Source organism: Anser brachyrhynchus (genome assembly GCF_964034855.1).
Source record: "Anser brachyrhynchus genome assembly, chromosome: Z".
Classification (NCBI taxonomy): domain Eukaryota; kingdom Metazoa; phylum Chordata; class Aves; order Anseriformes; family Anatidae; genus Anser; species Anser brachyrhynchus.
In genome coordinates, this window is record NC_137697.1 from 31105432 (window position 1) to 31682147 (window position 576716).

General features: G+C 38.4%; 4 protein-coding genes and 1 long non-coding RNA gene across 10 annotated transcripts in view; all 5 read left to right on the top strand.

Annotated features, from left to right (window-relative positions):
* CNTLN (centlein) overlaps positions 1-32780 on the top strand; it is a 207847-nt gene extending 175067 nt beyond the window's left edge. For all 6 annotated transcript variants that reach the window (XM_080574484.1, XM_080574486.1, XM_080574483.1 and 3 more), the window contains 5 exons: positions 966-1103; positions 1443-1628; positions 22342-22527; positions 23933-24010; positions 32040-32780. In XM_080574484.1, coding sequence (XP_080430610.1) covers positions 966-1103; positions 1443-1628; positions 22342-22527; positions 23933-24010; positions 32040-32141 — 690 coding nt within the window. In that variant the 3' untranslated portion in view covers positions 32142-32780. The remainder of the gene's footprint in view (positions 1-965; positions 1104-1442; positions 1629-22341; positions 22528-23932; positions 24011-32039) is intronic.
* Positions 32781-60032: 27252 nt separating this feature from the next.
* Positions 60033-158640, top strand: SH3GL2 (SH3 domain containing GRB2 like 2, endophilin A1). The gene is made up of 9 exons (XM_080574503.1): positions 60033-60264; positions 138215-138283; positions 140557-140629; positions 145590-145733; positions 147595-147728; positions 148533-148691; positions 150210-150313; positions 152002-152132; positions 157141-158640. Exons 1-9 carry the CDS (start codon positions 60220-60222, stop codon positions 157338-157340), a joined length of 1059 nt encoding a protein of 352 aa, XP_080430629.1. The 5' UTR covers positions 60033-60219; the 3' UTR covers positions 157341-158640.
* A 61958-nt stretch (positions 158641-220598) lies between these two features.
* Positions 220599-475449, top strand: LOC308185868 (uncharacterized protein). The gene is made up of 4 exons (XM_080574510.1): positions 220599-220792; positions 346395-346514; positions 420637-420776; positions 468405-475449. Exons 1-4 carry the CDS (start codon positions 220715-220717, stop codon positions 468427-468429), a joined length of 363 nt encoding a protein of 120 aa, XP_080430636.1. The 5' UTR covers positions 220599-220714; the 3' UTR covers positions 468430-475449.
* An 18691-nt stretch (positions 475450-494140) lies between these two features.
* Positions 494141-576716, top strand: part of LOC308185858 (ADAMTS-like protein 1) — a 203742-nt gene continuing 121166 nt past the window's right edge. Inside the window, exons 1-7 of the mRNA XM_080574482.1 lie at positions 494141-495189; positions 513044-513171; positions 530356-530401; positions 541174-541410; positions 560963-561089; positions 567427-567501; positions 570475-570632. Coding sequence (XP_080430608.1) covers positions 495133-495189; positions 513044-513171; positions 530356-530401; positions 541174-541410; positions 560963-561089; positions 567427-567501; positions 570475-570632 — 828 coding nt within the window. The 5' untranslated portion in view covers positions 494141-495132. The remainder of the gene's footprint in view (positions 495190-513043; positions 513172-530355; positions 530402-541173; positions 541411-560962; positions 561090-567426; positions 567502-570474; positions 570633-576716) is intronic.
* LOC308185871 lies at positions 513178-516412 on the top strand. Its single transcript, XR_013943796.1, has 2 exons — positions 513178-514617; positions 515965-516412. It is a non-coding gene; the product is annotated as an uncharacterized lncRNA (long non-coding RNA).

The window sequence follows — 576716 nt, forward strand, 5'->3', positions numbered from 1 at the left end:
TTGTTATCCTAGAATGCAAGTGCTTGCTTTATACTACAGGCACTACGTCTGCTTGAAGTCGTTAAGCACTTTCAGCTCTAGAGAGAGCTACTCTCTTACCCTCCATGCCAAAGCCAGGCTGTTATTAAGAAAACCTGGGCCAGAGAGTGAAAGCATAAGTAAGCAAGGGAGATAAAGTATGAAACGAGAGAAATACCTGGTTTTGCTTTTGAAGACAAGATTTAGAATGGAATGACGTACTTTAATCCTGTTCTTTGAGTATTTTAACTGCTGCATTCTTCAGATTCCAGAGAATCAAATTCTATACATTACCTTGATTATTCCATATGGAAAATCAACTTCATAAATTTCACATTAACTTCAGCAGAAGATCAAAGAAATTCACTGTTACTCAATACTGTCTGGACAACTTTGTGATTAGTATTGTTAGGAGAGCTGAATGATTTTCTAGGAATGATGGTCTATTTCATTTCATCTGGAATCAGTGTTTGCATTGTATGGAAAAATATAATAATTATCTAAGAGGTTGTAGAGACTGTTGGCTTGTAGACAGTTACCATTTTCTCAGCTAGGTTTTAATTAATATATTTTGCCTCTGAATGATACAAGAAATCAGTAGAAGCTATGGTTTATTCACATTTGGATTCATTGTGACAGTAAAATATTTCTAAACTTAACAACCCTGCAAATGAAGAGATTTTCTGTACATTTCATACAAGTCAAGGCTTTATGTTACAGGAATGTGTGTGGAAACTGATCTCTACCTGATCAGCGGTAGACTTTGTAATTTCAGAAAAAGGTACTTTAATCAAGTAATTTATATAATACAGAGAGGTACGTTATGCAGTATGTATAGGCTTGTTTTAGTTTTAATTTTTATTTTTAAATTTTATTTCTATTTATTTTTATTTATTTCTATTTATTTTTAATTTTTATTTCTATTAATGAAATTGCTTTTGTTTCAGCTAAAGTCACTGAACGAAGACTGTTCAAACAAGAAAGCTTCCATTGACTCACTGAAACAAAGGCTTAATGTAGCTACAAAAGAGAAGTCTCATTATGAGCAGATGTACCACAAGACTAAAGATGAGTTGGAGAAAAAGGTATAATAGCTTTGTGATGAGTTTACTGTGGAACCTTTTCATATCTCTCTATCAAATGAAAAGTTGCAAGGTCATTGGCTTAGCCTTTTTAAATACGTAAAGGTAAAAAAGAACAGAAGAATACTAATGCGTGTCACTGATTTCATTCACTCATGTCACTGAAATGTATATACTGAAACATGGATGTAATGACAGCAAATGAAATTACTTTTTTCTTGTGAAATCACATTTTAAGTGTTTTGTGATATTCACCATTTTGTGGGAGATTTGTTTGTAAACTAGCATATCTGCCTATCAGCTTTCATTGTGTCACTGCTATTTCTCTGCAATGTATTTCAGGATGTCAAGCTTTCCAATCTAGAGAGCAAAGTGATTGAGACCGAATGTGCCATAACTGAACTTGAGACTGCTGCATCTCAACAACTACATGGTTTGGCTAAACAGAGTGGGCAGGCTTTGGAAACAGTTCAAAAGAAGCTGCTGCTCGCCAATGACAGAGTAGAAGAGTTCATGACATTTGTGAAGGTTTGAATTTGGATTTTCTTTTGAGTGTTCACCTAAATAAGTGTAGTTTTGGGTGAAAGTAAAAAGGCAAAAGAACAAGTGGGGCTAATTCCTCCTGCAGAGCCTTCCTTCCCTCGAGCAGATCGACACATGCGCCTAACTTGGTGTCGTCTGCAAACTTACTGAGGGTGCACTCGATCCCCTCATCCAGATCATCGATAAAGATATTAAAGAGAACTGGCCCCAGTACTGAGCCCTGGGGGACTCCACTAGTGACCAGCCTCCAACTGTATGAAGTTCAACAAGGCCAAGTGCCGGGTCCTACACCTGGGGCACAACAACCCCAAGCAGCGCTACAGGCTAGGAGATGAGTGGTTAGAAAGCTGCCTGGCGGAGAAGGACCTGGGAGCATTGGTTGATAGTTGGCTGAATATGAGCCAGCAGTGTGCTCAGGTGGCCAAGAAGGCCAACAGCATCCTGGCTTGCATAAGAAACAGTGTGGCCAGCAGGGCTAGGGAAGTGGTTATCCCCCTGTACTTGGCTCTGGCGAGGCCGCACCTCAAGTACTGTGTTCAGTTTTGGGCCCCTTGCTACAAGAAGGACATGGAGGTGCTCGAGCGAGTCCAGAGAAGGGCAACGAAGCTGGTGAGGGGTCTGGAGAACAAGTCTTACGAGGAGTGGCTGAGGGAGCTGGGGTTGTTTAGCCTGGAGAAGAGGAGGCTCATGGGCGACCTTATCGCTCTTTACAGATACCTTAAAGGAGGCTGTAGCGAGGTGGGGGTTGGTCTATTCTCCCATGTGCCCGGTGATAGGACAAGGGGGAATGGGCTAAAGTTGCACGAGGGGAGGTTTAGGTTGGATATTAGGAAGAACTTCTTTACCAAAAGGGTTGTTAGGCATTGGAATGGGCTGCCCAGGGAAGTGATAGAGTCACCATCCCTGGAGGTCTTTAAAAGATGTTTAGGTTTAGAGCTTAGTGATATGGTTTAGTGGAGGACTTGTTAGTGTTAGGCCAGAGGCTGGACTAGGTGATCTTGGAGGTCTCTTCCAACCTAGATGATTCTGTGATTCTGTGATTCTGTAATCTTTGCTGCATTCACTGATCTCGAACAGTCTTTGAAGGTCATATACTGGCTGTGTGTTAGCTCTGAACTGGTCTGAATGGGCAGGAAAGAGTCAATGGCTCTAGGTCTCTTTCCTAGACTTCTCTAGAATTCCATCATTCATATTGGTCATCTTTTTGTACATGGCTGCCAGCATACTTACTTCCAAGAAAAAAAAAAGCATTGTTGTGTAGTAAATTACTCTGAAAAAAAAGATTTTTCCAGCACATTGGAGAATACAACTCGTATCTGTTGATTAGTGTGAACTACCTCATTTCCCACAAACGTGTTTTTGAAACTTAATTTTCATGGGGAAAGATTAGCTTTCTTCTAATACAGAATGGTTCCTCTAGGAGGAAAAAATGAGTGTTCTTTCCATAGCTACGTGGTTATTTTTGGCTAATTATGGGAAAATCTGAATTAATCTAATGTCTATCTATTTTTTTTAATAAAGCACCCTGACAGATGACAGAGCCACAATTCACTCTTCATTCAGGCTGATATAGATTGACTCCATTGAATAAAATGCCGCAGCAATTATTGAAAAAGGAGATAAGCAAGTGTTTGTTCTATAGATACCTAACATACTCCCATAACGAAAAGTTTATCAAAAATTAGAAAATGAGAAAGTAAAAGATCTTCTGTTCTCAAAAGTAGCATTAGTGACACAAATCACGTATTAGCAAATATCATGATGCTTCATTTGTTGTTGAATAATATGACTGCTTTTCTGTTAACAACCATAAATATTCATTAGCATTTATATGGTTGTACTGTACACACACACACAAAAATATATATGCAGTTTCTCTATAAATAATAATAATATATAGGTACTAAAGCTAAATATGTAGTTTTTCTCCTGGATAAAAGAATATGCATGCAAATTTCAAATAACAGTTTTGCTGACTACTGCTACTTTGCAGAAAGATATTTTGAAAAAAAAATGCTGTGTATAATTCAAATATTGGTGAACCTTAGAAGTTCATCAGTTCCTTAGAAGACTGCTTGCTTTAGTTAGGTACAAAACATTTATGGGAAAAAGTTCTCTGAAAACAAGTTTTTTCACAGTATACCACTGTAAGAAGTATACTTAAAAACCTTGGTGTTTCAATAGAATTTTGCAGTATATCAAGTAAATCACCTCAAAATAACTCTTAGGTAGTTCATGCTATAGCCTGTATAGGAAGATCAAGATGGCACAATAAGAAGTAGCCGTACTACTTCCTGCACCAGCTCTTCCTTTGAAGTCCAGTCTGTCTCATTTCTGCTGTCTTCTTCCAGGTGGCTTTCAGTTTTCCTATGACCTTGATGTCTGGTTCTCCCTCTAGTCTCAGTAATTCAAAAAAGCTTTTCTTTATAGAGATCAAATTTAATCAAGTGTAAACTCTCTTTCTGAACCTGTTCAACATGTTTGTATGACTCTCTTACCTTTGTCTTCTATTCTGTTCATTTTTCAAGCCTGACTTGATTATTCTGAGTGCAAGTGTAATCTTCTCATTAATCAATTGAAATCAGTTTTTATTTATCTATTTATTTATTTTTACCATGTATCTCATGACACTATGTAGTTCTTTTTAACATACAACAATTAAGTCATTTCAACATTGCTAATGAATAGGTTCAGCTAATAGGGGATCTTCAGAGAACAGAGTATGGCTCTTTCTTTTTATAGCAGTTAGTTATGGAAAAATTCAGGTAGCAATCACTGTGGTGTGTTTTGTATATCCTGTTTTTAATTTTACTCTGAAGAAGAAAATGACTCTGATACATGAAGCAGGAACGGCTAATATACGTTAGAAAATACAGGCAAGAGGTATTTGGAATACCTCATAGCATCTAAGAAAATTAAATGCAACTATGGAGTAGTTCTTGAAATGCAACTATTGAGTAGTTATTCTTGAAATCAAACCCGTAGGGATCAATTAGAGGTAAAAACTAAAAAAGTGGATTGTAGGTATGTGATCCAAAAGGAAGGAGAATCAAGAAGCATTGGCCTTTTCCAAAATAATCATATTATTTTGAGAATTATGAATACTTATAGTACCTATAATGTATAGTAAGAATTCATATATAGTGAATAACAGAATATTGAGGGCTCGAACTTTGAAGGAATGAAGGGGCTTCTGTAATGGGACAGTCATTGTTCTTGGAACCTAGTGCGAGTATGCATCAGGACCATAAGCAGTAATAAACAATGACTACTAGGATCCCTGTATTATGAGAAGAGAGTTAATTCAGCAAAGGACACTGACAGCAGTGTGCTATTTTTCTTCAAAGGGATTATGAAGTGTCTTAGCAAAATTGAATGTTACTGTAAGTATCCAACAAATTGTCAGAGGTCAGAAAACACAAGAACTAACGATGTAGCATCACATCAACTTGACAGACTGGAAAAGTTAAGGGTTCCACATACAGAAGGGGAAAAAAAAAAAATTACATTGTCAGTCTCCACAAAAGAAAAAGGCAGAAAGTACTAATATTTACAGTTAGGTGTGCAACTGAGGTGAAGCTTAAGTCTTTGGTATTATGAAATATTGAACCATATTCTAATGGTAGAGGAGCTTTGTAAATCAACTTTAAACAGAATGATGTGAGTGTGATGTTTAATTGGCAATTGGAAGGTTACCAGCAAGCTGATAAGCATAAGATGAAGATTTCATAAAATGAGTTTTTTTTTAAAAATCTCACGTAGGCTAATGAAGGCTATCACAAACAAATTGGATTTGTCTAACAAGGAATGCAAGGAGAAAATAAAAGGTTTTATGTACTAAAATGTCTGAACAAGAAAAGCAAATGGGTAAAGTTCAATTTCGAATGGCAGTTAGATGTAACAGCCAAAAAGAAACATTGTGGGATGATTTTACATAATTTTATTGTAAACATTTCCAGTATATACTTGTCCAGTTACACATAATTGTTCTGTTCAAGAAGGATTTTAGTATTAGGGAGAATGTGTAAAAGAGGTTTGTGTGAGCTGGGAGGGAGAGCAGAGGATAGAGCTGACATTCTGCATTAAAAGACACTATTACCTGTTTCTAGAGTCATTGATAACTCAGAATGACAGGATCTTGAGTGCATTTGGATCAATATGCTAAGTCAGGAAACCTAGAGGAGAGGTTTCTGGTAGGAGTTTGTTATATGCCACTGGATCAAATTAGAGTATCTGATAAGTTACTAGTTAATCACATATTTGTAATGTACAATAAAGCACTGCATTGCTATGGAGATCACAGTTTGGGAGCTTAGGTAGGTAACCAAAACTGCTAGATTGTAAACTCCAGTGATAGCTTCTAAAAATCGTGGAAGATACAATTAGAAAGAAAAGTTGCTGTATCTATTATGTTGTAAGTTATTCCTGGAACCATTTTTTGTTGGAGTGTGGTATAGGGATCAGGCGTTATTTCCTAAATCACATTCAGGGGGAATAAACAGGGCACCTGAAATAGTTGAAATTGCTGATCCAGAGTAGCTCATTCTACAGCGTTGTGGTAAGGAAGATTTAGGCTAGGAAAAGATGTGAAAAATTGTGCACTGTAACAGTTTAAGTAACAAAAAAACATAGCTCCATAATTAGAGGATAGCTCCTTATAAATGTGTATTTCAGTATGATAGGAAAGAGAACACGATATTTAGAAATAAAAAGGCAAAATAAAGAAAGTGGGAAATGGATTATAGGTGATAAACTGAAAATGTGAGTAGCAATAGGGTATAGTGGATGGAAATGAGGATAAGATAAGATGAAATCTCTGGTTAGCAAGGCCAAGAATTTTTCTGCCCCACAGAAGGGTAGGATTTAAAAATATGCTAATAAGAAGATAGATATTACATACTGGATGTGAACTGTTACTAGACAAAGCTACTCTGTAGTAGTGTAAAGACAGAAATCTTGTATAAATATTTGTGTTCTGTATCTGGAAGGAAGTAGACTGATGTTATATAAAGATGATGAAACATGTCCAATCTACTCATAAGCAGAGGAGGATTTTAAACAATTTCTAGTAAGAAGTAGTACTCTAAACTAAGAACTTCTCAGTCTTACACTGTTATGGGGCTGGTTAAAGTTGCTAATCCTCATTTTGAGTAAGTATTCAAAGTATATACTCAAAACTGGCATGAATATTGGAGTAGTTTAAAAATGCTAATATTGAGTTGATATTCAGAAAAGGCAGTCAGGATTGATATCTGTAGGTCAGTTAGTCTGACCTAATTTCTGGCTAAAATAATGAAAATCTGATACAAAATTAAATTCTTAAACTATTAAAGTATAGAGGCATAGTTATACTTCTTAGAGTGGCGTTATGGAAAATAATTTATGTTGAATAAACCTGATTTCTTTCCTTGAAGAAAGTGCAAGTCAGTTGATAAAGGTTATTATTCTTTTTAATATATTGTTTTGTAAAATTCATGACCTAACACCCTGAGATATCCAGATGTACACTAAAATGTACAATTATGCAATATCAATAATATGTTAAATAGATGAAAAAACACCTAAGAGGTTGAATTGCAAAGTAATTCATGATATTTAGGTGTTTCTAGAGTGCTGTGAAGAACCCAACTTGACTGGGTGCCCATTGAAAATAGGATAGAGCATGTTTTCATAGTTTGCTATGAAACTGTCCAAAATCCTCCATAATTGTTTTGTTTCATTACAGTGCATTATTTTTTTTTAACTCATTTATAGTTTGACCATGTATTCCTGCCACAGATTCTTCCTGAAAGCTCAAGATGCAGTAACATTGTCTGTCTTATTCAACTTGTACATCAGGAACACACACACACACACTTGTGGTCTGCAGTGGTAACACCTGCATGAGTATGGAATCTCAGAATTTTCTGACCTAGATGAAAATGTTTCAAAATTCTGATAAGGCCTGTACTCAACTACTGCTGTAATAAATAGGCGATGGCGACTGAGTGCTTTAAAGTCAGCTTAGGGCATTTCTCACTTCCATAAAGCCTCTGTGATTTGGGAGGTGTTTGCTCTCCATAGAGAATACTCCTGAAGCACAGTTCACATGTGGTCTGTTCTGGCATTGTTCTTGATAGGTCTCCCATATAACCATCTGTTAAAATTGACTGCCAAAATCAAGACCCATGGCAGTTTATTTGGCAAGCTTAGTGGATTTACTTGGGGATCTAACTCTGATTCTCTTAAGACATCTGCCCTCATTTCTGCTACTCAGCGCAGGCCTTAAGCTAGTTGCATTTTCCCCTTGCTCTGTTGGTTGATACATAGCCACATGCAGCCATACGCATCAGAGGCCTTCTTCCACCTCTGCTTAGCTGAGTGATGTTCTGCCAGTCCTTTGCCATTCAGTCAACTTACCCTAAATCCCAATATATGCCAGTCTCTCATACCTTTCTGCAGTTTATCTTTATTCTGGCATCATTTTTTTTTTCCCGTGGCATATTTTCTCACTGCTACCTTGGGCTGTAGTTTAATATGCAGTTTAAGATAAGTAAACACGACAGTTAAAAGGCTCCCACTTCTTTTAAAAGTTCCACCTCTGAGTGACTCTTACTGCTTATTTCTGCCCTAATGAAACTTCCTCGAGATTTCATAAACATTATGCTAGGTTAACTGTGACCTATCTCAGGAAAATGCACATATTTAAGTTAAACTTTTGAAAATGCAGTGCACCAGTTTTAGTGCACCAGCAAGGGGGCAGAGCAAAGATGCAGGATAGAGATGTTGGGGCTGCCTTTTTAGTGGCAGTTCTGATTGAAACTATCATATGAAGCTAGTTTTCCTGTTACAAAGAAAGGGCCTAATTAATGACTCACCCTTTTCTTGTTAAAAAATCCTGCTATTTGACAAATTTCTAATATTTATCATTGTCATTTTCTCTTGAACTGTTCTGTATTGGGAAAGACAGAGCATTGCCATGAAGCATGTTCTTCTTGGAATGGCCATGTGCAGATGATATCCTATTTGCTCTTTATCTCAAGAAGAGAGAAAAAGAGAAACTAAATAGAATTAGAGATGATTTGTGTTGGAAGGTTCAAATATTTGGAAAATATTCTGCGGCTTTTGATCAGTTCCTTTCCAACAAGAGAGCAATAGAAGTACTGCTACTGACTGTATGTCAAACTACAGTCAGTTGTTTTGATAGAAGAAAGTCCTTGCAGTGCACTCTCAGAATTCTCTAGTTAGACAGTAAGAAATGTTCTTCATAGGGCATTTCCATTGGTGAATGTGTTACCAAAATCTGTGGATTTAATTTTAGCAGTACTGCTACTCTAACCTTCTGCGCCCAAGGTGTGCAGACCATCCTTTTAATCAAACACAGAATGCCATTTGAGTGATGTGGTGGTTTTACTCAGCTGAGCAGCTGAGCTCAACCATAACTGTTCTCTCACTCTCCCCCCTCAAAGGGAAAGGGGGAGAAAATAGGATGATAAGGGCTCAAGGGTTGAGATAAGGACAGGGAGATTGCTCACCAATTATCGTCATGGGCAAAACAAACTCAGCATAAGGAGATTAATATAATTTATTGCCTATCAGTAGTAGACTAGCACAGTGAGAAACTAAAAGAAAGTTAAAAACACCTTCCCCCCATACACCCTCTTCTACCTCCTCCCCCCGAGCAGCTCAGGGGTACAGGGAACAGAGAATGGGGGCTGCGCTCAGTCCCTAATGCTTCATCTCCACTGCACCCTCACGGTCCCTCTCTGCCCCTGCTCCACACAGGGTCCCTCCCACGGGATGCCGTCCTGCCCGAACTGAGCCTGCGGGGGCTGCCCGCAGGCAGCAGCTCTTCAAGCACTGCTCCCACACGGCTCCGTACCACGGGGTCCATCCCCCAGGAGCAAACTGCTCCAGCACGGGTCCCCCACGGGCGGCAGCTCCCCCCAGACCCCTGCTCCTGCGTGGGCTCCTCTCCGCGGGCTGCAGCTCCGGCCCGGGGCCTGCTCCTGCGGGGGCTCTCCATGGGCCGCAGCCTCCTCCAGGCCACCTCCACCTGCTCCACCGGGGGCTCCTCCACGGGCTGCAGCGTGGAGATCTGCTCCGTGTGGGACCCATGGGCTGCAGGGGGACAGCCTGCTCCACCAGGGGCCTCTCCACAGGCTGCAGGGGAACTGCTGCTGCGTGCCTGGAGCGCCTCCTGCCCTGCTCCTGCACTGACCTGGGGGGCTGCAGGGCTGGTTCTCACTCCTCTCTCCCAGCTGCTGTTGAGCAGTAGGTTTCTTTTTCCCTTTCTTAAATCTGCTCTCCCAGAGGCCCAGCCAGCATCATTCTGTGGCTCAGCTCTGGCCAGCAGCAGGTCCCTTTTGTAGCCATCTGGAGCTGGCCCTGATCTGACACGGTGCAGCTGCTGGACTCTGCTCACAGAGGCCACCCCCTGTAGCCCTCCTTGCCACCAAACCCTTGCCATGTAAACCCAGTACAAATGATTATTTATTTCTTCATTTAAAAATGCTAAGCATAATAGGTAATTGTAAAATCTTATACTTGGAAATTAAAAAAAGAAAAAGGAACTAAATTTTCATTAATATGGAACTGCACTTTGTCGTGCAGATGAAAACAGGTTTCTTTTTGAAAGTACACAATTGTAGATAAAACATGCCGATTTAGAAGTGTTGTCTGACTGAAGGTTTCTTCAGTGGGTCACTGGGACATTTTGCAAATGACAGAAGATAGTATCACTTTCATAAATCAACACTGTCAGTTTTGCTTTGAAAGTGGACACCTTTCACATGACTTCAAGTTGCTATAAAATATTCTGCACTGGGAACCTTTAGAAGTGAAAAAGTAAATATATTTCATTTATTACATTCCAAACTGTCAACACTTTACCTAGAAAAGTATACCCAGGGTGATTATTTTGTATTGTATGGAGCAGATGATGAGTCTGCCAATCTATGTCCAGTCAGAATCAGCATAATATATGGTTACAGGGAGGTGTTCTAGTCTGATGATTACCAGTCTTCTTATCTGCAAAATACAGAGCTTTAAGAGAAGTCATCTTGACATGAAAAGCAAATTTGTGAAGCTGAAAAATCTTACCATTTAAAAAATCAGGCACTCACTGCTTCTTTTTCTCTATGTGTGCTGCTTTAGGAAACAAGGAGAACCACAGCTTTTATTATGAAATACCAACCTTTCTTGGTTCTATGCAGAAATTGGTGATAAATTAAGCTAATCTCCATCAGGATTACTCTGCGTCTGGGATTTAGGCAAATTGAATCAGAGGCCTGAATAGTGACAGTGAATATCTATTAGACTGTAAACAGAATAATAGGCCCTGTGAATTTTAATGAATGAAGTGAATGGCTGAATTCTTATAGTTTACAGAAGGCATATGGTAAGTGATGCATACAGTATGCCAGGAACAGAGTATAATGTAGATGTCTTAATAGATAAAATCTTGATTACTAAAAATGAAGAATAAATGGAAGGATTTTGGAAAGCTTTTCCTTATTCTTCTTTTCTTTTTAGCTTTAGAAGGATAGCATTTCACTTTGCTTTTTTATGACTGTGATAGGTAAGGATGATAACAGATATGGCTTAAAATATTTTGCACAGTGGTTTTTTATATCCCTTTCTGTATTAACAGCTTGGAGGAATTGATTAAGTGATCCAACCAATTTAACTGTACATGTATGTCTCATGCAAAGTTTAGGTGCATGTCTGACTCACATGGATAATTTTGTTGATAGTGCTGGTTTCATTTTTGTTATGGTGACTGGGAAGCGTCCTCACAGACCATGACCCCCTAATACTAGTCACTGTACAAACAGTTCCAACATACTAAATCTGAACAGGAAACTATTTTCACCAACTTGCAAATAACTTCCTATTCCCAAGCTACTTGAGACCTCTGCATTGTACTCCCTGGAAGGATATAGATCCATCTGTAACTCCTTTAAATAGGCTCTGGATGGAAATGATACACACTTCACTCATAAGAGAGAAACAGCATTTTTTATATATATATAATGTAGTTATTTAACAAAGCTTAATCATAAATTAGACAGTAACTCAACACGATTCAGGATGGCAATGCACACTTGTATATCTGCTGCGTAGAGGACAGGGTCAGAGGAACGGTCAGGAGATCCTCTCCTTGAGTCACAAGATTCAGGATGGACACCCTTGCTTTCTGAACTCCTTCTCAGAGAGCAGCCCAGGTGTTCCTAACTTGGTGAACAGTTTATGTCTAAAGGTTGAGGAGATCCTCCCATTGAGTCACGAGGTACAGAGTGGACCCGCATGCTTTCTAAACTCCTTGAACTGAAGAAGTAAGGAGCCTAGCTGTGGCTGAATCCTCTCCTAGTCCCTGACTTGGTCAATGGTTTATGTCTAAAGGATTATATGTGCACAATCAATCTAAGATACAATCTTAGCGAAGCTTACAAAGTTTAGCAATCTACTAATCACTCACCAAGGATCTGTTGTGGCAAGGAATCTCTTTCTCTGCAGCATGTGTAACCTTGAGAGGCATCCCTACTCTACAGGAGATCTGTCCTGCAGCCTGCTGCCATACAGGAGAGCTCTACAGGCTTTTGGCCTGCTCACTGTCTATGGAGTAAGATGATTGACTCATAGTTATGTTTGCATACTGACTGCAGATGTTAGTGTCTTCCAAATCTGGCTTGAGTCCAGCATTGACCAGAATTGTGGTCAGGTAAGCGTGTTGCTCAGCCTGCCCCTTGGCTATTGTGTGTTATCTGTCTCTCCTGAATCCACACTGAGCTGGTTACAGCCATCACAGTCATATGCATCTGTCACAGTCGCTGCTGGTGGTTATCGCTTGAGCAGGGTTTCAGGTGAAAGGCCAGGCTGGGCAAGGGAAGGGAGTACACTGTCACAAAATGACTTGGAGAGACTGCTTTCTGAAGTCTGATATTTCAGCTCTGTACATAATTTGGAGGTACTGAAAGGAGCCTAGTTTAAAGGTAATGTTGAGTTCAGGGTCTGAAAGATAGAAACAGTGATTCTGTCTGGAAAATGTCACAACTGGAAGATGTGGGGGATAGATGCAAGGCTCTGAGCTTAAACTGATAGGAACACCTATTGGGAAAATGACAAGAAAAATAGCAACACTTGAAATGGAGGAGAAAGGTCTCCAGCAATTATTTATTTAGCAGTTCATATAGAAATAATTGTTCAGTGTATGTTGATCAGATTACTAAGAAAGCCCAAGCACAGAGAACAGAAACATCCACGGACAGAGCCTTGTGAAGTAAGTCTCCACGGTAGTTTAGAAAGGTGGGCATTGAGGCGATTGCCCAAAGGGCATGCTGAAAGTGCTACCAGAGACGTGGGAAGAGCTCTAGGAGAATGGAACCATAAAAAGCAACAAGTGACAGCATTTTTTAAAAAAGTACAGTTGATAAGAGGCCAACTGATTCAAAGAATTTCTTTAAGAGTATAAGGAATGTAGAGCTGACCTCTTAAATTAGGTTTCAAACATGTTTGTTTCAGCTGTGCAGTGGTCATACACAGGGCATTCGGTTTAGAATTGTTATGCTTTGTTTGGGTTTCTGCAGAAAGGCAGCATAAGCTCAGACACTGAATTGAATATCAGGAGAATCTTGGTGTGCTTCACATCTTGGTCACTGACCTGCAATGTGACCTTTAGAGTGTTGCTTCACCTCAGTATTTCTTGGTCTGCCCTGAATATTCTTTGTTTGCTGTGTCCAGTATAACTGTGCTGACTTTGTCTGCCCTGACTGTTCAGATAATAAGTTCGCTGAAATCCCAGCCATCTCTTACTACGTGTGCAAAACTCCAATCTCAGCCCCCCCTCACCTTTTTTTTTCCCTGTGAAAATAGCTGTAATATATGACATTTTAAAGAAATGATGCTAGTTTTGCTAGCACCTTTGTAAATCAGAGGTAATTCTGTTGAAACCAGAGAATTTACAGCAGGAAAAAAATTCATGTAAATGAGGTGGGACTTAAATGCTGAAGTAAATAGGACTTTAAATTATTATTATTGCCCATTTCACATAAATATAATTTTAGAAACCAATATATTTTGACAGAAATATTCTGCCTGTCATCCCACACTGATTATACATATTTCAACTCATTCTCTACTATAGAGAAAACTATTATTTTTTCCCTGTTATAGATCACAAAACATGTTAATTGTGTTGAAAATTTAGCAGCAGTACAATGAAAACTATGGAGTATTTTCTGATATGTAAGAAAAGCCTCAGTCTGAAAACATTGGGGCCTACAAGTTAAGTTTTTGACAGTCTTAATGTACAGGAAAGATTAAATAACTATAAAGCTATAATATTATATATGACCGAAGGTATCACATATCAATAAGTGGTATGTTCTATAAATGAGGTGCCCATTTGATTTTACAAGAGAGGCTTCTTTTATCCCAAAGTCATGTTACAAAGAATGCTATGAAAATAAGCAGAGTTTTAATGCAAGATTTCAGGCATAAGTGAAAGGGTGATAACTAAGCAGTTATCTTAGGATGATTAAAAAAGAAAAAGAAGAAAAAGAAAAAGAAAAAGAAAAAGAAAAAGAAAAAGAAAAAGAAAAAGAAAAAGAAAAAGAAAAAGAAAAAGAAAAAGAAAAAGAAAAAGAAAAAGAAAAAGAAAAAGAAAAAGAAAAAGAAAAAGAAAAAGAAAAAGAAAAAGAAGAAAAAGCTGATTAGAAATGCAAAAAATAATTTTGAATCACAAAGGGAATTCTAAAACATGGAAGTACACTCCTAAGCATTAATATTACTAATTAATAATAGTATGTACGTCTCTACGTAAATACAAACTACATTGTAATTGTCAAGAATAAGTCCATTGTTTAAATGTGGTTTGCTTTGAAAACAATCTAAAATAAAAAACTAGCTGTGACCTAGATTTTTTTTTTTTTTAATTTATAGATAAATTATACTATCTTTTAGGAAATATTAAAATGTACTGAATTTTCTTAATTGTCATATGTATTCATATTTATAATCTTCTTCACCATGGTTTTTCATAACTGGAGCTGATTAAGAGAATACAGTCAGTAGAATATTGTCAATTTTGTACTTGGAAATTAGTGTTTATAAAGAAGTGATTTATTTTCAATGGTTTTGAATCAAGGAAGAATGATAATTGGTTAGAGGACATAGAATGACTGGTAGCAAAGGTATTGTGGAGAAATAAGTATTAAAAAGTTTCCAGCTAACTGAGACCTTTCCCCCTCAATTCTCCTAATGGCAAGCAGGAATAACACAACTTTAGCCACGCAGTTGCACAAATTCAAATCTTATTTGCAGTCTAAATGAGATTATAAATTTTTATTCAATACTGTTTCTCATTTCTGTCATTGTACCTTAATGTTTTTCTTCAGTGTTGCATTTTAGTGGATTTTTTTGGCCTTACATTTCCCCCCAACTCCTAACTGCCAGGAAATAGAGTTTTGCATTCAAATACTAAAATCCTGCATCCCTTTTTCAGTTTGTCTGACTCAAGAGCTTTGTCAAGAAATCTGTGGTGGATTTAGCTCTTGAAAAACAATACTATGCAAATCTGTCTAATCTTTTCCAGATATTCTTACTACAGTTGGGTTTTGGGTGTTACTGAATTTGTTTTTTTTTAGTTCACCATCCATCATCTGTAGCTCAGAGCCATAAGGAAGGCAGGATTGTGCTGGGATGTTGGACTGCAAACAGGAGATAGCTTTTGCCACAAGGGTAGAAAAGGCTGGTAATATTTTAAATGACTTCAATTAATCTTTCAGATCTTGTCTGTTAGATCCTTAATTGTGCTCATGTGTGTTCAGACTTGCTTGTGTTAATGAATGTGGAAAATTTTCTTGTGGATGCAACTGCAGTATTAGATTATTCTGTATGTGCGCACTGCAATTTCTCAATCTTTATTTAAAATGGAACTCTAACAGGTCATCAGGTGAGACATTTCTTCCAGGCAATGTGTGCTTTCATCTTCCACTATCTCTCTGAAGTTGTGAGCGCTATTCTCTGTGCTAATCAACATAAGATTGTTTATTTTAAAATTGTATATATCAATGGGTTACCTACTTTAGTAGATGTATTTCTCGCTTTCAGCTCTTTATTGAATCAGCCTTTGAAACTTTAAAGCTTTGCTAGCGTTTAGATAATATTGTCACTCATACATTCCCTTGAGTGAATATTTTTGTTTTGTTTGTGTTTTAATACATTCTAGAGCTTGTCAATTTTTGTTTTCTTTTATGTTGATGGAAAAGATAGTAAAAGTCTATCCTAGTTCCTCCAAATATGTACAAATAAATCTAAGAAACAAACCATATAGCTTAAACATATTTATTCATAAATTTTAGAATGACAGAAGAAACTGTGACAGCAGTCATTCTGAAATTAGATAAATAAAACCAGCACAACACCTTACAAATGTGATCTGTGTTACATTATTAAAAGAATTACTACTACTTTAATATCTGATAATGGCACTCTCAGAATACTGAAGTTGGAGGAGGAAGATAAGACTGGTCTATATTTCCTGTACACAATTTCACTCTGCTTTCAGGGCATCTGCTGGACTCTCTGAAATCATGTGTGATCTCTGGGGATCATAAGAATTAATTGAACCTCCTGAGGCTAACTGATTCCCAGGAGTTGGAATGATACTTGTTATAGTCCTTGCCCAGACAAATCTATTGCAGTGGTCTGTCTTGTCTTTATTTCTCGCCTACATTCTTGTCCCTTTCCAAAATACACACACACACACACACACACACACAACTAAGAGGTATATCTGTTCAGGTGATGGTAGTTGTGGAAACTTGAATAATGAATATTAAAAAATGAAATTACTGGAGAACAGTTTTTATTTTCTCTGACATACAGAAGTCTTGTTGTGAGATCAGCTTAAACATTAGTATTCAAAGCATTTTGAAAGTCAGTTTTAGAGAGGAAATAGGGACCGAATAACTGAACTTTCAGAAACTTGAATGCTTGTTTTGGCTGCTGAAAGAACACATGACTTCATCATCTTTGTGTCACTTTGTCCATTCATTTTGATTTTTGCTATTATCAAATGCTCTTTGGGGTGGTAATTCTCTCTCAACTTTTTGCAATGCTAGGATATGCCCTAACATTTGGCCAGCTGTAGTTTTTATGTTGCTAAAGCAGAGAAGTTCTTTAAACTCACCATTCAGTTCTATGAAATTTAGATATCGTTCTACGGACAGCTGCTACATATTCACAATACTTTTGTTTGTTTAGGAAACTAACCGTGTTTCAGAAAAGATTTTCTATTTCTTTTTGGTGTAATGGTATAGGAGTCCTTACACCATCCCAGTCTACAGGACAAGTGAGTTTCTAAGAACGCACTACTTGAACCTAAAGACACTTTCATGTTGAACTGTACACCAAATACAACATACAGAATTGTTCTGTATGTTATACTGTTCTATGTATTTGTGGTGGGTTGACCCTGGAAAGCAGTTAAGCACCACACAGCTGCTTGCTCTCTCCCCACTCCTAGCAGGACTGGGAAGACAACAGGAAGAACAAAAGCAAGAATACTCATGGGCTGAGTTAAGGACAGTTTAGTGAATGAAGGAATGAGGGGAAAAACAAAAACAAAACAAGGCATACAGACCAATGCCCAGCAACAGCTACCTGCCAGAACTGCCCACCTCCCTCAGTTTTTAATGCTGAGTATGATGTTACATTGCCCTCTGGCCAGTTTGGGCCAGCTGTCCTGGCTGTCCTCCCTATTTCTTGTGCCACCCCTAGCCTCCTCACTGTCAGGGCACCATGAGGAGCAGGGAAGACCTTGCCTCTCTGCAAGCACTGCTGAGCAACAACTAAAACATCAGTGGTTATCAACACTGTTTTAGTCACAAATCCAAAACACTGCACATACAGGCTTCTACAAGAAAATTAACTCCATCCCAGCCATGCCCAGTAGAACATTATTGTTTTTTATAAAGCAGAGTAAAGCTGAAAAATTTCTTATTCTATAAGTGGCTTCTGCCATGAGATCTGCACCACTGCAAGACTGAAGCTATACGTAGCTACAGTGCATCAGACTTTCGTCTGTCTTGTAGCCATTAAGTTTTATTGTAGTACAAACAATAACAATACAATGTGTAAATTAACATGGTAATTATGAGAATAATTTTAGGCATTGATTTGCTCATGTAGCATTACTTGGGGCTGTTGATCAATTTATGTCAATTCCAGGACCAACTGGTGTCAAAGCTTTTTGGGATATAAAGACCTTATTAAAAGTGTGTTGTCAGTCAGTACGACACGGTTTCCTTGAGCATTTAAATAAGTATAACCTTTTAAATGAAAAAAGACCTTGATCTTTGGGCAGGAAGAAACCAAATGAGGTTTAATAAGAGCGAGTGTAGAGTCCTGCACCTGGGAAGGAACAACCACACATATCAGTACAGGCTGGGGAACGACCTGCTGTAGAGGAGCTCTGAGGAGAGGGACCTGGGGGTCCTGGTGGACGACAGGTTGGCCATGAGCCAGCAGTGTGCCCTGGTGGCCAAGAGGGCCAATGGGATCTTGGTGTGCATTAAAAGGAGCGTGGCCAGCAGGTCAAGGGAGGTGATCCTCCCCCTCTGCTCTGCCCTGGTCAGGCCTCACCTGGAGTACTGTGTCCAGTTCTGGGCTCCCCGGTACAAAAAAGACAGGGATCTCCTGGAAAGAGTCCAGCGGAGGGCCACAAAGATGATACGGGGCCTGGAGCGTCTCCCCTATGAAGAAAGGCTGAGAGACCTGGGTCTGTTCAGCCTGGTGAAAAGAAGACTGAGAGGGGATCTCATCAATGTGTATAAATACCTGAGGTGTGGGAGAGAGAGGGATTTGGCCAACCTCTTTTCAGTGGTTTGTGGGGACAGGACAAGGGGCAATGGCCACAAGATGGAGCACAGGAAGTTCCACACCAACATGAGAAAGAACTTCTTCATGGTGAGGGTGACGGAGCACGGGAACAGGCTGCCCAGGCAGGTTGTGGAGTCTCCTTCTCTGGAGATATTCAAGGCCCGTCTGGACGCCTACCTGGGCAGCCTGCTCTAAGGAACCTGCTTTGGCTGGGGGGTTGGACCCGATGATCTCTTGAGGTCCCTTCCAACCCCTTCGATTCTGTAATTCTGTGATTCTGTGATCTCTGTAGATTTCAAAACTGGCAAAATATATATATTGCTAAATAATGTTTGCTTGCTGAAACCAAAGTTGAAAACTATTATCTTACAAATTACTATTTTGCATTGTGAAAATAAAATAGAAATACATCTTTTAAAAGAGATATTTTAGAATTGTATGCAACCGAGTGGATGTAATATATTCAATGCAGCCATTTGGAGTTGGTAGATAATGCAACAGTTCCTACTGATTAAAAAGAGCTGTGTACTTCAAACTTACGCTGTCAGAATTTTAACCTTATTTTTGTTGCAGTTGGACCAGTAGCAATTGCACTGGCCTGATGAGATGTATTTTAGATTTGTTTTTCAGGAATTAATCAGGGATTCCTATTCTAGTTGGTTGGTAGAGGCTAAGTGTGTCCCGTAGGAATAACTGATGGTAACAGCTAAGTTGGGAGAATGGCTTTAGCAACAAAATATCCCTCAGATTTCATACCAAAGGAAAACAAAGAGAAAAGATCAAATCCTAGTATTACTAGTACTAATAAAGGCATTGCTATTTTACATCAATATAGTATCGAAGTCATATTCTATATTGATTTCATTGCAGGCATCTATGTATGTTTATAAGCTTAAAAAGAAGCAATTCTGAAATGCACAGTGGGAAATGTTATGCTCCTGCTCTTAGCTCCAGAATGCATTGGATCAATTTCTTAACCAAAGACTGTTGTTATACTGGCTTCAGTATATTCATCAACAAAAACTGTGTTAAAAATTGGTTAACTGTTAGTGTTTTGTCATTTTCAATTTGGAAATGTTTCTTCCTAACTCAGTTAAAGACCTCTGTGATTTTGACGTTTAACACTTCTGTAGTAAAGTATGAACTGGCATATAGATGAAAACACTAACAGGTAAACAATTTAGTACATGGATCTATTTGCTTAAAACAGATAAGAAGTCAACAGAAAAAGCAAATGAAAAACATGGGGAAGTTACCATGTTTTAAGGCACTTGTCCAATGAAAAACGTGTATCAAAACATTGCTACAACTTAATAATGTGAAGAATGAACCTTCAAAAATAGCTGATCTCTCAGTATCTAATCCAAAAGTCTGTGAAGTAGACGGATCTTTTGTTGTATGCTAGAAAACAAGCTTTAGGATATTAGAACTGCTGAAGGAAAAAGCAAGTGAAATGTAAGTTCACTATACTGTGATTGCATACAACATATGTACTTGCATATCTAAACCTATTAATTGTATTTTTCTCTCTCCTTTCTTTTTTATGTTTTTGTTGCTGTTTATTTTTCTAATTGCTGCTACAGTTTTTTCAGGCCCTTTCTGGTGTCTTCATAACAGATTGAGCACAGTGGAGTGACAGTTTCTGGGGTCCACTACTGCTGTTGATATTAGCTTCTTCATTCATCATGAACATCTTTTGGAGTTTAAATAAACCTATAAAAATGATCTAATTTGTCTAGCAATGTTTATTTGTTGTCGAAGATGTTCTGGTGAAAGTTTGGCTTTGTTTACAAATGTGTTTTGTTTGTCTGTGTTTGGTTGTTCATCATTATTTGTAGACTTTCCATGTAGCTTTGCAATTAATTTCCTTGATGCTTTGCTCCTTTAACTTAAATTTTTTCTTTGTACCAATATACAACTGTGAACCTTTTAGCCTGATCATCCATATCTGAGAGACACCTCATTACTTTTAAAATCTTGTAAGTTGATTATATTTGATTGAAAAAGTACGTATTTTTCCATTGTTAAATACGTCTCCTTCATATTGCAGTAGCCGACTTACTGTTGGACCATTTTGAATGCCACAAAAACATGTAATTATGCATCTGTAATTTTCTTTCATAACACGTGCTTTTCTGCTTGGGGCTTTGCTTTTTCTTTGTCTGTTCCCTTCTATCAGCTTTGTCCAAGTGGCCTTAGCTCCCTGCATATATAATATTTCATGTTTCTACATTCCTGTCAGCTCTGTATTTGCAGACAGGTATATGTACAAGGTATTCTATTGGAAATACTGTGTATAGAGGGACCCACACTTGAATCAGAAAACAGGACAAATTTCATTGTATGTTCTCTCCTCAAATTTGTGGTAGGGTATTTCTTTTTAACAACTAAATTTTAGATAAATAGAGAAAAAATGTTAAATTGGGAAAGTGATAGAAAAATAAATATTGGAATCAGATGTTGTGATTTCTTTGAAATTTATTAGCAAATGCTCTATAATGACCATATTTTGAATACACTAGAGGCTGTAGAGTACCCCAAATTCCAATAAACAGGCTTCATAATTCTGCAGTCAGTTTCTAGAGATGAAGGCATTCTGCAGCAAAAGAATTGCCAGGAATTTATCAGCTACTCATGAGAAATAGTTTAATAAGATGAGACCCACATATGACGATCAAAAAAAAGCTTATTCTCTCATTTTAAACTCAGCCACAGTGTCTATGTTGACAATCACTGCTCTGCTTCAGTCATTGAATACAGTAGGAGGATCTTCTGACATTAAATTACTGCTCTTGTCTCTCAGCCAACAATTTTTAAATAAAATTGCCTCACTGTGCTTTTGACAAAACCTTTTTGTCATACGTGCATAAATGTTGAAACAAAATAATTTCGATTATACAACTGCTGATTTATGTTTGCTTTGTGTTGATGTTTTGTTATGTTTGATTTATGTATGCTTTCTGTTATTTCAATGAACCAGAAAATTTTAGGAATGTGATAGGTAAGAACTTGAAGCATCGGTTCTTTGTTAAGCCATTTGCGCATGTTCAGCTTTGGTAGGTATTAGTAAAGCTCAGTACTTGTATGCTGTTGGAGAACGAAAACCAAAACCAGTTTTCATTCAGCTTAAAACAGTCTCTTCAGGAGGATGTTTTGTACTGTTACTTTTAATTCTAGTTTTAAACTAAGAGAGCAGCCTCACCCCGACTGGGTTTCTTCTTTCCATTTAGCTGAGAGTACAATTTTTTGTCCAGCCATCTCTCGATTTTTTAACTTTGCCTAGGTTTTACATCAGGATTGTTAAATCCCATAAGTCCTTTTTTTTTTCCATCCCAGATAATGGTTCTCCTTTCCTGTCACTTAAATCTTTCAAAAAGCTGCCCTTTCCAAAATGTACCAATCAGTTTTCTCTTAACAATATTCTTCAGTTTTTCTGGATTTTTTTTAAAGCTGCAACCACCCTTCTGGCTTAGCAGTATATACCACATTACGGAAGTTAAGTCTGGTAGACTGAATCAGAAAAGCATTTTTAATTGATTTTGCAGCATCTGCTTTGTCTTACTGTTGATGGCATTATGAATATAGTTACTTCTCTAAAAGCATACCAAGAAAATATGTACCTATGTTTAAGAACATTTTATGTTTAATGTATTAATTCATCCTATGTTTTCTAAATATGTTATTTCATATTACAGCGTATACCCTATTCAACCAATAACACAGAATGAAGATAGTTCCTAGCTAAAGGAGCTTAGTTTAAATGATACTGTGTTTTTCATAGTGTTTGTACTTTAAGAAAAATTGCATTGGTTTATTTTCTGCTTGCATCTTCCAGGCTCTAAGCACAGAGTTACAGCACAGCATACAAGAGCTGAGAATAAAAATCAAACAGGCAAAAAAGAAGGAAGAAGCGAGGGCAAGTAAAAAAGGTCTTTCCCAAGAGTCGGTTCAGTTGGCAGCTTCTATCCTTAATGTTTCAACAACTGATCTTGAGGAGATATTAGAAGTAGAAGATGATGAGGTAAGTTATTTTAAGGACTCTACAGTAAAAAGGGGCTAGATCAGAAGATGCTGTAAATTTGTTTCTTCTGGAAAAGAATTTCCAGCTAAAGTCTGGATTGTGCAGCATCTAGCACAAGAAGAACAGAATCGTTGAATTTAAATAAAAAGGTCAGGTTAGAGATTCCTAAGTTGTCAAGACCTTGGCCATACATAAATAAAATATAAATACACTGTTTTGAGCATTCAGGTGTAGAGGCACTACTTGAAAGTAGCTTCCTTTTTCATGAGAATATCTGGCAGGGTTGTATATTTTAAATAGATTTTTGCATTAATGAAAAAAAAATTAGAATGTCTCTTGTGCCAAATTGGTTCAGAGGATGCTTATTTTCTTCAATTGTCATACTTACCTATTAAAGGTATTCTGTTAGACATATGTTTTCGGGAGGAATCCATTGCCTTTTTTTTGTTGATTCTATCATGCATTTTCATAGAATCATACAATCATTTACTTTGGAAAAGACCTCAGGTTAAAAAAAAATAAAAAATCATATTACTATGAAATAGTTGATAGTGTTCATCAAGTCACTCTCAATGAAAGAAATACAGTAATAGGAATTATTGTCCAGAGTTATTTAGGCCTGATCATATAATACATGACAAAGCCCCTGCACTTGCATTTAATAAGTGCCTCAGAGTTGACCCTTATTGGGCTGGAACCATACGATACTGACGGCTTAGCCGTAGCCTTATTGGAGCTTTATATCGTATAAATCACAAACGAGAGTTTTTGATTGACTTAAATTAATGTGCATGTTATGTGTATGCACTGACACAGGTTACATTTGTAAATATAAATATTATGGACTGATTCCTGCCCTGTTTATAAACATTTCTACACCCTTACAAAGTGATTGGCTTTGACAGAATTGTTGCATGCTTACCTCATTCTGAAAGAAATCTTTATATCCTATTTCTTTTGCTTGTAAGCTGTGTGGAGGATGTATGTGTAAAACACACAGATATACTCAACAATAAACAGAAAACAATTTTAAAATACAAGTGTTGAATTTACACTACACAAATTTTAGATACATATTGCATTTATTAGTGTGTAGGCTCAGGAACATTTAAACTGAACTCACAAGATTTCCACATAGGTCACATATATACCTGTATATTTATATGAAAAGAACATGCCTTGCAACTTTCTAGGGACATACACAAACATGGATAGGTTTATAAATTTAACAGAGCCCTCATATTCAGTGAGCATGCTTCAGGTAACTAGTTCTGTGAGCGCATTTCTGACTTCTACATTTTGTTTATTTAATATGTCTCCAGTTACACACGTCCTTTATCGTTCATTATGTTCTTCTCGGGTGGTGTTAAAAAATTGTGTATATTTTATATTTTTCTATTTTTAGGAAACAGCAAAGACAAAAATGGAATCTGAAAAAGACAGGGAATGGCTGCACAAGATACAGAAGCTTCTTGAAGCACAGGTTCTATATTTATATCTTCCCTTAATGAATTATATTTTTTTTACTCTGAATAGCTAAGTGTTTTTAGGTTGTAAATAATCCATTGTCCTTGTAACTATGCCACTAGTAAGTGCGATAAAATCCTCATTTTGTGTTGTTTCCTTTTTATTTCTTTTAAAATAAGAGTCACTGGATAAAACTGAAGAGATGTTAACCTAGGATTTGTGATGGCTAACTCAGCAGCTCAAAACAGTGAAACAATGCTGGAGAAAACCAGCACAGATCTTGGCAAATGTGTTAATTAAATTATTGAGACAGTCTGTAATGTGTGCTAGAGTGAAACGGATCCATCCTCTCATACCTCTTAGGAAAAAGAGATTTTTTATTATGTGCCTTTAAAGTTAGTAGTTGATACGGACACCTGAGGAGTTCATGGGTTTCAGTGACCTTTTACTGTGGACCTGTTTCCAGTCAATTCATGTTTTCCTCATAGCCAGACAGCTGTTTATTATCGTGTCTTCCCGCATTCTCTACAATATTTTCTACTGAGACCTCGAGCAGCTTGTTAGTGGGAAGTAAATATTGATTTGGCATCCTGTCAATGCAGAAAGAATGAAAAAATTTCCACCAGAGGCCCCTCAAACATTTTCCTATCGACATTTTCTGGGCAGAGAGGAAAGCTGCATAGAGGATGACAAGTCTGAGACTAGCAGAAATCCCTGAGGGGTCCATTGAGACTGCCGCTGTGACCTGTGTGATACTTTTTCTTCTCTTTCAAGTCTTTTTTTTAATACACACAGAGTCTGCTGGGATGCTCCCCTCTTGTAAGTGATCAAGGGCAGTTTATTGGCAGGTGAGAGCCCTGCTTTTCTAGCCATAGTCAGCTTTTGTTTGGACATCACTGACAACATGCACTGACTCTTGAAACTTTTCCATTATGTTTTAGTTGTCTCCTTTATTCAGATGATGTGTAGCTGATGTCTGAAATGAAATAAAATTTGATTTATAAATCCAGTGTTCCTAATGCATATTCACTAGCATGTGTCCATTAGCAATGTAGTACATTTCTATTAGGAACGTGAAGGATTGAAAATATTTGGAAAACCATTTCAAGGGAACAATCACTTGCAGATTGAAATGTTTTATCATTAATAGCTTTTGTGTCTAGATTGTGTCCTATGACCAGGTTTTAAAGAAATTACAGTTTTTTCCTCTTTCATTATCAAAACTCGCTGCCATTAAGACTGCTTAATTGCTGCAGTAGAGATAGAAAGAGCAGTTTGCTTTTACTGGCTTTGTCAGAAATACTGGCATTTTAATTTGAACACCTCACAGTGTTACATGGAACTCAGAAGAAAATACACAAGTATTTCTATTCACTAAATTGCCTGCATTGTAAGATTTTATTTTTTTTTTTAATTTGTGAATTTCAAGATTCTCTTCATATCACAGATTCCAAACTAGGAATCAGATTGTGCAGAATATAACATGGAATTCTGATTCTATTTTTATTGTCATTCCATGGCAGATTGTTAAAAAATCCTAAGCAGAATCTTATCACATCTCTTTGTCTGATGTAGAGAGAGAGCAAAAGCCAGGGCATGGAGAGTGAGGGGATTATTGACTATACAACCAACTATATTAAGATTGTAAATGTTAACTAAGGGTGGGGGAGCTCCTTGCTCTTAGCCACATCACTTTGTATACAAGTTAATAGTGGTTTTCAGTGGTTTTTGCTCCATCTTGTGGGGTTCCACAGGAGGAGCTCCGAAGGTAAAAGTAATTCTTGGCAAATCAATCGTCTTTAGAATGGCAGGGGAATTAATGCTTTTTTGGGAGTAGCCAGCTCTGCTTTTCCTTTCTGTCCTTGCTTAGTCACATGAATGGAAATTGCTTAGATTTCTTGGTCTCTGTTTAGGAGCAGCTCACAGAAGAGGTCTGTGCCCTTTAAACTGTTTAACTCGTACCTTGTAAAGAGGTTAGTTGTGTTTTTCTTTAGCAGACATTGGTAATATTTCTGATCAGGAAACTAAAGCTCATGGTGAAATGAACGCTTTATGTTAAGACTTTGCTCAAAACAGACTGCTTATTTAGTGATACAGGTTGACAAACAGTGTATGCGTTTGCATACTGAAACAAAGATGCAGGCATGACCTTTTCTGTTATTCTGAGAAAATGTTCGGTTGAAAATTGCATCAGATCACTTAATATTGCAGTTTGATATAGTGTCTTTTTGTGCCATTGAGCCAGGACTTTGGAACATAATTGCCCAGCAGTATTGATTTAATTGCCTAGGTTTATTTGTGGACTCCTAATTATTGACTGGAGGTAAATTTAATGGAGAAACCTTTATGAACACTGGGAAACTGCTGCTGTTGCTGTTATACATAATGAACTGCATCATATCCCTTTAGATCATTCTTCAAGCTAATTTTATTCCACCGTGACAGTACGATAACATTTAAAATGTCATAGACATTTTATTTTTATTACTGACATACGCCATTTTACTGCTGCATTAGAATTTTGGGGGGGACTGGGGAAAGCACTAGTTGCTTTTTACTGTCATTTTATAGATCCCCCTAAAGTGTAATCATAAAGTATAGCACACCTCCGTTTTACACTTCATCTGTACCTTTATTTGCTGAGCACTTATGACTTAAAAAAGTGTAGTTTATGTCAGCTTTACAAAAATGTCAATACTTCAGTGCTAAATATTTTTGTGTTCATGAATCTCGCAGTCCTCCGTCAGAATTTGTGTCATTTTATCAAATGCTATCAAAACATTACATGAGGAAACTTACAACTTTTACAGAGACATCTCTGCTTCGGGATGTTATTATGTAAATAAGAATTGTGTAATCTAAGAGTACAGTGGAGACACTTCACCTGAGTGTATGCAGGTATCTGGTGTCTCTGCAGTGGGGTAGCTGAGCCCCGTATAGAGACATCAGGCTGAATATGTGTTAGTGAGCGGGCATGGGAGAAAGAACCCAGGAGATACATCACATTGTAGAGCACTGAGTATTTGAGAGCTTATGATATTTGGGGAAGGAAGGCATAAGTATGGGTATCTCGATATATAGCTGTGCTTATAGCTTGCCTGACTTGTGATGAGGTTTTTACATACTTTCTCCCATGTATCTCCCCTCTGTGTGTGCCTTATTATTTGAACCTGGCATTAGTACTATAGTAGTACTCTTGTTATAATCATCAAGAAAAAACACTTCTCTAGCTTTTTCCCATCATAAGAAACTTTATATAGTCAAATTGATAGGATGACTTCTTTTCACAGCTTAGACAAGATTTTTCCTACCACCCAAGGCTTTCATTCATTGTGACTGATCGTAAGGAACAGCATCTCTAAGCAATCAGTTAATAATTTAGTTTGCGAGTACAAGAGTTAGCCTCAATCCAGGTTAGTGCCTGAAGTCTCCAATAATTATTTTTTTAATAAAATACAAATCATCTGCCCAACTCTTCCAAGCACTGTACCAAATGTCAGCATTGATTTAGCATGTCCCCTATCAGATAGACAGCAGCACTGGTCTTCCCTCCCTCTTCAGGTCCTCCTTGGGATATCATATCTCACATAAACAAAGCCGCCCAATGAAATCTTTTCTATCATGACCTCATTATTAATATACAGATCATATAACAGTGGTAAAAACTTCCAGAACTCCCTCCCCTATGTTCTCTGGGCTCTCTGTAGGTATGTGTATAGCCCATCTCTAGAACATGGGGTTGGAACAATACACACACTCCTCATCAGTAAGGACTTTGCCCAGCCCATTTTTAGGATTTGCACTGGATTCTAAATACAGACTTCCTCTGGTCTCATCCACGTATGTACACTAGCAGCTCTAGTTGTTTAATTTCAAACTTCCTGAGTTACAACTCACCTGCTTTGCTTTCCTCAGTCTGTCTCCAGCCTGTCTTCCCCCTTCTCTTTGAACAGGTGTCTGTGCTTTGCCTGCCATTTGCTCACATGCACATGTATGTATTCACTTGTGCACACACACGCACACTTACCACCATCACAAGGTGATTCAGGTATCTGCACCTTAAAAAGCAGCAGCAGTGCAGTATGAATCATGTCCTGGATACTATTAACATTAGTATCAGACCATCAGACTGTTCTTACTGCAAGATTAAGAGCTCCATCCTGAAAGTTGACTATCCTTTGTGGTATAAATCTGTTTCATCTCATGCACAGAAAAAAAAACTTGTTACACAATTTGTCGTGGACTAAGTACAAGGATAAATTGTCTTGATTACTCAGGATAAGAATACAGAGACTCACACAAATGTGTTTATCTAATCAAGTACATACACCTATATGAAAGCAGGACAAAGAATAATACTGAAAAGAAGCATATCACAATTTTTTTTTTTTACTTTTTCTTATAGTTTACAGTAAAATTGGGAGGTTTTAGTCATAAACTAGTGTTTCTTCATTTTTACTCTTTTTTCTTTGCTTTCCTTTTTTACTTAATTTTAACTTTTAGATTATTCTTAATGGTTCACTCAGTTCACGTTGAGGCAGCTTTGCAGTGAGTTTGGATAGTTTTTTGGGCAAATGTGTTATACATATGATCCCTATAGGGAGATTTAAATTAGGTGTAACCACTGATTTGTGTATTTCAGAAATAAAATACCATTATTTCTACGTTAACACATTTTAGTGTTTGTGAAACAGAGGCCAAGTCATGTTGCAGTCCATGAATGGTGATGTGTCTCATTAAAACAACAATATTGCCTTGCACTCAGTACGAGTCTTTTCACTGGCAGATCAGAAAGCTGTGTGTTTATGCTGGGTGAGACTCAGCAATGTAGTGTAAGTTCAATAGACATTATTAGTCTGTTTTTTTACAGAAGGGATCTTTGAAAGAAGCATACTCAAAGTAAGAATAAATAGGTGAGAGAATTAGAAATAACTACCAGCATTCTTGACTGTTTAGGACCGTGTTACCTTACACCAAGATATCTGTCTGATAAGATGTGTAAAAAATGCACCATTTCATCTTTATGGCTTTTTAGTACCAAGGAAGAAATCTATAATTTCTAGAGTTAAATAAATAGAAGGTAGAGTTAGATAAATAAAAATCTTTAAAGACATACATACTTTGCTTTCACAAGTTTTCTGATTTTATACAAATCAGTTGAATACTACTTCTCCAAAAGCCTCTCGTAACGTACTGATTTAGGGTTGCTATCATTGTTAATGCTCAGTGTTCAGATAAATTGGCTGTGGCACAGATAATTGAAAACCACTTGAAGGAAGTATCATTCTGTACATAATTATCACTGGTATAAACAAGCTTTTACTCCTTAGGTGTGTGCTTAGCACTTGCTGAACTCTGAAAGCCTTCCCCAAGCATATGGCAAGTTTGGAAATTGGGATAAATACTATGGAGTAGAGACATCGTCTATGGTTGTGAAGTTCTGGGGGGAAACGTAGAGGGAAGCTTCCCAGGATAGTTACAGAGTCGTCATTAAAAGTAAACCTGACAGGCTTCTATTAAAGATGAAGACTGTAGAGATCATCCAGTCCTGGGTGTCTGTATGGAAAGAAAAACAGATAAAAACATACAGTACTCTCTGAAACCAACAAATAGGAAAGAATGACATAATGTTCAACTTTCAAATGCTTTTGATTTAAATGAATGATTTAAATGGAAAGACTTCTTTAAAAATCACTTTGCTATGACATGGAAGCCACAGAGAGTTGCAAGCAGCAAGTAAAATGCAGCTAGAATGATATGAACCAGAGACATCAATAAGAAAACATTCATCTTGGGCAGAACATTAAGGAGGTAAAATGTATCAAAAATGAATGTAGTCAAGCTGGCAAGAAGAATTAGAGACTTTGAGGTAATGGTATAGTGTTCTCGTAAAACCGTATTTAGACAAGGAGGGAGAGCAATTAGAGTGAACAGGATGCCAGGGTCAGTGTTTTTAAAGCACAGTAGCAAGTAAATGTCACAGAATTTCAGATAAGATTAGGTCTTGTGTTACTCTGAATAGATTTGTGCTCAGTGTGTTGGATCCCTCTATTCCCCAAAAAGTCATCACAGAAGTGTACTGGAGAAGGCTGACAGGTGTAGATGACTACGAGAAAATTCTTATCACAGACAGAAGTTATTTATGACAGACAGAGACATGGCTGGTCAGCAAGTACCAGCCCTACAAAATCCCCTTTCCTGTAGAAAAGAGTAATAACGCATGTTGCCAGCCCTTTTCCGTAACTGCAGATTGACTGTTGAGCAGAACACAGGATTGCCTCATGTCCCAGTATTGTCAGTTCATGGTAGATGATTGCTATTAAAAAGATTTTCCTTGCTACCATTTTGGATATTTTTTTTTCTGACTTGTTAATAATGATAAATATCAGGATGTTGCCATTACACCAGCATATGTATTTGGCATGATCCTACAAATGTATTTATTTTATTTTTATTGTATTTATTTTATTTTATTTTATTTTACTATTATTGCTTGTTATGTATACCTAGGATAAACAAGCAGTACTCTATATCTGGTATAACTATGATACAGTTTCATCTTTAAGAAGGAATAGAGAAGGGGAAAAGTAAAATCAGAGCAGAGGTACTTGAATGTAGACTTTGAGAATGGTTCTGGTGGCAAAAAGAGTTGCCCTGAACTACAGTTATGAAAAACAGAGGAAGCTGGTGATTGACTTTCCTTTCAGTACTTAAAATGTTCTTAGAAAAAGGATAGAGAGCAACATTTTACACGGTCAGATAATGATAGGACAAGGGGGAATGGTTTTAAACCAAAAGAGTGTAGGTTTAGATTACATATAAGGAAAAAATTATTTACTATGAAGTTGGTGAGGCACTGGAGCAGGCTGCCCAGAGAAGCTGTGGATGCCCCATCCCTGGAGGTGCTCAAGGCCAGGCTGGATGGGGCTTTGGGCAACCTGGTCTGGTGGGAGGTGTCCCTGCCCGTGGCAAGGGGTTGGAACTGGATGGTCTGTAAGGTCCCTTCCAACCCAAACCATTCTGTGATTCTATGACCTGCTCAACTAATTGCTGTATTTTACCTAATTTATTTCTGTTGGCCTTATTAAAATAAAATTATCTTTGCTGCTGATATGAGTGGCAGCTGTTAGTTTCTCTGTGGGATTGTCCCCTCTGTTATCACTGATCTTACTGGTTCAAGAAAGCTGACAGAGCTCCCTGAAACTAACAGAGACTTTTCCAAGGATGAACTAAAACTATTTGGTTCTCCTCTGGCACACTGCTGTGAACTCTTGGGGTGGAGTTGCAACAACTAGTGCTTTGTACCACCTTCAAAAGTACTTCCCTACTGTGCACTCATGCAGCAAGATTGTGAAAGAAAACCTCTTTAGTATTAAAGCAATAATGGAGAAAAATATACCAAATCTCCTTACTTGAAGACACTGTGCAAATATTTTTTATATCAGAACAGATATAAAGAGGTTTTTGTATTTTCTGCAATTATGTAAATGCAGATCTTTGGTATCATACTTCAGAGAATAAGACTTTTGTGTATTATCCTAATCAATACAATTGGAGCTTTCAGGGACTGGGGGTTTTGTTTTTGTTTACAAGTTTTGATGTCAAAGTCTAAACTTGCTGCCATTGTCACAACACTGAGAGCTGTAGTGGTAGTTCTGACTCATCCTCCTGAGACCAGTGAACATGCAGTACGATTTCTGCATGCCCTAGAGATGACTGTAACCTCTTATTGATCAGCTGGTTGAAGATAAATGACAGAGATGCTAGTGCTGCAGTTTACATGATTAACATGGTCAGTAAAGCATGAATTGTTCAATAAGGCGTTTATCTTTTTTCATTTTACTCTGTTCTTTTATCATTTTTATGATAGAGAGCAAAGTTTCAGGCACTAACCAGGCAGGTGAACTTTACAGATCAGATGTGTGTATGCGTGGTGCTTGTCAGAACTAAGTGAAATCTAACAGTTTAAAGATATTTAATAAATGTTTTTCACATGAAGAAAATAAAGTTCAATGGTCATTTTTCTTACTATGTTTCTTTTTCAGTTTCCTTTTGCTTCATATTTAATGGATGCCATATTGGAAAAATTAAATGAGAAGAAGAAACTGGTAGAAGAGTACAGTTCTCTCATGAAACGCATTGTATGATATTGCTGAGACTTTGCGAAGGGTGACTAAAATATGTGTGCTGCTTCCTAACATCTTTCCTCTTCACATAAAGAACTGTCAATAAGCACGTTCAATACATAAGTAGAAACTGTGAACTAATTAATTGTTGAACAAGAGGAATTAGTTATGTTCCTATTTAGAGTGTAGTGTTTCATTCCTGAAGACAAAAATTGCTCCAAATCAATACGAGTTAAACATGATTTTCTTTTAAGTGCATTGGCAGCAAACACCAGTGTGAGTTTTGTAGAGAGGGGATGTTTTTGATATGACAGATACACATCTCTAAGTACAGAAAAACAGCAAATAACTCACGGTTGTACCTGTCAGAACAGTAGAACTAGGATTTAAAAAGGAACTGCAAACATCAGTGGCATTTTGAATACCTTATTTTAGCTTGTTTGTAAATCCCAGCTTTATGATATATGCTACGTAATATGATATGCACTCTCTGTATGTTGGAAAAAAATGAGAAAATGAATGATTGTAGAAGAAAAACTATTCAATGTAGAGTGATGCTTCTTGGAAAAGTTGTATTTTCTTCTGAGTAGGATTATATTGTATGCAGTTAATTTAATTGTATTTCAAAAAATTCAATACAGTAAAGTTTTTTCCAATGTGGTTTGGTTTTTGAATTTTTTTCTCTCAGAGTTCCATTGTGGTCTCAGTTCTTTCTCAGCTAACACCAAGCTGCAAGCCCTCACTTTGTGAAAACAGTATAGAGTTTTAGTTGTTTCCACCATGATTTCTCTGGCAGTACTAACAAATGATTCCTTCTTCTTCACATCTTTGATCTTAACAGTTTGTATTCCTCTGGACCATGTGGGGAAAAAAAAAAAAAAAAAAAGGAAAGACAAAGGTTTATGAATTTATGTTTTAATGACATTGAACATATAAGAGTATGTGGCTATTCGTCTATGGATATCATGTTTTACAAAGAATGTCAGTATCATTATTCATATGGGACAGGGAATCAGAAGTCAAAAGACCTAAGATCATTCAACAGAATCATGAAACAGAAAAGTTTTCTGCCTGCCAGTTATGTGCTTATCATAGGATGTCAACAGGCTTCCTTTAATTCATGGAGTTCAGTACTTGGTGTCTTTAAGGAAAGTATGAGGAAGGGAAGACATCATTAAGCATCTGCTTGGGTACCTGATGACAATGGGGGCTTGAGAGAATTCTTATTTGAATTATGGAAAATCGAGCAAGCATATTCCACAAGGATCTGTAATTTAAGACCTGGAAAAAGCCCTATAAAAAGAGAAACACATCTTTAGGAATGGTTGACGACCACCTTTTCCAAAGCAAGAAACAGGGACATCAAGGGACATCATATCAACTATCACAACGTATTCAGTGCAAGCAAAAAGATACCATTTCCAGGCAAAGCTGCGCTGTGGAACTCCTGTCTTCAGGGTGGGCGTTACTGAAACAAAAAATGGACTCCTACGCCAATAAAAAGAAATCCATCAAAATAGATAGAAACCATGTTCATAGATTTTCAGTAATTGCAGCAAAATGTATTTGCATATAATTTCAGCATAAGGTAATTTCCACCAGGCAGTGGAAATATCTTTGTAAATCCAAAGCTCTGTGCAGATTAGCCCCTTTGTCTTCATTTCCCTGCTCTGCAAGACGTTTTGCTGAAAGTCTAGGAGTCTCAGGTTTTGATGAAAGAGCAGAGAATGTCACCTAATTCAATGGAAACCAAAGAACTTCTAAAGACAAGTTCCAGACTATCTTCTCCTTCCTTCCTCTTCTTCTTCTTCTTCTTCTTTTCTTCTTCTTCTTCCTCTTCTTCCTCTTCTTCTTCTTCTTCTTCTTCTTCTTCTTCCTCTTCTTCTTTCTTCTTCTTTCTTCTTCTTCTTCTTCTTCTTCTTCCTTCTTCTTCTTCTTCTTCTTCTTCTTCTTCTTCTTCTCCTTCTTCTCCTCCTCCTCCTTTTCCTCCTCTTCCTCCTCCTCCTCCTCCTCCTCCTCCTCCTCCTCCTCCTCCTCCTCCTCCTCCTCCTCCTCCTCCTCCTCCTCCTCCTCCTCCTCCTCCTCCTCCTCCTCCTCCTCCTCCTCCTCCTCCTCCTCCTCCTCCTCCCTCCTCCTCCTCCTCCTACTTCTTCCTCCTCTTATTCTTCTTCCTCCTCTCTTTTTTTCTTTTTTTTTTTAACTTAAAACTTCTTGGTTTCCTGGCCCTACAAAGTTCTGTATGTCCTGGGTACCTGGATATGGAAAGAGCTCTTTTGTACCAAGAGTAAGTAAGAGCAGTGAATGCTGCAGAACCAAATGATTCTCTTATTTCGTTTGAAAAAACAGAAAACGAAAGCCTTAAAACTCATGTGGAGCCAGAGTTGTCACCATTTTTTCAACAAATCGAAAATACAGCACGTTTTTATTTGCAGCTGTTTTGCTTGTGCATCAAGAGACCCATAAATGCTCTACAAAGAAAATTATTTCTCCATAACTTTCTGTGTCCTAGGCCTTAAGCTTCGACTGGCAACGTGAGCGACTCACAGATAGCTGCAGCACAGTGCATTGATCAACCACGCAACAAGCCGGGCATGTAAGGACTTCACATGTAATTCCAATAAAGTAAAAATCCCCTTCATCAGTTGGTCCAGAAAGAGGCCTTTAGAAAAGATTAGCTTCATTTAAAGGACTTACTGAAATCGTACTGCACTGGGCTACACTATCAGGAGAAGCTAGATCTGTGTTTCCATGCCGCTAGCTTATTCGTTCAGAGCCATTCTGCACCTCATTTTGGAGAGGGACACACCAGTGCCACACACGCCAAGGGGGTTTTAACCTTTCCTGTTGTCGTGGGCAATGAAACAGCTCCGTGTAGGGGAATTTCAATCAAATTAATGTATTGCTAATTAACAAACTTCTAATTACTGACTCTGGTATTGAGAAATCAAGCAAATAAACAAGCTGTTAGGGAAACACACCCCAGCTTGCCTCTGCTGCTCCCCGCTCGTGGTTCTGCCCCTTGCTGGCTGGGGCTGGACTCCTAGCACCCTCTTGTTTCCCATTTCCCTGGGCACACCTCCTGCCCTGCCCCGTGTCTCCAGTTTTCTGTGCCTTTCTCTTCAGGCATTCGTCCCCCTCCCCACGTCCCCACAGAGGCACCCCACGCTCTCAGGCGGGTGCAGAGCCGGCTGGAACTGGCCGAGGCTGGCTGTGGGCGGCCCCTCTGCACTCCCCAGCCACCGCTTGGGTCGGGCCCGGCACTGCACCTGCCCCAAAACCCACCGCTACGCCTAACGCAGCGGTAGGCGCATAGATTATCTGGTGGTTATAGGTTATATATATGCAGCGGTATGCATATAGGTTATCCCCCTACTGTGAGATAAACAGTAAGGCCTTAAGTTTATACTGATAAAGCACGTGGTAAAGTACTGGACCAGAAGGCTGGAAACACAATCTAAAAGTTTTCAGGATCTGTGTTTTGGTGACCTGAAGTATGCACTGCACGGCATGCCCCACTGTGGCTTGGGGATGTTTAGGCAGGTGGCAGTCTTCAGCCTGCTCCAGCGAGCAGTTTTCAGAGGCCCAGCTGCTCGCTTCGGTCATAGGTCTCCATGCTCGCTAATCTGGCAAAACAGTGAAATGAACTCCCCAAATGTATCATGCCCCTATGGTGGTGTTTTTTCAGTTTCTAAAGTTAGAATTACAAGGTCCTCTCTGCCATTCCTACCGGCCTGCTCAGAGAAGACAGTGTTTGCAAGCTTCGCGTGCCAGCAAAAACGCAAAATTGGCAGTTCTGTTTCCTCAGCCTGTTTCCAGCCTGTGCTGGCTCCTCAAGGCACACGTGTGGAGAAAGGCAGAAGGAAGCCCTCACGACATTTTATTTGCTACACCAAGTTGTTCCTTCTGATTCAGAGGAGATTAACTTAAACTGTGTATTTTAAGAATTGGTTTTTTAAAACCTACCCCCAGCACCAGTATGTTGTTATTTCACCGCTTCTGGAATACAATAAGGAAACGTGACAAAAAGCACATTTTGCAAATAGGAGCACTCAGACACAGGGATGTCTCTCCTTGGATTCTGATGTCTTTGGTGTCTCTTCCATGTAAGTTATCACAATCTTGGATTAGTGGCATGCCCTTTACCTTGCAAATTGGCTTCCAGCCTCACAGAGCATCAAGCTGGGGAGCAAGGGCACCTTCTAAAGGAAAGGAAGGAAATACCCTCACAACTCTGAAAGAAAGGAAGCCTCTCAACAAAAGTGCAGGATTGTGAATTTCTGCTGTCTTCACACTGTATTGTGAAGCATGTTATAAGCACAGCATATTCAGAAAGCAGTGTCTCCCTGCTGTACTACAGGCAATGACTAAACTTTGTTCATGTAGCTGGTAAGTAACACTCCACCCTCCGCTACGCGCATATTTCAAATTCAAAAACATTTATTTCATTGTCAAATGAAAAATTAAACATAGTACATGTTGTAGCAAGACACAGGTTGCTGTAGCAAATCCGTATAGGTAACAGTCTTGAGATCAAGAGTTGCCAGTCATCTACTAGTGAAGTTAAACTGTAAGTTACCTTATCTGTTCCTCTTTGGAAAGTGTGCAAAGCAGGGTATTTTGACAGATTAACTTTTTTTTTTTTTTTTTTTTTTAAGGTTGAAAATGGAAACCCAGTATCATAATGAGAAAGGAAAAACAAAGAAACAAACATCAACAACAAAACACAGGAATTAGATTTTGAAACGAAGAGGAGGAAATAAAATAAATGTTACTGGTGTCCATGTGCTCCTTGAAATTATAGCACTGGTAATCTTTCTGCAAACTTCACTGGAATGCTTGCCAAGTATCTTTGATGGTGTTTCTTTATCTGTTAAAGGTATTTTAAAGGTATTTATTTTCAACTTGTTTAATCTAATATGAAAATTGAAAATGGAAGTATCAGCATTTTTGGAAGAAGCATTTTCATCTAGTTTTAGACATTTTTGCAAGAAGGATAAAAATGCTGATGTTCCAAAGAAAACAATTTTTTTTACATTTCTCTGTCATTAATGTTAAATTCTGTCTCTGAAACGAACATATTTATTTTTCTTTCTAATCCCAGCTTTTCCTCACCAGCTGAAGAGAAGGCTTCTGAAGCAATCTTTCTCATTGTAAAAGGATGAAAGTATGTATCTTGATTATGCTTTTTGAACAGTTAAAATATCCCTTTTCACTGGAACCAGCCCCAGATTTCATAAGCATGTTACATATTAGTGAAGAACTGATTCTGGTTTGGGGAGAAGCACCAGATTAACAATTTCAAGATGGTGTTGCTAAAAAAGCTAAATATAAAATATTTTTAAAGTTTTTGAACTATCCGTACCTATGAACGTTCAGAAAATTCACTTAATCAATGTTTCTGGTAATTTTATATCCTTGTGCTTCCTGAAATGACCTCTAGATGGCAAACTTTCACAAAAAATGTGTTCGCTGCTGATTTCTGGACTCGGTGAGTAGATTCACTTGTGCAGCCTGGCTGGGATGTTTTATTCCTGGAAGTTCTGAAATATTGTGTCAGAAAGACCTGTCACTCAGGCTGCAATAGCTGATATTGCAACGTGTGAGATATATTGGCTATTCACAGCCGTTATGTAAGGTGTCACAAAGGCAAGTCCCTATAACATAACTTTTATGTATTTACACACTCAGCCATATATGTATGTATACTTGTGTGTGCATGCATGCATGTACATGCATACATAAATATGAAGGCTTCAGAGTTTTGTAAATGTTCCAGGCCTTTCAAAAATCTTCATTTTGTACTCTAAAATGTCAAAATTAAAGTCAGCATCTGTCAATAATGGCTTTTCACATTATGTTTCTCTAGTGCCATCTGTCTAACCCACACAAATGCTAATTTACCTTGATAGGAACCAATCAGAGACATGAGTCTTCCAAAATGTAGATCACTTATGACAAATGATGCCCATCTGTTTCTATCCTGATGATTTGCCGTTAGAGAAAGCACTGTGCATGTCTCCCTCCCTGTGTGCTTTGGCACTTTGGCATTGTCTGAATAATCCTGGTATCTTTCATGGTGCAAGATAAGGCTGGATATTCTTAAATGAATGAGACTCTAGCTGTAATGATATGGTATGACCTAGTGGTCACAGTAAAGAGGAATTCAGGGAGAAATTCAAAATGGCAAAATGTTCATGTAGTTATTGCATGGTTTCTCACTCTTTACTTTCAGAGAGGGAGGGAAAGAGAGAGAGAGAGCTGTTTACACCATTATCTTTTCTCTGTGTGCCTTGAAGTGAAGTGTAGTACAGTCATTGGAATTAAATATTATTCTATTTTTCTGTGTCTTTGAGTCCTTGAACCCCCTTCATTTACTTCTATGCTTCACTCTGTGTTGTTATGCACTCATCTCTTACATAAAATAAAAGTCTAATTTTGAGATTTCATGGTCTGAGATTTTTTGGAGTATAATGAAGGATTGAGAGAGTAGGGAACGCTCCCTGACTTCTGTTGTAGTCTGATATTCATAAATCAGTTCAGTTGTGCTGCTACATGTACCAAGTTTTAGTTTTATTTTCAGGAATGCAGAGAGGCTATGGAGTCAGGAAGGTCTGTATTTTAATTTTGGCCATCATTCTCTCAGTTAAGTTAATTGCCTTTTCTGTTTCATCTTTACAAATGAATTAATATTTCATTAAACTATAATCTGAAAATCGTAACAAAGAGAAAAAAAAAGAAAAAAAAGAAAAAAAAATCTCTCTTTCTCTTTCAATGGCTGTGTTCCACAGTTTGAGCATCACTATTGGATAGTTTGGTGTGATTAAACTGGATGTAAGAGTACTTTGTGAAGGGAGTCTGTCCCCAGACAGGTCCCGAGCCAGATAAGCAGAGGGTCCAGCTTGTTGAGGCTTGATATTCTGAGATTTTTTAGGTCACAGTACCAACCTTTCAGAGCTAGCTGGATTAGTATTTGCATCTTACTCAGCTGTATAGAAGTCACATTTCCTTCATGGTTGTGGGTCATGGAACAAAGCAGAACTTGCAGCATATGTTGTTACAATTTTTATTTAAAAAGGCATTCAACCTGGGCTGAAAAACTGATGCTGTGGAGAATACAATACTGCCCCTGTGCCCCTGTACTCGGCTCTGGTGAGGCTGCACCTTGAGTACTGTGTTCAGTTTTGGGCCCCTCGCTACAGGAAGGACATGGACGTGCTCGAGCGAGTCCAGAGAAGGGCGACCAAGCTTGTGAGGGGTCTGGAGAACAAGTCTTACGAGGAGCGGCTGAGGGAGCTGGGGTTGTTCAGCCTGGAGAAGAGGAGGCTCAGGGGCGACCTTATCGCTCTCTACAGTTACCTTAAAGGAGGCTGTAAAGAGGTGGGGGTTGGTCTGTTCTCCCACGTGCCTGGTGACAGGACGAGGGGGAATGGGCTAAAGTTGTGCCAGGGGAGTTTTAGGTTGGATATTAGGAAGAACTTCTTTACCGAAAGGGTTGTTAGGCACTGGAATGGACTGCCCAGGGAGGTGGTGGAGTCACCATCCCTGGAGGTCTTTAAAAGACGTTTAGATGTAGAGCTTAGCGATACGGTTTAGTGGAGTACTTAGTGTTAGGTCGGAGGTTGGACTCGATGATCTTGAGGTCTCTTCCAACCTAGAAATCTGTGATACTGTGATACTTTGATACTAAGATCAACAACTTTCACAATTCAAGATTTCCCATTCAGATTGCCTAGATTCAAAGCTTTGCATTCATTACTATCAGAAAAATCTCCCATAAAGGTAATCAAGGCTGTGAGATAGACAGAACGTTAATTTCACCATGGTGTGCATGTGGGGAGGAGGATATGACTGGACCGTAAGCGTTGTAATGCATCTCTGCTATGTCTCTATATTTTGTTCAACCTGCAAAAAGACTTGAAAATATGCGCCAAGTAGTGGTCTCATTACATGATTATTATTCAAAAGGTAGTGCTGTTTCTATATTCTATTTGATCTTTTTCTAGTTATACATGCAAGGATCACGTTTACCCTCTTAGCTACAGCTTTGCATCAGGAACTCACATTGAACTGGGTATTCCAAGGGATTCACTGTCATTCAGTAGGTATGGTCAAGGTCTTTTTTTCTTCTGTGCACTATCACGCATCATAAGTAACTTTAGTCAACAGGAACTCTACCTATAGCTTATCGGTGTGAAAATCAGATGATTGTATAGTCAAGCTGCTGATTCTGTACTTGTTTTTCAAAATTAGCCTTTTTTCTTCTGAAGAAAAATAATACATTAAAATTTAAAACTGATTGTACTATCGGAATATTGTATATATAGGAAATTTAGAGATTTAGGGATGCCATTGCTATATTCTCCAAACAGCTTGCCCTTAAGGATTTAGTTCAAGACAGGAATTTCTCTACATTATTTTATTGTTGTGTGGCTTTCCAAGTATTAAAAAGCAAGTGAGGCCACTAGCTGGCACAAGACAAGAGCTAGCCCAGGGAACCCATGATCTCTTTAGGCAGAACAGAGCAGCTTCATGGCCTGAAAGCCCAAAGGTACCAGGAAATCATCCCAATGATTTCAGTAGGTTCTGCTGTGCCTGCAAAGGAGGCTGTGTGCTTGTTCAAGAAGCACAGACCCCTCCAGTGCCCAGCCCTGGATGAGAAGGGATGGCTTCCATGGCACATGCCTCAGAGCCATCACGGCAGGGTCCTGTGACAGGCCTCTAGCCATCAGGCAATGCGAAGTGGTGGCTTACGTCCAGGGTCAGCCCAGGAATGACAAACAGCAATTTGGCAGCAGCAGCAGGTGACAGGGCCGGAGATGGGCTCTCCTGGGGCACAGCTCAGGCCAGGTGGTGCCCAGTGAAGGTTCGTGGAGAAGTTCATCAGTTCTGCACTGACTGATGGTCATCTTTAAAAGACAGTGCAATGAAATGCCACAATCTCTTATTCAGTCTTCAAGTCCAAATGGAAAAATGAGTTTTTTGTTGTTGTTGTTTTGTTGTTTTTTTTCTTTTTGTTTTGTTTTGTTTTTGTTTTTAAGAAAAATTCTCTCAGTAAAGTACTCTTCTTCACAAAAAGACTTTATTGGAGCTTCCTATACAAGGGAGTAGTTACAAGATATGTTCTCAGTCTTTTAAGATTGAAACGGACGTGTTCTGCAGATAGTACAGACCTTCTGTCCAGACAACAAACTAACAGGGTGCACATACATAGTTTGCACTGGATCTGAACTGCCACTGAGTCAACTAGGATTAAAGAACCTTTATTTTATTTGGGGTGGGGGTAGGGACAGGATTTGTCAAATCACTGTGATTCTTTTCAATGTTTAGCACTTGAAATCTGTAATTGAATTAAAAAATGAATATTTCTAAAAGATTTTTAAAATATTAATTGGGTTGAGTTGCCTACCTTGGCAACCTACTTTAGGGAACCTATTTTGGCGGGGGGTTGGACCCGATGATCTCTTGAGGTCCCTTCCAACGCCTACAATTCTGTGGTTCTGTGATACTGGATATATGTACGGTGGACATGGAAAGGTAAATCAGAAAGTGAAGTATTAAAGTATCAGAGGTTTTTTTGTTTGTTTTGTTCTGTTTTGTTGTGTTTTATGTAAATGACCTTGTGTCTAACACTGGATGGCACTGAAGCACAAAACATGAAGACAAGTAGGGTAGAGGAAGAGGCTAAGTTCCATTATAAGGCTTTTTTTTTGTGTGGAATTAACTGGATAAGGGTTTTTCCTGGTATTATCCTCCCCCAAAATAGCATCTGTATTTAAGGTGCTATGCAAAGAGGATTTACAAGTCATTCGTGAGGTCTGATTCAGTATGAATCCTGGCATTATGACAGAAACTCTGCAGACACTTGCCACAGTGACAATTTGACAACTTAGTTTTAGATTTCAAGGCAAAGAGCTCTATCCTGATACAGTGCAGACCAGCTTTCTGTCTGGTTTCCTATGATCCTGGCTTCCCTGCTGAGCAACACGTACAATTTGTTGAGAATCTCTAAGAGGGAGATTTCAGTATTCATGAATGTGAGGGGGTTGCAGTGGCACAGCCAGGATGAGGAGAACTGAGCATCTCCTGAATTTTAAGCACACTAGAAGTCCCCTAGGCAACCCCTCTTGAGTCACTGCTGACTGTTATTAAAGGAATGAAGAATGACAGTGCAATGCAGGCACCAGATCCCAGACCAGTGGCAATGCCTCCTTCCTGCCTTCTCCTATCTGCACCCTCTGTGTACTCTGTAGAAGGAAAGTCTCAATCAATTTTGGGGTGATTTTAAGGAAGTTGTCTTACCTACATTCTAAGATGTGTGTTTTTGTCACTCTTAAAGCTCTCTTAGATATTCATGTCTTATCTTTAGTAGAGCAATGAAAGGGCAGGATCCCTCCTATTCTGAGACTTTGTCAAGTCACTTGTTTGCTACAAAACAGAAGCTAATTGCAGGAGCTGGATGTGGACTGATTCCTTCTTATGGCTTTCTAACTTTCCTTTTCTTTTTTTTTTTTCCTAAATTGTAATAAGCAGTATTGTTCTTGATTCATTGTTCTTTTCCAAGCCATAATGCTTCATTATGATTTGCTTCTCCTCTTCTACTTGAACATGTGCTGTTAATTTTGATCCTTTAAATAACTTGGAATATGATCCTGTTTTTAGTGACAGATAGGTAAAGTACCAGAGACTGCTCAGTTCTTCAAAAAAAAATTCTTCCCTTGAACAGTAAATATAACCTAGTCATAATTCTCATGTTATAAATTTTATCACAATCATTACTTGAATGAAGCCTCCCAGCTTCCTCTGTATGCAAAGTCTGCTCTTCAGCAGCTTTCCAGAGCACCTTTGTCCATGAGATTTTGTCTGTTGAGATCAGTAAGTTTCTGCCTACAGACCTGTATGATGGAGAGTGGCAAATGGTGCCATTGAAACCAGAGTAGCATCAGCATCTGTCTGGTAATTAACATTTAAACTCAATGATAAAAGCCAACATACAGAAATAAGCTATCTAGTATTATTTATGTCTTACATTTGAAGAACACTTTGCACCCAAGGAATTGAAATATGGGGGCAGTACCACTAGGTCCATCCAGAGGTATGGAATCTATCAGTCATGGACCAAGTCAGGCATAAAAGTCAGAGCTGTTTCCCTGTGCTGCAACACACAGATCACAGACTGTCATCAGACATGACAGCCAGTGGAGTTTGTGTTTCTCTTAGCTGATGTGGACACCCGTGCTGCTTTTCCTCCCTCCTACTTTTCCTGTCACACTGTTTTGCTGCACAGTGACCTGTGCCAATAGGTTGTACTTCAGGAACTTAAACCTAAATGACCAATGATTCTGTTTTGACATGCTCAAAGAACTGGAGTCTGCGCAGATACTCCGACAAGGATGGGGAAAATCTGTAGCAAGGAAATAACCTGTGAAGCACTTTTTAATAGTTACACTAAGTCTGTTACAAACAATTCCAAAAAAAAAATAAAAATCACTAGTCTAGAATATGGCTTTAAAAAAAAGAGGACTTTAATCATTCATAAACAAAGAAGCAAACCTATGCCAATTCTAATGCAATATTTACATTGGACAATAATAAAATCTTACATCAGTGATTCCCTCCTTCAGTCCCCAATCCCTCCAAACTTCTAAGAAGACTCTGTGACAGGGAGAAATAATGGCTATTCATTTTTAAGCTCTGTTGCTCTAAATTCCGCTGGCTGCAAAACGGCAGTGACTCATTGTCTTGTGTGTGCTTTACTGCATGCTGTTTGTTGGTAATGTGTGACATGCTACACACATAAACCAGAAAGAATCTGCCTCTTGTTATGGTCTGCAGGCTGAAGTCATAAATCCTAGAATGCTGCAAAAAATACAGTGACTTTCCAACAAGCTTTACCTTGCTTTACCTTTTCATCAACTGCTTATGTCCCCTGTGTAATCAATGACTCGGTCTAAAAGAAAGTGCAGACGGAGAGAAAAACAAACTTCCCTTCTTGTGAAATATCCAATGGCTTTATGGGGGTTTCGCATCAGTCTGTCAAAATAGAGAGAGGAAAATAAATCAATTGTAACATGCCTAAAGATGGTCCCACAAAATAATCCTGATCTATGCTCATGAAATTTTTAGTGGAGTTCAACCCTGAGTAGCAGTAAATTGCTTCTGACATTACTGTGGTTTATATATCATTTTTATTGGCTTAATGAAATATACATGTGTATGTTCTCCCTTGTCTACCCTTGACTCTTCCTAATGAGCACATCTTTTTATAGCCTTCATTTGCCATAACAACCTTAAGCCAAAAGGAAAAATATAACCCGTTTGATAACTGTTGTGAGTTAAACATGTTATTGGATGTGTTCTAGATATTAGATGTATTCTAGGCTTCATACAGCTGCCCCTTCAAGCGAGCAGTCCTAATTCTACTAATGAAAAAATATGAGTTGTCATTGCTAAAAAAAAAATTATTGGAGAAAATGGTTCAAACATATTTTTCTGATCAACTTATTAATAACTAATAATTATATTACAATTATAATATAATTATATAATATTATATATTATGTATTATAATATAAAATAATTATGTAATATTTTTACCCACCAACTAAACCAAGAAGACAACCAGAAAAAATAATAGTTTTAATGAAGAAGAGCACCATAGCTTAGATGTTGATTCCTAAAGAAACACAAGTCACAGAAAAAATGATACAGTTCACTCTGAGAATGGGATAATGCTGAGGTCTTTGAATTTGGGCAACAACTTATGAGCAAAGAGCAGCAGTCTAGGGTACCTTTGGGGTGGTTAACCTGCGACAGGGTTTAATTTAGACTCTGGTTTTGTTACTAATGGAAGCTGAAGGAGAAAGTTCATAAAACTGAATTAGTTTATTTAAATTGTATTATTCTATCAGGGTAAGCTCATCACTCTGAATCTTATTCACCTCCTCCGCCATACTTTCTGCATTGCTATGACAATATTTTTTCCTCCTGTGTCTGATGTGTAAGTGCCACAATTGTCCAGATTTATTCCACTGCCAGAAGAACTCATCTGAAAACATGACTGATGTCATCTTTGTACAGTGAGCATACTCTGCTTATGCTTGCAAGCTTAGGAAAGGAATTTTATTTCTTGGCTGTTTTCCTTACATGTTAAGAATTGTATGTAAATTTTACCCATTTTGTACTGGTTTTGGCTAATTTGGTTAATTTTCTTCATAGCAGCTCATATGTTTTGAATTTGTTATGAAAACAGTGCTGACAACACACGTATGTTTTTAGTTGCTGCAGAGCAGTGCTCACACAGAGCCAAGGCCTTTTCAGCCCCTCGTGCTGCCCTGCCAGCGAGGAGCCTGGGGATGCTCCAGGAGCTGGGAGGGGACACAGCCAGGACAGCTGGCCCAGGCTGGCCAGAGGGGTGTCCCACACTGTGTAGGAAGCGGTGGGAGTGGAGGGGATGTACACAGTGATCACATTTATCTTCCCAAGCAGCTATTACGCATGCTGGGGCCATGCTTTCATGAGAGGGGTGGACATCTGCCTGCTGATGGGAAGTAGTGAACAAATTCCTTATTTTGCTTTGCTTGCAAACGCAGCTTTTGCTTAACTTATTAAACTGTCTTTACCTCAACCCATGAATTTTCTCACTTTTACCCTCCTGATTATCCTCCCCATCCTACTGGGGGGCGAGCGAGTGGCTGTGTGGGGCTTAGCTGCCCACAGGGGTTAAACCACAACTGCGATCCTCAGATATTGTTTCTTGTAGTATTTGGATGCTCAGATACAGAGCGCTGTGAGCTCTCACTTAGCTTCATAACAGACTCTGACTTCCTGTCCTTGACAAAGTCTTATTGTTCTGTCAGGAATGTATGGTGTTCCCCTCCGCCCTGCCCTACCCTAGTGATGTTCTCTGAGCTTTTTTCCCAGAATCTGCTCCTGATCTGCTCTCCAAAACTGCCAGATTCCTTTTCTATTTTTTTGACGAGATTAGCCACACACTCTTCACCGGTTTTATTTTCACTCTATTCTTTTTTTAATATAGAAGAGTCTTCTTACATTCTCCTTTTATATGGAGTTCCTTGGTTTCATAGGATTCAGTTGCCAGCACCTGACTAAACTAAAAGATGTTTATTATGGGCTTCAAAACCAATTGCTGTCTTCTCTTCTGCTTTCCAAGTGAAGTTTTATTTAAATTTATTTTTTTCTGATATGGTACCCATCTACAAAGACTTTAAATTACAGTGTGGTTTTGACTGCTCCATCTTTCCCATTAGGGTTTCTTTCTCTGCTGAGTACTAAGTGGTGACCAGGCATTACTCAGGCTGTGGTTTTGCAATCACATTAAACCAACAGGAATGCTGCCTGCCGTAAAAAAACAAGGATCTCTCCATCACTCCCTCACTTGTCTGCATGTGCCTTTGGGCTACTCCCTCTGGGCTACTGCTGGTAGCTATGTGGGTGAAAACAAACTGAACCCATTTTCTTGCATTTGGTTAGTTCTCAGCTGTATCAGTTTCCTGACCCAGCTTGCTGTGGGGCTGCGGAAATCCAGCCAGTCACAGCACGGGGAGGAGAGGAAGGGCAGAAACAAACAAACAAACAAACAAACAAAAAAAACCACAAGCTGAGAAAGAGTGAGAAATGGCACGAACTTTATCCTCATGGCTTAATCTTCTTGCAAGAGATCGACTTTGTGTTCACCTGCAATACCCTTTAGGTAACAAGGCAGCTTGTCCAGCCCAAGACGTAATGCTGAGCGTTTAAATGCAGGTTTTCCTGTGCTGTAGGAATGAAGGTATGGGTCGGAGTCTGTTGGCTTCAGAAGTCACATCCCCCATTGATTTAAATGGAATAAAGATTTTGCTCTGAGGAACACAGAAATCAAAGTAGTCCTTGCTGGTTGCTGTGTGCTAAACATATCTTTCAATCTCTTTAAGCATGCTTAGAGTGCTTATGCTGGAGAAGATGCCAAAGGCAGAATTGATTGGAACCTGTAGAAAAATATAGAGGTGCTGTATACTATGGACAAAGTAGCATGGGCAGAAAAGTCACATTCTTAAAAGTCACAAAGTCACATGGGCAGTCACATTCTTAAAATACTGAGCTTTAGGAACACAGTCCTCAATTTAAACTTCAGGTATACTGATTTCAGCTCGGATTCCAACCTTGTGGATATGTCTATGGTGCAGAGTTTGGTAGAATTTCCCCACACTCCTGTAAGGGAAACATTTCAGCACATGTTAAATTATCTTAAGCCCAGTGGAAACAATCCTGCATCCAGGAGCCTAAGGCCTAATTTCAGCAGATGCTGTAGGCGTTGTAGGCATCAAAGTAATGATCACCCAGCCTCTTAAACAGATGAACAGGCGATTGTTACAGCAATGTACAATACTCCTATGGGATACAGAGTTTCAATGTATTTTACTTCACCATACATTTCAGAGTAAAGGAACCTTTATTTCTTTCAGACATCTATATTGCCAAGTCTCAAAAAAAAAAAAAAATTTTCATTGAAGGAAGAAGACACTATGGTGCTAGTGTCCATATCAGCAGTCAGAGTCCCCACTGCAAAGATCACCATGCAGAGAAAGATCATGTCTTGAGGTTATCTAGTGATGTTGAAATTGCTCTTTACTCAAACCTTTTTTTTTTTTTTTTAATTTTAAAAGTCTAAACACTGCCACAACGCTTATAAAGGTACAGTGAGTAGAAATGAAGGAAAACAATGCTTCATATGTTTGTTTTAAAAGGCAAATCCAAAAGGCTTGCTTTTTCTTCGTTTACAACTGAAAAGCATAGATGTTTTTCACTGAAATCTAGATCTTAATGAATTCAAAGCTGGAAACCCATTCTTGCTCTTATACTCAATTTGCTCTTTGGAAAGTCCACTCAGATTGAGATCACTGCACTTATCAAAAGAGACAGCTTTGAAAATCATTCTGGATTTCTGACTCCCCTTTGGAAATAACTACATCACTTTTACACAGGTAATGCACCACTTCTTGCATTTAGTGAATCCATTTTGCAGCAGCCAAAATCTCTCGCTCATCTTGCCCTCATCTGCTAAGTAAGGCAATGTGTAAATCTCACTCTGAAGGCTCTCCTACACTGGCTTCTGTATTTCATAGGAAAAAGCTATATTGGCAACTGGTACTTGACAGAAGCAAGCACATGAAAATCTTAGTGATTTTAATTGTACCAGACACATCAGTATTCAACCTCTTTAACATGATAATGAATTTGGCGTCACTAATCCCCCAGTTTAATCTCCGAAGGATCTCATAAACACGAGCCATTTTTTTTAACTAAGTTTGTGGGAAGATTTTGGCATTAGCTTTTCTGGTTTCCTTTCTCTCATCTCTGGGAAAGAATGGTATCCTCCCACCACCTCAGGTAACTTCCTACCACATCCTTGTGGCTGAAGGGAAAGAACTGGAAATATCGAAGTGCAAAGATGGCATACAGATGCAGTCAAATCTAACGTGAACTGGAAAGCAAAAATGCTGTCAAGAAGAGAACTCAAGACAAACATAGCATGGCAGCCACTGGATAAAATACCCAGGGAAAGAAAGATTATGTAAAAAGAAATGGAAAGTAATAAAATGTTTTGTTTGGTGAACGAGGAACAGGAAGAAATATACAAGAAAAGATGGCTTTCATGGCTCTCAGTGACTGCTTTAAAAATGTATGTGCAAGACTGTTCCTTGAATGATTAATACAGGCTGTGTGCCTTATCTTACATGATGTACTGCACCTCTTTAGCTTCTTCGTATAGTGATGTATCTGGAACTATCTAAACACATGATAAAGGCAATGTTAAGAGCAATGTAGCGGGAGATCTACTGAACAGGAACTGGGAAGATTTGAACTGGGATTTGGGGATTTTTGTAAGGACTCCCTAGAATAGTGATTATGCTTGGCCCTTTCGCACATGCTATAAATAAATCCAGAAAGCACAATGCCAAGATTTAGGAAGTGGTCTAAAATAAGAACCTGTTTAGAGCTATAAGAACAAAACTGCACAATTTTTAGCCTATTTTTCTTTGAGCACAGGATCACAATATACAACTGAAGGATTTAATTCCTTAGTGACAGTTGTTCTATAATGTTTGCTTTCTCAGCAGGTCCACTAATTGTGATGATGTGAGAGTTTAATGCGTAAATGATTGTTCACTGTTAATGCTAGTTCAGTGACCTTAAGCAGCTTGAGCTGAAGATATTTATAGTCTGGCAGTGCCTGAAGTCTTGAATGTTGTATGGGAAAGCAGTAAGTGCTTCCTTCAATTGTTCATTTCTGACTATCAGCTCAGACTCCTGGCATCCCATCAACATCTGGGAGCAGCTGGCCTATTTTTTCTTGCATGCACTGATGTTGACAGCATATTTAAAATGACATTAGAAAGTATGACCTGATGACAGTACAGAGCTACACCATCCAAGGTCACTTTCCAGTACTGGTATTTTAAAGCTTTGTGGCAGAGGCAAGTGCAAGGCAGAAGCACTCTGAGCAGTTCGAGAGATCCTAATGGTCTCTGACAAACCGAACAACAGATGGAAAGGTGCATCTAAAAGATTTAAACATTTCTCTTCAGAGCAGGCCTAAGGCAAGCCACTGCTCTTCGGAAGAAGAAACTAAAGAAGTTGTTTTTACTGCTTGAATTAGTTCGTTGCAGAACCTGATGCTTTTTTTTTTTTTTCCTTTCATATGTGTGTGTGTGTGTGTGTGTAACTTCAATAACCCACATCCAGTGCTGGGGGAAGACACTGAAGCTTCCACCACCTCCTTTACAGTATGCCTGACTTTCTCACCAGGCTGAAAATTCAGTTTCTAGTGGAAAGTGTAAACAAAACCAGGGATGCTTAAAATGTGTTTTCCTTTTAACATGAACAATTAATTTAACAAGCATAGGCCAAGAAATAACAGAAGCAAAGTTCAAGGCATTTTGTTCAGTGTATTCGATTTTACGTTATGTGCTGAGGAAGGAGAGCACCCCTCGAAGATTGAATCCATCTTTCAGAAGGTCTCTCAAGTTCACAGGGAGAGGTACTCCCTTTTCTTCAATATCCATACTGGCATATTTAGAAAACTAAGTCTCCTGCACAAAGTCATCATGACTTCTAAATGCAAAAACAGAAGGGAACAAACAAAATCCTTCCTGATTTTTTCAACCATATCCTTCTTTTCTAATAACCTAGCTATAAAGCATGTTCTGTGTTCATTTCAACAAAAAGCTGTGTGTACTCAGTTAATGCAACTTACTTATGCTGTTTGCACAGGCAGTGTTTGTCTCTTTCAGAAGTCTCACTGGGACTTCAGCAAAGCATACATATACTTGTTTTACTGGGAGGGGAGACAACATCCATTTCCTAATGTATGAACCAGCTCTCTTTTATTAATTTACCTGCTTTGGAAAACATCATCAGCCTGCAGTCCTTCTTCCTCATTTCCACCAAACATTTCCTTTAAAAAACTGAAACACTTCCAGCAAAAATATTATTTTTCTGTCCTAGATGATTCTATGATTCTATTCTATACACGAGTAGAGAGATATGGTTATAGGCTGGTTCTGAAATTACAGGTGGAAATGGTCGTCAATCCCTCTTCTAGTTGGATATTAAACCTCTCGCATAAGCAGATTCATGAGAACTAGCTAATTTCTGTATTTGCCTCAAAACCCATTGTACTCTGGGACAAAGACGTTTGTTTTATATATATATATATGTTAGGAGCAGGAAACACAAAACTGTAACCTTTGACTATAATGCAGACAAAAGGGAATGAAATGAGCTGGCCAGTGCTTTAAAGAGAACACTTAACACAGAATCTCAGAAATTATGTTTAAAGTTAAATAATAGGCTAGGCAATGGACATGGACATGACCTCCTTAGGCTGCTTAGAGAAAGATGGGTTGAGAAGTTTGCATAGTGCTCAGTATTCACTCTTTTCTCATTGACTTTCTACTCCTATTTCTTGTAGGGCATTTAGATTAATTTTTAAGGAATAATGAACACTTTTACTGCTATCTACCTTGCTGAATTTCTGGGGCTAATGAAATCTAAATCCTGGAGCCTTTCTGAAAAAATATTGTACCCTGTCAAGAGCGTGCTGCCTGCTTTTATGAATCTCTGTCTTCCCCACAACACAGTACAAGAGTCATACTTATTTAGACATACATACAAAAAATACGTATATACATATATATATACATACATATATACGTACATAAGAGAGTCATACATACTCTGCATGTTTCTGCTCAGGCTGTATTGATTCTCTCATGCAGTTATAGAAAAGGTTATGGGAAAATATAGCTTCATTATCTCACAACACTTTGGTGAATTACCCTGTGTCACATTTTTGAGGAAAATACTTAGGATGCCCTGCAGCAAAGAAACAGAGGCTGTAGGGAATAGAGGAGTAATCTTTGTTTAGCAGGTGTATGACCAGAACTGTCACTTGTTTTTGTAGTCAGTGGAGGTGGGAGACTTGATTGTTATCTGTTTTGTTTTTGTAGAAGCAGCAAAACTTGCTATTTATATTTTACTCTCCAGTTTAAGACTTCAGGTTAGTCCAAACTGTGATTCCTAATCAATTATATAAAACAACTTCACTCATTGTATAAATTCTCTATAACCACTGGAGATATATTGGAAGTCAATTCTTTGTTTTCTGTGCAAATTCTGTTATAACTTGAATTCAGTCATAGAAGTGGAACAACAACAACAAAAAACAACAACAACAACAACAAACAGTGGCATTCTGAAAGCCCCACCTGTGCAGCAAAGAGATGGAATATTGATCATCTTGGTGAGAGAGAAGTACTGGTTACTTAATTAATAGAGAAGGGTCTATAAAGTGAAAGCAGTATGGGTGATGCCAAGCTCTGGAATGACACTCTGTTTTATTTTCTCATACCAATACCTGGATCCCCGTGCCAGTTTGTTCACTTAGGGTAGTTAATGAAGGACTGAGAACCTGAGGCATCCTAGCCTCTTCTTAAAACTGTTTCTTTTATAGCACTAAAAACAGTGAGTGTGGGAACATTCATTTTAATGGGGGCACAATGCATACTGCATAGCAAAGGTCTCTGTCTTCCCAGCTTAAATATCCTGCCTAGGGTACTCAAGGTACATGTGTTTGTCATTGAGGTCCCTGGATCAGAACTTGGCTAGGATCTGTTATGTGGTACAACACATAGCATTCTTAGGTGATAATTATTACCACAAGTTTTTTACTGGAACTGATAATCTTTACACAACTAATGAAAATTAGAAACAAAACAAACGAACCAACGAACCAAAAAAAAAATACAACCAACGAACAAACCAAACAAACAACCACAAAGCTTGAGAAGGAGAGAGAGAGATTTGGGTGCTTCATTCATTTTACTAGCTATCCAATGTGGCAGGTCAAAATCAAGGTGTACCAGGTCTTTTTTCAAGAATAAAAGTCATGAAGACTTTGAATACTTCAGTTACTCTTTCATTGCCTCTGTTGTCCCATACATGGCCTGTTTGATCTACACAAAAATCTCAGAAGCAGTCTTTCTGTACAAAGACTAAACCATTGTAAAATGTGAAGCTTGTGGAGCCTTACGTTTGCATTAATGTCGTAACATCATTCTTGCATTAAGGAGCTCATAGGGGAATAGGTCATAACATCTGTGAACTTCATGACTAACCTGTGTCACACGTGGCAGATAATTCTTCTCAGGGCATCAAACAGGCACGGATGGGATAGCCTCTGAACCTGTGGACAAAAATATGAACAATTGAACACAAAATGATTTTAATGCTATCTGATCACAGTAATTATTGGACATTCAACATGACAGAATAACCAGTCTGTACCCCAAACCTCATATGGATTAGTGGTAGTACTATGAAACATACATATATGGGTAAAAAGTTGTGCATTTTGTTCTGATGGAGGTTAAGAGCTAATGGCACATTACTGCACGAGAATTTACTGATTCAGCTGTGGCTGCAAAACTGGAACTGCTGTTTGTTCTTTAAAGCTCATGTTCTTATATCATTTGATATGAAACTGTGGTTGTTTCATGCTGACTGCAATGGTAATTTGAATCCCCAAAGATGTTTTCACCTTAACAATGTCTGCCAAAAAAATTACCTTGGATGTTCTGCAGTTCCAACTTGTATTTCTGTATATCTCTCTCACTTCACCTGTCTGGAACATTTTGTTCTCTATTAGCCAACCCATGCTTCTGCAAAAGAAAATAAATTTTAAAGGGGAGCAGAAAGTCAAGAAAAACTGGCTAGTCATTGATTCTCAAGCCTTGTAGTCTGAAAAGCCAGACATTTCTTTAGATGGTCTATGTTAGTTTGTATCAGCTCCATGTGTGGCACAGGGAGATAAAGATAATATGATAAAAGTTTCTAAACATTAAAATATTAAAAACTTCCACAATGTAATAAAAACATGAGTAAAAATAAAATGGTCACTTAGGTAAAACAGAATTACAGCACAGGAATGAAAAACCGAGTAAGAATTTTGCAAGCAGTCTGATGAGTTCCCACTTTGCACACTCTCTGATCAAATTTTATTTATCTACATGTAATGTAATCTGTAATAAATCAAGAGATGGAATATCTCACTGTATAGATTAGATTAATTTAAGTTATCAGAAATAAGACTATGCTGGCTGCAGAGCTTTATTTATGGCAGGCCTGCTGATACAGTACAGTGAGGGGTTCCTACAAACAAACAGATGACAAGGAACACTCATTATTTTTGGCAAGAACAAATGATGCTTACCTTTTTACTGTGCTCTGCCTCCTGGGAGCTGGTGATGTGGACATGCTAACATCTGCTCCACGTAGTAGCTGATAGCCTGCTACAAATAGGCAAGGGAGTGAATCTGAGAAATTAAGCCACGCTACTCTGCTGATTAAATTTTGGAGTACAACAGCAGTCATTTAAAAACCCAAGCTAGATGGACACCTAAAGCAGGTGTCTTGTTCTACTGTACACACACAAATACATGCATGTGCATTTATGTCTCTTGGCTGCATGAGAAATGTCTTGAAGATATCCAAAATGCTAGTCCCAGGACTTCTGGCCTACTAAGACACCTTTACCTAGGCAGTGCAGCAAGTACATGAGCAGAGCTCCAGTGTATCTGAAGTTGAGCTAGGTTATTTTGTGATGCTAGGTGTCCTAGCTATGACCTGGTGTTGGATCAAACAGGAAAAAGGGCTGTTGGTGGGGCAAAGGACTCTGTCTTCTCCACATGCGTTTTTCTGGTATTGCTTAGCTGCTATGGTGGAATACATACATGACCGCTGTTACAAAGCATGGCTAAAAAATGCTGGTCAGTGACGGATGGTGGCTGGAAATTGATTTTATTTGTGTGTATTAAAGATCTATTTATTATCCAGACTAGCCAGCATCCAGTGAATGAGGGATCTAACTACTTATTTAACTTCTGGCTAGGCTGATATAAACGGAGACTTGAAGCTTGAGAAGAACACATCTTTCTCTCTCTTAATAACCAGTGGAGCAGTTCACACAAACATATTAGCTTACTGCTGGCGGTAAACCACAATGACAAGATTCATGATTGCTTGGTCCTGCATTTTTCCAGTATAGGATTAAAATGGACAAGGGAACACATGTGCAGAATCGCAGGAGTAAGAGCAGACCTCATTCAACACAGCAGAGAACTATTTAAGTATCTTTGGGAAAAGCACAGTGCTCTGCAATAGCCTTATAAGAAACTTGCTGTCATAAAAGGCTCTCATCGGATAAGACAAACAAAAAATGCTTGTTTGCAAGGTACTATGGAAAAGACACATACCTTGTTTTCTGTTGAGCATAGTGACAAAAAATCTGCAGTGCTTTAATAAACACATGTTGAGGAAGTGCAGTATCAGAGTATTGTGTCCAGTTAAGCTTTGTACACTTTTATAAATAAGAACTCTCTATAGGAAACATCATCTGTCAATCATGTACCAAGAAAGAAAATTGAAGTTTTAAATCCATAAGACTGGAATTGGATGGTTTGAAAGGGTAGATCTGTTGGGACTAAATCTGGATAATTTATATAATGCTTGAAACACCAAAATTCAGATATTTACTTTCTCTATAATGTTGTTTGGAAGAATAATAACACTTCAATGATAGAAAAAAACCTGCTTATCATGTTTTGTTCTTTTGTTCTTGGGTGTTTCCATTTTCCCTTCCTTGGGACTACCTGCCTACATATTGTGTACCATCTGAACTGCCAAAATATTTCCCAATCAATGTAGGAATTCATTTTTTAAGAGATAAGGGGATAATGGAATTTCTTTTTGTTTCCTTTATGTCTTACTTACATGCTCAATTGCTGTGGTGATGGACAGAGTAACACAATGTATTCACATCTATTTTTTTCACTCTTTTGATAAACTGACCAATTAAATAATTGGTTTTATTTTCATAAGATCAGTCAGTTCCTGCTGATTTACCTTCTTTGAATTCACCTGTCTTTGCTAGCTGACTTATAGAAGAGTAGCTGAATGGATTAGGTTTTGAACAATAACTTTGATATGCAAGGTAGAGTTTCTCGTTTAATTTCTGGTTGACCTACACAGTTTCTGAGCAACTGTGGGTAATTGGCTGAACCTTCCCTGGAGCTTGGATTCCCATTTGTAAGGTTGTTTTATATTTTCTATCATACACAAGCAAGTGTGTATAATATCAACAAAGTTTTCATGTAAGATCATCAACGGGACACTGTAAGTACCTTTATAAATACCCAAATATTTCCCCAGTGACGTGTGAGTGAACATTGTAAGTACATTCTGGTGTTTCTATGTTATCTATTTTGAAAGAGTTGTGTTCATAATGCCTGATAGTTTCATCTTGTTTGATTACATTGACCTTTGGTCTTTCAGTGTGCCTTTATTACTTCATAACTGCTGGAACAGAGTGATTTGCTTCCAATGCACATTCTGCAAGAACCTGTAATATGTAGCCACAACATTCTCTCCTGGAATTTATTTTTGAATTCTTTGGCTCAAGTAACTCTTCCTAATGTTTTTCTTTTATTCTTAGCATTTTATTTTATTTTGGTGGGCAAACTATCAAGGGATTTTATTATACTTTACATCTCTTTGTGCTGTTGGAAATACTAGTTAACCGAGTTAAAAAAAAAAAAAGACATAAGATGGAGCTGGTATTAAAAAAAAATAGGGATCAAATTCTTCAGGGTCTATTGAAATTAATCATATTTTTTCCACTTCTTTCACATAATGACTTTCAGAATTAAAATAGCTGTTCATTTCTTACTGGCTTTAGAGCTGTACAGTAGATTGCATCTTTAAAACTTCTTGCTTATGAAAGGAGCATGGGGGCTGTCTCCTACCACTGCTGGAAGATGTCTAGATTTCTGTATCAGTAGAGGCTGAAGTCTTCTGGAGCTCTGCTATGCATCTTGATCTCCTGACAATGGGAATTATATCAAGCTCCAATTCCCTGAAAATGATCTACTTGAGCTTCCCCTTTATTCTCTCTCTGTAAAAGGGATTTCAGTTCCTTGGAGTAAAATATGAGGCATAACTTGAGAATTAAGCTAAGAATGGCCAAACAACATAATTGAAACACCACTGCAAAAGAATGAAATGAGGGTTTTGGGAAAAAAACAAGCATGTTACTGTGTTTGTGCCCAAAGAAGTTAACAAAAACTTTAGACTGAAATCAAAGTGCAAAGTAAATGGGAAGAAGCCTTTTACTTGTGTTAAGGAAGATCATGTTCAAACATCAATGAAAAACTCTTTCTGCCATCAGGCTTTAGCTTACTACTGTACTGAGCTGGAAATTGCTACATTTTATAAAGAATTCATGCTACCATCTAGGTAACCACAAAAGACTTTTCCACCTTATTTTGCTGAATAATGCAGTTTAGATTACTTATATTTTGAAAAAGATTATGAAATTTTGTGCATTCTGCTAGAAAAAGCCAAGGTATTGTTTTCAGCAATGTTCTGTCCCAATTAGCCTGACAATGTCTACTTCTAAGGGTTCCAAAAATCAGACAACTTGAGTCAGGAGCTTAACATACCAACTACCTCATTAATTGCTGCTTTAATAATCTAGTAGAGAATTTAATTTAATTTATTTTATTTTATTTTATTTGTTTTGTTTTGTTTTGTTTTGTTTTATATGTTTTCTACTTTGCCTTCTTTAAAAAAATGAAGAATTCATGTGCGGGCAACTGGTGAAATAGGGAAGATTCTTGCCATTCTAAATTCTCTGAAATGAAACTTGTATGATCTTTACCATTTTATCAGTGCTTACAAGTTCACACTACAGCTCTTGGGTAGTCAAAAAACCAATTCTTTCTGTGACATAGGAAATACTTTCTAAGTATTACTATCCATTGTACTTGCACAGCATTTTTAAGTTAGTAAAGTATTTTGCTCTCAAAGTCATCACATAATGCAAATATTGCTAGAAGTAGCATGCAGTTCTAAATTTGCAGAATCAACTATGTGTTATATGAGAAAACAGTGATTAACCACTCAAAGTTGTAACAGTGTGAACAAAAGACAGGATTAGGGTTACCTGTAACAAAATACTTACTGCATTTGGTTATTGCTTGGATATGGAACAATGATATTTTCTTAATTCATTTTGCATGTACATATATCTATATATATCATAAGTAAATATAAATATTGCAGAATGAGATATGATATGTTATAAGCAAACATCTTGTTATTGTTCACTACAGTTTATTATCTATGATTCTATGATTCTCTTGGAGAAATCTAGGTCAGTAATGCTCTGAAGTCCACTTCAGTGCGATGACTTCTGTTTTAATAAACTGTAATGAACAATAACCAGAGTCAAAAATGATGTGATATACTGAAAAGCATGTACCAAACAAAGTTGTCTTTGGACAACAAACTTCACCATTTAATTTAGTCAACGTAGTTGTAAGTCCATTGACACTGACAAGCATGAATTGTATTTTAGTAAGGAAAGTACTTTCAGCTTCCAGGAATATAAGTGTTCTCTGAAATAAAATAAAAATTGTGAGAACAATTAGTAGTGTTAGATTCAGCTGTGAGAATGCAACTACACAAAACTAGTAACGGTATGTAAGTCAGGACTTCCAACTACTATTTGGGCTGATTTACAGGTGGGCAGCGTACTTGTAATCAACTTGCAATAGGAGTTGCAGGGGCATAATACTCTAAAAGGATGCCTTGTATTTCCAGTTTATCCCTAAAAACTGATTTTGATGGACTTTTTCTAGGCCCACATTGTCTCTCATTCATATAATTTCCATGCAAAACGTTTAATGAACCAGAATCTATTTTTCTGAAATTGCAGTGGCAACCTGCAGATACTGAAATGCAGCAGTGATTCATTAACATAGGAAAAATATTGTTAATTTTACATAAGTAATTAAAATGACAACATTTCTAGTTTTCCTAGGTCTACTTTCTATGTCTTAACTGTGTGTGCAGACTGTAGATTCCTTTACCAAGTAGTATCTACAGTGGAAGTTTTCTGTCAAACGCACAACGGCAAGCACAAGAAACTCCCACTCCTCACCTAGAATCTCCATACAGTCTCGTTTTTCATCCTTCAAAATAATACAAACACTAAAGTGGATGGAAGTATTTCTATGTGGCTTGGGACTAGGCCAGAAAGCAGCACCTACTGCTGTGCCCAGGACTTGGCTGTTGCAAGCTCTCATTCTACAATGAGCAGAGTGGTATTATTGGTTTGCCATTCTTCATTATTAACAATGTTGGTAATGCTTCAGAAAGCAGCGATGTGACTTGCGATCATGATTCCTTCCCTCACTGCAAGTCCCTTTGGAGAACTGCACTTCTGGGTCAGGGGCATGGGGTCTTGGTGTTTTCATGTGCTTCACAGAGCTGAGATCGTATCACATCGTATCGTAGAATCACAGAATGGTTTTGGTTGGAAGGGACCTTCTTATTCCAATCATCCCCCTGCCACGGGCAGGGACACCTCCCACTAGATCAGGTTGCTCAAAGCCCCATCCTGGCTGGCCTTGAGCACCTCCAGGGATGGGGCACCCACAGCTTCTCTGGGCAGCCTGTGCCAGAAGTGGGATGTGGGCCTGCACAGTGCAGTGCTGCAGCTTTGCTGGGTGCACCAAGCATCTGTGGTACACCACGGCAAGTCCATGTGCAGTTTAAAAACATCTTCAGGTAGTTCTGAAAATATTTTCATCCCATCTAGTGTGAATCATCCTATCTAGCTTGTGTTGAGTGTTTGTTGTGACGGTGTTACAAAGCCAACGTAGCATGGCTGCTTTCAGCCAGCTGGCGGAGCGTTGTGTGAACACACATCTTGGCTGTGCTGGTTTGCGGCGCACATGCACCGCGATGGGTCCAGCCTGCAGAGAAGGATCATTACGTTTGGATCACGCTGCTCTCACATTGTTTAGGCTTTTGCTGGCAGCGCCAAATAATCGTTAATTACTTTTCCGCGAGTGTTTAAAACCCATCTGACTGAGATGCTAGAGAACTTGGTATCGACGTTTATCGATACCAAGCGCAGTAAAAAGCCCAGATATCAATCGAGGCTTTTTACCTTGAAGCCAGCAGCCGTGCCAGCAGGGCAGCCTTCACATTTGGCTCCCTGATGGTGTCACCGGCAAGGGACGGGGAGGGGGGGAAGAAGCGAGCTGCGCGTCGGGGGAACCCCTGAGGCAAACCGGGGGCCTGGAGGAACCGGAGCGGCTGCACCGCTCCTTCAGGCACCGGGACTGCCCGGCTTGGGCTGCGTCCCCGGGGGCTCTGTGTGGGTACCGGGCTCTGTGTGTGAGCTGGGTACGGGCTGAGGGGGCGCAGCACCAGCCGTTAGCCCCGGCCGTTGTGGCGGCTCGTGGGGGGGGGGGGGGGGGGGGGGGCGGTGCGGCCGGCCCTGACGTCACGGCGCCCCCGCAGCGCCGCGCGGCCGCCGCCTGACGCCTGCCTCCGCCCCGTCCGGCAGCGCGGGGCTGCGGGCAGCGGCAGCGGCACGCGCGGAACCCCCGGCACCGCTCGGCTCCGTTCGGCTCCGTTCGGCTCCGTTCGGCTCCGTTCGGCCCCGCTCGGCCCCGCTCGGCCGCCTGGCGCCATGTCGGTGGCCGGCCTGAAGAAGCAGTTCCACAAAGCCACGCAGGTGCCCGCGCCGCAGGGGGCGTGCGGGGCGCTCGCCGGGATGTGTGTGTGTGTGCGTGTGTGTGTGTGTGTGTGTGTGTGTGTGTGTGTGTGTGTGTGCGCGCACGGGGGGGGCCGCGAGGGGAGTGGGTTTGCACGAGGGCGCGCGGTGCACGCGTGTGAGAGCGTGCACAGGTGTGCGTGGGAATGCACGGGTTGCATGGGTGCGCACGGCGCACGGGTGCGTGAGCGTGCACGTGTGTGCGTGGGCATGCACGGGTGTGCGCGGTGCACGGGTGGGTGTGTGAGTGCACGGATCTGTGAGTGTGCACGGGTGTGCGTAGGCGTGCACGAGTGTACATGAGTGTGTCGGTGTGTACGGATCTGTCAGCGTGCAAGGGTGTGCATGGTGCACAGGTGTGAGCGTGCACAGGTATGCATGGGCATGCACGGGTGTGTGAGTGTGTACAGATCTGTGAGGATGCAGTGGTGTGCATGGGAATGCACGGGTGTGCATGGTGCACGGGCATGCATGGTGCATGGGTGTGGGTATGCATGGGTGTGCATGGTGCACAGCTGTGTGAGCGTGCACAGGTGTGTGAGTGTGCACAGGCATGCATAGGCATGGATGGGTGTGCATGGTGCACAGGCTTGCATGGTGCACAGGCGTGCATGGGTATGCTTGGGAATGCATGGTGCACGAGTGTGTGAGCATGCACAGGTGTGTGAGTGTGCAAGGGTTCAGGCAGTGTGTCAGTGTGCAGGGCTGTGCGTGGGCACGCACGGGTGTCCGTGGGTCTGTAGGTCTCACGCGTGTGCAGGGCTGGGCACTGCCTCCCCCCGCGTGGGCCTCGGAGCTCCCGTTCCGAGGACTGGGGTTCTGCTGGCATTTGCTCGGTCTGACTTTCTAAGTCCACGGTACAGTGACCTTTTTTTCAATTTTCTTTAACCCCCCCCCCCCCCCCCGCCTTCCTCCGAGTACAGCCAAAATCTGAATAATGAGATTTGGCTGTGTTGCTTTAGGCATGGTGTGTTATTGCGGAAGGTCAGGGTGGCCGTTTCACCAGGCTTCGATCTGTTTCATAATGCAAAATCCTGCGTGTTGTGCTCTGTAAGGGTGCAATTCCTGAACCAGGGGCTGACTTAACATGCTTCGGGGATAAATGTAAAATGCTTTCACAGAAGTCAGGGGAATTTCCTTGGATTTAGAGATTTGAGACTGAGACCTGTGCTGATGCTCCTTCATTTTATGTGAAACCCAGTGCAAAACTCCCGGTTACGACCCACTAATTGTCCTTGCAAGCATCTTCAGGTAGCAGTTTTAGTTGCTGTAAGCAATTTGTAGGTGCAGACATGCAAGGTGCAGCAGCCGTTAGGCTTTTCAACACCTGTGCTTTTCCCTTTTCTCATCCATCTCATCTTTTTCATCTCATCTCTTGTTGCAATGTTGGCGAAATTTGCCCAAAAGAATGATCTCTCATAGAAGTAGTCCCAGTTCTCATTCTTGCAGTCCTTGTACCATACCCATTTTGACTACAAGTGCAGCAGGTTATGTCAAGTCCTGCATGGGCCAATGCAGGAACAGGGTGACATTGTGTCTCACCTTTCTTACCAAATTATGCTGCATCACTGGTAAAACAGTCCTCACAGAAACCTGCTGTACTCTGGCAGATGCGGCAAGGAGCAGTTCAGCGTTACTGAGCCCATGCTGCAGTGTCCATCTGCTGCTGCTACTTCGTTTTATCCCCCCCTACTACCTACGGCGCTAGCAGGAGCCCGGAGAACCATCAAACCATCACCGCTGCACTGTGTTCTGGTGCCAAAACATACAAATTGCAGTGTCTGTGTCACCTGGGCAAGCTGCAGTTCACTTTTGAATAATGTGTCTTGATTCACCATTACTGTAAGTTAATGAGTGTGCTTCCGCATCAGCAGGGGTAAGCATCTTTTCCAGAGGGAGCGTGGTGTGAAAGGTCTGTGAATGCTGCTCTGTCCTTCAGATGACACTCTCACACTGATTGTCAGCAATACTTGTCATTTGGGAGGAAGGAAGAGTTTTAGCTGGCTGGAACCAAAATAGTAAATTTCTGCTGCCAGATTTAGCAGCCTGGTATCAGATGACCCAGGGATTTTTTGGGCCCAGCCTTGACTTTCACAGATTGTATGCAGGGCATGAAGACACATTCATGTGTGAGAATGACTCACAAGTAGGTTGCAAGACAGATCTGTTTATTGTCTTGCTTTCAGTAGGAGTGAGAAATCCAGGACTTGATTGTGCTGACCTTACTCCTGGGAGTAATCCTTTTGATCAGGGATTAATCCCCAGGTGGAATTTGGATTGGCATTGCCACTATGAATAAAGCTTCCCAGAGATGACCAAACAATTTCGAAGTTTTAAAGTTTCTGACTCATTCCCTTGGTTCTTATTCACATAAGATCCTGTGTATGGTGTGCAGTCATACTAGAGTCCTAAATCATACCAGGAACGATTTCAAGTTATTTCTGAAGTTGCAGTGTCCTTTAATCCAGTTAAGCGTTTTGAAGTCTTTGGTTTAGTTTCTTTCTGTCTTTAATGTTGTAAAATTAGTAGCCCTTATACAAAGGGGTGCATTATGAGCATACAATGTTATTATTAAATAATACAGTTCCAATTGCTAGTATAAAGATTTGTGGCACAATTTAAATATTTAAAAATATTTTTCTTACATCAGTACGTCCCTAGCAGAACTTGCAATTGTGTGACTTCCATATCTGGATTGTTTTGGACTGTGCAAGTATTTTTGATTTCATTCATCATTTTTTGACTTGTGAAAGATCAAACTCACCTGTATTAAATACTGACACTCTGTTTTTTTAACTAGAAGTCATGTTGAAGAACTTAAGGTCTGTCAAATTCCTTGAACCAGCTGCAGCAGCAGTAAGTCATTGAAAAGCAGGTGGGAACTTTGCTCTTTCTAGAATGAATGGGGAGTTCACCCTTTTGCCTTTCAGAAAAATAATAATAATAATAATAGTTTTACCTCTGGGCAGCATCATAAAGTTCAGAAGAAGTATTCCTGAGTTTGTAAAAACCAGGGTGAGTCTGGAACTCTTGACATTTATTCAGAATTATAAGAAGTTAAATTGACGAGTGGAGAGCAGGCTAGACTATTCATTTACGTCAATTATCCACAGAGTGCTGAAGGAAGAAAAATAAACACATTTGAATGTTAACTGTGCTGCTGCAAATCTGTTGGACATCCTGGAGCTAAGAAGATTGCTCCAAGTCCTTTTATTTTTTTTATATTTTTCCCAGAAATAGGTAACTAAATCCTATGCCTCTAAATGGTCTCCTTTCCTTTAGGCGTGCAGACTCCTCTGCCATTAGCACTATTCCCGCATGAAAGAGAGACTATTGCAGCCTGCAGGTTTGTGTATGGCTTTAAAACCGCCAGCATGGATTTGGCACATAGGTTCATTCGCCAGAAGACCACATTAGAGATGAGGCAGTGTTAGAAAACACTGAACATCTGCATTGAATTTTTCCTGGAAGAATGTCTGCTTATTAGGAAAGATCCAGCAAAACTGAGTGTGTGTAACCCCATAAACTTGTGAGGGGTTCCATTGAAATCAGTGGGAATATGAGAATGACAAAAATTTATCTTTTCAAGTGCTTTCTATATTGTGGTTCATCTAGCTAATTTATTTGTTTATTTCTAGTTCCTTGCTCAGGAATGTGTAAAATATTTTTCACTGCAGTGGGTAAAGCAGTCTTTCTTTAGACACGACATGTTTTCTATACTGGCTTTGCTCTCAGACTGCAACTAGCCAATTCTTAGCATTTCTTTTGTACTGATAGAGGACATGGTAAGTGACATACTGATACCAGTATTTTCCTAAATACCCATCCAGCCCCATCTTCTGTAATACATATGTGACTGTCCCACTGTGTTTAGTGGGACATGTGCATGCTTGCCAACTTCAACCTTTCCAGGCAAAGCACTTCACCTGCCTTTTCCCACTGACTTTGATTGAAACTGGACTCACACTGTGTCTGCCGATCTCCCTGCATGTTTCCTCTCAGCGCTACCCACCAAATTCTTGTCCATTCCCATACATGTAGAGGTATGTGGACTAGTTTGGGAAGTTGGACAATGCTATATTGTTCCTAGTGGGGTTGTTGCATTTTGAAATTGGTTACGTTGGACTTAGGAAGCCTCCACCTCCCATGGTGTGGGAGGTTCTGAGCAGGTGGAGGTAAGACAAAAAGGGACATTTGTGAGGTGGCCGGCTGAGGTCAGTACTCGAACTAGCTGTTAAAAACTTCTCTTTGAGGGCTGTGTGCCCTGTCTGTCATTTTCTCTCAGTGCAGAGTGGTATATTTTTAGGTCAGGGAAAGGGAGCAAGTTTTTGATCTGGGAGTAAAGACAATTTTTGAGAAAGTTATTTACTTGAATGTGGGGAGGAATATTTTCAGCTTCGGGTAGGGAAATTCCTTCTGTTTGTGCACTTTAGTTTGTGTGCCAGATACAGTATTCATAGTTGGCATCATTCCCATATGTCCTTTTATCAATATTACATAATTGAAAGGGTGAAAAAATTGACCTTAATCTGAATTGCCCATTACTTGGATATTGTGTAACCCTTCTGAACTGTTGATGACTTAAACAATCTGCTCCAGTTTCTAACTGTTTCTACATCTAACAGAAAGAAAGAACAACTGCTTAGTATGTAAAAAAGATAATGGCTCTTTTTTTTTCTTTTGTTTTGCAGTATTTCTTAGGCATTTATCACTTCACTATCTTTCCACCTGTTATATGCGGTTCCCATTTTTTGTATGTGTGTATGTATATACACACAGCTGAAGCGCTGATCGACACCCATTTGCAATTTTTCTCCCAGTGATATTTGGAGGCAAAGAACATTTGTGGTTGCTATGTTCAAAGCACAACTAGGATCAGAGTTCTGTTTTTTGTCTTGATTTCATCACCACTGGAAGTATTACACAGCAAAGAAATAGGAAGAATGGAGTGCTCCTGGTCATTCCTGTACAGCAGTGTCTAAGATCTAAACATGCCCTCGTGACTGTCATGCTAATGGCATTTCATAAGAAGTGCTGAAGCAGCGTGCACAGGTTTAGCAGAAATGGACTCTGCAGAGGTTACTCTGCAGAATATTATGCTGTGCTACATAACTGTCAAGTGCATGTTTAAACAAGGTGCTGGGATGACTGTACACATTTCTTGTGGAGGCTGGAGGAGCTTGAACACCGACTGTTTGACCTAGTAATCTGCTAGTGACGTCTTTGACTTTAAAAGATGAACAGGACAGACAGCATTGAAAATACGTTTTGCAGGCCATGGGGAACTGTTGCAGCTCTGTGAGTAAATCTGAAGAGAAGTAGTGAATGGACAGCATGTGGTGGGAGGTGCCTGGAATTAAGCAGACCCATGGCCCCTCTTCTTAGCGAAAGTCTGTAGTACCCTCACAGGCAACCAGAGCTGCCTGCAAACACCCTTTCCTCCTAAAACTAGAAGTTCTTGCTTTGTGCTGCCTTCTGGAAGCTTCTTTGACTCTGGTCCTCACTGTCTTCGTACTGGTCCCTGGTGGACAACAGTGGTGCTGATACTCTTTTAGATATATGTCTATTTGCAGCGAAGGAGCACTAAGCTAAAGCACAGTATTCTTATGATGGTTTTGCCACAGCAGAATTATCTAGAATTGCCTCGCCTTCCACTGATTATCTAATCCTGCACTTAATCTTGGAGAAGAAAGAGTACATTTTTTAAATCTGAGCTTATAGCAGATGTTAGAGAAATCCATCCAACCTGTCACAGAAATGACAGGAATTAAAATAACTTTTTTTTTTTTTTTGTACTGAAGAGGGGAAAAAAAGAGAAGAATTTTACTTTTCCTGTGCTAATGTTTTTCACAAGCTTTCCCTTTATGGAGTCCCTGTAGACTTTTCATGGAAGAAAATAAAAAATAAGCAGCTATTCGAAGTTCAGGGTAATTCTAATTCATCTGAAAATGGAAACTGCAATGACAGTCTCAGACAGGATGATTCGTGGGCTTGTCATTGTAACTGATGTGCTACTGATGATGCTTTTTTGCCCATGCTGGAGGCCATGTCTTTATAACTAAATGGCATTTTTAAAAGAATCTTCTTAGACTGAAAGTGGCTGAAGTAGTTGTTGCAGCATTGTATGGGTCACACCAAGGGGCAATGGTTTGCCTCATCTCCATTCACCCACCAGTGAAGGGGTGCTACATGATCCCAGCAGAGGTGCTGCTGAGACAGCAGCAAATGTAACCTTACTAGCAGCAGCCTGTAAAGGTGGCTTGATGTGATGCCAGAGGGCCTCCGGAAAGAATGAGAAATTAAACCACTGGTTCTGGTTCAGGTAACAGGCACACCACTTGGGAGAGGGCTGGTAAAGTGAATCCATGTATATTTCAAAAGAGATAGGCGCCACTGGCTGAGTTCATTGGCCACAAAACAGCTGAAATCATATTTTTGTATTTTCAGTTGGGCTCTGTTTTGGTCATATCTACCTTGGATTTGTAATCTGTCTGTCAGAGTGGGAAATTATACTGATTTCTTGTAAGCTGAAGTTCTAAAAAGAGAAAAGTGTTGACTGTTTCCACCTTTTCCCCCTATTCTGGTGACGGAAAAGGTGCTTACACCCCATACTAGTAAAATGCTGACAGACTCCTCTGTCTTCATCTTTTTATGGGTTGCAGTTTGATTTTTGAACATACATGTCATTTATTTATTTAGATTGCCTAGTTATTCTACTGGCTGAAAAAAATCTTTAAATGTGAAGACCATTTACCTAAACATTTTGAAATAGGGCTTACTTTTCACTTTTGTGTTAACGAATTTAGGTAGTGTTAAAATTCATTAGCACTGAGGACACACTTCGTTTTTCTTTGAATTTAAAATATCAACACCGAACATCACTTCTGTTCTGCTTCTGTGGGGAGAAGTGCCACAATAACAAAATAGGGTGATGCAAAATACGTTCCAAAATAGATGCTCCGGGGATGCATCAAGCACGGTGCCGCTTGCTGATCGAGGGAATGGACTGTCCAGCTGGGGTCCCTTGGTTTGCTCAGCCCCGAGCAGAGCAGGCCGAGGGGAGGCCTCATGGCGGCCTGCAGCTCCCTCACGAGGGGAGCGGAGGGGCAGGCGCTGAGCTCTGCTCTCTGGGGACAGCGACAGGACCCGAGGGAACGGCATGGAGCTGGGACAGGGGAGGGTCAGGCTGGGTGTTAGGGAAAGGTTCTGCACCCAGAGGGTGGTCGGGCACTGGGACAGGCTCCCCAGGGCAGCGTTCATGGCACCGAGCCTGCCGGAGTTCAAGAAGTGTTTGGACAATGCCCTCAGACACACGGTCTGTTTTTTGGGTGGTCCTGTGTGGAGCCTGGTGTTGGACTCGATGATCCTTGTGGGTCCCTTCCAACTCAGTATACTCTGTGGTTCTGTGATTCTGTGAGATTAAGGTTGGTGGTTTGTTGGTTTGTTTCTTTGATTTTTTTTTTGGGGGGGTTGTTTGTTTTTCCCTAGAAAGAACGTTCCCCTGAAAACTGTTCTCGATTTCATCTTTTATGACTTTATGTAGACTAACAGGACTTTCAAACAGCAGTAGCTGATTATATAATTTTTGCTGAGTTCTTTTGTAGTTTGCAATTTTCAGCCTTCAAGAATGTGCCAAGAATTCCTTTTCATGCAAAATCAATGTAGATGCAGTAAACCAGTTAATAATTCATAAGACGTAAATGTCAAAGATAGTGTTTGTCTTACCAGATGAGTCACTTAGAGCTTGTCTGTCTTGGAAAGTTATGGCACCATAATCGGAGGACTGAATTTAAAGTGCTGCAATTTTTAGAAGTATAACTCTAGGATGGATGGATTTCCTCCCGTCAGTATAGGAGTAGCTTTTTGAGTAGCTTTTCCACTTAATTGATATTGTTTGGAAAAGGATCTGAGGACAGCAAATGAAGCACCATCCTTTCCACTGGAATCAGAGTGTTTGCACAGAACTGTTCATGGCATTAGAGATGACCAGTTGGTATATTTTTCTCAACTAATTCACTGGCTGAATTTGTTTTCTGTAGAAATGCTATTTTTGACACTGAAACAGAGTTAGTTAAAGGTCGCTATTGCTCCAGTTGAAGTAATAGCAGATTTTAGTACTTAGGAGCAGGTCTTAACTGAGTTTTCTGTTGGTTGCTTCATCCCATTTCTTGCTTTGGCCAAGAACAGGAAGGATTTGATTTTACTTCCTACAGTTATTAAAGGAAGTAAGAACTCTTAAAACAGCTCCAGCATGAGGAAGGTTCAGTGATATGCAAATATTTTTTTTTAGGAACCAAAAAGTTTGAATGTAGAAATGTACTTTGAAATGCAGAATAAGCATATGTGCACCTGACTGACTGACTAGAATGAAGTCTAATCCAGGGAGCCTTGTGCTAACATTAAAAAATAGAAGTTTGTCTTTCAGGACGAATGGCTGGATCTTACGGTACTCATATTGTCTCTATTATTTATGTTCTAAATTTGTTTCTAAAATAGGACTATTTGTTTCTTAGACTGAGGGGAAATCTCCTTCCCTTTCCACAAAAGTGCGGAAAAACATTTTACTATGTATTAGGCAGATTCATTGCTGTCAGAATGTGACTCTGTTGCAGGCAGTAGGTATAATATGCTGTACATCTTGCCTGTCTTAAGTATAGACAGGGAAAATGTGAATTTCTGGAGGAGAGGAAGACTCAGTTATTGAAAAAAGACACAAGCTTAGAAACTTCTGAAATAAGTAATGTAGATCTTTAACTTCTGTTTTCATGCAGAAAAATACCTTTTCCTCTGTTAGTTTTGACCAGTTTGTCTTGCCTCTGTAAACAGCTACAAAGGGCACGTGGCAGCAAAAGTTAAGCTTTGCATGGTAGGAACTGGATTCTCTTATTAAAGTAAGAACCACAAATACCTGATATCAAAAGGCAGATAACTTCACTTTATTTTGCAATGTCTTAATTCAAAATAATTTCATTTTGGAACCTGTGATTTTCACAATTGTCAAATCTCTCCGCAAAGGTCTGGTTGGCTTGTTTCAGAATGGCTGCATTTTGATAGCCAAAAAAAAAAAAACAAACCAAAAAACCCACCCTGTGATAATTGAAATAGGTAGTAGAGTTTTTGGTGTTCTCTTCAGAGTACTGTAGTTTTTATTTAACTGTAAAGATGGGTGGGAATAAGATTTCCTGAAATGAAGATGAATGAGGATGAAAGAGTAGGAAAGTTCTCAGCATAAAGCCTCAAAACCACAACAGAGGCAAATTCTGTGCTCATGTTTGTATGGATAACTCTGACTATCAGAGCCAGGAGAAATGGCAGGCATTGGTGAATGAAGCTGCCACTTTGTATTTTCTGCTCCATTAGTGCACTGTATCCAGGGTCCTCAATTCCTGATCTGGACACTATGACAGTATGTGTTGCTCCACCACAGGAGACAAGACGGCCAGCATTCCCAAAACACACAGAACCTCAGTAAAACCAGTGGTTAAAGAGGTCAGCATGGATTTAACGGTGTCCATCAGTGTACACGGAATCGAACATGACTAAGGAAGGAAAAGCCGACATTATTTCTGTGATGATAAGCCCATCTGTTGCAAATTTCCTGTCTCATTGGGGAGAAAGAATAAGGAAAAGGGAAAAGAGTCAGCTAGTCTAACTTGTGAACAATCTTTTAACAAAAGCTTCCAGACAGTGTCTGGAAAATAAGCCACTTGTGACTCGGGTGCTTGTTCCTTCCAATAGTTTGAGCTTGGGTAGCAAACAGGGTGGCAGTCCTTAAGTATGTGAAAATTTTCCTCAGTGTCGACTGCCAAAAGCTCTGCAAGCTTGTGATGAACAAAGTGCCTATTTGAAATCTTTTACTCATTCTAATAGGTAACAGTGAAGTTCAGAAGTGTTCTGGGCAGAAGCTGAACTCTGCATTAGCATATTCCTGCATCTCTCTGAAATGCCGTGGCATCTGTGCTGGGTCCACTGGTACAGCCAGTGACGGAAAGTACCTGGATAAGTTGCGAAGGTGAAATGAAGTGTTTAGTTTGTTGGCTATACTGCTGCATGGCTTCATGTGATTCAAGACAAGACAGTCTCAGTTTTTCTTGCTTCTTCCTAACCCTGACATAGGGAGAAAACTGTGTTATTTTAATGCAAAGAAGTGCTGGTGCAGCTCTAAGACAAAAGTTGTAGAGTGTCTTTAGAAAATGAGTTATCCTTCTGTTCTGTGCTGATAAGTGCGTAGCAAAAGTGACTGAATTCTTTTGCCTCCTTGCTCATATTCCAGTTTAATCGCTGGACGTATGAGGGGTTGTGATGCTGAGGTCTAGAAAGCCTCAGTTCCAGGAGCTAGGGTTTTGTGTTTCTTGATGCACATCGCCAATGTACCGGCCAAGAAAGCAGCTGGGCATGCTTGGGTTCAGTTTCTGATTGATACCTACGAGTATTACTGCAGAATACGTTTTAATAATAAAATTAATTCCTAAGTTAAAAACAAATTAGAATGTAGGTGGTCTTAAATCTAAAAATATCTGCCATTGTACAGGAGAAAATTCAGTGCTGTCTCATTTCTTTTGCTGTAATTATGGGCTCTGTAAAGGTAATTGCTGATTTACTCCTCTCATCTTGAGAACAAGACCACTTCCAAAATCATACATTAAAATCAGGTATGTGGGATTTGTAGCAACTTTTATAAAAAACAGTCTTCCCGAGCAGATTTGGAAAGTTCTCTAGAGACATGCTGCCATGGTGCTGTTGCATCTTGTTCACTTTCATTCTGTGAAGGACTTATTTTCTCTCTTCTCATTTAGGGCGCTGGAGAATTGAAAATCTAATGAAGCTGCAATAAAACAGACTATTCTAGTGCCATATTTTGCTCATTTGTGTTTGCAGATTAACTATGTTTGTGTCCAGGGGAACTTCTTCATCTACATGGATTTAAGCAGATTCACTGCTGTAGACTTTTTTTCCTGGATTTCCTCCTGATATTTCTTTGAAACATTTGTAAAATATTATTACTGAGAATTGTATTTCCTTTAATTGCTTAATTCATTTTCTTGCAATAAAATTAAATTTAAGAAGGTAAATTAAGCATCTGGGAGAGAAGCCACACATATCAAATGAGTTTTGTTGTTAAAGAATGAAGACCAGATCAGGAGCGTGAGAAACAATCCTGTGCCGTGTCCGAGCCAGTGGCAAAGCCTCCTTGAATCCTGGAGCTTTCGAGAGGGTGCGAAGGAGCAGGTGGCAGTGGGCCAGCAAGACGGGAGAGTGGGAACAGGCCTTGCCTTTGTTTGCTGTGCTTTGGAAAGTTTATTAGCACGACACTGTTGCAGAAGAGCTTATGAGGAAGGCTATGACTCCTTTATTGGGTTTTCTGTTCTCTAGTGCACCATCATGCAAGTAGTCATGGTAAGACGTGGAGATACTGTGGCTGTATCTCTATAAGAAGTCAGCAGTAGCTTGGGGGTGCCTGTTTTCTGGCTTAAGGTCTCTGCTGTTGCCCTAGAGAGTAGCTGTGGTTTTGTGGTTATAAATATAAGACATTCAGTGTTGAAACAGCATGGATGAGATAATGCCACCTTGCCCCACGGTATTCCCAGCTGAGAGTTAGGAGTGCTTCGAAGTGTTGTTGCCCCTTTTTCAGTTGCATGGGCTGCCCTTGGAGGTTGCCTTCTGTACGATGAAGAAAAGAGTAGCAGCCATTTCTGGCTGCCCTGTGCTCAGCTGTGGGCAGCCTTGAGGGAAGGAGACAGGAACTCGGTCCTGACCTATCATAGATAAACCCACCTCCCAGGCTCGAAAGCCCAAGGATGAGTGGGGAGAAAAACAAGAAACAAAAAAGAAACCAAAATATAGTTAGAGCAACTTTATTTCCTGCTACAACTCTCACCAGCCTCAGCCAACAGGGAAAACTTCTCTGCAGTGCACTATTCTGCACCCATTTCCCTTCCCAAGTCATCCATTTCATCCAGGTCTCTGCTGCAAAGTGACCAGCAGGGAGAGAAGAGCTGCTTTTGTCTCTTTCTCAGTGCCATCCTTTGACATTTAAAGAATTTCTGGCAGGGTTTGTGGACCTGGTTTCCTCTACAACCATTTCGGTGTCACCAAGGAGCTGCAACTTAAGAGAAGCAATTAATTCATTGTGTCCCCTTGGCTCTTCTGAAAAAGTGTGTTTGGTTTGTAGGCTGGAAAGGTTGGAGTTTGTTCTGATACCTTATTTATTATTAAAAAGCAAGGGTTCTGTCTTTAACAACTGCTCTAAGTTATAAAACAGCATTGTATGGCTATTAATTTTTAAATACTATATTTAAAAGATAAATCAGTTCAGAAAAGCAGAAGGTGATGTTGTAATTTCAAAGAGCGTGGGAGCAAACAATGCATACTGAAAACTTTCAGAAATGTTGCCATAATTTTGTCTCTTAAGACTTGGAAGTGAACAATGGAGTTGACCGGGTAGGTGGGAGATGATCACTAGTATTTGTGCTATATACCTTTACTCAGCAGCAAAACAGATGTTCTGCTGACTATTCTACTGATTAGGGTTATTTTGCTTATTTTATTACAAGTGTTCAGCAGTCACTTTTAGCAGAACTTTTTTTTGAATTATGTTTTTTTTTTCAGCATATAATCCCAAACATTAAGAAATCATTACAGAATCAAGACATCTAAAAATTAATAGTGCTAAATTAATAGTGCTGTCTTCTCTTTTCTTTTCTATATTCCCTTGATTTCAGGGTTTAAGTTTTCAGTTCTTTTAAGGGCAAAAGATTTTCATATAATCATATGATTATAAGACTTAAGACTTTTGAGGCAGATGACAGCTTTTGCGAAGACCTGGCAATAATTCCTTTGAGTCATTTTGTCTTCTAGCAACCTGTCTCCTCTGGGAGCTGTTCTAGTTCAGAATGCATGCCAGATCTTTGACTGTGAGCCATGGTTATACCCTTCCCTCTTGGTTTCTTTCATATTGAGTGATGTATCAGCTGATCTGAAATTCCGAGGCTATGTCTGTGTTGGAAAGTCACACGGTGCAATAGGCACGGGTCTGCAGAACAGAACAACCGGTGCAGATGACCCAGTGTTACCCAGCAGAGGTCACAGTTTGGGCATATTGATGAGACAAAAGTAATGCAAAAGAGGGAGGGGAACTCACAGCAAAGCTTGCACTGCCACTGGGCATCCCTTAGGAGTATCTACAGCCCGGCTTTTATCTAGGTGTACAGAAAAGACGTGATTAAACATCCTTTACTTCTTAGGCCAACTAAGGCAGGTATCAGTGCTCACACATCTGCCAGACCTGTGACACTGAAAGATCAATTGAAAGCCAGTGAAAAGACTCTGTGAATTCTTGATCTCTTGGTGTGCCAGGAAGGATTGCTATTGTAAATATGGCCCTAAGGACAAATGTCTGTATCCTGACTTTTACTCCTGTTACGTATCTCTTTGTTTATCTCTGTTTGGAGCCATTGCACTTATGCAACCACAGTATTCGCCCAGTGAGTACAGTGGAGTAAGATCTTGCTGTATGCTGCTCTGGCTGCAGAGGGCTGGTATGTAATTCCTGATTTACTAAATTGCTCAAATGTACAATGTTAGTGGGCAATAATACTGCCATTCCTGTCTCTTGCCAGTGGTTTGAAATATATTGCTTTAAAAATGAGGGTTTTCAGCCAGAGGTAGGCCTACTATTTCTCCATGAGATGTCAGGTGAGATTTTGCCATTGATGAAGTATTCAGTGGGGTTGGAAGACCTGGTGGATTTAATCTACGCTAGATAGGCAAAGTTCCTTCTGGAACAGGAGTATCTTAGGTAAGTATAGGAAGTCCCTGGACTACATGTCCCTCTGAGGAGTGGAGAGTGTGCCTCTCTTAGAAGCTATGTAGCTCTTAGGAGCCTTATAAATACATTACTTGCATTTGCTTTTTTCATCTACAAATGTGTTTGTTTTTATACCAGTTCTACTGCATACATACTCATTGCCTTCCCAGCTAATTCCACCTCTGCGTGCTCTGCGGAAATGCCTGTGAGTCAGTCTTTGCTTCTCTGCATTTGGAGATAGATTTAAAATTCTGGGATCCAATTAGTGTCTCCCTGTAGTCATGCAAGCCTTTTTGATTTCAAGTTCCTCTACTTCACTTGTCCTTGTGGAACTAGCAGTGAAATTACTGCAATACATCCCTTGTTTGTAGAACTTTATATGATTATGTATCAAGTGCTCCCAGCCATGAGGATGAACACATTATTTATACATATTCAAGTGTACCGATGACGCCAAGCTGTGTGGAGCTGTGTGGTGCGGTCAGCATGCTGGAGGGAAGGGATGCCATCCAGAGGGACCTTGACAGGACTGAGAGGTGGGCCTGTGCGAACCTCATGAGGTTCAACAAGGCCAAGTGCAAGGTCCTGCACCTGGGCCAGGGCAATCCCAAGCACAGATACAGTCTGGGTGGATAATGGATTGAAAGCAGACCTGAGGAGAAGAATGTGGAGGTGCTGATTGATGAGAAGCTCAACATGAGCCGGTGATGTGTGCCTGCGACCCAGAAAGCCAGCGTATCCTGGACTGCATCAAAAGGGCAAGGGAGGTGATTCTTTCCCTCTTCTCTGCTCTCATGAGACCCCACCTGGAGTACTGCACTCAGCTCTGGGACCCCCGCTGCAAGGGCATAGACCTGTTGGAGTGAGTCCAGAGGAGGGCCACAAAGACGATCAGAGGGCTGGAGCACATCCCCTATGAAGACAGACTGAGGGAGTTGGGGTTGTTCAGCCTGGAGAAGAACAGGCTCTGGGGAGACCCTAGAGGCCTTCCAGTACCTAAAGGGGGCCTACAGGAAAGCTGGGGAGGGACTCTTTGTCAGGGGGTGGAGTGATAGGACAGGGGGGAATGGCTTTAAACTAAAAATGGGGAGATTTAGATTAGATGTTAGGAAGAAATTCTTCACTCAGAGGGTGGTGAGTCACTGGCACAGGCTGCCCAGAGAAGCTGTGGATGCCCCATCCCTGGAAGTGTTCAAGGCCAGGCTGGATGGGGCTTTGGGCAACCTGGTCTGGTGGGAGGTGTCCCTGCCCATGGCAGGGGGTTGGAACTGGATGGTCTGTAAGGTCCCTTCCAACCAAACCATTCTGTGATTCCATGATTATACTTGACAAAAGAGATACATCCTTTTGTGTATGTTTTGAATTTTTCATGTGCAGCATAGGGGATCTTTAGATATATATATCCCATCTCTGGCCATCTGCAGACTGCAAATTGAGCAGACTTTAGAATGAAGAGGTAGGTCAGGGAAAATTTCAAGCTACTGCCACTATCTGACCATCACAAAATATCTGAGATGTAATGCATTATTCAGATATTTAGCGAAAGAGTGGTGCTTCCATTGTAAATGTGTCCACTGCAAACACAAAAAGAAAAAGTGTGGATAGTGACAGAAAGGACGTTAGCAGGCTTTTTAGAGCAGATTTAAGGAGAACATTATCCTATTACAAATTAACGGATGAAAGTGGTTTCTGCAGTGGTGATTAATATTTTATGTTGCATATCCAAGTTGTTAATTATGGCCATATAATGAGACAAGCAGTGTTATTTTGGTATAGCATAAACAACTGTGAACATTTTAAAATCATGAAGTGTGCCATTATAATACCAAGAGGTTGCATTAAAAGATTAAAAAAAAAAACTTTTGGACTTATTTTTTATTACTCTTGATTTGATCCTAAACATTTTCATGTTTAAAAACCTTACAAGAAGGCTTTCTTCAGAAGTGTATGAAGCAGGTATTTCCAAACCATCATTTGCATCCAGGATCTGGAGCTTTTAGGAAAATACTAAATAAAATTGCAAGATTTTAAAGTAATGGAAGCTCAGAACTTACAGTAAAGTAAATTCCCCCATAGTGTAAGTATAGTGTATGGCCTTTTCCTTCCATTGTTGTTGTTGGGATAATACTCTTCCAAATCTAAACAGGTTTCGCTTTGCTAGGAAAAAATGATGGATAGTGGATGCCTTAACTAAGTGTTACACAACCCTCACATGGCATACTACATTTTTTACTATTTATCTTTACACCAGCAATGCATGAAACTTTTTTAACCAATCCTTACAACCGTCATGAAAATTCTTGCTGGGTCTTCTCGCTGTAGTTCTCATCTCCTCCAGTTCTCCTTTGTGCATTGATTCACCATGTGTACAACTACAGTGGTGACTCATTTATGCTGGGTGATATAATGACCCCAGTGGAGTAGTTCTATAAAAACAGCAGGATTGCAACTCAGTTTTGCACAGAGTAGAGGGAGTCAGCTCCAGGTAAATTTCACAAAATGAGCGCTGTGTGCTAGAGATCCTGCCCATAGGATGCTGTTCAGTGGCAGTGGGAAAGCTGTACCTCAATGAGGATTACTGTACCAATATGCAAATATTAGTATACTCATAATGTGATTGTTGTATTAACAGTACCATCATGACAAGCTATAAAGTCCATAAAGCCACTATAAATCCCATTCAAGTAAAACAAACTACAGAAGAAAAATGGCGTTGCCACTTTGCAAATGGCTTCTCTTGGCACTGCAGGTCTTGTTCTTGGTCCACTTCTCTTGGCCTGCAGGTTGGGAGTCAAGTGAGTTCCCAGTCAATGCTGAGATAACTGCACTGGGGCAAATGCTGTCTAGATCTGCCTGGGATGGTGTTTGTTAAAATGAAAGGACACCAGGGTGGTTGTTCAGTATCACTCACACTGACCACAGAGTCCAAAGCAGTAATGAGCTGTGGCTAGCCTGGGAGGCAGGCCAGGATTCAGAAAGCCACACAGGGACAGGGTGTTTCTTAGAGGTCAACCCAAATCTCCAGATTCTCTGAGGATGCAGGGCCTGGTTTGCAGGCACTGTACAGATCCTAAAAATGTGATGCTTCTTGAAACATTCAGATGTACTTTCAGATCCTTTATTTAGGCTCAAAGTTTTGGTTTAAGACTATGAGGATGGATTCTGATGTGTTGAAGTAAACGGGCTTGTGATAGATAGAAAGATAGGTAGGTAGGTAGATAGATAGACAGATAGATAGATAGATAGATAGATAGATAGATGTAACATATGAAACATTTTTGTATAGATAGTTTCTGTAATTTACTTCATTCCAACTACTGAAGCTGCATGGAAATTTGTAAGCTCTTAAAATCCTAATGCTTAGTATTACATTATGATTTATTATAGGTTTCTTGCTTTGCATTTTGGGGAGGAAAATAGATTATTTTTCTACTTCAGGTCCTGCACAGTGATTTTTTTTTTAACCTGAATTCTCAAATAAATTGTTCTTTGAGCTACTCCTGGTGTATTGAAGAATATTGAAAACACAAATGCTGTAAGAGTCTGGTGTGGACATAAATAATATACCCAGGGATGATGCCAGCTACTGTGGTGATAGTGGGAAAAACTGTCTGTAGTTCTGAGGTAAGAGGCAAGTCAAACTGTGAGAGTTATGGCATCTTCTTGCACAAGTAAACAATATTTGAACACCAATTAGAGCCCAGTTTGGCTTGTAATACACTGAAAGTGGAAATACTCACTTGGGAATAAGAATTCACTGTATGAATAAATGAAGTAAAAGGAGATACGTGCTGCTTTGTATCTTGCAATAACCTCTTTCTAATTTTCCTGCCTGTTTCTCACAGACAAGTTCCAGATCTAGTATTTCTGTGGTGAGGCTGCTGGTCTTAATGCTGCCTCGGTCAGTAAAGTCAGTTTAGATTCAGATGACTGAGTGTTGGTTCCTCAGCATCAGGGATGCAAGTGGTAGCAGAGTTGCTGTTGCAGGAAAAAAAGCAGAAGGCTTTTGTGAAGCATCACACTGGAAAACACTGTATTCAGGAAAAAAAAAAAACAAACAAACAGGTTGTAGATGAGCACAGCAGTGAAGATTAGTGGGGGAGTCTGGTAGTAGCAGCCTCACGGGTGTTTTAAATCAAACAGGTGTACTTATTATACTTTTTTTCAGGCCTCCTGTGAAAACTCTCTAGTTGTGCGTGTATGAAAGAGGATATAATTTTCCTAAGTAAGGGATATTAATTCCTTTCACTTAAATAATGTCTTTTTCATTGGAAGAGGAAAAAAGAACTCTTGAACATTTAAGTTTCCATTGTAAGTAGTCTAAGAGGGAAAAACACAAATGTTCAAACCACAAATGCTGGGGTTAAAAAATACATGTTTTTAGAATTGGTCTGAGGGAGGAAAAATGCTGATGCATGTTTCCAGATGGGGATGCAGTCTGTATAATACAGGCTGAAACAGCACAATAATCCCCTTAATGTTCACATAAAAAGAACTTTAGAAAATCTTGATAATTGCTTAGTTAAGAAATTACTCATGCATGGTAATATATGAATATGTTTGACCGTACTGTCCAGATGATAGTAGCAACCATTGGTGTTTTAGTCTCATTTTGTGCAGATGAAAGCATCTTTGTCACATGACGATGCCTAAAGTTCTGACACATCTCAGGATCTGACGCATTTTGTAATGTTCATAACAAAAGTGCCACAGCACAACAAAGCCATAGTAACTATTGTATTGCATGCTTTTAGTCTGCAGCAAGCACAAATGCAACTTCTCCCTCTATATTTAGGGTTGGTGCAGCGTCGCCTTGAATGCTATGTGCAGGTCTGTGCCCCACAGCACAAAAAGGGTGTTCAGGTACTTGAAGGCACCCATAGGAGGGCAGCAGGGCCGGTAGGAGGCCTGGAGGGCATGCCCGTGAGGAGAGGCTGCGCACACTCGAGCTGTCCGGCCTGGAGAAGAGGAGGCCGAGAGGCGACCCCACGGCTCCCTGCAGCTCCCTGAGGAGGGGAAGCAGCAGGGAGGTGCCGGTCTCTGCTCCTGGTCACCGATGGCAGGGCACAGGGGCACGGCACAGAGCTGCACCAGGGGAGGGCCAGGCTGGGCGTTAGGGAACATTTCTGTGCCATGAGGGTGGTCAGGCACTGGGACAGGCTTCCTAGCCAGGTGGTTGGTGCCCCGTGCCTCTCGGTGTTCACGAGGCGTTTGGACAATGCCCTCAGTGACATGCTTTGGCTTTTGGTTAGCCCTGAGGAGGTCAGGCAGTTGGACTCTGTAGTCTTTGAGGGTTCCTTCCAGCTGAACTACTCTGTTCTGTTCTGTTCTGTTCTTCTTTAGTAAATAATTTTAAACTCCTTTTGAGTGTTAACCTTTGCAGATTCAAGCACTATCAAAAGGATTATTCGCTGTTGAAGGATTTCAAGCTTATTGTCTTCCCCCCCCTCCCCCCAAAAATATATATATATATTGCTACATAGGCCATCTGAAGAAATCTGATTTGTATGGAAGATTCAAGATAATTGTGTTTTGTAGGAACAACATATCTGATCAAAACAACAGAGAAACAACTAGAAGGATGTTGTAGAAGTTCAACATCATTAAAAAAAAACAACCCACACAGTGTTGCCATTTAACTTTATACAGAAATATCCATTTCTATATAAATTTGATGTTCAAAATACCGAAATCTTCGTACATGTGCTTCAGATGTAGCTACTTGCTATGCACAGTAGATGAATTACTAGTGAACTAAGGGTTAAATGAGTTTGGATTTATCACACTATAGCTGGAGAAAGAAGTTTACTACATTTGTCAAGAGTGTTTTCAAATGAGACAGTAAAAATAGATACATTGATTTGTTGGCTTTATGGATGAGGCTACGTAAATGCATTTATTTTGAGCTTTGGCAATTCAGGAATCACAGAAGATACTCAGCTGAAAGCCAGTACTGACCTGAAATTAATATCAGAATGTTAACGATGCCTGTCTGTCGGATGTTACAAGGTCACATTTCTTTTCAGCATTCCCAGAACACTGCTGATTTGAAAACTGAGTCTTCCACTGCTCTTTCCTTTGTGCTTATTTGTGCAGAGACCAGTGACATTGGAACAGTGATGCCTGTTTTGGCTCAGAGCACTTTTAGTCAAGTTTGTGGTTTCCAGCATAGGGCGAGCAGTGTGGCAGTGTCCGAGAGCATAATGCTCCTGTGTGACCGCCCCTTAAGGGGAAGCTGCCTATATTCTCAGCTCTTGCTTTTGTTTTATTTCAGCCTAAGGAAAATCTGTCTGCGGGGAATTTTGTCTGCTCTTACATTTCTTCCACCAGAATTATTTTTTCCATTCAGAAGTATCTTAAATGTCTACTGCAAGATAGAGACTGAAAGAAATGGTCTTATATTTCTGTGTTCTCTTTCCTGTGTAACTCTTGACATTGGTCTTGCCCAGTTATTGAAAAAAAAATAAAAATCCAAATTTGCAGGAACTAACAACACTTGCAAAGAAAGAAAAGAAATTCAGACTTTTGGGGAAGTCTGTCTTGGCTTACAAACATTGCAGTAAGCTGTTGGAATACAAATCTGATTCTGTTTGTGTAGCCAGTTTCATGGTGTGTGAAGACAAAAGCATACATGAAAGTATGTTTTTTGCAGAACTAACAACATAGAATCCATAAAATCATAGAATGGTTAGGGCTGGAAGGGACCCTAAAGGCCATCTAATTCCACCCGCCTGCTATGGGCAGGGACACCTTTCACTAGAAGGAGGGTTCAACTTCCTTGCCCAAAACCCCATCCAGCCTGGCCTTGAACACCACCAGGGAGGTGTTCACATCCACATCCACAGCTTCTCTGGGCAGCCTGTTCCAGTGCCTCACCACCCTCACATTGCAGAATTTCTTTCTAATGTCTAATCTAAATCTATCTTTTTCTAGTTTGAAGCCATTCCCCCTTGTCCTATCACCACACTCCTTGACAAAGAGTCCCTCCCCAGCTTTCCTGTAGGCCCCGTTTAGGTACTGGACGGCTGCTCTAAGGTCTTCATGGAGCCTTCTCTTCTCTAGGATTAGCAGCTCCAACTCAGTTTGCCTTCACAGGAGAGGTGCTCCAGCCCTCTGACAACATTTGTGGCCCTCCTCTGGACATGCTGTAATAGGCCCACATCTTTCTTGTGCTGGTGGCCCCTGAGCTGAACTCAGTACTCCGGGTGAGGTCTATGACATCAGCTTGTCTCTGAAAACATGTAATAGTAACCTTGTTGAAATAAGCTGGTCGTGGTAACAGTATGTAGTATTAGTATTGCCATTTTAGATTAATCCTTGCCGTGGTGGTGAAGTCCAGCGAAATTTAATAGGAACCAGAATTCCTTCTATCAACTTGGCATTCACTGTTCAGTTCTTCAGTCTTTTTATAGTACCTTCTGTAGAGCTAATTTTCACTTTTGATGGAGTCATAAATTCTCATAAACCAAGTACTTGGATGAATTGTTTAATTTTAACAACAAAACAGGCCAACTCAGCTAATTTGTACTGTTGAACTAGTGGAAAATAGTCATCATTTTCATCAGAAGATTAAAAAAAAAAAAAAGATTAATTTTTCACTACAAGATTTATTTTTTAAAAATAGCAGCATTGGTTGTCTACAAAAAGATCTATGTTTCCAAAGATGACAAACACTTGTTTCAGTGGGGAAAATGAGAACTTTGGCCAAGTGCTTCTGGGTTTAATTTTTACTTTTGCAGACTGAACAGGGAACAGAACTGAAACAAAAATTTGCTTAATTGTTTATCCTTTGTTTCTTGTCTGGAATGTGATCACAGGGAGATTTGGAAGCTAGGAAGAACATTGTCATAGCCAGACCAACGGCTTGACAGAGTTCGAGTAACAGCAGTGTGGTTTAGCTTTTAGCATCTTTCACTAGGAAGGAGGTGAAACTGCTGTAAGAGCAAAGGGAATAGGCTATTGAGTGCTTGTGTTTTATGTACTGTCCCCAGAGCAGTGATGCATTGGATGTGTAACCTGGGATTTCTTTGCTGAAAGTCTGCAGTGATGTTTAAGGCAAGTTGATGGTAAGAGTGACCTGACATTCTAGGACCTGCTAAATCACTTTGACAGAGATAAGTTGTCATTAGGACTTAAAAAGTACTTAGAGCCAGGAATGGTGTGCCGCTGGAGTGGATTTTACACTGTTGGTGGGTTGAAGTGGAAGGAGAGAGCAGTGAGAATTTCTTACTTGTGGAAGTCCTGTGCTCACGCACGCTATGCAAGTTATCGGAACAGGTTTTTGTAGGTGGCCCTGAGAAAGGTGTTCATTTGGCTCAGCATAATCGTGTATGGTACCTTAGAATAATTTATACTTAAGCTTGTGCTGTGATTCTGAAAGACTGAGTTATCAGCCCTCTTTGCTCGTAAACTTAACTTCTTTTTTGAAATGTCAGTAGTATGCTTGCTGTCATTTCAGTATGTTCTTGGAACAAAGTAATCTGGGATCATCAGCTGACTTCTTGAAGGTCACAGTAGCCAGGAAATTGAAGTGACTTTGTTTCTGTCATCTACGGCTGGATCCCTTCTGTAGTTGAAAGCAGTGTGGAAAATTGCATTTGACTTGAGTGACAGGGAGATCAATCTTAAACTGAGTATGAAATGGTTAGAAATGAAGGAATTGTTTCAATACCAGCTTTCCAGACATTGCATGGCGCAGTCTGTTTCTGTTGTAACTTGAGAGCCTGGTAACAGACACACCTTGTGGAGATCGGAATATCCACTGGTAGCTGGAAAATGGCTTAGTGACAAAGTTATTGAAGTGGCATTTTACTACATTAAAAATGTATCCTAGTGTGTTGCATAATCTCGGTGCTGGATGAAAGAGCTGCTAGTGCTTTGAATAGTGCTGTGTTTTGAGACTGCGTAAGAGGACCAATGGTATCATTAGCGTAAGCATATTGTTTGGTATTATTTTGCACTTAACTCTCACATCTGTGCACAATAATAAAATATTAATAATACTTTGCTGTTCTACCATGGCATTTTGGGGGTACAAAGTTTCTTATGCATGCAATTCCTTCACCTTCTCACTATTAATAGCTTGGAAGCAGAAGCCCTTGGGATTTTACAGTCAGGTGAAGACTGGCTCCTGCAAGGATTCACCAAGGAAAATGGAGGTCTCTGTGGTACCTACCTTGCTCCTCATTGCACTTCTGGCTATAAATAAGTGCCCTTCCCATTCAAGGCTATCTCTTAAACTGAAAACTTCACTTTTTCATTGTAAAGTAATCAATTCCATTTTTATATGCATATAAAAGTAGGAACAAGGTCTCACTTATTACAGTCTCAGTCAGAGACCCTGGCTCTGTTCCTTGCTTGATGGTGATTGCTATTGGGGCTTACTGTTCAGTGCTAAATGAGGAACATCCATGACTAAAAATGCAGGATGGTTCAGGTTAATCTTGGATCCCAATCCACCCTGGCTGGGGTTATGGCCAGTTTATATTCTACAGAGACAGAGGATAGAAAAGAACTGTCGTTAATGGAGCAGAGCTGAATCGTTATGTCCATCCCTGTGAAAGAGTCATACTCTTTATCTGTAGGTAGTTCAAACCGGGATAATGGATAAAGTCCTCTGCTATTTTTCAAAGAGACCCAAGTCAATCAATATATGATGAGCTGTATTTAGAACATGCTTTTGCTGTAGAGGTTTTGTCCTCGTCCTCATCTCCAAATAATCAAATACGCTGTTGGGGCTGCATCGGCTGCACGGGTTAACACCTTCTCTCCTGGTAGGACTGAAAGCAGCTGTGCCAAACTCTTTTTATCCTTGTTCTTCAGAGAACCGCATTAGTTGTTTGCAGGGTTCTCTCTCCAGGCTGTAGAGTGGTCAGAGCAATACACCCACTTGAGAAGCGGTTACGGAGTTACGAAGCCCGCCATTGATGCTCGCAGCAGTGGGAGGCCCGAGGGAACCCAAGCCCAGGCAGGCTGCTGGGGGCTGAGGCGCGGCCTGGGGCCAGGCCCTCATGCAGTACGTTTCAGTTATGGGAGCACGGTATCCGTGCTTTGCCCTGTGCCCGGCCCTCTCCCATTGATTTAAGAGCATTAGGTGCTTACATAACACTGTTATTACAGTGTCTCAAGATTTCATGTCTGAGGCCAACCGATCGGAGAAATTACGGTTTACTATGCCTTGTCAGACCTCCTTGCCCCTTACCCTCCTAAACTGATTATTGCCGGCTAATTAAGCAGTACAACCTACTTGTGTTCTGTTTGCCTGATACAAAGTAAAGCTGTGTTTAGTCACAGGGACTGATAATCTGTATGGCTTATGTGTATGTTACATAACATCTCACGAATGCAGGCTGGGGGCTCACTTTGTCTTGGGCTGGCTCTTCACTGATAGGCAGGAAACATTTTGCTGCGGTGCTATTGTCAGGACCCGTATTTATGCATTTATTTAGAAATGGCTCTTCCTTTTCATGTGGCCTTTTATAAAGGATGTTATGGCCAACTCTTACCAGGATAAAGCATCTAGAAAAAGGTCTTTTTTTTTCTTTTTTTTTTTTTTCTTTTTCTGCTGTCTTGAATTTAGGTATAAAGGTGATACCGTGAAATAGTTGTCAATGTTCTGCCATTTGCTAAACTTTCACGTACTTTGGTGAGATTCGGATTTTGCCTGAAGCACCTTACCTACTAGAATGTGCTGCTTCAGAGGTGGAATGTAATACCAATGTGAATACTCTGAAAGATCAAGGAATCTGATATTATACTGCTATAATATAGCCAGTTACCAGTAGTCATGGACAGCAAACTTTACTTTCCCACAGGATTATTTCCATTGAAGTCATAAGCAATGATAGGGCTGTGGACCTCCTATAACTATTTATGGTTGATGGTGAATAAAATGTCAAAAGCTTCCAGATGTAGTATAAATTATGTTCATCATGTTTTGACATAAAAACTTTTGATGTCTGTAATACTAATGTGCATTGGGAGAGCAAAATATTTAAGTGGATATGGGCTACTTATCTTTGAGGGCTTATCTTCAGGCTTTAACTGGTATAAATTTAACTGCTTATTTATATCATGGATATTCTTGCTGCCTTATAGAAGATTTTTTTGTTGTGGTTGTTTTGGAAAGCTAGGAATTTGTTATTTTAGTGACGCAAAGGCTGTTAAACATGTTGCATTTCTAGGGGAATGCCACTAGAGCTCAATCATGAAAATTAAGAATTTACTACAAAAAATCACTATCACACTAATTTAATTGACTCTCAAGTTCAGACCCAGAAACTAACCAATACTGGAAAGATTATTTGTTTCCATCCTTGAATATGCAGAAACTTTACAAGTCACAGTGTTGCATTGAAGTGATACTTTTAATTTATCTTAGATACTTATGGCACACAGATTCTTAAGGTATTGACCTGTTTATTGATACTCTTAATACATTTCATAAGCATGGAGATACATAGTTTACAGAGAAGATATTCCAAAAGTGACTGTTGCAATTGTGTGAAGAAATAAAAGATGAATAGTAAGTGAGTGGAGATTTGCCATTAGATAGGATTAGTCAGACACTCCAAACTTCGTTAATGTGTTCTACAAATAAATAAATCATAGACAGCAGTTGGATACTCTTGCAGCAGTTTTGGTCATTTTCATCTCTGCCTTGTCAAGAGTTTCTGAAGACATACCTTTGAAAAGATGAAGTCTATACCCTAAAATAGACTCTAGAAAAAATAAGATAAGTAGTGAGGTTATGTGTTAGCCACATGGGAAATTCTTGCGGTCAAATGTGAGTGATCAACAAGTACATTTAACCATAAGCTGTCTTCAGATACTTCGAAAGAATTTAGTATCACATTTATCATATCTGGATAGAAAAAAAAAAATATCAGTAAAACCAGAAATACTTTGCGCTAAAAAATAGGTAGAGATTTTGCCTTTGAGCCTACGTGGAATCATATCAAATCCTAGGCCATGTATTTTAAATGCATATTTTTCCAAAGATCCTATGGAAGATATGACAGAGAATCTTTTAGTGCCTTTGTTTATGTAGGTCAGTGTATAACCAGCCAAGAATTTTGTCAGAAAATGAGTAGATCGAAATTGAGACAGTTGGAAAATGAAAGTAGGTAGACTGAGATAACTACACACACACTTGATTCACTGCATCACCTCCTATAAGGTATTTATGAGTTGAATAGTGAAAATGAATCTTGCCATTATCTGTAACAATAGTCCTTCTCCAGAGCCTTTCCCCCAGTACAGAGATTTTAGGCAGAAAATGACAAATCAATTGCACAGTAAAATACAGAACATGATTGTTCTCAAATAAGCTGAAAATTTCAAATACCTATGTTTATAATCTCTTCAGTTTATACTAATTTGGGGTGTTAAGAATAGTAGTTATTTTAAGGGGAAATAATTATTGTTTAGAAGTGAAATGTGTCTCTCTCTCTCTTTTTTTTTTTTTAGAAAGAAAAAAGAAAAAAAAAAAAAAAGAAAAAAGTAGCATTTTAGAAATATTTCCTTAATGTCCTAAATAGAAGAAAGCTGGACATTGCAACTGAGTTCATTAATAGCAGTGCTGGCTTCACTGCCATAACAGCATTTATCTTTTTGACTCAATGAGTAATCCTCAACCTAAATTGAACCCAGCTGTCTTAGCCTGTTATTTAACTGATGCAGCTTCTGGAATAAGCATGTGTTCAGCAGAAGCTTCCTGGAGATTATCCATTCCAGTGAACAGGACATTGTAAAACTCTGATATGTGTAACTGTACTGGAAGTATTCATTTGTAGTCTGATGACCTGCGCCAGATACCTAAAGTTGATTCAACTGCATTCTAATTTTGGAGTATTATGATTATGTCATTAGTCTTAAGAGCTTTTCATTGCAGGTCATCTTAGAATTTTAATCAGTTTCTTGGAGGAAGTAAACATTCATGACTCTTTGTGAAGAAGATGGAAAGTGACAGAAATATTGGTCAGTATTTCTGAACCTTTAGCAAAGTTTATGCAAATCTATCCTTCTGAAAACAAAGTTTGCTTCTGAAATAATAAAGTATGTTAATTTTCACGTCTCTGGGGCTAAATGAAATGAATAGTCCCCAGAAAACTGACATATTAAAGGATCTGTTACTGCTCTGGTTTTCTGTGTAAACTTGTATAAAAATGGCAAAACACCAGTAGTATCCATTCTGAAGGATTTCTCTGAAATGGTTTTAAATTAAACTATTGGTTCTGGGGAACTGAGGTGGTTTCAAACAGATGGCCAGCTAAACTCCACGACGCTGCTGAAGAGGGGAGAAAATATGATGAAAAAGAGCTCAAATGTTGAGATGAGGACAGGAAGATTGCTCACCAATTACTATCCTGGGCAAACAAACTTCATTTGTGAAAAATAATTTAATTTGTTGTCAATTAATGATAGCATAGAGTTTGTCAATTAATAATAGCATAGAGTAGTGAGAACTAAAAGCAAACTAAAAACACCTTCTCCCAATCCACCCTCTTCCAGCTCCTTCCCCCAAGGGGTGCAGGGGAATGGTGGCTGCGGTCAGTCCCTAACACTTCGTTTCTGCTGCTCCCTCACGGTCCCTCCCTGCCCCTGCTCGCCGTGGGGTCCCTCCCACGGGATGCCGTCCTGCCCGAACTGAGCCTGTGGGGGCTGCCCACAGGCAGCAGCTCTTCAAGAACTGCTCCCACACGGCTCCGTACCACGGGGCCCATCCCCCAGGAGCAAACTGCTCCAGCACGGGCCCCCCACGGGCGGCAGCTCCCCCCAGACCCCTGCTCCTGCGTGGGCTCCTCTCCACGGGCTGCAGCTCCGGCCCGGGGCCTGCTCCTGCGGGGGCTCTCCATGGGCCGCAGCCTCCTCCAGGCCACCTCCACCTGCTCCACCGGGGGCTCCTCCACGGGGGGGCTGCAGCGTGGAGATCTGCTCCGTGTGGGACCCATGGGCTGCAGGGGGACAGCCTGCTCCACCAGGGGCCTCTCCACAGGCCGCAGGGGAACTGCTGCTGCCTGCCTGGAGCACCTCCTGCCCTCCTGCTGCACTGACCCTGGGGTCTGCAGGGCTGGTTCTCTCACGTTTTCTCACTCCTCTCTGTTACTGTAAAGCAGTTTTTATCCTTTCTTCAATCTGCTCTCCCAGAGGCCCAACCAGCGTCGCTCCCTGGCTCAGCCCTGGCCAGCAGCGGGTCCCTTTTGGAGCCATCTGGAGCTGGCTCTGAGCTAACATGCGGCAGCTGCTGGGCTCTGCTCACAGAGGCCTACCGCCTACCAAAACCTTGCCAGGTAAATCCAATACAGAAACATGGGAAGGTCCATACTTGGAATAATTTGATGCGCTTTGTAGATTTAAAAAGGTCTAAGCACTGTTTTTTTCATTTGCAAGTTGGTGAAAAATCTAAATTATTTTTCTATTTATTGAAAGGGATATGCAATTATATAATTATTTGAATGACCATGATATGAGATTATTTGCATGACTTTTGTATTCCTCCAAGCCTTTATATGTTTATTTTCTGAAGGGAAATTATTCCCACTGGTTACTCTCCTTACTAAATAATTTCTCAATGCAGCTTCATTCTGATTTCTCTTTTTTTTTTTTTTTTTGATCCTAGGTGGATCAATCCCTTATCAGTCACTGATTACTTCTTAACAAACATCTTATTTTTCTATTCTCCTATTTAATTTACAGCTTACATATGAATCAGAACTCCAAGAGAATGTTTTTCCTTCTCATTTTCTTGCGTCCTGAGGGGATTTTCATCTTAATTAAAACCATAACCAAAGGAAGAGTTTGGAGGAGAGTTGTACAGGGTTTGTCACTTCATGCTGATACACTCCAGTGCTTTCTCCTGTGGCAGTAGTTGTCACTTTTTACTTGATGAAAATATATAATTATGATGAAGCTTGGTATATGTCTCTTGTCCAAACACAAAGAACTGCATCCAAGAGAGACTGAGGATTTTTTTTTTTTTTTTTCAAATATGGGAGGGGGTTGTAGTTTTGCTTTTGTTGTTGTTGTTGTTGTTTTTTTTTTTCTTTTTTTTCTCCATGTTATTCACTGAAAACTAATTCACAGATCTTGCCAAACCCATCTTTAGTGGAGCCGATACATGGAAAGTAGGCAGGCAGGGTTAAAGTGTTTCCAGTAACATTCCATTTCAGCATACGTTTTTTTTTTTCAAAAAATCAGTCTTTCAGGTAAACTTCACTTTCACAAGAATTATCAGTTGATTAAATTTTAGACTTATGTTAAATCCAGAAAAGTATGATTAGGAAATATTTTCCTTTGCTGGGAGATGTATTTCAGGTGTCTTTTCCCTTTTACAGGCTGGGCTTTCAAAGTGGCCTACAGATGTGCAAAAAGGGTGATGATCTGGTATCTATGAGTTATGTTACTTATAAAGACTTCTACAGAAGGGTGGACTTCAGGAGGATCATAGATTGTTATGCTTAAAAGGAATACAGTGCCATTTCTGAGTCCTAGTTTTCAACCCAGTAAGGCATGGCGGATGGATAAAGATAATGTATTTTGACTGTATTTAATTTGTTGTATGCTTTTAAGAACAATTTAACATGACTTTCAGGTAGTAAAACTAGCTTCATTCAACAATTCTGCTAGCTCTGTTGAATTCAAGAAAGATGAAAATGATACCTTGAAAATTTAATGTGTAAATGTTATTTCTTAAAGTAGTCCTTTGAGTTTAAGTGTTAATGAAATGTTTGAATTTTTCTGTGTAGTGTAAATTCTGATGCTTTTATTTAGTCCTAACACAAGGAATATATCCACAGTCTTCATTAAGGCTTCGCTTGACTAGTAACAGTAAAACTGTGGACATTTTTCTCAGGTGATGGTATGCAGCTCCAAGTTTAAATCAGCTGGTGAAGTGGAGGAGACCGGACTTTTGTGACATGGCATTTTACCTATATTTTCCTTTTCTCCCTGATAATTTGTTTCTCAACATATACAGAGAAGAAAGGGATGATCTTGTCAGCTGTGCTTTTCTACAGCATAATAGCTGCTAAAGTAGTATTTGTTGTAGACATACTTAGTGACAGCCACTCTTAATATTTCTGCCCTTATCTTTGCACAATGAAGTGTTTTTTTTGTTTGTTTGTTTTGTTTTGTTTTTTGCATGAACAGGAACAGAGACTGAAAAAAAGACTCACCAGACTACTTTATTCCATGGTGGTTTTAGATCTCCCACCTAAAGCCACAAAGTCAATTTGTGTCGTCGTCATCTTACTGGTTTCATAGTTAGGTCAGTGGTGTTCCAGTACTTTAAAATGTGTTTGTCGGAACTCAGATATTTTGAAGCAATTGTTATTTTTGAACACTGAATTATGTAAAGTGCCCAAATTCCAGTGACTTGAAATCTACTCATATTCCACATTTTACACAATCTACATATCTCTATTGCTTGGCTGGCACATGTAACCAAGAAACCTAGCTAAGGCAAAAGATTTTCATTTAACATAGAATGAGAATCTGTTAATGGCATGCTGATGACTTTTATGTCCAAGCACAAAACAAATAATCTCTTTCCCCACTTTCACCACTTGGAAAAAGAGTACTGTGCCAATCACTTACCTTGGATTTGCTCTGCTGTTTTGATGTCTTCCACTGTGCCCTCAAAATGAGCCTATTGCCACTTTCACAGAGAAAACCGCAGCCAGAAGAAATACTAATGAAATACCACTCTTTACATAATATAGTGTGGTGATGCTGAGAAACCACCAGGGTGTATGCAGTAAGGAGTACCTGTAAGGTAAGTCATTTTAATTACTGGCTCATACATTTAAGTGTACCCATCCTGGGCTTGCTCATAGTTCCCATGAGCTACAGAAGAACCTTTTATTTTGTTTGTTGGTTTGTTTTCTACAGAGTTTTTAAGTTCTGTGATTTTTTAAAGAGTTTGTACGACATGTCTTCCATAAGCTTTTTATTCAACCCTCAAAGGTAAAAAGAAAGGCAAGACACATTTTTGTTGTGTTGGTGTGAAGCTTACAGATACATCGTATTCTGGCATAACCTGATACAGTCTTTTCTAGGCTTCTCTGAGATTTGGACTTTACGGACTTTTCCTCGAAGGATCTGGCTAATTTATTTTTATTTTTATTTTTTTTTTTTAATTAAGAGCAAGGAGGAGAGAATTTAAAACACTGTGGGTATAGAGAACAGATGTCGGTGCTCCAGAATGAGAAACCTTTTGCTATAGCTACTCTATTAGCTGGTATCATGGCTTACAATAAATTTTAGTTCTACCAGAGGATCCATTGTGCATTATGTAATATTAAAATTTTTGTGGACTAAGACAAAGCGGATTTCTGAGACTTTAAGTTGTATCAATCAAAATAAAAATAGGATATGGAGAAAGTGGTGTGGAGTTCATTGCTTGGCTGATTGCAATAGTTCAGTGAATGCAAAGTAAATGTAATAACAGGTTGAAAACCATAATGAAACATCTCACTACAAACTATTGAGTTTTCTTGTCAGCTGCTAAATTAAGCAATCTTAAGTTAAGAGTTCTTAATGAATCATTATGATTATGCTTACTTTTGTATTACCTAAAATCCATCTCATGTAGTCATCACTATATATGACCCTCTTATTGCTATTATACCATATATTTTTTCATTTTGAGTTTCTTGCTTGAAAATACATTATCTTGGCCTCTTAGCAGTTAAACTTCTTAAGTTGTTACAGTTGTCATTTTAAATGGCAAATGGAGATAGTGTAAAGAGTGCTTTTGAATGATTTAAAAGGGTGCTGCTTTGGGGTGGAGCCCTGTGATTTTTACTTCCTTCAGACTGTACAGTCAGCAACAGTTCCCTGTCAGTTGACTTTAAGTAGTTCAGTGAGCCTGCCCTATTTTCTTTCACTGAAGAGCTTTGTGCTCGGGTATAGATGGCAATCAAAATCAGTAAGAAATGGCCATCTGATTGGTATTTTTGATTTAGGGCACATCAGGGAAAGCAAATGATTAATTAATCATTGGTTAATAAGACATTCTTATCTCTGCATAGGTTTACTATTTTCTGAGTCTAGGGGAGGATCTTGGCATTCTCTGTATAATATGATTTCTTGGCTAACAAAATAGTGTGAAGGTGCTGCATTTCAACGTTATATTTACCTTACAGTTGTGTAGTTTTACTTTGGAAGGTGGACAAAATTGCCTTTTATGAGTTGTTGTTGGGTTTGTGTTTTTATACAGCATCCTAAAATCAATGATTCTCTATTTAGCAATATTAGGCTTCAAACTTAACTTGAGAAGTAAAAATTAGGCAGATTCCTTTCTCCAATGCAAACAATAATAGTATATGTTTTACAGGCCATTTATCCTTACAGCTGGATCTGAAACCCTCTAACCCAGAATGCATTCAGAATTTTGCTGACTTTTAAAATTTACCCCGGCTTTAGTTTTGTGTCTGTGGATAACCAGCTGAATTGCCTTTAGGCAACTTAGCGGCTTAGCACCTTGGTCATAGGTCAGAACTGGGGTTAAGAAACTGGATGTTCATTTGTCTGCTCTCCCTAAAGAGACTAGTGCTTCATGCCTTCCTTGTGGTAAGACTTGATTGCGTACTAAATGTAGGGATGGTCATCTCTCTTTCTGTGGTACATTCATTGTACCGTTTCTTCTACCAGGCCTTGAGACACTCGTTCAGAAAATGGGAGGTTTCTTTTTGAGGCTTTCAGGACTCAAATGTCCCATCTCCTATTTTTCTTAACAGTTTCACAGTCACCAAAATGTGTCTGTTATACTTTATTCCTTAAGCAGATATAACGAATGAAGATGTGATCTTTTAAGTGAATGGAATCATGGCTGTAAGTTATAATTTTCCTGTACCTGGCTCGAACGTATGGGATTGGAAGATTTCTGTCTGGAGAACAAGGGGAGGCCAGGGAGGCAACCCTTGTAACACCTCCCGCTTGAATAATTTTACTGCTATATCATTTTCATTATAGCAAATTGTTATTTAATGCTAACCAGGATTCTCCAAAGAGTCTTAAATGTTAGCATTGTAATAAAAACCTAACTGAAGCCATAGAAAAGTGCAGTTACTGGAAGTATTTTTCTCTACTCCTTTCCCTTAACCATTCTCTGAGGGCTTGGAAAACTTCTAGTGGAACAAAACTCTGCATGTGAAGGAAAGGTGAAACACATGAATAGCAAACAAGACTGAAAATTGAACTCACTGTGGTGCATGTGTATGTTAGTGGAACTTTAAATGGTCTCTGAATTAGATGATCAGTACATTTTCATTTTCAGCAAATCATCATGAGCATTCATTCCACATGACACCAGAACCTGCTGGCATCTGTTAAGACCAAAATGTGTTTTAGCAGTAGGGGCGGTAAGAAAAGAGGAGGGGAGAGAAGAAAAAAATTGTCTGATGTTCTGGCTTCCTCACAAGGTATTTAAATGCCTACTGTGCCAAATGGTTACAATTAACCCTGTGCATTTAGAGTAATTGGGTCAAATAGGTTTTGGAGACATCTGCTGAAATATAGAAGGAGTAGGACTGGGAGGGAAATCAGTTGACAGGATATGCATCGGTGTGTCCAGGTATTGTGACCAAAAAGATACCCTGTCTGTTTTTCATATGCAGTCAAGAAAGAAGTTTGTATGTCTGTTCCTGTACTCTTTTATCATTTTGGAGTAGTTAGGCCCCGCAAAGCAGAACTCAACAGCTGTTCGTCTTTTTCTGAGAGGAATGTCTGTAGCCTAGCATCTGTTGAGTCTAACTTCACCCACGTTTTGCTTTATGCTAAGAAGCTGCCTATAATTTCCACTGCTTCCATGAATATTTGTGGATGCAAAGCTCTTCTAAAAATCACATGCAATCACTTCTGTAAAAGCTGCTTTCAAAAAGGAGAAAAACATGCAGAAAGAGAAGGGCCTCACAGGAGACTGAGAGATTTAGCTGAGCAAATTCTCATCCACACACTAATTAGCACTTTCCACTTATAGTGCCTCCCATGACATCTCGGAGATCTTTGTCTCTTTTTCACAGATGAGGAAACTGAGGCAATGGGCTAGGCAACTTACTTGGCTGAAATTCTAAGACAGCTCTCCTTTGCAAGTATCATTTTTATGGCATGTACTTCTTATATTAGTGAAATCAAAGGCTGTTTTGATTACTGTGAGAGAATGGATCATGAAGATCCTCCTCAGGACTCTGGAGACAGCATTACTCAGATTCATCTATGCAGATTCATCTATTGTTGTAATTATGTAGATGCCCACAGATTTATCACGGTTCTAGTTGAATTGTGTGGACTTAACACCAGCCAGGATTACTCTAACATAAATTTACTTAAAAACTCTTGAACATATGATAAAACCTATTTGAGGAGGTATGAGGCAGAGATGTAAGGATAAAAATGGAGGTGTGATTATGTTACAGCTGCTTGTATCTGTGTTAAAATCCGCATTGAACTATCCAGATGCACTTGCTCCCCTTCCAGATAAACAGACACTGTATGTAAGTGAACAGCTTGTGTTAAGAACATCAGTCTGCTAATTAAACTCTGCATTAGTTTCCAAATTTATTTCATTTAATGACTTGGTGAATAGAATACCTGCAAGTAGAAAGCAAACAGAATCAATAAATTGTGTCCAGTTCTGATATCTTTTGTAATACTTACAGCTTAAGAACTAGGTTTCTATCTTAAAACTTTCTAAAAATAGTCGTTCATCAAGTGGTAGAAGGAACTCTGTTAATTTTCTTTTGTTTTCCAGCTGTGACCATCAACTGTGACAGATAATCTGAAATTAACTACTTGATGGCACTGAGAACTCATTAATAAAGCTGTCAGTTAGAAATTAGACATACATAATATTCTTCTGTAAAGAGATTACATTGTGCTTGTTAAACATGGCAAAGACAAGCCATGATGATAGGAATTTATGATGGAGATGCAGTACTATGTTAATAAAGACTGTATGGATTTCTTCAGATGACTGAATAGTATCAGCACTTGTCAACAGAAATTAACTCATTTTTACTTATTTTTTTTTAAAGACTGAATATTCACTCCACCAAAAAAAGTCTGTAAAGTAACTTCAGCACATGGAATATAATATGCAGACAGGGGAACTGGTCAACTGCTCTGTTTCTTTTGGAGCTGTCTTTAGACAAAAAGTTTGCATCTGCTGTTTTTTTTTTTTTTTAAAAAAAAAAGTATCTTCTAAGAAAAATTGGGGACTAGTACGGGATGCTTTTTCAAATCATGCTGTAAGTCTGTGCTTCCTTAGAGATACTCATTTTCCTTCTAATACATTGTTTTTTGATCATATTACTCCAGAGTAAAAGAAAACTTGAAAAATTAAAATTCAAAAGAAACAAAAATTGAACATCTGTGTGAGAAACCTTAAAAACGTATTTCACCCTATCCTTTAAATGCAAGTGTACAAGTACAGAAGGAACATGTGTGCTATGTCAGTCACAAGATGGTTCAGGCTGGAAGGGACCTTGCATCCACTTCCAGCCCCCTGCCATGGGCAGGGACACCTCCCACCAGACCAGGCTGCCCAAAGCCCCATCCAGCCTGGCCTTGAGCACCTCCACGGAAGGGGCATCCACAGCTTCTCTGGGCAACCTGTGCCAGTGTCTCACCACTGTCTGAAGGATTTCCTCCTAACATCTAATCTAAATCTCCCCACTTTTAGTTTAAAACCATTCTCCCTTGTCCTATCAGTACACTCCTTGATAAAGAGTCCCTCTCTGGGAAAGAGTCCCTCTCCAGCTTTCCTGTAGGGCCCCCTTTAAGTACTGCTTTGCACAAGTTTGTGTTTATATCATACATTTAAGAATTGCATTCTCTTATAAAACAGAGGAGTTCACTACTTTGTACTTTGGCTTCCATTACTGCTGACTGCTCTGGTGGATGGCATATTTCCATATAGACCCACTAAGGATTAATAACTAAGGATTGGGTAATTTTGTATTTGATCACTAGTCCTTCACGGAGGAGGTGATGACCTCAGATACTCTTTAATTCAAGCTGAGTGAGACATCCCTGGGAGCTAAATTATGCCAGTGTAAGTGAAATGTCCCTCTGCATCTGCAAGGTATAGCGTCCTGGACCTGCAGACTGCAGAAGTCACACTTGCATGGCCAGGAAGCATTTCAGTATATATTACGAATGGCTGACTGTGTGAAAACTCAGCTGAATGGTAGTCAGTGTCCTTGAAAATGACTCCGTGTTTAAATTTGGAGGACAGCAGTTTGCCTGGGCTGCAAGTTGCTAGATGACCCTTCACAGAAGCCTCTCTGCTTGTGGCAGTAAGTGCAAACTGCTGTTCTGCTTTGCTTTAAGGTGGCATTTTTCTGTTAATGAGGAAAGGGACCTTAGCCAAAATCATCTCTTTCTGAGACAGTTCCACCTAAGTGGCATCTTTTGGCATTTGTAATGGAAAATCCTGTAGTAGAATCCTGCATATAGCATGAAAATGTACATTTCATGGACTAAATACAGACACCTCCACAATCCCCTGCTTCCTTCTTGCCTGCTTTGGAGTAATCCTAGCAAGTATGAGTTGGCATGATCATTGTAGTTGATTAACTACACCTGTAAAGAAAAACTACTTTGTTAGTGGTTCCTTCTCTTCAGAGCTTTCATGGCTAATTAAGATCCAAGCTCCTAGCATCTGTTACATGATGCTTTTAAATTTCTGAGGGGCCGCAGAAGAGTGATGTCTTCTAGAATCAGAGTTTGAAGGAATTGTTTAACAGATAGCCTCAGGGAATCAGAAATAGCCAGGTGCTGGTGAAACCGGGTGTGTGGGTGTGTGAAATATACATGTGGAATATATCTGCAGTGTCCCTCATTGGTGTGGAAGCAGTGCCCTGTAAACCCTATAATAAACATGCAGATATTAAATAAGGCAGTTTGCTAACCTATATGTAGTTCTGCATCTGTGGTAGCAAACATTATAATGCAAGTAAAGCAAAGCAGGTAACTTTTAGATAGATAGGTAGATAAAATTGTTGGTTTATTTAACAACCTTGGCAATGTTGAAATATGGCATGGTCCATCTTTTAAGACATTTAAAATGAAGTAATTTGAGTCCAAAACAACTGCAGTGCCAGCTTCTTTGAATAGTGGGGGGAGGAAAAAAGGTGCGAGAAAGAAATTTAAAATAATGTCTTTGAATTCTTTTTTTTTTCTCTCTCCCATTTGCCAGTTTTACCCAGAAGGTATGCCCACGTAGACTAGACTGATCTTTGTCATGAATCACAAGGATTGATCTCCATTACAGAATTACCACGTGAATTCCCTGTATTCCATTTATACACAGAAACTTTACCCAAAAATTGTTAGTGTTACACGTCGGGGTTATCTTCTGTGTCCCAGAGATGTAGATTTGGCTTTGAGTACTTTGCTCATGAGTATATGAGTCATGCTCTTGACACTTCGTACTAGAACTGTAGGCCAGAGACTCATTAAGTCCTGAGAATCATAATTCGTCCATGGTGATATGTTTTTGCCAGCTTTATAAAGCAGCTAGTATTTACTGCTGCAGTAAAACATACAGCATCTTACAGTACCACCAGGCCAGACAGAACTTTGTAATGCTGATACTCTCATTAGAGCCTAATGAAGCCAAATAGTCATACTGCAAGTGCCAAGGGTAACTGCAGTAAAGACAAACTCAGAGGCTGGAAGTCTGACTTCTCATCTCACTGTTCCCATGGAGTGTCTGGATGCAGTTTCTCTGTCCTCTTCTTTGTTTTGCCACTCATTTCATGTGTTTTATGTTCTTACGGAGTTAACACTTCAATATTTTGAGCACCAAATGACAATTGGTCATTCAGGATAATGGTTTATCATCAGTTCCTTCCATTAAAAATCAGTCATGTAAGTAGGAAGGGAACTATGGATTGTTCTGAGCATGGTTGAATTGATGTAGGTTTTGAAAGGATATAGAACTGGTGCAGATCTTGAAAATAGTTGTTGAGCACTTAATGTAATGTACTTCTAATTTTTGTATGGGCACTTCTGTAAAAACATTCAATATTCTATTTTATTGAGGAGTGTCATTTTTCAGGAACACCTGGTACATGCAATTATGTAATTCTTTGGTATATTAATGCTTCTGTATTTACCAGGAACATGTAGGTGTGAGGCATTTTCCCTGTTGTAGCCTATTGGCCAGATAACAGGTGAATTTCCAAGAAACCAAGCCCCTGTAGGAGTTTATGTGTACATCGATTTTGTTAAGAAACACTTTGGCTTAACCTTTAACTGTCTTTTTCTATTAATACTGTTCTTCATTTTGGATTGATACTGGCAAAGATGGTTCTATAAAGAATTATTTGGAACCCAAAGATTACTTAGAAAATACCATACTCTCCATATACAGAGGAACAGCAGAGTCTACTTCTGCTGGCATAAGTATCTTAGAAAGTCATCTCTTTAGATTACAATTAAAACAGTGTATCTTTTCTACTCCTAAAAAGCCATACTTCTGGATGTACATTGAAGAGAAAAATTCTGAATGCTACAGTTCAGAGAGATACCTTCAGAAATACAACAGTCTTTTCATTCACATTAAGGTTTCCAGTGATAAAGTGATGGTTTGGTATCCTTTCTTTTTATGCGCATTTTCAAGAGGTTGGGTTTTTTGGGGGGGGTGGGGGGGGGTGGGTGGATCTTAGTCGACGTTCTGTGCTAAGAATGGTGTTGAAATTGTGCAGAACATTAAAAGTCAAAATTAGTTTTGATTGTATCCTTTACATCCATCCAACGCCAGAAGTGACAGTTGAATTAAGCCCTTAGGATTCTCCTTTGCTATTAATATCAGTAGCATTTAGAAGGTTAGCCTACATTAAAGCTAATCGACGAGAAGGTAGATTGTTACTGAGTATTTTCCCTTTTGACATACTCAGTAGCTTTTGAATCCTGATCAGAAGTGCAGATGTGTAAACATTACTACTATTCATTGGGATGGAAGATGCCAGAAGTCATAAACCACTGCACCTTTATTTAACATGTCTCTGATTCTGTGCTCTGGGGCATTTTCCCGTAATCTAAGATCACATAACAAGAAAGGAAATATTCACCCTGAATGAAATAGCATTAAACCCTTTCTGCTTAAAAAGTGCATTTCTTCTCTACAGAAGCATTTCTAAGAAGCATATTACACCACCAGATTACTTCTTGCATATTCAGAAGTGTAGCTGACCTTTCAGCCTTTTAACTGTGAAGTTAGACAGTTCTGATAGGACTTTCTTTAAAGTGCAATGCTTCATAGTAAGTCTTACTTGCTTAAGAGACCCTCTGACTGAAGCTGGCTTTACCACCAGATAAATGCAGCTGGGCAAAAATGCACCTAGCGCATTTTATAAAATCTTAACCCAGTGTTTTAAGCCTAAAGTGTAAATCTTCTTTCTCTTATGCTTTGCATGTTACCATTAATATCTTCCTAAAAACCAGGATTTTATTGCAGATTTCTCTCTGCCACTGTATCCTAATTATTTCTGGGGTACGTGGTTTTGTGTTGTAGCACCATTAGGTAAAAAATATCCTTATAATATTTTCTGGAAACTATATTTTATTTATTTATTTGTTTGTTTGTTTTAAGAATATTTCACAACTGTTTTCACAGAGCCAGAATGTTTCTGGAATACATTCTTGCTTAAACAAGATATGTTTCATTTTGGTTTAATTAATTGTAATTTAGTCAATTTGAAATTACATTACATTGTGATGATGGTTAACCGTGGCTGATCACCAGGTGCCAACCAAGCTGCTTTTCCACTCCCCTTTCACAGCAGGACCAGGGAAGAAAATAAGATGAAAAGCTTGTGGGCTGAGGACAGGGAGATTGCTCACCAGTTGCCATCATAGGCAGAGCAGATTCACCTCGGCGAAGATTAATTTGATTTATTGCCAATTATTAACAGAGTCGGACAGTGAGTAATTAAAGCAAAACCAACTTCCCTCACTCCCTCCTCTTCCAGAGCTCAACTACACTCCTGACTCTTCTACCTCCTCCCCTCTGAGTGGCACAGAGAGATGAGGTATGGGAGTTGTGGTCAGTCCATAACCCTTGATCTCTGCTGCTCCTTCCCCCTGCAAGCCCCTCTGTTACCAAAACCTTGCCACATAAACCCAATAAATACATCTTAGAGTAGTCCAGCTGTTTATCATAGACAGGCTCTTATAGCTAGACAATCCGTTTGATGTTAGTATGGAAAGCTCACTGCAGACAGTGAAGAAGAGAATCTTCTTTATCTTCCCTTTCATGCTCAAGAATTAAAACAAAACAAACAAACAAAGATGGACAGGATTCCACACAGCTCTTGTCCTGCAAGCCACGTCATCAGCAGGTAGGAAAAAGGGTGTCTTCAGCAATGAACAAGAACAAATGTAGCATATATATTATCCTAGCCAAATATATTTGGTTACCATCCTAACCAAAAAGTGGCTCTAGGTGCTCACTCTGTGTCAGATTTCAACTGATGCAGAAATGGTATAGCTTAATTGATTTCACTGGAAATAATATACACATTGAATTTCAACAGGGAATTGAAATCTCAGATTCTAAAATCTTCTACTGATTTTGTATGCTCTATCGATATCATTAAGAGGAAGAAATATGAATTGACAAAAGAGTTGAAGGTAAATTCAAGTTGGGTCCAAGGACGGAGTAATGTACCTCACTTGCTACACAGAGGAACACGCTTTTACGTACTTCATTAAAAGATAATGAAAGCTCTGATGTTGGCAGTTTCAGCAGGGAGAGATCCCCATGATTTGTCTTGCACAAGGAGAGCTGAGTCACTATGCCCAAAATAGAAGAAAATATTTCCATTCCTTAAAGCAACATAGCTGTAGAAAAGTAATAAAGTGAATAGAATAGAGTAGAATAGAATAGAGTAGAATAGAATAGAGTAGAATAGAGTAGAATAGAATAGAGTAGAGTAGAATAGAATAGAATAGAATAGAATAGAATAGAATAGAATAGAATAGAATAGAATAGAATAGAATAGAATAGAATAGAATAGAATAGAATAGAATAGAATACAATAGAATAGAATAGAATAGAATTAGAATAGAATAGAATTAGTTCACTTGGAAGGGACCTACCAAGATCATCTGACCTCCTCAGGGCTAACCAAGAGCCAAAGCATGTTACTGAGGGCGTTGTCCAAATGCCTCATGAACACTGTGAATGCCTGCACACAACATCCAAGGCGAGGCTGGATCAACACTAAATATAGCGGGAGAAGTTGTTTGTCCAGTGCTCCAGTCTACCTAGATCCCTCTGCAAGGCCTCTCATCTCTCCAGAGAGTCAGCCGCACCTCCCATCTTAGTACATCAGTAAACCTGCCAAGAATGCATTCAACTCCTGCATCCAGACCATTGATAAAATGTTGAACAGAACTGGCACTACAGTAGGGCCCTGGGAACACCGCTAGCTGACTGTCTGCCAGCCAGATGTAGCCCCATTCGCTACAGCCCTACCATTCAGCTAGTTGATAAGCTGCTGTAGTGTGAACTTGTTCCTCTCAGAGTTGGACTATTTGACCAGAAGGGTGCTGTGAGGGACAGCAGGTCCCTCCCAGGTCTTACTAAAATCCAGAGGTTCCATGCACTGCATTACCTTCATCTACAAAGAGGGCGGCCTTATCATTGAAGATCAAATTACTAAGTAGGACTTTGTCTCAATGAATCCATGTTGTCTATGCCTCATAATAGCTTTGTTCTTTTAAGTGCCTTTTGGTATCCTCCAAAATACTTTCCATAACTTGTACAGGCAGTGAGGTTAGACCAAGAGGTCTGTAGTTTCCTGTATCTTCTCTCGTGCCCTTCCTGTAGGTGTAGGGTATAACACTGGCTAGCTTGCAGTCAGCAGGGAACTCCCCAGACTGCCCTGACCTTTGGTAAATTGGTTGAGAGGGTTCCAGCTATGACATCTGCTAATGCCTTCAGCACACGGGTGAATCCTGTCATGCCCTGTGTGTGGACTTCGAAACATTCAGCTGTTCCCTTACAATTTCGGTAACCACAAATGGAAAGTCACTGATCCCCCAGTCATGGTCTTGCAATACAGGGCAGCTCAAAATCTGTCACTAATATTAAAAACAGAGGCAAAAAAGGTATTAAATGCCTCCTTTTCCTCCTCTTTACTTGTGTTACCACCTGCATCACATATATCAGTTCAATGTTTTCCTTAGACGTCCTCTTGCTGTTGATGTATTTGACGTATTTGAAGAAAGCTTATTTTGTTGTTTAACACCACACAAGGCCAGTGTCAACTCAAGTTGAGCTTTGGCTTTTCATGTTTTCTACTTGCAGATGCAAACTGCAGCTCTGTACTCTCCCTGTGAAGCCTGACTTTCATTCCAGATATCATGTATTTTCTTTTTCTTCCCTGTATTTTATTTCAGTAATATGATTTTGTGGCTCTTAATTGAGCAAGACTTTGAAAAATTTGTGGAGATAAAAGAAGTCTCCTCATGACATAAAAATATCGCAGTACTTGCGCATGTAACAAATTGTTAGTACAATTTGATCATACAGGAATAACTATTTGAATTGTGACAATTTATTTAATGCATTTTATTAAAGCTGGACTTTATCCTGAGTTCCATCATGCTTTTAGAAACAGTGTCTCTTTACAGACATTAAAGAGCGCTTTTGCTAAATGCATGGAAAAGCAATCCAAAGTTGCTTTGCTTTCATATAGCGTGATTTTAAATGGTGTAGAGAAAGGGGCTTTTTTACTGTGCTTCCATAGCACCATGCCCAGAGAAGTGTTTTTTGTCTTTTATGTCTTGTTGTAATACTATTTTTAAACATAAAATGTTAGTCATAAAAAGTCAGGACTTTTGAAGTAATAGTTGTCATGACAACCTTCACTCCTGGGGGCACAGTACAAGGTCTTTCACTATGTGACGGGACAGCATATGCTGCAGGGAGCTAGATAAAATGTGACTCTATATAATAAAAATAATTATGATTTCATTAAAGGATTGGCTTTTTTCAAGTTATGCAACAAATAAGCACCAAGCTGCAATTCAGGAAATAAATTGTAAGCACTATGCTTATTCCATCAATCACATAAACAGTAAGTAGACTGCTCTGCAAGAAAGGACTCCTGGTGGAAGGGACACATTTTGTAGGGTCTTCCATCCAGTTTTCTCTTTTCTCCTTCTCATACTCTGCTTTCTTTTCTTCTTTTTCTCCCTCCTCTCCCCCTCCCTCCCCCCCCTTTTTTTTTTTAACTTTTTATCCTTTCTTTGCTCTTAATCATCCTCTGAACTTGGTGCACACTTCATGGCTGAAATGGAGGAGGTGATTTTGTGAGTGTTTACTTAAGCCTAGGGAAAAGGGTTGTGAATCACCCAACATGGCATTTCTGTTGCTGCCCTCTTGAAGTTGTAAATATTAATTTAAATTATAAATGTTAGTGTATTTCTTTATTTCCAAAAAGCGAATAAATAACTTCAGTTTACAACAATTGCTTGAGTAGTTCTTTGAAATTTAAGGAATTTTTACTTTTCAGTTGAACAGTAAGAATAAAGCTAACCTGGATTTTTTAGAGTCATTTCGGAATGAAATAGAAAAAATTGTATCCAGGCAACAGCACTTTAATAATTTTATAAGTTCTTAGGTCTGCTTGCTCAATGTGAAGCTGTTTTCTGAGCAAAAAACATCTTACATAAACCATGTTTCTTTGTACTCTCATTGTATGTCTATGTTTCTAGTAGATGGGAGAATTCCTCATATGTTAAGGTACAGCAAGCAAGTAACAGGTAGTTAACTTGTCCTTTCAGAGGTGTAATCACCAAGTGTCGCTGACAGCAGTGAAAGGCACAGTGGTTGAACGTTGAAGTACAGGTTCCTCTGTAGCTGAACGCAAATATTCGTCTCTGGCTTTCAAATTAGAAGGAGATTAATGTGAAAAAACCTCTTCCCTTTTATAAGGAACGGGTGACATCTGCTTCTGGGGTGAGATTGGTGTGAGAACCTGATTTTCTTCATCTGGTGGGGTAGCATGTCTCTGGGGACTGCCTTTCCTGAGCCCACACCTGGTGTCTCTGTCTGCTGGGGGGGGAGGCAGGGGCAGGCTGGTGGTGCACCCTGGACTGTGCCCGTTCAAGGTGTTGTGTGTGCCGAGTGAAATGCCTGGGAAATTCGAGGGCGGGCTTGGGAGGAACTTGGAGAGAAGCAGGGTTCACTGGGGCATTTGGAGTGATTTTTAGGTCATGAGCCCAGGCCTGGCAGCCTTTCCCCAGGGAAAACAAGGGACCCGTGGTGCTGCATGAGAGCTGCCAGTACCAGCTTCTCTGCAAGCCAGAGTAAATCACATTTTCATTTCTGAAACATTCAGGTAAAATTATCTAATTGTGAAATTATGGCTTACCTAAAAATTAAGGAAAAATTGATGTTAAAATAAAGCTAATTATCTTCTGGTTGTCTCTGACTGCTTCATACAAAATTTGAACATATGAAGCATTTGTCCTTGGACAGTATTTGCTTTAGGGACTCCTGATGGCTAGCTGCCCTCTTTACTTAATCATTTGCGGGGTGCTGCATTTCATGGGGGATGCATCATAGGCTCAGGCCTGAGGTATTTTTTTGACATTAGTGGTCCAAGTTCCTTTTTCACAATGCACAGAGTTCTAGAGCATGAGCTATTATGGCTTGTTGGGACTGTGTGTGTTTCTTCGGATAACACTGTTGTCCTACATCATGTGTGACCCATACCATCCATGCAAAGTTATAAAGGAGATCTGGAACATGCACCACTGATAATCTTACAAAACAGCAATTTAATCTTAAAGCTAATTCTGAACTTCAGCTGGAGTAAGAGAAGAACAAGCATGATAATGCAAGTAGCCTGTATTTAAAGTAGAGTGCTTTTTTTTTTTTTTTTTAACAGTTTATATCTGCTTGGGAATGCCACATTTTATAGCTCTGGAGGAACTTGCATGTGTTTTAACTCTATCTCAGGTATTTTTTTCAACTTCTACCTCATTGAAGGCTCATGGCAAAGCCACAAAATGAATATAAACCACAGACTGTTTATCAGTGATTATGTAACAACCTCATTTTAAAAGCTGGTAAACTCATGTCAAAGAGTTGACTATGTTGGAGTTAGATATCCTTGCAGAGATATACAGCATGGTACACAGATCTGACCTGCAGGTCTTGTTGAGAAACTGATGAGCAGCTGTATTCTGTAAAACTGGAACTTGTGGAAGTCATTCTGAGGCTTGCAAATAATGAATCACAGTAGTAATGCTGAGAAATAGGAAAACTGTTCAATCACTGTCTCAGGACTTTCCTCTCAGATAGGCATCTCAGCTTGAAAGCACTCCACAATTGATTAAAGTGCTTTACTCAGTGCTGTTAGAGAGGCTATGAAAAAAACACCCACTTTTTCCAGAAAACAAAGCAGAATATAAAGCCTCTTCAAGGCTGAGAACCCAGTGTTACTGTTAACCTCTCAGAAGGATTTTTTAAGTGAGAACATGAACTCATAGTTTCCTAAAGCAAAACTCTATTTGTATAAAGAAAAGGGGCTTTAAGACTAAAAGTAAAAGTCTAGACTATTAAAAAAAAAAAATGATTTGCTTGTCTTGGTTTTTATGTCATCAGCTGTCAGAGTGGGTCTCTGTGGACAGAGGTCTTTCTGCATAGAATGTGATTGTAAAGTTATTTCTCTTTTGCAGGTAATGGTAAGAACAAGATTGAGTTGAGTTTTTGATTTCCTACTTTAAGATAACACAATTGCTCTAATTCTTACATTGCTGCAAATCCAACCTGAAATAATATAAACTATACACAGAAAAAGCATGGAAATTTGGTCCTTTAAGTTGAGCTAATGCTTATACATTTGAAGAAATTATGTCAGAAAACCTGTGTTTAAAGGATGATTTGGGAGTTGAAGAGGCAACAGGTGAATATATAACAAACTGAATAATGTAACCTACTTTAACATAGGATATGTGAATATGTTTTCACATGATCTATTAAGGCCATTAAACGACCTGTCTGAAGGTCATTAAATAACAGGGGTAGTGAGGTTAATGGAGTTTGAACTTTAAGTGACCATCTAGTATGAAGGTGAGCTGGGTAGGTGGAGATGAAAGTAATGATGTTCTTAGTCTGCTTCAAAGTATTCTTTCTGCTGTCCTGCTTAGAAGAACCCAGGGAACTGGTAAAACAAAACTGACCATTTCACTGCCAGAGCATTGCTGTGGACACAGGGTGAGACAGCAGCTTATTTTCAAGCTTCTGCTGTTACCAGTCTGGACATATCTAGGCTATTGTGAGGGGTTTGTCTCCACAAGAAAGCAGTCCATGTGACAGGTTATCTCAGTCTTTTATCGGAAAGGAAAAAGATGCCATTTCTAATGGACCTGTTTGATAGCATCCTTGGGACTGTGTGTTCTCGTGTGCCAAGAATGTTGGGATTCGGTGCAGGTTTTTGCCTGTGCTGTATGAGAAACTGAATCTGGTAATGTAGTGTGATCTCCTGGCCCAATTGCTAGTTGCGACGTTGATTTGTTTGAGTGATATACTTCTATTAGTGTACAATTATATTGATATCTTGATGCAACAGGTACAGAATGAGAGCACTAGCTTTCAAGTTAGGCCAATTTCTTGAGGGCCAATTTCATAAGATGAAACTGCTTTTTCTTTTTCTCTTTTTTTTTTGTTTGTTTGTTTGTTTTGTTTTGTCTTTTTGTTTGTTTGTTTTTCCCAGCAATAATTGCTTTTAGAATCCATTTTTTTCTGTGATATTCATGTGGTTTGGTATTGGCAAGAAGCATATTCTAATCTTTTGTTTATGCTACAGAATTCGGAATATATTGTTCTCTTCTGCATTTTCTAAGCAGACCTGGTGTTTCTACCTGTTGATAGAATTGTCGCTGACTAAATTAATTGGTATGTGAGCCAATATTTGCAGAACCTGCTCAGGAAAGTGTAAAGAATTGTACTACTTACTTTTGTTTCAGCAGTCTGACTACACGGGGCAATTTTCACATTCCTTTTATTCCATTAGCACATGATATTTTAATTATTGAAGAAGAATCCTGCACTGTTTATTCACCTGTATAGGTTGTTAGGGTCTTTGTGGGAATAGCAAATTTGGGGATCAAAAATCTCTGTCTGCTATTTGGAGTTATATAGGAAGTATCCTTGCAACTAGACAATTATTTCTCATTAAAATTGATAGAATTTAAGAAAAGGAAACCAGTCTTTATATGTCATTATTTAAATACCCAAATTATGTTCAGTTTTGAGCACCTCACTACAAGAAGCATGTTGAGTTGCTCAAGCGTGTGCAGAGAACAACAATGCTGGTGAGGAAACTAGAAAACAAGTCGTATGAGGAGCAGCTGAGGGAAATGGGGTTGTTTAGTCTGGAGAAGAGGCTGAGGGGAGACCTCATTGCTCTCTACAGCTACCTGAAAGGAGGCTGCAGTGTGTAGGGTGTCTGTCTCTTTTCTCAGGTGACAATGGATGGGATGTGGAAATAGTCTCAAGTTGAACAAGGGAAGGTTTAAGTTGGTCATTAGGGAGAATTTCTTCATGGAGAAATGGGTGGTTAGGCATTGGAGCAGGCTGCCCAAAGATACCGTGGATACGGCCATTCCTGGAGATATTGAAGAGATGTGTGGATGTGGCAGTTAGGGACATGGTTTGGTGATGGGACTCGCTAGGTCAGACCGATGGTTGGACTTCGGGGTTCTGAAGGTCTTTTCCAACCAAGATGATTCTATGATACTGTGTGTCTATATGTAAAAATTCATGGAGTTTAATATCTATGAAGTCTATGCTGTTCAGCTTCAAATAACGAAATGCCATAGAAGACTTGATAAGTAGTAGAGAATTGTTAAAGAGTGCTAAGAGAACTGTGAGTTGTTGTGACTTTCTGATGGCAGTGGTAAACATGATGTGTGGAGGCACTGCATCATTTTCTTACAAAGGTATCTTTTTACCTGACAGGATATAAAGGGAGTGTTAGTGTTACCTTCACTTTCCTATCAGTCCGCGTTTGTGTGGTTAAGTGGAACCACAGTGGTTAATTTCAGAACTGAAACCCTAGGGAGTTACAAAGTGGCCCAGAGTTTGCAGGCATTATCTGCAAGGAATGTTGTACAATGTGTCCTGCTTGTAGGACATGGAGTAAGGCCCATTGAGTATGTGAGGCATGGAAATTTTTTAGTGGGATGGTAGTCAGCTGCTTTGGGATACTGGCATTATCTAATATTTTTTTTTTCTAAGTTGCTCTAGAATTGAAGATACTCCAAAAACATAATGGAGTTGTGAGATTTCAAGTATGTCATGGAGAAGAATGTAGGGAAGGTTTTTTGGGCTAATAACTTTGAGTTGATGTTTTTTCAGTTTTACTTACAAGTTGTGTTCAGCGCTGTCCATTTGGGAGAAAATGTAGCTATTTCTCTGAGCTAAAGTCTCCCTATCCATTGCATGTGAGAATAAAAAATATGAACAAAATTACTTGCAAATCTTGCAGGAGGTCTGTGAAACAAAACCAGGTAGAATGTGTTGCTGAGATCATTGTCACATGCTTGGATGAAGGTGAGACTGCAGATGTTGAATTGCTTTTACAGCTCAAGATCTTGCAGAATTTTAGACATTTTGTTGTTGTTGTTGCCACAAAGACCTCTTCAACCCTAAAAATATACATAGCAAACATTTTGGCTAGTGCAGAAGGGCTAAATTGATGGTATATAAAAAATAAATAAATTGTACAGTTTCAGATTTCAAATGTTGCTATAAATTTCATTTCATATTCACAGGAGAAATGTCTTACCTAATCTTATATTTGAATTTAATGCTTCTGCAATTATACAAAACAGTGTGCTAATTTCTCTTCACACATCTGCTACCGTTATTACTGCAGAAAAAGAGACTGTTATAATCACACGTTTTCTTACTGTTACATAGCCAGCCAGTACACAGAGAGACTAATTTAAAGCAAGAACAAAAATTGGATCCACTCATAATAGTGAATATCTGCTTGCAATGTAATCCTTGTTCAGTAGTTTTAGCTACTGCTCAGATAAATAATAATAATAATAATAATAATAATAATAATAATAATAAATGTCTGTGTGAGACAGAGAAAAAATAATTACTTGAAACTTTATTTAGGTGGTTATCATAGAGAGGGAATCAAAGATAGAAAAATTTCAGTTAAAGCCATGGATATAGCCATTATAAAGCCATTTTATAAGAGTGTTTACTCCTTTTAGGTCCAAGTTAAGAAACAAATGTTTGCTACTCTTTTTACAAAAATACTTTGTTGCACTTGTAGCAATACCTCCTTTTTTTACTTCATTTCTATTTAACACAGTTATTTTAATTCAGCTTGTGTCTGCCTGGAAACTTCAGTCACAAAATGAAAACCGGAGTCTGGAGGATGTGGAGGACTCAGCTCTGCAGAAGACCCTCGCAAAGCTTTGCGAGGGCTGCGTCACCATTATTAGTCACAAAGGTCCTTCTGAAAGGATGAGCAAGCAACACGTCGTTTAGATGGCAGGTGTGACTGGGTCACGTCCTTGGTGCTGCAAAGCTCAGGGAATACAGGCAGTCAGGTTAGAGCTAGTGCTTTGTTCGAGCTAGCCAAATTCAAAACAATCCTTTCTCTGTACTTGAGACATTTTGATGCCTGTTGCAAAGCTCTGTATTCAGCTCTATATTGAACTTTAAGTGGGATACAGATGTCCAGTTTGTAGTGAGAGAAAAAATCCACCCCAAGAAGAAATTGTTCCAGTGTTTTTCAAATAAAAGTAATAGAACTTCTCCCTCCTGTCCAGATTAGCTGAACTGTAGACCAAAGGGTAAGGATAATTCTGCATATTCTCTTCATCTGTTAGAAGCTTTGCTTGTATTCCCTTCCTACCTGAAAACCACCTGTTGCTGGCTTTCACATTTAACTCCCCATGGTTCCCTCCTCCCTTGTGTGCACACCATCTGTCGTGGCATTTCTCATGCTGGTGAGTATGAGCCAGGCAGCTCCAAGTGTACAATGCTGTTTTCAGTATCCTTTTCCATTTTAGATTTGTGTAGCTGAAAAATCTTTGCTTGCATTGCCATTCCTTGTACTCAAGTGTTCAGCTAGTTTTATTCTTGCTTCTAGCAATTTCTCTTCAGTTCTCTGTTTACACAGTTTCAATTTAATCATTCATTAGTTTGATACTAGGTGGTTTCCTTTTCCCTTTTTTTTTTTTCCTGCACCTGTGAATATTGTTTTTATTGTCTTTGAAGTTATTCTGTTCTGTGTGTTTTTCAATGGTTGTCTTTCATCTGAGAAGCCAGAAAAAGTAAAATTTTAACCTGGAAATTTTAACCTTTGAAACACTATTGGCAACCTTACTGTCAGTTTGAGATTTGTAAAATGACATTACAGTTTTCAGAAGTATTGTAAAACTGTCCTTGAGTCTAACTTGTGACATTGTGTACAGAACCACAAAAGACAATACTTAGCAAAGTTTTATATCATCTGAAAAGAGAGAGTGTTACAGGGAGCTTTTCAGAACTGTTAGTTTTCTCCAAGAGCGAGCCTAAAGTGCAATTATAATCCGTAGCGCAGAAGAAAGGGGAAAGGGAGGAAATAGCAATAAATCTTGTACAAAGGAATATATGCTTTGTTTCATTCTGACCCGTGTGACTTCGTGATCCTCTTCAGCTCCTTGGTTGCTTTGTACCTTGTGCACCTTCAAGATAACTTTATGCTCTTCTCTTTGTCTCTGTCTGTCTGCCTCTCTCTCTCTTTAAGGCTTTGTATTGTGTTTATGTGACAAGGTTTTGGTAGTGGAGGGGCTGCAGGGGTGGCCTCTGTGCACAGAGCCCAGCAGCTGCTCCATGTCAGACCAGAGCCAGCTCCAGACGGCTCCAAAAAGGACCTGTCACTGGCCAGAGCCAAGCCTGTGAGAGATGCTGGTTGGGCCTCTGGGAGAGCAGATTGAAGGAATGGAAGAATAACCTGCTGCTCAACAGCAGCTGGGAGAGAGGAGTGAGAACCAGCCCTGCAGCCCCCCAGGTCAGTGCAGCAGGAGGGCAGGAGGTGCTCCAGGCACACAGCAGCAGTTCCCCTGCGGCCTGTGGAGAGGCCCCTGGTGGAGCAGGCTGTCCCCCTGCAGCCCATGGGTCCCACACGGAGCAGATCTCCACGCTGCAGCCCGTGGAGGAGCCCCCGGTGGAGCAGGAGGTCTGGTACGAGCTGCTGACCATGGGGGACCTGTGCTGGAACAGTCTGTTCCTGAAGGATGGACCCATGTGGGAGCAGTTCTTGAAGAGCTGCTGCCTGTGGGCAGCCCCTGCAGGTTCAGTTCGGGGAGGACGGCATCCCGTGGGAGGGACCCCACGGGGAGCAGGGGCAGAGTGACCATGAGGGAGCGGCGGAGATGAAGCGTTAGGGACTGACTGCAGCCCCCATTCCCCATTTACCCCGCGCCACTCGGGGAAGAGACATAGAATAGGGTAGATGGATGAAGGTATTGTTAGTTTGCTTTTAGTTTCTCACTGCTCTACCTTGTTAGTAATAGGTAATGAATTACATTAATTTCCCTTATGCTGAGTCTGTTGCCCGTGAGAATAATTATTGAGTGATCACCCTGTCCCCATCTCAACCCTTGAACCCTTTTCATCGTATTTTCTTCCCCTTTCCCTTTGAGAAGTTGGAGCGAGAGAGTGGTTATGGTGGAACTTGGCTGCCCAGCTGAGTAAAACCACCACAGGTTCCTATGTGGGAAAAGCTTAATGATATCTGGCAGCTCAACTGTTAGTTACAATGACTGGAAATCTCTAATCCTGTGGACTTTTAGATCATGACATCTCTGCTACGTCAAGGGCAATGCGGATATTAATCCAAGTATGGGAAGTCTTTGTTTAAAATGTCATGTGGGTGGTAACACCAGATTATGACCACCAGCTAATGTATTTCAACCATTCTGGGTCCTTTACTAAAAAAAGGTTGCTGACCCTGAATAATGATTTCATGGTACAAGTGTGTCGTCTCAGTAAACAACAGTAAGCTTGAAATCAATCACATTTTCCTTTATAGGGTAAAACAGGATATGAAATTAAACACTGAAATGAAACTGGCATACAAACACCTCAATTCTGAAAAAGCTGAATCCAGGGAGAAGTCTTTTTGTGCACAAAGTCTGCAGATGCTCTTTAGTTGTCTTATTACAGATGCTACAGGGTAAAATTTAAGCAACTGTTGCTGGTTTAAATTTTGTTCTGCAGCTGATCTATGAAAAGTCTTTACATAGGCCTTGAAAGTTCTAAAAAACCTTTCAGTTTAGTAGCATTATATGTTAGCAGCATGATGAACTTGCAGTAAATCAGTGTCATGTCCAAGAGGGAAAAAAAAATGAAAAAAACACAATACCATCTGTAATGAGCAGAGAGCTGTGTCCTGGTTATGAAACACAGCTCAAAGATAGCATTCACTGAGTCATAGCTCTACCACTGCTCATATAGCTGATGTAGGTGAAGCTCAGCTGCCTTCAGAGATGCATTTTATATTTTTTTTCCAAGTGAAACATTAGCTTAGCTCAAGTACAAATACAGCATCTTGAAGAATGAAACTGGGGCATGGTTCATCCTGAAATACCTTCAGACAAACATAGTAACTTTTAAAAAGTCTCTAATATCTCCAGCAGACAATAGCATAGTATGATGTGTTTCTAAAAATAGCAATACAGAGTCTAACATAATGGTAGAAACCTCTGAGAAAATAGGTCTTCAGTATCATCACCTTCAATATCAAAGAACATTTAAGAGATATCCCTGTAGATAGTAATTGGCTAAAATGACAATATCAGTTACAGACTGCACACATTATGTGATTACAGTTACAGACTGCACACATTATGTGATTTAGAGTTTAACCAACGTGGATTTGAGTAACTGTCCATAATACAATGTTTCCTGGTAATGGTGCCTTTGTGAAGAAGAGAGGAAGTGACTAAAGGAGAGAAAGATTCCACTGGAAACTTTTTTTTTTTTTCTCATTATTTAAGTTACGAAAAATTCTGAATATACGTAGAATATTTTTAATCTTGATGTGTAAATAGGAATCCTTGGATTAAAGAAGACATGCACTATATATATATACATATGCTTTACAAAGGAGAGTAGTATTATTTCCCTTTTGAGGAGAAACTAATGTACAGGCGGGTGGAATGATGTGTGAAAAGCAATGCAGCACAGGCGACTGCCTGAGACTAGAAATAGGTACTCAGATTTTTCATTGTCATGCTACAGTAGCTTTCCTGAATTTCCTCAATGTGCACGTTATAAGTTCAAGGCAAAGCAATTGTAGCGACCTAATATTGTTAGCTGAGGTTGCTGATTACAATATGTTTTTGTTGTCTCTTGTACATATAAGAGTTTCAGACATAATTTGTATTACATATGTTTGGTTGTTATTTTATTCTTCCTTTTCTCTGAAAGCTCTCTCACTTTTGTGCTCTGATTTGGTAAAAAGCGCTATCTCATATGTGTCTGCAACTGTGATGCAACTTGTGACGCAAATCATGTCTAAATATGATCAAACTGTGCAGCCAAATGATCTGAGGCTTTCAGGGCATCCTTTTCCTCACATCTCATCAGACTAGCAGGTTGCATCTTTTATGTCCAGGAACTTGTATTTGTTTCCTGTTGAGCTTCAGTGTTTGTAATTTCTCTTTCTTTAATGTTACTTCTGCCACACACAGATTGTTCATGAAAGGTGTATTTAGTAAAATATTTCAGTAGATTTCTGATTGCAGTCAGATAGTTCTTTTTATACAGATACTTAAGGGAGGGAAACCTGTGAGAGGGCTGGGAGAGAAGCATCTGAAGTACAGAGAGGTGAACATGCTGGGATTTGAAGAAGGGACATGGAAGGATGTCCAATGGCTGAAAAAAGCACTATGGACAATAACAAAGCTGCGGGAGAAACTCATGGAATAATGGAGTTCAGCAGTCACTGGATGATGGATTATTATTTTACTGTAGGTTGGCGGTACAGTCTGGCCAGAACAGGGAACTGCCTATGGCTGAATTTTTTAGGCATGAACAGGACTGCACATCAAATACTCTTATACTACCTGCTATCTTGCATTTTCTGTTTTACTCAGACGCTTTTTAAAAGTACCCTGTGCCTGCTAGTTGGAATATGAAGAGGTTGGGCAGCAATTACTTTCAACAGTGGGGAAATTAGTGTACAAAAACCGTGTCAGGATCCATTTTGTATCAGGGCTGGGGCTATACCAAGATGCTTCAAAAGTTACCAACAAAGAGATGGAGCCTTTTTTCCTTGTTTTCTTTCTCCTTGCATCTTGTTATTTTTGTTCATGGCATTGTGTAATATCTCTCTTGTGACTTGTGGCTCATCTGACGTCTTCTTAATAAAACTAAAACAGCGGTGGCAGAACCGATAATAAATTGGACAAGCTAGTAATAAATGCTAGTTGTGTGGGAAGTGAGAGCTAGACTGTCTAAGGCTGAGGTATGACACCTCAGAGAATGCCCCTCAAAGTCCAAACAGTGGGCAGAAATCCACGTCAGGGTGGTAAGTGGCTGATAGCACACTTCAGAATTTTCTGCTTTTAAGCTGCCATTGGGAGTGCTTGCAAAAGAAAGCAGAACAAACAAAAGCAGAAAACAAACAAACAAGCAATTAGGTTTTAATGCGGATTGTGGTTTCAAACGTTTCTGCTGATATTTTGGTAGTATATTTCTTTTCTGAGAAAATTTTAAGGATGAAATTGCAATGAAAAATAAAACAAATTTTGAATGAAGAGAAATTTTACTTCTGAGATGTTGCAATGAACCTATATCTATGCCAATTTCTTATGGTTAGAATGGCAATGGTTATTAAAGGCATTGTACAAACCTCTATATGATGAACACTGTTTCCTCTCTGTGGAATTCTAATTTAGGTCTAACACAGAAGCATTTTCTGCATGTGAAATCAGTGACGCACAGATTTTCACAGTAAAGCATACATCCATTGCTTTGCCTGGATAAGCGTATTTACTTGAGTTAGTGAACTTACTTGGTATGAATTAACCATTTCTTCGAACAGTTACTGCTCTTTTGAGAAAAACAAAATTTCACTCTTCAGTGATTTGAGGGACCTGTCTTATCTCCCAGTATTTTCAGTAGATACCACTGTTGGAGAGTGCAGCTTTAAAAAAGTGTAAGTTTTGCTTTTGTCTTCTTTTCCTTTAAATTTACTTAATTTAGAATTCTGGCATCCCTTTGATTTTTTAAGAGATACATATTCATAGTTTATAAATCAATGCAAGATGTTGCACCGTGTTCCTGAATCCTTATATTAACCTATGGTGCCTGGTGATTATCCCCCGTGCAGCCAGCAGATTGCTTTTTCTGCACGCATTTTGAGATGACACTTCAGTACCTGTGCACGCCAGTTGTGGCCTAATGATGCCCTGCTGCCTTAAAAGCTTTTCTTCTCTAAATATTTAATTTGAGCTGAGCTAATTTAGGAAACCTGTGCCACTAGCATTGCTACTGAAATTGGCCTAGTGCGGAAGTCAGTTTAATGAGGTTGAAGACAAGAAATTAGATGTTTTGGCATTACTTGCATGCAACAGCTGCTCACCTCTCAGGAAATACCTTGTATTCAAATCAGTGAAACTAGCCAATTGCTTTGTAGGAGAAAGCAGTTAAAAGTTAATTTAGTAATGACCAACACAGGGAAAAAGTTACCGTTTATCTCTTTATGATGACCATTGTGGCACAGAACTGGAAGCACAGATTTCAGCAGAATTTGATTTCAGTAGTCCTAAGAACAGGGCTGTAGTCCATAAACACCATTAGAGGTGTAGAAAAAGAACATATGCTGACCATTATGGCACAAAACTGGAAGCACAGATTTCAGCAGAATTTAAGCACAGTTACGCTCACTGTAGGAAAACCCGCTTGACTTGGAGAACCCAAATCTTAGCTCCAAAAATGACTTTTATAATTGCTTTGTAGCTTTTTGTAATTGCTTTGTAGCAGAAAGCAATTAAAAGTTAATTTAGTAATGACCAACACAGCAAAAAAGTTACCCTTTATCTCTTTATGGATCATTTTAAAATAGAAAAATAACAGCAAGTTATCCTATTTTGGCCAGAGATTGTCTAGTGCATACAGTCTGGTAGGATGTACAAAACAAGGACTTTACCATATCTGTATTATAAATACAGTTGCTTCCACTGTTTAGTGGAAACTAGTCTTACATTACAGAAATTTCAGTAGTCCTAAGAACAGGGCTGTAGTCCATAAACACCATTAGAGGTGTAGAAAAAGAACATATGCTGACCATTATGGCACAAAACTGGAAGCACAGATTTTGGCAGAATTTAAGCACAGTTACACTCACTGTAGCAAAACCTGCTTGACTTGGAGAACCCAAATCTTAGCTCCAAAAATGACATCAGCACAAGTCACAGGTCTTTTGAGGAACAAAATTCAAACTTTTGAAGATCTGGGTTTAGACAACTACTGCTCAGAGGGACTAATGAAATCTGTCACTGTGGTGGAATTGGTATAATGCTAATCACAAATTTTGCAGCTTTGCCAGTTTCCATAATATCAGCAAGTTTTGTTGCCTCTGTTGATCAAAGTATTTCCCTGAGGTAATGAGGCATGTAGAACTGAAGGTTAAGCATGAGAGCAGGATGTCCAGTCACCAGCAGAGTAGCTACTCGGTTCTTGAAAGGTTTTACACATACCACCTGGGCTAAAATCCAGCAACCCTGCACGCTGCATTGCTGCATTTGTCTAAACTCTCATCAAAGTAGCAAAGCCTGTCTGAAAACTCTGACCATTTCCTACATCGGAAAGACTTGACAAATCTAAAGGAAAATGATCATTCTGCTGTGAATAATTGGCACTTGCATTATCCTTTGGGAAAGCTGATGCAGTAAAACCTTTTATTACGTGCAGCAGGCCACCATGAAATGATTCAAACAACTCATTACAGTGCAATAGAAATATATAGATTATAACTTGTGCTTACATACAAAAGAAGGGAGGATTTACTGTGTGTTAGTAGCAGTTAGCTCAGTAATGAGTACCAGAATGCCTTTGCCTGAGTAAGCAGGATTGATCATTTCCCTTTTCAAGAGCTATAGACAAATTGCTTTTAATGGGTTATTAAATTAAGAAATGTTACATAATTAGGTTTACAGGTCACAAATAATTTTCCTTTGTATTTTTGCTGTGCAAAAAATTTTTTTCTCTTGTGCATGTAGTTTCTGTAGCTCTTTCTGACACTTTCTACAGCAGGAATCATCTAAAAGAAGTTTCAGGAATTTGTATGAAACAAGTCTGACGAAACAAATTCATCAGGTTAGGAAAAGGATGATTTCTTAGCCTGTACGTCTGTTTGAGATTACAGAAAATCTGCTAACATGCATGGCACTGGAGACAGTTCTGAGATAGCAGAGGAATTTTTTATGTAAAAGTTGAGAGTAGCCTACCTAAGTATATACTGTCCACTCAGATTTCTCCTGTGAACTGTATGATCCATGTTGTGTGAGTTCCTTCTCCACTTTCCTTGCATCCAAATGTTAACTGGGCCAGCATAACTTTTGTCAGAGAACAGGTAAGGCTGTGCTATGTCAGAAACCTATGTTTTAGTCTCTTCGGTGAAAGAGGTTCCCAGAGGGAAGTTACAGAGTCACTTGTTCTGTATGGTTTTGAACAGAATAGCTATCTAGGCATGGAGAAAACATTTCTCAAGTCATCCTGAAACTAGTGAAGTCCTGCCAAAAGTATTTTTGGTCAATTGACATTACCTGTCAAACTATGAAATACTCTGCATCTATGAGGTTACTCTATAGCATACAGGCAGAGTTACCATTTGTGATTACCATTCACATGCCCTAAACTATAAAAATACTTCCTCAATTGTTTAACATGCTGATCTTTTGTGTTCTCCACCATCTTTACAAAGGCCATCTGAATCATCAGAATCTATTACATAGCAGAGTTCTCAAGAAAGAGCAAGAGATCCTCGTATGTTATCATCTGAGCTGTTTAAACAGAGCTTGGATCAGTCATCTCCTTGACTGTCATATATGAGATGCCCAGTGTTGTAATAACTTCAGTTTTAATGCTTTTATGTGCAGTTTGCAGGAAGCTATAAAGCTTGCATAAATGAGGAATGTGAGAGGTTTTAGACTTTTCCACTATCAAAATGCCCAAGGATAATTTTCACTTAATTCTGCATGTCAAAATGAAGGCAGATCTCCTCAGCAGTAGTGCCTATAGAGTGTCAAACCTCTGGTCTTGATAGATTGAAACAGAGTGATGATGTATACTCTGCATACAAATAGTCTCGACTTTACCCAGGCAGACTTACAGCCCAAATATGCAAGAAAGATAAAAGTGGAGAAAAAGGGAGATATTGCTCTTACACAAAAATCAGTGACACAGAAACATTGCCAAGTTCATTTCAAGACATGACTAGCTCTGTTGGCTTTTATGAGTAGTGCATCTGTTCCCAATCCTGCAGTATTTTAGAGGTAACATTTCTCTGGTTTTAAATAGGAATTTTTCTTGTGTCAGAACAGCAAAATTGGAACCTTTAATTCTTTTGATTTGATTTATTTTTCCAGTTTCAAATTTAAAGGTGAATGTAAAATTTTTGATAAAATATTCAGGGCATAATAAGCCTTTGAAAATGTCCTTTTTTCTTTCCTTTTTTTTTTTTTTTTCACTGATAATTTCACAACATAAGGAAATACTAATTTACAATTCTAAATGTTCATTTTTCTCTGTTTGACATTAGCAACTTCATATGTTAAGGGAAGAGTGAACTGGAAAAATACCAACTTGACAAAGCAATGTTATATGGCAAAAAAAGAAGTAGAAACTTACCAGCTACTCCAAAAGATAAGGACAATGTCTCTTACAGGAGCAAATTACATGCTGTTTTGCATTAAGCACAGTAATTCTTTCTTCAGTTTCCTCGGTAACTTAAAGTACCATTATCCCTCAGACTGGCTGTGCTGTGGTAAGATGAGCTTGAAGCTGAGATGGAAACTGCACAGCAGCAAAGTCTTCTCGTTCCCCCACTTTCTGCTGGCTAAAATAGGTTAGCAGCTGTGAGAGTGTCGTGCACTGCTGGGTTATCTTAGCAAAGGACTCCAGTCGTGCTGGTGCTGGAACCATACAAATACTGAGTCAGGGTGGCTGATGGCAGAACTGATGCACGGACACATTCTTGTGTGGTACCTGGTGACTGGAAACGGTCAGGAGGTTGTGTCTGTAATCGTTTTTCTCACAGCTCCACCACTAGACACTGCCTCATGTTCTTGGTGAAGAGCAGGAGGCGGTGTATAGCTGGGGCTAAACTTTCTTTCCTTAGAAAGAAGGTAGTGTTGGCCTGCGCATTTCTGGTGTCTTTAAAAAGAATTGCTGTTGTTGGTGGTTTTGTTGTGGTTTAGCCCCGGCGGGCAGTTCAGCCCCACATAGCCGCCCACTCACTCTCCCCAGTTGGGATGGGGGAGAGAATTGGAGAGGTGAAAGTGCGAGAACTTGTGGGTTGAGGACAATTCACCAGGCAAAGCAAAAGCCGTGCACAAGCAAAGCCAAACCAGTTCGCCACTTCCCACAGCAGGCAGGCGTGCAGCCACTTCCAGGAAAGCAGGGCTCAGCACACAAATGGCTTCTTGGGACGACAAATGCCATTACTCCAAACAGCCTTCCCTCCCCTTCCTTCTTCTTTACCCCAGCTGTTGTTGCTGAGCGTGACACCACACGGTGTGGGACACCCCTCTGGCCAGCCTGGGCCAGCTGTCCTGGCTGTGTCCCCCCCAGCTCCTGGAGCACCCCCAGGCTCCTCGCTGGCAGGGCAGCACGAGGGGCTGAAAAGGCCTTGGCTCTGTGTGAGCTCTGCTCTGCAGCAACTAAACAGTGGTGTGATACCACCACTATTTTCATCAAAAATCTAAACCACAGCAACATCTGAGCCTCTGTGAAGAAAATTAACTCTATTCCAGGCAAAACCATGACACTCCTACATACTCTCCACTTTCAGAAGCATGCCGGTATTGGCAATACCCGTTGCCTTACTAAACATTTCTGTGGTGCTGGAAGGCAGCCTTTTCCAGGCTGTTTTCCCACCACTGCTAGAGCCATATGGCTCTTTAGAAAGCCCTAACACAGAAGGGATTCAAATGATCATGGCCCACATATCATCAATGAGGCAATGAACATGAGGCTTGAAGAATAAGAAGTGGATACTAAGTCTTGAGACAGTATCACCAGTATATATACTCCTTTTTTTTTTTTTTTTTTTTTTGATCTGCCTAATTTGTCAGAGTTGCTGTCTGGACATAGTCTTGAGCAAACAGCTCTAGGTGTCCCTGCTTGAGCAGGGGTGTTGGACCAGATGCCCTTCAGAGGTGGCTTCCAACCTCAGCTGTTCCGGGATTCTGTGATTGCATATATGAAGCTTATTTTCTCACTGTTACTAGCGTGTGGAGTTCTTTTGGCTTTTGAAAAATGTTGCTAAGTGTATATTTAAAGAATATTACCTTTTCATAGTTCTCTTCTACCATCTGTTGATGCTTACGTAGGCATAGGGTGGCTAGCATATGAGTTAGTAGGATCATAACTAGATGGTGGAACACAACTGATCTGTGGATGCCGTCACAGCTTAGGCACACTTTAAGGAGAAGATACAGAAATGGTTTATTCTGGGTTTATTCTGGCTATCATTTCACGCAGAAGCCTAGGAACTAGGACACAGAAAATGTTATTCACAGTTTCATGCATATTCACAACATGACTTATTTACTGTCCACCAGACTACGCAACTTCAAAGTGAGTGACATATTCTGCATAAATAAAGTATGAAAGATGAGATATTGCAAAACCAGTGTGATTTCTCTGTCTCCATACACCCTAGCTTCAGTTCTAGATACTTTTTCACCACTAAAATCCTCAGTTCTGCATCGCCATTAGCTAAAGAGAGAAATACTTGCATGTTTACTTCTGCCTAGAGACTTCCAAATTCTATATAATTTAACACCTCACCTATATTTGTACGTCTTGCAATGCCTGTATGTGACGTGATGAAAAGGTATACTACAAATTTAACACTAAATATTTATTGGCAATGTAGAAGCTTAAGATGCAGATAGTTTTTTATTTTTAAGGAGAAAGAGCAGATTTTCTTTATTTGAATGCTGCAGTGTCTTTATCCTGTAGAGCTAAGTATAAAGGGTGAATCACCTAGGAAACAGGGGTGGCATGCTGTTATGGTGCTTGCTAATGCTGCAATTTGTGTACACAATTCCTGACCTTCCACGTTTGTATTTAACTTACAGGACCAAAATGCTCTATTTATATTTAGGAAATTCATAGTTAAAATGTAGCTGTATGTTCTCTCATTCCTTCTTTCCCATCTTCCATGCGTGCAACAGTAGGTGTAATTCAGCATGCTGCTATGCTTTTTAAATTCCAGCAGCCATTTTCAAGTCTCAGTTGTCCTTGCCGTATCACATCTAGCAACAGAGAAGTGCTAAGCTGGTTGAGTTCCACCTTTGCTGTCTGTATTGGGAGTCCAGGTGTAGGTAGGTAACGTGGCTTTGCATAGTGAAAACCTGTGCAGGTTTAGAAGTAGCAGTGTTCGGATTGCCATTGCATATGAAGTCCTGCTGGAGCCAGGGTACTCCTTGCCATGGAGGAGGTTCTTTTGCAAAAGACTCCCTAGAGTACGCAAAGCTTTTATGTATTGTTATAAATCAATTAAAATGGTGCTTAAAACCAAGGGAATAATGGATTTAACTGTAGACTATCACATTATAGTTGTTAAATATTGATTGTTTTGTATTGTTTCAAACAACAGCAGTTAAATACTAATGAAGTGCAAAACCATTAAAAGGTTAAAGTTTCTGTAAAAGTTTATCTTTAAAAATACCTAACATTGGTGTTTCATTTTGTGCCAGTATTTCTGAAATCTGTCTAGTATGATGTTATCAACTCCAGTCATTTCTTGTTAACATAAGAGACTCAAGAAATCATGGAAGAAGTATTTGGATGATCAGAGGCTTATGAGGAAAATCTTGACCTTGGTAAGACTGACAAAAATGAGATTACTGGTAAGCAGACTGCAGCATTTTGCATCACTTCTGCTTTGCTTGATCCTATGGCAATAAGGTCAGTGGGAATTTTTCTACCTGTCTTTGTGGTAAAAGGTCATTTCTGGAAGCTATCGTTTGCTAAGAAACAAGGTTTGCTGCCTGCCCATTAAGAAAATTTGTGATTTGCAAACATTCTAGCTCCAAGATTTGTGGAAACTGGGATCACAGCTAATTAAATGACCCTTGTACTGACGTTGTGTAGGGAAAAGTGCATATGTGCTGAAATCTGACCACAGGTAGATTAAATAACTAGGCATAGGCCACACTCAGTCAATGAGATGCCTCAATGGAAGAAAGTTGTATGGCATTAAAGAGATACACATGCATGCGGAAATGGTGTCTGAAGCTGTCTGTGGGGAGGCAGCATCAGTTGCAGTACAGGCCTTCCTTGTTTGCTTCCTTTCTGTGAGAATAAATTAGTTTAAAATAGATTTTTAAGCTACATAAATGTCAGGCACCATCATAAGAAGGTGACAGTGAAAAATCTGTGTTCTCAGTGACTCCATAAGCTGCAGGTGGTACTGTGATGAATGCCAGGAATTTCTGCCTGTCACTGACCTTTTTGTCCTGGCTAACCTGGGATCTCCTCCAGATTTGAAGTTGTATTAAGATGTCTGAAGTCTAGCATAGTATGTTTATGTATTTCAAACCAACCACTTCTGTCCATGATTTCTGCTTGTATGTTGCCTTTGGAAACTAATTCAAACACAGTGTTTTAAAGCAATGACAGTGTAAAAGATTCAGATTTCTCAGGAATTATTTTAAGTGCTAAGCATCTTAATGCAGAATAAAGCATTCTGTCTGTCTCTGCGTTTCTTCTTTCACAACCCACTACTGATCTGAAGGCTGTGAAAGAATACAGAGCCCAACTTATCCTCCCTACCGCCAAAAGATAAAGCAATATGCATGTAATGAACACATTACTGTAGTAATTACACGATGAACACTAAATCTGAATATGTGGGTACATCAGCTAATCAGGTTAATTAACTAATTACATAAAGAGGCTAATGCTGTATTTTTAATTGTGTTTGTGAGGTTCGAATTTAGACATTTGAAAATCTCACCTGCTCTGTATTTGTTGCCATGTGTTTGCTTTTACATCACCACAGAATAATTTACAGTAGATTTAGTATTGAATATACTAAATTTGCTCTACTGAATTTAATTAGCAGATTGACGTAAAGGATCATATATGCTTTAATATTCCATGAAGACTGTGAGATATTTAAATCTCAAAATTCAAGACAAATTTTAAGACTTGACAGCATGGAAAATAACAACAAGGAAGGAGGGAAGAGGAAGTGTTATTTTCACCTGCAGTGTAAGGCAATTATCCTTAAAAAAGTTTTCCATTAGCTTATTTCAAATGGAAGAGAAATACTACAAATTTAAAAGCTTTATTTTTTATTATTTTTTATTTTCCTTACACCTCCTGTACCTCCACCTGTACCTACAAAAGGTACATTAATACCTTTTGTTGAAATGTGGTGCCTCTTGGATAGAAGCTGGAAAAACAAAACGAAACAAAACCACAGATCAGCACGAGGCAACATGATATAAATGTTTTCAGAAAAACAGAAGAAGATGATATAGGTATTTTGCAGGGGGAAAGTACTAGGCCCCAGTTGTTCTACAGCAGCCGGAAAGCCTCTGTGCATGTGGCAAGGACCGTGTAGCGTGGCTGATGTCAGGTATGGACTGCAAAATAGATCCAGTCCAGAGAAAACAGGCATTAGTGAGATGGCTGTGGTTGTGTAGGCAGGCAGCTTCTGTGGCAGTGGGCCACTGGGGCTGGCTTCCCTCACCTGTCAGAGACAGCCATGGTCTCTCTAAGTGCGATGAGAATGGTCTAGACCATGGCTCTGTAACCATACTTGTTAAATGTATGCAGCCATTTTTCTAAAAGGATGCTGTTAGGTTGACTCTTCACCTGCATGTACCTGCTGAGAGGATCAGGCGGGCTGTTACTACTAAGTATATTCCCGTGCATCCATTTCTGCACTCTAAACTGTGAATATTACTCCCTTCATACAGCTATGGTTTTATTTCATAGTGCAGTTTAAAAGGTAATCGCCCATCTCTGTGATGGGACATGCCTATGGTGTAACTTAGGAAGGATGGAATTTCAGCAGACGTGGTCTTCCCTTTATGTTTTATGGAGACTTCACTATTTTTTAGACTTACTTATTCTCTGAAAGTAGTCTACCTTTGAAAGTAGTCTACCTGCATGTTCCTGTGCACATGGGCATCTAACTTGCCTGTTTTTGTGCATGGGCCGGTGCAGTGGGCACATAATTTTTATTGTGGATAGTGAACTTACAGAGGAATTCCAGACACTGAGGGCAGGGGGAGAAGTAACAATGGATTGTCTCAGAAAGTAGTTCAGAAAGAGTATGTAATAAATCTTCACACTTGTGTATTGAGCGGGAAATGTAAGCAATTCCACTTTTGTATCCTCCTAACTTGTTTTAAAATTCAGGAGTTGTAAATGAGCCTGCACAGCCAGTGCAATCTTCGTGAAGATTCCATAATATTTTTAGGAAAAGTCAATAAAATCTAATAGCTTTATAAAGCTGAACTTGTTGATGGAATAGTTTATTTTCATTTGAAATTAAAATTACAGGGAATATAACTAGGCAAAAAGGCAAAAAATAACTAGGCAACTGAATTTGCTCTTTCAGAGAAGCATTTCTCCCTTTCTTTTCTGCGGAACATCAGGTGTGTATATAATTCATACACAATGTTTTTGGCTTCAGATGCTGTAAAAGACTGAAAAACTGATTGAAAATTTTTGCATTACGTGAATATCTTGAGATATGTAAAGGTGTAAATATTTCTAATTTTTGAGCTGGCCATAGGTCCTTTTACCAAGCCCAGCGTTCGTTTTTATTTTATTTTCATCTGACTTCCTTTGTTCAAATGAATTCCAAGATAACATTAGAAAAATTGCCTGTCTCATTATTATATCTGAAAAGTCTTTTTATCCCTCCTGCTAATAAGAAACTGCTTTGTAAATTAGATAAAAACCTAAAGAAAGGTTTTCATTGCAAGGCAGACTTCTTGAAGTGTCTTTATCTCTAACACTAGCTAGAACCATAGACACAAATTGTTTCCGCTTGTGAAGCACAGCTTGTTGTATTGATTTGTGTGGTCTTATTATCAGTCTTGGTGGTGGTAATGAACTAGTTAGTGAGATCATCTGCCTCCGGGGGGGATTCTGTGGTCATTTTTCCCCTTTTCTTTGGTACCTCTCAGAATTCCCAAATAAGTACCACAGCACAGCACACTCGGCTCTGCTGTAGCTTAGTGCAGGTATGTCTTGTTCAACTGCCTGAACTCAGGTGTTTTTTGTGAATCGCAGTAGTGTTTAGGTCGGAATTGAGGTCTTGGGGCTCTTGTTTGTTGTATAAGTTTTGGTTCCTTACCTACCATAATGTCCTGTGCCATTGGTAACTGGTGCACACAGTGATGTAAGGAGGAAAGAGGAGAAATATGATCATCTGCAAATTTAAATAATAATACCTGAGGGCTGTGACTAAGCATTAATGTTAGCAAGAAAGGGCTGGCCTTCCCTCTCACTCTGACTGACAGAATCCCCTCTGCTGCAGCCGCAGAAGAGAAGCTGCATCTGCTCCCTGCATCTGCTGCATAGTGCAGCACAACAGGCTTGGTGATGCCACACAGCATCTCCACCCTTCATGTTTGTACTTACCTCTCGACATGTTTCACCAAGTCCTAGCCCACCCAGTCCCCTCTTTCTTCTCATTGCTCGTTGGTGTACATCCCAGGAGTGCAAAAAGGCAGTCTGCCTCTTTGGTCAAGGACATTCCCCCATGAATGTCCAGTGCCTGCTGCTATGCCCCCCTGCCCTGACAGCCAGGCGGTGCTTTGGGCCACGCTGCTGGTGTGCAGTGAGTGTGAGAGCATGTGCAGGGGGGACGTGAATTTCAGGAAAGGGCATTCAGCTTAGTAGTGCTCATGTGAAAAACGTAGTGCTCATGTGAAAAACTTAGGTCAATTTTCAGCAGTGTCTAAATATTCTGTTATAAAACTGAAGGTGGTGGATGGCTTTGGGCTTTTGGTTGCTCTGTATGTAGTGAATAAACTCTCATTGCTGCCGATAAAATAAGGAGATATACAAACGGTTTGGACTGGCACTCTTATGTGCTGTACAGACTCTGCAGCCTTTTATACCTTGTGATAATAGGAACACTAGAAATAAATGTGCTTCACTACCAGCAACAGCTTATAGACATGCTTTCCCTTGCAAACTACCCCTAACTTCAAGTCTTTGTCAGATAACAGTTAATTCACTGACAGAGTCTAGCAATGAACTTTCAAATGTAGAAAGATCGACTTCACAATTGTGTAGTTTGTGCAGCTGTTAAAATGATGAATCGTGTTTAAGCCGTGTTTTGTTCTTTCGGTCTGCAGCAGCTTCTCAATGTTCCTAGCATCCCCACATTTCCAGATGTTAAGGACTACCCTGACTTTCACCCAGCAAAAGGCCTGCAGACTGGCATACATTCTGAAGAGTTATAAAATATGGCTTAAATGGTATTTAATTGCTATAAATTTCTCCTGCTGTTATTTTGCTTTGTTAGGCCTGAGGACGCCCTATTTATTTCTACTAAAACCTAATTAATTTTCCTGTACCAAGAGAGAAAATTATGTCACTCCAAAGCTTTAATACTGTGTAAAATGGGTGGTTGATTTGCCCGACAGAGTCACATGCAGCAGACTGTACTTTACTGATGAACAGCACGTGATTGCATCGCTGCTTGTGTAATGCTGGTCAGGCATTTGGGCTCCACAGTCTGTAAGACCTGAGTGGTGGGCAGAATGTCCTTGCGCTCTCTATGTGTTATGACTGCATGTGAAACACTCAACTTTTCAAAGCTGAACTTTGATGCAAACATTATTTGTCATGGGGGGTAAAGGTGAGCTCTGCTTCTCAGCTGGCAGATTAAACCACAGCGACAGGAAGCTTCCTCACACAGCTCTGTGCTGAAATGGTCCAGATGAGCTCAGGCAGCCTGGTGACAAGAAACCAAGGGATGGCTTAAGTCACCTGTTGCCTGTGCCCAGAGCAGGTTTGCTAGGTGGTGAGGTAAGCATATGGCAGCTGAAGCAGTGAAAAGGAAGAGATCATCACTTCTGCTGAAGTCAGAAGCTATGGGCATGCATGTGTATGCAGATAAGATAGATCATGATCCATAAGCACACTGTACCTGAGTTTCAGATAGGATGCTGACTGGATGGATACGTAGTCTGTGTTCTCTTTGCCTTTTTTTCACTCTGTGTGCTGTTATACACCTCTGTATATGGTTTTAATATCCACAACTCTTCTTACAAATGGCAGCAACAAAACTTGAAGCTGCAATTCTAGGTTCTACCTACCCAGGAGTTTTATAAGAAGCATCTTCCCCCTTAAAAATTCATAAAAATTGTTTTGGAGACATGAAAAAAAGATATGGAAGATTGAATGAATATTAATTTTGTGGTTCACACTCTCCATCTAAAATAAAAAAAATAACATTATTTATAGTAATAGAGCACAATGGGTCAGGAGCTGACAACTGATAGCATTCCAGGTGGTACTGTTCCCATCTCCTGGCAACAAACCTCCAAAACTGGTAGTATTCTTGCATTGTTTTTGCCTTTCCCTCAGAGTTGCCTTACCACCATCCAGCTGAGTGAGCTGCTTACATTGGAAAAACACTCATGCTGCTACCAAACTTTTTTGCACTCTGGGAAATAGAGCATAGATGTGACCTTTCTCTGTGACAGTACAGTGTAGGGCAGAGCTCCCAGTGCTGCAATGTGGGGAGCTCTTAAGGATTGTGGGTCTGAATCCATATTCCTTTGCACAGGTGTGAAAAGCTTGTGAACGTGTTATTTATTGCCCGCAGGTCTACTACAGGGACTGGATCATGGTACTGTTGTCATCAGAAGCAGAAATACCATGTGGGAGTAGATTCTCTGTCCCTCCTCCTTACTGCAAAAACAAACAACAACAAAAAAGTAGAGATTGGCACATCTTCTAGGTGATACAGGCACCTTTTTTATAACAATTTTTTCTCTGCTGCTAGTGCTGGTGGCCTGCTGGGACCAGAGAGGTAGTGTTGAAAAAGCACACAGTGTTCTGATTGTCCTCAGATCCCTGGCAGCTTTTGCCAGCTTCTCTCTGCCAGCTCCTGAGCCCACTCTAAACAGCAAGGTGCTGGCATTCTGGCTGAATGCAAACTTTGCAGAGAACAGAACTCCTCAAGTATGCATTTGGCAAATGTGTGCAATTTCGGTAATATGCGTAAACATAGATTCCGTTGCTCACCGTGGATACTCTGGATACTCTGCAGTGTCTCAAGTTACCAGCACACCTCTGTCACTAGATTGTGTAATACCCATTTAATTTTGTGTCTTCCCTGTGGTACTGCCTACAGTCACCTCTTGGGGTGGGTGCTTCTGTGCAGGGACTTTCCGTGGGGGTACAGCCCAGGCTACTAGTACAGCAGCACTTCCTCAGCACTTCTGTCCCTGCTCTCACCCTTCCCTGTTTCTCTCACCAGTGGCCAGTCTCCAGTGTAATGCAGTGGCATTGCAGCGGCGGCTCTGCAGTCACTGCTGTCAGTGCAGAAGCTTCCGCAGAGGCAGGTGTACTTTTATGTTGTGTGCTCGTGCTGAGCATGGACTCCCTCTGCAATGCTGGCGTAGCAGGAGTTCTGTGGTGTGGTCCTTGCTACCAGGCAGGGAGCAAAATGCTAGACCAGAATGGCAAAGTAATCACTGATCCAGACAACCTCTTTTCCCTTCAGCTTCAGCTGAAAATTACAAAAAGTTCAAATTAGGGATTTATTCTAAGTGATGAGAGTAGGAACATGGGACAGGTTCACTATGGCTATTTCTTACACTGTATTCCTTGAGATGTCTTGAAATGTTCCAGTGAACCATTTTGCCTTTGCTCCAGATTATCACTGGAGTCACTGGAGAACCTGTCCCATGAAGATTTTTGCTCCTGACTTGACAAGCTTTGTCAGTGGGTTGTCTTTAGGATTGCCAAGTCCTGTTTCTTCTGTATGTCACATTGTTTTTAATTGTCACATTCAGTATGCCACATTATTATTAACTTTCCTGGACTCCTGAACTGCCTCCAAGACAAGTAAGGCTCTTAACAAGGCTGCGGGCCCTGGTACTAGCAACTGCAGGAACTACCACGGCCAAGCTATCGTACGTGTATAAAGAGTACTTAAAGAAGATGCTTTGAGAGAGATAAAGGCAAGCCTTTTGTAGGCCAGTCTCAGCCTTCACTTTTCTTCTTGACTTTCCCAAATTCAGTTCACTTACCAATCTTTGGATAGTGCGCTTCTTGTCATTCTGCATCCAACATCATCAGAGTCAAGGGAACTTTCAAGAAGGGACAGAAGTACTCAGTTGTGGTTGGTGTGCACTCGAGGTGGAACAGATCAGTGAAAAAAGACTTCTAGCAGGGAGAAAGTGGTTGGAGTGCTATCAGGGGAGGTAGTATATTATTTCCTGATTAAATATATCTGTCAAGTGACAGAAAGGAACAGAAAAGATAATCTCAGACTTGGCTGCAGATGCTTGTCTTAAGTATATCACTAACATTTTTGTTAGATATGCTCATGCTTACAAGCAGTAGCAGGTGCAAATTAATGCTCACAATTTTCCCATGTGGTAGGCAAGTGTATTTCTTCATTTTGCCAGGGAGAAAGCAAAGCTTCAGTGGCATAATCAAAGTATCAGTGCAAACAGAAAAGAAACAGCGAAGTTCCCTGGAGATTCTTGGACGTCTGTTTTTTCCCTTTTGCCTTTCACACTGTTTTCATGACTCCTTACGGTTTCTGCTGTAGCAGCACAGTCACTGTGCTTCTCAGTTTTGCAAGGGGAGGATCCTGTGCTGACGAACCCCAGCTGGCATTCTGGACTGCTCTTCTTGCTGTCACAACAGAGGAATGAGAAATTTACTAATAGAAAGTAAACGAGCATTACAGTCCTTTTGAATCTTCCACATGTGTAAAGCTGGGATCCCATTTGTGTTTTACCACTGAAGTGGCTTGTCCTGCATCCTATTAACAGTCCCTATTTTATACAATGTGTTTACAAATTAAAAGAAAAATAGAATAAAGTACGTAGAATATTAAGTGCAAGGGGGAGGGTGATAAGCTTTCCTTCCTGTGAAATCTTCTCTAACAAAAATATGGTTTTTGCTCAGTTTTTCCAATAAATGAGTGGAATACTTTGTAAGGTAAATGAGTGGAATACTTTGTAAGGTAAATCAGATTCTTCTGGTGAGCTGTGTCAGACCTGTTGAATTTTCTGAAGCTGTCCAAAGCTAATGGTTTTGGATCATTTACTTGTAAACTGGGAATTCCCATATCTAGATGGCTGTTTCTGAAAAACTTGAGCAAGATCACTTTACCTCAGTTGAAACCAGATGTAAATTTCATTTTCAGTACAGAATAAGGTTCTTTGAACCAACAGTGTTATTTTCTACAGCCTCTTAAGATTTCTGAAGATGAGCTATCTCCATGTTACAGGAGATAAGTAACCTTGAAAAGGTGTCTCTTTTATTTACTATTCTAATGTCATTTGGAGAAGCAGAAGTCTCAAGTACAGCTAATTTACTTATGCTTCTGAGGTGAGTTCTTTCTTTTAGTCTATTTTCTGGTTTGTCTGAAATTACCAGAGAATCTCCTCTCTTGCTTACTGCTACTGCTGAGAGTATGATTTGCTACAGGATGTATGCCTCATTGGACCAGGGCCATGATCATGAATTGGAATTTCAGGTGTCACGTTTCCTGTGGTAACAAATTCTGGCACCTGAAGTGCCAAAATGTACAGGAATCAAACAGGCAGAAAAATTAGCCTGCAAGTGTGAAGTGACAGAATGGGAAGCGATAGAATAATAAATAAAAAAATCTAGATTAGAGAGTGTACTTTTTATAAATGTTCTTTTTCAAATGTTTTCTCCTTCTGAGAAGCCTGAAGTGTTGCCAAACCTTCACCATGTGTACACAGACTTCTTCCCATTAAAATGTGGATTTTTTCACTACTTTCTTTTGCAAGCCAGCTATGTCTTTCATCTGTTTCCAATGCTAACAAAGCATTACAGCATGTTAGAGCCTGTTTGAAAATCCTTAGCAAACCTGAATATACTTCTGTCCCTGTGCTCCCAGAACATGAAACCTTATAAGGACAGGCAAAAGTCAAAGAGGCAAAAACTGCATGGAGGAATTACAGGGAACCTATGGAACAGGTACTAAGGAGTGAGACATCAACAGGGTGACTTGTATTTAATAAGCATGAACTACAGAGGGTATTGTTGTTTTCCATCATGCATATCTAACCTCCTTTCATTACTGTATTTCACAAAATTAGTAGAGCTGCAGACTCAGGTGACTACTCTTGTGGTTTGATAATGATTTTGCTGCATTTTCATGCATGGATAGTGCATGCAAGATTTTCTTTTTTGAATTGATTTTTCTGTTTGAGTTGCTCAGAAAGCACTCTAATCATAGAATCATAGAATCATAGAATATCCCGAGTTGGAAGGGACTCATAAGGATCATCAAGTCCAACTCCTGGCTCCACACAGGTCTACCCAAAATTTTAGACTATGTGACTAAGTGCACAGTCCAATCACTTCTTAAATTCAGACAGGGTTGGTGCAGTGACTGCTTCCCTGGGGAGCCTGTTCCAGTGTGCGACCATCCTCTTGGTGAAGAACCTTTTCCTGATGTCCAGCCTGACCCTCCCCTGCCTTAGCTTGACACCGTTCCCGCGGGTCCTATCACTGGTGATTAAGGAGAACAGGTCACCTGCCTCTCCATTCCCCCGCGCGAGGAAGTTGTAGGCTGCGATGAGGTCCCCCCTCAGCCTCCTCTTCTCCAGGCTGAACAGGCCAAGTGACCTCAGCCACTCCTCTTATGTCTTCCCCTCTAGGCCCTTCACTGTCTTTGTCGCCCTCCTCTGTACACTCTCCAACAGTTCAATGTCCTTTTTCTACTGCGGTGCCCAGAACTGCACACAGTACTCGAGGTGAGGCCGCAGAGTAGAGCGGGACAATCACTTCCCTCGACCGACTAGCAATGCTGTGCTTGATGCACCCCAGGATGCGGTTGGCCCTCCTGGCTGCCAGGGCACACTGCTGGCTCATATTCAACTTATAATCAACCATAACCCCCAGATCCCTCTCTGCAGGGCTGCTCTCCAGCGTCTCGTCGCCCTGTCTGTACTGATAGCCAGGGTTGCTCCGTCCCAGGTGCAGGACCCGGCACTTGCTTTTGTTAAACTTCATGTGGTTGGTGATCGCCCAGCTCTCCAATCTGTCCAGATCTCTCTGCAAGGCCTTTCCGCCCTCATCCGAGTCCACAACTCCTCCAAGTTTGGTGTCGTCGGCAAATTTGCTCAAAACACCTTCTAGTCGTACATCCAAATCATTTATAAAAACATTGAAGAGGACTGGCCCTAAAATGGAGCCTTGAGGGACCCCACTAGTGACCATCCGCCAGCCAGATGTGGCCCCATTTACCACAACCCTTTGAGCCCTGCCCATCAGCCAATTGCTCACCCATCGTATGATGTTTTTGTTTAGTTGTATGCTGGACATTTTGTCTAGTAAGATCCTATGGGAAACCGTGTCAAAAGCTTTGCTGAAGTCCAAAAAGATCACATCAGCTGGTTTCCCTTGATCGACTAGATGGGTGATCTTATCATAAAAGGAAATCAAATTTGTTAGGCAGGACCTACCCCTCATGAACCCACGTTGGCTGGGACCAATGACTGCATTGTCCCCCAGGTGTGCTTCAATAACTTCAAGGATCATCTTCTCCATAATTTTACCAGGCACTGATGTGAGACTGACAGGCCTGATAGGATGCAGCGTCATACTATGGAAGAACATAATTCTCATGGAATAGCAACCTAATGCACATTTGATTTAACGTCCTGTGATTAGTGAGAGATGACTGTCAGATTTGTATCATTACTAGTTAAAAGATGGCTTTATAGGATGTTGTATAAGTAATTATCAGTGTATTCTAAAAAAGGTAATGGGAATTTTCAGCATATTCATAGTGACTGCACAATAATTTTTTTTTTCCCTGTGCAACATAGTGCATGTGACACAGCAATACAAAACAGGTAATTTGCATAGCTGTATGAAAACAGAATCAGGGGTTCCATAGCCAAGACCTGTTTTCCTGTTTCACAACAACTCCATCTACCAAATCACACTGCTGTCTGCTGTCACAATGGCTTATATTCCTTGTCCTGTCAGAATCTACAACAAAACAACCTTTAAAAAATTATCTTCTGGAGAAGAAAAAAAAATAGGCTTAATGTTGTCGTGACACCTTTGCTGTCTGTATCGAAACCATTCTGACCACTGGATGTAATGTTAATATTCTACCTGAGTGGAGATGGGATCTTTAAACAATTGGACTGTGCTTTGATGCACACAGCACTTGTTTTCAGTTATATAAGACCTGAAGATCATGACTATAAAACATCACATTTTTTGGTGTAGGAAAGTTCTGCATACCTTCGATGCATAAAAAAGCTTTTCATATTTTTCCCACACTTAGATAATGCTTGTTTGTTGAACCTGTCTTTTTTCATGAAAATAAATGTATATTTTTATGATAATCTTATTGTAAAGGCTTTTTGGAGACACGATGAAACAATAATCAAAAATAGAAAGAGAACTCATGATCAGAAAATGATTAAATAATATTGCCCTGATATCAGGTTAGGCCTTGTTTCTTCCATATGACGACTGGTTTAGGAGAAATGTGGTAAAGACAACTTCAAGGTTCTAATCTTCATTCCATTGTAAAATAAGAAAAAAAATGTTGAAACCTTGACTTACATGACAGGGCAAAAGAGGATTTTGTTTTCTTGCTGTTTGTAGCTGGGGATTTTTCTGACTGCTTATGAATCTTTGGCACAAGCAGATCTTCAGATGATGTAAGCTGTTCTGTCTTCCTGACCTATGATAATCGAATCTGACAATCTTAGAGAACAGTGGAAGTACCAGCCATAATTAAATGCCTTAACAATGCTTTAACAATTGATTAGGAGGATGGATATAAGCAGGCTAAGGAATATCTCTAAATTTAATCAATACAGTGATGACATAGATGTGGTTTAAGTTGGAAATGTTTCAGTTTCCTTTCTCAGGCCCACAGCTCCCATAGGACCACCTTAGATTATGGCCTTGAAACGGAGTCTTAATATCCTCCTCTGAGAAGATTGCCCCCTTCTGCCCTAAGGGGAAAGAACTTCTGATTTTTTCTTTTTCCTTTAAATTTGAACCCTTAATTTGATTTCTTATCTCTGGCTGCTGAGTGCCTGTAGCCTTTCAAGAATAAGTAGCATTTAAGTTTTCAGATATGATGGTGGTTCAGTTGCTCTTTTCCTAAGGTGTCAGCACTTCTCCAAATTGGATTTTTGTCTGGATAATGGAGGTGAAGGTACTTTCTGAAGGTCTGTGATGTAACTAACCCTGAGAGAAGAGTCACACCACTCCAGAAGGAGTAAAGGCTTCATGTTTTGCCTCCCTCCTGTGACTCATCGCTGTTTGTAACAGCGCTTGACCCAGAACTGTACAAATTAATTTGATGTGTAGAACATGGCTCTTCTGTTTGTCACCATAAATGAGTGACTCTTAATACTGATTGTAAAACTAATATTGACAAAGTGACCAAAAACGTAAAGCACGCTGAGAATAAAGGAGTGAATTGCCTTTTTGACTTGACCTGACAGTGATCACTCCAGCTGACTACAGAGCTGCATGGTTAAGTGTCATGTATTCTCCAGCTAGAGTAATGATGAATATGAAGGGAAAGAGCAATTGCTAAGGTTTGTAGATGTGAGATGGGATCTTCAGGGGATCTTTGGGGATGATAAGACGTCTGCAAAACCTCATCAGCTATGAAGAGATCCTAAGGTATTAGAAGTACAAAAAGAAAAGCTGTAACTAGAAGAGGCTGGAATAATTACCTTTGTTTACTTTGTATCCTTAGAGATGAACCTCATGTATTCAAAATCTGCTTTGAATATTTAAGTGCTAGCATCTTTGCTGTTGCTTTCAGGGACCTGAATTCTTTGTTGTTAGATAGCTCCTATGCAGCTTTTGCCATCTTAGCTGTAATAGGAGATCAATTTGCAGAAGATTCATTCATGGATGGATGAAGAAAACTTCTGGCCTTTATGGTTCCTTAGTTACCATTTTTCACAGAATCTGCAGATGAATACTATCTTTTAGGACATTGAATCAACCTATTGTCCACAGTGGAATTATTCCTAACAGAGCAGAGTTTGAAATCTGTGACTTTTTGTGGTGCCTCACTAATCTCTTTAAGGCATAAATTCAGTAATACAGACCACACAAACTTATCTTCTACATTCAAATTAATGACAGGAAAGTGTCTGTGTGATCTGGACATCTATTTTGTATAGGAAGAAATGGATAAGTCTCTCTTTTTTTTTTTTCTTCTTTTTTTTTTAAGCTTTTAGTGTTGATGTATCAGTAATGCACGATTTTTGGTACTTATTTGCAAAGAGCTGTCAGAAAACAAACAGAACTGATAGCCATTTTCTATTCCAAACATAACAGTCTGCATTAATAAGTGCTTGGCTGTGCTGCACTTGCAGCTTTGTAGGAGTGAACTGTGGTGAATATGAAATTAATCAGATGCCTGAATTTTATTAATAGCAAGTATATGGCAGGCTGTGGGTTGTCCTTCTCTATATTGTGAAAGAAAGATATGAATGAGCTAACATGGGTTGAAACTAAGAGCAAAAAAATAGTCCAATTTTTCTTTAATTTCTGCTTGTTTAATGCAGGAGTCACTTTACTGAAATCAGTATTTACACTTTGTTAAAATGGTCTAAAGAAGACTACATCTACAACCTCTCTGGGCAACCTTTGCCGTTGCCTCACCACCCTTTGAGTGAAGAATTTCCTCATAACCTCTAATCTACATCTTCCCTCTTTTGGTTAAAAACCATTCCCCCTTATCCTGTCATTATCTGACTGAGAAAAAAAGTTGCTCTCTATCTACTATCCCGTTAAGTACTGAATAGCTGCAATGAGGTCACCCCAGAGCGTTCTCTTTAGGCTGAACATCCCCAGCTCTCTCAGCCTTTCCTCACAGGAGAGGTGCTCCAGCCCTCTGAGCATCTTTGTGGCCCTCCTCTGGACCTGCTCTAACAGCCCCACATCCTTCTTGCGGTGGGGGCCCCAGACCTGGACGCAGCACTCCAGGTGGGGCCTCACAAGGGCAGAGCAGAGGGGCACAGTCCCCTCCCTCCACTGCTGGCCACCCCTCTGCTGATGCAGCCCAGGACGCAGTTGGCCTTCTGGGCTGCAGGTGCACTGCTGGCTCATGTCGAGCTTTTCGTCTACTAGAACACTGAAGTGCAGTAAGGCCTCCCCTGAGCTTTCTTTTCTCCAGGCTAAACAACCCCAGCTCCCTCAGCTGATTCTTATAAAACTTGTTCTCTCAACCCTCCACCAGCTTCACTGCACTTCTTTGGACATGTTCCAGCACCTCCATGTTCTTGTAGTGAGGGGCCTAAAACTGAACACAGTATTCAAGATGAGTCCTCACCAGAGCCAAGTACAGAGTAACAATCACTTCCTAGTCCTGCTGGCCCCACTGTTTCTGATACAAGCCAGGATGCTGTTGGTAGCATCATGTCGTTTTCCAATTTGCTTGCCAAATGAGAATTTTATTAAAAAAAAAAAAAGAATATTTGCTAAAAACATGACACCAGCATTCACTTTTTTTTTTTATTCCTAATTGGTCTGTCAGCTAGATATTCTACATAGAATGATGGAATCAGAGAAGAGCCCAGGTTGGAAGGAATCTCGAAAAATGATCAAGTAAGATCTTTTGTGAGAAAAAGAAGCACTTGCATCTTGAAAACCTCCAGTGACAGGGATTCATTCTGCCAAGTCTCTAGGGAAGTTTTTCCAATGACTGATTGTTCTCACTGTAAAAACAATATTTGAACACAAAACCTTTACATGTGCAACCCGTACCCATTGCCCTTCATCTCCTTGTGGCTTCTTGTGAAGAGCAAGCCTCTCTCCAGCTTTGCTGCAGTCCTCTTTGAGTACTGGAATACTGTGGTGAGGTCCCTCCGAGCCTTCATCAGGGTGGAATTCATGTGATGCTCAAGCTATTGTACGGTGTGAATATGTATGTATATTTTTATATGTATCCCTTTTATTTATAAACTTGATTTTTAATGTAAAACGTCTGGTTGTGGCTTTAGTCAATATGTTCTGAGAGTTCAAGGGCATGGATGCCTGTTGCCTTCTGTGTGGCTGGAGTCATGGCTTGGGAGCTTCTTGCTCTGTGCTTATACATGGTTATTATCCTTGGCGTTGAATTGATATGTACGGGACAATGCAGCAGGGACATTTTTCAGCTCTGATGAGAAAGTTTTTCGTGCTGTGATTCTTTTCCTAGTTCATTCTGTCAAGTCACTTCCTTTTTCACCAGCACACATGACCACGGATATTTGTCTGCTGAATACAGCTCTGTTGTTAATTAGTTGCTAGATAAGTTCAAGATACAGACCTCCATCCCACAGAGGAATAAGGGTGTGATAGTGCAAAGATGTGATAGTATGTATGTCTTCTGATAGCAGCAGAGGATTGGGTCTGTGAGACTTATGCAATAGTTTTTTTTGTGTGTGTGTGTTTTTTTTTATATCTGATTGCTTAACTTATGTTGAAGTGTGTTTGAATTTTTTTTTTTCAGAAAGAACGATACATCTGAATGTTGTACCAACTTAGAGAAAAAAAACAACACTTCCCCAGAAAAACATGGTGACCAAAATTGATGTTATTGCTGAATGTTTTTCTTTTTCTTTTTTTTTTTTTTTAAACTGCAGAAAGTGAGTGAAAAAGTAGGAGGTGCAGAAGGAACCAAGCTAGATGATGACTTCAAAGAAATGGAAAGGGTAAGTCTAAATGCAGATATGTACATCCACTATTACCATTATTTTTTCCTTTCTAGGACAGGATTTTCAAAGCTTTTGTCCCCATTTGAGTAATTTTGAAAGACTGGACTTTTATTTGTCAGGACTGAATTTTTGGATTCTTATCCCATTTTATCTTTTGACTGAGGAATACATAATGTCTGGCACTCTTTATACTGCCAATATTTCATTCAGAGATTGAGGCTGATGCCAGCTACAAATTACCTTCAGGTAAATTATTGTGGAAGATCCCTGTAAGCAGAAAGAGTCTGTTTACAAGTATGGTCATTTCAGTGGCAGAGGGTGCCTTAGCTCCTGGAGCATCAGTTGAGAGGAGCAAGAGCTGTCTGAGGGAGGGGGCTGACATAATCACTTGGTTATTCACTCACAGGTTCAGAGTTAGGCAGCCTCCAATGACAAAATGCTTCAGGAAAATGAGGGAATGAGGGCTAATTTCTCCCAATGGACTTCTCAGTGTGGCTTGTGGTGATAGCACCAAGTGTTTTCATGGAAAGAAGAGCCCACGCTATGTGTAGTACAAATATGTTAGCTGAAAGGTCAGTGTTGGCAGTTTTTTTTAACTTCAGCTTTTAAAGTTACCATCAAATGTTTTAACATTAGTTACTGCTAGGTGATTTGTAGGGTGTGTATCTGATACCAGCCAAGAGAACCAGAAGCTATTTATTTGCACATTTTTGTAGGGAGATGGGGAAATAAAGGAGAAGATGGAAAATAAAGGAGAAGGGCATATCCTTTGCACTTCTTCACACAGTGGAGGTATTACAGAAGTGATTTCTCACTTCTGATTTCTCACTTCCCCCAGCTTCCCTTTGAATGTGTCACAGGTTTAAGCACTGCCATCAAAACTGGAAATTGTTAAAGAAAATTCAGAAAACTGATGCTAGGTTTAGAGCTGGAAGTAGGACAGAGCAACAGCCACGGCTGGGTCCCACATATGCTTGTGGGTGGCATGGGTTGGCAGCCCAGAAGATGAGAGCACTGAGAGCTGAGAAGAGAACAGAGAAAGCTCATCGGCTGCCTCCCCACTCCCCGCCAGGCCCTGTGTCGATTGCCAGCTTTTCCGTAGGCAGACGACATGCTCCTTCTGCCTGTCCATGGCCTTCTGTTCCCTCGCCCCCACTCTCCTCCGCAACCTTCTAGCCATTTCTGGGCTCCCTACGAGGCAGTTCAGCTACTTGTTCACCCAGGGCAGGCAGACCTCTGCTGCTTCTTTGTGTAAAACATAGAGCAAGGCCTGGCAGATGGCAATGGCCATAGAAAACAGGAAAGAGGTCAGTCACAGCATGTTGCAAACAACTTATCTCAGATGTTCTTTTTTAAAATAGGAATTTGCCATTATGGTAAAGAAGTTCACTCTGTGGGATACAAGCTACCTGCAGAGATAAGCAATGTGTCTTCATAAATGCAGAGTACAGAACACATTACAGGGATCCCCAAATCTGCCAAAACAGCATTTTTTCCTTTGAGTTCTGATTCTAAGAGATAGAATAGTTGTATATTTCACTATAAGCGACTTAGGAAGATGATGCAGAACACTTCTTAAGAAAGCAAGAATTCCTACTACAGTAAAAGAGGGTAATAATAGTTCTGAATTGTTGCTTTATTTTAAATTCCAAAATACAAAATACTTCTTCATGGAGTGATCCAGAGGAAGTAAATGGCTGATGCCTTCAAGCTGATAATTTTCTTGAAATCAGATGGCAAGAAATACTTTGTCTTCCCTATCCAAATTTTACCAGAACTCACTCTGAAAGATGTAGATAGTGAATTTTATCACTGGTGTTTGGTTTTGATTGGCATCTGCTTTTCTCTTGGTTTGCCAGCTACTAAGGGACCAAAGATTACTAATTCTTAAAATAGGTTTCAATGACCTTTCTATCAAAAAGTTATCCCTGTTGTGGACACTTCCTAGGGTGATGCAGAACATCAGTACATTGCAAAGAGTTGTATCAAATTCCCTGTACATCCTGAGGTACTTTGTACTAATGGCCTCACTTAAGAGGGATTCTGCTACAAGCAGAAATGATGGACTCATGTTTTGGTATTTTTTCAAGCATTATTACCATGCTGGAACCAGAGCTGGACTTACTTAACAGCTGTGCTCAGGGACACAAAATTAAAATGATAAGAACAGTTAAAAGAATTCATAAGAACAAAAAGAAGAGTGAAACACATATTGCGCGTATCTGACATCTCTTTTCATGTTTCTTTTTGTTTAACTTTCTGTCCTTTAGAAAGTGGATGTTACCAGCAGGGCAGTTATGGAAATAATGGCGAAGACAATAGAATATCTTCAGCCCAATCCAGGTAATATAATTTCACAATCTCACAGTACTTGGAGCACGTTTTGAAAATACTCTTTTCTCACTGGTGTGTTGCCTGACAGATCTCATCCTTACTGGTGCAGCTGAGATTAATGCGGAGTCAGTGGAGCTGCTGTGGTCACTTGTACACCTTTAAATTCAATTACTTAAGTATTTCCATAGTGATCTAGGAATGTAAGGGTTTTGAGTCAATGCCAGCTTCACTGATGGCATCAATGGAGTTATGCAAGTGAAGAATTAATGTGGAAGTAAAATTAGTCTGTGTACCTACTATTAGTGTCTTAGAGTTTTATGGAAGTACAGAGAAAAACGCATTCATTCAGTGTCTCTTAATAGCTGGAAACAAATTCAAGCTAGTGTGAAACATTGTATTGCTAGTGTGGTAGAATGAAGGACCATTGCTGGTATAGCTTAATTGATGACATTTGTATGTTAGATCACAGAGGAAAGGAGGATAATTCGATGATGCTGCCAGTGGATTGATAAAAGGAGGAAGAATATTTACAAGTACAAGAACTGTTGAAAAGAAAATAATGACTAAAATGGTTTCTATGTCAACAGATGGAATACTGTTTATGACTTGAGTCCACAGCTACATTGCTCATCATCAACAAGCACTCTGCAGGAAAAGCAATAGGATTGACAAACATGGGGCTAGTGATAAAATTGTTAACTACTGTGAAGCTGCTGTTGTCCAACATCATATAGACTGAGTAATAAGTTTTGGCTCTTCTGTGCTTCTCTGGCTTGCCTTCCTGACACATCTGAGTGATTATGATTGCTGTGAATCACAAAAGAGGCTCACTGCAACAGCAGAGAACAAAATCTCTGGAAGTAGTTCAGGGTGTGATTTCAGGCACCTGAAGCTGTTATAAGATTGCATTGCTCCAGGAAGGAGCAGTTCCCATACCCCAGCTGCACATTTTTTTCATTTGCTTGTGGAGTGTGTGAGTATCCAAAGATTAAAATTGTAATAGACAGGGGAAGATTTACTTTTTTTGCATATGAAATGAGATCACCTTATTTGCCACCTGGGCAGAGGTAGCAGATGGAGTAAGCAGAAAGGAGGATTACCTCTTGTAGCTCTCACCTGATCTTGGATTGGTTTATGCTGATTGCAAAAGGTCTCCTATATAGTGATGTGAATTACATGGAAAAATGACATTCTTCTTCAATAAAAGAAAAAAGATTATTTCCGTACAACTAATATAGTATTTGCCAAAACAGTATTTGAGGCATCCAAACTACCTATTTCCATTATTTCATTATTTCCTGTTTTTGTTTGTTTGTTTGTTTGTTTTGTTTTGTTTGTTTTAATAAGAAACAGAAACATTAAATTAGGAAGTGGAGGGAAAATTAATGAAAAAAAACCACTTTAACAACAATATGATTTTCTTTAGGAGTTTACCTGATTTTCATAGAATAAAGAAGGTTTGCGGTGCACTGCACACTCCTTGATAAGTAGGATATGCCCTGAAAACAGCATTATGCTTGTATAACAACGTACAGCAGTATGAGAGATCTATTGTCTTCATGGTACTTTGGGGGATCAAAAAATGAAGTAAGCACCATTGCTTAACTTCAATAAACAGTTAGTGAACTGATACTAGAAGGAAAAGAAGGGAAAGGAAATGAGGAGAAGAACAGAGAAAGAAGAATTTTAATGACAAAGGTGAAGTTATTGAAAGAGATGTTGGGCTGAGGTTACTGTGAAGGAAAAAGCTTTGTAGACTTCCGAATTATGAAAAAAAAAAGGAAGGCCACTTGAAAAATGACTAAAATTAAATATGATGAAGGCTTGGAGACTTTCCATGAAGATGTACATGTAATTTGAAGAAAAAGAGATGAAAGATGAACATGATTGAAAGTAGAAATAATGAGTATAAAGACAGAATAAAGAATTATGTTTCACCATGGGTCTGTTAACACTTGCTATTAAGGTGAATCATAAGTGACAGCAGGGAAGTCAATACAAATGAGAGAATTGGAAAAAGAATCAAGCATTCAGATCACCACCATGTAGTGCTTTGTCAATCTCTGCCTGTCTTCACTCAGGTTGAGACATAAAAGAAAGTATGTGGCACTAGCACAGCAAAAGCAATAGAACTGAAATGGGTCAGGATGGGATTTTCAGACTGACTGAGCACAAGCGTACCTCAGCTCCCCTGGAAGTTACTGGAATCAACTTTAAAAGAAGGAAGGTGGAATGAAGACACTGGTGGATGTATTCTAAGATTTTATACTAAAACAATGTGATTTGGGACTTTAAATTTCCAATAAAGTTAACTGTAGAAACCAAATTTAATGCATACAATGAATAGATGAATCAGTGAAGCATGAATTTTTCATTCTTACCTTTCTCCTCTTCTTGCCCTTCCCTTATTGTTCTTTCATCTATTGCATTCTTTCCTATACATTTTTCTTTTTACTCTTGCCAGTCTATCTAGAATATAGCCACATTGTTGTTTTTTAAAATTCCCTCTTTTGTTTTTGCTTTAATTTCTGAAACTATTCCCATTTGTTCCCATTTTAATTCAGCTTGCTGCCTCTATTCCTCTGTTTCCATTTCTTGTCCTACTGATTTTGTTTGTGCCTGGGTTCCACTTTGTGCTTCTGTATTTTCCCTTTTCAACCATCCTTTCAATGCTATTTTTAAAGGCCACACACTTCATTAAAATGCATTTTCTTATATGGAGCAGTCAGCTAGTCAGCTGAATGTAGTTTTGTAATGGGTAGCAACACAAGGCATCAAACAATTCCAAGTGCAGAAAAGCATGATCTGATGTCACTGAAGTGCAGTGAGAAAGCTTGCAAAAATATGGTTACTATGTATTAAAAACATGTTATATTTTCATAGCTGCTTCCCAGGCAAAATAAGTATGGTGAGCAATTGGCTAACGGGCAGGGCCCAAAGGGTTATGGTAAATGGGGCTGCGTCAGGCTGGCGGGCGGTCTCCAGTGGGGTCCCTCAAGGCTCCATTTTAGGGCCGGTACTTTTCAATATTTTTATAAACGATCTGGATGTAGGAATAGAAGGTATTTTGAGCAAGTTTGCTGATGACACCAAACTTGGAGGAGTTGTGGACTCGAATGAGGGTGGAAAGGCCTTGCAGAGGGATCTGGATAGGTTGGAGAGCTGGGCGATCACCAACCGCATGAATTTTAACAAAAGCAAGTGCCGGGTCCTGCACCTGGGACTGAGCAACCCTGGCTGCACGTACAGACTGGGCGATGAGACGCTAGAGAGCAGCCTAGAAGAGAGGGATCTGGGGGTCGTGGTTGACAGCAAGTTGAATATGAGCCAGCAGTGTGCCCTGGCGGCCAGGAGGGCCAACCGTGTCCTGGGGTGCATCAAGCACGGCATCGCTAGTAGGTCAAGGGAGGTGATTGTCCCGCTCTACTCCGCGCTGGTGCGGCCTCACCTCGAGTACTGTGTGCAGTTCTGGGCACCACAGTATAAAAAGGACATGAAACTGTTGGAGAGTGTACAGAGGAGGGCTACGAAGATGGTGAAAGGCCTGGAGGGGAAGACGTACGAGGAGCGGCTGAGGTCACTGGGCCTGTTCAGCCTGGAGAAGAGGAGGCTGAGGGGAGACCTCATCACAGTCTACAACTTCCTCGTAAGGGGGTGTCGAGAGGCAGGAGACCTTTTCTCCATTAACACCAGTGACAGGACCCGCGGGAACGGGGTTAAGCTGAGGCAGGGGAAATTTAGGCTTGACATCAGGAGGGGGTTCTTCACGGAGAGGGTGGTTGCACACTGGAACAGGCTCCCCAGGGAAGTGGTCACTGCACCGAGCCTGTCTGAATTTAAGAAGAGATTGGACTGTGCACTTAGTCACATGGTCTGAACTTTTGGGTAGACCTGTGCGGTATCAAGAGTTGGACTTGATGATCCTTAAGGGTCCCTTCCAACTCAGGATATTCTATGATTCTATGATTCTATGATAAGTACTATGACATTAGCCTTATTTTCCTTTGTTTGCACATCTATGTCTGTGCATATGCCTCAAAGTGAAATACATTCAGCAACGAAAAACATCTTTTGATATATGCTATTCATCAGTAAATTAAGAGCAAAACACTTGCTGACTGCAGCCTGCTGATGTTTTTGTCTTACGGAAATGCATTCAAGGCTGAGTGTTGAACAATGACATTAGCTACTGATGTTTTTTTCCACAGAAATGCTAACTCATATGAGCAACTGCCAAAATTGAGTCTTTGCATGGAGGAAAGTAGAGGCATTCACAGCTGCCGTCCTGTAGCACATGCAGTAGTGTAGGCAGAGACGCATACTCTGAGTCAGCTGTGCTGGCAAAATTTGAAGTAAAATGCAATTACTTAATTCAATCTCTGCAGGCCATTCACATTCTGTAGTTGCAAAAATTCACTTTAAAGCACATCGTCAAGCAAATTATTTAGTTTATTTTTGCTGCCTTTGTTTTCATCAATTATGATAATTGTATGCTTTCTTCTGATCTGCAATTGTGTATTTGAAATAAACTAAAGTACAGTCAAAAACATATTGAAGTAGGAGTTTTCCAAAATTCTCTTAAAAAAAATAATTTTTTTTTCAAAGGTTTTTAGACATTTGGGAACAAAGTTTTTATTTCATACTCTACAGATGAAAAACTGTCAAACATAAACATTTGGGGTTCCACAAGTTTAATCTTGAGAGTGCCTAGTCTTGACTTGTCCTTGACAGGAAGGCTCACTCAATCTGCTATCTGTCTGCTAGTCACGGATTCTAAGCTTAATAATTTGGGGATAGCTTAAAGATTTTTTTCCTGAGTTGTAGCACATCAAACATTGTGCCTTGAAAATGTTCATGGACTTTCTTCTGTCTGAGTCATTTCAAGGGAGTTTTTGACTTGAAGTTCACAACAGAGTCTGCATATTCAAACTGTTGTGTGTTTGTAACCTCTGTCACTTTCCTTTTTCAGCTTCCAGAGCTAAACTCAGCATGATCAACACTATGTCAAAAATTCGAGGCCAGGAAAAGGGACCAGGTTACCCACAGGCTGAAGCCTTGCTGGCAGATGCAATGCTGAAATTTGGCCGTGAACTTGGAGAAGAATGCAACTTTGGTAATTTTATTACTTCCCTTTCCATTATACTGAAATAAAAATGGTAACAAAATTTAGTATTACTTTCATTAGTGAAGTCTTGTGCTCTTATAAAGGAATAAATTCTGCAAAAAATGTGAGAGTTCAGCTTCATCAGTCTTAACCTTTTGAGGTCAACCTGCTGAGATGATGTGGTTCCAGTATCTTTTGCAGATTTGAATTAGAGATTTTTCTCTTGGAGCTGGAAGTCTAATTGTTTCCATTTGGAACCATACCCATGTAGGCTTTAGGCTCTGTCATAGATTATGCTAAAGGGACTTCGTTGTGGTGGAAGATATATGTGTTCAGAAATGGTATTATTGTCTATATGTGTGTAGAATAAGAACCTTTTAACCTCAGAATTAATGTTACTGTCTTCATTACAGGCAAGAAATTAAGGCTAATCCATTTTTTAAAAGCCATTACTGAAAATCTTCATTCCTTGCATTTTGGCCTTTTTTCTGGCCAGCTTACACATTTAAGGCACTAGTGAATACTCCTGTCTTACCTGTAAAATCCTTCTTCCCACCAAGCCCCATATGAATTTACAGCTTCCTGAGTTAGAAATATTAAACCAAGATTTTGCATGGTGTTCTTTAACCCTAGAGGTCTAAGTAAAAGAGGTAGCATTCATAGCAGGATCCTTTGTGTCCTAATTGTGTGAGCTCTGTTGGCTGTTTTTATATGTCAACACCCCAAACATTCAAATAGGACCCTGAAAATTCTGATTCCTCTTTGAATCTTCATAGCATGTTGTTCCTTTGTTTCTGGCATAAAGACAAGTGCAATGGAGAAGGTACTTGTTTATTGACTAGTAATTGACTAGCTTGGCAAATGTAGGCTGGTTTGTACTAAACACTGCTGAATTATTTTTTTTATTGGTTGCCTCTGACTTGCTGAATTTCAAATATATTTTTAAAGTGAAAATGAAGAACTAATAGAATTTAATTTGTGCAAATTGCTGTGTATTCTCTGATGATTGCATTAGTACAGAGCAGAATAGATATGGCAATTATTTTCACATTCTTAAGTAATAGGAGCTATTATGGCTGTTTGTCATCCAGGTCTGGCAGGCTCTCTAATTTTGCCTTGCACTGCTGGCATCCCCTGCTTGGGAGACAAAGCTCCTTCTGATCCCTTTCATTTTTAAGTTTTCAGACCCTTTCTGTTCTTGAAAGGAAAGTGGACTTTCTTCCACCATCGTACATCTCAAACCACAGAGTATTTTTGAGCTTTTGTTTCTATGTAGAGGGCATAAAATAGAACAGTAACTTTTGTGGACATCAAGTGAGTCTTGGAGGAGATCTCAGAAATTCAGGCAGCTAATTCTTACTGAGTTATATGAACTTGTCTAAGGGTATGAACTTGAGAATTTCTTCAAAAGAATCTTTCATTCCCCCACCCCGCCCAACAAAAAAAACATTGTAAATGTTAACTATTTTTACGTTCTTTGATACAAATAGGAAGACATAGACTTGCATTAAAACTATTTTTATATGCAATCTAATGTCTGGCAGCAACACTGGAGCAAATAAATATAATTATTTTCTAACATATTTTCTTCACCAGATTGAGGAATGAGTGCACAATGAGGTGTGTGTAGGGGCAGGCTGTCTTTATGCAGTATGAATTCTCAAGTTCAGGTGTATCGCAAGGCATAAACTCTGGGGGCTGCAGAAATGCAAAATACATGTTGCCCTTTCACGTGGTGTGTCATACTCTGTTTCTTTCCTAAACTTGAGGCTGAAAATTAAATATCAACTGAAATTGCCATGAGTCAATTTCATTCTACAGTGCTTGGAACTAAGTTATCTTAAGTTAAACTGGGCATCTTCTTTTTCAGGACCAGCACTTGCAGATGTGGGAGAAGCTATGAAGGAGCTTTCTGAGGTCAAAGACTCTTTAGACATGGAAGTTAAACAAAACTTCATTGACCCACTTCAGAATCTCCATGACAAAGACCTGAGAGAAATACAGGTATTGTCCTAAATGTGGTAGTTGTACTCTGTACAGAAAATGTAAATGTTCAAAATCGGTTTGTTGTCTAATTTAAAAAGGGCTTTTTGTCTACAGAGGATCTGATTTGGTCTGTTGATTTGAGTTTTACTTTCCAGTCCTGTCTCTCTCATTGATGGTTTACAAGGGGAAAGATCAAAATTCTAACACTGATTCTTCCAAGGGAAAGTAAACACCTGAAGTATTCATTCTGGGGCTGGTAGCATTAACTTTTTGGGGGGTTGACCTGGCAAGTACTAAATAGAATGACACGACTGTTCTGTCAGTTAACAAACTGGAAAATCTTTAATAAAAGGTAACATTAAGTTCCTGTGGTGATCTGATGAAATTGATTAAAAATATTTTCTCTGTTGCTTTGTTCATGAAAACTACTATGCAAGCAAAAATGTACAACCTTTTGACTTTACTTGAATTTTCCCTTAAATTTCTGGGGGAAAATAACAGTGTTCAGGCAACTCTACATCAGAGTTAAATGTCAGAAACTCTCATATCTTTTATACAAGTATTGACTGCAGTTATCCATTCTGTGTGTATTCGGTGTGGCCTTTTTTAATGCTGAATGTCTGTCATATTTAGAGGGCAGAGCATCTCAAAAGAGATGTAAAACCACATCATTGTTCTTCCCCTCTGAGGAAGGGATGATATACAGCAAACAGCACATACTTGAAAATCTACATGGATTATCTGATTACAATGCAGATAGCTTTTGGCTAAAGAGAGTTGGGAAACACCCTTTATTCTGTGCTTGCGTTTTTGTTTTTTCAGCATCACCTAAAGAAAATGGAGGGTCGGCGCCTGGATTTTGACTACAAGAAGAAAAGACAGGGCAAGCTCCCTGATGAAGAGCTTCGCCAAGCGCTGGAGAAATTTGATGAATCAAAAGAAATTGCTGAGTCAAGCATGTTCAACCTTCTGGAGATGGATGTGAGATATCCCTCATTTATGCTTTGAGCTGAATCTTAACAACAAAAGAAAGATGCTTGTTCAGCAGTGAAGGCAATCTAAAGCAGTCTAGAACTTGAAAACCTTTATAAGTCTGTGATGCCACAGTTTCCTATAACTTTAAAATTGGGAAGCACTTCCTACCTCACTAGACTCAGTGAGACACAGTGAGAAGCTGTAGTAATGTACAGCATGCACATGCAGGACTAATTTAGCAGGTGTTTGATAAATAAGTGAGATAAAGAATGTCAATCATCTGTAACAGCGCTGTGCTTCCTTACTGAACAGTGTCACTTACAAAGACACAATACCTTCCTATTTAGAATTATATAAATGTAAATCATGATTTTTACTTTGCTGTTGTTTTGGGGTATGATCTGAGGCTTTTGTTCAAGTATGTATGCTGCTGAGCTGATTGGTAAATGTCAGAGATGATGAGCTCACAACCCCCATGGTCTCTGCCGTAATCGTATGCAGTAATGAATAGAAAAGCCAAACTTAATGTGACTGCTGAAACATGACTTTGCAGCATATTTTTCACTTACACACTAGTTGAGGAATGAGCACCTATTAGTTTTCTTTATTTTCTATTTGTAAGTAATCTTGAAACTGTAGAACAAGAAGAAAAAGTTGCTACTTCTGGATGAAAACAAACAAACAAACATTACAGCTGAAGTCTGTCTTACAGGGTATCTTGTCAACTGATACTCTATTTAAATATTCCAGTTGAAGGAAATGACTGGTTTTAAGTTTAAATTCATATGTAACTTAATACCTCATTTTGTTGCCAGAGCGCTTTAGAGGGGACATAACAAAAATGAAAACATTTGCATGTCATAAATGAAATATGGCTGTGCTAAAATGAAAGTATAATGAATTTGTATTTTTAATCCCTGTACTAAAATACATCCCCATATAACTAGATAGTCCTGGCCTGCATGACACCGTTGAAGTGTGTTGTGTGAACTGCTGGGAACTACAGCACCCTCACAAGAGCTTTGGATGATTTTTCCCTCACGAAGTAGAATTCTGTCTGACTTCACTACAAATACCCTACATACAAAAGGATGTAACATCTTCCTGTTTCTGTCTATTTCACAGCCCAGAATTCATAAGAAGCATGACTGTACTCTGTACCATTTTGTGCCCATCTAAGGGTGGGACAGAGAAGGTGTACTATGTTTTCATTACTGTCTGATCTTTACTTTCACAGTGTTTCCTGAATGAAGTAGGTCTGTAGGCTACTGTTCGTGCAAATAGGCCATGGAGATGATCAACAGAGAAAAGTTGCAGTCACCATTCCATATCCAATCATAACCAGACATGGTAATACATAAAGGCTGATATGTAACTATTTATGAACTACAAGGATGGATGAATTTTTTAGAGTGATAAGCAAAGGCACTGCCTTTGCAGTGTCAGCTTGAAAGTGGTCTTTGCTTTCTACTGCTGATGTGTTGGTACTGACCTAAGATACGATGTTTTAATGTCAATCCTCAGATTGAACAAGTGAGCCAGCTTTCTGCTCTTGTACAAGCCCAGCTGGAGTACCACAAGCAGGCCACACAGATCCTTCAGCGAGTTACTTCTAAGCTGGAAGACAGGTAATACACTTCCTTTAAATTTGTTCAATTGCTTTTTATGTTTTCCAGAGGCAGAAAACCTATAAGTAGAATGCAAAATGTATGTAACACTGACTTACAATGTTTATAAACACATGCTTTCAATTAAATCACATTTGATAGCTTTAGTGAGCTGAGATGCTTTCCTCTACTCAGTCATACTCAGAATCATCTGCATCTCTAAAACACATAAACCTTAATTTGCAGTTGCCTGGTGAGACAGTCTTTGTTTTCGTAACCACACAATTAACAAGTTCCAAAAGATAACCTTTTGTCATTCTACACATTAATGGAAGGGTTAAACTTCCTTAAAATACCATGATTCCAGGGAAGGACTTGGCAAACATTGGAAGACTTAGAGTAAAATTCATAAAATCTGGAAGGTCAGCAAAGACTTTTCCTTTTAAATTCTCTTTTTCATCAAGTACAAGGAGTATCATGACAGAGCAGCTGGAAAGCAAGAACAGTTTCCTTGGAGATATTTCTTTTCTGAAGAAACAAGACTCTTGCTGAGCTTTTGGGGAGATTTTAGCAAGTCACTAAAACTGTCATCTTCAACTTCATAATCTGTGAAAAATGGTATCTGCTTCACAGAAATATTATGTGTAATAGAATTAAGTATTTTTTTATTCAAAGCTTTACTGTTTTGAAAAAAAGAACTGTAACTGAATGAAATACAACAAAGCCTTTTTGTTTATATTTATTTTGACAACATCATTACTTTTCTTTTAAATATATTTCTGTTTTATATTTCTGAAGAAGAAAAGCAATTTCTGGGGACTGACTAATACTGATAATATTTTGGATGGCGAAGAGACTCTTGTTATCAGGAGCAAAACTGGTTAAGTTAGAAGCAGTTTCTTTCAATACGTAAATCAAAATGCTACCAACAACAACTCTGGGGCCAAACTAGGGACAGTTAGAGAAACCAACTTGCATTTTAAATGCAAAGATCTTGGCTTAAATATTCTTCCCTAAGTGGTATTAGAATTACTTATGGAAGTTGTTTTGCATAAATTGCTCTCATTCTATCAACCTTAACTATGAATCTGAAAAAGTACCCTTTCCTAGAAATTCTAGACTTCTCAATTAAAAGAATAAATTAAAATGAATGATGCATAATATTTTTATTTTGGGAATCCAGGAAAACTGGAGTTGCACGTCTCTGTGAAACAAGTATTCCAAATTACAGATGAATGGAGTCAATACAGCTGAAGTCAATACATTCCCACACAGTCTCTGCACAAAATGACAAGAGTTGGCATCAACCAACTGAATAGCTAAGGCTTGCCAAAAACAGCAGCAAAATAACAGGTTTCAGTCAAGCTAAAAATGAGGGTAGAGATATTTGTACAGTCCTTTAAGCATTTCTAGATCATATCACGGGTTTTTCTCCACTATAAGCTCTTTGTTATTCTTAGACAAAAGGAAGTTGGCCAAAACGCTATTTCTTAAGGGAAAAGAAAAATTAATAACTCCATGGCACAGTTGCATCAGGTCGTTATTGGTAATTTGAACTAACACATTAAATAAAAATTACTCCAAATCCCAAAACTTTTTTAGACAGGCTGATTGATGGATGTTAACTTTAGCCTTGGAAATAAAGATGCTTGCATCTCATCTATTGACAAGAAAGTAACTCTTGACATTCAACTGATATGTTTTGGCAGAATAAAAGAGGCATCATCTCAGCCCAAAAGAGAATACCAGCCCAAACCTCGTATGAGCCTGGATTTCACAACTGGTGACAATACTCAGCACAATGGAGGAATATCCCATGCCACCACTCCCAAACCAGCAGGTAATAGCAGTAACAATGTGAGAAAAAAGCGCCAAATTTGGCTGAATTTTACTACAATGCAGAAGTTCCATGCTTTGTCCTAGAGAGTAATTCTTCATTAGTGAGGGAAAATGAAAATGAATCACAGAATCACATAATCGTCTAGGTTGGAAGAGACCTCCAAGATCATCTAGTCCAACCTCTGTCCTAACACTAACAAGTCCTACACTAAACCATATCACTAAGGGCTACATCTAAACGTCTTTTAAAGACCTCCAGGGATGGTCACTCAACCACCTCCCTGGGCAGTCCATTCCAATGCCTAACAACCCTTTCAGTAAAGAAGTTCTTCCTAACATCCAACCTAAACCTCCCCTGGCGCAACTTTAGCCCATTCCCCCTCGTCCTGTCACCAGGCACATGGGAGAATAGACCAACCCCCACCTCTCTACAGCCTCCTTTAAGGTACCTATAGAGAGCAATAAGGTCTCCCCTGAGCCTCCTCTTCTGCAGGCTAAACAACCCCAGCTCCCTCAGCCACTCCTCATAAGACTTGTTCTCCAGACCCGTCACCAGCTTTGTTGCCCTTCTCTGGACTCACTCGAGCACCTCCATGTCCTTCTTGTAGCGAGGGGCCCAAAACTGAACACAGTACTCGAGGTGCGGCCTCACCAGAGCCAAGTACAGGGGGACAATCACCTCCTTAGACCTACTGGCCACACTGCTTCTTGTACAAGCCAGGATGCTGTTGGCCTTCTTGGTCACCTGAGCACACTGCTGGCTCATATTCATCTGACTATCAACCAGTACTCCCAGGTCCTTCTCTGCCAGGCAGCTTTCCAACCACTCTTCTCCCAGCCTGTAGCGCTGCTTGGGGTTGTTACGCCCCAGATGCAGGACCCGGCACTTGGCCTTGTTGAACTTCATGCAGTTGACCTCAGCCCATCGCTCCAGCCTATCCAGATCCTCCTGCAGAGCCTTCCTTCCCTCGAGCAGATCGACACACGCACCTAACTTGGTGTCATCTGCAAACTTAGTGAGGGTGCACTCAATGCCCTCATCCAGGTCATCGATAAAGTTATTAAAGAGGACCGGCCCCAGCACTGAGCCCTGGGGGACTCATCTAGTAACCGGCCTCCAACTGGATTTGGCTCCATTCACCACAACGCTTTGGGCCCGGCCATCCAGCCAGTTTTTAACCCAACAAAGCATACGCCAGTCCAAGCCATGAGTAGCCAGTTTCTTGAGGAGAATGTTGTGGGAAGCAGTGTCAAAAGCCTTACTGAAGTCAAGGTAGATCACATCCACAGCCTTTCCCTCATCCACCAAGCGCATCACTTGGTCATAGAAGGAGATCAGGTTCGTCAAGCAGGACATACCTTTCATAAACCCATGCTGACTGGGCCTGATCGCCTGGTTTTCCTGCAAGTGCTGCGTGATGACACTCAAGATAATCTGCTCCATGAGCTTCCCTGGCACTGAGGTCAAGCTAACAGGCCTATAGTTCCCCGGGTCTACCCTCCGGCCCTTCTTGTAGATGGGCGTCACGTTTGCTACCTGCCAGTCGACTGGGACCTCCCCTGATAGCCAGGACTGCCGATAAATAATGGAAAGCGGCTTGGCCAGCTCCTCCGCCAGTTCTTTCAGTACCCTCAGGTGGATCCCATCCGGCCCCATCGACTTGCGTACATCCAAGTGCTGTAGCAGGTCACCAACCATTTCCTCATGGATAGCGAGGGTCGCATCCTGCTCCCCATCCCCTTCCACCAGCTCAGGGTACCAGGTATCCAGAGAACAACCAGTCTTGCCGCTAAAGACTGAGGCAAAGAAAGCATTGAGCACCTCAGCCTTTTCCTCATCTTTGTAACTAATTTTCCCCCCGCATCCAGTAAAGGATGGAGATTCTCCTTAGTCCTCCTTTTTGCGTTGATGTATTTGTAAAAATGTTTTTTGTTATCTTTAACGGCAGTAGCCAGATTGAGCTCCAGATGAGCTTTGGCCTTTCTAATTTTGTCCCTGCACAGCCTCGCAACATCCTTATAGTCCTCCTGAGTAGCTCCCGCTCTTTTCCAAAGACTATAAACCCTCCTTTTTCTCCTAAGCTCAAGCCACAACTCTCTGCTCAGCCAGGCCGGTCTAGTTCCGCGTCGGCTTGTCTTTGGGCACGTGGGGACAGACCGCTCCTGAGCCATTAAGATTTCCTTCTTGAGGAGTGCCCAGCCTTCCTGGACTCCTTTGCCCTTCAGAACCTCCTCCCAAGGGACTCTGCCAACCAGTGTCCTGAACAGCTCAAAGTCAGCCCTCTGGAAGTCCAAGACAGCGGTTTTACTGGTCCCCTTCCTGACTTCACCAAGAATAGAGAACTGAACCATTTCGTGGTCACTCTGCCCAAGACAGCTCTCGGCCACCACATCTCCCACCAGTCCGTCACTGTTTGTGAACAGAAGGTGTAGCGGGGCACCTCCCCTGGTAGGCTCTCTAACCAGCTGCGTCAGGAAGTTATCTTCCACGCTCTCCAGAAACCTCCTAGACTGCTTTCTCTGGGCTGTGTTGTGCTTCCAGGATATGTCTGGGAAGTTGAAGTCCCCCAGACTGAAGATAGTACAGGTGAGCTACTTAAACTGTTTGAACTGGCTATACCAATTCCACCAAAGGACACGGTCCAGTTGCAAAACGAAGTACAGCATTCTTTCTGAAATGTTCACATCCTCAGGCATGTGAACATGGATCCACTGCTTTAAATCTGTCTTTGGGTCAGAAGTTTCCTTAGTCCTAGAAACACAAAGGGATGCTGCCATACTAAATTCACCTTGAAATACAGATCTTAACAAAACAATCATTTAGAAAACCCAAAGACCAGCTGTAAGTTTTCCATGAGGATGCAGAATCCTGACACCCCAAAAAACTCCATAATCTTATCCTGCTCTGTAAAGACAGACATACAGCCTGAAATTAAAAATCACTAAAAACAAGAACAAAGCGAAGTGAGTTTTTCATCCAGCTGGGAGCAGGATGAAACATTTATGTAACCATGCATCATTATTGTCTTAACGATGTACTTTATTTCATATCAGCACATACTAAGAAAGCCTTGTCACTTGTTTCTCACAATAATGGTCTGTTAATTCCATGTTACAGTGATGGTTGTCCTCTGTCTGGTCCCTGACATCAACTGTTCCAGTTGATTTCAATGACAATTGCTAGCACATTCTGTGTTGCACGACAGTGGTTTTTCACTAGATCTTTAGTCAGGATTTCCTTCCTTCCTGTTGTATCCTGATGTGAATATTTAATGTTCTCCCAAGTACAGGCAGCAACAGCATCTCCATTTGGCACCTGCAACTGGAAATTGTCATGCATAGCCTTCTAAAGTAGTAATTTTCTCATTATGCTGGCAAGACATGGGGGATTATACAGGGGATTATGCATGGGGGGTTATACTAGGGATTCCTTGTGCATGAGTGTGGCTTGAGTCTTGCATAGTAAAGGTCTTCCTGTCTTGTCATCAGAATTTTCTTCTTCCTTTGTGTTTTTGTGGTGTCATGAACACTTGTCTGTGCAAAGGCAGTACAGACTGATATTCCTGTATCCCTTAAGCATTTGTGTTTTCCTTTTCAGAGAGCAATATTTAGCATTTTCTTCAATAGGGATTCTGTCTTTTGAGGTTCTCATCAGTTTCAGAGAATTCCCTTCTTATTTGAAAATTCTTTAATATAGGTTTGGGCTGGTTCATTCAAAGCCCAGATCTTCAGTGTTCATTTGAATTTTAGTTCTAGTTTACCTTTCATAGCTAAGTCTTCTATGTTTCAGCTGTTAGTGATGAGGATACCAAACAGGCATCATAAGGCTTGTTGATGCCAGCAAAATAGACTTCATGAAAAATAAAGGATGTCTGCTCTCTTTAACTTTACTCCTCCAGCAAAATAAACAGTGAGCAATATATAAAGAAATGAAAGGAGGTTTCACTACAGAATTTCATAAATTAAATATACTATCTGAAAAGCTTATTGTATTGACATCTATAGAAATGTAGCTCAAGCATAGGTCTTCATTCATCATGAAGCCAGTACATATGAAAAAGCTGGAATATGTATTCCTAGAAATGTCATTATAGGGTAATGGCATGCAGTTCACTCTGACCACTGGAAGTACGTGAACTTTTACTATGGGAAGTCAGGTAGGAATATAAGTTTCATACATTTTAGTTCTGATAAATCCTAAATATTTTGACCAGGAACAGTTATGCTTTTGGTAGGCTTGAAGTTATAGAGACTTGGGAGGTAGAAGGGTGGGGCAAGAAGGAAAGCATATTTCTTAATTTCATATAAGCTATGAAAATCTAAACTAACTAATGACTTATAGTAGTATCTGTTAGCCATTCTAAAGGGTTTACATGATGTTTATCAGCTACCATATTTGAAAGCTTTCCATTTTAAACTTGTTCCAAATCTACCCTGGTGGCCACACAATCATCAATTTTTTTTTGTGATAATGGGGAGAAAATGTCATTGGAAACCTCTCTTTTAAATTCTGAAGATTAGGATCATGTATGACTGTTTGAAGTATATCTGTACCAGTGAAGATTCCAAATAAAGGCATAGTTAAATCTTCACTCTTGTTTCAATATACCCCTTTCACTGTTTACCTGAGACCCAGACAAAACATCTGTGCCAGTAAAGATGGAAATTTATTTGGGCTTTTGCTTCATTTTGTGTGTTTTGTAAACAGATAAAAATCAGATCCCAAACTGGTAGTAGCCGCTCTTTTAGGACCGGGCTTGACTGTAGTTTAGTTATTTTAGTAGTCTCATTTACTAACAGAACCACATATGAAGACTCAAGGCTGTCAAAAGCTTTTAACTACCTTCTAATGCAGTTTAGCAGTCCAAATTTAGATGCTGTCAAAGGACTGTCATCACCATATGAATTACCTCAGAACAGCAAAATTTGTAGAAAGTAGGAGGGTTAAGTGGATACTGTAACAGTCAAGATTTTTAAACATGCTCTTTCTTTCTGTTTCTTCTCCACAGGTGCTCACATGGATCAGCCATGCTGCCGAGCTCTGTATGACTTTGAACCAGAAAATGAGGGGGAGCTGGGATTTAAAGAGGGTGATATTATTACCCTTACTAACCAGATCGATGAAAACTGGTATGAAGGGATGCTTCATGGCCAGTCAGGCTTCTTCCCTATCAATTATGTTGATATTCTAGTTCCTTTACCCAATTAGAATGGCTGATTCACCACCTGACCCAGATAGTAATGTCAGTACCACTGCTTTCCAAATGCTGCTTCTTACACCTTACAAGTGCAAATTGCAGTGGTTAGAGTCATCAAGTCCCACTGAGCATCTTTGGTTTATGTGTTGTCATACTACGTAGTGGTGATGCGTGGTATCTTCTGAGCCAACACAATGTTGTGAGCCAACACAGTGTTAGATCACTTGGCCATGCTGGCCTGGTGGTAACCAGAGCTATTGCTGAGACGGAGTTGGGAAGACAATGGCAAGCCAGACAGATGACTCATGGTGAAGTAGCAGGAAGTGAAGGCGGTATTGGGAAGATAATGCCTATCACCACTGTATTACTTTTCAATCTTAGTTCTCTATAAAAAGAGGGAAGAGTTCTTACCATTCCATCTTTCCCTTCCTTATGGTACAGTTCACACAGGTCTAACCTTGTCTAACCAGAATTGTGTCTTCTGACCAAAATGGCTTGCTATTCTCACAGAGACAGTATAAATGTAGACCCTCTGGTTTCTCAGAAAGTGAACCACTGTACTGTGTGCCCTTCTGATCTATGCTCATTTTTGTATTCTTGATTGTTATTTAAAACCTATTTCCATCCAGAAGTAAACTGTAAACCATAAAAAGGGGATTCCTATAATAAAAAGCTTGAACCACAAACCACATGAATTTGCCCTTCAGAAATTTTGAGCATGCTCAACAAAATGCCAATAGGAGGGCAAGATAGGGGATAAAACTGCTTAAATGTTAACTGTTTCTTGTCAATTTTTGGCACAAAATCATGCTGCTTAAGAACCAGATATTCTTTGTAAAATCATTCACTGGGGAAGAAATCCAACCAAACACAACCCTCCCTTCTTTTATTTCTGTCTACCATGTGTTCTTCGAACATCATTTGTGCATATTCTGCCCTCAATGAGGACTAAATAAAACTTATTTCTTTTTGTGTTGAGCAATTAAAGACATGTGGCTGTATATGCAAAAACACTTCCCCATATGTTTAGTTCATTATTTTTTTTCCTCCTTACTGCACTTGGTGTGTACAGTGCTGTGCCTAGCTTCTCAGCGTTCTTTTGGTAACAATTGCAAAGGTTCTGTTAGTTTAGTTGTCCAGAGTTCTATTTATCTAAACTATACAGACTCTTTCAGAGGTTTAATGTGCTGCTTCGAATGTGCCACTTCAGTACTGGATGATGTGAAATGAAGACATTCCCTACTGCTTTATGTATAAACTGTATCATGGAAATATTGATATTTCAAATAAATGCTGAGAGAATAACTGGAATAATGTTGTGTATTATTATTTTAGTGCTTATAAATCTGTTGTGCTAACTTCAGCTAATAAGAATTTTGTTTCAGAAAGCATTTTCTTCAAACCTGACCTGCAAATGTTTATATATATAAGTTATTTTTTACATTATTATATTGCTTCTCTGAATTGCAACCCATATGTATAATAGCCCTCATAAACAGGGTAAGCTGAACACTGAGCACATTAAGTTAATGTCATAAAGACCAGCATCCAATCTTGTGGAGACATGGTATTTCCCATTAAAGATGGATGGTTTTCAAAAAAACATCTAGTAATGCTTACTACAATGCTAGTAGTTTGTAGTAATATTTCATTTGTTTTATATAATTCAGCATTTAATTTCATTTTATACTCTTTATTGTACACATATTGTGATGGGTTGGCCTTGGCAAAGAGCCAGACACCCATCCAGCTGCTTCCTCACGGTCCCTCAGTGGGATGGGAGAGAAAACAATGAGAAAACTTGTGAGTTGAGATAAAGATGGGGAGATCGCTTACTGGTTACTGTCACAAACAGACTCAACCTGGAGAAATTTATCATCACTTAAAATAGGTTTGGGTAGTGAGAAATGAAAAAGACTAACATTAAAATAACACCTTTCCTGCCCTGTTTCCCAAGCTCAAATTCACTCTTTCCCTCCTGACTCTTCTTTCCCCAAACAGCCCATGGGGCTGGCGAGCTGGGATTGTGGTCGGTCCAGAGCAGCTCCTCTCTGCTTCCCCTTCCTCCTTGCACCTTTGCCCTGCTCTTTGTGTGGCCTCTCTGTGTGCTGCAGTGAGTGTATCTGCTCAGGTGTCATGGAGCACATCCAGAAGATTATTGCTGGCTTACTATTTTGTACTGTTTTTGTAGGGTGTGCAAGTATACAGCAACTATCTTAGAGAAAATTATGTATGATCTAGAGCAAAAGATGATTGGTATGCAGTGCTGCCCCACTCCCACCCTGCTGAGGAGTTGTTTTTTAGAGCATAGGGAAGTCACAGAATCACAGAATCATCTAGGTTGGAAGACACCTCCAAGATAACCTAGTCCGACCTCTGACCTAACACTAACAAGTCCTCCACTAAACCATATCACTAAGGGCTACATCTAAACGTCTTTTAAAGACCTCCAGGGATGGTGACTCAACCACTTCCCTGGGCAGCCCATTCCAATGCCTAACAACCCTTTCAGTAAAGAAGTTCTTCCTAATATCCAACCTAAACCTCCCCTGGCGCAACTTTAGCTCATTTCCCCTTGTCCTGTCACCAGGCACATGGGAGAATTGACCAACCCCCACCTCTCTACAGCCTCCTTTAAGGTACCTATAGAGAGCGATAAGGTCGCCCCTGAGCCTCCTCTTCTCCAGGCTGAACAACCCCAGTTCGCCCAGCCGCTCCTCGTAAGACTTGTTCTTCAGACCCCTCACCATCTTTGTTGCCCTTCTCTGGACTCTCTCGAGCACCTCCATGTCCTTCTTGTAGCGAGGGGCCCAAAACTGAACACAGTACTGGAGGTGCAACCTCACCAGAGCCGAGTACAGGGGGGAAATGCGTCTTTCCACAAATAAGGCCAGAAAGAATGCACAAAGAGTCCAAAAAATCTGTTAAATACCATCACCCTGTGACATGGGAACAGACCTGACATGTTGTATTCTTGGTGCTTCTGTTTTCTGTCTCATCCGATGATCCCTGAAGAACGCTCTATTCTTTAAGTAGGAATCCTTAAGTAGGATTAAAACCTTATTTGGCCACAACAGAGATTACTAGGGCTGACAAAAGTTTGCATCTAAAGCTCCAGTGATAGGATTAGGGAAAGGAAGAAAACAGGAAACTGTTTTTACATCCCAGGTAGTTCAAAGCTTTTTCTACAAAGCTCTGACTCCATTCCCTTCTAACATTTTACTGATGGGAGGCAACATTCTGTTTCACTGGCAGACATAACTTTTGAAATCCTGCTTCCTAAGGTGTATATTTTCAGAAACATTTTTAAAATTTGGTATGGATGCCTAATTATCAAACTTCTCTGTAAAAAAAAAATTAAATTAAAAAAAAAAAGAAAGTCTCCCAGCATAAGCTATCATCTGCTGAATACAACTAAATATTTTGTTGTTTTTTTTGTTTGTTTTGTTCTGTTTTTTGCCTTCTTTCTCTTTCTCATTTATTGCAAAGTAAAACTGTGAAAAACAAAAATGGGGAAAAAAACAAAAAACACAAAGGTTTCCCCTGAACAGTTGTGGATTACAAAAACAAACAAACAAACAAACTGGTTTTGTTTTGCCTTTTAGTTTTCTCTCTCTTTTAAAATATCCCTTTCCTTCCAGTAAATTTGAAAGAAGATGATAGTCGCACAGAGAATTTTTTATTTGAATTATGGCACTATGCAGACAACTCTTGCTTTATAAGGAGACAAGACCTGCAAAGTGCTAGGGGGTCTTCTTTCCTGGGTTCACGTTTTTAGGTCTTTCTAGATGGCACCATCTAAGCTGAGCAATAGTTCTGCTCCAAGATGTGCCCTACGCTTGTCACATCAATAGGCTATGAAAACTGCATAGATTTTGTAAAAGCAGGGAGCAGGGTGTATGGGGGTCTATGTACATATGGGTCTCTTCCCAGCATAAAAGTAGGCCGTGTTCAAGATGGGCATATTAAGCAGTGAATTAGGGCACATTCCCAAGTAGCACTATATAAATCTGACTCCATTTTATTGAAATGAACCTGGTGTTAATTCTCTGTAATGCATCAGTAGGTTGGTTATGCAATTAGCCTACTAACTAGCCTACTATGCAAGTAAGAAAATTAGAATTTAAGTTCAGATTTTCTGCTCTGTATGCATTATTTTATTAATCTGTAAACTGATAGTCCAAATGCAGACTTGGAATTTCCAAAAGGTATTGCTATCTTGCCTCATTATTTGGCCCAAAATATTGTGGAAGATGGGAACAGCTTTGTGAAAAAATCTTCCTGTGAACTGTAAAGTACAGATCAATTCTATGCTATGTACCTTTAATAGTTATATCTAACTATTGATATATGAAGACAGGCAAGAGTGATGGGCTAAAGTGAAATAGTGAAAGACTTTGAGCTAATAAGATTTTGACTAAACATCCACTTAATTAGTTTGATGAATAATGAACAAATACATAAGGAATAACTTAGCCAAGTTTTGTAAAAAAATTGCAAGCCACATCTAAGTATACATAGCACAATTTTAGTCATGACCCATGTGTGTTGGTCTTTTTTTCTTGAACCAGGTCATTTATAGAAAATACATTACTAATCAATTTTCCATCTGCATATAAACCCAGCACACTGCCATTAGCCTGTGAGTGGTGGCAAGTGAAAGAAACAAGAAAGAAGACCCCTTAGCTCTGTTTAGAAAAGCTCAGGTGAAGTTAATAAGGATGCATGCCTTGAAAAGATCAGTAAGGGCATACAACTGCAAAAGTTGTCCTTTGCAAACTTTTGTGCAAAAATCTCTAATAACAGAGCACAACTGAGTAGCATTTAAGACAGTTGTCCTTTATAATGTGCACCATATGCAGTTATGCAGTGTAGAATTTAAAGTCAAATTTTTAGTTAAAAAAAAAAAAAGAAAAGAAAAATTTTATCTGCTATGCATCTAAAATGTTTTACTAATACTATTACATCTTCTCTGTTCAAATCCTGGAGCTAAGCACACTTTTGAGATCTCTGCTTTCTAATACCTAAAACACTCATCTTTTTTTTTTTTTTTTTCTTTTCCCCCTCAAGGACAGAATTATTATTTAATTATATTAATTATTATGTTGTTTATATTTTTTTCTGTAAAAAGAGATGCTATGAGTCACCACAGAATCAGTATGGCTGAGGCTGTCTGGAACTCTCTAGTCCCATACCTGTTCAAGCAGAGCCAGCTAGAGTAGGTTGTTCAGGTCCAGGTTGTTCAGATTGTCCAGTCAGGTTTAAAGATCTCCACAGATATTTGTGGAGACTCCACAGCCTCTCTGGGCACCCTCTGCCCCCAGGTTTGACCAATCTCACCTATGGACAATGCTTCCAGTATATCCATGCCTCTCTTGTACTGGGGAGACAAGAATGGACCCAGGACTCTAAATTTGGCTTACCAGTGCTGATGAGAGGGGAAGGATTACTTCCCTCAACCTCCTGGCAATGCTGCCCAAAGGAGCCTGGAGCCTGTTGGCCTTCTCCACAAGGGCACACACCTGGCTTGTGGTCAACTTGGCATACACTGGGTCCCCCATGTCCTTCACATCAGAGCTGTGCAAACTGTTCTGTCTGTCAGCTGCCTCTGTAAAATTTAACCAACTGTAAAATTTAACTGTTATGTTATGCGTCAAATACTCAAATGTCCACAGGCCTTTTCCAAAGCCTGTATGTTATGCACAGCGAGGTCAAGACTAGTTATGGCTTTGTGTAACGGTTAAGGCTATAATGGTTGACAACATGAAGTACTTGAGGGCTAGTGAGGCATCTAATGGTGGAAATGACAATACACAGTTTGAGTGATTACACTGAGTTAATTGCATAAAGAGAATTCCATGAATACCTTGGCTAGGTTTCAAGGATTTAACATCTATTGTAAGTGCCTATACATAAAGTTTGGTTTCTTAAAGTGCCCATTGAGTTGCCACTTAGGCTGGTGGTGATTACAGGTTTTGTTTGCAAAGTTCGTCAAGTGTCTGCATGTCTTACCCAGAAGCACTGAAGCCTTGGCAAAACTCAACCTTGACCCTTTGCAGCTGACAGGCTAGGTAATACTCTGGCAATATTGCAAGCAGAACTCAGTCCACATTGCAGTCTCATATTTTCTTAACTTATATCAAGGCCTGCTGGGTGATTTTACCTTTAAGCACTCTCAGCAAATTTATAGCACTAACTCTAGTTGGGCAGTCCCAGACAGATATTTTATGTCCCCTTCTGCCTGAGCCCTCCAGAGATCAGAAGAGTATGAAAACCACAAGCTCCTGTAGTAAAGCAAAATTGTCATGTCTGAAGTTTCAGCCCGTGTATGGTGTTGCATGATGAAGAAGGCAACTCAAGGAGAGGCACAAAGGATGTTTGGTCTGCTTGCAGGAAGCTTCAGAGCTAGAACTATCCTCTCTTATCACTAACTTTTCAGGTGGTGTTGGGGAATAAATGCTTGCTGAATCAACAGGAAACAGCAGAATACTCAGTAAGTAAATGGGGAAGGGATTTTATTTATCTTCAACTATTTCAGCAGAGATGGGACTTATATTCCTGGAATTTCTCTGACTTTTAACTGTTTAGTGAAAAGCAGTCAGAATGGTCTTTGCTGGTCCCAAGACAAATACTGACATAAAGAGCAAAATAGAGACACAAACAGAAAATCTTGCAAGCATACTTTACTTTTTCAGTGAGAGAAGGAGCTGGCCTATGACAATAGCTCTTGTGCAGGAGACAGAACAAGCTTGTTAACACCTCACAGTTACCATAGTGCAAACTTGAACCATGAGGAAAAGATATGGTATGATGATGGACATTGGCATACACTGATGATGATGTCCAAAGGAAATTGCAGATGCATCAGCTTCATCCAATACTACAGCAATTTTCTGATCCAATGTTGTACTCAGTTTCTGTGTGATGAGTGGAGTAGAGGGAAGGATAACGGTAGGGCAGCTCATCAGCTCCTGTAAGCCAGCAGGTGCAGTAAAGCTTGCTCTTCGAAGAGCATAATGAATTACAGATATTAAGTAAATAGAAGGCATCTGGACTGTGTATGCCATCATTTTAACACTTGTCAGAAAAAGGATAAAAAGCCAGACACACTAGACGAAAATAATTTAGACTCACAACATTAACTGCAAAAGAACAGCAGTAGTTGTGTTCAGCTGTGCGTGAAGTTGAAATAACTGTGTAAAATGAGGAAGCCTCTAGAGGAATAGGACAGTATAGACAATTTCACAGCTTCTTCAGCATTTCTTCTCCCAGAAACTGCTCCCTGCTTTCACTCTAGATCATTGAGAAATTACTATTTGTTTTGGCCTGGAAGTCTAAAAGGGTCTCACGGGGATCCCCAAGTTACTGAGGTCACATCATATTCATTTCCAAAGCACACAGAGATCTGTTTAAGGTCCTAGGATGTGGCTCAGCATAGATTTGATTTCCAGCGCTGTCAGAGAACTGTTGCCAGAAGTTGGTCCATGCATTTAGTTTTAGACTTCCAATTGTACAATAAGGACTGAAAATAATTCCATGCTTCACAGAGCTGTTGAGAATGTGTGTTAATGTGCATGAAGCTCTCAGACTTAACACTGTAGACTTGAGGAAAAATCTGCTCAGTTTGCTCTGTGCAATTGTTGCACTAGTCCAACCAAATAAAAATTTCTGCATTTACCCAAGGACAAAATTACAACTCTGAAGTGTTACCTTTGGCTGTTTTAGAATACTTGCTAAGCTTTCGTACCCTAAACTTCAGCTGAGAGACTGAAAATGGAATTAAGCTGAAGGTATCCTCCAGTGTATATTAGGGTGATGTTTGGCAAATACTGGTATTAATGTGCTGCAATTTCATAGGCAAATATCTGGAGACCACAACTTGAGCATTTCACTAGGCTGTGAGCTTAACAGCAGGTGTGCTCCTCCACACCTCTATGTCAGAGTGCCTATGAAATAATAGCACAAACAATACAAACAGCTCTTTCTCTATTCTTCAAAGCCTGCAAAGGTGAAAAATAGTCCCATTAGCTGGTATGCTTTTCACTTCTTTATGTCTAAATGAAGTTCATGGAATTCTCCAACTCTTTAAACCCCAAGAAAAGGACACAGTAAGGTCTCACTTATCTGTTGCTTTCTGCAATATTGTAGTATGTAGACATACGAACAACTAGTCTGCTGATCTGACTTGTAGCACTGTATACACACTTTTAGAGATTGCTAGGAGGTGAAGCTGGAAGCACAGGCAGGTGTTAAAATGCCTCATATTCCTCATATGTGGGGCACTACTTCCTGAAGATAAGCAGTCACCTCTACGCAAGTATTTCCAGTTTGTGCAAGAAGCCTCTTATTTGATCTCTGAGGTAAAGAGATTCCTCTTGATAGTGTGTGACTGTCAGTCTGTGTTCTAAACTTAATACAGCCTAGCAGCTCACTTTTGTCATTGCTTCTGTGGGAAACCACAGCAGGGAAGGACTGCGCAAGAGCAGGAATCTCACAATCCCTGCTGAACTTATAGGCTCCCACGAGCTGTAAGAAAATGTAATAGGGCATGCTTTGTTTCTATTTTCATACCCTGCAAAGCGTTTTTTGATTGGTGATGTATAACAATGAAGCCTCTTTGTTGCAATATGAATGTGGTTTCTCTTCCAGTAAGGAAGGCATCAGCAGCCACTGGGTAAGACAGTCATTTTCTTCAAGCTGCATACCACATATGCTTCCACCACCTTCTCAAGACAACGAAGGGACCCGAATCTGTTTTTAACAAGCTGAGCATGTTCTAATTAAATACAGCAGGCAAACTTCTCATAAATTTTGTATCATAGCTCCTGCCAGGTTAGAAGTATTTGCGTTTTGTTAGTTTGCTGTTAATATTGGGAGCCAGTAGAGGGCACTCTGGCATTTAATTTTAATATTATACTAGTACTTTTTTTTTTTTTCCTGTCAAATTTAAAGTTTTAAAAGATACTTTTAATAAATGTAAAGGTTCCTACAGGTAATGGCCATTGTGTAGAAGTGATTGTGAAAGCTTGCATTTTCCATATCACCCAAACATGAAAATTGAAATTAAAAAAACAAAAACAAACAAAAAACGGAAACAAACAAACAAACAAAAATACCCCAAACCTGTGGAATTTGCCAAAGCTCACCCTACATACTTCCATATATCATCTTGGCATACTTCATCTTTGTATAATACAGGAAATCTTTTGTTCATGCAGATCTTCAGAATGGGTTAACGAAAGACATGTAAGTGTTGAAAAGTCCAGTGAAACAGTTGAATAGCACTCATATATTCACATCACCCATCTGCCCCGAATAAAGTTATTTTAGCTATCTCCTACCTACAGATCCTCCCAGCATAAAGCTTGGTAATTTCTGTCAGGTACACACATGCCTGGATATTTTTTTTTCTCCCTTACCCCGTTATAATAATAGAATTGCAGATGCTTACCTTCAGAAAACATTAAAAAAATCAGAATCACTTCTGGAATTGTTCATTCAAGCACAAACTATTCATCATGAAATACATCTTGTCAGCCTCTAGCTGGAAGGAGAGTTATGCTTTCTTTGGGCCAAACTGTCTCAGGGAAGATATTAGAATATGAATGTTTTGACAGTTCATAGCACCTTTCATCTGAAGTTCTCCAAATAATTCATGCATATTAATTGAGGCGCCTTGTAGCAAAACCTTTTTTATTATACCCATTTTACATATGGGCCCTTGAGGCATAGGTGAATAAGACCAGCTTTTTCCAAAACATATCTTGAAGTAGTTGTTTCAGTGCCAGGTTGTACTTCACAGTAAGCTTAGGGTAATTTCAGATGTGTTTTGGTTGTTTCTCTAGTGATGTATTACTAGTAAGGGGACTTGAGTGGACTAATTATGTAATGGAATTTAATTAATCAGTAACTTGACCCTAAGGAGTAAAGATGGGTTCTCCAGAGACCTTCCAAAAGTTATTCGTATTGGTAAACAACTAAGCCAAAAGGCACCCATCAAAGTTCTGGAACAACTACTCATCAATGTAAAATCTTACAAACAGCCTCAAAAACAGCTTTTAAGACTATCCACCTCATGAACACTTGTACATGTGCAAGAGGAGGTAATGTGTGGGGCAAAAGGATAATAACCTGAGGCATTATTGTTGGTGTAGTCAAGGCATACTTTGGATGTCAAAGGGATAGCAGCAGCGATGGCAAAGCACTGCCATATGTGCTCCTGCATGGCACCACCAGAGAGCTGGACTGGTGTCATCAGCAATGGCAGTGCTTTGTAAGATGCATTTCTGCTTGGTATAATAGAAACCATTTTTCCTGACATTTTGACCATTTATAACTCTCATTTTGACTATTTAGAATGGGTTAAAAAGAAGAAACTTGGCTCTTATTTATTTATCTATCTATCCATCTATCTATCTATCTATTTATTTATTTATTTTTCTTGTCGTTGCAATAGAAATACAAGAACACAATCATGAGGATAAAACTTAATGGGTATATGCTGCTACTTTTACTTGTACACCACTGTCCTAGGAATGACATACATGCTGTGCTGCAGGAAGGATGATATCAACATGTTTCTTGAACTCGTAAAGCAGAAAGCTTTCATTGACGAGCACTGGAAAATCCCTTGCAGTCTTTGCTGTCTTTATTCTTGTGTCTTTTCAAAGCATCATCAGCGACAGCACTTGCTTTAGCAGGTACTTTGTTTCTGAAGACCTAAGGGAATTCCCTTGTGATTACAAACCACAGGGCTTCTGAAGACAAGATTCAAATTATTCATATTCTGTGTTGTAGTAAATTTCCAAAATTTCTGTGATGATGGCAAAACATCTTGTGATGGCTGAAAGTAAATCATTTTCATAGGATGTTTTAGTCTTTATCCCTTTCCAACCTTTTTTATTTTTTTTTATCTTTTTAAAAATTTTTTTATTTACTATAGAAGCATAAGAAGCAGGTGACTAAGCATAATAAGCCATACCCAACACAATTGTGCAAGCAAGAACCAAGTGTGATGACCCTTGGTGTGGGCTATGGATCAACAAGTGACAGGAGAACAACACATGAAACTGCTGAAAAGGCAGAGTGTGATACCACCATGCACCAATATGAGACAACACCTGGCTACAAAACACTCCAGTAACAGGGACTGGGGAAAACTGATATGTGGACATCTGGCAGCACATAGAAGCAGAAGACCCGAGATGCAACTGTTAAAACATTGGTGACAAGTCCCTAGGCAGAGCCCACCATAGAATGGGTGAAGAGAGTAGCATTTTTTCTGCAGCTTCAAATATCTGACATGAGAACTTGGAGGGAATCATGCACACAACTATATATGTTAACTCTGTGTGTGTGTATATATGAATGCAATACTTTTATCTGACACAGTCTATCCCACTTTTTTGGTCCTTTTACTCAGCCATCTCATGCTATCTAGCTTTCCTTTTCCTTCTGTGACATTGTTTTTATTATCAAACAACAACAACAAAAACAACAAAACCACCAAAGCAAACGAATAAACAAACACCACGGAAGTTATCTTGCTTCATAATATTTGGGGAAGGCTACAACTTTCTTTAACTACTAAAATGTTTTCTGCAAAAATCTCATCATTAGAGGAAAAAAAAATGGTAAGTTCTCGCTTTTGAGCCAGTATGGTTTAATGTTCTGTTCTGTTTTTAATTATAACATTTCAAATATAATGTAAGCTATCTTTTCTGTCTCATACATTTTACATGTCATGTTTTACCCACGTTTTGATAGAAAAGAAAGCATGTGAAACAACACGCTGGAAAAACAAGGGAATATTTCTAATTTTGAAAAAAGTATTTAAAGCATTCACTCTTACACTCCTCAGGTATTCTACTCTGCCTTGTTATTCTAAGAAACATGCCACTGGAAACAATTTGTAATTAAAATTTCATTTTTTTCATATTTTTTTTTTCTGACAAAAGCCAACAATTTTCAGTCAGCTCTTGAGTACCTTCATTATTCAGAGACATCACCTTGCTACAAAAAAGCTGCTTAGGCCAAGATAAAGATACACTTACTGTTATGTAAAATGATATCCATAGTTGCTAAGGTATGACAAGAAAATAATACTGGACATCTTGTTCCATGTCTTTGCCCCACACTAGTATTCCAGTGAACTGATGGAAGCAACAGCTTTATATTTTGTATTTTTTCATGTTTTCATGGCTGATAATTTTGGTGTCCATAGAGGATACTTCTTTACTTGTTAATGAGTTTGTACTTGAGGAGATAATTTTTATAAAGGTAATCCCAAATTCCATATTTCTGTTATCAAGATTCTTTTTCTTACCTTTTTTTTTTTTTTTTTTTTTTCCTGTCATCACCTCCCTCTCTCATGTATTTACTGTAAATCTTGAGAATTTGGTCACATTCCAGCATAGACTGAAAATAGTAACTCCTCTTCTGTTTTCAGCTCTCCTGGCTATGTATCACAGTAATCTTTGCAACTTTTTTTTTTTTTTTTTTTTTTTTTTTTTTTGCATTTGGCCTTTGTCCTCATCTACTTAACATTCTGTAAAACTTTGTGGAGTTTTTTTTATTATTGTTATTATCATTATTATTATTATTATTGTATTCAGTGCTCGGAGATCAGGGATCTATCTGAGAAAATATTTTGTAAAATCTTCTAATTTATACCTTATATCTGCATGTAGGGGTGCATTGTCACAGGTTGTATACCCCACCCCCCCACCCATGTCTTTCAGCTATTGGTCTTATGCCTAGGCAATTAATTAACTGATTTCTACAGCACATAGCACAGAAAAACAAAAAATATATATCTCAGTATTGTTTTTTGAATGTAATGTGCAATATGACGCAAGCTCATGGTAATTCTGCATATCACGCTTTAGCAGCTGTAGACACCATCTTACATCTTGATCTTGGCCTTAGCAGGTTTTCTGTGTATTTTCTATAATACCCAATTATTCAGGCTTGCTTTTAAAAATCTCCAGTATTAAGGTCTGTAATGACAATCTAGATTGTAATGACATTATTCAGATGATGCTGCTCAAGCGCAATTACAGAGAAAAAAAGTAACAGGCCAAGTGTCTTTTGGTAGCAATGTTTAGGAATAGCTAACCCTGTGCAGTTAGTATCCCTGGGGTTTGTAGTCCTGAAGACAAGAAGAAGCTAGTGGGAGCTTTGCACGCAGAGGGAGACAGAAAAAGATGCCAGGAGCTAGGAATCTGGTGAGTAATTCTGGAGATAGAAAGAGATAATTAGAAATTCCTGTGGTATCAAGCAGGATGCCATCTAAGGTCAGCTAAGCTTGACACCAATAAAGGAAGCAAGAAGCTTCTGACCAAATGTTCTCCCCTCAGAGTGATATGAGAATAAGCTTCAGGATATGTTTTTTTCTTCCCATCAAGTCTGAAGACATTTTCTTATGTGAGCATCTCGGTTTCTATTTCTATTATTTCCACTTAAGAACAAGAAAACTAAACCTTTCCAGAAAATATATTCCCAAACTGTTGATTCACCAGTTGAAATATTCTGTGAAAGCTTTCCATATAACTGTGCTTAAGATAGTTTCTGACACCTTGAAAATGACTCAAGGATAGATAACCACATTGATGAGATACTATGGATGCTTTTACTTCGTAAAACTTTATATTTAAAAAAGACTGGCTACATCTTCTGACCAGTTTCTCTTGAGTTATAGGTGCTTAAATCTTGATATCTTTCCCAACAATTCTGTGCAGGTGATGTGATATTTAGATGAATTAATAGTGAGTACTTATGACTGTTCTTTATTAACAGATCAAAATTCCACACCTACATATCTCAGAAGGCTATCAGAGAGGTCTGAAGATTTGTGCAGTTTTCTTCCCCATCTACTAATGTTTATGTTCTTACTTCACATGCAACAATGCAACATAATGCAACAATGATTTGTTGGTCCATGAACAGAGATACGGATTTTGCCCAATTCTTTGCTTTTCATTCTGCATTACTGTTACAGGCTGATAAACAGAGATTATAAAAATCACTGTGAGGTGATAACATCATTATTTTAGCCAAAATAATAACATAAAAACAAAGGTCACAAACTTTTACACATGAGAACATGTTGAGAAGCTGAATTGATGTCAGGTGCAATATTCTTGTTAAACATCATTGGGGAGAAGTGTTCAAAATAAGGCCTGGGCTGTAAATGATAGATTTTAATAGCTGACATACTGTCTTGTTCACATACTTACTATTAACTTGTCATCTGCTTTCAGCATTTGGAAATAAATACCATAATTCTATCCTAACAACAGCTACACTAACTTTCTGAATGATGTAAATTATGTAAATTATGTAAATTGGGCAGTACATAAATTAGTAGGCATAGAGAGGACATTATAGTCTAATATATATCAGTGGGAAACTGATGCCAGAATATTGAATACAGCTGTAACATCAACATTTACAAAGAAATTGAAAAATGTGTGAAAAAAGTTGTTTGAATGTTAGGGAAACATCCAATCAATGAACTTAGAAGGTAGAAGAAGAAACGGGTGGGTACATAGGGTCTAAAAAACTCAAATTTTATATCCCTGGTATGCTGTCAGAAACCTGCTAAATATCCCAATCTTTTATTATGGCAGCTCAATTCTAAACTAGTCTTTAGTGGTACTGATGTGCAGAAAAAATAAGGTATTTTGAAAGAATGAATGAGGGAATTTATGAAAATGTCCCAATATTTAATGTGTCACTGTAAATTGCAATTCCAGTTCAAAGAAGTGTCAGGAAAAAGAAAAAAAGAAGACGTAGCGTGCTTTTAATTGCATAGTTTCTCAATATAATTTAGTACAATATGATTGCTTCTGACCAGCAGTTTTTACTGCTTCAAACAGGGGAAGAGCTTTGGAGAATGGCTTCTTATATCTGTAGTTAACAGTAACTATGCAACATTCATGACCTGAGAGAACTTTGTTCTGATTAATAAAAGTTAACTTTCACTAAAAATCAAACAGAAATATTTGGATTATTTGGATTTACACTTTTTTTTTTTTCTCCTCTGGAAACTCACAATGAGTTCCTTCTCTCTCATACTTGGCTTTTTCTAGTACTCTTAGAAGTTGAAGATTCGCACTCATTTTTTTTAGAAACAGAATATAACAAAAGAATCTTTCTAAAGTGGACAGCTGTGTAAATTTTTTCATCAGCATTATAGAGTCAAACATTTCAGCACTTCACCCACATAATTCCTGCACTGTAAATTTGCCTGACTCCATCTATTTCAGTTCAAAGGTGTATGCATTTTTCTGTAATACGGGAAGAACAATGCAATTTACATTCACGACAGGTGATTTTAAAGTTTTAATGGATGCTTTAGCACCAGTGAGTCCTGAAGAATGTTCATCTGCTCTATTTGGACGCTTGTAACTGCATGCGAGAACTGCACAGTGCGATAGAAATGTTATCACATTTAAGATCTCCACCTAGCTTGCAAACAAGTGCTTTTTCTTTTATTTTCTCTGTTATGGAAAACATTCCTGATGTCAAGCATTATTAGCACACCTCTGGATTCCCTGCATATTTTCATTTTACAAAAGGAGCTACATTGTTCCAGTTCCCTTTTTTTTTTTTTTTTTTTGGATGTAATAGGGAAAGAAATGAATTCCTTGTACAGTAAAAATATAATAATTGAATAACCTTTGAAATATGTCAAACAACTTCTTCAGATAACAGAAGTGGGTAAAGTATAACATGTAAGGCTCACACAAGCTTTTGGCTAGAGATACGCAAAACAAACTGATATATGTCAAGAACAAATCTTTTAACAAATGATCTGTGGGCTCTTTTTCATGCAAAACTAGGAAGGCTTTGTCTTACTTTCAGCTCTCCAACAACTTTAAGCAATAGGCACAAGGCCAAGACAGAAAGAAATGGATACCTGCAAATATTTTTAATACAGTGAGAAAGGCTTGCATACCATCCAGGCAAACTGTCTTAGAAGAATCTTGGTGATGAAGAGGGAAACTGTTTGCATTTGGAAGTGTTCAATAGGTTGCTTCATTTTTTCGTTTGCTCTCAGAAAGCACCTCTTATGGAGTTTTGTTTACTTTATCATTAATATGTTTAACTCAGTGTTTCTTTCCCAAGGGTCTCAAAAGTGGCTCATGAAAAGGTAAATTTGAGTCTTAAAGGTTGGAGTTGTAGAGACACTGATAGAGTTGAGGAGGAAAATAAAATCCAGAATCTTTTGTCTGACCTAATGGCTGCATGAAACTGTCTGCTAGAGCATATGTTACAGGATCTGGTATACAGTTGTTCAAATTTTCATTACTGTCAATGTTTTAGAAAGACTTTTAAATTGTCCCACATTTTCTGTTAATCCTAGAAACAGAATTATAATTCACTGAAGGTAAGCAGTAAAAATCCAGACTTCATGTTAGTGCTATATTTTAGGTTTCATATAAAGCAAAATCAATTAGAATTATCTAAGTGACTCAGTTCAGTGCTGCAAAGTACTGAACACTGAATTTTTATTTGGCCCAATTATTTGATATTATGAGGTAGAAGATTGTGATTTGTACTCAGATTCGATGATTCATTCTGTGCACCTGAGCAAAACCTATTCTGTGTACCTCAGCAGCAACTGTTCACCAACTCTCTTTCATATTACCCAATCTAGTGAAAAATTGCTGCCCATGTGACTGTTAGAGTAGCATTTACTGGCATCACACTAAGTACCAGTTTGCTCTGCTCTGTGTAAAATGATTTTTGGTGGCCAAAATTTACCAAAAAATTTGCTATGTGTTCCCTAATAAATTCACTTGGATAACAAAGAGTGAATTTTCACTGTTTAAGGCAAATATCCTATACTTATGACTGATCATATTGACATGATCTAAACTAAAACCTAACGTAGTGTTACTGTTGGCTCAGTGAGCTTTTTATCAGGACATAAGTCCTGTATGTATATATAGTGTGTATATACACAGTATATAGTACACTATATATAATAGTATGTAAATACATAGAATCATAGAATCATTCAGGATGGAAAAGACCTTTAAGATCATCTAGTCCAACCCTTAACCTAACACTAAAGTCCACCACTAATCCACACTACTAAGATCTAAATCTACGTGTTTCTTGAAGACCTCCAAGGATGGTGACTCAACCTTTTCCCTGGGCGGCCTATTCCAATGCCATACAATCCTTCCAGTAAAGAAATCTGTCCTAATATTGAACCTAAACCTCCTCTGCTGCAACTTGAGGCCATTCCCCCTCATCTTAACGCTTGGTGTTTGGACATGATCTAAGAGCCTTTTTTTTTTTTTTTTTTTCCTATGAGATACCTATGCATACATCACTGCTTTTCAGCTTTAGCACAAGATTACTGGCAAAACTTTAATCATATGCAAAATGTTATGTTAAGGATGGAAAATGTGGCATTACCAGTCTCAGCAAATGTGCCTGTTTTCTGGCAATGGTGACCTTGTGCTACAAATGGCGAATCAGCTTACTCTTTTCAGCTAATCAGCTAATGATCTCTTTTGTTTTCCATGTTTTCACCAATAAAAATGAAAATATCACATGAAAGATCCTTATTTTCTGAGGCCTTGGGGATTCTATAGAGCAATTTGAAAAAAAAAAAAAAAAGACAGGCAGGAACTGTACTTCAGATATTACCCTGAGAAAGAAACTTAATTTATAAGCCTTTCATGGAGTTAGAAGAAGTGGGATGAATTCACGAAAAGATAAGACAAGGTAAAGCTACTATGTCTCAGCACTCTGTAATGTTACTTCCCTTAAAAATGGACAGTTCATGCCAAAGATTTTCAAACAAGATCCTGAAATAAATGGAGAGTGTTTCAAGGAGGAGTGTTGCATCTAGTGATGCAATCTGATGCAAAATATATAGGAAAATCTCACACCTGTATAGGCACTTCCCAAAGCAATTAAGAAGTGTTCATCTGAAAAGGTGATGTGACTGATAGCCCAGCTATGCCTCTGCACCAATGCATGCAGCATGGGAAACAAGCAGGAGGAGTTGGAAACAATGGTGCAATTAGAAATATTCAACCTGATTGCTATCACGGAAACACGGTGGGATGGATCACACAGCTGGAGCACTGGAATAGAGGGCTACAAGCTCTTCAGAAGAGATAGGCAGTGAAGGAGAGGCAGAGGTGTTGCTCTCTCCGTTAGAGAAGGGATTGTGAAGAGATGCCTCTAAGAAACAGCCACAGAGCAGTTGAGAGCTTGTGGGTGAAAGTTATGGAGCACACCAATAAAGGACACTTTGTGGTTGGGGTCTACTACAGGCTACCTGATAAAAGGGAGCCTGTTGATGAGGCCTTCCTGCTTCAACTACAAGAAGTGTCATGCATGCATGGTCTCATCCTGATGAAAGACTTCAACCACCTGGATGTCTGCTGGAAAAACTGCACAGCAGGCTGTAAGCAATCTGGGAGATTCCTGGAGTACATAACTTCATCATCCAGGTATTAGGCAAGCCAACCAGAGGACAAGTGTTACTGGGCCTGGGCCTCACCATGGTGAATGAACTCGTTGAAGAGGTGAAGACTGGAGGCAGTCTGGGCTGTAGTGACCATGTCCTGCTTGAGCTGTTGATCTTGAGAAATATGGGCCTGGCAAAGAGGAAAGCCAGGACCCTGAACTTCTGAGAGCAGGCTTTTAAAGACCAAGGGGACAAGATCCTCTGTGACAATGTCCTTAGAGACAAAGGAGCTGATCAGAGATGACAACTCTTTAAGGATGTTTACCTAGAGCACAAGAACTCTCCAACCCCGTGTGGAAGAAAGTGGACAGGGAGGGCAGAAAAACGGGATGGCGCAGCAATGACCTGATGGTCAAATTGAGGTGCAAGAAGGAAATTCACAGGCAGTGAAAGCAGGGACATGTGGCCTGGGAAGAGTTCAGGGATGTCGTCTGGTTGTGTAGGGATGGGATCAGGAAAGCCAAGGCGCAGATGGAACTGAGCTTGTCAAGAGATGCAAAAAATAACAAGAAGGGATTCTATTGGTGCATTGGCAAGAAAAGAAAGGCCAAGAAGAGTGTAACCCATCTGACAGATGAGAAGGAAGGACTGGTAACTGCAGACATGGAGAAGGCTGAGGTGCTCAACAACTTTTTTGCCTCAGTCTTCGCTACCAGTCAGGCTTTTCATGACTCTCATTTCCCTGAACCTGAAGATGAGGGCTGGGGTACCAAAATCCCTCCCACTGTAAGCGAAGAGCAGGTTTGAGACCACCCAATGAAACTGAACAGGTACAAGTCTATGGGTCCCGATGACATGCATCCCAGGGTCCTGAGCGAACCAACTGATGGAGTTGCCAAGCCTCTCTCCATCATATTTGAAAAGTCCTGGCAGTCAGGCAAAATCCCTGGTGACTGGAAAAAGGGAAACATCACTCCCATTTTAAAAAAGGGTAGGAAGGATAGAAAGGAGGACCCAAGGAACTATAGACCAGTGAGCCTCACCTCTGTGCCTGGCAAGATCATGGAACAGATCCTCCTGGAAGCAACATCAAGGCACATACAAGACAAAGAGCTGATCTGAGACAGCCAGGATGGCTTCACCAAGGGCAAATCATGCCTGATCAGTCTGGTGGCCTTCTATGATGGAGTAATTGCATCAGTTGACAAGGGAAGACCGACCAATGTCATCTACCTGGATTTCTGTAAGGCCTTTGACATGGTCCCACATGACATCCTGATCTCCAAATTGGATAGATATGAATTTGAAGGGTGGACCATTCTGTGGATAAGGAATTGGCTTGAAGGTCACACCCAGAGAGTGGTGGTCAATGGCTCTACGTCCAGGTGGAGGCTGGTGGTGACTGGTGTCCTTCAGGGGTCTGTTTTGGGACTGGTACTGTTTAATATCTTTAACAATGACATAGACAATGGGGGATTGACTGCACCCTCAGCAAGTTTGCAGATGACACCATGCTGAGTGCTGTAGTCGATACAACAGAAGGAAGGGAAGCCATCCAAAGGGACCTGGACAAGCTTGAGAAGTGGGTCCATGTGAACCTGTTGAGGTTCAACAAGTCTAAGTGCCAGGTGCTACACCTGGGTTGGGGCAATCTCAGGCATGAGCACAGACTGGTAGAAGAACTCATTGAAAGCAGTCCCGGAGAGAAGGACTTGGGGGTTCTGGTGGATGAAACACTCAACATGAGCCAGCAGTGCACGGCTGCAGCCCAGAAAGCCAACTACACCCTGGGCTGCATCAACAGAGGAATGGTCAGCAGGTTGAGGAAGGGGATTGTGCCCCTCTGCTCTGCCCTTGTGAGGCCCCACCTGGAGTGTTGCATCCTGGTCTGAGGCCCCAAGCACCAGAAGGATGTGCTTTAGACTTTTTCTAATGCTGTTAGAGCAATTCCAGAGGAGTGCCACAAAGATGCTCAGAGGGCTGGAACACCTCTCCTATGAAGAAAGACTGAGAGAGCTGGGGATGTTCAGCCTGGAGAAGGCCCCAGGGAGGCCTCATTGTAGCATTTGAATACCTAAAGGGGGCTTATAAAAAAGATGAAGAACAACTTTTTGCTTGGACAAATAACGACAGGACAAGAGGGGATGGCTTTAAAAGCCATTAGAGGTGAGGAGGAAGTTCTTCACTCAGGGGGTGCTGAGGCAGTGGAACAGGTTGCACAGAGAAGTTCTGATTGTCCCATTCCTGGGGGTGTTTAAGAGCAGGTTGGATGAGGCCCTGGGCAACCTGATCCAGTGGAAAGTGTTCCTGCCCATGACAGAAACATGGAACTAGTTGGTCTTTAAGGTTCCTTCCAACCCAAGCCATTCTATGATTCCATGATTTCCAAAGTTTGTGTTTGTTTTTTTGTTGTTGGTATAAATATTAGTGAATTTGTTCTCACAGGTCATTAGTACATCATTGATTATTTGTTGTTAGAACTAATGTTAATATGATTTTTTTTTAGGACCTTTCACTCCACATCTAATATCAGGTCATCACCAAATAAGAATTATTGCACTTCAGAGTAACATACATTTTGGCAAAGAAGAAATGCTCTTAGTATGAGTTCCTAGATTTAAACAGCTTTCGCTAGCCCTGGCTGGTAACATCTACAAAAAGACCTCAACATGTTATAGTTATTTCAGAAATGATTATGGAGTGCAGATCTCATGATAGGATACAATTTTGTTTTGGGAAAAAAAAAAAGTTTAACACATATTTTGTTATGAATGGGACACAGATTTTAATACTTGATTCAAGAGTATTTGTAAAATAATGAAAAGGTATCTTCAATTTATTTCATGGCAGAATACTACAAGCATAAAATTGATTTTCTTTTTTGTTCATAGAAAACTCTCTGTGCTGCTAATAGCCCTGTTTAAATTGTCCAACCTCACAAAGTTCCTTGTGGATTTAAAAATATGCCACTTGCTCACTGTAAAGACAGAAAAATTCGTTGCTGATAAGCCCTATTTCTATTTTTCCCTTCATATCTCCTGCAAATTAAACAATTTATTCTGTCCCACTGTTTGTGGTGCCTGTGTTTTTTCCTTGAAATCTAGCAAGATGTAAATGTTTTATACTATTACACTCTTCTAGCCTAGCTATTTTACAGTTCGTATTTCCTTTCCTTTGCATTTCCTTCACTCCTCTGTCCAGGTGCACCTTTACACCCCTACCTAATGTTATATGCCCCAAAGAAACAGTATTTCTAGGTCCCTGTGCTCCAAGAACCCAACTGGTCAAAAACCTTCAGAATTCACAATATGTCAATTTGTCTTTTATAGGGCATATTTGGTTTTAACTCTTGTAAGGGCAGAAAGTGAAAATTTACTGCAAAGTACATTGCTTACGGTTCATTATCTGCTTAATATACAAATGACTTAGAAAGCCTACAAGTTTTCTTTCCAACTTTCTGCCCCTTAGACACTAGCTTCAGGATGATTCACTAGGGATGCATCAGACATATCTGGGTCATTTTCAACACAGATACACTGTCAAACTGTATTGGGTTTATGTGGCAAGGTTGTGGTAGTGGGGGCATCAGGGGTGGCCTCTTTGAGAAGAGTCCACAAGCTGCCCTATGTTAAATAAGGGCCAGGTTCAGCTGGCTCCAAAGGGGCGCACAGAGCCAGCCCAATAAGCAATGTTGTTTGCACCTCTGGGAGAGCAGATTTAAGAAAGGGAAAATATATATATATATGTATATAAAACAAAACTGCTGCACAACAGCAGTTGGGAGAGAGAGGAGTGAGAACCAGCCCTGCAGACCCCAGGGTCAGTGCAGCAGGAGGGCAGGAGGTGCTCCAGGCAGGCAGCAGCAGTTCCCCTGCGGCCTGTGGAGAGGCCCCTGGTGGAGCAGGCTGTCCCCCTGCAGCCCACGGGTCCCACACGGAGCAGATCTCCACGCTGCAGCCCGTGGAGGAGCCCCCGGTGGAGCAGGTGGAGGTGGCCTGGAGGAGGCTGCGGCCCATGGAGAGCCCCCGCAGGAGCAGGCCCCGGGCCGGAGCTGCAGCCCGTGGAGAGGAGCCCACGCAGGAGCAGGGGTCTGGGGGGAGCTGCCGCCCACCCGTGGGGGACCCGTGCTGGAGCAGTTTGCTCCTGGGGGATGGACCCCGTGGTACGGAGCCGTGTGGGAGCAGTTCTTGAAGAGCTGCTGCCTGTGGGCAGCCCCCGCAGGCTCAGTTCGGGCAGGACGGCATCCCGTGGGAGGGACCCCACGGGGAGCAGGGGCAGAGAGGGACCGTGAGGGAGCAGCGGAGATGAAGCGACAGGGACTGACCACAGCCCCCATTCCCCGTTCCCCTGTGCCACTCAGGGGGAGGACATATAAGTGGGTACAGGGGAGAGAGGTGTTTTTAGTTTGCTTTTAGTTTATCACTTCGCTAGCTTGTTAGTAGTAGGTAAATTACATTAATCTCCCTTATGCTGAGAGTTTTGCCCAGGATGATTATTGTTTAGTGATTTCCCTGTCCTTATCTCAACCCTTGAGCCCTTTTCATTGTATTTTCTCCCCCTTTCCCTTTGAGGAGGGGGAGTGAGAGAACAGTTATGGTAGAGCTCAGCGGCCCAACTGAGTAAAACCACTACATAAACTCACTGCTTTTGAAGTAAACAGATCAATTTCTAAGAAAAAGTCTTCTGTAATTGCTGCCAGTAAATGCCCAACAGCTCACTGTCTTCCCAGCCCCTTTTTCACTTTAGGTTAGGAAATTTTATTGTTTGGCCTGTATTCTTCCTTTTTAAAATTATTAGGAGGTTTTGCCACAAGATGAAGTCTGTAGAACAGAAGAAATAGGAGCCAAATTACAAATTTTTAAATTTCAAGGAAAATCTATGCACAACCTTGCCAATCATTTCTTGAAAAACCTTTTGCCCTATTCAACTATTACTGCACTTAAAATGTTTTGCTCTTTTCAGGTTTATAGCATCCTTCAGTTTGATCCAGAAGCGTAGGTCATAATAATGCTACATTTGTGACACTGTATTCATTTCCATGGCAACAAAATGTGAAGTCACAAATACAGGATTTTGTCTGTCAGCAAATTTATTCTTATCCAAGCACAAATATGCCAGATAATAAATAACAAAGGAAATGTAGAAAATGATGGACCAACTAAGTTGTTCTGCATAGCTATATAAAGGAGTTAGTCTTAAGAGGCTGGCAAAAACGGATTGCCTACTGATTATTTTAATTAGAGGTCAAGTAAGAATTCAACTAGAAAAATTGGGAATGTTTTGAGTGTCACTTTAGGTGGTAATTTTCCTACTGGAAATAGGATTCTTGGTACAAACATTATTATATTTTATTAAAAGGTCTTGATGGGAAAAAGAATTCTCACACTTTTACCTCTCTGATTCTCTCCACCATCCCACCTGGGGAGAGTGAGCGAGCGGCTGTGTGGGGCTGAGCTGCCTACCAGGGTTAAAGAACAAAAAGAGGTTAATGTATTGTAAACACAGAAAACTTACAATTCTATAAATAGATATTTTTATAAAGTTAAGGAGGTACCGGGAATATTAGATATTATACTTTTGTCATCACCTGTACTGAAGAAAGACAACACGATATTAGAGTAGATGCACAGAATGGTTACTATGAAGATTCACAAAATAGTGTATCTGAGGAAGAGGAAAGGCTTTTGAAGTTAATGGATGACAAGAGTGCATATTCAAATGGTTATACATTAGTTAGGGTGAAATTCATACTAATGAACACAAGCATACCAGCTGAAATATTGTTACAATGGTATCTCCAGATATCTAAGGAGATGTGCTGTAATATTCTCCGAAATAGGATAGAGGGTCAAGAAATCCAAACTCTTTTAACATGAAGCTTAAGAAACTTATGAACATGGTTTTATGTTTAAAATAAGATAATTGCTAAGAGATCAAGAATGAAATTTTGGATATATCAATACATCATATTCCCAAAGGAGTTTGAAAGGAGGCTGGATTACTCTTTGTTTGGAGTCTGTCTTTGCTATGTTAATCCATGTTTTGATTCTTCTGTTAGTTGCTTTGGGTTTTATTTCCATGCCAAGGAAGGAAGGATCCTTCTCCTTCCCTCTCTTCCTCCCTCCTTTAGCCCCACCATTAGCACTTAAGGGATTGGCTGCTGGACATTGTCATATTTCTCTGAAGCACTGAATTGAAAATAAATTTAGATAACTGTGGTTATGGCCTATGGATTATTATTATTAATTTTTTAATATTATTTTTTTTAGCAGGTGTCTGACAGGTGTGACCAATGAATATACTCAGGATTTAACCAGTTGTCAGCTTGGGGAGAAATAAATAAATTAGCTTTAGATCAAATTGGAAAGAAAAAAAAATGATTTTTCCCCTCTCAGTAGTAATGTGAGTCATGGTTTCCTCTTGAGGACTAAACAGGAGGTTCATCAAAGGGGACCCTGGAATCAGGAAGCTATGATCAATAAGAACTTCAGTCCTTTCTGGTCTTTTCCCGTGTTTCTTCATAGTTGTGGAGTTTCTCCATTTAGCTTTAACTTTTTTAAAGGGTATTTAAAAGTGCTATGGCTTCTATGTTTGAATACAGAATAGAAATTGTGTAGACAGTAATCTAAGCTGAGCCTTTTTAAAGTACTTTTTACATTTCAAGAACAGGACTTGGCTAACTCTCTGATCCTATTCAATCTTATTTTTCTAAAACAAGCTTATTATCATCTAAAACAAGCTTATTATCATGATTGCTGGAACCATGGACTCTAGGGTTATACCTAAGAGTATCATTAAATCCTCAGTTACTCAGCTTAAATTGCCAGTAAGAGTGTTGATTATTTTTTATTGTTATAATAGCTGCAGAACAGGACTTTTGTTTAGCTACAGAAAGCACTGTTTATTATTACCAGGCCTGTGAGATTTGAATCTTTCATATGACACAAACTGAAGAATTCATTCCTGCTGCTTTTCTAAGGGTTATCTGTGATTCGTTCTAATATCACGTATTCCTCTTGCAAATTAAATGACTGCAGAAATCAAAGACATTCACTCCGTCATCATCCTTCTCTTTCCCATGTTTCCCATGAAGCATGGATAGGTAGAAGTGCAGGGCAAATTAACCACTAGTTATAACATTTTAACTATCTGTTTTACCTATGTTTTCAGTGGGTGAATGAGAGGTGATACCTGCCAGTGTAGTTGCCTGCTATCCTCTTACTTTAATCAGGATCACTGATGATCTAGATTTCACTTATCTAACTAAAGCTTATGAGCAAAATGTGCCAGTTATGCCCCATCTCCATTTCAGTATGGATATCATCCAATATCTGTGATGACTTACTGAAAATCCTTGGAAGTTAAATAGCCAGTTCATGGCTGTTTCCTAAGTCCCAGGACTTCAATTTCATTTACTCATCTTGGTTCACATCAAAACTTCAGTCTATATAAGCAAAATTCTGTGCTGATACTGAACTCCTTTGTGCTGTTTTAACTACAGTTCACGAATGGGTGAAGAAGGATATATGAAGGTGAAGGCAGTAGTGTGTTTAAGACCCTATTTTAAATCACTGTTCAAGGCTTGATCTCTGTCTAATTACTCTGGTAGTAGACACAGAGGTATGAAAACAAGAATTGGATTATGTTCACGGCTCATTAAATAGTTTTATTGTAGCTCTCTTGACCACTACAGTCAATTTTCAAAGTTCATTATCATTATTTCTTGCCATATGTCCAGTTTAATTTAAGAACTTCTAACACTTAGAAATTAATGGATACTGAGAAATCTTTCAAGTATGTTTCTTGCTCATGTAGAAACTGAGAATGTTTATAAGATTTCCAAATGCTTCCTAAAGTCTCAAAAAAATGGGGACAGATAAAAAGGATGTTTACAACAAGAATTTAATGATTTTAAGAATCTCGTACTTTTCAATAGCAGCTTGTGATTGTAATCTGCATCATATTAGAAGTGCTGTTTGATCCACATCTCTCTGAAAAGGTATGAAAAGCAAAAATACATCCTGAAGGAAGAGGAAATTCTTCTTCCCCAAACTCTCTCTCTCAAGAAAAATGTTACCTTTTAAAGGTGTTTTTGTTATCTTGCTGCTGTTTTAGTCTTCTGCATGAAAAAAACTAAAAACACAGCTGGTCTGCGCTGCTAAGTACAGCTGACAAGTCTTTGCAATCCTCAGCAAAGCTGTAATTCAGTTCCCCACAGAGAGATAGATAAAGGTTCAATTTCACTTCCAGTTCTGCTAGGCTTTCAGGCATACTGGTTTTGTAACCTGTCTTCTGGCTGAGGTGAGGCTTTCATATAATGTGAGTGTTACCTAAGGAAACTGCAGCCCAGGGGACACCAACCGTTTTCCAGAAGTACTTGGCAGGTATCAGGCTTTTGACAGGATTTTTTTCTTTACAAAGTCTGCATCAGAGAATGGTGAAGATTTCAGCATGGGGCTTGGGGTGGGAGGAAGGAAAGAGGGACAGAAGCAGTGTCTACTGGCATCAAGAGATATCGAACACTGTTCTGTGGCAAAACTTTAACCTTTTCAAACAGTTATTTGGCTGGCCAGGTATTTGAATCAACTCTCCTGACGATGTGCACCTACAGGGTTCACAGTTATTATAGTGGGGTTCAGGCTTTGCTTCTGGCTCACAGTAATTTTTCTCCAAGAAACTGCTGTCAGTTGCTCTTTGTGTAAGCATTTCTAGGTCACAAGATATATATGAAATAGTTAAGTAACTAGATTTAATAGGAATGGTATTTGAAGAAGCCACAGTTCGTCTCTCTGTGGTACAAAATCAATGAATCTGTATGATGGCAAACCAGGAAATAAAGAAGTGTTCTTTGCTCACATTTCTGTTCTAACAAACAAACAAAAAAGCTTCTTATCTTGCAAGAGAAAATATTCTGGTGAATACCAAAGATCTTCAAGATTTTTAAATGACCTAGGAAAAATGTTAAATATTCTGACTGATATGTGAAAAACCACACTATAAAGAAGTGACCAGTTCGACAGATGGTGCTTTGTGCTTACTAAGCTAAGTAATACTGAACACTAGCAAGAGTGATAAAAAACTTTTAGAAGCCTCTTAAACTCCTAGTACTCCTTTGGAACTTAAAAGGTGAAACTTATGGACACATAACACACTTACTCTCAGTGCAACTTGTAGAGCATGTAAAGTTAAAATTTTACCTTAATGAATACATGAAAATGATCCAAATAAGAAAGTTTAATTAATCCAGTTTCTTAATAGGGTAAAACAACATCTCTTAAAATAAATTTCAAAATATTGATTTTGTTTGTTTGTTTGTTTTACAAATCTCAATCATTTTAGTGTCTCAGAAACATCTAAAATGCATGTATTTTAACTGGGCCAGAGCTAAAAACTGAGGTTCAAATCCAAACATCTTTAAAACTCAGATATGAACAGATCCAAGGTTTTGGATTAGCTCGTTACAAGACAGCTGCAAAATCTGGACTCCGATGCAGTAACTTCCTCAGAGTTTGCAGTGACCAGATGTTTGGTGGGGAGTATTCATTGCTTGGACCATTCTGCTCATTTTTTGTCTTATATTGTTTCATATACTTACATTTTCAGTTTTGTCTTATATCCGATACATCTCTTTTGAGAAAGTAAAATTTATGCTGACTGTATTTGAAACTGAGATTCCTTTAATCCTGACTTTTTAATATTTAATTGAAACAGAGGATAGCATGATACTGTATGGAGGCTAAGCTGCATTCATTCGTTGTGAGATTCTACTGTTGAATTTTGGAATGATCCCATGTATCACCACAGGGGCTGGAAATCTTCAAGTGATTGCTACTGCTTTATAAAACCAGTTAAGCAAACTACTGAAAATTTAAAATATGGAGCTCAGAAGTTTTTCAAATGTGAGATTTGAGTTTGAAGTTTTACCTCACTACACAATTGTGTTAGGTTCATACTGAGGTTTAAAAGGTGTCATTTGGATAAAAGAATCAAAGATATGTTGTTGTCAAAACCAAAAACATATAGATAATGAAGATCACACAGTTTGCCATACACTGGCAGATTTAGCATTTTCATATATTGTTATGAAGTTATTGTTCCTTCTTTTGGAATTTCTTAACTCCAACATGTCAACTCCACTCCCCATTTGTGACCAATTTGTTGCTTCCTCTACACATGATAACATTTCAATGAGTTGAAAAGTGCCATGGTTCTTGAATGTGTACTTTCTCTGAACTGTTTATGGAAATAAGCCTGGAAGGATAAAGCCTCATGATTTAAGCTAATGATATCACTGATACCTGTATCGTTGCAGAGTACACTTCAAGGAACTTTTTTTTTCTGATGAAGCTAAGCCCAGAGGCCAATAACATGGATAGACTTTTATGTCAACTTACCTAATATAGAAAACAAGCGCTCTGTGATGGTAAGTACCTTTCACTAAAAAGAGTGAATATTCTACTAACTTTGTATTGTAGGCTGTGCAGTATGCATATTAAACCTTCATCTAGGAGGGGCTGTATTTGAAAATAATTTGTTCTGTGGCATCTATACAAAAAGAAAAACTGAATTCCCTGCCTCATAAACATGTTTCTATTCTGCAGAAGCATACAGCAGGTGGTGACCAGCCGGAGGAAAAGCTGGGAGCACCTCTCAGCAGAACTGGAAGATGTGACACTTCTGCATTTTCTCTCTGCTAGAAATCCGTGGGCTGTAAAATGGTGTGTGTTGGGGCGGGGAGGGCAGGGCTGTTCTTTGTGTGTCTCCCGTGCCCTGCGATCAGTGTTCGCTTGGAGCAAGCTATGTTCAGTCAGTATGACTTCATTAACAGGGGACAGTTTCAACATGTGAGGCTAGGAGGAGCAGTGCCTTCTAAGTCACAGGGATGTTGACAAAGCTGAGCCTGAGCTGCACAGGAACAGTGTGCAAAGAAATGTTTGGCATCAGAATAGCAATTGGGCTCCAACAATTTAGCTGCTCAAGTCCAGTGAGGCTCTGCAGCCAAAATCACAGTGCTCTAACTTCTCACTTTATAGACCCCACTTTTATATTAGACATCAATCTGCATTCAATTTGACCTATTTCACAGTATATTAGTAGGAGCTACTTGTAGTATTCTGCAGAGGTGTAAATATTTGCTTAGAAAGATCTATTAGAAGAGAGCATGAGATGCATATTTTTGTTAGAAAAAGAACATGTAAATTACTGTGTCAGGAGCTGAGAAGGACTTCCAGCTTCTGCAACTCAGGATAGTATGAAAGTATGTATACTGGCTACACTCCTACTGAGCTGTCTAATGACAGGATTTTTAAAAGGATGGCTCAGGGGCAATTTTGTGTGCCATCTTTACTGCCAATGGAATACTATTTTGTTTCATAAGTAGTCTTATTGAGCTCTGAGGGGATACAAAAATGGTAAATTACTATTCAACATACATAAGCAAAGCAAAATTAGACCACAAAGCAGAATCTTCACAGTCTTGGAGAACCCAAGGTAAGTGGCCTTACAATGGGCCAAAGGGTCGTTGACCTTTTTTTTTTTCTTTATTTATTTATTTTTTTTTTTAAGAGCACTGCTAGTCTAATCCTTCTCAACAAGCAGGGTTCAATCTCTGGCATTTAGCAGCAGTGTCAGGGAGTGTACAGAATGTACTTCCAGCTCCAGATGAGAAGTAGGAGGCTCCTCTTCTGCTTTCTTTATGGTTCCCCTTTAAAGAGTGCCTCTGGTGCATCTGGCAGTCTTCATTCACCTACATGTAGGGGCAGAAGCATACTATATTTCTTCACATCCTCTTTCCTGGCAACCTGCTCAGTAAGAATTTTTGTACTCCCTTTAGCACATAAAGAAGATCAAAGGTGACATTTTGCTTATTTTTTAAATTAACTTTTAACTCTTGTAGTAATAAATGTTGAACATTTTGCAGAACAATCAGATATGCATAAGTTTGTTCTATGAAAAGAGGATCTTTCCTTTTCCTGAAACATGAGACTTACACACAAAGAAGGGATGGAGAATTGCTTTGGGTGGTACCATGGGGTAGAACTGGGAGTAGTGGAGTCAGATGGTAATAAAAAGAAATCAGCATAAGTTGAGCAATCAGAAAAAGTTCTTAATGAGTTAGCATCCCAAGAGGCAGACAGAGGGAAAACCCTGTCATATGGAATGCTGAAGATTTCATGTTTAACATTAGACTGCAAAATGCATTGAATGAGGGAATAATCCTGCTCTGGCAGAGGGAGGTACACATAATGCAACTAATAATTTCAGGGCCAAATTCTCTGCTAGCATAAATAAGTCAAACTTCGTGGAAGTCAAAAGGGACCCACCCTTTCATCCCAACAAAGGCATGAAAAGTCTTTCTTGCTACTCTGAATGTAGCAGTTTTGAATGGGGATCATTAATTCCCATGAAGCAGAGTACTGTGTGAGTACTTGGCTTTTGAGGAGGAATCCTCTCCTCCCCTTTCCTTTCCTCCCCTTCCCCTTCCCTCTCCCTTCTCTATTATAAAAGCCTGAATAAGAAAAAGCAAACTGTGGCATGCTTTCTTTAACCCCCAATGTGTGGTGTCAGTTGACCCTAATAGCAATCCTCATCCCACCTGTGTCTCGTAAGGCTGTATGATTTTTTCAAATCATTAACTGCCAAAGAGAATTGAATTCAATTAAATCTTTAAATTTTTAATGAAAAGACTTGACACAGCTAAGGGCATGAAAGTAAGGAACCAGCCTTCTAACTGTGTACATGTTTCTAAACTCTGGGTTTTGTTTGTTAGTTTTTGATTTTTTTTTTTAACGTGGCCTTTCTCCCGTACTATTCATTATTTAGTTTAAACAGCTAAATCTTTCTTCCCTCTCCTTCCACCAGCTTCATTCCACTAAATAATAGGCTCAAATGTGGGTTTAAGATGTATCCTGGGAGATCATCTAACCTTGCACTTTCAGACCTCCAAGTTTCACATGCCTAGCAGCAATTCACAATTTATTTGTTCTTCTTGCTAGCTCCTTTGCAAGGCTTGAGGGAATTATCAAGACTTACAAGCAATTGCAGTGGAGAACTTTGCAGCCAGGAATGAAAATTGCTGTCACCAGGTAAACAAAATCTGATGTGATTTAGTCAGAAATAAAAATTAAGCCAGTATAAACCTTCTGGACTGTGACCCTGATCTTTTCACATTGCCCACAGGAATTTGGTTGAATAGGCTCAGGCGGAACATTGTCCAAAACCCCAAAGGGAAAGAGCTGAGTGTGATTCAGTGGATTATGCAGGCAGAGGCAGCACACAATTTTTATATGCATATTAGAGTAACTTTAACTCCACTTTTGGGATCTGAATAGGCTTGAATCTTCTGCCTTCAGTCTAGATCAGATCACCTTGCTTAAGAGATTAACAGAAATCTTGGCACCAATACCAGTGGAAACAGGCATAAGTGCCCTGCAGAAATAACATCCTAGATGATCTGGTCTAATCCTTATCCTGAGTCTATGACTTATCGTGACTAATTGTAAGCCCATGTCACATTAACACAACTAATTTTATTTAGTTATTTATTTTAGGAAAAATTATTTTCTGTCTCTTCAGAAGCTTGTAGTAAAAATTCTTCTTTTAAGGAATGAAGAGAAGAAAGACAAATCGTCAATCCATAGTGTTTCCATTCATCTTATTGTTGTCTGTAGGTCCATAGCTTGGGACTACATTATAATATAGGTGCTAAAAATGCAACATATTGAAAGGACATTTTGCTATGAAGTGCATTGTATCCATTCAACCTACTCAGAACCCACCCTGCCTACTAAACTAAAGCTTCATTTCTGATTTTGAGTCGATGTTTGATAGACTGTAGATGTAATCCAATTCTGATGACAGAGTAAATGCCTTAACTGGTGCTTTCCTTTAAGGAAATACTGCCATGATATGTAGACTTGTATTGAGATAGGCCTACAGTAGCCTTGCAAGAACAGGATTTTGACTTTTGGTTATTACTCAAGCTTGTAATGAATCTGCAAACTTGTTTCAAAACATGTATCTGGTGGGGTGTTTATGCAGTGCTTCCCTTCACAGTACACAGGGCAGTTTCAGAAATGACCTTTATCAGATCATCAGAAGCAGTGCAGACTATTGCTTCCCTCTGCCAAGGAGGCAGACCAGACCAACAGGTCCAGGAGGGACAGTGGGACAACATATTCCCAAGTCAGCACTGATAGCAACAAGGGTTGTCACTCTCTGTCTTCACTATTTACTGCTGAAACCAGTCATTTTTATTTTCAATATGTAAATGTAGTTGATGTGGCAAGGTTTGGACAGCAGGGAAGGGGAGGAAGGGGAGTGGTGGCTGCAGGGGTGACCTCTGTGAGAAGAGTCCAGAAACTGCCCCGTATCAGGTAAGAGACTGTTCAATACATCAGGAAAGCAAAAACACTGCTGGACAATGAGAGACACTGGTTGTGCTTCAGTGACAGCATATTTGAGAAAGTTAAAAAACACTGTAGCAACATCTGTGTTAAGAGTGAGAAAATGTTGAGAGAAGCAACCCTGTAGACACTGGATCATAAGTTTCCCTGCAGCCTGTGGAGAGGCCCCTGGTGGAGCAGGCTGTCCCCCTGCAGCCCACGGGTCCCACACGGAGCAGATCTCCACGCTGCAGCCCCCCCGTGGAGGAGCCCCCGGTGGAGCAGGTGGAGGTGGCCTGGAGGAGGCTGCGGCCCATGGAGAGCCCCCGCAGGAGCAGGCCCCGGGCCGGAGCTGCAGCCCGTGGAGAGGAGCCCACGCAGGAGCAGGGGTCTGGGGGGAGCTGCCGCCCGTGGGGGACCCGTGCTGGAGCAGTTTGCTCCTGGGGGATGGACCCCGTGGTACGGAGCCGTGTGGGAGCAGTGCTTGAAGAGCTGCTGCCTGTGGGCAGCCCCCGCAGGCTCAGTTCGGGCAGGACGGCATCCCGTGGGAGGGACCCCGCGTGGAGCAGGGGCACGGAGTGACTGTGAGGGAACGGCGGAGACGAAGTATCAGGGACTGACCACAGCCCCCATTCCCCTGTGCCACTTAGGGGAACGACGTAGAAAAGAGTGGACTGGGGAGGGGGAATGTGTTTTCAGCTTGTTTTGAGTTTCTCACTACTTTGTGCTGTTATTAATTGACAATAAATTAAATCAGTTTTCACAAATGGAGTCTATTTTGCCCATGATGATAATTGGTCATCAATCTTCCTGTCCTTATCTCAACCCATGAGTTTGTTTTCATCATACTTTCTGCTCCTGTTCTGTTGAGGAGGGGGAGTGAAAGAGCAGCTGTATGGTGCTTAGCTGCTTATCAGCGTTAAACCACAAGAAAGTGGCCATCCACTCTGGCTGGAAAAGTCTGGTCCTTAGCCAAAAAATTCTCTCAGTTAGAAGTGTTTTAACTGACAAACAGCTATCGATGTGTTACCTTCATAACCTCTCCAAATGATTCTGAAAAAAACAGAGCCTTGCCAGGGATGCAACCTAGAGCTTATTTTGGGGATTCTTACTAACATCACATATGTTGTGTTGTGTGTGATTGTGCAGCTCTTTTTATGACGGCAAAAAGCTTTCTGGAAGTGTGCAGGATGCTGAGACTCTTAGGATGCACATACTTAGAAAAAAATCTCAATTTTTGTCACCCTCACTAGCAGGGTTCATCAGATAATTGATAACAATCATGCTTACTTTATTAGGGGGAAAAAACTGGTTATCTCTAAGACTTTCAGGTAAGTCACCACAAATGTGATAAAAGGATATTTAGAGAGCAGTTTCTGCCAACACCTGTCACACCACACAGCATTCCCAGTCATAATAGATAGCTGGCTACTGGTTGGCATTCTCCAAGATACTTTTACAAAACAGTATTTCCCACAGTTACCAGACCTTACCAGAAGAGTTAAAGAGGGGTGTTTCCAGTGCATGCTCATGATCAAAAAACATAGGGGAGGCTTTTAAAATTTGTAATTACTACTCTTCTTTTGTTGTACAAGATCATGATAAAGCATTTAGAGTAATGTAATTAACTTTTAAACAACACCTGCCTCCAGACGGCAAATATCCATATGTTTTGTGGCCTGAGGACAAAAGCTCTGTAATGTGCTCATCTGGTGGCAGCTCACCCAGTTACTCATCTAAATAGCTGCCAGCTGGGGCCTTCCTAGGGCCACAAAGATGATACGGGGCCTGGAGCATCTCCCCTATGAAGAAAGGCTGAGAAACCTGGGTCTGTTCAGCCTGGTGAAAAGAAGACTGAGAGGGGATCTCATCAATGTGTATAAATACCTGAAGTGTGGGAGAGAGAGGGATTTGGCCAACCTCTTTTCAGTGGTTTGTGGGGACAGGACAAGGGGCAATGGCCACAAGATGGAGCACAGGAAGTTCTGCACCAACATGCGAAAGAACTTCTTCACAGTGAGGGTGATGGAGCACTGGAACAGGCTGCCCAGGGAGGTTGTGGAGTCTCCTTCTCTGGAGATATTCAAGGCCCGTCTGGACGCCTACCTGGGCAGCCTGCTCTAAGGAACCTGCTTTGGCTGGGGGGTTGGACCCGATGATCTTTCGAGGTCCCTTCCAACCCCTACAGTTCTGTGATTCTGTGATTCCTGTCCCACATGTGATTCACTAATATCACAGATATGAGATAAAGACAATGGTCTTACAGGGCACCAAGAGATCATAAAGCTCAAGGCACACATATGCCAAGGTGAAGCACACTATAAAAATCTCAGCATTACTCTCCAGGTTCACACTTCCTTTGGTGTCCAAGAAACAGTTGCCGTGTCCCTATCAATAAAATCACAGGAGGACATGTAAGCTGGAGAAAAGAAGAAACTATGCAACTCATCTGGTTCTCTTACAATGGTGATGCTGGGTTGGTTGGATCTCAGTCTAAATTTTCCCCACAGAGAACTCAATAACAGTTCTGCAATTTGGTATTTGGCAGGGTTTTTGCTAGTAGCTCAGGCCACAAAATGACGTCTTCTTTCTGCTTGTAATCTTCAACATTTTCAGTTTTTTTTGTCATCATCTGTGCAGCAGGCAGGCTAGCCTGAAGCTTCCTGCTTCTGGCAGAGGCGGAATTTCATATAATCTGGGAAAAGATTCCTAATTCTCTGTTCAAAATACCAAACTTCAGAGATGTCACAAATCCTGTAACTCTTCTCTAGAGCCTTGTTCAGTTCTTAGGAATACCAGGTGCTTACAAGTGTTCCTCTTTCTTTGATGTGAGTGCCAAAGGCCTGCCTGCTTTCAGCACGTGTACAGCACAAGGGAAATGGTAGCTTGCCATTTACACTCATAGATACTACAGGGAGAAAGAGCTCACAAGTAAAGGTGAATACACCTTTACTTTGACCACCCTGAAGAAGGCTACCAGGGTGTCAAGTCTTTCAAAAATAACTTCAGGGTCCCAAAGGGTTGTGCTTGGTTTTACTGATGAAGGGATAGAGGCTAGCAAAATTATGCTGGCATACCTTTTCTTCAGTGTTGGCTTTGTAATGCTAAAAAATGGCATTTGTTCTGCTACCAAACAGCACATCTCTGGGGACCAGAAGTGTGGGCAGTTTGGCCCTGGCTAAGAACTCTTCAAGCTCCCCATTTGATTTCGTTGGAGTTACCCAATCATGCCCCCTTATAGATCTGATGTTTAAACCTGCTCTCTTTAGATGGTCCATACTGTGTCGTGTAAAGCAAATACCCAAATGTGGCCCCTGCCAGTCATTTTCATGGTAGGATTTGATACAGTCATGGAGAAAGCACCTATTATATCTAAAAGCTGTCAACACCCCATGTATGACTGCATAGCCACCCAAGAAGTACGATTCTATTTGATACTCACTACCTTGTAACATGTGACAGGTTGGACTTTTTTTCCTTTCTGGCCACATACATAAGCTAAAGGAGGCTGAAGAGCAGCTCCACAGAAAAGGATTTGAGGGTTTTGGTTGGCAGAAGGTTGAACATGAACCAGAAGTGTGCCCTGGCAGCCAAAAGGGCTACACCCAAATGGGGTGCATCAGGCATAGCTGATCTAGGGGGAGATTGTCCTGCTCTGCTGTGTGCTGATGCAGCTTCACCTCAAATACTGTGTGCTGTTTTGGGTGACACAATATAAGAAGATCATAAAACTACTAAAGAGTGTCCAAAGGAGGGCTATGAAGATGGTGAAGGGCCCAAAGGACAGGACGTATGAGGAGCTGCTGAGGTCCCTTGGTTTGCTCAGCCCAGAGCAGAGCAGGCCGAGGGGAGGCCTCATGGCGGCCTGCAGCTCCCTCACGAGGGGAGCGGAGGGGCAGGCGCTGAGCTCTGCTCTCTGGGGACAGCGACAGGACCCGAGGGAATGGCATGGAGCTGGGACAGGGGAGGGTCAGGCTGAGGTTTAGGGAAAGGTTCTGCACCCAGAGGGTGGTTGGGCACAGAACAGGTTCCCCAGGGCAGTCCGCAGTCGCAGTACTGAGCCTGCTGGTGATCAAGAAGCATTTGGACAATGCTCTCAGATATGTGATATGATTTTTGGGTGGTCCTGTGTGTAGCCAGGATTTGGACTCAATGATCCTTGTGGTTTCCTTCCAACTTAGGATATTCTGTGATTCTATGATTCTGTGCTTGAATAGAGGGACCTGCATACCTCTTTTTCCTCTGATGATAGCTGTCTGGAGAGAGGAATGCAATTGTGTTAGGTTTAAGGAACATAAATCAGTACCTGGACTTGCAAGTATAGGCCAGTGTAGTGTTCTGGAAGGGATCCCTGCAGTGATAAACCTTCACATTTTCACTGCCCTTTTCCTCATGGAATATGCAACATGCAATCCTCATAATTTCCTTCCTTTATGACCAGCAAAGTTCCCTCAGAAGTTTTACATCTTTTTTGGCAATTGTAACATGTTTTTTTTGCAAGTCAGAAAACTTTCCTGATTACTTTTGTGTCATGCTAAGAAATGACTTTTCCCTTTAAACATCATGCTGTCCAACCCATAATATTCTGCTGGTAAAAGAGGGTCCACCACTCAATTTTTGGCAGTGTTGAAAAACTGTGGGAAATAACCTTCACAGCTCTTGGTATTCAAAGCTTGGTGCAGACTGCTTAATTACATGGGTTAAAAATGTAGTCTGTGAGATGTATACTCAGGCTGAGTACCTCTACGCACATGAGTTTACTACCTTAGGTGATTAGTTGCACATTTTCCCTTCTGTTCATTTAGAAACTAACAACAAAGTAGATATCATAGCCTTCGGCATTTTGTGCTAGGAAAGTGTAACTCCTCAACAGTGTGTCCATAAATGACTGAATAAAGTCCACAAAACACATGATCTCTTTAAACTCCCATTCTTGTACAATTTTTCTTTCTGTCCTTTCTTATACATCTGAAGGGGTATCCGGTGCTAATTCTGTGGCATGTAATGAAGTTTGGGATATGTGTTGTGGTTTCCTGCATACATTCCATGTCATTGATAATACTGCCTTGCTCTTCCCCTAGATTTTAGGTCATAAGGTTGAAACACTGGTACTGATTTACATCACAGGCCCATTTATAGCATTCTGTTCTTCCAGCTTTTACATTTATGCTAGTTTTCTACATTAGCCAAAAAAAAATAGACAAACAATACTTCTGTTTTTTAACATCCAGGGCCTTGTGCCTCTCTGTAAGTGTTCCCCAGACCTGCAAAACAGCCTACAATTAGGGCACTATAGTCTTGTCCCCAGGCTAAATGAGACAAGCAGAGCCATCAATATTTACAGCTATGGTCATAGTTATACAATGTATGACAAAGCTCACAAAAGTTTCTTACCCCAAATACCTTCCAGACACAATAATGTTTATCCTGTAAAAGGAGGAAACAGTTCTTGGGATATCTGAGACTGGTGTTTGAATTAAAAATCTGCCAAACCCTTCACCACTCAAATAGGAGAATGATAAGTATATTAACATGTAGCAGATCTCAATGAAATATCACTTCGAATGACCTTCCTGTGCACTGACCACCACGGATCATCAAGTAGATATTTTGCTGTGTCTAACAATTCTAAATCTGTCAGGTTCCTCTTGGCTGTAACCACTATGAAGATCCCAGCAAAACAGAGATTATTGACACTCTTACCAAGAGCATTTAAATAGCTCTGCTTTTTGTCTGTGATTTTGCACCAGGGGATAGACTGCAGGTTTCTGCATACCCTGCCCCAAGTGGCTGTTACTGTTACGACAGTGAGGTGAAAAGTGATCAAAACACAGCTCTCTCTTTCTTTGCAGAAGAGTACTGACCCAACCTAAAAATTTTGCAGCATTCACACTGTTTAAATTAATAGTGGGAGAATTTAAATCATCAGGCTGACAGCTTCAAGATTCAGCTTGAATCTTCAGCTTGAAGAACAGCTTCATAATTGCCAGGTTTGTGAACGGAGTAAATGATCAAAAATTTTCTCTATACTCTGAATAAATGTTTCACAACCTTCATGCAGTGATACCTGATATAAATTAACAAATCTGTATTCTTCTGCACATCACCTCGCCTCAAACCTCTGTATTAGCCAGTCTCACTGCCAAACACACTTCCTGGGAGCCACGAGGTAGCCTGATGCTTCCTTCACACCTGCTACACCGGGGAGGTAAAGCTGGGCTTTTAAATGTCCCCTCCTTTAGCTCTCCTAATTAGCATTTTTTCCATTTAACAGTTTCCCCCGCTTTGCTGGCTTCTAAGTCAATGCCTCTCTAGCTCTTTTATCACCACCATCCTGCCTAATACTCCTTGCTCAAAAATAATCATGGCTTTTGTGCGCTAAAACCATTTGCTTACTATTGCCCCCCCCAAGGCTTTGCTGAACTAATTAATGGTCTTGTTTGTAACTCTGTGTTTTCCTTCAGTGTCCTTTGAACAATAGCCACAGACTTACCAGCACAGCCAGCACTCGTATGACCACTTCCCTGACTTCTGACAGCCTCTGTCGTTACACCACTGCCTGCCTTTTTATCAGCAGCATCCTGCTGGCTGCTCCTCAGTACCAGAAGAAATCACGGTCCTGCAGCTCTGCAAAATCCCCACTGCTCTCAGTGATCCTCTTGCTCTTTCTGCAGTAGCTGGTGTCTCTGACAACATGGGTCTGTAGTCTGTGTCTCAAAGCCTTGGCCTTGCTGCTTTTGCAACAATCCAGACAATCTAACAGGACAACCATACTCAGCTCTCAGCCTTTATTTGCAACATCGGCCTAAGGATATAGAGACACATATAGTATCAGCCTGCAGCTCGTAATGGTGTTACAGGTAACTGTAAGATTCCCTATGATCACAGGGAAACAGCGCTCCCTGCAACCCACCTCCCCATTCCTTTTATATGACACTGACCTCAAAATGTAGTTTGTGGTTCACAGTCCCATTGCTCAGTTCTTCTGGCTTGCCCGGTCTTTTCTGGGATCCTCTTCAGGTCTTTTCCTTATTGCTCCCGCATCCATATTCTTCTGAAATTGGGATTGTGCTCTGGTTTTCCTCTTTTGCAGACAGTGTTACCTGTGTTTTTCAGCACCATGCAAAGCCCCAGGCCTGCTCCAGTAACCTCTCATGGCCAACCTGTTGTGCTGAGCCGGGGCGTAGGAGCCTCACCATGCAGTGCACTGGACTGGTCACTTCTCATGTGTTGAGGTCTGCCCTGTTGGCTCCCTGGTGGGCTTCCTAGGAGGGAACTGTAGTCCTCAGGCATGGTCCCCCACCCTTCTGGTACCCCACAGTCCTGTTGAAGTCATCCCCCCCCCCAGACATGTGGGCTTTCTTCTGCAGCCGGGTCAAAGGTGAGACCTTGACTTGATCTTTTACTTCCACTTAATTACTTGCTATTCACATTTAAATGTTCATTATTCATTCTAATAGCTCTTATTAAATAATGCTTTATGCATTTCATACCTATGCTTTTGTCGATTATATATATATATATATTTCTGTATTTTTATAAATGTTTATATATATAGTTAGACATAAAATACTGCATGTACATGTAAATAAATGTTTAGGTACATTTTCACACTCCTTTATACATATATATTTATATATCTGAATATATTGTACATAAATGAATACAGATTTTGTATCTGAGAAATTTCTCAAGCAATCACAGAGCTGTCTTAGAACAAGTGGGTATGACAGTTCAAGAAATTGCCTTCAGCTGATCCTGGTACAGTATGAAAATCCATGGATTATGTTTAACTAGATGTACCATAAAACATATGAAAGTACATGATTTTCCTGTAAGTGTTCAGTCACTTTCAGGTCTCTTTGCATCATATGATGTCCCTATCCCAACTTCTGGAATTAGGTGTTGATTTTGTAGAACTTGCCAGATACACACGTCTACACCTTTTTTCCTTTTAATTGTGTTTTTATTTGTTTATTTTTTACTGTATTTTTAAGTTTACAATAAGCAGGGGAAAAAAGAAAGGAAGGAAGGAAGGAAGGAAGGAAGGAAGGAAGGAAGGAAGAGAGGGAGGGAGGGAGGGAGGGAGGAGAGAGAGAAAGAGAGAGAGAAAGAGAGAAGGAAAGAGAAAGGGAGAAAGGGAGAAAAAGAAAGAAAGAAAGAAAGAAAGAAAGAAAGAAAGAAAGAAAGAAAGAAAGAAAGAAAGAAAGAAAGAAAGAAAGAAAGAAAGAAAGAAAGAAAGAAAGAAAGAAAGAAAGAAAGAAAGAAAGAAAGAAAGGGATAAAAAGAAAAAGAGAAAGAAAGAAAGAAAGAAAGAAAGAAAGAAAGAAAGAAAGAAAAGAAAGAAAGAAAGAAAGAAAGAGAAAGAAAAAGCTGATATAAACAAGCAACTAACATCTCTACCAAATATTCTGTAGCCTTAGAAAAAATGGGGTGTATAGGTTGAAACTGCCTCCAGGCAGCTTCAAGTTTTAGGATTGGCACTTACATAACTGATCATACTAGGCTTTACTGAATTTGGCAGCCATATAAGGGTTATGTTTTTCACATGGATGAACTGTTCTTGAACAATTTCTCCAATGTATTAAGCACAAACAGGCTTTTCTTCAACATCAAGCATGCAGGTCTCCTCTCTCTCTTTCTCACCCTTCCCTCCCCCCTCCCATCCTCCTACCAACAAATGAAGTTATTGTGGCCACGATGGTGGTGGAGTGGATTCTATCCAATAACAACAAAAAAGAATATTTCTGATAGTACAGCGCTATTAAGAATAGGGAAATGGAAAAAAGTAAAATCACTTTGGGCTGGGTTGCAACCTGCACTACGATGCCAGAGAGGGAGTGCGCGAGGATATTGCCCTTGTGCTCTCACACTCTGCAGATCAGCAATATCTGTAGTCCCTGAGGATTAGCAATGCTCCAGTACAAACAGCTGAAATCCCTTACAGGGTGGAGGGAATATTGCAGGGCCCCAGAGTGCTTTGCACTGCACCCGCCATCAGGGTGCATGAAAACTATTGCTCTGTGTCAGGGAATGGGTCAGGCAACACTGCACACCCTGTGCAGCAGCATGGCTCAAACATTTGGACCCAAAGCCCATTATTTTCCCAGAATCCGATGGGCACAGAAGGGGGTAAAAAGACTGTGATGTGCTGTGAGTGGCTGTATATTCTTGGCACTTCTTTTGACCATCTTCTGATTTGTTTTCTAAGTACTTCTGTAGTTCTTACTCTAAGAGCAGCTCAGGAATGAACAAAGATTTTCTGAAATTCTGAGAAAATGGAAACTATAATTATTGTTATAGTGTGGGAGAGGAATCTTCTGCTAAAAAAGTTATATAGTTATTATTAGTTGTAGTTACTGTAGGAAGAAAAGTGGTACATTCATTTTCCAAAACCAGGGCAGCCAAGTAAATATTCCCAAATGCATTCTCATCTTTTTTTTTTTTTTTTAATGATATACTTACAGGACTACGGATTAGTCAAGCAATGATATATAATCAATTAGACATTTTTTCTGAATTAATAGTTAATAAGAGCTAACAAAACCTATATATCAGTTGAGAGTTAATACAGGGAGTGAAAACCTGATAGTCTCACCTGGAATTTCCTTTCGAATTTTTTGATTCTATTCTTTCAATACTCCAGCATGCATGAATGAAATTTTGGACATATGGATGTTTTGTTTTGGTTATATTTGATCTTATTTTTCTCACTTATTAAATTCTTATATTCCCTGCTAGGTTTCTTATAGCTGCTTTCATTAAAACTTTTAAACCAATGTAACATCTATTTAAATGCGATTGTTTTACTTCCTGCGATCGCGCTAACAGCGATATTTACTTTGAGGGAACATTTTGTCCATGTTTTCTGATTCTGGGAGATTAAGGCACCCATCTAGTTTTTAACATATGGAGAATCTGTTTTACTGAACTGTGCAATCATTTTACATGGCTCTCTGTATTCCAGATTTCCCTAAAGTGATAGGGAATGGAGACTGCAACTGTTTATTAATTACAGATTAACCATGAACTATTTATTATAGATTTGTGAGGGGGAACATAAATATTGTGGCAAGTCTTACACTGTGCCATCTGCTATTCTAAATGAAGTCTCTAAACTGCTTTTGAAGTGATGTAGGAGCTGGCACATTCAGACACATCCTGGCTTACCTTCAAACCTTGAACTTAGCTCATTTGTGACCACAAAGATATCTCTGTAGTAAACTGTATCTTCCAGGCAATCTATATTGTGCTCTAACTCTGTGTACCAAAGTAATGGGAGAGGTTTAAAAAGTAACAGCAGTGGAACAGTAGTGAATTAATTTGTTGATTGTCAGAGGTTCTGAGCTAGCCAAGCTACTTACAAGGAGTGTAACAGGTGTTTCAATACTTTTGAAAATAGGACTATAAATGGGAAAGTAATGAAGCACAAGCACCTTTAAATAACATCTGAATGCAAAATGAATGCAGGAAGACACTTCCTAAAAAAAAACAAACCATGCAGTTGTGCTTAAATAAAACTGTTCCTTGTTGAATAGTGGATATTCCCCAAAGGACATACTAGCAGGATGATGTAAAGTAGTTCGGGTGTGGGAGGCCATACCATGAAGCACAGGAAATAGTTGAAATCTTTTGATATGTTTATAATGCTAAATAAATGGGAAATGGCTGCAGCTGGGGTTGCCAACCACTTCACAGTCATTTTTACTGGCAGATGGTCACTTTTCATTGTCAACATTTCTCTGAAATTGCATATACAAGCAAGGTATGTGGGCACGTTCTGCTGCTAATGCTCAGGATATGCTTTAAAAACAAGTTGCTTTCTATTTCAGTTTTCCTTTGTCATTCCTCATCTTCTCTGTGAGGCTTCAGAATAGTTCACACACATTTCAAATGTGGTTTAAATATGGTAGCTTTTAGTTTCCACCAATGGGCTTGGATGCTCTTTATTGTACAGCGCATTCTTTTAAAACAGTCCGCAACACCAGCCATGATAATATTGGAGGGCGCTTTTGTACCTTCTTTCTGCTTTTGAAAAGATGATTTTCAAACCACTGAAAACACAGCAGATTTTTTTTTTCTTCCTTCTATCTTCTCTCTCTGTGTCTCTTCCTCTCTCCCTCCTGCTCTCTTTCTCTCTGCTGCCCTCTCTCTCCCTCTCTCTCTCAAAGGTTGGCATTATCTCAGAGGATGCTTCTGTGCAAAGGTTTGTGCCTACCTCTTCTGTACACTTGACAATCTGGTTGCCAGAGAGGCTCTTTGAAGCCTTTGTCAGGCAGAGTAAGTCAGAGCTGTTTGAAAAGTCTCAGGATGAGGGGACATGACACCAAGAAGTTAAAAGCAGAGGCCCTGATCTGGGAAAATCTTCTTTTAGTACACTCTCATCTACTGCTGGCATCAGCAAGCCTGAATCCAGAGCTTAAAATTAAGGGTTGAGAATTCACAATTCAAATTGAAGCAAGAATTCATATTACTTTTTAAGAAACATTGCATAATATCACCTTATTTTCAGCTGACCATAAAACAAAAATCTATAAAAAAAGAGCAAAATATGAAAGCCGACCAAAATTAATTTTTATTATTATTATTATTACTATTTGCACTGTTTATTTTTTTTTCCACTGCACTGTTAATTTGTACTTGTCGTGCATTATCATACAGGGAACCGACAATTCCTAACCCTATACTGCATGGCTGGTGCACTCTGTTGCCCTGAGACACTGGGAGTGCAAAATGGTTCTCCTCTGCCTGTTCCTGCAGCTTTCTTTCCCAGGGTAATCAGCGCAAGCAGGGAAATGATGCACTTGCTGTTCTCGGCAGCTGCAGGGAAGCATGTATCTGGATATAGGAGCCTGGGTGCTCTTCAGTCACTAACCAGAAATCAAAACTTAATCTGTCCTAACAGAAGTAATACACAGTGGGTATTCAGGCACTGTTTCCTGCTACTACATATAAAAATGTAAAAACTAGGAATTTATTTGGTACATGTTAGTTTGAGAGATTTTAGGCAACATACAATTCAAGCTTAAAGCTGATATTGAGTACAAAGAAAGAGTTCTTAAGCTGAATGACAAATAACTTTTTATATTGAACAAGTATTTAGATATTACAAACTTTCAGTATTTGTAAAGGTCTCTACAATCTCACTTTATCATCTTTCTTGTCCCTTTCTAAATTTAAATTGCAATTAAGCCACTACTCATCACTTCTGACAAATATGCTTGTTGTGTGTTGAGAGATCAAATACAAATGTTTTGTTAACAAGAGAAAGAGGTGGTCTGTATCAGAAATTTTTGCTCTTTAAATCTGGGACTTCATATCTTGTTTAAATCTACAGTAGGTACAATACAAAAAGCCATAGTTCAAGATTTACCACAAGCATATCTTAGCCCTGGACTGGATGAGTTGTCTTCCAAGTCCCTTCTGCTGTTACTACCGTAGATGAACTAGGTGATTTATTTCAGTTTTGCTGTAAACTGTGAGTTGTGGTAAATAAGTAATATGTGCCAAACTGTAATACATAGTAAATTCTACATATATAATACAGAGCATCTTGTAACACGGACATAATTCTTATTATAGAGTTCATTAAATGATTACAAGTATGCCTGTAACAAATAGCAATGTATAAGAAGGAATGAGTCACCTATTTAGGCACTAAAGTTTTTTCTTAATTCTGACCACTATGGATTACTTACTACCTATGACAGTGTAAGGGGATGTGAAATATCTGAGTGATCATTATGTATCACATATCTCCATTTTGACTAGGTTCTTGTTTCTGTAACACACATATACTGAAAATATAGGTATGCATTAGTCATAGAAGGAGATGTGGTTGGTCAGACAGGACTTGCCTTTCATGAACCCATGCTGACTGGGCCTGATCCCCCGGTGGTCCCGCATACGCTACGTGACTGCATTCAAGATGACCTGATCCATCACCTTTCTTGGCACTGAGGTCAGGCTGACAGGCCTGTAGTTCCCTGGTTCCTCCTTATGATCCTTCTTAGAGATGGGCATCACATTAGCATGTCTCCAGTCATCCGGGACCTCTCCGGATGACCATGACCACTGATAAATAACGGAAAACAGCCCAACAATCATATCAACCAACTCCCTCAGCACCCTTGTGTGGATCCCACCTGGCCCCATGGACTTGTGACAGTGCAGGTGGAGCAGCAGGTCTCTAACTCTTTCTTCCTGAACTGGGGGGGGGCGTTCTTCTGCTTCCCGTCCCAGACTTCCAGGTCAGGAGGCTGAGTACCCCTAGGATAAGTGGTATGGTTAGTAAAGACAGATGCAAAGAAGGTGTTAAGAACCTCAGCCTTTTTCTTATCCTCTGAAGTCATGTTCCCCCCTGCATCCGGTAAAGAATGGAGATTCTCTTTGGCCCTCCTCTTGTCATTAATATAATTATAAATACATTTTTTGTTATCTTTAACCATAGTGGCCAGATGGAGCTTGTGCTAGGCTTTGGGTTTCCTGATTTTCTCCCTGACTATGCTGGCAATTTCCTTGTACTCTCCCCAAGTTGCCTGCCCCTTCTTCCACCGGACGTAAACTCTCTTTTTCTCATGGACACACAGCAAAAGTTACCTGTTCAGCCACACTTGTCTTCTTCCTCACCAGCTCATTTTACAGTACAGCCGTACTGGGGACAGCCTACTCCTGCACCTTTAAGACTTCCTTCTTGAGTATCATTCAGCCTTCCTGGACCCCTCTGCTCTTCAGTACTGACTCCCAAGGGGCTCCACAGGTGGCTGGTGTTTATATCCCTTAGTCCTATTATTTAAGACAGTTTCCAACTCTTAAATAAGTTGCTGTATCTCTGTGTGCCTTTCTTTCCCAATCTGTGAAACATAGATCTTTATATGGACAGTTTTTTGCAGTGCATGTTGAAAATTGCTAATGGAAGAACAGTACATAAAATGGTCCCTTGATTGTGGTCCACATCATCACATTTCACACTTTCTTTTGTGTGTGTGTCTGATTATTTATAAATCATTATTTTAAAAAATATTTATCTCATTACCTTCTCTCTGCTCTTTTTCCACTAATTTTTAAGATGAGTTATGAGTTTTTTGGATCAAGATTTTTTAGATGTTACGATTATATGTACAGCCAGACTTAAATTAAGAATATTGTTCATGACAGATACCACCTGAACAGCACTGGATGATACCACATTCACAGAAGTGTGGGTGAAAGGAATGCCTACAACCATACAGTACTTGAGCCAAACCTAATTTACAACTAACACTGTCCATCCTGAAAACAACACAACTTGGGTTCTGTTCCTATTATGTCCTTCTGATAAGACTGTCAAAGAGCGACAGTTCATATAAAACTTTTTTTAACTTTTTTTTTTTTTTTTTTTTTTTTTTTTCAACAGTAGACACTATTCTCTAAAGAAACTGCTCCAAACTGTTTAAAAAGCTATCTATTATATAGCTGTAAATGACTAATGTATTCTTTGCTGGACAGATTCATATATAGTCTTTTGATGTTTTAAAATTAGATTCTGAAATCATAGTAGTGTATTACACAGAATAGTTTAGTTATTGGGATTACATCAATGGCGAAATGTTTCTAAGCTTTTCTGGGGTGAAACTGCTGATTAGTAAATGACAGAAAAAAAAAAAAGAGAAAAAAAAAAACTATTATGCCCATAGCCATTTTTCTTCCTCTTATGGGCCATTTTTTACTATTGGAAAAAATCTTCTTACGAAATCTTACTATGAGAAATTCAAACTCCTGGGGATATCAAATGAATATCAGTGAATATGAGCTATAATATCCAATACAGCCCAAACACTTAAGACTCCTTTTTGTTCTATTATCAGTAAAAATAGCATAATTTCTGGCAAGTATGTTATCCATAATTGATAAAGCCCAAAGAGAAAAAGACAACTGAGACTTTCAAATTGTTTTCATTTAGACTGATGAGCTGTAGGCTTTTAATATATTTTGAAGTTAACATTGCTTGGCAATATAATTAAACATGTCTTTCTTGATTCACTCAGTCTGAATGCTAATTTTGATTTAGCCCTGAAGGGATCAGTTCAGGAAGAAGTTATGCACCTTTTGCAATATTCGTAGGCTCTCTTAGGAAAGTGTGGAATGCTGCATAAACAAGTAGAGTCACAACGACTCCTTATCTGTTTATTTTAACCCTCCAAGCAAACTGCTCTCATCTCCTCACCTATAAAATATGGAATTCACTTAAAATGGATGATAGTTCCATTGTGCTGGAACATGAAATGCTTGTTTTAAGTGTATGTTAGCTTCTGTGAGTAAAAGTAAAATTTCTGGGGTAATTTTTCTGTGAAAAAAAAATAATTTGAAGATCTAACAGAATTTTGGAAATAAGGTTCAGTGTCCAGTTTCATTACCTACCAAAGCAATCACATACAAGGTGGTGCTGATGCACAGAGCTCTACATGGTAACTTTTGCAGATCCACTGTGTGTGTCAATGAATAGTCCATGGCTTTCATGTACAATTTTGTATATGAAGTTTTAGTGTTCACAGTATCACAGTATCACAGATTTCTAGGTTGGAAGAGACCTCAAGATCATCGAGTCCAACCTTCGACCTAACACTAAGTACTCCACTAAACCATATCGCTAAGCTATACATCTAAACGTCTTTTAAAGACCTCCAGGGATGGTGACTCAACCACCTCCCTGGGCAGCCCGTTCCAATGCTTAATAACCCTTTCGGTAAAGAAGTACTTCCTAACATCCAACCTAAAACTCCCCTGTCGCAACTTTCGCCCATTCCCCCTCGTCCTGTCACCAGGCACGTGGGAGAATAGACCAACCCCCACCTCTTTACAGCCTCCTTTAAGGTAACTGTAGAGAGCGATAAGGTCGCCCCTGAGACTCCTCTTCTCCAGGCTAAACAAGCCCAGCTCCCTCAGCCGCTCCTCATAAGACTTGTTCTCCAGACCCCTCACCAGCTTGGTTGCCCTTCTCTGGACTCGCTCGAGCACGTCCATGTCCTTCCTGTAGCGAGGGGCCCAAAACTGAACACAGTACTCAAGGTGCAGCCTCACCAGAGCTGAGTACAGGGGCAAAATCACTTCCCTAGACCTGCTGGCCACACTGCTTCTTATACAGGCCAGGATGCTGTTGGCCTTCTTGGCCACCTGAGCACACTGCTGGCTCATATTCAGCTGACTATCAACCAATACTCCCAGGTCCTTCTCGGCCAGGCAGCTTTCCAGCTGCTCATCTCCCAGCCTGTAGCTCTGCTTGGGGTTGTTGTGCCCCAGATGCAGGACCCGGCACTTGGCCTTGTTGAACTTCATACAGTTGACCTCAGCCCATCGCTCCAGCCTATCCAGATCCTCCTGCAGAGCCTTCCTGCCCTCGAGCAGATCGACACACGCACTTAGCTTGGTGTCATCTGCAAACTTACTGAGGGTGCACTGGACGCCCTCATCCAGATCATCGCTAAAGATTTTAAAGAGGACCGGCCCCAGTACCGAGCCCTGGGGGACATCACTAGTGACCAGCCTCCAACCAGATTTGACTCCATTCACCACAACTCTCTGGGCCCGGCCATCCAGCCAGTTTCTAACCCAGCGAAGCGTACGCCAGTCCAAGCCATGAGCAGCCAGTTTCTTGAGGAGAATGTTGTGGGGAACGGTGTCAAAAGCCTTACTGAGGTCAAGGTAAACCACATCCACAGCCTTTCCCTCATCCACCAAGCGCGTCACTTTGTCATAGAAGGAGATCAGGTTCGTCAAGCAGGACCTGCCTTTCATAAACCCATGCTGACTGGGCCTGATCGCCTGGTTGCCCTGCAAGTGCCGCGTGATGACCCTCAAGATAATCTGCTCCATGCGCTTCCCTGGCACTGAGGTCAAACTAACAGGCCTATAGTTCCCCGGGTCTGCCCTCCGGCCCTTCTTATAGATGGGCGTCACATTGGCTAGCCGCCAGTCAACTGGGACCTCCCCCAATAGCCAGGACTGCCGATAAATGATGGAAAGTGGCTCGGCCAGCTCCTCCGCCAGTTCTTTCAGTACCCTCGGGTGCATCCCATCCGGCCCCATCGACTTGCGCACATCCAAGCTCCGTAGCAGGTCGCCAACCATTTCCTCATGGAAATGTTCCATATTATATACTTATGAGTAGGAAACTGCAAAGCCTTGGCCAGTTCCAGCTCTTTGGACAGAACTTGCTTTCCAAGAGCAACTCTCATTGATAGAGACATAGCTATCTCTAGCTATCTCATTGATAGATGGCAGCACAATAGGTTGGAAATGATATCATTAGGAACAAATAAACAAAAAATAGCCAAATCACTTAATGTCTTTTTGGCCCTCTGATCTCTGCTTGCCAACAAAGAGTTTGAATTGGTGTATGTGTTGGGAGGGGGAGAGCTGTGGAAATCATTGTGTGTGTGTGTGTGAGATTTTTTTTTCTTTTTTTTTCTTGAATTCCTGTTCTCTCTGTGTAAGTCCAAGGCCACTCTTACTTCACAAAAGGCATTCCAGAAGTCCAAAGGGTGTTTCTAAAAGCAAAGAATCTCACTTATAGCAGTGGATGAAATGGAAATGTCAACCTGCCTTGGATTATTCATATTCACCTTAATGTTCTTGACGTGGATTCCTAGTGCAAGTCTTGTTCCAAATGGGCAAGTGTCCACATTAAAAGGACTGGCACTATGAGCAAATGATCTTAATCAAGAGATCAAAGCTCTGTTGGCTGTAGAGAAGGAACTACATTCTTTCTCTAGCAAAAGCTATTTCTATATAAGACTGTGTGCTAGGAGTGTACGTGCTTGATTTTATGGTTTAAATTAGAAAGTAGTTTATGGCTCTAAAAACAAAAACAAAATAAGCAACAAAAATGTTATGTAAAAATCAACTTTATAGTATGCAACTGCTTCTTAGTGTTTGAGAGCACTTTCTGTTATTAGTTAAAAGAATGAATGTCATATAAAATCCAAGGACGATAACACTTTTCTAATTTCCAGTGAAGAACTGTTTAAAACTCTCTTTTAAGAAACTGGCAATGGCACTATGATGCAACCTATCTCATTCTGTGCTTCTGTCAACTGATAGGCATGATAAAGCAGTAGACAGCTTTGTAGTACTACTGCAGAGAAAAGAGAGAAGACATAATTATTGAATTCCTTAAAAGTCTAATCCAAACAATAGAGAAATTAAGAACAAATTTGATGTCAGCTTTTAATTCTTCTGTGGAGCAGTATGCAAAGCACACATACGGATCATTTAGTAAAAAATTTATGTCAGGTTTTCTATTGTAGAATGTGTATTTTATTATTATTATTATATACATATATTTTTACAGTGTTAAAAGTTCAAATATTTACTTTAGTGAAAACTGGAATGTGTCTTAATTTGAGTGTTCTTTAAAGTATTGTTTCTCATACTTTTTTTTTTTTTTCCTCACAGTAGGCAAATAGTTGGCATAAATCAGACCTGTGTTCTCATGACTGTGTTCAGATGTCTGTGCTTGTGGAATGTGCTAAATCACAGTCTGCAGTTAGAAAATAGGTGGTGCCATGATGTCCCACAAGGTATTTGCACCTTGGCCCAGAAGGGAATGAGAGAGAAATGCGCTGGTGCTGGTTAGTGCATTAAGTCTTTGGCGTTGTTGCTGAAACTCTTAAAACAGTGTTGGTTGATACCAGTGGCAGAAACAGTTTTTATAATATGAATCCTTATAGACTTAAAAAGATTCAAAATAGACCTCAGAAAATTGGCATCAATTTTATTTGATTAGTGATGCGTGAAGGCTTTTTATAGTTATTCTTTCTTTCATTTGTTGACTGAAAGCTGGAAAAAAGTACACAACCTGTAAAATGCGGATCCAAAGCCACACCTTCCCTAAACTGGGTGATTTAGGTTTATATTTTGTTAGAGAATACAGTGGAGGCTAGCACCTGTGTTCAGGTCCACCAAAGCTGAAAGCAAATCACTAAAATCTGGGCGTTCTTGGATGCATGATTTCAGTCTATACTCTGCTGTGATTTGCACCAAGGTAACCAGGATATATTTACCATAAACACTGGAGGTCCTTTATTTCTTTTTGACTCTTTTAAACAAATCTTTAACTTCACATACACTTTTCATGCACTAGGCTTTCCAAAGCTTGAAAGATTTTATTAAAATAAGTAAAATTTACTTAAGCATTAGTACAAGACAGCAAATAAGTAATCAAATTTAACTACTTGTAACTCTTCTTCTTTATTAAAAAAAAAAAAAAAAGGAAGAAGAAAAAAAAGAAAAAGAAAAATCTGATTTGATAACATGTAGGGGCCAGAACCTATAGTGGACTGTGCACTGCTCATGTTCTGACCTTCACATTTCCTCTCCTCTTTGTTATACAGAGATGAATAAAAATCACCTGTGGAGCAATTTTAGGATAACTATTAATTCTATTTGCATAATGTCAAAGACTTTGAGACCTTGAGAAATTCTAGGGCAAATGAGAAAATTCAAAATTATATGTAATTGAAGTGCCTAGAAATGACTACTAGAGCACAGTATAGTCTCTAAAGTATGTCTTAAAAATACCATACATTCAGGACTGAGAAAGTTATTTAATCCCTAGAACAGAAGGCTCTGTGGAGACCTTATTGTGTCCTTCTAGAGCCTACAGGAAAGATGAGAATGGACTCTTTGTCAGGGAGTGTAGGGACAGGGCAAGGGATAATGGCTTTAGAATAAAAGAGGGTAGGTTTAGATTAGATATAAGGAAGGAATTCTTTACTGTGAGGGTGGTGAGGCACTGGAACAGGTTGCCCAGAGAAGCTGTGGATGCCCCATCCCTGGAAGTGTTCAAGGCCAGGTTGGACAGGACTTTGAGCAACCTGGTCTAGTGGGAGGTGTCCTTACTTATGGCAGGGGGGTTGTAACTAGATGATCTTTAAGGTCCCTTCCAACCCAAACCATTTTATGATTCTAGAAATACATTTTTTTTTTTAACTTCTGGTCAAGAAATGAAAAAGGTTGTGAGGCATTTATATACACAGCTAGCAATCTAATCCAGTGTTCATGAGAGCAGCAAACTTTGCAGCCTGGAGATCAGCTACCAATATGGTAGGGAGTGTCTGGGTATCTTCTAATGTATTTCAAAGAGGAATTAGTACTCAAAGGTGAGTTCCTGCCTTCCTTCCTAATGTGAGATCTGTTCTTCATTGATAGGAGTCACACAGAAAGCTACTGCTGACCTCAGATTTTTTGTTCCTCGTTTTTAACTATTTAGACAGGAGCTGCCATACTAGGCAAAATCAGTAGCCAGTTCGGCTGAGGCTCCATCTGTCTGTGTTGGATAGACTGCAGCTATGCAGGCTAGAATATAGTCAAGAGTGTGCCTAGTCCTCATCAGATATCAGGAACCTGAAACCTGTCCCTGACTCTTTCTGTACACCTTATTCTAGAACTACAGATATTTTCCCTGCAGGATATCTAGCCCAATTTGGCTTCCAGAGATTTTTTAGCCTCAGTGACATCTTGTGGCTATAGTAAGTTCACTTTTCAAGTTTTAAAGGATTTTTTTTTTCCATGTTTTAGGAATTCTACTTTGGTATGGAGCTAAGCTGTACTTATTGACATGGAGCAGTATAATTGCTCCCTCACTATGAACAAGTTGAATGAAAGTTCTTACATGAAAATATGATATGGGGTGGTATAGTGAGGTTTAGTCTTTGGTAGAAATGAACTGTGGTAAGAAATTAACTTGAATGTATGCAAAACTGGACATGAGCTAGGACTCACTATGTTTAGACATGGCTTTTTACATCTCAGAAAAGAGGGTATTGATGGCTTTCTCATCAGATTCCAGTTGCATCCCCACCAGTAGCACTGAACTTTGACTCCAGAAATGATATTTAAGAAGACTACACCTGATCCACAGTTTATCAATAGGCTTCAAGAGTGGGATCAACCTGTTTATCTATCTATCTATCTATCTATCTATCTATCTATCTATCTATCTATCTATCTACCTATCTATAAAATATATATATATATTATCTTAAACATATTTCTGTTCATTCCTAGCAGTTTCTGACTTTGCTGTCTACATTTATGTTGATGTTGTTCAGAAGTTGTTGTAACTGCAGTGATGATCTGTTCAAATACCATCTGACTGGCATTTTCTGACTCATCCTTGGATGGAGAACACTCATTTTAGGCTGTAAAGAGAAGGAAAATGCAATCCAAAATAAGCACCCGTCCTAAAAGAAAAAAAAAAAAAAAATTAAATGGCAAAGTTTTGAAATACTTTAATGCTTTAATTGTTTGTTTATTAAGCATATTGTCAGACACATGAGTATCAATCAGTAGAAAGAGAGGTAGATTTGCTTTATGGTTAAGCTGCTGAGCAAATGTCCAGTTCAGAGCTTGCTTTTCACTAACTTATCTCAGGATCACGTATGTAGAGTTATTGCTGTTAATCAAAAATAGAGAGACCAGATATTTCCAAACTGTTTCAGCAAGTCCATCACACACCTGCAGAATCCCGTAATGGTCTGCTTCATACTGTCAGGGTACGATGTGCATTACTGTTGATTACTGCTTTTGTCTTGCACAGAACACTTAGTGACAACAAGATTTCTGTTTTATTTTACCATTGCACTTTAAAACTGATATGTGATGTGTTTCTTGGTGTCAAAGGAGAGGCTTGTTAAAACTGCCTTAACTTTTCAGGTTGCTTTGCCTTTATGAGCACATGGACCATTCTCTGATCATTGACAACAAGAAAAGTAGTTTGGTTATCTGTGCATGCCACTGGTGAATGTAAATGTTTTTACTATGCATACATTGTATATGTTAGGTTAAGAAGAAATTCTGTGCTGGCAATTTTTCCATTGAACGATAGCCTGCCTTCCACACAGAAGGCTTGACAGCCCAGGCTTCCCAAAGATTTGGGGCCCGATTCTGCTTTCACCCAACTGCAGATCAAATGTAACTCCACCAAAAAAAATTGGCCAAATTTTTCCGTCAAGAAAGAGTATTCGGGCTAAAGAATAATTTTTGTGGGCCTAATTTTCAAAAATGTGGATTATTTACGCAGCCTTTTAACTTGAGAAATTGTGGGTGGTCTGCTCCCCTATACCTCAGACTGATGTATGAATGTGAGTTCAGTATTGGGAGAGAGCAAGCTGAAATAAAATTTAAAAAAAATAAATAAATAAGTGTTGAAACTGGATATTTTATCTTACCAAATCATTTTGGTTTTCAAAAACTGTCAAAAGACAATGGCTCACAGAATGCCTTGGAGCTTATAAATGACTTCTGAGATTTTTGGGGGGTGCAAAAGGGAAAAGATCAGGTTATGCTCTTGAAAAACTCTTACTCTTCTTTAAAACAAATGAAGACATGGCTGTAATGAGCAGACAAGGAATAAGGTAAATAGTTTTGCTTTTATCAAGAATTTTTCTATCTTCTTTAAAGAAAAGAGTAAGATACAATGAAAGAACAATCCTTCCAAAACCACTGCCATTCTATTTACACAAAATCAATACATCAGGAAGGAACAAGATCAATCAATCAAAAATGAACAGATTAGCCCCAAATGCTGGAGATTATTCTGGTTTGTTTCTTTTAATAATTTCTACATTTTGCTAAGATAGGTAGGTAGAAACAGGCTGCATATACATATTTTTAAATGAAGTATATTCCTACGTGTAACTCCAAAGAAATTCAACTCATATAATAGGATAAAACATGTTATCTAGGAAATAGATGCTCTGAAAATGATCAACAGGTCGGAGGTGATATTATGATCCAATGGTACAGTGGCCAAAAGGTTTAATACAGCCCTTAAGAGTACGAAAAATGAAAAGTAACTAGTAGAGTATAGCTTATATTACCAGGGTATCTAGCACAAATGCAAGTATTGGTGATTTTTTTCTTGCATCCATAATTCATGCAGGAAGCTAAACTGTAGTAGGCCCTGAAAAGCCAAATGAGTGATTAAGGAAAGACTCAGAGAATCAAATCTATTTTTTTGTTTGTTTGGTTTTTTTGTTTTGTTTTTTAAGGATATATCATGGCTTGGTCACAAACTATAAATATCCACAAGGAAACAGAATATTGATAATTAGGCTGTAGTTCAAATCAGTTTATACCAGTCCTATGGCCCATCTTGCACAGTAAATTAGCATAGATAACCACACAGGTACCTTTTGCCTCCTAATATGTGTATATATATATATATATCTTAGAATATAATTTTAAATATTGAGTTAATGAAGTTGCCAGCTTTCAGGTATTGTAGAATGATATAGTAGAAGTAGCTTGTGGCTCCTGCCTACAGTTTATTACCAGATATGAAATCAGAGTTTCACAGCAAGAACTGCAGTGAGAGTGGTGTCCAAACAGATTACTGACTGTGACGTGTTTGGTGCTCTGTACCAAATACTGAATGAAATTAGCTCAGAAATGTTTTTGGCCTGGAGACTTATGTCTTTGAAGTGATACAATAGTTACGGACAAGATTTTCTTTAGGTAAAACAATAGATACTTTGCTAAAATTTCAGTAACATGGAAAACTATAGAAATATAATCTGATGGCAATTTACCAGTGTCTGAACTGAACAAATGAAACAATTGTATTAAATTGCTTATTGTTATTATTTTTTTAATCATACCTTTAGAATTCAAAGGGTTTAGATGTTTATTTTCTGCGTTTTCATTGCCTGTTATTATAAGTCTGCTAGATTGTGAGCAATAAAAGACTGGATTTTGCTCTAAAATAGGGCCAAAGGAGCTGGTTAATAGAAATCATTGGTATGTTTGGTACTGCAGAAGGGGTCTGCAGATGACAATCCACTTTAGAGGGAAAAAATCTATTCTGATTTGATTACAATTAATCTCCCTAAGGGTGAGAGTATCATGAACAAAAGTTCATGGTACTGAAAAGCTGCTTAGGAGGCAAATTAGACTGTTTTTCTTATGAGATAAGATTAATAAAAAATACTTAATAAAAACCAAAAGTCATATTGCTAAAACGTTGTGACTGAATGTAAGAATTGTCATTATTTGTTTTGGAATGAATACCAAACTTCAGGGAAGAGTTTTCCAGGTATAAGTACACAATAATACTAAAAAATTCCTTGCTTCTATGCCAGCATGATGTTTTAATGAAGAGGAAAAAAAAAAAAAAAAGCACCTAAATATGCAAACAAATAGTTGAGCCAAGTCTGAGAGTGCCATTCTATTGCAGCAGAAAATAGTTTCTGGAGCTGGAATGTGTAACCACCCAACAACTCCTGTATCAATAACTCATTTGCCATGCCACTTCATCTTCCAGCAAGGGGTTAAAATCTCTGTGCTACAGTGTTGTAGTTTGCATCACAAATGGTCGTTTACAGTTCAACAAGAAAGTGAATCTGTTCTTCCACAGCTGCTTCCATAACATGTTTAAATACTGATCACTGTATTATGCTCCCATTCCCTTTTCTGAGTGATTCAATGAGAAGGGTTGGGGCAGGGAAGGAGGTGACAGAATTTTGCTACTACCTGTCTTTTCTTCCAGCACTTAAGAAGAGACCAAGAACTGCAGGTGCAGGATGAAGAACAGGATTCATTCTAATAGATAACATATTTTAAACAGATATGGGAGAGACTTCATTCCCTGCTATGTTGCAACACTTTTCCTGGGATGAATCTAACTTGGCCTATATATTAAAAGGATACTAGCAAGTAACTTTGAGGCCTGCTGGTTTCTGTTGATGAGTTTGGGTTTATATGTTGTCTTACATCACAGACTACATTCACAAGCCAAGGGAGTTGCATTTTTCACACTGTTATTATCTCTTTTCCCTAAATGATGATAGATAACTGCTACCAGAGGTTGTTCTGGAACTGCCCTGAATTGATGTACCTCTTATTGTAGACATGACCACATATTTAGGCAGCATTGTTGACTTCCACTTCTGGGCCTTCCTTATTTGGATAAAGGAAATATTGGGGGGGGGGGGGGGGGGGGGGGGGGGAGAAAAAAAAAAAGTGAGACGTCCTTGAAACAGCATAGCCTTACCAAACGCAGTCTGAAACTAAATTCATTGCATTATGTGTGACTGCTTCCTGATCACATTGCAAATATGGAGGCTTGTAAGGAGGAGATGAGGTGCTAAGGAAGTCAGAAATAACTTCTGCGTCTGTCTGCCTCTTCCACAAATGTTACATATCTTAATATTTTAAGTATCTCCTGCATATCCACAGGGAACAGTGGATGGTGAGTGATTCAGGAAGGTCTTTAAACACTCTATGACAATTTCAACATTTTATTGTTATTAATCCTACATCTTGTATAGCTAGTTAAGCCTCACCCAGAAAGCCTCACCCAACAGAGTTTATATGTGTTATTATACTTTGGAATGTTAAGTGTTTTAGATACAGTCTCTGTTGGGAGCTCTTATAAAAAGAACAGGTTTTCTTCCATGAAACTAACATGCATTAAAAACACACACAAAAATAACCTATGAACCAGAAAAAACCAAACCAAAACAAAACAAACAAGCAAACAAAAAAACACAGAGTCCACACCAAAAAACAAAACAAAACAAAACAAAACAACCTCTTCTCACGCCCCTCCCCCCACCCCAAATTTGGACTACATTGTTTAACATCTTAACAGTTTGTGATGTCATTTTTATAAGCTAAGAAAAACCAATGCTGTCACTTTCTGAGTCTGAGTTTTAAACAAGCCAAAATCTAGAGATTAAGTATTCCAAACACGTAAATGTTTCACCCAGTTAGTTACATCCTTTAGTTCAAACTGTCTTCTTCACCTTTGCTCTGCTTCCGATAAACTGTGGATTTGAATATAGAAAGATAAAACCATAGATAAATTTATAATACTGTATAGATACGTTTTTTGCTGTTCATTCAAAATGCTACTAATGTTTAAATGTGCATATAAATCCTCGCTCTTTTCCCTTGCTGATTCTTGAATTTTGGTGTCATTTTTTACTAATTTACCATATTCTCTTATTTATAAGGGAACTGGTTTTGAAGACTCTGAAAGAGCACCTCTGGTATTTTGCTGGCACAGTGTCTCCAAGACAGATGAAAATGAGAAGTAGAACAGCTAGAGTTAAAAAGTGATCATCAGCTCAGATGCCAACAGGTGGAATCCAGTTTATGCACACACAGCCAAAAAAAATGGTAGCTTTGTTTGTTTTAGGAAATGAAAAATGTTGACAGGAAATGGAGAGGAGAGGAGAGGAGAGGAGAGGAGAGGAGAGGAGAGGAGAGGAGAGGAGAGGAGAGGAGAGGAGAGGAGAGGAGAGGAGAGGAGAGGAGAGGAGAGGAGAGGAGAGGAGAGGAGAGGAGAGGAGAGGAGAGGAGAGGAGAGGAGAGGAGAGGAGAGGAGAGGAGAGGAGAGGAGAGGAGAGGAGAGGAGATTTGTAGATATTCTTCACTTTTCTAATCAGTGATAGTACAGCATATTTCTAGAGGTAGAATCTCTTTCAGTTTCACAGTGAGGGATGAAACTACACAGTCAAAACTACATATTCTAAGGAAAAAAAATGACTTTTCAAGAATTTTACCTCAGCAACAAATTTCACATTTCCGACACTGAAGTTTTATTCAGAGGTATAAAATGTTCTTTCCACTGGTTATCAGATATTTAACATCTGAGGTTCAAGTCAAAGTTGTGCCAGTTATTAACTCTAAAGAAAAATCTTGTTTTATATTTAATAATTTATTAATTATTTATTAATGATTTTGAATACCATATAATTAAAGAATGCAGAGCAAAAGAAATCTGAGGATATTACTACACACTATGTACTTCATCCACACTGTGCCTGAAATAATGGTGTGTACCTATGGAATGGAAACAGGCAAGCAAGCTGAAAATTGCTGTATGTATCAGTGGCAAACAGTGGGAGAAAAAAAATGTAAATTTTATACATGCTTTTTCCATATTCTTTGAGAAGTATTGGGGCTTTTCACTGTCTACAATGACCAAGAGTTGACATGGGAAAAAAGGGTTTACCATCTTTGTAAGACACTGGTGGCTCCCACATTCAGAACACTCCAACCATCCAAGCAAGACCAAAGTATCAACAACTGCCTATGTTTACAAAAAGGATTGTGTACATACAATATGATCTGCTGCTCACTAATGCAAGTTCTATTTATGCAAGCAGATTTATTTCTAAATGGAAACTGTGACTCTCCGAATAGAAATGTGCCCATTTTGTAGGTTCTGAGCTACTGGAAAACCTGTGCCTCTGGAATTAAATCTGAAGGAGTCATGGACACGGACACGGACATGGAACATCAGGATTGTAGTGTGGAGGAAGAGTTGGACCAAATGTACAAACCGAATGTGCAATTCTGAGAACAATCTACAAAAATGCCTAAAGTTTCAGATTTTTGACGTCAACCTACCATGTACTATACTTGCTTGGAGGCTGTGTCTGAATTTAGAGCTGCAAATCTCTGTTTAAAAATGCATTGCCAATTCTGTGGGAAATAAAGTTACATAGGAAACAGAAGGAGACATAAAAGAATCCTATCATGTAATACCAAGTCTTTGTTGCTGAGAGGAAAAAGTTATGTTTTCTGAGAGCATATCCTGCCTGCATTCTAAATGTGAAGAAAAACATATCCTTGATAATCAAGTTATTTGCATTTTTCCAACTAATGCTGAAAATTATTTCAGAGTTTTTAATCCATCTATCTTTTTTTTTTTTCTGAAAAAGAAAGCATTGCTTACGAAGTCTCCTTATGTGCATTCCCCCCCTAAGCATGAAGCCTTGGTCTTTTCTTAGATCTTAAAATATTGTAAATCTTCCTAAGTCTTCTAAGATCTCTGGGTTGATGACAGAGTATGTTTGATATTTTGTGCCTGGCGATGTTCACAAAAAAACGAGAATACATATGTACGTCCTGTTAAGTTCTTCTGTGGTTAAAAATACCGTTACCCAATATCTTCATGTCCAGCAATTAGAGACAACACTTTCAGAACTCCCTTATTTCCCCTATCATTAATGCATAATTCTGTGGTTCTTCTTGCCTTATTTATTTATTTATTTATTTCCAGATACAACTGTAAGAAAACTAACGTTGTAGTAGTTGTCGTTGTTATATCAGTTTGAGACAACCACAGTACACTTGCAATATCAAAGGAGTATAAAATCACCTGTAGCAGGAAGGCCAGTGTGAGAACAGAGAATTCATACGCTTTATACGCTAATATCGCACAGTTCGTAATATAAATAGTAATATTTGTCAATATAGCTTTTCCTGACAATTAATATGTGGCTTGATATTGCCTTGAACCCTTAGGCCTTCCACACAGTTGTAAATGCCAGGAAATATCCTCTTCATTTCTTGAAAAATAAGCACAGTTTGCAACATGAAACTTGTATACAGCTCATTCCTGACAAATTGGATGTCATGTTATATTCAGCCAAATTGTGTTTCTTGGATCATGCAGCATTTATGACATATTTTAGACCACACTACGCCATGCACTCCAAAAGGGAGTCTTAACCTCTGTAATTACATGCTAATAAAAACAAGAACTGCAGAATGTTTACATCTTTACCCAGTCATATGTCTTTAGAAAGAAAACAAAAATTTCAGAAGGTCATCTGTCATACATATTCATAGATTATTCCTGGGGGTACTTGAATAAGCAAGCACTTTTCAATTTAAGCTACTGTACTTTATGTAGCTATACTCAAAAGGGCATTTCTAAAATGTTAAGCATCACACTTCTGTTTGTTGTATAAGTAACAGGTTATAGAGTGTTATCAGATGAAATAGGTTATAAGTCTCCGAGTGAAAGGGCTGTTAGGATTTCAAGTTCAGGTCTAAATGTTAAAACCTACATGCCTTCACTGCACAGGGCAAAGACTTTCTCAACAATGGCTGACATAATGCGTAAAAGATGAAGAGAGATGTGGCAGTCTTTAGTCCATGCACTTGCTGCTTCATCAACATATAGTTTTATTTAGGATTCCCATATGATTTATTTGGCTCTTCAATGAGGTGTGCATTTTCCAGGGATAATCCAAGTATGTAAATACTGGTGCCCAGACGCTATGGGAGCATTCAAATAGGCTCATGGTGGGAGCTTTAGAAACGTGTGTAATAACAATACATTTTCTTGTGGTTTTGCAAGAGACTTATAGGAGCTGCCACAAACCTTTCACAAGCTGCCAACACAAATTCGGCCAGGTTGATGTTCTCATTTGATTGCCACTGCTTACATTTTGGCTGTTCCATTAGCAGACGGTGGAGTTGCAGGTACCAGCCAACACCTTCAAGAGAAGGCTTGAGGGCAGCCCAGAAAGCTGTATGAAGGGGTTCTGATCCCCCAGGCTTTTCCCTCCAGGGAGGCATGGGTGAGAAGTGTCCCAGCACACCAGTGTGTTTTGAGTTATGTTACACAGTCACAAGCATAGTGTGCAGGCACGTCGAAGAGAGCAGACCAGGTGGGGGCCCATCCCTGGCCCTGTGCCTGCATGACTCTCTGTGCCTGCTTGCCTTGTGCTTGCCACTGCACCCATCCTGGCCAGTGTGCCCTCTTCCTGCGTTCCCCATCCCTGCCTGCCTGCCTCATCCCTGCTTGCCAATCCCTTCCTGCCTGCCTCATCCCTATCAGTCTATATCACTACCACATTGCACAATACCTGCTTGCCTGCCCCATCCCTACCAGCCTGCATCTCTATTAGCCTGCCCAATACCTGCTTGACTGCCTTATCCCCATCAGCCTGCCCCATCCCTATCAGCCTGCCCCATCCCTATCAGCCTATATCTCTATCATACTGCCCTATACCTACTTGTCTGCCCTGTCCCTATTGGCCTGCCCCATCCCTATGAGACTTACCCATCCCCATCAGCCTGCCCCATCCCAGCCTGCCTGCCCCAACCCCATCACCCTGCCCCATCCCTATCAGACTGCCCTATCCCTATCAGCCCATATCCCTATCAGCCTTCCCCATCCCTGCCTGCCTGCCCCATCCCTGTCAGCCTGTATCCCTATTAGCCTGCCCTATCCCTGCCTGCCCCATCCCTGCCGGACTGCCCCATCCCTATCAGACTGCCCTATCCCCATCAGCCTATCCCTATTAGCCTGCCCAATACCTGCTTGACTGCCCCATCCCTATCAGACTGCCCCATCCCTGCCTGCCCCATCCCTTCCCCATCCCTACCCCATCCCTGCCTGCGCGTCCCATGTCTCTGCACCGCCGCACCCCCGCCTGCGCTCCCGGCCTCCCCCCGCGCCACCCGCTCCGTCCGAGCCCCGGGGGAGCCCCGAGGGAGGCGGCGGCGGGCGGGGGCGGACCGGCGGCGGCGGCGGCTGCTCCCCGCCTCCCTCCCCGCCGCTCGGCAGCGGGGGGCCGCGCCCCCGCGCACCTCCCTGCCCTGCGGGGCCCGGAGGCGCCGCGCACCCCGCGCCGCTCGCAGAGGCGCGCAGGGGCGGCCGCCGGGCGGGCAAGGAGCGGCGGAGCGGGGCGGCCCCCCCGGTGCACCGCGCCGGAGCGCCGCGGGAGGAGGAGAAGGAGGAAGAGGAGGAGGAGGAGGAGGAGGAGGAGGAAGGAGGATGGCCGCGGCGGCGGGGCAGCGCCGGGGCACCGCGCTGCTGGCCCTCGCCCTGGGGCTCCTCGCCGCCGCCGCGCAGGTAAGAAGGAAGTTGGCGGGGCGGGGGCGGCCGCCTCCCCGCGGGGAAGGTGGCGGTGGTAGTGCGGGGCAGCTCCGGGACGGGGAACCCCCCCCCGCGGGAGCCGGAGCTCCACCTGCGGCCGCCGGGATGCTCCCGGCGCCGGGCAGCGCGGCCCCCCCGGGGCTGAAGGTAGGTCCCGCGGCCCTCTGCCCGCTGCGGGGGACTCGGGCAGGAGCTGGAGCACAGCTGTGCGAGCCGGGGGCCGCGGGAGGCTGGTTTTACAGCCCCCCGGGGGGAGGATGGGATGGATCGTCGCTGGAAAAGTGAGCGGTGCTGCTAAGTCTCTCCGGGCGCCGGGAAATGAGGTTCTCAGCCTCCCTTGGGCTGTGTCGGGGGGATACTCCTCAAGATGCAGAACAGCTCTGGGAGTCCGTCCCCCCCGCCCCGCCTGCCTTTCTCCAGCGGGTGTTTTATTCAGAGCAGATCGCGGAGCTGTGCCGTGTCGCTGCATTTCCCTCGGGTGTAATTTACATCCTCTAACATGCTCTACAGGTAGTTTGCTTTACTTAGTCATCTATGTGCTATTGCCCAGCTTTTATTTCAACGACTGTAGCCAAGGGAAAAAAAAAAAAAAAAGTAGCCTCCCTGATGGTGCCCCATCCAGCCCTCTGGAGACAATAAATGAACTCACTTTCAGCCTTGTATGTGCCCTAAAGAAAAGCAAGTGTGAACACAGCTCTCCTAAATCGTTCCCATTTGTTTTTGTTCTTAAAGTTTAAGATGAGTTTTAAATAAGTAATGGCATATTTGCAGTAAAGATGATGATCTGTTTGTATTTAGGGCATTAGCTTAATTTAACCCTCTCAAGAAAACAAAACTGTGTAACTTCAGGCTGCTTCTGAACAGGACATTTGTGATCTTCCCCTGTGCTCCTGACCATGCATTTTCTCCTGCCTTGAACCTCTGTGGCAACTGCATGACTGTGAGCTCGTTAGCCTAGTGATCCTGAATAAACTTAATTTCTTTTGATAGAAAAACTTTTATGCCAGATCACATTGCCTTCTGTAGCTGCACCAGCCCTGTGCAAAGGAGATGATTCAGCAGCCCGCAGCAGGGACGGTGGGTGGTGAGGAGTGATGTCAGTTTGCACCTGCAGGCATGCAGTCAAAATGGGATGGCGACTCTCTCAATGGACAAGACTTGGGCAAAAAGCTAAAGGGTGTGCTGGTAGCACTGTGTACCTCAGAAATGCACAGGCTGGCACGCAGAAGCCAATTTCTAGTGTGATCTGCTATATGTGTTTCTGACAGAGGCCAGTAGTGCCATAATGGCCATGGTCCTCCAACGGAAACCTCATCTGCCACATCTTTTATCCCAGTCACCAGCTTTGCTCCCAGGACTGAAGTTGAGCTAATCTCCCCTGGCACTCAGATCTGTCCCTGCCTACCCTGGCCCTGTGCACCTGCTTGTCCTCTTTCTTGCAAGCAGCTCCTCTTCATGGAGAACTAAAATATCTCCTGACTTCTTTTTTTTTTTTAAATGCAAATACAGAATATTCAGGCTTACTTTTGAAAAAGTGTGGAGCCAGTGAGATGCAGTGCAGAGGTCTGAGAGCTGGAACCGAAAGGCAGTTAAGTTTCCTTTGGCTTTTATGTTGGATACTGAGTTGCATGAATTTCATTTTACAGTTATTGAGATAGTGTTACTCTTGAAATAGCAGCTTGGCACTGCCTCCTGCCTCTCGTCTCAAATTTACACAGTGATAGCATGAATAAAATCAGTTGTCCTCATGGGCAGCATTTCCTATGGCCAAAACCATAATCAGCCCAGCAAGCCTCCTGTTGTTTTTCTAGCATTTGTAATGCGAGATAGTTGACTATGTGGGGATTAAAGTTATGCTTTGCTAAGCACACGTAGGTATGTGGATGTATTGCAGAGAAAGATACTCAGAATAGTTGTAATTCTGTAGCACTGCATAATATTAATATAAATTTTAGGTTAAATTAGGATGAAAAATGAATATTCTTAGTATGACCATGAATTTAGGTTCTGGATGATATTGATATACCCTACTATGATAAAGAGGAACATAGATAATAATACATTGCATTTCTTTTTGAGGGAGAGGTAAACTGGGTCTTTTAATTGTGTGGTGTTTTTATTACTATTTTATAAATCCTTCATGATCGAGACCAAATTGGGTTCTTTTAATTCTTCTTTTAATTAAAAAGATAGATTAATAATTACAGGTCCAAACTTCATTTTCATGTTGTATATTGGAATTAAGTGCTAGATTGCTGGAGATGACCTGTGTTCATGACGCATCCTCAGTTCAACATTTCCTGTGGAATTTCAATTTCCTCATCTCTTCTCATAGCTTTGACTAGGAATGGCTACCACCAACTCTCAGATTCTTAGAGTGATTCTTCTCATGGTGATTTTCATTTTTAATTTCCTGTTGCAATCATGTTGAAGAGATTAGAGTAGATAACCCAATAGAAGAACATAAAATTACTTTTTAATTGCATTTAGATGTATTAGTTACCGTAGAAGACTCAACTTTTAGCTCTGCTTAAGAGTTCATGTATGAACTTCATGGATGTAAGCATTTTCACATCTGTTTTAAGGACTGACTGGCTACCAGTAGGTTTTGGTCTGGAAGTGGCATAGACTGTTGGAAGATTGAATTTTCATGCTTGTCTCTGTTCTCCTAGACTTTGTGTGCCTCATATTTGCTATATCCTATCCTATTTTCATATTCAAGCAATGTGGCTGATACATACTTCCCCCTTTTTCATATCCACAGTATGTATTATAGGGCGGGAGGGAAAGAAGTGGAGGTATTGTATGTATTGTGTGTATTAGCAAATTGTTCATATGGGGAAGAAAGCATCCTTCTAAAGCACCTGCTGTAGAATCATAGAATCACAGAGCTATTTAGGTTGGAGAAGACCTTCTGGATCATGAATTCTGGGGCATTGGACTTAAGTAGTGACATGATAGTAAATTATATTAAGAATTTAGCTTTATCTTTTCTTCTGCAAAATATTTGCCAGGTATGAATCCACTGAGTTGCACTGTACTGTCCAGAGAAGTCTACAACTTTTTCTTATTTTGAATAAAGACCAAAACAAAGCTGTTGAATGATTGTAAAAATATGAATATACTCTTAGTCTGTATATTAAAAATAAAAAATAAAAAAAATCATTTTACATTTAGAAGGTTAAATTTGTTCAGAATGAGAACATTTTAATTGAAACTGTGGGCAAGAAAAAGATGAAGACAAAATCTTAGAATACAAGTATTAACCTTACATGATTCAACTCGTCAGCCAGCACTGAAATAACACCATGGCCCTACATGTTTCGTGTAAAATCTTCTTCAAAACAGTTTGAAACTATCAAAATAATATTTGTAGTGTGCTTTTATGGCTTTTGGTAGTATTATGACCATTAATTAGATTGATTAACACTTATGGATGATGGCTGGTTAAAGTTGAGCAAACTCAGATTTCACCCTGTTGTAAAAAGCCTAAAAAGACTTGAGCTAGTTCAACAACTGGAATTGTCTTTTGAGTTTTGTAATAGATGAAATGGGTTCCTGGTTATAGTGACAGCTGAAAACTTAGAGCTAGAAGAATTTTTCTTTTCTTTCTTTCTTTCTTTTTTTTTTTTTTTTTATCATCATATTTCATTTCAAATTGTAAGACTCGTTTTGCCCTTCTGATTAAAATCACAGAATCACAGATTGATTGAGGTTGGAACAGACCTCTACAGGTCATTTGGTCCAACACCCTTCCTCAGGTAGGGCCACCTGGAGCATATTGCCCAGACAGCCATGTTCAGACAACTTCTGAAGATCTCCAAGGAGGGAGTCTGCACAACTTTTCAGGGCAACCTCTTTCAGTGCTCAGTCAACTGTGGAGCAACGAATTGCTTCCTGATGTTCAAGAGGAACCTCCTGTGTTTCATATTGTGCCCGTTGCCTCTTGTCCTGTCACTGGGCACCACTGAAAGGAGCCTATCTTCATCTTCTTTACACCTTCCCTTCAGGTGTTTGTGCACATTGATGCGTACAACCCATCTGAGCCTTTTCCCCAGGCTGAACAGCCCCAGCTCTCTTGGTCTTTCATCATAGGAGAAATGCTCCAGACACTTCATCATGTTTGTGGCCCTCTGCTGGACTCTCCCCACTATGTCCATCTAATCTCCTGGGGAACCTAGCACTGGACACAGTACTCCAGGTGTGGCCACACCAGCACTGAGAAGAGGCAAAGGATCACCTCCCTTGACTTGCTGACAGTACTTTACCTGATGCTGCTCAGGATACTATTCACCTTCTTTGCCAAAAAGGTGCTTTGCTTGGTTACAGCCAACTTGTTTTCTCACAGGACTCCCAGGTCCTTTTCTGCCAAATTGCCTTTTCTGCAAAGCTTACTTAAATATTTGGTGAAGAAAAGACTTTTGGCTAACTTTTAACCATGCAGGGCAACTCATTAAAATCAAATATTAGGAAAATTTCATTCAAAATTGTAGAGCTGTTTCTGAAAATGCAGAGTATGGGGAAAATATTTGCTTTTTAAAACAGTTCTAATGGTCTTTCTTTCACGAAGACCATAAGGCCCCTTGGCTACTTTGTGGAGAAGAGTTTAAAATTTAGCAGGAGGAAGGCCTTGCATTGAAGACATCTATTGCTCATACTGTGAAAATTAGACTAAATATGTTTATGTTACAGGTCTCTGAGCCTGCAGCTCAGCTGAGATCTAAGGTACAAGCATTTTCACACATTTTCACAGGCTGTATGTGAATATGTACATATGTCAAAGAAGAAGATACTTCCTCTTCTGGTTGCACGAGTGAAAGTGAAATTATTCACAAACTGATACTACATCTGAATCCTACTGTCATGTTTTCATCTGTACATGTGCAAAGGTGGGGTGAATGAGGGAGCTGTGCAATTCAAATGGAGATCAAGCACCAGGTACAACAGATCAAGAGGTAAACATGGGGAATGGGAATGTTAACATATGTCTGATTGTACAGATTCAGACATATCAAGTCTTATGATCGCTGAAGATATTCTTCATTGCTCTCTTATGTGACCCCAATAACCAACTCTTCTGTATTAGCTTTTGCCCCCTCAGTGTGAACAGAAAAAAAAGGAATAAAACTCTACTATTATGATATCTATATGGTTTGAAATTCTATCTTATTCTTATTTTTTAGAGCTGTTTGCCAATTTTCATCAAGTTAAAGAAAATTCCCATTTGTGAGTATTTCAAGAAAAATTGGGTTGATAAAGCAATCATACAGTTAGGTAGAGACATGGAACATTTGTAATTAATGATTGATGGCAGAACTGATTCATGAACATATCCTTCAAAAAATCAAGGTATAATTTTTGATAATTTAGCTTTCATTACCACTATTGTGTTCCAGTCTTGTGTCCTGAAAACTACTTCTCTTAATAAAAATTTAACCTGTGCATTAAAATGAAGTTCTATTCCCTGTTTAGAAGTTCACATTGTGTGCAAAAAGTGAATATAACTAGGACTTTATGGAAACATCAAACACATAAATTATTTCTTGTAGCTTCCCCAGAGATTGAGGAATTCTCTGTGATTATTAGATAAGCCTGTAGTAGGAGTTTTAAAAATCTTGGTTAGAAATTGTATCTTTTCCTTATATCTTTAGCTTGCTTAACATGAAAAAGAAAAAAATGAGGAGCCCAGATGTCCTTTTAATCTTCTTTCACTGCAATCCACACTCCAATATATTTACTTTCCAGTGTCTTCTTTTAAAATATATATATATATTTATTTATTTATCTACAAAATACAATGTGTGCCTCTCCTGTAATCAAAAATATGATCTAACCTGATGAATTCTGTTAATGGGATAATGTATGGTGAGTAGACTATCAAGTCTTTAGCTGGTTTTAATAAATCAAATATTCTCTGTATGCTTCTGTTCCCATATTTTAAACCTTCCCATAACATCTCATGTATATGTGTTTTCTGAACATGAACCAGCAGCGTGCCCAGGTGGCTAGTAAGGCCAATGGCATCCTGCCTTGTATCAGAAACAGAGTAGGCCAGCAGGGCTATAGAAGTGATTATCCCCTTGTAAGGGGTACTGGTGAGACTGCGCCTTGAGTGCTGTGTTCAGTTTTGGGCCCCTCACCACAAGGAAGACATTGATTTGCTCGAGTGTGTGAAAAGACAAGTAATGAAGCTTGTGAAGAGGTTAGAAAACAAGACATATTAGGAGCAGCTGAGGGAACTGGGGTTGTTTTGTCTAGAGGCTGAGGGGAGACCTCATCGCTCTCTATAACTACCTGAAAGGAGGTTGCAGCAAGGACAGCGTCAGTCTCTTTTCTCAGGTGACGAGTGTTTGGACATGAGGAAATGGCGTTGAGTTGCATCGGGAGAGACTTAGATTAGATGTCAGGAAGAATTTCCTCATGGAAAGGGTGGTTAGACATTGGAAAGATCTGACCAGTGAAGTGGTGGGGTTGCCATCCTTGGAGGTATCTAAGGGATGTGTGGACATGGCAATAAGGGGCATGGTTTAATGGTGGACTTTGTAGTGTTAGGTGTATGGTTGGACTTGATGATCATAAGGGTCTTTTACAACTTAATTGATTCTATGATATTATGATTCTATGGTCTTATTATAGTGTACCATGAGGCTCTTTGCACACCAAACATGTAGTTGTGTCCCAGCTGCAAACAACGTTTCTGTTTCAGTAAGCAATATAACTGCAATGCAACATGTCCTTTACAAGAGTTGGTGAATAACACCATGTACATTTGAGTCATGCCCCTATTAAATTTAATTAAACTCTTTAGACCCTTTGCAGTCTCAAAGGTATGTATTTCGTGTACCTTTTGAGAGAAATGAGCAGTCAGCATAATTGTTGGACATGTACGTGCAAAGAAAGTTACCAAGAAGTGGAGAAATAGAACGAAAAGAGACAGTTCAGGGCCTTTCAGAAATATATTATGTGGAGCTTAATATATATATTATATATGTGTGTATTTGTAATAAATATATTAGGTAGGGGCATATATGTTCCGATATAAATTGGATACCTTAGAATAAATTATGGGAGGAATGGATCACTAGTATTATTTGACACACAGATACACTTTCTAAAAATAGGAGAAAAAGGAAGAAGGACAAAAAAATATTGCATAATTTGGAATAAACATAGAGGGGACATCAGATCATAACAATGCGTTCTTCCAGATAACAGAAAACACGGTACTTTAACCATGTTATTCTACTGACTATACGAGAGCAATATGATGTATCTTGCTAATACATATATGATGTACCTTGCTAAGACAATAATATCCATCACAGGAATTAAACAAAGTTTATTCTTGCATCCTTGCTTCAGTTTGCTCATAGTCCTACATGGCTAGGTGCCATGAATAATGACTGCATTACATCAGTCCCAGATATGGCTAGTGAAGTATTGTTTGATACTGTTACTTTTGACTTGAACAAATGTTTCCAGAATTTTCATCTGTACATGTATATACATATTTTAAACTGACCCCATATGTGTCAGTCTTTCAATGAGGCATTTAATAATGGAAGAGTGAATTTGTACAAAACTGCCAGTAATTGTTTCATTTAGTTTTGTTTTGATTTACAGATTAAACAGCCACATGTATTGCGTTGAACTGAAAGTCCTCTTTGTGGATTTTGACTTAGTTATAATAATATCTCTGCTCTCCGTGTAGCTCAGGTGGGCTACAGAAACCCATTTTTCTTTTCTTATGACTGCACATGTTTATGTGGAGAGCTGATACAAAGGAAATAATTCATATATAAGAACGTGCTACTATGTAACTATAATAGCCAAAAACTAGTCCTGTGTGGCTGCATTTTGTGTGTGTGTGTGTGTGTGTGTGGTGTTTTGTTGTTGTTATTGTTTTTTAGAGGAAATAGAAAGGAGCCAGACACATCGTGACTTATGCTAACTCCCAGAAATGATTGACCAGTTGCTCTGCATCATGCTTCACAGCCATGAAGAATGCCTTTTTTTTTTTTTTTTTTTTTTCCCATGTCTTGACTGACCTAAGTCTAAATAGGGAAGGGGAAATGAATAAGGGGAAATGTGTCTGATGATTGATGAACAGAGGAATGACACTTCAAGATTTCTGTTGAATTTCAAAAAACTTGATATTTAGGCTTTTAGATTTTGCAGTTGTCTGGAGAATTAAGGTGGCAGCAGAGGTCAGTACTGTAAGTCTAAGTGATAATTTTACTTAACTAATGCTTGAAAAATGGCACATTTGTAAAACTACTTTTTTTTTTTTTTTTTTTTTTTTTTCCCCATGGAAAACATAACAGCTTCACTGCAATAGTGTGAGAAATTTTATGGCAATTTACCATGCTAAGCTCATCCACAGAGTGGTGCATGGGAACATTTTGAAATGCAAACAGATATTTTTCAGAAGTTTTATTAGAAAGTTATCCTTTTTTGATATTGGAAATACCTGACATTTTAGACATCTGTAGGTTTCAGTAAGAAAAAGCTGCCTTTACAAAATCTCTCAGGAAAGAGGTGTGCCTATGTAAAACCAGAAATCAATTTCCAGATAATTTTTTCTTTTGCTACCTTAGTTTCATGTTGCTTCTTGTTATTCTCTTGCCCTTGTTGGTATTCTCTTGCCACATCTGCTCTCCTGCTGAAAAATGTCTTGAGTGTTTGTAACACTGGTTGTAGGTGATCCCCGTGAATGTAGGATATCAGCCATATGAACTTACACACATTTATGTGTTTGCAGATTTGGAGACTGTGTCTGAACAGTCCATAGAAAGGCAACAAGATCTCTGCGTTTGGTATGTTCTCCCCCATTGCCTTTTAATTCTAACCTTTAACTTGCAGATAATGGCACCGGATATTGCACGCAAAGGTTTATTATGAGTACTGTCACTGAAACATAACGCTTCACCTGTGATTTGAATAGTAGCTTTTCAATTTCTGCTTAGTGGAAGACTGCTGTCAAAAGGTAAACTCTCGAAATCCACTTGGAGTTAAATAAAGTACCTGGGAGTTTCTGTGCTGTACTGCAATGATTAATCGAAAACAGTGTTTATTCTGGAAGTGAGTGATTTTCAAACATTGAATGTAACCTCTTAAACATTTTTTTATTTTTTATGTTTTAATTTCACATTTCTTTATAGAGATTATTTATTTATTTCAGTTATTAACATAATATTTAATGATTTGTCTACAGATATGTTTTTACAGAAACTATTGTGCTTAGGGTTAACATCTATGAGATGCTGAATTATTATGAAGTATTTCAGAAGATTAAAGAGTAGTTGCCAGATGGACCAGAACTTTTGGCTTTCATACGAATATTCATGTTGCTATTTAGGTTCATACTGAAGTTCATTTTATAAGCAAGTGAGCTCAGCATTTGCTTTTTAAATTTCATATTTTTATGTTGTATAGTTCATAAACACCTAAGCATTTTCATTTGCTAACAAAATGTGCTCTTACCCTGTAGTTCCTTACAATGGAAAACTGTTACTACAGTCTTGCACATGGACACCTGCATATATATATATGGCGAGAGCCACAGATAGAAGTCATTAAAAAAAATCCCTCCTCCATCTAAAAGTTACTTGCCCTCAGGACAAACATACAGAGGCTAGAGAGAAGATGTCTTACTGGGTCATTCTGAATATGAATTATGCACTAAGAAATGTGCTTAATTTGGAGTAGATAAAACTAACATATAGAACAAATACAGGTTTCATACTGTCAGGAAAGAAATCTGTTTTTCTTTTAACCTAGAAGCTTGTGCTGTATTCATATTTTTATTAGAAAAAGTTTTCTGTCCTCCCCATCCTGTATTCATTCTCTGATACTTTTGGCAATACTATCATAACATTGTTATGATGTTTTGTACTTTGGAGTAAATTAACATACTGAAATGAGGACTGTGTTGTTTTTTTTTTTTTTTTTTTTTTTTTCATCAAAGTCCAGGAAACTCTATCATTGTATTGTTTTATTTATTCAATTTCCCTGATTTGAGACAGTTTGAAACAGCACGGTGGTAGAATGTAGACATCTTCAATGGCAAATTTAAAATATTTTTCCTGGGTGAATGGTGAACCTCACCACAAGGGGGTTGCAGTGTAGACAGGATTTATTATTTGATGATCAGCTCTTTCAAGGAAGCTGAGTGTAGGGTTTATCTTCCTGCTGTTAACTTCTAATATGATTTAGAAATGTAACTGAATATTCTTATTATCATGGCTGTGGAATTAACAAGGCACTGGACAGCCACAAATGAAGAATGATTTTGCTTGCCAGAAAGGACACATAAGGGAAATAAAAAAGTAAACTGAATGCTTGGTAGCAATTCAGAGAAATAAAACAAAATTCATTAGACAAGCAGTAGTCTTTCTTGACTTTCCTTGACTGAGTGACCTATGCTAGTCAGGTAACCAACAAAAATCTGACATGTGATGTGTTTAAGAATTCAGTTAGATAATATCAAAGTGTCTGAAAGCTGACAGTGGGAAAATGGTACTAGAAGTGCACATGAATATGTACTCCACAAAATTATTAGAGAGTTGTTGCTAAAAGACAGTTTTGGAGAAAGATTTTAAAGCTTTAGGTAAACATTTTTAAAGAAATGTCTAAACACCAGAAAGAAATTCTTCTCAGGAAAACCTGAACTCTAGTGTTTTTTACTATTATTATTTTTCTAACAGCTTGCCTTGAACTATATTTGAAATTAAAAAAAAAAAAAAAAAAAGTATATCTGATTTTGCCAGGCTCAAAATTATTTTGTTTCTATAATTATCTGAAACATTGTCAAAGAGGAGCACTCTAAAATTAACTTATCTAGTGAAACCTGCAGTGGTGGTTTTACTCAGGTGAGCAACTGAGCTCCACCACAACTGCTCTCTCACTCTCCCTCCTCAAAGGGAAAGAGGGAGAAAATAGGATGAAAAAGGCTCAAGGGTTGACATAAGGGCAGGGAGATCACTCAACAATTATTGTCACAAGCAAAACAGACTCAGAGTAGGGAGACAGTAAAATTTATTGCCCATTATTAACAAGCTAGATAAGTGAGAAACAAAGGAAAGAAACCAAAAACACCTTCCCCCCATCCGCCCTCTTCCACCTCCTTCCCCAGAGCAGTGCAGGGGAACGGAGGCTGCGGTCAGTCCCTAACACTTCGTCTCCGCCCCCTGCTCCCCGTGGGGTCCCTCCCACGGGATGCCGTCCTGCCCGAACTGAGCCTGCGGGGGCTGCCCACAGGCAGCAGCTCTTCAAGACCTGCTCCCACACGGCTCCGTACCATGGGGTCCATCCCTCCCCCAGGAGCAAACTGCTCCAGCACGGGTCCCCCACGGGCGGCAGCTCCCCCCAGACCCCCTGCTCCTGCGTGGGCTCCTCTCCACGGGCTGCAGCTCCGGCCCGGGGCCTGCTCCTGCGGGGGCTCTCCATGGGCCGCAGCCTCCTCCAGGCCACCTCCACCTGCTCCACCGGGGGCTCCTCCACGGGCTGCAGCGTGGAGATCTGCTATTCAGATATCTCAAATTTCAGTAAAAGAAGAACATGGATTTCTACTTAGGTTTAAAATGCTAAAATTAGCTTGCCCCATATCCTTATTTCTCTCTCTCCTGAAGAGAAAGAGAGGCGATGAAGTGATATTTGAACTTATTTATATGAATTTAAAATTTTGTTTGTTTGTTTATTTGGTGGCTGTGCTTTTTATTTTCATTTCCTTGAACTTTAACATCAGCTTTCAGGAGAAATATTTATCTGGAACAAGTTTCATTCCATATATCAGCTGTACAGCAATAGGCTGGGAGAAATGAAGAGAGAGGCTTTTAATAGCATCAAAACTATCTTCAATTGTATCTGATTACTGTAGTTGCAGATTCTTGCCACATGTTTAGCTCTGCCATTCTGCTGTTAATTGATTACTCACTAACAGAAAGGAGAGACAATATTTTAACAGGATCCCTGAAATGGTCTGTGTTGTGGCACAGATCTTTTCCTGGTCTTGGAGACTCCAGACTCACAATTTTATATGTCAAGTCACATATAAAGAATTCTGGAAGTTGGAGTGCAATTAAAATGAATATTTAATGCACCCTTTTCAAAATGGTTTACTATCAAAAAAGAAAAAAGCAGTCTGTTTCCATATGAAAGTTATCTGGTTTCACTCAGATAACTCCATGCAAAGGCGGGACCGTGGTCTATGTCTGGTTTTGTGCAAAACAAATTCTGGTTTGTGAACCTGAGGTCTTGGATCTTCTTAGGTCTCCCTAAAATTTCCATCTGGGATGAAAACATGGAAGAAGGCTCCTCATCTACCAGGAAGAAGACTGCTCACCAGGCATTTTAAAAAAGTATATTTAGAGCCACATCAGGCTCCTGTAATATTCTTATGGGATTTGAACTGTGACAGGACATGTTCTAAAATGGTGAACAGAAGCTAAAGAAGAAAGTTGACTGTTCACAGGGTGACTGTGAACATCTAATCTAATACAATGTTGTAGTTTATTAAGCTATTTAGGAAAACTTAGTTAAGTATGTTGTTAATTAAAAATCCATATGATCCAAAAATATTTCATCATCTAGTAATGGTTTTAAGATTATAGCATATATGATTATCTAAAACTTTTAGTTAAGACAAATAAAAGCTCGCATAACTTTTATTGTATTTTGTTTTGGCTTGGATATTATTATTATTATTATTATTATTATTAATAATAATTTCTTTATTTTTTTGGTCAAATATATCTTGGGATTAATGTGGGAGACAATTTTTGCATCTTATGAAAGAACCCATTTTATTTTATTTTATTTTATTTTATTTTATTTTTTTTATTTTATTTTATTTTATTTTATTTTTATTTTATTTTATTTTATTTTTTTTTTTTTTTCACATTGCATTAGATATTCAGAGAATAAACTATATTTAAAGAAGAGGGGAAGGAGAGATCTGCATTTCCATCTATTTTCAATATATTTTGTTATCTTTTAATATCTGCAAGGCTTTAATCTGCCCATCTGAAAAAAAAAAAAGATATATATATATACATATATTGTATGTGAGAAAGGAATTTTGCAGAAATCTGGTTCTCAAAATACTTTAATAGTGTTATAAAGATGTCTTCAAGATCATGCAGCTGAACATTGATTTTTGGATGTTTTATTCCTCTGACTTGATCTATGTAAATTTTGCAGTCATGGGAACAGCCTATTTAGCTGTTCATCTTGTTTATAACTACAAATGGTGAAAGGAAGACTGCTATATGTTTCTTTGTCATGGATAACCCAGATGGAAATACCTTAATAAATGCTTTCAATTCTATGATTTATTTATTTATTTTTAATTAAAAACAATCAAAACCCCTCAGTTAAGGTAAAATATTCTGTGCACTTAGTTTTTATCTTCTCCAAGTCTGTTCACATCATGTATTTTCTGGGTACACACACAGAACTTTAGGATGGTTTAAGTAAAATATGAAAGGAAAAAGTAGCAATCTTAAATTGATGTGATCATTTCTGAATTTCTTTTATTTTAAATTTCTCATTTTTTTTTAAGAAGCAAAATTACTTGTTCTACTTCAATATTGAATCCTGCTGTTTGATTAAAGCTCACCTGACTTATCAAGGCTAAGATTAATAACAAAAAAAATGGTACATCAATTTTACCAGTCTGTCTCTTTCCCAAACAATGTATTAAATGGAAAAAGGTGTTAAAGATGCCCTGAATTTTTGCTTATACTTAAGAAATTGTGGTGGAATTAAAACATGCTAAATTCTATCTTTATGTGTATTGAGATTTTTTTATTTATTTTTTATTTTTTTTGGTGATTGCTATATGAGAAGGACATTGTTTGGTCCTATCATGGAAAGAGAATCAGATAGGGCCCAACAAATTGTAACTAACAAAGCCATTATTTTTCATCCATGTAAACCTCTGCAGCATGTAGTCTCTTCTTCATGTTCCCTTACAATTCCTCTTGTAAATGGCATGGGTTATATTTGGATAATATTTGGTGATATTTGGATGCAAACCAGATTAAAAAAAATAGCAAATTTCCAGGTAATTGCTTCAGCTTCCTCAATTTTGTAAGATTTTTGAGTTCTTTAGAGAGGAGGTTGGATTGTGATAAGGATAGCGAGTAATGTAATAATCCAGAAACCTGTTTGTAAGGGACAGGCAGCTTGGATGCATCTTTTGGAAGCCAACATGACAAGCTTTTTTCCCTGCTCCTCAGGCTTAATAATAGGAGAGGGAAAGAACATAAGAGACTAATTTTGCCCTGGTGCTCCCATCCCCCGCACAGTGTGCTGTTATTTTTTTTTTATTTCCTGATAGAAAAGGTGAGACACTTTAGAAAACCTTCATCCAGGTGTCATTTTCTTTTACCTTAAATTTTATTCCCTGGTGAGTCTTGGCTTCTGCAGCTTAGAAAATTGACCTCACTCCGTTCAATGAAGGGGAAAGAGGTGTGGCTGTTTTTCATTTTCCTGATACTGCAGTGTAACTGGCTCATATAAAGCACTAGGTACGATTACAATATCTGCTTATGGAGAAGTAAAAGTTTTGCTAAACTAATTTTTAAGTACCTAAAATACACTTATTAGGTTGAAAAAATCTGTGTGTCTGACAAAGTGTGTATGAATATATATCGTTTACTGCACCAGGCTTACACATGTAAGAATAGATATTTTCCTAATGCCCCTAGATTCTTGGATAGAAATCAGTTTCCTGAAGTTCAGAGAAAGAGCGAATTGTATTTTAAAATGGAAAAAATACCCAGTATTTTCATATATTCATGAAAAACTATAAGCAACAAAACAGGTAAGTTATTAATTTAAAAAATTTGTTGGGCTGAAGAAAGCCTGTTCATAGAGATGTTTGAATGCATTTCTCCAGATTCTGATAGAGGAATACAATCACATTTTCAGTCAGAAAGTTTTACCCAACTATGAAACCCAAAATTTACTTTGTGAAATTCCTCTACACAGTTACCTCTTTTTCTTTCTTTTTTATTATTATATAGCATAGATTTTCTGGGGGAGGAAGATCATTTAATATACCTTTGCATTGCATTCTGTCAAATATAACTTAATTCAGGCTTTTATGTGTATTGTAAGAGCAGTATTGACTGGCAGTTCATTCTCCCACTACTTTAAGAAAATACTCCAGTGAAAATAAAATTGTTCTTGGACTTGAAAAATTCACAAACAATTTAGAATTAAATATCTACAGGAAAAAGAATAATTCATATAGATGAATAGCTTCAAAACTGTAGACAGAGGTGCTCTGGGGCAGATATATGCAATAATATTGTGTACATACAGCAACTTAAAAGCATAGCTGAAGAATCGCTGTACGTTGTGCACACGAGAAAATGAACTGTTCTTTTTTTCAGCGCTTCTTATGATTGATATCATTACAGATAAAGAAAACAAAACAAAACAATCAAACAAGAAAAAACAAAGCACTAGAGGAATCAGATTTACGACCTTCAGTTACAGAGAGAAGAAAATGTTAAACAATAAAAAATAATCCAAATTTTAATGAAAGCTTTTTTTTTCTTTTTTTTTCTTTTTTTCTCCTCTTAAAGGGAAGAAGGATAAATGGTGAAGCTCCATGCATAAGATTGTACAACATTCATGGCCCATGGTTGAGCAATAACAGTACACAAAAACTGAACTAATTTTTTTGCTAAAGGGGAAATTATAATTAATAGAAGCTTAATAATGAATCAGTGCTTTACTTTGTCTTATTTTTTTTTTTAATGTAAATAGTTTTTCCAACAAATGTTAATTAAAAATGAAAATTTCCTAAGAAATCTGGGATTCTTAGTCAACAAAGTGGACAATTAAGGACTGAATTTAAAAACAAATGTAAAAGTGGGACAAAATTGAATGTAATTAGCTGACCTAGGCTGATTTGCCAAAGCTAAGTCTAGGCTGAAGTTTTAGTAAGTCTGGCAGGAAGAGCTGATCTCATCGGCTGATCTCTACCATTGAGAGAGCGATGGGCTGGTCTGGGGAAACAAGTTCCTATTTCCTTATTGCTCTACTGCCCACATGCCCTGACAAGGACAGAGATCAAGCTGCAATTAGGTTTATGGAAAATAGAATTAAGTGGACCAACCTGATTCATAGACTTTTTCCAGATGTAAGTGGAGACTGGGGTATGCAGGCTGCATTGGATGGAAGATACAGGCATGGGATTTAGTCGCAGGTAGAGCTGACCAGATGTCATTGGGTCTGGGGTTTGTGTTTAGGAATGGATCACGAACAGGTAGGTTAACCAGCTGATTTTATGAGTGCTGCAAGAGCCTAGTGTTATGAATTCAGTACGTTATGGGAAGGAATGTTTTTTGTTAGGAAGCAAGTGATATATGTTGAAATAAGTAGAAGTGTCCAACAGCAACTTTTATCTTTAGAGTTAGTAACAAGTTAAGTGTGATAGCTGGCTATAGGTTTAGGCATGGGCTAAAGGATAGGCATGTTTAATGCACAAAATCACCATCTCTATACTTGTAACTTTAGTTATAAGTGTTCAACACATGTTGAATTCTTTGTACAGTTCAAACAGAAAGGTGTAGATGTAGAAGAGAAAAATGAGAAAAAAGCTTGTCTAAAAATGGCCAACAATAGTACTTCTTTGAATTCTACCTCAGAGTGAGATAAATGTGTGCAAGAATGTAATGTCTCTGTATTTTGAACAGAGTACTCTTAAACAAAATGAAGTGGGATCACATAAATATAATTTGGCAGATAGTAGCAGATAGTAGCAGAGATTATTATGCAATAACAATGCATGAAACTAAGAGAAGTGTACTACTGCTGGCACATCTTGTTACATCTGAGTTCTGTACATCAGACTTGAAAAAAAATATTGAAGGTATTTCTGCAAGTCGTTCATCTTCAGTGAAATAGCAACAGAAAAAGAGAAACACTTTCTTGTTTCACTTGCATGAATGCAGTGGTGTGGTATATTTAGATTTTGCTGAAAGTTCTTCCTTTTGGTTTTAAGACTTTCTAAAACAAGCTTACAGAATTGTAGTTGACATCTTTGGTTTTCTGAACTGATTTTTAACGATTTGGCACATTCCTTTCACCTACTATTTGGCTTACCCAGGATATCTGCTTTACTTTTTCTTGTTATTTTCTAAAGATAGATAATGGCATAACATGAGAGCCTTATAAAACCACTTTACTTCATGATTAAGGGTCCATAGGATTTACCAAGTCAGATATGATAAGATGTAAATTGAAATCAGCCAGTGGTAGATCAGGTATGTGTAAATGGATTAGCTATAAGGTGATTTCTCCTGTGGGTTGTCCTGTTATAGGCCTGTCCTGTAACTATTTAGGAGTGCAGTTATATAGGACCATAACATATATGAGTGCATTTTAATAATAATAATAAAAATAAAAAAAAGCTCTCTTCAATGTATGCTACATTTTTCCATCTGTTTTTTTACAAGATATACTTGTGTTTGTATTCAGAGTGGATTCCCATTCATTCAGATGTTTACAGATGGCATATCTGTTTGTGGTAACTTGTATTAACAAGTAGAACTGTGTTTTATAGTAGGAATATTTATTGCAGATTTTGTCTTTGTTATAGTGAAAGGATGTTAATCCATGACAGCTATCACATTGTTTTGAAGTCTATATACCCTATTCTAGAAGGTAAGCCATTCAGCAGTATAAGGTTACATGACTCTGACTGGTTTAGGGTTACCCAGGAAAAGGTCCACTAAAATAAATCAATCAATGTCAGTAAATTATCTGAGAAGGAAGGAATGACATTTACATGAAGTTAAATGCTGAAGGTAATCCACAAACTAATATAAAAAGGAAGACATGTAGTCCTGGTTATTTACTCATTAAGGATAATAGAGGTTTGAATTCACTGTCAGCTTCAACAGAAAACCTCCTTGGCCTTGTGAAAAGCTATGGAGCGACTGTGATTATCTTAAGATGATTATACTTCACCTAACTGAGGAAGAAGAGGACTAGCAGGAGGAATAGATTTGTAAAGACTGTTGAAAACAAAATGTCCTTTATTTTTAAGTTTGTTGTGGTTTAACCCGGCCGGCAGCTAAACACCACACAGCCGTTCACTCACCCTCCCCCCTCCCTTTCTGGGATGGGGGAGAGAAACAGGAAAGTGAAGCATGTGAGTTGAGATAAAGACAGCTTATTAAGACAGGATAATAATAATAATAATAATAATAGTAGTAGTAGTAATAATAATGTGTACGAAACAAGTGATGCACAGTGCAATTGCTCACCACCTGCTGACCGATACCCAGCCTATCCCCGAGCAGCCGGCCCCCCACCCCGGCCAGCCACCCCTATATATTGTTTAGCATGACGTCAGATGGTATGGAATACCCCTTTGGCCAGTTTGGGTCAGCTGTTCTGGGTCTGTCCCCTCCCAGCTCCTGCTGCACCCCTAGCCTGCTCGCTGGCAGGACAGAGCGAGAAGCTGAAAAGTTGTTGGCTTGGTGTAAGCACTGCTCTGCAACAATTAAAACATCAGCATGTTATCAGCGCTCTTCTCATCCTAATCCAAAACATAGCACCCTACCAGCTAGTAGGAGGAAAATTAACTCTGTCCTAACTGAAACCAGGACAAAGTTCTATCCAAAATAAATTATTTTTAAGCTTTGTCAGAAATTAAAAAAATTTTGAAGAGACAATTGAAAGATTATTTTGTTACAGAAATGTTAATGATTGAGCAGTGTTATGAAAATGAAGGGTTGGAGAGACCTGGTAGGAGGGGCTGGTAATGTCAACATTTCAAACAAAACTTCTTTCAGGTGGCATATTGTTTCTCCACAAGTATTTCTTCCATAATAAAGAATATGTAATGAAAGCATGCTTAGCAGGCAATTATTTGGGGAGGCAGAAATCCCAAACTGTTGATGTAATCTGAGTGTTTTTTGCCTCTAATCAATTGTGAGGGAGCAGATGAAATTCATTTCTTATTTTTCCTCCTAGAGGAAAATTTGTCCTGGAGCACAAAGGTGCCTAGTTATCTAGAAATAAAATTTAAGAGTTAACCACAAAGACATCACCAAGTTTTAAAATTATTGTACTTACTGACAGTGTTGCTGAAATATAGACAAAATATTTTGAATAACAGTAACGTAAGCATGTAATAAAAATGGACTAATAACATTTTGATATAGCTGTTGTACTGACAAGCTACAGAACAGGTCTACTGAATGCTATGCCAGATACAAAAAATGCCTGTAATTTTCTAATTTAAGGGAAAATTCCCCTTGTATATTAATAAATTGTCAATTAAAAATTGTTCTTAAAAGGCCAGAGTTCAATGACGTGTGTGTGTGTGCCCATGCTTGATAAAGAGGTTGGAGAGATGCACAAAATTATGTATGATGGGTATTAGGGAAAGTCTAAGTTTTCCATTTGAACTGGTTGTCCTTTTTTTTTTTTTTTTTTTTTTTTTTTTTTGTAGGGATGAGAACAGATACTCACAGAAAAATCTCTTTGGTCTTAGGCCAAATGGGACAGAAGGGGAAGGTTCACTTCTTTGAGTGTTATATCCTGCAACAAGGAGACAGGGTTGATATGGACTATTTAGAAAAGGATACAAGTACCAAAACAAGTTGAAAGTGACTGAAAAGAGGAAATGGATTAGTGTTACCATCAAGGAAGAAAAAAAAAGTAAAAAAAAAATTGGAAAAGTTATATTTTCTAGCATCTATAATTACATTTCAAAGAAAAGAGGTAGCAATATTTTTCTTTTCATAAACTTAAACATGGATACCATATTTAAGGTTTTCCCCTCAACTTCAAATGTTGAAGAAAAAGACAACTTTTTGTATAGTTCCCATTTCTGTGTTGGGTGTGTGTGTGGGGAAACTCCTATGACAGCAAGACGGGAAAAGCAATTGCAGTTTGTCTTTTGCAGACCACTTTAACACTGGTGTATATAGAAACATGAGACTGCAGGGGAGACATTAGAGCTGAATCTTACTATTATTTTCATTTGGGATATGAACTGGAGCCTCTTAAATACCTTTTACCTCTCTGTTTTTCTTCCTGGTCCCATACAACTCTGCATGCAAAAGTTGATATTATTTTTATATATCCTGACATAGGTTTCCTTGATGTCTTGAATGTCTGAAGTCTCTTAGTTGCTCTACATTTTTATACTCTTTGTATAAATCTGTAAAACAGAGAAAATAATTTGTATTTTTTTTGTGTCTTTTATAGTGTTGGTTTGTTTCAAAGCAGGAATTTGTATGTTCTTCATGCAGTACACAGCACGATGTGACCTAGTTCTTAGCATTGTTTTCCAGAAAACACTGAAATTTAAATAAAAATGGAAAACAAATAAAAAATAAAAATAATAAAAAAAACAGGCTTTAATAGAAGAACCCTTGATAGCTGCATTCTTGCTTGCTGAATGTTTTTGGATTACAGGATTAACACCTGAAAATGATGTTTAAAATGATATAAATTAGACTTTTGAATTTCAGCACTAAAGTTCAACTATAATCTGCTGGTTTTTTTTTTTTTTTTTTTTTTTTTTTTTTTGTACTTGTAATAACAACATTATAGTGGCATCCTCAAAGTCTTCAACATGTAAAGAATCAGTCATCAACAAGTATCCTCCAAACTTCTTTACAGTGTTCTTTCCATTGCCTTCTCTGCCTTAGTTATGATATTCTGCTTTTTCAAGGACTACAGATGCTGATAAATTTGTCTATAATAATGGATAAAATGATGCTCTGGAAAACAATTTGTACAACAGAATTAGGAAGAAAACTTTCTTTTCTTTATGCTGTGTTTTAATGCTTTTGTCAACACTTTCTAGAATAGCTGAAATAGAGGTGACAAAGCCAAAAGATAGGCAGAACACATATTCTGGATACACCATCTTCATGAAGAATTCCAATAACAGTTATACATATTGGTATATGTGTCTAGATGATTGTCTATATCAAACAGAAACCTTATAGTAAGCAAAATTGTCATTAGGACTATTTAACATGAACACGGGTTTTTTGAACATTTGCAATTCTTGCAGTAGGCAGTTAGTATCAACAGAGGCATCTATCATGAACCCAGAATTTAGAACAGACTCTTGATTGCACAAAAAAGCACAGAATATCAAATATAATAAGGCCAAAATAATGTTTACAGCAATTATTTTTGTCCACTACAACATCCTATTATAACAAAGTAGATGGAGTAGATGGATTTTTTTTTTTTTTTTTAGGTCTTCTTTGGAAACACTTCATTCTTTTCATATCTAGTTTTATTGGGCATTTATTCTGTTTACTCTTTTTAAATCTTCCAAAATGCATACATGAAAGACTGAATTTGTAAAATGACCTAAGTTACAAAGATGTAGATAGTTCCGTGAGATGAAGACAATGTGGGACTTCAAAATGATAGAAATTTTCCTATTTCATCTGATACCTGAAATCTGGGGATCCAAAATTACTATTTTCTTAAGAACTCTGAGATGTGCACTTGTAATTCTGAGAATGATAAGTAAGTGATACTGGATTTTTAAATTTAATTAATTTTAAACTTACTTACAGAATGTGTTAGACAGATAGGCATGCAGATTCTTGGATATATACCTTCAATTTCCATGTTACTGGTAAGACCTTGTTTTATGTGCATTTACATTAAAAGGGTTACCTGGTGTATGATCAATGGCAGCTTCACTTGATGTTAACCTGACATTATGGTTTTTGTATGACTTCTTTCTCAGAAACCACAGATCATTAGATTTGGAAATTGTAAGACTTCTCGCCTATAGTGAAGTCTGATTGGTTTAGGTGAGCTTGTCATTGATCTTACTGAGGTCAACAATAGGTAGAAAATCTCTAACTTCTCATAGTTGAACTGAAGGAACACATCTTTCATCTTTTCAACAGGATGTGGAAAGTAGGAAATCGTTGCAGTGCACTGAAACCTGACTGTTTACTGTACATTGCTGTGGATTTTCAGATGCAAGGAAAAAAGTCATTAAGTTATGTAAGAAGAAAGCACGAATTTCAGGCAGAACTAATTTGAAAGTATTTAAAATCACAGAATCACAGAATCACAGAATTGAAGGGGTTGGAAGGGACCTCAACTGATCATCTGGTCCAACCCCCCTGCCAAAGCAGGTTCCTTAGAGCAGGCTGCCCAGGCAGGCGTCCAGACGGGCCTTGAATATCTCCAGAGAAGGAGACTCCACAACTTGCCTGGGCAGCCTGTTCCAGTGCTCCATCACCCTCACAGTGAAGTTCTTTCTCATGTTGGTGCAGAACTTCCTGTGCTCTATCTTGTGGCCATTACCCCTTGTCCTGTCCCCACAAACCACTGAAAAGAGGTTGGCCAAATCCCTCTCTCTCCCACACTTCAGGTATTTATACACATTGATAAGATCCCCTCTCAGTCTTCTTTTCTCCAGGCTGAACAGACCCAGGTTTCTCAGCCTTTCTTCATAGGGAAGATGCTCCAGGACCTGTATCATCTTTGTGGCCCTCCGCTGGACTCTTCCCAGGAGATCCCTGTCTTTTTTGTAGCAGGGAGCCCAGAACTGGACACAGTACTCCAGGTGAGGCCTGACCAGGGCAGAATAGAGGGGGAGGATCATCTCCCTTGACCTGCTGGCCACGCTCCTTTTAATGCATGCCAGGATCCTGTTGGCCCTCTTGGCCACGAGGGCACACTGCTGGCTCATGGCCAACCTGTTGTCCACCAGGACCCCCAGGTCCTTCTCCTCAGAGCTCCTCTCCAGCAGGTCATCCCCCAGCCTGTACTGATATGTGTGGTTGTTCCTTCCCAGGTGCAGGACTCTACACTTGCTCTTATTAAACCTCATTTGGTTTCTTCCTGCCCATCTTTCCAGCCTGTCCAGGTCTCACTGAATGGCAGCACAGCCTTCTGGCGTGTCAGCCACTCCTCCCAGCTTTGTGTCGTCGGCATACTTGCTGAGGGCGGACACTATTCCCTCATCAAGGTTGTCGAGGAAGGTATTGAACAAGACCGGACCCAGCACCGACCCCTGGGGAACACCACTAGTCACAGGTATCCAGCCGAACTATGTGCCGCCGATCACCACCCTCTGAGCTCAGCCAGTCAGCCAGTTCTCAGCCTGCCTTACTGCCCACTCCTCTATCCCACACTTTCTCAGCTTTGCTATCAGGATGTCATGGGAGACAGTATTGAAAGCCTTGCTAAAGTCAAGGTAGATGACATCCACTGCTCTCCCCCCATCTACCCAGCTGGTGATGCTATCATAGAAGGCAACGAGGTTGGTTGAGCACGACTTCCCCTTGGTGAATCCATGCTGACTACTTTTCATAACATTCTTCTCTTCCAATTGCTTGGAGATGACATCCAGAACGAGCTGTTCCAACACCTTTCCAGGGACAGAGGTGAGACTGACTGGCCTATAGTTTCCCGGATCCTCCTTGCCCTTCTTGAAGACCGGAGTGACATTGGCTATCCTCCAGTCTTCAGGCACCTCTCCTGTTCTCCAGGACCTTTCAAAGATAATAGAGAGTGGTTTGGCAATCACCTCTGCAAACTCCCTTAGCACACGTGGATGCATCCCATCGGGACCCATGGATTTGTGTGCGTTGAGCCCACTTAGACGCTCCCGAACCACTCTCTCATCAACCAGGGGGGAGCCCTCCATTTCCCAGACCCTTTGTCCTCCCACCAGGGTTGAGGAGTCCCAGGGGGGAGTCCTTGAAGCAAAGACTGAAGCAAAGAAAGCATTCAGTATCTCCACCTTCTCTGCGCCTCCCATTACCAGGACACCCCCCTCGTTCAGCAAGGGACCCACATTATCCCTAGTCTTCCTTTTACTGTTTCAATACTTTAAAAAACCCTTATTATCCTTTGTCTCTTTCACAAGCCTCATCTCTAGGTGGGCTTTAGCCTTCCTTGTCACATCCCTGCAGGCCCTGACAACACTTCTATACTCCTCCCAAGAGGACAGGCCCTTTTTCCACATTTCATAGACCTTCCTCTTCCTTTTGATATTGTTGATGAGCTCCTTGCTCATCCACGCAGGGTTCGTGCCCCCCTTCCCCGATTTCCTACTCTCAGGGATGCACTGAAATAATTATGTACAATGTAATAAAACTGTGAAAATTGAGACAGTGTTTGTATTTAGTAGCAGCACGTAGTTCAGCTCTAGTTATAATGATAAAGCACAGTTACTGTGTTTAAACTGTTGGTCAAAAAAAGAATACGCTCACCTTTGGAAAGCTTGTTCAGATAACTCACAACATTTAAAGAACACATAATAAATGTTTATTCTTAATTGCAGTAGTAAATTACTTAACAATATCAAAACTGCTATATTATTTTGCATTAGGAGAACAAAAAAAGGAAAAAAAATCGTTATTCTATATAATTTCCTGATTAGTGTGTGTCAGTAATGCTTTGAAGCAGTTTCCGTATATTTTGTTTGTTTGTCATAATTACTGGTTATGAATCCAGAAATCTAGCAAGGTTATCCGCAGACCAGCATACTTTGGAGAATATTGTTCCCAAGAGAAAGAAAGTCAAGAAAACGAGAAAAGACATGGTTCAGAGGAAGCTGTGAGGACAGAATAGAAGATGACCCTGGATTTTCATTTATTGAGTACTCCTAGGGACATTCACATGCAGGTTCGGGAATCTCACGGGAGATATTTTGTAAACTTATGTGCAGTAATACACTGCACATTGGAAAGGGGTTTAGAGGAAAGTGTAGACAGAAATTAACCAAGAAGATAACCAGAATGTAATTATGGTAAGCACAACACAATCACTTAAGTAAATCCTTCCAGTGTTCCCTAATATTTAATATTTTTGAACAAGCCTTTAACTAAATATTCATTTGTTCTGATGTAGTTTTTAGAACTGGACTTCTTTTGGTTAACTATTCATCTTTTAAATATATATGTATATTTAAAATTGGTACAAGCTGGTATTAGTTTGTCTTTGAGTAATTGCTATAACCATTGCATTTTGTATGTACACATGCCTTTTCCCACGTTCGTCTCTCTTCTTCCTCTTCTACCTCCTCAAGTATACCAGCAAAAAGAAGTTTTCCACACAATTACACATCCTGTCTTGTTCAAAGCAAATTTTAATACAAATCTTTAATTATATTAATTGTACTTAAACAGTGATATTAGAGGCAGGAATTCATTTCTTCATAACCTTGAACAACAGGATGACATGCTGGTTATCTCCAGAATCTTGGAAGAATTATTTACATCCTCGTCTGATGCAGATATTTGTTTCTCCCTCCCCCTCTTTCTCCACCCACATTCCTCTGAAGCTCTGGACATTTGCCATGGCTCAAAGGATGTTGAGCTGCATGTGCAAGTGTTGCTGTTTACTTGAAAAACTTCCCTGGTGCTTGGTTGTGTCATTTTGCTGCACTCTTAAACCACTTGCCAGATTTTTAGGTCAGCAGCACTGTACTTTTTCAGGGTCATCTGGGAAGTTTCATTTAACAAATTCTTTGCTGTAGGGGTGCCAATGATGTGTTTGATTTTTCCCTTCTTAGTGAAGTGCACTGTTTTGTGACCTTATGTCCTTTGTACAAAAGAGACGTGTCTAACCATCCTTCCCAGTGGATTTTTGTTGTATGTGTGTGGTAAGCATGCTGTGGAGCTTTCTGAAATTGGCCTCTTATGCGAAATTAGTGACCCAGGTGACTCTGTGCAGCCCTGTTCTTTTTTGCCCTACACAAAAAATACCCCCAACTGGCTCGCCTCTCTGACATGTATTTGTTTTTTGTAAATAATTAGTTACCAGCTTTTTTATTATCCATCGTCATGGGCTCTCCAAACATTCCATATTGATTAGTATGGTAATAAAATTTCACAGTGATCAATCCTCTGAGTCAGCCTTTTACTTTAGATTGGTTTAGATAAATGGGCCTCTGTTCTCAGTAGCTGTGTTTTGTTCAATAGAAGGAAATATGACAAAGAAAGCACCACCAGAAAATTAGAACTTTTTGAATCTTCATTAAACTTTTGTTTTCTAATCGAAATAAATTACTAGTGCATACACTTTTAAGTGAAAAATATATTAGTTTTCTACATTAGGAAAAGTCATAGAGCTTTTTAAATATTTCTGTATTCTTATTTTCTTAGAAGCTAAAACAACAACAACAAAAACAAACAAAACCCCCACAAGTATCTAAAACAAAATATAACAAAATATAACAAAAACAAATATCTAAAGAAAAATCAATTAATACTTATAATCTGGAATAAGTGAATTAACACTGAATAACTAAGAACTACATTTATCCTTGATTTATCCAGATGTGAATTAATAGGCACTATTGAATTAAAAACTCAGGCTATAATGCTGATATTATTTCTCCACTAACATTTTTCCCTGTTCTTATCCCCATCCTCACCCCAAATCTTGCATGTGCACTGTCACAATTTCACAGAAAACTTTAGAGAAAGTGTCTTTTTTTAAATACACTGTCCTGCCCTGGAGACCTAAAAATAAGAAGGTCTATCTTTGTCTATCTTTGAAGTCCTGTGATCAGGAGAGGAAAAAAAAAAAAAAAAGCATGCTGGGGATAAAAGCCGCCAACATATATGCAATAACTGGGGAAAAAGAGATATATGACTATATAAATGATAGAAGCAGGGAAGAGCAAATATGATATTAGAGCAGAGTTGGTACAGTAGAGTTGTGTGTGAGACACAAACACAGAAAATCCAGAAGGATAGAAAACAAGAGGGGGAAAATGATACTGTGTGACTGGTGCTTTTTGGTATTGTTTTGATTTAGTTCTTCTGAAGAAAAATAAATGAGGGTGATATTAACAGCAGTCAGAATTAGCATCCTTTTGCAGACAATTGCTGCAAATAACTGACATGGAAAAGTGTAATTAGGAGTAGAGTAGATGATCTAAACACAGCTCAACACTGTTTTGATCATCTTATTTTCACTTTCTGCATAGAGTTTTACCCAAAGAATCTGTAGCTCGAACATTAAATTTAAAATTTAGCTGTAGGAGTTCCCATATATCAACGTAAAATTATTTATTTTTAATTATACAGAAATAACATTGTTGCTCAAAACTATTGCTATTTATTCCTTACAGAAGACAACATTTCCACATGATATAAGAGATGTTTTTTGTTGAGCAATATAGTTATTTGAACTGGCAGATGGAAATGGCAGACCCTGTAACCCAGGGTTTTATGCCAAAATATTCTTAAAGCTAAGAGCCACAGACATATCCCAGACATCTTGGTGAGCAGAGCTCAGAGGCAGCAGGGGTGCAAGACTCTACTGGGACCTTGTCCTGGGACAAGGTTGGATTTGGGAGCCTGCTGGTTCCTGGGCTTTCTTTACAGATCCTTCTCCCTTTATGTGAGGAATTGAATTATATAGTATTAACCACATTATTGGAGGTCTTTTGTTGCTCATGTGAGTTAGCTCATAGCACTGCAACAGAGTTGCACATCAGACACATATGACTAAAAAACATGTTTATCAGCTATATATTAAATATGTGAGCATATAAGGAATTCTGTAGTGCCATTTGTATTATGGTCAGTATCAGCAGGAGATAAATTTAACCACAAAGGGATAAATTTGATAGAGCTAATGAAGCACACATTCCAGAATGTGGGCAATTAGCCAAAGATGCATATTTTGACTCTGTAAGGTATGTGATGCCATTTTAAGTAGGTGGGAAAGCAGAAAAGCAGGTTTGCACATGTTACTTCTGCTTGAAAACCATCCTGGACTGTATAGGAACGCTGCGTAGATCAAATAGTCTAAAAGAGAACAATACTTAGTATGATCATCACTTTCTTCAAAGAAATGGCAAAGTTTGAATCTTGTGCTGCAGAATTACTCTTCTGTTTTTAACTGACATTGCTATAAAGAATCGAAGGGCACTGAACAATTTGAATGGTAGTAGGCTAGATTAGAGCTGAAGAGAACATAAACACTATAAGAATTTTTTTATTTGCATTTTTTTTTTTCTTTAGCGCTTTGCTGGAATGCTATATTAGCTAAGAGCAACAACCATTAGCCTTTTCTTTTCTAAAAGTTGAGTGAGCCAACATGCCAAAATCACCATGTATGGTATGGTGGGTACATTCAGTTCCTGAGTAACATGTACTGCATGTTCCGTGATCTTACTGGTTCAGTATTTAGCACAGCAGTCTTTTTTCAAGAAAAATAAATAAAACAAACTGCATACCCCTTGTAATAGCACACTTTAAAAGAATGTACATATATATGTTTAAGTTTATATATATATGTATGTTTGCAAGTACAGATAAGAATAAGGTGAGATTTGAGAATTGTTCTTATACAAATGTGCATACTTAGAGAAAACTACTGATTTTATGTCTGTCAAAAACAGCTTGATACTGAAGAATATGCAAAATAAAGCTCGGTTATAAAAGGAAATATTCTTTTCTTTTAAAATAATTTTTAGATACAACTTATATCCTCCTGCTACTAACAAGAGAAAAAGTAATAATATAATAAATCAACCTTTTAAAAATGTTAAACCAATTCATATCTTTAAAGTGTCAAACTAGCCTTGCACTGTATAAGTACTCATTTAAATATAGTTAACAATATGGTGGCCAAGAGTCACTTTTGTGGAAGACTCATAGACTAAGGAAAGAAACACAGATATATTTGAAAACTGGCAAGTCATGTTTTTAGTCAGTTTGACAGGAAAAATATATGATTCTGATATGTTCTTCTTTGGTATATTGAAGATGCAATCTCTAAAGAGGCTGCGTATTAAATTTTCACTATTACATTTTTGCATATCCTATACTCTCAGAAGAATAGGACTGCTAAATTAATGGAGGATAGGATAGTTCTCATAATATAGGATTTTCCTGAATTTGTTGGACATGTATTTTTGACTTTTTTTTTTTTTTTAAAGACTTTGAAAGACACTCCTGATCCTCATATGAACTAAATGCTTTTTAATACAAAATAGAAAATTTTATTGCATTTGATATGTCAAAATAAAATGGTGGCACTTGACTAGAATTGACAGAAAGAAGGACCATGATGGTCAAAAAATGCCAGACAATTGAAAGTCGCTGTCTAGCTGAGTATAAGAAGAGATGAGAGAAGGGTAGTGTTGTCAGTAGACCACATGTAAATTCTTTCCATGTATTTGTGGAGAATTCAGTGAACCATAAGACAGCTTGATGAGGAAAGCCTTTGGTTTAGATAGAGTAGTGAAGAAGAGCTATTTTAATATCATCACATTTGTGTTCTAGTCTGTCTCTTGACAAAGATGAATTGAAGGCTTTCCAATGAGATCTCCTCCACTGCTTTTCCAATGCAAGCAAATGATAATTCATTCACAGATTGTCATAAAGATACAGTACAATGGATTTGTTCAAGCACCAGGTGTGGAAGCAGTGCCACTATTTGACTTTTCCCTTTGACAGATGATTGGAATTGAACACTTGTCTGGTGCAAACATTACCTCATAACATATTTGGCACCAGCACAACTGGAAAGGCTATAAAAGAAAATAGAAATGTGTTAAAATATGAAAAAGAATATTGTTTTTTCCTTTCAAAAACACAACTTGACCATTACTACTGCATAGATCACCTGTCTGAGAGTAGCTTATTTCACTATTTGGTGCGTGGAAACAGTTGATGTTTGCTGGATAAGCTATGTATGGATATCTCTAACCACTGGAATGAAAAATCTCTCCTTTTTTGATGATAGGGATTCTTATTTATCATGTTTAAGGGATGTTAACAAAGCAGTCATGCTGTCATTTTGTGTACTAGCATACCAAGCTGCAGCTCTCTGCCTGTTTTCTCAGGCCTAATTACCTGTGAGCTACCAGTCAGCTAGTAGCAAGCCAGTTTTAAAGCAATTTCTGTAATAATACCTGGTAAGAAGGGGCCTACCAGCTCTAAGACCCCTGGCAGTTGAGTCCACCCAGCAATCTGCTTTCAATTTTCACACAAGCATTCCTGGTTTAGCTTTTCAGCCATTGGGAACTTTATGGACCAGTTTTCCTTTTCCTCTCTGAAACAAATGTCAGCAGAGTCAAGATCCATAAACTCACTGCTGAAAAGTGAAAACAAAGTGCTGACTCAGTCACAGGGAGTTAGAACCAGGTTGCTCCCATAACAGGTTTACACAGCAATAGCTGCTATGTTAGTTGGGAGGGTCCTGTAAGTTTGTCTTTTATTGATATTTCCATACGGGCATCTGTTATTGAGCTTTTGCCTCATTGCTTGAGTCACATAGGCTGCGTGAACTGTTTTGGAACACCGGTATGATAACTCTTGTTGAGCCTACTTATTTATTTGTGTAGTTTTGAATCTGTATTGTCTGGTGTTAATCACTGTGTCCCTTTGCTCTGAAATGTGGCAGTGCTCACTTTGGGGAACTGCACTGGTAAAGATGAGCTAGCAGATACAGGCAAAGACTGAGTGTTTTTTGGCTTGTATTTTTTTTCCTCTCTTCTCTTCTGATTATCTTAAGAAGGTGCAATCAAAACTATTCTTCACTTTTAGAGAACTGTATCTCTGAATTTGATAGGATTTACTCCTTTGAAGACCTGCCTTGTGCTTCCATTCATTTACATCATTTCTGCAGTAAGAGTTAAATCTAGCAAAAAAACTTGTTTCATTAGACTTAATTTTATAAATTTCTACAATAGGCAGTTATCTAGTTAACATATGGATTGTATAATAGATGATACCAATGTGACTATGCTGTAAGTCACTCAAGGGATTCTGCTGCTGTGATCAATCACAGCACCATTTGCTCTAGGGCCATTTATAATATATACTGTTTATACTTCATAAAACTCCCTTATCACTCCTTATTTCAAAAAATCAATTTATTGAAAGAAAGGGCCAAAAGATTCATCGTTTTATAATGAAATATGTGACTTCACCTGCCAGACGTAGCCAAATTGATTTTTAACGTCTGTTAATGATTTAACTTTCCCTTTTTACTGACGTCAATAACAGGGTGTTACCACTCCCAGTCCTCAGTGAAAGGGTATTGTCAGTATACAGAAAAATATAGCTTGTCTCTGCATTTATATATGCATAACGTAGTGTATACATTAATTGCTTACCTGTAAAATGTTGAAGAACTATTTAGAGTCTTGATAATAAGAAAATTAAAAACTCTGAATACGGTAATGGACAGTAAGTGGAGGTTTCTTAGTAAGTAATATCTTAAATTTACTCTTTCTTTTGTTTGTAATGAATACTTAAAGTAAGACATCACTTTGCTTTGCTTATTTATCGATACCTTTGGTTACCATTCAGAGATACTCAGATCTAGCACAGAGTTAATTAAGCCCCAAGTAGTGAGTGTGTGTGCATTCTTTTTTAGAAAGAAAATCAATATCAAAAGGAATAAATACCATTAATTTAATCAATACTGGCTAATGCCACATTGTATATAACAAAAGCACAGAAACTATTTTCATCTTTTCATGATAAAACTATCTTAAAGCTTTCATTAACATCGTGTTCTGTGAGTGTAGGGTGGATTTCAGCCTTCTTTGTGTTTCTTTGATACATTTTCTTTGTTCAAATGGATTTTCCAGTCTTATTACAAGGTTAATATAAATACCTAACCTTGATTATAAATGGATGTGATTGCTTTGCATGTGAGATCTTATCAGTTAAACAAAATATATCTTTGTTTACATGTTCTTCGAAAAAATGATCTAGTCAAAATTTCCTATCTGACATTTTAAAATTATTGCCTAACATTTGTTTGATAAAACATTTTGTAGAAATTCATCAATTATTCTGAATGTTTTCTGTATTCAGGGTAGTTCTCTTGTCTCACAGTAATAAAAAGAGAAAGAAGAGGACCCTTTACAGAGTAATCAGAGAGACAAGAAAGAGACACTTGGGCAGTGAGGGGGCTGAATCTGCTTCTCCCACACTTCATTTGCAAGTTGTCTCTGATAATTATTTACAAAGTCTTCTGGTTTGTGGTTGAAGAAGAAAACTGTCTCCTAACAGCAGAATAATCTTTTAGGCTCCCTGTTCTGTCAAGAGATGACAACTTTGTGCACATTCTGGAAGATGAGAGTTGTTTTCTGAAAGTGCTTATTTTTCTCTCTTCTTAGAAAGACTGTTGTCTAAATTTAGTACATGTAGCTAATGTCCAGAATCTTTCTAATTAACTACTTTAAACCTGTGGTCCAATGACAGATTAACTCTGCAGCCTGGTATTGAAGGCATTGAGCTGGTTTGGAAGTGTCACAGGAATCTGAATAGGAGTATTCATTTGTATATGCTATGTCTCAACTTGTTGTGCTTAAATCCCAAATGATCGTTTTTTTTTTCTTTTTCTTTTTTTTTTTTTTTCCTCCTGATATAAAGCAGGAAAAGAATGTGATGGTTTAAAATTTTTGAGATAACCATTGCCATGAGCTATAGTCATACATACATTGTATCTGTTGTCTTTATTTCTTAAAAATGATTGTTTCTTAACACTCACTCACTTTGTAGCCTCAAATCAGGTCCAGCCATTAAATTAATTAATTAATTAATTAATTAATTATCATGTCTATATTTTGAATAATAATCAGTTATCATTAATGCTTATTAAGATGTTATTTTTACCCATTAAAATTATGTTACCAACTTTATCCATTTTTTAATGTCTGTTTAAAGAGCATAGCCTTCTGGCTACTTTGGTCTGAACAACAATGAAATGCTGCATTCTTCTTAAAATCTGCTTGCTATGGCTTGAATTGTGTGTAAGCAGAATTGACAGTTAGAGTCTACTGTGCTGCAGAGTGAAGATTGCCAAAAAAGAGTGTCCTAAGAACTCAAGTTCCTTCTGGAGTGCATACAACTGCCCAAGAGTTACTGATGCAGTTGACGATACTGCTATATTGCCCAAATTAAGAACTTTGTTTGCACAGTATGATCTGTAATCTCATATTAAATGAATGGGTCATGATGAGTGTGATATTTCGAATTCTTCATATTTTTTGTTTGTTTGTTTTAAGCTATATTAAAGAAAAGTACACACCTGTTCCTTTCCTTCCTTTTCTTTCGCCTCTACACTCTTAGAAGATCACTCTCCAAAGAGAAGAAATCAGTTTTGAGGCTATCATCAGGTAGCTGACTGTTTTAGTATTTTTTTTTTTTTTTATGTACCTGCATACCTCTGTTAATGCTCATATTGATATTTCAGCCTCAGGAGGAGAAGACCATTTATTCTTACTTTCTAGTGATCTTGCTTGGGTTAATAACTGTCAAAGCAGTTTGTTGCCTACCTTAAATATATAATTGATACATATAGCTATGTGAATGCATTTTACCTTGACAGAAGTCCCTTCTTATGGACTAAGCTATTTTGAATAACCAAGTACATAGCAGAGCTTGTGTGTACTGAGATTACTGACTATGGAAGGAGCATTATTACACCAGAAGGAAAGAAATTCCTGCCACAGTGGCAGTTCATAAAAACTAGGTGTGTAGATCATGTCTAAGAGGTTTCAAACCTGGTAGGAAGCATCAAAGGTTATTCAGGAGCCTCTAAATGTGGAAATGGATCTAACAGAGATATAAAGAATATTTCACTTCAACAGCAAGGTAGCTAACTCTTTCAGGAATTAGAGGACAGGGTAACTTAGCAAAGACAGGTCACAGATGGATTTTCCAGTGCTTTGCAAGACACAATAAACTGCAAATATTTCAGCTACTGGTTAGTTCAATGCTAGTGACTCAAAGTCCATTATTGGGGCACCCAGAAGCCAAATAGCAGTTACCTGGGAGAATGAAACTGACCCTGATATCTGTTAATGGTTTCCTGAGAATATAATAGGTCTGCTAAAACTCTTATGCGAAAAGCCCAGTAATAACTGGATCTTATATTTTGGCTTTCTATGGAGAAGCAACCTCAAACTGGCAGGATGAATATCACTTATGGTAATGAATGTATGATTCAGTCAAATCAAATGCTAAAGTTTCCTTGCCCCTGGGGATCCTTACAGTTACTTATTGATTACAGAGCTAACATATGCCATTTTTTTCATCAAGAAGCATGACTATCCCTATAAAGAGCAAATCCACGTAATATAACTGTATCACTTCAGAAAATCAATTTCAAAGCTCTTTCTGTAGGTGGGAGAAATACTTTGAAATTACACTTGGGGGCCTCTGAAGTACATTCATGAGTCTTGACTAAAAAGGCAGAAGCCTGTCCATTTGTTTGCCTAACTGTATAAATATTCTTCCATGAGGTAACACAACTAGTAACAAGAAGCTATGCATCACGGCAAAAATTGCTAGAGAAAAGGACTTGATTTAGTCATTGACACAGGATTAAAAATGTACAGTTGACATTAGATCACAGTACAAAACATCCACTGCCACACATTAGCAATGACATAGTCGTATTTCACTTATAATCAGTTCTGTACACAAAATGGTTTTCATAAAAAAAAAAATAAAAAAATAAAACATAGTAATGGATATAAAGAACTTAATAAGCTTCTCAAAAGCATACAAACAATCAAACAAAGGTTAAAAAAAAACACAAAACAAAGAGAGCCCTTATAAGACAAGTTGACAATTTATTTTATTTTATTTTATTTTATTTTATTTTATTTTATTTTATTTTATTTTATTTTATTTTATTTTATTTTATTTTGTTTATTTTATTTTATTTTATTTTATTTTATTTTATTTTATTTTATTTTATTTTATTTTATTTTATTTTATTTTATTTTATTTTATTTTATTTTATTTTTTGTTTAAACCACAGTTCTGATCTCAGCTTTCTACTTGCAATAAGCTGTTAGCTAGGATGTGAATGAAGTATCTACGTAATCCACTACAAGTGCAAAACTAGGCCTATAAAACAGACTGATTTTTTTGTGTTAGCTCTTGTTTAATTTGATACTTGATTATTCTTACTATCTGGAGCACAAATAGTATTTCTTGCTGATACTGGAAAAACTGTTCATGTGCCCTGGCTTTCTGTGTCATGTAAGGTGTACTGTGTGCAATACTGCAAATGAAAAGAGCATGTAACCTCCATGGGCAAGAGAGAAACAAGTCAGTACATGTGTGAGTCAGAAAGTTAAGAATGTAGGGATCTTCTGAATCAGAGTAGTAATAATACCCAGTTTGTTTTCTTACCTAGAGGTAGTTAACCATTTATTCCAATATTTTGACAGACATTCTAATCACCTTTGCTTGTATGCAGGGCTTTTGCTGAAAATTGAGGTAAAAGTTACACTGTGCAAAGAGACCTTTTACCTTTTTATATATAACTTTTTAACACCCACGGACATACTGAAATTAAAAAATTGCAGCTTTTAAGAGCCTCAGAGATTTGAACCAAATTGTGAAGAAACCTGACTGTTTCAAAAACCTAAGCAGAAATTGACCTCTAATGTAAGTTCTGTAACAATATACCTTATGAACTAGAAATAGTGTCCTGAACAAGTAATTGGATAAACCAGAATATACTTGGGATAGATGGATAAGAAAAAAATTTTGAAAATATTAAAAAAGGTTAAAATATCAACATTTTATTTTCAGAGGTGAAAATCTTTTACTAAAACTCAGTGAAATGTGGGTGTATATGAGTGTTTTACAAAACAAATTTTTGGTTAGATTAAGGACTTTAAAGTAATATCAATGGAATAATTTATACAGTATGAAGTTTTTGTGGGCTAATCCCAATTTTTTTTTTCTGTCTTAGAAATTTGTGTTATTTTATTAAATAATGCTAGCCAAAATCCTTCTCAATCCTGTTTTGCTTTTTCTAACATAATCTACTACAGTCATGAATGCTGCATTACTTACCACAAAAATAAAAGTATTTCCTTTTAACTGGAGATAACAGCATTCTTAATTAAATATCTTTGCCTTTTAGATGCAAAGGAAAAAGACTTCCATTTATACAGGCAGCTTGCCTAACTCTGAGCAATTGATAGTGAAGTTCCCAGCAAACTGCTGCATTCCACAAGTGCCTTTAGTTCCTTATGAGTATTAAAGGGTACAGGGTAGCACTGGGTTTGTCCCAACTGGGTTGGACTGTAACTCAAACTCAAATAGATCTGAGAATAAGTGTATATCTTTAAAAGATACTAACTTGTCCAAAACCAAGCTCTTAATTAGATTCTCCAAGTGGCTGCATCTTGTAGAAGTCTGTTCTCTATGCCATGTAGCCTGAGTACTATGCTTCAGTTCTTAAACCTTATGCCTCACAGAGGTTTTGCCACAGCCTAATACTGACGTGCTGAAAAGGAGAGATTCTGTACTTAGTTTAGAGCAGTAGACAGGACAAGTCCCAGGTTTATGTACTGTTGTTTTCTTCCTTCCTTCCTTCCTTCCTTTCTTCCTTTCCTTTCTTTCTTTCTTTCTTTCTTTCTTTCTTTCTTTCTTTCTTTCTTTCTTTCTTTCTTTCTTTCTTTCTTTCTTTCTTTCTTTCTTTCTTTCTTTCTTTCTTTCTTTCTTTCTTTCTTTCTTTCTTTCTTTCTTTCTTTCTTTCTTTCTTTCTTTCTTTCTCTTTCTTTTCCTTCCTTCCTTCCTTCCTTCCTTCCTTCCTTCCTTCCTTCCTTCCTTCCTTCCTTCCTTCCTTCCTTCCTTCCTTCCTTCCTTCCTTCCTTCCTTCCTTCCTTCCTTCCTTCCTTCCTTCCTTCCATCTTTTTATTTTCCTCAAGTTATATCTGCTGATAAAACTACAGAGTGGAAACACTGTTGAAGTTATGGTTTGGAAACACGGTAGACTTTGCAGGCTTAGATGTTTCTGGGTAAAACAGCTATCAGCCATGGTAAAAAGGCTTTGATTTCTTTCTCTGTTGTATAGATGAGGATCTTATATTTTGCAAAATTATTTCTAAGAATGGAATAAGCAGAATGAATAGTATTTACTCAGACTGAGAACCATTACTGAAAGCAAGGTCTTCAAATGCTTGATGGGAGTGAATGATTCAGCGGTATCTCCTTTCTCGCTCTCCTTCTCCTTCCTCTTGGGACACAGCTCAGTGGGATTTGCTATTTGTCAAATGCATCCTCTGAATTCAGCATTCTTTCAGACCTTTGCTTTGATAACGTATGTAAAAATTCTACAGAATGAGGTAGTTTGAAACAAAGTCAGATAGTTTGTGGAAGCATTACAAATTTATAAATGAACAGTGGTTGGTTTTTGTTTTGTTTTGTTTTGTTTTCCTTAAGAAAAAGGAACTGTGGCAGGTCGCATGCTATCTCTGATAAATTCAATGGACTAATTCTCTTCAAAGGACTTGAGAAAAGCTATATCTGAAGTATCTAGCGAAAAGAGACTTGGTTTGATTACCTATGTGCTCCGTGAAAATCACAAAGATTCACTAATCTAGGAAGTAGAAAATGTAGTATAAGACAGAGGCTCCTGCAAAGATTTTTCTTTATAATGTTGAGCAATATTAATATTTATTTTATTTTATTTTTTATTTTATTTTTTATTATTTTATTTTATTTTAGCGGGAGCTATAAATCCTCTGTATTAAAAAAAAAAAAAAAAAAGCTTTGTTTCACTAGCTTTGCGATTTTTGTGATTTCTTTTTGTCAGTGTTGTGACTAGTAACCTTACTGCTAAGATGTAGTCTGTAAGTGCTAATAAAGGGCAAAATTCACAGCTTAAAATACCATTGTTACATTGTGAAATGGGACTAAGATGAAACCTATGGCAAATGAGAGATAAGTTTTCAAAACAAAACAAAAGTAGGTCCTGTTTCTTACTCTTTTCAATGTTCTTTTAAAGTTTTAAACTGTACCATATGCTCTGTTGGATAATATGATATTTCTGTGTTTTGAGATTAACATTTCACCTTTCTCCAAGAAAACCACACATACTAGACTTTTTAAAAAGTTTTCTCTCATTTCATAACAGAATATATTTTGGATTGGACTGCTTCTTTATTCATTGCCAAGGAGCTCCCGGATGAATGGAGTTGGTGGGCAGTCAAACAGTAACCTTGATTTTGCCAGTTCTGTGTCCATTCTGTACCAGGGGAGTTGCAGTATAAATCACAGCCAGCTGCTGTGAAGCCAGCTGGCTGCCATTTGCTCTAGAGATCTTCTAGAGCTTAGAGATTCTACAGAATTTGGAGATGAGTAAAACATGTGAAAGCCCTACCTGTACCATTTTTTCCCTGCTTATGCTCACTAGATCAGGAAACATGAAGACTATATTGTACTGGACATGACATTACTTTTGTACCATTTAAAAGCCTTCAGTGGATTCCTGTATTCTGTCTTAAAGCTGTACTGTACATACTTTAGCAACACAGATAAAAATTCTGGAGCAAGAGTAAAACTGACTAGACCTTACTTGGTAGGGTGCCGGAGAACTGTCATTTATACATTTTAGTGGTATGTTCCTCAATAACTGGATTACACTTAAAATTTAAAAATCACATACAGCGTGATAAAAAGTGGTTCAACTTACTAGCTACAATGTACGCAGGCCATCTTTGAATAAGCATTTAGTTTTAGGAGTAGTTGTGATCAACTTTGTAGTGTACGGTGTATAGCTATCTCTTTGTAGCTAATAGCAACAGGGCTTTTAAAACTGAATTTCACTTTTCAACTGAATAGTATTTACAGATTTACAGTCATCTGATATAAAGAAATAGATTCCTCATCTTCTAAACCAACCCCCAAGAATGTATGCATTTATTACATCCTTCAAGTTAGAAAAGTTATTACGTCCATGAAATTATATTCAACAATGAGATTTCAGCCTTTTAAGATGATAAGTTTAAAAGCAGGTAAGAAAAAGAATATCTCAGTTGACTGTAGAAAACAAAGATTTGCTCCTTTTTAAAAATTTTAGACTAATTTAATATTTGCTTTAAAACTTAATAAAATAAAATACAATAAAATAAAATACTAAGTGTCTAAATGACCTATGAATGATTTAAGATCAAAGTAACTTATAACGTGGGATCTCTTTAATAAAGGAATATGCAGAAATGGCAGTTCTAGCACTGTCATTAAAAAATACTAATAAAAAAATATGACTCTGTGTAGGGATTCCTGTCCTTACATAATTACTATAAGCTTATTTTAAACTTCACACCATCGTGTTCAACACTTCAACACTTTCATTACCTCTGACCAGCTTCTGTGTAATGATTTCTCATCTGTAAAGTGAGCAGTCTCAGTGACACACAGAGAAAAGGACACAGACTCAAGAACTGAATACAAGACTCCTCATTCATAATCAACTAATCTCAATTTTGAGACTATTTTTTTTTCTTCCAGTTGAACCCAGTTTAGAAATGATCTCTTGTTTCTGGATCCTTAATGGATCCTGTATCCAAATATAGATTAGGATCTACAAGGTCTGCAGTGATTTATTCTATTTATACATCTATAATCATTGAGAGAAAAGTGATAAATTTATATTAAAAAAATACACAAAATTATGTAATATTGGATATTTTCAGTCTCCATTGAAGAAACTACATAGATATAAATATCGTATCTTACATTAAATTGCTTATCCTCTATTCAGTACTATTAGTGTTACTTTCAAATTACGTAAGTAGAAAAAACAGCAAAAGATATGTTCTTCACAATGCGTTGTGCTTGCTACATACATCTTAGTGTGTCCATTGAAAGCATACAAATTCACAGGTAATTGTTTTCTGGATTTTCATTTGAGCTGAGGCATACCTGTGCTTGAACACTCCTAGTACTTTGAGATAAAATTGCCACCTGTTTTCTATTTTCTGATTTTAAGTCCATAAGAAAAGCTAACAGAAAAAGTGGCCTTAACTATGTTAAGTTAAGTGGCCTTAACTATGTCACTTATTGTGAGAAAATATTGTATTTGGGATCTCCCATTATACATACGGTTGTGCAGCCAGATGATACATTATACTAGATCTTTTTTAAATAAAAACTCTTTCAGAGATGAAGAGCACAGTAAAGGTTAATAACATTTTTTTCCTGCAGTTTATTTTTAATAGACAGTGACTTCATTTTCATATTCCAGACTTTTTACCCTTGTAGATATGGAGGTCTAAAAATATCATGTGCTTCTGTATATTACATATATAGCGGTTCTATAAAATTTCAGAGATGGCAATATCATGCCTAGCATGGCAGCACTTCTTAAAAGAAGTTTTGCAGAAGTTCTTATGTGAGAAACTAGCAGCCTCCTGGTGAGACAAGCAGGATGAAGAGGATTAGTAACTGAAGAAAGCTGTAAAGAATCAGAATCAGGCATTGCTCTACTGAGAGAAGTAACCTGATTTAGCACAGAAGATTGGATGTCCAGCCACATTGAAGCTGAAGGTCTTGTGATCTCTAAAAAAAACATTCCTTGAAATACAAAGCAAATAAGGTGTTGTCACCACATTGGAAGTAGACTAGTACTGACATTTTAGGAAAAAGTTCTTCCTCCTGCACTGTTGGGGATGGGTGAGAGTGGGTAGAAAGGTCAGAATGTGAGCACCTAGGGAAGGCTAGGCAAAGGCAATCTTCTGGCAATCCAGCTACTGGTAAAGTTATAGGATTCCGTGACACAGGAAGGCAAACCAAATGAGTCATAAAATTTACCAGAAAGAGTAGTTTTTTCACTGCAAGCACTGGTGTAGGTGGTTTTCTAAACTGTGAAGGTACCATCAAAGGATAGCAATCACAGCGCAGGATGTAATGTTGATCGTTAGGTGGATTCAGCAAAAGCATTCTGTGTGTAATACGCAACTGTACTACTACATGAAGTGTGTTATAGGCCTCTTTCTACTTGTAAGAAATTCTTTATTTTCTTACTTACTGCAACAGACTTTGTCTATCTGGTATGTCAATTATATATACCTGTAAATATTTCCAGTTGAGCCTTTTAAGCCACAAGAAAATATTTTATGTAAGACATGTTTTCTTTGGTTTTATGTGGGGATTTTTCTAATAACTCCATGTAAGTTCCTGGAATATAAATACTTTGAGATTTCTGAACTATTATCTCTGGCTTCTTTTCATTTGTTAGTTTGAAAAGTCTGAGTTGGTTTTCTCTGTCCTTGGACAAGACAAATGGAACGGACATTTAATTTAAGAAAGAAGATCTGACCACAGGAGGCAATCAAACTGACATACAAAATTTTGTCCGTTCCATTTTACCTGTGCTAACACTACAATGTCTAGCCTAGCTGATAGTGGTAATGCTCAGGAGGTATAAGACTACATCCTGATAGTCCTTGAATCCTAAGTGGGATTCAGTTTCCTCACCTTCACTTTTATTGAAGAGCTGGATCAGAATACAGAATGCCCTTTCATGAAGGGCAAGATTAATCTAAAATGTTATGAATGTCAGTGCTGAAATTCATCTCTCAGCCATGCTGTGAGAGATCAGAGAAAGGTCACCATGTGATATAACATTTGAAACTGAGAGTCCCATAAGATCTGCTCCAAAACGTCTATTAAAACTTTTATTTTCAAGTAACTAACTGCAGATTTTCAAACTACATTCTGTGTGGTCAGATTTGGGGTTGTCTCATGAGGTCCTGAATTATAATCCAGCCATAAGTGGTATGTTGATGAGGGAGAAGGATGCTGTGAACAAACAGGCTATGCACAGACACGAAGGATCTTTCAAGTCTGCTGATGTAACTCACCCTTGCAACACAAAGCAAAACATATTTAGAAACTTCAAATTGCTTTATATTCATAATGAACTCTTTAAGGCAGAAAAGTTTTACCAGGCTCCCATCACTGCAATCTGTGTTAAAATTTTGGAAGTCAGATGGAAAGAGAAGCCACCTGTCACCTTGAATTCCCTTGTACAATGTAACTATAATTTTATATGTAATTGCAATTCTCCACTTATCTTTCAGAAAGTAGTTGACTACAGTCTGCTTCCTGGTTTAGTTAGATTCTTGAGGTATGCTCCTCAAAATATTCTTTTAAGTATAAAACACAGAAATCTTTCCTCTTCAAGCAAAGATATTGAAGGCTTAATTTTAATGTTTTATATCTAATTCTGAAAATATGTAGTATTATTTCAAATTTAATCTACTGTAAACAGTTACTGAGTTTGAGAAGACTAGCTTTAGAGTGAATATGAGAGTATAAGCAGTTAGGTGATAATGGATAGCACATGTGCCAATTAAAACCAGGCTCAGCAACTTACATGCTGGAATGCATTTCAGTATTAGCTACACTGTTTTGATACTCAGAATTGGGTCTCCACTGGATTCAGTGGGTAGAAAAACCTTGCTCTTTGCAGAAAACAAATAAGCCCTGAGGGTTTCAAATTTTCTGTGAATCAATGGGTTCTCTTGTCTCCTCTCTTCCCCAGTTGTGTCAAAGTATATTTCACTTTCATATCTTGCCAGTTTAAGGTCCTCTTCTTTTTATATTACAAAACAGTGGTCTAGAAAAGAGTACATATTTAACAGTATATTATTGCTCTCCAGAATTATTCTGACCATGCCCAGCTCTTTTCTGCGAAGAGAGGATTTGTATGCTCCTATTCATACAGGAAGAGCAATCCACCTACTAATGATATTCCACCATTTTTGCAATAGCATAATCTGCAACAGTATGAGAGTAAGGCAGATTGTTTTAAATTGCATTGTCAGTGATTTTCCATATAAGGTCCATATTTCAATTTAAATATTTTAATGAAGAGGATTATTATTACTAGATGTGAATCTTGATTTTTTTTGTTTTGTTTTGTTTTTAGTGATTTAGCTGCTCTGGTAATGTCCACAGCCTATTAGGTCCACTATGATGTTCACATTTTGTCACATAGATCTATAGTCTGTATACAGACAAAGTTGGTCCTAGGGTTTGTCAGTGTAATGAATGAGACAGGAGTTCTGTGGATAAACATGTAATCTAATTAAAGAGTGCAACTTAATGAATTCTTACAAAGTCACAGGCTTAAGAACACAGCAACAATTCTAAGTTTTGAGTGAGTCGATTTCCCATTTTGCAAGAATGTGATCATTCACAGACTATGATCAGTCTTGGCTTATGATCAGAGACATTCCTAGGCTAAGTACAGAGTGTGGCTCTTCAGTTTTACAAAATTTTCAGGGCAACATCAGCAAAAATGTAGCCTACAAATGTAAAATATTAGTTCTGCTTTGAGATACTTCATCTTTGCAAATATTATAGTCCATCACAATTCAAACTTCTTGTTTTTATTTTTGAATAATCACCTCCAAGGTACACTTGCTGTTAAATCTTAATGTAAATAACAGGTCTATCTAAAAATAACATTAATGAAGAGTGCACAATAAGTGAAAAGAAGTACACTGTCATTTTCAAGTGCTAATGCATAGCTGAGCTAATCCTTCTATGGCGTGATGACATTACAGCAAATAATGCATGACAACATCTGCCGATATGCCAATTTGATTAACTCAATAGTAATTCTTCTTGTTTCATTATGTGGAATGCCATTACTTGGTCAAGGTCCCACTGTGGTCATTGTAAGCATACATTATCCTCGTATGTCACATATGACATATGTAAAGTGCAGAGAACTGGGGCAGGCTGGTGTTGTTACTGGTAGGTGACACTGTGTCTATATAACTGGCAGACTAAGAACACATGTTGGATGGTAACTTGTTCAGTTTTATATGCAGCGGATACTGATTAACAAAGTGGTTGTATTAGCAAACACTGTTAGCCTGCTGTGCTGAGGGCTGGCTTGCTTACCCAACAGCCAGAAGTGTACAAAAGCAGAAAGAAGCGTTCAGGTACAGTCAGTGTCTAATAGTTCTTGACCAGGTTCTTTTAAATAACACATACATGGAGGGTGTAATGTTCTTCCATTGTTTTTTATTGCTCAGCCACAGTTACTTGAGAAGTAATCTTTTGAAGAACTCCAGTAGCATCACTGACTGCAGTGAAAAAGCTTCTCTTGAATCTTAGAGCTTTGCTTTGCTGTTTTATAGATTTAGTAACCATTAGTAAGAGAATTGCTGTAATTTTTGAGATTGAATTGTAGATGACATTACAGTGATTTCATTTTTTGGATATCACAGTTCTGAAATGTATTAGTCTGTTTATTTATTTATTTGAATCTTATTTTCATAACTTATCCAATAAACTGAAATATTAAAATCAGGGAGAATTATCCCATACCTTGAAAGCTTGTTATAGACATTCTTCCTTTCAGTTCTACCTCTCCACTTAAAATACACCTGGAATGAAGCTTAGAGTGTTTTACTTGAGTAAGAAGTGCTAGAAAGTTGTCTTGTTTTAGTATTTCCAGGTCTGGGATACCACACTGCAGTGGTAAAAGCCAAGTAGCCAGAATGATATGGTATTCTTCTAAGCTATTAGGCAGTCTCACCTCTCATGGTTAGGACAGTGGAATTATACGAATACTATGAAAGATGGAATGGAACATAGAAACCAGCAACTTGGCCTTCAAAAATTCATAACCTTGATGTTCTCTTTGAGGCAAAAAAAAAAAAAAAAAAATGCAATTTTCAGTATCACTTGGACAAATTCAGTGTTATGTACATTTAAAATGACAAAATAGTAGTCATATTCACTGACTTTATATTTTTGTTTCATAAGCACGATGGAATTCCTCATATATTCAATCATCAGCCACAAAATTTTAAAAGTATGTATTTCTGAGGGAAAAAAAATCATACATTTTGAGATAGAATGTAAACAGAAATGCATGGGGAGGATATAAAAGCCTACTAAAATAGGTAAGCTGATTTTGAAGGATAATATATGGGCGGATATGGTTTTTTTTTGTTGTTGTTTGCTTAAAACACCGGGATTGGAATGGAAATGTTAGCCTGTTTTTAACTCTAACAGACTTTCCATGTAGCTTAGGCTTCACTGTCTTTCCCATTGTTCTGCCATTTATCCACCTGTAAGATCAGGTTGGTACTTAACACACAGCTTTGATTTCTGATTTTTATTGTGTGTATGTAGACTGCAAAACATAACAGAATCATGATTATATGAAATGGTCATCATGATGATGTAGTAATGCTCAAAGCTGCAAATAAGTGTGAAAAAAACAAAGCAAAACAAAACAAAACTCTAAAAACATTACTACAGAGAAGAATTTGTGCTTAAACAATGAAAAGCCAACAGGTTCATCAGTTATGAATCACCCATAAAACTGAATTACATGCTTACCTTAACAAAAAATTGTGAATCACATACGAATTTGAGATTTTCCTTTTTTTTCTGTTTTCTGTGTTGTTTTTGGATGAATATTTTTTATGACACCCTGATGCCATGAATATGACAAAATCCTTGTCACCTTGAGGGTAGAATTGTGCCCAGGGTGCTATCTGACTAGGACATAAGAATCTGAAGACTGGGTGAAAACAACAATCCATCAAACCCATGCTCTTGATCTCTGACATCAGGCAATAGTGAGTGCCAAGAGCTTTTAGGCACGCAATGCAAGTATACAATGATTTTTTTTAATTTTTATTTTTTCAATATAGGGCCTCTCACTGTTTGTGTCTTAGTGGGGGATTATCTGATGAATGTGATCAACAACTCTTTTGAGTCTGTGCATGCATCTATGTATAAATACATTTGTTTATTGGGATTATACAGTGGTAGTAGTTAGTTTTCAGTGTGTAGTTTACGTGCAAGCTTCTATGATGTATTAGAAACACCTCTTAGAAATTTTAGGTGGTCAGTAGCCAGTACCCCATCCCCCACCCCAAATCAAAAAGCAAATGAAGTACTCCCCTAAAGCTGAAATCACAGACCAGCTTACACATGGTTTACACAAACACTGGATCAAGAAGTGACATCAAAACTGCTGAAGGTAATTATAACGAATGTGTTGATTGTTAGTGGTTTGTTCCACATAAGGTTTTTAAAGAAAATCAGGGACATTTGCAGGAATTAAGGACTAACAAAAAAAAGTCAGCTATACTCTCCTCCCATATGTCTACACTGGGAAGAGAGTTTGATATCTTACTGCAATTGTTTAGCTTAGAGCTTTTGCTGACTTTGCCTGCAGTGTTGGTGTGCAGGAATCATAAGTGACAACACTGACAGTGGTGGATGAGAACTGTGAAATGAGCAGATTGAGTGATGGTGAAGTAAATGTCAAACCATTAAAGGTTTTTAATTCTATCCATGCCACACAGATACTTGGGTATACGACTAACACAGAGGAATTTGACATTATACCTATACCAAAAAATTATTGAAAATCACTTTTTCTTATGTCCTCATGCAGTTTCATGGCTTCTCCTTTATATGTTATTGTTGTGTTGTTATGCTCTAGTTACTCTTTACTTGCAGATAAAATTACACACTAATTTGCACCTAATCAACAGAAATAATGTTATTTTCAAACATATTTTCAATATGTTATCATATTTTTATTTGCAGTGGTGAGAGTCAAGCAAGTGCGGACTAGCCACCTTGGTGGCAGTTTCCTTGTCATTAACCTAGTCTGGTCTAGGCTCTGACTTCAAAATAGGAAATTTTGCAATAGAACTAGCAATTCTAGCTTGGTCTGAGCACAGAGATGCAGAAATGGAATTTGCATACCTCTTTGTCAGTTTTTTTTTAATGCTTTGAAGTTCCAGAAAGTGAAACCACAGTTTACATAATGTCTTCTGTATAAGTAGCTCTTCCTGTTTATCTTCTGTAGAAATGTGCTCTTTAGGTTTCCATTATTGACACGTATGGGATAGCACATGGCCATACATGACAATCTGGATTAGGATTTTAAGAAAGCAAGAGTGAAATGCATAAAGCTAAAAAACTGTAGTGTGTTTTAATATATGAGTGTATATACATATATGAGTATATATGCATATATGTTAGGAAGCATAACTGAGGTCATAGGAGTCTTAGCTTTGGTACATCTCTGACTTGAAAACTCAACAGCATAATTTTAGCAATCATTTCATATATAATTTTTTTTTCCACACAGGAGAGATGGATCACTTGTAATCTACATGCAGTCCTCCCAGGAAGGAATATTAAACTAGCTCATGGTTTAAAAAAAATGATAATGACCTCATTGCAGGTCATTCATATAGAAAGGAAGAATTAACTATTTCTTCCTTTGTTATTGACAATGAAGCTTTAGTAAAAAGAATTATAGTTATTTATGACATTATAACAGAATATCTTGGACAAAAAATCTGTTAATTCTCTGTCAAACTACATGAATTTTGACTTGTTTTTAGTTTATATGGGTATGTTCCTCTAATAACCGCAAGGGCAGGATAGATGCATACAATTAAAGATTTTGAATTTGTCTTCTTCTTTTCACATAAGAAAGATATAATTTATCTGCTAGGTAGGTAATAGCATCTGTTTAACAGTATGTAGTCTTGATACTACAAACAATAAAGAGGTAAGCTTAGAATACCTCTGAAAATACAGCACTTATCATGCTTTTTATCATAATTCTTTTTTTTTTTTTTTCTTTTTCTTTTCAAGCTCCCTCTTGTGGAGCTGTGTGAATGTGAAATCTTCCTTTGGAAAGAAAAAGTTTAAAATTGTCCTGGTTGTGGAGAAAATATTAAATGTGAATTCCAGCAGTTTCAAGGAAGGGAAAAAAATCATAAAGATTTCCGTTGTAATTTTATGTTACCATTATCATTCCTGGAGACCTGGAATATAGTTTTGGAAGATGTGGGTTGACCAATATGTAGTTCAGGTTTGTGCATTTACCTGCACTGGAAATTGAACAGAATGATTCTACTGAAGTAAACTTTTGTGTAAAGCATTATAGATCTTTCCATGTGTAAAACTGCTTGCAGCTATTTGTGGGAAGATATCTGCTAATTTTCATAGGCAGTATGGATAACAGTTGTAGGAAAGATATGATAATTTTTTTTTTTTTTTAATGAAATCAAAAGTGACAAAACCAAAACAATACAAATAAAACACAGAATGTCTGGTATAACATCCAGGATGCATGTAAGTCTTTCTGAAGAGTTTATGCCTATTTTAACTTGGTTAGCTAGACTAAAGTTATAATGACTGTTAATCCATGGAACTATGGATTCCAAAGATCCAGAGAGTTACCTCTTGCTGTTTAAAGTATCAGTCACCCAAGGCAACTCTTTCTCATCAGGCACTTCCTTTTCTTTCTCTGTCAATTCTGCAGCAATTGTGACAGACAAAAACACATATACTACAGTAATAGATTTCTAACACATTTGGATAAAACACCATAAAATCTGTCATTCAGAGGTACTCATAGCTTTGCTTTGATGGACAAAAGCATTTAGCTCTGGAGTGCAGCCATGAGGTAATCCTGGTATAAAGCATGCCTGAGTATGCTCAGATGTTTTTCTCAATAGAGCATTTTCTTCCATTTCTAAGCAGCATAGAATTCAATGATGTTGCCCAGCCAAGAGAGTCTTTGTTGAGCTGATGCCTTACATTTGTTGTTTCTGCCTGGCTTGCATAAAGAAAACAGAACCCTTCCTTCTAAACATATTTTTTCGATGTTCATCACCAGAAAGTATCAATTTTTCTCATTTTGGTAGTCATGATCATTACCTTTTTGGAATCTTTGAACTGTACACTACAGATATGTGGTTGGTTTTTTGTTTGTTTGTTTTTCATACTTATTATTATTATTATTATTCGTTTGTGTTGTTGTTGTTGTCAGAAAATGCAGATTCATTAAAACTGAAACAAACAAAAAGTTTAAAAGATTTTTTGATCATGTTCTAACCATATTTTTAAATTCTCAGAACAGATGTCTGTTTTGTCTTACAACAGTGTTTTGTTTTGAAACGTCAACTGCTTGAAAAAAAAAAAAGAAATATTTTGAATCTATACTAATGAATGGTGATGGCCTCATTTTTTTTTTTAATGTTCTTAGGTAATCAATTATAATAACCAATTAGATTTGTAAATGAATTCTGATAACGAATATTTTCTAACAGTTTCTACTCCAATATAGCCTGGCTTCTGTATCTATGTATTAGATCTTTTTATACCTTCATTTATCAGTTGAGTTATCTATTCTTGAAACTTATGCAGGCACTTAAAATTATATTTTAAAAATCTATTATTATTTTATTTATTTTATGCTTCTGAAAGCATTTGTTATGAGGCATAATGCTTCCTTGATTCCTCACATTATTTTTGTAGTCCATAAATCCATAACTTTTTTCAAATTTTCCATATCATTTTTGAAGTGTCAAAGCTAAAACTGAGTTAAGTGGTCCAATGATAGCCTCATCAGTACTCAAAACACGTGATTGTAAAACAAGCATAACTAAACTTTTATAAAATCCTCCAACCAGAGAATGTGCATTTGGTATTCATAGTGCTTTAAGAGTTGAAAAGAAGAGGTGCACATTTGAACACATACAAAGATCCTGGTTAAAGATCTTAAAGATCTTAACCTTGGTTAAGATTCAAAAGTTATCTTGGTTAAGATTCACAAGTAATATAAGGACTAAATCATATATATAGCATCTCTTAACTAGAGGATAAAACGCCTTTAACTGTTTACAGATGTAAGTCTGAATTTTTCTCTATTGGACTGAAAGTAATGTCAGGGTCTAGAAAACAAAACCTGACAGAAGTGGCTCAGTAACCCATAATCCCTGCAGTGAAAAAGAAACAGGGAAGACAAGACCAAAATTCGGCTGATTTGCTGATGCAAACAAAACTCATGGAAATAAAACCAGAAATACATTTTTCAGACTGCGACATTGAAATTTATAAGATCTCACAGATTTATTATGACATAAAGACATATAATGACACCACTGAAATGAATATCCTATTTGAAGGAAAGAAAAAGTAGCTTACAGGAATTTAAGGTCTCTCTTCCTAGCCATATAATTTTGCTTGTCAGTTACCAGCAGGCATGCAAAGAGTTGAATGGCTCTGATGTTGCATTTCTTGTCCACTTCCATCAATGGTATAACAAATCCCAGCACATAACAAAAATTATTATATGATTTTGAGTGAAATCTGAAAGGATGTCATTTGTTAGGTGACAGCAGTTTCTGTCCTTGTGTAGTACTAGTTATGAAGACATAGTTGTGCTTAAGCAAACAACCTTTTAATCAAGAATAAATGAGTTCCATCCATGACATAACTTCATGAAAGTAAAAAGCCAGAGGTGGATGAGTACCCAGCATTTTATTACAAGACTAACTCTAAAGTCTTTTTTCAGACTGATTGTAAATTGAGTTTGTAATTGCCTTTACATAAAATTAAATAAAGATGTCTGAGGTGGTACTCTGACCTGAAGAACTTACTTTGTGTAGTGTGTAAAATACCTTAGATTTTGTACTTGCAGACTTTCATTATTGTGTGATATGCTGTAATTATCATTAGGAGTTTAAAGTAATATTTATTTCTTCATTTTGAATGATGCTCATTTAAACAGTGCAATTAAATATTGTTATTGCTTTAAATCAATATTGATGAGTTATAACACATAACTGTACACCATGTAATCCAAGTACAACTTTCAATAAACTTTTGTTCAACATTTGAAACTTCACAGGATATGATTTATGGTTAATTTAATACACCAGGGACCATTCTAACCTATCTTAACATGTGGACGTTGTTGTCTGTTGGAGTATGATTCATCTGCTATATACTTATATAACTGCTAAAACTAGTTATTACTTATAACTTATAATTGGTTTGTATAGATATGATGAGGTATCTGCTGAAGAGTTACCTGAAAATATCAGGTATGAAAATAGTGACTTTCTCGGTGCCAGATTAAGTAAAATAAACTACTGGCTAAACTGGTTAACTGTGAAGCTCTGATTTATCTCTTAGCATTTTCTTTACCGGTGTTCCTTCCAGGTATATATCATAATTCAGTTCTCAAGCAAGGATGCAATCTGGGTCTGTGGAAATTTTCTGTTAAATGTGAACAAATAAAGAACAAAATAATAAAATTATTTATTTTATTTAAAATTGCAATGCTAGTGGGGTAGGACCATAAATTGAATTCATAGGTTTTGTGACATACTTTGGATTGTACCTTAAATTCTTTGCAATATCAGAATTCTTATATGGTCATAGGTGTCTTTTCAGTGGATATAGTTGGAGCTTTGACCTGCTTTGCTGGGTGGTAGCTAAATACATTTTTACCCTCCTGACTCATCTGTACGTAGTCAGTACTTCTCACCAGTGCAGGAGAATTTATCTTGGAAAGATTTAAATGTTCACAAAGTGACTAGTGTTGCATAACTTAAGGATTTGAAAGCATGGAATAGCAACAAACCTGCAAACGTTCACTTGACTTTTTTTTTGTGTGTGTGTGTATGTGAACTAGGAAATACCTCTGCTTCTTAAAAGCCTGGTGTGTAGCGATATGAGTAACTTGTTATGTAATTACCTCTGAGGGGATACCAAAACAACAACAACAACAACAACAACAACAACAATAACAATAACAACAACAAAATCAAGCCAATAAAGTTGAATTTCCCTGAGCTCAAGCATGACAGCCAGCTTGGTAGCTGTGGAGAAACAATAGCTTCACACTGTTGCTGTTTTGCCATGGTTGAGGGCAAAGATTAAAGGGAACACCAAGCCAGAAGTTGACTGTTATCCTCCCTTCTACCTCCTAGCCTAAGTAAAGGATATTTTTGGCATCACTGAAAGCAGCCAGGGAACTTTTATGTACAGAGTCAGAATTTGTGCTGCAAGTAAGATATTTTTACCTCAGCTAGGACAGGACCAAGGGGAATTCACAGAAGCTAGTGTTAGAAAGTTAAAGAATGAACAAACCCATGCATTCTGGCCTGGTAGTCATTTTGTCCTTGGCTCAACTTGCTTTGTAAATTTATGGAAATTAATAAGTAGGATTTATTTTTGAGACTTTTTTTAGGTAACTTGCTTCAATGAAAGGTCCAAGGAGTGAAAACACAGATGGGTATAAAATCATTTTGTTATTTTCAAATCAATCCAGATAGCAAAGTTGGAGAAGGTTTCATAACCAAGAGACCAAGTCTGAGTGGTGGAACCAATTGGCAAACGTAAGTAAATGTCAGAAGACTACATTGTGTCTGAAAGTGACAGAGAAAGACAAAGTAAGTTTCTCCTGCAGTGGTGCCAGCAGGCAAAGGTATGCATCTTGAAAGTTATCTTAAAAACATCAACCTATCTGTTCATCCTGTTACCTTATAAACTCGCTTCTCAAAGTCTTTTCATTTGTTTAGCTGCTGAGAATTAGTTACTTTCATGAAACATTTTTCCCATCCTAGTACAACAACAATGCATCTATGGTGGAACAAGCTTCTCTTGCACTTCTTAACATGTTTTTGCACAGTAAGATGCTTCAAAAGAGGCCTTTGTAGCCTAATACAAGGTCTACATTAATACACAGATAACATCCTGAGTGTTGTTTTTATTTCCTGCAGGGCTCAGTTAAAAATCTTTGATTTATTTATTTATTTATTTATTTTCCAGAAAATGTTGGTATTCAGTTAGCTTCCTAAAAACATTTAGATCGATGGGTTGAAATTTTTCAGTTGGGATTCAGGAACAGATATGATCATACTTAAGCTTAGTATTAGGATAAGTTTGGCATACCTTATCTGCAGAAAACTGAGTCCATATACTTGTTTTTGTGTGGATGCAATTGCTTTGAATTGGCTGAACTATCATCTTGTAATAGGATCACAGAGACACAGAATGATAGAGGTTGGAAGGGACCTCTGTGAGTCACTGAGGCCAGTCCCCATGCTGAAACAGTGTCACCGAGAGCAGGTTGGTTTGGGTTGGAAGATCCAACTCCCCTGCCTTGAGCCGGGACACCTTGCACTAGACCAGGTTGCTCAAAGCCCCATCCCACCTGGCCTTGAACACCTCCAGGGATGGGGCATCCATGTCTCTGGGCAGTCTGTTCCAGTGTCTCACCACCCTCTGAGTAAAGAATTTCTTCCTTATATCTAATCTAAATCTTCCTCCTTTTAGTTTAAAACCATTCCCCCCTCGTCCTGTCACTATCCGCCTGAGCAAAAAGTTGCTCTCCATCTGTTTTATAAGCCCCCTTTAAGTATTGAAAAGATGCAATGGGGGTCTCCCCAGAGCCTTCTCTTCTTCAGGCTATATACCCCCAGCTCTCTCAGACTTTCTTCATAGGAGAGGTGAAAATTTTGACTGTGATTCTCACCTTCGCTTCAGGGGAAGAAACTTAGCATTGTTTTCCTGTATCCTACCAGTGAATTCTGTTGGAGTATATAATTCCCCATATTTTTCTATCTATCTCACTCCACTATGGTAAATGCATTCTTTGTAGGATCAGTATGATTTTTGTCTGTCATAAAAAGAGATACCTTTGCAGAGTTTTATATTCTATGTATATAGACCAGAATATGGATTAAAAACAAAAACTACTTTAAGGAAGATTTAGATGGCATGCCTTTCATACCAACAAGCAGACGAACTAGATCTGTTATGAGGGCACTGGACTACAGGACTGTTTTTTCACATTGATTTGCAAAACACTCCAAGCAGTTCTAACATCTATTCAGTATACTTAAGAAATGGAAATAGAGCTGATATCATGATATCTTAAAAAAGACAAACATTGGACAAAAGATCTCACATTCTTCAAAAAAAAAAAAATCAAAATTAAATACTGTAAGGGTGGTTTTTTTTTCTCTTTTGTCCAAAATAAAGACCAACAAATAAAGCCTCATCATTCTTTCTTCTATAGTTGGTTTTAAATCCTGCCAAAATGCCCACTAACATCTACATTTGTGTGTTTTCTAGCTGGGTTAACGTGTGTAAGTTAATCATCCTTTTTTTCCAAAGGTATGTTAAAAACAGCTATTAAAGCCCTCCAAATCTGGGGCAAGTCCAAATGTAAGTAAAGGGAATGCAGAAAACAACATATTTCTATTTATTTACAAATCATATCATGTCAATTTAAACAAAAATATAAAGTGCAAAGTGAGAGAATCTTGTCTTCAAAACTTCTGCATGAACTATCTCTAGCACAGAGAAATTAGAGGAATTAAAGTCTCAGAGGGCATATAATTCTTAGTGAACCTAGAGAAGTATTTGTTGGCAAAGAATTTGTCTCACTATGGAAAACAGTATTCAGCCCTGTGGCTGGATGATGAGTGTTCTTCTCCAAATAAGTAAAAGGACAAGATGTCATGCTCACTCATCGGCTTCAGCTCCCTTCTTAAGTAGTGAAATTTCCAAGCAGAGGATAAGATTTTACGTTAAAAATGATAAGACTATCTAAACCAAAAATTTTAAAAAAATAAAAATCTGACACTGAACTTGCATTTACTGAGTGGGAATAAAATTGCTGTTGATATGGAAAGATATTTTAAATGAGTAAAGTAATATGTGAAGTGACAGACTACTCTCAAAAGGGACCTACCACTGAATAATAGTGACCACAGGCATGATCATTTTAGACCATATAGGCACAATGAAAAACATAGGGGAGTTTTCTTAATGCCTGTATATAAAGTGACTCTTACGTAAAAGCATGGTTAATACAGCAACATTTCATAGTCAATCATTTACACATCCCTTCTTTTGAGGCATTTCTTCTGTTTTGCTACCTCCATATGTCTTCCTTGATACCGCATCCAGAAAGATTAAGATTGAAGACACCGGCTTATGATAGTTCTTTTATATATTAAAACCTTTTAAAAATCACTTATTTCCATCGATAGTTCAAAGAATTTCAACTGATTTGCCCCAAAGGTGCATTCCTGCATTTGGAAATACACAATAACTTTAAAATGGAAAAATAAACAATTTTAATACTTATAAAGAAGAAGCAACAAGTTTATTGGAAGGGATAATATACTGTGCTTTTCCTGAAGTCCATTGCTTAACTGTTTACTTGAACAACTATATGTATTCTAGTAATCATCTTTCCAGTGTAGTTCTGCCTTTCATGTCTTGACACCCTGTTCTCTACACAGCAAAAATTTTCCCTGAAAAGATATTTGGTTCATGTTGAAGGAGTACATTTTTGTACATTTGCACTTAATACCTGTAAATTTAATTACTACTTTGCATAAATGAAAATGCTAAAGGCTATGGGTTAACACCATGTGATCTCCCAGGATAATGAGTTCAGCAAATGCTTGATGAGGAAATGAAGAGTTAGGAGTACAAGCACATAACTTAAACTCTATTTTCTTGGAACTGGCAGAAGCCAATGGAAATTATCTGTAAGTGCTCCTGTTGCATTCATTATGTTCTTGTGTCCTCCTACTGTAACTATGTTTTTCCAAGGTGAGGAACACACTACAGTGCAATCTGTAGTCCCAGCTTGGAAGTCACTTGTGCACTTTCAGTTGGCCAACTGTTGTAAACTATTCTTCTAGGGTTTGCCTCTATATCCTTGTTTTGCCTGACCACTCTGGTCGTCCAAGCAAATATATAGATCGTTCTCAATAAGTCTAGGACATCTGCTAATTCTTATTGCTAACACCTTAGAAATATATTCACTCAAAACCATTTACAGCATTTTTATATACCTATTTTTCTCACATCAAGAATAAGTAAGAGTGGGACAAGCTTACACCCTTGTGGAAATCCTATATTTGTCTGTGTATCAGCTTTTGTTTCTTGCACTATTCAGTGTGAAAATGATTTCTAAATAATACTGTTTGTATAAAGAATGTCTGTTAGACTGTGGTTAGACACACATTGCTGACAATTTGGTTTTGTAGGCACATGTAATAATGAAAAGAATAGCTCTTGTGGTGATATAAGGTGATCTGAAATACACTACTCTCCCGTTCCACGCTTTAGAGAATGACCAAAAGGCAGATACAGTTTAAAATACCTGGCATAATTCTCCGACGAGCTACTGAAGCTAATATATAATTTCTTAAATAGACATGCCTTAAAGTGCAGTAGAAAAGATTTTCAGTGAGCTAGCTCATTATCTTCATTCTGACTTTTATTTTTTCCTCACCCATTCAGAAAGGCACAATTTGACAGGGAATCTCTAAGAAGGGTGACTGCCTTCATTCAGTGTCTATCCTCCTTCTTCCAACTTCTGACCTCTCCCTTCTTGTATACCTAATTGAGAGCTGTGATGTACATAAAGATGTCCCTTTCCAATTCTTTAGCACTTTGTGTTTGTGGGTTTTGTCTACCCTAGTGCTTCCTAGCTTTCCATGCAGAGGGACTGTCTTTCCATAAGTGTTTTCTGTGGTGGTTAGTGGGGAAAGGTTACACAGAGCCAAGTACACGTGGAGAGAAAAAGGTGGAGAAATTCAGGATAGCTCATGTCCTTTTGGCTTTATTTCTAACAATTACAAGGAACAAGATCAGTTAAGTAAGGAAAAATAAAGAAGAAAAGAGCAAGTAAGTCACATCGGAAGGGGCAGAAACTTTTCCAAACCTGGACTTCTGTGATTTAAAGTACAGATGCAGAAGAAACTGCATGAGGAGTAAGGAACCTCTGATGATGGTGAGACTGTTTTAAATCTTTTGCTCTTTGTTGTTGTAATTGTAAAATAAGGTGAAGCATACACATTAAGTCACTCCATACTGGAAGATTTTAAGAGAGCAGGCCTTTTGGTTATACTGCTCACATGAATTGGTTTGTGATGCTGGGTCCTGCCTGATGAGAGATTTTGACTTAAGCATTACAGCTTTTGGTTTTATTCTTCTCAAGGAGTATTAAATGCTCTGCAATAAAACAGTCAAATGAGGCTTTCAGATATAGCAAAATGACCAATCACAGTTTGAGCAATTTAAAAAAATATACTATTTGTACTGATCAATTGCTACTGAAGGGAATGGTAACAATTTATTTAATTTTTTGTTTGTTGGTGGGGGGGACATGGGGAGTTGTAGATTTTATCTTAGCTCAGCTCATTTGTCTGAAAGGTTGCTGAAGTTCATGAAATTATGAATGGCATGGATAGCCCATGGATAAAGAATAGGTGGTTATTATTTTTTCCAGTCCAAGAACTGGGGAATCATCAAGTTATAATGGTATATGAGAAATTAAAAGGGGTGGAGTGGGGGAGGGAAAAGGCACTTTTCTAAAGAATAGAAAGGTAAAAATTAAAAGTTCATATATATATGGACTAATAGAAGAAAACCTTTGGATTGCTATTAAATATGGAGATATGCCTTCTGATCAAGGACTTATCTGAGATTAAAATAAGCTTATATTTGCTTTTTTTGTATACTCTCTCCTAAGTGATTGCTTTGGCTGTGGTGGAGGCAGAGTACTACTAGAAAATTTCATCGAAATCAACACTAGTTCTCTATCTGGAAAAGAAAACCACACTCTCTATCTGGATAAGAAAAACTTTTTTTTTTTCCTTTTTTTTTTTTTTCTTCCCAGCTGAGGGGGAAAAAAAACTATGAAAAATCCTCCAGGCAATCATCTTCTTTCCTGATGGATCAATTTTAATTTAGCATAATTATAACCAGAAAACATTTCCTATGGCAATACTGGTTTTGCCTGACTGATCTGTGTACAAATATTCTAATACGATTATAACAGAGTGTGCACAACACATGTTTATGAAAAGTCTAGAATCACTGAAAACTCATTTAACTGAAACATTAGAATTTTTGAAAGTTGATATTATCTTAAATTTTAAAGAACAGATATTCAAAAAAAAAAAAAAAGGAAGAAAAAAAATGATAAGAAACACTATACCTTAAGTAAACCCCAAACAGGTTTGCCTGTACATCTATGGAATTTGTGGTGTTTTGTTTTTATGAATAAGTGAAGGAAGAATGTTCATATCTCATAAATTTTTGCAAGAACAATTCCAGCAGGAAAAAACACAGATATAACTGCCAGTCTTAAGTTTCTAACAAATTACTCTGCCAGTCCCATGTGAGGTTCATAATTTAAAATCTTGGTTATGCTGAAATTTAGTGGGGGTGTCTGTGTTTTAGTTGTTTGGATTATTTGCTTGTCTTGGAATCTAAAGTTTTTCATCTTTCTTTTGTATGTCTTTAATTTTTCATTTCGAGGATCACAATTAAAAATATCTCCTTCAAATCAATTTTTTCCATGTCATACTATTATTACTTCAAATATAATGCAAGTTTCACGCTTGTATATTACTGTTAAATATAATTAAACATAGTATGAAATCTACCTGAAAGGATTTGGCTTGCATGCTCTACACTACATTAACCTGACGCAAACAATAGTCTAAATGGAATAATCCCAATGTTAGCAAAGTTTATGCATTCTTGGCAGAAAGGAAGAGAAGGGAAAGAAAGATATCTCACTTTTCTACACTATAATCTCAGCTGTCTGAATCTCTTGATATTTTAAATCTCTCTCCTATCCTGCCCACACATTCCATCATAGAAAGCTTCTTTAGTAGCTAAATACCTAGATTAGGAGTTTGTACAGTGGCTGTAATCCTGCTTGTAAATCTCTGCCTGACATTTGGGCCCCCTTGCATGGTTGTTTCAGTGCTGACTATTCATTTGCAATTTTATTCACTGTCATTAAAAAAGATAGCATGTGTCTGCTGCTGTTTCTGGAAAACATAAACAACTGTGCAGGAAGAGTGATTTCTTTGGTTTGTGTGGGCTTCCAGACTCTCCTACAGGCATGCAGAGAGAGTGCCTCTACTATTACTTCTTTATCATAAACTTCATAATCCCAGTGTGGATCCTGAGTGGTTTCAGCCAATGCTAAAGAAATTATTAAAAGCGTAACTGTCAGAAGGGAATATGGAAGTAAAATTTAGAAGAACAATTAAAACTGGTACTACAAATGTGTATAACTGAAGGGTAGAGAGATACACCACTAGTATTTTACCTTGTCTGTAGATCTCCCCTCTTGCCTGAAAATAGTTGATATTAGAATTTCAGTAAGTAGGAGCTGCTCTTCTGGTCCAGAAATGATTCTTGTCTGCCATTGTATAGTGCATTTGTCTAGTGTCTTTAGAACATAAAGTACTCTATGCCCATTGTAAATCATTAAAAATGCCACTTTTTATGACCATCTATGCAAGCTATTTAATTTCAAAGGCAATCTCAATGACAGCGTTTTTACCCCTGATTGTTACCTGCAGTAATATTTGAGCAGTAAAGCTACCTGGAATGTCATTATTTTTCCTCTAAGAGAAAATTAGCAATTTATTTTCTCTTGGAATTTGAAAGAAATAAAAGTATCTGTTTCCTATCCCTTCCCGCCCCCTCCTCCCCCCCCCCCCCCCCCCCCAATGAAACTCACAGTAAACAGGTATTTGTACTTTAGCTCAGGAAAACTGACAAAGTGAATGTTATCAACCACACATTAATATAAGATTTTCCCAGGGAAGAGAAACATCACACTTCTTTGCAAGCAGAAATTTTCTCAACTCAGTTGCAGGGTTAATGTGCGATGCATGGCAGAGCATATTTTAATAGGAAGCTTTTCAATGGAGGTATTATTGTAGAACTGCTGGGCCAAATCTTCAAAGACCACTCATTGTTTCCACTGCTTTAATACTACTGGAGAGGCTGGCAGGATGTCACATTAATATTAACTAGCTCTAAGGACATGTTTTAAGAAGACTATCAGTTGTTTCTGAGTACTGCTTTATAATTAATTTTCTGACGTATTTTATGCATAGAAAGGGAAAACTCTAACCGTGTTCTGTAATCATAAGTGTATTTTAATGTGGTATACTTGTCTGTATTCTTGCTTGATCATTTTACCTAGAGTGCATGTGCACCCCTCACAGAAATTCAGGAAGGTGAGTGACTATTTCATTTCCCCTGTTATATATATAACATTAAAAAAAAAAAAAAAAGATTTACTTTGGGAAATGCATATTAGTATTTTTAATTAAAACGGTCTTAATATTTTTTAAAATTGTTCAGACTAGTAGAGAAAAGATACTTTGGAATCCTCTCCAGCACGTGCCCTTGTTTAAAAGCTGCTTTGCTGAAAAGCTTGGCTGTCACATAACATAAACTCCTCTTTTACAACATGCCTCTTGCTGTTAGGAGGATTGTTTGGCTGTTGTAAACCTCTTTTGTGGAGTGGGTTCTGAGAATAAGCCAGGCTCTACTCTAATTTCCGTTCAGGTTCCAAAAGGCAAAACCAAACTATTGACATACACTTCTGCTATGCTATCTCCTGGGTTTTGGCTATTTGTTTATTTGGTGGTTGTAATTTTTTTTTTAATTCTTCTTTTTGTTTACTGCAGTTGATTTTGTTTGTTTCCTTGTAATTTTGCAATTTTGATACCTTTTATAAAAATGAAATGAGTTAAATAGTGTGTACCAGCACCACATTCTTGATCTGCATCTGGAAAAATACCCTGTTCCATTGTATGCTAGGCAAGCTGTAGAAAAAAAAAAAGAATGTAACTATATAGATCCTGTATCCTATATTGTTCTTGGGACTGCGAAGCTGGATACAAAACTTCGTTTTCTTAAAGGTAAAGAGAAATGAGGAGAAAAGTGAACTGACTGCCACGTTCCTTTCAACAGGCAGATCTGTAGATCCTAAATTAATTGCAGATAGGTTTGTAACCAATTACAAGCATATCTGAATAATTTCCACGATTTTACATGCCATTTGTGACTTTATTAACGTTAAGAAATTTCAGATGAGGTTTTGGATGGTGGTTGGGTCTAGTTATGCTGTTATGCTACCACATATTGTATCATTCTTACTGAGAAAAAAATAAAAATCTTGGGAAATAACAATTTTGGTGTGGTTCTAAAAAGCTAACTGACAGATTTATAATATTTTTCTTTGTTCATCAGTGGTGAAGATCTTCTCATGAATACTCTTATTCAGCATAAGAAAATCAGGTAAATTAGCTCAGTGATTTCTGATCAGAACAAATAAGTAATATTTGTCCTCTGAGGACAATAACTATGTATAGACTACTTCCATTTGCTCTTTCTGCTCATGTGAGTAGTCACACTGGTTTCCTTTATTATTTCCTGTACTTTTAGGCCTTCTCTCTTTAGCAGCTTAAAGAAGCTGTGTGTTGCACTAGGGAGACTTAGGTTAATGACTTTTGGTCTTTGGCTTAAATTTCTACAGGGTATAGAGGTTACTACATTTGATGGGAGAATCTTATGGCTATTCTGAGCTGGTTTTGAGTTTCACACCTGCTTTATGAGTGATTTCCAAACAATTTCTGCAGCAAGCATTGGCATCAGAGGAAAAATACTATTAAATATATTTGGAGTGTCTTGATCCTTTGGTGGTATAGGGAGGAATATTTCAAAACGTGCTTTTCAACAGCTCGAGAAGGAACTCTGTGCAAAACTAATTCCCCAGTTAACCCCCAAGAGGCAAGATGCTGAATCATGCAGGGTGCACTCACTTATCTATTCTCCCTATGAACACGCTTTCTCTGTGAAACAGAGCACGATCTTTCTCAGTAGTTATCTGAAGTACTATTCTGCTTTACAGAAAATAGTCCTTATTATCACCTTTGGAAAGAAACACTTTCAGCATATCTTTTTTTTTTTTTTTCTTGTACAATATTCACTGTGATAAACAAAGTGGTCTTCGTCCACCCGTGCATCCCTTTCTGCCCTTCAAAAGAGAGGAAGCTGAGTGACTACTTCATCTTGTCTGTTAGATGCTTAGCCAAGCAAGCCTCTGAAGGTGGCAGCCAAGGGTATATTTTCTGCTGTTTCGCTAACACATCTGGAGGGATGTACAGCTTCCTCAATGCTAATTGTTCATCTGTGAAAGGGGAGCTCCAAGGGTATGGGAATTTGCTGCAGAGATGTAAATTCTCAGGGTATTGTAGAAATGACACAGCTGAACAATTAAATGCTTCTCATGTTATGATTTTATGACAGGCAAATCCTTTAAAGATAAGCTCTTTTGGATCTACAAAGGAGGGGTTAATTTACTGTAATGACAGTTCTAATGCTCTCTGTACCACCAGAAAAACGAGGGGAGGACAGCCTGGTGCTCAAGTGCTCTAAGGGCTGCCTGGTGCCACCTTTTGTGTTCTAAGCCTCAGGGATGTATATTTAACCCAGAGATTTGAAACATCTCTTTTTATCCCCTTGTCAGGAGAAGAGTAATCAATTTTGAATATCTCTGCATGTTCATCATGTAATTACATCCAAATTTTGCTACAAGCAAAAACACTGAAAGAATGGCCAAAATTTTATATTTGCATGAAATAACAGGAAAAAATGCAGTTTTGCCTTAGATTCATTTCCTAGAATATTTTCTATTCCTTGACTTGTAAACGTGTATATCTGGGGTAAAACGAGTTTGGGGTTTTTAACAAGAAGGTGGAGGTGGTACAACTTTCCCGTTATTGGTCTTTAAATGTTCCCTGCTTTTGTGATTACTTCATATCTTTCTGCTTTGAACCACCTTTAAGAACAGAAAGTTATCCCCAGCTGAGTAACAATTCTGTTGACACTTTCAAAGCAGATGTGAACTGACTGCTGCTGAACCTCAAGGCAATTTGGATATGGACCCATGCTCTTCTGACCTTTGCTCATGCCCAGTTTTACATGAAGGATTTAAGGATTTTTGTTTTATTTTTTATTTTATTTTATTTTATTTTATTTTATTTTATTTTATTTTATTTTATTTTATTTTATTTATTTTATTTTATTTTATTTTATTTTATTTTATTTTATTTTATTTTATTATTTTATTTTATTTTTTGAAACTCCCCTTTTAAAGGGCCTGAAAGTTACTTTTAAACCTGACATCCTTTTTAATGTTGTTGGAGTTGTTGCCATTAAAAGATCATCTTTCACTCCCTGTTAACATTTGCAATGTTTTAAATAAGATTATCCAGGTTTAGAATAGGAAGATACTTCAGATCTGTGCAGCAAATACTCTAATATATAAACTGATGCAAAGGAAATTGGATCTGCAGGAAAGGACTTCCATATTTCAAGCAAAAACCTCATTACTTACTTCTGAAAGTTTGACCTTTATTGTTCTATGCCATTTGTCAAAAGAAAACTGTTATTTTTTTAAGGAAGACCATCCTTTTGTTATTTTTCGCTCTCTTTTCTTTTTTGTTGTTTGTTTGTTTCCTTCCCCCCCACCCCCACCCCCCCATTTTTTCTTTTCTTTTTTCTTTTCTCTGTTTAAAGGTGGTTTTAATTTATGTGAGGTCTGGTTTATACTTTACACTAGTAGATTATTTAACCTACTTTTCCACAGTGAATTTTTATCCCCCACATATAATGATTATTATGACATTTTCGATACTGTTACTGTAATGTTATTAGGTAGAAACCAAAAACCTCTAAAAAACCAATCTCCCTACACACACACACATATACAAAATAAGCCCAAATGAGAAAATTCTGACATTAAATTTTTACTTCAGTAAATCACGTTTGGGAAAAGTACGTGTTGTTATCCATCTTAGTGTGGTGGTAGGGGGATGGTTGGACCAGTTGATCTTGGAGGTCTTTTCCAACCTTAATGATTTTATGACTCTGTGATTCTATATTATATACAAAAACTGGGATTGTCTGTTGTAAATACTGTGCAAAATGTGGAATAAAATTTGAAAGACAATGTTAAATTGCATCTGTAGAAAATAAGGGGTCATTCAAAAATTAGTTTAATTGGATATTTCATAATCAAAAGATAAAGGAAGTGGAAGCAGTGAATGGATCTCCCAGACTGATGTCTGAAACATTAATATCACATAAAGTAGTATAAAATATGATTTCACACCATCTTGTCCCTATTTTTAAAAGAAAATAAATTTAAGTAAGATAACATTTTACATTTAGTCTCTGCAAACATAACTGCTTGCATTAAGACTGAGACTTCTATTATATTTAGCCATTTATCTTGCATAAATATACTGAGATTTAGACTCCTCTTTGTCATCAACATTTAGGTGCTTGAAGTGGTTGGGAGATTTATTTTTATTTATTTTTGTATTTTTTTCCCATTGCAAACGGGACAGATTATACATCACTTATTTCACTTACTTGGAACACCTATGCAATCTCATCCTCATCCCTAGAATAAATACCATACTTAGAGAGAGGCCAGTACAAATGCAAGTGATATCAGTTTCTTCATCAATACCTTTCTATAGAAATCAATACCTTTCTATAGAAATTGTTAAGTATGATTTATTTCCATGGTGTTTAGAAATCCAAACTTTTCATAGCACTTTTCAATCACTTTATCCTGATTTAACTGGTAAATTACTGTAATCCCACTCATATTGTTGAAATATGGCCACTGTCAACCATACGATCCATTTTCTACAGCTGTGGCTGTTTGGGCTAGGGATTCCTTAAGTAAATAATTGTTTTATTTATTTTTACATTTATATTTTTATTTATTTATTTATTTATCTTTATCTTTATATTTATTTTTATTTATATTTATTTTTATATTTATTTATTTTTGCACAATTGCTCCTTCCATCCTACTTCTCTGTTTCATATTCATGTCTTTCTTTCAAATCTGGTAAAAACGTGAGAGATTATGACCCTTTGAATATTGTAATATTTTCAAAGGACATTGCTGAATCCTTTGTATCGGAAGTCTGGTCTAGTAGAACGATAGAATCATATAATATCCTGAGTTGGAAGGGACCCACAAGGATCAAGTCCAACTACTAGGTCCACACAGGGACCACCCCAAAATCAGACCCTATGTCTGAGAGAATTGTCCAAACACTTCTCGAATTCTGGCAGGCTCCGTGCTGTGACCACTGCCCTGGGGAGCCTGTCCCAGTGCCCAACCACTGTCTCAGTGAAGAACCTTTACATAACCCAAGCCTGACCCTCCCTTGTTGCAGCTCCAAGCCATTCCCTCCAGTTCTGTCGCTGTCCCTACAGATCAGAGATCAGCACCTGCCTCTCTGCTCCCCTCCTGTGGAAGTTGTAGGCCACCACGAGGCCTCCCCTCATTCCCCTCTTCTATAGACTGAGCAAACCAAGGGACCTCTACTGTTCCTTATCTCCTCTTCTAGACCCTTCACCACCTTTGCAGCCCTCCTTTGGACACTCTCTAATAGTTTTACATCCATCTTATACTGTGCTGCCCAAAACTGCACACAGTACTCAAGGTAAGGCTGCACCAGTGCAGAGCAGAGTGGGCCAATCCCTTCCCTCAACCAGCCAGCAATGCTGTGCTTGATGTACCTTGAACACTGGAGTGAGAGGCAAAATACTACTTTGCTGTTCACTGTTTTACTGGAGAATTCTTGTGTAAGAAGGGAAAAGAGCATAAATCTGGTGAGGCATCTGTGACAGAACAATACTTTTGTGAGGTTGAAATAAATACTTAGTTGACTAAAATTGATCAGGAGCTCTGACACTTTTAATTGAATGCTTGCAGTTAACTCTGTGAACACATGATTTTCATGCCTTCACATTTCTTTTACCCAGTATTCAGTGTGGAAATACGAGCATTTTTGCTGCATGAAATCTGGGGGATTTGGCTGATCTTGGTTGTGAACTTAAACATACAGTCAAGATTATTTTGCTTTTTCTCAAGGGAGTTAGTAATTCTGCATTCATATAAAATATGAAACAAACAAAATAAAATGACCTTTTTCAAATTTGGTTTCTATCTACAAGCAAAGAACAGTCTTGTATTCATCAGTAGCCTAGAACTGGAGCTACTGATTTACAGTCAGGTTTGCTGATATATTACAACATACTGCAGAAGGCAACTTTTCATGAAAATGTTCATTTTCTTATAAACAATTGACCTGATTATTTAGTTAGTCTTCATGTGTGACAGGCTTGTAAAGGAGCTGTCTAGCCAATCTGTCTGTCTTGGAGAGAGAAGGTGATAGAAGTTGCACATCCACAAAATTGTCTTAAGAGACATGATGCAGGAAGTCATAAGATGGGTTTGGAAGTGAGAAACTGCAAGTCATAGCCACATCTCCAAATGATAACACGTACTTAAAGGAGAATTTCTGAAGGCCCTGTGAGAAGTTGTACAGCATTCATTTCTCTCAAGTGGTGAAACCACAACCCATGCAAACTATTTGTGTTTTTTAAAGTTCCTCAGAGCTAAGTTTCTCAAAGCTCCTTCTAGTATATGCTATTTTTGCAGCAGTTTGCAGATGTTCAGTTCAGGCTTCCTCTTGAGAATCGTTCACTTAGTACTCTGGAACTGATGCAAGGGAATCTTAGATCATTATAAATCGTCCCAAGTCTGTATATATAATCTGTAATAAAAACTGAGAAAAAAAAAGGATGTCAGTTGGCAAATTTTAAAGTGGTTTGTTTTCTAATCTGTTTAATGAGTTAAGATTTTAGGACTGTATAGAGGTTTTCATTATTTTTATTAGGGTATTTTAAAATGAAGGATCATATATTTTAGGAGGAAACAATCTGTTGTTTAGCCAATTAACTTGGCTATGTTGCAGAACTTGTGGAATTCTTTTGGGAAGGCGTTAATGTATGAAGTAGTTGCTTTCTAAAATGTGTTATCGTGGATCTTTAAAAACAATTTTCTAGAACTTTAAAGAACTGTAGACCCTGAATTAGTTTAAAAATCCATCCTTTATTGTAAAATAGCCTGAAATTAATAAAATACTTTGCCTCTGAAACCTGTTGAAGTTCTTTGAAAGAACTTCACTTGCTATCCAAGTATGTGGATACAGAAAATTTGGTTGATATCACAGAATCAGAATGGCTGAGGTTGGAAGGGATCTCTGGAACTCATCTGGTCTTACTCCCCTCCTCAGACAGGGCCACCTACATCTGGTTGTGCAGGACCATATCCAGGCAGCTTTTGGATATCTGTCTCCAAGGAGGGAGACTCCATAAGCTCTCTGGGAAACTTGAGCCAGTGGTCTGTCACCCTCACTGTAAAAAGTGTTTCCTGATGTTCAGAGGGAACCTCCAGTGTTTCAATATGTGTCCATTACCTGTTGTCCTGTCACTGAGCACCACTGGACAGAGCCTGCCTCCAACCTCTTTGCATCCTCCCTTGAGGCATTTGTACTCACTGATGAGGTCTCTCCTGAGACTTCTCTTCTCCAGGCTGAACAGTCCCTACTCTACATCTTTTCTCATAGGAGAGATGTTCCAGTCCCTTAACTATGTTTGTGGCCTTTTGCTGAGCTTCTTCTAGTAGTTCTATCTCTCTCTTGTACTGGTGAGTCCAGAGCTGGGCTCCCAGAACACACTCCAGGTGTGGTCTCACCACTGTTGAGTAAAGCTATATCCTACTTTGATTTCCAGAAGTCATTTAACAAGATCCCTCATGAGTATTAAGTAATTTAGGTTCTTAAGTAGGAGTGTCCTTCAACAGACAGATAGTTGGATGAAAAATAAAAAGCAACGGCCAGATTAAATCACTGGTTTTCACAGCACAGCAATATCACCCATAAAGTTTGTCAAGGACTCTCTGCACCTTTCTGCAGGTGCAAGCAGCTCTGTTTATTTATCTATGATCTGGAAAAGGAGCATGCATTTTTAGGTAATTAAATATGTTGGCTATCCTAAGTTATATCAGACAGGAGCAAATATGAAGAGCTGAAAGAACAACACATCAAAATAATGAAAGAATGAATGCTAAAATGGTAAATTAAATGAAATGGGGGTAAACGTGAAGTGACCTTTTTGTGGAAGAAGAGATATTTCTTAGGACACATCATCTAATTTTGTAAGTGAAGGAGCATAACCTAGGAATAATAACTGACATAAGATATTCTATGGAAATGGCAATACCTAGTACCAGTGAAAAATGTTGAATATTTAGGAAAGTAATATAGAAAAAAATAGAGCATTATTATGCTTCTGCATAAACCTGCAGTGTCTGTTAACTTGATTGATATGTGAACTACTGATCTAACCATCTCAGAAAAAAAAAAAAAATATATATATCAAAACTTAGAAACATAGAATCATAGAATATCTGAATTTGAACCATCAAGGATCACTGAGTCCAGCTCCTGTGTCCCCAAAGAACCACCCAAAAATCAGACCATGTATCTGAGAGCGTTGTCCAAACACTTCTTGAACTCCAGCAGGCCTGGTGCCATGACCACTTCCCTGGGGAGCCTGTCCCAATGCCCAATCACCCCCTCAATGAATAATTTTTTCCTGGTATCCAGTCTGAACATCCCCTGTTGCAGCTTTAAGCCATTCCCTCAGGTCTTATCACTGGTGACCTGAGAGAAGAGATCAACACCTGCCTCTCCAGTCCCCCTTATGAGGAAGTTGTAGACCACGATGAAGTCTACTCAGTCTACTCTTCTCCAGGCTGAACAATCCAAGTGACTTCAGCTGCTCCTCATACGTCTTCCCCCCTAGAACCTTCAACATCTTTGTTGCCCTCCTTTGGACACTCTATAACAGCTTTATATCTTTCTTACACTGTGGCACCCAAAACTGCATGCAGTGCTCAAGGTGAGGCTGCACCGGCACAGCATAGAGCAGGACAGTCATGTCCATCGACCGGCTAGCAATGCTGTTCTTGATGCACCCCAGGATATGGTTGGCCCTCCAGGCCATCGAGGCCTTCTGTCTCATGTTCAGCTTGCTGTTGATTAAAAACCCCAAATCCCCTTCTGTACATCTGCTCTCCAGATTTTCATCCCCCTGTCTGTATGTATAACTAGGGCTGCCCCTTTCCAGGTGCAGAATATAGCACTTGCTCTTGTTAAACTTCATATTATTAGTGACTGCCCAGCTCTCTAACTTGTCCAGATCTCTTCGCAAGGCCTCACTGCTCTCGATGGAGTCAACAGCTCCATCCAATTTGGTATTGTCCAACTTGCTCAAAAAACCTTCAAGGCCTTCATCCAAATCGTTTATGAAAATATTGAAGAGGGCTGGTCCTAAAATGGAGCCTTGGGGAACCCCACTAGTGACAAGTCACCAGCCTCATATAACCCCATTTACAAGAACCTTCTGGGCCCGACGTATCAGCCAGTTGTTCAATCATCTTATTATGATTTTATCTAACTGTATTCTGGTCATTTTGTCCAGAAGGATACTGTGAGAGACCGAAAGGTTACTGAAATCCAGAAAGATTGCATTGACTGCCTTCCTTTGGTCAAGTATCTGGGTGATCTTGTCGTAGAAGGAAATTAAGTTTGTTAGACATGACTTTCCCCTAGTGAACTCATGTTGGCACTGACCAATGACTGTGTTGTCCTTTAGGTGTTTTTCAGTAAGTCACAGAATAATCTTCTCCATAATTTTACCAGACACTGAAGTGAGACTGACAGGCCTGTAATCGCCAATATCTTCCTTCTTGCCCTTCTTGAAAATTGGGATCACATTTACCGTCTTCCAGTCAACTGGGACCTCTCCAGATTCCCAAGACTATTGAAAAATAATTGAGAGAGGTCCCATGATGACATCAGCCAGTTCTCTGAGTACTCTGGAATGAATACCATCAGGCACCATTTACTTGTATGCATCCAGGCGGAGCAGCAAATCCTGCACATGTTTGGGGTTAACAGAAAGTTTATCGTTCCCACAATCAAGAGTCCTCCAACTTAGGGCAGCTGGGGTCCCAGAGCCCACCACTGGTGTTGAAGACAAAGGCAAAAAATGCATTAAACATCTCTGCTTTGTCTATCTCCCTATTTGTTAGATGACCATCCTCATTAGCATCAGACCAATGTTTGCTCTGGTCCTCCTTTTCTCATTAACATACTTTAAAAAAAAAAAACTTTTTTATTATCACCCACATTGCTGGCCAACTTCAACTCTAATTGGGCTTTGGCCACCCAGATTTTCTCTCTACAAAGGTGAGCAGCATCCCTGTAGCCCTTCCATGTCACCTGACCTTGCTTCTAGTGGCCATACACTTTCTTTTTTTCTACCTAAAAAACTTTGAAAAGTTTCAAAGTGTAACAAGGGTAATCAAGACTATGTATGGTTTCCCTCCCAAGAAGACTAAGTAGGTTTCTTAATGTGAGAACTAGGGGACATCAGATAAAAGTAGCCCAAAGCAAAGGAGAGCTGAGGAGATTGTTCTTCATATAGTGTTTTCTGAGCTAAGGAGTTCACTGCTGCAGACAGATGTGGACATTGAAATTTTGTGTGGATAGTAAGACAAGAATATGTTTGCATGAAAAAAAAAAAAAAGCACCTCCTAGAGGCTATTTAAACAAACAAACAAGCAAAAACCCTGCAAAGTTACCAACTGAGGAAGCATTTTCAATACAAATATTGGAATCAGAGACAGTATTGTAGACAAAAGCTGTGCTTTTGCATTATTCTAGGGGCATGCAGTGTTTGAGACAAGATTAAGACCAATGGAACTGTTATTGCACTAAGTACTCATGATTTTGTCTCTTTGTGTAGTGTGCAAGACAAAGCAACAGTGAAATCTGTTCATCATTTTCCCATATGATTTTTGATAAAAACGGAAGACTCACCAAGATTTGAACTTCAAGAAAGTTAATTTTAAGCTGATGTCTCCACAGTAGCTATTTCCAACAGCAAGTATTTTGCAGAGGATGCTTGTATATAGGTGAGGAGTTCTGTAGATCCTAGGAAATTTGCTACTTTATTTGTGCAACATCAGATTGACAGAAGCTGAAGCTCTCTAGTCACAGCTGCAGGGGCTTCTATGGGCTTACTTGGGTAAAGTGTGGGATTCTTTTGCATATGCAAAATGAAAAGGAGGCAAATAAATGTACAGGTTTCAGAGTAGTAATTAAACTGAAGCAGTGAGTTAAATGTCCTGGCACCAGTCCTCTGCATCAAACACATCTATTTCAAATTGCTGTGCCATTAATAACCTTAAATGTGAAATTAAAGAAAGGTAATCATTCAGGATCTGGGGTAAAATATTTTGTTATTTTCTGTGCAAAATTTTTAAGTACGTAATACATTCTATTTAAACAGAAAATAAGTCTTCCCAGACTGGAATATGAAGCCAAAAGTAAGAAAAGTTTACTTCTGAGTTTGAAACAAGAATCCATAAAGGAAACAGTCAACCTGTATCTGTTTGAAAAAGCTATAACATCCCACAATTGCTATCAGAATTCTGCTATCAGAATAAAAATATTGCGTGTGTTACACAAAACTGATATAATAAATAATGTGGACTTATTTATTACATAAGACAGGCTGAGAGAACTGAGGATGTTAAGCCTGGAGAAGAGAAGGCTCCAGGAAGATCTTGTTGTGGCCTTCTAGTACCCAAAGATAAAAAAGATGGAGAGTAGATTTTTACATGGGCAGGTAGCGATAGGACAAGGGAGAATGATATTAAAGCAAAAGAGATCAGATGTTAGGAGGAAAATTCTTCACTCAGAGGGTGGTGAGGCACTGGAACAGGTTGCCCAGAGAAGCTGTGGATGCCCCATCCCTGAAAGCGTTCAAGGTAAGGTTGAATGGGGCTTTGGGTAACCTGGTCTAGTGGGTGGTGTCCCTGCCCATGGCAGGGGGGGTTGAAATAAATGATCTTTAAGGTCCCTTCCAACCCAAATAATTCTATGGTTCTATGACATAATGACTCATTGATCTCCCAATATTCATGAGGTCCCATAAAAATGATTAGGGGTTAAAAGGATTTTATCTTGAAAATACAGACATAGTTAATTTGGGTGTCCAAGCTAGAAACAAATGTAAACAAAACAATAAATAAAAAAATTATTTTTTGCAGTACCCAAGCTGAAAGAAATGCATGAGGGAAAATGAAAACAAAACAAAACAAAACACAGACAATAATCCAGTTTTAGATTTTTTAAAGACATTTCTAATTTTTTCTATGTAGATAACAATCTCTATTAACAGAACAATTTATATCAAAATGATGAATTTGTAATTCATAGAAATAAGATAAAGTAGTAAAATAAACGTCAAGAACTAACCTATTTTTAAGAATGTAATAGTTGAACAGTCCCTTAGATTGTATTCCTAATAGTCTTCACTGGTCTTATTCTTTTACTAGCTGCCCTGGTTGGCGGGAGACTTTTCCAGTCTCATATCAGTCTTTATATCAGTCAGGCACTGAGACACCTAAAAATATAGGAAATCCCCCAGTTAATTTTATTCTGCTAGATCGTACATAGTTCCTTTGAGGTCTCCTCACATTTTCCAAAAACTTCCAACATGTGCTTATAATGGGTCTATGATTTTTCTTTCCACTTAACGTGCAGTGTGTTGTTTGATGTAAACTGGGCTTCCATAGAACAGGCTGTCACAAGGAAAATGTGTAACCTATCCTCATCCTAGTTCTCTTCTGATAAATTTTAGGCCTCACAGCTGAAAATCAAACCCACCAGCTGAATACTATGACAGGGCACTAAATGCAGTCCTCTTAGCAGAAGGTCTCCAGTACTGGGCTGCATGTGGTTCACTTTTCAACTAGTTGCAGCTATTGGACGTTTGTGGTGTAAATGCAGGATAGGAGTGGTGTTAAAAAGTAGTAGTGTGATGGCTGAATTTTATTGCAAAGATGAACTGGGTGAAGAATTTTGCGTTCACTGGGATAAAGTTTTTGGTGTTAAGCCTATGCTGTAGAATATTTATTTTTTTAATAAAACAGTTGTCATGTTAGTGCAGAAGCCTGCAGAAAGGCTGCTTTTTTAAATGACAGGAAGACAAGAGCTAGTACAATAGTCTACTGAATGCCCTGACAATTGATCAGAATAATAGTAATTTTCACTAGCAACTAATTATAATTTTTCTGCTTACATAAAGTACTTAGAATACCTGGGGAAAAGGGGACATTTCAATAATTAAAATTAAGCTCATCGCGTACTGTCTGAAAAAAAAAAAAGATACATACATTAAAGAAAGCAAAACCAGGATATTATAGGACATATATAAAACTAGGAACTGTGAAAGTTGTTATGTTATCAAGTGATAGAGCAAGCTAACTCACTGCTGGAAAGCACTGTTAAATACTTGTGATTGTTTTCTGAACCTTTTTATTAATCTTGCTGGAAATTTAAAAGTAGAAAAATAACATTTTTTTTCTACTTGGCTATTAGTTGCTTAGTAACAGATTTAGAGCCTATTGAAGTTCTTAGAGAAGTTCCCAGTGTCTACTGTGAGACTTTCTCTGTTTCATGTGGTCAAAAGCTCTTTAAATGCCTTTTGAGTCATGTAAAAACACAATCTTGATCCGTCAGCGAGTTCTATGCACATTCAGAGTCCAGTTTGTATGTGCCAAGGTTCACAGAGGTTTATGCCAGCAGCAACCTATCTAGTATATTAGAAAGTCAGCAGAATTTCTAAACTTGCTTACGTGACTTGAAGTATATTTACACAGCAGCTGATACGTGAAATGAAGGTGCCTGAAATAACTAAAATTGTAAATTGTCAGGCTGAGTCACTGTGCTGCCCTGGTTTCCAGACCAGATGGAGTGTGAATATAGATCTGAGTGTGAATATAGATCTGATCACAGGTCTGAAGTCATGTAAGCAGTTAAATATATTGTTTTTTCTTGCTCTTCAACTTGGAATTTAGTAAGGAAATGCTATTAAAATATAAAGTAAGGTTCTATACCTCTTTGGTTTCTCTGTCAGTTGTTGCTACTTTTCATTAATTTACTTTCATGTTAAAATAGCTATACTTCCAATGGCAAGAAATAGAAATGTTAGGAAATTAACATGCTCTGCAGTTTCCTCTCTCTCCTTTTCTACTTTTTTTTTTTTGGGTGCCAATTTTTGTTTTTCTTTGGGGGGGAAAAGACACAAACCATTGCAAATTGTTGGGGCATGTAAGGTTGCTCTTTGCATTTCTACTGAATAATTTATACAAGTACTCTTTAAGAGCTGCAGAACCTATTTTGTTTTATTTATTATTGTTATTATTATTTTTACCTTTGATATATTGTAAATCTTTAAAAATGAATACTGAAAATTTTACTGAATGCTAGGCTCACATTTTATCTAGAGCACATAAGCGCTGAATGAAATAGGATGGCCTATTTTTCAGGATGTCAGATCAGATGATTACCTTTTCTGGACTTAATCTATTGATTTTTCTACTGCCTTTATAGTCAGGGTACTTTGCTTACAATACCTGGATCCTTTTTAGTCTGGAAAAAGATGAATCATGTCTATAGACCTAAGTTATATTGCACAGGCACAAGCAGTCACTCGGATGAATTGAATACTTTTATCTATTATGTGTTCATCAATGGTCATGTGAAGAAAAATTTGAACAGAGAATTGCATTTTAATAACACCATAATATATGTTTGCCTCCATATCACTTGCTATCAGTAATTGCTTGTACAGCACATCAGCACTTTTAATCAGTCACCAAACTGTAAGTGAATGTTGAGGTAAATTTTGCCCTGAAAAAATGATGTTTTTTCATTTTTTTTCAAAAATTTTCAATTTTTTTCAAATATTTGCCCTGAAAAAATGAAATTCTGTGCCAATCATTTTTTATATAATGTTAAAATGTGAAGAATTTATAGTAAACTTAACTATCAGCTAAAACTGTGATAAATCTGTGCTTTATTTATGAGAAATCAGGTTGTATTTTCATTAGGAGTAAAATGAACCTAAACAACGTTATATAAACCCTTTAAATTACAGGTGGGTGATGAAGTCAGATCTGGCTTTAATCTCGTGTTTCTCAGCAGAAAAGAACATCAAGAAAACTTGCATAATCAACTTAAATTCAGTCTTATGTTTAAGGTTCAAAGAATCTCTAGATATGGATGGCGTTTCATTGGTTTTGCTATTCCAGTTGATTATCTGATTTCAGCACAGTAGGTCTGGCTGGAGTTGTATTTATTGAAAAGAAAAAAGCCTGGGACATAGAGGTCGCTTTCTTAGAATAGAAGTTGTCTGATAATTGGCCATTTACTTCTCAGAAGAAGACAACATATTTGAGTTTCATGGCCTCATTTTCCTCCTTTCTTCAGGCAGATTATACACAGTGAGACAGATGCTTCTCTGACCACCTTCATTATTTCTAAAATGCACAGATAAATTCAATTAAGCTTGACAGTTGCATAGCTGATTTAAAGTGCCAGTGAGCTGGCACTGAACATAGTGAGCTCTACTTTCAACATGTTCAGATGCCTTCTGGCAAAGAGGTATAGCTCAGGTTTTCATTCATTCTTGACAGTAAACCTGTTGACAAATTCAGTGGATTTTAAAGGTAACTGATTATCATCCTGGAGCTGTTCAAGGTGCTAACCCTCTCTCTCCTTTACAACTTTGGCCTACCTGTGGTAATAAACCAATTTTAAGTATTTATTATTCCTATCTATAAGGAAGTGACGTAAGAAAGAGATAAACAGTCTCTAAAAATAACAATAATAAAAACAAATGAACAAACAAAGAACCTTTTTGTTCGGCTATGGCTAGACAGAAAGGTACAAGCTGACCTAGGTCCTCCTTATTTTGTTCAGTGCTGCTATAAAGGTGAATAAATTAAGCCTATCTGATAAGGCAAGGATCTTTTCTTCTGCAAGCTTTGCCTTGTACTTAGCACTGTGGATTTCTGTTCTTTGAGTGCCCTAATATAATGCTGAAATCCACAGAAACATTTTTGGGGTGGTTTGAAAACAAAGCTCATGGAGAGCTAGAAAAGACAAGTCAGGAAAATAACAGCTATCAAAATGTACCTAGTATTCATACTGGAGGTGTTGTGGTTTAGCCCTAGACCCATACAGGCACTTGCTTACTCTCCCAGGGTGGGATGGGGGAGAGAACTGGGGAGGTGAAATTGTGAGAACTCATGGGATCAGATAAGGACAGTATACTAGGTAAAGCAAAAGCTGCGCATACAAGCAAACCCACACAAGGAATTCATTCGCTGCTTCCCACCGGCAGGAAGGTTTTCAGCCACTTACAGGAAAGCAGGGCTCAGCATGTGTAAAGGCTTCTTGGGAGGCAAATGACTTCACTCTGAAGACAATCACCTCCCACCCCCTTTCTTCCTTCTTTACCCCAGCTGTTATTGCTGAGTGTGACACCACACGGTGTGGGACACCCCTTTGGCCAGCCTGGGCCAGCTGTCCTGGCTGTGTCCCCTCCCACGTCCTCCTGGAGCACCCCTAGGCTCTTTGCTGGCAGGGCAGCACGAGGAGCTGAAAAGGCCTTGGCTCTGTGTGAGCACTGCTTTGCTGCAACTAAAAACATCTGTGTGATATCACCACTATTTTCATCAAAAATCCAAAATGCAGCATAATAGAAGCCTCTGTGAAGAAAATTAACACTGTCCCAGTCAAAACCATGGCAGGAGGGCAGGTATAAAATAATTCTAAAAGGAAAGGTGATGTTATTGCAATTGAAGCCACAATGAACAGTTACAAGCAAATTTAGAAATAGCTGTATAAACTTTTTTACAACATTACTTTATTATTTGTGTGTGGTTTCACTCTGATCTTAGCTTCCAAAATAGTAATGAAAGAGGAAATGCGAAACGTTCAGTAGGTTACATAGTACTGCCAATAGTGGCAATCATGGGCCACCACTAAGGGAAATAAAAATGTCAGATTCCTGTGCGGACGGAAAGGTGGATGAATACTATCCAAGGAATAGTCTCTATTCAGCTAATGTGCTTTCCCTTAAGACTCCACAAAGAAAATGGAAGTTCATGCTGTGAAAGGATGTGACAACAAAAGACGGTAAAAGGCAATGAACTCCAGTGACAACTTCTATCTGAATTTTGCGAGGCACCGGAAAAGATGTTGAAAAAATTAGAGTAGAGGCACACACCTGATATAAAGCAAAGATCAGCCTGTTCTAAATCACAGTAAGATGAACCATACAGCACTAACATATGGCAATAATCAGTGGACTGGCAACATTGATAAAGGCATGAGAAATACAACATGGAGAAATTAGCAGTGCTTTAAAAATCTTCTAAGGTATAAGAGAAAACAACTTTCATCAATGCAAGTTCTGTACCTGGCACTTCAAGAAGGGGTATTTTGTTTTTGAAGTGCCCAAACTAGGTTTCATTTTCTTAGTAGATACAGATACAGAAAAGGAGTATCACAACAATTCATCTATTCACCAGCAAGGCACAGCTGTCAGTCCAGGAAAAAATATTAATAATTAAAACAAACAAACAAGCAAAAATAATAGTAATAAAAAAACCACTAATGTGTTTTTGAACACTTTAAATGTGTCACTGCAAATAAAGGTTACATGTGTGGTGCAGTTTGCTTCTATTGTCTTTATATACATACCTCAATGATTTCCATAAGTGTTACTCGTTTAATTAATGTTTAATGGGATTTCCCCTGTAAATCACTGCTGTCTGTCTACTGCTTTAGATTCTGTTTAGGTAGCTGATTATTTTCCATTTGTCATATGTTTTACGGATATATTTGCATTCCTGGGAATATGTAGGAAAATTCTACTCCTTTCCCAAAATACGCTCAGTTTGAGAACAGATATGGAAGTTGGCCACAAATCTCAAGCTCTCAGGTTCAGCTGAAGCCCTAGGGTAACTTATGGGTACACAAGAGTCCTATTAATCTAAGAAAGCCATTCAGAGTCCATAAGCACTAACTGGGAACAACTAGAGAACAGGTCATGTCCCTCCCCTCCTTTGGTCATGGATTCCTGTGGGTTGAGTGCTGGGAGGATATGAATGTCTGCTTCCTGGTCTGAGAATTTTTCAGTTTTCAAGATAATAATACTGATATTGAAGACTTACTCTTTGATATATTTTGAAAGATGAGATTTTTAAGGCTACAGAGGTTGTCAGGACAGGGATTATTTATTATTTATTATTTATATATTACTATTTATTATTTATATATTACTATTTATTATTTATTATTATTTGTTATTATAGATTATATATAATTTATTATTTATTTTTTTCCCTAAGAATAAAAATTAAGAAAAATATTGACTTAAATGACTTCATTGGACTATTCTAATTGTAGGACCATAATATTTATCACCCATATGGTGTCCTCAGGCAAAAGGATTACTTCTGCACCATACAGCTGAACAAGTGTTTCAGAGACATTGCAGAAAAATAAATGTCTTAATTCTCAAGGAGGTAAAAAGCATGCCAGAAATTTAAACAGATTGGTCAATATTTTGGCATCGGGATAACAACTACCTAAAGTATTTCTGGTTCCTGTTTCAGCCCGAACTAAAGATGTTATAGACATTATCTTCATACAAATTTACATTTTTCTTCATGGTAGTCCAATGAATTATTGATTCTAAGTTTCATATACAGACTGAATTTCCAAGGCCAAACATTTAGTGCAGGAAATCTGCCTGTGTATCTATCCCTCCACCCATGACCTTTATAAAATATTCCTATTAATGCTTTCACTAAAGAATTAGAGTGAATATTTAAAGCACAACTTTTTCATGTGCAATAGACTTTTCTTCTCTTATCAGCACGAATTATATTTGCAGAGGCTAAAATACAAGTGTGGCTTTTGAAATAGTCTGGGTCTTAATCTTATTTGTAAACCATCTACCAGTAAATATATTTGCAAAAGTCTTTGAAGATGTTTTTTGTTAAAGGTTTCTACTGAAATGCCTAACTGGGAAACCCCACTCCTGGAATGCTCACAACAGCATATGCCTGCATTTAAATGGAGTGGACAGGATCATCTTGTCCACACCTGTGGAAAATCATCCGAACATGTTGGTGGTACATCATGAATCAGTCACACACAACATTAAATTATCATGTTTATCATGTGCACAACTAGGAAGGTGGAGTTTTTCTGTATTTAAAAAGTTGTTCTTGCAAGGACAAGCAAAACATGGAGGGTATAAACATCAGTCAGATAGGAGTGAGCATCATAGTAAGATCCCGAGGGTTGTTGAATGATTTGGATTTTCATTTTTAGCATCTATATATATATTTTTTTTTTTAAGAGAGAGATTAAGTCAGTCCCAAATTTGATATTTAATTAAGTCCTTCTTGTGTCTTCTGCCTTCTGCTACTCTCAGATTATAAAATATTCTCAAACTTCAGAATCGGTTAACAGGCCTACTTCTGGCTTTTATTTAATGGTGCTCCGAAGTACTATTAATTATTTGATAATTCTGGGAAAAACTTCCTACAGGTATATTATATGAAAGAACTTTAAAAAACTGTGCATTTTATATTGTGATATGTTGCAAGTCATTCATTCATGACAGCTTATAAAAAATAGGATCACCAAGATCAACAAGAAAGTACAAGGAGTTTGAGAGTGTATTTTCGCCACTAATTCTTAGATCCTGATAAAAGATAAAAGAATACATATGTCCTCATGCATAAACCTACTTTGAATCATTCTCTAGTTATTCAGCTTTTCAAAACCCTTTGCAGAGAACACATAACAGTCTTCACGGTAAACTAAATTATATGTATTTCTGATTGAGGAAAAAAAATCTAACCTGTAATACAAATGCATATATTTCTGACATACATAGATCCTCCTGAATTGTAAATACTATGGTGTTTAATCCCTAATACAATCGAATTTGTAAAAATTGCCTTCACTAGTCAAGTGAAATCTTTAAGCAGAATTATCCAGGATTCGTCACAAACCATGATACTAGTGTTGGTAAATCTTTCCAGCTGTCTATTTGTTTTGATGCTGTAGAGCACTAATCTGCAATTAGTGTGTTAGCAATCTTTCCTTTTGGTTTTCAGCAAATGCTAATTATTTCCAGCAGACTAACCATTGTAGTATGTTTGTAAAATTTGTGTTGAATGTTTTTTCTGTTTACAGCAGCAACACAGCTACTCTAATATGGATGAGGAAGAGGGCAAGAGAACAGAAACTGTCTTTGTATACACCAAGGCTCCAGACAGGCTGATGCATGGTCACATCCCTGCTCCCACCCATACATTAGATGACCTGTACTGCTAATTAACTTGTCCACATGGGGTTCTTTCTTCTGGCCTCTGGGGTACTCAGCAATTGCCCTGCTGGTTCATCCATAAAACTGTCTCTGAAACGTATGCTTGTGACTTGCATTACATCAATATGGTAAAGTTGTATAATATATAATGAAGACCTGAGTGTGTTGGCAAGTGTGAGTGATTTTAAGTATTAATGTGAATTTTTCGTGCAAAACTCTCCCCAAAACCTTACTATCCTTAATCATTTAGTGTAAAAAGTTTCCTGTTAAACAGACATGTTTTACTTCTTACAGTATTTCACTTACTGGCCTTGTGCCCAAGAAATGGGTGAAGTATTTTAAAATAGAGTTTTTGAGCCTCTTTTATGGGCAGGTTTCTGTGCGAATTTTGGCGGCCAAATTATAGTGAGAAGTTACCTGCAGTTCCTCTCAATTCTTGGGTAGAAAGGATGCTTCTCCGTGAAAAGTAGCGCTATTTGATTCAGACATATAAAAATAAAAGTACCAGTAAGGGGCTGTTGTGGTTTAACCTGGCAGGCAGCTAAGCATCACAAAGCCGTCTGTAGATTGGCCCTGGCCCCCACACCCACAGTGGGATGGGGGGAGAGAATTGGAAGGAAAAAAACAGTAAAAGCTCATGGGTTGAGATAAAGACACTTTCATAGGGTAGAAAAGGAAGAGAAATAATACTAATAATGATAATGGTAATATTAATAACAATAACAGAATGTACAAAGCAGGTGATGCACAATGCAATTGATAACCACCTGCTGATCAAGACCCAGCTCCTGGTGCACCCTCAGCCTCCTCACAGGCAGGTCAGTGCGAGGAGCTGAAAAGGCCTTGGCTCTGTGTGAGCACTCACTACAGCAACTAAAACATATGTGTGTTATCAGCATTATTCTCATCCTAAATCCGAAACACAGCACCATACGAACTACTAGGAGGAAAACCAACTCTATCCCAGCTAAAACCACAACAGGAGCAAGAAGATACCGAGTTTTAGTCCTTTTTTGGGTCCTGAAGTATTCCATTCAGCTCTCCTAGAGAACCCTAGTTCTGGGGCTCCCAACATAAGGATATGAACCTGTTGGAGCAGGTCCAAAGGATGATCAAAAGGGCTGGAGCACCTCTCTTATGAAGACAGGCTTAGGGAGTTGGGGCTGTGCAGCCTGGAGAAGAGAAGGCTCTGGGGACACCTTATAGCAGACTTCCAGTGCCTAAAGGGGGCCTACAGGAAAGGAGGAGAGGGAATATGTCAGGGAGTGTAGGGCTAGCACAAGGAGGAATGGTTTTGAATTTGTGAGAGTTTTACCCAGATAGGCGGCTGAACTCCATCACAATCAATCTCACTCTCCCTCCTCAAAGGGAAAGGGGGAGAAAATACAATGAAAAGGGCTCAAGGGTTGAGATAAGAACAGGGAAATCACTCAGATATTATCATCATGGGCAAAACAGACTCAGCATAGGGAGATAATGTAATTTATTGCCTATTACTAACAAGGTATAGCAGTGAGAAACTAAAAGCAAACTGAAAACAACTTCCCCCCATCCACCCTCTTCTATGTCTTTCCCCCAAGTGTTGCAGAGGAACGGAGAATGAGGGTTGTGGTCAGTCCCTAAGACTCATCTCCGCTGCTCCCTCACGGTCCCTCTCTGCCCCTGCTCCCCGTGGGGTCCCTCCCACGGGATGCCGTCCTTCCCGAACTGAGCCTGCGGGGGCTGCCCACAGGCAGCAGCTCTTCAAGAACTGCTCCCACACGGCTCCGTACCACGGGGTCCATCCATCCCCCAGGAGCAAACTGCTCCCGCACGGGTCCCCCACGGGCGGCAGCTCCCCCCAGAGCCCCTGCTCCTGCGTGGGCTCCTCTCCACGGGCTGCAGCTCCGGCCCGGGGCCTGCTCCTGCAGGGGCTCTCCATGGGCCGCAGCCTCCTCCAGGCCACCTCCACCTGCTCCACCGGGGGCTCCTCCACGGGCTGCAGCGTGGAGATCTGCTCCGTGTGGGACCCATGGGCTGCAGGGGGACAGCCTGCTCCACCAGGGGCCTCTCCACAGGCCGCAGGGGAACTGCTGCTCCGTGCCTGGAGCACCTCCTGCCCTCCTGCTGCACTGACCTTGGGGTCTTCAGGGCTGGTTCTCACTCTTCACCCTCCTTACTGCTGTTGTGCAACAGTCTCTTTTCACTTTTCTTAAATCTGCTCTCACAGAAGTGCAAACAACATCGCTTATTGTGTTGGCTCTGGCCAGCAGCAGGTCTCTTTTGGAGTCATCTGGAACTGGCTCTGGTCTGACACGAGGCACCTTCTGGACTCTTCTCACAGAAGCCACTCCTGCAGCCCCACGCTACCAAAACTTTGCCATGTAAACCCAGTACAGAACTAAAAGAGGGTAGAGTTAGATTAGATATGAGGAGGAAATTCTTCACTATGTGGGTGGTGAGGCACTGGAACAGGTTGCCCAGAGAAGCTGTGGATACCCCATCCCTGGAAGTGTTCAAAGCCAGGTTGGGTGGGACTTTGGGCAACCTGGTCTAGTGGTAGGTGTCCCTGCACATGTATCACATTAAGGGGTGTAGCCAATTAACCGTTATGGGTCCGGTCAGGTTCAGGGTACTGAACTATCACGGTCATGGATTCACTAATAACGTAGCGTGCCCTCAGTCTAGACACATCCAATGAGAACTATCACAGCTAGGAACAATGCAGTTAAGTGCAATTTATGAGAGCAACAGTTACACAGGTTCTTTGGTTTGCCAGCGATAAACTCACTGTCTGCAAAAGCAAGATAGCATGCATAAAATACACAGGTACACAGCCTGGCTATTAGCGCATTAAAAGACACAAAGACTCAATAGAAATTTCTAAGTTTCCTGGGGAGGCACTTGGTATAACCAAGTGTTCAAATCTTACACAAAGATATCCCGGGGGGATATCCCGGGGGGGGGGGGGGGGGGGGGGTGGCGAGGGCGAGGAGAAGAAAGGCAAGAAAAGCTCAGCCCGTCGACTGATCCCAGAAGTCACAATGGTGTCTTCCCTCATATCCCCTCTCTCTTAAGCCAATTTATATTATTTTCTATCTTTTAGGTGGAGCTTGAGTGACTCTAGTCATGCATATATTGGTTATGATTGGTAAAAAGTTTTCTTGCTTTCATTTAAAGGAATAGGCTCAGTGAGAAATTCAGAGCGCATGCTCAGTGAGGGAAGGTTGCAACTTGGAGGTGGGTAGTTTTTGGACTGGAGGTGTGTTTTGGTATTATAATGATATTATAATGAGCAAAAGTTCAGTAGAGTACAGTATTTTTATCAAAAACTTGACAGGATTGGCTCAGGGTAATCAATGTGCAGCTTATCGGACTTGGTGTGCACAAGAACAGTCGAGTCCCCAGAGCCTAGCCACGGTGTCTCCACTCTGCTCTACACTCTGTACTGTTCCTTAGAGTCAGCATACCAGGTTTCCCCAGTGCGATAGCATCTAAGGTTGGAGGTCTAGGGAATGTTTAGGTAGTACAGCTACAATCCACCCTGAAAAGCTTCTTCAATGCTGTACATTTTCTTTAAAATGTGAATATTAGATTAATTTTCCTAGGCACCTTAGGCAATTACTCTACAACATGGCAGTCAGGGACAAAGTTTAAGGTCCCTTCCAATCCAAACCATTCTATATTCTATGATTCTACGATTTTTCTGACAGAAGCTGAGTATGGCAATACTTTAGCTGTCTAATGATAACATAGTTTCATATTTTTTGAGTTCTCTCAGCTAGAAGTGGAGTAAAACAGCTAATTTTTATGTAGGATGGCAAGCATTAGTTAGGCACAAAGTACTTATAAATTTCTCTGTATCTAGTACAAAGATTTTGGAATTCTCCCACACTGCACAAGAAATGTAAATAAGTGAATTAAACTGAGTAATTGTTGCTGTGGAAAAAGGTATTCACTATGGGGAAAAAGTACTTCATTATCGAATACTATGTGATAAGGAATAACAGATAAAATTTCAGGAAGGAATTGACTTTCAGGGAGGAGTCTTAGAATTCCCTTACATTTTAAGCCTGTTTGCATCTTGAAATAATTCTGTTGAGTGCATTTGGTCTGGGAGCTAGTGTGTAAGAAGCATAGTCAGTAGAGTTAGTATCCTCCTTACAGCCTATATTGACTTAGAAAAAAACATACAAGAGAATAAATGCTCAGCAGGGTTAGACTAACACCAGCTCCATCCACCAACAGTATCCTACCTCTAGCAAAGGCAAAACCAGATATCTTTTCAGGAGAGTGCACAAGCCTTTAGTCCTATCACCTTTTTCTCCTCCAAAGTGAGAGAGGACATCTCTGCTTACTTCTCTTCAGTAGCTGCTTACAGATTTTCCATGGCAGTGCATGTGGATCAAGATGCTTTAACCTGATTTACTTCTACTTACACCAAGTGGTCCTTATACTTACACCATAGCATCTGATAAGCCACAGTATACTTTCCACGTGAGATGCAAACGCTGGAATGACATACAGATGTGGGAGCATGAGTGTTTGTTACAACAATAAGATCTGTCTCACCCTCAGTGACCTTTCTGTTGTGTCCCAATGTTTTCTTAGCTTCTCAGATGCCCCTGTGCACTAAACTGATGATTTCAGAGACCTGCCAAGGCTGACACCATGATCTCATTCTTGAGTTAAAACTGCAAGTTGCAGTTGCAACCACATCTCTGAGACCCTTCTAGAGTTCCTTACAGTTCCATGAATAGGGAGGTCAAATGCAAGCCTGAAGGTTTCACAGTCACCTCTCCTCTCTGATTAATGGAAAAAGAGGTGAAATAAAGCTGGTCAGAGCACCTACCCATGAGAAATGTACCCTGCTTTTGACATTATTTCACCCTGAAAGTGGCATCTAAGCACTTTCCTTTGTTTCCTGTGCTTTAACTGGCTCCCTGTTGCTAAAAGGGTGTTTTCTCCAATCCCACAACGATCGAATTTCCTTATAACTTTTCATGTAAAGCCCTGCCAAAGACTGTTTGAAAATTCAGGTCAGATTTTTTCCACAGTTATCTTCACCTTTGTGCATTTTCAAAAAGTTAATGGGGCAAAATTTCCCTTTACAGAAGATACACTGATGCTTTCTCAGGAAAACTATATTGATCCCTCTATGTGTTGAGTAATCATTTCTTTCTCTCTCTCTCTCTTTTTTTCTCCCTTTTCTTTTTTTTTTCTTTTTTTCTTTCTTTTTCTTTCTTTCTTTCTTTCTTTTTCTTTCTTTCTTTCTTTCTTTCTTTCTTTCTTTCTTTCTTTCTTTCTTTCTTTCTTTCTTTCCTTCTTTCCTTCTTTCCTTCTTTCCTTCTTTCCTTCTTTCCTTCTTTCCTTCTTTCCTTCTTTCCTTCTTTCTTTCTTTTTGAAAGAGCGATCGTCATCTTCTCAGTGATGGCAGCAGTCAGGCTTACTTTGTAGTCTGCAGGATTCACTCTGGAGCCTTTCACGTAGATTGGAGTTACAATGGCAATCTGCCAATCCGCTGGCACAGTGGCTGTTTGTAATGGTAGCTTACATACCTTGGCCAGCAGTTATGTAATTTCACATTTGCATGTGGAAGAAACTCTCCAGGCTCATCTCAAAGAAGAAGGAAAGCTGTCTTTTACTTCTCAATTTTAATGTAAAATGACTTAATCCTTTTGGTAGCATAGTGATTTGCTACAGAGAGGGAAAGGAGTCGTATTTCACACTTTGCCAGATTGTTTTGTTTAGTAATGCATTTGATTTATTTGACTTAAAAGAAAATTTGCCAAAACTCAAAAAATTCCTCTCAAATCATGCTTTTTAAAATTTTGATCTGAGTATATGGACTTACTTTTTTGCAAAGAGCTTCTTAAAATTGTAAGTAAAAACACTCACAAATAAAGAGCTGAAACAGAGAATTTTCACTATTTTTTTTGTGATTTTTTTTTTTTTAAAGGTAACACCTGGAGACTGTTATAATTCATAGAGTATTTGAAGACTTTGGTTACTTCAGAGACCACATTAACATGAAGTTCACAAATGATATAAATGTTTCTTTTTGGTGGGGATGGAGTGTACAGAAAATCTCTGGCAGAACTTAAGTGTCTTCACACTCAGCTGTATGCACTTTATTGTTAAAGATTCTTCTTTGGACAAATAATATTTTTGGAATTTATTACATTTATCTAAGAAAAAGTCTATCTCAAATGCAGTCATGCATGACATTAAAGGAGATTAAATTCACAAATCTTAAAATTCAGTTTCAGGATTAAAATCCTCTGAGTTTCAGGGAGATGAAGTGCTCCTTGGAGGTGCACAGTTGTGACATGATGCTGTAGGTGCCTTCCTTTTATACAGCTGTAGAGAGGCCTTTTAACCGGCAGACTTCACTTTTTTTCTATGAAGCCCTCATGAGTTTTTTTGCAGGGGGTTCTGGAGAACTTCACATCTATAAGAATAGTATGAATCTCTGGAAATTTTGGATTTTAGATGTTTGGAGCGGGTGAGATGATGATGACTGTGAGAAAATTTTCTCTCTGTGGAGAGTCTTCAAAGCTTGTAGTGTGACTTCCAAAGCCTTTCTTCTTCTATTTCTTGGACTAGGGCATATAGCTGATTCCTTTCCTTGCACCTGTGCAAATGCACATGGTCTGTCCTACACTTATCTACCTATTTGGGAAGCAGTCTCTTTGTTTACTTTACTCAAATAATTGACTTGAATATGTTTTCCATTCTATGATTCTACTGAAATAATTGACTTTAATATGTTTTTCAGCCTTAAAACCACAGCTTTTGTGCACTGTAGGAGATGCAGAGACACTACAAATAAATGCCAGCTAGGTCTAACTGGTAACTGAAGGTTCTTAGTTAAAATGAATACAGAACTTCAAAAGGTTATGATGAGACTGAAAGAACCTTCACCCCAGTAAATGATCTAACGTACATTCCCACTATTAACACTGGGAGAAAAAAAATAATCTTTTTGTTCCTTGGATAAATATGTTAATACCTGAATACAAGTTTTCAACCTTTTACTTTGAAATAACATCTGAATTCCTCTTTCTGTCAGACATTGCAGCTGCTTAGGTGTTTGCATAGTGAAAATTCATGCTCTGGGGTGATCCTTGTAATGATTAGCTCATCTGCTACAGCTTCCTCACCGGGGCTGGTGCTGCCTCCCACCAGGATAGTCTAGTCAGGATACTTTTGGGCCACCAACAGAACAGGGAGTTGCCAAAGTAAATGTTTTCCAGCAAGATTTCACACTCATGCCTAATGAAATAGACATTTTTCTAGCTGTTGCTTTAGAGCTTAGATTTTCTTCAAGGTTTGTAATGAAAATATTTCATGACCTGTTGACATATTCATATGGTGATTTTCAAAAGAGAGATTTCATTTACAAAATGGTCTTGGCAACAAACTGGAATATCTGGGAAGCTGAACAAGACTGTTGACAGGCAAAATTAGGGCTGAATCATAACTGACATTAGCTTTGCAGCTGAGCCATTTTAAAAACTGACCAATAGGGTTTACATTGGTATTTTTGAGAATGCATAAGTGAGAAGGATAGTTGGTGAATATTCATACATAGTGGTAACTGTGGTTGTGGAGATAGTTGCATGAATGGTAGGTTGTGGGCTCTTAACTGCTGTGGCTGACCATACACAGTATACAAATGGCACAGAGAAAATGCTTGGCTTTTAAGAAATAAGTCATGGTGAGAAAAACTACTCCCCCCCCCCTTTTTTTTATTTGTTGCCAATAAGACAATAACTAAAGTAAAACCTTTAAGTCCTGATTTTTGTCTTACTGTCCAGACTTTCTAGTGCATCACGAGTTGACCATTCAGTTCTGTCTGTTCTAAAATCTTACAAATACCCCAATAATTCTCCATATTTCTTCAAGAAATAAGCACAATGCTTTATGTAGGATTGAGCTGTAAATTCAGTCCTGTTAAAATGCCACACATTTTGTGTGATGCAGAATACCTTATAGATTCTGAAATTTTAATTACAGTTGCAGTCATCTATCAACTCATAAATTCCTTATCTTTTAAGAGGCAAAACCTCCTCTGCAAAATGAATATCTCTTTACAATAATGGAAATAATACTCCAAACTTTTAGCAGTATCACTCTCAGGGTAATAGTGCATATTCCATGCTAGCAGTTACAGGGTGAAAATTAGGAATCTATTACTGAATATAATGCTAGTCACTACATTGATTGCTTTTTTATATTTGAGTATTTCATTGAAGTATGATATCCATAAGAGTACACTGTTATGTAGATTTGAAAATACAGATGGCTTTTAGATGACAATTCGTGACAGAAATTTTGACCTAATTCTGTGCAATTTTGACTGTATTAAAATTTAACATAGTTTGTAAAATAAGTTTGCTGAGTCAGTGCAGAATAAAGAGTCATATCTGTGGCACACTTTAAATTTACAAGTTGCATCTAATGCAAGTGAGCAACCACTAGGCCTATAACCATCAGATAATATAATGACAATTTGATAGTACCATCAGGATAACTAAGGACAGCTGTAGAAAAGGCTCTATAGAAATGGTAGAGTTTATAGAAATGTATAGCAATTTCATATATTAAACATTCTAAATATATATGCGTGTACATGCATGGAAATTAAAGGATCTGTATTTTAATTTTCTTATAAAGTTAAAAATTTGTAAAATTAAACTTTCCTAACTAAAAATATAATGCCATGCTTTGGCAATACTCATTATTTGTAGTACCTTTGTTAAGTGAAAACAGAATGTTAGGATTTGCATTTAAAAAAATGAGGAAAGCTTTTTTTTTTTTTTTTTTAACATCTTTTACATCACCCACAGTCTCAAAAAGGAAAGCATAATAAGTTGTTTGTTTACAAAGTCTAGACCACCTCAAAAGAAATCTTGGCCAAAAAAAAAAAAAAAAAAGTTTAATTTAGTGGAGAGACGTGACTTTGCACAGATGTAGAACTTCACTGCCTGACATTTTGTTGCTTTGTTTTATGGTACCAGCATCTGCCCAAATCTTCTAAAGAACAGGCTGTGAAGAAAGCTTTGTGGTAATTTGTTCAACTAGTGATGAATACTATATGTATAATGAGATATAAAAAAAAATATATATAGTGGGAGAGATAAAAGAAAATCCACAGTTAAAAGCTGTGAGGGATAACTCCTCACTTTCCTCGAATAGTGGTTAAAAGGTTGAAGAGAGAATTGCCCATGTGAGTGCTGGTAGGAAGACAGCATGGTGTTTCTCACCTGTTGACTTTTAAGGCTTTCTTTTCTTTATATCTGATCTAGATGTTTGTCACTCTTTATTTTGTCAGGTAGTCTTTCTCTGAGAAATATTGAATCTTGTTGTGATATTTTTTCCTACAAAAGTGAAAAGAGATGGCAAATGTCATTGCAGAGATCAGCAATGGGAACACAAGTATGGAAGAGAGGCACATTATTCTTAAGTCTAGTATTATCCGTTTTGCAAGTTATATATGGTAAGGATTAAAATATTTTGACAAGTATTGTTTATGTTTCTCACTTCTTCAGTACACTTGCAACCACATTTTGATACTGTTGCAGCTCACAAGTTTAAAAATGTTAATTTGTCACTACACAAGATTCAGAAATTTCCTAAAAATGTTGAAGAAAAAGTTACATATATTCATTAGTCTGAATTCCTTCTTTTTTACATTAAAATCAGTGAGGTTGGGTAGAAAAAATAGCCTTTTATTTTGTAAGAATTTGATTAATGTAAAAAGGTGAAGTTTCAGTTCTTCACAAAAAAAAAAAAAGAGCAGATCTATCAAAATGCTTGGATATAAATTGAAGTGTTCTGGTATTTTTTTTTCCTTCTTTTTAACAAATAGAAGCTTGAGGCAAATAATTGCTTTACACTGTTCTGAAGAACAACCGATTACAAGAAAGATTAGTCTAGAAAATTCTTTTGAACTGTTTTTTTTTGTGGGTTTTTTTTTCTGTTTTTTTTTTGTTTGTTTGTTTGTTTGTTTGTTTGTTTGTTTTTAGGTTTTGTTTTACTGGGGAAGTATTTTCCGATGAGACTATCTTAAAATTATATACATATATACTGTAATCAATATTCTATGATGACATTGGGAGAGACATTGTCATATGTCTTGCCTTAGGTTCTCACAGCTGCCAATCATATAGGATCATTCTGTTAACATTCTTTGAGCAAGTGGAATGTCTCAATTCAGGGTATGTACTGCAGCGAAATATTTTAGATTGATTGTACTCATGGCCTGCTTTTGCTGAACTTGGTAACATATAGTCAAATTTAAAGATGGTCTGTTCATTAAAGGATTTATTATATTTCTTATACTATGATCCCACAGACTATGGTTTGTCCAAAGTGAAAAAGCACTGTGGTAAATAAAGGATGTACTACAGTGACTAGCCTCATGAGCTATGGTTTGACTCTTTCTGTTGTTTGAATTAGGTATGTCTAGGTCTATTTCTTGCACTTGCTTCTGTGTTTTTAAACAGAGGACAACATGCTTTAGTTTGGTTAAAGCCAGTACTTTAGAAAACAAATTATTTTAGGGAAATATTTAATCTTCAGTAAGTTCAATGTTCAGTTTAGATAATAATGCTGCATTCTCTCTCTTGCCCAAATTTATTCCCTGTAATGAGCTGCAGTCTGTCAGTCCTGTAGAATAACATATTAAGTCAGTCAGAGGAGAAACTGAAGTATGTCACAAAATTTCTTGGTCTATTTTTGGCAAGTCCATACAATAAACATGGTTCATTGAAATTCAGTCTCCCAGGATGCAATGATCTAAATTTTTCAGTTTGAGTCTTTTTTATCATTGTAAATTTCTTATTCAATGAACAATCTCTCAATTTGGCCATATAATGGTTCAGTGACATTAAAGATATTCCAACATAAACAATAACTTGCAAAAAAAGTTTGAGATAATTAAAACATTTATTTATAAATCACTGACCAGAGGAAAATTTCCCTACACTACTTCATATTTGGTAAAAGAGACACTGCTGGACAAAATGACACAATCATCCCTAACAGTTTTTGGAACACTCCAGGAAGAATGATGCTGCATAAGAATGAATTATTGTATTAATAAGAGGAGGGAAAAACAAAAAACTAGTCAGTATTGAATAAATTGGTCTTCTCTAAAAAACTTTCTGCAGGTTTTACCTGGCTTAAAAGAGAAGTGATCTGGTGTAATTTCTAAAGTCAATTTGTGTTGATAGAATTGGTGGCATCGTGAGGGAATTGGTGGCGTCATTTTAAGGATTACTTTTAAAATTTCAGGTGTTCAGTAAAAAGGAAGATGTCTAATAGTTGACCAAAATTTGATTTTGCAATGTTGAAAACTCCTGAGCAGATTTTATTCTGTTTAAAGAATATTAGAACTTTTTCTGTTTAAAGAACATTAGAACTTTTTCCTCTTTATTTTTATTTTTATATTTTTAATATATTGTTTATAATTATTTATATTTTTTATATATTTTATTTTATTATTTTTATTTTTAAATTTCAACAGGAGTTCTGGATATTCATGAAGCTTTATCTGATATACTTTTTGCATTATTTCAATGGCATTTTAAACTGATGTCAAGGTGATGAAATATACACTAAAGTATATACTTGGCTCAATTTTGAAGTCCTGGAAACCATCCAGACATTTTCCTTCAGGCAGTCTCTTGGAGCAAGAAGATGCTATACCACTGAAATATCAATACAGAATGAGCTCAGAGCACACATTTTTTTGTTTGTTTGTTTGGTTGGTTGGTTGGTTTTTGTCTTTTTTTTTTTCATATTTACAAATATCAAATAATTAAAAAAAAATTTTAAACATCTCATCAACAAAGAATGATAAAGAGAGAGGAATTAAGACTACATGAAATTATCATGAAATCATTATTTAGTAACATATGTAAAACAGGTTTTAGTTTCAATCCGTTTCATGGCAAACAGGTGTGTCTATTACAAAAACAACATTCCTACATCTAATACTAGTTGAAACTCATGTTGCTGGGTGTTTAAGAGCATTCCAAGGATTAAGCTGGAATGAAGCCTAAACTAACCTTTCTCTCTGTAATAATTACATATAAAAATAGTTCCATTTTCATGAAAGAGCTGAATTTTCTCAGTATAACTTGTTGAAGCATTATACTTCTGTGCACGCAGAAAGAGAAAGAAGTCTATGTAATTAATTCCTAATTTTGTTTATTTTTTCTTTAAATACAAGTATAGGTATTAAATACTTGAGCTCAACTGTCCTTTTCAGAATATAAATGTATCCTCTTGTTTTGGAAAATAATTTTCATTTTATGTATGGAAAATGAATTTAGCTGCATTAGTAGATCAAGAAGTTTTTATGCTGGCCCATGCATGCATACTTAATGGTATTTTTAAGGCATGTCTTTGACAGATAATAAATGAAAATAATTTTCATTATATAAAATGCAGTGCAGAAAAAGTACTGTATGAGGTGATTTCAGCTGTTCTTTTTTTGTGGTCAAAGTAAATACAAACATCTCTTTCTTCTTTGAAAGTGAGAAAGAACGAGACCAATGAAGAAACAATTAAATGGCAGTAATGAGATGGACTTATTGAGAGGTTTCAAGTGGATGTGCTTAAATTTTCTCCTATCGTGAATGCCCCAAAATGTTGCTTACACTTGAAAATAAAAGAAAGCAAAACAACACACAATTAAAAATAAAACAAATAAATTCATGTGTTTAAACAGATAAAAACTCAGGTTAGTATGAGAGACTCCAGGAAGAGTAGAAAAAGCAAACATCTTATAAAAGCAGTCCTTTCTCTGCTATTTTAGTCCTTATAGGTCTTACTTGATTACACCCAAATCTGTGGTAATTTGAGCAAACTCTTACGCATTTCTCCTTGATACCAAGGAATTGCTTCTTTCCACCACCTCACAGATACCACCCCATTTCTCAAAATTTTATTTCAAATAACTTCCCGTTGGGCACAAACTGGAACACAAGAGGTTCTGTCTAAACATCAGGACTCAGTTCTCTCCCATACACGTGACTGAGCACTGGCACAGGTTGCTCAGATTGGTGGTTTCTCCCTCCTTGGAAACCTTCAGAAGCTGCCTGAACATGGTCCTGGGCAACCTGATCTAGGTGTCCCTCCTTGAGCAGGGAGACGGGATCAGACCACCTCCAGAGGTCTCTTCCAACCCTAACCATTCTGTGATTGTGTGATAACTAGCTCCATATGGAAAAATATGTATGTATATACATATATATATGTATTTTTATTCACTGAAGGGTATTCACTTTTTCTTTCTAATAATAGAAAGAGCTTCCAGTGGACATGGAAACTTCAGAGGCACTACTCAGTGAATTCTTTGCTTCAGCCTTCTTCAGTATAGTTTGCCAGACCCACCTGATTGCCTTTTGTAAAGGAGGAAATAGCTGGATTAGTGAATAATGAGAGGGCAGTGGGTGTCATCTGCAAGGCTTTGGGCACCGTCTGCAGCGATACTTTTATATGTATATTAGGACAATGAAACTTAGGTGGATGGGTGAGTGAAACACTGGATAGCCATTCTGAGAATATCATACTCTGCCTGGAAGACAGTAACAAAGGGGTATTCAACAGGATCTGTACTGGGACCTTTTCTCTTTGATCTCTCTCTCAGTGACTTGGAGGGCATGGAGGACGTGCCTGTCAGGTCCATGGATAATGATAAACTGTGGTGAGCAGTCCTTAATCTTCAGAATATTGTGTGTGCTTTCCTAGCATTTTTCTCATAATTTTTATAAGATTTGTAAACGTAGAACTGAAAATAGCAATGTTTGTGAGCACAAGATGACATTAATTTCTTAACTGCTTCCTAATGCAGGGATATAAGATGGAATATAAAGAATGAAAATAAGTAATTTTACTTTATATCCACTCAGTTTATGAACTTGTGAGCTACAGCCATAAGAAGGAGAAATTAGGACATGCAAGTTCAGTCTCAATTGTTTTTGCCCCAATTAATTGCTATTACCGACCCCCCTTTATTTTTTTTATCCTCACCTTCACCTCCTTTTGTCACACTAGTGCAAAGCAGTGATATGATTTTACCAGTGCTTCACTGACACGTTGATCAAGTCATTCCCTGGGAAACTTTCTTGCCTGCTCCAGATAATAATTTAATTAGTTGCTAGAACTAAGTTGCTTTTAAAACTAATAGACTTACAGATACTGGTAATTTGAGAAATCTCATAAACTTGGAAAACCTTGGAACATTATTTTGGTGTTGTAATGCTGCTATTTGCTATTCTTATTGAAGGTGGAATGAAAGAACAAGAGAGACTATCAGACCTGTTAGCAGCTATTATTGAGAACAAAGACAGTGCAAAATGATTAAAACACTTTCTTTGGAGATGTGCATTGGAAATCTAGGACACAGTGTTTAATATATTTCTATTTTTGCTTAAGAATGTTTTAGCAATAAACAGTCTCTTGTGTTAATAACTTTCCAAGGACACTTGTCTAACATTAACCTACCTTGTTTTAACATTCAGTTAACAGACACATGGCAGTTGGACAGGGTCCTGTTTTTAGGAACACCCCTAAATGAAATGCCCTTCATTACTCATGATCCAAGTGGTATGTATGAAAAGGCAAAGCAGCCAACTCTCAATCTGTGCTTGCCTTTAATGGGGGTGAAGGGGGATACTCTGGAGCCACAGAAGTCAAAAACAGAGACAAACATAGAAACAGCATGGCCAGGGGCTGATTTAATCACATAAAGGGGACATGATGATTTGGTCCAGCTACACTCAACACTTAGGAATAGATGGAGCTTCTGAAAACAGTATATTCCAATGTGTAATAGTTTCAGGTTCAAATGAAATGGATTGCTTTCAACTGAACAATTAAATATATTCCTCTTGTTCTAGTGTATTTAATATTCAGATAAAAGAAAGAGATGAACAGCAAATTATTACAGGCTACATTCTAACTATAGTACAAACTATGCTAACAGGGGGAGCTGCAGAAGTTGCCATGACTGTATTTTGGGGTTAAAGTCTGCATCCTTCTGCACAGTGATAATTAGATGGCATAGATTTACCATTAGATGATCAAGAGTCTTGCAAAGTGGGGAAGACTAAATAGTCCTTGCCTGCTGCTTAGCTACTGTTTTAAAAAACAAAAACAAAATGTCTTCCAAAGTCTTGAACTCATTCCTCTCTTATTTTTGTGGTAGCACTAATGCAGCCATGTGTTAAGGGTGACCTTTTAAAAATCAGTTATATAATATTTTTAGCAGTGTTTCTTCTATGAATAGCTCATAATTCTAATGTGAGATGATTACAAGCAAAATCACCATTACCACTCAATGCTACTTGCTTTTAGTAAAAAATAAGTAAATCTTTCATAAATTCCTTTGGTGTTACTAGAGTTTTAAATCTGTATCTCTCACATAATCACCATAAATTTCTGACATATTAAATGTATAGTGAATAAGGGCATATGACTATGCTAATAATTAGCTATACCATGAGCTTAAAAAAGAGGTCTCAGAAACTTACACATTTAGGGTTATATTTTCAGACAAGGATGTCTATCCTATCTTGACTCTTCCCTAAATGGCTGTTAGTGGTCACTGTTTTAGATTACCAGCTGGACAACAAGCTTTTGTCTGCCATAATATAGTTGTTCTTACATTTTTATGTGTATATTCACTGTGAAGGAGAACATGTTAGGTTCCATATGTAATGTTATTTTAGCTGGGGTTGCTTATCTTTGATTCATGTGCTTTTAACTGACTCAAAGCTGAGATGAGGTGGCTTGGCATAATACAATATTAGCAATGAGATTAGTTGAGCTGTCACCAGACTTTCCAGTGAGAGGTGGTATATTATTCTCCCTAAGCTAGACTTCTGACCTAGTACAAAAACTGAAAATCAGGGTGAACTGTGTAGTTTTACGGTCTCTGAAAATGTGGCTTTAGATCTCAGTTCTCTTTAGTTTGAAGATGATCTTCCAAATATGAACTGTGTTTAAGCAACTCTGATTACTTCTACACAAAGCCTTAAAGCAGCTTTAGGAACCTGTTGGCTGTTCTAATTTCTTCTGAAGACTTACAAATTCTCTTCTACTAGATACTTAAGTGAGATCTGCCATATAACACAGAGCTTCCTATACATCTGTTTTCAGCACACTAGGAACCTATGTCTCAAACTGAATATTGAGCTGAGATACTGAAGAGAGTATCACCATTCTTTAAAGTAATCTTAATCCTAAAATGCATATGAAGACAACATACACATGTGAAAGTCTTAGTACACTTGGCATTAACTACTATCAGAATAAACTGTTATTCTCAAGTACTATGTTATCACTCCTATTCGTTACAAGTGCAAGTTTTGAAGATGAGGAATGCTTCATTTTGCACTGCTTTTACTTCCTGATTTGATTTCAATGCACTGTTGATTTTCAGCCTTGACTCAATACATTCAAGTGGATATTTTGTCCTCCCTGCCCATGCCCACGAGAATTAGAAGATAAAGATAGATATGGTCCTAGCATTACAAACAAACAAACAAACAAAAAAGTATACCTGTACGATTATTTTGGTAATAAATTAATAAATAAATATAATATTTTACTCTTTGTTAATTATATGTACCTAGTGATTTGGTATATCTCATATGCAATGGAATTAGCATGTACATGAATCACCAGATTCAGGACTTCTTTAGTATTTGCCCAACATATTACTGATCGCTATTGTTAAATGATGGAGGGAAGAGAACTTGACAAATTGGAACACTGCTAATTTTAAATGCTGAAGTGACTGCTAAATTAAGTGCCTTGAAACTTTGAGCTAATACCATCTATCTTCAGCACACTGGCATTTTTCAAGTTGGTGCTTGAACCTATACATTTAATCTACAAAATACATTGGTATAATGACAACTAAATATTTTGTATTTTTTTTTTTTAATTGATTTTATTCTGTAAAGTCTGGGCCATTAGCTCCTCTGCAAGGAGATTATCCTTTGTAGCATAATCTGAAGGTGCAGTAGGGTATAAGCACAACCACACAACCCATGGCAGATTTCTTGGTTACACAGCTGTCAGCTGACACTGTTTGGGCTTCAGCTGAAGCTGCTGCTCTGTGTTTCCCTTAGTTGGCTTACAGCATCTATAGGATTTTAGGCAATCAAATAACATGCTGACCTGACAAAATTACAGGAAGAAGTAGAATGAGAGTTTGACTAAATTTAAAACATAAAAAATGTGTTTTAACACACCACTGATAGAAGTGGCCTGAAATTCCAAAGAACTCTAACATTTAGGCAAATGGACATTAGAGAGATATTTATAAATGTCTCTCATATTTGCACAATTTCACTAACTGAGTAGTTAAATCTACATGAATGGGTGTTGTGCTTGTAATTCACAAGGCTGGCTTGATATGGGGCAGGAGCGGGGTGGGGAAGGTGAACATGAAGCTAAAGGTTTGAGTTTGTTATAGCTGTGTTTTGAAAAGATGTTGGGAGTTCCCAAATAGGAAGGTTGGTTTTTACTGTTTGCTAATACCTCTGTTGCCAGACGAGGGGGCAGGGCTTGTCTTCCAAATTGTCTGTCATCCTTGCAGAATGTGGGGAGTGGAGACTCAAGGAGTGCAAAATGAAATTTCATCGTGTAACTGGGGACTCATTGTTAACGCCATCAAGCAAATGGCACAGCTGTGAATTTTTTGTGCCAGGCCTGGTGAGCTAGTGGGAAAGCTTGCAAAGCCAAGCAAGCCGTTTCAACCTATGGAGTTGTTAGTAGGAAGAAGCAGATGATAAAACAATTTTATTTAAAAGCTTAGGAAAACAGCCTGTGATTTATTACCTAAGCCACCAGATGTACTGTACTATACTGTACTACATCATTAAGACAGCATTCTCTGATGTAATAAGGTTATAAAATGTGTGTGGGTGTGCGGGGGAGAAAGGACTAGGGAAATTGAGGGCAAATTGAGCAAACTTTTGGAGATTTGTTGCTAGCTTTTTTTTCTCTTATTGCAGAGTGCAAAATCGTAATATGCCCAATAATCAAAAGGCTCTTAAAAATAACAGTAGGCTCAGAAGGGCTGGTTTTTGCCACAGATTGAATTCCTGGCAGGCCATTCCATGTGTACAGAAAGATGGTTTGGATTTTGTCATTCTTTTTCAGAGAGTCATTGCTGTCAGCACTGGGAAGGTTAGTGACCAAGGGATTGGGTGTGGAAAGGGGAGAGGTTCATGCTACTTTGGCAGCCTTCAGATTATTAGCAGGAAGCAGCCAGGAGGAAACGTGCTCTTTCTGGAGCTCTGTTCAATACTTCGAAAGCAACAAGAAGAAAGCAGGGCTTTTAGTAGCACAAATGGCTGAGCTGGACACTCAGCACAGATGGCGCCCTCAGACCAGAAGGCTTTCATGTGGCCTCCCAGCCTCAACTTGAGAAGTCCTCCATGGGTGTCTGCAAAAGGCATGGACCAAATGGTGGGGGCTGGGAATACAGGTCAGCTGCCAAAACAGCACTAAAGGAAGAAAGGGGGTTAACAATGGGAGATGCCCTGTGTCAGAAATATATTTGAAACCTGCTCAGTGTTCATTGTGTACCTGTCACCTGCTTTGCATCATAATTGCACAAGATTCAAAAGACACAGAACAAATCTAGTAAAAGTAATTTAGTCTGTAAAACTGAAAGAAAAAAAAAATGGAAAAGAGAAAGGATGTGCATGAACAGACATTTTTATTGTGTTTGACTTGCAATTTGACTTTATAGATTTATTTGTCTGTTTATTTATTTATTTATTTATTTATTTATTTATTGTCTGAGACCATGCTGTTTTCTTGCCAGCATTTGTTGCAGGTAAAGGTAAATATGAGATTGTAAAAGTTGAAATTCAAATTTTCAGTCAGGCTTAACAATATTAAAGCCTGTTATAAATGCTGTTATATAGGGAAAAAAATGAATATTGTAATTTCCTGGTATTTGCAGTTTTATAACACTTCATTTTTACGTTTGTCATGTTAAATTTAGGATATTATCATGTAAAGACTCTTTGACTTTGCAGGAAAAAGTATACAACATGAAAAGATGGTGGCTTAAATTAGAAACTGATGAATAAATCATTCATTCTATTTATTTCACAAAAGACAGTTTTGTAGAAAAAAGAGGGGAGTTCTTACACAGTTTGTTCAAAAAATTCTTTTTAGAAGATAGATTGTTTTATTTTCCTCTTGTATATGTACAAAATATCCACTTGGATTCTAAAATATTTTTGCCTCATTGAGATGACAGCATATTCTCATAAATCATGTTAAATTTGGCTGGACAAAAGACACCTTGCTTACACTGTTAATCTTAGTTTAATGAAGTGAAGTAATTTTCATTACATCATGGAATGGGACATCCTGTTTAGCAGCATGTCATCTCTCTTTTGTAACAACCTAAACAGAAAGACTGAGTGGTGTTGCTGTAGGTTTTACTTTCAAGGAAATTTTCTAGAACATTTTAGGAATGAAATTTTTGTGCAACTCAGCTGCAGGAATTATAGTTTTACTCAGAATCTTTCATTATATTACTATATACTGGCCTTTCTTTAAAACTGTCACAAAATTGTTATTTCTGCATTCAATTTTATGAAACATTGCCTTAAAACAAAGTAAGTATTACTTCCTACTCTTTTCAGGAACTGTGAGTGGTTCCTGGTAAAAACTGAGCTCCTCATACACTTACCTTTACAAAAGCAACCTACTTCTCTCTCTGAAGGGATTATTATCTGTCTTTCCTAAGGAAGGCCAAGAAAGAAACAGGAGATTATAGTGATTCCTGGAAAAGAACTAAGTTATATACCCCAAATTTTCAGCCAGCACATCACTCAGTCACCAAAGGAGTGCCATGAACTTTCCCTGTCCTGTGAGTTTACACACTAAGCAGTCACAATTGACTTGTCTACAAGGAACCTGTGCTGAGGGTACTTTTGCATGTTGCAACCTATATTACAGGCTTTCAGATGTTGAGAGATTGGAGTTTTACAATTTTGCATGAGATTTATCAGGCCTGAAAAATAGCAAAAACTCCTGGAGAGCAGGAGACCATTTTCTTTCTATTTGCAGAAAGACATGAGGTGATAGAAGACTGTTGAATAAATGAGAGACGAAAATGAGTTGAGGATGAAACAAGATCATGAGCTGAAGTTGCCATGTAACTTGTATAGGAAAAGTGTCATATCAGCAAAGAAGGATTTCAGATGTGGCTCTTCTCCTTTCTACGTAAATATTTTATATACAGTATTATTGCCTCTACTGAGTATAATCAGAAGTTTAGGTCTCTGCAAAGTATGTAGCAAACTACAGTAAAATGCATTTTAAAAGTTAAAATAAAATGGAATTATATATTTTTTTTCCAGCCCTAGTTTTTGCCATAAGGTGCTTGCAAATTGACCTGGGAGAAAACTATTGCCTCAGAGTAAAAAAAATAATAATGAAGAAAAAATAAATAAATTTGAAAAGTTAAATGAAAACAAACCCCATATTTATTTTTATTTTTAATAGTATTTCTATAGTTTTCTAGGCTTCTTGGGGCTGATTTAAAGCTTCTGAGCTTTGAAGGTTTTCCAGGATAAGAACTATCCAATATAAATATCCTATTTTTCTAATATTACCATGAAGCCTAGGGTTCTGTATTAGCTCCTCTCTCTGTAGGGTCTCTTAAGTTCTCATAAACGTGGTTTTATTCTGTGAATATTGTGGAGTAGGATGCCCACATGTGACTTTCACTTCATACTGCCCACTGCCATTCCTTCTCTGTTCCATTGGTTCTCATGATCACATAATGCTTCCTTGTGTTGATAATGTGCCATCACCACATTTTGCTTTTTATCTCATGGTTATGAATGAAATATCACAAAATATTCAATACAAGGCCTTAAGAAGCCAACTATTCTTGTCCTGTTCCACCCTGTTTTCAATTTGTTGCAGTAAGATTATTAAATGCCAGACGTGATGTGATAAATGAGTTTGTTCTTATCTTCACATGCAGCTTATTTACTGTTTCTTCCCTTCCTCACATTCCCCTACAACTCGAATACTATAAATTTTTGAATTACTTTTCAACATTTGTTATGTCAGTTACATTTACACATTCTCACTTTACAATACTCATTCTATGCTTTTGCCCACATGGTCATTGTAACTTATATTGTTTAAAATTTATATCACATCCTTTTTTTTTCATCTTTTTTTTTTGGGGGGGGGGGGGCTGAAATTTGCTACCTTTGTACTTGATTCCAGTTTCATGAATGAAATACAATTTCTGCCTTTTCCCCATCTCATCGCCTTTTAAAATTTCTTCATCAGGGTCCAATCCAGTTTTATTTTAGTGAGTTTTGTTTTATACTTTATCCTCACAGCCCTAAATTGCAGATTTCTTTGAAGTTTTTTGTTTTGTTTTATTTTGTTTTGTTTTGTAAGTGCACGTATTATTGCTGATATCCCTTTATTTACATTATTTCATTCATTACATTAGTTCTGGATGTTTGTCTTACTTGTCTGGAATTTGTGTTCCAAGTAGGGCTTTTATGTAGTTTTGACCTGGGGAAATTTAAGCCTTTGTACCCTCTTATTTTTTACCTTTCCATATGTTTGTTTATATAAATAATGACACAGGGACTTCAGCCAACTATTATTTTCCATTATTTGACTCCTTCCTTCGAAAATGGGGTCTATGATAGCTTCTTTTTCTGTTAGTTGATTTAAAGCTTCATTAGAAGTTTTCCTTGCTTTTGCATGTACAAATAATTGGTCCTTCAATTGTTAGCAGTCCTTTCTTGTAAGCTTGGTATATTAGCTTTCCATAATGACACAATTCTTACTGGTAGTTTCCGCTCTACTAGTAGTATTAAGGTAATTGCCCATATCCAAATGATATTGTACTTTTTATGAAATTTCTTCCCCAAGATGGCAGATTTATAATTTGCCCAGAAATATATTTCTCAGAGATAACTTAGTTTGATAAATGATAGTCTCCCAAGACCACTAGTTTGGGATACTTTTCAGCATTGAATGTGCACTTGTAGTATTGTTTTGACAAATAGATGGATATTCTTCCTCTGGTCTCTCTTTGATGACAAGCATAGATTCTCTTTTCAAAGGCACCAGGGTTATCTACCTCATTTTTGTGTTTGTTACTGAATTGATAGCCATACCTTGAAGGCACGCACGACACAGACTCCTGATGGCTCTTGAACAGTAGGACATTTATTGCCATTTTTCACCGCTACATATACTTTCCCCGTAGCCCCACACGCTGTCCACACGCCTGAATCAGTCTTACAATTGGTTAGAGACCCTCAGACATGCGTCTTGAGCCAGCCAGCAATTGGCTACTGCACAAAACTCATCTTTAACACTGTAGCCAATTTACTTTATCTCGTCCTTGTTCAAGTTTTTGGTTCTACTGCTGTTTTCCTCATTATCTCTAACTCAGGGACGTGTGAAACAGCACGAAGCCACCTGCGAATTCCTTTCCCACAAAACAGCACAAAGCTCCCTGTGAATTCTTCTCCCACAATGCCTCTCCCTTTCTTCTCCATATATATATACAAATACATATTTATGAAATATATTTCATGTATTTCTGTTCTTCAGAAGCAAATTTCTTGTGTACCTCTGATTGTAGCTTCATACTTCAGAGGTCACTTTTTCTAGGTAACACTCCACTATTGCACAGACACTCATGGGCAGAAAGTTGGGTTAAGAAAAAGTCCTGATTTTTGTCATATTGGCATATAGTAGTACACCTGTGAAATCCCACAGATGGGATGGTTGGTTACTGTCCAGATATAGATAAGAATCTTTACTGCAAGGGTCTTGCAATGGTATCTGTGACAGGATCAGTTGAAACTGATCTGAAACCGAACTATTTCATTCAGTTTTCATACGCAGGTGGCTCATGGTACTGCCTGACCACTCCAGCACATGTATCATACTTCATTACTGATTGTCTTGGATTACACAGAAAATGTCTCTTAACCATACATGCTATGTACAAAAGATGCTGTACGTGACCACATCTGCATTTGTGTGAGGAGTTTCTACCAAATATTTATTGCTGTCATATTCATGAACTTTTTCAGTTTGCTTACGCATCTCCTAAGGGAGTATCTGGAAGGAAGGGTGGGATTTCTCCACTCAGGATGTCAATCAGCACATTGAAATATACAACCTCGCACATTGACCAGCTCTCAGGAGATATCTTCAATACAGTCCAAAATTCTGACCTGAAGCACACCTGGACCACATAGACAAATACTTTGTTCTGAAGATGACCTGGATTTCAGTGAATCACCTTGTATCTGGTTGAGTCACTGTTTCACATCAGTCCATTTTCTTGTCTATGCAGATGACTGTCTGGGGAGATCCTGTACCATGACAGAAATTAATTACTAACTTCACTGGGTTCACCCACAGGCACAACCCTGATACTAAGCTAGACCAAGATTATAATTATAGGGGCAAACTTGAATTTCATCTTTATATCTCAGCCACTAGCTACTTTCTGTAGCTCTTCCTACAATACCCTTCTGTTGTGCAGGTTTCTGAAATCTCATTTTCAGTGAAGCTCTGTTGTATCTTCAAACTTATCTGCCTTCCTACTGAATTTTTTGTTAGTTGTTCATTTTTGAAAGAATTTACACATAATTAGTTTCTAGCAGCTATCCATTCAAATAAGTAGCTTTGCCTGTAGTAATAGAATCATAGAATGGTCTAGATTGGAAGGGATCATAAAGATCATATAGTCTGAATCCCTCCTGCCATAGGCAGGGACACCTCCCACCAGACCAGGTTGCCCAAAGCCCCATTCAACCTGGCTTTGAACACTTCCAGGGATGGGGCATCCTCAGCTTCTCTGGGCAACCTGTTCCAGTGCCTCACCACCAAATTAAAGAATTTCTTCCAAGTATCTAATCTAAATCTACCCTCTTCTAGTTCTAAATCACTAAACCTTGTCTTATCATTGCACTCACTGAAAAAGAGTCCCTCCCCAGCTTTCCTGTAGGCCTCCCTTAGGTACCGGAAGGCTTCGGTAAGGTCTCCCCAGAGCCTTCTCTTCCCCAGGCTGAAAAAAAAAAAAAAACAACTCCCTCAGTCTGTCTTCATAAGGGAGGTGCTCCAGTCCTTCTGATCATCTTCATGGCCCTTCTCTGGTCTTATCACAGAATCACAGAATTGTAGGGATTGGAAGGGACCTCCAGAGATCATCGGGTCCAACCCCCCTGCCAAAGCAGGTTCCTTACAGCAGGCTGCCCAGGTAGGCGTCCAGACGGGCCTTGAATATCTCCAGAGAAGGAGACTCCACAACCTGCCTGGGCAGCCTGTTCCAGTGCTCCTTCACCCTCACTGTGAAGAAGTTCTTTCACATATTGGTGCAGAACTTCCTGTGCTCTATCTTGTGGCCATTACCCCTTGTCCTGTCCCCACAAACCACTGAAAAGAGGTTGGCCAAATCCCTCTGTCTCCCACACTTCAGGTATTTGTAAACATTAATAAGATCCCCTCTCAGTCTTCTCTTCTCAAGGCTGAACAGACCCAGGTCTCTCAGCCTTTCCTCATTGGGAAGATGCTCCAGACTCCGTATCATCTTTGTGGCCCTTCGCTGGACTCTTTCCAGGAGATCCCTGTCTTTTTTGTACTGGGGAGCCCAGAACTGGACACAGTACTCCAGGTGAGGCCTGGCCACCTGGAGTGTGGCCACCAGAGTAGAGGGGGAGGATCACCTCCCTTGACCTGCTGGCCATGCTCCTTTTAATGCATGCCAGGATCCTGTTGGCCTTCTTGGCCACCAGGGCACACTGCTGGCTCATGGCCAACCTGTCATCCACCAGGACCCCCAGGTCGTTCTCCACAGAGCTCCTCTCCAACAGGTCACCCCCCAGCCTGCAGTTGTTCCTTCCCAAGTGCAAGATTCTACACTTGCTTTTGTTAAACTTCATATGGTTTCTTTCTGCCCTACTTTCCAGCCTGTCCAGGTTTCGCTGAATGGCAGTACAGCCTTCTGGCATGTTATTCTAATATGTCCACATCTTTCTTATGCTGGGGAGCCCAGATCTGAACGCAGTACTCCAGGTGAGGTCTTATGAGAGCAGAATAGGGAGGGAAAATCACCTCCTTAGGCCTGCTGGTCTGGCTTCTTCTGATGCAGCCCAGGATATGGTTGCCCTTCTGGGCTGCAAGCACACATTGCCAGCTCATGTTTACCTTCTCATCAGCCAACACCCCCTGGTCCTTCTCCTCAGGGCTGATCCCAATCCATTCTCAATTCAGCCTATATTTGTTCTTGGGGTTACCATCTCTTCTATTGGATTCTTTCTTGTGACATAGTAGCTGTCTTCTCCTACTCCCAAATTTGAAAGAATAATGGACACTAATATCTCAGTAATCTCTTCTGCAGACTCTTCTGCTTGTTCACAGCTCTTCTTGTTTCTATATTTGTGTGATTAGAAACTTACATCAAATAAATTTGCACCATGCGTATACATATTTTTGTAGCGAGTCTGAAATATTTAAAATATTTATAAATGTAAAACAATTAAAAGGCAATGGCAAAACACTTCTCAAAAGTAGCTCTAAGTGTCAAGGGACAGGTCTGCAGATCTTTTCATTAAGTTCAAAGCATATGGATATCCCTACCAAATGTTTTTACTCAATTATGAGCTTTCATTTTCTACCTTAAAATGGTTCTTATGAAATTTCTCACCAGCTACACTAACTACTTCTTGTGGAAACTCACTTTAACCTTTTGTGCATGATGGAGAGAAACTTTGCTTTATGATGAAGTATATAATTGAGCTAGAATTTGGTGAAGCCATTGAAGCTATTACACTATTGGAGAAGAGTTAAAAATACCAGTTGCTAACTTTTGAAAAGTTATTAGCAGTCTTGGGTTTCAGAACAGCTTTCCATTCCATTTCCAGATGAACTGAAAGGACGTGGAAAACATTAAACTTGAAGATAAGAGTTTAGGCCTCCTAGAAGTCCTAAGAGAATTAGAGAAACAAGAGACATAGGTGTTTATATTGTATAAAGAATCATCATTCTTTTAACCTTCAGAGTGAGGAAGAAAAAGTGTAAGAGAAAGACTGTTTCACAGTCAGAAGTAGAAAAGAATGAAAAGGAGTGGTTAGACCTAGGGTGAAGAAAACAGGAGTTCTTATTTTCCTTTCAAATGTAATTGACTTTTCCTACTTCTCCTTAGTTTATTTTTACTCTAAAACAAAACAAAACAAAACTTCAGTTTGATCTTTTCTTCAATGTCCATCAGGAGACTGAGAAACAACAGGCAAGCACTGAGATGAGAAAATCCCTAGCATCCCTATGAAATGAGGGGAGCTAGCCAAGCTAACCTGACTTTATTTTTCCGGTGCCTTTTCAAGTTATTTGTGATCTCTCTCTCTCTCTCTTTTTTTGTTTGTTTGTTTGTTTGTTTGTGAGTTGCAAGCCCTCCCTTCAGAAAGACTAATGTCCCTTTTTGCAGACATTATGCTTGATTTTACAATGTGACCTTTTTGTATCACTGCTCAGAAAATAGACTGCTACCAGGAGGCTGGAAGGTTTGAACAGTCTTTTCAATTTTCAAACATTTTTCTTGATTTAACATCTATATTTCTTAAATTTTCACCTACATCTCCTACTACTTGGGGATTGCTTTTGTTTAATGGCCCTTCTCTCACTGAGGCTGGATTTCAGCCATACCAGTGACCCACTGTAATTCTCTGTAATCTCCATCTTTCCTGTGTCTTTCTTTGGGGAAGGTAGAAGTAACAGCTACAGGATGCTTTCATTCATGTGGCCAATCTTCTCCCAAGTAAAGGCTGTAGATTGCACAGCTGCAATTCCTTAGTGGAAGCAGATGAACCATGACCTACTGTTGATGGCCACTTTGGGTTACATCATCCCACTAGTCACCACCCACCACTGCAGACAGCCAGCCGGAGGGATGCAGCTAACAGGCAGCCTTTCATTGACACTTCATGAATAAACAGCTAGGGTCTGCTTAAGAGGAGCACAGTTGGCATCTCTTTCTCCTAGGAGACCCAGTGTTTGAGATCCCCATGGCAGAAATTCAAGGAAAAGAGGATGGATTATTACAAGTATCTCCTTGTTGTTTTGGAATTGTGTTGTCCTTTTGGCAACAGTGCTTTTTTGTTTTGCATTTTTTCCTTCTGTGCTACTAGGTTAGCATATTACCTAAAATGATAACCCTCTTCATGCTGAATGCTTGAGGGAAAGTGCTGAAGACAAATTCCCATTCCTCTTGCATGACATCCTTTTGGTTCTTATTAAAAGATGACTGCATGCCTCTGTTTCTTATCATCATCTTTTTATACTTCAGCTTTCAAATGGAATGATGTGCACTGTGGTGAGCAAATGCTTCCTTTCTCTGTCTTACTGATTTGAGATCTAGTTCTATGATGTGATCTGTCAGGCTGCCTTCAGTTAGAACATGGTTTTACTTTCAGATTAGAAATAGAATGAGTGATCAGATAAAAATGAGCTAAACAATGCCTTGCTGTTGGATGGAAGACCAGCAAAAATTCTCTGCAAATACAATGTTATTCAGTATATAAAGAGTAAAGCTGATGAAAAGTCAAGCTATTTTTGAGTGGCATTTCCCCACAATCACACATAATCTGAAGTAATGTCTTTTCATTACAGGAGTGAAGAAATTCTCCAGAGCAAAAGATTCTAACTAGAAGAAAGGTCTCTCAAAAATTTTCATCATCAGTACAGTAGCTAGATATGAAGGACAAAAGATGAGCTAAGCAGACAAGATATTCCTGTATCATTGGTGGTCTGATCCAAGTTACTAATAATATAATTTTGCAAAAAAATACTTTATACAGATAATTTTTTTCATGTTAGTAAAAGTGCATTTAAGTTTGAATCCAACTTTTCTCCCACAAAGATATTTATGATTTTGGAACAAAAAACAAACAAACAAACAAGCAAACAAAATACAGAGACTTTGAAAATTCATGAGTATACTGTAAACCACCACATCTGAATGTTCTTATTTGAAAGACAACTAATAAAAGTCGTGTCTATATTGTCTCACAAAAAAAGTGAGGCAAGTACTTAAAAATCCATACTTCTTCACTTTTGAAGTACAGTTGAGAAAGATACATCCACCTATCTTACTTTAGAAAATTAGTAAAAATTGGGCATTTATAAAACTTTATCTAGTGGTAACTAATTCCATGACTTCATATCTTTATTTATTTTGGTAGAATTTTACTTGCAAATTAAGTATGGGAAGTAGCAGAAATAAATCCCTGGGTCAATTTATTTATGTATTTATTTATTTATTTTTAATTCAAATATGCTTAAAATTAATTGAAATGTGATAGGTGATAGCTTGAAATAAAATAAGGGGGTTTAGTTTATATTAGCTTTGGTTTGTATTTATTCAACCATATTCATAACAGACTTCTGTATGATAGTTGACAGTTTTAGACAGGAACCAATTCACAGAATCATAGAATCATTCAGGTTAGAAAAGATCATCTAGTCCAAACTTTAGCCTAGTACTGACAAGTCCACCATTAAACCATGCTAAGTTCTACATCTACATGTTTCCTGAAGACCTGCAGGGCTGGTGACTCAACCACATCCCTGGGAAACATGTTCCAATGCCAGACAAACCCTTTCAGTAAAGAAATTTCTCCTAATATCCAACCTTAACCTCCCCTTGAGGTCATTTCCCCTTGTCTTATCACTTGGTACTTGGGAGAATAATTAAATTAAACTAGCCTATTCTAAAATGAAAATTAAAGTATTGCTGAAGATAAAATAGGTGCAACTTCTGTACATATTTTATCTAGGAAATTAATTCTATAAATTGCTGCATCATCCTCATTCAAGGAGACCTGGCTAGACTCTACCTCTGTTGGTAAAGAGAAAATCTTGAAAGATTTGGTTTCTAGATTTGATTTGCGTAAATCTCTTAAAGAGTTCTACGTTTATCACAAATTTTGTCTGAGTCACCAGAGAAAATCTGCAAAATTTAGTAGGGAATTGCTTGAAAAATGCCTGTATGACTGCTAGTATTTCCTGCCCCTTCTTGCTCTGGAAAGGCTGTAAGTACAGTTGGTCTGTCTTAATGGAGTTTTAGCACTTTTCTCTCCTGGGAGAAATGAAACTGATGGGAAAAACAGGAAACCAAATATCTGAATAACTTCAAAACCATTTGTGGTTTTGGTTTTAGAAATATGAAGCTCTTTGTAGGTGGAGGCGCACATTTATTTTTCTGAAGCAATTTACAAGCCCATAAAAAGTTCATCAAACCAATGACTGTTAGTTACTCCCTTCTTATCCACACATAGTGGTGTATAAATTATGTAAGTGCTGTGGTAATATAGATAACAATGATTTAAATAAAACTGAAGGGATGCATTTTCCTGAGAACAAAACATTAAGCAAACTGTTGAACAATCTTTAAAACTTTCCCTGCTGTCACATGAATAAATATAATAGTTCTGGAACTGGGTCACTGTCAGGCAAGAGTGAAGTAGGGAAATCCATTTAATGGAACAGTGCAACTGGGATCAGAGTTCTTATTGGAAAACACCTGTTTCTTCCATTATTTCAATAATACAAATATACTCTAGTGATCACATTTCCCATTCTGTAAAATTAAAGTTATAGGACGAGAGCCCTCTTTAGTTCTGCTAAATACTGGAAGAGTGCTCACAGATGGCTGAGAATGTTTAATAGCTGAGAAAATACATACAGTAGAGAGGAATTACGATTATCTGAGATGAGTTAAGTGATGATTTCCCTGGTTCAAGGTATCCTGTAAATTCCTGCTGTAGTTTAGATAAAAATACTTCATAGAAACACATTTTAGGGATTACAAGGAGGTACCATTAATATTCATGTGCTGGATAAGATGCCTGTAGCATGCCAAGATTTTTTTAGACAACTATCCTTAAATAATCCTTTTCAGAAGTTTGCCAAAATGTTTTCTGAGTTTAGTTCCTAGTCTTCAAAATTAATAATAAAGGGAAATAATAATAATAAAGGGAAAGTAATATATAATAAACCGTACATTTGAAGTGATCTGCTTGTGTCTGATTAAATCTTTTGCCTGAAGTGGAAAAAAATAGGACTGAACGGAGGCAATTTCAAGGCCTTATGTTTAGTGTTTTTTTTTTTTTTCTCCCTCAAATAAATGTGGTGTGCATGCTGAGGTACACTTATCAGAAGAAGGAGGTGCTCCAGAATAGGTGTTGAAACATATATACATATTTTTCTGCTGTGGGAATCAATTTTCCTACGTAAGAAAATAGAACTAATAGGAATTTCCAGAACTATTTAGTCCCGTCACCAACAAGGTACATAACTACATTTTTTACAGGCTCAATTTTGAGCTACACTTTTTAATTAATTTTGCTGTTTTTGTTATTTTGGCACTAGTTTTCATGTGGAGAAGCTGTTCCAGAAAAAGCCGCATCTGATATTAGGAAAGGAGTGTGCAAAATTACTTAACATGTCAAGACAAGAACTGTTTTTTTTCAATTCCCTGCTACTATATTGAAATGAAATTAATTTTTGTCTCTAATACAACACTCAGTCAAATGGGACAGAAGCAAATGTCAATAGGTTGCGTACCTTGTTGCACAAAGTATGAACAGCTTTGAGAAGGAAGAAAGATTCCAATGCTTAATGTGTGGGAATGGAGTAATGGAAGGTAATAATATATAGAAATAAAAGAGAAGAGGTCAATGGAAATCTAGAGTACCTATTAATTTCCATATCATGTCTTGATTTTCCATTTGGACCGAAATGATTTACCATGACCACTCTTCTACTTAAGCTTATATTGATGAAGTTTCAGTGTAAATCCCCACCTCGTTACAATTTACAATTCTCCTTGTAAGAGAAAGGCAACTTTATATTATAATAGTTAAAAGTGGAAAATAATGAAGCCTGATACTATTAGACTCATTCAGGTATCTCCTTCAACTGTGATTCAGAGAAGTGTCTAAGAAAATGGGCTGTGTAATGAAGTACTGTACCTATTTAGCTTTAATCTTACCTGTGAACCAAATCAGAGGGTAATTTTTATGATCTGTACCCCTGTTCTTTAGAAACCGAATTAAGACAATTACTTAATTTCATACGAGCTGCTTAATTATAGTTTAGAAAATATTATTGTTGAACAAGTTTTTGTGTGGTAAATAATTCATTAAATCATTTTGCTGGTTGCAGGTTATCCGTAAGCAGATCTGTTCACAGAATGTCATCTAGTTTTTGAATTGCTCTACAGTTCCCTGTGTCAACACAGAATCTCTTGCTTAGTGAATATCTATTGCTTTTATGACACGCATTTGTGCAGAATATGGATTAAAGATTTTTTTTTAAAATAGAACCAGTTTGGGTGGGAGACAGCTGTATGTACCTCATGACAGATGGTTTTGATCCATTAAGTTTACTGACAAAGAATAAGCCATAAACATGTAAAAAAAGTAGGAAGACTGCATAACATTCATGCCAATTGTGAAAAACAGCATGTTGTGTTATATTTTTAAAGAACTTCTTTCCTATTTCATCAATAAGTGAATAATTATTTTCTTTCATTATCACCGCTTTTTATTTTCTACCACCAAAGTCCACGTTTACGTTTAACTAAGTGTGACATGTAGTATTCGTCTTTTCCAAATCTACTAACTGTAACAATACCCTCTAAAAATATTATGTTTACTTTCTCTTGTTGCTTTTCTGTGTCCCTATTTCCTTACTCTGCTGACATATGATTTTGATGTCATAAAGTAAATACTGCTTTTCTGGTTTTTGAAAGAATTGTAGAAGTGTACTGGTCATTTCTTAAACACTTGCAGTATCTTCATTTGAATTCATTTTATTTTCTGACATCTGATCATTTCAAAAGTTCTGCATTCTGAGACTAGAAGAGCAATTGTGATGTCTGACAGAAACATTCCCCCATGTGTTCTCATCCATCATTTCCACGGCTATTGTGTGAGCGTTCATTTTTCCCACTTTCCTTGCTGGTGTGGGTTATCAGAATACCAAGAAGATGGATCATAGTGGCACTAGAGTAAGGAAGTAGTGAGAGCATTTTGTCAGCTATGTTGCTTAGTGTTTCAGTCTGTAAGGTTTGGAGTATATTATACTAGGCCTTACAAAATTTTTATAGTTCACAACAGTAGCTCCTTTCTTCTTAGTGTCTAATTTATCTTCCTTATCCCATGTATTATTTATATGGAATTTAAAGTCTTCCATCAAGACATGCCTGCGAATGAAATGACTACAGGAGAGACTTAAACCTCTTTGGGAACCATTTCAATATTCTGTGGACTGTAGGTATTCAAGATACCTGTAATTGTTTTTTCTTTAGACAATGAGAAGAGTGTAAGAAACTGTCTCGTGGTAGCCAGAAAAAAATGATCCCATCCCCATTCTTGAGGTGAGAGAAGAATCATAGGCCCTATAGAAAAGAATAAGTTTAACTCAGCGAGTTTCCTTTGCTTCTAAATTTCAGTAGGCTGTCAACAGACTCTAAAGTTGCTTTTAAGTAATCTTACTGTTTGTTAACAAAACATAGATTCCTGCATTGTTCCTTGGAAACTATAGCTTGTTGTTGTCTTCCAGGATTACAACGGCTTGGCATGCTTAAATCCAATGGTGTAAAACATGTGATATTTAAAGACATTTATGTTCTTTTTATCATGGTAGCTGTTTCACATTCTTCTGTTGTGAAACACTGCACATCATTTTTCTTTCCAAACTTTCAATATAAAGTGAATTAATGCACTCAGCTGAGAGAGAGAGAATTTTTCCTTCAGTCTTTAAAATATCCTGGTTCTGGGCTCTGGGCTGGTTTTAGCTGGGATAGAGTTAATTTTCCTAATAGTAGCTGGTATAGTGCTATGGCTTAGAATTTTAATGAGAACAGTGCTGACAACATTTGGATGTTTCAGTTGCTGCAGAACAGTGCTCACACAGAGCCAAGGCCTTTTCAGCTCCTTGTGCTGCCCTGCCAGCAAGGAGCCTGGGGTGCACCAGGAGCTGTGAGGGGACACAGCCAGGACAGCTGGCCCAAATTGGTGAAAGAGATATTCCATACCATATGATGTTGTGCTCAGAAATAAAAGCTGGGGAGGAAGTTTGGCAGGGCTGACATTGCTAAACTGGCTGAGCACAGTTGGATGGTGGTGAGCAATTGTGTTTTGCATAATTTGTTTTTTTCTTTTTCTTGGTTTGTTTGTTTCCTTGCTATTTGTTTATTTATTATTAACTTATTACACTGTCTTTGTGTCAAGTCAAGAATTTTCTTCTTTCCTTCCAATGTCTTTCTCCTCTCTCACTGGGAGCAGGGAGTGAACAAGTGGCAGTGTGGTGCTCAGGTCTGGCTTCCCACAGTAGCTTCTGGACATGAAACAATACCATGTTTTGTATACTGCCATTTGTTCTCAGATATTCTGCTACAAATTGGCACTGAATGTTGATGTGTATCTACAACAATGAAGTTCAGTGATAGCTATTTTCAGGAGGTTTACAGCTGTGAATCAACAAAGATGGAAATGAATGAAATCATCCTGTTTATAGATGAAGTGCTTCCAGTTTAAAACCAAACTTTGGAAAGCCAGGAACTGTTAACATTATGGCTTTAACCACTTCTGTTTAGTGGTAGAATCTTCCAGACCTTCACAGTTTATGAATGAATAGATTACTTAGTTGCATTCTTTAAGATTTACAGATTAACACGCATCCCTCCCCCCAAGACTATTTTGTTTGAGGTTCTGAACTTCTTGTCATTATGCCATTATACCTCACTTTTACATGAAGCAAGGTCCAGTCACTACACTAAATAAAAATAAGTCCTAACTTAGAAAAATCCACAATAAATTCTCAATAATTTATTGCAATATCATATATATCAGATATTTATTGCAATATCAGATATCATCAAGTCTTATTTATTAATATGATCACACTGACATCCTGAATCAGACTGGTGACCATCTAGTCCTGTGGTGGATATTCAGCTTGACAATTTGTAGTTCAGTCAAAAGCATAGACACAATGAACAGATGTAGTATAAGCCACCTTTTCCAATTGAAACTTCTAGACATCTCAGATTTTCTTGATCCCTGAGTCGTAAGGGGTACCACACTTTCTAATATATGTTATCATTCGCTGCTATAACTCCAGATACTCGTCATATTACACATCTAGTTCTGTTCTAGTCCTACCATTTCAATAGCATCCTTTGCTAATAGTTTCTCAGCTGAGTTATCTACGCTGTGCATGATCACATTGCCACCCTGTTTCAGCTGTACAGCTTCTGGGCAGTTTGAAGGATTGGGCAGTGACATTTGAATTGTGAGCACCCATAGCACTGATGAAATGAGACATTAGGCTTGGCAAAATGCTCAGTGTTACTTGTATATTAGTGGGATACTACATTAAATTAAATAAATATATATATAAAAATATACATATATATAAATATATATATATAATCCAGAATTAAGATATTAAATCAGTTGTTTGTTGAAAATGTGCAACAATGGGAACTGCTATTGAAAGCTGTCAAGAGGTTTAGATCAGCTGGGAGATTCTTTCCATCTGGATTTTTGATGCATTGTACATTTTATATCTGAAAACTTCCGTGCATATTTTGCTTCTTTTAAAGTTAATGCCTACAAGGAGTGCTCCATTTTACTTCGGGTTATGATAAATAGGAAAGAGTTGAAAGTAATATTATCTTTTAGAATTCTGGATCAAGGTATGTTTTCTTGGACTATAAAATGAGTCCTAAACAGACAGGACAAATTTTCCAGTAGCTTCTGACTGGGAAGGAGTTGATTTTCAATTCCTTGAAGAAACACCATGTGGTGAGACTAAGAGGTGTATCTAAAACAAAACAAATGAGTCTTCAAGTAACCCTGCCACAAAAGCTATGTGACTCATTTTAGGAAATTCTCGCATTGCTGACAGTAGGAACACAAAATAGTGTAAATGGGTACTTTGTTGCATATGGAGACAGTGAAACAGCCTGTAATTTGGTTGGTGAAGGGGACACTGGTTGTGCTGGGGAGAGGCAGTGGGATTTATCCTGGGCTGGGAAGGGTATGGAGAAGTTGGTGTCTGGCTGGATGCACCCACACATAGCATTGGGCAACTGCTGCCTCACTGCCCACTGCATTCTTACAGCAGGGATACAAACATTCAGAAAAGTGAGCTAGGGACATGGTATTTTGCTAAGCAGTATAGTGAGAAATATAAACAGAAAGATGAATAAATAATTAGAAAGCTCTGCTGTGATTCAAAAAATAAAGTTTTTTGTTAAAGCAGGTATAATTCTTCAGCTGTTATAAATCAGTAGCTTAAAGGAAGCTGTGCTAATTTACTCCAGCTGAGTATCTGGTCTGTTACTTGCTAGTTTGTGTCAAATACCCAGTCGTTCTATCATCATCTCCAGAAACCTTTCAGCTCTGTATTTATTGCATAAAGATCTGAGAGAAGCTAGATTTTCTGAATGCAAGAGTTTGACCCAAATGACTTCATTGATAACATATGTGACAGAGGTTTTACACACTAAATATAGAGAGGTAAAAAAGGAAACCTCCAACTGTATAAAGATAGAGGGTGTTTTTGTTGTTGTTCCTTGTTTGTTTGTTTGTATTCTGTTCTTCCCAGGGGATAAAAAGCCCAACTCCAATGTCTATATACAGTTTAGAATTAATGTGATAGTAAATTAATGTGTAATTTAGAAATAATGTGATAGAGGAACAATAAAATATACAGGAGCTTCCATTAGCAGTACTTGAACTCTGTTTTTAAGTTTTGAGCTGAAGTCCATAATGGTAGCTGAAATAATTTTCTTCAAAGTTCAGTATTCTGCATTATAAGAAAGTTTGACAGTGAATAAGAAGCAAAAGTTTGGTTCCCTAGCTTATAAGTTCTCTGTTGTTCATTGTTCAAGGGTCTCAAAAGCCCAAGATTCAAATACTGAAGAAAATTTGAAGATCATCATTGTGAAATTTTGTTTACACAAGGAAAATGTTGTGCAGAGCCCCCAAGAAAATTGATATAGAGATCCTGGAGAACTTGCCACTGCTTCCTCTTCCAAAAGCTCAGTCAAAGTTGATGAAGGAAGCCTAGAAGATTCTGTAGTTCAGCTGAAACAAAAACTCTCTGAGCAAAGCGATTTTGTTAATGGTTTAGTCTCTAGATTAGGTTTCCTAATTCAATTATTTCATGTATGCATATTTCTGGGTTGTTATGTTCTTACTACAGAAAGTTGTATTAGTAGGTTTTTTGTTTGTTTATTTGTTTGTTTTTTTCAACAAACTTCAGAATACAAAGTGCAGTAAACTGTAGCCCAAGTACAGCTGGTTATGATTTTTTTTTTTTTTGAGTAAAGATTAGTCTTGTTTTCTGCATTTTTTCCTACTAATAATCTTTTGAAATCTGATACTGCTGATTAGATAACATTCAGAAATGACAGATTTGCTGATGCCAGATGATTTTTGTTCATGTAATTTGGAATACTCTGTTGTGGATCATAAACTGGCTGAATGGCTGGGCGCAGAGCATAATGGTGACAGAAAGTCTAGTAACTAGCAGTGTACTCAAGGGGTCAATACTGGGTCCAGTCCTGCTTGACATCTCCATTAATGATGTGGATGATGGGGCAGAGTGTACCCTCAACAAGTCTGCTCAAGACACAAAACTGAGAAGAGTGCCAGATACACCAGTGTTTCATGCTGCTAACCAGAGGAACCTCAATAGGCTGGAAATACGGGCTGGCAGGAACCTCACCAAGTTCCTTAAGAGAAAGTCTGAAGTTCTGCACATGGGGAAAAACAACCCCAGGCACCAGGACATGCTGGGGGCCACAAAACTAGAAAGCAGCTTTGCAGAAAAGGACCTTGGAGTCGTGGTAGATGCCTAGTTGAACATGAGCCATCAGTGTACCTTTGCTGCTAAAGTATCTGGGCTGCATTGGGTAAAGTATTCCTGGTAGGTCAAGGGAGGTGATCTTTCCTCTCTGTTCAGAAATAGTGAGGCCAAACATGGAGTGCTGTGGCCAGTTCTGGGCCCCTGGTACAAGAAAGACATGGACATACCGTAGAGAGTCCAACAAAAGACCACAAAAAATGATTAAGGGACTGGAGAACCTCTCGTGAAGAAAGGCTGAGAGAGTGGGAAATGTTTAGCCTAGAGAAGAGATGTCTCAAGGGGAATTTCATCAAAATATATAAATATCTGAACAGATGTACTTTACCCAGTCTCACCTTCCATACATATTCAGATGTTAGAATTGGACCTGAAATAATTTTACCAATACAGTAGTAAGAGAAAAAACATAGTTAAATCACAGTAAGTGGCTGTTTTTGTTTTGTTTTGTTGTCGTTGTATTGTTTTTTACACTAAAGCTTCTAACAGGGGTGTTAGAGGTCTGTAATATGAGTTTTAGTCTGTATATATGTATCTTGTAGTGAAAGACAATGTGAATAATACAGATATCATATAACATAAAGCATGAGGAGCACAATATATCTCTCCTATGAGGAAAGGCTGAGAGAGCTCGACCTGTTCAACCTCATGAAGAGAAGGCTCAGGGAGGAACTTACAAGTGAATATAAATACCTGAAGGGAAGGTGCAAAGAGGATGGTGCCAGGTTCTTTGCAGTGGCGCCCATTGACAGTACAAGAGGTAATGGGCAGATACTGAAGCATAAGAGGGTCCCCTCCTGAACATCAGCAAATACTTTCTTATTGTGAAGCTGACCAAGTTCTGGCACACGTTGCCCAGAGAGGTCGCAGAGTCTCTTTCCTTGGAGATCCTCAGAAGATGCCTGGATATGGTTCTAAGCAACCAGATGTTGTTCATCATGGTTGAGCGGGGACGTGGGGGGGTAGGGGTGGGACAGACCAGATGACCTAAAGAGGACCCTTCCATCCTAAACTATTCTGTGATTCTGTGATTTCACCTATTCTAGCCTTTTGGAGGATGTCACAGGTCAGCAACAAAGTGAATTGATAAATGTACATACTGAGTCTCACAGAATGATTTCTGAAGCTGTTACTTGCTCCACTTTCTCAGATGTCACATACCGATTTTGAATATTTTAAAGCTGATTCACCTTCTGAAAACAAACAAACAAAAAAGAAAAACACACCACAAGAGAGTGGAGATAAGTATTCCTTACCTGCTGATGGTCAACTAAGTAAAGCAATAAAACAAGTAGTAGAAAAACAAGTTCTCCAGACCACATGTTTTGGTTTTCTTTAGTTGTGTGTCATATAGCGATTTGTTTGTCTACTTTCAAGTATTTTGAACAACAGTATTTGTTTGACATGTCTGGAAAACCAATCTGTCTTGAATTCAAACAGAATACAGCTTAAACCACACTTTGGATTTTATTTTTTAATTTTTAATTTTTTTTTAGTAACTTGTTTGAGGAACAGAAGTCATACCAAAATCTATCCAAATATCTCCTAACTAGCCATTAAATGTGAAACTAAATAATGTTCCTTAATAAAATCCCTGCTCTTGTTCATGACACTTTCTTGCCCCTGTGCATTTTCTGGTAACTACTGCTAGAAAGAAAGTTCTAATCAGCAGGTTATAAAAGGAGTTTTATATTTTTGATTCGTTTGCTCCTTTGTGACTTCACTTTTTTTTTTATCCTGATAGTCTGCTCTTCCTTTCCCTTTCCCTTTCCCTTTCCCTTTCCCTTTCCCTTTCCCTTTCCCTTTCCCTTTCCCTTTCCCTTTCCCTTTCCCTTTCCCTTTCCCTTTCCCCTTCCCTTTCCCTTTCCCTTTCCCTTTCCCTTTCCCTTTCCCTTTCCCTTTCCCTTTCCCTTTCCCTTTCCCTTTCCCTTTCCCTTTCCCCTTCCCTTTCCCTTTCCCTTTCCCTTCCATTTCCCTTCCCTTTCCCTTTCCCCTTCCTTCCCCTTTCCCCTTTCCCTTTCTTTCCTTTTTTCCTTTTTTTTTCTTTTTCTTTCCTCCTCCTCTGCCCCCTGCCCCACCCAACTTTTCCAACATTTTTTTTTTGTTTTTTTTTTTTTTGGCCAAGGTTGCTTGGCAGCAAGAGAATTGGTGTATTTTTGTACATTCTGCATTTTTGCCACTCCATTTAATGGGGCCATATTGGCTTTCTCTCTTGTTGGTACACTGCAGGTCAAGTGTAGGCGTGTGCATGCTTTACAAATTTATCCCCATCGTTGCTAATGTCTGTCCAAGATGTTAGTAGCTGGTGGTTTTGTTTGAGGGACACTTCATGCTGTAATTCTTGAGTGCAAATCACTTTTTGTTTCTTTTGTTCATTTATAAAGAGAGACTGAAATGGAGCTTAAATAATTCTTTCAGTGAATACATTAACCAGACTCTTCTATTGTGGCTGTTTAAGAGCTGAAAATAATTAGCACAAAGCCACATTTCCTTCACAGAGCTTTAAAAAGAAGTCAGGACATTACCATTAAGATAATCATGAATTCAGTCTCTGTAGAAAGAAGGGGAGGAAAGAAAAAAGATTAAATATATTTCAAGACAAGCAAAAAGATTTCTGCTGGGAACATTTCACCGTTGAATAAAACATTCCCTTGGGAAATAATTTGCTATTTGGGTTTGTATTTTGAGGTACTTTGTGAATACCTTCACAGACTCCAAATAAGAACCTCTTTAAAAATTCTAAACCTACAAAACCACTACACACAGTAGCTAGTTTCCTAAGAGACTGTTAATTCAGAAACAATAATATCTTCAGAGTTTGGAAAGGCTGGAACGAGAAAGCAATATTGTTGATATTCAGGTCTCAAGACAAATTTAGTTTCAAAAGGACTAAAGAATTGTTTGTTTGTTTGTTTCTGTCATATGTTTCCCAGGACATGGAATTTTATTTTCAGATGGTAGAAAAAGACATTGGAGTACTGAAAAAATGGTAGTTTAGAATTGACCTCACTTTTAATTTTAGATAAGCCTTTCTCCCATTTATAAAAAAAAAAAAAAAAAATTAGCAAGCAGAGGATCAAAGCAATAAGATGTAATAGCTGTAAGACAAGAAGTAGCAACCAACTATCCAAGCCAAGGAAAGCTGGGAATCTAACCCATAAAGGTTGCCTTCGAGAGAAAGAAAAAAAAAAAAAAAAGAAAAGACAACCACATGAACAAAGAAAACTCTGCCCTTCAAACTAGTTAAGAAAGGTAGGAAGAAATCTTTCTAATACTAGTCAGCTTACAGCTGGAAGAGCCTCTTCTGCCCTCATCGGAGATGCTGAATTTCTTCAAAGGATAGTAAAGTATTGGACAAAAGAGAGAGGAAAATATGAAGAGCATCCTGAGAATATGGCTCCTTTCTTATAAGCTTGCTATTTGCTGTGAATGCATGAGAAGCATGTGTATCACCATCATGTGAATTTCCTTCTGGCTTCTCACATGGTGTTAAGTATTTTCTATATAGTAACAACGGTCCAGTAGGTGACTGTCCAGTATGTCAGTAATGAAGATGCTCATGGGAAAGCTGTCTGATCCCACATGAGTACATTTGTCATTGTGATATAGGGTCACTTTGAATTTAACCATTACTCTCATCACCTGTGAGATTTATTACAATAGCTTCAATTTTCTTTATTTTTGTTGCAATGTCCTAGAAATTAAAATAAATAAATAAATCTTGTTTGACCTCACAACAAGATAAGAAAAAAAAAAAAAAAAGGCTTTGTTTCTGTTGTTGTTGCTGTGGCATGAAAAAAAAAAAAAATATGGACCGAATCCAAACAGAATTAAGTTTTAAGGGAAGGGAGTTTTCATGAGGAGAATAGTCATCTTCATAGCTCCAGTTCAATCTTTGAGATGTCAGTGGTGAAAGAGAAAAAGAAGTCCAAGTTAAATTTATCATTAGTCTTACCTCTACCTAGAAATCAGATTTATTGTTTTGGAGTCTACCTTATCTTCCAAATAACGGTAACCATAGATTGTCTGGTTTAAAGCATTAGATGACTTCATGACAGTAAAGACTTCAAATGGTCAATGCTATTAGAAATACACAGCCTCTTTGATTACTTGGGAAATATGCAATATTTCTCCATGGGGAAATAGAAAATCTGGAAAATTCTGAACAGTTTTGAATGACCAGTGTAATAATGTGTAATGTATAACACAGAAATAAAACATTTGGAAACTGATGTCCTTAATTAAATAGGGTACTATCTCCTACTGCAGGTATTCATCTGAGAAAAATAGTGTGCTCAGACCCAAGAAATTCCCAGAAGGAAATACACAGAATAGATTTTAAATTGTGCATAGCTTTCTGGCATTCCACATAGGAAAGAAAAGTGTTCACAATGATTAACAACAACAGAATTAGACTGTAACACCTCTACATGTTTTCACTTTTTACATGAACTTTGGTAAAGGTAAAACAGCTTTCAAAATTCAGATTTGGAGCCAGACCACAGCTACCTCTAAATTTATGTCCTCGTACTGGACTTGTACCCCTCCCTACCCTTCTTAATTCCATTTTGGAAAATAAAGAAAAATAAAGTTTTGGATCAAAACAGTAGGAAAAAAAAAAAAAAGAAAGAAAATTAAATGCAGAAAAACTAATTTTCTTACTTCAGAACTCCCTATGAGATTTTGTTTAGCATTCGTCTGAGGCACCAGTGGTAATAACTAAATTCGTTTGGCAGCTAGCAGCTACTTAGACACATCTGTGGGTCTTCTAGGATGTCTTTCCTTCTTGCATGATTGTGTCTTGAAGGGTCAAGGAATGCAGTAAAGCTTGCAGTAAAGCTCTTACCTCTTAACGCTCACATAAGAATGTGGCACTCTTTCACGTGGAAGCATGCAAGAGCTAGCATAGAAAGTTGTTGTTAGCTTTTAGTGAGAGTAATTCAGAGCTGAAATACATGTATAAGTTGCTATACTATTTGGACCAGAGTTTAAACTAAAAGAAATATTGCACAACCATAACTTGGCTTGTTAGAAGCCTGCATTCCTCATCCCTCACTATAAATGTCATTGCTACCTTTCTGGTATTTAATATATTACTTTCTGGTATATGCTTCTCATTCTAATTTGTTTCTGACATAACATCCAAGAGACTCATGCCTAAGAGTATTACTGTTAAAGAAAGATAATCCTTTTTATCGTTGTCAAGTCACTCCATGCTTCCCAGAAAACAAACAAAAAAACAATATCAACAGAAAAACAGTAGGCTTAAATAACCTGATTTGTTAAATGAATGTTAAATTTGTTGAATGTTATTTTGTTTTTTTTCCTCATTTTTTAATGCTGGTAATAATTTTCTGTGTGATCTGGGCTTTGAGAATCCAAAATAAGAAAAGCTGTGGCTGAACAGTTGGCACCTTGAGATTGCCTCTGTTGGTTGGGATGTATCCTTTTCACCCTCTGGCTTGTGTAAAATCTTTTATTCTCTTATTCTATGTTTTACTCTTCTATGTTTTCTTATTCTATGCCTGACTCTTCAAAGATTCCTCCTGGACTCACACCATTGGATCTAATTTAGCAATTCATTCTTTAGGCTGATCCAAGAGTGATAGCAACCGAGCTAAAAAGGAGAAAAATATTATTGATTAGAATTTTGCTGGAATTTGGTCTCCTTTCAGTTTCAGAAGTCTCTTTGTAAGGGTAGTTGGGCATGTGATTATGCACATATCTTCCTGATGCTGCTAAATTTTGGTGCTATGTTGTGCTTCATGTATGCATTAGTAAAACCTTATCTGCAATGTTGTTTGCAGGTTGTTGACTAGCCACTTACTGCTGCAGATGCTGACTTCAGTCATCTAAGTGACAGATTTCTGCCAGGCCATTTTTTGTGTGGTTTGCTCAGTGCTTAGGAAGTTGCTTTATATTTAGGACTGGTTTCTAAGCTATTCTGCCCATAAACTGAAGGAACAGAGATGTGGTGGATGTGTTACAATGATAATGGTTTTCCCAAGAGAATGACATAACGCTATATATGTAACCGTAAGGAAGAGAAGATCTTAAGGAAGCTTGAAAAATGGAAAACAGTCTATCTGGATATTAATCCAATTTACTGGCACTCATGTTAAATGGATTGATTCCAGCTCTCTCAGTAAGAATGACCATCCTCTACTAGGTCTAAGTTTCATCAGCAGATACATAGATTACAATTACACAGTGCACCCAAGAGGAACTACTGTTCAAAGGGGAAACCCATTTGTTATAAATTAAGAAGAGAAAAAATATTTTAGATGACTGCATGCTTCTCAGTTCTCTCCTTTTTTCAAGACTTTATCATTATGTTTTGCTGAGCAAAAAATATATATATATTCATATTTTCATTACTGCTTTCTTTGTTTTTTTCATCTTCTTTCAACCTCAGTTTCCCAACATCTTTATTCTCCTCTTTTTCTGTGTATTCTTCCTGTGTAGTGCCTCTGGCATTCACTTCTTTGGCATGTAATTATAAGCTATTAAAGCATTAATATTGGTATGATAAAAATTTTAAAGTTTAACAATATTTTATTGAGATTTTTGATACCACAAACACATTCTTTAAAAAGTATTTATTTTAGCTATTGATAACTTAGGAAGATAACATGGTTATTCCTTAGGAAGATAACTGAAGTAGATTGGGTTTATTTTTGAAAACCATCTAGAAATTGTGAGAAATAGAAGCTGATTGCTCTTAGAAGGAAGAGATTTTACAGATTCTGAGTTTGTTTAACAATAAGCAAAGCAGAAAGGTGCATCATTGCTGAGGAAGCATTTTTTTTACAGTTTGTCATCTGATTTCTGAAATTAGGAGCACAAAATCATGAGAAGCGTTAGCTAATCATAAATTCACCATCAAATTTGCTTATCTTCACCACTTAAAACCACAAATAGGGACTGCTACTTGTAAGGATAATGAAAATACAGATTTCCTTTTGTGAAAAAAACTGTTATTGCTGAGCACTGTTTGCCACTTCTGTGATTAAATATTTGTTATGAAAAATCAGCTGTTTCAGGGACACTTTTTGTTTATAAAATAATGATTTCTCCATAATTTTCATTAAGAAAAAAAAATGTGTCAGTAACAGGGCTTTATTATCCTTTGGACACATACATGTATTTTTTTCTGAAATTGCAGATGATTCTTCATCAACATAACTCAATAATATGATAGTATTATCAGTGGGTATGTCTCTCAATGTTATCCACAAGATAGGAATTTTAATGCCCCAGAATTACAAAGTTCTCTTTTACAGAAATTTATTTATTTATTTACATACTTATTATTGCTTCCCATTACCCTCTTCACAATGAGATATTGCTACCCCCACTTCAATTTTGTTAGCTTATCTCCTTCTAGTCACCCTAGTAGCTGCACTAGCTTTGCAGCAGCTCTGATCTCACTTCCCAGATGGCAGGGAGGACTGCCTCCTCCCAAACGGCAACACAAACTGACTTGCAGGGAGTGGCAAATCTATACTTCATTCTCCCCCTGGAAACATCTTATTTGCAGTACTCTCAGACCCTTCTTTCTCTCTGAACTTCTCAGCTAGGATAACTAGAACCAGGATACATATGGCATCTGGCTTTGCAGAAGGATGAACACAAGGAATAGTAATAATAAAAGCAGCAGAGCATGGGCTTTTTTCTTAGCAAAATAAATTCAGTAATGCAGCACTAGTGACTAATAACAACAGTCCATTTGTAAGTCTTGTGCTTATCTTAAAAACATGAGGAAATGGCATATCAGTTGTTCCAGATTATAGGATCTTGTTCTTCAAATTAAGAAACAGAGAAAAAGGTACCCAGAAACTTCACTGTTGCCTTGTAATTATATCTCAATAGTGCATTACTGGAAGATAAATCAGTATTTCATATATATAAAGTATGACCATTACACTTGGCTAATACATACCAGAGTTGCACTCTATACTGTCAAATGTTAAACAAAATATTATTACTTGCCCATTTTGATAAAACAGATTATTCTCTCAAGCTGATTCACCTTCCAATTGTGTTGTGAGATGTTGAAAAACTAGATTTCCTCTTGATAAAATAGTTCCCAGTTTGGTCATTAATAGACTTTATGGATATTTCACCTGCAGTGGAAATTTTTTTATGTTCAGTTTAATGAAAAGCAAGATCTTTCATTAATATGGAAAAAGCCCTAGGTGCTTTAATTTCAGTTTTCCAGCATTTATCTTATAGCTAAAAATAAAATTAAAAAGGCCATTCTTATGTCTTTGGCTTGGATAACCTAAGAAATAAAGGAGGTGGGGAACATGAAGAATGATGTGCATTTATTTGCTTTCATTTTCAGAAAATACTGTAACAATGCCTTAATAGTACCTATGACATTTTGATAGGTATTGTTTAGATACTTATTGAAGACACACACTCCTTCTCCAATAGATTATATACCTTGCTAAACTCAGAAACAATAGGTGTGAAGTAAATTTAAATGATTTTTAATGCACGTGCATATTTAAGTTTGCTATCCAATGTATTTACATGTAAATTTTTTTTCTGGCTATCAGAAATTTTTAGCTCTATTTTATTAGGACAATATGATCAATCTGATGAACAAATATGAATTGCTCCAAAAACAAAAAGTACACTCTAAATATTATTCTCTCAAAATATTTAAATTCATTTCAGAAAAGAAATTTTATGTTTTAATTGCCTTATAGGCCTTAGTTAAAAGTAAGAAATAGCAACATATTTTACAAACTGAATCTCTTTTAAATGGCAGTTATTAACTTATTGGCTTTCTTTCAATGCAAGCATCAGTTTTCATTAATGTCAATGGTGACTGGTTAGAATGAGTTTAGTAATGGAAGGCAAATGACCATTAATGGACATTTCAGTATTCCAGCCTTATTTATTTGGAGATTGTATCTATGTTAGAATTGAAATATCTCTTTTCCTAATATCATTTTTTAAAATAGGTTTGTGGAGACCAAAACCAAGGAGCAGTTTTCCTACGTGAATTTACATTGATTCGGAGAGAAAGCCTTCATGATGACTTCCTGTCTGATTTGCTGAATAACCACAAAACAGAAGATCCGGTAGGACTCTATTATTCTAAAAATCTTAGTAGAAATACCTGTGAGAATACAGATTTTTGCCGATACACTGGGTGCTCTATCAAATTCCAGAAAATTACAAATTTAATTTATTAATTAGAAATGTTGCCCTGAAAAATATTGGAAATTCCATATAAATAAAGATCTGTACATAGGGTGGGTGTTAAATGCATTTGAGATTACATTCTTTTAGGGAGAGATTTTTTTCTGAAAGAAGCACAGATTGGTCTATAGCTTTCTTAGGAAAATTCTTTTTCAGAATTTTGGCAGTCTAATTTGCTACTGTTATTTGATTTGCACATCCAAAAGGAGTTTATTTGTTATTAAATTTTAAATGAGTAAAGTTCAATTCCTAGATTATTTAAGAAATAAGTTATGCTTTAAAAAGACACATGTTATAAAATGAGCAAAAGTCGATTACAAAAAGATAAAATAGCTTCATGGAAAACATAATGCAATTTTCACTCTCTTCTGTGCATGTCTGACAAGGTGTTTGTTTTGAAGTCTGAAGAATTTCAGAATGTCTGTTAAGCAGCTAATTCTCTGATGTTGCATAAGAGACGAATATGGAAGTAAAGAAGCTGAGAGTCATAAACATAATCCTGCCTTAATATGAAACAAAGCAATTCAGCTAACTTTAAACTGAAGTAAATTTATGGTTCTAACACTTTCAAGGGTTGAAATTTTATGGTGTCCAACAGACTGTGGTATAACAGAAATAGTGGTGCATTAGCTTCTGATATTTCCATGAACTGCTGATGTATTTTAAGGATTAAAATTCAAAATAAAGAATCTGTAGAACAGGAAAATAAAAGTGACTCTAGAGTAATTAAATGTTGGCACAGCCATGCTCACTTCCTTTTAAATCAACTTTTTTCTCATAGCCTTAGAGGGCAGTGCCTGAAGTTACCTTTCTTTCAAGAGTGAATGTTAGCCAGTTATCATTGGTGGAAGCATGTAGAGCTAGGACTTCGGAAGGATGGGGCGGAAGTCTTTTGATAAGTCTTGTTGCTCAGGTCAAAGAATCCAGTTAACAAAGGGAGTGAAGGCATTAAACAATCCACTGTGTTTGTGCTAATCTATCTTGTCTCAGACAAGTTATCCTTAATGCTTTACAACCTCTAAAAGAGTTTTCAGATCAGGCAAAACCAACACTTTTTTCTTTCACTGTGGGTAATTTTATGGCAGTTCAGAATTGCATCAAGCAAGTGCTTGACTGCCAAGACTAAAATAAAGATTCACCGAACAGAGAGTGCTGGTCTTCCGCTACCCCCATCCACTCCTCAAGGGAGTAGGCTGAAATTGTTATTCATAGAAACCATTCATTTCCTGTGGTCAGGAGGACCAAGCAGTATTTTATTGCAGTTGTGTCAGTACCAGTGAACTGATTTGTTGTTTTCTGGGTTGTGCTGGCTTTGTGCCAGTCTTCTGCCTGTTTATAAGTGTATCTTGATTGCATTCACCTAAGCAGAAAGTAATCTGAAAATTATTCACAGATTTTACTTCCACATAGTGGTCTTTTACTTTTTAATTTCACAAGGATGTTGTATCATACCTGTGACCTTCCTTCTGTGAGGACATATATGTATGAATACACAACGATGTTAAAAGAATATCACGTAGAAAATGTGACATTGCAGTCTTCATTTAAGTATGACCTGGGGGACTTGTACTGCAACCTAATTTCTTTGAGATATCTGTAACTACATAAGCACATACTGTTTCCTCTGCATGACTGATTCAGTCAGGAATAGGTAATATGGAATACCTTGAAGTAACTCTTCTGTATATTGCCTGACATATTTTGACTGTATGTGTGGTCTTGTGATTTGTTTATTGTGTGCTATGCAGACTGCAGACTATATTTCAAAGATAGGCATTGATTTCAAGAAAAGCATTTCTCTGGTATTTAATTTAAATACCCATTTCTGAAATACTAGTGAATTTACTTTCATAAATTTCTGTAACCTATATAGGACATCATTCTGATTTTACAGATGTAGACTCAAAGGCTCACAGACATTAACATCAGAAGCACGTACATGAGTTCTCTGTCTGAGACACAAGGTCCTATTTTATTCAATTCACTTCACATTAAATAGCAACCAACTGGAAAAATTTTGACCTCAAATGCAATTACGAGTGTTCAGCACCTCTGTCTATCAAGCGGAAGATAGCAGGTAAGGCATCTTCAAGAGTGACGACTGCATGATTACTACCATACCAGAAAAAATGCTACAAAGTGCCTGCAACACAAAATCTGTTGTTACAGAGGCAGAAATATAGAATGTAGTTTTCCAGGACAGAAAACACAGTCCATGTCTGTAGGACCAATCTGTCTTAATTTACAGGACTAATCCTTTTTATTTCACTGTAATTTCACACTGTGATCACCGCATATCTAATAAGAAAATCTGCTGCAGAGATGTTTTTCTAACAAATGAGCTACAGAGAAAAATGTATCAAAACTGTATCCAAAAAAAAAAAAAAAAGGTCTTTCTTTTATTACACTTCCCCCCCATATTTCCCACTTTGGTTATTTTTAGGAGTCCTGTGACTAACATAGACTAGGCTTCTGTTTGCAAATTTTCAAAATCAGTGAGCACATAGATTCCCAGTTTAAGTTGTGCAGTGAGAATCTTAATTAACAGTTACAAAAGTCTTTAATCCTTGTATTTTTCCCTGATGATGGCATAAGCTCATCTGATGCTTTCTGGGAAAATTCTGTGGGAATGGCCCACATTTAGAAGTTACCGTCTGAACACTGTGTCTTCACTCTTCAAAATGCTGTCAAAGATTCTTTTTCTTTCCACTTGTATATCCATCCTTGCTCTACCTTCATTAACTTTAGGGATAAAAATTTACCAGAAGCCAGAGGAAGATTTATATTTTTATCATTTTCTGTCCTGTGCATAGCCAGTAACTGTGAATTACACTAACAAAATTATTTAAAGGCAGCCACTGAGATATGAAACTTGTGATGCCTAAGTTATGTTGGTTTTGTTTCTTATATTTTTGCTGCAAAAAATAATAAAAATAATTTAAGTACTACGGAAAAATAAATAAAAATTAACAGACCAAAAGGATTCAGAATGTTTAGTGGAAACAAAACTTAGGGTTAAGGGGATACCTATTTTAAATAACACCCTAAACATTATTCTTCTACAATTTTAGGAGAATACAACATAAAAAGTTCCTGTCTATGTTGTGATACGTTCCTGAATGTCAGTGATAATACTATTTGGGATTCGAGAAGCCTTCTACCATTTTAGAAGTTACTGTTATGATGGTGATGGTGGTTTCACATGAATGTGCAGCTAAATTCCAACACAACACTCTCTCACTCCCTCTCCTCAAAAGAACAGGGGGAGAAAATATGTCAAAAAAAAAAATATCTCATGGGTTGAGACAAGTGCAGGGAGATCCTTCACCAATTACCGTCATCAGCAAAACAGACAGTGTACAGGAGATTACTGTAATTTATTGCCTATTGCTAATGGACTACAGCAATGAGAGCTAAAGAAAAATAAAAACACCTTTCACCCAACCATCCTCTTCTGCCTCCTCCCCAAGTGGTGCAGTGGAATGGGGAATGGCAGTTATGGTCAGCCCGTAACGCTTCATCTGTACCACACCTTTCTCCTCCATCTCTTTTCCTGCTCCAGCAGGGGGTCCCTCCCATGAGATGCAGTCCTTCCTGAACTGATCCCACGTCAACTTCCCAGAGGCTGCAGTTCTTTAAGAACTGCTCCAGCACGGGTTCCCCACGGGCGGCAGCTCCCCCCAGACCCCTGCTCCTGCGTGGGCTCCTCTCCACGGGCTGCAGCTCCGGCCCGGGGCCTGCTCCTGCGGGGGCTCTCCATGGGCCGCAGCCTCCTCCAGGCCACATCCACCTGCTCCACCGGGGGCTCCTCCACGGGCTGCAGCGCGGAGATCTGCTCCGTGTGGGACCCATGGGCTGCAGGGGGACAGCCTGCTCCTCCAGGCCGCAGAGGAACTTCTACAGCGTTTCTGGAGCACCTCTTGCCCTCCTGCTGCACTGACCTTGGGGCCTGCAGGGCTGCTTCTCACTCCTCTCTCCCCCAACTGCTGTTTTGCAGCAGTGTTTTTCCATTCCTTCAATCTGCTCTCCCAGAGGCCCAACCAGAGTCGCTCCCTGGCTCAGCTCTGGCCAGCAGCGGGTCCCTTTTGGAGCCGTCTGGAGCTGGCTGTAGTCTGACATGGGGCAGCTGCTGGGCTCTGCTCACAGAGGCCACCCCTGCATCTCCCCTGGCTGCCAAAACCTTGCCATGTAAGCCTGTTCTGATTTTGCGATAGACTTACCGACTAAAATTTCTCTACACCATTATTAATTGAGAATGATAGCAAACCCTGTATTCAGTAATGAAAACCAAAGTGTCTAACCTTTAGGTTGATTTTTGTTGTTATTTGTTTTGTTTTCTGTGTAATATTTGATATAAAGTGTATTGCTCATACCTTTCAGAAGGAGGGAATAATTTCCTGGATTTAAATAGGAAAAAAATATTTATTCTTTATTTTTTGAGCCATGTTTTTTGTTGTTTTTCCTTTGCGGTCTGAATTATTTGATGTGTAGAGGCACAGTATGCTTGGAACATGCTTGTTAAGTAAGGAATTTCCAAGGTTCTCAGTTCAAGATCACATTTTTCTAAACAGTTATAACACCATGCTGCAGAATCCTGGTTTGAGCTCCTTAGGGCTGGAGAAATCTCCACCAGTCTGCAGGAATTACAGGGCCTGTCCCATACATCTACTGACATGATGAATAAAGAAAAATTATTTGGTGAAAAGAAGGGCTCCTCTCTGACTACCTCTACTTTGTATTTGCTCTGTAGAGGACAGATCTCCCTTGTGAAATCAAGACAGCCTTACATTTGCTGCTGTCAACCCAATTATTAAAAAATCATGAGTCTCTCCTAACAAAGCAATGAGATTGAGCTCAATATTTTGGGGTGTATAGAAGAGCTACCTGAACTTTTACTTGCAGTCTGACATTAGGAACTCTTTAAGCACTTTCTGACCAGGAAATATAATACCTTCAGAGAGATCCCAAGTCAAACTGGGACTTTCTCTGCAGTTGTAAGGAAAGCAGTGGGAAACAATTAGGTCACAGACTTCTCACAGGCCACCTGTAGCAGGTGCATGGTGTGATAGAACATGGTTTGTGAACCTTGCTTTCATGCCATAACCAATTGGTTTCGTTAGATAAACAGGATGTCCCTAGGCTACAGTTTAACTATCACTGTTGTAGGAGAATATAATCTCTTTAGAAATGAAAGCAGCTTTTTCAGGTTTTTCAGTGAAATGTAAACCTGACTGCAGATAATGGAATTCTGGATCTAATCATGTTTGTTTGATTCAGCACTTCAGAAAGTCACTAGGCCACTGGCTGGTAAATTGTGTTCTTATTTTACTGAGTAACATCATATTTCTTACTTCTTTTATCACAACTGATAATAGTCAAGTTCTGTCATATATCTCAGTACTCTTAAAAATATATTTTGTTAAACTTATGCCTCATGGTTCAATCCATGTTTATGGCTGCTCCTTATCCACTTGCCGTTTTGAACACTGATATTTTTCAGTGTAAATCTTTTCCTGTCACAACTTCTTTGAAATGTTTTTCAGTCTATAATTACTTTATAAAAATGTTAGTTATTTCTTCCAGATTAAAAACTTTATCAAGGTTAGTATCTTAAAGTTTTATCTTTTTTTTTTTTTAATAATGTATTAAATATATTTAGAGGTGTGTGGATAATCAAAAACAAAAATAGGATGAACCATTGGCATGAACCTACATGCCTCATTTCTGAATCTCAGTATTTAGATTGCAAAGGGTCCTAATGCTTCTTTGTCCATTCTTCTGATTGCCTCTTAATGATATTTTTTCCATAGCTTTAAAGATAGAAGCATGACCATTAAATGGTTTGGACCTCTTATTGTTCCTATTTTTTTTTCTTTTTCTGTTAGAAAGCCAATCAAGACACCACTGCTTGGAATAACTAAATAAATAAAATTTTTAAAAAAGCATTCCAAAGCTTGGAATCCAGGTTCCACAGCTGCCAAAACTGTCCCATGACTGCATCTAGTGCTGGAGTTGACGCAGGAGGAAAGGAAGCTGTTTTTAGAAAGACTGAGTTATTAGCCTTGCCTACATTAGGAAAATGAAAAATTGAAAAACAGCTAAGCCATTGTTTGTGTAATGATATAGAATGTTATTTGGTCTACCACAGTACATAAACAGAGCTTAAATTTATTAATAACTGTTCCCAATACCTATTCCTAACAACGGAAAAATTCCCTAGTTTCCATCAGATTAAGTAGTTATTTTGTTTTCTTCAGTGAAGTTCTGGAAATTCTTTTTCATGACACTGTTTCCACTCTAGGGAATTCAAATAAGTAGCAGCTTATTTTGCACTAATAAAATATGGGGATGTTCTTTGTGTGTGGAAGTCTTGCTTCTGTACAAGTCTTGCTTCTGTACATTTTAATAAAGGTCTTATGGTACTGTAAATTGCAAATATAGTGTAAATAGTTCATGAACGAAAGCAGTTAAGAATAGTTATTACACTCAAAATATTTACAGTTCGAACTTTTCAAAGTAGACATTCAATATCACTTTTGTAAGGTCTTCATTAAAATAAGGAGCCCCTCTTTTTCATATTATTAGCAGATTTTGTTTAGTCATTTTAATGCAATTTATTAATTAAGGTACAATGGGTGTATGGTAAGCATCAAGTAAGTAAATGAAAGAATAATGTAAAAGATCGCTAGCAAGGAAGACAGGATACTGTCCTGAGGTATTTCAAACTTCTTCCTCTAGCTGAGAAAGCTATAATCTTTTAGCAGCCAGTGATGATGAAACAAATAGCTCACTCAAATGTTTTGGAGGAAAACGTTCAATTTTTTGAAGGAGGAGGGGGGACTTAGCTTGCCTCCCTGACTAAAATAAATAAATAAATATCTCTCCTGCTAAGAAAATATTCCTCATTTTCTCTTTTATAAATTTTAAGCTACCGTACTAATAATAAAATGTGGTTGCATAGCTTTATATGCTTGCAGGTTAGCACTTTTCATGCTTTCATATATCTGTGTTAGGTTCATATAACTTTGAAGTTCTAATAGCTTTTTTACTTTCTTCATATGTGCTTATATTATATATTTATGCCACGTATAGCTAATTGCTCTTTATTTGCATAGATTTAGACACACACACAGTTTTATATATATGTATAGGCCTATCTAGATGCCACGTTTTTAACACAAGTCTCAGAACTCTGAAGCAATGTAGACATTTTAGCAAATTCTTACTAGTAAGTTTTCTGAAACAAAGTGGAGGAACAAGTTAGAGCTAATTCCTTCAGTGTTGATTTTCCAGCAGTTATAATGAGACTTCTGAAAAATGGCCTGTGATGCCTTATGACTAGAGGCTTTTCAGGAATGCTTCTCTTGCTTCCCAACTGTACAGAGCCTTCTTTATTGCACTGAATACAGATATAATTACTTTAGGCTCAACGCTGTCTCTAACAGCCAGTAGAGACTATAACTGTGATACTCCACTCTTGGTCACTCACTGCAAATGGCAAGGGGATTATTTGTTTCCATTCCCTGTTCACATGGACTCAGGCTACCTTCTGAGGATGAGGGCTGGAGAATACAGTGGAGGGAACTTTGACCATCTAAGGGAGAGGTAGTACATTGGAGGGATTAGAGAACATTAGAGATGCTTAAACTTTTTCCTTTTTGGGTCACACTAAGCTATGCCAGGGCATTATTCCTAGAAAAATTATACTACTGTAAAATTACTGGCAGGGTTCTGAGTTTAAATTTAGTTTTCTGACTTAAAAGTAAGTCTGTATGCCTGCATGTTTCCTTGCTGTCATGATTGTGAGTGTATCCTGGCGTGGCTTATTGACTTGCCTCTGTTCTAGAACACTGATAAACAGTTTTGGAAACTCTTGCTCCTGAACTATGGACACCGTCAATTTCAATATCAACAAAAAGCACTGATGGGTGGGTATATATTTTGCACCAAGGATCAGAAGGCTTGGATTCTGGCACATCTCCACTCTCTGTGCCAGAAAGTCTGTTTCCCTCTCCCTAGGTCCCTTCCTTCCTTCCTTCTTTCCTTCCTACCTTCCTTTTTTCCTTGGTTATAAATCTTCAGCATGGCCTTACTTTAAATAGCTTGTTTCATGGGTAGGTAATGTGATCCTCCTCTTATGGTTGCCATAATGTTTACAACGGTAGTATTCAAGGGCACTTGAACTTTTAAAAGTTGCTTTGCACAAACATACCTGTAGGCTAAACTTGTGTATATCCATGTGGAGAATAAGGAAGCAGCAAGAGGGTTTGTAAGCCTGGCTAAAGCCAATACATTGTCATAATAAAGTGACTTCTTGCAGAACAGTTTTGAAGCATTTGATCTGCTCCTAACAGCTTGATTTTGAATGTTAATTACTTGAAAAGCTGTGAGTGGATGACCACAGTCTCTGAATAAATTCTCTGTTGCTCATGAACTGCAGTGCCACATGTGAAAGCACAAACAGTGTGCTTTTGATAATCAGTTGCCACATACGGAATTCTTAAATCATGATGAATGTGCTTAATCTGTTGGCACTTTAATTAACATTCCATAATTGTCTTATTAAATCCTTATTTGAAGATTACATTCAAATCAGATTCAGTTTTATTCTTGTATGCTTTCCATAACTTCTCTTCCCTACTTGTAGCTTTCAGATCAGTAGTGCAAGCCTGTATCCAAATATGTTGGCTGTACTCCATTATAACAAGATGTTTGTCAGTCTGATCATACCAGATTTGTTGCAGACCTTTGAGAAAGAAAGCAGCAAGAGATTCGTGTTAGACTCTAAACTGTGGATTTGTCAAAAAAAAAAAAAATCTGCTGCAAGCTATAGGGTGTATATCTAGCCTTGAAATGGTAACCCACAGTAATACTTTTTCTGCTACACAGTGTTGTTTCAGTGTGTATTCAAATTAAATGTATTGAATTTTTGCAATATCATCTTGTACAGCCATTTATGCCTACATTGTCTTATCCAAAGGGTATTAGTTTTTTTTATCATGCTACAGAGAGATTACCATTTGAATGGGAATTTTATTTCTGTTCTATATAGGTTTTTGCTCTCTCATTGTTATTAAACACTTTCAGTAGCAATGATACTTCTTCCCTCCTTCTCAGGTTAAATAGTATAGGCAGTGGAACAAATTTCTTATTTTAGTATGCATGTACTATGTTATGTGTTTATTATCATATGTATTTGTGATGAAGACAGGAATAAAATTGCTTTAGGACCAGAAGATAGTGAGGTTTGGTCAAGAAGGAAGAGAAGGATATCATCCCTCCAGGAGTTCATTTTTTAATATAGTACTCACTCCTAAGAAAGTACAAAGTACACATACAAAGTGAGTTTTTGAATAAGCTGTGATGGATCACAGAAATAAATTTCTGATCACACTCTGTGTGCTGGATTCAGTTTCCTTATGTTGTATATCTGGCTCATAGAGCAGGTATGGATCTTCTGGATCAAACCTTAGACCAATAATTTTATTAGGAATTTATGGGGAGCAAAAGATGGGTTTAGCGTGATCTAAGTAGCTAGTTCCTTCACTTGCCACTGAAAGGTCTAGATGCAATCTTTTACATTATAAGAATTTTTACATTTTTCCCATGGGATAGGAATTATATTTCGTATTATATTTCTCATCATGGTTTTCTGTTGCAAGAAAGGTACTCAACTGATATGGCTTATTCCTGTATGCATTGCTGACCATTTCTGTTATCTGCATCAATTTTTTTTTTTTTAATTTCAGTTCTGCATGACTTAAATCAGAATTGTGATTAAGTAGAATGTAGAAATACGGAAGTGTTAGAATGAATCCAGAGGAGGGCCACAAAGATAATCAAGGGGCTGGAGCACCTCTCCTGTGGAGACAGTCTGAAGGAACTGGGGTCATTCAGCATGGAGAATAGAAGGCTTCAGGAGATACCTTACAGTAGTTTCCTTCCAATACCTAAAAATGGCCTACAGTAAAGCTGGGGAGTAACTCTTTGTCAGGGAGAGTAGTGACAGAACAAGGGGTAATGGCTTTAAAGTAAAACAGGGTAGATTTAGATTAGATATAAGGAGGAAATTCTTCACTGCTGGGGGTGGTGAGGCACTGGAACAGGTTGCCCAGAGAAGCTGTGGATGCCCCATCCCTGGAAGTGTTCAAGGCCAGGTTGGATGGGACCTTGGGCAACCTGGTCTGGTGGGAGGTGTGGGTTGGAATGAGATGATCTTTAAGGTCTCTTGCAATTCAAACCATTCTAGGATTCTTTGATTCTATGAATATTTTTCAGCTTTTTACATTAATAGTCTTGAAACACTCTGGGTTCTGTATATGAAAATAAAGCACTCAAATAGATTATTTTTTAAATATATTAAGAAATATAACTAAGAACCTGCAAGAGATACTAAGTATTCTGTGTCTGTTTAGAAACTATAGTGGCTGGTGTATAGTGAGATTGGCTCCATAGAGCTTGAAATATGTTTGTACAAATGTTTCTGTCTTTGGTTTTAACCTACTGAGAAGAAAATATGGAAGTGATTTATTCCAGAAGCAGCCCTGTGAGCTTTTTATTTTTCCATTCCCTTTTCCCCCATCCCCACAATCAGCCTGTTCCACATCATTGTCTTAAGATGGTGGAAGCCTGAGACTTGAACTGGGACTTAGATTAATAGTACAGTCAGTACTACTAAGTGACTTTTCAGCAACAAATTCAAAAACCACTTGATTTTCATGGCTTCAAAGTCCAACCAGATGAGTTAGTGGTCTGCCAGTTTCAAAAGGAGCAACCAGTTCTGAAACCGGTTTCAAAGGAGCAACGAAGAGAAAGAGAAAGAAAAAGTGTGAAGACACTATAGTATGTATTCGGCAGGTATCTGTTCTGTGTACCCTTTATCTGAACTGAGAGTCTGCTAAGCTTAGAGAAAAGCACAGTCTTTTTTGAACTGCAGAAAAGAGATCTGCATTTTAATTTAAATTGTTATTATTTAAATAATGCATTTACAGTATAGAAACATATTTGCTGACTTCTGCAGACTTTTTTTTTTTTTATTCCGAAGAACTGTTTTAATTGTGTTAACAAATGTCTTTGGTTGGCCTTGTATGTAACCAAATCCACATTTCAACATATAACTGGAAATTCCTGTTATTATCGTGTACAGATATGGTTCACTCATCCAGTTTCCTTCAGTATCTCTGGGTGCTTAAGTAAATGTCCATGGAAAACTATGCAAAATAATGTTAGCAAAATTTTGTCACACTGTATTGTTTGTAACCACTTTGGAGTACAGAACAGAAGAAAAATCCCTTTAGCAAGCTCCACTGACTTTGCACAATTTAGAGCAGAGGGAAAATTAACCAAAGTTCCTGATCAGTCAGTGCATTTAAGAAAAAAAATCAAAAAAAAAAAAAAAGCCTTATAGTCTGTTTCATGAGTGTAAAATCAACTTTATGATAGTTCATAGTTGCTGCAATTTCCATTCACTTGACGCTGTAGATATGAATGATGACATATTAGCAATAGATTTCATGTTCAGGTCTCTTTGGCACCATCTTCTGCTTCTTCACTTTCTATGTTTTTCTCAGTCTTTTCAATGTTATTTAGGCATTAAGAAACTAGGTATACAAGGGAAATAATAAAAAGAGTTAGGAGATTGGGAAGGTGTTGGAAAGAGGGAATGTACTTTGTATCAGAAAATAATGAACAAGGCATGAATTTAATATATAGAAAGGTATTAAGGATTCAATGGAGAGAGGCAGTTGAGTCTGATAGTACAAAACCCACAGACTAGCATGTGAGTCTTTGGAGCAGAGACTAGCATCAAGGCAATTTCTGCTGCATGAGGATAGTGGATGAGTACCTTGGGAAAGATACATAGAGGTAGGATCATCTTAATCCTAGGTGCTATAAACCAAACCAAAGCACGCCTAACTACTGCTTACTCACAACAACAAAGACCCACGTGCTACCACCATCTGTCAGGGCCCTTCAGCCCAGCCCCGATGCAGAGCAGGCTCAGACTGGGCTCAGGCCGGGCTGCTCAGGGCTTCACCCAGCCAGGACACGAAAACCCCAGGCCACAGATGCCCGACCTCCCTGGGCCCCGACTCCCCAGCCAGGCTGTCCTGGTGGGGAAAAGGCTTCTCCTTGTCTCCAGCCTGAGCCCCTTGTGCCTCAGCCCATGCCCTGCCTCCTGCCCTCTCGCCAGGCACCCCTGGACAGAGCCTGGCCGAGTCTCCTCCATCCCCTCCTGACGGTGCCGGGTCTGCTGCTGGGTAACCCCGCAGCCACCCCTTCTCCCGGCCGAACCAGCCCCACTCCGTAGCCTCACTTCACGGGGTAAGGCCTCCAGCACCACCGTCTTGGTGCCTCCCCACCCCTCCTGCCAGTTTGTCAGTTTTTTTTCTCGCATTCAGGGTAGTATTCACGACATGGTCTGAGGACAAAGAAGGGAAGATGCTGCAGCTGTCAGGGCCATGCCAACCAGGGTGCTGCCCCTTCCTTGATGTCTAGCTGACAGCAGTGGCTGGCCCCAGCTTGGCTCAGCTTTTTGACTTTGATTTGCTTTAAAATTTGTTGTGAATAATAAGGCTAAGAATACTGGCTTTAATTCTGGTATTGAGATCTTTGACAGTAATATTTCTACTGTAGAATGTAATCTGTAGGCTATATCAGAGCACACTAAATTACAATAAATTGCCTTACATAATTAATACAAAATACACATTGGGCTGCAAAGGATCTCAGATGTGCAGAAAATAGTTGCATATGCTCAAGCCTTTCATTGCATTTTGCTTTGTGAGTAAGGGCTGTTGTTTCTTATTAACAAGAAGTTATGCCAAGGGGGAAGATGTGCCATTGCTCCTAATTAGAAGATATAGTGCTGACATCTGAAACACATTTTCACAGTATCAAATTTAAATTTAATTTGATAGCTATGGTTCATATCTTCTGTTCAACACAGAAAATCTACCATAGAGTTGTGAGGTAATAGCCTTCCGTTTAAACAAACAAAAATATGCTTTCCTTTGATTTTTAATAGAAAAGGACAAAAGTTAGAAGAGGAGTATTTCTAGCTACCTGCTTAGCTATGAATATTTCTTTGAGAAATGTAACATAAATAAATGAATGCTGAACATTATTCTTACCTTGTTCATAGATTTTATGGTTCTTCATATTTTATGTTCTTAATGTTTGTTATAGTAAATTTACAAAGAGCAGAGTAGCTTTCAAATTTCCTAATGATTAAGCTAATAGTTTATAAGCATAAATATAAATAGATTTGTTTCTAATTATCTCTATAGATGTAAATTTATATAGAGTAGTAATTGTTTATATTGCTAGACACAAATTTAATGTAAAGATAAGTATTATAATTATCTATCCTTAGTTTATGTTTTCAGATAAACTTTAAGTTTACTTATCTTTCAGCCAGGAAAAAAGATAATAGTATGCAGTTAAAAGTAATGAAGCAAATCTCACGAAGCAAATATGAAGCAAATTCCAAATTCCGCAAAGATTCTAAAAGCATATGTCTATTGAATTAAGCAATAAATAGATGGAATTAATAGAATAAATAGAGAATAATAATAAATAATAGAGAAATAAATAGAATTACCATTATGAATCCTATAGTATCCTCTCTACCATCTCCACTCTCCCCTCCTGAAAAAGAATAAAAAAATGTCTTTTTAAAAAACGTGTGAAAGTGTGAAATGTAAAATGACCTCCCATATCTGTAAGGAATAGGCACCTACAATATTTTTGCCCTCATTAACTAACTAGAAATCAGAAGATTTCAGTGTAATATTTATAGACTATCTTTTGCTTTTGTTTTTGTTGTCATTCTTTTAGAAGTAATTTTGTTGTAGTTTTTATAGATGTTGTGGATCTTTGATATTATTTTAGCTGAAAGGCATCACTGGCATCACTGGTACATCTTGTACTGTCTTCATCAAGGCCTGCAGCAAAATATATTAAATATTTGTTCATAAAGACTACAGAACATTATCATATTGACATCATTCTGAATAAGAGATATGTTTGAGGAAGTGGAAGTTGTCTTTGACATTTACTACCAAAATTCTGCAAAAAATAGAAGCTGTCTTATTCTCTTCTGAAACTCTATATAAATGTATGTTTATGAACATATTGTTCCTTATTGTGAAACATTCATTAAACATGATTTTGCTTGCACTCCCCAAAATGCCTATAAATGCCTAAAATGCCAAAAATACCTATCATAGCTTATCTTTTTGTGGCTTGGTTACTTTTTCTGTTATAAAATGAACTTCAAGGCATATGCATCAAATATTAAAGACAATATTAAATATCATTACTACACTGCATTTCAGTGACTCAATTTCCAAAATCCTTTCAGTAAGCCAAAATCAGGTACAGGAGGTAATCCAGCAGATTGTGATAGACAATAATTGAAACGATTTTCAAAGTAAAGGCTTTCCACTCAGCTATTTTTCATTTTCTGGACTTAAGTTCTAGGAAAAAGACACATAAAGATGATGTCATCTCACATCTCAAGAGAATGAGAAGAATGAAGAAACATGGTATATGTACAAAAGGGCGTGTGCGGGGAAGGAGGAAGTAGCAAGAATGAGAACCCATTGATTTCAGGGCTCTACACTACCTACACTGCAGCTAAGGACTGAGAAAGTGCTTATGAGAAAGAACTTTCTCATATAAGAAAATTTTGTAGAACTGGAATTCTAGCAGGGAATTTTAAACCAGTGTTTTATACCACTGTTTCCATATACATGAATCTAAAATAGGTTTTGTCTTTTTTTTTAAGCTTTTCTTAGCTCTATATTAATTTTCTTTCACCGCAATTGCCCTCTTACTGTATAACTGCCCTATTTTTTTTCTTTAGCATTTTTTCATGTACTATTTCATTGGATTTCTTCACATTATTCTATTTATTTGTTACAGGCTGATGAAGGTCTTCAAATTTTCTTCACAAAGCTTAATGGGAAGGGCAAAATTATCTATTTTCTCATAAGGCTATTATCTATAACAAGTTTTATAACTCTGTATCTAAATTGTCAGATTTAAAATGACACTTCCTCTTACAGGTTTAGTGACTCATTGGTGAAGAACTTTCTGAGCTGCTGTAACCAGAAATCTCAGTATCCTGTTGTTAGTAACTATCCATGTCTGGAAAGACAGTCTCCTTTAGTGACACAAATCCTATTAATACCAGTTTCTCCAGCAACACTGCAGAACTCTGTATCCAAAACAAATTCCTGATTGTACCTACCTAAAAAAAAACTGATCTGAGCTAATCTTCTTTTTAGAAATTCTGTCCCTTCTTCTTCTTTTAAAAGCTGTCATGACCAAATGACCTTTGTGGGTAAACTTGTTAAAGCAATTTGAGAAAATTTTAGCAAAAGGAAGCATTCCAGGATAACGTTTATTGATGAAAGTTATGTTGGTGACCTGAAGGTGAGAAAAGGCAGTTGGATGTCATTGACATCGTGTTATTCTACAATATTCTAACATCTTTGCTTTTGTTCTTGTCTTTTGAGCAGACATGATAATTCTCAGCAGCTTTAGTCATGATTGCAGGTCCCCAAGGCAGGAAGGCCTAGTTTTAGGGGTTTGTCCATGCCTAAAAAGTCTGATTTTCTCATTCATCAGAAATTGTATCCTACCTGTTGTGCTGCCCAGGATCTTTGCACAAGTGCATGTTTCCTACTTCCATATCCATGCTATGGTCTTATACAGTCCTTTGACTCTTGGCTCCCATCAGTATCAGCACACTTTTATTCCTCACTATTCTTTGTCTGTTATTAAGTTGTCAGTTGCCTATTTCTTTTACGCACTTTCGTAGCACAGGCAGCTGAAGGACATGTATGTCAAATGTTCCGTGTCATTTAGTGTTTATCCCTTCTGGTGTTTTCACAATAATGGTGAGCTTCCTGAAGGCAACAGCTCTTCAAGAACCATTCCAATATGGGTCCGTAACATGGGGTCCATCCTTGCGGAGCAAACTGCTCCAACGTGGGTTCCCCACAGGTGGCAGCCCCCACCAGATCACCTGCTGCTGCATGAGCTCCTCTCCACAGGCTGCACGGGAACTTGTGCTCTGGTGCCTGGAGCCCCTTCTGCCCCACTTCTGCACTGACTGGGGGGTCTGCAGGGCTGGTTCTCTCACATTTTCTCACTCCTCTCTCCCAGCTGCTGTGCACAGCAGTTTCATTCCCTTTCTTAAATCTGTTCTCCCAGAGACCCAACAAGTGTTGTTCGCTGGCTCAGCTCTGGCCAGCAGTGGGTCCAAAAAAGTTTTAGAGTAATCTTTAAAAAAAGAGAAAATTATGATTTTTTTCAAAGTTTCTGAACTGTATTACGAGTCCATTTAACGCTAGATTTCTTTTGCAAATGTCATGTGATACTACTTTTCAACTGTTATTTTATTATCTGTGTTTTTCTTGTTTGTTTTCTATTAAAAAAAAAAAATGCATTTGCAAAGGCTGCCTGTGCAAAGAAGTCAGACTCCCAGGTACTGATTTGCTGCATGCTTGTTGCTGTTACATATTCAGTAAGGGTTACGGGTGAAAATCTTACTCCAGGAATCTTTTTCTTTGTTTTCCTCTCAAAAGAAATTCAATGTCATAGCAGACTCTGTGAAATGATATATGGTGTGAGTTGCCCTCTGTGCTGCAGAGGAGCTGAGTGCTTTACAGATATATAACTTAGTAGTAATGGAGATTAATGAAGATAGATACAGTAAAATATACTGCTGTTTTAAAAAGTATTTTAAAAATGCGCCATCAAGCTGAGAAATGAGGAGTCATAATGTCAAAAAGAAGAAAAAAAAAAGTGTGTGGGGGGGAATTGAGCAATCCTGAGAAGCAGCTGCCTTAAAGAGTGATTTTTTTAAATCACTAGTGATTGAGCATCTATGAATATTGGACAGGGAGATGCTGCATTAGATTATCTTATCACTTTCACTTCCACAGCAGGAAATTAAATTCTTTTGTGCTTTATTCAGTATACTGTCAAATGTTGGACTGAGCCTAGTTTTAAATTAGTTAAGTAAAAGATAGGGGAAATTCCTTGATATTTTCTGGAGAATTTATGTGACTAACATACAAATGATGGAGTTCCAAAAGGTGGTCAATGCCCTGAGGGAATACCTAGGTAAAGAACATTTACATAAATGAATATTGTCTAAGTGTGCCTAATGATTAGGCTGGTGGTAAAGGAGTGTGAACATGATAATTGATGAAATCAGACCCCTTGGTAATGATTTTAAAAATCAGCAGAGAATGCTATTATATTTGCAGTCTGCAGCTCAAAAGACAGCCCAGATAAAGGAATCCTGATGGAACTTGAATTCTCAGTTTTGGGGAACATGCACATGTTTGTACAATTGTGTCCTCACCATGTAGAAATAAGAATCACTCCCTGAATGCATCTTTTTTGTGAAGAAATTGCAGATGGAGTGCAGATGGAGAACTCTCCACCTGCTCTTAGAGACTAGAGTAATTGCAGAGTGAGTGAAGAAAAAGGTGGCATGACTTCTAAATTACCCAATACACAGCTTTATATGGAAAGGACATCGAAAACACTAGCGGCTTTCTTCTTTGTGCCATTGTGGTGGTTTTACCTTGCTAGGCAGCTGAACTCCACTACAACCGCTCTCTCACTCCCCCTCCTCAGAAGAGGAGAGAAAGAAGAAAAGGAAAGAAACAACTCATGGGTTGAGATAAGGATAATTTAATCTAAGGAAAAATAATTTTAAGGGAAAATTATTATTAATTAAATACTTTAACTAAAGGAAAAATGGAAAGGGGAAAAGGAGAAAACAAAACAAAACAAACAAAACAAGACAAAACAAAACAAAACAAAAAGCTGTGTGGAAGTGGTGTGCACTTATATTCAAAAAGTACCTCTCTTCCCTGGCGTTACACTCCTTCAACTTAAAGAACCCTTAACAAAGGAAAATTTCCTGTGAATTCATCAAGTCGTGTCTTTTCCCAGGGACATCCCATTTCTCCCTCTTTTATCAGATTGTGTGCCAGTTGAATCACCAAACCAAACACCACAAAATACGACTCTTACAATGTGAAACTGATAAGTCTGGTTTTTATGTGCAGAGAGAGGATTTTTTTTTAGGTCCTTCTTCCACAGGTGCAAATAAATCAACATTTCTTTAAAACACACTCCTTTCTTGTTTATATGGAGTTTGTCCAAGTTCCTTCTTCTTTCAAGGTGTGCTAAGGCAGGCTCTTAATATTGTTTCCCCACATCTCCCAGTCATTAATATTAAGAGAATGTTAAGCACTGACAGTTGGTCGGTTTTGGTCAGTTTCATAAGGAACCCCTCAGTTCCTACTTTTGTTCTTCAGATGAATGTTCTGTAATCACAGTTCTTTCCAGAAAAAGACGAAACTAACAACTGTTACTGAATAACTTCAGAATTTAGTTGCAATTTCTAAAAGTTCATTAATTATTTGTTCTTTTGGCCATGTTTCCTTCCTCTTTTTTCCACATAATTTGAGTTTTGCAAACTTTAAAGAATATTGTCTTCTTCACCACTCCCCTCCCCTCCCCTCCCCTCCCCTCCCCTCCCCTCCCCTCCCCTCCCCTCCCCTCCCCTCTCCTCTCCTCATTTTTTATTTTATTTATTTTTGCCAACACTCATTTTACTTGGATAAGTTATCTTGTCCTTTTGGCTTTGCCTTTAGAGACTTGATTTTGTTTTCTTTCTTTCTCAACTACATATACAGAATATTTGTTCATAATATTTTTTTTTTCAAATGTTGTTACAGGCTTTATCTAGAAACTGTCCATAACCATATGCTCATAGTAAGCTACAAAATAATGAAAACAATGTTTTAATTTTGGGGGGAGGCAGTGAGAGAATCTCTGTTTACAAATACACAGCTGATTAACTATCAGTCGACCTATCAAATTTTCTGATAAGTTGGCAAGAACCTGTATTACCACATTAGCTTACATGGTGAAGAAATAAAACAGCGTCCAGGGAATACTCTCAGGAACTTGGCAAGTTAGAAGTATTTTGTATTTTTATAATTACAAATAAATTGCAGGTTGTTTGGGGAAAGGTCATTATCCAACTGATGGCAGTACTTAAAATGCAACCTTTCAGACTATGATATATTACAGGACACATTTTGAAATCCAACTCCAAGTAAAATGAAAGAGTATTGTCACAATTCGAACACCACATACTATGCTTAATATTTTACTGCATTTACAGTGAAAGTCCTGCTTAAAAATATGGCACTTTCCATGAAACCTTTTGATATAATTCTACATGGTATGTTTCTCTTTAAACTAAATTATCCTCACCTAGTTCTTCACCTAGCTTATGCTGACAATGGGAATGTTCTTTCTAAACAAGTAATGAATCAACAGCCTGTGATGTAATGCAGCAGTTGAACTACTCTGTCTGCTGTTGGAACCCTAAGAATATGATAGTTCCTTTTTGTGGAGTACCATTGCCTTTGGCCTTCATCACATATGAGTTCACTGGTTTTCCTATCACCCACAACTATTTCAGCCACCAATCAAGTGCTGAAAGGAGTTCTGTGGCAGGCAGAAGTTGCAGACAAATTTTAATTCATCTTCCACCCTAACAGAGCTATTTTTCTATGACAGCTAAGGCTATCTGTGTCTAACACTGAAACAATTTTTTTCATCTAAATTTTTGAAAAAGTGATACAGGGGTGATACAGAGCTTTTGACTTGCTTCACAGGTTGCTTGTTTAAATGTTTAAATGTGTATTTTGGATTCAGTTTAAAGAAATATTTTCTACATGTTGGCTTTGGCTTCTAAACATGGTAAAACAAGAGTACATTTTTCTGATTACAAATCTGTATTTTGTAATGGGTGTGTTCATTCTCAAAGTTGCATGGCAGGAAATTTCTCCAAGATAGACAACTTGATAACATGTTTCTAACTATTAAAAATTATGGCACTGATTTGAACAGGTAGCTTTCTACCTTCTTGGGTTACCTAATTAGAGATGTACTAAGGCAAGACTGAACAGTTTGCAGTGGCTATTCCTAATTATTTCTTAACTTGTTTAATTCTCTAACGAGTTTCAATGTGTCCTATTACTGTTATGTCATACCACAGCCCAAACATCTTTAAACCTTTAAATGCTTTACATTTCTGTAGATGAATGGGTTTGCCTCAGGTGCATATGATGTTGTCTACAGAGCCCACCTGTGAGCCAGTGTAGATTTTTTCTACTGGGCAGCAAGTAAACAGTCAAGAAAAAGTAACTTTTGAATGCTTTTGCTATAAAGATTTATAAATAAGAAAAAAAATAGTAACAGAAGAACAACAGCAACTTCACTACAAGAAGGACATTGAGTTACTTGAACCTGTGCAGAGAAGAGAAGCGAAGCTGGTGAAGGCACTAGAAAACAACACATGCTATGAGTGTGACAGAGGGAACTTGGTTGTTCAGTCTGGAGAAAAGGATACTGAGGGGATGCCTCATTACTCTCTACAACTGCCTGAAAGGAGGCAGCAGTGAGGAGGGTGTCAGGCTTTTCTCAGGTGACAAGTGATAAGAAATGAGGAAAAGGTCTCAAATTGTGTCAGAGGAGGTTTAGATCGGTCACTAAGAATTTCTTCATGGAGACGGTGGTCAAGAGTTGAAACGCAGTGCAGGGAAGTGGTAGAGTCACCATCCCTGGTTGTATTTAAGAAATGTGTGTATGTGGTACTAAGGGACATGGTTGGACCTAATGATCCTGAAGGTCTTTTCCAACCCAGATGGTTCTGTGATTCCATGATTTGAATGAGTGAAATGTTTGAAGGGAAAAAAGATTTGAAGTGCTTATTTTGAAGTAATCGGTTGAATTTTAATCTGAATTCCCTATCTGAGATATGCGATCATTTTACTCTGTGAGCTAAAAGTAGTTTGGGAAATGTTTGATTGCATATATGCTTTACTGACATGCACTTTAAATGTATTGCAGCTTAATGCAGTTCTACTCCATTTTTGGTGTGCTAATGGATTTTCTTATACAGTTTAATGTATCTGTCTATATAAATGAAGTCAAGTTTTTCATGGTTAATTGTGGGGAGTGACTCTGGCCTTTATGTCTAGAATAAAGTCCATAGACAGGTTTTGTACATTTTAAATCCTCTTGTTAAAAATAATTATTATAGTTGAGATTGAAAAAATTGTTAAGTAACTTAATGATGGGTTTAGGAAGGGTCAGAATGCCATGATACTTTCAAGCCCTGATGTTTCCTTGCATCCTTTAATCCTCAAGTGTTAATTTCACAGTATTCAACAAAGGGAATAGAAATTGATCCTAGTATATGAATTGTTTTTCTCTGAATGCTGCACTGGATATTTATGTGGAGGTCAATTCTGGTGCACATTATATTAATGGTAATTCACCTTTATTTTCTTTCCAAATGAGGACATCAAGACTGAGGATTGTCTTTACAGCAAAATTTAATACTTTGAGAATGCTGTACTTATATGATACAAAACTAAGGTTTTATTGTTGTTGTGATCCTTTCCCTAAATTGACATGTTAAAATGGCTTATTCTGTGAAAAATTGTCTGTGTTCAGATCAAATGGTGTGTCTGCAGATCAAATGATTCTGAGACAAACAACAATTTCTAACTGTTGCTAAGAAGTTCAAAGACCCCATAATAGTGGGAGACTAGGCTTGTGATGAGTATGTGATGTTAGTGTCATGTTTTGGGCTGGAACAGAGTTAATTTTCTTTGCAGAGGCTGCTGCAATGCTGTGTTTTGGATTTTTGATAACACACTACTATTTTCACCACAATGCTTTAGTTGCTGCAGAGCAGTGCTCACACAGAGCCAAGGCCTTTTCAGCTCCTTGTGCTGCCCTGACAGCGAGGAGCCTAGGGGTGCTCCAGGAGGACCTGGGAGGGGAAACAGCCAGAACAGCTGGCCCAGGCTGGCCAAAGGGGTGTCCCACACCATGTGGTGTCTCATGTTCAGCAATAACAGCTGGGCTAAGGAAGGAAGAAAGGGGAGAAGTTCAGGGTGATGGCGTTTGTCTTCTCAAAAGGCCATTCTGCGTGCTGAGACCTGCTTTCATGGAAGTGGCTGAACATCTGCCTGTCAGTGGGAAGTGGTGAATGAATTCTTTGTTTGGCTTTGCTTGCACATGCAGCTTTTGTTTTGCCTGGTGAGCTGTCCTTATCTCAACCCATGAGTTCTCACGCTTTTACCTTTCCGATTCCCTCCTACACCCCAACTGGGGAGAGTGAGCGAGTGGCTTTGTGGGACTGAGCTGCCTGCTGGGGCTAAACCACACTTAAGACATTATATACAAGCAACATCATTTGCCGTACATGTCTTTTGTAACTAGTACAGGTGGTTTTTCATGAAAATCTCTTTCAAGTTAGTCTGGTTTTCCTCCATGTGTGAATTTTTCTCTTGTAAATTTCAAACAATGTTCCAGTTCTGGGCTTTTCAGCAAAATGGAGGATATGTACCTGGACCATTTCTTCCAAGTAGTTTTACACCATTTAGTACACTAAATCTGAATGAAGCCTGAGATAGAGTGGGGACAAAAAAGGAAAACCAATAACATGGTGCTTGTTTCACAGCACATCCAGATCTTATGGTTGTTGGTTTTTTTGTTTGTTTGTTTGGGTAGTTGGTTTTGTTTTGTTTGTTGTTTCTGAAACCTTAATCTTTTAAGACTTGCATTTTATACTCCTCGTTAAATATAGCTGTCCTCATTGCAAATTAAAATTTAATTAACCATGTTTTAGGGGAACAATCAACAAAATGCCCAACCACTAGTGGAAATTAGGAGGATTTGTGAGTTTGTAAAAACTATGAAATTCATAAGAAATTCAGTTAAGTTTGTGGTTACAGACATATCTGTAAAGATATAACATTACTCTAAACACTTCATGTGAGTCTGAAACAGCTCTGTACTAGCAGCTGTATACATGCACAGAAATCAAAGACAGTCCTTGCCTCAGGGAGCTGAAGATCCAAATAAAGTAAATCAGGAAGAGAAATAGTGATACAGGGAGGTGAAAGGCACTTCTGGGTCAGACAGAGCTAAGAATAGAATTTTTATTTTCTAACTCATAAACGAGCCTGAAGCCTAATGTGATCTAACTAAACTCCTATAAATACTAAATTGTAAGTAATAAATAAATGTTAATAAAAATATAAGTTCTCAAAGATGTTTTCCTAAACCTTGCGTTTTCAAACTTTCATGGTGCTAGCATCCGTCTGCTGCTACTGCTAGAAACAAATTTAGGCTTGTGTGAAGAGGAAACAAATATTCTTGTTAACTGCTGTGGTCATAAACTCATTCAAATGCTCTTCCCATCACTTGTCAAAAGACTGTAATGTAATTTTTTAAAATGTACGCTGACTTCAGTGTTACTAGGATCATTTTGGTCAGATGTTTCTTTATTCATATCCTCCAAACTTCCTTCTGGCAAAAATCTTAAGGAAGTCATGTCACTCCAAACATGTCCCCCAAATCAAATAGGATAGCTCAAGACAATATGAGAGAACAGAAGTGCTGCTGTTCCCACCATCAGAAGTGTAAATACTGTTTTTTTGTTTGTTCGTTTGTTTGTTTTTCCCTTTATTATGCTTTTAACATTTTATTGAAAATCACACATATTAATAATATATTTTTTTTTCTGATTCAAAAAGGCAAAATTTTAACTTACTTTTTATTCTAAGCAAAGATGTTCATTTAATTTGACACCAAATTAAACCACTTGTGAATTGCAGTATACTGGGCCAGTCTGATGTTAGTTTGAGATTTCTGAACCTTGTTTCCAATAAATGAGTAATGGCTATTATATGAGAACAAAACTTGGTTTCTTCAAGCCAGCTTAGAATTTCATTTTTGATTGAAGTGAATTTCAACAGCCTCCTGAAAGCAAAATAAAAAAAGTCTTCCTCCTCAAGTCCCTTTTGAATATTATGCACTGGAAAAATAATTTTTAGTGCAGCTGTACCACATCCTTTCTTCACTCTGTAATTTTATTCTCCCATGGACACAACACAGCTGAAAATTAACTGTACAGCAAAGAACGTTAGCTTAAAAGGATAATTAGCAAGAACAGTTGCCAACAAAGAAGCATTATCCTGGTAGTTAACAAAAGCTAATGAAAGTTACAAAGTGCTTACAAGAAAACACATACTACATCTTCAAAAGTTAGTCAGAAGAGCTCTAAGCAGAATGAAAAGAGTGGAAATCTGTTTGCTAAATCATAGAGTTCTTGGCTCTGGTAACCTCCTTTAGGGCTAAAATCTCTACGTATGTCTTGCTCTGAAAATCTTACACATTTAATCCCATCATTTAGAAATACTGTGGATTATGAGTTATCCCAACTTCTTAATTAGAATATACTTTGACTTATATTAGCTACAGGGCAATTGGTATTTCTGTCTACTGTTTGGTATGCTTTACCTGCAGGGAACTAATGTCAGCTTTTGAAAATCATGGGACATGCAAGCTAAACAATAAGTAAAAGTGTTTACAAGTTGCAGGATGTTAAACGATTTTAAATTGATTGTTTAGATTAAAAAAAAAAAAAAAAAAAGAAGCTTATTTATTCATGGCTGTCCTACAAAACATTTTACTTTGATTCAGAGCCTGAAACAAGTTGAGACATAAGAAAGACTTTTGTGCACTGAAGACTCTCCTTTTCCTTTTCCTCCTTTTCCTCTTTTCCTTTTTTTTTTTTTTTTTTATTTCCCCATTCCCTTTAAGTCTTGAGTAGGTACTTTGCAACATGTTTTGAAAACAGAAAACATGGGGTTAGGGTAATGAGAATACAGTCTTATCTTCTCCTTTTGTTATTTGAAGCTACAGTTATGACTACTTTCAAGCTGATGTCTGGTATAGTACAATATCAGATCACGTAATTTCTCTTGCATTAACTTGTTTCTTTTTCTTGGTTAAACTTTTCATTCCCATAAGGAATCTGGGCTAATTGGAAATATTTTTTGATTTTGACCCCAGAAAACTCAGGAGCTCTGAATTGGTCATAACATATCCTTCGCCTGTCACACAAAGTACGATATAGTAAAGTTGTTCTGTATTTGCGAGAAAAAAATTATTTTGGTAGGAGACAAGATGTACAAAAAGGAAAATATCACATCAAATTTGCAAAAGAATATATCTGTATAAAATCTTATTAGCATGAGGAACTGCTGTCTGCAGAAAGGTTATTGTGATTAAAGATTTAATTTACTGTTGAAAGTGATGTTCTGATTAAAGAAGAGAGCAGTATATATCTTAAGACATGTCTTTCCTTTACCTCTAAATTCATCTGTCTATTTTCTATAGATGATATTTTCACTAAAGGAGGTCTGAGCCATCAAACTAGATTTGGATTGGTATAATTCGTTAGTGCTCTGAAACTGATCTGGTGGTTTGTACACATTTGATGAACAATATGCAAATATTATATGTTTGCTTTTGTAGATCATTGATCTAAACATCTGACATTGCTTTCATTGATCTAACATTGTTTTTGCTGAAATCATAGATCCAAATAGAATGCCTATAATGTCCAACTCTTAGTTTTGTTCCTAAGATAATGTAATTTTTTATAGCTGGCACTACCTCTGCTTCTAATATGTTTTGCATAAGGTCTCTTAGATAGGTTTCTTACTGCCATGGTGTAATAATCCTGTTTAATTTCTTGGCTATAAGGGCATAAAATGTCTCTTTCCTTTTCTGAGTTAGGATGCTCCTTTTTCCTCAGTCACCAGTGTTTGACCATTTCTATGTAGTTGGCAATAGATAAACTGACGATTTTCATCTGGACTAATTCATTGTTCCAATATCGTATACGTATTACTGTGCATGAAATTATTTGCATAAATGTGTACATTGTTTTCTGACAGCTGACTCTTTCTTCTATATTATATATTTAGTTAGATGATGCAGTTCAGCTTACTTTCTGTTAAATTGGAATAAAAATTAATGAACACCGCATTTAAAAATGTAATATTGGTCTTCAGACCTATATTATTCTTTTTATGTACAGCTGTGTTGTTTTGAAAGGAGACTGGAGCTACTTTACTGACGAAGACTTGTAACTGCAGGCATGGAGAGTCATTTATTTCTCAAGAGCTTGGGCAATCATCAGTATTGACCAACAGAGGAAGCTAATTATTCCTGAACATAATACTGATATCACAGAATCACAGAATGGCTAAGGTTTGCAAGGAGCTTTGGAGGTCCAAATCGTGCTGTTGGACCTGTGGTCCAACCACTCTGCTCAACCAGGGATGCTCAGAGCAGGTTGGCCAGGACCACGTCCAGATGGCCTTTAAAGATCTCCAAGGAGGGAGACTCAACAAACTCTCTGGGCAACCTGTGCCAGTATTCTGTCCCTCACACAGTAAAGTGCTTCCTGATATTTAGACAGAATGTTTTGTGTTACAGTTTGGGCCCATCGCCTCTTGCCCTGTCATTGGACACCATTGCAAAGAACCTGACTTCATGTTCTTTGCGATCTGCCATCATGGAATTTATTTATACACACTCTATTTTTAAGATACGCCCTATGCCTCCTCTCCTGAAGACTGCAAAGTGCTGAATCTCTCATTCTTTCCTCACAGGAGAGATGCTACAGTCCCTTGCTTGTATTGGTAGCCCTCCACTGGACTCTTTCCAGTATGCCCAGGTCTCTCTTGTACTGCAGAGACCAGAACTGGACACAGTAGTCCAGGTATGGCCTCAACGTTGCTTAGTAGAGAAAAGTTTCAGGTGCAGATTGGACTGGAAGACAATAGGGACAATCCTGAGGCCAGGAAGAATGTCCTGTAACAAAGCTGACTATATCAATTATGTGAGTTAAAATAAAAATCTTTAAATTGTACTACTTTTGAGACACAAATCAAAAATTTGGAAATCAAAATGGATTATTTCAGGTTGTCCTGGTAATGGTCTTTGAAATCCAAATTTGACCCCAGCTAGCATAAAACCAGAGATGAAGTCTATTTTTACAATTACATTTTAGATAATAATTGTGGTACAATGGAAGTAAAATATCTTTCGTATATAGTGTGTGTGTACTGCCACAATATGGAGCTAATGTGGGTAAAAAAAAGACATGAAAATAATCTAAATGTAGCATTTACCAAATATCAGATCAGTAAACCTACCCTGAATCTTGACATATGGAACATTTAAGTTATGCCCAGGCATAATAGGTTTTATTTTCTGGAGTGAGGAAAAGGATGAAGGCCTACTTTTCCATCAGCTCCACTTCTTAGCTGAACTGTGTGAGTCACTGCCCTTGTTCTCATTTAAAAGCTAGTTTTGTGTTACGTATATACCAAATTTATTTTGCCTTGTTTTTTGCACATCGTTAATCTTTCTTTGCTGTGGGTGTTTCAGAGGTTTTTCTCAGACATTTTAACTAGGCTTCCATGTTTGAGCTCTTACAAAATTTGCATGTTTATGTGTTAGAGGATGAAGAATAGGAATATTTCACTATATGGTTATCAGAACATATGGAAATGATACTGGCAATGAATAAGTAGCAAGAAGTTTGAAGATGGAAGGCCCACCTGACTATGGTGGGACTTCTGGCATTATATGACATAAATTCATGCTCCTTCTCATTCTTTATACATGTGGTGTATTGACCTCTGCTGGTTGTCAGACCCCCACTTAGCTACTCTCACACTCCTCATCCTCAACAGGACATGCCAAAAAAACAAGATGAAAAATATTATGGGTTGAGATTAAAAAAAATGAATAATAAGAAGAAGCACAAAAGCTGTATGCAGAAGCAAAACAAAAATGAAGAGGAATTTATTCACTACTGCCCATTGGCAGGCAGATGTTTAGCCACTTCCTGGAAAGTGGGGTCTCAGCACACATAGCTTTTTATTTTTTTTTTCAGTAGACAAACACCGTAAGTATGAATGTCCCTGCATCCTCTCCTTTTACCCTAGCTTTTATTCCTAAACACAATAGCAAAATGGTGTGAAATATCCCTTTGCTCAGTTTAGTTCAGTTGTCTGGCAATGTCACTTCCGCACTCCAGCTGCCCACCTGCAGCCTACTGGTCTTTGAAGGTGGGAAGTTGGAAAGAAAGCCTTAATGCTGTGTGAGCACCACTCAGCAATAGCCAAAATATTGGTGCATTATTAGCACTGTTTTAGCCTCAAATATGAAGCACAGCACCATATGAGCTGCTGTGAAGAAAGATAACTCCATACTAGTCACATCCAGTACAAAACAGAAATTTCTCTGTATACTGGTGTCTTGAATATCTTATTTACATGCTCATGGTGCACCTGCAGGCCAAGAAGCACAAAGCTACAAGCCAACATGTTTGTTGCAGAGATGGAGAAAGGGTGATCATGTGTTCACAACTGGAAATTGAAGAAATCTGAACCGACTTCACTTATTCAGCTGGAGAGATAGCCATTGCATTCTGGTCAGATTCCAGTCATAGTATCTATATTCTACCTACCCAATTTCCAGTTATGTGAAGCATTTTATTCTGCTTACTGTCCTAAGTTATCTCATCAAATTGCCAAGTGGTATTGAGCATGACCGTGTATCAACATTCAGTGTTCGCTGTTATCAGTATTTGGAAATGATCAGAATTATGGGAAGTAGCATCATGGAGAAAATAAAATGACAGTATCCCACTTAATTAACAGCTGCTTATATGAAGGGAATTCTATGACACTTTATTTAATTAGAGAGTTGAATTAACCCATTTAACTACAGATGTTATTGTCATCTTTTATTTTCATTAGAGATTGCCAGTTAGGACTCCCAGCATTTTGCAAATAAATAAACTTTTCCTTTTGCACTGAATGAACGTTCTCCTACAGCTCTTTTGAAATGCATGATGTGTTTTGGATTACAACCTTAGACTGTACGATGTGAATTGAACTTACTGGATTCTTTTATATGACAGTCCTCCTTCCCTGATGAGAAGCATGTCAGCAAGAAGGCTGTCTTTTTTTTTTTCCCCTCTGTACCAGTTTTTTTCAGACTTGGATAATAATAATTGAGATTATTCTGAATAACCTCTGTGCCTATGACAGAAATTTTTGTGATGAGAAGTGAGAGAAACATTTCTGTCCTTTGAATAAACAGTTTTCAAGAGGGTTTTGCAAGAATCACCCAAATTCAGGAACTTTGCAAAAGTAAAACTAATGTGTAAAACTAAAGCTCTTACTGCTTCTTTTTCCAGTGATCAGTATGGGCACAACCTGCAAAGCACGTCCCAGCAGCTGCTGGGTACCCCGTGGCTCTGCAAAACCCTTGGTGGTAAAAAACACAGAAACCCATGCAGATCTTTACATTTTTCTAGACAGCTGCAGATCTTTACATTTTTCTAGACAGCTGCTGTGCCTGGATGACACAGCTGAAAGCTATTGTGAACACCTCTTTACCAGTCTACAAGATAGTCAGGTTCTGAGAGGTTGCAAAAACATTGTACACAAGAAGAGAGATCTCCTTCCTTCTCCTGGATCAACTACCTGAGACACCTACTTGCTCCCACATCTCTGGGGACTGACTAGTCAGCAATTTTTGCAGTATTTCAGATTAAGTTTTTCATCTCTCTTCCTGGATTGGTTTCATCTTGTACAAAAGAAAAAACAAACAAAAAAAAGAAGTACAGTCACAAGAACAGAGAAATACTACATGACCTTCCCATATCTTACAGAGCTATCCTATTGCAGGATCATTTTCCCTTTTCCTGTAAAAAGAAATATTTACTTGCTTAAAGCAGGGAGGAGCAACTTCAAAAAGGAAGACACACAGAAAGAATTTCCTCCTTTCCAGTCACCTAAGAGGTGACGGTGTCTTGCTGGGCTATGGCAACTGGTGTTGAAGCTCTCCTTGTTGATCAGGCAGAATGGGGATTCAACAGGAATCCAAAGTGACCTTCCCCACAGCATCCTGTTCCCAGGCTTGTTCTTCTCTCCAAAACAAGAGATACAGGGGAAATGTCTAGTTTTAAAAGTGCTGTTGGTGTTTAGTAGCAAGTTTGGGGGATTATATATTTATTAGATTTACTTAAATCAGTATGCTTTTATGACACACTGTTTTAAAATACTGCTGTACATGTGATTAAAAACTCAGTAGTTATAAAAAACTCAGAAATATGAGTGGAATCAACAGCCAGAGGAATTCATAAATCTGAAAGTAGATTTTAGATGTATAGAGGCTCTGTATAACAATACAAGAAACAGTGTGACTCACCTTGAGCTCAGCACTTGGGCAACAGGCCAACTTTGCTTAGCACCTGAGGCAAGCAGTCATCATTTAATAATCTTTCATGTTGTTTCACAGATAGAACAGAGATTATTAAATTAAACTGAAACAATTAAACAATAGTTGGTTGTTTAAAGTCTACCTCTTCTAGAGCACATTTTATCAGTAGATTGCAAAGGGGTATAAAAAAGTTGGAGTATCTAATTTTATGACTTCATTTTAATCCATTTACAATTTATTTTTGGAAAATGTTATTGAGTACTGGATCCTAAAATCTCTAAAGTCAACTGCAGTCCCAGCCACTGTTTCTGCACTCTCACACCTTTTGAAGTAACATCAGATTGGACCGAAGCTGACAGATAAGTCAAAACCTGGCTGTGAGCAGAGAGGCTTTTTGAGCAGAGAGTATATTTATTTATTTATTTATTTACTCTTTCCTTCAGATCACTGGTTCCTCCCTTAAGTTGCTAAGGGCAGTGTCAGTCCAATCTGTATATACTTCAAAAGCTTCAAACAGCAGACACTGTGGCTAGGGCTGAAAGCTGAAACAGATGGTTTGAGGGGACCAAAGGACTGTGGGACTTGCCAGGGCTTTTCAGTGCATTTTAAAGTAGATTAGAATTGATATTAAAAATATAAATATAATATTAAAAATATATATAAAAATAATTTGAAAGAAAAGTGTTATTTTTATTCTTTATCCTTTTTTCTTTGTATGTGATCTAGATTTTACAAGGAAGAACATCTATCTACCTTCAGATCTATGTGAAGTTTCTCCCCTAGCAAAAAGGATGAAAAATTATTTAGCCTGTTAGCTTTGCAAAGCTAAATATCTAGTCCCACTGATCACTTTGTTTCGCTAGTTTATTGATTTACTATGGAAGTTTCCGGTGATGGTGAAGAGCTGTTTCCTGGCAGAATTAAATATTTAGATATAAGCAAAAGGAATTGGGAAATACTCTGCACATAAAAGAACAAAAACTCTATTGAACAAAATTAAAAATGTGTCTGTCTTATATGTCATAACTTCCACCCCAAATCAACTAAAATATTTAATAATAAATAATAATAATAAATAATAATAATAAATAATAATAATAACGTGTGTTTCTGTTTTCCATTCAGATATGGAATGAGGTTGAAGACAGCTAGAAATTAAACTAGGCCTTGAAAATGTGAATTTTAGTTATTGGGCTTTCTCTTCTAACACCTGTGAATTATAATATCTGATTTTTTAGCCTTTATTGCAAAGTACTTCCTCTTGTTTAAGGTCATAGAGAAAATATATGCTGTTTGCTCTTAGCTGTGTGGACATAAGTAATTCTGCCACTTAGAGGGACCTCAACAGGCTGGAGGGTTAGGCTGGGAAGAACCTCATGAAGTTCAACAATGTTAAGTGCAGGGTCCTGTACCTAGAGAGGAATAACCCCTAACACCACCACAGGCTGGGGGCTGACGTGCTGGAGAGCATCTCTGTAGAGAGGGACCTGGGAGTCCTGGCGGACAGTAGGCTGACCATGAGCTAGCAATGTGCCCTTGGAGCCAAGAAGGCCAACGGTATCCTGGGGTGCATTCAGAAGAGTGTTGCCAGCAGGTCAAGGGAGGTGATCCTCCCCCTCTACTCAGCCCTGGGGAGGTCACACTTGGAGTATTGTGTCCAGTTCTGGGCTCTCCAGTACAAGAGGGACATAGAACTACTGGAGTGAGTCTAGAGGAGGACTACGAAGATGATGAGGGGGCTGTAGAACCTGTCATACGAGAACAGGCTGAGTGAACTGGGCCCATTTAGCCTGGAAAAGAGAAGACTGAGGGGAGACCTCATCAATGTGTATAAATATTTGAGGGGAGGGTGTTGAGAGGATGAAGCCCGTCTCTTTTCAGTTGTGCACAGTGAGAGGACAAGAGGCAACGGGCACAAACTGAAGCAGAGGAGATTCTGGCTGAATATGAGGGGGCACTTTACTGTGTGGGTGACAGAGCACTGGAACAGGTTGCCCAGAGAGGTTGTGGAGTCGTCTTCGCTGGATATTCAAAACCCGCATGGATGGCACCCTGCACAATGTGCTCTAGGTGATCCTGCTCAGCAGGGGGGTTGGACTGGATGATCTTCAGAGGTCTCTTCCAACCTTGACCATTCTGTGATTCTTTAATTCTGTACACATAGTAAAAGCTGATTTACCTTTTAGTGGAGAATTAGTATGTTCGTCATAACCCTTGACTGAAAAATAACTATGTGGATGTGAAAGAATATTAAGAAAATAATGATGTTGGTACAAGGAGTCTTCTGTTTTAGCTGATTTCTGTAGACATCACAACATCTCTCATAGTGAACAACTTTTCATCTACATTAAAATAATCTATAATCACTTTGTTGAGCTACAGGTGAAAATCTGAGCAAGTCATTATCAATAGTATGAATTATTCATTTTTTTGGTAAATATTAGTTTTGTTCATTTGAAAGTGAGGTTTACTTTTGGTGTAAATAGACTTATTAAATGTGGTTTTGGTCTTTCTTAAGGTTATCCATGCAAACCAGATAAGTCACTCACACAGTAGATGCTATAGAACAGCACATTCAAGTGTGCTGTCCAAAATGGTTCCACTAATGCCTCAAGCTGCAGACCTTTGCCAGTAAGAGCTGCCTGTGGAAGGGATCTGGGGGCTTTGGTCAATGACAAGTTGAACATAAGCCAGCGGGGTGCCCTGGTAACCAGGAGGGTCAACTGTACCCTACCCTGGGGTGCATCAGTCACAGCACAGCTAGTCAGTCAAGGGAAGGGATTGTCCTGCTCTACTCTGTGCTCGTGTGGCCTCACCTTGAGTACTGTGTGCAGTTTGGGGCATCACAATATAAGAAAGACATAAAACTATAAGATCACATCCAAAAGAGGACTAAAAAGATGGTGAGGGATCCAGAGGGGAAGAGGAAGAACACGATTTCCTGCTTACTACTTGAACTCATGGCATCATGACTGGATTACCTCAGACCAGAAAAGGCTACAATATACATTATAAAATATACTAGGTTGATTATACAGGAAAGAGTGTATGCAAATGAGACCTTTCCCTATTTTACATGTAGGCAGCTGAACAGCTTATCCTGTGGTAATGGTGCCTGAAACTCATGTTTACATCACTAATGTTCAGAACAAACAGTAGCAGAGAGAACTTGCTCTTTAGCAGCTTGCACAGCTAGAAGATTATCTTGTTAGTTTAAAAAGTAAATTAGATGCCTTACTAAATACAACGTGACAAATGTTTTTAAAATTTTGTTTATACTTACTCCTCCCTTTTATTGCCAAGGACTACATACGACATAGTGGAAAATCATTCTCTTCCTGGATAATTCTAACAACACCAATAGACATTTGCTAACCAAATAACCAAAATGGACATTTTACTAAGTTGCATAATTTTAAAATACCAATGAGTTTCACTTTTAACAATGAACTTACAAGAACAAGTGACCATTCATTATTCAGAGTGCCTGAATCTGTACAGCACAAATGTCTCAATAGAAGTTAAAGTTAAAAGAAGACAAAACTTAAGTTAATTTATTTAAATCATTCTGCACTGATACTCTGGAGTGTTGGAAGTAGCTCAAGTTTATGGGAAAAAAATCTAACTTGATCTAATAATTAGGTCTTCAGTGTAATGAATTATAGGATTATGATGTCTTGATACCAAAGGAAAAAAAAAATTGTTAATCCCATGTACCTGATAATACTTTGTCAGACATTAGAGTAGGCCAAACAGAGCTGGAAGAATGAAGAGAAAGAAATACATTCAGCATGTAATCTTAGGTAAGACATATGCACATTCAGACATCTGCAAATGATAATTTAGGCCTTTTACTGTTTAGTTGTTATATTTTTTTGTAGCTAACTGCGTGCTCTGCATAGGTAACTGAATGTTAAGAAGCTCACCATGAGTCATCAAAGTGTGTCTGCAGCCCAGAAAGCCAACCATATCCTGGGCTGCATCCGAAAAAAAAAAAAAAGTGTGGTCACAACAGGTCAAGGGAGGTGACTCTCCCCATCTACTCCTCCCTCCCAAGACTTTACCTAGGGTAGCTGCATTGAGCTCTGGGGTACGCAGTATAAGAAGGACATGAACCTGTTGAAGTGAGTCGAGGAGAGCACTGAAGATGATCAGAGGGCTGGAGCACCTCTCCTGTGAAGACAGGCTGAGGGAATTGGTGTTCTTCAGCCTGGAGAGGAGAAGGCTCCAGGGAGAGCCTGTGCAAAGTCAGATTGGATTGGACCCTGACAACCTTGATCCAGTAGATGATATCCGTGCCCATGGCAGAGGGGTTGGAACTAGATGATCTTTAAAGTCCTTTCCAACCCAAACCATTCTGTGGTTCTATGAGTTTATAGCAGCCTTCCAGTACCTAAATGGGGTCTACAAGGAAACTGGAGAGGGACTTACAAAGACAAAAAATGGTCCTTAAACTGAAAGAGGGTAGATTTAGATTAGGTATAAGGAAAAAATTCTTTACTCAGAGGGTGGTGAGGCACTGAAACAAGTTGCCCAGAGAAGCTGTGGATGTCCCATCCCTGGAGATGTTCAAGGCCAGGTTGCGTGGAGCAACCTGGTCTGGTGGAAGGTGTCCCTTCCCATGGCAGGGAGGTTTGGAACTAAATGATTTTTAAGGCCCCTTCCAACCCAAAGCACTCTATAATTCTATGATTTTGTTACAGGAAAACCTTTTTGATTCTTGAATATATCAACCACATCAACTATATCTTTTGAAAGATCAGCTACATGTGGCTTAGATAATAACGTAAAATTTGACCACTGAAATAGTTTCCAGATAAAACTGAGTGTCAGATGTACTGACAAAGTCATTGAACTAAGGAATAAATGCACTGAAAGATTTTACCAGAGGCAAAAATTCCACACTGAAGAGGCTTCTAACTACATTGCTGTATTCTCTAACTTTGCCCAGCTTCTGGACTGGATCAGAATTCAAGAAAGAAACATGGGACAAGGAGAGGTCTTTTACTTTTACTCTCAGTTAAAACAGTTATGGGAAATAATTTATTAGTAGGTAGTCATGGCAAACATACTGGATATGCTTCCCTGTTTGCTACAATGGTGATATTACTGATCGGCTGGTTTAAGCCATAGCAACTAGTTGGTGTCACAGGCAAGACTGCTTGGTACTACGTTTGGAGTGAGATCATCCTGCTTATATGTTTTTTAATCTTCACAGACACAAACAAATAGAGAAAAGTAGTCATGAGCGTCATTTTAAAGCTGAAAAAGAACACAAAGGCAGATTACCTTATCAGGTGTGTCCCTGCCTGATAATTCATAAAGACAAAACAAAACACTCTTGAGATAACAAAACTGGCTGTACACATGTGCATGTGGGAGGTTTACCCTAAATTTTCCTACTCCTTTTTAACAATCTCTAATTCCACTTAGTTCCTCAGACAACTTTTTGTCTTTTTTTTTTTTTTTTAAATAAATAAATGAGGATTCATTTTCAAAAGTGACTAAGCTAAAATGCTATATTTCTCATGCCCAAGCCACCCTTCTGTTCTTCATGGATCACATTTATGGATCACAGCTGTGAATTCCTCTGAGCTGTAAGTCTGAAGTAAAGGAAAGCCAGTTGGTATAATTCTCTCAGAAAGTGCAACAGACTGAGGTGTGTCGTAGCTGGAGGTATCAGGTCTGTGCGTCTGTCCTCCTGTTGTGGTTGCTGCACCCTCACAGAGCTGCAAGTGAAAGGATTCATTGCTATTTTCCCTGGCGTGCCAGCAGACACAGCTCTGCTCTGTGTAACTGTGCTAGCACTGCTCAACAGCAGTGACACATCCACTGTGAAGTGGCAATGAAATAGGAAATTGTTCTGGTTTCAGTGAAGCTCGGGGGTAGTTTGCTTTGCTTTGTTTTGACTGGATTCAGCATCAGAAAACATGGAAAGGCCTCGTTCCAAGTTACAGTCTCATCTCAGGACAACTTGTAAAGAAAACAATGGGTAGTGGAAATTATGGTTGTGCTGACAATGTCAGCTTAACCTATTTCATTAGTCCAAGGGTGGACTATGGAAAAGTTGCCACCTTTTTCCTTTTCCTAAAATAATACCTATTGAAATTGGCAGGTCTGTTTCCTGTGTGCTAATGTTTCCAGAGGACAAAATATGTATCTTTTCCTCTTCACATTAGTTCTTGCTAATTTCCACAGATAAACCTACTAAGGGGAAAAGCAACAATTATGAAAACGATGTAGCTGCACTGGGTGATAGGAGGAAACAGTTTCAGTAAGTAGAGCTCATCAGCAGAATTATGCAACAAAAAGGCACAAAAATACCAAGGAGAAGGAAACAATAATGTCATTTTATGGGTGATTAGAGGTCATGTTTCCCTCACCTGCCTACAGCAAAATGAAACAAAACAACAACACCTTAAGAAAAAGGGGGAGGTGGTGGGGATGAGAGCTTTCATTTCCATTACCTGACAGAGTCTAGAGGAAAAGCTGGTTTTTGGTGTCTCCCCATTTCACTATATTACAAGCTGGTTCCATAGGAATCTCTGCAGTAAGCAGTGAGATAACTTTTAGGGATCAGGAATAGGCAGAAAAAACAGATGTTTATCAAAGTGTTTTGAGTTTTCATCTTCCCAGGTTGATCTCCTGAGGAGGAACTCAGGTAGCAGAAAAAGACCAAGTTAGAGTCTTTCTTTAATCACAAAAAGTCCACAGGTTGGGCTGAAAAGCTGCTATTTGTCACAAAAGAAACCACATGGAAAACTGTTAGTATGGGCTATCACTACCACGGAAAGAAGATGGGACAGTATTCAGCCCTCATTCAGTTCCAAGAACTCACCAAGACAGAAAAAGATGGAAGGTACTAGAAACCAAGTCGTCCCCACTTAAACAGAGAACTAGTAGGGTTGGGACTGAGATATCTAAAGACCAGTATGTCTTCAGGTTGTCCATATTCCTTTAGAAATGTGATAAAGAGGAAGAAAATGTTAACGGATTGCAGATATACATATATGACATATATAATATCATATATGCTATTTTCTACACAAAATGGGCATTTCAACTTTCACTGAGCTTTTTTTTCTGCTGGGGATTCACTGAGGTGGTTGCAACTTTAAGAAGCACTAAACAAATTAAGTACTGTTTAACTGTTCAGCCTGGATGTTGATTAATTAATACCACCTTTCTGCTAATTCATGCTAACTCATGTTCAGCCACAATAAGACAGGAAAAATCTTTTCTTTTCTTGTCCTGGTGCTGCAGGCTGGACTGGAAACATCAGCTCTCTTACTGATGTGGGATACTGATTTTATCTTCTTCCTCATTTAGCCCTTAACCTGGATGATAAAAAGCTGTAAAGACCAGCTTTTGTTGAAACTACAATTCCCAGAAAAAAATAAGGTACAAGTAGGGTTAATCTCTCCACTCAAGAATCTTAGCATTTACAGCTATCAGCTTAGAATAATACTTTGCCAAGTGTTACAGATATTATGGGAGAGCTCTGTCAATGACTGATGACTCTAAGGGTTAGTAAATAATGACTTTAGTTCAATGTGAATCTTAAATAACAGCATTAGAAAGTTCTATTCTGTTCCAGTTCCCTTATTTGGTCCTGTGGTTCTTTGCCTTCCTGACAAACTGTCTGCTAGGCCTAATGCATTAGGTGTCCAGCTTTGCATCAGACAGTCATGGCATGAGTTGCTTTTGTGGCTGATGTTTTATTTCTAGGCAGATATTCAGATGACTGGCACTTTTTGAATACCAGAGAGAGGAATTCCTTTCCACCACTCCATACAATTCATGCTGCTCCTCCCTGCTGCCTTTCAAGGTCCGTCATCATCACTGCTAATACTGGTTCCAGAGGGTAATTTTCAGTCTGTCCTTATTAGTACAGCTATTGGCAGAAGTGGCTAGAAGAGCTCCTTTGAAAGAAACACAATACTGCTTAGCCCACTGACTTGTCTGGTAGTGGGAGAAGCGTCAAGATCTATAAAACTAATGAAGTAAAATACTGCTTGCCATCAAGTGTCTTAGACATTGTCAGGCAACCCAATTATGTTGATTAATTTTGTACAGCATTTTTACAGTGTGACGTTTTAGGCTTTCTGAATGCTTCTGTTACATCCTGACAAGCAAATTACCTGAAGTACTATATTAATAGAAGTCATGATATTCTGTAAAAGCCACAGATTGACAGTTCTTTCAGTTGTGTCTCGCTAATTTGCTACAAGTGAGAAAGGAACACTGTGAGTAAAAATGTCTCCAGACAGTAGTGTATTGCTTTACCCTGTTACTTTGATCTTATTTTAGCTTAATTGTATGCCACCACTGCTGTGGATTTTTGGATGGGGAAACCAAAGACAGTTAACTCTATTCTGATTTGAATCAATCCTGGATTTTTTCTTTTGCTTTTATGCTCATTTTATTCATGAGGATATGTAAGAGGAATGAAGTTGCTAAGTAGACATTGTGGTAACCTCACCTTCCTTTCTCTCTTTAACTGAGTTATTCCTACTAGCATTTGATTTTGAGCAAAAATTACCTTTTTTCTACATCAACTTATTTTCCTAAGGTGAAATTTATTCTGTCCTGATTTACAGCTGAATAAATCCTAGCACTTCTATGGCAGAAAGCAATTCTACTGGAGAGTTTGCACTAATCTAAGCATGGGTTGCTGAGATCCCACCAACCATGCTGCACTAGCAGCTGATGTCAGCTACACTCTCCCAGAGCAACACAGGGCTCTCCTGAGCCTACGGTAAGCTGATTCAGGCAGCTCTGATGGACAGACACTTGTCTTGCCTAGAGAATTATTGCAGGGTCAGTAACTGCAAGTGCTAGCACTAGCACAAGGAAAGGGACATGCTTTCGTAAACTGTGGTTCACAGTTCTTCATGCTTCTTCAATAAAATAAAAGGAGCTATCTCTCTGCAAAATGAGATATATGCTAAATATTTTCACAATATATGTATATTTTTTTCTGCTTTTCATCAGATAGTGCTAGATAGACTTGCATAAACTGGTGGCAAAGATCAAATCAATAAATATTCATTTTCTTAAATATTTTTTTCTTATTAGAATTAGCTTAATGTCACAAGTATTAACTCCATACAAGTATGTGTTCAGAGTTCTGATGAGAAATTAATATCTATGCTATAATTTTCAAAATAAAACTAGTTGCTAATTCTATGCATTACCTAAGGATTTTTCTCAAACAAGATTATATTCAAATCTCAATGATTGTCTTACCAATGACTGACACATCTTGATGGAGAAATTAAATCTGTGTTAATTAGAATTTTAAAAATTTGAATTACAGAGCACCAACTTAATGGGATTTTTTACTGGAGATTCCTTAACAGTACTTGTAAATCTGGAGAAATACATTGTACAAGAATTTTTTGAACATGCAACGTATGTTGTTCATATTATACTCTGCCCCTACAGCAAGACCAGAAGGAACAGTCATGTATCGTCTACTCGAATTATTAATAAATAAATAAATGTTAAAAAAACTAAAGGATTTTACCTCATCTATCAGGGAACGTTGTCTGTTAAGCAAGTTCAACTAAATCATGTCTGATTATGTGTTCATTTTGAGGAAGGCGTGAACAATATTTCTGCTTGTCTGTCTTTACTCCTGAACTCAGCTGACCACAAACCATTGGCAACTCAGTCAAACCCAGCAAACAGTGCTGTCATCTTTGAAACAAACAAATAAAACCAGGCCAACGCTAAATTCCCAGTTAGAAGGTACAGTTGGCATCAATATGTAATAAAAACCTTCTGACTGAGAATAGTAAGGCTGAGATATATATCTGTCCCCCATATAGCTGAATTTAGCTGTTCTTTCACTCCAACTCTTTCACTCAGCCCTTAATAGAGATTGCCAACCTACAACAAAAAAATAAAAATGATACAATAAAAATAAAAAATAAACAAATAGCACATTAAAAATTCATTTTTGCAGGTAGAATTTAATCAGTGCTCATGTCTGATAGGACTTTTTCCAAAGCCTAGATTAACAGGACTTCACTGTTAAACTGGTAGAATTTTGGGGGAGCTGTACTGATTATTAGCTAACCTATGTTTTAGCACTTCAGAGATGAGGAAAGGTCTGGAGAAACAAGTGTATGATTTCCCAGAGGGATTCAGCCTGCAGCAAAGCAGGTGATATTACTGCCACCTGGCTTTCCTCACTGGGTTGGAAAGTTCCCATTGCTGCCTGAGGCTCTGAAGAAACCTCTTCAGATGTTTCTGCTGGATGGAAGTGATGAATAATAATCATTAGCATACAGCCTTTCATCTGCAGACCTCAGAACACTTCACAGTGATGGAGTTACATCATGATGTGACTTAATCCTCCTCACATTGTGAGCTAGTGGCAAATGTGGGAGGAAAACCCAGTCTGTGCAATTTTCAGCTTGATAACCATATTGTTTCTGTTATTGTTCATTGGGCCACCAGTCGAATCCTCCCTCAAAACAGCACTGCCCATCTTTTTAGTCAGTGCTAACCTATAAGCCACTTCTATTTTTCTTTTTTAGAGACTAAATCAATAGAAACTGGAATAGTTTCACTGGCTATTATCAAGAATTTTTGTGTGAGCAAGAATATTTCTTTGAGCAATAAGAACATAAACTTCATTTACTGTAATTTTCTACCAGATTTCCCAAGTGTAATTGTCCTACAGTTGTAATGTTTTCTTCCTGACAAAGAAAAAAGAGCATGAAATGTAAAGGGATTTGACACAAATACGTCTGCAGCTAATGTACATCAGTTTCTGAGCATTAGCAACATCAACATATGCCTCTGACAGGTGAGCCCCTAGAGCTACTAGAAAGAAATGCTTCATTTGCTGCAGTGGCAGGTTATATAATTAGTCCAGCCATACAGCAACGATATGTTGGGTTCACCTGGCTGTGACAGTACAGCATGCCATTAGGTATTTCTCTAAAAGCAAGCATTTTTCCTCTCTGCTTTTTCCATCTTTCCTCTCCTCCTTTTCTTCAGACACAGAGTAAATGTTGAACAACTTCCAAAATATTTCCCCCCTCCTCCTTCCTCCCATTAGATCTGTCCCTTGTCATAGCCAGGAGTGAGATTTTGATTTTCTAATAGACAGATTTTTCTCATGACTGAGATCGTACATTTGCGCGTGAGAAATGCCTCAGTTGCATTCCCCATCTATCAACAGTTCCCTTGATTTGTGGCTGCATCACTGTTTTAAGCAGAGATTAAAACATTGGAAGTTTAGACATCATGTGTCACAGTGGTGATATGCTGCAACGAGGAATATATAATTCACATGTTCTTGCATCCTGCTTTGTTATTAGGTTTCACACATAATGCTACAGGCACTTATTCAAATATTCCCTTATTGTTAATCAATACTCCCAGCTAGAGGTTGCCATTGGGTTGCCTAGTTTTCTGCTAGATTTTCACTTTCTGATGAAAGCAGCATGGACTACTGTTAAAACAAGAAATAAGATTTTCACAGAGCATGATCATTTTATTTGAGTGATACCATATTTATTATGACTGCTGAATGCTGAAGAGAATTTTAATTCCTATCATGGGTGATGGGAACTGAAGTGTACTCATGGTGAAGTCTGACAGGTCTTCAGAATGTGCAGTTCTGCTAAACCTACAGAGCTTTCAGAGAATCCACCAATTTTTAGTGCCAGTTGTCTCCAGATAGACCTATTAACACTTGCCTGTCTTGATTCTTCCACTGCTTTCATAACATTTATACTATTCGCTGCTATCCCCATTTACAGATGGTGGAAAAGGAGAGGAGAAGATTTGTCAGCTATAGGTACTTGTTGCTTCATTCTGTGTAGTGTTTGAATGAGAACTGTGTACTGAAATGCATAGTCATCCTCTCTTCTGATCAGTGGTGTTTAGCTTTTGATCAATGAAAATGATTTAGAATAGAAACCTTCTCTTGCTGCTCTTAGGCAATTGGCAGAATATGCTGTTGTTGTAACATGGCTCTCCTGTCTTGGCACCTTTCACACATGATTAACAGAGAGACTGCATGATCTTTTAGGTATTTTCATTAAGCAGTCTCACAAAAGAGAAAGAATTAACACATTACTCCTTGCTTTTTCATTCTGCCAACTTTTATCATTCTCCTTCTAAACAGCTGCTTGGGAATTTCATTTTTGTTTGCTTTGGTTGCCCTTTACTGTGTTATTGCCATTCTTGTCAGGATGCTTTACGACAGCTGGTCATTAGGAAAACTCTACAGCTTGTGGTAGAAGGAACACAAATAAGGCAAGATGTTCATTTCCTTAGCTACCTGATATTTTTAGAAAGTCATGATCATGACTGGGGGAATTCAGCACTTGAAAAATACTACAGGAATCTTCCCAGAATTCCTTCTGAGTTCTTTGAAGGAGGAAATGTGATTGTCTGGGTTGCCTTCTGCTTTAAGAGCAGGGCCTCATGGTCACATCTGCAGATCATGCTTGCAATTGAGCTAGGTGGGACATGATAGTCCAAAACTCCCTGAGGCCTGTGTAGGTCACTGATCAAGCAGCCTGTAGTATGATATAGGCCTCCATGGGCCGGCTGCCTATAGCCCTGTTCACAGTGGTTATTTTGTGCAATTTCACCCAGTTGATGCCTGTCTCTCTTCCCAGCAATGGTAGATTTGTGTGTTACCTGAGGAGCATAGACAACATGGTCCAGAAATACACATTTTATATTTCTGTGCTGAACCAAATTCAGAGCTGCAATATTTTCTTCTCAAGTAACAGTAAAACAAGTAGTCAGGAAAACTCTTAAAAGGAACTTCTTAAACAGCTGTTCTTTGCTGGCAGACAAAATATGAATGAGAAATTATGTGGAAAAGTAACAAGATACTGGGGAGAAAATTGTCTATCCAAAATCATCTTCTGGACCCCTGTTACTTCTTTTACTTTTCTTACCTAGCCATGCTTTCTTCTCTTCTTTCTTCTGTCAAAAATATGGGAATAGAGTTTCCTTGCCATAAATTCTAGCTTGCATCTGTCAGCTGACTCCCCTCAATGACTTCATAGAGTATTTTGCACTCACTGTAATTATGAAGCAAAATGAAAAAGTAGATGGATTCAGACATGCACCAGCATTTGTCTGACTCAGGAGGCTATTAGTCACATCATTTTTTCCTTGTGAGAAAGAAAGTAGAATAATTGGACAGCTCTAAATAATACAAATGAATAGACAAAAGCTTGTCAGTGTAAGGTGTCCTGTTGTAATGGTGGCAGGAACTGAACATGATGATCTTTAGGACTGTGAGAAAATAACATTTCCACAGAGATCCTTTTCCCAATCAGAGCCTGCTGTTTGTCATTTCTCTTGTGTAGTGCTGGCATTTTAACGATATCCATTCTCCTCCAAAATAGTAAAGTTAATGGGACACATCTTATGTTTTACTCTGGGTATCTTATAACTGTATTAGTCAGGATGACTCAATCATAACAGTTTCAAAATATTTATATATGTAATAGCTGAATCAGCAAATAAGCTGAGCTTTGTTCTTACATTTAATTCTTGAATAAAAGATTAATTGCAGCAAGTAAATGGGAGATTATATTGTCTCTGTTAGGAAGACTTTCAAAGTATATCTGAGAGGACTTAAAATTAATGCAAGAGGGAAATAAAAGAAATAACCTCGTTATATTCTCTTGCTCATTCCTGTCACTTTCTCAAGTGCTGCACTGAATTAAGGGATGCATACAAATTTAAATGTACTTTTATTCACTCAGAGAAACTTCATCCAACTATTTATGGTGAGCTAAACTGTCCTTTTTCTGGATCTGTTCCTTCAATCCTATCTCAAACAAATCATTCAGTGAGCTTAATGAAAGGTTTTCATTTAATAGAGGTATATTTTACTGGTCTTCTTTTTCTCCTTCCTTTTACCCCTTTTTCTCTTTGTCAGAAAGAGAAAGAAAAATGACTCCTGATGAGGCCTAGATTTTTTGGACCAGAATACACTGTGAAGAGAGCAAGACAGTTCAGTTAGAATTAAAATAACAGATATTATACAAAAAATATCTGCTGTGGTGTGAACTTTTCTGTGACTGGCAGAAATCACCATCCTGAAAACAGTAGCTCTCAGGCTGCAGGGTAGACAACATGTAAAGAAATCCATTACTGACAACTATTGGAAATTATATCTGACAGATGCTTAAAGTGTCCAAGTCTGTGTGGTATATAAGATGTGTAAATAACTACTGTAGAAACAGAGACAGTAATTTGCCCTTTGTCTCCGTAAGAAAGATAGAGTGAATTTCAATTCTAGCAAGGAAGATTCAAGTTGGATATCAAGGAAAATATAAGGAAAATAAAGTAGTTTATATGTCCAGTAAGTCTATGAAATCTATGTCATTGATATGAATATATTAGATGCAGGGCTGTAAAAAAAATGTTAACATTAGAATTTTTTCATATGAGAAAGGCAAAAACACTGGAAGACATCTTTTATTCTTTTCTATTTTTCTTATTCTTTTATGATTCTACCATTTTGGTTACAGTCAATAATTCTGCTTTACTACAGGGATTAGTCAACTATTAATGGTTTGAAATGGACCAAGGAGAGACATGAGGCTTCAGGTGCATGGCTGTTTTTAAATGGTAGAAAAATAGCTGAAAAATCCAGGTGACAGCATAAATTTTGATCACAATATAACATGATAATTTTTCTGAAACTGAACTATCAATTTTTATATATGAGTACCACAGAAACAACATTTTGCTATTATTTTTATGTTGTAATTTAAGTACCATAAAATCCTAGAAATTTTGTGCAGGTATTAATGCTTCTTGTTGATTTTAAGGTACTTTAATTTCTGAAATACTCCTTACGTTTTCTACAGATGCTTTACATATTATGAAATTTTTTTTTAGTACTCTACTTTAGCTGCTTTTTATTGTGTGTAATTATTTTACAGAGAGGGATGAAAGGGAAACCTTTGGCTTCTTTTTCAGTGATTAGTAAAGTTTAGTAAATGTTTAAAAAACTGCAGAGTAAACTACACCCTGGCCTCACTTGCTACTACAAAAATAGCAGTAGATTCAGAGTCTTGTTGGCATATAATTCTTTCTCTAATTCATGTAATTCTGAAGTTCTTCTGATTTCTTTCTTGTGCTTTCATTAGTTTAGTACCTATTAAGTGAAAAATATTTAACTTTAGGTATTGCTATCTGTTACTATTTTTTTGACCCTGCTGACCCTCTATCTAGGTTTCTCTGTATAACTTAAAAATATAATGAACAGATTAGGCTATGTTCTTTGAAAAAGATTGTGTGTTTTGATTTCCTTAAAAACACAAAAGATATCACAGAACTATTTCCTTCTCAAAGTAATGTTTCTACTCAGTTGAAACTTTCAGTGAAATGGGAATTTGTAAGGTCTGGTTGGGACAGCTGGAGGGGACTCTTTGCCCTCTATTTGCCCTGTTCTGCAATTCCTCACTGTGCCATCAACAGCTCCTCATTCCTGGCTGTGTCTCTTGGAAGCAGGTCCACTGTCATCATTTTACCTGATGTGAATGAGTGAACCTCATTGTGTATTCCTAGGCTTTACCTCCCATATCATCCATGCCAGGTTGCATTTGTCCCTATTGCTTTATAATATGTGCTAATCCTAGCAAAAATACAGGTCTAAGTTTTCTCATTCCTTACTCTTCCAAATGAAAAGCTGAACTCATTTAAAAACCCCTGTAAGGCCCACAAAGCCTTTGTTAAGACTGGAGCACTTCTTTCCTTAAGAAGTTAAACTTTGTACAGCAAACTGAGAATGAGACACAAAGATGCCAAAAAAAATTCTGTAAGAGTGTGGAAAATTGAATATCCATTTTCTGTTGTCCATGAATGAGTAGTCATTCTCATATAATACCGTATATAATTCAGGTTGAATTCTCTTACAAGTATGCAGCACCCGAGGCATAAGTCAAGAACCATATCTTAAAATCTGATTACAACATGTCGTGGGTATCTGTTCTGGCCTATCTTTACTCAGGTTTATTTCCATTTTGCTTCATTGTTAAAGTTCTGAATTTAATATTATTATTTGCTTTTTTCTGTGCCAATCTCTTTATTCTGCTCACAGTAACAAACCTAAGACATGAAGATGTAATAGTACTTGTCCAGATAAATATTCCAGTTATGTTTGTACACAATGCCCTGAACGTGTGATCAGCATTCCGTTCCAGGCATATGGTGCCATAGAGCCATCTGGTGAATTTTTCTTGCAACTTCACTTAAAATGTATGTATTGACATTGCATAAAATCATTATCTATTAGAGCACTGAATATCATAGAAAACAGCTACTTTGTGTTGTTATGGTAGGACAATGAAAGACCCCTAAATAGAATCCTATAATCACTCTTAAGTGTTAAGAAAGAAAGATAGCAAGAATCCTTTCTCCAGAAAATCTGTCCTCTGATTTTTGCCCTCACATTTCCCAGGTTTTGCAATTATTGTTGTTCTTAAAGATTTGGGGCCTAATTCTGTTAATACCATTTGGTGGAGAATTCATGTAACACAAAGTAAATAATTTAGGTGGTGTTTTTGTTTGTTTCTTTGTTTTAAATAACTGCTGGTGATAACTGGCAGTGCACAGGTGTTGGGGAGGTAAAATGTCAATATGAGTACAGAGATTTATACAGAGTACTGGCATCAATTTTAGCAATTCTTACTGCCTATTTCTTTCTTTACTGGATTGTAATTTGCTGTAAGTTAGGTCACTGCCTCGAGGAAAAGAAGAGCACACAGGAAAAACACTGCAAGTGTCACAGACTCAGAAAACAAATCATACAAGCAGTTGTGCAGATGATGCACTTGCAGTATTTCCCTAAATTCTCAGTGAAAATGAAACCAATTAAAACTGGCAAAAACTGCTCTAGAGAAGAGGGGCTGTCAGGAGAAAGCAGAAAGTTTTGTTTTATTTAATTAATTAATTAATTTTAAGGCTCTGGTTTACTGTAAAATTATGGAAAGTGTATGTTTCTTCTATTTTTATTTTTTTTTTACTGTAACAAAAGAAGTGGTGTTTCCCTTTAGGCTAATTGGATTCTGGTGCTGATGTGCTCAGCTTTAGGAAGTTCATGCCATTCAGTATGAACCTCTTTTGCCATCTGCTGAGAATACTAGAGAAGATCAATTGAAGGCAGTTTATTTTTGGATAGGTCATCTTAGGCAATAGGCTGATGTTTCTTGCATGCCAAGAAATGAGTGTTATGCAAAAATAGGACAGGGGAGTGGGAAGAGCACACTGAAATAACACAGCCCTCATTGTCTGAGCACTGTGCAACAAAACACAGACGTGGGCAATGCCTTGTGCTAAGCTACTTTACTTGCTGGGCTTTGGTACCACATGAGTTATATCTGGATTTCAGGTTTTGTGTTTTTATTCTGATATTGGCTGAAGGACACGTGTGGTTTGCCTGTGCCATAATTGACTTTACTGTACTTGAAAAACATGAAAGCAAGCAATGTGGCTGCATACACCTTTTCTTTAATTTTTGGTAAAAGCTGGAGAGCAAATAATATTTTTTTCCAGGGATACTGTACATCCCTCATTTTTCAGAGATAAATGTACACTTGATTTAGCTCAACCTTAAGTTTCATAACCACCTCAGTTACAGGTAAAGAATGAGCAATTTGGCATTTAAAACAGGGCTAACACATTTACCTCTTCAAAATTTCCTGACTTTTCCACTGATGAAAGGTATGTCCCTGTCAGTTCCTCCAATGTTGTCAATCTTGCAACTTTCAAGATCAGAATATAAGAAAGGGAGTAGGGTTATTTACATCCTTACAATGACAGTTGTCAAATGACCAAAGTTCAAGAGAAGATAAAATATCTTTATAAGTCAGGCCTTTTTTTCATTGCATTTAAAGTTGGACACTAAAAGTCAGTCATCACTTTTGAAAATCCAGCTTGTAAAGAAAATTGGCTCAAAGTCTAGAAGCTAGAAATAATCAGAAGGCTATAAGTACTCTGGGAATTCTTACTAATTCTTACTTAAAAATTAGTCAAGAAACATTAGAGACAAAGATCCCCCAGTGGTGGGAAAGTCCCAAAGGTAACTGGGGACTAGCTGCTAAGATATTTTTCAGATGTGAGAGTCACACCCTTCAATCACTTAGTTCTTAGTGACATAGCAACTGAAAAGGTGGATTTGTTGAATTAGTTCCTGCTTCAATTACATGGCTAGTTAAGCATCATAAAAATTATTATTCTATGTTTGTTTGCTTGTTTGTTTGCTTTGGAATTTTTCCTTTTGAAAATTTTCATATAGCTTTAAAGCTCATGAATTAAAAGAGAACTCAGACTGAGAACCCGGTACTAACAACATCAGCAAGACTTATGTTGGCTTATACGAGGTAAGTCTAATATATGTGACAAATGCCAGACTGACACACAAAACATTTAAAGTAGACCGCTTATCCATGAAACAGATGCAATATGAACTGCAGCAATGCAAGCATCTTCACACCCACCTGCCAACACACTTCATTCCTGCACGGGGCTCAGTTCCAGGAGAGGACTGGTGGCTGATTCAGTCACTTATGATATAGGCTGTGCACACGGGGTGTAGTAGCCCCTGTGGTAGTGTCTTCTTTCTAAGTAACGTATGACAAATGTGGAACACTTTTTTCTTCTTTAATTCTCATTGCTTTCTAAAAAGGAGCAGACAGCTGAGTAGAGAAAACTCAAAGGTGAATCATAGTTAAGGGACTTGTGAAACTTCATGTGGGCATGAAGTCCACAAGCACTTTTTCCACTGTTCGCAAAGAGCAGAAAGATTGGAACAGTATCAATAAATCCACTTGAAATTAAGCACTGGAAACTGTGATGAAGTAATAATTTTGATCACTGGCATGCTGGAGCAGATTTTAGTTGTCCATCATCAGGTGAAAGACTAGTCTTGATAAATAATATAGGCAGTCTTGATGTATAGGAAGTATTCACATATAGTGCAGGATGGATTTTCTTTTGTTTTCCTCTTTTAAAGGAGTTACCTGAAAGGTAACACATATTTCTTGTTCTTATTCTCTCTGTGCAAGCAGAAATGGAAACTAGAGGTGTGCTGTAGCTCTTCTGGGGGTTAAACTCTTTGTGAGAAGCATTACAAATGAAGGGAGGTTTAAGAAATGAGATCTTGATGCTGAGGAACTGAAAAGTAGAAAAAATATTCCACAGCTTGTATAAACAGAGATTTTAAATATTGGATTTTAACTCTTTTACTTGCCCAACTTCATACAAATTGATTTTAAGATAGGTTTGGTGTTGTTTTTTCTTTGATTTTTGTTGGTTTGAATTGCTTGTTTTGTAGATTCTTTTATTATTATTCTCATTGCTGTTTTTGTTGTTGTTTTTATCCCTTCCTTTTCTGTCCTAATAAGCTCTCTGTATCTCAACCCATGAGTTTTATTTTTTTTTCCAATCTCTCATCTGTCCCACTGTGGGGTGAGTGAGTGAACAGCTGTGTGGCGCTTAGCTGCCTTAGTTACACCATGAGACTATCCAACAGTTTTTGATGTAAAAGTTTCCAGAAGATATAGGGAATAAAACGGCTTCAGATAAGGCATACCTTCTAGCATTGGTGATTGCGTGAGACTGTAAAACCTTCAGGCACAAAAAGACAATATTTCATGTCTTACTGATTGCACTGCCAGCTTTTTGATGACACTTGTATAATTTAATCCATTGTGATTTCCTTAAGGGGCAGTATTATCAGAACAGTGTATTTTACTAGGGTCAGAAAAACACTTAGTGAACAGTACCTTTTAAGAAAGTGTAAAGTTACCTTTTTGCAAATGTAGGAAAGCAATCCAAATCACACATGTTGCAATAATTTTCTACGTGTCTTGCAAAAAGGACTGATGTGTTTTTTGCAAGAACCATGAAAAGAATGCATTGTCACTTCTTAACATCTCAAGACATCTCTTGCTAGTTCTTTTCAACCCATATACACCATTGTTTCAAAATGATGAGAAACCCAATAAACTGAGGCAAAAGTCAGAAGCACGCAATACATTGTAATGGTCCCCCAGGCTTAAAAGAAGCTTGAATCCAGATACAACTTCGGCAACTTCATCCTATCTCTAAACAGATCTTATTATGGCAAGAACTAGGAGGTAGATCTTGTGTCATCTAGTTATTAAGTTCCTGGATTACACTTGAGGTATTTATTTCTGATAGAAGTTGTGTGAACTTGCTGAGAAGATGGGAATCAGGTGGTGGTTTGCTGTAGGTGCTTGATTTTCAGGCTGCTTCCTCAATTGTTTTCAAGATTTCTCTTTTCAAGAAATAAGATTTATAAGGTAGCAAAACCACCACACACAGTACTAAATTTACAGTTGTTTTGAAAAGCTAACGAAATATTTTTTTAAAAATCAACTATTTAGGATATTTTTCCATGAACTTGTATGCCAAGAAATCATGAAAGAAAAATATCAATATCCCTTTTGCAATCAAATGACAAGAGAATTTGCATAATGCAGGCTAAACTTACACATTCTAGATACATTTTGAATTTGTGCCTTGATTTCACAAAAAGTAGACCACTGTAAAGTACTTGGTAGTAGTCAAATTAGTTCTCACCTCTTCCATATTTAGGAAAATTACAGTACTTGAGAGGTTCAATAGGAAAAGATTTTTCTCATGTCTTGCACTTTAACTAGATAATGATTTTGTATAGTATTAGTAAAACAAAACCTTTTTATAGGTTTTACGCTGAAAGAATGACTGTAACATGAATATTACAACAGGAAGAATTTCATTCAGGATCAATATTTTATCCACAAGACCTATTAAATGAAAACTTTCACCTAGAAGGTGACTTTGACACATCTGTGTTAGAAGATTATATTTTCTTTAAGCTTGATACAAAAAAAAAAAAAAAAAAAAAACTTTGAATAGGGTTCTTCTACCTAACTGCAATGAGCTTTAGTTCAAGCCCTGTAATTCTTAAGGTAGTTGGAACTTTATATAATTTCTCCCATGGAAAGGCAAAATTCCACTTTTACTATTTTTTTATCATCTATAATGTTGCTTTAAGATTTGCATGCTTTAGGTTGAAAGAAGGGAAGGGGAAGGGGAAGGGGAAGGGAAAGGGGAAGGGGAGGGGAGGGGAGGGGAGGGGAGGGGAGGGGAGGGGAGGGGAGGGGAGGGGAGGGGAGGGGAGGGGAGGGGAGGGGAGGGGGGGGAGGGGAGGGGGGGGAGGGGAGGGGGGGAGGGGAGGGGGGAAGGGGAGGGGAAGGGAAGGGAAGGGACGGGGAGGGGAAGGGAAGGGAAGGGAAGGGAAGGGAAGGGAAGGGAAGGGAAGGGAAGGGAAGGGAAGGGAAGGGAAGGGAAGGGAAGGGAAGGGAAGGGAAGGGAAGGAAGGGAAGGGAAGGGAAGGGAAGGGAAGGGAAGGGAAGGGAAGGGAAGGGAAGGAAGGGAAGGGAAGGGAAGGGAAGGGAAGGGAAGGGAAGGGAAGGGAAGGGAAGGGAAGGGAAGGGAAGGGAAGGGAAGGGAAGGGAAGGGAAGGGAAGGAAGGGAAGGGAAGGGAAGGGAAGGGAAGGGAAGGGAAGGGAAGGGAAGGGAAGGGAAGGGGAGGAAGGAAGGGGAGGGAAGGGAAGGGGAGGGAAGGGGAGGGGAGGGGAGGGGAGGGGAGGGGAGGGGAGGGGAGGGGAGGGGAGGGGAGGGGAGGGGAGGGGAGGGGGAGGGGAGGGGGGAGGGGAGGGGAGGGGGGGAGGGGGGGGAGGGGAGGGGAGGGGAGGGGGGGGGTGTTGTTTTTTGTTTGTTTGTTTTCTTCCGTAGGCCAGAAGGGGTTTTGAGGTGTATTGAAACTCTGAATCCTGTATTTTTTTGGGGCCACGTGAAAAGTGTAAATGACTATTCTCAGTCTTTTGGTATATATACATATATATGATTTAAATTTGCTATAAATTGGTATTGCAATGCTCTCCAAAGGCGGACCACAATTCAGAACTGCATTGTACTAGATGGTCATGATATTTAGATTTGGATGTTTTTTTGTTTGTTTGTTTGTTTTCTACCAATCTACTAGATGCAGGCTTTCTCTCTTTGGAACGTAGTCCAGAAATAGGTAGACCTTGTCCTAGAGAATTGTTCTTTCATGTTAGCTTTAATTAAAAGAAAATAAACCTTGCCATCATCTATGTCCCTAAGTATCTTTTACATTTTTCTTTGACACTACCACCTTTTATATAGTCTATAATATTTATTTTTCTATATAACAGAGTAGTATTCTTCTTTACTTTTTAAAGTTCATGTCTTCATACCATATTGTTTCTGTGATAGTGTATCATAGATAGAAATCCAGATAGAAATCTGGTTCCGCAGGCTTCATTCACTAAATACATTTTTTTTTTTACTTTTTGTGACGGTCTTGGTGCTACTTGTCCAACTGAACACTAAGGGGTGCTGTTTCATATTCTTTGTGTACCGTATCTCTTTCCGCCCCACCCCGCCCACCCCCCCACCCCGAGCTGTACTTACAGTAATTTAGAGTCTATGTTAGAGTCTATACAAGTTTATTTCCAATTTATAAAAGACAACCTAAACTATAATCAGATAAACTTTGTGGATCTGTTATGTAAAACCTGATTGGTACAACATGACAAAAACACAGTTTCTTTCACCTATGCAGTCATAGTAGTGATGAAGTTATTTAGGAAAACAAAAGGCCTAAAAGGGGCTCCTGTACAATGTGGTAAAGTGGATACATTTACACTAGGAACCAAGAACAGACTTCAAATAATGACAGAGATAAATACCTGAAATGTGGATCACCAATCTAAATTCATTTTAAAAACAACTAAATAATCAAGCCATAGAGAAAGGCTTTGGCCACTGATACCTATTACTTATGTGCAATCAGGTCTGCCTGATTGCACAGCAATCAGTTGGTGATGAAGCATGTGATTTCAATAGTTGAAACTAGCTTAAAAAAAATATCCCTTGAATATAACAAGTACTTCTGTTAAATTTATGGGGGAGAAAAGTATACTGAAAAATTTTGTCAGGAGTAATCAGACAATATCCTATTTTGAATAATAGCATGGCCAAATTGTGTTTGGGTTTTGCAGAGCTCCAGCAGTCACTAAGGCAAATGCACAAATGTATGACTAATAGAATTAGTCAGGTGAGAGTAACTACAGTACAAGAATTTAATACAAAAGTTAAGTATAGGATACATTTCAGTAGAAGAAGCACATACTTTGTATTTCCTATTTATGTGTTAAAGCTCAAAAAGGCACGTGTTTTCCCTATTTTGACTTTCTTTACATTAATCACATTCCCTAGCTGATGATCCATCATTGTGTATTGGCTTAAGCCAAACAAAGTGAGCCAAGTTTGTTCTGCAGAACCATTCTTGGGTTTGAATTTACCACCTCTCTGTAACAGGAATGTTGTTGTATATGTATATAGTAATTGATCATTTGAGCATTCTTACATCCTTCTCCTTTTCTACCCCTTCAGAAAATCATGGCCCTGATTCTAAAACTGTCATTGAATCACAAATTACATATACCTTTTCCAGCTTGCATCTGACTTCAAATTCTCTAACAAAAATATATATGTCTTGCCATTCCTTTGAACTTGCATAACCATTTATCTGACTAACTCTGAATTTCAAAATGACATCCACTTTCTAGGTCAGTTTTAAAAGGGAAAAATCATGTGTTTTTACCAACTAATGATTTAATAAGATACTGAAGCCCAGCCTGATGGCCTCACAACTCCAGCCTGCTTCTGCTGTTGTATTTTATGTCTTCCACAAAGTTTTGCAAAGATGGGCATAGGAATTTCAGCCATAGGAAACAAAATTTCTGAATGCATTTTCTGTTCTAGGTATGCTCATCAAATTGTCACATATGACAATCTAGGCAGTGAAGAAAATGTTTTGCAGTGAATAAAGTAGGTCTTACCAGTAGTCTTTTCTTGTGGCCAGAGAGGAAAATGATTGCATTGGTACTTTCAAAGGTGACTAGTGCCTTTGAGATACTTAGTTTTTAGCTGCCCAGCATTAAGACAATATTTTTTTGTGTTTGGACTCATGTTTAGTTTTCTCCACAAAGAGTCTGGATTTTCTGGATATATGAAAATCAAGTTTCTTCAATGCAGTAGTGTCCTCAAAAATAGAGGTGAAGTTACAAAAACTGGTAAAAACTGTGTGTGGTTGTTCTTCATCTTTTAAAGCCAACTAAATATCTACCTTTGAAGGAGAGAATGGGATATGGGTGTGACAAAGATGACGCTGTGACGGATGAAGTAGAAAAAAAAAATTAGCAAGTATATCATTTAGGATGAGGACTTATTCACAAAGATATCATGAGTGAAAATTTATTCTTTAGAGATCAGACTGGTACACACAGATAAATATTAACACTGCATGGCAGAAGCAATTAAATAAGTACAGGCTGCAAGCTTCCTGGAGTTTATTTGCCTACTTATGGAATATACTCCTGCAACATTTTCATGCAGCTCAGTTCACAACGGCATTTCAACTTTCTTTTAGAAAAGATTAAGAATGTCTTAACTTCAAACAGAATATATTATATTCATCAGATTCCATGCATATTTAATAAAGATGAAAGCTATATTGAACTTGTGTTAATAGCTCTGTACTTGAATCTTCCCTAGATGGTATTTGCCCTGATTGTAACTGGAAGTATGAAGAAAACCTGGCCATGGATCTAGTTTTCATGTAATAAACAAGCACTGCACAATTCTTTGTTTGGCATCAGTCAGAGAAAGAGTGACAGAGTTATATGTCTATTGATGGGTCTCCACCATGTTCACTGAACCACAGAACCACAGGACAGCTGAGCCTGGACAGCACCTCTGCAGATTTCTGTTGTGGTTTAACCTGGCAGACAGCAAAACACAACACAGCCATCCAGTCACCCACAACACCTCCCACCACCTGCAGTAAGATGGGGGGAACAAATTGAAAATAAAGGTGTAAAAACTTGTGGATTGAGTTAAGAATGGTTTAATATGAAAGAAAGAAAGGAGAAAAAAGTATATAAATAAACCAAGAGTAAGTGATGCACAATGCAGTTGCTCACTATCAGCCAACCAATACCTAGCCAGTCCCCAAGCAATGGTACCTCCACCTCATCCAACTCCACCCAGTTGATGGTCAGCATGGTGTCATATGGTATGAAAAATCACTTTGGCTCCTTTTTCCACACACACACCTAATATGATAGGATCACTCCATGCCTTCTCTTCTAGAGGCTAACCACTCCTAGCTCACCCACTCTTTTCTTTGTATGACAGCAGTTCCAGTACATCCATGCCTCTCCTCTACTGGGCATCCCAGCACTGGATCCAGCAGCTCGGTGGAAGTCACCAGTGTAGAGAAGAAAGAATCACCTCCTTGACCTGCTAACAACATTGTGTATTGCTACTCAGGAAGCTGTTGGAATTTTTTTGCCCCACAAGGGCTCTTTGCTGGCTCATCAACCTGATATCCACCAGGATCCCCAGGGCATTTTCTAACAAACTGCTTTCCAATCGTTCAGCCTCCAGCCTGTGCTGCTGCATGGGTTTTTTCCTCCCCAGGGGCAGGGCTTGGCATTTCCCTTTGTTGAACTTTGTGAAGTTCCTGTAGGCTCATTTCACCAGCATGCCTATCTGGTGCATCAGCCACTCCTGCCTGTTTTGTATCACCTGCAATTTGGCTGGGTGCGCGTTCTGTTGGCCATGGTATCTACCTACTGGGAACTGTGCTGCAGATTGGCCTCTGGCTAGACATTGTGGTGCTGATCACAACCTTCTAAGCTTGGCAGTTCAACCAGTTTTCAGGCCAGGTGGCCTCACTAACCAATTACCTAGCCCATAAGCTTTGCTATGAGGGTGTTCAAGGAGAGGAATGAAACTGAATCAAGGATAGGCTTTTTGCTGCTAGTGGTAATGTGTTTTGCTTTAAACTTGTTAAGACCACGCTATATATCATCTTCTTAGTATCATCTTCTGAAACATTTACTTTGTAATTTAAACTCTGAATCTACTAATGCAGCAAATCCATTTTTCATAGTACTCAAGAATTTGTAATTTCCATGTTCTTTGATACAAAAAGTATATTAATGATGACCAAATAAGTTTGGATAAACTTCCAGTTTTCATAACTGTTAAGATACAAAAAAACTTGGTCCTTTTTAACCGTTTGTTTCATCAACAGTTGTTCATTCTCTTTTCTTAAATTATTGGACTGAAACAGCAAGCTAGCAGAAGAATAGGAAAACTCACATTGCAATGGGAAAAACAGTATTTTAAAACAGATGTTTATGGAAGCCACAGTGCCTGGAGGTTCCAGAGATATCTGCAACAAAGAAATCCGGCCTACAGCACAGTTTATCACATGGCACAAGGGAAAATGTTTAAAATATGAATTGTTTGGCAAGAAGTAAGATGAAAAGTGGATTGCATGTATGGCAAAATAGCTTCCAGGATACAGGCTAAATAGATATAAAAATCCATACCCTGACTTATATTTCACATTCAAGGATGCTTCACACATCTGTCTTAGGTTTCAATGAACACTGTAAAAATATTGCATTCAAGATGTAGAAGTAAGTGTAAACCTCCTATTTTGTTTATTATGTTGGCGTTAGGGGAGAAGGTCATCTGTGTTCAAAATGTTTCCTGTGTTCTCTGTTATCCAGTGGTTACTTTGCCCCATGTGCTGGCTACCAGGCACATCTTTCCTGTGGACAGACAAGCCATTTCAGATGCCTGCCTTCTCTTCACCGAGACCAAGCATTGGCACGATCTAATTGCCAGTCTGGTTGTCTTCTTGTTGCCTTTGGAAAGCTGTGCTCTCACTGTGGCTTTTGTGGTTGTTTCCATCAGGCAGTGTGGTCCCTCTCAGAGGCACAAGCATGCAGACCAGCCTTTTTGAATCAATGCCAGCCCTCTTACTTGGGAGGTGAAGCCAAATATCATATATTTAAAACTGTTATGCTTTCCTTGTCCACCTAGCTCCTGTCTCCTGAAGTCATTAGTTGTGGTTTTACTTCACTGTTAAAATACTCTTCAGTTTTTTTCCCTCTCAGCTCTAGCTATTTTCAGCTCTCTGTTAGCAAGCTGTGTGTAGGTAAAATGGAGAGATTCTGCTGTTCTACTTAAGACCTTTTATTTTTTATTCTTTTTTGTCTTAAGGAAGGAAAATGTGTTTCTTATTAAATGTGAAACACTCTGTTTAAATAATATTTAGGAGCTGTCTTAAATCAACTAAAGTCAGGCTATTTAAGCTTATTTTTGACATTCTATCTCTAACAAGTGACTATATACCATAGTGGACAATGAAAGTTAAATTGTGCTGGTTAGCATACTTCTTCATATGTAAGTTTTGTATTTTGGAACATTATAAATATTAAATTAATGTTTCTTTAAAGGTTTTGATGCTAATTTGCATACTGAGTCTCATGGATAATGTAAAATTCTCAATATAATTCTCAACACTGGGCAGTGAAAGGTGTGACTTTCCCAGCATCAGAACTGGCAGTGTTAGATCAGAGTCCTGATCCACGCTCTAAAAAAACCCAAAGTGCTAGATTCTCACTTACATGGATTACTCAGTTAATGGATAATCAGACATGGTTAAATACCTAGTCAGGTAAAGATCCTGTTCCTGCTTATCCAAGAAAGATTTACAGAAAGATTCAGTCATAAAGGATAAAACATCTCACCCAACAGGTACAAACTGCTCATGGTCAGGTGAGGGCAGGTCAGAGTCTTTCTGTCTCCATTCTGTTCAGCTGGCAATAATTTGTCTGTCAAACTGCAGTGGAACAACACCTCTGTTGGTTGACAACAATCCATAGAAAGATGGTTCTCATATACTACACTATATATCTGGCACTAATAGACTCCTTTAGTATAACACTGACTGAAATTACTGAAGTAATCTTGATTTTCAAGACTCTCAAAGAATTCAGGATATGTATAATTTACTAATTTCAGCTTTATATATAATAATTGATAAACTTCTGCTTAAAAGGAAGCCAGACTCTTGAATCCCTCCAGAATATGTTTTTTGTTTGTTTTCAATTCTGGACAAAGACAAAAATCATTGACATTTTAAAGAATAAATATTTTGGTAAAGGAGTTGATTTATGCTGGAAAATTTATTCTGTTTTTCTCTTTCATAACCAAATTAAGATAGTAAACTACTTGCTGTAAAACACTTTATATTATATTATATGAAATTGTATTATATGTTATAAACATCATTAAATGTTTTGTTAGCAAACAGAGATATTAGAAAGTCAAGTATGCCACTTCTGCCCTTTTTAGTTTCCTCATTAAGTTCTTGTCCCTCATATATCTCTATTTCCATTCAGAAATTTGAGAGATCTGGAAACAATATCCCTTCAGGCTGCTTCTTATATTATGTAATACCTCTAATTCAGTGAGTTTGTGAGAGACTAACCCAATCATGTCAGGATTGCATAGATAGCAAGGGAAAACAAGAGAGTAATAAACTGTAACCTAAAAAGTTATGCATTTATCACCTAGGAAAACTAATATGATACCAGGTTTGTGATAATGTTCTGTGTTTAGATAACTTTTATTTTATCTTATATGACAGTGGCATCCACTATGAACTGAATAGTGGCTCACTAGTTTTCCGGATTTATCGGTGATGGCTACAGTTTTGAAAGATGGCAGCAAGAAACACGATAGGAACTTCGAAGGTAACATACGTGAAGAAAAAGATAGACATTGAAAAAATTAACATTCTGCAAAATAAAGAGATGACTCAAGCTATTCACATTTCATAGGCTTATAGATTATGCATGACAAGAAGAGAAATAAGAGCAAGAGTGCTAGCAAGTAGTTATGAGTATAAACCCATGAAAGAAACCAAGTGGAAAGAACTGATGTATGAATGCAACTTTCTTATAAACTAACATTTCCAAATTTTTTTTTTCCACACCTGCCCATCCAAACCAATGAAAATTTATACTTATGAGAAATTATGTTCTAGTGCTTTTAGGCAGCAACAGGAGAGAGATAGGGTTGGGATGCAGTTTGTCTAACAATAACTCCCTTAAAACATAGCAAGGAAATAAGGTAATGCATTACCCTACTCCTTAGTAAATTTAACCCATCTAACCTCTAGAGAATAACTATTATGAATTGTCTAAGCGAACCAGAAGTTATTATCAAATTAATTTTGCATGCATGTATAAAAATTCATTATTCATCCTGCATTTCTTTTTGAGCAAGGACAGGCTAAACTAAATGCTTTCTCTATGCCTGTGACCTAAGCTATGAAGCTTGTAAATGACTTGTTTTAAGGTACATACCACTGTTAATGCTAGCAGTACTTTGAAATCATTAATATAAAAGTTGAGAATGCTGAGATTGGAAAAATTATTGATGTTATTTCAGCATAGTGTTATTTCATAATGAAAAGTTAAAGCTATGGGAGAAAGTTTAACTGCTTTGAATCTTCAGATCCCACTAAGAGTAATGTAGAATCTGCATATTCTTAAAGAATAAGTGAAACAAACAAACAACAACAAAAAAAAAATCTTGAACATACAGAAATCAAGGCAAAGAATTTACCATCATGTTTACATTCATTAAGGAAATTCTATTTCAAAGGGATAGAGAACATAGCTATTTTGGCTACATTTTGACTGTCGGAGGAACTATATAATGCTTATTTAGTCAGTGTTCTTTATTGCCTATTTTAACAATCAAATCATTTGATTTATTTACTCATAGTTTTTCCTAGTTTACCTATGGCTAAATAGGTGTTTTGAAAGAAAAAAATCTTTTTTTTTTTTTTTTTTTTTTTTTATGGCCTGGAACAAAGCTAACAAGTGTTTTCAACTGTATTAATTTTTCTCCTCCTAACATCTGGTTTCAAAGTCTTACATTAAATGAATCTTTTCGCTGTTCTCACATTTTTTCTTCCTCCACTGTTAGTACCAGAACTGTTTTTCACTGATATATATGTTATACAGGAGAAAAAAAAATGTATCTGCAGAACTGTGTTATACTGCTTCATTTTCTGAAGCATTTTTTGAAGCATTTTTTCCAATAACAGGTACTCTTGGCCCATGATTACTAAACATCTGCACAGTGTTTGTTTTGTTATTAGTCTATGTTATTTTGTACTGAACTTTCAGTGTGTGTTTTGGAAATAAGTGAAAGCTAAGGCATGTGACTGACCGTACTTAGGTGATTTGGTTACCTCTGAAAAGCCAAGGGCTTTATTTCAAAACTGAATGTAGATTGGTAACCTGGGGAATATTTGTGCCCATTCTAACTATTGTGTATTCTTTAAGCTGTTTTACCCTCATGAAACTATACTCTGAGCACAAAGCACTCAGGTTTAGGGCACTTGCTTATACATGGAAACTTATATTACCTTATATACACATTAAAATTTTATTGTGCATCCACCAAAACCCAGCTGGATCATAAACACTCACATTGTGCTCTTCAATTAAAAACCTTTCTGAAGATTAGGAAAGTACTTCAATAACGAAAATAGTATTTGTTGTATTAAGCCTTATGGCAAAATATCCTTCTCATGTGGTTATCGTTCTTGTCATTAAGGTTTGGTTGTGTTTTTTTGTGTTTTTTGTTTGTTTGTTTGTTTAATTTGCCTTTTTTTTTTTATCTGGGACTATTTACCATCACATTAGATTTCTCATCTTGTCTTCACAAAGTGTTGATGCTCTTGTAAATATGGTGAGTTGCAAAGAACAGCAGTGCCAAATGTGTTCTTTGCTGCATTCATACCAAAGTGCAACTATAGGTCTGAGAGGTCAGACCATCCTCAAAATGTATTTGTGGATCTTCTGTATAGAATTTTATATGCATTTCAGGTAAGATAAGATTCTAAGAAATAGAAGCTCCAGTAGTGGGGGTGATGTTTCTTTCAGAACTAATTAGAGGTTTCAAAGACTGCTGGATCCTCCAGGGTGCAGAAAGCAGGTGGGATGTTACCAGAGGACACTGATCCTTCTGTGAGGCCAATGTGTGGGTTATGTGCAGGACTGTTACCAGAACAAGCATTCCAGTCTGTAAAGATAAAACAGATGCATGAGGATTTATGTACTTGGTTTATCAAATAATCTCTTCATTTTTGCAGTCCACCAGTTCTTAGTGCTTGAAAACAAGTTACTTCATGGACAGCTGTATTGGACAGAAGCTTCTGTGGATCACCAGGTGCCTCTTCCTTAAAGAGCCTGTTTTTGCTCATTTATGTAGCCAGGAAGAAAGGAGATAAACACGTCTATCTGTAATGAAGGCTGGTTTTGTCTACAAACAGAAAGCCTATTTGGAGTCAGTCCAGTATCTTCTAAACTGCTATGATTTTTTGTGGTGTTCACAATGGACCGCCTTGTCTGCCTCTTTATGATGGATGCATAATCCTCCATATTTCCTATGTTTTATAGGTTTTATAATTTTAGCCACTCTGCTAACCCTGTTGTCCTCTGACTTTGGAGTTTATTACTGTAGTTTACAGATTCTTATATTAACTGGAAGTTCCCTGTTTCCAAGGACTCTGCCTTCCAAGACTCAGCTCATGTTTTATACTGGCCTTAGTCTTTCCCATTCTTCTGTATAGAAGGGCAGTTTCAAAGACACGGGATAATGAGACTCCTAATGACTCTTTGTCCTTCATGTAGGGTTTGTAATTCAGTTGCAAGCATTTGGCTATTTCACCTGTAACAAGCACATTAGCACATCCATCTCCCTGAGTGCTCTAATCTTATTAATATTTATTATATTTTCTTATGAGAATGCTAGGATTATCAGGTTTCCATTGTCATAAGCTCCATAATATTTCAAAATGATCACAGAAATATTTTCTTCCTTTAATTGCAATGTGAGATTTACCCTTGCAATGACAGTAATACGTGGATTGAGTTAGCCTAAATTACCTTTAGAATTACTGTATTTACATATTAAAATATTAATATAATAATCTAATAACATATTTAAAACTCTGTGAGGGAAAGGTTGAAGTTCTTATGACATTTGAAGTCTTTTGAATAATGTACTAAATTTGATTTTAGAAACAGAGCAATATACAAGATAATCTCACTCATTCTTGTTTGATAAATTCTAAACCATGACTGAATTATTTCCCTGTATATCACGGCATGTAAAGAACAAATGATAGCACTGTATAAAGTAGTTATTGTTTCTTCTTCAGGATCACCTGCACAGTCAGCTCACGGCTTGACTCTTGGGAGCTTTTGTGGGTTTTTCTAACTCATGCTGTGCCATCACATGCCTCTCTGTAAGACTTATTTTTGGTATTTTATACTCCTACGTAATGAACATGCCAAAGAAAATCTGTCCCACTGCTGTCTGTGGTTCCCAAACTTCCATGAATTAGTGTCAATAGCTTCTCCAGGGAGAGCTATCTAACTCAGATAAACTTGAAACATTAGCTCAGAACGTGCTGCTGATCTCATCCAGCTTTAGCTATCCATTATCTGATGTTCCAGCTGCTTCTCAGTTTCTTGCATACTGACCTGAGCTGAGCTGTAAGAATTTCAAGTGTAGCTTGAAGCCTTCTATCAGGTGTGTTTTCATGACCTTGAGGGTAATTCTAGGTCTCAGCCATTCCAGTAGGATACTGTTTTTCCTTATTTTATGGTGTGTTGTAAATCTGCAGATCACTGTTTCATGCAGGTCTTCTGGAGTGTAGCTCCTCAGATGGTCATTGGCCCCTGCAAGTCTCTTACGTTCAGAAGATAAGTTTGTAAAGTGATCAAATCAAATTCATATTGCTTTACTGCCAGCTCCTTATCAGAAATACACATGCCATCAGTAAAACAAGGCAAACATCAGGGCATTTTAAAAGCAAGTTTTTTCCATGCTTAAGTGTGTGACTTGCAAAATCACTTAGTCTCTTTAAACTCAGAGGGGTTCCTGCTTAATTAAGAGATGAATTTGCTCTCTAACCCCCAAACAGAATGTTCAAGGCTGAAAATACTTTTCTTTCAAGGCATTGGAGTCTCTAACTCATCTAAATGAATGTATTGCTTAATTTAAAAAACAATGGTAACCATAGCAGTGCGTTGGGAAAAAAAATAGCAGTTTTTTAGTGCAAATGTGTTAACCTTTTTTTTTTCTTTTCAGAAGGCACACAAGCATTTTAAAACTGTAATGATTTTTTTCAGTCGTTTTGCTGCCTGATAATTGTTTTTGACAGGGAGAGAGAAATGCAACAATTTTCTTTAAACATCACATCTCCCCACTAACATATGATCCTTCTTCCACTCTGTCTGAGCAATGTAACTCATGGTTACAGTTTTACCGCTATGGCCCGCTTATGCTCCTGGGAAAACCTTTCATCTGCCTGGCATCTTATTTACTGGAGCATCTCACAGAACAGTTTACTTGGGTAGGAGGATGTGGGTAGCACAAGGATGGCTAACCTGGTAATTCAAGGCATAAGCTAGTTCACAGGCAGCAGCCATTTTCTAGGCAGCTCACATACAAGGTGCAAAGTCCCTCACAACAGTTTATCTAGAACCAAGAGGGCCACAAGGTGACCCACTTTTCCCTAGCATTTTATCTTCTTCCTTTAGCAGAGTCCTTTCTGCTGGGGAAGGTTAATTTTTGCATCCAGGCCAGGGTCCTGTCATCTGAAGAGTCAGGCTGCTTGGAACAGGGTCACAGGGACCTGTCAACAGCAGCCGCATGCCAGGCAAGATATCATAACTAAACTCCTGTCTCATAGGTGCAGATGACAGGGGCATAATTATGTTTGACATGCTACTAAAAGAGGAGGGAGGCAAGCCACAGAAACACTGCTTTCTCTTCTCTCGGTGCTTTGCTCACCCCCTCACAGTTGCTAACACACCCTGTTAACTGATCATTTTAGGCTGCCGACATAATGGGTGCCCTGGGGAATTAGTCTGCAGGAGATGTAAGAAGCCGCTTCTTGGTAATGTATTAGTCATTTCAAAACACTTTAAGGAGGAAGCAGAAAAAAAAAAAAAAAAAAGACAAGCTAATTCTCTGATATATTTCAGAGGTATTCAGGCCTCTGTGAGAACAATACCTCCATTCATTTCTCTACACTATTGGGAATTCTCTTTTGCTTCATTCCACAACAGTGGCCAGGACAGAAACAAAAAGAGAAAGACAGGCAGCATGTTCTTCCCTAAACCAGGATTTCTGTAACTATCAGAGCAAATGACTGGTAATGTTCATAGACTGTTTTAAAAGGGAAAGCCCAAGGATGCGTTATATTAATCTGCATGCAGTCTTTCCTGTGAAAATCTTCCTTGGCAATGGGACGTGCAGGAGGCAGGCAATTCTGACAGCTTGCTTGCTTTCTGCTGATAGCTACATTTTCATACTTAGAACAATAAGATTAGGAGGACTGTACAACTTGTGATTTATTGGGAAAGTGTGCATGAAATAGAATCATCAAGTTGTCCATTGTAAGAAGGAAATGTGAGTCAAATGAAACAAGCTAAATAATATCATAGCATGCTGTGGGGATAAGTGCTGACTGCTTTCCCAGTGCTGTGCTAGACTGTTCTACTCTAATGTATATAGTAAAGGTAATTATCTATCATGTGGTGGAATAGTATGAGAAATAGAACTGTGAGTAGACTGACATTAACTAATAACAATAGTAGCCAGTATCAAAACTAGGAGTTATGACTTGCTGATAAAAATTTTGGGGAGTACTACAATATTATATTTCACTGTATAGAACTACTATACAATGGGAGTACAATTTTTGTCTTCACATACAGGCTCATTTCAGTCTACAACGATCATCTTCAAGAAGTAATAAGATGTGAAAACACCATCTCTATGAATAAAGGTATAGACAAGACTCTGAAAATTTGGTTTGGATTCTTTCAAAATCCAGACCCTCTAAAACCTTTCCCAGAACTTGAAATAAGCTGAATTGTTACCAAAACCAAAGTAGGAAACTCCACAGAGAGATAATTTCCTCATTTTTGTATTTTTTTTATCATGCATCACAACTATATATTTGCCTCATCCTATTTTCATGTGCTTTGCATTACATACCTGTATACTGACTTGAGAAACTCTTTTTTTTTTTTTTTTTTTAAGTGAAGGGACATTGTAGAGTATGGATTTTTGCTTAGGTATATCTCTTCTGGATACTACTTTCCAGCTTTGCAAATCAAGAAAGTGATCAGAGTTTTTCAAAGCTGTAGCTGTTTGGGTTTTTTTAGCCTCCAGAAGAGAAAGCATGGAGTGATCCTATCATATTGTGTGTGTGTGGAAAGCAGAGTCAAAGGGATCTTCCATACCATATGACAGCATGCTGACCAATCAGCTGGGTGGAGCTGGCCAAGGTGGAGCTGCCATTGCCTGGGGACTGGCTAGGTATTTGTTGACTGATAGTGAGCAACTGCATTGTGCATCACTTACTCTTGTTTTTCTTTCTTTCTTTCTTTTTCCTTCCTTCCTTCCTTCCTTCCTTCCTTCCTTCCCTTCCTTCCTTCCTTCCTTCCTTCCTTCCTTCCTTCCTTCCTTCCTTCCTTCCTTCCTTCCTTCCTTCCTTCCTTCCTTCCTTCCTTCCTTCCTTCCTTCCTTCCTTCCTTCTTCTTCTCTTCTCTTCTCTTCTCTTCTCTTCTCTTCTCTTCTCTTCTCTTCTCTTCTCTTCTCTTCTCTTCTCTTCTCTTCTCTTCTCTTCTCTTCTCTTCTCTTCTCTTCTCTTCTCTTCTCTTCTCTTCTCTTCTCTTCTCTTCTCTTCTCTTCTCTTCTCTTCTCTTCTCTTCTCTTCTCTTCTCTTCTCTTCTCTTCTCTTCTCTTCTCTTCTCTTCTCTTCTCTTCTCTTCTCTTCTCTTCTCTTCTCTTCTCTTCTCTTCTCTTCTCTTCTCTTCTCTTCTCTTCTCTTCTCTTCTCTTCTCTTCTCTTCTCTTCTCTCTTCTCTTCTCTTCTCTTCTCTTCCTTTTCTTCCTTTCTTTTAAACCATCCTTATCTTAATCCACAAGTTTTTGCACCTTTATTTTCAATTCTTTCCCCCCATCCTACTTCAGGGGTGGGAGGTGTTTTAAGTGAATTCCAACAGCTTCCTGAGCAACATTGGACAGAGCTTCTAATTCAAGAGGAGAAGAAGGCTCAGAGTCACGTCATCACTGTGTATTAATATCATATAGAGTGTAGGAGTGAAAAGAAGATGGATCCAGATTCTTTTCAGTGGTGCCCAGTGACACACAAGAGGTAATGGGGACGAATCAGAACACAGGAAATTCTACATAAACTTAAGCATATTTTTATTATTTATTTTATTTTATTTTATTTTATTTTATTTTATTTTATTTATTTTATTTTATTTTATTTTATTTTATTTTATTTTATTTTATTTTATTTTATTTTATTTTATTTTATTTTATTTTATTTTATTTTATTTTATTTTATTTTATTTTATTTTATTTTATTCTATTCTATTCTATTCTATTCTATTCTATTCTATTCTATTCTATTCTATTCTATTCTATTCTATTCTATTCTATTCTATTCTATTCTATTCTATTCTATTCTATTCTATTTTATTTATTGCTGAGAGGATGGTCAAACACTAGCACAGGTTGTCCAGAGAGGATTTGGAGTCTCTGTTCTTGGTGATTTTCAAGACATCCTTGTTGTCCTGAGTAGCCTGCTTCAGCTGGCCCTGCTCTGGGCAGAGTGGGTCTGGGAGATCTGCAGAAGTGCTGGCCAGCCTCGGGCATGCTGTGATTCTGTGGTTTTGTGAAAATGCTGATACATTCCACTCAATATACCGAAAAACTCTCCAATGTAATAACAAAGGACTTTAAGTTGGATTGATGCGTTGTAACATGAAAAATGAAAGCCTTCAGTAATTTAATTTTGCAGTCATGGATCTTATGCTTCTGCATATGCAATGTTAGTTGTTACTACTGTGTAGAAATCATAATAGAGTATGCATTAAAATGTTAAGTGATTTTTACAAACCAGGATCTCTAATAGCATTTTTGGGATCTGCCATACCAGCAGAGTCTGCACATACCAGATTTGATATGCAGAGCTGTTTAGTCATGCCATTAGAGTACCTTTTACAGACCAGGTCACATATCTGTTGTAGGCTTTGTTTCTGCAGTTTCAAAGTATCTGCATGGCACTGTGACAATGGAAGTGACAGTAGAATGAGAACTAACAGAACCAACCTCCATGTCTAACTCCAGAGTGGAATATAACTAAAGGAAGACTTTTTCTATAACAACAAAAGTTTAGAGGAATAGGCAAATTCCCAATTCAAACGACACTTTTATGATGAAGAATCAGATTTTATACATAATTCATCTTAATTTTTTCTCTGTAATATGACTTTTGAACTTTAAACAGACAAGTGTGTAAGCATGCTTATAGAGAAATAGTATCTATGCTTTTAAGTTCTCATTCACAATGATTTTAGTAGTAGAATCCAGTACAGTTTGTAATGGATAATGACCCCTTTCTTTTTATAATCTTATCTCACTTGTTTCTCTAAGCTTTCATGATTTGGTATTTATTTGAGATCTAAAGCAATACTCACTGTGCTGTTATAACAAAAGAAATGAATACTGAAAATATGCCTTACATTTCTTTTTCCATTTATAACCTTACTTTCTTGCTTTCTCACTGAAAATTACTGAGCACGTTGCTAGTTTCCTCATGCTTTCTGAGACATGAAGCTTTCAAGTACCTTTTCTAGCACTGCACAATGACTCAACTCTTTCCTAGATTACCAACCAAGGGAAAAGATGTAGCCTAGTAGCCTAGGGTAAAGGCCAAACTTGTTTTACATGTTTGGAATACCTGCTAGTAACCACATAGAAAAGACCTATCTTCAATCCTGCCCCCATGATGGGCTGCTAGAAGGAACTCCTTTCCCATTTAAGACAGAGTGTGAATATCCCAGTCCTAAAGACAAGTGTCTATGGCCTTCTTAAAAAAAAAAAGAAAAAGAAAAGGAAAGCCCTATCTTTTCTTTTATAACTGGGAAATTCAAAGGAATTTGAACAATTGTTGCCTGCCATCTGAATAAACACTACAATACTACTGATGTGTTATCCTGTTGTGAATGGAGACACTTTCTACTTCTGTTGTGTTCAGTACAGAAAATGGAAATAGGACTCAGTCTGGTGGATAAAGTACCAGTTTAGCAGAGAAGGAGTCTGGAGTGTTCCTCTGAGGAATACATATTTATTTATTTATTTATTTTTTCTCTAATTACTTTAGAATCTACAAACAGTTTCAGAGGAGACACTGAGCTCCTACGCTGCACAGTTGCAGTGCTGTGTGCTCAGTGTCTGTCTTCTAGCAGCTCATTCTTTTCATACACATGGATTGTTTCTGACCTATTCCTTCTGTCCGGTATGGTGATATCATGCTAATATCAACAAGATTCTTGTGCAGCAGAAGTAATTGTACTTGACCTCAGACAACCTTCACACCTCATGACTTCACTGCAAGTTTTTATTTCAAGGCAGGAGAAGACACTGAGCAGAGACAGGTTATTTTTATCCCCTCCTTTGTACTGAATTTGATGGTATTCGTACAAAACCCTTGGCTTTGCCTGTTTCTTTTAAATGAAAACATGCTGATTTTCCAATGAAATATATTTTCCCCTTCCTGCTGTTTCTTTGTCTCCCTTTTTTAAGTACTGTGGTTAGTGACATTGGCCTGCTGAGATATAGAAGCTGCAAGACAGAGAAATGAACGATAAAACATGAAAGAGGGAGGTTGAGGAGACAGCAGTTCTTCTAAGATTATAGAACAATTTTAATCCAAATGGAAGAGGAGAACTTTGTCACCATTCCCGTGAAACATTTCTTTTTAAAAAGCATCAAGGGGTTGAGTGTCTGTGCTTAAGGAGATGGAATTCAGTTATGTTTGTCAGTTATCTGATCTGCTTGTCAGGATTTCTTTTTCAGTCCTGTTTGATGAGTTCATTTCCACAATGGACAAACGAGTGTCCATTTCATAAAACCTAAAACCTGAGAATTTTCCTTTCCTCCAGCAGGGCTGTTTTCTTTTTTGTTAAATGCCATCATGGAATACTTAGAATATTTAAGCCCCGAAACTAATTAATCATTATCATCATTGTCGTCATTATATAACATTTGATTTAAATTATTTTAGTGAGTATGTCCTTACATTGAACAAGTAATAATATGCATCTCTTACTCAAAATGTAAGTTCTGAAGCAAGCAGCACTGTACTGACATTAGGTGCAAATGTGATTTTGCTCTTTTGTGATGAGCTGTGAGTTGTTCTGTGAGATCTGGAAGAAGTAAAATGGTAATAAAGTGAAGTAAAATCAGTGTAAGAGAAATCAGGGCCAGATTTTGTCCAGTACAGGGAGGAGCTAAATGATCAGTTTGATATAGCAAAAATGGACATTTATCAACAAGCTCTTTATCAACATTCCTATTCCTTTCACTTACATTAATCTTGAGAAACTCTGGAAAAACTGTTGTGGAACTGGAGACTAGATGAGTGTAATATTTTTAAATAGTGGAGAAAGATTAAAAGGATTTCCAGTTGTCTGCGGATAATTTCTGTCAGTGGGAATGTTTCTGTAAGTGGTCTGTAAAAAACTGAAAGGAATCTTACCAAAAAAAAATCAAAAATTGGAGGAAGATTTTTAAATTTATGTATTCTATCATCAGATGGATTTACCAAGACCTTAGAAAGATAGTGATTCATTCTGATGTTTTCTATTTTCTTAAATAATTTTTAAATTTCGTGTGTAGACAGCTCTTCTTTTCTATTTATTTTTTATTTTTTTTAGAACAATGTGACTACTTATATGAAGTTTACAAACAAAGACTGTAAATATTACTGGTTTGGTGTTTGAAGAACTGTATTGATGTCTGTCAAACATTGTGGCTCTCTTTTGGTCCTGGACCATTGTAGGTATGAATTTTAATCTACTAGTACAGCATCACAGTTATATATTATAACTTTTCTGCATTTAAAGATATCATAACAAGAAGGAATAATTATTTTTAAATGTTACACAGAAGTATTTTAGATGCAGGTAGGAACTACCATGTTTGGACTAGAAAAGAAGATGATAAATTGCTCTAGCTATAGAGAATAAACTAATGTCTTTGTTCTCTCTCTCTCTGGTTCTGAAAATGTGTTAAACTTTTTAGAAACACATTTACATATGTTCTAGGCTAAGTGTGAGTAAACTGGTCAGCTAAAAATAATAATAAGTTAAAAATCATCTCAACATTTTCTTTTCAATAACTCTTTTTCCAAGAACCTAGATGATCTAGATCTACATTATATGTGAATTTATTCTGCAAGGTATAAAAATCTACCTATTCACAGTTCCTGTTGAATTGTTTGAAATACAGAAACTAATAGAAATCTTTAAAAGTAAAAATCTTTAAAATTTTTAAGAATATTTATTGTTTGTTAAATATGTAAAAGACTACTTAAAATATGCATGCTTTTTAGAGAAAGTGGTGTTATTTCAAGAGCTGTATACTGTCTGTTATGTTAGGCTCTCAGTGTTCATGTCTTTTCATTTAAAAATATTTATTTCCTGATAATGACTGAATGGCTAAACAGGAAATAAAGAGAGCAACTTTCAAAATAATCTTAACAAAGTTCTGTACAGTATTGCACTTATACCAAACTATACTAATTACTCAGAAATTAAACACACATTGCTGCAAATAGTAGACCACAATCATAATGTAAATGAATACACTTCACAAAAAAAAAAAAAAAGCTACAACCAAAAAGCTACAACCAAAAACCATCAGCAACAAGCAAACAAAACTATTCCAGTTTCGTTTTATAGACCTTTTTCATTTCTTATCATGCATGCAGAGCTATCCGTCTCCTGCAGTTGTTCTCTATGAGACCTTCTTCTATCATAAAAATCCCTACATTTGCTAGTACCTTTCACGTCTGTACTAAGCAAGGTTGTGTGAGGTATTTGGTTTTTCCATTTGAAACTCCTGAATATTGGCTCTAAGTTCATTTCATGACCTTTACAGATGCATTTGTTCTCATTTAAAAAACGCAAACTGTACGTCAGACTAAGCTGCAACTGGGCTTTCTGTGTGTGTGTGACACCAGGTTTCAGATCTAAACTTCAGTATGAAAACCTTTGAAATGTTTTGATTCAAATAATTGTGATGTCCAATGAGATAAAGTTATTCTTGGTTTTATCCCACTCTGCTTATTTGTGGTGTGCCAAGCTCGGACAAATGCTTTGTGAGAGTTTCTTTCATTAAAATTTCTGTGGTGTCCTTTCACTGAAAAAGGATCTGTTGCTATGCAGTGGATCTGTTCAGAGTGCTGCACTATTGTAAACATTACATAGAGGTGCATAGTGAGACAAAGTGGAATAAGTGATTTACCAAAGACTGCAGAAAAGAAGAGGGAAGAGAACTCTGATATCAGGATTCTCAGTCCTGTACTTTAAGCACACACCCATATCAGTCCTACAAATGGTCTACATCTGACAAAATAACAAGAAATCATCTGTGTTTCAGCTTAGTTAATTGAGAAAAAAGGAGAGTCTTCCTGGAGATGAAAGATGTTGTTATCAGGAATTTGAAAAATGTAATTCTTTTCCATTAGTGTCATAAATAATGTTTTGCTCTGAGTATCAATATATCAAATATATAAAGGATATTCATCCTAGGTAATTTTCTTCATTAGCCAAGGTTTATGAAAATATATATTTTCTTATTTTCTTCGAAGTTTGCTATGCAATTATTTACCAATAGTCTTTCACAGCATAATTTTCATAAACTTTTTACTCTGCTCTTTGTTACCTTAACTAAAGAACTCAAAGGCTCAGGCTAACTTTTTTCAGAAATAAACAACCTCAAAGATGGTCTTGAAAATTAGCCACAGAATGCTATAAATAACATCTGAATTCTGGGGAATCAAATAACAACTAAGGGAATTATAATAAAATATAATTCTGTGGTATATGCCTTCCATGAAGAAGTCAGCGTTGAATTTCTTACAAATAGACTGAAAACAGTATTAATATGGTTTTAAATCTCAAGCAGGGTAAGAATTAAGAGATTTGACAGTGTGTGTAAAGAACTCTAGTAGCATCCCTGTTCATCCTTGTTATTAAGGAATTTGGTTTTGGAGCAAACCTTTACAAAGAGCACTATAAATTGCAGTTCAGCATAAATCAGCATTTATCTGTATTACTATGCTAATTTACATATGAAACATAGAAGTATAACTGAGGAAAAGTGCTCAAAACAATGGGTCTATGCTCAGCTAGAAGCTTTATACAATGGAACTGATACCAGTATCAATTTAGAAATTGAGAAGATATGATAGGATTTACTCTAGCCAAGATATCTGTAGCAAAGTAACACTTAGGAGTTGCTGTGGAGTAATGAATAAAGCAACCAACTACAAATTACTGTAACCTTTTTTTTTTAATAAAAAATTGTTTCTTTGTTTATTCTTAACCTAAAGTAGTAGGCTCCAGCTAGAGAGCAATGTTGCGTTTACAATGTGAGGGTATTTACTGTATGAGAGGTAATTGCTTGCTCATGCTGTGAGATACTTTATGGTAATGTACCCCCTACTATCACAGAAGAGCTGAGTTGAATGAAGTACATGTTTAATTTTGTGCTTATTCACAATAGTGTAGGCTGTGCATTTTATTCATGGGACTTGTTTTACCATTAAATTTCCTAACCCCATATTTTAATAGCCAAGTTCAACCCAAGCGTAGCACATGAAGTGCTAGAAATGATTCACAACACCAGTGAAGGAGGAAATCCAGGATGACTTAACTCATTTTTCTTTCCTATATTTTTCTCTTAAACTGTAGGTTATAAGACAAATGTCTTGAATCTTGTACCCTTTTTCAAGCTATTGATTCTCTTCCCCTTCTTTCCCTTATTTTGTATTTTAAGGTCCCTTAAGTAACTGAGGAAAGAACAGTCTGTAACACTGAGAGCTAGACAAAGAGAGAATGGGAAATTCTTGCCCCTATAGGGATGGAGTAAATATAGGGATGACAGTTATTATGAAAAGTTAGAAGGGAAATATGATCTGGCCATACTCTTCGGAAAACGTTGCCATATCTTTGGAGAAGGTCTCTTTTCCTAAGGTTTGCTTTCTCTTCCTTTTCCAATTGTTCTTAATTTCTAACCCATGAACCCTTCCTGATTGATCCCAAGAGCAGCCCAATGTGCTCCCCTCACACTTCTGCTGTTCTAAGCCACTTATTGCCCATTGTAGCGGTTTTTGAATGCCTGACACAGTCAAAGGTATCATTAATAATTGCCATCATCAAAATAGTTTCCTTTCCACACTTCGTCTGTTCAGTGTTTCCTCATCTTTTAGAGCATGCACTCAGGGGAAATACTTGCTTTCCAACAGCTCCTCAGCTGTTCTGGATGACTGAGCAGGCCCTGAGAACTTCCAATAAATTTTTAACTAGGCAAGTAGCATTGAATACACAGTAATTTAAAAAGAAAGCATTGCAAAACAGTCTATTTCTGACATTTTTATTATTTCCATCTTTTCATCTTAAATCTGAATGATTATCAGTAGTTGTACTCCACTGTACAGATAGCTGCAGTTTCCTTGATAAGAGAGACAAATTTTTCTCTTCCACATTCTTTCAATTCTCTCCCTTCTCCACATTCCAAATCACAAACTTGCACTTAGTATCTACAAAATGGAGCTCCTTGTCACTTTGTAAGCAAAATACAATTTTTTTTAATGTTTTACTAAGTATTATGATTTCCTTCTAAATAGAACAAATGCCACCTACAGAACTACTATGCGGAATATATGACATCATGCTGCCAGTCTGAAGGAAGTCCTGAAGGAAGCCCTGAAGATCCACTGATTAAAAGAAAATGTGGGATTCCTAGCATTTCCTACCACTGGAGAAAGTAAGAAAAGCGTAACTGAAAAGGGGAGGTGGAAGCAAATTTAGCTTCTCATACACTTCCTCCATGCTGCTGCCCCATTACTGTATAGGAAAGGCAGGTAAAAGAAAAAAAATCACGCACATATCATGAAAAGATCTTTTGAGATTTAAAATCTGAGCAGTGTGAACATGAATTGTTATAAACAGCACAGAAGTAGATTAAGGATTGGAAAATAGAATAGGATAGGATAGGATAGGATAGGATAGGATAGGATAGGATAGGATAGAATAGAATAGAATAGAATAGAATAGAATAGAATAGAATAGAATAGAATAGAATAGAATAGAATAGAATAGAATAGAATAGAATAGAATAGAATAGAACAGAACAGAACAGAACAGAACAGAACAGATGTGATATTATTCAGCAGCCCTTTATTAAAATAGTGGTGTTGGTATGGTCCTTCTTAGGTCTTCTACTATGGTCCTTCTTAACACTTTTATCCCTTGCTTGAGTGTGGCTTCGACATAAATTCAGAATGGAGAGTTAATTCACAACTGACATCAACAACCCAGGGTTGTCAGAATAGTTGCAATGTTAGGTAGAAAAACTGCTTGATAAAAGCAATTTCTGGTCACGCTCACTCTATAAACCAGGCTCTGCTTCCCATTGCCAAGTTTATTGCATAGTTAAATAATTTGGCATCTGGAACTCAACAGGACTTTGCAATTGCAAAACTGAAAAAATTTCCTTTTCAGCCCTCAAGATCAAATTGACATGCATTTGCTGCTGGAAAGTAAAATACTGGAGAAGCATTTAGGCATTACCCAAACTCATATAGTAATATGTGAGGTGTAAACATATTTTTTACAATCTGAGTTTTTGGGAAAGTCAAAGAATTGAGGGAGACGCAATAGCAAGAGTGTTGTAGATTAAATTGAGCGTAATAAATCCTGGACCATACATTTCGTGCTCTGAGTAAAATAGTTGTTCAGCTGTGAGTCAGCAATTTCATGTCAAGGTCCTGGTGCCTGCATAAACTGAACATGATTCTTGTGGGTTACAGAGTCAACAGAATACGAAAATTATATTATAGCTCCATAATTCATGTCTGTCTTTTGATCATTTTCAGTGTATATAGAGTTACATAAATTATTTCTTTTACTTAAGATGTACTGCAAAATGTAAAACAAACTTTGTAATCATTTGTCAATACGATTACTTCTACTGCATTCGACATTGAATGGTTGTTTAAAAAAAAAAAAAAGCACTTTAAACTCTTCTAATGAGTTTACTGCTACCATTAGCTTTAGATGACACAATAAAAGTTGTACATATATTTTAAACTTCAACATAGAGAAGTTCTAACACAGGTAAAATAATTGTCGATGCTTTAATGGTATTGCAATTGTTACCAAATGTCAGATAGCTAGTTCTCTCAAGCAAACTGAGACAACTCAGCAGTATTAATGGAAAACACGGTACTAATTAGTACTCCACCCTCTTCCATATGTGCTTACAATACCAATTGCAAGTAACGAGAGAAGCCTTTATTCATGGGGGGATGGGGTACCATCACCTATAGCTAAGCAGTTGTTTCTCCAACTTCCCTAGAAAGTTTAGAAAATACTTCCTTTACATGTTTGCTTGCAGATTTCAAAAATACATATATGACAATGCTATCTTTTTATAGAGAAAGAATATTTCCTTTTCAAGTTTGAATATGAAGGGACAAAGGCCTCTCAGCACCCCTAGAAATACAAGGGCGGAAGTCAAGAGGCTGTAGCATTCCTACACTCCTTGATAAATCATTGGCAAATGGCAAAGCCCCTTTAACAGGCTGAAAGTCAGTACACGGAGAGACCCATGCAGTTCTGTCATTATGCACAAGAATTATGCCCGTTTGTCCCCTATGTCGTGGGGCAGAAGACCAGCTTTGCTGAACAGGGATTCCTTGTGGAATTCTAGCAGAAAAAGAAAGCATACGATCTCTCTAAGAAAGGTCAGGCCACCCAGGAAGATTACATGGCTGCAATTCACATTTGGAGGAAGAAAATACAAAAGGCCAAAGCTCAGCTAGAGTTAAAACTTTCCAGTGATGTTTCAGATAACAATTAGGGGAAAAAAAAAAAAAAAAAAAAAAAAGAAGTATGTTAACAGAGGAGGTCCGGGGAAAATATTGGACTATTACTGGAGGAAGCTGGTCACTTGATAAGTAGGGGTGATGAAAGGCCAGAGGCATTTGATGTATTTTTTTGCCTGCCTTTAATGTTCGCAACAGGCCTTGGGTTGTCAAATCCTGCAAGTTAAAGGACCATGAATGGGGGGACAATTTCCATTTGTTGCCATCACAATTGTACGGAATAAGTTGTATCAGTTAAACATTTATAAAACTACTTGGCCTGATGCAATTCATCCCTGGGTACCAGGGGAGTTAGCAGGACCCATCTCAATTACCTAACAAAAGTTTGGGGAGTCTGGGGAGGTCCCCACTGACTGGAAACTAGCCAGTGTTATCCCAAGTTACAAGAAGGACACAAGAGAAAACCCTGGAAATTATAGACCTATGAGTTTAACTTAAGTGTCTGGAAAAATTATGGAGAAGATTATCCTCAGTGTTTTTGAAAGGCACTTAAAGGATAATGCAATCATCAGGCCCATCAAACATGGGTTCATGAAAGTAAATTCCTCTTTCACTAATTCAATATCTTTCTCTCTAAGTTCACTCAATTAGTGGATGAAGGGAAGGCAGTGGATTTAGTTCTTCTCGATTTTAGGATGTCTTTTGGTACTTTGATCCTTCTTTTGATCCTTCTTTTGATCCTTTTGATCCTTCTGGACAAATTGTCCAGCTGTGAGATGAACAGGTTCATGCTACCCTAGATGAAGAAATGGCTGAATGGTTGAGCTCAAAGGGTTGTAGTGAATGAGACTGCATCAGGTTGGTGGATGTTTACTAGAAATGTTTCCCAAGGCTCAAACTTGATACCAGCTCTGGATAATATTTTTATCAACGATTTGGAGGCAGGAGTTGAATGCATCTTTACTGATTTTGCTGGTAGTTCTAAACTGGAATGTGCTGTTTACTCCCCTGAGGGATGAGAGGCTTTGCAGAGGGATCTACATAGATTGTAGAATTAGGCTATCAGCAACAGCATGAAATTTAACAAGAACAAATGCTGGGTTCTGCACCTGGGACAGGGTAATGCCAGACACAGGTACAGACTGGGAGACAAGTGGATGGAAAGCAGCCTTGAAGAAAGTGATTGACAGGTGGTTGACAGCAGGCTCAACACAAGTCAGCAGTGTGCCCTGGAGGACTAGAGGGCAAACCATACTCTGGGGTGCATTAAACACAGCATAGCCAGCCAGTCAATAGAAGTGATTATTCCACTGTAGTTAGCATTAGTGTGGCCTCACCTTGTGTGGAGTTCTGGGATTCATAATATAAAAAGTGTGTTAAGGTGCTTGAATGCATCCAGAGGAGAGCAACAAAGCTGGTAAAAGGGCTGGAAGGCATGTCATGTGAGGAGTGGTTGAAGACACTGGGTTTGTTAAGCCTGGAGAAAAGGAGATTGAGGGGTGAACTCATTTGCTCTCTGTGTCTTCCTGAGAAGAGGAAAAGGAGAGGGAGGTGTTCATCTTTTCTCCCTGGTATCTAGTGATAGGTCACATGGGAATAGCTCAAAGCTGCATCAGGGGGTGGTTAAGACTAGACTTTAGGAAAAAACACTTTACCAAGAAGGTAGTTAGACACTGAAACAGATTTGCTAGGGATGTGGTTGATGCTCCATGCTTGTACATGTTTAAGTTGTTCAGATAATATTCTTAATGATATTAAGAATATCATTTTAACTTTGGATCAGCCCCAAAGTAGTCTGACAAACTCAATAATCTTTGTGGGTGTCTTCTAACTGGAATTTACTCTACTCTACTCTACTCTACTCTACTCTACTCTGTACTGTCTTATTCCATTCCATTCCATTCCATTCCATTCCATTCCATTCCATTCCATTCCATTCCATTCCATTCTGTGCTATCCTATGCCATTCTATTACCTGAAAAAATCAACTATCTCCAAGTGAGCACTTCACGTCCAGAGCCACTGATAAAAAATTTAAGAATTACAGAGATATGCATATCTGCAAATGTTGAACAGGGAAACCAGAGAGGAAAACAGGAAAATATGCTTACCCTACACAATATTTCAACAGTAACAGTAATGAAATTGCTTTGACCAGCTGCTTCATACCACAATGAAAGGTTGTAAAAAATATTGTAGTCTTCTTTGCCTGTCATAATTTTTTATAGTACCTTGTGGTTAGAAGAAAGTTTTTTTCTTTTACCTCAGAATAAAATCAGTATAAAACTATCAAGTAGTCTTGAAGTAACCATGGGACGAGCTTTCATTTTTTACTTCTTTCCATTGTAGTTCATCTCCCATACACCTTAAGCTGTTAGAATTGGACCTTTACACATATTTGCACCTGAAATAATTTTCACAGTGCAATAGAAAGACAAAAAATATAGTTAAATCATACTAGAGGCTGTTTTCTTACATTACAGCTTTTAACAGAGGCCTTAGATGTCTGTAATAAGAGTATTATGCTGTATCTGTGGGTCTTATTGTGAAAGACGATTCACTCCAGCTACCAAAATATGCTAATACATATTTATTTGTGCATAATGCAGATAATATATAACATAAAGCATGAGGATCATGACATATCTCTTCTATGAGGAAAGGCTGAGAGAGCTGGAAATGTTCAGCCTTGTGAAGAGAAGGCTGACGGGGGAACTTATCAATGTATTTAAATACTTGAAGGGATGGTGCAAAGAGGATGGTGCCAGGCTCTTTGCAGTGGCACCCACTGACAGAACGAGAGGTAATAGGCAGACACTGAAGCACAAGATGGTCCTTCTGAACATCAGAGAACAGCTTCTCATTGTGAGGGTGACAGAGCACAGGTTGCCTAGAGAGGTTGTGAAGTCTCCCTCTTTGGAGATCTTCAAAAGCCACCTGGACAGGGTCCTGAACCACCACAGGGATGTAAATGGACATACTTGAGCAGGGGGCATTGGACCAGATGACCTCCAGAGGTTCCTTCCAACCTCAAAACCATTCTGAGAATCTCTGAAATTGTTTATGAACAATTATATATTTCTAGGGGAATAGATTTACTGTGTTTCTACAGAGAAATTTTGAATTGATCACTATAGGTCCTTACAACAACAGGAGTAAGAAAGAAATGCCAACGCCAATGGCTTTAAATGGCCTTTTAATGGCTTTAAACTAAACGAGGGCAGATTTAGATTAGAAGAAAGAAATTCTTTCCTATGAGGGTGGTGAGGCAGTGGAACAGGTGGCCCAGAGAAGCTGTGGATGCCCCATACCTGGAAATGTTCAAGGCCAGGTTGGGTGGGGCTTTGGGCAACCTGGTCTAGTAGGAGATGTCCCTGCCCATAGAAAAGGGGTTGGAACTAAATGTTCCTTAAGGGTTCTTTCCAACCCAAACCATTCTGTGATTCTATGGTCCTATAATTCTAAGAATAACTGCAGAGCCTCTGTAGCTGTCCTTTGTAAGAGGTTTGTGATAAAAAATTCTTCCTTCAGAGGACACTGCAGTCCATTAGCTGCATAGATTATGAAATTAATAGTACTATATCTGTTGGCTTTTCGCTAAAGAAGTTGAGTGTCAGTAGCCTCAACATCAGCTGTAGCCTTCCACAATTCACCAGTTGAACTGAAAAGAAAATAAGATTAAAGCTGGGCAGATTTCATATCTCATAACACTTTTATTATATTAGTTGCCTAGACAGAAGGGGAGTGTAAAGTAGCATCAACTTGCAATTGTCTCTCCTGTAATTACATTTTTTATAAGACCATGGCAAACAGCCCAACAAAATATTGATGTGAAATCTGATCTGCCAGCACTATGGAATTTCTTCTGTGTTGGGACTGAAAATAAGAAGATTGAAAGTGTTTGGCAGCTGTAGTAAATTCAGGAGCTGGAGGCAAGGAACAATTCCTCTAGAGCAAAAGAGAAGTTAACATATTACGTGACTTTATAAACTGTGCTGTCTTCTGCATAAGCACGAAAACATTTCCTTACTGAGTCAGACACATTCATTTCATTTTGCCACGAGTGAATAAAATTCATTTTTCTTCTTTTAGTTTTCAATGAGATTTTTCATTGATGATTTTAGTGTCCCAAAATAATAACAACAAAAAATATTGTATTGCTAAACCCAATTAAAACCACACCACTTCTCCAAAAGAAGCTCACCAACACAGAGAGATTTACCATATGATGTGGTCATCAACACCTTCGGTATCTTGTAAATCTCTGGAAGAGAGAACTTAAAAAGCATGGAACATGTCTCTGAAACATCTTGTCAACAACTACCTTTTCTACAACAGGGAATATTAGCTGATGTGGTTTATCTGATCTCATCTCTTTTATTGTTATGTGAAAGTGAGAAAGAATGACTTCTGAAACAGAAAGTTCTCAAAACTCACCACTTTTGAAGTTGCAAATATTTTATCCCTGCTTGCTGGAGGTAGTGCTTAGTCTTCAGAGTTATTGTGTTTGCAAGAGGCACTCCATAAGACACAAGTTAGAAGAATGAGCATTGCATTTATTTAGAATGACACTAAATAAAAGCTTACGTTCAGCAGTTCAGTTACCTGTCACTAAAGATACTTCCCTAATATTAATGTAAGTCACCTGATGCCATGAAATCCAGTCCATGCTGTATAACATCAGGTAGTATCTGTACTGTCTAATGGCATTAATTATTGTCTGCATAACATACTGGATGCCAGAATCCAGTGGACCTTAGTTAAGTACAGCATAAATACAAGTAGACCTTAGTTAAGTACAGCACAAACCATCCTACAGCATCTTCCAACCAATGTAAAGGGAGATTTGAGGTGGTGGCAAAAAAAAAAAAAAAAAAAAAAAATACCAAGCTTAGCAACATCGCAACATCACGGGAAGCAAGGACACTGTTTTCTGAGACTGGGACGTGAGACTTTTATCCAGGTGCCAACAAGTTAACAACTACCTAACATTCCACCACTCACCTAAAAAGCTTTGTTTAGTGATGCTATCCAGATATTTACCTCTCCAGAAATTTGTCTAGTGCTAGATGCTAAAACATGATTTAATCCAAGCAGTTTACAGTTCTAGTACCCAGAAAATATCAGCTGTTACCTGAAGGGTTTATCAGCAGGCCCTTTATCTAAGTGAGGATTTCACTAAAGCTGAACTTTGACATCTGAAGAAGCATAGATTAAAATTTCAGTTAAGATAGCACAGGAGGGAAACTACTAATGTTTAATTACCACCTGCTTGGTGGAATTGTGTGTTTGTAATCAGTGAAACTATTACAAAATTGTGGAAATTTTTGCAGACAAAAGGCAAAATTATTCCACTGTTAGTTGTACTTTTACTTTTTTCTTTCCATACACACTTTCTGGAGTTCATTTTCACTGGAAGCAGTACAACTGATCTTGGTGGTAATGAGTGAAGTTCATACATTCAGTAAAGTGAGTTAGTGACATAAATTACTGGAAAGATTTGTAATATCTGGATAATATACATTTTTTTTTAATTTATGTATTTCATTGCTTGGGCTTCTGGATAAAAACTATACTGCTCAAAAATTTCAGAGGTCAAATGCACTAATTTTGTGTACCGATAATAGCTAACTATAATTAGCTTGCAAGTGTAAAAAAATAAAAACTAAATGAATTGCATTAAGTCACGCTGACGGATTCATGTTAACTGGAAGCAATCTACGTCCTGTCTCCATTGTATCACCATTCAAACGTGGACTCTGAAAGCACAGGTCTTATAGTACGCCTTTGTCCTGCTTGTCTGAGTTGTCAGTAGTAATCAACACTCTTTCTCATTTGATTATTTTTTTCCTTTAGTACTGGGTTTAGTACTGGGTCCAGATGAATGGTTTAGTACAGGGTCCAGATGAATCCTAAAATGGTTATTGTAAAACCTGTATGGACTCTCCAGGTTCCCAATGACAAATGACTAGAACAGTATTTTGTAGGATGTAACCAGTCTCTGACATACAGAAGATTGTTGGAGATCAGTGGAAAATATTAGATTAAATAAATAAAATAAAATATTAAAATAAAACAAAATAAAACAAAATAAAACAAAATGATAAAATAAAATAAAATAAAATAAAATAAAATAAAATAAAATAAAATAAAATAAAATAAAATAAAATAAAATAAAATAAAAGAGAGAGAGAGAGAAATTAAACAAAAAAGGAGAATTATAATACATATTTTAAAAAATTTATGAACATGCTTGAATTTTCAACTATGTCTATAAAGTACTGTGTGAAACTGGAAGAATGACAATTTAGCAGAGAAACCGTGCAAAAGGTTTTTACAGCAGGGAAATGGAGATGGTCCTTCCCCTCATCTCAGCACTTGAGAGAAACATCTGAGAGTTGGGTCCATTTGTGGGCTCCACGCTACAGGAGAGACATAGAAGTCCTGGAACAAGCCAAGCAAAAGAAGATGTGAGAGCCAATATGCACAAATTAAAACACATGAGATTCCATCTGAACATAGGAAAACATATTTTTTTTTCCCATGGGATTGAACAAATTGCTCAGAAGGCTGTGGAGTCTCAATCCGCAGAGATATTCAAACCCAGCTGGACATAATCCTGGGCAACCTGCTCTAGAGGACCCTACCTTAGCAAGGACTGGACTCAATGATTTTAGGAAGTCCCTTCCTATCTCAGCTGTTCTGTGATGTTGTGATCTTTCTTTCCTTGTTAATCTTATCAACAAAACCCTTATTACACTGTCAAATTAGCCACTGAAGCTATGCTAAGTCTTCATCGAAGTAACTTAAGACAGGTTAATGAAAATGTATTTTCAGCACTTCTTACATTTATGCTATCTAATCATGTTTTCTTGATGCAGCTTGTCCTATTCTAACATTTGAATTCAAATGGAAGTGTAGCCTAGCTCTTTACCTTTATATGATTGAATGTATACCACTATGTATAAGTAGTGTATACCACTACCTATACACTAGGTATACAACTATGCTGTATTCCTATGTAGGCTACATTATATAATACACCCACAGAATTCTGCCTATGGTAGGGAATGGACTGGTATAACTACTGAAAAAAAAAAAAAAAAAAGAAAAAGAAAAGCAACACATAAGTGTATGTCTAACAATAGCCTTATTTTAAAAATTAATTTAAGAATCTGAGTGAAAAGAGACTACTGGGCAGCTAAATATGGATTTAATTTGACAAAGTAAAGCAGTATGCTTGAAAAGTTGCTTGCACTAGCAGAGATTACCTAGTCATGAAAAGGGTATGAATGTAGTTGGGTTTATCTTTTTAAACAACTAAATTCTCAAGTGCCTCTCTCCAAACTGCTACACAATCAACAGACCTTTGATTAAACAAGCATAGAATTAAGCTTTTTACCTCGGTAAAATGATATACCTGACATAGAACATAGTAACATGTTTTAGAAGTTTGGTACAGTGTTTAGTAATATTTCTAGTATTTGTGAGCAGCTTCAGCAGCAGTTCTCCAGGTTCTGCCACATGAATATGTCCTTCTGTGGCAACAGGACTCCACTTACTCCAAAGCTGTCCTGTAATATGAACAGCTAATAATGTAATATGAATAATAAAATTTTGGCCTCTCACCCTGGACAAATCTAGGAATTGAAGACATGAACAAAGTGTTAAGGATTTCAGAATTTTGTTTGCCTTAACCTTTGAACAAAACTTTGGGTATTTTTTACCTTTTACCCAACATGGTTTGTATGTGATTAATGCTACTTTGTAGGTAAATACCAATACTTTCTATAAATTTGACATGCCCAGTTGTATATGAACATTCATTTATCTGCTCCATAGTTTATCAAGTTAAATGTCTAATAACACAACTTTAAAGTTTCATTGATCACTACAGCCAAAGCAATTGGGATGATTGTTTCCATGTTATGTAGCTCATACCTAGAATGAAGATTGAGTTAACAATTTCCATACATTCCTTACTTCAAGTGCATCCTTTTCTTAACTACCTTCACATCCTGCAGAGTAATTTATGGTTCATAGCACATAAGGTAATATATATTATTGCACTGAACGACAGAGTCAATTGTTGTTTCATAGGGGTAGGTAATTAGATAACAGAAATTGTTCACGGTTCCATGGGAAAGTCCATGCAGGAGCAATTCAGTCACTCACAGAATGGAAATCTGAGTTTGGTTTTCATTTTCAGATGGCACAGGATTTTCTGTTTTCTCTTCTGAGAATACCAATATGGGCAATTGGTATATTGCCCATATACCAATATGGACAATCAGAATTCCATATAACAATTCTAATTACTTTCATATACAGAGTTTAGAACAACATTTACTGGAAGTTTGCAAAGAAACGTAGTGCTACAAATGAGAATGTGCCATTGATTTATGAATGCACATCTGTATCTGAACCTATCTACTTGATTTTTTTTTTTAATATTCAGATTAATTTTGTGCTGCGCATTATAAAGATTCCTATAAGTATATTCAGTTTCATATATAACTGCTTCATTAAAATGATGTGAATATCACCTTCACTAATACCTATATTCAAGTAACTTTTTTCTAGGATATGGCCATAGTAAGAAGCTCTTGAACTCCTTTTTTCCACTTTCTATCAAGTTCTGATTTGTTTGAAGTATTTTAATGGTTTGCACCTTTCGTAAATTGTCTCACTGTGTCTGGGAGCTGAAGAAAAACACTTAGAAATATGAAAAAATATATATTTAAAATAAAACCCTTAGAATCATAAAATGGTTTGGGTTAGAAGGGACCTTAAAGATCATCTAGTGCCAACCTCCCTGCTATGGACAAAGACACCTCCCATTACACCAGGTTGCCCAAAGCCCCACCCAACCTGGCCTTGAACACCTCCAGGGTTGGGGCATTCACAGCTTCTCTGGGCCACCTGTTCCACTGCCTCACCACCCTCGCAGGAAAGAATTTCTTCTAAACCTACCCTCTTTTAGTTTAAAACCATTGCTATTTGTCCTATCATTATACTCCCTGATAAAGAGTCCCTCTCCAGGTTTCCTGTAGGCCCCCTTTAGGTTCTGGGAGGCCACTAGTAACGTCTCCCTGGAGTCTTCTCTTCTCCTGGCTGAACAACCCAAACTCCCTCAGCCTATCTTCATAGGAAAAGTGCTCCACCTTCATGGACCATCATCCTCACGGCCCTCCTCTCAACTCATTCTAATACATCTATGTCCTTCTTGTGTTGAGGGTCACAGAGCTGAACGGTGGGGTCTCACAAGAGCAGAGTAGAAGGGGAGAATCACCTCCCTCAACCTGCTGGCCACGCTTCTTTTCATGCAGCCCAAGATACAGTCAGTTTTCTAGGCTGCTAGCATACCTTGACAACTCATATTGAGCTTCTCATCAACACCGCTGAGTCCTTCAGGGCTGCTCTTAATCCATTCTCCACCCAGCCTGTATTTGTTGCTTGGGATTGCCCCAGCCTAGGCGTGGGACCTTGTACTTGGCGTTGTTGAACTTCATGAGGTTTGCAGGGACCCACCTCTCTAGCCTGTCCAGGTCTCTCTGGATGGCATCTCTTCCCTCCAGCATGTCAACCGCACCACACAGCTTGATGTCATTGGCAAACTTGTTGAAGGTGCACTTGATCCCACTGCACATGTTGCTGACAAATATGTTAAACAGTGCTGGTCCCAATACTGTCCCTTGAGGAATGCCACTCATCACTGATGTCCACTTGGACATTGAGACATTGACTACAACTCTTTGAGTGCTACCACTCAGTAATAGCCATTAATATCTTTCTGTTTGTTTTCCCCTTATTATAAATTTGACTTGTTTTTCATGAAAAAAGGAGAAAAACGTGACTAAGGTTGTTTCATTTAAACAGGAAATAAATGGTAAGTAGTATAAGACAGAATTAAGCAGAGAGACAAATATAATACTCAAATTAGAGGATACGAAATCAAGACTGTAATTTGAAGTTTCTCAAAGTCTTTCAATTTGGCATACTGAGTAAGTAACAGGTTACAACTACAAACTGCTTCAGAGAGCTTAGGTTCAGCTTAATATTCAACATGAATGCATCTTTCAGAGTCCTCTTCCACTCAAATTCCCTTTCCCTATGTCATTTTGTTAGATTTAAGAACTATTATTCTCTCACTATCGTTAATTTGCTTTCCCTTCTGCCCGCAATTACACTACTTGAAATGATATTTCCTTTTCCTAGATCCCTGCCTAAGCAGTGATAAATGAAGTGAGCATTAATTGTAAATTGTAGCTCAACAGGAGCCAGTTTGGCTTCAAGTCAGCCTCTCTTGGCAAACCAGGGAAATATATAATCCTGACTGATTACTCCCAGAGAATATTTTTGTCATTTTCAGTGCATGTGTTTAAATTGCAGCAGTTCATTTTCCCCCAAGGTATTCTCCCTTAATATTACAAAAGAGAGGGGAAAAAGAGGTAGAGATGAAATCTTAGATTGTAGTTTTGTACAGCAGTAAGAAAGCAAGATCAATCAGGATGTGGATGGTGCTGATCCTAGCTTTTACTTTCTTGCAGAGTAATAAGCTGTAACGGTGTTAGCTGGCTATTTACCTAAAAACATTTTATGCTTTTTATGTATAATTTCTTTTGCTCTTGTTGTTTGTTAAATAACCAATGAGAAATTATGTCATGAAAAGGCAAAGCTAGTGTTCATCAGGATCTCTGGTCTTTCAGTGAGGAAGACTTATTTTTCGTTGTGAAATGTCTCACTATTATATTTTACTGTTATTGATCCTATATATTAATCACATTGATATCAAATATTATATAATAATATATATTAATAATACATCTCATGGTATTAATATATGTCATGGTATATAACAATATATAAGATACAATATGTATAATTATATTATGAAAATATATAAGTGGTATCTGTGTGTTATCATATATGTTACATATATTATATCATATTCACAGAATCACAGAAGTGTTGAGGTTAGAAGGGACCTCTGGAAGTCATCTGGTCCAAACCCCCTGCTCAGGCAGGGACCACATAGAGCAGGTTGCCAAGGACCATGTCCAGATGGCTTCTGAAGATCAACAAGGAGGGAGACTCCACAATATTCCTGGGCAACCTGTGCCAGTGCTCAGTCACCCACTCAGTAAAAAATGCATCCATATGTTTAGTCAGAACCTCTTGTGTTCTAGTTTGTGCCTATTGCTTCTTGTCCTGGCATTGGGCACAACTGTGTATGTATGTATGTATGTATGTATATATATACACACATAAAATTATATATGTATAATACACAATTAATAATAATATTATAATAAATAAATGTTATTATAGAAATTAAAATATAGTATATATAACCTATTATATTATATATAATACATTCTTTGATTTCAATTTGTTATGAAATATATAATATAACATATTATATATTATTTTATATTATATTATGATGTGGCATAATGCAATGTAAGTAATGGTTATTAATTAATATAATCCTTCCCAAAATGCCAGACTGCAGAATTGCAGTCAGGGTTGCACACTACAACACAAGCATTACAGTCCGTACTGGTGCTGGTGGCTCCCTCCCTCTGAAGGGGAGTCATGTAGCAATACCAGAAGGCTGTCCTTGAATAATAGAATCGTAGAATCATTCAGGTCAGAAAAGACCTCTAAGATCATCTAGTCCAGCCTTTAACCTAGTACTGAGTCCACCTCTAAACCATGCTACTAAGGTCTACATCTACACTTTTCTTGGAAGACCTCCAGGGATGGTGACTCAACTACTTCTCTGGGCAACCTGTTCCAATGCCACACAACCCTTTGAGTAAAGTTTCTCCTAATATCCAACCTAAACCTCCCCTGGTACAACTTGAGGCCATCTCCCATTGTCTTGTCACTTGGTGCTTGCGAAAACCTGATACATTGCTGCTGACATCTGGTATTTCAGTAAAAAACCATATTAAAGGTGTCTTTTTGCAATGCTTCAGCTAGACTGAGAACTAAACATAAGTACTGGCTCTGCATATGAGTTTCCTTAAAGCTGAGGTCAACTCTGCAAGGCTGAGGTGAAGGCAACACTTAAATTAAAAAGCAATGTTAACCACTGTTCATACCAATCCTTCAGTTAAATACTAGAAAACCAAAAACATGATGACAAAAAGAATTCATATGACTTTATTCATGAAATTAGGAAGCCATTTTATTTACTTTCTTTCAAATATAAATGAATGCCAGTGAACTCAGTGTTATTCAATGGAAGGTTAATGCATGACTGTAGAAATTTTGTTTCTCTGTGCTCTCTTCCTCAAAACATGTCCTAACAGTGATCCCACTGTAGGACCTGAAGTAGTCTGCCCAGATTCAGACTTTTTCCTAAGAAGGAAATGAACTTTTCTTACATTCTTCTGCATTTATTTGTATGATTATAGGAGAAACTGCTTTAGAAAAATATATTGAATGCTACAAAGCCGTTAGAACAGTCATTACAGTAACCAAAAAAAAAAAAAGTCACTTTTTTACCACTACCCTGTGCAGTACATGTCTTCTGTTGGAACCAGTCCAGAAACTTTGGCCTACTCTAGGCTAATGATGTGTTTACGAAGCCCTGCGCAGGTCTTATCAACACAGTAACATTTGACCTCATATGTCAGTTAAACAGCTAAGTAGTTTGTAAGTTCTACCAATAAAAATACATGGTTTACTCATATATTAACCAGTCTTTGCAAATGTGTTCTTCTACTACCTATGTTTAAAAGATCATATTTTTAAACTTTTAAATGTTTAAAAAATGTTTAAAAGGATAAAAACAACTTTTTTGTTTTTATTTATTTTATTTTATTTTATTTTATTTTATTTTATTTTATTTTATTTTATTTTATTTTAATTTTATTTTTCTCTATTATTTATCTATTATGATTAAACATTTTCATAGTCATTATGACTAAACTTAAGCAAAATGATGCATTGATTCCTTCTGTCAATTTTGAATAAGGTCATTTCAGCCACTTGATGAACAATTGTCTTAAAGTATTTTTAATATGAGGAAAAAAAAAGTAAAGTACATATTCAAGCCTCAAGTGCCAAACTTTTTAATTCTGACCATGAAATACAATTGAAGTAGTGAAATTATTTTTGCTATTATTAAAAACATACTTTTCAGAGAATATGTGCTTGAAATAGTACCATACTATTCTGATGTCATAAAATGGTTTTTTAGCACTTTATAAGCACCTTTCTTTTACATCCTTGAGGGGCTTTTTAAATGTTTTTTGTCTTTCTACAGGAGACATTGTAGAAATTCCTTTTGTGTTTTGGTTAGTTTGCCAAGAATGCTCTATATAGCTTGATTTAACAGTCATATTGCCTGTTCATGTAATCGAACATGGGCTTCTCTCCATGAAGATGGGCATGCGAGCTCCAGACTGTCAATCATCTGCCTTATAAAAAGGGAAAATGTTTAGCTGTATTAAAAACTTCATTACCAAATGCAGTTAGCTGTACTGATGAAATTAATAACTACAGGTATTTTGGGTACTAACCTAACTTTGGTCACTTTTCAAAGAATAAATATCTTGCTTTTTATTATGGTGAAGACTTAGTTGTATCAAGCCTCTGATGCTTCTTAAAAGTTTCTGTGAAATGAAAAAAATCTGTTAAAAAAGCCTCCAACATAGATAGCTGTGCATCTGTATTGTCCCACACTACATGATCATGCCACACTCACTAGGATAGGTCCTCATGGGGACAGTCTTTCACTGTGAAGTAGAATACTGAATTTCCAGTGAAACTGAAATGTGCTTAAGGAGCTTAACTTCTCTGTACTTGGCCTTTGTGGAGCAAGGCACTAAAATTTGCTGATAAGAACTGCATTATTCACTGCATGATTTGGGGAACTGGTTTTCTGCAGCAAAAGGTAATGTAATCAATGTTGACTTGAAGTAGGATTTGTATATGACAATAATGTGCTTGATTAGAAGTCAAACACTGAGGCCTTTTAATTAAAATTCCTAAATACTGTTGTATACTAACAGGCTGCAGAAACATGGGAAACCACTTTACAAGCTTAAAGCTCACCATCCTGAGCAGAACTGTTGGACAGAGTATCTACAAAGATACAGCACAGTGTATGGACTGTGCTTCCCATCTGCAGTTCCAAGCAACTTTAGGCCATTGCAGAGGCTGATTTCCTGCTCCTGAAGTCTAGAAGTGGCCAGCACTGCTTGAAACGCATCCTTCCATGGAACTGGGAGCATTCAAGGGAGTGGTTGGCCAGAGTTCAAAAAAGATTAAATGTATACATTTTCTTTAATATTCATCTCAACTTTATACTTGGAAATGCATATATATGTGAATATATCTGCACAGTGTCTGTATGACTTTACAAGCAGTGATGCTTCCCATGTGAACACATGGCAGGTATCACACACAAGGCAGTGCACCCTTCTCTAAAAAAGTGGCAGACCTGCTGGTGGAGAGCAGCTTGTGCATTCTATGCTCACGCTATGGCTTGCTGCCTAGTAACCTTGTCTTCCTGACAAAACCCAGACATGTTGGTGGTAGAATGATTTATAGTGTGAAAAAAGTCACAGAATCATGGAATCACAGTACAGTTGAGGTTAGAAGGGACCTCTGGAAGTCATCTGAAGCCCCTGCTCAATCATGGACCATGTAGAGGAGGTTGCCAAGGACCTTCTTGTAAGGGGCTTTTGAAGATCTCCAAGAAGGGAGACTGCACAACCTTTCTGGGCAACCTGTACTAGAGCACTATCACCCACACTGTAAATAAGTGCCTCCTGGTATTTGGTCAGAACCTCTTCTGTTCCAGTTTTTATCCATTGTCTCTTGTCATGTCACCACTGAAAAGAGCCTGGCTCTGTCTCATTTGTCCTCAATTTATACATTACCATTAACTGTCATGTGACTGTAGTAAGTGAGGGTTTCATCTGTTTTCAGTGGTGTAATTTCTTGCATCAGCTATTACTTACCCCTCTTTCCTACAGAGAAGTTCCATATCTCATAATGATTTGGAAAAAGGGTCAAAAGATGAAGTGTACTGATAGTTTCCTAAAAGGGTGTGTGTTGTTGGAGTTCATTGTCATGCTGTAAAGGAAATGGCATATATATACTTACTGACATATAATTGTTTTTAATAGAAAATACATGATTTTAGTATGGATGGACTTCTCCAGACACACTTACTTGTTCTGTTTACATTGTCTTCTAACATAAGGTGTTATGTTTAGTTCGTGTTATGTGTATTGTAAAAATGAAAATGTTCATTTGTTGGTTTGTTTGTTTATTTGTTTGTTTTCCTCTGATATTTAAAAGCCCAAAGAAAACAGGGAGTTGATTTAAGAAACCACTGTTCTCATTTAGGTATTTAGTTAATAGTTAGATAAGCAAAACATTTGTATTAGAAATGACAAAATAAGATTTCGGCTCCATTATCAATTGATAGCCCAGGGATAGTGCATACTTCCTACATTCCCACTGAACACAAAACACCAGGAGAGAAACCCTGGCCCACTGCAAGTTGTTGGGAAAATTCTTTCTGGTCTCAACAGGACCAGAGTTTCATCTTTTGGGACTGTCTTGCCAGTGTGTAGACTTCATCTACTGAAAGCTGTGGTATATTTACGTGTCAGGCTTGGCTTTGCCTTGCCAATTTGTCATGAAGCTATGACAACATTATCAAGTATTTTCCTTCTCCAGTTCATAAAGCACTTTTCAAAGAGACTAAGTATTATTAAGCTGGTCTACACCGTAGCGATTGCTTCAAGTTCTCAAAGCAGGTCACATAAAACAGTCAGAAAAAGGCCTTCCATTGCAGCTGTTCTCAGTGGAAAACCAAAACCAAACAAACAAAACAACACCTGATGCTGTTATATCAGTACAGGTGCTAATTGAATTTGTATTTTGTTTCTGCAGAGGCATGACATCAGTTCTCGTATTTTGGGGCTGCCAATCTTTCACTACTTTTTCATAGTTTTTATAATGTATGCTTCTGGAAATGACAAACAACAACAATAAAAAAATGAAATGGAGGAATTAAATCATCACTGTAATTCTTAATCATAATATATGTTGCATGACTGTGATTCTCTGGATGTTCCTCCCCAGTTCACAAGGCACTTCTGCCTAACAAAAATATTTGTTGCAGAAAAGATCAGTCATAGATACAGCACTCTTCACTGTCACCTGGGATACCCCTTGGACTCCAAGGAAAACAGATTTTAGTATGACATCTGTTGCCTGATTAAACTGACTCAATTGCTTTGCGGAGAAAATGTGTCTGGAATTGGTCACTGAAGTGACTTAGGAACAAGGTTTGCCAGCCCTTTCCTTAAAGATTGTCATGGGGATGGAGAGGACAAGCAGGGGGAGAAGTGAGAGAACACTCTTCCCAACCCTTTTGCTGTCATCCATGGGATTCTGCATTTTCCTGTATTTTCATTTGCCTCCTTGAAGTTTTTACTGCATTTTACTGTACTTGCAGTTTTTAATCTTTTATACTGCTGAACCCCCTAGGGGGTTAAATGTTAGAAGTTAATATAAATGGATATTTTGAACTGTTTGTAGCAGATAACTTTAAAAAAGGAGAAACAGCACAGTATATTCCACAAACATACATACATACATAAGACATACAAATCAGGGTTTTCACAGAGTACACTAGAGTTACATATGGTTTTGGAAATGATTCTTTTTTTTTTTTTTTTTCCATATTGTATTCTGTTTTGTGTCTCCTTCTACTCTGTAAATCATAGGACAAAGTTATGAATCTTTGGTTTGTCACAACCTGCTGGCTTGTCTTTTTCTTTTTTTTTTGTAATCCATTCTCTCTTTTTTTTTTTGTTTGACATTTGTCTGGACTAGACTCTTGTGTGTTAATCTTTGTATAGTCATGTTAGTGTTCAAACTCAGCCTTTTCAGCCCAGGGAAGTGTCAGCTACTTTTGTTGTTGTTGTTGTTGTTCAAAGATAAGAATTAGAATATAGAAACTAGTAATGCTGGAAGTTTTCATTTCTAAAATTTCTCCATGTGAAAATGTGTTAGGATGAAGGTTACCACAGCAATCTTCTGATTTAGTATCACCACTATTCTTACCACTAAAGTGTATCTAAGAGTACGTATACATGCCCCAGAGTTTGTGCAATTTAAGGACCCAATTTTAGAGTTCTGCTTATGCATCATACAGACAGAACATATGACTGGGGCTTTGCAGAGTGGAGAAAGGCCTGGGTATTGTGTGAGCAGCAGACGGAGTGCTTATCAGAAGGTTTCTCAGAAGCAATTAAAAAAACCCTGCTACTTTTCCCTCGAGTCTGATGGATGGATGCTAACCATGGATGCTAACCATTTCTGCCTGCATTCCAACGACCCTCAGGCAAGCTGCTGTTATGCCCCACAGCCACATTGAATCTGAGCTGCTTTATCCCATATCTGCACCCACCAAAGTAGCATGACCTGCACTGCACACTGGGCCAGCTGGAGGGAGCTTGTAAACAACAGCCTGGAGTGGAAATGAAACAGCTAGTGCTAGGGAAGAGAGGGAGTCTTTTTACCTGGCTTTGCCATTGGATCACAACAAGCATCAGACCCTGGCCTTGAACTGTAGCTTCAAACATGATTGTGTAGCAAATTAATACAAAAGCTTTCAGCAGAAATAATATGTTGCAGGAGGTAAGGGGAATTTCTGCATATTAATCTAGATGTTTTACTCCTCTGTGACAGTGGCAACCCTTTTCCTACCTCCTTATCACCAGTCAGTACCTTAGAGGGAAGGATGTGTTGGTTCTTTCTTAGTAGATTGATATTTCTGTTAAATAGCTGACCAACATTTCCTCACCTGCCCTAGCATTTCTTGCTGCCCTTTCATGTCTCCATTGTTTTTGTGACTCTAGTCATTCCTACTGCATGATCTTGACAAGAGCCATGCACCCTAGATAACCCAGTTGTTGTTGTACCTAATACATTACAGAAAATTTCCAGGATTGGTAGTGTTCTAGAATGCAAATGTATATAAAGAATGTATAAATGTATAAAAGAATTAAAGCCAGTATCTAACCTTACAAACTGCAGTAGTTATCCTCCAAATCAAATAGCCAAAGAGAAATATACCACAAGGAGACCAAATGGGCATTAATTCTGATGGAAAGGGTATTTTGCATTTTGGACAGCCTTCAACTTGAAGCCTTGATGTTTAGGCTCTTGTTGCTTCTTTCCTGATAGTAACCTAGTTAACCATCCTGTAGTTTTCCATGATGTAGTCTTCAGTATAAATGAAGAAAAAAAAAAAGATATAAAATCAGAATATATATAGAATATTAGAATATTAGAATATATATGTATATATATATATAAAGCTGTACTTTTTTTTTCCCCAAGATTCTTTCACAAACAAAATGTTTATCAATTGCTTAATAATTGTGACTATGTCTTGAAGATACAGGGGAAAAGAAACACAGGTTTGTAATACCGGTTGTCTTAAGTAGTGGGTTGCTTTGGTTTTCCTTCTTCTTCAAAGCATTTTTAGAGATATGTTAGGCAGCCAGGTGATGGTGTGATTTCATAGCATAGCACAAAGACTTGTCTCATTGAGTGCCTCAAAAAGGATGAACAAAACTGAACAAAACAAGAGACATAAAACTGATCCCTTTTTTTTTTTTTTTTTTTTTTTTTTAATGTGGAAGAGTCTGGTTTGGGATTCAGATACTTTAAGAGCAAAAAAAAATAATCTCTGAACAGTTTGTAGCTTAGTGAATGAAGTACTGGATAAAAGCCAAACCAAACTTAAAAAAGTATGGTGGGCTCAGCTGAGTTCCTAGCAAACTCTAGCATATACTCCAAATCCATCATGAACAATTATATACAATTTGGTACAATTGCCAGCTCCTGCTTAGAGGCCCTTTAGACTGAGCTACAGAAGAGACTGAATTACTTCCCATACCTAATGGGAGCATTACTCCTAGCTCAAGAGTGCATCATGAATACAAGCACTGCTGTCAAATTCCCACTGAGCAAATACCAAATCTAGTACCAGACTGTGGGCAGAAAGTCTGTGATTCAAGAATCAGAGTAGGTTGCTCACAGCAGGCACACTTTCTTGGCTTTGATGACTGGCATTAATGTCCAGATGTAATCCTGGGGGCTTATACTTAAGATGTATTAATATATAAACATTGTCCTTCAAACCTTTGACATTTTTAGGCTGGAGTTTCCAGAGGCGTAAAGGGCAATTAGATGTCCAAATATCAACAATAAATAAATAAATAATAAAAATTAGACTCTTAGCATTTATGTTTAAAATTATTCACATAGCATCTATAACAAAGTGAAGTTAAGGTTGACGTCGGTTGGCATTACCTGGGAATAGCAAGACTCTGAACTTTAAGGCTTTGGAAAAATAGATTTTTGGTATTTTTTCTTCACCAAAAATGTGATATTATCTCAAGAAGTTGGGTATAATCATCTGAAATGAGATTTCAACATTACCACTTTTAACATTATTTTCTCATTTTGTAAATAAAGGACGTCCTTTAATGTTATGATAATGTAATATGTTTAGAGAGATAAGACAATAGTGTAACTTCCTAAATGAAATAAGTCTTCTGAGTTTCTAGTAATCCTTTTAGAGAAGAAAAAAAAAAAAAAAAAACATGAATTTGGGGCTCCTGTAGCCTGGTTCTTGCTAACAGTCTTTCTATGCCATTTTAGCTGGATTGCTATTACATGCAGATTTATTATATTTTGTTAAATTGCTACACTCTTACTACTTCAAATTCAGGGTACTCCTCTTTGATTGCCTGCAGAGATGCAGGTAGCAGCAGGCTTGGAAATCTGTAGCCTATTCATACACTTACACTTATGACTACAAAGAAGAGAGAAGATATTAAACTTGCACTAAGATATTCATACTACTTCATGTTTCAAGAACTGCCAGTCTGATGTACATGTGAAAAAGATGAATGTAAATACTGACAAGATCGTTTTTTGAATTTATGATACATATGCATATACCTATGTGAGAAAAAATACATGGAACTACATTATTAACCATTAATATATTTATTAACTTACAAAAGCATTTAGAAAATCTGTATACTTTGGCAGTCAGACTGCTTCATTCCTCCATTTTCTATTTCGTATTTTACTGTAACACTTCTAAGGAGGGGGAGAATTTGTTCTGAGAGAAATGAAATGCATCTTAAAGATGGCCTGGGCTGACTGTGTTGTCAGGTGTCATATCCTGGCTGACAAAATGCTTCTGCAGGCTCCCAGTGGTTTCTTTCACTGCACCAATAAAAACTGTCTTTGTGTCATGGCGTAACAGGCCAGATCACTGTGCTAGGATTTCCTCTGTATCCTACCTCTCTCTTTGCTGCAGCTCTAAGCTGTCAGCTGCCTCTCTGTTACTTAAAGGAATCTATATTGTTTTAGTGCCCTTGCAGATACAGACATCAGAAAAAGTAGGAGTTTCTGGGTCATCAAACACTAAGATGTCTCACAAGTTTATGTTTTTCTGTCTCTGAACAGGCTTTTTGATACTGCATGCTTGTGTATTTTCTTTGTTTTCAATTCATGCTGTAGCTCAAGTGACCCATACTTGTTTACTTTTTGTGTATGCAGCTCAGTACATTCTTCTCTTCTGAAGGTGTTAGGTATACATAGTGTTTAGAAAGTGTACTGCTGTCACCAACATGGCTTGGATGCCTGAGAGCAAATAAAAATATGAGCATCAAAAACACATGATGACAAATCACAGAGGGATAGCAAGACATACATTTGAGACTGAGAAAATTTGAACTGTTTAATTTTGTAGAAGAAAAAAAATAATGAGGAAGTGGAAAAATGGTAAAACTGGCTGCCATAAAAATCTGCTGAAGAAAGTAGATTATGTTAATCTACCTTTTCTTATTAGACTTTCAAATAAAATTGTATCAGTTGCAAATGTGTTTCAAGACTCTTAGACATGCTGCTTTTCCATGGTGTGCTGCGTTTCCAGAATTGTGCTGTGGTAAGGCATAAATGTGAACAGATGCTGTCAGAAAGCAGCAAACTTAGCTCCCATGAGGGAATCTGAGCTGGGAGCTGATGGCTACTCCAGCACAAGCCATGTCTGCACCGGTGGCCACAGTCCCACAGAGTCTGACCATAGTGGGAAGCTCGGTGCCGGTAAAAGGGCCCATCAACATCCAAGGGTCCAGCCAAGCATGGTGAGGGAATGAGTGAAGGCATCCAGGGTTTTCTAGATGTAACACAGTTCCAGTCTTAAAGAGCAGTTTGGATGTTACTGTACTGCTAAATTCAGCCCCTGATGGGTAATGGAAGATCTTGTGATAGATGACATAAGAGAGAGAGTAATTCCATCTCACAGATTGTTCAGCTAAGCATTATCAGGTCTCTAGGTGTTAAATGGAGCCTCCAGAGTAGAGTAACATGTTCTATGGATGAGAAGCATTGACTAAACATCATTCTTAACAGAGTAAGTAAGTAGCATTGCTCAATTGCTCAGTAGGAAACAAACAAACAATAGAAGAAAAAAAAAAAAAAAACAGGCTCACAAATATCATTAGATGAGAGATTTTTCCAGTGAATATTTCTGAGTTCTGTAGATGTGCATGTAGCATGTTCAAGAAATGTAAGTTAACCCATTTCATTGTTCCACTTAAGCTCCCTTGTCATGCAGGATATAAAAGTCAAACTAGAATAGGAAAATATTTGCAGGTAATTTGAGAAAATAATTGTTGGAATAGGACAGTCTATAATGTGCCTGATCTAGGAGAAGACAGGATGCAGAGGCTTCAAATATAAAGTCAACAACACTGTCCATGAGCTTGTGTTGCAATAAGATCAGATAAACAGTGCAGGGCTACCTCAGGGATACCTGAGAGAATCAGTGGAAACTGGCTTCTTTTGGGGACGGGGCAAAGAGAAGGGAGGAAGACTCCAAGGGGTAAGGCTCCAGTCTCTTAGAACTCTGTGGGTTGTAGAGCTGCTACAAAATTGTTGTTTGGGAACATTCTGGTCAGTTGAAGATTTTGGCAGTATCTTGTTTCTATTGGACAAAACGCTCAATAAGGGCAGCTGCAGTCTGTGGTTTTGTGTTCAGGAGATGCTCTGTGCTGATACGGAGTAAGCAAACACAAGCTGCAGCAGCAAAGCCTCAAAGCCCCTTTCTCTTCATATATACATGCTTAGTGCCCCTACTTGTCTTCAGCTGTCTGTCAGTTTCATAGTCACGGAACACTGATACTCCTTTCCAAACTGATGTCTGCATGTATATTAAAAGTTATAGTGATATTCTGTGTACAGGATCAGCATTAATTTGCTAATCTCATTACAAACAAAAATTTCCCAACAGGAGAAAAAATGTATTCCAACAGTGAATATCCACTGCAGTAATAAAGATCATACACTTAGACTAAAAAAGCCAATAACTGCAGTCTAAATATGACACCATGATGCTCCTAATCTAAGCCAAAACTGGACATTCAAACCAGAAATATTTGGCAACATGAGGCATAACAGAGACAAACTAAGACCCTGTCATTTGCTCTTTGTGGAACTAATAATGCAGATTATTACAGATAATTCTCTCTTACTTTGTGGGAGCTATTTGGGCTTATTTAAAATCATGGTGGTAATTATTTAATAAAAGATGGAGAAGTAAGGCAGAAAGCTGAAACAATGTACATTCAATACGCTGTGAAGCAAATGCTTTATATCTGCCTGTTCAGTCAGTTCAGAACGTCTTCAGAGTCTGATGGTTTAATATTTATTTTATCCAGAAGATGTGCTTGTAATTCAAAACTTAACAATTCAAGTTGATTAAACATGCACTCTCCACTAAATCATACTCTTCACAAAGGAAGTCAAAAAAACTTTCCAAAAGCCAAGCTTAGCCTTACTGGCAGATTTTATTTGTCAGGTCTGTCTGAAAAGATTTCTGGTAAAATCTCTGAGGAATGCAGTCTCCAATGAGATGAAATATCTATTTTTAAATACAGAATATTAAGAGGTAGATGAGAATGGACACGTTATGCACGAAGAGGAAACCTGAGCTGTCCAAAAGAAAAAGAAAAAAAAAGGAAAAGAAAAAAAAAGAAAAAAAAATAAAGAAAACCCAACAACCTTTCTCACTCAGCTTAAAAGGTTCAAAGGGACAGTTGAAATTTAGCAAATTATTCCTTACTTCAGGTTTGTTAAAGCCAAGAAGGTTGAATAACCATGAAGTAAAAGACATATCTGCAATGGTCAATAAGATAAATGAGAGCAAATGGTTTATTTTGCTGCTTGGTGTTCCTTGGGTGACCTGTAATGACATGTTTTGCCTAATTGGCTGTTTTGGGATACAGCACAACATACCAGCAACCTATTTTAAGATATCCATTTCCAGACATGTGGCTTGTTTACTACTTTGTAATCACATCTCATGCTTTTGTATTTTAAGCTTAGTAAAAATGTAGGGTTTCTGGTTCAGTATATCACTTCTATACTAATAGCAATATATATATATATATAATTATTTTTTGATTCAGGATGGTTTTGATTTGACAGATACACTTGGCTTTTACCTTAATAAAAACATATTAATGTGTAAGAATAAGGTCCTCATTTGTGTAGTACAGTTTGACTTAAGTATATTTTGAGAGATATTTGCATTTCAAGGGTGTTGTTTGTTTCTTTGATCCATGACCAGGCCCAACTTGAGCCATGATGTTTTCCCATTTACTTTGAAACTGATGCATTTTAGGGATTAAGTGCTTTATTTTTCTCCCCTTTAAACCTTGTAGCCAGGGTTAGTCTTGGCTCCAGAATTTAATAGGATGCTTTTGATGTTTCCTAAAGCAGGAGCAGCTCTGGTCAAAAGACTCACCATTTTCAGGGTGAACAGGGAAACCCTGCAGATCTAATAAGCCAATGGGAAGATCCAAGGATCAAGTTTAACTGCACTTCTGTGTGCAATCCCTCCTTGAAAGCAGAGTAAATTCATTCCAAGTACTAGAATTTGCCCTGGTTTTTCTTTGTTATTTACTTTTATTTAAAGAAGCTTAAGATACTTATTCTAATCACTAAGTAACCAGTGATCAATTATCAATAGTATTCATGAATGATACAATCACAAGAAAGCAAAACAGCAGCAGATTCTTTTGAGATGCACGAGTTCAGAAGCAAGGAAATGCCCTTCACAAGTGGGAAAGCTTACAACTTTCCCATTCCACATTTTGTTATGGAATTACCCCCTTTGCTTGCTTGAAATCTTTTCACAGATAATAGCTGTGGGAAAGTCTCATAGGATACCAAACAGATTCTGTTTGTTTTGTTGCTTGTTTTGATTTTAATACCCCACAGTTTAAACACATGAATGTAGGCTTCAGCCACGTTGCTGTCATTTATGCCCCCATATTGGTCCAACAAGCAAGTCTTTGTTGTTCAGTGAAAATGGGAGAATGAAGAAGAAAAGAAATACAGGAGTTTTCCAGAACTGCTTGTTGTACATTTGTACAAAAAAGACATGGGTTCACATAAGTCCTAGCATATGAAGCCATGCTACGTGTGACACCTGCTAAAACTCAGGTTAGTGTTTTAGCACTAACCTTCTGCTGGTTGCTTTTTTTTCCCGTAAGGTAGCTTAGCCTGTCTTTAAACTCATCATAATAACTTCAAAGTTTTACCTAGCATATACCAGTACCTCAAATATAATGGCCATCATCCTCTAACTCTCTGCATGTCTCAAAACATATTTCTTAGCCTGATGCACAGCCTATGCAAAAGAAAATTCTTTACTACTGGGTAAAACTTAGAGTGTAAGACTTCTGACCACACACTGTATTCTTTCCTGCTTCATCTGTTATGGGTTTTTTATGGGTTTATTTTTATGGGTTATCTGGACGCTTTCTGCTGTTTAACAGTTTCCAGTTTGCACAGTATCTCAACTCTTGCTGAACAAACCTAGGAAAAGGGTGGGGCATTTTTTTTTCTTTTTATTTTCTGTGTTGAATTGTTTTGGTACATGTTGAATTCGGCTTTCTCTGGCTCTTTCTCCAGTGATTATTTATGCTCTGAGTTACCTGATTCTGTAGTGGAAGATGGGCTGAAACAGATTTCAGAAGTGAATGCTACCAATTTACTGCAGTCAAGTTATTTCATGAATTCTTTTGCTTCTGTGGTCATTTTAGCAAGACAGGCAGGAGTGACTGGTAGTCCTGTTTTTCAGAGTTCTCTTGTCTTACTGAGAAGACTTGCGTGAATCTATTTTCCATGGAGACCTCTCAGACTGGATCAATTGTCCTTGTAGAAAGCAGTCTCAGCATCTTGGAACATTCTGAGGTTTGTGAATTACCAGAATTTTTGGCAGGTACTCCCATCAATGTTTCTAAATTGGGACATAATTTTTTTTATGACACACAAAATTTCAGAATACACATAGAAACTCAATCCCAGTCTCTTCTCAAATCACTTACCAAGCTAAGTCAGAAAATTGCTTCAAAAACATCAATTTCTCTTGAAGTTATAGTGGATGTTTTACAATAAATATTTGAGAACGGTCATGGAAGTGTATTATGCTGGTTCTGTTCTAGTAAATAAAGTCAAAGAAGATAGGATCTGTAGCTGAGTGTGTTGTAATTTGGGAGAAATTTGGTATGTTCTGTCCCTTCTGATAGCTGAACTTTTAAATTATTATTATTATTTCCAACACCAGCAAAGTTAAGAAAATAGAACTGGGTAGTTTTGTTAATTAAATTATAAAATATGGCTCTGTATTCAGTTCTTGTCAGTTTTCAGATAAAGTCTATTTACAAACTAATGGTTTGTATAATCTCTCATACTCACGTAGTTTTCCTTCACAGTGAAGCAGTCTCTATTGTAGTGTGCTGTTTGATGTAAAGCTCCAGTGCAGCTATCATACATACCATCATTAGAAAAATACTTTAATATAAAATAAAAAATGACAGTCTCCTGAAAGAGGTGTTTTAAAAAGAGTGGAATGCATCTGAAATTTATATCATGTTGCAAACTACTCATTACACCAAACCTTAAATCTAAACTACAGCTACTACTTTTTTTTTGTGTTCTGTTGGTGGTGGTGTGTTTTTCTGTTTTGTTTTGGTTTGGTTTGGTTTGTTTGTTTTCTGTAACAGAAATGGATATTCTAGTTGTTTGTTTGATCCTAGGCTTGTTTTGTATTTTTATTTGCTTATTAGTACAACCTTGCTAAAACGATGCAACATTTGTGTTTCAGAAAAATCTGCAAATTAAAGTGTAAGTGTTGATTGGATACAAAACAATAAATAAGAACACATTCATGTTTTTATACATTACCCATATTTACAGCCTGAAATTTACTAGTCTTTTCTATACGCCAAAGTGCAGGACTATAGAAGTCCATGCTTGTATGTGATGAAAAGTCACTTATCACAGGTGAATAAAACGTCTTTGTGTTTGAGATATATTTGTTTAAAAAAAAATTAAAAAATAAATTCTTAGCATCAAGATTGAATTTGTCATGACAAAACAGTCATATGTTCAGCTTGAGGTAAATGTTCATTGACTGAGTACTGTTAGGAAACATGGGTAAAACCTAAAGACTGAGAGACAGCAATCAAATCATTTCTGCACTTGAAACAGATTTACTCTATTAGCTTGAATTTTTAATGTTCTCTTGGCTTGTTTTTTTTTTTTTTTTTTTTTTCCATGTAGACCTGACAAAAGAACACTGCACTATTTAAAGCCAAAATTGCTCTTGACATGTTTAAATAGAGTTAGTTTTTTAGCTACAATCCCACATCTGTTTAAAAACAGCTGTGGAGGTACCACTGCTTTTCAAAATAAATTAGACATGGAGATAATTTCTTGGCATTTGGATGGCAGTATATTAAGTTTACCTGGGTCTGAAAGTTGAAACACTCTTCATTTTTGTTGGGCTAGTTAGAAGGACTGAATGTTCATTAGTTTTCAGCCTTGTCTGTGGACAGAGAAATCATTCCTAAAAATGTAGTCATTTCCCTGTAAAAAAGTATAATGTAACAAAAAATAAAATAAAATAAAATAAAATAAAATAAAATAAAATAAATAAAATAAAATAAAATAAAATAAAATAAAATAAAATAAAATAAAATAAACACGTCTTTAAAACTTTCCCTATATTTTGGGTTAGATGTGTTTCTGTGAAGATTTTCTTCTTATGTCTTTAATTAATTGTCAGAAACTTCAGTATGAACAGATTGATCTTTCAAAATTGCTACAAAATCTAGTCAAATTGTACAGATTTGTCCAGTCTGTTAGAGCCCAAATAAATTTTTGTGTGCTAGAAAATAAGTAGATTACTCTTAAAAAGCATTAATATTTGTAGGTCAAAACACTCTTTTGAGGGGGGGGGGGGGGGGGGGGGAGTAAGTTTCTTTCAAGGACCTAATGCAATATTCTCTGTTTTATCCTTCATATTAAAAAGCTGTGGTTTGCAGGAGAGAAACTAACAGTTTCATTTTCATAAATTTTGACAGTACCAGGAAAAGATTTTTTTTTAGGGTAGGACATTTGTCTTACACAAGATACCACAGATCTGTGACTTTATCTCAGGAAAGCTATCTTGTTGTCACAGCTTTCTGAAGTAGCTGTAGCAAATACCATACTTACTATTTCTTTGAAAACAGTTTACCAGAGTTGTAGTGTGCCTCAGGGATCAAGAGAGAAACGCTTGAAGATTTGAGGCCAGTATGAGGGAAGAGGCAACAAAAAGCATGAGTTTTAGAGGGTAGGTGAGGGGATGTCTCTCCCTATGATGCATTTCATTGTTATTGATGTTTACGGAGTGTGATACTATATCCTCTTTTTTCCTGATGCTTTACCTGATGCTCGAGGTACATTGAACTTTTCCATTTGAATGGATAGTGTCTGGTGGCTTCACACGCAATGAGATTTCTTAGAGCTGCTACACCTAAGCCTGTACCTGGATCCTATGCTTCAGAATATTACCTTTCTGTTTCATTTTGTACAGGAGATTCCAATCATCTAACGTGTTCTGGTTTTTATGATGAAATAAGTTTTTAGGATGACATAAGCATAGGGAGAACGTCAGATGAGAATTCACTGTTCAACCACTTCCTTAAGAAAGGAGTTCAGTGCAGGTTTATTCAGTCAAAACAAGTGCAACCTCCTGTACATGTAATCACACTCACTACCATTTTGTCATACCAGCAGATGCACAGGGAGAGATCACACTTATAGTATTTATCATTCCGCTGTTTTCCAGCACAGATTCTCCTGAGGGACAAATTTCAGGTCTCTATCTACTTTTATCTTTTGCTCCATAAAAGAAGGAGAATCAAGTGAAACCAAGGATATAACAATCAAATCAGAGATAAGAAGTATATGTCACAGGGGTGCAGTGGGAATAACTATTTATCTCTTCCTCAGAATCTGTGTATGAAGTCAAAAAGATTGTTTTGCATGCTATTGTAAATTGTTATAAAGATTTGCTTTCTATTTTAAGCAGTTGTAATATTGAAACTCATGTCCTGCCATACTTTGGGAATAATAGAAGTTGCCCAATCAGATATCTACAGGAGCAGGGATTGATCTTTAGAACATTGTATCCTATGGAAATCAGTCATGAAAACAAAATTCAAGATTTATTTTCTATAATATCATTTGAATTATTACCTAATACATTTACCATTTTCTACCTGTATTAAAGCATATCTTTTGCAAATATAACATATTATAAAGAGGTACAGCATGAACCTGTATGAAGCAAATTGTAAAGAACTTTATGTTTTAAATATTTTTATTCTGGGGATGAGTAAGAACACCTTCCAGAGATGGATCTTCAGCCTCTCCCTCTCTCTGCTTCAACTTTGCTACTTTGCTATCATGACAACTGTAGTGCTTATAAGATGATTGATAATTTGCTGTTCACTGGTCTTCTATGGAGTACATCAGGGTGGGAGAGCATCATCTCTGCAGCCTTAGCACATGTCAAATATCTGGGGTAATGCTCTCAGCACCTCCAGCTTGGTAGCTTAACTTCCCTAAAAAAGGGTCTTGAAGATGATTTTACAGGACTTTGCAATAGAGATAGAAAGGGTGAAATTTTATAATAAAGATAACAGGGTGGGAGAGAAATTACTTTTCCCCCTACTTCTATAACCTCACTACTTTGTAGTGACTGAAACAGAGAAAAGGTTTCACCTCCTTTTGACAGATAGGAGTGCTCACATGCCTTCCATATATTGTCCAGTTCTTTGAGGTATTTTTCCCTTTCAGTACAGAAGAGGAATAATATTTTTGGGTGGTTTTAAGCCACCTGTTCTCTTTGGAGCTGACCTCATCAGTTTTGTAAGAGCTGTGTGGTGTTCTTGCAAATTGGAATGATGCTGTTATTGCAGACTCTCTTCCCTCAGCTATCAATTACATATTATATATGTTAATGAACTGTGGCTTATTTTATTGGGGTTTAATAAAATGTGCATTTTTCCCTTCCCTTCCCTTCCCTTCCCTTCCCTTCCCTTCCCTTCCCTTCCCTTCCCTTCCCTTCCCTTCCCTTCCCTTCCCTTCCCTTCCCTTCCCTTCCCTTCCCTTCCCTTCCCTTCCCTTCCCTTCCCTTCCCTTCCCTTCCCTTCCCTTCCCTTCCCTTCCCTTCCCTTCCCTTCCCTTCCCTTCCCTTCCCTTCCCTTCCCTTCCCTTCCCTTCCCTTCCCTTCCCTTCCCTTCCCTTCCCTTCCCTTCCCTCCCCTTCCCTCCCCTTCCCTCCCCTTCCCTCCCCTTCCCTCCCCTTCCCTCCCCTTCCCTCCCCTTCCCTCCCCCTCCCTCCCCTTCCCCTTCCCCTTCCCCTTCCCCTTCCCCTTCCCCTTCCCCTTCCCCTTCCCCTTCCCCTTCCCCTTCCCCTTCCCCTTCCCCTTCCCCTTCCCCTTCCCCTTCCCCTTCCCCTTCCCCTTCCCCTTCCCCTTCCCCTTCCCCTTCCCCAAATCCTAATGTGGCTAATTCCAGATAGTCAGCTCTTGGCTTTCTTCACCATTGCCAGGTATCAAAGAGGTAGGTTCTTCACCACAGGAGTGGCCGGGGTATTGACAAGACCAACATTCAGCAGCTTTTGCTGCCAAGACTTGAGAGCTGATAGAAGCCACTTTTAAAAAGCCACATGATGTGTTGTGGCCATGAGAATGTTTTCTGGGTGTAAAGAAGGGCCAGTGGTTAAAGGCACATGAATGCTGGAAAACTAAATAACAAAAAGAGTCACCTTGAACTTAGAAATAAGGAAACTTCTATTTGCCAAACCACTGCTATGCACCACTTCAAATACACTCTCCCCGTCCCCAATTCTTTTAAAGATTAGTATCTATTTGGAAATCTAAATTCCATCTGAGGGGTGGAGGACTGGAATGAGATCTGCATGCAAAATCCAGACCAAATCTGAATTTTTCTAACTTCACTCACCCCATTGTCCCTTGACTAAAACAGATTTGATTTATTTCTATTTCTGAGTTATTTTGTTTAAAAAAAGGAGTCAAACACAAATATATTTAAGTGTTTCATGTTTTGTTTTGTTTTGCAGAAGTCTCCTTTATTTATTACAAGCCTGAATCTTTTTTTTTCTACTCACACAGAAAAGAAAACAGAATCTGTATAAAAATAGGAGGGAGAAAAATCTAGAGCACATGTAGAGCGTTTATAGTACTGTAATAAATGGCAACTGTTTCACTAGTTTGAATGGATAGAAGATGAGATCCAAGAGCAAAAAATGCTTCTGAGGGCCAGTAATTTTCTTTAGTCAATGTATTCTGTAGAACAAAAGGGTACTTTATAGCACTGCTGAATCAATGTTTCAGTGGGATCAGTTTAGCTTCACATTTATGAAAATGTATAAATGTCTTCAGTCCATACATTCTTGGACCGTATGTATCTATTACAGAGTTAAGATCAAGTGGAACAGTTTAGAATGGAGATTAGAATTATAGAATAATAGTATGGTTTGGGTAGGAAGGGACTTTAAGAGTCATCCAGTTCCAAAACCCCTGCAGGGGGTGGCAGGGGCACCTCCCTCCAGACCAGGTTGCTCAAAGTCCCACCCAACCTGGCATTGAACACATCCAGGGATGGGGCAACCACAGCTTCTCTGGGCAACCTATTTCAGTGCCTCACCACCTTCTGAGTGAAGAATTTCCTCCTAACCTCTAATCCAAACCTACCCTCTTTTAGTTTAATACCATTACTCCTTGTCCTGTCTCTACACTCTCTGATGAAGAGGGGACTGTTTAGAATTAGAATGTGTTTTCCTATATCAAGTTCAGCAGACCTGTGATGTATTTTTCACACATAAACATATATAAACAATTTATATACATATATGTATAATATATATATAAGCAATTTATATAAAAAATTCAATACAATTAAAAAAATTAATAGACACGAAATGTTTTAAACTCTTTCTCCTTGTGTGAGTCCTTCTTGCTCTATTTTTTTTTTCTTTAACTTAATTTTTTTGCTAATTTGAGGAGTCTTACCTTGTATTATGCAAAGGACATGATGTTTCCCTAGTTAAAGTTTTAACAGAATTAATCATAGAATCATAGAATCATAGAATCATTTCAATTCTCTAAAAGCAACATCAGACTACTAGTCAACTTAATGAAATTAATAGGTGTTGAATAATCTTTTTCAAGCAAATAAGTTTCTTGCAGGATCAATTTTGCTCCATTTTTTAGTATGAAAACATGATGAGGGACATAATACCATCCTTTATGTATAACAACTTCTTTATTGAAGAACTTCAGGATATTTGAGAATATCCTAAAAAATGTAAAGGAAATAGTGCTGTCAGTCCTTTAAGGAAGAATAACTTTTCTAATCACCAGCTGCAATTCTTGCAGCTAGCAGAACACTGTTAATTACATTTTAAAATAAGCAAACAGAACAAAAACAACAAGAACAACAGACACACACACCAAAAAAAAAAGGGTTCCTAGGTTCTGAGAATGTCATCTTGGCTCTCGTTTTGACATTATCACTAAGCAAAACTTGGCTGACATTTCTCTTTTTCTGATGCTTGCCACATTTAGAGCTGCTAACCAGCAACACATGGCATGAGAGGAGTGCTAAGAAAACAGTGGCAAGGATTTTGTCTTAACGATTTGGGAATGTCTGTCACTTCATTTACCTTTGACCTTAATATTTTCAGCTAGGTCTCCCCCATCTTCCTCTCTCCCACAAATGTGCATACTCCTCTGCTGAAATAAAGGAACCCATATTCTCTGATGACGTACAAATCAGTCTAGTTTCATAAAATACTACATCAATATAGTGCACTATTCTTACTGAGGTGACGGACCTTCAGGGTGGTAACTCCATGGAGACCAACCTCATATGGACATGGGGAATCTGAATCAATCTTATTGCAAGGACTAGTTCTGGGACTAAGTGACATGAACCTAAAATAAAACAGTGCAATATCATACTGAAAGAAATCATCACTAATCCATCAGATACAAATATGTTGGATGGTTCCCTTTGCTTGGAAAAGTAGTTTTATCATCATTTCAGTACTGCTTCAGTTCTCCTTCCTGTAGTTACCTCCTCTTGTAAGTTTTGGCAGGAGACACTGGAATTTATTATCATCATGGTAAATATGTTGTATAGTTATTCTTAGGAACTGTACTTCTTAGCTCTGCTGTAAGAACAATGAACAAATTTAGAATGAATAAGTGTTAGACAGAAGGCTAAAGAAACCATTCACTGAGTTCCTGCCTTTCAGACCTATTTCTGAACATGAAGAATTATTTTTCTGAGGTATGTTGGCCTTGCAGCATCCGTAAGAAAGTTTTGATGCAGTATACCCTCTGTTGGGTTCTACTGTGCTTCCCTCAGAGACATTGGATAGAGCTTTGAGCAACTTGACCATGACAGGGGAGTTGGAAGAAAGAAAGGCCAAGGAGAGTGTACTGGTAACGACAGACATGGAGAAGGCTGAGGTGCTCCACAACTTCTTTGCCTCAGTCTTCACTGCCAGACAGGCTCCCTAAGTCTTTCATTTCCCTGAACCTGTAGATGGAGGCTGGGGCAGCAAAGTCACACTCACTGTAAGTGAAGATCAGGTTCAAGCCCACCTGATGAACCTAAACAGGTACAAATCTATGGGGCCTGATGACATGCATCCTGGGGTCCTGAACGAATTGGCTGATGTAGTTGCAAGCCTCTCTCCATCATATTTGAAAAGTCCTGGCAGTCAGGCAAAGTCCCTGGTGACTGGAAAAAGGGAAACTCCCATTTTTAAAAAGGGAAGAAAGGAGGACCCAGGGAACTACAGAGCAGTGAACCTCACCTCTGTGCCTGACAAGATCATGGAACAGATACTCCTGGAAACAATGTAAAGGTATAAGCAAGACAAAGAGGAGATCTGAGACAGCCCGGATGGCTTCACCAAGGGTAAATCATGCCTGACCAATCTGGTGGCTTTCTACAATGGAATGACTGAATCAGTTGACAAGGGAAGACTGACCAATGTCATCTACCTGGACTTCTCTAAGGTTTTTGACAGAGTCCCACATGATATCCTGATCTCCAAACTGGAGAGAAAGGGATTTGAAGGGTGGACCATTCTGTGGATAAGGAGTTGGCCTGAAGGTTGCACCCAAGGGTTGTGGTCAATGGCTCTATGTCCAGGTGGAGGCCGGTGACAAGTGGTGTACCTCAGGGGCCTGTCCTGGGACCGGTACTGTTTAATATCTTTATCAACGACACAAAGAGTGGGATTGAGTGCACCCTCAGAAAATTTTCAGACAGACAACATCAAGCAGACTGGTGCAGGTGATAAAACAGGAGGAAGGGATGCCATCCAAAGGGATCTGGACAAGCTTGAAAATTGGGCCCATGTGAACTTAATGAGGTTCAACAAGTCTAAGTGCAAGGTGCTCCACCTGGGTTGGAGGACAGACTGGGAGAAGAACTCATTGAAAGCAGCCCTGCGGAGAAGGACTTGGGGGTTCTGGTGGATGAAAAGCTCGACATGAGCCAGCACTGCATGTTTGCAACCCAGAAGGCCAACTGCGTCCTGGGCTGCATCAACAGAGGAGTGGCCAGCAGGTGGAGGGAGGGGATTGTGCCCCTCTGCTCTGCCCTTGTGAGGCCCCAGTTGGAGTGCTCCGTCCAGGTCTGGGGCCCACAGCACAAGAAGAATATTGATCTGTCTGAGTGGGTCCAGAAGAGGGCCATGAAGATGATCAGAGGACTGGAGCACCTCTCCTACAAGAGAGCTGGGGATGTTCAGCCTACAGAAGAGAAGGTTCCTGAGTGACCTCATTGCAGCTTTCAGTACTTAAAGGGGACTTAAAAAAAGATGGAGAGTGACTCTTTGCTCAAACAGATAATGACAGGACAAGGAAGAATGGTTTTAAACTAAAAGGGGGTAGGTTTGGATTAGAGGTTACGAAGAAATTTTTCACTCAGAGGGTGGTGAGGCACTGGAAGAAGTTGGCCAGAGAGACTGCGGATGCCCCATCCTTGGAGGCGTTCAAGATCAGGTTAGATGAGGCCCTGGGCAACCTGATCTAGTGGGTGGTGTTCCTGCCTATGGCAGGTGGGTTGGAAATAGATTATCTTTAAGGTCCCTTCCAAACTGAGCCATTCTGTGATTGTATGTGTTGAACTGCAGCTGTCCTCAAGAACATTCACTGGGTGATATTTGGTTTGAAGTCAGTTAAGTCAGCAAAGGTCTCCCCACTGATGGATCTGGAGTATAAAAATTCATTTTCTGTTTAAGACAGTATATGTTTTCTTAGACGTGGACTTAATAACTCTTTGGGGAATTAGTACTAAATATTATTTCCTACAAGTTGGAGGCAAAGAAAGTGCAATCTTGAGGTGATCAAAATATATGATGTACTAATTATTCGTACTTATCTCATTTTTTTACCAGCCACTGGCCCAGTAGCACCATGAAAATGACCAGCACCAATTCACTTTTCTAGTCAATGACAATGAAGCTGTCAATGACACTGACAATTCCCAAACATTTTTTTCAGCTTGTTTCGTTTATAATAAATTGTTGAAATGTAAAACAAAATATTATACTAAAAAATCTTTGAAATGTAGCTTTAGTTACAAATAAATTCATGTTCTTAAAATGAGAATAGGTCATGTCCTGTTTCAAATTTGACATGGTAGAAGTTAACAGATAACAGCAGCTACATACTAAACTTATAACTTTTTGACTTTGATAGGCAAACTGATCATCACTTCTGCCACTAAGAAGTCAGCTATTTTATTATTTTATTGGGTTTAAAAGCCAGAAAACCTCTATGTAGAAGTAGGTTCAATGAATGTACAGATTGTTTCAGAATCAGAAAATGAGTGTTACACAGTTTCTGGAGTATGAATTAACCAAACAGAGAAGGAGCACTCCACTAATTCTACTTTGAGTAAGATGCTGTAATGCACTGCATCATGTTGTGTGACTCATGATTCATAGTATAAAGATGAAGAAGGGGCAAGTACATCTAAAAATGCATGTGCATACATGTGTGCATACATGTATGCATGTCTGTTTGCACAGTTGGAGAATGGGGAGTGGAGCAGAGAAATATTTGTGATTTGTTTGTGGATACACCACCCTCACATCTGTCAGCAATTTACTACACTATTGTGAATGAAGACAGAAAACTGACAAAGTCACCCTCTTCCAGCTAATTCAGGCTAATGACAGGCTCTCCTTTTTTACCCAGCAGGGAAGACAGAGCTGGAGGCAAGTGGAAATATGAAAAGGAAAATTTCCCATGAAAGATCAGAATTAGAGGATTTCCACTCTGGATAAGCTTTCCATTAAATAGGGATGTTTCCTAGTAAAAGGCTCTGAAGTTTGGATAAACCTTCAGTCAAGCTCCTGCTTCTTCTTCTGTTCCCATCTGAGATTCTTCTACCTTGAATCTTCATGAATCTTTATTTGAGTAGTCAGTGGAGTGATGGAAGAGTTTAAAAAACAAAACAAAACACTAGACTGCCCCCAGTGTTAGAGGCTGGATGAAGAGCTTTGCTCTCCATTTTTTTCACATTGCTACTGCTGAGTATTCCTGTCTGGACAGAAAACAGGCCTCTGTGAGCTCATTGACTTAGCAATTCTCAATTGCTGGGCTAATGCCAAGCTACAGGCTTTTTGTGTGGTTATTCTGTAAATCACAGCTACCTTGCTGTGATAATGCTAAAGCATAAACCTCTTTGAAATTTTTGGCTCAGAAACTCTGTCTTGCTTGTCTGGGGTCAATGTCCAAGATTTAATGTTTCAGAGCCAACGTCTCTGTCTTACTTGTTTGACACCAAGGCACAGACTCTTCTTTACGAAGTTTTGGCTAAGTAATTCCTAACTGGGCTGATGTCATGACCTCTTTCACTCACTGGATCATCAGAGCCTCTTTTTTAGTGGATTGATGTCAAGGGACAGGTCGTATTAGCATGGGAACTGGCTTTGCACTGGTATGCTACTTTGGTGTCAACGGCCAGACTGCTATAGGGGTTCCTGTCCCAAAATTGAGTTTAGTGAAATGCTATCAGAGTAATTCTGTCTTTTTCAGTTTTCTTCCTTTCTTTGTGCATTATCCTGTGTGTGTGCTGGAGGGAGATCACTGCTTTGTCTGCTCAGGCAGCCTGTTTTTTTGTGTGGGTCCAGAGTTCTGCAGTGGTACTGCCTCAGCATTACCAATGTGTCACTTTGATTTCTATGCCAAAGCCTCTCTTTGTAGGATTACTGGCTCAGTAACTTCGTTTTATTCAGCTGGTGTCAAGATCTAGTGAACAAGAAAACCCAGTTGCCTCTTACTTGACAGAGCTGGTGTCAAGGCACAAGTTTCTCAGGAGCTATTGGCTCAACACTTCCAGATGATTTTGGTTGCCTTTTTCAATTATGTACAGTGTTTGATGTGCCAGGTTAGCACACATGGACACAGCCATCTTCAGCTGCACAGGAGAAGTTTTTCAACTATCCTATAGTTCAACTGTTACAGAGAGTTTATTAGCCCCTGATGGTAAAATTAGATTAAACCATCACTTCTGGGACAATCTACAGCATTGCCGCTAATAACTAACTCTATTATAACACTTTGACAAGCAGCTATGTATTTGGTACAAAGCTAATAGTTTTCAATTTCAATGCCAAAAGATAGCCTCTTGACCTGGAGTTGGATCCTTCTGTATTTTTTTCCACATTTTTGTGACTGCAACTTAAAATTGACCTATGTGCTCTGACACTAGCTGTATTCCACTGTTTCAACATACAAGAATGTAAATACACATGATAGATGGGTGTCGATTTAAGTATCTCAAGCTCAAGATCACCTTGGTCTTTGTTTCGTTTCTTCCTCTGTGGAGGCAGAAATTGGTTTCAAAGGAAACTGAATTTAAGATGGTGTGATTACTGTGTCAGTAGTTGCAGGCAAATAAGGGATGATAAAACTGGAAGAGTGCAGGTTAGATGACTTTAGCTCTAACAATATTTATGGCCAAAAGACTGACCTCAGTGTTGTGGTGGTTTTACCCAGACGGGCAGCTGAACACAACTACTCTCTCAATCCCCCTCCTCAAAGTAAAAGAGGGAGAAAATATGATGAAAAGAGCTCAAGGGTTGAGATAAGGACAGGAAAATCACTCAGCAATTATCGTCATGGGCAAAACAGACTCAGCATAGAAAGATTAATAAAATTTATTGCCTATCACTAATAAACTAGAGCAGTGAGAAACTAAAAGCAAACTAAAAACACCTCCCTCCCATCTACCCACTTATATGTCCTCCCCCTGAGTGGCACAGGGGAACGGGGAATGGGGGCTGTGCTCAGTCCCTAATGCTTCATCTCCACCACTCCCTCACGGTCACTCTGCCCCTGTTCCCCGTGGGGTCCCTCCCACGGGATGCCGTCCTGCCCGAACTGAGCCTGCGGGGGCTGCCCACAGGCAGCAGCTCTCCAAGCACTGCTCCCACACGGCTCCGTACCACGGGGTCCATCCCCCAGGAGCAAACTGCTCCAGCACGGGTCCCCCACGGGCGGCAGCTCCCCCCAGACCCCTGCTCCTGCGTGGGCTCCTCTCCGCGGGCTGCAGCTCCGGCCCGGGGCCTGCTCCTGCGGGGGCTCTCCATGGGCCGCAGCCTCCTCCAGGCCACCTCCACCTGCTCCACCGGGGGCTCCTCCACGGGGGGGCTGCAGTGTGGAGATCTGCTCCGTGTGGGACCCGTGGGCTGCAGGGGGACAGCCTGCTCCACCAGGGGCCTCTCCACAGGCTGCAGAACTGCTCTGGCATCTGAAGTACCTCATGCAGGGCTGTTTCTCACTCCTTTCTCCCAGCAGTTTTTTTCCCCTTTCTTAAATTTGCTCTCACAGAGGCCCAGCCAGTGTCAATCACTAGCTCAGCTCTGGCCAGCAGCAGGTCCCTCTAGAGCCACCTGAAATGGTCTCTGATTTAACATGGGGAAGCTTCTGGACTCCTCACAGAAGCTACCCCATTTCACATTAATTACATTATTTAATTTGATATTATTTGATTCAAAACAGGTTGTACATGTACAAATAAAACTAAAAGTAAAACTAAAAAATAAAAATAAAATAAAAATAAAAATAAAAATCTGACAAAATTCCTTTGGTCAGAAATGAAGCAACAGCCTTGTTTTGAAGAAAACATTCTTTGCCATGATACTATTAAATGGAACACTTAATCAGTTTCTTTGCCAAAATACTTCCAATTATGCTCATTATAAAAAAACAAATAAACAAACAAAAAACTCTACAATAGAAGAAAAATATAAAAGGAAACTGAAGAGTTGCAATGCTGAATATACTCTCTGTGATTCTTCTGTATGCTAGTCTAAGGTATAAAGAGCTGACTGAACATTAACATTGGAAAATCTGGGATTCACTAGAGCTGTGTGTACTGGGAGATTTGAGTTTCAGATTTTGTAAATAGCTCAAGCAATTCCCTGAAGTTTTGTCAGTCAGCTTTCTCCCTTAGTCTCTTTCTGAACCTTTTCCAGGTTCAGTATTATTCATCCAAAATATATTACATCATGGAAAATATGAAATACTGTCATGTGAAGGTGGTTTCAAAAGAAAGTTCACATTGTATGAATTTACATAGACTTAACGTAAATCTGTTCTATATCTTACCCCATATATTTTTCTTTGGACTTTCCCAAATCTGCTGTAGTCCAAGGAGGTTGAATAAGTGGTAAAATTGCTTACCAGTCCAGTTAGAGTCAACATTTGCCTTCAGAAACATACACACAGAACAAACTACAGCAAATTATTCTTTATTTTAACCAGTTCTTCTAACACAGTATTCTTTTGATATAATTACATGGAGCAGAAGTTGTGCTTAATTTTCTCTGAGAATCAAAAGATAAGAGGACAGATCTTCAGCAGTATTAACTTGCATAATTTTAATAAGTCAGTGGGACTTACTGATTTACTCCAGCTGAGGATCTCACCTTCAGCACCTTGCTGCACCTTATGCAGACCTTATGCACTTAAGAGAAAGCATCCAGGTCATGACAGGTATAGACCAAGATACCATTAAAAACAAATGGCTAAAATGTGAAGGCATACCTCCTTCTGACTTCTGTGGCATAAATTTCTTTGTATAGTTTACCTCTACGTTGTAAATTATTTTAAGAAAACTAAAGGTTACTATCTTCTTAAAATATCAATAATAATAAAAAAAGGAGTAGAACTACACAAGAATTTGCTAAAATGATCAACAGTTCTACATATGTCAGACACTCTGATTATCCTTGGATGTCATGCTGTAATAGAGGTTAGAAGAATCACATACACAAACTTAACTTTGAAATATCTAAATGTATCATTTTTGCTGAAGCAGTGATATCACATCATTTAAGTATATGTAAAAGAAATATAACTACGGTACTTATATCTAAGCTTTCAAATAAATTTGTTGTTGTTGTTTGTTTTTAATATTCATACATTTTTGGATGTTACATTTTAGGCATTCATGTAAGCACAATATATTAGCATCTGAGACCAAATGAAACTGTATAGCAATGGTATACATATGTAAAATATAACCTCTCCCTCCCTTTCCCCCAGGATTTAAAGAAACCAATGTTATTCCTTACATATGTGACCTATTTAGTGTATTTATGAGTACCCTGTGGGCACACCTTTACCAGCATAAAATCAATCACACTTCTATCGTATTTGGGAGATACAGTTTTTCTGTCATTTCAGAGGTAGTGTGGTAAGCCACTGAACTTAAAAAGTGTTCAGTCCTTGCGACACTAGACGAGTCTCTCTGCCTTCTGGAAGTCTGTGACAGATTGGTTCTTATTACATGATAAGGTTGATTTGATTCTCAAGACAGGAACTAAGCAAGCATAAAAAGTACACATTTTTCATTTTAAAAAGAGAAAATTATGCCTAGTAAGATAGGTATCTTAGTGTAGAAAGGGAAAAAAAAATCTCCAAAATAAAATCACAAAATTCATAAGTTTGCATAGATTTACATGTAAGGTGTTAGAAAGTATCTAAACTCAAGTTTTCCCCCACATATATGTATGCAGAACACCTCTATGCACACACACTCAAATCTTTTTATACTTTACAAAACTGCTGAAGGATCCTGGTCATAATGGGACTTCGTTCACAAGCTTCAAATAAAAGCAATCACATTTCTAATCAAACACTCAAGGGCATGTAAAGATCTACACCTGCTTTGCTGTTACAACAGGTTTTTCTTTACCTTCCTGATTATTCATTTTCCTCATACTAGTAACTAGAATCCATACATTTTAAACAAGTAAGGAAGTCAGGAATAACCCCATAAGCAAGGGAATATCTGTTAAACATTATATGATTCAACAGAAATAACTGTTCCAGCTCTTACGGCATACATGTCATGGTTGAATGCTTTCCTTAAGGCCAGCCAATGTAGATGCAGAACAGATTTTTTTTTCCTTATCTGGTACATTCAAAACACAGAATTAGTGCATATTTGGAACCAGGTCCAGAATAATCTTTGGAGTTATCAGGCTCTTCCCCTGTAATTGTAGGCAACTGTAGAGAGGATATAGAATCATAGAATCATAGAATTACTAGGGTTGGAAAAGACCTCTAAGATCATCTGGTCCAACCATCCCCCTAAAGCCAATATCCCCCTAATGCCACTAAACCATGTCCCTAAGCACCACATCCAACCTTTTCTTAAACACCCCCAGGAACGGTGACTCTACCACCCCCCTGGGCAACCCATTCCAATGCCTGACTACTCTTTCTAAGAAAGTTGTCCTATTTTCCAACCTGAACCTCCCCTTACACAACTTGAGGCCATTCCATCTAGTCCTATCACTAGTTATCTGCGAGAAGAGGCCAACCCCCAGCTCCCCACACCTTCCTATCAGGTAGCTGTAGAGAGCAATAAGGTCTCCCCTGAACCTCCTCTTCTCCAGACTAAAGAACCCGAGTTCTCTCATCCACTCTTCATAGAACTTGTGTTCCAGGCTCTTCACCAGCTTCGTAGCCCTTCTTTGGACACGTTCCAGGGCCTCAATGTCCTTCTTGTACTGAGGGGTCCAAAGCTGAACACAGTATCTAATGAGAAAAGATCCACAAGACTGTAATGTGCTAGAAAACATTGGGCAGAAACACCTTTCTAGAGAACAGTGCTGGCCTCATCGACTCTGTATTTATTTCTCTCAACCTTATATAGCTTATATCTCTAGTTCCTTTACAGGTCTACTGCTCATCTTGACTCATGTTACTCTCCTAATATATTCTCTGTGTTCTGTATGAGAATTCAAGTTCATGTGCTTTTTATGCTAAGGATCCTCGAACTGACGTAAAAATATTTTAGCTTCTTATGAAACAAAATGGGTAATTTTGTTATTATTTAAGAAGAGAAACTGAAGCGTAGAGAGATTATATGGTTTGAAGAAACATATCAAGCCAGGAATACTACCCAGTTGTTCAGACTGCAGACCTAGAGCTACCTCACTGCTTATACAAGTCTACATGTTACATTTTATGCAATGTTAAACTTGATCTATGTTTCTGATGACGTTAGTGAAAATACCTTTTGATTTCTGGAGAAAAGTTAGAGCACATCAAGGCAAATGACCACTCAGGTGCCATTTCTCAGGTTTAAGAGGGTTATTATATGTTCACAGTTCTTCAGTCCTTAGTCTTGCTGATGGTTAGAGACAACATTACAGATCGACTACTGGTGGCATCACACGTGATCAAAATTTCAGCCACTGTGAGTCTCCTGACCTTCCAGTGGAGGAGTTATCAGTGGTTTTGATCATGTTCTTTAATATTATCCTCCAAAAGCTCGTTGTTGACACATCCCTTTTTCTCATAAACTCCCTGCATTTTACTTAAGAGCTTGTTTTCCCTCTTTCTGAGACTGAAGGATACACTTGTGTTCCATAAAACTGATAATTTTTATGTAATACAGGAAAAATTTTGGACAGGTTGGAAACATATGGATTTCTTTCATTACTGGCCTCTTTTGTAATATTAATATTTAGAGGCTATTGTTACTTTTACCTAAGTTTCCTTCATTTTCCCAAAATTTAGACAAGGGCATCAGTTGTACAGATCTTACATAAATCAAACCAGGGAATTTTAAATTACTACTGCTATACACAAAATTCACTTCGAATATATTCTAAAATTAACTATTTTAAACTAATACAACAAACTCTGTGTAATGTATTCTAGAGTCATTCAAAAGCATCTGAAATCCTAAACATGGGCTGAAAATGACTCAGAAATGACATAATGATATGTATACATTCGCTCAGACAATATTTAGTTTCAGATAGTCTGGTATGAAGGAGTCTGTCCCTTTTTGACCTTCTGTATAGGTGATATTTTCTGCCTTGCTCAGTACTCAGCAAGAGCAGATCTACCTAATCTGACTACAGAAGAAATACTTGCAAAAGAATCTAGTGAGAAACAGTTTTAAATCCACAGACAATGTGTATTTCCAAGGAGCCTATGGTTATCATGCCCTATGGGCCATGAGGGAAGTAACGTGGCTAGCAGAGCTTCCTGAACCATGCGATTAAAAAACAAACTGACCAAACAAACAAACAAAAAAAATAATACAACAACAACAACAAAAACAAATTTCTTTGAACTCTGATCTGAGAAACTGGAAAAGATATGTCAATAACCTCTTGGAAGTAACAGTATCATTAGCATGGTCTTTTGTTAATTATCTATTAACGCAAGGCATGGAGCAACATAATTTCTTAGAGTATTCATTTATTTACAGTATTGCCTTTCTGTTGCTTTCATTAGTATTTTATATTAGTATGTATACAACATATTAAAATTTATTTTAACTGAATTTGTTAGGCATTACACCAGTGGGCTTCAATGGAATTAATATGAAGGATCTGAATTATTCAACAAGGAATGAACTCAGTCAATAATTTGATTAAGTTTCACTTAAGATTCTTTCTCTAATATAAACCAGAAAATTTTTAAAGGACAGAAAAAAATAACATTTTCAATGACACGTTATGGATTTCTTCCACGTATACAGGCAGTTCTTAATTACGTTAAAATGAGATATGAAATCAGTCAGCATCCCTGAAGTCTAAGCAAATTGGCCAGCAACCAATTAGTTTGATAGAGAGGCAGTCCAAGATGGAGTGAAAAGTTACATACATTGAAGTAAGTGGAACATTTTTGGGGGGGGTCAAGAAGGCATAACTTGACCCATCCTCCCAACAGCTGAAAGCAGAGAGCATCTTCACGTGAAGACATTGACATTTGTTTTATATTTAGAGAACTGTGGTGTGCTGGGTTGTGAATGTATTAATCTTCAGTAAAACTAAATTTTCTTTAAAAATTGGAAGAGAAACTCTGTAATATCCAGATTTTGAGAGACAAGCAAAGATACTTCAAGTGATAGCAAGTCTCCTGATTATTGAAAAGTATTTTTATTTTTGAAAATAAAAATTTAATTGGAATAAAATATATATATAACAAAAAAAATTTTCTACCTGCTACCTCTTTTTGAAGCTGGCTGCAACTCACTTTATAACCACTATGTCTCAGGCTTGAAGGGTGCAGTAGAGCCTTAAAAATAGGAGAGTTTCCTTGGCTACTGCTTTCCCTGTAGAATTTGGAGGTGACTCTCAGTGTTTGTTCTTTGCATACAAATTGGCATTGGTACTGGCATCAAAAAGGACTAAACTCCCAGGGGTCAGTAGGCTTCATTGGTTGCCAAACTTATTGAGCCATATTGTAGGTCAGTATGTCATACAAAAACAGTAAAGAAGTTCAGAAGAGAAAGTGAAATCATTGCCACTTGAAATTGAGCAATGTTGCTGTGTACCCTGGGCTACCCAAAAGACTCGAGCAACTTTGGTGCTAAGCAGCCAGCCACACTCAAAGCTGAAGGATAATAGTCATCCGTGTTTAGAAAGGAAGATATATGTGTTGTAGTAAAGTGGATTTCACATTAGTTATGGTGTGACTTGGCTAAGTGTAAACCTCTTGCTTGCACTCTGTAATGATGTTCTCATTTAAATGTAAGCAAAGACCAGTTGATTTGTGCATTCATGTGATTAATAAAAATGTTGTAGTTTGTCTCCTAAGAAGCCTGTTTCCCATATAACTTTGTCTTTTGGAGCAGCCAGTAATTAAGGATCAAGAATGAGAGCCAGTCTTCAACTGGTGTAATCCTGTACCAGTTTGTAAAACAACTAGTCTGATTTACATCAGCTGAGAGTCAGGCCTTGAGGTTTTCTTTTACAGTATACATTCCTTGACACCCAGGCTACTTAAAACACAGTTTACTAGTTTTCCCTTAAAACTTCAGCTATAGCTCAGCTCTTAGATAGACAGGTTTTCTGCTGCTATTTATGAGTTGCTTTCCCATTATGAGTAAAGATATATGGCGATTACAAGCTTTCAACTCTTTTCTATAATGCTGAGAAATAAAATGCATTTTTTTCATAAACCACATCCGTAGGAACTATATTAAAACAGAATGACACTGCCAAACATCTAATTAAATGTCTAATTTAAAATGAACAAGTTCTTTTTTGTCTTTATTTCAGCTTTTGCATTTGTAAATGATTACATGCATATACATGCATAGGAACTTTAAGAAGTGTTCTGGGCTGCAACATCCAAAGGAATAAATCAAAAATATAGAGAAGCAGAGAGCAGAATACCAGATACAAACTGTCAGGAAATTCTGATTCAAAGCCAACTAAATGAGCTAGTCCCATCTGTAGTATATGTGTTCAAACTGGAAAATATTCTGGTTATTGCTCCCTCATTAAAAGGTTAAAAATTTGAGTTTTCCACCAAGTTCTGTGACCATTGTCTAGCTGAAAAGGTCAGATTGGATATGGAAAAGTTACTGCTCAAGCACATTTTTAGTGTGTTTTAGTGTGTTGTTTGATGTTATGTTGCTGGGGTTTATAAAGAAAATGTAATTATTGATAAAAAAAATAGTAGTAAATACTCATAATCAGTATTTGTTTTGAGTAGTGATTAAGCTCATGCTCAGGTAACGCATCCTTACATTTTTTCCTGTGTTTATCTTCCTTCCTAGACATCTGCTTTTGGCTGTCAGGTAGTGAAGACCTTTGTTCTGACCCAAAAAATCTTTGAACATGTTCCTAACAGAACAAAATTGCTGAGAAATCGACTGTATGTCTAAGCAGACGTTTTTGTTATTATTATTCTGGCAATCATATTCTGAAGGTAAAGGCAGACTGGCGAATACATATGCACATGTGTTTACGTTATTTCATTGCAAATGGACTGATGTCTTGCTATTCTGCATGATTAAAAGTACTTTTAGAAAAAAAAATTGCCTAAATTGTTCTGGACTGTTACAGAAAAACAACGAATCACATCTCATAGCTTGTAGCTCTGCTGTTACATTCATCTGTAACATATTGTAAGTGATGCTTTGCTTTCATAGCCTAACTTCAGTGCAACCTCCCAAAGTTCCTGTACAGTCATGCACTACTCTTTATTTATTCAAGGAAAATATCTCATTTGACTTTTCAACTACAAACGATCTTAAATTAGTTATAGTTAAAAGTAATTTTCTTACAGTTATCAATGAATAACTGGAACAGCACAATAATTTCCCACTAATAGACAGAAAAGAAGTGATATCTCAGGTAGTAGACTGTGTAAACTGAAGTAAACATCAACTGTATTATATGCAGTAAGTACCCTTGACTGGTTTTCTGTGTATAATTCTTCCCAGAAAAGGAAAATACTACTAGCAGAAAAATAACCATTTTCTAATTTTCTGTCCTCTTCTGAAATGAAATACCTCTGTAACATATATATTATTATCAGACAATTATTGATTTGTCTCCTCAAATCAAGCGTCTAAACTCCTTACCCACTGCTACTCTCATATTTTATTAACTAGAGTAAGACTATTCTTTACATAAAATAAACATTTACAGGAAACAAATGATATTGATATGTGAAATCATCGTATATGTAATGTGTATATAAAAAAAAGCAGTTTGAAATAAGTACCTTGTGTATTAAAGAAATATTTTGATACTTAACTATTTTGGAATCTGGCCTGTACAGAAGGGGAAAAGAAGGCCAAGCAGGATCCAGTAGTATTGAATAGTTCCTTGTTACAATCAGTCACACAGAAAATACAGAGATTTACTAAAATTAGTCGTTTCTTTTTTTTATTGATTGGAAAGTAATTTTAATGTTTCTTTTGAGAAAAGACAGGAAACATTTTAGGGGAAGAAAGCTTTGCTCAAGGATAGGTAGAAGGCAAGCTAGTGTCATCTGGTTACACTACTGCTTGTATTGTTCTGGGGTCACTGAACCATCCAGCCTTCACTCCAGACTCTAACATGTCATGTTTATAAAATTCTTGTACATGAACTCTTTCTTATTTGGTGGTGGCTAACTGTATCAGCTCCTTAGTTCTTCCTGGAACCCACTTTTACTAATTTTTCCAGGGTGTTTCTCTGGTGTCCTGAAGGCCAACTGGTGTTACATTTTCTGGAACAAATCTGGCCACAGACCCAATCCTCATGGTGGTTTTATTGCTTCATGGAGAGAAATTACTTTCTGCTCAGTTTAAACAGGCATTCAAATTTTTGCTTTGGTTCCGGGAAAGAAAGTCTAGTAAAAACAAAGATAAAAAAAAAAAAAAAAATTTTAGATGACTATACAAGTGGAATCTGTGCTATGATTCTCTGGTTTCGTCCTCCCTTTTAGTCTGATACTTTTTTTTTTTTTTTGCAGCCCCCAAGCCTGCAGATACTATTCCTCCCCTTTGGAGAAGGGCAATCAGGATGTCAAGGCAAGATTATAGGGGAGGCAAAAAGATTAAAGGTTTTAAAATTGGACTAACCTTGACCTTTTTAAGGGAATTTTGAATCACCTTCCCTTGCATACTGTTCTGCCATTTGATGAGCCATGTTGCTGTGACATCTGAGCAACATGAGCCTTTGCTTCTTTCTGCCTCTCCTTCCATATCTCTATCTCCATGCACTTCTGTTAACTGTCCCACTTCCAGCTGCCTCTCTGAACAGAACAGTAATTTTCCCAGTCTCATGTAAAATGTGGGTTGCAGTCTCCCTGTATAACCAGTATCATCTCAGCTGGTCTGTGTTAGTGTCAAGAGCTCTACATTTCCACTGCCTCCAGATTAATTACAATGATAATCCACAACTGAAGAGCTTCCTTAAAATAACATTTATTAAAAGCAGAAAGCAGTTCCAAAAAGAAGTTACACTTAAAATAATAATAATAGTAATAAAGAAAAGAGTACTGTGTGTGCATGCCTGACTTTTATGAGAACCATCCTATTCACTGGCAGCCTCAATACAACTCTGTGGCATCCCCAGGCATAGTGAAGGTGACCTGGTTGTGGGTGTGCACTATGGGCCACCTGGTTGGATGAAGAAATAGGCAAGGTCTTCTTTAAGCAACTTGAGTAAGTCTGCGGGTCAGATTCTGAGGGTGAGGTGGGTCCACCTAAGTGATGAGGATCTGCTGCCCAGAAGCAGAAATGATGAGGTGCAGGGGTGTGATGTTGTGGTTTTGGCTGTAGCAGCCCGAAAGTGGATCCTGTGAGCTACACTGTACAGATCCTGCACTCAAGGGGAGCTGATCTGGACATCCTGTGGAAGTGAGGAGGGTTCATATGGAAAGCAGCTCTGAAGTGCCAAGGAACTTGGGAAAGCTGGCAGGGATTTCAGGACAGCCTTCTCCAGAACAGTCTGTTGCAATACACAGACGTATCAGGAGACCAGCTGGGCTAAGCAAGCGACTCATGATGGAGGTTCTACAACAAAATGCAGTGTTCAGAGTGGGGACATGAGGATAAACTACAAAGGTGTTGGCAAAGTATTGCCCAGGCATGCAGTTTACCAGTGGTCTGTTGGCTTTGCCAGTGAAAGGCCATCTCCACAGGAAAAAGCAACCCAGATGATCAAAGACAACACTGGGAATCTCAATTCACCACTGTATTTTTCTATGTGGCTGTTACACACCTATATAATCATCATATCGTTTTTGGCTTTTGCATTTTCCACAGTTCCTGCTAGCAGTTCCGTAAAATTATTATAAATCAAGGATTATGACATTCCTATAGTTATGTCATAGCATCCGTTCTATTTCAGGCAAATGTTTAATTAAAATTTTGCAATCTTAGTAAAACCTGTGGATCCCCCAGGCTGCAAGAACAGACCTATTTAAATGTTCTCCTTACTCTGCGTGTAGCATTTGAGTCTCCTAGTGATTACATATATTTTTTTCTAACCTTTTTTTTTTCTTTCTAGAATTTGTGAGAAAGTGACAGTAGCAAAAAATCTACATAAGGCTAGCTGTTTCAGAAATTTTGGGTCCATTTCAGAATTTTTCTATAGGATCACATTTAACTGATGACAAGTGAGATTCAGAATCATACCATACTTCCTGGTGAGTTGCCTTTTAGCATTTGGGTCTGTGGAACCTCTATACTGTGTAATAAGCACAAACCTACTGCATTGCTCAGGTTCATTATGCCCATTTTAAAATTGTTTTACCTATGTAGCTGAGTTATTGTCTAATATGCAGTGAATAAGCATATCTTTAAAAAAAATATTTTCAGTTACACAAGGCTGACATTTTAGAGCAAGACAATTTTTACAGAAGCAGGTAGATATTTTTGACCTCAGGAAACCACAAAACTTACATTTGAATGCAGAATGTTGAAGTACTCTCAGTTTCTATTCCACTTTGAAAAGAAATGGATAACTCTCTGTTGTCAGGACAATATTTGCTTATTTTTCTCCCTATATGAAGATGATTAGATATACACTATTGTATTAAAATATGGTTTCTGAGCATACTGTATGTCACTGTTTTTTGATGTTCATACCAGTGGAGCTCCAGGTCAGGATAAGCAAGGATTACTAAAGTAGATGGAACTGGTATGGAATAAAGCACATCAAACTCCATTACACAATTTGCAAGAGAAAATGTGATCTCAAATTAATGGTTGAACTAATATAAATATGAGAAAGTAAGCTGCACTGATCACCGTATGTGTATATAAGTGACAGTTGTTTTTTTCATATCTATAAGCTGAATCACGGGACATGAAACACAACATGCAGAAGCATTATCTGTATTTGTGAAAGTCATTGGAGGACTTTAGACCTTCAAAGTAGTGAATGGATTACCCAGGGACATGAATATATCATTTTCCTCTGTGACAGATATAAACTGGTCTCAATATGTCAAAGAATCACAGAATCATTGAATGGTTTGGGTTGGAAGGGACCTTAAAGATCATCTAATTCCAAACTCCTTTCATGGGCAAGGACTCCACCCACTAGACCAGGTTGCACAAAGCACCATCCAGCCTGGCCTTGAACACTTTCAGGGATGGGGCATCCACAGCTTCTCTCTAGACAACCTGTTCCAGTGCCTCACCACCCTCATCAAAATGAATTCCTTCCTAATATCTAATCTAAATCTCCTCTTTTTTTAGTTTAAAACCATTACTCTTTGTTCTATCACTACACTCCCTGATAAAGAGCTCCTCTCCTGCTTTTTGTAGGCCCCCTTTAGGTACCGGAAGTCCCCATTCGGTATGGGAAAGAAGCTCATACACATTTTCCTCAGAAGGCAAGGACTTCCATATTTCAAATGATAAAAGGCACTTCAAAGCTGATACAAACAATGAAATATACATGACACTTAATCTGTCATAATTTTTTAAAGTTTTCAGGAAGAGCAGAGTGGGTGCTGTTTTCTATTTATGGTTTTACAACACCATGTGTGGGCAAAAAATGCAAGAAGAGATTTACCTATTGAAAGTAGGAGATGAATTTCACAAATGTTATGGCATGTCTTGCATGTAACTTCCATAGTAGAGATTATATGACACAATGAAGTAAATGGCACCCACAAAATTCTGTGGTGCCAAAGGAGAAAAATTTGCCAAAACTATTAGGTAAGAGTCTTTTCCTTCAGCACCATGTGTGAGCATACTGCTGCTCAGAATTGTTCATGTCTGAGTGTACTGCTGCTCAGAATTGCACTGATAAGGTAGTTAGAAAGACTTCAGGAAATTTTTTAAAACTTTTTTTAAACTTTACATTTTGGAACATCTTGATAAAGCTGCTGTATTTCCTTATAGAAAAAAAAAAAAAAAAAAAAAAACTAATGTATTTTGTCTTGAATTATAAATGTTTTATTTAGAAAATTCACAAAATCAAGCTTGGATACCTTGCTTTCCACACATTTCCCTTTGCAACCTGCTCTGGGACAGGTGAGAGGTCCCTACGTGAGGCAGCGTGCCTGGTAGGGTTGCCCTGCAGTGTCAGGTTTTCACAAATGTACACTCTTCAGTGCTTAGGTCTGGGTGGCAGGAATTCTCCTCCCTAGCAGAATTTTGAGAGTCCAAGCTCCTGACCCTCCCTTGAGATAAACTAGCAGAACTAAAGTTTCAACTGGCCACTATTACAATGTGTTTCAGCACAACATTTCTGGTGAAGATATGTTTCATTGATATATTCTTGTGTTTTCTTACTGATATATTCCTATATACTATATACATTTCTCCTTGCTCCAGCCTCGCAGGGTCCTTTATAATATGATGTTATCTTATATTATGTTATGCTGAATTATACTTAGGTCTGTTTTCTTGGACTTTGTAGTTGCATGTAATATATGAAATCTCCCTGTTCCTGCCATTAATCTTCCAAATACAACTGAAAATAGTTACACTCTTTCAAAGACTTTATGGTTCAGCTACTCTTCATTGCCTTTGTAATATGCATTTCCTGATCCTTGAAACTGTGACAAAAAATCATAGCAATGTATTGATTTTAGTGGCCTTTAATAATTTTCTTCATTGGTATATCTCACATATCGAGTTCTGATCTTGTAAAATTGAATAGAAATTTACTGAAAGAAATTTTCCACATGCATATAAATAAATAAATTCTGTGTCCATTCTGTTAGTGTGCCGGAACTATTTTGGGCAATATTACACAACTGTGCCTGGAATTCACAAGTTTAGACTTTCTAAATTTGACTTAATGTCTTTTGCAGCTTCCACCACATATTGTATTACTTTTTGCAAAAACATTGCTTTCCTTGCTTAATAAATGACTGCATTGTGGTAAACTGTAAATCTCTACCATCTTCAGAAAAGCATTTTACATTTTCCTTGGGAGGATTTTTTTGTGGTGGGGATAGGAAAAAATGGATTTTAGATGGGGAGTGCTGTATTTAAATTAAATGACATTTCTGCTTTTGTAGTTCTTCAGCCACTAATTTGATTAAAGTCAAATCACACTTACAGAAGAAGCCTTCAGGGTAGCTCTCTCTGTTCTGTGAAGTAAGCTAAATGCTTCAGGTTTCACATGAAAAAATATATATCTATCTTTACTGGTTTTACATATCCTTTTGGATTTGCTTCTGCAAGCCTTTTCACATACTGAACTCCAAACGATGTGGATGGAAATTCCACATATGGAGGGTCTGGAGAGTCAAATCCCTTGCTTTTCACATGTTTTTCCCTCTCTTTCAAATATGCAGGAATGTGTGCATTGTATTAGTGTTTTATAAATTTTATGACTATTTCCAGAGCCAGCTCCAGACTTCTCAGCAGTGAAAGCAAAACCCTCTCTTCTCTCTCCTCCATCCCTCATGGACAGAGACAGAATGATTTTATTCTTCTTAGGTCAGCAAAATTTGATTATCTTGTAGCAGCTGAGAGGGTTCTGGAAGATGCAAGAGGAGGAGGAGAGCCAAGCTGGGTCAGTCAGGGGGCAAGGGGCTGCAAGGGGTCAGTGGGTCCGGTCATGCCTCTCTTTTATCCTCATACTCTCTGCCCCCACAACACCCTTCCCTCCTCAACTACCTTGATTCTTCTGTACTTGAAAAAAAAATGTAAAAGGGCAACTCCATAAATTGAAACACAGTAAAATTTGTAAGGAAAATAAGGTAATAAGAAAGTGGTTAGATTAAAGATTCCACCTAATGATAAATGGATACATTTATTAAATAACATTTTTTTTTTCTTTTTTTCCCATAAGATTGATAAGAGACTCTGTGGAATTGTGACAAATGGAAAGGAAAAAAAAAAAAAAAAAAGACAATCTAGCCTTGGACACTTCCTTAGAATTGTCACAACAGAGGAACAAAGGAAGACCTGTAAGCATTGGGAGAGGGTGTTCACCCTAAAATTAGTATTCTAACTAAAATACTAGTCTATGATTTCATAATTCTGGTGTGCAACAGTATTAAATTGATGCTATTTGTGGCTTGTATATTGTCAAAGTCATGGGAATTCTTTATTTTTTAAGTTTTTTTCTGGATATTTCCACATTTTTTGTCACAATGTTTAATGCCAAATTGTTTAGATGGTCAGTACACCTGTCCTTTGCTTTCTTTAATTTTAAAGATATATGTACTGCTACAATGCGTGTGTGACTGACATTTCAAACCTTTTCAGAAGATTTTAAAAAAATTTTCTCATAAGTATCCTGTCAACCAGAATTTTCCTTCTGAGTAGGCATTAAATTATGAATAGGCATTAAATTATTAGTAGGCATTAAATTATGAATATTCCTTAAGGTGCAGATCATGTCAATTTAACGCATAAATTGTCATTTAAAATAAATCTGAAACTATAGGATGTGAGTGGTCATGAGGTGGGAAAGTTACCAACCATTTAAAGAAGCTCTGCATATGCTAATTCCCACTAGATCATCAGAGACAGAATATAGTACTGAATAACACTGAGAAATTTTATCTCCATTGACAGCTGTAATACATCACCTGCAGATGTCTTTGAAACAGCTAGAAAGTACTTGGATTGAAAAGAATTGCTTTCATTCAGAAGCCTGAAAAATACGGCTTACCTGGCTCTCCAGTCTGAGTTTTAAAACTTTTCCTCCTTGTTCCTTTTTCCCTTTCCTTCCTTGGACTCTTCGGGAAGACAAAATGAAAGTCTGGAGTAATGTGGCAATTATTTTGGAGAGTCATTCTGCCTTGGTTAACACCTGAATAATAAACTTAAATATTTTCAGCTGTTGGAAGCAGTGAACAGGAAGTATACTATCTAGAATAACAAGTTCATATTGATCAAATAGAAGTAGAAGAACATCCCATTGTCTCTACCTGTTACCAGTCACACTGGTAAGATTAACATATACCCCTCATGATAGGCATATTTAACTTTTGTGCTTTCCTTATAGTGGCAAAGAGAAGATAAAACACGTAGATTATCTTATCCCATATGTAGATATGGATCCCCCACTGATATTTTGTAGACTTTAAAAAATGAATAATACACCCAGGAACTGCAGATCCTGTGAGCAGTAAATATCTCGTTTCTATTAAAACCAGTTGCATATTGTGAACAGGATCTCATTCCCTAAGTGTGTACTCTCAGATCTCAGTTCCTGCTGGCCAGCAAGGAGCACAGGCTCCCTGTATTTTGTGAAACCCAATAAATTTGTGTCACTATCAGCCAAGAGGAGAATAAGGCTCTTTCTTTGAGGGTCTTGTGAGCTTAACAAAATATGCAGAAAAGCAGAATAGCATTTGCAAAAAGTTTACACTGCATATTTCTTTTCTGAAAATCACTGCTTTGATCTAAACACCATCAGCAGGCTAAACAGTTGTATTTAGCTATCTAGTCATATAAAACTGAGGAGCCTCCTGTCAACCATTTCCCATATTTTTGTAGTATTTTTTGAGTCATTAATTAACAAGAACTGTTTTCTCTGAGATTTCAGCTAAGTTTGTCTGTAGCAGCATGATCATTAAAACCTGGATTGGAGGACAGGTTGATCTCTGGTTGCAGCTTACAAAAAAAAAAGTATATATATATATATGTATATATGTGTATATATATATATATATATATATATATATATATATATATAACCTTTGCCTTTAGCCTGTAGTCTTAGGCCTCGCAGTTTGTGTTATAATTCCCCTTATTTCCTGCTGTTCAGACTCTGGCTTTCCATGTCTATCAGACTTACTTTCTTTGAATACGAGAGGCCAAAGTTCTTCTTCATTGCAGGCTATTTTGTCTTCTATGGAGAAGTCTTGGAGTTCAGCCGTCTTTCTAGTATTCTCCAGCCAGAGAACAATCTCTGTTGCTCACTGGGCCTTGTTGCTGCTTCACTTCCACTTGGCATATCTGTCTAGAGGGCAGTCAAGAAGAGACAGTTTAAGTGGTATCAAATTGTTGAAATATCCAGACAAAACAAGGTCTATATTCAGAAAATTGTACTTACCGTTATTTGCTTGCCAACAGAAAGCCTAAATTTACAGCTATCAATGCCTTTTAACTCTCATTCTGGGGCACACAGGTCTAGGTTTGGTTTCTTTTTTTTTGATTGTTGTTGTTTTTTTTACTTTATTGTTTGTGTTATTTGGGGGAATGCGAGGTAGGTGAATCTGTCTAGTCTGAACCTGTGACAGGTCTCCAACTGTCCGGTGACCCAGACAGATGATAAAAATCATGCTCTTGTTTCTATCTTGTATCCCTACCTTCATTCTGTCTTTTGAATGGGAAAAACAAACAAACAAACAAACGTTTTTCTTCCTACCGCCAAAGAAATATGCAGTGACTGACACAATGCCTTGTGATAATAGATTCAGTTTCTAAATATACTGGGACCATGACAACCACAAATACACTCCATTTTGTTTGATAAGTACAGTCTTTTGTAACACGTTATTCAAAAAAGCACCAACAAGCAGTGTGAGACAGCCATTTTGTTGAACATGACTTTTCAGAGAAACCTGAGAATCTCCTACTTTTATATACCTTAGCATTTTGGTAGCTGAATTGTTTTAGTCATTTTTTTAGGTGAAGTATTCAAAAACTAAAGACCAGGCCTGTCTTCTATGTCTGACATTGCTGAGGGTCTTGTTTCTGTTTAGGCTGTAGAAAAGAGTCAGCCTGCAATATTGCATTGAAATGATTCTGCCCAAGAGATGATGACAGGAGATGGAATTGTGATGGGGATGCTGAAGCAAACTCTCCCATGCTTAAGGAAAAAAAAAAAAAAATCCATACAACACAAAACTCAGCATGGGTACTATGGGAATATTTTGCGATGCAACATTACTTAAGTTGTGGTTTGTAAGATGTGGCAAAGTGATCTATAAAAACAATAAAACCTATAAAGCATGAACGTGTTCCGCTGCAAACTAGCAAAAAAAAAAAAAAAGTAAAATAAAATACTGCAAATAAAAACAATAAATGGCAATTTGAACTTTATCTTGGTTTCTTTTATTTGTAACTGAGTATCTTTGGCAACACCACACAAGATGGACTTTGGATTTTTTTCTACCCCCAAAAGGTATAATGTCATTTTGGAAAATCTTAGGCTATTGATTCCAGGATATTTCTATCTCATCAGAAAATTAAAACATGCTGTCCTGCTTTTCCTCCTACTTTCTCTGACCACCTTCCCCACAACCCCCACCGCAAAAAAAAAAAGAGAGAGAGAGAAAAGGGAAAGGCGAAGGGGAAGGGGTATTAGAGACTTTCTGGTCTGTTCTGTGAGTAGAAAAAAAAAAATATACCTCCTAACCATGATAACAGAAATAACTAAGGGAGATGGAATGAGGCCTGGAGATAGGAATTTTCATGGTTAAAAAATGGGCATCTTCAGTAACTTAAAAATATATACTTTGTTATTTTTAGTACACTTGAGCGTTCTGAACAAATATTATCAAATTAAATTATTGATGTATTTACTTTCATAGTTATGTTATACCTGATTGATCACTTGGTACCACACATTGTTATGATTCATTCAAATTATAAAAATGGTATTGAAAGTGAAATACATGTAGATATTTTAAAATACTAGATTCAACATGTGTTGTAAGCTGGTGCTTACAGTTACAGCTTGATTTGGTCTCACATAAATTTCAGCTATTCAGATAAACGCTAAAATGTGTTTATCACTTAGGCATCAAAACAAGCATTTTACTCAACACAGAAACAGAATCTAGATGGCAGCAGCTGAGGGATTTTACAGATCTAGATAGGGCATCTGGGACCTGTGGCTGAAAAGTGGGACAAAGAAGAGTATTATCATGCTGGTTGAAATACAGGGGCCACCCAAAGCTATGGTTTTACAAGAGATGTTTTTTTTTTTTCTTCTTGCCCCTTGCTGGTGCTGCCCCCATGCACCCACACGCTGAACTTTCACTTTGTCCCAAACTCATTTCTGCTGCCTTCTTGCCTGTCACCCATGCATGGTCTGCATAGTCCCAAAGGCCATTAGCAAAAGTGATTCTTCTACAGTATCAGCATTAACAACATGTGATAATAATGTCTTTATCTGCATCTGTCGTATGTTATAAGAGAAACAGAGTTATTTTAATTGATCACCATGACAATATCTTTGTCTTCTGCTGTGCACACAAGCATCCTGTCCTACAACACTAAGCAAGCCACAGGAAACCATTATCTTATGACAACGAACTTGTGCATTGGCATTATCACAGAATTAATTGTGAAGTTTTTAAATTGATTTGGTAGGATTATATTGAATTTTCTCTGTATACATTTATTTTTGGTTTGCTTTTTTGGTTTTGTTCTTCTCAGCAAAGAAGAATAAAGTGTAACAGAAAGTAAAAGACTTTTTGTGAGAACTTCTAAACTAACAGTATAATTATTGTTCACAGTTAATGCTTACAAGCTGTAAACTTGCAGTCCTTTGTGTTGGGCATTGCAGACAGAGACCAAAAAGTGTTCTGCTTCAGATGGCTTTTGATATGCAGTGCTCAGCTCTCAAGTGAATTGCAGCATGTAAGTTATAAGTTATCAGAGTTGACAGAATGTCCACGAGAAAGGCTTTTTCTGATCTTCTACAAGCATTTTTGTGTTTTTAGTTCTTCAGCAAAGGAGGATGTATAAGCAGGAAAACCACTTCTGTTGGCAGGGACAAAATCTGTTTGCAGGACTCGTATGGCTATTGACTTCACTTGAAGCTGTAAATTCATCTGAAGGCCTAATCTGGCCCATTGCATATTACAGCATTAAGTATCATTATGTTGCTGAAGAACGACAGTTTTTATATCCTTCCTAAGCAGGCTTGAGTAGATTCAAAGGACCTAAATAAGTTCTTTCACTTGTGTGAGCACCTTGCATATTTTACTTTTCCATATAAAAATGTGTGAGCACCTTGCTCATTCAGTTTTTGAAAATAAAAATATTTCAAGTATCACCCAATTGAAGAAATGTAATCAGTAGGGCCATACTGAGAATCTAACACAGTTATATTTTCCCTAGATACCAACAATTTTTGTGAACAAAGTGAATAGCCTATATTGAAAGATTAGTAAGGTGGCACATAGTAATATTTCACATTGTTATTCACAGAAGCAATCTTTTAATTAGAAACACAGCCACTGAACTAACAATGCAACAAGAAGCATGTTAACCAGAGGACCATGTGATATTTCTGTTGCTCAGTGCTGTTTAGAAAGCAGCAGCCTTGTGAAACACAGGCTAATCTGAGCACTGAAAATTGCCACTGAAACTCTTTTTCAAAATGACATGCTCCCAGCTGTTATTTTTGCTAGCCTCCCACATCAGGGGACAGATGTTTTTTCCAGGGCACTTCACCATCTCTTCTGAATTCCTGAATTCTTTGAGAGAGGACAACGATTGAAGAAAAGAGCTCATTAAGGAGCGCATTATAGCAGTTATACTGTCCACTTTGTATCTTGGACACTTCTGCTATTTTCACCTGGAAAAGAAAAAGAACTAATCTTATAGAGAAAGACACCTGGGCTAGCACAGAAGCTTGCTACTCATTTCAAACAGTTGGGACTAACCTAGTAGAGTAAAATTAAATTAATAAAATTATTTCACATTCTTGATGGCAGGCATACTGTCATCTATTGCTTGTTCCACTTCTGCTCCCCAATCTGGAGGAGATCTCATCTTCAGAGTGTAACCACCTTGTCCCAGGGGCCCACTGGTACGTTTGGTGGTGGCAGTGGAACTTGACTGTCAGCATGCCTAAGGGTGCACCCCTCGACTGGAGTGAGCCTTTTTGTGTCCCGAAGGACCTTGAGGGACTGAGGGACTTTCTGTGCTAGTCCTTTATTTTTTCTCCCTGCCCTCCTCTGCAAGTTGTTTCCCGTCTTGCTGCTGTTCTCTGCCTGATCGTCTCGACATACCCTAGAGGGGGCTGCCGCACCGCTGGCGACTCCGTGGCAGTCAGCTACTCATCTTGCTCTGAGCCAGCCGCCGGCCTTAAGGGACTCTTGCTAGCACATCATGTGTACACCTGCACGCAGGTGGGCTTCGGGTTGCCCATTTTGGGGAACGAGGGTAAGACAAGACCTTTGTCAGGCTGTGCTCCCTTCCCCATTGTAGCCGCAGAGTCTGGCTGGACGCCTTGCCCTGGCAAAGCACAGTGCCTTCATCACTGAAAATTTGCACAGATAAACTGCTCCTTATAAGCCACTAATTATGCCTAAAAGTGTGTGCAGTTGTTAATTGTTAACATTAGTTAACATTAGTTAACATTAGTTGTGTTAATTGTTGCTCTGCAACAATTAAAACATCAGCATGTTATCAGCGCTCTTCTCATCCTAATCCAAAACATAGCACCCTACCAGCTACTATGAGCTACTTAACTCTGTCCTAACTGGAACCAGGACAGCAGTCCATATCAAAGAATGTACATTAGTATCCATCTCAAATGGCATTTCTTAGGTAACAAATGGAACAAATACTGTAAAAAGTATGAAAACAATCACCATGATGACTCCTTGCTACTACTCTGCCCCATGCTCCAGGCCCCTCACTGTCAATAAGGAATGTTATTTCATACAGGCATGCCATTAAATATCGTGACTGTATTTAAACAGTTCTTCCCACAGAAATTAATATGCTGACTTAATGGCACTAAAAATACTGATGATTTGGTTTGCAGATTACTGGTTGTTGTGGCTGTAAATCTGTTTTCATGCAAATGCCTTATTTATCCTGTTTATGAAAGTGGGTACTTTTTCATTAATCTCTGGGGCTGTATTTTGAGGATGAGACATTCTTTCCGTAGAAGGTTATAACTAGAAATACTTAGCAGGGGTATAACAAGCATATGAGCCTGATCCTGTGCTGTTCAGTGGGTTGCCAGAAGTGCTCACTATCTCATACTCAGACTATTAGGCAGCAATGTCAGGTCAATGCAAAGAAGGAACTATACAAAAACAGGCCACCACCTCTTACAGAAAATAAAAAATAAAAAATCCACTTTTCACAGAAGCACTTCAATATCAATGAATATATCTTTGCAAGTCCTCTGGTGAGGCACCAACACCTGCAATTAGTTATGCAAGTGCCTGATATCTTTGGCTTACAACATTTTCAGGGAATGTGAATAATTTTGTTCCCTGAAATTGTATTAGTTGCTCTGGTCATGATAAATAGAAAAGAAGCAGGATAAATCACAACAAGTGATGACACAAGCACACATTGAGGGAGCATGTATTCATGTGCTTGCAAAAAAATCATGAAAAGTTTTCAGTCACACAAGGCACTTCAAAAATCTTGTGATGTAGAAGCCAGTAACTGTGTGTCTAAGACTGAAAAATCTGGCACTATTTATTCCAAGATGCATTGTTCTATGGCTGCCAAGTAGATGCAATTGAATCCTCTATACTGCTCTACCTCCTGTGCTGTCTTTATGAGACTAGTGAGATGAAGAACAGGTCAGTCACCAGAACTTAAATTGCTGCTTTCAGTTGGATTATCCCTGACATGAAGTCCTATGTCTTGTTCCTGCTAAAGGTCAGGAAATGATTCTCTGAAATGCAATCAATTATCCATGTTCCTGAGCCTCACGTTCAGTGAGAATCACTGTTGTGAAAGTGCTCATTGCAATGGAAATAGGAAGAGAGAGAGAGAGAGAGAGAGAGAGAGATGGGGAGGGAGGGCAGAGGGGAAGAATATTAAAACTTTATCTGTGAAAAATATTATTTGGAATCCAAATTTATGATGTTTAATTAAACTCATGATTATTTCTCCCTAATGAAGCCTCACTTTAATTGCTTTCCCTTCTGGCAGTAACCTTGAACAAAGTGTAAGGTATTTTCATGTGTGGTGCAGTAGTACATAAACTGGGGAAATGGCAAGCTCTCTGTCTGTGCAGGTCCAGTACAGTGTTTTGCAGAAGAGTGGCAGTACAGTCTCTATGTCTCCATGTTGCATGGTGATGCTGTAGTAAAATATTCAGACTCAGTGTCTCCCAGAAGAATAAAAGAAAACATACAATGAGCGGAAGAAAAATATAGGTGGAAAAGGATGTCTTTTTCCTCAAGTGCTGAATCTCAGCTGCAGAATTTGACTCCCCTGATCAACACCCAGTACATTCTCTTTGGAATCACTGGGCTATTTGTCATGGCAGAATAAGTCACTATTTTTTATTATGCAGTAAAAAGTACTTCTTTTTCCTTTTTCACTTTTTTAAAAACATTAAAATGCAAAGGGGAGCCTTAACCTAGCTCTGCATCTCCCACAATTTAAGCGGTGGAACTACTGCTATATTCATGGTTCAGGAGAGGGAAATAAAGCCAAGGCTGAGAAAATTCTGACCAGTAACTTAACTAGTGTTTTATTGAATGCTGTCCTTGGATGGGTGCACTAGATTTCTAAAGGGAGATCTGGGTATCCTTCAATGACAAAATTTGTATCCTGATGTTAACACACATTTGCTTAAAATATATACTTTTTTTTTTTTTTTTTTTTTTTTTTTTTATCCCTATCACTGTAAAGGGTGGAATGGTGGATTTTACTTCCTTGGTACAACATAATAGATAATCAAAGCTTCTGTTTAACTAAAATAGCCTCAAACAGCATTACTTCAAACACAAAGTACGTGACGTCTGAGCATATGTTTAATTTATTTTCTTTATTTACCAGTCAACCAAGTAGGTACAGAGTGATTTGGTGGTCGCTGACCAGGACCACAACTCTTCCAGAGAATCTTCATGTGATTTTAAGCCTAACTAACTTGTCCATATACCTAACTTGTGTGTATCTCAGATTCCCACATGCGAATACAGAAAATAAAAGACCACATGGTGGTAAATATACTAAAGAAAAGGCATACCCCCAAAATTGCAAAACCTGTTTAACGTGGCTAACACTGAAAAGACTGCCTAGGTTCATAGTCTGTCAAACACTTTGCACAGTAATTCTAAAATGTGCATTATGTTTACCAGGCATTCCTCATTTTTATGTGCCATATTATTGATTGAGGTGGATGTTTCTTTGGAAGTACTGCCCCTGACTGTGAATATTAGTGGGGCAGTGGGATTAATGGTATACAGCTTGCCTCTCAACCTTTATTTTAAAGACTCCAAGAAAAGACTGCTTGGAAATTCTTACGTCAGTTAATGGAATCCAAGTGCTATTGGACAGAAACATCTTAGAAATATAAAGAGTAATTAATATGAATGACACTGTAGGAGCTGTATTAGAGACACCTAAAACTTCTGGTTTAATAAGCTCTGCTGCTAAGTGACTTTTAAAAAACATAATACTCAAACCTTACCTATTGCTGTTGCATAGCATTTCTAAGTGGCTTTCCTCTCCCCATCAAATACTGATCTTTAGTTGGCATACATCTTTCTGGATGTCCACCTATGTATAGACTTCAGGAAGTTGAAACTTTTGTATATTTCATACAGATAAGGAAATATATATCATAGTATATTCTATTGGGCCTGTTTAACTGTATTGTTGGCTAGTTTTATCTCTGGTTTCCCACAGCTCACCCACATTAGCTTTTCAGCTGCTGATGGCATGGCAGGAAGTTATTGATGCGTTGACAGTCTTTTATTATCCAGTCACATATCACTTAATCTTTCTTTCTCTGTGTAATGAAGGTCTGTGCTCATAAATGCTAAAGAATTACCAATGAAAGAAACCAACCCCTCCTAGCAATTCACAGAGAAGATAAATTGCAGGCCCACAATACAAACATGTCTGCAGTACTTTATCTTTTACTCTTTACTTTGACACAAGAACAAGTCCATACATGTGTGGTCAAAGTCAGAAGGGGGAAGGGGAGAAGGCAGAAGTAACACATATCGGAGAAATGTAAAACTTTACATATAAAAAATGCTATAGAATTATAGTAAGCAATTAGGACTGCATAGGTAATCCACTTCATGGTCTTTCACGATTTAGATACAGTTCTTACATCAAAGCTTTTCCAGAAGAATGACTTTTAGCCTGTAGTCCTTTAATACTCTTTCTCTGAATAAAGACATACTCCATTGCAAGAACATTTCTTATCAACTCCAGTGTTGTTCTCTAGGCAAATAAAATTACAAACTTAAGTGGTCAGAACAATTGTTAATGTCAAAGATACATAAAAGCAAATTTTATGAATCAAGATTCAAATAAAAGAAGGAAGATAAAGCCAAAAACTGCATTAAGATAGCTCCATAAAAGTGCTTATACGTTAAATGTAGAACAGATTATGTAGTACATCATGGAGGTAGCTTTTGGAAACAAATATGCATGATATACAAAAGTTTCAGTGGATAAACTGCTTAAATAAAGAAAATGGCACCTGATTAAAACAGTAGAAAAAGTGACAGACAAATTATAATGATGGTTTCAAGAGGTTATTTTAAAGATATTTGACAATATTTCTGTTATGAGTTCATCCGAGATCATAGATGTTGCAAAAATAATGGCCACTCTGTCATAAGAAGTGACTAAAAAGGGCCAGTAAAAAGCTCTCAGAGGATCTGTGACATACAAATATGATGGGACTGTAAGTTTCTCTTTCACAAGTAAAGGAAAATCCTTTCATTCTCTTACATTCTTCATAATTAATGTGTGCCTTAGGAATAAGACATGCATGGTGCAACAATGTTGACAATGGTAGTTTCTCATGAGAATGTACCTGGAGAATGGCCTTGGAGGTTAAATATCTGAATCATAGTAGGATGCAGGTCTCAATCTTACATGCTTTTCCCATGAAAAATGTCGGCACGGCAGGCTTTGTACCATTAACTATGTGAATAAATGACAATTCTACAATGAAACTAGTCCTGAAATTCGATTAAAGAACTATTGTTCCCTTATTTTCTGTCAAAGTTACTGGAGATCATAAATGTAGACCTGTATCAAACTGTATCATTTACTTTCTGAATCTGAATAACTTCAGCCAACCAAGTACTTCATGCTTTTCTGTCCAGCATTATCTGCTGTCCTGTCATGTGTCCTTTAACATGTTTTGATAATATATGCTGACCAGCTTGATCAAAACAGATTGTGCATGGAGCTTAGGGGTAGATGGTAAGTTCTTGTTTGGCTGACTCAGTTTTTACAGGTAAAAGCCAGTGAGTTTTATTAGTGAATATTCCTTATTTTCCAATGCTCAGAAATTTGTGTCTACTCCAGTAATTGATTTGATTGGAGAATCACATGATTCTTATTCAAGGAGAAGGTTTAATGCTCTTGGTCAAGCCAGTTTTTTTCAACAGACATTTTCTTCAGTGGGTATTTGTAATTGTAGTTTTTATTGTATAGTGTCATGATTGGGTACATATCTTTGATTGTCATATGAAAGACTTTTATTTTTGAAGTTCAGATGATATGAGCACACATTAAATTTCATGAAAAAACAAAGTATAATGCAGACTAAAATTCATGTAAATGAAGAATTTTCCTTCAATTTTTACCTGCTTTAATTTGCAAAACATCCCACTGAGTTCACTTTCATTATTCCTGATCTCTTCCATGAATGAGAGAAGTATTATATCATCTAACCACATGCCTGGCTCAGTGCAAGCTACTCATATATTTACCAGCCATGATGGTTCCTTATATATTATTACAAAGAAAGTTTTCTGTGAAGATTCAATCTGAGTATGGATTTGAATTGTCACTTGCCAGCCCTTATGAGTTCAAACCAGAAGGTCAGTAGATCTCAACAGATGTAAACACGGAAAACAAAAATTATTTCATTTTTCACCTGTTTCTCAGATAGTGAGAAAAAATTCTGCTTTGCTCTAAAGGCAAATACTATCCATCTTATTTCACTGCTTTCCGTATTTCTACCATATTAAAACTGTTTAATCCATCAAGTAGAAACTGCTGCTTTTTGCATAGTGAGCTGCCGTGCTGAGAAATTTAATATGGAACACGATAGCCTCCTAGTTATTAACATTATAATTTCTTCCAGTATTTTACTGGTTGCTTATAAATACATTTTTGTTACAATATAATAGTGCATTCATGGTCACGATTGTATACAGGTAGGAGTTGTTCACTTTTCTCAAATATTTGCAAGAAACATAAACAAAAACCATATGTTTCAAATATTTCACTGAATACCTTTTTCCACTTCTGTGCATGTTGTAGCCATTTGAGCCCTGTGGTGTTTCAAAATCCTACTACTTACCCTCATGTTTTATGACATATTCTTATCTTTCTGTACTTTTAGAAATGTTTTGTGCTCTAAATGAAAGATTTTTTTCTCAACATTAACCCCCAATTCTTTTCCATTCCTGTGATTGTCACGAGAACAACATTGACTCCAGCTTTTAAACAGATCACTAGGTGCTTTTGCACTATAATCTTTGCTGTTTGATGTCATCTTTCTTAACATGGTCAATGTGTTCGCAAGTATTCTCTGAGTGCGACTGAATGGGTGTTCCGTCCACGTGGCATCTTCACTCATGTTTTGACATCCAAAATTCTCTAAGAAAGAAGGGTTTCTTTAATATGGCTCCACTGCTTGAATATCTTGCTGGCTCAACATTTCAAAGAATGCTTTGTGCTGTCCAGGCATTCTCATTAATTGCTAGCGCAAGAGATGGGCCAAAACCCAAAAACTCTGAATCCAACTCCTCTCCTTCCTCCACACCCCTTGCCTTTTGGAAACTTTGGAAAGCTGAATCCAGACACAGAGCTGAGTATTGCAAATTGGCCAAACCCCAACCTCCCCCCACCTTAGGGGTTTTCCAAATCTTAATCCAAAATGTACTGCCTAGTCTTCTTTTTGTCCTCATTTCTTTGCAAGATTCGTAAAAATTGAGTATTATTTCCTTGATGATACTTTGGCAGTTTCACCTGATTGATTTTAGGCTTGGTCATGATGGTCTGTCTGCCTATAGAATGTGAATTTTGACAATAAGAAAAGGAAAGTGGAATTGAATCCTATTCGCATTTAAAAAGCAAAAAGACGTAAAGAATTACCTATGTTCTACTGCAATATAAAAATAGTACAAGGCAAAACACTTGTAAAAAAATTAGAGATTCAAAGGGGTCAAAAAGTATGTGAGCTGTTTGGTTTGGTTTGGTTTTGTAACTCATAAACCTCCAACTAAATTTCAGCTGGGATGGTTTACAAAAATATAGGCTCCATTCATATAATATTCAAAAGCAACATCACCAACCCCAAGTGTTGCTGTGAAATATCCCTAGAATGGTCAGCTTGATAGCTAAAATAATGAGACTTCTAAAAATTGCATGCAGATCTGGTTGTTTATATCTGGTCTCTGGTATGTGAGTCTTTAAAGATCATGCTTTCTGGTTATTTTTTGCCACCAGTAAGCCTAGAAACTTTTTATGAAATGTGAAACTCTTACATATGGACATGACCTCAATCTGGGCCTCTGAGGTAAAAACCCAGGAATGACTATGAAACTGGTCATGGATTTCTGAGAGTTATCAGCATAGCACAGTTCTCTTGCTTGCTTGACATTCGTGGCAAGATGTGGAAGTGCTCCGTTAAGTTCAGGAAAGTGTTCTGCATTCAGTGACAATTTGCTGACATGCTGCTCATAGTATATGGTTTATTGCCATACATAGTTAAACAGAATTTACTTTAATGTGATTTCTCATAAAAATGATCAACATACCAGTCCATGCAGCAAAGACTACTGGTTTGCACCTTCAGAGGTATTGTACAATTCTGTGCTCTGTCATTGACTTCCTGAAAAAACATGGTCAATCACGGTCATGTTAGTTAATCTCCCTGTAGCTATGGTATCCTGCTTGTGAAATATAAAAACAGTATTTCCTTTATTTTATGGATTGGTTAGATAATATGGTGTGTTACTGCTAGAAACCGTTAGAAAAAGCTGAGATACCATACTAGCTGGGAGGTAAGAGGCATGAAAAGACTGGAATTAAATAAATTGCACATGCTTCTGAAAGTAAGCTTGAAGAAGAACACACAGCCACACAGGAGTAGGGGAATCAGTCTTGTGTGAGGAGGAAAATGTAGAAGACAGAGTCTCACTTTCCAGAAGGAGAGTGTGAGTGAGCCCACTCAGAGACAAGCATTGGGATCACTCTAATAACAGGAATCTATTTAGTCTACCCATAAGGAACATGTCCAAAAGCCGAGGAGAGGTATTAGGAGTTTATATATATGGCATCCTGGGAAAAGAATAAGCCTGAGAGAGAAACACTGGAGAAATGGTGGATCTGTGGTTGTCTGTTGTACCTGGAATTCTCCAGTAAAACAGAGAGAGGAAGCAATTTTGCATCTGCTGTTGTAGAATTCCCCTGTTTTTTGTTGTAACTCAAATCTTAAGCATGTCAGTTCAAGATGTTAGGCTCATTCACTAAATTACCACATCCTTCCAGTGGAAGAAAAAAAAAAAAAAAGTGAATATAGTGTTAAATAGTTACAAAAAGCACGAAAAAATCTATAAAATTTCATTGTTTTTGGAGATAAAATATGATTCATCTGTCAAAGGTTAAAGGTTGTTACTGAAGCACAAGAGGCATCTTTACTAATTCATAAGGTAAATGGTGACAGTATAATAAAGTGAGGGAGAAGGGTCATTATAGTATATCACTTCAATGAATGCAGTTAAATTTCTAGAAACAGTCCTCCTGCCTGAATTTATTCCATCTGTCCCTATAGTTCTACAGAGGAAGCGATTGCCCAGCAGAAAGTTCAAAATATGTTTCAGGTGAAAGTATTTCACCAGTCTGCTTTCTGTCCAGTTAAACAAATCAGATTGAGTGGTGTTAAGTATCATTTGGGTCTTGAGGCATCTTCTCACACCAGATGTAGTGGTCAGGGGGGTGCCTCAGTCAGAGAGGTCACAGCCCACTGTTCCCCAGGTGACCTCATTGGACCCTACTGCTCTTGGTAGCCAGCCTCTCATAGGGGGCAGTCTGGATGAGTCTGAAAGCTAACCTGTCTCTCTACTGGCCTTCTAGGTTATAAGTGAGGATGTTCATACTCCTCAGAGCTATATTGTGAGTTTGAATTGTATCTCAGATTAGAGGCCTGGACAAAGCTTTAGTATGCATCAGCAGCTTAATCTTTGAAAAAAATGCTTTAGTAATCACAAGCTGTGTGCATATGGGTGAGCTTCACATTGGCAGTCCAGAATATCTCAGGCCTTATAGCTTTCTTTCATGGCTAGTAATGGCACACATGCATAAATGCAAATCTTCAACTAAAGCACTGGCTCACTCTTACTTCTCACGTTGCATACTTGAAAGCTCCCAGGTTCTCAGAAATCAAACCAGGCTTATAAGAGAAAATATAATAATAACTGTTAACTAAAAAAAAAAGTGAAAAGAAATAAAAAATCCTAGTTGCTACAGACCTGATGGCAAAATAAATAAATAAATAAAAATGTCCAGCCTCCAGGAAGAGACAGGTGGCTTCTGAGTGAAAACGGTAACATATACTCCCCTGGAAGATCAGCTCCAAAGCTGAGTTCACTCTTTCCTGCTATAAAGTATATTGATGTTAACAGTTTTCTCCTGCTTGCACGTGTGTTTTTCAAATTAAGTATTGTTAAATCTGTAGAGCTTAAAATACTGCTTCAGACACCGTTCTTTGCTTCTGCTTTCATTTCATATAATCTGCCATAGGTGTACAGTGCTGATAACCAGTTCTGCTTTTCTCACAAACAGATGAAAACCGATTTCATTTAAACACCTGGCAGAGGTGGAGGAGAAGTGGAGCTATCAGCCACATCAGAAATTGGAAGGGGTAATTTTCAGGGTATGGAGTAGCCCCCTAGTACACATTCACTCTCCCCTAAGACAGTGAAGAATTTGTTTGTAACATCAGGGTTTGGGGGTGACATTCATCAAGTCATACTGAAAGCAAACTAGAACTCACTGATCTCCAGCATTTTTCAAAATATAGTTTTGAAATTGATCTTAAGGGAGACAGGACTTCAGCATTAAGATCTTGCTGAGAACAATTTCTGTCTTACTGGTTAAACAAAGCTGGGCACAGTAGGCACCATCCCAGTGGCTAACACATCCCTTGAGGTTTCAGCTATTTTTTTTTCTACTGCAGGTAGAAGTCTTCAGTGCTCTGAATCCATTTTGGGTGTACAACAGAGTGTGGAGATGATAAGGGCATGATGCTTTGCACGTTTCAGTCAATGTTACCTTGTATGGGACATATTTTCCTTCTTACTATAGGCTTTATCATTGAGTAGCTATGCAATGTAAAAAACAAATATCCTCACCCCCAAACTAGTGCACCGTATCTAAAATGACCTTTCAGCAAGACAAATAATGAACACCATACAAAATGTGTATATGCGGTATAAGAAAACCCTGAACCTGAACAGCAGGCTATGGAGAAATGCAACTCCAGAACACTTCCAGGCACTTCATGTCTTAAAAGTCATTTTTCAGTAATCTACACTGTTTTTTCAGTTCATTTTTTTTCAATTAGGAATGATTCAAATGAGCCTTTAGGTAGATGCAACACAGCTCTGTAGAAATTGGCAGATATTGGGCATGACTCCTCATTAAAGCTGTATGCAAAAGTTTGAGTAGACTTTTCTTTTGGTCTTGATTCATACGAGTTTCCATTCCCTGAATTTAGCTTTGATTTCTAGGTTCAAATATGTGCAGAAAACCCAAGGCCAAACTATTGGAAGTATGATATTCACATGGTTTCACAAAAAAGAATCATGAGGTTTGCATGAGTTTCTTGTGAAAAATAAAACAAAATTCAAGAGGCATTCAGGAATCTGACAGAATATCAGGTCAGGTGAATTTCCTACAACTTAAAGTGCTGTTATGAACATCTTGCTGCTCCGATATTGATTAAACATAATTGAAAAAAAAAAATTATAGCAAATCCTAATTTTTACATGTCTGAACATTGCAGGCCACATCATTTGGCAACATTAACTTCCTTTGTGTGCCATCATTCTGCATACAAAATACTCATCAGCTGCAATGGGAGGTCCGTGAGCAGAACAATGGCAAGGCTCTACATCAGATACAATTAGGCTCCAGTTATTCTAGTTTAGATGACTTAGTTGACTGTTGAGAGTTCTGTACTGATAAGAATCTCCAAAACTTTCTTTTCAAAACCCTACCTTTCCCAAAGTTGAACACTAAATGCCTTAATTCCGGAATTCTGAAATGGGCTTAGGCACTGTTTGTGCAATGTATCCAGTTTAATGCTGGGCAAAGAGAGAAAATATATATGGTTATGAATATGTCCTTCTCAGTTACCATCATCCATCCACTGTAACACATCTAATCATAACTGGAGCAGTTTGGTCCTTACAAATAAAGCACTGATCATTTCACCTATTCGATATCCCAAACCTTGCTGTTCACTGTAAAAATTTGGCCTTGAGAACTGGGAATTCCAGGAATTAGCTGTAATTACTTCTCATATGACGTTAGTCTTCTTGGGCCAAGGGAATATAGTAGGGGAGAAAACAGCCAGTGTTGGCTCGGGAGTTGTATGGAAAAAATCAGTTTGTACAACTCTTAGGTTTTGGTTGACACTGCTGGTGAAGCAAAGTGTTTGGGGGTGTACATTTGTTGTTGTTGTTGTTTAGTTTCCTGGGTTTTTCAAAGGCAATCTGAGAAGTCGTAAATTCTGACATGGTGCCATCCAACAGTGGTTTCTCTGCTGCTGAGCTGAGCATGGTGCAATGTGGTCCATCCTTCTGTCTTCCACAGGAAGTGGTCTCTGAATTTTCTGTGGGAAAGGATCTGGCCATACAAAAGACTCACTGATGGTAGAGGACTATTAGTATCCATTTTAAACCTTTTCTCACCCCTGCTGCATTCAGTCCACCTAGCTGGCTTTTCAGTCTTCCACGCTGTGTTTCCTAGCCTGCCAAGTTCAAAGGTCCCCAACCAGGCTGCTGCTGGCCAGAGCAAGCTGAAATCTGTTTCTCCCAGTGTTCCTAATTATCTTTGTTTCTTGTTCCAAATTTCTCTCTTCAACCTAATTTCCCAAGCCCAGTTCTGTCTAGTTTCTCTCTTTTCTGTTTGGCCTTCAGATATCTCCGGTATTTATGTTCCTGTTCCTGCCCTGTTAAGCCAGACCCTCTTCTTTCCTCCTGACTCCTCAACATCTGTAAACCCTTTTTCCTCTCAGTTCCTTCCCTCTTCCAAACTTTGTATCCCTCCCCATCTGCTCATCAAGCTTTTCCTCCAGGCTGTTATTCATTTCTACTGATGTGCAGTTCTTTTAAATGGTCTGTGGTCTACACTTGCTCCCTTTTCCTCTATGACCCCAGACCTGATGCCCTTGGCAAAGTTTCCCTCTGCTCTGCTCGTTGCTAGCATATTATTCTCCTTCCCCAACACATGTGTACATTATTTTTCTCCTCTACTGAGGTAAAACAGCCAAAAGCTTAGGGAAGAGGAGGATTTCTGCATGCCCATCTGGACCTAGCATGCCCTGCAGCACCATAATCTTGCAACTGCAAGAGAGGTCCAAAACAGCCCCATGTGGGAGAACGCCTACTGCATTGAGAAAGAGTTTCTTGGTTTGCAATTTCTGCTTTAGAAAATAAGAGTCAAAAAAAAAAAAAAAAAGAGAAAAAAAATGAAAAAAAGCTAGAGACTTCAGGCAGTGCAGGGGCATGGGTATGCAAACTGGATGAATCCTGAACAGGGTGAGAGCAAGGATTTGAAACTCCCATCTGTCAAGTTAGTACTTCAAAGGCAGAGTTCCCAGATTTCCTGAGGTGTGTGGATCCTGTCTTTCTGTGCAGAATCCTCTGTCCCATAAGCTCACTTTCCTTCTAATGCAGAATAGAGTGGTTTTTAAATTAACTCCAAAAAGGAAAAAAGTAATGACAGAAAGACTGTCACTCAGTCCTGGTAGAAACATACCTGCTTCACAATTTGGGATCAGAGTTAAACTCCCTTACTGCTGAACAAATGGAGGCTCTTTTTGAGCTCCAGAGAACAATTTACCTGTAGTAAATACACAATTGCAGTAAAACATACGTTCTCCCTGGCAGATTTCAGCATTTTCTGATTGGTGCCTTATATGGCATACGTTATACATTGACACAGATTAAATTTCTCTCTTGACTGGAACAATGCATGCTTAGGAGGAGTGCTAGTGACCCAGCAGTATGCCCGAACAGCTCGTGGCAAGTGGTGGAGCAGAGCTCCTGGAGGACGGCTAGCTGAGGGCAGAGCACTCCCTTAGCTGTGCCATTCTGCCTCTCTCCTCCTCCTTCTCCTCCTCCTCTCTCCCTCCGTTTTCTTCCCTTCTGCCTTCGCCTGTTACACTTTCCCCAGACCCCTTGGCTTTGTTGTGCTGCACGTCTGATTAGCAGGAGGGGGATTGGCTGCTCGCCGGCTCAGGGAGCGCTTCCCCGCAGCCCACCCCTACCCACCCACCCACCCCTGGGTCAGGAAATGTGAGCAGGGCTAATGGAGGCGGAGAAGCAGGGCTGAAGTTCGCACCAGCGCTGGATGTGACAGCAGGCAGCAGGCAGCGGAGCGCTTCGCAGCTTGCTCTGTTTCCGACCCCAAGTCCCGCACGGACCCAACCATGGAGGGCTGCCGCTGGACCGCTGCTGGCACCCTGCTTCTGGCTTCCCTCCTCCTGGTAAACACTGTTTCTTTCGCGTAAATGTGCCTCACTTGTAGCTGATACTGTGTCTGCGTGTACATACGCGGGTGGGGATGTTTTTATTCCTTAAGATCACCGATGGAGTTTGTTTTGAACAAATCACGTATACTTTATCTTTGCTAAAGTACTGCAGACTTTGAGGCTTGATATTGTGGGTTGCTGCAGGCAGAGCCAAGAAGTTGGTGTTGGCATCACTTTTATAAACTCGGAGAGCAATGACTTGTGAACGGTGATTTAAATGCTTGGGATTTGGAGAAGTGCTGTTCCTCCCCCTTTAAATCAAACTATAGCACACTAATGTTCCTGGAATTTTCTTCCTTCCTTAAAGAGAGAAAAAGAAAAAAAAAAAAAAAGGAAAAATATTTTTTGCTGTGCACATGCAGAGAAACCAGGTACAGCATGTACTGAACTTTTTCCTGCAGCCAGCTTAAATGAGCTCTTATTATTGCTGTAACTTGTTGGAGAGACAAGTTTATACCAACTTTTAGAAGATATATTATGTGATATCTGGTATACTTCAAGGCTATAATGTTGATCATTATTGTATGATTTTCTTGCATAATTCCCCTGATTATCCTGATAGGATGCTCTACAGCTGAATGCTGTAGCTCTGCTGTTTGATTGAGATTAAGTGTTCCATTGTGACTCATACTAAATTTTATAGGTGTGTTTGCTATCAGAAAATCTGCAGTGAGAATATTAGTATATACAAACTTTTGATACCATAGTGGTCTTGGAATAACTTTATGTGTTGGGTTTTTGTTGTTGTTGTTGTTGTTTTTTGTTTTTTTTTCTGAACATATGCAAATAGAAAAGAATCTTAAAGAAATAAAATGAACTTTGTAGTTGCTTGCATCTTCCTATTTATTTGTATGAAACAGTCTGTGCTAGTTATTGCAAACTAATGTCTTAACACATTTTTAACCACATTTTTAACTAATCTGGACCTAAATTAGTGGGATAACTATATTCCAAATGCTTAATAAAAACAATGGTATGATTTTTTTAAAAAAAGCTTTTAGATATTGAATCACTAAATGGCATTTCATTACTGGAAATAAGAAAGCTACCAAGACTGAGATTTAAATTTCCAGTTTGTTTAAAGGTCTATTTTTCTATTTAAAACATTGAAATCACACAAAATGGCATAAAGTCCAGCATTGGTTCTCTTTCACATATGAAAATGAGAAGTTTATAACCTGATGACTGTAATATACCATGAGCCAATCCTGCAGTACTAATTTAGAGAAGATCAACAGGAGATATGACTCAACAAGACTATGTAAGGACTGTAGGATTTGGCCCCATATTAAGCTCATACTCATAACATTTATACTTCACTCTGCTGCTTGTGAATTAAGTTCTCAGTCCCTAATTCATGAAAATAAATAGTGTATTCTGCTGCCAGCTATTATGCATTATATTCCATACTATACAAGTTTTTATTTGTATGACTTACCCTGCCTCAAGAGATTTCCCACACACACACCTCCCACCAAATCTCTTTGTGGCCTTAAGAACTGTGATGTGAAGCAAGCTTAACTTTCTTTTTTGAATCAGACCATTCTTTTACTCTGTCCACAGACAGGAAAATCTCTTACTAGCTTTCAGCAGGAGATTAGGTAAACATGCAAGAATTTGACTTCTAGGTTGGATAGAGATAGAGATAGAGATAAATTTAAGATACCTTGGTCTAAATGTTGCTACTGTAGTTTATTGCAGCATGAATTCATACAGGGTATGGCTCACTGATGTTTTTGAAAAAAAAAAAAATAGGCTCATGACATGGCTGTTAGCCTTATAGGTACCAGCCTCTAATCAAGTGGGTGGTATGAGTTCAGAGCTATGGAAATCTATGTCTGGATTTACGTTTTTCTCTGAACTTGTTTGTTTCTAAAACCTCTGTCTTGCCTACACTGGGCAGCATGAGCAGCCTACAGTCATGAAGCACTCCAGTAACATCAGTAGAAGTGTTTGCAGTTTTAAGCACTAGGGCTTGTTAACAGCTGCTCACAGGATTAATCTTACAATCATTCATCAAATGCCCTTATATTTTCAGTAAGACACTGTACAGAAGAGTAGTGCCTTTGCTCTTTGATTTGCTTCCTAGCTCCTATAATGATCTTGCATAGCCCAGACACAGTTCCAGCCCATACACACAAAATGCTAAAGGGAAGGACAAGTCCAGAGGCACCATCCGTGGCATCCCCTCATTAGCCAGCAGATACAGTCTGCTTCAAGGCAGACCACCTGGAATGGTGTAGTGGTGAGTGTAGCACTCCATCACAGTTCTTAATCTTCTTCAAAATAAATAATTTTCAGTTGAGTAATAGAAGAGAAGGCTGCTTGATTAAAATCTGTGGGGTTTGTACTTTATTTGATAACAGCCCTAGAATTTGCTCCGTGCCCAGACATCCAGTTTCCCTCGTACAAATGGCAGTTAGGTACTTTCACAGATATTTTTAAGAATCTGAGCTATAACTCCAGTTGCCTGTCTTGAAAAACTTAGATCAGATCGAAAACAACTTGAAAAGACGGTTTCTCTCTTCCCACACTAGGCAGGTATTTGGAGGATTTTGATCATTGCTCTGCGAACTTTTGCGTGCTAAGAAAATATTAGTACACCACTTTTAAGAGAAACAAAAGAGAGCAGGCAATCTGTTCCAAAGATTTCCCTTTCTATTGGTTTAAAAATAACAGTCTAACACAAGCAAATCACAGTTGTCTAACTCAAAGGGAATGTGGCCAAAACCATAACCAGCCATTGACATGCGTGTTCATCCAAACTTGAAGTCAAATCACTTCATGTCAGAAGGGCATTTAATCACATTTGCATTTGTTGTTTGCATCTTTTCAGTGGCTTTTTTTAGCTCTCTGGATTGCTGTTGTGTTATTTACAGAACTAACACTATGAACTGTAATAAAGTACATGTGTTTTTTTCTGAAGGATTTCTTTCTTTTGCTGTGCTGATTTGTACATGGAAAATAGTCAAATACAATAGTCCATTCCTTCCAGGCTCTTTGGCATCATATTCTCCTATTATCTTACTGGGTCTGTCTTGGATGACCACAACCACAGTTAGCAGTGGAATGAATATAATGCTTCTTGTTTACATCTGAATGTACAGTGCTTGACAGTTTTTCCTTTCATGTGTAGATAGGCATACCTACTGCAGTATGTCTGCTCATCTGTTTCTACATTTATAGCTGTACAGAGAAGGATTTTCCAGTACAGCGTCCAAAGTGTGCACATCTTTGTGCATAGACATGTCTACGAGCAGACTGGCATTTGATCACCCCAGCTGGGTAAGGATGCACTGAAATTCATAGCTTAACTGTACAAACTTATGATTTATTCATGCAAAAGGGTGGAAATTTTCTCACCATTGTGGTTTATCACCAGTGCCACCATACTCTGGATGATTCATATCTATAAAGGACACAATAGCTTACACGAACATCTAATGCTACTAAGAGTGTATATTCGTCACTTTCTTCACATTTTACTCTAGAATTTTGTGTTTGGACTTATTTAAGTTACCTCCTCCTTCAGAGTTTTTTTTAAGTATATCATTTATTTACTCTTTCTTTACCAAGTGACAAGGCTTCTTGGACTTTGTGTTAGACTGCTTGCAGAAGCTGCACTAAGATCATGTGGTGGCATTTTATTTTTCCTTTGATTTTAAGTGAATAGTACTTAATGAAGGCTGCTGAGCTGTTGGGCTTCTACATCAATGTCACTAAATATAGGTGCAATTTCTTTTAATGACTTTTGCTAGATTCATAGGTCTGGCAAGGAATAATGATGAAACTATGGAACTGAACACCATAGAAGGTCTGAAGATTAGAGTACAGTCACCTGTAGTCATAGATCTGTCATCTGAATAAATTCATACGCTAAAAATTCTCAAGGATCAGTAGTTAATGTGAAGCCTGAGTAGTCTATATGCCCGGATTAATAGTTACTTAGGAGAGGGCTATCAATCTCTGCATAACTGAATTTTCACTGAAGCAAACCAAAACTGTATCCTTTATAACTGTGCCGGTAGTTATCCAAATATATCCTCATGGTTTCTGTCATGGGGTTGTCTTCTTAAACTTGCAGGCAGTCCTGTTATCTCTATTGCTGTTTTTCATAGCTATTTTCTGATGGTTGTAAGAAAAGTCAGAGCTGTACGGGCAGCAATTACATAGATAAAAACTGGGAAACTGCAGGGGGGAAAAAAAATGTGAAAATGCATTATCCAACAGATGCTGTTGTGTCAGGACAGGGAGAAAGAAAAGAGAAGGGAACCCATTCTAGCCCAAGCCAGGAACAGTTATGAAAGCAGTCTTCTCATGTGGTGGATAGTAACTAATCAAAAGTTGTTGTGAACCATTCAATTTCATCAAAATACTGTATGTTGGTATGAAATGCAACTTATTCCTAGCTGTTGTACAGGAAGGGTTGACATTTGCCCTTGGCATTGCCATTGTTTCATATCAGCAGATGGGCTGACCATTTTTGGACTTTGGATGTCTTATAGAACAGGATCATAGAATCATAGAATGGTTTGGGTTGGAAAGGACCTTAAAGATCATCTCATTTCAAACCCTCTGCCATGGCCAGGGACACCTTCCACTACACCATGTTGCTCGAAGCCCCATCTAACCTGGCCTTGAACACTTTCAGGGATGGGGCATCCACAGCTTCTCTCTGAACAAGCTGTTCCAGTGCCTCACCACCCTCATCATCAAGAATTCCTTCCTAAAATCTAAATCCTAAAATCTAATCTAAATCTACCTTCTTTTAGTTTAAAGCTATCACCCCTTTTTCTATCACTCCACTCCCTAACAAAGAGTCCCTCCCTAGCTTTCCTTTAGGCCCCCTTTAGGCACTGGAAGGCCGCTATAAGGTCTCCCTAAAGCCCTCTCTTCTCCAGGCTGAACAACCTCAACTCCCTCAGTCTGTCTTCACAGGAGAGGTGCTCCAGCCTTCTGATCTCCTAATCCTTAAGAGTATGTTCAGGAAAACTGGAGAAGGTAAGAGGTACACATTTCATGGAGTGTTGTAAAATCTTTTGTAGCTTCCTGGCCCTGTAGGGTGTTGAGCATAGCCCAGTCATGCTAAATGTTTAGTGCAATATGATCATTCAGATGTCCTTATATCTCAAGAAATGCTTAGGTTTCATCACAGGCCTGAGATTTGCTATCATGTATGCTAAGATTCACTGTACATATTTGGACTTGTATTTTAAAAAAAAAAAAAAATTTTAAAAAAAAGCTGATGTGCAAAAGGGAAATGAAGAGAGGATTGTCTGTTGGGGATTATAGATACTAGAAATTTTTTTAAGTTGGTATCACATTTTTAAAGATGACATTCTCACATGTTTTACTTGTCTTTCAAGATGATTGTATGCAGTGTTTTATCAGTCTCTGTTGAAGGTTCTCCCACAGCTGTATGGAGTCATCAACATTTAAGTTTTTGCCCATCTTTCTGGAAGTAGCAAATGTTATTCTTAGAATAACTCCTAATATAAATATAAGATTCATAAGCACAGTATCAGATGAAATTTCAGATCAAAATTTTCAGCTATATAAATTGTGCCTCTGTTAACTACATTAATGGTATATTGAATTTCATCTGCACAGACTTTGTACTACAGTCTTTTCACTTCATAACTGTTTTTGTTGTGAGCTTTTTCATGTGGTATTTAAATGTCATGCTTAGGGGCAATTAAAATGTATCCAAAAAACACTGGTCATGAATATCCTTGGATGAAACCTGAGTGACCATTTTGTCTTATTTTCAACAGAACAACTTTGTTGAGGGTTGTGAGTTTGTTATGGCCTGAGTCTGAATGTACATTTTGAAGACTACTGCAGACCAGAACCTTGACTCTGCTTCACTGACAGTGAGATGACACCATATCCAAGATTACTAACTCTCAGTTTATTTCCTTTCTTTTTTTTCCCTTTAAGTGTTTTGATTAGAATTTTATTTCACATGTGAGCAAGTTCTTTTCTTTGCTGCCACAGCCCAACTTCCCCAAATTTCTTGCATAAGTAGATAACATTGTGGTGAAATTGGGAAGCAATATAGGCAGGTTACTGGGGGAGGGAAAGCAGCGAGGGTAGCTTGTGAGATTTATTCTGCTTCCAAGGCAAGCATATGCTGAAATCTTAATAGTTTTGCCACCTGTGAATTATTTGGATATATCTCACAGGAGTGTTCTTTCTTCTGTTTGTGTAGAGAAAAAAGTGGTATGCTCCTGATTCTTCAGTGCACTAATTTTTACACTGTTTCCAGTTTCATCTTCACTGCCTTTATGGAATTTCTTCCAGAGCTTCAACCCTCTAGAGGTTGCCCTGAGATTGCTGCCTTTCAGGGACTTCTTTTAGAGCAAGTTCAGCAGGGAGGGTGTAAGGGCTGAGGGAAGGGTGTGTGTGATAACGTAAGATATCCTGAAATAAATTCCAAGAGTGCTCAAGAAATGAGACAGGAAATTATATGCAATTTATAATAAATTCAAACTGTCCCATAAAATAAATATAACTCATTTTGTTTCCATATGAATGTTCTGTAGGGGTGTCATATTTCCTCTTCTAGCTTTGTTGGATATAATCTCAGTCCCTGTTTGAAGTTTGTTAGTGTATTGTTCAGATCCTGTGCTATATCAACAGAAACAGAAATGAAAAGGAATAAAGGAAGCAATAAGGTCTCCTACTGTTCTGGTGCTGGCATCAGATTGGTAGTTTATTTATTTATTTATTTATTTATTTGCTTACTTACTTACTTGCTTATTGACTTACTTAAATCCCTGTATTTCTTTCAGTCTGGACTGTTAAAAGCATCTGTTATACAGGGCTAATATAATTGCCCTTAACAAGCCCACAGCTGTCTTTTCTTTTTCATTTTGGTATGTGGATGGATTATGATTGTGGACGTGTTTTGGATATGACATTTTCATAGTTCCTGTTTAAAAAAGAGAGTGGGGGATTTTCAAGTTACTGTGGTATCAACAATGTGTTCCTTAAAGGTGTATCCAGGGCCACATTTTAAAGATGAAAGTTCTGAAGGGGAGGTTGAGGATGTAATTCAATAGAAATTTTTGAATCTAGAAACTTAAGCATCCCCTGCTTGAGTTGTAAGACTCTGCTCTGGTACTCCAAGCTTGAGCAGTCTTGGTCTGTAATGAGTTCAACCCCATATCAGTGCTGGTGAGCAGCAGGGCAAAAGGGAGTGGTTTCCCACATCTTACCAGAGATGAAGACTGGCAGGGAGGGAATGCCACAGCCTCTTCTGTGCAGCATGCTGGCTCCAAAATGTGGATGTGTCTTTCTTTTTATTTGGTGAGAGGAAAGAAAACATTTTTTTCATTATGTGTGATATGAGAGGCCAGTATGACAGCAGCAACAGCTTATAACCTGGCAGTCTTTACATCTTTGTAATTTAAAATAATGAAGAAAAAAAAATCTGATACTCTGAGAAAACTCATGCATGTTGGTACTACAAACTCTTAAAAACTAAGTGCATTTTCCTTTAAAGAAACATCTACATTAATTTGAAATCAATTGGTAGTGATTAAGGGAGAATAAATATGTTAGACGATACCTAAGATTTACAATTAATTCCTAAAGATCCTGTGAGCTTTCTTTACCTATCTTCCCTTTTTTTTTGTTGTTATGACATGAGATCTTGAACTTTCCACATAATTTCTGGTTTTCTTCCTCCCTCCCTCCCTCCCTCCCTCCCTCCCTCCCTTCCTCCCTTCCTCCCTTCCTTTTTCCCTTCCTCTTCTTTCTCCCTCTCTTTTACTCTCTCTTCTTTTACATAAACATTTACCTTTCAGTTTTCCTGTCTCCACTGAGGCTCAATGTTTCGACCCCTTATATGGCCTCTTGTTGTGAAAATAAACACATACACAGCTCCATGAGGTAACTGAGTGAGATGGCAGACCATCAGAAGGAGAGGAGGCTTCATTTATTTTGAATAAACCTCACAATTGTGGGTGTTTATCTGAAATTACACAAGCCCTTGGAGAGTTCTCCTCCCTTCCATGAAATGCCTCCTGACCAGAGAGTGCCATCTTCTCTCATAACCCATGGCAACTTGTCTTACTGCTCCCACCTGCTGCAGGGGAGGCTGAGCCACCCCGGGGCTGACAGGCCTGCTTCCTTCTAGGTTAACATAACAGGGTCTTCTGGCTCGGACTTTCAGAACAAGATTTTCTCAATCCAGTCCAAGTGGGGGTTGATGCATACAAAAGGACTCACGGTTAGCTTTTGTGGCCTGTGCAGAGATTTAGTCTGGGTGAATATCTGAAGCCTAAGGTCAGTTCACTAAACCAAAGGCAAATAGCTAATACACACTTATGCAACATGTTACCCTGACTCTTTGGGGGAGACAATGTTTCACCAATGGAAATGGGGCTGTCTGCCAGGTGTGGACCTTTTTTTTCTTTTTGAGGCCAAAAGACACGGCCAAGCCAGCTTACAGCTTTCATGTCGTGCCACTTAGAAAACATGTAGCAGGCATTGTCACAGACAACAGTTTTTCTTTTCTTTCTTCTCCTTTCTGTGTACCCCTCTCAGCTCCTTCCCCACCCCCAGTCCTTCCTACGTGGAAGGCAAACCCAAAGTCCTTGAGTGCAAGATGTACTTTTGAACCCATGCTGTTGGGTGGGTTCCGAATTCTGGAAAGTGATTTCACCCACCCTGCGTCTGAAACAGTCCTAGCCCCAAAAACTGCTCTGAGTCAATTAGGCGACAAGTCTGAGGTTGAGCCAGCTTGGACCTGCTCTGTATTGGATCACCCATGCCTGGTGTTTACACCAGCACAGCAGGATTTAAATACAACAGGGTGTTGTAACTTGGGTCTGTGAAAGCAAGAAAGAGAGCTCTTGTATTCTCATTGCTCCCCTGGTGTATATTTTCATATGGGTAACTGCAGTGAGAGATAGGACTGATCTGAGTTTTACAAGGCACCGTTATAAAATGTTATAGGGAGCGCAGCATGCAGTGTGTTGAAGTGATATGGTGTCAGCTCCATCCCCTGCCAGCAACCCCCCTGGCCGGCTGCTGCCCTTTTTGAAGAAATGAGCTCATGTTTGGCACATTTCTCCTGGGATACAACTTCCAGTCCAGCCTTGGGAATGGCTGTTTAGTTCTTAATGTACTGACATAACTGTTTATCTTTTCTTCCATTTTTTGTTGCAGACTAGAAGCTGTGTACTCCCTATGATGGGTCATGAGGATACATTTTAAAAGACTACATGTACAGCTATATGACTTGCCTGAGGGCAGGAGGAATCCCATGGGACAATGGCAATAGCACTGGCAATGCTTTTGTCCTTCAGAGAACACTTGATGCCCACAGCTAATGACTGTCATAGGGTGCAAATGAGTACAATGCTGAGGTTACAGGCATTCTGTTTTCAGGAGATCAGAGTTCATTGTGACGCTGTGTCTCCTTATTACTTATGAAATAACCATGTCAGGTCATATATAGTTATTTCCCCCTACCTGAACCTCTGCCTTCCTGTACAAAAGTAAAAAGGTGTCATAAATTTCCCTTTTTCTTTTCCCATAGTAATAAGCCTGCCCTGCACAGCTATGGTGTTTAAGAGAAGACAAAAAGGAACAAAATGGACTACCACAGCAAATTTTTACTTATGTCCCTGGGAACTGAGCTAGCAGTTTGTCTGTTGGGTGTCTTCCCCCAGAGTAAAGAAAAATTATCATAGAATAGAATATCATAGAATATCCTGAGTTGGAAGGGACCCTTAAGGATCATCAAGTCCAACTCTTGATACCGCACAGGTCTACCCAAAAGTTTAGACCATGTGACTAAGTGCACAGTCCAATCTCTTCTTAAATTCAGACAGGCTTGGTGCCTTGACGACTTCACTGGGGAGCCTGTTCCAGTGTGCAACCACCCTCTCTGTGAAGAACCCCCTCCTGATGTCGAGCCTAAATTTCCCCTGCCTCAGCTTAACCCCGTTCCCGCGGGTCCTGTCACTGGTGTTAATGGAGAAAAGGTCTCCTGCCTCTCGACACCCCCTTACGAGGAAGTTGTAGACTGTGATGAGGTCTCCCCTCAGCCTCCTCTTCTCCAGGCTGAACAGGCCCAGTGACCTCAGCCGTTCCTCGTACATCTTCCCCTCCAGGCCTTTCACCATCTTCGTAGCCCTCCTCTGTACACTCTCCAACAGTTTCATGTCCTTTTTATTTGTCCATCTATTGCTCTTCACCTTGACTCTGCTCGCAGGAGCAGAATAAATGTTGAAAAATTTAAAGAGGATCTTAGAGAGATTTCCTGTTCTCGCCTTCTCATCAAGGTGTCTTACCCCATTTCTTCTAAGTGATAGATGATTTAGATCCTGAAGAAATGGTAAATTAAAAACAACACAGAAAAAGATTAGGATTTTTTTGTTTTGTTTACTCCTTTTTAAAAGGCTGGAAAAAAAAATAATCCTGGCCCGTTTGTCTGTAGTAGCAAGTTCTAAGCATAAAGTAATTATCCAAAGTACAGGATATGCCCTCATTCACGTGTGTATCTTTGCTAGTGCCTTCCTTGGGGCATGGAGTCACTCAGATCTAGAGTTTTCTGTGCCAGGGGTTTTCCATAGGAAATATTCTCATGATCCTCTCACAGGCCTTTTGCCTGGTCTTGCAACTGCAAAGGAAGCAAAAATTCCTCAGTTAATTTCCAAGACTGGAAGCCAGGAGCATGTGAGCTGGTACTCTGCTCACTACTCCACACCGGACCAAAGACAGCTGCTGCACTCCAGGAGCAGAGGAGACAGTGTAGGATACCCACTTATACCTCAAAAGCTCTGACGTTTATTGCAGCTACTTTTCTTTCCAGGTTGCTTACCAGAGAATACAATGTTTTAGTAGCAGTTTGAACATGCATCCTTTTGATTTGGTTATAGGAAACAGTGTGCAGTTAATCACAGGAGCAATTGCAGCCATGGTCACTCAGCATCTCAGGTGCAGCAAACAGCTCTGGCAGCCTGGGCAGAAGGGAATTTGTTCTTTTCAACTTTTAACATCTGTGAGAGCAAAATTCCCTTTCCTTTGGTAAGGATGTCTGATGGGTAGGCAGGTTTTTCTGGCTTGTGTGGTCCTCCCTCAGGGTGGCTGGCTGGCAGTTCTGGTGGGTGAAGTCATCTTTACATGGGATATGGTGAGGACAACAGGAACACAAACTATCACACCACCCGAACCCTGACCCTGACCCTGAAGCAGCCCCCTTGGTAAAAGAAAATAGGTCACCATTCATTCCTATTCCATCTCTGGATATGCTGCTAAGCTATCCTGGGGAGCTCTGCTTGGATGAGATGCATGAAATGGGCAGATATCTAGTGGGAGGTGGTGGGTGACTATTACCATGGTGAGTCCTGGTGCTTCCAGGGAATTATTCTCCTCACAAGATAAGGCTTATTTTGATAAGACCTTTCTTCAGCATGGTAACGGAAGAGCTGATGTGCTTCAGACATACAGTACTGTTTAAAGTGATGTGCAACTTCATGCCTAGATACATTAAAAATAATTTTTTGTGCACTGCAAACTGGACATGTCTAGATATTTTATTCATGACTTTTCCAAGAGAATAGCTCAGGAAAGTTTCCATAGCTAGTCAGAAAAGTCTTGCATGTTAATATTTTGTTTGACAGTAAATACCAGTAATAATTCAACTGGCCATGATTTTTTCTGTCTTGCCTTCCTTTAAAAGACAGAAATTTCCAAGCAGTTTCCTATCTGAACTGTAATCCATCCATTACCTTGGATGGAATGCAACAAAAGATATGCAACACCATGCAAATGAAATCTTACAAACCATATATTTACATTGGTTGAAGTTTTGAAATGTTTCCTAAAAAGGGATAAGGGACTTGTCTTCTGCTGTTACACACCTAGATAAGTGCTGAGAGCACTAGATAAGTGGTTCAATACAAACAGCATTTCAATACACTGTGAAGTACCTCAGTGTATCAGTTTCACCTCAGTGACAATTTAACATCAAAGGATGATCAAGGATTACTCAAAAGAGGGAGAATGTATGGTTTGGAAAGAATTCATACAGGGATGTGTTTGGATGTATCTGAAAAGGAAGGGCAGAAAGCCCACATAATAGGGAAAATACTTTTTTTTTTTTTTTTTTTGGTCCCTAGTATCATTTTCACAGTAGCAAAAGACAAGTTAGGCAATGGCCTCAGAGGAGCCTTGCATATTGTCACTGACAGTTCATCATACCCCTAAACAGTGGGGATATGATAAGAACCAGATGATCTAAATTTCTTAACCAAACCCAGTGGTGCATATCATCTGGGAAATAACTGTGGCTTAAACTCTGTATCACTGCCTTAGTCCAACAACAGGTTAACTGCAGTTTTCACTATCTGTGTTGCTGTTTAATCTAAGAAGCATACTGGTTGCTTGAAAAATATGACTTTAGCAGCATTTTGCTGAAGGAGGAGGCAGATTGGTATCCTTCGTAACTGAGGAGCAATGAAACAACATGATCTGTATTTATATGCACTCCTCTCTGTGTGACACTGACAAATAGTTGGATTCTGTAGGGATACTCCAGTTCCAAATAAAATTTTAAATTAAATTCCGGTATGCAGCTAAGAGATTTATTTTCTTAAGGCTGAATTGCTTTTATAGGTATCAGGATATGAACAGAGGTTTTGCTACTTTTCATGTTTCTCCCTCTGTGCACCCACACACATGTGTACACACATGCTCTTAGAAGAAATATGGTTTTCTCATCAGGGATGCAGCTCCTGGATGGCCAGGCAGCTGTTGTGATTTAAGGATGTGTGACACTTGTTGTGTATTTCACATACTATTCCAGATGGTTTAAATGATTTCTGTGTACTGTGTGTTAGTGGAGAGGGTAGGAAAGGCCCGTTATTCAGCTTGGAGTCTGAATACAATATGTATGCTTGACAACTCTTTAATAAGTTCAGAAATTACTGTTAACCACTGATACTGGATTTTATTATTTATTTTTTTACTATAAAATTGGATACAATTCTTTTAGGCTTACTTGATTATATCAGACTGTTTCTGTTTATGTTCTAAAAATCCCTTTGTTCAGCTCATTGTTTAATCCCCCTCCCCCCTTGTTTTTTTTGTAAGCATTTTCAACAGCATGCCTGATCCACTAACAGTGAGTTCATTTTTTTCATCCTTTCGTTTTGTATGCATGATTCTTCATGCTTTCTTGTCCAAAAGCATAGTGTTCTTTCTCTTTCTCCCTAGAGAACTCCTTGGGCATCCTCAAGCCCCCTTTCCCCTGCAGCTGCTCTATTGGGTGGTAGCTGCAGGATCACCCTCAGGTTAAGTGTATATTAGGGTAATGAGGTATAAAGAGCAAGCTAATTTCGATCAGTGCTAGCAGACTTCTTTGTTTTATGTAGGTCATTTATAAGCAAATTGCCTTCAGTGGGTGACATTTCTACCATTGATGATGTAGGCATCAGAACAAAGTGGTGGGTACATCTTGGGAAGCTGAGGCTGAGATCCACCTAGGATGGACATAAAAAGGAAGGAAACTGTTTATATATCAGCAGTAGGGTGTAGCAGACCTGGATGAGCATTGGCATTCTGCTCCTTTGGTGTATGCTGACATTTAGAGAAGTACTAACCTGGGGTACTTCTGGCAGGGATAAAAGACTTCTAAGAGGGAAGTGTTAGTTAAAGCAAGCTTTGGCTGGTGGTTACATTGCTCCTGGCAGCTTTAGAGGCATGTACCTTCCCCTGCTTTTTTTTTCCTTTCCCCATTTTTTTTCCTCTGCTTGCCCTTTATGGTAAGAGCTTTAGGGCTTTTAGCAGTACTGTAGCAGTTCTTGTATTGTAGAGAAGTGATATGTTCTTGACTATCATCATGAACATTTTTAATGTAAGTTCTTCAGTTTAGTTAACTTTGTTGAAAGTGGGTAGAAACTATTAATTTTTTGTATAAACTACTTCTGAAAAGTCTGTGCTTAACAGTGTGTCCTTAGCTAGTAATGGTATATATTCTTTAAGCCTGCAGTAGATCCATAATCTTCTTCAGATTTAAAATGGCTTTTCAGGCATTGCTAGAATTTCAGGCTCAGTCTTAACTGTGTAGTTCACAGGAGGGAAAACCACTTCTACTTTCTTTAACATTAAACATGGATTGAGTTGAAATGAATTATGTTTATTCCACTTGTTAAAAGAAAACTTGGAGCCTGTTCCAGCTTGAGATCACATGGTTTCTGGGAATATATAGGTCTTATAACAAATCTTGGAATGCAAATAACAGGCACATGGCTCTCCTCTGGGTGGGAGTACAATTTATTTCAGAAAAACTTGGACCTTTAGAATGTCTAGCTGTGCTGATGCTTATAATTTGTGATGAGGTAAGAGTACTTGGTTCATGCAACTTTACCTTACAATGCTTTTTAATTATGTCTTTGACTGGGCTTTCAACTAGTGCTAAGCAATCAGGGCAAGAACTCATTTTCAGTTTGAAGATATTCAGTTCCTTCTAAACTAAAAATATAGATATGCATTTTCGTCTTAGCAGACTAAAAGTACAAACAGAAATTGTCATTTAAAAATACGCTTTAGGAAACAGCTGAAATAAACTCAGTAAATTGGCATGTTGCTCTTCTTGTCTCACATGTAAATGTTAATGAGATTGTATCTAGATGATGGATCACATCTGTAAAACTGTTGCATATGTGATCTTCTGCAGCTGTGAGGATCAGCCACATTCTGAATTTGATCACTTATTTTACCTTAAATTTTATATTTCCCTTTGTGATTATTGTGTTGAAGTTAAATCATGTTGCATTTCAATAAAGGTAAGATAAACTGAGTGTCAAATCATTGTTGTATACTCATGAAGACAAATCAAGTATTATCTGTCACAGAAGAAATTAATTCAGGCTTTTTTTTTCCTATCGGTAGATCCAAAGCAAAATTACCTCATACTGAACGTTACAGCAATGTAAAACTGGTTCAATTACATATCTAAACTATCTTCCAAAAGCTGTTCTGCAGAAGGAAGTACTGCATGTGTTTAAAATGCCATTACAAACTGCGTGCCATTAAGCAAACTGAGAATGGAGGCTGGTCACAACACAGAATCATCAAGTTATTCAGCACAGCTGGCAAGGTCTGCTTGGCAAAATTGCAAAAATGGGGCAGCAGAATCAGAGTGGAGGTACTTCAGCAGAGCTGCTGGAGGAAAGCTTGCCTTTTGCCTGTTTAACTTCCTTCTCATTCACAGGATTTGATTACTAAATAAAAATAAATAAAAAAATCTTTAAGAATTGTGCTGGTTCCCTTTTTCAATCTATCTTTTAATGTTCAATGTGTCTTTAAAGTTCTGCTCCTGAATCCCTGTAGTTTGTTTGGTAGTCTCAACCTCAGCATGCTTTCAACCAGATCCTAAAGGATTCAAAAGGGTTGGCCTTCTTTGTGTGAGAAGTCCAAAAGGACTGTATGTACGTGGCATTCGCATATCTGCCTGTTAACGTGCATAATCTGGTTTTAAAAAGGAGCATCCGTGCCTTTGAAGGGCAAATGAGCAGTAATGTGAGGAGTGCAGCAGACATCTATTGTGAAATGCCAGGGAGTTCCAGTTGGGTGGACAGTCTGGTGTGCTGCTGTGCTGGCATCTCACACCTGACCCTTGCCACTCGCTGAACTCATCCTGTCAAAAGAAATAGCTATATTTGGTGTTTTGTGGGGAGGAAAATTCTTTCCCCATTCTGCCCAAACAGACTGACTTATTTTTCAAGATCAGGTTTGGTCTGTGCCTTGATGAAAGAAACAATGGCAAGAGAGGGAATGAAGAGAAAGTAGCTAGACAGGTGTTCTACATATCTTAATTTTCTTTCCTTTAAACTATTTATCCATAAAAGTTTGCTAATTTGGCACACAGTCTGAGCTTACTTAACGCAGGTTTAACATGATCAGTTTTCATTTAGTCACTCCTGATTTATTGTGCCAGTGTATCTGAGAGTAGTATCAGGCTTTTGGAATTAATATAACAATATAATTACTCTGTCAACCTGAGTAAGTTAAGTACTGATCTGTGAGCTAATGACTCGCTTCAGGGCAGAGGACTCCCAGGGGACTACACGAACAGCGCTGGCAATGTTTTTATCCTTCAGATGTATGAAATTAATGACTGTCAGAAGGTGCAAATGTGTACAACACTGAGATTACTGGCTTTCTGTTTACAGGAGAAAAGAATTCAGTGTGAGACTTTGGCCTCATTACTGAGCTGAGTATAGAGACAGCTAATTAGAGCCACAGGCTTCCACTTCAGTTGGTCTTATGCCTGGCTGTTTATTCAGCATCGTAGGTGAAACTAGTGGGTGTACTACAATGCCCTTGCAAAGTTTTGTAGGATTGAATGATTTCCACATTGGAACATTCTCTCAGTATTAATGGTTAGACTGTATAATGCATTCTTGGCTCCTAAAAATAAACAGAATGGTTAACCTCTTATCTTGATAGATTCGAATTAACACACATTTCATATTGTAATGTGTCAGACTTATTCCTTTGCTCTACAGACACAGAGTGTTCAGTTTTGGATCTCAGCTGTGTGTGATAAATTCAGTATCTTCATTAAATAGATATATACTGAAACTGTTCAGATTTCATTACAAAACTTCTACACAAGTTCAGTGAAGATGAAATGATTTCAGTGTTGAGCTGCTTTATCTCAAATAATACCTCAGCGTTGACAGCTAATGTTGATGCCTCTAACAAGGGCTAGCAATGATATTTGGTGTTTTTTCTCTGGTGAAAATATACAACCAAAGCTTCCTTTGTATTCTTCTCTTGTCTCCTCATTTATTCCAAATACAAGTAGAAATGCAGTATTCAGTGGGTGATTGCCCACAGCCACATTTTGATTGAGCACATTGCCTGGTCACCATCAGGCATAGGTATTTTCCATGCACATTTGTATGTTTCTGTGTGTTATTTCCTTCAGCAAAACCGTGTTGTCCATGAGGGACGATATCTATCTAAATTAGTAGATCATTTTTGTCCCTACAGATCTGTTTGTGGAGTACATTTGCATGAATGGAAGTGAAATGTTGGTATGTGAATGACTGCATTATCTGAGACAGGTAGTGCTGCACATTCATGAGTCAGTCCCAGAAGATCTGAGCATTTCTGATTCCATCAATGCTGCCTCTCTACAGAGTTTTTTGGGCCGTGCTGCTAGCATTGGGGATAGCACTGTCTGAGCCTGCATCTGGCATAAGAGAAGTCCAGCTCTTAAGTTAGCATGCATTCTCTTTTTTCAATGCAGCTAACAATAGAGATAACACAGTTAGGGAATCCAGAGAGCATATAGGAGATCTTTAGACAGAGAAAAAGTAATGACAGTGAATGTATGAAAACCTTAATGTTAAATGTGTTTGAATCATGTAGATTGACTACACTGCGATTCTTTTTCTCCCGAACATTGCCTTGGAAGGCACTTTTTAATATGCCATTTCATAGTTTCTAACAGAGAAACAAAACTTTGAAGTACAATTTGTAATGTCTACAATACTCCTCCCTCTTCCTTTTAACCAGGAAAAATACCTTGCCTTCTATAGTAATCAATACCAGTCTCAAGCTGAGACAATGATTTTCAAAGGATGGAATCAACTTCATAGAGAAACCCTCACAACAAAAGCCAGATGCCAACCAGTGGGAATGCCAGAGAACAGATTTATTTTGTGTCTTCAATGACCGCAATGATGTCCAGTAAAAAGAAAGGTTAAGCTAGCAACAATATTTGTTGTCCTTGAATTGATTTTTCCTGATTTTTTTTCCTCTCTCTCCCTCTCCTCAGAGCTCCAGAACAGCTCGCTCAGAGGAAGACCGAGACTCACTGTGGGATGCCTGGGGTTCATGGAGTGAATGTTCACGTACTTGTGGAGGAGGGGCTTCATATTCACTGAGACGCTGCCTGAGCAGCAAGTAAGTGGGTGAATGCTTTTTACTTACTGATGGGAGAATTTGAAGTTCTGGTATGTGTCAGATCATAAGAAGTAACTAGCATAGGTCTCAAACAATGCTGAAATTTCTACCTCGGTGTTAGAAAATTATGGATTGTGTTTTATGACTCAGGCAAGTGGCCAAAGTGTTTGATAAGGCAACAAATGTATAAAATATAGTGGGAACCTATGGAGATACAGAAGTTGCCCACACTTATTGCTTGCCACGCTGAAGGCTGCCAGCTACTGAAAAGTGAAACCTCCTTTCACTTTCACTGTTTGAGCAATAAGCCTTTTCACATATTTATACCAGACTACAATTAATTCACTAGGTTTAGAGGCCCACAATCTCAGCTACACTGAGACTATAAAAAAGAAAGAATGATAATTCTTCTCAGGGTATCTTAGGAGTTAAATTCCAGATAGGAAGGCTTCCATACCAGCAACCTTTCCCAATAGGCAGGGGTAGAATTGATTAGTGCAAAAGTGAAATCAACCAGAGACAGACATCCAGGAGTTTGTTCCTCCGCAGTTACCGTCTTCCAATAGAACATGTACAAGTCACTTGACAATTGCACTCAATAATATACGTAAGACAAAACATTTCCAGCAAATATTGTTTCTGCTTACTTTAGGAGAAAACACCTGCAGCAAGTAGTGATAAATATTAGCAGATATCTGATAAATAATATGAAGGAAAACTCCAGAATCAAACTTCTGGCTTTCTGCCATCTCTGATACCTTGTATATTGTAGTATAAAAAATATAATAAAATTTTCCATCCTGCATACATTTCTCTTGTAATTTTCTTTCATGTGCTTATAAAACTGATGTTAATAAAATAGTGACAATACTTTCCAAATTAGTTCTTACATCTGATGTTTTAAAACATAATGCTGTTTAGTAAGGACAAGAAACAGCACAAAGCATATAATCATAAGGTCAGAATAGAATATTGTGTATTTTAACTCTATCTGTGGACAATTTGGTCTCCTGGTTAACCAAGAATTCTTGGGCTGATAGTATGCAACTGTCTACAAGAAGGGGAAAAGATTGACAAAATCTCAAAATATTCTACTGCAACTAGTGGAAAGACACTACTTTTCTACTTCATTCCCATGGCGGGTGGGGGGAGGGAAGGAAGAATACTTTGGTTTTTAAACTTGGGGCCAAATTCTCATCTCTTGTTCACTCCATGGCAAATAGGTGTTCTTTAACGACCTTGAATTTGGGAATTGCAAAGGTGGGAGCTTGTTTGAGGTCACTGTATCCTTTTCAGTTTTAGGAAACTAAGTGATCTTGTGCATGCTCCTTTAATGCAGGCATGAAGCCAGGCATTTCAGAAGATCTGGGGCATTTTTGTAATACGAGGGCTTGCTACACCTCTGTCTCAGCCGTCTTTACAGAGGAAGAGTATTGGAGCTCTATGGTAGGAGTAGCATAAGTGTTCTGCAGCATGTGGGCATAAACAACTCCTCTGGGCAGCCTCTCCCCATCTGTCTCTCTGATTCTTGTACTGTTCGGGTCTCTGAAGCTACCTCAGTGGAATAGTCAATAAGCTCACAAATCACAGAGTTCTTGCTTTTCGTACAATACCTAACTACTGTCCATTCAGTGTATAAGCAGTACTTCCTGCCTTAAGAAAACAAATGCAAATTTTGGTCCATTCAGTTAGTTTTTCCTTTTTCCTGCATGAAGTTGCTAGTGAAATAGTGATTTTAACCATTTTTTTTGTGTGCGTGTGCTATGCAAGCATTTTATGTTGCTAAGGAAAAGGCAGAGAGGGAGCAGGAGAAAGAAAGTCATCCGAACTTTGAAGGTTTGAAAATAGGCCTGTGTGCATGAGTATTTCAAATCTGGCAAGGCTAGAAAAAAAATTCAACCTCTTTAGGACAATTTCTTGATTGGTACAGTTTATCTCATGTATTTACTGTGTATAATTACATAGCAGAATAAAGGAAGATACTACACGCTTCTGGCAAATGAAAAAATGACAACATATTTAGATGTTTTGGAACAAATTAATCCTAAGTAGTTCTCCTCCTGGGATGGATGTTTGTAATGCCTTATGCCTTTTAGTTCTGTATGAGATGGCTTTCAGAGCATTAAATGAAAAGAAAAAGCCTAGTGCATTGTCTTTGAAGAAATGCAAAGACTAATTGTCCATTCCTAAACACCATTAGTGTACTCAGCTAACTCAAGAAAAACAGTTTTATTTCCAGCTTTTGTTTGCCAAAGTTATCTTAGTGCTTGTGTTGTTTGTTTTGGGAACATGTTTTGTGTTAGGCTTTTGCAGCTGTGATGAAAGAATGGAAAGTGTTAGCAAGAAATTCTATTTTCTAGCATTTTAGATGGTAAACATTTGAGGATAGGGGCTGTTTAAAAAAATCATGTCATTACAATAACTGGTCCTGATTATGCTAAGGACATTTAGTATGATAGCGGTACAAATAAATGTGCCAGTAACATTAGGAGACAGGAGCTGTAAGCCCAAGTCAACTACATATCCTGGTATCCTGCACCAAAGTGAGAAGCACTGGCTGACTCAGGTGGCAGAATCAGCCCCGGGAAGATGACATTCTGATAATAAGTAGGTAAAGACTGGGCTAAAACTCAAAGCATGATATTCTTCATGCTCTTTGTTGGCAATAACTCTATATAACTCCCTTTGACAAACTCCCTTTGAATTTACTGCTGTTTGCCTCGATGGACTTGTGAAAGTGAAGCTCCCAGAGTAATTGTATGTTGGGTAAAAGAAGTATTTTTGTCATTTCAGAATGTTTTGCCCTTCAGTTTCGCCATCCTTTTATTGATACAAAGCTCAGGAAAAAAGATACTCCTCATCTGTCTACTCTTCGTCACGAAGTGTCCTGAAGCACCGCTGGCCAAAACCTGTAGCGAGGAGAAACACTTCTGTTTCTTTTGAGGGACAAACTAACAACTGTTGTGCTTCTACAGAGAATGGAATTTTCTTAGCTGTTAGCTATTTGGCTACAGGGCACTGGAAATGCATTGGCAGAGCATGAGAAGAGATGCTGGAACATGGTTGTTGCTCTTTTCCTCAGATTTTTATGGTGTCTATGGCTCAGCAGACCTGCAGTGAAAATACCAGTATGTCAGAGAATCATAGAATGCTTTGGATTCTATGTATGTCAGTAAAGGTATTTAATAACTGTATTGACTCAAGCAAACACAGAATAAAAAAATGGTTAAAGTTCTTTAGATATCTGAAATTCATGTGAATTTCATAGAATCATAAGATGGTTTGAGTTGGAAGGGACATTAAAGATCATCCAATTCCAACCCCCCTGACATAGGCAGGGACGCCACCCACTAGATCAGATTGCACAAAGTTCTATCCAGCCTGGCCTTGAACACCTCCAGAGATGGGGCATGCTTCACCACCCTCTGAGTGAAGAATTTCCTCATAACATCTAATCTAAATCTCCCCTCTTTTAGTTTAACTACAAATCCCCTTGTCCTACCATTATCTGCCTGAGTAAAAAAGTTGTTCTCTGTCTTTTTTGTAAGCTCTTCTAAATATTGAAAGGCTACAATGAGGTCTTCCTGGAGCCTTCTCTTCTTCAGGCTGAACACAGAGTACCATAGAACCATAGAGTATATTGAGTTGGAAGGGACCCACAAGGATCATCAAGTCAAACTCCAGGCTCCACCCAGTACCACCCAAAAATCAGACCATGTGTCTGAGAGCGTTGTCCAAACACTTCTTGAACTCCGGCAGGCTTGGTGCTGTGACCACTGCCCTGGGGAGCCTGTCCCAGTGCCCGACCACCCTCTCGGTGCAGAACCTTTTCCTATCACCCAGCCTGACCCTCCCCTGTCCTAGCTCCACGCCGTTCCCTCGGGTCCTGTTGCTGTCCCCAGAGAGCGGAGCTCAGCGCCTGCCCCTCCGCTCCCCTCGTGAGGGAGCTGCAGGCCGCCATGAGGCCTCCCCTCAGCCTGCTCTGCTCTGGGCTGAGCAAACCAAGGGACCCCAGATGGACAGTCCATTCCCTCGATCAGCAAGCGGCACCGTGCTTGATGCATCCCCGGAGCATCTATTTTGGAACGTATTTTGCATCACCCTCTCCCCAGCTCTTTCAGCCTTTCTTTGCAGGAGAGGTGCTCCAGCCCTCTGATCGTTTTCATAGCCCTCCTCTGGACTCCCATATCTTTCTTGGTTTGTGAGCCCCAGACCTGGATGCAGCATTACAGGAGTTTCACAAGGGCAGAGCAGAGGGGCATGATCCCCTCCCTCCACCTGCTGGCCACCCCTCTGTTGATGCAGCCCAGGATGCAGCTGACCTTCTGGGCTGTAAGTGAGCACTGCTGGCTCACGTTGGGCTTTTCATCCACCAGAACCCCCAAATCCTTCTTTGCAAAGCTGCTCTCAGTGAGTTCTTCCAGTCTGTACTCTTGTCTAGGATTGTCCTGATCCAGGTGCAGCACCTTTCACTTGGACTTGTTGGACTTCATTAGGTTCATGTGGACCAATTCTCAAGCTTGTCCAGGTCCCTCTGGAATGGCATCCCTTCCTTCTGTTGTATCGACTACACCACTCAGCTTGGTGTCATCTGCAAACTTGCTGACAGTGCACTCGATCCCACTGTCTATGTCACTGATAAAGACATTAAACAGTACCAGTCCCAAGACAGACTCCTGAGGGACACTGGTCATCACCAGCCTGTATCTGGACGTAGAGCCATTGACCACAGCTCTCTGGGTGCAGCCATTGAGCCAATTCCTTATCCACTAAATGATTCACCCTTTAATTCCATCTCTCTCCAATTTAGAGATAAGGATGTCATGTGGCATCATGTCAAAGGCCTTACAGAACTCCATATAGATGATATTGGTCAGTCTTTCCTTGTTGACTGATGTATTCACTCCATCAGAGAAGGTGACCAGCTTGGTCAGGCACAAGTTGCCCTTGGTGAAGCCGTTCTGGTTGTCTTGGATCGCATCCTTGTCTTGCTTATGCCTTGACATTGCTTCCAAGAGGATCTTTTCCATAATCTTGCCAGGCCCAGAGGTGAGGTTAAATTTATTTCATTTGTGTGTGTTGGAGTGTTTTCAGATCTTAAGAAAATTATGAATTACACTACATTCATGTATCCTGATCCTAAAAATATTCTGTGTTCTGGAATTGTACTGTTTATATTAACAAGTATTGCTGTAGAATTTAAATTGTTTTACTGTTTCTAGGCCTGGCAGGAATACAATTGTGATTTTTTTTGATCATATTCCAAATTCATCATCACTTTCTGTTAAGGTGGTAGAGATGGCAGAAAAGTGGGATGTCCAAGAACAGTGGGAATAATTTTAGTAGATAATTTATAGATAATCTGTGGGTTTGTTTTTTGTTTTAATCTAGTTATAAATCCTAACTGTTATTGCTGCTGCTGTTTCAGGCTAAAGCATGAAGCAGAGAACAGTTTATGTGAATATATGTGTAGCAGAGTGCTAAGCCGGACATGAAGTTCCATGGATACTGAATCTGAGCTAAAGGGTAAACATCTGAAATCATCAGGTGGAAAACCTCCACTCTGTTCAGCAGTTTACACTGGATTTTCTATATGTAAGAATGATGATCTCAGATATTGACCCATATGTCAGTAGCCAAAGAATGTCAACATCTTCCTGACAAGTTTCCCTCAGCAATAAAAGAGGGAATGCATGAGAGGATTTCTAAGGAATCTATCTTTGCATAGATTCTTCATACTGGTTCTGCTATTTGTTGGAATATACTTTTTTCTCCCCTTTTCAAATACTTTCTTTTCTTCCTTCAGCTGATGGCATGCAAAAGCAAACCACCAGTATGGATTAGCCTTTCCACTACTTCTGCTTGATAAGTAAGCTGAAGTGATTCTCTACTTTGGTTGTTCAGCCCGCTGCTATTGCATATTGCAAAGAAGTGATAAAAGTACATTCATATAACTGACTCTTAGTTTTATTGCAGTTTGACTCAGTCAATCAGCAATATAACCTCTGAAAATGTAATGTTGGAGATTAGGTTCAATAAACTGGCTAAATTAGCTAAAATTAGGTCTATTTTATGCTGTGTAATATTTTTCACATGACATAGTTCATGAAGTTCAAAATATAATGGATTATTTCATGAAGGACTACTACTTTCTGATTATGATCACATAGATTATCCATTGAAGAACCGAGAATCAAGGGGTTTGCTGTCTGTCAAAATGTGACAGAATAGGTGCATGTTCATTCATGTTAGCTTAAAGTTAAATAATAGAAAAAAAAAGAAAAAAAAAGAAAAAAAAAGCATTACAGCAACAGTGACTAGCACTAAAAAGGGGATACATCAAATACTACATATGTGAAAATTCTAGTTTATGGTTTCAGCTGTATATAATGTTGATATCAAAGTTTGTCTGCTGTTCTTTAGCTGCTTCACAACTGGATTTGGAGTTTTGTCAAGGCATCTCACTGTGACCCCTAGTTTCAGGCTACAATCACAAACTCAGCTGTCTTGGAGGTTTAGATTGCAAGAGAATCTAAAGTATTTCAGATATAACATTAATAAAAGGTCCCTTAAACATTATGAGTGAAAATTACAATGGAAAAGCTACTCTAGATTTTGGGTTGCTTCTTTATCAGATAGTTGGAGTAATTTATGTTAGCTTCTATTATGAGATGATAAAAATGCTGCCTTGTCTAATCCTGGCACTAATAAATAAGGCAAATTATTGCATTTTATAAAATGTTCCTGTGTGTGTCAGAATGATCATTTAAAAAGCTCTTTATTTTCTCATTCTAAGAATAAGACCTCTGCTATCTTGTGGTCTGTAGAACACATACCAGAAATTTAATGCATAAATGCTAACGTAATTACTAAATACATCCACAAATCTAAATAACGTTCTGATGAATCATACCATGTCACTCAATGTCAGAATTCTTAGATCACTTGAGCTATGAGATGATTTGGGAGAATGGTTTTCATTATTCCAATTGAAACTGTAAATGTACACTAATATAGTGTAAATTACTTTCAGGGTACTTTAATAGCTGTCATGTTTTCTGCTTCAGTTGTTAACTGGAACTGCTTTACTCTATCATGGGTGTCGTCCCTGCTATATTAGGTGATCTAAAATTTTGTAAGAAATTTAGATTGTAGTTGGTTTGTGGACACTGCTGGTTAAAATTGTACCATATACCAGCATTTTAAAAGATATTTTCTTTTATTTTATTGACTTTGGGATTAGTCAAATTTGTATTTATGAGATTCCTTCCTGCTTTGATTTAATGAAGCATTTCCAATTTTCAAGAAAGATTATAGTTCCAGCAGTACCTACCAGCAGAAGCACTGAGCTGTAACCTTAAATTTGAGTCAATACTATAGAAAGCTGCAAGTATCATAAAATTTAGATGAATGCTGTGGTCTGTGGGGTGATTACTGGAGCTCTTTGGAGAGACAGTTACGTTGTGTTGGCTGTCCTAATTTCCGGTTGCTGTGCTACAATAAAATATCTAAAAGAATATCAAATGCTTTCACACAGGTTTTTTTCCCATGTAATCCATTACTAGACTTGCTATAGGGATGCTACATGCTGGTGTTTTTTGTGAGGAACTGATCTGTGCTATAATGAACAGCAGCCAGCATTGTACCTACAGCTGAGAGTGATGGATATGATCTCCATAAATCTGTCCCTCCATTGAGATGTAGCCTACCTTGCAAAAATGTCTGTGAATCCTTTACTTAGATGATATACAGTTCATAAGTTCAGGTTCACTGGAAAAGTTTCTGTATATTCATAATTCTTTCAATAAATCTGTTCTGAGAGTTAAATGAAAAATAATTAAATCAGCCAGGTCTTTGCATGATGTGGAGTTTTTATAAACCTTGCTAACTTAATAAAAAATTAAAAAAAAAAAAAAAAGTAAGTTGTGATGCTGTAAAGCCACAAGCTGTACATGAGAAAGCTAGAGAATTTAACTGGAGCTGGACTAACGCATGTGGTTCAGACCCAGGTTCAGACTTCCTCAAAGCATGGGTAACGTGGGTTCCTATTCAGCACATTTGTTTTGTAAAGACCAGCTGCAGAGCTTGGATCTAGAGCTGAGCTCAGGCATGTTCAGATTTGGAATGTAAGTACTTTTGGGCCTGTGATAGGTTCTAGATGCTGTCTTTGTGATAGAGCAAGCCAGGTGAGACTTGATGTTGTATTATCTTTCCACTTGGCCTGTGGATTACCATTGCTTTGCTGAAAGGCAATTCTTTAATTCTTGCTTTTTTTCAGCCTTTCTTGGCTAGTGAGTAACTGGAAAATATTTGCAACTGTAATAACTTCCTGTATATATGTGATTTGTCATATGTGCAAATCTAAAGTTAGAGACTTTTTAAAAATTCTTAAGAAAAAAAAATACTGCAGTGACAAACATGAGGGAATAGCTGTATAAAAATCAACAATAATAAGAACAGTCTGAAGTTCTCTGACAAATTATCCTCCCACTTTTCCTTTGTTTTCCTCAAATTCGATTTTTTTAAAATTTATTTTAATTGGATTGGATAGCTTCTGTTTTGCTGAGAGTTTAGGGAGTGCTATTTATTGCCAGCTGTTACTCAGAAAGTAACACTTAGTGGTTCTGAATAATACAAAGACTAATCTGACAGTAAAAATTGAAATAGACTTTATTCTGTTTAGTGATTTGTATTGCAAACTGCAAGGTCTGCCTAACTTTGGAGTAAACATGATGCCAACCTTAAACTCCAGGAGTAACAGAAGCTATCTGGAGTAAGAACTTTGTGTGAGTGGAAGCACTGTTGGAATTGCAGCTGCTTTTTTTTTGTATAACATTCCCAACAAAATTCTCAAATCTTCTTGAACTTGAAATGAAATTGTGAATTGAGACTAGTCTTGCCTTTAGAAGGAAAGACTTATTTCTACAAGACCAATAGATAAATTAAGTTTCTCTGGGCTCAGTGTTATTTTGGCTAGAGTGCAAGAGATAGGCAAAGTAACCTAAAACCAGCTAGCTCAGCTACTGATATTTGGCTATTTCTTGTACTATAGCCTACAGTGTAAGCAAAATTTTAGAAGTCTTTCTGTAGGCAATATTTCACCACTCCACTTGAACAAGCACTGCATAGCCAGAAGCAAGTAGTTCTTTTCTACTAATACCATGAAAGGAATCTGGTCTTCAAGATACAAGGGTTTCAGGTTTTGGTTTAGGTAAGTATCAAGTAAGGCCACTTTTTTTGTTTGTTTGTTTTTTGTTTTTTGTCCTCCAAGAGACAGCTGACAGAGAGATTATGGGTCAGGATTAAAGGGAGGGCAGGGACAGGTGATATAGTGGGGGTCTGCTACAGGCCACCTGATCAGGAAGACCAATTAGATGAGGCCCTCCACAGACAGAGAGAAGCAGCCTCATGTTTACAAGCCCTGGTCCTCATAGGGGACTTCAACTACCCTGATATCTATTGGAGGGACAGCACAGCAGGGCACAGGCAACCCAGGAGGTTCCAGGAATGCGTTGATGACAACATCCTTCTCCAAGTGATAGAGGAGATGAAAAGGAGAAATGCTGTGCTGGATCTCATTCTCACCAACAAGGAGGGGCTGGTGGGGAATGCAAAACTCAGGGGCAGCCTTGGCCACAGTGACCATGAAATGGTGCAGTTTAGTGCACCATTTCATGGTGCACTGAGGGCAGTGAGGAGGCAGCACAGCAAGCTGACTACCATGGACTTTGAGAGAGCTGATTGCCCTCTTCGGGGGCTACTTGGTAGAGTACCGTGGGACAAAGCCCTGGAGGGAAAAGGAGCCCAAGAAAGCTGGTTAATAAAAAGGATCGCTATCTCCAAGCTCAGGAGTGATGTATTCCAACAAAGAGGAAGTCAGGCAAAAACACCAGGAGGCCTGTATGGATGAACAAGGAGCTCCTGCACAAACTCAAACAGAAGAAGGAGGCCTACATAGAGTGGAAGCAAGGACAGGTAGCCTGGGAGGGATACAGAGACATTGTCTGAGCAGCCAGGGATCGGAAAAAGAAAGGCAAAGCCCTGTTAGAATTAAATTCTAATAGGATGTTCTGCAGGAGCATCAAGGGCAAAAAGAAAGGTTTCTATAGGTACATCAGTGATAAAAGGAAGACTACAGAAAATATGGACCCTCTCCGGAAGGAAATGGGAGACCCGGTCACTTGGGATATGGAGAAGGCTGAGGTACTCAATGACAATTTGGCCTCAGTCTTTACCAGCAAGATCTCCAGCCACATGGCCCAAGCCCCAGGCAGGGATTGGAAGAACTGTGCACTGTGGGAAAAGATCAGGTTCAAAAACAGCTAAGGAACTTTAAAGTGTACAAGTCCATGGGACCTGATGAGATGCGTCCAAGGATCCTCAGAGAAATAGCAGATGTAGTTGCTAAGCCACTGTCCATCATATCTGAGAAGCTGTGGCAGTTCAGTGAAGTTCCCACTGACTGGAAGAGGGGGAACATAAACCTTATTTTTAAAAAGGGAAAAAAGGAAGTCCCCGAGAACTACAGGCCAGTCAGTCTCACCTCTGTGCCTGGCAAGATCATGGAGACAGATCCTCCTGGAAGCTCTGCCAAGGCATATGGAAAATAAGGAGGTGATTGGTGACAGCCAGCATGGCTTCACTAAGGAAAGATAGGACACCAGATTTGTCAGGCACTATGACGGGGTTACAGCATTGGTGGATAAGGGAAAAACAAGTGACATCATCTACATGGACTTGTGCAAAGCATTTGACACTGTCTCTCCTGTGATATCCTTGTCTCTAATTTGGAGAGAAATGGATTTGATGGATGGACCACTTGGTGCGTAAGGAATTGGCTGGATGGTCGCACTCAAAGAGTTGCGGTCAACATCTCATTGTCCAGGTGGAGATCAGTGATGAGTGGTGTTCCGCAGGGGTCAGTATTGGGACTGACTCTGTTAACATCTTTGTCGGTGACATGGACAGGGGGATTGGGTGCACCCTCAGGAATTTTGCCTATGACACCAAGATGTGTGGTGCAGTCAACACACTGGAGAGAAGGGATGCCATCCAGAGGGACATGGACGGGCTTGAGAGGTGAGCCTTTGCGAACCTCAAGAAGTTCAACAAGGCCAAGTGCAAGGTCCTGCACCTCAGTTGGGAGCAATCCCAAGCACAAATACAGGCTGAGTGGGCAATGGGTTGAGAGCAGCCTGAGGAGAAGGACCTGGGGGTGTTGGTTGACAAAAAGCTCAAAATGAGCCAGCAATGTGCATGCATGCAGCCCGGAAAATCAGCCACATTCTCAGCTGCATCAAAAGAAGCATGGCCAGAAGTTCAAGGGAGGTGATTCTCCCCATCTACTCTGGTCTTGTGAGACCTTACCTGGAGTTCTGCATTCAGCTATGGGGCCCCCAGCACAAGGAGGACATAGATCTATTAACAATGAGTCCAGAGGAGGGTTATGAAGATGATCAAAGGGCTGGGGAACCTCTCTCTCCTGTGAAGACAGGCTGAGGGAGTTGGGGTTGTTCAGCCTGGAGAAGAGAGGGCTCCAGGAAGACCTTATAGAGTCCTTCCAGTACCTAATTAGGGCCTAAAAGAAAGCTGGGGAGGGACTCTTTATCAGGGAGTGGAGTGATAGGACAAGAGGTAATGGCTTTAAACTGGAAGAGGGGAGATTTACATTAGCCATTAGAAAGGAATTCTTGATGATGAGGGTGGTGAGGCACTGGAACAGGTTGCCCAGAGAAGCTGTGGATGCCCCATCCCTGGAGGTGCTCAAGGCCAGGCTGGATGGGGCTTTGGGCAGCCTGGTCTGGTGGGAGATGTCCCAGGCCATGGCAGGGGGCTTGAAATGAGATGATATTTAAAGTCCCTTCCAACCCAAACCATTCTATGATTTTCCTAATAACATCACTTTCATATATGGTGTAGTTATATTGCACACGTGTATAGCCATATTCTATTCTGTTGATTCCAGTAAATTTACTCTAGATTTACAGAAGAGTCTCAGAGTGTAAAGCCTGGTATGCTGGTATATTGTTAGTTCCACACTCACCTTCACATGCGTGAGAGTCAATGTTTGTTTAATGCTAATTACGATACATTATTTACATCAAAATACACGATTCCCTAATTAAAATATTGTGGAAAACATTTATGCAAAAAATAGGCCTTTAGCAGCCACAGATTAAAGCTCATGTTTTGATTTGACTAGCCAGCTTCCTGCCTGTAGTGACTTAAATTGGCACTTTGCCTCCCAGTTGTTTTAGTTTGTTTGTTTGTTTGTTTGTTTGTTTTTGTGTTTTGTTTGTTTGGTTGGATTTTTTTGTTTGTTTGTTTTGTTTTGTTTTGTTCTTTTCTTTAACTCCTGCGGAAGGAATATTCATAAGATCTGTAAAAAATTTTGACAGGGAAAGCTGGGTTTTCTATCTTTCTTGTCTCAAGGTTAACTATTCCTGTAACAATTCTGGTATTTCACTATCTGAAGATGGTGCAAGAGTGTCTTAGTCACTGAAATAGAAAGAATGAAAGATTTCTGGGGCCCCAAACACAAGAAGGATGTTGATCTGTTAGAGCAGGTCCAGAGAAGGGCTACAAAGATGGTCAGAGGGCTGGAGCACTTCTCTGAAGAAAGGCTGAGAGAGCTGGGGATATTCAGTCTGGAGAAGAAAAGGCTCCAGGGTGACTTTATTACAGCTTTTCAATACTTAAAGAGGTCTTATAAAAAGGATGGAGAGCAATATTTTGTTCAGACAGACAGTGATAGGACAAGGCGGAATGTCTTATAAACTGAAAGAGGCAAGATTTAGATTAGATGTTATGAGGAAATTCTTCACTCTGGGGGTGGTGAGGCACTGGAACAGGTTGCCCTGAGAAGCTGTGGATGACCCATCCCTGGAGGTGTTCAAGGCCAGGCTCGATGAGTTGGATGCCAACCTGATCTAGTGGGTGGTATTCCTGCCCAGGGCAAGGAGCTTGGAACTAAACGATCTTTAAGGCCCCTTCCAACCCAAGATATTCCATGATTTTACAGTTACAAAGTCAAGCAGCATGTCAAAACACACCAGCACATCTGCACAAACCATTGTCAGGTGAGGGGCATATTACCAAAAGAATAAAGAAAAATTTTTATACTGTTTATAATTTTGTTCTTAATTGAATGATTTGAACATGCATTTGGGCAGATCTTACCAGATAATATGAAAAAAAGTGAACTCATATATTCAGCACAGTCCTGATGTATCTTTCTTTTTCCTAACAATTTAGTACATAAGGCATTCCATCAAGTTTTCATTATGAGAAAAGGAATATACTGAGAGAATGAAAAAGAGATTCTGTTCCCCAGAAAAGGAGAAATAGAGAAATTGTAATGAGAATGGTGGGGGTTATAATACCGCACAACGTTTGGAAAAGAGTTAGGAGTAACAGAGTGAGGAAAGAGGGATGCAAGATGGCGTTACTGTGTGTGAAGTACGATCTTGTGCATGCTTGGCACTAGGGGAAGTGGAGGGCTGACTCAGCCCCTCTTAAGATGTCATGGGAGGAGAAAGGCACACAGCATGCTTTTCTCACAGGTGCAGTGCCAGAACCAAAATCTATCCCAGAAGAGTGGTGATCAAGGGGTGTGAAAATAAAGGAGAGTGAAGATTGTCCAGCATTACATCAACTTTCAAACCCCTGTGGTGAACAGTTGCATCAAAATTCAGATCCACAAAAATAACCTACCTCTGGCTCCTAGTTTCTTGCTTATGTGGAGGCTTGTTGCTTAAGAAAAGCATTTCAAACTTTGATGACCACTGAGAGTGGCAGGAGTTGATGAGGTCCTCCTCTGCAAATCTCTTTCATCGCCTTTGGTAATTACAGATAAAGGCAACTTTGGCAAGGGGTTGCTGTTCTTTCTGGCATGGATTATTGAAAATCTTCTAGCTCTAGCTGAGCACAAACACACATCTACTTTAGACATTTGAGGGGGGGACTTGAACTAAGTCCCTCTACAAACTGGAGCCTGGAGAAATAAATACCAGGGTTTGGGGTTGTTTACATTAAACGAAGTGAATATTTTAATATATTAAAAGTTGTTAACCTCTTTCATAAACTTTACTGGAAACAAGTGACTAAGTTTGAAGAATGAAACATGATTCCCAATAGCTTGCTTTTCTTGCATATTCACATGATAATAATTGCCTGTCAAGCCAAACCCCCATCCACCTTTTTCCTCAGCATAATCTCCCGCAGTGTATGCCTGATGACAGAGAAGACTGAACAAGTACCTCTTATTGCTCACACCCTTTGTGTGCTCTCTAGGACTAATTTGCCATGTGTGGTGACTTTTGACTTTTCTGGGTGGCCATGTGTACTCTTGCTGGTAATAGTTGTTCTATTTAACCCACAAAGGTCAGAAGATGTGTGATAACTGTGTCTTATAAAGTGGTCTCAGTAATCTGATGAGGTCCTTCCTTGGAGGTGAAATGCTGCACGCTATGGCATGCTGCAAATTATCCACTCTAAGACATAGGATGCATACCATTAATTCAAACCCTACCTAGGGGAAAATACCTGCCCTGGCCTAGTGTTGTGCAAGGAGCTGTGTATGTCTCTCCAGAAGAATTAAATCCTCTAGATGGTTTCAGCTTCCCCGTTTTAAGCATGGACAGGTTCAGAAGCAGAATTTATTTATTTATTTATTTATTTAGTCACCTACTTTCAACAAATCCTATAATTTTGAATCCAAAAAGGAGGCACTTCAGTTTAAGAGAGTCTGGAGTACTGTTTTGAAGCTGAGTACATCTGAAACACAAAGTACTCTACAAACCTACTATGAAATTGTATCAGCTTAGTATGAAAGAAGCTTTTGGTTGATAGGTGATAACTGGGAAAGTAATGAGTTTAAACAACAAAAATCAAAAGTTTGATCCTGGCAAGGAGACAAAGGAAGTTTTGCAAGAGTGGTTCCTAGTGTTCATGAATCATCAATCCAGCGCTAGCTGCATCCAGAACTGAACTTTTGTTCTGAACAACCCTGGTCTATAGCCAAAGGAGGGAAATTGGAAGAAAAATCTGAGTTGTTATCTGGCATATGTTTCAATGAATGTACCTACTCTTTTCCTTAGTGCAAAGAATAAATGGTTGGTTTTTTTTGTTTGTTTTGTTTTGTTTTGTTTTTAATTTTGAAACAGACAATATGAAGAAATTGTGAAAAGAAGAAACTGTGAGACAGCTGACAGAAAGGAAGCTTAAATTTCTATGGTAGTTCAATATTTTTGAGGCTAATAAATTATGGTAATTGAAATTTCAATAGCAACAGATCCATGTAAAGCAAAGATATATCTGGTGGGTTTTATGGCATTTATAAGAGAGAGATGGGGCATGTATCAAGTTTGCTGGATAAGCTATTCAGTGTGGTAAGCAAGGACTGCATTAAGACTGCCTGCATGCTATGTCATACACTTTCTCCTTGGCTCTCTGTAGATGTAAATCAAGACTACCTCTAGTAAATGTCCAGTGTAAATAGAGGTCTAGCCTGCACAACAGTGTATCATCGAGCTACCTATGTTGCTCAGGAATGAATGGCATGTTGAGGGGAGTTGCTCATTTTGTGTTTGTTTTTGTTTTTGTTTTTAATCCCAGTATTGCTATACTAGTTCATAGCCTATTATTGAATATGATTTTTATTATTGTATTGCTAAAACTGTTACACCTGGTGCTGGATGCCCTGTGCACACTTTTGACTTCTGTGCATGCATGCAGTGCTAGAAATTTATGTGAATTAATCATATAACATTACAAAAACATTAAACTTGTGGTATCTCTATAATGCTTTTAATTTATATGGTAAATGCTACAGTGCAGATTATATTATCTTTCTTCTTATGCTTCTTACATTTTTCTTCTGAAAAAGAGATTGGCTTTATTTTCTTGTTTTCTTGTTTATTTTCTTGTATCTTCTCTTGTAATTCCTTACACCATTTTGGTATGTTCACAAAACTGTTTTTTGTCCTGATTTTGTGCTAAGGAAGGTGTAAATGACTACTGGAGGAATTTTACAATTAAGTCTCACCTGCTTTTCATGTGTTTAGGAGGAAGGATGGTTTCAATAACTTAAAGGAAAACTATTCATTTTATTCTAGAGTTAACTCAGTATGGAAAAAGTTTTTCAGTCTTAAAAAGAAGAAGGAAAAAAGAACCCACACAAACGCATGCAGATGCTGTCCTTTCTCTTGGATGGCTCAAAATGGTTTGGATTTAAAACTTCAGTCTTGGCAGGCATTGAGTCCTCAAGGAATGTGTGCTTGTTAAATCCTGACCAAAAAAAAAAAAAAAAAAAAAAAAAGTTGTGAAATTAAGAGATTAAAAATGTAAGGAATTCTATTCTGTTGAAGGATAATCTTTAAAGCCAAATCCTGCACTCTGATTTATACCAAGGACCTCCTCAGAGTATTCTGTATGAACTCATAAAACACACAAAACCAAAGGTCAAATACTCAGAGCACATACTGCTGAGGGCTGAAAAGGTATCTGGATGCTGACCTTTCCTTCGAGAGCCCTGCTGGCATCCAAGCTGGTATGGGTCTGCATGCATGGGGAGGGGAGGAGAGCCACGGAGAGCACACGTGGGGGCACCAGCCCTCCTCGACCTCTGCCAGGCCCAGCTGCTCTTTGGATGCCACTCCACAGGAGGGCCTGGGGGATAGGGGGGGACATTTTACACTCACCTCCTCTCTCTGAACCGAGCTGGAAGAAGCCCTGCGGACACAGGGCTGCCAGCCAGCTGCTGCAGGCCGCTGCTGGAGGGTTTCCACCTGCCAGTGTGCAGGCTGCTCCCCAGCAGACCCAGTCTGGCTGCCCCAGCTGTGTCCCAGCTCAGGGCCCGGCCGAGGCAGGCGCAGAGCTGCTGTTATGAATGTGGTTTGGATGCTGACTGCCAGCTACACTCTGTACACTGGCTTCCAGCCTCATTTATAAACTGATGCCACCTTCCAGAAACTAATTTTTTAGGTAGGAACCTGGAAAGTTGTAAAATTCATGCCTCAAAATCCACCTAGTGACAGAGAAGCCTTTACCTTAGGGAGGAGTTGGTGGGGGGCTTGGTGGTTTGAGATTCTTATTGGAAAAATGCTGGTGCAGTAAACATTGTGTGCTTGCTTGTCTTATTCAGCCATTAATATTTTTGGGTTTGTTTTTAATTTTTGGACACAGGACCTGTGAAGGGCGAAACATCCGATACAGGACATGCAGCAATGTGGTAAGTGAAGTATAGCTTTGATATAGCACAAGTCATCACATATGACAGTCATGCCTACATAAGATAAAATAATTTGCTTGTGTGATGATGGGAACACTATAGCTGTTTAAACTGCCTTCGTATCACAGGACCTCTGGCAACTCATTATTGATTTCTCGAGAGGCTGGAGCAATAATGGCGTAGCATGGCGTTAAAACCGGATGGCATTGCAGTCACAACCTTTCTACGTAGGCTGTCAATGAAATTTCAAAGCTGCTCTTTATAACCCCAAAGCAGATTCAAAGACCACTCATGTTACTTTGGTAGCTGTCTGGTTCACATTGGTCCATCTGTCAGGCTGGAGGATTAAATGTTAAGGACTGAAGACAAGTTAGTAAGAGATGTGTGTTGCTATTCACTTGTGCCCTCCCAGCACTGTAATTTTGTTGTATGCCTTAGAAAAGCAGTTTTAGATAGCCTGCAATAGTGCTGCAGCCTTTCCAAATGTTTTTTGCTGTTTGTTGGTTGTTTTTTTGTGTTTTTTGTTTGTTTGTTTGTTTGTTTGTTTTGTTTTGTTTTGTTTTTTCCTGTGGTGATTGTAGATTTCACTGGAATAAAATAAGAAACTTCAACTTCTGTGCTCACCAAAGGGAACGCGTGTTTTCACTGATGAAAATGGAAATAAAGACTTTCATATGGAAAGTCTTATTGGGTGCCAAGAATTGTGAAAGCTCTCAAATTACATGGAGCAATGTCAGTTTTACCAGTAAATGGAAAATGAAATCAAACATGCTGTGGGCCAAGCTTTCTCATGCCTGATAGGGACATATTCAGAAGGCTTTCAATAGGTGCTTTGTCTGAAAAAAAAGTTTAAAAGTTTAAGTGGTTTTTTTTGGTTTTTTTTGTTTTTTTTTTTTTTTTAAGAGTATATTCCCTCGTATTTGGCTTATATTCTCTTCAGTAGACCACAATGAAAGAAATCGCCTGCCTCAGACTGAGTTACAGTCTCCCATGCAGTGAGTTTCTCACACTTCTGCCTCAGAAATCGGTTCTGGTTGTATGCTTTGGGTCACTGAAATCACACATCAATCTAGACATCTGCTTCACTGACAACAACTGGAACAGTCAATAAATAGGTCTGCTGACTGATTTAACAGTCTGATTTCCAGCTGTGAGACACTTAGGCTACACTGTGACCTTGGAGGGAATGGGAAGGTTAATTTGTGTCACTCAAGCTGCATGGCTGCATGCTATAGCCCTCTGTAATATGATAAAGAAAGGGAGGAGGATGTGTGTGTGTGGGGGGGAGATAATGTTAAAGGCTAATTGAACTAAAATTAGACCCATCAGCTTTGTTTCAGTTTGTGCATTGCTGTGTATTATGACAGTCTGCTTCCCCTCCTGCCCTGCTCTCATGCAGTGAAAGTTACCAGCATACCACTCTGCTGCCATTAGTTGTTCCTGGATCACCCTGATGAGACCCTGGCATTTTTCCTGTGTTGCAACCCTTGTTCTGTAATCACTGAGCTTAACTTTGCAAGACAAAGAACATATATTTTTTTTTAATGTTATTTTTAGCTTAGGTTCTGTTTTGCAACTGTGTACCTGGACAGTTTTCCTCCAGAATAAATCCTTGCATAGTTTTGTCAGGCAATTCCTTAACATACCTTGTATTTGACAATACAGGCTCCAGACCGCTCAACATAGCACTGAGGCATCCAGCTTCAGAACTCACTCAATTTTTAATAACAAGTAATCCAAACTGAAGCCCTGAAAGTGCTTTATTATGCTAAAGTCAGTGAGAGTTTTGCCACTGAGTGATGAAGACCCAGGATTACATTTACAATTTTAACCCCTTTTATTGGAGAGGGTAAAGAATGCATTGTGCTGCCTTGCTCTCTTTTCCTTAACACAAAGATCAAATAAGTTTTCATTTGTTTCTTATTAGTCAACTTGCAAAACTAGCAATAAATCAAACAATCCTAAAGCTACTGACTACATCAGACTTTGACCAGGCCTTTCAAATATGGCTTTGTGTAAAAAGGAAGGTATTTGGCTATATTTGCTTTGCAGATATCTGATCTCAGTGGAAAACATTTCCTATTTATTTTTAAAGTACACTCAGTCTTTGATTCAGATGTTATGGCATTCCATTCACCATCTTTACTGATCTGAGATACTGTGCACCAGTATTCCCGCTGTCATTGCAATTGCACTGCCACCATGATCATCAACAGAAAATGGGGTAGGATCCCGCCACAGCAGGGGTGTTTCTGGGGTTGGGTGCCACTTTGAAATATGTTGTGCAGCACCAGTAGGAACCAAAACCATTACCAAACTGTGTACTCTTTCAGAGTAGCACAAACAATCATAAACTTTCTTTTTAATGACATATTTGTCTCCAAAATTACAGGATACACACACACACAATTAGGTTGTGGAAATATTTAATTAACCCCATGGCTCATCACAGAATTGTGCTCTGAAAAATGAACATAGTAGTGTGCAAATTTTTGTTTACTCAGAATTTCCCTTTTAAGATTTCATCCACAAAGACACTGAAAATCAGGAGGAGGGAACTGCCAGACCCAATGCGATCTACAGTTTTGTCTATGTTGGCTGACAGCCTGTTGTGTTCAAGGAAAATGAGAGTAAACTCCCACCCCTCCAAGTGAAGCTAGCTATCATGCATTCTGGAAAAATTCCTTTTTGATTCCTGTGGAAATCAGAGAGTCCCAAAATACAAGCTTTCATTGCCATTAGCTGGTGTATAACTTGAGCACTGTAGTTATTGTTCATAAAAGAACTGGTCTTTTAATTTTCTGCAAAACATCTTTCTGTGAATTGACATGCTTTTGTTTATATGACTGTCCTCTTACAAGAAAGGATGGGTAGTCACATATACTAAAGGCAAAATATTTCAGAGATGAAACTGGAGAATGGGAAGAATACTTCTTGGAATCTGGCAATGAACACATTTTTGTAGGCACTATCATTAGCAAGATTTTGCTACAGCTGGTTTTAATTCATCCTGAAATTAAATAGCATTAAAAAAAATAGAATGAGATAGAGAAAAGAAAGGCAAGGGGAGAGAGTGGCACATCTATTTCTTCTGTGGCCTGTATTATTCCAAAGATGCTGAACCTTTTTGAATAACACTGACTGTAAGAGAGATTGATACTGCTGTTTATAAAGCTTCTGAGAAGTCTTTAAAAGAATTAATCCAATCCAGTATGTTCACCACTTGCATTGCCTGGTGTTGATCAGAAAGTAGAAGGATTATGGATATGAAGCCACATGTGTAAATAGTGAGAAGCAATGAGGGAATCTGAAGATGATTTAGGGTTGAATTGCATCAGTCTTTTTTCTTCTTGCTATTCATATTGACTCCAAGTATGTTTCCAGCCATTTTAGAATGTAATCGTGGGGGGAGGGAAGGAGTCATTTGTTTTTCTTCAGAAAATTACTCCAAATGCAATGAAAGCATGCTTTTGTATCTGGCTGGGTTGCTATATTAAATGTTATGCAAAATAAACAAAAATATTTCCAAACCGTGAGTAGGATTTTTTGACTAGATTTTTCTTCAGCTAGCATGCTCTCTGTTTCTTCTTCTAGGCATGTTCTCAGTTGCCAAGTTCTCTCCAACTTTTGTACCAGGTTATTATGCTACCTCATTTGCCCTTTCTCTTTTTCACTCCTACTGCCACTGCACTATTTTGTTTTTTAACTCCTTTTACATGAAAATCTTTCTGAAGAAGGTTTGTTGAACTGTGTAACATCTTCCTCCCCTCTCCAATTATCAGCCCATTTTTTTGCGATTGATTTTTTTTTTCAATTTCCCTGATATTTTTCCTCTTATTGCACTGCTTCTGGAAGTTAAAATCAGGAGAAATTTAGATGCATGAGACTGGCACTTGATTCCTGTAGGAATTTGCTTTTCATATTTACTTATACCTGCCAACAGGATGATAAAAACTACAAATAAAGCTGCTTTTGAGATATTGCTGTTTGACATGAAAACGACAATGCCACAAGTTCCACAAGAGTACTAGCCCTTTCTACACAGAAAGAGCTTCCATTAAGAGGTTACATTAAGTCTAAGATAGAATTTGTGGATGGAAGATCCCATTAATCAGATCATCAAAACTTGCAAATAACACCTGCAACTCTTCTTTTTTTTTTTTTTTCACTTAATTTCTTCACTTGGCCGAAATACCACCTCTGGTGGCATCCCCCATTTTCTGGCTTGCGTTCAGACAAGCTACTTCCATGCCTGTTTCTTATTAACTCATGCTGCTTTTTGTACACACCGGTACCTATACTGTCCATCTCAGTTTTGACAGAAGAAACTATATTCTTGCCACGTAACAAAGCCTAACGTGTTGGAAACCATTACACCTAAACTTCCAAGTGCATAGTTGCTTCTAGAAGCATTGACTTGTAAGTATGAAAAGCACCATCACAAGGCAGATTTTTTTTCAGATATACACAAATGGTTAGCAAAATTTAATTTTCCTACCCTCTAATGGGTAGATATACTATGTGAAGTCTTTTACAATTGAACCAGTTTGCATTTTGCAATAAAATTTAATGTCGTCCACCACTTGAACAATCCTGTAATCTTCAGTGTAAAAAACTTTTCTTTCTTATTCCAGTAGGGGGGTGAGGAGGGGAAGCAACTAGAAGCACTACAAATATCTCCTTATTAACACCAGATTTGCTTAATGAAAGTTTGCTTTTTCAGTAGAAATTCTTTCAAACTCAGGTCATTTATTGCGACTACAGTCTATTCTTCAAAATGCTGGATTTTCATAGCTGCTATCCTATTTTTGAGTGGGTGCACTTTTCAACCTCTGTATCATTGTGTGTTGTCTAGCAACTATTTCTCTGTATTGCAAAAAAAGCGGTTGCTAATGATGTCAGCTTTGACTTCTCAGTACATCTTCTCAGCAAGCAGACCTGTGAGTCTATGACTTCTAAAAAACAGAACAACAACAATAACAACAACAACAAAATCACTGCTATCATCCTATGTAAATGCATCAAGAGTCTTTGTAAGCCAGGATCACTTCCATCACAGTGGCATTTCAAGATTCTGTTACCTGTAGATAATTCACACATTTAAATTTTCAATTTCTGATGATAATAAATTTTAAACACTTTCATTTAATGTTTAAAAGGTGTGAACAAACAAAAAAAAATCAGAATTATATGGAAAAATGCATATTGAATTATTAGCTAAAAATGGAAACATTTGAAGTTATATATGTATATTATTAAGAATTGATTTTAAAGTCATTTCTAATGACAAATACTCTTGGAGGTCTGGATAGATTCTACACTGACTGTTTCATCTCCAGTACATGTTTATTTAATACAGAGTAGAAGCATCTGCTGATATTCCCTCATTTACTTTGTTCATATTATTTCTCACATGCTGTTCTGTCAGATGTTGCTTCTGATGTTCCAAAATGTTGTCTTGGGATTGTCAGAGAAAGCTGTAGTGTGAGCGACACTTGATCTAAGCAGTTAGGGATGTGCCTAAATTATTTAGAAGTTCACAGGAGCAGATTAATGAAAAACCTGGTTACAAGAAACTTAATCCAAGCAGGGCACTCAACAAGTCTTCAAAGTTGCATGGAGTTTCTGTTAAATCCATAGATTTCTTAAATCTCTGCAATTGCATATGAAGTTCTCATTCAGTCTTGTACAAACCCCTACTGGAAGACCTCAGGATTTCTTACTCAGTAATGAAATTGGGGCAGCTGAAACACAGTGCATATTTCATGGAACTGGTTCAATAAGCTGTTCTGTCAGATGCTGCACAGTATAGTCCAGTTGTTAGTCATTTTTTGCACAGAGGAAAAGCTCCAGGTATAGTAAATCATTCTCGGCCTCTGCAAATATACAAGCACACATACTGTAAACTGTTTGAAGGTTCCTCAACTGCTTCCACCTATCACAGCTTAGATATGATCTTCCACATTTCACCCACTAAGTAAACTTTTAAAAGCCTGACCCACTTTTGTCCCATGAAATCCGATCTACCTATCACCATCAAGGGACATCTGGGTTTCATCTTATCTTTTCCACTGGTTTGTTGATTAATAGAAATTGTTTTGAATGGGATTCAAACATGGCAAAACTCCATGGACTTTATGAATTACAATAGGGTCAAATAGGAGGTCAACTTGAAAAAAAAAAAAATTGTATGTGAGGAAAAAAATACATGTGAGGAAAGCCACAATAATATGTCCAGAATTAAGTGTCTAAGAGGTAAAGATGAAACTCTTGTGTTTGTTTTAAAATAGGTTTCATACTTCAAAGAGATTTCTAATCATCTTCAAGATGATATGTATTTTGTTTGTGGTGGAGAAAATCTTGAGTAGATAGGATGAACAGAGGTTATAGGCACAAGCACAGGCTCAGTGCTTCACAAATATCCCATGAGCCTTCACACACTAAAGGTCATCAGACAGCCAATTACAACTCACAGAGTTGGAGAAACTGCTTCCTATTCACTGGAAATTTTCTTCCCTAAAACATGATGGATAGGAAGCTTGAAGACAAATGGACTTACACAAGCCTCTCAAGTTTATAAGATCTTGCTGATTCTTCAAGGAGTGCAATGGCAGCAGTTCCTCATGTCCGCAGGGGCCCACAGATATTTTCAAAACAAAAGCAAAAAAGATTTGAACATAGCACCAAATTAGAGTAGCCCGAAACATAACTGTTAGTGCTTTTGTGGCCAGATAACAGTGCTGCCACATGTTCCAAGCCAAACATAGGCCATGCAGATATGGTCAGTGAAATACCTTGCAGAAATACATAACCCATATGAAGATGGAGATACTTCAGGCTCATTGCTGGTCTAACTTGGCCTGTGACTTCTGGCTGGCTCAACAGGTGAGCACATCTTTGTTTGTCTCTGTTGTACAGGTAGAAAAACTACATACTGTTAGATAGTTTCCAGGATCAGACTCTTGGTGGAGGAAAATACAACTTCACTCAGGCCATTGAAGCAGTGCTAGCTGGCAGCTGTGAAGGATCCCCTTCCACCAACCCCCAGACACATGCTGAAAGACGTCTGAATTTTAAAAATGGAAAAGACTTCGTGGAAAAGACTTTGTCGAATCAGAGCCTATAGTTTCTCCTCACTAGGAGCCAGCACTGCACAAATTGGGCACTCAAACAGGCAAAAGCTGTTATCTTAAGATGTGAGAAGTGTTTAGAAGAAAATAGCAACTTACAGTTTGAACCAATATGCAACAAAACATTGACTTTGCCTTATCTGTTATTTCAGCAACTAGAATACTCATTTGTAAGCAGTGAGCTTCTGTCTGTCTGCCATTATATGACTGAACAAGGGTCCCCACTGATCCTCACTGACATATAATACAAACAATAAATAGTAAGTTTTAAAAGCCAATGAAAACACAGACAAAATATTAACAAAAAGTACCAAGCTCAGTACATTTTCTACTTTTTCAGTCTAAGTGACCTGTGTCTAATGTTGGTAATATTGGGGCTGCAACTTTACTTACCTTGACCATTTTGTTATAAAGAACATTACAGAGATTATTCAGGTGTTATGGGTGTAGGTGCAAGTATGTGTTCTTTCCTAACTGGAAGGAAAGTTCCCCTTGAGAGAAAGGGATCTTCAAGGCCTTTAGGCAGATCTAGGGTTCAACATTTAGGATTTCAGTAGGAGAAAAGTGGTGGGTCAGACTCTGACCCTTTTTCATATCTGTGTGCCAAGATAAGTATGGATGTTTGCCTTTGTGACTGCTTGAATATATTCCTTGAATGGCTTCAAGTTTCACATGCAAACGTCTTTAAACACAAGCTCTGTTATTTAAATCCATTGTTTTATTTTGATCATGATATCAAAGAGTGGAATTTAACATTGGTCCTGATCACCTGCCGTGTCCTGAAAGTTTGTTATGTTGACCATAGATTTTTTATTTCTTTGATTTAAAAATAAAATCCAACACAACAAATATAGTATTGAATCCTTTACAAAGCAGGATTATGAGCTCTGTATGTTGTGTGTTCTAAAGGGCCTTGCTGTCTTTGTAAAAATAAAGTTATTGCAAGCCAGGAAGTTTCAAAGGTAGAGCCAAGCTTGAAACAAACAAGAGAGTTGGCTTGGATCTCTGCAACAAGCATAAGCCAAGCAAAGAGACCTGACTGTATTCGCTTATGGACAGAAAAATTCAGGGAAGGGCATGCATCAGAAGATTTTGTGGCAGAAAATAATGCCACAGTGTTCCTCTTTGCTTGTCCCTTCTTTGGTGAAAATAGAGCTAAAGCAGATCTTGGGTCAAGTGGTAACTGTCTTGTTCATCCTCTGTTAAAAAGCAGAACAGAAAGACCGTTTTTCTCTACTATGCCTTTTTAGACTGCTATGGAGGAATAATGAAATTCCCACATGATCTGCTGTCTTCACTCTCTGCTATTGTCCAAACTTGTTCCTGTATTAACAGTTTGCCTAGATCACAATAAAGGACTGATTGCGTGTTTTTTTTTTTTGTTTGTTTGTTTTTCTGGAGATTTTAAAATCAAACTGAAATAAAATCAACCTTTTATCTTTAAAAAAAATAGTAATCATCATCATCCACAACTTAAGAATAGACAAGTTGTATGTTGTCTAAGTCTTCCCATAGTAAAACTCCAGTTATGAACTTAGACTTTCAATATTGACTTCCAAAGAGAATGGATGTGCTCTACATTATCGCTATTTGATACATATTTTTCTACAGCGAGATTTGGCCCAAATCCTTTTCTTCTTCTTAATCCATTTAACCTTTCTTAGCAAGAGCACTACCTCCTTGTACTTAAACACCAGAACTGTGCCTGGAGCTTGACCCATCGTGTTTAGGCTGCATCACACTCAAATACAGAGCAAACTCACTGAAAATTTGCTCTCATGGTACAAAGCAAATTAACTGAAAATCTGTGGCTTATGGCCATGGCTTGTATGTGTGTATAGTTCACTGTAAGAAATGTTTGGAGTGGTGTGATCCAACATCATTCAACATTCAAACATAATGGGCATAACCACATTGCCACTACACAGTGAATGGGGGGCCAGATTCATTATCCTGGGTTTGTGCCAAGGGTATACAAATGATAAATTTATAGCCAAGATTCTGCCAGTTTGCTTCAAGAGCAGATTTGAAAGCTTGATTGTTAAGAGAGGTTTTCTTTTAGATCTTAATACAAAACAATGATCCTTTAATGCCATAAAGTGACACGCAGGCCCCATGGCATTCTTATTGAAAACTGTAATAACCTCTAAATCCTGTCTAAAGGAGCAGGAAAGAGCTAGTGAATGAAGATGTAGAAAAAGGTCTGAGAAACATAGGTGGCCATTTAAACCTCAGAGGAGTTATTTTGCCTGAATAGCAGCAAGATTTTCCTAGCTGGGCTGATAGATCATCTGGGAATTAGTTTGTCATTAATGATACCAGAATTTCTATAGGAGGAAGTAGTTATTTTGAGGACAAACAGACAAAACAGAAAACCTATAAGGATATTGTCTAGTTGTATATATGTAAAAAAACCCTCCTTCAAGTTTATAATCAACATTTGTGCTTCTCCCTAAATAAATGTTACCATCCTCAACCAAAGGTATCGCAGGTATTCATTTCATCTGGTATTTGACCAGATGCCAACGTGGAGCAGATTTCCTTATGACAACAAGATGGAGGACTATGGGGCCTTAATAATCTGAGGCAGCTGTATTTCCAGCACTTGCTCTTTTGTCATAATTCTCATGATGGTGGGTGTTTCTCCTAAACCTTAGCTCCTGTATTCCTGTAATTTTATAAGAAATTCAGGTTACTTCTAAATAAAAACAATGAACCTTTAGCCTTTGTGGTTGGTTGCACAGGAAAATTTGAAAATATCAGGCTTTAAGGATCAAAAACTGGAAGGGAGATAAAAAGAACTCATGTTTATTTTGCCTGAAGTCTCATGATTTTGAAGTTTTTCTTGTTCTCTTGAGAGATTAACTCATGGTTTTCAGTATTAAATGATGTCAGGAAAGTATCTGTGGGATAGAAAAAAGTCATCTTCTAATCTCAAGAAGAGAAATTAACAAAAGACTTTAAGTAGTATGACTGATCTTTGTTTTTTTATGTCAGAGGTACTGGCTGCAGAGTCAGATTATATGTCTCACAAACCTCCTAAAGGATTAACAAAGTGGCTTTTCACAGTAAAATCATAAGTTGCTAATTATGTGAGTTATAAAATCTTTGCCTCTAATAGGTTGACGAAATGTAAATATGTATTGCATTTTTCTTATTCCCATTTCCATACTGACCAATTTAAGCCACAGGGAAAAAAAAAAAAAAAAGAATAAAATTTAAACAGATAATTGAACCAAGTTATTTTTTTTCTTTTTCTTCAAACAGAGGTAATGTTGGTTTGCAGAGTGGCTGTGCTCACACAAATATGCACATTTGTACACAAGTGGAAAAAATTCAGTAAGAGCATTTCAGGACTGACAGGTTCTGTGGCTAAGATACATAAAGTGTGTTTCTTGTGTCTCCTGCATATTTACACGTGGCCTTGATGTTTTTTCAGTAATTCTGGGGAAAGAAGAAAAGAAGGCATAATTATACTGTTGAATTTTATGTAGTTGTAGCTGTCTCTTCTTTTTCAGTCTCAGATATTCTGAACAGAAAATCTGGGTACATCTGGTGACTGTGAAGTTCGGCTAGCTACACAACACTGTTATCACTCATTACGAGTAGACTCACTGACCTTTTCCTCCTCCTTTTCTGCAGGACTGCCCTCCAGAAGCAGGTGATTTTCGTGCTCAGCAGTGCTCGGCTCACAATGATGTCAAGTACCAGGGGCAGTTTTACGAGTGGCTTCCTGTCTCTAATGATCCCGACAACCCATGCTCGCTGAAGTGCCAAGCCAGAGGGGCAGCTTTGGTTGTAGAGCTGGCACCAAAGGTTCTGGATGGGACCCGGTGCTACACTGAATCCTTGGACATGTGCATCAGCGGTTTGTGCCAAGTAAGGAGAGAAGCCCTACTCTGCCACTTTTGCTGATGACTTCTTCCCTCAGTTCTCTCTCACATGCTCTCTTCTTCTCCATACCTGTATCATTTGGGGTTCTTCTTTTTAGTCATCTGTTTTCATAATCTTGTTCTCTTTACTGTTACCTTGTTTGGAAGAGGTATACAAAAACAATGAGCAAAAGTTATTTTCTCACTTAAAGAGTATCCTTGGGATTTTTGGAGGAATGTAATATCAGGTTTTGAACTGTTTTGTGGTTAGCTGCAGTAGTAGATCAAGTTTAAAAGTATCCTAAGAAAATAATTTTAGCTTTTTATTTTGCTTTGCAAAAGCTTTCCAAATCTAGGAAATGATGTTGTCTTTGAGGATTATTGCTCCCTATAAGTCACAAACCACATAGTGGTGGATGAAGTACAAAACTGGAAAATCTACCAGTGGTTTGTAACATAACTGAGCAAGCTGCTACACCTCTGTGGGTCTCAGTTTCTCCATTTGTTAAAAGTGAGACTTTTTAACCCTTAAATTCACATCTAGAGATCATTCAGCCAATTTATTGACATCCTAATTTGTCTTCTTCCTTTCACTGAGTTGCATTTCTATTACCTTTTACTTATGTATTGCATTTACATATATATTACTGTTTTGAACCTATCTACATCAAACTTTAGTTGCCTGAACTGCTTATAGGCTACAGGCTAATGGATGGGAGTACATTTGTGCCATCTCTGTTAAGCAAGGAACACACCTCAATATTAGAAAAAACTAAGTCTGGGTTCATGTTTCAGTGCCTAGTTTCCTTCAAATCTAAGTAGACTTCATACATTGCTGGCTTTCTATGTATTTTCAGCCGCATTATGTGCCTTGGGAAGTCTTCCCCCCTGCTTTCTTTCTCTTTGATCTTCTACTCTGAGCCAATAGTCAGTAAATGAAACTGAGTAGCCACTTGTTCAATTAATCTCATTTGTGATCTGAAAAAGGGAATCATCTAAATCTCTTGACTTGAATCGTGCACAGGTTTTTGAAAAATTCATATTTTTTTTTAATAAGAGCTGCATTTCAGTCTTGTGTTTTTTTGTTGGTTTGTGGGTTTTGTTGTTGTTCTTGTTTATTTGTTTCTTTTAATCTTCTGAATTTGACCAGAGGCACAGGAAGCTGCATGGGAGAGTGACTCAAAGTATTCTGCCTACAGCGGGCTGGAAATTAGGAAAAGCACATTCAGGCTTTGTGTCAGGCTTATTTCTAATTTGGCCCAAATCTGAAGCAAACTTTCTGAGAAAGCCATCCTTTAGGAACAGAAACACAAATATTCACTACTAAAACAAACACATTTGCATTCTCATGACACTTCTTACTCCTGGAAGACTGAAGCTGGCTACACTCATAGATCCTACAATGGTCCTATATCTTAACTGTCTCTGTAGCTTAGGTATGCATTTTGAAGGTAGATGTACAGTACTCTAGCACTAATATCCCTGAGGAACTTCAGCTAAAGTAACCTTTTGCTCTTATACTCCACAGTGGTAGAATGATATAATAATTTTTACCTCATAAATATAATGACTGTATTTCCCAGGACCTTCAGCATTCAGTTTCTCCACCAACATTTCCCATACACGTACAAATACTACATCATTTTTGAGGATGGCCAAAGAAAAATAATGCTCACACTGCACTCCCCACTAATCTAAATAAATTTTAGATTTTTGGATGTGTTAAATTTAAAGTAACAGAAAGTATTATTATCACAGTGCTAGCCAGTCATATCTTTATGACAGTAGAGGTACTAGAACATTTTATAAAACATTTAATCACGCCCATTCAATTAGTCTGTGCAAGAATCATGAGTTAGTATAAATGACATTAAGATCAGTGTATGCTTACACAGATATTGTGTCAGCTCTGTGAACTCACCACAGGGCTGTTCAGCAGCATGTGAAATTTGGGTCTGCCCATGGCCTATTGGGTGCTCATAAGCTGTTCCTGAAGTTATTAATGGTGGAAAAGAAGAGGTAGTTGAATTGCCTTCTGTGTGCCTCAGCACTCCTTCCTGATTAAAAGTGCTATTTTTCACTCCCGTTGGCAATTTGTTCACAAGATGCAACATTTGGAAATTACAAGATCCTTCTCTCATGCTTCTCTCTTAATTTTTCATGTTTTTTGTAGCTTTAGAATTACCAGTAGCTTAGTGGTATATTTATGAGTCTTTGTTTAATGATTAGTTATTTAGCTGAAGTCTTTGTTTTATGTGCTAGCCTCCTCCTAGTTAAACTTAAATTCTGAAGAAACTTCTGACCATGTTCAGAACAAGAAAGCCACCTTCCAATATAGAGATTCAATAAGTTGCATTGTTAAATCTTTGATTCCCTGAAGAGTATGTTTGGAGAATCATGAAAAGATATTTACTTTATTTACAGAGGTGGGGTACAGGAGAGGTTAGGTAGTTGCTGATTCAGTGCTATACATGCTTCATTGGATAGGGTAGTACAGATGACCCTAAGAGTTCAGGAGTCATGCAAGTTGTCTGTGTCTTATCTGCTACCAAATTACCGAAACATGAATGTATTTATCTGCTGTGAAGAGATTGGCTACATTTCACCTTTGTTCTTTGTGTAAAATACCTAAGAAATTAATGGAAATTAATCTCTAAGGATTTTTTTCCTCTTTCTGGAGTTTATGTTGAAACCCATAGGTGACAGAGTTTGAGCAACACTGTTTTTCAAATGAAAAATTCTTCTCTTATTGCCTTTTATTTCTTCTTAATTGTCTTGTTCCTCCTAACCACTTTAAATAGGTTTCTGTATGGATCTCTGTGTTATGTTAGTCACTTTTTCTTTCTGCTATTTTAAGGAAACACAGATGTAATACTTGGGTCTCATTCTGAGGTTGCCTCACGATGCAGTATACCCCATTGTTATAATGCTGCTAGCTTGAAGCACCATGTTGAAGTCAATTGAATGCCTTTTAGGATGAATAGGGCTTTAATATTCCACATTATAAACATAATGTTTAGTCTTGCTCAAAATGAAACATCATTAATCTTTTCTGGTTTTGCTTCCTCCCTTCCTTCCTCCCTTCCTTCCTTCCTTCCTTCCTTCCTGCCTGCCTGCCGTCTCTCCCCCCCTTCTTCCCTCCATCCTCACCTGCTTACTCTCTTCTTTTCCTTCTTTATCACCAATTGTTGTCACATGCTGACAGTACTGCTGACAATACTTTCAATGAGCTGTTGGAAATTCACCTGAAGAAATTTTCTGTCATATTTCATTGATTTCATTATATTGGGTTCTGATCAAGAGCCAGCCTTATGTGGTGCACACTAAAATCATACTGTAATTTGTTAAATGCATGGACTTCTTTTCCATTTCTGTGATTGACAGTTCATCTGTTCTGTTCTCTGGCACCACATTTTTTTATCCTTTCTCATCTGACAACTTTGCTTGATTGTGGGCTGTGCCCTTTCCTGCCATGTCCCTGTGACTGCCTGCCATATTTCTTGCTGTGTGTTTTCCCTTGATTATTCACTCAAGCAGCTATCTGAGTGTTAGTGCAGCTTTCTCTATTTCCTCACACTTTCATACTTTGGGCTCTAGACAAACCCTAATCAGGATGCAGCACTGGATTGCGAGGAGCATGGTCATGCATGCTCTGAAAGAAAGGCCTGTAACCCAGTCAGCAGTAACCATAAAAATTCTGGGACTTTTACTAATGAAAACAAAATCTCTTTCCTGTTATCCAGTTTCTTCTAACATTTCCCGTCTATAAACTAAACTCTTTGGATTCCTCTCTCTGATTCTGCTGAAAGGGAAGTATTCCAGTTTTGTTTTTGTGTTTCTCTATTTTCCTGATCATTTTCACTTGTTCTTCCTGTTATCATAGTCTTCATACTTGGTTCTCTTTCAATTTAATTTTTGTCTTCTTCTTGTCTGAATTCCACAAATACTCCTTTTGTTAACTCTGGCAAGGAAGAGCAAGAAAATCAGTCTTTGCTTTCTCAGGTGATCAAGGGTTATCCAGGGCTTCTGTTGTCTCCAGTACTAATGGCAGAATCTGCATGTGGCTGTGTGCCACCAGATCAGGATGATTATTTTATTTATTAAATGTTTTGCCAGGCAGCTAGGTGTTACACAGTGTTTCCAAAAAACAGCTCCCATCAGTATTGTAGCCAAAACTGCACCTGATGTAGATGAATACTTCCCTGAAGCCACATTCATAGGTCAGGTGCTTGCAGTCTGGACAGTCTCTTACATTTACACATGTGGCATGGTACTTCTGCTCTGCACTCCTCCTTCCCAGCCCAAGGAGCCCAACTTCACAGGGACTGGAAAAGTGATAATACAGCAGTTTCCCAGTCCATACAGAATCCCTGCGTCCCCTCCTTTCTCACAGGCACTTATCTTTTCACTTAATTTTCTCTCTCTTTTTTTTTTTTTTTTCTCTCCCTGTAATATGAGCCACAGTGAAGTGTGCCATCTGAGGTCTTGCTTTTAACATTTTAGCCACAGGACAAGACAATAGCATTCCTTTGCCATGAAAAATCATTATAGCCCTCAGAAAGCTTACGGCATTCTAATATTAAAATGTTAAACTTTGAAAATTTCCATAATCAGAACATTCCCTTTTATCTAACTCCTACAGGGGTGTGACTAAGTAAGCTCTCCCACCAAAGGCAGAACTTGTAGCCAATGTCTCTGAAAGATAGTGTAAATTTGCTTGCAAAAACTTTTTAAAAAGAATGATGCTACAATTAATAGCAACGTTTAGTAGTATGGTGCCTATTAAAAATCCATAAAAATTGATATGATGTTTGCCTGGATTTTGTTAAAAGCTGTCTGGTTTCATACACATGCAAGTGTATAAGAGCTATTGACTCCTTTAAAATTCTCTAAGGAATCAAGATAAAGGGGCCAGCTTTTGCCTTCATTTATTTCAGCATAAACCTGGAATAATTTCACAGCAGTCATAGATTATTCTGCTATTGAAAAATCAACTCTGATACTAATTGTATGTTTATTATTATTGCTGCCATTACAGTTGTTGTTATTAAAGACTGTTAAATTATTTTCTGTTTATACTGGAATGGCAGAATGAAGCATATTATAGCTCTAATAGCAGGATTAGACCCAAAAATACAACAGCTGGTCACTCCTAAGGAGGCCTTCAGGGAAGTTTGCTATTATGAAAAGAATGGGGTTGGAAAAAGCACATTTGTTTCTTCTTTCAGAACTATCCATCTTTTTCCACGTGGTGGTTTTACCCATCTCGGCAGCTGAACTCCCCTGTAACCACTCTCTCACTCCCCGTCCTCAAAGAAAAAACGGGAGAGAATACTACAGAAAGGGCTCAAGGGTTGAGATAAGGACGGGAAGATCGCTCACCAATTATCATCATGGGCAAAACAGACTCAGCATACGGAGATTAATGTAATTTATTGCCTATTACTAACAGATTAGAGCAGTGAAAAACTAAAAGCAAACTAAAAACACCTTTGCCCTTTATACGCCCTTCTACCTCCTCCCCCCAAGCAGCGCAGGGGGACGGGGAACGGGGGCTGCGGTCAGTCGCTGTCGCTTCATCTCCGCCGCTCCCTCACGGTCCCTCTCTGCCCCTGCTCCCCGTGGGGTCCCTCCCACGGGATGCCGTCCTGCCCGAACTGAGCCTGCGGGGGCTGCCCACAGGCAGCAGCTCTTCAAGACCTGCTCCCACACGGCTCCGTACCACGGGGTCCATCCCCCAGGAGCAAACTGCTCCAGCACGGGTCCCCCACGGGTGGGCGGCAGCTCCCCCCAGACCCCTGCTCCTGCGTGGGCGCTGGCCAGCTGTGGGTCCCTTTGGAGCCGTCTGGAGCTGGCTCTGATCTGACACGGGGCAGCTGCTGGACTCTGCTGCAGCCCCGCTACTAACAGGCCCTTGCAATGTAAACCCGATATACTCAATTATGTTCTTTTTGTTTTGGAGGTTGTTAGTTAAAGAGAGCTGTATCTCATAAATTCTTATCTTAATGTCTGATATTTATGGTAGTGTTCGTATGTTTTATTTACAGATCAATCACCAAATAGTACTAGAGGTAGTTTATAATCTTTTCTGACTGACTGACTGATTGATTGATTGATTTATAAGACTTTTTCCTGCTGAGCTGCATAGTGAATTCAAGTCATCTGACAGCAAGATTACTTCCCCCTTATTTACCTTTCACAAACTGATAAGTACCTGTAGTAAAAGTGGTCAGTCTATGGACCCCATGATGCTATGGACACAGGCTGAAAAACACTGACTTAAAAATAAATGATTAAATAAAAACATTAGGAAAGATTATTTAATAAAATGCCATGGCTTGAAATAACAAAAATCATTGCTTGTTTTTGAAGTCAGTATTGCAATGGAATTGATGGAATTGCAACCAACAAAACTGATTTGTACATCCAGAGCTATAGTTCATTTCAAGCTGAGTGCACTGGATTAAGAATATTTTTCCAGAAGTGTATTATGTATAGTTTTTTTCATCTACTTCTTAAGAAAAAAAAGAAAAAAAAAGTTTTTTTTTCTTTTCAAATATTAGTACTATAATATACTATAATAAATACTAATAATATACTATAATAAAGTACTAATGCTTACTATTTTGACATTACTCATCATTACAAATCTATGATAAAAGAATTTGATAGTGAGTGATAGATCAAATAAATTGATAGGGGAAAATATTTCTAATATAAGTGAGAAATTATCTTCTGGATGTTCATATGCAGCTTTGTCCAGTAGGGCTTGGATATGTATAATAGATGAATGAATAACATATAAATACAAAAAAAAAAAAAAAAGAATATCTGTCATTGTAGAATCATGGAATCATTTTGGTTGGAAAAGAACTTAAAGATCATCAAGTCCAACCATCCGCCTAACACTACAAGTCCACTGCTAAACCACGTCGCTAAGCTTCTCTTAAATATCTCCACTTCACTGGGGAGACCATTCCAATGCCTAACCAACCTTTCCATGAAGAAATTCTTCCTGATATCAGATCTTAACCTCCCCTGACACAACTTGAGGCTGTTGCCTCATCTCTTAATACTTGTCACCTGAGAAAATTGACTGACACCCTCCTCGCTGCAAGTGGCTTTTGCGTAGCTGTAGAGAATGATGAAGTCATCAGCCTCCTTTTCCTCCAGACTGAACAGCCCCAGTTCCCTTCGCTGCTCCTCATAACACGTCTTTTTAGTCCCTTCACCAGTTTTGTTGATCTTCGAGCATGTTCAAGCAACTCAATGTCCTTCATGTAGTGGGGGGCCCAAAACTGAACACAATAGTCACCAGTACTGGGTACAGAGAGACCATCACTTTCCTAGTCCAGCTTGCTGCACTGTTTCTGACGAAGGCCACGATGCTGTTGGCCTTCTTGGCCACCTGGGCACACTGCTGGCTCATGTTCAGCCAGCTGTTGACCAGCAACCCCCAGGTCTTTTTCTGCTGGGCAGCTTTCCAGCCACTCTTCTTCAAGGCTATACGGCTGCATGGGGCTGTTGTGAGCCCAGCGCAGGACCTGCCATTTAACCTTGCTGAATGTCATGTGAATGGACTTGGCCCATTCGTCCAGCCTGTCCAGATCCTTCTGCAGTCTTCCTACCCTCAAGGAGATCAACACTCCTGCCCATCTTGGTGTCATCTGCAACTTACTGAGGGTGCATTCGATCCCCTCATCAAGGTCATTGATTAAAATGTTAAACAAATCTGTCCACAATACTGAGCCCTGGAGATCACAGGTTGTGACTGCCCACCAACCAGATTTAACTCCATTCACAGCAACCTTTTGGACCTATCCATTCAGATATGTTTTTGCCCAGTGAACTGTACGTCTGTCCAAACCAAGAGCAGCCACTTTCTCCTGGAGAAGGCTGTGGTAAACAGTATTGACTGCTTTTCTAAAGTCCAGGTAAAAACCATCCATAGCTTTTCCCTTCTTCACTAAGCAGGTGATCTTGTCATGGAGGGATATCAGGTTAGTCAGGCAGGACCCACCTTTTATAAACCCCTGTTGACTGTGTCTGATTGCCTGGTTGTCCTGTATGTGCTATGTGGTGGCACTCAAGATGATCTGCTCTGTGACCTTCCCTGGCACCCAAGTCATACTGATGGGCCTGTAGTTCCCTGTAGTTCCCCTCCTTCTTGATGGGCGTTGCATTCGCCAACCTCCAGTCAACTGGGATCTCTCCAGTCAGCCAGGACTCTGCTAAATTGTTGAAAATGGCTTGTCAAACACTTCTGCCAGCTCCTTCAGCACCCTTGAGTGGATCCTATCCAGCCACATATATTTGTGGGTGTCCTAGATTGCTAATCATTTTCCCCTGGATCATAGTGGCTTTATTGTTCCGCTTGCCTCTGTCTTCCTGCTCAGTGGGCTGGGTACCCTGAGAAGAATTAGTCTTACTAATATAGACTGAGGCAAAGAAGGCATTAAGTAAGTCAGCCTTCTTCTCATCCCTTGCCATTCTGTTGCCCTCCTGCATCCAAGGATGGAGATTCTCTTTAGTCCTCCTTTTCTTTTATGTAGTTATAAAAAGATTTTTTATTGCCTTTTATTGTAGTGGCTAAGTTAAGCTCTAGCTGGGCTTTGGCCCTTCTCATTTCCTTCCTGTATAACCTCACAACATCTTTATAGTCCTCCTGAATTGCCTGCCCCTTCTTCATAGACTCTTTTTTTTTTTCCTCTTCTCAAGTTCCAGAAGAAGCTCTCTGGTCTTCTTCCCTGCTAGCATATCTTTCAGAACATAGGGACAGCCTGCTCAAGTACCTTTGAGGTTTCATTCTTGAAAAATGTCTAGTCTTCCCAGATCCTTTTGCCCTTTAGAACTATTTCCTAAAGGACCTGTCAACTAAATCCGTAAATAGGCCAAAATCAGCCCTACAAAAATGCAAAGCAGTAGTTTTACTACTATATATGCAATAATATGAAAGTTACACACTTGATCTTTTCCCTCATCCTCTTTTGCAGGTCTTTCTGCAGTGATGTTTTGTTAAATATTTTTTCCCACTGTATATTTACCACATTATGTTCTTTATATATACATACTTGTATTCCCATGTATATACATATATGTGTATGTTTATGGTTCTAAATTTTTACATCAGAGACAGCAGCTGCAGGTGCTTAATATCAGAACAGCGACATACGTGTTCTGCTTTAAGTAATAACTGTGCTATATTGCCTGTCAATCTTCAGACTAACTTGTGATTTAGGGATGTACAGTTTCTCTTTCTCCCTTCCCAAATACAGAGTGTTGTTTTATGGACTCTTCTGTTTCTGGCTCAACCTACAATATACAGCTAATCAGGATGAGGGTATCACTTAACACGGTGGCATGTTTGGTGCATGGATGTTGTACTCACTGGCACAATAAACCTGCTTACTATTAAAACATGGATTTTAAAAAACATGTATTAGGTGGGCACTTCAGCAGGCTTTTGAAGGCTCATGGATGTCTTCCTTTGGGACACACCTGGGGCACAGCTGCAGAAATTGGCCCCTGAGCCCCAGGCTGCTCCTAGTTAGTCCTTAGCTTGGGACCCAATTGTTTTGCATGCTCTCTTCAAGCATTTCAAGTCAGCTCTGGATTTGAGAAAGGAGAAGGCCAGGATTCTCTCCTGCCCTGATTGAAGCCCTGGAAAAAAAATGCCTGCATTTCTTCCATGCTACAAAACTCATTGCTCTAATTTTAATCACTATTCTCATCCGTGCTTGCTACCATTAACACAGGGTATCAGATTCTTCCTTTGACAAGATCCCATTTTCCTGCACTTTAATTTGGCATATTATCTAACTCTCAAAAACTCTCAGAGGGAGAAATTTCCAAAAAGTGGTTTTTACCTGTTTTGCTGTTTAAGATTCATAGAAGAGTACTGAAAATACCCATCATTTGCCCATTTGATGGCAGAGTAGAGAAATGATGGCGTTTGTGCCATTAATTCTCTGCAAATGGGCATCATTTGTGTTTGTATCAGAGTGTATTCATTTTTAGAGGGAATTCAGTCCCCCAGGACGCCTTCCACTAATGATCTTTTTCTTCTGCCAAGACCACGACAGAAGTCAGGTTAAAACAAAAGAAAGCATTGGGGGAAAAAGTGTAGGTAATTAAATGTTGCTGGGATTTCAGTCTTCTGTCTTTCAGTTATTTCTGGCTCCTTTTCGTAGCTTTTTTTTTCTTTTTTTTTTTCTCTTCTAAGCTACAAAAACTCCAGAAGAAAAATACAAAAGGTGTAAAGATAACTGTTTTATTTAGGCAAAAAAGGTGGCTATTTTCCCCCAGACAAGCAGAAGGCATTACAACTGGATCAATTCTGAGTTGTTTTTTAGCTTAGCAAAGCCTTTTGGCCTGATGCTTAAAATGACTTTGCAGTTTCTGGGGTCTGCACAAAACTCCTGAACATAAGTACTCAAAAGCGATCCATCTTTTGGGGGACTGTATTGAAACCTAGATGCCTTCTGGGGAACCAGCATTTCAAAAAGTACTGAATTCTTGATTTCTGACAGTCAGGTACTTTTGAGCTGTGTCAGGCTGAACAGCTTGAACTGCTGCTTGAGCCTTTCGTCTAATACTCTCCATCTTCATCTATCCCAAGTTACATGTATAGCAAACCTGAATTTTGTTTTGTTGTTGATAAGTATCATTGTTCTGAGATGAAAGAAGTAGCTTTGACATGACATTGTTCCACCACACTGAAATGAGTGGGATGGAGAACCTAATGACTCAGAAGTGTAATTGTCAAATGCTTAAATTGCTATTACCGTGCCAGGTAACAACATTTTTGTGGCAGAGAGTGGCAAGGAAATGGAGATGTGTTTATTGTGTGAAAGAATCTGCATTTGCATTATTACAACTTCACTCCCCAGCCCTGAGCTATCAGTTTTCCACTTTATGATCCAACAGAGATTGGCACCACTGCAGAGGCTTTTTGTTCTAGTCTTTCAGCAGAAACAATACCTGCTGTTACTCCCAAGAAGACAAACTGTCTACTGTGCGTAGTGTCTTTGACCAGCAGCATACAGGGCACCTCCATTTGCCAAGGCAAAGCACATTGTAATTCACGGGCTTACCAAAAAATAAAAAAAAAAATAAAATAAAAATAAAAAAAATAAAAAGATCAATTTGGAGGCTCATTACAGATACCAGGAAGTTGTCTGTGTGCATGTAGTTCCTTAGCCTATCTAAGACCTGAGGTGTGTAGAGTAGCCCAGGAGGTTTAGTGCTGTGTGAAGACAGCAATATGTCCATGCTGGCTGGGCAGCTTTGAATGTTCCCACCAACACTAATATATGGGTCTCACTAAAGGCCAAGGGAAGTCTTCCAGTTGTCATGAAGATCCAGGACAGGGTGGGGCTGCAGACCCCTTAGGTCCTCTGTCATCCCAACGTCTTCTCATAGAGCCTGCACGTACTCCTCTTACTCACTGAGGAGCTGGCTAGAATACCATATAGACTAGAAGTTTCAGCAGTGGCTTGGGAACCTGTGGTCTCTCTTAAGTATTTGAACTCTGGGTGAAGTTTGTCCTTTGATAACACAGATGACATGACTGCCTGAAGCACCAGAAAGCCCGTGCTGGCACTCTGTTAGTAGCAAGGCACTGCAGCTGGATCCCCATTTATCCAGCCCGACAGAGAACAGGCTTCTGCCAACAAAAGAAGTCTGTTTGAGAGTAGGAAGCTTGTACATCCAACAGAAGAGAGGTCTGAGTGTCAGTATCAAGCATGCCACAAAGTCATGCCAGAGCTGACAAAGGATCACAGTCAAATGTAAAGTGTCACAAGAGCCGATTAAATGCTTTTACAGTTTAGTGCTTCATCGTCTGGGAGAAGAGAGTGGGTCCAGAGGGCAGACTTCATAGAATTTGCTTTTGATTTCTCAAGCACATTGTTCTGAGGATACTTACAGAGAAGTGCCTTGGTGAGTTTTGATTTATAATGGCCTGTGCAATCACTTTCTGCTGTAGTATTCTTACGCTCTTTCACCAAACCTGGCAAATCTTTCCCTTGGAAATGCTAAATAAGCGAGATGATAATCCAGATGATATGTGGGAATCTTTTAGAGAAAATCTAGTATTTCAGTAATAAGCTGCTATAGAGCACTGCCTTGAAAAAATTTTTGTTGTTGTTGTTGTTGTTTTCATTCTCCTCCATCAATGAGAGCACAGGTATGCAGGAATATAGCAGAAGCTCATTCTTACTTTGGCAGAAGATTGGCATATGAACCCACATCTAGCAAAACCAAGGGAAAGTATGAATGAGATGGATAAGGGAAGATGAGTGCTTACAAAAGCATCTTTTCTTCCGCAGCAGGTTTTCTCTTGTCATCTGTCTATAAACTCTTTGAACTTAATTCTGTTTAAATATTGCTCTTTATGGAATGATAGAGTCTGGATTTCTGTATCATCAGAGAATGAACTAGATGTGGCTTCGTTTCCAGATATCTGGGCTTTCTTATGTTGGCCCAAACAGTAAATTGGTTGTGTGTATGACTGAACCTGCAAAATTCAACCTTTTTATGTAGGAAGATTACTTCTAATGAAATTTGCCTATAAGGATAGGAGTTGCCTTTTTCCCACATCCAAGACTTTAATGTATCTATAAATCCTCATTTAGAAGTTGCAGCTTTTAAATGAATTTAATTACTTCTTTTTAAATCAAGGGTGGTTTCAGAATGAGGTTATGTTTATTCTTTTCCCTGAGGGAAACCTGAGTAATAGGCACTTATCTTGAGTTTCTTCTGCTGCTAGATGTTTGCTGTTTGCTTCTAGAGCTATGGCTGAACCATTGACTCCCTAAGTACTGTGTCCAACATGCTGGCGAGGCTCCATGAGGGTCATTGTCTGGGTTCAAAAATAGTAATAGCTGAGAATCGTGACTGCCCTGAAATGCTGGGCTGATGGGGTAGATACCAGACAGGATCTGCAAATCAGTTACACTGAATTACTGAGCTGGCCAGCCACATCCTTATTGTGCTGGATGGTGGATCTCAGTCACTAAAGTGGTTATTTTTAATGATTTGGCTACTGATCAGTGACAAAAGCTTGTTTACACTGCCTGAACAGCTGTAAGTTGCTCTTGGCTCACGTGCCAAACAAGCCCGTTGGCTGTACATGTCACTGGGCCTAGCACATGCCACTTCTACCAGCACAATTAAGAATTGCCTTGCCATTGTCGAAAATCATCTTACAGTCGCTGTTTGTGGTGTGGTTCCACCTAAATTCTGTGGCGTAAGAGGATCCAGCCTGGTGCTTGGTGCTGCACAAGAGCGTGCCTGTCGCAGGATGGTGTCATGTCTGGAGGCAGGCTGTGCTAGGTAAATGCTGAGGCTGGAAAATGTCAGCACGAAACATAAGGTGAACTGAAAGGCAGACACCACTGCAACAGGGGCTGCATGTTCCTATATCACAGACACCAGTCTGGTTCCAGCTTGCCATACAGCCTGAAGCTTGTTCTATCCACAATAATTTAAAGAGTACAACAGCTCTTCACCCTGATTGTAAAATGGTATTTTGGACTCAGTTGAAACAGTGGCTCGGATCCAAAACTTTCTTCAGCTGAGCAGTGACAATCTACATAAGTCCCAGATTGAGCCCCACATTAGTATCCATGTGAAGGGCAACTTTGTTTTTCTCAGAATCTCAGAAATACTTGTGTTTGAACTGCAGACATGCCCTTTGAAAAACAGAGAGATTTATTTATAATTGGCTAGATTTGCAAGCTCGCTTTATTACATTATTTCCTGCCCAGGGTTTCTTAATACTGAATAGAAATGATTATGAAAACTTCTTACTTCAGGGCATTTCCAGGCTAGCAGGGCTGAAGCAGAACCTGTCATTGCTGGTCCAGTTTTATTTCTGGAAAAATCTGCTAAACTGAGCCAGAGTTCAAGTCCACAAGGGGAACACATACACGAATAACATTCATGCACGCACTCAGTGAATTTGTTCCAACCCCCGTTGTTGGACTTGCAACCTAATGCCTTTAACTTATGCATAAGCAGTTGTTCTGTTAACTTGATAACCTTTTTTTTTTTTTTTCTTGCAGTGTCTTGTAAAAATTTCTTTATTTATATATCTCAGAGTCAGGAATATCCCTATCATTCTGTTTTGCCAACTCACTGGCTATCAGTGGAGTAAAACTGGGAGTGGGGGAGAATCAAACTCAGCATGAAGTGTGGGACTTCAGCCTAAAATGTAATATGGAATCTTTACCTCTGAGCAGAACTGTGGTATCTTAAGCCAGAAAACAATACAGGCTCTGCCAGCGAGGGATTAGCTGTTATTATTCTGGCTTTTTGTTGCTAGCTTTTTATGCTAAACCCATAAAGATAATAAAAAGTCAGCCCACTTTAGAGTATACATTGTCATAGGATGAGATGCTAAAGAACTGGGCAGGGAGGTGATACTCACCTGTGACTTCCCCACTCTAGTACTGCATAGCTGATATCTTCCATATACTGTGAAAAGCCTGTGACTTCCAGAGCTCTGTATAATCTGCCTGTGCTGCTTTATGGGCATTTAACCACAACAGCAACATGCTTCATAGGAATGCCTTTAGAAATATGTAAAAACTTCATCCAAAGTGTACTGAATTTACAGGTGCATTTTCTTTATTTTAATGGGGTTTGGATTAGGCTATCAGGGAACTGAATGGAGCTGCTTCTGACATTTTGTGTGGTAACAATCTGCTCTTCAAGCCTCTGACCACACTTCAGCAACTTGAAACTCTGAAGATTTCGGTGTGGAAAGTCTGTGCTTCATTACCCTTCTTTAAGTGGAGGAAACTTAATGTGTAATAGAAATGAAACGAAATGAAACGAAAACTGCTTACTTCAGAACATTTCTAGGCACAATGTGTTGCAGTAATCCATTTTCATTCCTGGTGGGGGCTTCCTTCCCAACACTTTATGGATTGAAAAAGACTTACCTCCCTAAACCCCCCAGGATATATTAAGATTAAGACTAGAATGCATTGGAAAAGGAAGTTTCCATCCCACAGAAACTTCAGAATTTCAACATTGGTTCCAATTTCAAACTAAGATGAGGAGTTGAAATTTCAAAGCTTTTCAAAGTGAAATATTCCCCAGACCTTTGATTCACAAATGTCAGTATTTTGCTTCAAACTATGTCCACCAAACCTTTGCTCTGAGCTGTGGATTGGAGGCACAATATCCCTATTCATTCCCTTGCCTAACCTAGGCAAGCAGTATCTTCCATGGTGTTTATTTTCATGATGAATCTTTAACCACCACTGGTCAGGTCAGTATGTCCGTATGTCAGTGGTCATCTAAAAAAACAGGCTTTTCTAGTTCTGCAGCCTAAGTTGACCTACTTTTCCTGAAAGGTGTGTCTCCCGTAGTGTGTTGTATCTTCAGCATAGTCCATTGCAACTGCAGTTCCAAAACCTATTCTCTTCATTTTGTTCCTGTTCTGACTAGATATTGCAAGAAACACCTCTGCCTTCCTTGCTAACTCTCTGCAGACCTTGGGGGTGGTGGTGATATGTTTTTACCTGTACCTTCATCCTTTTCTCTGCTGCCTTGTTGGAGAGTGACAGCAATGTTATGGACATTACGTATTCTCACCCCAGCTCAACCAAACTTAAGTTTCTCCTGCTTGTTGAGACAAAAGTTATTATTCCTCTCAGGAACTGTGTATTTTTTCAGGAGCACTTTAATATTTCCTTGTCTGACCCTTTATTTTCATAAGTGTCCAACCTGTATACTGTTTTCATGTAAGAGATAATAAAAAGTAATACAAGAGACTAGGAACAATGTTTTTTTTGATTTTAAAGCATTGAGGACTCCATTGCAAAGACTATCTGGCTTTTTACTGACTGTAATTATCTGCAAAAGATGGAAGAAGGATTTACCTCAGTAGGAAAGGGGAAAAAAACAAACAAACAAAAAAAAACAGTGAACAGTGAAGTGAACTTGGAAACAATATCTCATTCAGGCATCAGTTAAATTAATCATAGAAGAACCTTTCCCTAACCCCCAGCCTGACCCTCCCCTGTCCCAGCTCCATGCCGTTCCCTCGGGTCCTGTCGCTGTCCCCAGAGAGCAGAGCTCAGCGCCTGCCCCTCCGCTCCCCTCGTGAGGGAGCTGCAGGCCGCCATGAGGCCTCCCCTCAGCCTGCTCTGCTCTGGGCTGAGCAAACCAAGGGACCCCAGATGGACAGTCCCTTCCCTCGATCAGCAAGCAGCGCCGTGCTTGATGCATCCCCGGAGCATTTATTTTGGAATGTATTTTGCATCACCCTATCCCCAGCTCACTATCCCTCAGCCACTCCTCATACATCTTGCCCTCTAGGCCCTTCGCCATCTTTCTTGCCCTCTAGGCCCTACACCATCTTTGTTGCTCTCCTTTGGACACCCTTTAATAGTTTTATGTCCTTCTCATATTGTGGTGCCCAGAACTGCACACAGTACTCAAGGTGAGGCTGCACCAGCGCAGAGCAGAGCAGGACAATCCCTTCCCCCGACCAGATAGCAATGCCTTGCCTGATGCACCCCAGGGTACAGCTGCCAATTTTGACTGCCAGAGCGCTCTTCTGGCTCACATTCAACTTGCCATCAACCAAAGCCCCCAGATCCCTCTCTGCAGGGCGTCTCTCCACCCTTTCATCACCCAGTCTGTACATACAGCCAGGGTTGCCTTGTCCCAGGTGCAGAATTCAGCACTTGCGGTTGTTATACTTCATGTGGTTGGTGGCTACTCAGCCCTCTAATTTGTCAACATCTCACTGCAGAGTGATATTTGATCACTTCCACAGTTTTAGTGTTTTTTTTTAATTAAAAAATAATTATTATTTTGTTGTTTCAAATCTCCTCTAATCACTCATAATATACATAATATACATATTCCAACAGCTCTGAATATCTATTAGGACAGATAAGCTAATATAGGTAACCAAAAAGCCAACTGGGAAACTTGGGGAGAAACAGTAAATTTGTTTCATTTCATCAAAGTTTCTGAAAGTATACAGTTGTCTGAGAGACTTTACCAAGTCCAGGAAGATGTACACGTTCTGTGCATGCTATTTAAATTTTGGTGTTCACTTGAGGTCTCCTTTTTGTTTCATGTTTCCATTTGAAATACAGCATTTTCAGTAAAATAATTATTTTTGTGCCATACAATGGCAATGGATGTCTGTCTCAAAAAGAACAATGAACCTCAATATGACTTCCTTTTACACCTGGGATTTTCCTGGTGGTTTCCTCTACAAGTTGTGACTTAGCCCCAGATTGCTCAATTTATAAATTGACTTTAATCAGAATGCAGCCCATGGCAACTTGTGAGTTGATGATTCACAAAGTTAAAAAGGCTTTAAAGTAGTAAAGGCTGTTTTTGAAATTGGTTGCCTCATCTCTGAGTTTCAAGTCCAGCCCTTTTCACATCCAGGCAGTTCGCTTGTTTTTTTCAAAATAGGTGGAAACGTGTAGATTTGGATACCATTCTAGACTGTATCATTGAATTAATATAAAATATGTTATGGACAGGCATGGAAGGGAATTCTGGCCTTTCCAATGATGTATGCATTCTTCAGCAGGACACTTCTCACCCTGGCGGTTAGTGATCTGTAGTGGTGCACTTGAAGGAAAGTTATCTGAGTTGTAGGCATTGTGTCAGACAGTTTTCAGATCATGCAAATGATTATTTTTTCCACTTCTTGTTTTTACAGAGACATTCATGAAAGTGAAGTAAATCACTTTGTATTTATAAAAGGTGGTTCACTCCTTGTGAGGATATTCTTATTCAGAAGAAAGTAATAAATCTTACATGGTATCACTGATAGAATATATCTGTAATTGGAAGCTTTGTATGGAGTAGTCACAGTCAAGATAATCTTAATTTTGGTTCAGCTCTCTAAGCATTATTTGCCAGGGTGGTTTTCATGTCATAAAATGTCTCTTGCAGTCTTGGTGTGACCAGTTTCTTAAAGAAATGTATCATTATTGCTTGACTATTACTCCATTAGCCTTCGTTAGTTCCTATGAAGACATTATAGTGTAATGCAGAAGCATGGGAGACTGACCCAGTTCTGACCTAGTAGAAGTGGGTAAAATCAAAGAAATTTGGCGGTAGTTTTCATCAACCCTTAATCTAAACTTGTAATGTTTGAAATTAAATTAATTATGATATCAGTATGACAGTTAACCAAGGAAAATGTTATTCTTTCACTAGTAAAATAATGATGTTAGAAATGGGAACTGAACAGCTGAAAGCAAATACCAAGCCTTAATCAAGGCCTACATTTTCACAGCAGAAAACACAGGAAATGTCAACATCACAAGTACAGCTAGCACTAGCAGGGATCTGCAATTGTGCACACACAAATAAGACATGTTAGTCTGAATGTTTAAGTGGGCAAGTTACATATGCAGCTTTTATGAGCCTGGAGGATAAGTGTCCTACTTGCTCTTAACAGTTTATAAGTCAACTCTCTGATTTTAACTGAAGCTCACAGATGGAGGAAATTTTAAAGCTGAACTTAACACTTTATTTAAAATTCCCTCTGTTTATATATACTCTTTGTTTGGCTGAGTCTTAGCACAAACTCCTTAGAAGCAGAATTTATACACAATTATTTTTTCATTGCTACCTTTACATGCCAGAATGCTAGAAGGCCTTTCATTTTCTAATATATGTAAAGATAATTATAATACTGTATGGACTTGCTTAATTTCTTGAATTTCAAGTATTTGTGTATAAAATTCATAACATGGATCCAGAATTCGAAGTTCAAACAAAAGACCTATATTAGCACCATGCTAAATAAATTTATATTCCATTTATTTAATTTTAAGTCTACTTAATTATACATTTGTATTTGATTCTCCTGGGAACTATATGTTGTTTATGAATTGAGAAGCCTAGCTTACCTATTTAAGTTTTAAAATTTTGAACAAAACAATTTACACGTAAGTGTAAAGCCAGTTTCTAAGCAGGTAATTACACTTCTGAATCTAAGTTGTTTTTTTTTTAACAGTTTCTTCTTCCTTTACCAGATCTTTAAGTCTGAACGCAGTCTTTGACTGTGTGGAGTAGGATTATTGTCAAACATAATTAAAACCACATGTTTTTTCCAAATGTATAGCAGGTAAAATTTCCCTGAGATCTCAGCCATTTTACTATTATTTATCTGTGCTGCTCTGTGCTACTCTTTTCTTTTATCTATGTCTGCTGTCTAAGCATCTGTCTTCCTACCTATTTCAGGTATTTTTCGTTTTGAAATTCTTAAGAAGTACAATTTCTGATAGGATCCTGACCATGATGTGTTGACAGTGCCCTAAAAAAACAACCTCCAACAATACTCTTCTTTCTCTGGACTGCAAAAGCTATTTGACTACTAAACTGCTCACTATCTCATGTCTGAAACTCCCATCCAGATTTGCTCAACCTCTTTCATTGCTAATGTACTTTATGGCCCTCTAGAGATGCTGAGAGAGAAATTGGCAGTAATTAGTTGCAGAGATGGATCAAGCAGTCAGGCAGTAGGTGTTCACATTGAACTGCACATCTTTCTCTCTTGCCAGATTGTTGGCTGTGACCGCCAGCTGGGAAGCGCTGTCAAGGAAGATAACTGTGGGGTCTGCAATGGCGATGGGTCCACCTGCCGTCTGGTTCGAGGCCAGTATAAGTCCCAGCTCTCAGCAAATAAACGTAAGCTGTCCCTTCTACTAAAGTGCCATCTTTCCCCTTAGTGAAATGTATATTTCTTGCCAAGTATATTTCACCCCACTCTTTCTCAGGCAGTTGAGTGATCATCATCATACTAGATGTCCCCATTATTTCTTCCCTCTTGGGTTAAATGACATTTATTCAGACTATAGCTCTGGCTGTGGGAATGGACAAAGGATTGTGGAGAGGTGTCACTAGTGTATTCCCCATCTTACCTCACTAGCTGTTTGGGAAAAGCCGGGGAAGGAGAAGAGCTGGCTTTATCCACGTTGTTCTGGCAGTATTAGCTGACTGCATAGGACCCAGTCCATGCTGTAGTGAAAACATTGTCTTATCCTGCCCCCAAGCAGAAAGGAGTCCTGAGTGGGGATGGTGGTTCCATCCTGAAACAATGCTCTGTACCAAAACCTATACCAGAAGCACAGCTTCTTGCATGCTAGCAGTCAAATTGTGCCTCCATGAATGGGTACGGACGGACATGGACCTTCCCAAACAGTCTTAGCCAGCTTTGACTGAAAGTGGTGAAGTAGCATGAGTGTGTTCCATTGACGGGGTTATTTTATCTGGACCCCCAGGTAGGCTTATCAGCCTGGTTACACCACCACAGAGGGAATTATAGCTGCTTTGGTATGAGAGGTGAGGCATGTCTGGTCACTTTGAAGGAAGGGTAGAAAGGTTGGCATACCCTATACCTAGGTAGATACACCTAAAATAACCATGTTAGCCTGTAAGCCTGCCCCAACCGGAATCAGTGGCATTAGAGTTTACTCAGACCTGCTCTTACTATTTTTGCAGATTTCTTTCATTACCATGAAAATGTATATGACCTGAAAGTTTAAAGTAACAGCATAATATCTACTGAAGAGTGCATGTACAGTTGTGGGTTCTTATACAGACAGCATTCAGCTTGTGTAAGGGATGGTGAGAGGAGCTTTTTACAAATTGTTCTGCTGAGCTACAGAGGACAATACATAGAAGAGTAATTAGTACGAGAAATAGGACAGATGGATGAAAGGGAGGGAAAGAGGGAGGGAGAGAAGAAGGAGGGAAAGAAGGAAGGCAGGAAGGAGGGAAAGAAGGAAGGCAGGAAGGAGGGCAAGCAGGAAGGCAAAAAGGCAGAAAAAAGGAAGGAAGGAAGGAAGGAAGGAAGGAAGGAAGGAAGGAAGGAAGGAAGGAAGGAAGGAAGGAAAGAGAGAGAGAGAGAGAGAAAGAAAGAAAGAAAGAAAGAAAGAAAGAAAGAAAGAAAGAAAGAAAGAAAGAAAGAAAGAAAGAAAAGGAAAGAAAGAAAGAAGGAAAGAAAGAAAGGAAAAAAGAAAAAGAAAGACAGGAAGGAAGGAAGAAAGGAAGAAAGGAAGAAAGGAAGAAAGAAAGAAGAAAAAAGAAAAAGAAAGAAAGAAAGAAAGAAAGAAAGAAAGAAAGAGAAAGAAAGAAAGAAAGAAAGAAAGAAAGAAAGAAAGAAAGAAAGAAAGAAAGAAAGAAAGAAAGAAAGAAAGAAAGAAAGAAAGAAAAGTTTAAAGAAAGAAAAAGCATTCTTTCCTGAAAATGAATAATCCTCTTAAGAGTTTCTTTTCTGAGGCAGAATTGAATTTGGTGGGCAAAGGAAATAATTCACAGAGATTTAGGAATGGAATTTCACTCGCTGTAACTGTTTCTCCAATGTGCATGAACAGATTTAGAAAGCTCCAAGCTGCTTGAGACTTTATAGTATTTGCAAATTTTTTTGGCACAAGTCTTTTTCTGCAGGAATAATTCATTATTTTTCAGTTACTTTGTGGTAAAATGGTGTTCCTCTCTTTTCTACTGAGAATAAAGGCACTAATATGTTATGCACAATACTAAGATGCTAGTAGAATACAGTCCCTAGTCCCAGTGGTTTGCTATTAAAGAATGTTATATATATAGAAGAGCAGATGGCAGAGAGTGTAGTCATAGAAGGAGACAAATGTAAAAAAAAGTTAGAGAATGGATTGCTCAGACTCATTGACTTGCAAAAATCACTGTACAGAACTGAAGTAGATAATCAGACTGTGTACGCAGTCTACATTAGCCATGTGGCATTATTCTTTCCCGTTCTGTAAAGATACATGTTGTTATGCAAAACAGTATGAATTTTGAATAAAATAAAAAACAAATAAATAGCAAAAATAAATGTTCCTTTAAATTGGCTTTTCACAGATTTAAGGGCACACTTGCTTCAGATCCCCATCACATGTGAGTTAGTATGAATTCTTTGTGAGATAGTCCTCAAAAAATGTTATGTGCATTCTATGAAAATTTGGGGCATTTAAGTTCTGTGAGCTATTTAAAATCTGACCTATGCATATTTTCTGTGTTTATTCTACTCAATACTATTTAAATATCTGTCACTTTGGCATTTAGTCTGTGTTCTAGCATCTTGCTTATTTGTTACTGAGAGTGCATCCACATAAACATTTCTGGGATCAGGACCTCATCTATTTCCTGAAATAACCGAATTACATTTGGCTTGCCAGTAGCTTAATTCCAAGTCATTTCTATGAAATGATGCTTGTTTCTTAAGAATGATATAAAATTTTTTCTTGGTATGAACAAGTCACTAAAATGCTGTGAAAGCCAGACTGCTTTGTAACAAAAGAAAAATCAGAAGGGACAGATGCAGCCATGACCAGATATCAGCCAAGATGTTCTGTGGGATCACCTTAGATTTTTATTTGCCTAACAGACTATGGCATTCATTTTCAAGGACTGTACTAGGGAAATTGGACAGTGACCCTTATAGCAGCTCTGTCCCAATAGTTTCTGAAGTTGTTATATCTCAAAACCACCCCAGACACTGTCTTGAGCTCATCATCCTGAATTGATATTCCCTTGGTGTTCACATCCAGTTCCATTTTCCATGTTGTTTATACCATGCAAAGGCATAGGAGGATAGTACAAGAAAGAAATTCATAGAGCTTTTAAACATTTAGCATTTGCTATGAGAACAGCTTCCTCGGTATTTATAGAGATAGTATATGTCTCCCAGTGGTCTCGGAAACAGAAGCATAGCAGGGTAAGAGCCGATATGACCTTGAATTCTCTCCTATATTTCTGTGAAATGAGAAGCACCTGTGTCAGTGCTCTTATTTCTGTTCATATTTTTTTTCCAAATGTTACAAAAGACAGATCATCCTAGCAATATCCTTTGTTTGTAGTCCTAAGCTTGAGTGGTTCATTCTTTCTAAGTTTGTGTAAAGTGAAAACTCTCTTTTTTATATGTCCTTTTGGAAAGAGTTTATGTGTCTTCCTATGGAGATGAATTACGGAGCTGTATCTAAGCAGGCATCTTCGTATTTACCAAGTAGTTAGAAAGTTGCTCCCTTTAAGTGGGGGATGAATTCTGCTGATCACTTTGTGCAGAGTTAGTATTTCTCTAAAACAGGAATTGACATCTACGGGTGAAGTAGATTACTTTAAAAGTGAATTATAAAAGTTGCTGTACTGAGGCAGGGTAGATATTTATCAGATTGCTGTAGCCATGGTTGTCAAAAATAGATGCAGTTCTGGCTTTCAGTTAAATATCAGTAGTCACGAGAGAATAAAAATAAGTATATTTTTCACCATGGGAATTGATACCTAGACCATTTGGACAAAATCCAAATTCAAGATCCAAAACAAGAAGAAAGTGGTCTCTCAGGGGAACCTGATGCATGTACCTGACATACAAACTTTGTTTAGATCCTTTCATCTTTTTCACAGCTCAAGGACACTGTCTTTTCTCAGTTATCTGGGACTTCCCCTTGCCTTCCTATGCATCTTCTCTGGATGAAACCAGCTGTCTGTTAACCTAGTTTGTAAGTTTTCTTCAGTGTTCTACATGGCTGCTCCACGATCTGCCTCTCTACTTATTGTTTGATGGAGCTGTGACTAAATATTCCCATGCTTACTTTCACATGTATCTTCACCAGAAATGACTCCTTCTTATCGCCGTTAACCTCAGGAAATTATCCCTCACTGAGGGATACTGTGAAAACAGGAAGCACTGTGATAAACAGAAATCCCATTGAGTGTTGTTATTCACGTAAAGTGTGATAAGATTTCAAAATGAGAGCAACAACAAGATCAGATAAAATATAGTTCTTGCAACATGATGGGGGAGAAGAGACATGCAAATAATATAAGATATATAAGCTTGCGTAATCTTTAAAGTGTTTGATTGTAGTGTGACAGTTCAGTGAGTTGTTAACTCTCTAGCACAGGGCTTATAGCTGTGAAGCAGTCAAATATAATAAAGACCTGGGACTGTTTTTAACTGAGACATGTAAAAAGACCATTAACACATTTTTTTGAAAAAATAGAGTCATTGTTTTCCCAGACTCATTCCAATAAATGTGATACATACAACAAGATGTTGTCATATTCATGGATTGTCCTCCAGTTACTTGTCCTATTTGTTATCATCTTGAATATTAGTACCAGGGTGGTAACAATAAAATCAACATTAGAATATAACTGTTGTATAAATTTTTTAAGACCTGAGTATTTGTCTTCTCAAACAGAAAATTTGAAATCTGTGTAGAAATGAAAGATGTCTATCTTTGTTAATGAATGTGTTATCAGAGATGTACATGAGCAGAATGTGTATTGAACAGAGTTTAACCCCAGTGTTTCAGAAGTGTTGGGTGACAATGACACTTCTGGATAGCTTGATAAATAAATAAATAAATCAGATTTCGAAAATGAAGACAAGGTTCAGAAGGTGTAGGGACACGAACACAGGAATTACCTCTGTTCAACTTGTGTGACACTCAGCAGTTTATCAAACTGCCTGCATATGTCACTTCACTTTGGGGATTTTAAGAAGCCACAGAGGTATATGGGTATTTCACCCAATACAGCTCTCCAGTATAAGAGTGTCAGAAGTGCCTATGGCACATGACTGAGTTTAAAATTTAAGAGGGTTCTACTTCATGTATTTGAAATATTGTAGGTTTGGATGAATGAACATGTTATTTTAAAGTCCCTGTTTCCTGTAGTTTTCCATTTTCCTGTTGCCTCTCTTTACTCTTCAACTTAAAATGACAAAATTAGTAACTACTTTGCTGATAAATGAGAATCCTGATTTGTCTAGGTTGGAATAGTTTTCCTACTTTGGTCTGGTTTCTTTTCAGAAGGTTATAGTCCCAGCCCATATTGGATGAAAGGTACTGCACTTGTATTGGTTGAATTAGCCTTACCTGACAAAATAGCACACTGCTTTGAATGTGGAGCTACAGCTCCCGTTAGTGGGGATTACATGACAGATGTGAGCACAGTTCTAATGAACAGATAGTGAAAGTGTCTTTGTTCCTCTCACATATACCACCTCCTCCAGAGACGTTCGAAATGTGTGCTTTTTCTCTCCCAAGTTGTAGTAATAGGAGAAGGAGGCAGAGAGGGCAGGGAAAGGTGAATGAACAGTTTAAGCCAGCAAGTTAGTCCATGTCAGTGCACTCTGGGCATCCAGTCCACTACCCAAGCACAGAATTTGGCATAGGTCTGTAGTATCATGTCACACCTTCCATTCCTGTCTCCCTTCAGGACGTTACTAAGGTTGCTGCCTCTTCAGAAATGCTGACTTAACTGACCTTCACAGCAGTGTGCAACAGGCAGCTAGTTCACTTGTCAGTTTAGCTCCAGTTGCAAAGCTCCCAAGGGCTTCATAGGTGTACCCTTAGGTCTTGCTCTAAGACATATTCACATGATAAATATTTCTGTTTATATTCTGTTTTCATATTCATGACCTCTGTTTTTTCCAGGGACTTTCTGATGGTGGGATGGAAAGGGAAGCAGAATTATAGGGATTCTAGTCATTATAATAAAAGGTGTGAATGGGACGGCATGCCTAAGGGCAGTGGGAGATCACCATATCACATGGGCAGAGTCATGGAGAAGCTGTGGAGTTCAACTGGGAAAGAGTCAGCTGAAGGAAGTAGTTTGATTAAACATGAAAATACACCTAGGCTTCTCCGCTTCAACATAAACACTAATTCAGAAGCATTGGAAGGTGTTTAAGTGGAGCCATTGCAAAACAGAGAGCTATTGGTTACTTTTGAAATCCAGAAATGGTTGTGAAGGAGATGCGAATAAAGAAAATCAACATGTTTGTGTTCTTCTAAGTAGAAGGTTTTAAACTGTATTTAACAGCAGGGTTCTTTTTCAGAAGATTTTTAATGTTCTCCCAGAATTTATAGGTGTTATTTTTCATCATTCCAGAAGCTGTTCTTCTGACTTCCTTTTAAGCACTTATTTTATTGGTTATTTGGTAATTGATGAGAATTTCTCTGTTTGTTTACTCCATACATTTTTGTCTTCCCCACAGTGGATGATACAGTGGTTGCTATTCCCTATGGAAGCAGGCATGTTCGCCTCGTGCTAAAAGGACCTGATCATTTATGTAAGTAGAAAAAGTTAGTGTACATCTGTTTAAGAAAGCCTTGCTAATCCACAGTGCTCTGTTTACAATGAGGTGTCTGGTTTCCCTCTCTCAGATCACTGATTTCAACACAAGGATGAGTCCTGCCCTCAGAAGCTCTCCCCAGACCCAGTTGCATCAGTGGTACATGCTTATTTCAGAGCAGAGCTTGGCCAGCATTGCAGAATCCTTCTCCCTTCCATGATTTTTCCATCATATTTGTTTGCTTATCCTTTGGCTGGCTCTTTTGGTGCCAAGTGCTTTTGTTTAAAATTAATAAAATATATCCCACTGAGTGAAGAAATATTGAGGACAGTAAAATATAAGCTTCCCTACAACTGAGCTTAGCCATCAAACTACTCATGACTTTAACACACGTTTCTGTTATGATAATCTCACTCACTCCTGTAGATACACACACACGCACAGAAAACCACAGTGAGAAGATCAGAAACAGCATGCGCATGTCAAGCCATGCTCTTTAAGAGTGATATTGCTCCAGGGAGTTAAGCCCATTGACTGCTGCTAGCCAGTCACTTGGTAGCTTTAACAGTTTTTCCCTGCTTCTCCTGACAGGGAGTTGTGCATCGCAGCAGCCTCTCTAGGAGAAGAGTCTCAGTATTTGAGAATATTCTGGGAGAGCTGTAGGCAAATCCATTTGTTTCCTGAACAGAGACTCTCAGCAATAGAAGCTCTTACCTTCCAATGCAGTAGCTACTCACAGGCTGCTTCATTTTTCATTGGCAACAAACACAATAGTGTTGGTAAAAGGGATTTGCTGTCAGGAAAAAAATAAAAAAAATAAATAAATAAATCCCCAGGCAGTACTGAATAGTATTTCAAAAGCACCAATTATTGTCAGATAAGTAGGGCTGCCCTTCCCCTTTTCTAAAAGGCAATAATGGCTTTCCTGCAGCATGGACCAGTTAGAGTCCTGCGTGTTTTTCAGTGTAAATACAGTCATTAGTGTAAGCAAAGACATGAAACGCAAAATCATTCCCACTCTCCCCAGACTTCTTTTGCCTAAAGTACTTATATTGAGTAGAAAGATGAGGTGGTTTATCTGTTCAGTGTACACCGCTTGTGTTGAGAAAGCAATAGGTATGCCATAAATCTTTTATGATTGCTTGGATTTAGAGCTGTGAATAAAGACCAGCAAAATACAGGTTATAAACTAAGAAAAAATATATCACGTTTTTCTTAAAAGTTCAAATGCTGCATGTCTTTCACTTTTAAGTGGCCCTTTGGGTCCACCAGTGCTGCTCTAGTATAGCTGTTATGACTTTCCCAGTAAATTATTTGCATTCTTATTTTCTATTCTGTCTTCTTTCTCAATATAGATGTTCTCTACCAAGGTAGAAAAAATTGTTACTTTTATTTTATTTTTTTTCAGTGAAATTGATCTGTAAAACAGCTTAGAGAGAAATGAGATTTCAGCAGGAGAGGCTAATCTAAAGCTGTCTTCACATGCCATATCACATTTCAGGACACAAAAGATTTGAATCAGCGAGGTCTGCCTGAGTCATTGCTTGAGATTTAGATGAACTGCTCTGTGTAAACATGAATAAGTCCAGATACATCTCTTTCTTGTTTCAGATGTCTACATGAATCTTTGTGTTCACCCATCAAAGGATTTTATATATGTATGAGCTATAGTCAGTTTGGGGATGGGAGTATTTTGCCCTGTGAACTTTGGTTGTGGGAGAAGTCAACAGGAGGCCGATTATATATACACAAGTCTTAAAACCATCTTTATCCCTGATGCATGCCGCCCTGTCCAGAAATAAATATAAGGCCAAGTGTATCACAAAAGAAGAGACTAGTCTCACTGAAAACCAAGGAATTCATTAATACAGAGCGAATTCTTAGTGTACTGCCTCAGCAACATCCTTCTTGAATTAATTCCCATGACCCACCCTGAAAAGCAGCCTAATTACTGCTATTATCTTTCCTCTAATTGACAACTTAATACATTCTGATAAAACTATTTCTTCTTTTTACTCTCTCTCAAAATGTGGTTCCATCAGATTAATACTTTTCCCCCATCTAATTCAGATTTTCTCTTAGTTGCCTTTCTGTGTAGGAGATTTTGTATATAACTTCACAAATACATGCGGAAGGATTACAACTTTGCAATCCTTCATGATGAAATGCATTTTGAATAACTAATAATGAAACAGCTTACTAGTAAACATGTTTTAGGGCATAATCTGGAGCTGGTGGGGAGGCTAACTAGATGATGGAACAGGTCCACTGTCTTAATTGTTGGTTTCCATTTAATAAATCATTTGATGTGCTTAGTATGATTCAGTACCAAACAGTATCTGAATTAATGCCCTTTGGGTATGTGGTGGGGAGAGCTGTAAACACACAGAGAGCCAGAGGGAGAGCTTAGCACACCCTATTCCTTCCTGTTATGTTGGATGGATCAGACTACTTCTGGAGGAGAGGCAGGATTGCTGTTCTGATCTTTCCTTCCTGGCCATCCTGCTTTCAGTTAATTGTCATTGCAACATGTGGTCAGTGACCCACCTTTGAACTGAGAGTGAGAAGAGCAACTACTCCAGCACTCATGGAGGAAGGTCTGAGGCATGCTCCATGTAGGAGTGTCGCTTAAAGGGAGTAAGTTAAACAGCAGCAAATATGCCTAACTAGGAATGGATTAATATGTCTGGAAGAGAGTAAAAAAATGCCCAGTGGGTAAGGAAATAGATATGTAGCTAGAAATCTGGGGGCTGAGCAACACCAAAAAGTGGAAGGAGGAGGAAAAAATACAAAGGGATGTATGGAAATGTGAATAAACTGTGGAAAAGAAAAGAGAAGCTACATTATCACTAATTTAGGAGGGAAATCTGCATCACCACAATTTTCTTTTCTTCTTTTTATCTACTCTATCTTTCTGTTATTTCAAATTATAATGCCCTACTTTCCTGTTAATTTGTTTATATTTGCCAGATTTGGAAACCAAGACTCTCCAAGGTGTGAAGGGTGAAAACAACCTCAGTTCCACAGGTTCCTTCATTGTGGACAATTCTAGCATCGATTTCCAGACGTTTCCTGACAAGGAGATACTGAGAATATCTGGGCCTCTCACTGCAGACTTCACTGTCAAGGTGAGGCTCATCAACCAAATACACTTCATAAAACAATATAAAATGACACAAGATGTGGTAGAAAGATGAGCAACAATTCTTGAGAACTTAATTTTTCAGTAGGTATTTACCACAAAGTCTAGTCCAGGTTAGTTCTTGAACTTTACATTAAATTCCTCATAGTTAAATATCTGATGAAGGCTTTACTGGGTACTCCTCAGAAGAGACTGAGTATATGAAGAGAAAAGCATATTCAATGAATGCTGTACAGAGAAAAGATGAACTCATTACAAGAAAATGGAGATTACTTTATGTACTGTTTGAAGCTTGCTTAGTTTGTGACAAAAAGAAAGAAAGTCCATCTCTTTGGTCCATAATTTGTGAAGTTTATGGCAGTGTAATTACACAGAAGACTGTAGGAGTGGAGAATGAGGTCCCCAAGCTCCAAAATAAGTGGGATGACTTTGGTTGAGAAGTCATGGTGTCATTCTGAAGTTCTGCTTTGTGTTGCACTGGTAATAAGAGTCAGATCGTTTCCTCCCATCAGACCATTTCTATTCTTCCAGGTAATATAAAACACATTGCTGGAAGCAGTGCACACATTCTGTAGGAAAACACACATACAAAAATGAGCTTTGGGGAATTACAATAAAATAAATCCTTTTCCAGCAGGTCCAAGGAACCTGAAGGATTTCAGCTGTAAAATTGTAAAACCTGTATCATGTCCAGACTACATAAATTTTTCACCTTGGACCCCAGAGGCAGATGACATTTGCTTTAACCTAGAGACAATGAAAGCTATAAGCTTGAAGAGTAAACTGGAAAATTAAGTAGGTAATGGGATTGGGTTAAACTGTACTGGCCTGGAATGCGTTAGCTTTGGTAGCAGAGCCCTGTGGACTGCCCTCTAGCCCTCTTGGTATGACAGCAGCCCAAAAATCAAGCAGAAGTTATCAAAACCGGTTCACAGAGAGAAGCCTGACCTGAAGAATGCATTCCTTCTGTGCTTGCAGATCAGAACGAATATGCCTCAGTGAAACAGATGCTGGTCAACTCAAAATGTCTAAAACACTATATTATGGATTATATCCAGATGATAAAAATTAGAATGATGTAAACAGTACTGCTTACTTTACATTATGTATACCGGCTACAGATTTAAGGCAGCCTGTCTAGTTATAACATACCTGTTGTGGACATCATCATGTAGACCAACATCCTTGAAATGATAATGGGAAGGACAGAAGGGCTGGACTGTGGTCCTGGTATTTACACTGTTCTCTTGATAAGGGGGAAAATAGCTTTATCTCTTGGAGCATACATTTCCTTCTCTACCAAAACAAGGTAAAGTACATTTCTGAAAAAACAGATGAAAGGCTTCACTGTGGTGCTGGCAAGCTTCCCTTACACAGCAGGATGTCTTTGGTGTCAAGATTTACTTGCCTGGAAAACAGCAACTTTTATGCAAACAGATCTAGATGGATTTTTAGATGTATTAGAACTCAGAGGTAATGTAGGCTGGCTTCTCTCAAGTAGAGTTACTGCTGGGGTTAGGATTTTGGCCAGTCATTGTCTAACAGGCCATAGCTAAGACAGAAGTCAATACTGGATGTGGAGTTACATAGAACTCTTGTGGTATCCAGACAACTCTTATCTCAGCTGTGATCTAGGACTGGCAAAAAATGCTGGTGAGAGAAATGCATTTGATTATAGTCCAGGTTAGCAAAAGAAAATAAGGCTGGGGCTCAGCCTAGACTTCCTGGGATCTGCAGGGGCATGCAGAAAATTGTGCATGTGCAGGCAGCCAGCTGGCAAATGCTGATGGGTCCTGTCAGGCTAGGGCCAGGACTGGATTAAATAATCTCTTTTGAACCAAGAGCAAGGAGTGATTTACCCTGTGGAATGAAGAAATTACTTCAGTGTTGCCTTTGGGGCTAAGGCTGAAAAATGCAAATTTGCTCTAGCAACAAGAACTTACTTTTTTGTTTGTGGTTGGTTTGTTGCTGAATTTTAGAGATACTGGGGTTGAAGACAGTGAGGGTCTTCTGTGTCCTTTAGTTCTGATGCTGACAAAGGTTTCCAGAGAAGGTTGTGTCTCATAGCTAGGAGAAGGCTGCAGGTGACACACGAAGTGACAAAGGACCTAGTCCTGCAAGCCCTGATAGATGGGGGTTAGGATGGTGCTCCTACGAGTAGATGAGCTAGAGTTAAGACTCTGCACACAGAAATAGTAAGAGTTAAAATTTATTTGTGACTGAGTCAAGTTTTGTGTCATCAATGGCAAATGACCAAAGCACTTTGCTGCATCTAGGAGAGCTCATTGGAATATGGTCCTTTCATCATAAAACTATACTACCTCTTGAGATACGTGACCTGCCTGAGGTCACTTCTGTAGAGTGACGGTTGGACCTAACAGGAAGCAAATCTATAATGTGCTCTGCCTCACTGGCTTTTATCAACTTAAGCTTGCATTCAGAAGTCTGTGTGTTTTGTTTTGTTGTTGTTGTTGTTTGTTTGTTTTGAGTAACCATAAATACGACATATTACAGCATCTTTATTTCTGTTTTTTCTCCTGTTATGGCAAATGTGGCAAAATTTATGGGAAGCCATGTAGCAATCTTCTGAAAATAATGTATAGATTCTGTTTCATACCCACCTTTGTTTCCTGTTCAATAAAAATGATCTCTTTGAATAGCTCTTAGAAAATGATTATTCTCCTAATCTGCATATTCCACCTAATATACACATTCCACATAAAAGGTATTGGAACTTCAATACTAGGTCAAACAAAAAGTCTGCTTCACTCAGGTTTCTGTTTCAGAGAAGGACTGGTTCCAGCTACTGCAAGAAAGAGTGAAAGGAATAGTAAGTGCCATAGTTAAAGATAATCTATAATCTGCACTATAGATTAAGGTAGCATGCTCAAAGTTGCATTCTCTTAACCTTGGAGCATGCCTTTGGTGCTGCAGAGGTCTTTCCATAGATGAGGGGGTGTTATAGGTAGTATGCACAGAAGAAATGCAGCAGTGCTGGTTCTAGTATGTTTGGAGTTGCCCTTGGTGCTGTGGAATAACTTTGGTCTTGTTTAAGAAGCTCCTGCTTTTGTTGTATTTAGTAGTGGATTCTGTACAGATTATTGTAGCTGATAGCAGCAGTAGCTGAGACAATAGGCTTCATTGCTGCCAGCTGTCCTGGCCAATTTATTGCACTGATTTTCTGCCTGGTTCCTAGGGAAGGGTTTGAGAAAAGACGTAAACCTTGAAAACTTTCTGTTTCAGTTTTGTGAGAGATTTGGTCTAAAGACTTTTTAATAGGCATCCTACTCACGTAAAGGAACACAGCTTAATCTAAGGTTGGAGCATGGTGAGCAAGTTTGTTTCAGAGATGCTTTCCATAGTTCATAGTAAACTGGTGATAATGTAATTTCACCGTGATTTCTCTGGCTGATGTAGAGGCTGGATTGAGAAGCAGCAGAGGGAGCTGTCTTCTATTTAAAAACACCCCCAAAAAGCAGCTGACCCAACGCAGGACTGTCATGATCAAGGGACATGAATCCAGAAATGGACAGTACACGTTCCCTGGATTTCAAAGGCAAAGGTCCCTTTAGCACTCCAGGGGAATTAAAAGGCAAGCTCAGAAGAATCATGGTACAGTACTGCGTTACTGTGTTACACAGTATACTTGAAAACCTTCAGCATCTCTATGTGTTACATGTTATTTGAAACAAATCTATATAATTATTTTCCCTTGCTCCTTTTTCTGCTTCATAAACAAAATATGAACAGCAACAAATCTCTTGCACTTCATCATTCTTTTTCAATGTAAGATGTTGTTACACAAAAACAGGAATATTAAAGCACTCTAAGCAGATAAAACATCATACAAAAACTGTGCTTTTACTGACATGAAAGCACAAAATTACATATGCCACAGGAGGATAGTTCTCCACACCCTCATTCCCAGTTTCTTTGTGTGTTACTTAGAAGACTTCAACAGTGAACTTAGCACTGATAAATTAAACCTACTGATTTGAGAGTTGGCACTTGCAAAAAGTATTTGTAATAATAATGTGGAAAAAAACATTAGAACTTTCTTAATAAGCAAGTTGGCCTGGAGTTTGATCATAATATACTAAATCAAATTTCGTAAGACAAAAGATAGTATGCAATAATAATTCCCTTTCCCTGTCCTTCAGTTTGTGACACATACACACACAAGAAATAAATGATATCATTTCCCCTCCCTCAACACAACAGTTTCACTAGATGTGAATGTACTACTTAATATGCTTATTGTGATTTAACACTACAATTAACATTAATAATTGCATGGTTATCCCTCCTTTTTATAAACTGCTGTTTAAATTTCACAACCACCAAAGCTGACTTAGTGCAGTTTTGTAGGCCAGGCTATTGTATTCTTCAGCAAACATAAACAAATGCTTCAGGCCTATGCAGCCAAAATCAAACATGGGAGGGTTGGGTTTGGTGGTTGTTTTTATGGGGTAGAATTTTTTGTTTTTTTATTTTTTGGCATCTTTATGTGAACTGATTGAATTAAAGGGCTATAGAAAAAGCTTAACACAATACAAAGGAGAAATCAGTTTCATGGTCACAGACAGGTCAGAATGATTCAGAAACATTATGATGCCTTTTTATTCCATCTCTGTGGTGCTATTTTAAATGGTCATTTACAAAATCAGTTATAAAAAGCAGGGTATAAGCTATGATTTTTGAACGCTCTTTCTACAAGAAAAAGATATCTCTAGCTGCTAGTTACAGTGCTCTATACAGCTATTTTCTGTTAGATAGTCTGATTACTGCAATTTGAACCAAATCTTATAAGACTGTTGATATCCTGGGTCTTATGAAGTGATGAGGGCTGCTCTGATGTTTTGAATACTCCTAAGTCTTCTGAAACCCAGAAGTCAGGGATGCTTCCCGGTGGGTTGCAATGCACAAATGCAAGGCTGAGTGCTCTATAAGATGAGTATTGTTGTTGTTAGCTATTAATATGTTTAGATAGAATTGTATTTGCAAAGACAATGAATGATTGCCATTTTCTCTGATTTAGTGACCTAGGGATGCAAAATTCACTGTTAGCTAGAGGACTTCTTCAGCACTGGCCTTTCTCATAGTGTTTCTCCTTTCTCATGTTGTTGCAAATACTGCAAGGGTCAAAAATTTCACCATACTACAGATCTGAGTATTTCAATGTGTGGAAGTTGGCCCTCTGCAGCAAAAATGTCTTAAAGCATATAACTATCAAGTCTTACTTTGAGTCTTGCAAGGCTCAGGCTGATGTTTTACCCTGGATCAAGATCTTAGGTTTAGCAAACTGTTAAACAAAATTAAAAAAAAAAAAAAAAGACATTTTTGCTGTATGGAATCACCATATATTGTTCTTCTTCTGCTTACAGTACTCCTTAAAAAAATACACAATACTGTGCCTGCTTCTTTCACTTGTTTCTTTTGTATCATTTTAGATCATGGCTGCAGTTCATTATAATTCTTTCCCACCTATGTTGTTATCATGGCTGTATGAGTGACTTCCACTTTGGGCTGGAAAAGATGTACATCTGTCTTTTCTCTGTGTCAAAACAGACAGATAATTTTGCAGACACACAGGAATAGTCTGCAGGGGGAGGAATGCTTCTGTCTTTCTGATTTTTTTATGTGAACCATTTTTCATCCCCATCCTTTTATAGCAGGCTCTGTGTGAGCTTTTAGTTGGTTCTTCATGATTCACTGAAGACCCTACTGCTGAGTATATCTTCTGAGTTATAAGAATCACTGATGATCTTTAAAAAACGAAGAGTAAGAGCAAAATTCTCCCCAGTGAACTCTTTTTCTGCACATTCAGATCAGAGACCTTCTTCCAGCACAGTAGAATATTTTTCCCTGAAGTGCATAAGGCTTTCACAAGCCCAGAAAGACCCTTCTCAAGTGTGTGATTAATGCACCATCCCCACATAAGGAATTAGATATCCTGTTTCTGACACACAGACTCAAAATGATATTAATCCATACAAAAAGCCTCCCATTTGCTGAAGAAGCTGTATTGCTACAGCTGTATTTTTTTTTTTTTAGTTTGGGGAGTTTACGT

What these genes read in the sequence shown, in the direction of transcription:
- SH3GL2 (XM_080574503.1), top strand. Translation starts at nt 60,220, where the DNA reads ATGTCGGTGGCCGGCCTGAAGAAGCAGTTCCACAAAGCCACGCAG. An exon ending in ACTTCTAAGCTGGAAGACAG is followed by an intron (nt 150,314 to 152,001) that starts GTAATACACTTC and finishes ATGTTTTGGCAG; the next exon opens with AATAAAAGAGGCATCATCTC. An exon ending in CACCACTCCCAAACCAGCAG is followed by an intron (nt 152,133 to 157,140) that starts GTAATAGCAGTA and finishes TCTTCTCCACAG; the next exon opens with GTGCTCACATGGATCAGCCA.
- LOC308185868 (XM_080574510.1), top strand. Translation starts at nt 220,715, where the DNA reads ATGGCCGCGGCGGCGGGGCAGCGCCGGGGCACCGCGCTGCTGGCCCTC. An exon ending in ACCACAAAACAGAAGATCCG is followed by an intron (nt 346,515 to 420,636) that starts GTAGGACTCTAT and finishes CCTTCTAAATAG; the next exon opens with AACAAATGCCACCTACAGAA. An exon ending in ATTTCCTACCACTGGAGAAA is followed by an intron (nt 420,777 to 468,404) that starts GTAAGAAAAGCG and finishes CTTCCTTCCTAG; the next exon opens with ACATCTGCTTTTGGCTGTCA.